Source organism: Sphaeramia orbicularis, chromosome 8 (assembly GCF_902148855.1).
Source record: "Sphaeramia orbicularis chromosome 8, fSphaOr1.1, whole genome shotgun sequence".
Taxonomy (NCBI): Eukaryota; Metazoa; Chordata; class Actinopteri; order Kurtiformes; family Apogonidae; genus Sphaeramia; species Sphaeramia orbicularis.
The window spans coordinates 37,524,793-38,101,508 of NC_043964.1; the positions used below are offsets into that span (position 1 = coordinate 37,524,793).

Consider the following 576,716-nt stretch of genomic DNA (forward strand, 5'->3'; position numbering starts at 1 on the left):
TGTAATTTGTAAAGTTGCACCCTGAGTGAGAGCCATTGGCAGAGGAATGGCTATCCTGTTGTAATCATCCCAGGTTGGACTTTCCTGTCTATCAAATTAATAGTACAATTTATGGTCATGCCTAACACAGATACTATGTCAAACTTCCATCTACGCAACAATAATAACGATTAGACAGTTACACATAAGAACATGTAGTAAATCCAGCGTGCTTAATAAATTCAACATAATGGTATTTTGTAAATTAAACATAACAATATTATGTAAATTCAGTGTGTTTAATAAATTGAACAAAAAGATGTTTAGTAAATTTAACATAATGACATTTAGTAAATTCAACATGTTTATTAAATTCAATGAAATGATATATAGTAAATTCAATGTGTTTAATTGATTCAATGTAATGATGTATACTAAATTAAACGTAACAATATTGAGTAAATTCAACATGTTTAATAAATTCAACTTAACTGTGTGATGTAGCACTTAATTAAGACGGTTTGCTGAAATTTAGTCATCTAGTATTTTTAAAATTTAAATAAAAAAGTTTTGTGGGACCGGTTGACGTTATCTTATTATTTAAATCCAATGTTCTGTTTTTTTGAGTGTGGGTCTTTGTGGGTTAATCTTTAATTCTTTGTATAATTTCCAAATAGTGTGGATGGAAGATGATGGGGAACAGAGGAAGAGGAGGAAGAAAAAGAGGAGGAGGAGGAGGGGGGGGGGGGGGGGGGGTTATGCGTTAAAATATTAAGATGCGTGGTGAAAATGTCTGGAATAGAAGAGTCTAAATTGTTGCAGCCCAACTCTTTTTCTGACTGAGCTGCCTCCTGAAGGAGCTTTAGCGCAGTGAGCAGAGGAGGAGGACAGACCGACTGTCCGTCTATCCATCCAGCTGCCCCTGCCTCTGCAGAAGCGCGCAGCCATACATAGACAAAACGCCAAACCGCACGCACGCACGCACGCACATTCAGCACAGACGCACACACACGTGCACGAGGAGAGAGAGAGAGAGAGAGAGAGAGAGAGAGAGAGAGAGAGAGCGACAGAGGGAGGGGGCCGTAGGAGCGGGTCCCATGCTCGCTGTGCTGGGCTGCCGGAGCGGAGCCGCTACTGTACAAGTCAATGTGAGTGCGCGTCTAGAACGTGTGCGTCCGGCGGCGTTCCTTCTCTCCGGGACAGGAATAACGGGATACCGGGGAAAGCTGTGATCACACACAGAAGCAAAAGGTTTTGAGCCCCCCACTATGCGAGGGGGCCAGCAGAGATTGCAGTGGAGAATCCGCGGTAGACGCACACACACACATACCGAAGATTGGATTACAGCAACAGTGATTTTATTCGCAGCTGCGCGCTCATGAAGTGAGAAAAAGGGGGATTTCATTCAGCTTTTTTTTTTCTTTCTTTTTGTCTTTTTTTTTCTTTTCTTTTTTATCGGACACGATCGGAATAATTCATTACCAGAGAACCTTTGATTTTTTTTTTTTTTTTTTTTTTTTTATATATATTTTTTGTTCCTGTTGTGCAGTATTTGTGAGTGATCCTCCTCCTCATCATCACCATCATCATCATCATCAGAGCCTGCATGGTTTCTCAGAGGAGAAAGGAGACTGTTGCAATGTCATCTCACACTGTTTTGGAGCTCTGTGGAAGGGAGATGCTGTAAGTACTTTGTCATGTTACTTATTTGACGCTCATATAGGGGTTGTAATGATTGTGCACCGTTTCTGTTTCACCCCCCCCCCCTCCTCCTCCTCCTTCCCTCTCTTCTTGTTCTTGTTCTTCTTCTTGTTCTTGTTCTTCTTCCAGTTCTTCTTCTTCTTCTTCAGCATGCGCCCTGCGGGTTTTACCCACAGGCGTCCCTTATCCAAAGTGCGGCACCCACACCACTCTGATCTCTTTACTGTCCAGTCTAGATTTAAAACATGCGAGGTAGAGAAATCTAACATACAAATACACATCTGATGTTTTTTTTTTTTTTTTTCCCTGTCAGCTCTTGCGTCAAATGTTGTAATTTCCTCATAATTCAGAACGCTGGCGCAGTGAGCGGAGCGCATGATGCTTCAAAGCGCATCTGTACACACCAAACAAACCAAACGCACACATTGCATTGATCACATCACTATTGCACCCGTAAAACTGCATGCACAGGTAAAAAAATAAATAAATAAAAAATACTAGAGCAATCCACTTGGACACATCCACAGATGATCCTAGTGCAGGAGGAGAGAGAGGTAGAACCAACTGTGAATTCAGTTGTACCCAAAGATAATGAGATTAAAAAAAAAAAAAAAAAAAAAAGGATGGGTGTGTGTGTTCTGGTGTGGTTTTATCCAGTAGTTGAATTGAATAACACATCGTGGGGTTTGATGTTACCACTGGTTGGCACAACTTGCAGCTCCTCTCCATATCCCATACCAGGATGAAGCCGCAGCGTGTGCCATTATGTTATAGAGAGATCTTCTTGGAGCATTTTTTTTTTTTTTTGTCCTTATGGGATTTTTAGGGACCCAATTATGCGTCTCCCCCTTCTACACCCCCCCCCCCCCCTCTCTCAAAGCGTGACGAAAATACAGGCTTTGCCCTAAAAAAAAAAAAAAAAAAAAAAAAAAAAAAAAAAAATCACTCTCTCTATGGAGCGTCTTGGTCAGGACTGGAGGACTAGAGGAGGCAGTTCCGTATTTGACCAGTAGGGGTCGTACTTGTATTGTGTTGGCTTCATTGAACCTAATGGGGAGATCCAAATGAATTTACATCTCCCCTACACCCTCCCTTCTCTCCTGTTCTCTGGAATCAGTCACGTTGTAGAAGCGCAGTTCTCCTATCACAGAAAACCTCTCTCTCTCTCTTTCTCTCTCTCTCTCTCTCTCTCTATGTTAAGGCGTCAGCTGCAGCCTATGGAAGGGCAATCCATATTTTTATGACAGCAAAAGGAAATAATGTATTAACCCACTACTTCCCCCTCCTCTACAATGACGCTCTTTTCAGTAGACTGTAACCCTGCTGTGCACTTATCCTGATTTTTAATGTTACCTATTCAGCGAGGGTGTGACGGGGCACTGATTTGATGTATTGCTGCATTATTATTGGGAATTAAATTAAACATAACTGCAAGAATGAAGAGCGAGAAGATGAGAGGCATACAGACATAAATGGGATTGATTTTTAATACGGCTTTATTTACATACAGATGAAGATGAAGTAATGAGACAGTGATGAAGGTATTCATAAAGACGAGGCTGCTTATTAAAAAAATAAAAATGAAGGGTTAACAATCAGGTCACTGTGATTCACAGGGGTGGGTTTCTGCTGTTTGGCAGTTCCCATGTGTTCCAAATCCATCTGCTTTGTTACAGCTGAATAAAACCTGAGATCACCTAAGACTTCGGCCTTCAGAGGAAAGCCTTTCTCTGCAACATGATGCGGGGCTAGAAGCTCAGTTTGTTACTTTATGCAAAGCGAGATGGACAGAAAACAAATAACCTGTCAAGTCGCATCTTGCAACTCTGAATTACAATATATAATATGAGAATTGTTTACAATTACCATGCACGACGCTACTTTATAAACATATCTCAACATATAACACAATTTTGCTTCTTATATAACCAGTTTGTGCTATAAGCGTCGTTTTCTCTGGCTTTATTTTATGTGCAAAGGTCTTTTTTGCATCGTCAATGAAGCATATGGAGATGGAAATTTAGAAAAAAAAAACACACAGACAATCCTCCGATATGAGTCTGCATGCTAATAAAGCATAAAGTGAGTGACGCAATTAGCACCGAAAGAGCTGAAAAGTACTGAGTGGAGTGTAATTTTCCAATGTAACGCAGAGGCAAAGGTGTGTTTTTTTTTTTGTATCAGATGCAGAGACAGAGAGATAGAGGAAGTGAGAGAGGAAGGAGAAGTCAAACTGTTCACATATATTATATAACGGAATGCAAGTGGTCTTAACTTTACCCTCACACACACACACACACACACACACACACACACACACACACACATACACAGTGGGTTCGAAGGGAGCTAAAGAGGTATGTGCAGTGGGTAGACAACATGTTGAAGCCTGAGTGGTAACAGACGATTACTTCCACTGGGCTTCTCATGGGCGCTCATGCACACGTCAGAGCACACAGAGCAGATGGTTGGGGGGCTGAGAAAGAGAGAGAGAGAAGAGGGTGGGTGGGTGGGTAGGTGTGTGTGTGTGTGGTGGGGGGGTTAGACTGAATGAGGGAACGGCAAGGAGAAGCAAATAAGGTGACGAAGGGGCAAGAGTGTCCGAAGAGATGTGAGATGTGAGATGTGCGACCCCAGTCCTGAGTTTAAACACTGATGTATCCCGCGTCTTCTATAATAAATAATGTAAGAAAGTTTCATGAGAACCTCCTTTTGTGGTGAATGATAAATGCAATGCAGCTGCCAGAATAAAGTGTTGCCATTTTACGTTTCTGCAAACACAGACACGGAAAAAAGTATTAGACCACCTCTTGTTTTTTCTTCAATTTCTTGTTCATTTTAATGCCTGGTACAACTAAAGGTACATTTGTTTGGACATATATAATGATAACAACAAAAATAGCTCATAAGAGTTTAATTTCACAGCTGATATTTATCCATTTTTCATTTTTTTCTTGATAATAACCAAAATCACTTCAGTTCTTACATCAATATCTATGGCATTGTACGGACAAAAACAGTGCTTTTAGGCATTCCGTGTTTTCTTTTCTGTCTGTTTTAGTCACATGATACACACAGGAGTTAGTACTTGATTGCATAATCATTGTTTTTGATGACTTTTGATGGTCTAGTAATTTTTACCGCGACTGTATGTGTCATCTCAATATAACTGGTCATTGAACCGTCCCCTACTGTTTTTTCTTCAAGAGGCAGGAGAGGGTTGGATGACAGGACAATGTCATCAGAAAGTGGAGTTTGCATTCTGATTTATGTAACTTTTTAGATTTAGGTAATGGACTTGCTTTGGTTTGAATGATATATGGACAAAAGTATTGGGACACATCACATCTACATCTACAGCTTGTAGGACATCCAGTTCCCACTGATGTGAAATATTGTCGTGATCGTTGCTGACAATAATTATTATGATAAAGGTAAAATCAGTATTTCTCAGAAGGCTTATGTTTTTTCTTGAGTGTGATTTGAAGGAACCAGACAGCTAAAGATGGTTTAAAATGGTTATTTACGTTCAGAATGTGGCTAATCTAGAGTCAGAAATCTAGAGTGTAAATTTAGAGTAGAACATTTATCCCATAAATGGACTGCACTTATACATTACATTTTCTACACTTTCATGGTGCCCACAGCGCTTTACAAAGCCTCACCCATTCACACACACATTCATACACCAGTGGACGGCTGCTGCCATGCAAGGCGCTGCCAGGCCCTACTGTGAGCGATGTACGGTTCAGTGTCTTGCCCAAGGACACTTCAACATGTTAACAGTCAGAGCCAGGATTCAAACTGCAAACCCTTCGGTCATTGGACGACTGAACCCACACACACCCCAAAAGACCCAAGCAGCCACTGGTGACCAAAGTCATCTACTGATCTTAACTGTTTAATACCTGTTGATCCATTAATCCTATCAATACATGTAAATAATTGTTGTAAAATACAGTTTTTCATCTTTTCATGGTCATCAGATAAGACCCATTTAGACGTTCAGAGACTCCGTAGTGAACGTGGAAACACCGTCATCTTCTACAACATTGATTCACCAGTAAAACCCATGGAGTTGGATCAATGACAGCGGATGGAGTCACAATTTTTTACATTCAATTGATGATATTTTTGCTGGAAAAAGTCACTTTTTCTTCAGTTTTCTCTGTTTCTGACATGCGGGTTTTTCATGAATCTCAGTCTCATTCCAAGTTTTGTATGTAGCCCATTGTGTCCACTGGTGTTACATGCAGAACCTGCCCAGTTAAACACAAATAAATCGTGAGTGATTTTGCAACAGCGGCCATTTTTGTGAAACACTCTGCCTTGCATAATTAGTTTGATTCCCAAAACGGATCTTTGAAAGAATAAAAAGATATTCGAAAACATAGTAGAGTGTAATTTTCCTGTCCTTTTTATGATCCATTTGGATGTTCAGAGACTCTGTAGTTACCACGGAAACACTGTCATCTTCTACAACATTGATTCACCAGTAAAACCCATAGAGTTGGATCAATGACAGCGGATGGAGTCACAATTTTTTACATTCAATTGATGATATTTTTGCTGGAAAAAGTCACTTTTTCTTCCGTTTTCTCTGTTTCTGATTGAATAACCTTTGAACTTCTCTGAGCTTTAATGAACATCTACATGTCTACATCAGTGAATTAAAGCAGATATGACTTTCACCACTTATTTTTCTTCAAATTTGTAAAACCTGAGTGATAGCCTACGCATCACAAATCCATTAGTCTTTCCGTGCTTATCATACACGCCTCACAAGCATACAGGGTATGGCTGGGCCCTCACCACTCACTCACTTCTTATAGTATGTGTATGATAAGCCTACACAATGACATATTCCCAAATGCCATGAAAATAATGTCTATGTATTGTTTTTCACGATCACACACCCCATATTATAAGATGACAATTGACTTACAGTGATTCCTTCCATTTCTTCTGGCCTGGTTGCGGACACAGGTTCATTGCTTGTTGTCTCCTTATGTTTTTTGATGCTGCGGCTGCATGGAATTCCCATTCCTGCACTTCACGATAAAATTTCCAAAAAGGCCCAAGTGAAGTTTGGGTTTCGAATGTAAACATGTAATGGAGTACCTTTCGCAGTTGTTCACCATGAGGGAAGTGATTTAGGTGCATTAGCATGAAAAGACTAATGGATTAATGATAAGTAGGTTATCACTTGGATTTTACAAATGTGAAGAAAAATTTGTGATGAAAGTCCGCTGCTTTAATTATAAAATAGGAAACTATCTAGTTTTCATTGAAAAGAATGCAACATACACAGGATAATATAATAAATGGTGCTAAATCACTTAAGAAAGGTTCAGTCTACAGAAAAATTCATTTGGGAACAAAAGTCACAAAAGTAGTACTGGGTTTTTATGGGTTGAAACAATTACAGTGGAAAAAAAAAACAATGTTGAATAGAAACAACCTCTAGCATTTTGGAAGTGTAGACGACAATGTACACAAATTAAGCTTTAAGATGAAATAAAAAAAAAAACCATTTATTGCAGCAAGACTTATCATAATTATATCATGCTAGTTGTCATTATTTTGTAGCCCAGCCCCGTTAGGAACAAAACACTTAAACCCGATGTGTCCGAATACTTTTGTCAATATAACATACTAGAGCTGCAACCGATTAATCGACTCAAAGTGATAAAAAAAAAAACATTCAACCACAATTCTCCTGAATCAAATCTTTGTTTCCTTCATTTCTCTGCTGTTAAACGTTGGTTCCACTGTTGTGTTTCACACGGACGCTTATTGTGACGCACAAAGAAGCTTCAATTCAGGAAAACTGCAATAGAATATCTCCCTTCAATCAATTCGAGTCGATTAATCGAATCAGGACTTTTTGCATTGACTTCAAGCATCTAGCCGATTAATCGGTTGCATCTCTATGAAATACAGCTGTGCAAAAAATTATTAGACCATCAAAAGTCATCAAAAACAATGGTTATGCAATCAAGTACTAACTCCTGTGTGTATCATGTGACGAAAACAGGCAGAAAAGAAAAAAATGGAATGCCTAAAAACACTGTTTTTATCAGTACAATGCCATAGATATTGATGTAAGAACTGAAGTGATTTTGGTTATTATCAAGAAAACATGGAAAATGGATAGATATCAGCTCTGAAATTAAACTCTTATGAGCTATTTTTGTTATTATCGTTATATTTGTCCAAACAAATGAAGCTTTAGTTGTACCAGGCATTAAAATGAACAAGAAATTGAAGAAAACAAGGGGTGGTTTAATAATTCTTTCCACGACTGTATGCATAAATCATGGCTTTTTTTCAAAAACATTGGTATCATGTGCATCTGTGGTTTACACAAACTGACAAAGGCAAAAATCTATTCTGAAAAAGTAGTTAAATCAAAGAAATCTGACGGCCAAATATTCCCTGCAGGCACTTGAAGAAATACTTTGGCAGACACAGAGGACATTATACAGCTCAGTTTTAAGCTTTAAGATTTTGGTTTGTAAAATCAGAGGATTTATTCTTTTATTTGTCACCTTGTAGATGCATTATAAATGTGCATTAATCATGTCAAAATGCCAAGTATAGTTGACATCTGTTAGAATCAAGTATTTTTCTTTAGTAGGTAGAGGTGGGAGGAGATTTAGATTTAATCCGTAGAACTGTGGAACACATTTTTGTGGAACTGTGTGTGTGTGTTAAAAGAATAAATGATACACTTTTGGTTCAGTCATTCATTTAGTGGATCTATTTTTTTATTTTTATTTTTTTTTATTCTTGTTTTGGTTTTTGGTGGAGGGAAAGTTTAATTGACTTCGCCCATAAAGATCCAAACATCCACTGTCACCTAAAAGCATCTAATGATGTAAACTGTATCTGCTGATCCACTAAACCTATCAATACATGTCAATAATTGGTGTAAAATGCAGTTTGTCATCTTTTCATCGTCATCAGATATGACCCATTTGGACGTTCAGAGGCTCCGTAGTGAACATGGAAACACCATCATCTTCTACAACATTGATTCAAGAGTAAAACCCATGGAGTTGGATCAATGACAGTGGATGGAGACACTGAGTTTACGTTCAATTAATGATAGATTTTGCTGAAAAAGTCAGTTTTTCTTCAGTTTTCTGTTTTTTTAATATAATCACCCTTAACTTCACTCTGAGCTTTTATGAACATCTACACGATCAGTAAATTCAATAAAGGAAAATAAGTAATTTTTCACTTAAAAAGGCAAAATACAGAGGATAGTATTATAATAAATGGTGATAAATCACTTAAGAAAGGCTAAATAGAGAGAAAATTTCATTTGGGAACAGCCAACAGAAGTACCTCTGGGCCTTTTTGAATTAAAGTAGCTTCACTGGTCGACCTCTTAAAGTTATTAAAATCCCTAACGCGCACACTCGTCGACAGGGTTTTGGTTCAGTGCGATGTGTTTGCGTTCACTATCTGTTAGTGTCTGTTTTATTGAAATGACATTTTGAAGGGCAGCTCTTTAAACAGAAAGAAAATGGGTAGAATACTGAAACTGGTGAATGTATTTAGGCGACAAGAACAAGGATAAAATAGAAAGAATGATGATGGAGAGGAGGAAGAGTGGAGTTACTTAAGATCTGCTCTCTGTAATAATAAGCAGATTGTGTAAGATAGAGATATAATAAGACCAGATATGAAAAGAAGGAGAAGAAAGTAGAGAAGAATGAAAGAGGATGGAAGAAATGAAACCATGAGGACTGAGTTTTCAAGGTTATAATTGTATCTGTTGAAGCTTCAGGACACCATTGACCATTGGAGCGTCACTTCAGAACGATGACATAACTGTATTTAAGCTAAAAGTTGGACTTAGCAGGTGTACATTGAGATGTTTCATGGGTTAACCCTTTATAGGGTGCTCATAGAAATATACTTAAATTCAAAATTTCCACCTTAATGTGTTATTGGAGGACCCAACAAGACTTTATTATTTTTGTGAATTTTTTCACAATTTTTTATTGTCATGTTGAAAATCAAGGTCAGTGAAGTTACCATATTTGGTAACTTACCCATAAGTGGCAAAAAAAAAAGTAAATATAAAAATTTGGGCTGTCAAAATTAAAGCGTAAACACGGATTAATCCATCAAGATGATTAATCTGATTAAAAAATTTTAACGCAATTAATCCATCTACAGCGCAGAATGACTCTGAACATCCCTGCCAACACTTTTCGGGCAGTTTGTCTACGTAGAGTTAGCGTCGCACATGAGCAAATGGGCAGTTGATCCGGTAGTGACAGGCAGCAGAACCAACCCATAAAGATGGAAGACACTAAAAAGCACGTTGGTCCTCTGGATGGAAATATGAGGACAAAAAAAACGAAGATGGAACAGTTGTTTCAAGTTGTTTTGTTGAAACTGTTGAAGGTGTTTAATAAACATGTTATGTGCATATATATTTCCTGCTTTCTTGAGTCAAAATTAATCAAAATTAATCAAAATTAATCCACAGCAACTTTGTGATTTAATCTGATAAAAAAAATTTCATCGTTTGACAGCACTAATAAAAATACAAGAAAAACACATGTAGTCTGAAAGGAACATGTATTTTAGAACATTAGAACATCACTTTTAGAACATTAGACCAACATAGACACCTGTCCACATCCACATTATCCCTTTGAACATCATTCCTTACTAGGGTGGTCCAAAAAAATTTTTTTTTAAGAATCTCTGGATTAGAACCCTGCATTTGGTTCCATATCTGGCCAAATTACTTCGGTCCAAATTTTATGCAAAGTAATTAATATTTAGAGGTTGCACAAGACACATCAAGATTGCTCTATATATTATAACATAACTAGCCAAATGAATAAGGCATATTAGAATAATTTGTAATTTTATTCTCAAAATCCAGCTGCAACTCGCATAAAAATGTTACTTAGAAAGTCCAGCAACCACTGTTGCTTTATTGAAATTACAAAAAATGTTCCTGTGTTCTTTGACAACTTGGAGTAAATACTGTTTGTGATCTTCATTTTTTGTTCGGCTACAGTTGAAGTCTTGAATAAGCTCCACCCCTCTTTCGGCAACATCATGGACAACTTTTCTGGAATGCACAATTTTAGCAGCCCTCTGAAAGTCTTCATCATCAGCCCAGTCTTCTGAAGGAATTCTGAAGAATGTTTGTGGCAGATCCATAGTCAATTTCCAGGAAACTTCCAGCAACTTGTGCAACCTCTAAAACATCTCCTTTTTCTTCCAAATTTTTTCCTAAATCATCTTTTGACTGCCAAAACCTAATGCAGGGTTCTAATTGAGGTTATCTGAAACTTTATTTTTTACGATGATTGTTGGACCACCCTATTCCTTACATTATACTGTTATGGAAATGTTCAACTGATAACCCACACACAAAGAGGAGGAGAGAAAGTTAGAGTTAAAATAAATAAATGCATTTATTGAGAAGTCAATCACAGAGAAACTCTGTAAGTGAAGTCTGATTAAACAAGAGAAAACTAAAGATTATATAGAACCAAATCCAACCCCCTCAAACTATGATGTCATTCCCTACGTACATCGTACCACCCCATACTACTCCTTCTCTGGTCCGTGAAGAGGTCATGATGACCTCTCCACTCTAACCTTGCTTGGATCCTATCTGGAGTGCAGACGCCATCCTCTATCTACACATTCAGACATTTAGGTGTTTGGGTTTTAACTCAAGGCAAGAACTCCGTTCCTGGGTTGGGGGTGTTACAGAGTGGTAAACATCACACATAATGAATAATGACTCAGCATTAAAAGAAGATGTACTAACAGTATAAAATATAAAGAGTATAAAATATAAAAAGTAAATTTTTCCACCACAGTACCATTACTTCATGGTACCTATCAAAGCAGGTACACTCACTGTTCATGCAGAGGTGGACCTTACAGACCCTGTAGACCACATTGGATCTGAGATTGTTGATTTACTGTCCTCACTGTAACTGTTGCTATCTTATAATGTATTCGGAAATGACCAAAAATAGTCACTTGCCCGAAAAAGGGTTAAAGCTCCTGTTGCGTTCAGTTGATTTCATACAGATTATTAAGAGTAAACTGACCTAAAATGGGGAAATGTGATATAATGAGAGGAAAAATCATAAGATCAGATGAAATTGCACGAAAAAACGCTAAAATTACATGTCAACATATAGATTTTAATGTTTCATAGAGTGTTAGAAGTGGAGAAAATAACCAAGAAGAGTGATGTGTTGAAAAGAAATGAAGCCCAAAGACCAAATGAATGGATGGATGGATGAATGAGTGAACGCAGAGTAATGGAAGAAGCAACGTGGGATGAAAACAGCAAATTCCGTCTATGCACACATACATGTCCTCTGGGCCGAGGCATAGTAAAACATCCACTTATCGTCCCCGGTATCAAGCATTCTGGCCCAGACTCTGTAAATAAATCATATTCAAGGAGTGTGTACAGTATGTTAATATAATTTTAATGCCATTTAGAGGAGAGAAAGACGAAGGAATAAGACCACAGTGGTAAACGTAATCATATTAATCATCATGTAAAGATAATGCGGGTGAATTATTGATGCATGTGAAAGCTTATTGTTTTTGGACTAGAAAAAAAAAAGTGTGTGTGTGTGTGTGTGTGTGTGTGTGGGGGGGGGGTTGTGGTGCTGAATCCGTGGAGGAATTGCTGTAATGATACGACATGTGACATACGATATGAGATCACGTTAAGTTTTTCTATGGGCATGTATATAGACACATGCATATTACGTATTCATCCTTTCTTTTCATGTGAGTGTATTCTTTGAGTGTGTGTGTGTGTGTGTGTGTGTGTGAATGTTAGCCAGTAATGTGGTTGTGCCTGCCAAACATCATTTACTGTTGTGGTGCCAAGAAACGGTAGCCTTTGTGTGACGACAAACTGCCCCAATCCGATTTGGCTGAGGGGATGCTTTCTCTCTCTCTCTCTCTTTTCCTCAATATACAACTCTTTCTCTCTGCATTGCCTCAACTTCCTCTAGCCCCTTTTTTTTTTTTTTTTTCTTCTGTCCATTCCTGCGTCTCTCTTCCTCTCCCCCAAAATCCCCCTGTGATGCTGCAGAATTGAGACAAGGAAAGAACGAGGGGGGAAAAAAAAAAATCACTCTTTTGTTGGTCAGATTTTCACAACGCCCATTGGCACTGAAAGATAATCTCGTCAACAATAGACTCGCCTGTTACTATAAATATCGTTAAATGCCAAATTGGTACCAGTTTGACCCTTTTTTTTTTTTTTTTTTTTTTTTTTGCCGTGTGCCGTTACTGCAGCTATACCTACAGTGAATGGTTTTCGGAGGAGGATTGCAAATGCGTGTCCTGATTTGGTCTCGGAGCATTTTTTTTTTTGATCCTCAGTTCAAAGTACAAACATGACATAAACTAAACATGTACTGGCATGTGGATTACATGTGTAAGTGCAGATGTTTTCCTCGTCTTTTTACATTTTCCAGACTGTTAGGGCTACATCACCGAAATGAAAAGCATTTTAAAAGAGTGTGATGGTCCCACAGATACTGGGATATTAACCCTTTCATGCATGAATTATGAGAACCTTAATCAAGATTTTTTTTTCCTGAGTGTTTTTATTCCTCTTTAGGCATGAAAAAAACGTGATTGAATTGTTTTGTTTTTTTTTGTTATGAACCTATTTTTCATGGAGTTACAAAAATGTCCACTCAGCTGGACACCATACGTTTCATTTTTGAAGCAAAGAAACACGCATTTACTATCATACTGTGCAAAAACTATGAAATATATTTTTTTAATGCTGCTAATATGATGTTTTCTCACATTTTAACATACTATAATAGTAGTTATTATTCAAATAATATGCAAAAAACAACAAAACACAACAACTTTCCATATAAAAAACAAAAAAAAACTTAATTGCAGTCTAATAACAGTTATCAAATATGTTGCTGCAGATCAGGTTTATCAATAACAGCAAAGTTACAGTAATGGTATGAATTGCAGTGTATTATGGGATGGTGCATAAGTATGCACTGTGTTGGTTGATATGCAACTAAAACAACAAAACCCATGAATATAGAAGAGAACAGCTGGAGAATAACTGTCCACTGTAGTGACCAGTATGCATGAAAGGGTTAATAGTGAAATATAATATTTGTTATGATAGGAGCTGCAGGAGGAACATCCTGCAATTACGAACTGGACGACTTGGATTTGATTTGCTTTGACAGAATAAAATCTGCCCTTCTCAAGTGCTGTTGAGCAATGGCAACCAGCACCAGAGGCAGTACACTACAGAATTAAATAATTTTCCAAACAGCTGGGGCAAAACATCATGGAAATCCTGCAACTTTGAGGTGAAAGAGGATGACTTTTTGACAGAGACACTAGGAATCCATTAGTCCATTCACTACTCTGTGCAGTGAATGGACTGAGATTTGGATGATTCATCCTCAGGTCTGCACTAATAGTGTTTATGCTCAGTTGGGCGGGGGGGGGGGAGACATGCAGTCCTCTGCTTGTTTTAAAAACACACAGGATGACACAGTGGGCCCACATGCATTATTCAGCTCACAATAGAGCCCTCTACTGCAGTCTCAATTTCATTATAGAATCACAAGGTATGACAAATCCTAGCCTACAGAAAATAATCTAAAATCATCTTTTTACTCGCAGAAAGACAGAGGCTGCGGCTTTCTGTCTCTCCTAGAGACTTCAAGGGAATTCCATTACTTGAAAGAAAAAGTATTTTGATCAGGGAACCTTTACTTTAAGGACACCAATATAAAACACTGTGAGACACCACATCCTGCAAGTAGATAATGGGAAAAGTAAGCTGCACACTCATACCTTATTATGGGTTTGGAACATATGACTTTAGGACAGAGGGTGTTTTGTTTTTTTTCTTTTAATCTAGATGCAGATTTGCAGTAACAGTCCAAGCGTTTACATGACAACTTTTATTCCTGGTTTAATCTGATTAAAGGTTAGATCCTATTCCAGATGCCCATGTAAACACCTTATTCCAGTTGAAAAAGAAAAGTTTGGATTAAATTTAAACCCGAATAAAGTCACTGGTTTAATCCACTTTTGAATCAGGTCTAAATTATTCCTCGGACATGTAAACCCTTTGTTCCGTTTGGACTTTATTCCTGCCATTCTGCACATGCTCGTTGTCTTGTCCTGTCGCGATGACGCACACATTCTGTGCTGGCGGAAGAATATGCAGTGCAGTCTAGTCAACCCAAACCGTTCCAGTGGGCTGTTCTGATGGGATCTACCAGCCTGGAAAACCCTGAAGGAAGAGTTCACCACTTGTTTTTTATTAATTCATTTGTCATGCACTAATGAGTTCGATAAGTGGACAAATCAGTTTGCACTGCAGTGCACCCATTGCCTTGTTCTTGCAGCCTTTCCGTTAGCTTAGCCTAGCTTAGCATAATCGCTTCATTCCTATGGTCAGACGTAGCCAGGCTTTTACAGGTGATTTGTAGTATTTTATGAGTGATTTTGTGAAATTCAGTTCTCCCTAATCATTACTTTAGTCCGGTGGGGTCAATATGATCACAAATTGAGGCTCAAATCATGGCGATGTGACTTACTGCACTAATAAAATCTTGGGAAATAAAAACTAATGCAAAGCTAAAACGGTAAAGCAAAGCTAATTTAGCGCATGCATCCCTTCCAACAAAAAGATTTTCCAACTTCCGTCAACACAACAGTCCCAAGATTGTATGGGTGCAGTAAGTCGCGGATCTAAAGAAATAATTAGGGAGAATCGGATTTCACAAAATCAATTACAAAAGACAACAAATCACCTTTAAAAAACTGGCTACGTGTGACCATGGAAATGCAGTGACTATGCTAAGCTAAGCTAACACAAGGGCTGCAAGAACCGAATAAATGTTTATCATGTAAACCTTTATTTGGGTTTAACATTTCCATGTAAACAGAAGAGAAAGTACTTAGTTCCGGATTAATTTCTTCTGGAAAAATAAATCGGATTTAAAAAACATCATGTAACCGTACCCAATGAGACGTGTATAGTTACTTATAGTAGTGTGTTGACCTGTGGGGAACCACAAGTTCTGAATGTGGTAGTTTTTATGTTGGGGAGAGCTGACTTTTGGGAAAATATGTTAGCCTATATTTTATAAGTACTGCCATAAAAATTGTTTGGTAAATCATTCTTTAAAATTTGAACAACAATTAATTTATTAATTTCGATATCTAGGGACTTTCTTTCTTTCGGATCCCCAGTAGCTGTACTATAACTACAGCTATTCTTCTTGGGGTCCTTACAATAATCTTTACAACTAGTCAATGCAAATAACACACAATATAATCACACAAAACAATTTTTCACATACTACATAACATAAAATAAAATAAATAACAGACAAAATACAGACATGACAGCTCCTTTAGGTCAGCAGCAGTATAGTATATACAGTACATATATTCAATTAGCCCAAGTATCAGTCATTTATGGTCAATAAATGCTTCTTGACTTGACTGATTTCTCAAATTTCATTTCACAGTTTTCTTGTGTGATGTGTTCTGGTAGTTTGTTCCATACTTACATAGCTTTGTATATTACCATTCGTTTCATTGCATTTGGACTGAAGTTAACAAATGCGTCGTTCCTGTTTTTAACTTTATTTCCCATCATGCAGCGTGGTACTGCACTTCTTGTCAACCATCATAGGCATAGCAATGTGATAGTAAGGCTATTGTATTCCAAAATTACTAATATCTCTCAAAATATTGGTCCTATCAACTTGCCGTTTTTGCTAGTCTATTCCTTGACCAAAAATACGTAAATATGCCAAACTGCAGCAGTCGGCTCTTTCCGGATTTTGTGTGATGCCAGAGACACACACACAAACAGAGTCCACTTTCCTTTTATAATATAAGATGAATAAAAATAAGGCAAATAGAGAGTAGAAGAAAACAGAAAATCTCAAGAAAGAAACATGGATCTACATCATCAGGACGCTAATTCTATGTTCCTTGGCTCATGACCTTACCTCCCACCAAATGTGAAGAAAAAAAAAAAACTACTTTTCATAATTTTTATTTGAGATACCCAGTGAACTAGCATTCAAAGGATGGAGATACAGGACTGAAAACATCATGTCCTTGGTACATGAAATGCTGCGTGCATGATTCAGTCTATTTTACTGATGTGTGAAAATATGGCTTTTGAAAGAACAGAATTTTCTGTGGTCGACGGCACGAGAATGTGTCTCAGAGCACAAAAAAACATGTGCAGTGCAATCTTTCTTAAGTCAATATTCAATAATGCTTTGTAAATGGTATACGTTTCTTTTGATCTTCTGATCTAATCGCTTAAATTCGCACTGGTTTTTAACAGTAGTATGATAAATGATAGCGGCTGTGAATCAATCATGCACAAACAGGCCCTGTAAAAAACATGTGGGGGGGCCTGTGAATCCATAAATCGTCGACGTTGCACATGGGCACATTATGTGACCATATGTTTCATGCTCTTGTGATTTAGCTCATGCTGTACTGTTCAGCACACCTGCTTTTACGCTACATATGCAGATGAACCTACACAGTCTCGCACACAATATTTTACGCTCCCCGAGCATCGGGTATCGGAAAAAGCCGGCTACTGTTAGCGCTGCGGAGATATTTGTCGTGCGGTTTGAGATTTTTATATGTGATGATGATAATGGTGGTGTGCTCATTTACTCTGATTAGAATATCTGCAGTGTCTATCTTAAAACACTGGCTTTCTCACCATCTCACATTCATGAACACATGCACACAAAAGGTAGTCTCTACTGAGGAACCCCCCCCCCACCTCCCCACCCCTCTATCCTGTCCAAAGCCTGCAGTGCTACTTCAAAAACAAAAGACGACACTGTCAGGAATTCCACACTATGAATAGCACTTGAGAGCCTTTATGTAACTTGAGTTTTATTTACCTCTGGGACGGCAAATGATTTGTTTTGTGTATATACGCATCTATAAGCTGTGCTGTCAATCACTTATATATATATATATACATATATATATATATATATATATATATATATATATATATATATATATATACATATATATATATATATACATATATATATATATATTGCAGTATTCAATTAAAATAAGTGAAGAACTGTTTAGAAACCAGTGCAGCCTCAGAACAATAGTGGAGCTGTGTCTGTATTTAACCCTTTCATGCATGAAGTATGATAACCTTAATCAAGATTTTTTTTTTCCCCGAGTATTTTTATTCCTCTTTAGGCATGAAAAAAACAATGCGATGGAAATTTTGGTAACACTTTACTTGAAGGTCTAGTTTAAAATGCATTAAGCGCTCATTCATAAGACATTATAATGCATTTATAATGCATTATAAAAGTCATTACAACAGTTTATGATCATGTACAACAACTTATACCAAGGTTAATAAAGTATTATTAGTGTGGGCATAATATATTATAAATTCAGCTCTCATACTGTTTTATACATCCATAACAAAGTGACAAGTGTTTGTAGGAAGAATCTCAAGTCCTGGGTTACGTAACACATTATCAATTGTATGATATAACACAAGTATGATGAGTTACGAGCAGTATCTGCTGGCTGTAAGTAAAGTGTAAATCAAAAATTCTACATCGAAGTGTTCTTAATAACTCTTTATTTTGCAAAAACAAAACATTAAAAGAACAGAGACAGTAAATAGAAGTGTTACATGTTGCTTTATACATAAATAAAAAATAATGAGGCAGCTCTAAATCTTTGTTAATTCAAACACATACTTTTTTTTTTTTTTTTTTTTAAATAAATATGAAATCCCTAAAATAGATGGGTATAGGGATCAGTGACAAAACCTCACAAAAGTTCTCCACCTAAAAAAAAATAAATTCCTTCACACTGCTTTGGTATGGATGTATAAAACATTATGAAAGCTGAATTTATAATACATTATGCCTACACTTATAATACTCTATTAACCTTGGTTTAAGTTGTTGTACATGATCATAAACTGTTTTACTGACTTTTATAATGCATTATAAATACATTATAATGTCTTATGAATGTGCGCTTAATGCATTATAAACTAGACCTTCAAGTAAAGTGTTACCGAAATTTTTTTAATTAACCTATTTTTCATGGAATTACAAAAATGTCCACTCATTTGGGCACCGTGTGTTTAAGTTTGGAAGCAAAGAAAAATGTATTTAAAACCATCATCAGAAAGTGATAAACTGTGTGAAAACTATGAAATAAAAACAGTTTTCTTGCAGCTAATCCGTTGTTTTCTCACATTTGAACATACTCTGATACTAGTTATTAATCACCTCATGGAGATAATATGCAAAAAAAAAAAAAACTTTTTGTGTAAGACAACTGTTAATTACAGTCTAATAACAATTAGTAAGTGATTTACAATCAAACATGTTACTGGGTCAAAACACAGTCATGTCCTGTCAGAGAGCGAACTTTAATTGCTTGCCATTCCAACATTTATTTCAATATAAAGTAGCTTCTTGTTATGGATAATCCCTTATGGTCCAACTAAAGCAAAAATTAATTTAAAAGTAAAAATATGGGTCATTTAGCAACACTAATCTGTCAAATTGTCTCTAAAAATGTCCCGTCAGAGAGATTTCAAATACCGTGTTTTGACCCTACTGCAGATCAGGTTTATTAAGAACAGGAAAGTGTCCAGTGTGTTGGTTGATGTGCAAATAAAACAACAAAACCCATGAATATAGAAGAGAACAGTTGTAGAATAGCTGTCCACCGGAGTGACCAGTATGCATAAAAGGGTTAAGTCTTTAGAGGCAACATATGTAAGAAATTTGGCTTATGTTTCTTAACTCCATCCCTTCTCTTTACCAGATGAGATAGAACATGGAGATAACAGAGGTCAAGTGATAGTTTTTTCTAATTTCTTCCAGTGGTTATCCTCTTCAGCAAATATAAACACACACTTTTGCAGAACTCTAAAGTAGTCGAAGGAATACGAACAAAGCATGTGCTTCCTCCTGCTCCTCCCATGTGTCCTGTTTACTCCGTCCTTGTGTGAAACAACAGGTTGAAAGGTCTGTGTATGTCTGTATCTCTCAGACTGAACTGCACCGCACTAACGCAGAGTGAACCACAGCTGCATTGTCCTTATGTTACTGGGTTTGCACATGCTCCGTGATGCCCAAAGGTCAACACCCAGAAATGTCCTGAAGAGAGGGTCACAAGTGATGACAGAGATGGATTATTATTGCATAGTAGTTTTAGGACATCATTACACCAAATTTGCCATTAAATGCACTGAGTATTATTTCTGCTCACTTCATAAAACCCAGATAAAGGAGTTTGATATTGGAGGTAGGGTGGGATCATTGGAGTTTGAGGACGAGATCTGGTGTCCTACTGTATATTCATCCTCATGAAAAAGTAAGCCAGTAACTTTAGTATTAGATAGAGCATTACTATGAATAAAAATCATGTATTTTTCTGAATTTTAACATTGTTGAAACATATAACGGCTAAAATTTACTTAGCGGGTCAAATGAGTGGCCATTTTGTCAAAAAAAAAAAAAAAAAGTTGTAAGAAATGCATAGAACTGTGTTGAAATAATGCTAATACATTTGTGCACAGACTACTGATATTATTTGACAGTGGAAGCTATATTTTCAGAAATATTGGATTTTGAATAGCACGTGTATGTGAAAACTTTTGCTGGTGGACGGACGTGACATTACACATGATGATCTGGTCAGTACCAGTACTTTAGTATGAATAAACTTATATACTTACTATTGCTAATTCTCCTCTTATTCATAAATGTTAGTATTGTGGATCTAAAACAATAACAGCTGACACAAAAACACAAAATGTGGCAGTGGACGGATGTGACATGGTTGTTACAGATCCCATCATACTGATGCTCGGCAGCCATGTCACCGTTTACACTAATGATCCCTGTGCAAAAACTAGGATCAGAATTATTTATTGTATAGTTTATCATCATACTAAAGAGGAAATAACAATATATAATTATTTCTTTATAAAAATGCTTATTATTAGAAAACTGTTGATTTAAAAAGTGACATTCTTAATGTATGTATTGGTGTAACATAAGCAGGATGGATCAGCACCATACTCCATATTGCAACCTGTAAAAATAAAACATGTGATATGTAGTATATAATCTTGTAAAAAAAACTGGGGAATCTAAAAGAATAGAATATTTGTTTTTCAGGTAAATTCAGTTCAAATATAACTTGGCCATTTGTGACATGAAAATATAGCATTAATTGTGATGAAATTGGACATTTTTGACCTGAAAACATAGTTCATATGACCATCAACATGTTGCAACAGAACTGAAATCCTGTAAATTTGCATAACCACACAAAGTTCCTTTGGGGATTCACTCCTATTGATTTCTTATGCACAAAGACAGAAATAAGACATCTAAGCAAATTTTAGCCAATAATGTAATATGACTACACTATTCAAAAGAATATATAACTGTGTATACCAAGTATGGGCCACATAAAAGATAAACGTTGTCAACCCTTTCGCAAAATTCAATGTTTTGTCGATCTGTTGGAGCGGGGGGGGCATGTATGTGTGGGGGTGGTCCATACATAACGTCACTTACCCTAGCGTGAAAATGACACTGAAACCTAACATTCTTTCAACGTTTGACTCACGGCTTCTATATCACTCTTATACAGCAGATCTTACACGAAATTTTCACAACTTCTAGCCTGTATCTACTGACTGAACCCCCTCCTTTGCTCTATGGGCCCCCCACAAATGCTGGGCCCCATGAATTTGTCATGTTTACCCCCCTTATTGGTGCCCCAGGGTGTAAATATATATTGATAAAGTCATTTGTCAACATATTAACCCTGTCATGCATGAATTATTAGAACCTTAATCAAGATTTTTTTTTTTCCTGAGTGTTTTTATTCCTCTTTAGGCATGAAAAAAAAAACAATGTGATTGATTTTTTTTTTTTTTTTTTTTTTTTAAGTCAACCTGTTTTTCACGGAGTTACAAAAAATGTCCACTCAGCTACACCATGAGTTTTATTCTTGAAGCAAAGAAACATGCATTTAAAACCCAATATCATATGAAAACAGTGAAATGAAACCATGTTTAATGCAGCTAATCTGATGTTTTCTCACATTTTAACATATTCTAATACTAGTTATTACTCACTTCATGGAGATAATATCCAAAAAAATAAATATTAACAATTGATTTCCACTCAAGAACCAACCAAGAACAGCAAAGTTAAAATAATGGTATGAATTGCAGTTTATGAGATGATGCACAAGTGTCCACTGTGTTGGTTGATACGGAACTAAAACAACAAAACCCATGAATGTACAAGATTAAAGCTGTAGAGTAACTGTCCACTGTCGTGACCACTATGCATGAAAGGGTTAATGTAGAAATGTTATTAAAAGCTAAACTTGCCTTGAATGCCAACATAACAGAACGAAAAAACATAAGGTTAGAAACCAAACAACTAGCAGGTGGAGAAATAAAACTGGAAATACCGTGTGCAAATATTCAGTCTCCATTTCAAGGTGTCTATCTGGGTTAAGTTATTCCACTTCCCAACTATAGAAATGTTGATGCCTTCCTTATTTCAGCACAGCCTGAATCATCTGCTCCTACCAGTCGTGACCATAAAGTATATCGTTTGTTAGTCATCGTCTCTTTCTCCCACCCCTCCGCGCAACTTCCTCTCAAGGCCGTCTCCCACCCTACAAGGTTTATGTGTTTAATAACGCTTCTGAGAAGAAATGGAATGAAGAAGAGAGATGCAGTCTGAATGTGTGGGCTTAAAAAGCTGCGGCATTAACAATTTATCTCCCCTGTCTTTTTCTCTCTGCCATCATCTGTCCACACTTTTCTATCTTATCTTCTCCTCGTCTCTTGATCTCCACTCCACAACCCTTTCATCTGTTATCGGTTTTCCTTCATCTCATTCCTCCCCTCCCTTCTTTCCATGCAGGGGATGAAGTGGTTTTGCAGTATGTCCCTCAGCAGCAAAAGGAGTAAGAGGAGGAGTCGGAGGAACGGCGGCTGTAGCGGTAGCGTGCTACTCTTCTTGGCACTCCTGGTGGCGGTGGTGACCCTCATGGCTGACCCCGTGGAGGCTCAAAAGCGATCCGGCAGCGCTTCGGAAAAAGTGCCCGTCCTGAACATTGCCGTGATCCTGGGACGCACGCGCTACATCTCCGACAGGGACATCCGGGCACTGTGGAGCAAAGAGGACCCCATCGACGTCAATGTGGTCACACTGCTGGTCAACGAGACCGACCCGAAAAGCATCATCACCCACATGTGCGACCTGATGTCCGGAACCAAGATCCACGGTGTGGTGTTTGGGGATGGCACTGACCAGGAAGCCATTGCCCAGATTTTGGATTTTATTTCCTCGCAGACACTCATACCCATCCTGGGCATCCACGGAGGCTCGTCCATGATCATGGCTGATAAGGTATGGACAGAAATGATGGATGAATGATTGACAGGTGGAAAAATATGAAAGTTGTTGAGCGTGGAGTAGACTGAATGAGTAAATGGATGATTTGTGTTTTGATTTGGAGAGATTTGCGCAACACTTTGGCTTTGCATCTGTGCTGAACCTCAAAACTGTAAACTGAAAGTAAGGAACATCAAACTCACCTGTCAGCTTTTACTTCTTTTTTTTTCGGCTGTTGCTGCAGTTCAGAAACTCAAAAATGGTAATACTACCTTATCACACTCACAGACTGAAGGAAAACCTCAGCGGTTAGCTGTATCTTACACAAATCAGTGTAGCTGGTGTCTATCTTTTGAAGGCTGAGAGAGGTAGAAAGGAAGCTAAGGTTAAGATTCTGTCGAGGAAGAAGGTCCAGGCAAGACAGAATAATAAGGACACTAATAGATGGGGGTTGACCCAGTGGGAATGATAAGGAAAGAAGAAGACATGTGGAAGAAATGTGTGTTTTGGTAATCTGGCTATTGCACAGGTTTGAAATCTGGGATTCATTTTTGCAGGATTCCCTCAGACAAGGCACAGGCATCCCGATTGGTTCTCACATTTGAATGGGCAATACCCTCCACCTGCCAATCACTATTGGCTGTAAAAAGGAGCAGATAAAGACCAAATGGCAGTGTGAATTCATGAGGCCGTGGGACTCATTACATTCACAATAGGATATCCTTATCTGTGTTGTGACAAAATTGAAGTGTTAGCATATTAGCCAGCCTTAAGGATGCTACGTGTAGCATTATGAAACATCAACATGTCAAATGGTACGTGCTATGGTGGGATTCGCGCAAACAAATTGGTCGAGAAGATCGGTGGTGGGATTTATCCAGTAATATGTCCGGGTTAGTACTTTTGTAAGTGTTGTAGCTTCTGTCCTACAACCTACTGTTTTTGCAAGATCCACCAGAGCAGGAAATTCCCACATCTTCAGCTCTATTTCACCGCAAGAAAAGCATCCTTCTTCCTATTTTGTGCCGCAAAGTAACCTCTCTTAACCTGCCAAATCCGACCCTATGGCCCACTATGAAACCACCGATATAGAAGTACGTCGAGGCTGTGGGACTTCTCAGTGATAAGGTTGTGTGTTTACAGTGTGTACACAAATTAAAGTGAATCTACACGCAGAACCTTTATAAGAAGAGAAGAAGAGAAAGCAGAGGTAGGGAGAGGGAGAGGGGACGGAGTGAAAGGGTGAGGGGTAATCCTTTCGTTTGACCAGAGGCAAGGCTGGAGTGGAACCGAATTACAGAATGTCCTGATTGGCACCTGCCACACATGCACACACAAATGCACACATACACACACACACACACACACACACACACAGTCCTCATGTCCTCTGTCAGCGAGTGTCATTGAAACAGCAGCGATTGAGCTCCTTGACAGCGGTTGTGTTCCCTCTGCAGGAACAGATGAGGAGAAAATAATCCACTTTAAAGTGCTTGACCCTCCACTTTGGCTTCCCTTGTTTTTTTTTTTTCTTTCTTTCGTCACATCTAAGATGCCCATTGCTGTGGACTTTGGATTGGCATGCCATTATATACAACTCTGGAAAGAAATAAGAGACCACTGCAAAATGATCATTTTCTCTGATTTGACCATTTATAGGTATGTGTTTGAGTAAAATGAACATTTTGTTTTATTCTCTAAACATTTCGCCCAAATTTCAAATTAAAATATTATTATTTAGAGCATGTATTTGCAGAATATGACACATAGTTTAAATAACAGAAAGATGCAGATGTCAAATAATGCAAAGAACAACACAATACTAATGTTGTAACTTGGGAAAAGTTCAGACCAAGGTTATGATAGTTTTGGATTTTTCATTATAGTTTAGTTTTGTTTAGTTTTGACCCTTTTTTCTCTAATTCAGTTAGTTTTAATTAGTTTTTAGAGCAGGTTTGCTTGTTTTTATTAGTTTTTGGTTTTTTTTCTAAATGCTTAGTTTTAGTTTAGTTTTTTAAAATATCTTTTATCTTCTTTGCTGTTGTATTCCCATAAATCCCAGACAGGACTCTGCTGTTTTCTCCCAACTTTAGTCTCTGTGTTTCCAGGTAGAGTGGGGACCAGAAGACGACTGTAAACGACAAGTGACAAGAAGTGATGGACTGTGAAGTGTTGTGTGGTGCCGCTAGCTAAAATTGCTAGAGTGAAATAAATCGATTTCATATCGATCTGACGTTGACAAAAACGAAAATGAAGGGAATTTTAACCATATTTTTTATACGTTTTAGTTAGTTTTATAAGCACACAATACAGTTTCAGTTAGTTATTGTTTTTTTCTTTTAATTATAGTTTTTATTTATTTCAGTTGACGAAAATGTTTTTTCAATTCTAGTTTTTGTCATTTTGTTAGTTTTCATTAACAATAATAACCTTGGTTCAGACATCAATATTTGGTGGAATAACTCTGATTTTCAATGGCAGCTTTCACGTGTCTTGGCTCTCCTCCATTGCTGTTGGATGACTTTATGCAGCTCCTGGCATAGAAATTCAAGAAGCTCAGCAATATTCCATGACTTGTGACCATCCATGTTCCTCCAGAAGTTTTCAAAGTGGGTTCAGGTCTGGAGATTGTTCTGGCTATGACAGGGTCTTCATCTGGTGGTCTGTCATTCACACCTTTATTGGCCTAGCTGAGTCCAGGAGCATTGTCCTGTTAGAAAAACCAGTCCTCAGAGTTTGGGGACATTGTCAGAGCAGAAGTCCAGTAGTTTTCAAAAGTTATTTTTTGATTCCAGTTACTGTTGTGGTACTAATAGCACTGTTTTTGCTTATTGTAAGAAGATAGTGATGGCCACAGTAGTGGTGTTTATACTTCTGCTTCTTAAATAAGACATGGATCAGGTGTTTATTCAGTAGAATAAGGTGTGTTTGCGTTGGAATTCAACAGACACAGGAATGGAATGGCTATCATACATGCAGACATGCTGATTTCACAGGAATTTGCAGTGGTCTCTTAATTTTTTCCAGAGCCATATGTGCAATGCAGTTACCTTTTCCTCCAGAATCCCAGCTGTCTCCTCAAGCTGTGAAAGATCACTTATTCTCTTGGGCTTACAAAAATGATCAGAACTACAAGCATACATTTCACAGATGTAAAACTGCTGCTTTACTGCCATCCACATGATTTATAAGAAATTACCGGAGTTGGTTTATGGCAAATCCTTGAGGAAATCTTAGACTTCAAATACAAGGCTCAACAGGGAGCAGAGATCTGAAGAGGTCAGCGTAGGAGCAAAATGGAAAATGCTTGAAAGAAAATGCCAGAAATTGAAATTTGCACTGATGCATATACACCAGCTAAATTATGTAAAGTTCTATGTGTTTATCCACATACAGTAGAGTTAAAACTTTAGCGGTTAATCTCTTAATTACAATTTGAACTACATGTTTTACTGTAAAATGTCAAAAAAATGTTCAGTTTACCAAAGCGCGAGGTCCAAAAACACATACAGAGGGGTAACAAATGAAAAGAAAAAAACGCTGTATAAATGTGTGGAGAAGCATAGAAAATGCAGATGTTTCTGCACAGGTGCACTGCATGGTGCAGTTAAGCAATTAACATCCAATTACTCGCTGTTGCATAGGCAGGAATGCTTAGAGTGCCCAATTTATTCTGATTTTGGATTAAGATGGCAACAAGAAAAACAAACAGCAACAAATCGCATGACATATGATTTGGTAAACCTGTCCAAACCATTTGGGGGTGGTTTGTAATGCAATTCCCTTTGGATTTCTACACATACATGTCAGTATAGACTGGGTTCTCAATGCAGATGTGAGTTTTTTTTAACATCGAATCCAGTCTTGAGTAGAATCCACGAGTACAGCTCTATGGAGTGGATTTGTGGGGGGGGTGCAACATGAAGCCATGAAGGTACAAACAGCTACATACATAATTACTGATGCCTGCGTCATTACTGCAATTAAACCATACCAAAAAATGTGGACAATTTCTGCCAAAAGATTTTTTTTTTTTTTTTTTTTGAGAAACAAATGTGATTTTCCTGTAGTGTGAACATTTTCAATCTTATTTTTTGAATAGGGTTCCTACACAAATATGAAAAGTATGGAATTTGATTTTATAAATTTCTAGGTCTGGAAAAGTATGGAAAATGGAAACAAATGCATGGAAAAATATTCATGTTTCCAAGACTGTTACCACTGCTCTATTTTCTAAAACATAAAATTATGAATATCTAAAAAAAGAAATGGATCAATCTGTTTTTTAAGGTGCTTCCTAGCGCAGCTAAATCGTTTGTGTGAGAACACATACAGTAGGCTACATGTCCCAGAAAACATTTGGGCAGATTGGCAAGTTGAATGCCCAGCCTTCTGATCTTATCCTCCTCCAAAACATTTTAAGGCCCGCCCAGGTGTTGTCAAATTTCACTGCTGCTTTGATGGACAGGTGGTGTCCACACAGTGTTAGTGAGCGAGCTATTCAACATGCCTTGTATGAGCCCAAACTGGAAGAAAAACTCCAAGACACTCTCTTTAAACATTAAAATGCCTTTAATACCATGGCATGGTCATATCTAGACCTATCTAGGCCTTGTATGATCATTAACAGAACTCATAATGGGTAGATGTAAATTCTCTGACGACTGGCTCATAAATCCCAAATATAAAGACTGGTTGGCTGGTTGGAATTTTTTTTTTTTTTTTATTGAAGAAAAATAGAACACTTCCAATCACGGAATTACAATTTACCTTCCTTTTTTCCCCCAAGTATAAACATATATGCATATAATATAGAGACACATTTACATTTATTCAGATATATGTGTATGCATACAAAAATGACAAATAAAAGAGCACTCTAATTAGAGTGTAGCAAAGAAAAAAAAAAAAAAAAATTAAATGTATAATGAAGTAAACAAATTGCAACCCCCCACTCCAAACTCTGCCCCACCCCAACTCATCTTCACCAGTACAAAATAATGGTTATTTATGTATTATAAAGTACAACAACAACAGGCACACATTCAATCGGGTAGTACCTCTAATATTGTAAAATAAGAAATAAAGGGTTGCCATTTGTGGAAAAATTTGTCAGTACATCCTGTCAATGTGAATTTCATTTTCTCGAGTTTTAGAAAACACATGGTGTCTTTAAGCCACCGGGAGATGGAAGGATATTTAACAGACTTCCACTGTAACAATAACAAACGTCTTGCTAATAAAGATGTGTAAGCTATAATATCCTTTTGTGTAGAGTTTAGTGCAAGTGAGGCGTCAGGAATGCCAAATATGGCGATTAATGGGCAAGCCTGCAAATTTACTCCAAGAACAGTGGACATAATAGTAAAGTAGCCAGTCCAAAAACCACTGAGGCCAGGGCAAAGAAAAAACATATGACTATGGTGACATGGGGAGCCATGACATTTATCACATTTGTTTCCATTTCTGTATATATTTCAGAAAGTATTGACTTAGAAAAATGGACCCTGTGTAATACTGTAAATTGAATAAGTCCAAGACGAGCATAAGACGTGGTAGACCATATCCAATCTATAGCATGTTCCCAGACTTCTTCACTTAATTGTATTCCCAGTTCCATTTCCCATACATTCTTAATTTTTGGTTGGATTTTTTTTTTTAACAAAACATCTGGAAATTAAGGTCTGGAAAAAATATGGAATTTTGAAATTTCAAATGCGTAGGAACCCTGTTTGAAGAATAGACGGCAGGAGGGAATACAAACAGCAACTAAAGATTTATGCTTAATATGATAAATAGGGTCAGAAGTTGTGGTTCATATACAGAAGTGTGACATATAAGGAAAACTCTTAATTAAGTGTCTGATAAGATGCTTGGTCACACTGTGTCTGCAGTTACACACAGAGGAATATTATAATAAAAACCCCTCATTAAAAACATGATCACACATTTGAGAGTTCACGAGTGGAAAAACCATAAACCCTAGAGATGTTGGGAAAAACCTGTGATGCTCATGAGTCACACTTCTCCATACTCTTGACAAGTGGACGAGTACATGTGTGGAGTTCACCAAGAGAACAGCACAGGCCTGAATACTTGACCTCTGCACTGACCCCTTAGACTGAAGGGTCACCGCGAATCAATACAAAGTTCATGTGAGTGATCACCTTCTTCACATGTGGTGGAAGGTTGTTCTTTCACTAGTATCTGTTTGTTTGTTTGTTTGTTTATTTGGACTCTAAGATGCAGTTTTCATCTTGATTTTTTTTCTCTTGATGATAATGAGTACAGATATTTACAGTACATATCTACCTGGCGTTCAAGGTCAAAGGTCAAGGTTGATGTGCTGAAACATATAGTAGCTTAACATCTCCCACTGATGTTTTTCTTTTAATCTGTCAACTGTCTGTATGTGTTCAGTTAAAAAAACACAAAAAAACCCCCTAAAAAACACACAGATCAAGTGAATTTTTTGTACCTCTATTAATAACTAATCACCTTTTCAGACTAAAGCGGCAGTGTAGTTAATTAACCTATAGTATATTTCAGTTAGTTAGAATTACTTCTATTTAATTAAAAATGATATCCCCAGGGATTTTTTTTTTTTTTTTTAATGGAACCTGAGATTAATACTTGACTCATTTTCCCTGTTGTTGTTGGAAGCACTGGTAGTAGTTGTGTATTTAGTATAATTTCTTATTAATCTTTTGTTCCGGGGTCTGAAACCACAAAGAATGGAATTACGCATTTATGATTTTATGCCAACGATATTCTAATGCTAACACACCCATAAAGTTTTACACATAATTGCCATTTGTTCTTGTTTTGCCACAAAGTTTCAAGTGTTACAGGTGTTTCTTGGTGTGTGAATAAATAAATTGTGTTTTTAATGATTAGTGATTGCACACACAGAGCCCTCTGTAATCACAAACCGACTGTTGTGCCTCTGTAGTATTTGGTGTCACTGTAATGTTCATCAAAACAGATGTTTCTGAGATTTCACAAAAAAAAAAAAAAAAAAAAAAAAAAAAAAAAAAAAAAGAGTACTGATTTTTGTGATTGGTATCACAGCGAGATGTGTCACAACATCTTCAAACTCCAAAAAAGACTGTGTGCATGTATGGTCACATTAAAAGAGCTGTTACTTCATTAACAGCAGATGAGTTGGAATCTGATGGTCATTAATTTTGTGTATTAAATATTGCTGAAAAATGAAACATTACATTTTTTAGCTGTAAAGACAACTAAATAAATTAATTGTGATGATGCAAAAGTCTGCACTTTAACCCTTTCATGCATACTGGACACTACAGTGGACAGCTATTCTATAGCTGTTCTCTTGTATATTCATGGTTTTTATTGTTCTTTTCATTATTATTATTATTATTATTTATTTTTTATTTTTTTTTACACATATCTTTATTAAAGTTTTAAGACACTACATATCTTTTCTGACATGAACTGGTAACATTATTTAGATCTCTCCTGAGCACAAACCCCCAGAATCACAAGCCCTCCCCATAGTTTTCATACAATTTATCACTAAATTCATGTTTCTGTGCGTCAAAAATTAAACGTGTGTCCAGCTGAGTGGATATTTTTGCAACTTCATGAAAAATAGGTTCATAAGAATTTTTTTGTTTTTTCATTTTTATATATATATATATATATATATATATATATATATTTATTTTTTAACCCTTTCATACACAAATTATGAGAACCTTCATTAAAATTTTTTCCTGAGTGTTTTTTTTCCTCTTTAGGCATGAAAAAAACAATGAAATTGAAACACTTGAAATTTTTCTTCTGAAAAATAAATTTAAAAAATAAATGAAATAAAAAAAGATTTAAAACTTTTTTTAAAATACATAAAAAAACAATAATGAAAAAAAAAAAAAAAAGACCACTCAGCTGGACACCACACGTTTAATTTTTGATACACAGAAACATGTATTTATTGATAAATTGTGTGAAAACTATGGAGAGGGCTTGTGATTCTGGGAGTTTATGCTCAGGAGAGATCTACATAATGTTACCAATTCATGTTAGAAAAGATATGTAGTGTCTTAAAACTTTAATAAAGATATGTGTTAAAAAAAAAAAAAAAAAAAATCCATGAACATACAAGAGAACAGCTGTTGAATAGCTGTCCACTGTAGTGACCAGTATGCATGAAAGGGTTAAAATTATTTTTATTTTATTTTATTTTTCAGAAGAATTTTTTCAATCGCATTATTTTTTTCATGCCTAAAGAGGAATAAAAACACGCAGGAAAAAAATTTTGATTAAGTTTCTCATAATTCGTGCATGAAAGGGTTAAAGGTGAAAACCGCAGACCTGGTCAGTCCCTGTTTTAAAATCTTCTTTAACTTTCCGACCTTCAACTCGAAGTAAAATCATAGTTTTTGTGTGGTATTTCAATATAAAATCTGTAAAAAGAAAAAAAAAAAAGTGATGTTTTGATCTCTCAGCAGAGGTGTTAAGCCCATCTGTCCTTCAGTCAGATTCTGCCAAACCATCTTTTTCATTGGGATGAACTCAAGCTGCAAGATTGCTCTCTTCAGAACCATAAGAACCACACAGTTGTAGTCATTCTGCCATATAAAACTGCAGCTTCCATCACTTAATTAAGCAGAATCATCAGTTAATATCAATTTGACATTTAATGTGTTAAAAGACGAGTGAAACAACAAATGGCTCTCTCTGTTGTTTAGTCTGATAGGTTTAAGGGGCTTTGGGGATTCAGTTCTCAGTGGAAAGGACTGTATGATGACAGGAAAAGAGGGCAAAATTATTCTAAATATATTGCACACTTAATACTGAATTTCCATAGCCGGTAAAACCCAGTACAAATATAATACCAGTCTTTCAGAGGTTGATACAGTTCTGCATAGGCGTCTTCTGATTCTCTGTCGTACTGGATGTCCCTGAACTACTCCTACATGTTTAGACACTGAACACGTCTGTATCAGCTTCGATCTGACTGTTGCAGTTTTGGGTCACATTAAACTCAAAACAGGGATAAAGTTGCTAAAGTTGCTGCTTTACTAATGATCTCTAACACTGCTTTCTATACTATATGAAACTCTTAGATAAATGCAGAAAAATGACCTAATTCTTCCCTTATCTGATTATAATTTCATGCTTGATATCACTAAACATTCAAGCTGCAGAAACTCGAAAATTTGGAGAAACACTAGGATATGAAAAGAGATAATAGTGGCTTTTCCATTGGGTGTATGCGCAAAACTTTACCGATATTTACTAAATGTTGAAAAAACCTGAAGCGTATAATGTTGGTTTTTCCATTAAATCACAAATCTGATGATTTGTTTATTTATTATTGCGAGATGATACGAAAAGTCATTCCATAAACATGGCAACGAACATAAATATCACATTGATTTATAGATATATTCATTATTATTATATATTACCCCTCTATTCTGTACTAAATAAAAAAATGATTTGGTTTCCTGGTGTGTCCACCACATACCGTGACATGTTTGTTTTAAAACTCTTCTGTTAACATCATTTTTTTTTAAATTCACATAATTCTAGTTGCGGAAAAAGGTCTTTCCATTGCAGTTTTGTGTGATATACCAATTTTGCTATGCCTGAAAAACCACCAAAAACTTTTCATCGAAAAACAAGAGTTTTAGCAAAATTGTCGGTTTTTTTTTCCATTAGGCAAATTTTTATGTGCAATTTATATTTGTGCAATTTGAGGGTCAATGGAAAAGTGACTAGTGAGTCAGAGGTGAGTTTGAGTCGAGTTAATGTCATCTTTCTGCAGATGTTTATTCATTCATTTTTTCATTCATTCATTCATTTATTCGTTTTGAGCAGAAGGAAAAAATGTAAAAATTTTGTGTACAAGGAACTAACAGCAGAGCAAATACATTAATAAACAAGAAAAGCACTCGGAGAGCGCAGACCTCCGCCAGGACAGATCTGCCCCTCCCCCGATCACCACCAAAATTTAGTCATTTCTTCCTTGTGCCAGTATCAACATTTCCTGAAAATTTTGTGAAAATCTGTTCATAACTTTTTGAGTTATCTTGCTAACAAACAAACACAAACAAACAAACACGCACGCAAACACACAAAGCAAAATGATCACAATACCCCCTGGTGGAGGTAATAAAGGTGATCAAGACAAAATAGCATTTGCCATGTACACTAGTAATAACAAAATAAATTCAATATGTACTGCTCAAAAAGGATTATAACAAATGAGTGTGAAATTTTTTCGGAACTAGATGATTTTCACAACAATGCTTATTTTCATACAAAGTGACCAATTATGTGCATTTGATACCGGTACGACATGGGCAGTACCTGCTTGGCCTTTTCAGTTACAGCAGGGGTGTCAAACTCATTTTAGTTCAGGGGCCAGATTCAGCTAAATTTGATCTGAAAAGGGCCGGACCAGTAAAATAATAACATAATAATATAGAAATAATGTCAACTCCAAACTTTTCTCTATGTTTTAGAGCAAAAAAAAGGTAATTTACATTATGAACAGGTTTACATCTACAAACTATCCTTTCAAAAGATTTGAGAAACATGAACAAACTGAAAAAAAAAGTGTAATTTCAACAATATTCAGCCTCAGTTTATCATTTTCACATGTACATTATAACTTACAGATCACAGTGGATCTACAAACGCACAAAATATTGAGTAACAGGCAGAATATTGTTAAAATTGTACTAGCTTCTCTTAAGACATTTCAGGTTACTAGCATTTTTTTTTTCAAAATTATACTTTGTTTTAGTGTAAATACATGAAAATATTTACATTTACAAAGAGAAACATTCGGAGTTGTCCTTATTTTTACGTTATATTGATAGTATTTTACTGATCTGACCCACTTGAGATTGAATTGGTCTGAATGTGGAACCTGAAATAAAAGGATTGTTAATATCTTAATGTAATTTTTGCATTTCAAAAATTCATCCCAAGGGCCAGACTGGACGCTTTGGCGGGCCGGGTTTGGCCCCCGGGCCGCATGTTTGACACCTGTGAGCTACAGCCTTTGCAGGTACTTTGTGGATTACATACTATATTAACAATACATTTCACTGCTCTTTGCACCACTTTTATTCCTGCTAAAGGCTTTTGTGGATATTGGCCCTAGTTCTTTAAGTGTGTGATATCCAACACCCACTTGGAAAAGCAACAACGGTTAAATCTCTTCTGTGAGTGCTGCAGTGTGTTTTTTCCCACTTTAAACAAGGATTAGGATTCTTGTAACGTGTCCTCTGCTGCATCTTCGCCTCACTTATTTATTTTTTTTTCTAACCCTCCTTAAAGTTTATATAACTCCTCACCCTCTCTAAGTTCAGGTTTATACGTTTACCCTGTGATGTGTAAAGTAGCCCGGTTCTTTCCGCCGCCTTGTTCCATGCAGATTTTGGACTAATCCTTATGTGCAATATGAGGAGAAGCTCGCCTCCAATGATTACGCTTGTAAGACCCTTGGTGTGTTTGTCTATTCATGATTACGCCTTCATACTTGTGTGTGCATAGACATGTGTGCGTATATATATACAGTACACATATATATATGCTTTGATGCCTTTGCATGCAATGAGTATCCTTTTACTCAGTGTGTGTCTTTCCTTTTCTCGGCACTTGGGGGCTAGATCTCATGGTGCGCGGTCAACCTCCAGAGAATACTGTCTGAAAACACTTCCCATTAAAAAAAAAAAAAAAAAGAAGCACTATTTACGCCTCATCTCTTCCCGTTCTTTCCTGTCTTTCTGCATTTCCCCCTTTTCCATGGTGTTGTCCCCTCACCCATCTCCCCCTATGCTTCTCGCTGTCTTTTACTCTTGCTTGTTAATTAGATAAATGTTGCAGTATCTCTCTGTGTTAGTCTCTTCCATACATCTCTCAGCCTTTGTTGAATAATGCATCGCTTGCCTGTATTGAAAAGAATGCATTATTGATTAAGGAAAGAAATGTCTTCCCTCGCTGCATTCTAAGCAATTCAGCTTGAAGGTACCACCCTGCCAGCTTAAAAAAAAAAAAAAAAAAAAAAAAAAAAAAACTGGGCGTGTAGAAGAAGAAACTCGGTTCGTATTAGTTTGTTTTAATTGATTGTTTTTTTTTCCCTTTAGTTCGTCCCCTGCATCAACTTTTTTAAGGCTTGCACTTGCTCACCCTGTGTAATTGTGTGGGTGGATGTCTGGCCCGACTTGTTGATTGGCTTCATGTAATTCTCACACTAAATGGTTATCGACTTCCTCAGAGGTCAATAATGGCAACTGGATCATGTTGGTCACGAACAGTGTTCACTCAGTGTTTCTTAAGTCTTTGTCAGTGCCTTGCCCTAACTCTGAGCTGAGCTGCCTTTTGACACGTCCAGGCTGATCTTCTGCTGCTGCAGCTGTTTTCTCTCTCTCTCTCTCTCTCTTTTTTTTTTTTTAATCTCTCCCTCTTTTTTAGAGCATGCCTCATGAATTTAATCATGGTCTGTATGCACCAGATGTGTTAACAGCAGCAAAGGGAGATGTCCCTCTCTGTTCTGCACTTCTTGAAGAAAAACAAACACTTAGCTTCTGAATAAAACAAAATGTTCAAGGAGACGGAAAATATTATGACGGTCTTTAATGTTTATGAGCACCACGTGAATGCAGGTAGAAAACACATTTATGTCTATTTGACATTTTTACAGCCACAAACACAGACACAGACAGTACATTCATTTTTGGAATTCATACCTTGAGTGCCTCTTTAACTCTGTAAAGTCTGAACCATTAAATCATTGACAGAAAATTCCAGTTCTTTGAAACTGGAGCCTTTATTGGTCCTTCTGAACAACCAAAAAAGGTTTTTTCAAATATGGATGATTTTCAATTTTGTATCATATTTGATAGATCAGGTCTCAATGCTCGAACATTATTATTTTTGAACAAACAAAATCAGAATATAACGCAAATATGTCTAACAAATTGGTAATTCCTTTCCAAAATTGTCAAAGCTCTGCCTCCTTCCTCATTAATGACAATCTTGTAGTGTCACTGGAAAGGCCTCTGGTTAATGAATTCCTCCCCCCTGGTGGATTATCAGTGTATTGCATGTATCTAATTGTATACATCAGGTTTTTCAAGAAAAAAAAAATATCACACTGATCATGTAGAGGGCTTCAAAACTCATGTATCAAATATGATACGTTTGGCATTATAAGATTAACCCATAAAGATACAAACAGCCACCAGTGACCAAAAAAAATGTTCAAGAAGACAGAAAATATTGTGACGATCTTTAATGTTTCTGAGCACCACGTGAATGCAGGTAGAAAACACATTTATGTCTATTTGACATTTTTACAGCCACAAACACAGACACAGACAGTACATTCATTTTTGGAATTCATACCTTGAGTGCCTCTTTAACTCTGTAAAGTCTGAACCATTAAATCATTGACAGAAAATTCCAGTTCTTTGAAACTGGAGCCTTTATTGGTCCTTCTGAAGAACCAAAAAAGGTTTTTTTCAAATATGGATGATTTCCAATTTTGTATCTTATTTGATAGATCAGGTCTCAATGCCTAAATATCATTTTTGAACAAATAAAAACATAATATAACACAAACATGTCTAACAAATTGATAATTCTTTTTCAAAATTGTCAAAGTTCTTCCTCCTTCCTCATTAATTACAATCTTGTAGTGTCACTGGAAAGGCCTCTGGTTTATTAATTCCTCCCCCCTAGTGGATTATCAGTGTATTGCATGTATCTAATTGTATACATCAGGTTTTTCAAGAAAAAAAAAATCACACTGATCATGTAGAAGGCTTCAAAACTCATGTATCAATATACCATTTACAGTTTATGTAGACCACAGGGAAATGTTTTAAAATGCATAATTCCATTTAAAATAAAGTAAAATATCACTCTTTTAAGAAAGGTTAAATATAGAAAACAAAAAAAAAAAAAATTGGGAACTGCCACAAAAGTAGCACTGGGTCTTTATGGGTTAAAATTACGCAGATTAAATAATTATTCACTGAGTTAAACAAAGTAGTGAATATTGTGTCTGATTCTTTCACAACAAAACCTGAGAGGTCCACATTATTCCTCTGACATCTCCACTAACGGGTGGAGCTGAGGGAGTTTTCATGAGTTGATAGAATGTGAATATGTAGCATCTTGTTGTGAATTCCTGTCCAAACCTAAGTTGCTATTCTTTGCCGTCTGATTGTGTTGCTTGACAAGACTTTCCTTCCATTTGTGCTTGCAGCATTTAGTTGAATGCTGATATAAATTGGCCACTGTCATATTATACAGTTGAAGAATTTCTGCTGCTGTCTGTGCGCTTATTTTATCAAACTGTGGCGTGGTAATGAAATAAAGATGTTTATCACTACACTGCAGCAGCTTGGAAATAAATGGCTTAAAAGTGGCTGCTGTTTAGCATCAAGTCTTAATACGTGGCAATTAAAGTTGTTGACGGCAAAAACAAAAATATGTCAATCAGAACAGCCGTATTGGGAATTTGACTGTTTTAAAAAGTATATGTGAGTATAAAGTACAGGAAGGTGTAACAGGCTGGAACTGGACTTTATCTGGTCCCTGCATGACATGGAAGAACCTTTGTTGCCATCCTGTCTGGAGCAGGTTCAGTATCTGATTTACATTCACTTTGCAGTCCAGAAAAAGTGGCTAAATGAGTTTGCAACCTGAGCAATTACATGAAGAAAAAAAATAAATAAATAAACAGACTGATTAATGAAAGTGGGAGTGAATAGGTCGCCTATCTGTTCCCTCTGGGTCTTTCCATGAAACTGGGTTTATTTTAGTACCTGGCATTTTGCCAGCTTTTTAGACCCAATAATAAAAGAGAAATTTAGACATACCCCCCCCCCCCCCCCCAGGATAAATAATGATAACCTTAGATAAATACAAAAAAAAATGATAAACTTTCTCTTAGCCATCCCAAAATTAATGAATTTTTAATAAAATATTGTGGCCAAAAATAGGACCAAAATTGGGACATGAAAAGTTACCTTGGTGTCTTAAAAACATGGCTGTAAATGGTCTTATATACCTCTACAAATAAAGACACTGTGCTAAATTTGATGATCCTAGTGTTTTTTCTAATCCAGACATGCGGGTTTTTCAGGTTTTGTGTGTAACCCATTGTGTCCACCGGCGTTACATGCGGAACCTGCCCATTTAAACACAAATAAATCGCGAGTGATTTTACAGCAGCGGTCATTTTTGTGAAACACTCTGCCTTGCATAATTAGTTTGATTCCCAAAATGTACCTGCGAAAGAATAAAAAGATTTTCAAAAACATAGTAGAGCGGAATTTTTGTGTCCTTTTTATGACCCATTTGGATGTTTAGAGGCTCTGTAGTTACCATGGAAACACTGTCATCTTCTACAACATTGATCCACCAGTAAAATCCATGGAGTTGGATCTATGGCAGTGGATGAACAGACTGTCAGAGTTTATGTTCAGTTAATGATATCTTTGCTGAATAAGGCGCTTTTTCTTCAGTTTTCTCTATTTTGATATAATAACCTTTGAATTTACTCTGAGTTTTCATGAGCATCAAAATTAAATATAGGAAAATAGATGATTTACAGTCAAAAAATGCTAAATATAGAGGATAATATTATAATAAATGGTGATAAATTGCTTAAGAAAGGTTAAATACAAAGAAAAGTTAATTTGGGAGCTAGCACAAAAGTAGCTCCGGGTCTTTATGGGTTAAAAAATCTTCTTACTCTGGAAACATGGAAGTGCGATGAACCATTTACGACTGAAACACTGAATACATTGAATTCAATTTTGAGAGTAAACACAAAAAATGACTAAATGCATTCCATCTCCTCGTCACTTAAGGCACAAAAATCATAATCCAACATCAAAAAATGCTTGTATTTATATTTCCTGAATTTCTTGTCTTCTCGGTGGGTTAGCAACATTTGTGATTAAGTGTTATTTTGCCAGAAATGTCAACTATAGAGTAACTGCACCCTGGAAAACAATCGTACACACTCTGCCAGCTAGTCTTCTCACACCCAGATGGAATCATGAATGTGGTCAGAGGTTCAACAGATTAGGCAGTATTTAGTGCAGAGTTCCTGGACTTTTCACACTAATTTTAAACTGGCAGAAAGCCTGGTTATTTCCCTGGCTGAAATGTTCAATCACAGCTCTTTAGCCTCAATAATTGTGGCCTCGGTGTAAACACACAGTTTGTCATTAGCTGAATGGTCGGGCCCCCTGCTCCTATAATTGGGACTGACCATGACTGTAAAAAACAAACCCTATATCAGTCGCTGTTACTCTAAATTTCCATTTAACTAATTAAACAATGATGCAAGAACACACATACGACACACATGCCGATGCTTTCCGAGTGTATTTCTGTAATTTATTGACCCCTAATGGTGAGATTTGTCAATAAATCCCAGGATAATGAACAGTGTTTCCTGATCAGGACTCGATGTTCTGTTTCTGCGTCTATATTTTTGTGTGTGTTGTTGGATGCTGTCATGGCTGCTGGTGGCTGGAGGCTTAAAAAAAAAAAAGTTTTTTATCCCAGCTAAACACACAAACGATGTAACTGCCAGGATTAATGTAGTAGATGCAAACATGTGTGAGTGCGCGCATGTGTTTGTGAGCTCGTGATCAAACGACATTATTCATCCATCCCTGTTGTTGTCTCCCCTCAGGCAGTATAATTACACACACACACACACACACACACACACACACACACACACACACACACTAGTACTCTGATGTTTGTTGCTGTCTGCTCGTGTCAAATAGCAAATCAGAGAGGAGGGGAGGAGAGACGAGAGACACGAAGTGGATGGAAATAACAATTTATGATCGCATTTATGAGTTCGTCCAATTATCGTGCGGTGAAATGTTTGTTTTGGTTTGACTTGACTCACACTCAGTCATTTGAGTAAGAGTATCGTCGGCTGCAAAACCACAAGACTTACCTTTCTAACTTTTTTTGTAGAGGGTGACACAAAAAAACGGGAACTTTTTAACAATCCAATAAAACCAAGAGTGATGGAAGAAAAATATTTTATTCACAGTAATTGAAACCTTAAAACATGCCATTTAAGAAACAATGATGGAATTTTCATTTTTTTTAAAATGACTTCCTGTAGATGGCGTCCTCCTGTACGAATGCATTCTTGAAATCTGCTGTTGAGATTCCTCATTGACCGCTGCAACATCTCAGCTGGGATACTGTGAATTTCATCCTGAATTCTCTGTTTTAACTCATCCAGAGTTCTTGGTCGAGTCGTGTACACTTTACTCTTGAGATAGCCCCACAAGAAAAATCACAAACGGACAAATCTGGCGATCTAGGGGGCCAGGGAACGTTACCGAATCTTGAGATCACACGGTTACCGAACAATTCTCGCACAGCCGCCAGTGGTTACTAAAATGGGGGTGTGTTTACTTGCTCAAGGTCACTGTCTCGCAGTGCTGCCACTTGCTCATGTCTGCCAATACGCACTTCAAAAATTCCCGTTTTTTTTGGGTCACCCTGTAATTTAAAAAAAAGAAAATTCCATCATTGTTTCTTAAATGGCATGTTTTAAGGTTTCAATTACTATGAATAAAATATTTTTCTTCCATCACTCTTGGTTTTATTGGATTGTTAAAAAGTTTCCGTTTTTTTGTGTCACCCTGTATATGCGTGTATACTTTATCAATATTTTACCTATAAATCCTGTTTGTATTGATATATCCACTGTATAATTGGCTATGTGTGTGTGTGTGTGTGTGTGTATGTGGGGTCCAGACTGCGATAATGACATCACTGGGGTGTTGTCAGATATCCTATTACCTCTGTAAGGCTGTCCTCAGTGAGATTCCCATGGTAACACTTTACTTGTTAGCTCTCCTTCTTTTGTATTCCGCAGTAGGTGTGTAGCGTTCGTGTGTGCAAATTAAAGTGTCTGTATGTCATTGTATATATGAAAAGTGTTATGTGTGTGTGTGTGTGCGTGTGTGTGTGCAGCCGCTGTATGTCTAAGAGTGTGTATCATTCCGATAGCTGGATGCAGCTGTCTTGCAGATGAGAAATGGCCTCTTGCTTCTCAAAGGGAATCGATTTGAATGAATATGTGGGACTATGGGAAATGGAGCTGTTATCTCTCTCTATGAGTATATTTCCCTTCTTTTCTCTTCATCTCACTCTTCATTCCTGCTTCCCCCGATGGCATCTGGTCCGAACTATAGCAGGTCTGTTGTGTCGATGAGTAGTTCGCATAACTCACACCAACTCCTTTTCTTTTCTTTTTTCTTGTCTTTTCTTTTACCGCCCCTCTTTAGCTCTATCACTTTATACAGACCTCGCACCATCACACCTACACCGATACACTCACTCTAACACCGCACAAACTAAAGTAGCGGAAGAATAGGGCGATGCTTGCAAAAAGAAGAGTGCTTTTTAACAGTGGAAGCTGTTAGCGAGGTACACGAGTCGGGTCAGGAGTCGTAAAAGTCCTTTTTCTGTAACAAAATCCGCTGGAAGGCTAGCCCTAGCATGGTAAAAATAAAAGTTACGACCCACGCCATCCGAAGCATCTTTTCGACTCAGATTCATTGACAACGACTAAGGTGGAAGGACTGTGTTATTTGATTGTTAAACAGGAACGTAAATGGATTTTGATGTTGCGCTCATGTCGGCATTTTTGCGACACGGTAGAGCAAGAAGGTCCTGGGTTCGAGTTTGCATGCCCCCCCCTCCGTGTTTGTGTGGGTTCTCTCTGGGTACTCCGGCTTCCTTCCACCGTCTGGAAGACATTCACTTACACTTCCAGTCAAAAGTTTGAACTCACCAGTTGAATCCCAATTCACCCCTTGGCCCCTCCCCCTCCATTTTGCACATGAAGGGGTAGTGTTGTCCCGATTCTCAATTAGACGGAGGGGAAGGGCTAAGGCAGAGGGTTGTATAGTCTTCAAAACGGAGATATTTCAGGGCCACACTATGAACAGAGAGGTAGGCGAAATTTCCCATAATTCTGTGCGAATCATTGGCAAGATAGAGGTAAACACAGCCAAAAAGTGCAGCAGTGTGATGACAGAAACACACAAATGTACGTATTTTCTTCATAAACAGCTTCATCATTTGATCGACCGTTTAATGCTGTTTCAATGTGTTATAGATCGCATTTCTGCGGTTTATAGTTGATAGAATGTAAAAAGATGACCAAAGCCCATGGAACAGAGACAGCTAAAGCTACTGATGGCGTGGTTAATACTTTCAGAAACAAAGATGTCGCATTTGTTATAGCGGCATCGATGACTGCTAACTGAAACTGTATTGTGTGCTTACAAAACTAACAAAACGTATAAAAATTATGAATAAAATTCCCTTAGTTTTCGTCTTTGTCAGTGTGGGATTGATATGAAATCGATTTATTTCCATCAAGCAATTTTAGCTAGCAGCACCGTACGACACTTCACGGTCCGTCACTTGTCGTCACTTGTGGTTTAGAGTCGTCTTCTGGTTCCCACTCTACCTGGAAACATGGAAACTAAAGTTCGGATAAAGCGGCAGAGTCCTTTCTGAGATTTATTTGAATATAAAAGTGAGGAAGATAAAAGATACGAAAAAAATTTAAACTAAACTAAAACTAAGCATTTAGCAAATAACGCAAACTAATAAAAACTAGCAAACCTGCTCTAAAAACAAATTAAAACTAACTGAATTAGAGAAAAAAAAGTCAAAACTAAATAAAACTAAACTATAATGAAAAATCCAAAACTATTAGAACCTTGCCTAGTACCCTCCGTGGACCCTCTCGAGGATAGATCGGTTTAATGGATGGATGGTAAAAATAAAAGTTCCGACCCATACCATCCAAAGCATCTTTTCTACTCAGATTAACTGACAAAGACAAAGGTGTAAGGACTATGCTATTTGATTTTTTAACAGGAACATAAACGGATTGGCGTTCATGTCGGCATTTACTTCATTTTTAATCAGCCTGTTGCTTTGATTTTTTCGCTTTCGTTGCTTCTATTACACTTGTTGTCGTCTTCCGCCGAACTAATCACACTTTTTCTACACAGGTCCTGCTGTTAGAGATGCGATAATAATATTCAGTCTGGGCTCAGCATGTGGTTGACAGACTTTGATGTGATTGTATCCCTGTCCCGTACATTTGCATGCAAGAATATTAACATTAATGTCTATATAAGCTGCTTGTTTTGCTGCTTATAACGGTATAAAGTGATTCCGTGTGCATCAGCCAGGACTTCTGCGTATGTATTGTCACTCGTGTCATTACAAGGATAAACAAACAACAGCGTGGCTAACATCAGACTAATCCTCTTGTCTGTTTGTCTTGTGTGCAGCAGTATTTTTTGTGCGTGAGTGACTCGTCGACTAATATGTGTGCATTTTCGGACGGGTGTTTCCATCCATCTCGCTTTTTTTGTACTTCTTGTTGATTAACCCAAGTGTCTCGGCGGTAAATTGAATTTCATAAGCTGACAGAAATACCCTACAATAAATATAACATAAGCTCAGTGACCGAGAGACACAGAGAATAACACGGCTATCACAGCTTTAGAGGAGAGAATTTTGTCATCTCAGCTTTAAGCCTGACTAATATACAGATAACACATGCATGGAGCTGCTGGCTGCAAAACTCTTTTCATTTCTCAGCCTTGTGTCAGGAGGCAGTTTGCGTCAGTGTGAATATAAATGCAAAAAAGGCTTCCGTCACCAAGGCCTTCAAAGACACGTTTCCTCATTTTGCTCAGAGTCGTCTGATTAAATTGTCCACACTTGGTTTTTTAAGCTGCACAACCTCAGTGGATGTTAATTCTCAGTACACACCGCAGAATGCTTCATTATGAGCGACAGCTACTTATTAACCAGAAGCATCTTTCAGTAGGAAGTGTCAATCACCGTTACTGTAGAGGGGGTGAAACAGACGTGAGTGAGAGGCTGATTTTCAGACTCTGCTTTCACCATCTACTGTCAGTCATTCTCCAAGATATACACTGTGGAGCTCATAGGCTATTTTTGTTTACATGATATGGATTTTCTTCCATAAAGACATCACTGAATCAGCATCTCTCTACTGCTTTTACCAATAATCAGTCGAGGAATTTGGTTTAGAATAGAATAGACTTTATTTGCCATTTGCACAGATACACTGCAAAAAATGACTGTAGAATTAACACCAAACAGTTGTAAAATTGCAACATAAAAAAACTGTAAGTGACAATACAATGCGAAGTTGTTTATTTGAAAAGATTTTTGTGTTAATGATTAAATCAAATATAGCTGTAGTTTTTACAGGAAGAGTATGTGAACAAAACCAGATTTGTGTGTAGAAATTATGTATGTCTATTGTTTTTAGAAAATAAAACTGTAAATTGAAAAACAATGTGGTGCCGTTTAAACTGCAAGACCAGAATGTTGAAATAACGGCATATTTGCTTTTTTTTTTTTTTTTCATAAAAAAGCTATAGAAAAAGTAAACATTTAACAATGTAACATTTGAAACTTGTAAATTAATGGGTTGGTAGAGTTGGTAGAGCGGCTCGTCCAATAACCAAAGGGTTGGTGGTTCGAATCCTGGCTCTGACTGTCCATATGTTAAAGTGTCCATGGAAGACACTGAACCCTAAAATATTCCCAGGTGGACCTGGTGGTTTTGGAAAGTGCTTTGGACACCATGAAGGTGTAGAAAATGTGTTAAATAAGTGCAGTCCATTTACCATTTAAATCCAGTGTTAAATATACATGTTTAAACTGTTAAATCTACATGTTACTCTGTAAACATGTTTACAGTTGGATGTGTTATTTACAGTATTGTTCTGCTAACCACAGCTGCCAGTTTTTTTTTTCCGTAAAAACGATAGGATTTTTTTTTTTTACAGTGTACATAGCAGTATAGGTACGTTGGAATTCTTATGCGTTTTCCTGAGTCACAGAGTAAGAAAAAGACATGAATAAAAACAGAAACAAAACATAAACACAGCTAAAACATATAAAAACAGTTATTTCACAGACAAACACAAATACACATTTGTAAAATAGAGCACTGATCAGAAAAAAAGTAATAATAATAAGAGTACTGAAAGGTAAATTCAAGTTATTGCACATGTGAATTGAAAGTACTATAGTAGCAGGTTATGTCTTTAAAACCTGATGTATCATCGGTGACACACCCTGCACATAAACAGTTTGGATGGGTGTAACTCTTTCACTGTTTGTTCAGTTGGAAAATTTTTTATTTATTTTTTTTGTCAAAATAACACTTATATACATTACATCTCACTAGACATGTTTAAATGATGATGATGATGATGATGATGATGATGATGAGTCAGTTTTTAACCCTTTCATACATAGTGTTTACTACAGTGGACAAATATTCTATAGCTGTTCTCTTGTATATTCATGGGTTTTGTTATTTTAGTTCCATATCAGCCAACACAGTGAACGCTCATGCATCATTCCATACACTGACATTCATAACATGCTTGAGTATAAATCAGTTGCTTGTTGTTGTTATTAGACTGTAATTAACAGCTTTTTTTTTTTTAACAAAAAGTTGTGTTTTTTGCATGTTATCTCCATGAAGTGAGTAATGACTAGTATTAGAGTATGTTAAAATGTAAGAAAACATTAGATTAACTGCATTTTTATTTCATTGTTTTCACTCCGTATATCAGTAAATACGTTTCTTTGCTTCAAAAATTAAACGCATGGTGTCCAGCGGAGTGGACAATTTTGCAACTCCATGAAAAATAGGTTCATAAAAATATTTTCAATTGCATTGTTTTTTTAATGCCTTGAGGAATAAAACACTCAGGAAAACAAAATCTTGATTAAAGGCTCTCATAATTTATCCATGAAAGGGTTAATATTTGCATAAATGCAGTTGAAATGTGTTTGTTTTCTGCAGATTTTCTGAAAATGTAATATAAAATTTCCACTACTGGGTGGGAAGCAAAATTTACAATATTTTGAGGCAGGGATTGAAAGACAGTGTATGACCAATTAGTTTATTGAAAGTCATGAGAATTTATTTGCCACAAGAAAATTGACATCATAGAAAATGTTTTTATTCTATGTGTCCTCCTTCTTTCTCAATAACTTCCTTCACACGCTTCCTGAAACTTGTGCAAGTGTTCCTCAAATATTCGGGTGACAACTTCTCCCATTCTTCTTTAATAGTATCTTCCGGACTTTCTCGTAATAGTTTTGCTCATAGTCATTCTCTTCTTTCCATTATAAACAGTCTTTATGGACACTCCAACTATTTTTGAAATCTCCTTTGGTGTGACGAGTGCATTCAGCAAATCACACACTCTTTGACGTTTGCTTTCCTGATTACTCATATGGACAAAAGTTTCTGAAAAGGTATGGATAATAGTGTTAGGTATGATTATGACATCAATATATGTTTGGTTTCAAAACAACTGACGTAGTGCCTGCTGAAAAAAAACAACTAAATGTTCATTGTAAATTTTGCTTCCCCACCCTGTATATTTTGACATATTGTGTGTTAAATTGACAAGTATGACAAGATAAGAATTCAAGGGTGAAGAATTGAAAAAAACAATTTAGCGATTAATTTGCCTCGTAATAAGACATAGTTGAAAGTTGTAGCAGCAGACTCTTTCAGGTACATTTGAGGTGTGTGACGGAGCTTTAGGATATGTTTTGTTTTATGTTGTGGGTTATAATTAACTGTAAAAGGAAAAAAAAGTCTTGCTATATAAAACGTATATCAAATATGATCAGTTTCAGTGCAGTACATGGTCAGATTCAACTCCAAATATCTACTGATATATGTGTTTTCCACACAAATAACGGAAAATGCTGTTAAGATAAGGGAACAAGCTTTATTTTGATTTTATTTATATTTATTTAAGTGACCTGTGTTAGACAGTCTGTCAGATGAAATAATGACATGTCAGTAAAGACAAAAGAAGCTTCTTCCATTTTTTTTTTTCTTCCCATTTCTTTCAACTTCTTGCCTTTTTAACCACTTCTACTGTACTTTCTGGCAAACCCCCAATATCTCTCAGACAACAATGTCAAATTGAAAAGCATAAATACTGTGGATGCCAGACTATTGATGTATTAGACAGGCAATCATAGAAGCCTAGTTTAAAGATGTTTCATTAATAACTCTGAGGTCAGCAGTGCTTGTCTCATTTTATTGAGTCATTTTTTTTTTTTTTTTCTGGTTGTACAGTTGTGGGATTAGTGGTACAGTCCATTTTCGCTTAATTTTGCAGTGATGTGTTCCCATTGAGCTGCCTTGTGATTTTAATAAAAACCCACCACGCTGGAGGTCAGGCAGGCATTACTCGCTTTAAATTTGATTAAATTGGACAAGCTGCTGAAAAATGGACTCTTCAAACTTCATCTTGGGGTAAAGGGGTCATAAGTTGTTGAGACAGGCTTTTCCGGGGGGGAATTATTACAAAAACGCACTAAAGACAGAGCTGCTGTGAAAGAAAAGATGAAGTTGAGTGTTTTATCAGCACGGTTACAGTCAAAGTTTAGTTGAAATGTTGAGCCTGTTTACATTTACACTAAAAGACTGAGCATTATCTGATTTCTGGAGTTATCAGATTATTCGAGTGTACATGTAAACAGTGGAATCCGATCTTTTTTATCAAATAACAGTAATCTGATTATGGGTAATCAGATTAACACACCTGGATTTCTCCTCAATACGCCAAAGTCTTCATGCATGTATACAAGTTAATCTGATTTATTTAGTTCTTTTACATCTGCACGTGTAAAAACAATGAAATCGTAGAAAACAGAAGTGACGTAGAAGACAATAACAGTTTGATTCTGCCATCACTGCGTACGTACAAACTCCAAAATAAATCCAATTATGGACTGAAGAGTCTACACCAGCGTTTTTCGATTATCGCTTTTCTGAAGCGCATGTAAACGCATCAGATCTGATTATTATAATTATCTGATTGCTAACAGTTATTGGATTTATATGGTCATGGAAACAGACTCATTAAGCCATAAAAGTCCAGTATCTGGGAGTAATCGGATAATTGTAATATTCAGATCTAAAACATTCACATGCACTTCAGAAATGTGATAATCGTACATAATGACAGTAGACTTAAACTTCCTGTTCTCTTCTGCTCACGTTTGACTTCTGTTTTCTCCAATTTTTAATTTTTTTTTTACACATGCGCAGATGTAAAAGAATGAAATAAATCAGATTAACCTGCAAGAAGACATCAGAGTATTGGGGAGAAATCCAAGGGTGTTAATCTGATTTCTCATAATCAGATTACTGTTTTTATCTGATACTGTTTACATCAGGGGTGTCAATTTGATCTCCAGTGGGCCGGACCAGTAAAATAATAACAGTGAAAAAAGTAAAATTCTGTTATGATCAGGTTTACATCTACAAAGTTTCCTTAAAAATCTAAATAATATGAACAACTTGAATAGTCTTAAGAAAAACAAGTGCGATTTTAACAATATTCTACCTCGTTTTATCAGTTTATCATTTACACATGTGCGTTACAATCGCACAAAAAAATTTAGTAACAGGCAGAATATTGGTACAATTGCATTTACTTTTCTTAAGACATTTCCATTTGTTCATATTTGTTCAGATTATTCACATTTTTTTGTAAAAGTATAGTTTGGTAATGTAAGCATTTTCATGTAATTTTACTTTTTTACACCAAAAAAAACACATAGAAAATTTGGGGTTGTCATTATTTATAGGTTATTATGATGATATTTTACTGGTTCTGACCCACTTGAAATCTAATTGGACTGTATGTGTCTGTATGTGGAACCTGAATTAAAGTGATTTTGACACCATTGATTGTTAATATCTTCAGTGTAATTTTTGCATTTCACAAATTCATCCTGTATTGGACCTTTTGGCGGGCCGGATTTGGCCCCCGGGCCGCATGTCTGACACCTGTGGTATACATGATCACTTCAATAACATTGGTCAACAACAAATTTATTGTTTAAGTTTTTTGAGCTGATTTAGGATAATTTTGGTGTGCTGAATCCAAAAATCACATTAATTTTGCTCAATCAGGCCAACTTTCTGAACTATGCTACATATTGGCTTTTTAACATTTTTGCTTACATTTATGGGCATTTTCACATCATGTGATACAAAATTCTTTCGTATTTCTTGCAATAAACGAGTTCTGAGGATTTTACTTTTGCCAATTTATGATGAATGTTTTTTTTTTAATATTACAGGTGAATGAAATGGCTTCGACTAGAAGATCTTGCAAAAATAAGCTGGACGTATTCTGCTACATCTGCGGTGAATACACCATTGTACCTAACAGGAATCAAGTCACAAGTTTCATAAAGTGTGCTTACCAATCTTATTTTGGTATTAATTATTATATTTTGTGAGAAGATCAAATTTTTCAAAATCAAATTAGCAAAAAAACCTGACCTGATTGAGAAAAACAGATGTCATTTTTGGATTTAGCGGTGCAAAATGGTCCTAATTCAGTTGAAAAAACCTAGACAACTTGCAAAAAACATTTTTTTGTAACCCAGTGTTATTATTATTATTTAATTAACTTTTTAACTTTTATTAAAGTGACAATAATTATTTAATTAATAAATAAATGACAGAAAATAGTCAAAAATGTTTTGTATAATTTTCAATATACCAATATATTTCTTGGCTCCTCACAACTGTTAGTTTGCAAGAAAAGAAAACTTATGGTCAGCATTAAGCATTAAAATCAGTATTAACACTACATATTGGCTTTTTAACATTTTTGCTTACATTTATGGGCATTTTCACATCATATGATACAAAATTCTTTCGTATTTCTTGCAATAAACGAGTTCTGAAGATTTACTTTTGCCAATTTATGATTAATGGGTTTTTTTTAATATTACAGGTGAATGAAATGGCTTCGAATAGAAGATCTTGCAAAAATAAGCCTGACGTATTTTGCTACATCTGCGGTGAATACACCATTGTACCTAACAGGAATCAAGTGATTAAATGATTTTTTTCTCTTAAACCTATTTTGGGTGCGAACTATAAAAAAAAAATCAGCTGATAAAGTCACAAAAATGTAATCATTTTGTGAGACGATCAATTTTTTTCAAAATCAAATTAGCAAAAAAAACCTGACCTGATTGAGAAAAACAGATGTCATTTTTGGATTTAGCGGTGCAAAATGGTCCTAATTCAGTTGAAAAAACCTAGACAACTTGCAAAAAAAACATTTTTTTGTAACCCAGTGTAATGCATGTAAACAGTCTTATTGATAAAACTTAACAAACTTAATAATAAAACTGTAATATTTGTGTTTTAGTCCTTTGTACTTTGTCCTACCTTTTCACATCTTTTCATATCAAGTCTCCCTGTCTTTTTTTTTTTTTTTTTAATCCTTCTTTTCATTTAAGTGTTTGAAGATCACAGTCAGAGATTTCTCCTTGAATTGAAGGTGTTTCGAACGCAGTTGGCAACAGCTGCACCCCACAACCATATCCACACACACACACACACACACACACACACACACATACATATATATATATGCACTTAACTAGGCTGCGTCCCTTTACCTTTTACTGCTTTAGGTTTCAGGACTGTTGGAGTATTTGATGCTGCTTTCTCTTCTCTAATGGCACCGCCTTTTCTCCATCTCTTTCCCTTTTACTCCATCTATTTCTGACTTAAAAGAGCACACACAGAGACGCAACTACTGTATGTATGCAGCGCACACAGTCATCCAGAAAGACTGTTGCCACATAACTCTGCAGTGTCTGCAGCGAGTCAATGCAATCACGTTGGAACCGGCTCGCTTTTTCTTTTCTTTTCTTTTCTTTTTCTTTTTTTTTTTTTGCCTTCATCCTTTTGTAGAGCTCCTCTCGCGTAGCAACACAGTTCCATTAAAACCGACCCTAGTCCCCTCCTTTAGCTTTAGTGCGGTGTAGCCTAGCCCAGCACTGCACCATGTTGGGGGCAGTGAGCTGTGCTAAAAGACAGAGAACGAAGAAATGCAGGCAGTGAGAGTGACATGAATTAAATATCCCTCAGACGAGCCTCTTCCTTGTTTCACTCGTCTCTCCATTATGATGGAAAGCCCCGTGGAGCATGAAGTCAACCTTAATTGTTCTGAAGTAGCGGGCTAGACAGGCGTAAGGATGGATGGATGGATGGATGGATGGATGGGTGGAAAAAGGGATGACTTGTAAGAACGTCCCTGTGTGACAAGGAGTGAACAAGCTGCGATCTCCATAGGGGGAGCTCTCAAGAAAATGGCATTATTCATGTTTTATTGGCACACACTCGGTTTGTTTGTCTCTCCCTCTGCTTCCCTCACTCGCTTCCTCCGGAATGTACAGCGAGCACTTTGCTCTTAAAACTTCAGCGCCCGAGAATAAGGACGCCGCATCACGTCCATTAGCATGAAAGACAACTTAAGAGGTCTCGTCGAGCGTCTGACAAGAGCGTCCTTGGATGTGACTGAGAAGCTACATCTGCAACGCGGCAAACTTCTAACTCTCGAGAAGAAGCAAAAGTTACAGAATATTAAACCACCGTGGCTGGCGTTTGGGTACAATAAAAACTTGTCACATGTTGTGTTTCAAAGATTTATACCGACGTTTCTCGTGTCGAGTTAAGGTATAAAGCATGTACTGTATATAAAACGGGGTGTTGCGTGACAGCTACACGATTTGCAAGAACTCTATGACACATGTTTTAGCTGCTAATGCAAGCTCCGGTGGCTACAAAAGTGTTCCTCTACATTTTTTTTGTCTTTGCTTTTTAAATACTGCAGTGAGCAACTATGTTTTTTTTTTTTTTTTTTTTTTTTTTTTTTGGAGGGAACTATTTTTAGTTTTCAGGTCATTTGCAACTTGTCTCAGCACTCTCGGTTCTTTTAACTGCAGAGTCCTTAATATGTAGCCCTTAAAGTGTCGTGTCACATCATGTAACTGACGTAGCGCGGCGCAGCTCCTCGCTTTTATATTGTAACGTTGTGGAATTCAGCTGACTTCAAAGATAGAGGGAAGGAGAATGGGGACAATGAAAGAGTGACTCAACAGCTTTCTCCTTGAAAAAAAAAAAAAAAAAAAAAAAAAAACGCAAGCGAGAAAAAAAAAAAAAAAAAAAACCCGAAAGATGGAATGAGCACAAATGAGGGAGTTAAAGATAGAATAAGAAAGCTGGAGAGAGACTGAGGGGCTTTTAAAGAAGGAGTCTTTAATTAAGTTGATAGTGTGTGGTTATTACCGATAAGGTTTTTGCTGAGAAAAGCCAGTCATTTCCTATTAACTCCCCCTCAGCATACTGTAATTACTGTATGCAACCTTAATACCAGAACAGCGTGACCCTCATATCTGTCCTTTAAAGGTGACAAAGCTTTGTAAAATGTAAATAAATATGTAAATAAATAGCATTCCTATAGGGACTAAATTGAACCAGGCAGTTTCTGGTTCCCCTGACAGAATGTGGCATTGAACCAAATAAAATCAAATAAAATAAATAACCATTTCTGCTTCAGACATGATGACACACCTCAAGTGTTTGTTTTTAAGTAGTTCAGAGTTGCATATAATGAGCAAAATGCAAAATATTCTAGTAGACACTTTAAAATGGTGCATTTTGAAGTGCATCAGACCTCAAAAGCCAAATATTATAGGTTTGCTGCAGTGCAGGACAAAGAAAGGAGGAAATGAAGCATTAAAACAAGCCAGAGAATCTTTTACACTGCAAAAATCAAAATCCTACCAAATGTATTTTTGTCATTTCTAGTCAAAGTAAAATGAGACATAATCACCTAAAGCAGGGGTGTCAAACTCATTTTCTTCCGGGGGTCACATTCAGCCCAATTTAATCTGAAGTGGGCCGGACCAGTAAAATAATAGCATGATAGCCAATAAATAATAACAACTCCAAATTGTTTTAATGCAATAAATCACACTCAATTATGCCAATATTTCCATTTACAAATTATCCAAACAAAAAGGGTGTGAATAATCTGAAAAAAATGAAATTTGTTGAGACATATAAGTACAGTTTAATCAATATTATCCCATTGATACATATGTGTTACCAATCAGATCTACAAAGGCACAAAACATTTAGTAACAGGCAGAATGTTGTTAAAATTCCACTTAATTTTCTTTAGAAAATTCAGGTTGGTCATATTTGTTCATGTTATTCACATTTTATTGTTTATTCATGTAAACATTTTCATAATTTAATGTTTTTTGCACTAAATCAAAGAGAAAAAAAATTGGTGTTGTCATTATTTATAGGTTATTATGATATTATTTTTGAGTTTGATGCACTGACTTGCACTTTGCAAATTCATCCCACGGGCCGGATTGGAACCTTTGGTGGGCCGGTTTTGGCCCCCGGGCCACATGTTTGACACCAGTGACATAAAGAGTAACTTTTCAGTGAGATATAAGAACTTATTTTTAGACGTAAAAATCTTATTCCAAGAAATCTTATCAAGATAATTTTCGCTTGTTCCATTGGAAGATTTTTTTTGCTTGAATTTAGCAAAAAAAAAAAAAAAAAATCTGCCAGTGGAACAAGTGAAAATTATTTTGGTAAGATTTTCACTTTTGTAGTGCAAGGAATGAAAAAATGACATCACATTTTATTATGTGATCAAAAAAGGAAGCGTTTAAGCTAAAATTCCACGTTCTGCTACAGGACAGTAATTCTCAACTGGTAAACCGTGTTCAGGGGGAAAAAGATAGTGTTAAGGAACCAATCTTGTTCTTTTTTTTTTTTTTTTTTATGGAGCTGAGCGCTGCCCACACAGTCATGACACACACAAATTTTGGTAATGATTGATCACTGTTCTGGGTATTTTTTATGTTAAGTGCTTTAGAATGTCCCTCTTCCACTGCTGTCGGACCAAAACAGCGCCCACAACCGCTGGATCTTCCTCTTCTTCATCTTGTAGCTGTAGAAGTTTCAGTCTTGCGGACATTATTACCATCTTGAATGCGATGATCACGACATGGGACTTTTAGTACACGGCCACTGTTTATATACCGATCTAAATATTCTGAAGCAGCATAAGATCTTCCTGCCATTGACTTAAAAGTGCTGTGAGTTGCATATAAGGGTGAGCCACGGCCACCTTATGACAAAATAATTCATAAAGTGGCCGTAGGTCTGATGTAGGAAGGTCTAAAAGGCACCCTAAGAGACCCCAAACTCGTACGAACTGGGAGATGTGCATGAACCCATCGTTTGTAAGACGCTTTGTGGCTGAGGCTTTAGTGTTAAAGGGAATATTTCCACATTTAGCATCACCACCTGCTGGTCATTTTTGCTTATCATTATCCTTGTCTTCTGTTTTCATACTGTGATATTCCGTATTATCTCAGGTTCAAAACATCTTTTTATAAACCCTTTCATGCATGACTTATGAGAACCTTAGGCAAGATTTTTTTTTTGTCTTGAGTGTTTTTATTCCCCCTTAGGCATGAAAAAAACAATGTGATTGATTTTTTTTTTTTTTTTCATGGAGTTACAAAAATGTCCATGCATTAATTTTTTGAAGTAAAGAAATGTGTGTTTTAAAAGTCAATATCAGAAAGGACAGAAGAGAATCAGGGCCACTGGAAAAATATAATAAACTGAGGTCCAATATGTATTTCTTATTATTAATATGAGAAAAAAAAAGTCAGAATTCTGAGATTAAAGTCAGAATTCAGAGGAAAAAGTCAGAATTTGGAGAAAAAAGTTAGAATTCTGAGATTAAAATCAGAATTCTGAGGAAAAAGTCCGAATTCTGAGGAAACAGAATTCTGAAAAAAATTTCATAATTCTGAGATTAAAGTCAGAATTTTGAGAAAATTTCAGAACTCAGAGATTAAATTCAGAATTCTGAGAAGAAAAAAAAAACAAAAAAACAGAATTCTGAGATTAAAGTCAGAATTCTGGGGAAAAAAAAGTCAGAATCCAGAGTTTAAAGTCAATATTCTGACTTTTTACTCAGAATAATATAAAAAATATATATATACATATATATATATATATATATATATATATATATATATATATATATATATATATATATATATATATATTACACCTTTTTTATTTTCCAGTGGCCCTAATCCTCTTCTGTAAGAAAGTGATATTAAAACAATGAAATAAAAACATTTTTAATGCTGCTAATCTGATGCTTTCCCACATTTTAACATATTCTAATGCTAGTTATAACTCATTTCATGGATATAATATGCAAAAAAAAAACCTTTGTGTTTAACAGAAAACAAGTGGTTTACACTCAAACATGTTAGTGCAGATCAGTTTTATCAAGAACAGCAATGGTACAGTAATGGTCTGAACGTTGGGATGGTGCATGAGTGTCCACTGTGGCTGATATGGAACTAAAACAACAAAACCCATGAATATACAAGAGAACAGCTGTAGAATAACTGTCCACTGTAGTGACCACTATGCATGAAAGGGTTAAATCAATTTTAAATAAGTTAAAAAAAAAAATAGAATAGATTTGAAACATTTGTAAAGTTTAACTGTCATCAATTTGGGTCTTATTAGGGGTGATAGTGGATCCAGACCAGTTGAGAACCACTTCAATAGGACATATGTTTCTCCTGTAGGATTCAATAGTATTGACTGAATGAGTATTTTCCTCCTGTAAAGAAGTGAAATGTAAAACACAAAGAAAATAAAAAGATAAATGTGTGGTGTGCTCACATATGTTCTTGTGTCTTCCATAAAACAGTTTCATTGGTTAGATCTTGTACATTTATCTGGTCTTCTTTCTCCCTCTGTCTCCTCCTCTCTCCTCCTGTCCACCTTGTCCAGCCCTCGGTGCTTTCATAGTCAATTTGGGAGGACGGCTGTACAGCGAGACATGTGGGCTGGGTTTAAAAATAGCCGAAATAGCAGAGAATGGAAAGGGAGGAAAGACGGATGGAGGAGGGTGAAGTGGGGGGGGGTGGATGTAGTGGAGATGGGGTGTGGGGGAGTGTTTCAGGGTCAGCGTTGACAAATGGGTCTGCGGAGTTAGCCGGGGCTCCGGGGAGCACCGACAGTTAGGTCAGTGCTCCCTAAAGGGAACAGGGAAATGGGGTTTTTAGCTGCCGAAACACCTGATAGAAACAAAGAGAGGGATGCAGAAACAGAGATACAGCGAAAGAAAGAGAGAGAGAGAAGGAGTGTGTAATATTTGTGTCCACGGTACGGTATTTTAGCTCCACTTCCCTGTTGTTTAAAGCCACAGGGCAGAGGTTACAGTCATATCTCATGTGCAGCCGGCAGCACTGTAACCTTTACGACGGTCTGCAGTTTGATTTACTTTAAAAACACAGATCCCGTTGATGATTTTATTCGTATGGTGGCATGTGAAATATGACCGAATATATTTAAATGATGAGCTTTTTACAGTCGAGGGCTTAATTTTTGCCAATGTAGTCATTAGTTTATCATGGCTGCCTCTATTTATCATGCAGTCGGGAAGTAAAAAAAACAAAAAAAAACAAACCAGAAATATTTTGACCTGTTAATATGATTAAATAATGCTTTCTCGCTCAATTTATGTTTAGAGAGAGCCTTGAGGTTGGAAAATAAACTAGAAGCACTCGGAGAGCGCAGACCTCCGCCAAGGCTGATCAGTGCCCCCCCCCCGTGGGCCCCCCCACCCCCGATCACCACCAAAATTTAATCATTTCTTCCTTATCCCATTTCCAACAAACCCTGAAAATTTCATCAAAATCTGTCCATAACTTTTTGAGTTATGTTGCACACTAATGGACAGACAAACAAACAAACCCTGGCAAAAACATAACCTCCTTGGCGGAGGTAATAAAAATGAATTCAAAAAACCCCACAAATTAATAAATAATGTGGAAAAATAAGAAAAAAAAGACTAAAATAAAGTAAAAAAGAATAAAATAAAATAGCCAAAGTTATGAATAAAAGGAACAAAAGTTAACAATAAATCAACAAAAAAGCCACAAACTGAATGAAAGTGAAGAAAATAATAATAAACCCATGGAGTTGGATCAATGACAGTGGATATGATGAACAAAAATTAGTTGAAAAAACCCTATAAATTAATAAATAATGTGGAAAAATAAGAAAAAAACAAATAAATAAAAATAAAACAAGACTAAAAGTAAAAAAAAAAAAAAAAAAAGTCAAAGTTATGAATAAAAGGAGCAAAAGTTAACAATAAATCAACAAAATAATAAAAAAAAAAACATTAACAAAACTAGAAAAGCACTCGGAGAGCGCAGACCTCCGCCAAGCGCAAAAATTCCCCACATAATCGGTGATACAAATCCTACATTTATTTTTTAAAATAAAATCCACCTTCTGGATCAGATCCGGATCAGCCTTTGAAATGTGATAGAGGACCCCATTGTTAATTCCTGAGTTAAATTTCATGAGTTTTGGTCAATAATTAAGCGAGATATTGGGAAACGAAAATTTTGGCCCCATTTACCACAATGTTAACGAAAATTTCAAAGTGATGCAGAATCCAGGATTTCTTCCGGATCACCCCCATAAGTTAATAATTTCTTCCTTATCCCATTTCCAACAAACCCTGAAAATTTCATCAAAATCTGTCCATAACTTTTTGAGTTATGTTGCACACTAACGGACAGACAAACAGGCTGTTATTTGTATGTTATTACAAATAAGGCTGGCAAAATGCACAAAAATAACATGTTTTGTCAGTATATAATATGTATTGCATAATTTTTTTTAAGCGGGGAAAAAAATCACGTGAGTCGTAACCACACAAAGGGTTGTTTTTTTTTTATTATTTTTAAGGCTATTTTTTTTAAAATTAAGTCTGAAGTACATGGTAAATAAGCATATCGTTGGGTGGAAACCTTGTAAGTCCATTTTTGGTCTTTTTTTTTTCTACATGGTTATTGTGGGACTACTTTCTCATTTGTCTATTACCACAGAGCCAATCACTGCACTCATTATATCATATGTAGACTGGTAACCTGTCACCCTGCTGACACAGTACTGTAGAAATAAGCACTGCACGTGCCATGTGTCTATCCGGTGACTGGAAGCTGGTTTGTGCGCCTATTCACGCTTCGTTTCAGCATGCAGGCAAATAACGTGAAACGTGGTGACTGTTTTGCCTCATATGAGGAATTTGCCTGGGTTTTTGACGAATATAAATAATGTTCAGAGTGCCGAATTCAGATCATTTGATTGGCTTTGTGGCAACAGACAAACCGATATTTTGTGTCATTGCTTTTTTTTTTGGTCATAAAACAATTCTATTGGTCAGACTTCATGTTGGCCTGATGGTTTTAGAAATATTTAACCAATGAAAAGTGTTGAAAATGGCTTGTGACTACATCTCTTAACTCCATTCATTTATTTAGAAATTTGCATCAATTTTCCAGTTTCCTGAAAAAAAAACAAAAAAAACATTTTGGACATAAGAGGTTTCCACCTGACAGCAACGATATGTCCTGTCACAGATAACCAACAGTATGTGAAACAGTGTTGACTGAAATGTAAGTGAAAATCTCTGAAACCACGAATGTTAAATGAAATTCTCACACTCAGTCAGACTTTAGCTGCGTCTTTCTTTTCTCCTCATCTGTTTTCTGTTATTTCTGCAGTAAAAACGATGACGTAAACCTTTTCTTTTTCAGTTCTTGTGTCTTTACAGAGGTAGAAACTCCTACAGGTTAAAAGTCATTCACCTTTTAGTGCTGAAGAATCACTGTAAAACTACAGTCTACGCTGTAAACTTTAATATACTTGCATGCCCAGCAGCATTAAAGCTGCAAAACCCATGATGCAATGCTCTCTATAAAGTATACTGTGGTACTTAGGCTGCTGAAAGTGGATGTGTGTGTGTGTAGTCAATGAGTTCAGCAAAGCACAAGGTAGTTTGTGCTAGATTTTGTGCTGTGTTATGAGTCCTCTTGGGGTCTGGATGACCCACTCTTTTAGTCCAGGTTCCCATGATGCACTGGGGTGTGAAGCCCAGGTCTTGTCCCTGATGGTGCCTAAGTACTGCTCATCATCACTTGCTTCATGTTCTGTGTTCTTAATACAGAGAGGTTGCTTCTTTTTTTTTTTTTTTTTTTTTTTTTTTTTTTTGTGAGGTCCTAAGGTCCGGTGGTTGTTACACACAGTAGTGGAAAAATATTTTTGGACATTTGTGATATATCACTGTTAAGTCACTGAGCTCTGCCAAGTATTGGTCAATTCTCCAAACCTACATGATCCCTTCTGCGCATGCTCTGTTTGTCTGTTCTGCTCGAGGCTAAAACTGAATATTTCAGCAGATAATCCTCCATGACACATCCAGGGCATGACATGTTGAAACTGTCAAGGATTTAGTTTGGTATTTTTTCTTGTTATCAATAAAAAAACAAAACAAAATCATGATAATATTTGAGATTGTGTGTAAAATCTTAAGGGTGTCCAAACACTTTTTTCCTCCACTGTACAGTTCTGAGTGGAAGTCTGAGGCCAGCAATACCTATGCTATTTTTATTGTTTTTGGTTTGTTTGTTTGTTTGTTTGTTTGTTTGTTTGTTTGTTTGGTTGGTTGTTTGGTTGTTAACACTCTAGCAGCAAAACAATTTTTTGAATTCATACCAAATTGGGTTTATAGATTGCCAGTGACCCAGAATAGATCTGATTTCATTTTGGGAAAATCAGGTCAAAGTAAAATCATTTTTTATGAATATTTATATTCTTCTTTTTTTTCCATTTACTTACAATGGGCGAAATTTCAAATATCTGTAGCAGCAAAACTATAGATTGAATTCATACCAAATTGGGTTTATAGATTGTCAGTCATCCAGAATAGATGTCATTACATTTTGGGAAAAGTAGGCCAAATTTCAATTTTTAATGAATTTTTTAAAATATGTTTTTTCTCCCATTTACTTATAATTGGCGAAATTTCATGTGTATAAAAACATCAATTTTGTTTCAATTTACTTCAAACTTCACATATATATAGAGGTAATTGATATGCTGACATCAACACATGCATAGACATGATGACATCAGCTGGATCGATGCCAAAATAAGCTACAATACGTATGATGGGCGGAGTTTATTGTGCCTGGCACCAGTTGTTGCAAGATTGTAATGAGCATAGTACGTATTTATCAATCTCTGTATGATTAATATTGTGCACAGCATTAAAATCTCACCAAACTATAAAGTAAACGTCTTCAGGAAACAGACCATATAGTGTGATCAAAACAATAAGAAACGTTGGACCTATTTGTAATGAAACCTGGTGGAAAATGGTAGATTAGTTTAGTAAATCTCATGTCTGCACAGAAGAGTTCAAGACATGTCAAATAATATTGGATATTTAACCCTTGAAGACCCAAACGTCCAGTAATCAATCCACTAATCCTATCAATCCATGTAAATAATTGGAGTAAAATACAGTTTGTCATCTTTTCATGATCATCAGATATGACCCATTTGGACATTCAGAGGCTCTGTAGTTACCATGGAAACACCGTCATCTTCTACAACATTGATTCACCAGTAAAACCCATGGAGTTTGATCAATGACAGTGGATGGAGACACTTGGTTTATGTTCAGTTAATGATATTTTGATGAAAAAGTCACTCTTTTCTTCAGTTTTCTCTGTTTCTGATACAATAACACCTAACTTTAATCTGAGCTTTTATGAACATCTTAAAAAAAATATATGATTTTTACTGAAACAATGCAAAACACACAGGGTAATATTACAATGAATGATGATAAATCACTTCAGAAAGGTTAAATATAGAGGAAACTAATCATACGAGAACCGCCACAAAAGTAGCACTGGGTCAGTTTTTTTAAATGAAATTCTTGTTTTTAATCTATTTTATATTTCAGTTGTTTAAATGCACACATACATTATAATATACCATTCTACTCTTGTAAATAAAACAAACCTTGTGACCTAAAACAGTTGTCAAGCCCACTGATGCAACCTATGGCTATATAAATAACACTAAACCAGGGGTGTCAAACAAGCGGCCCGGGGGCCAAATGCGGCCTGCCAAAGGGTCCAGTTCGGCCCCTGAGATGTTTTTGCCAAGTGCAAAAATTCCACAGTCTTGAATTGAATTAAGCAAAAAAAAAAAAAAATTTGCTTGAATTAAGGTAAAAATCTTGAATTATGCCAAAAAAAAAAAATTCTTCAATTAAGTAAAAAAAATCTTGAATTAAGCCAAAAAAAAATCCCAAATGTATCAACAAATCTTGAATTAAGCCCAAAAAAAATCTTTAATTAAGTAAAAAACAAATCTTGAATTAAGCAAAAAAAAAAAAAAAAAAAAATCTTCAATGAAGTAAAAAAAATCTTAAATTAAGCCAAAAAAAAAAAATCTTCAATTAAGTAAAAAAAATCTTCAGTTAAGCCAAAAAAAAAAAAAAAAATCTAGAATTAAAAACTTAATTTTTTTTCTTTGTTTTAGTGCAAAAAATAACATTAAATTATGAAAATATTTACATTTACAAACTATCCTGTAACAATAAAATGTGAATAACCTGAACAAATATGAACAACCTGAAATGTCTAAAGAAAATTAAGCACAATTTTAACTATTTTTCTGCCTGTTCCTCAGTGTTTAGTGTCTTTGCAGATCTGATCCATAATGCACATGGACAAATGAGAAGTGGAGGAATAATATTGTTAAAATTGCACTAAATTTTCTTATGTTTTTTTAATTTAGATTTCAGTTTTTTCAGGTTTTTTTTTTGGATATTTTATAAAAGTAAGGGTTTTTTTTTGCACTAAAACAAAGACAAAAATTTGGAGTTGTCATTATTTATAGGTTATTATGTTATTATTTTTCTGGTCCGGCCCACTTCAGATCAAATTTAGCTGAATATGGCCCCTGAACTAGAATGAGTTTGACACCCCTGCGCTAAACTGAACTAAGCTGACACTGGAGACACATGGAACGAGTCCGTGTGCGTTGAATACATTCGTGATATCTCCCAGAGTTAGATATGAATATGTTCTTTAAATACAGTTTTCTCTTACGCCCACTTCCTAACAAATCAACTCCTTGTCCTGAGCTTGAACTTCCTCCCATCACTGTCTGCAAGTAAACCAACTCTTTGTTCCACCGTAGGTAAGCCGTCCTTGAGAGAAGCGGTCCTTTCTTCTCTCCACTGCGGTAAACCCACGCTCCACCCGGTCGACCCTGGCTTTCTGAGCTTGAATACTATAGCTCCTGAATGAATAGAGGCTCGGGTTTGTTATTAGGGGTTTAGAATTAATTGAAATCACTGACTTTTCAATAGCTCATTTCAAGACTTGATGGATAGTCACAATGAGGTGATTTTTATATTATATATACACATAGATTTTTTTTTTTTTTTTTACATGTTCGAGTGCGATGATTCAGTTTGGGCCTTAGCAACGTGAACAAGCTTTTTTTTTTTTTTTAATATGCTTTGTGTGTGTGTGTTTGAGATGAGTCCAACCTTGACAAGGAGGAGAGGGCATTGTTAGCACAGACCCACTGAGAAATATACCTTGACAGTGAGAGAGAGAGAGAGGGACACACACAAAGAACGCAAACTTGACTTTGACAAACTGCATCAAAGTGACATTATTGCACTTAACACAGAAATACACACACACATCCACAATGCATCTCCAAGTATGTTTTATATAATGAACATCTACACCTTAACCCTTTATAGGACCCTCACAGAAACTCTAAAATTCAACATTTCAACTAGAGGTAGACCGATATGTTGGGATTATATATAGATTTTTTTCAATATTGATCATCTACCTTGAAAGAAGATATTTGATTAGTAGCAAAAATGTCATAAGATATTTGATCAGGCATCTGTGTGGGCAGCACTTGAAGTTCAATAAATGTTAAAAGAGTCGTATGTGTACATGAATTAATGATTGCATTTACATTGCTGCATAAAAATCTAAATTAACTGAGTGTTCCGATTGTATTTTATGGTCAATGTGCTTTAAAAAAAAAAAAAAAAAAAAAAAAAATCGGCCTTAAATATCGGCCTCAAAAATCGACTGTAGATATTGGCCATCGGCTGACCAAATTTTGAACAAAATCAGCATCAGCCATAGAAAAACTAGTCAACCTCTAATTTCAACCTCAGTGTGTTATTGGAGGACATAACAAGACGTTATTACTTGTGTGAAAATGTTAAAAAATTTTGTTGTCATGTAGAAAATTAACCCTTTCATGCATACTGGTCACTACAGTGGACAGCTATTCTTCAGCTGTTCTCTTGTACGTTCATGAATTTTGTTGTTCTTTTCGTTGTTTTTTTTTTTTTTTTGTTTTTTTTTACACATATCTTTATTGAAGTTTTAAGATACTACATATCTTTTCTGACATGAATTGGTAACATTATGTGGATCTCTCCTGAGCATAAACCCCCAGAATCACAAGCCCTCCCCATAGTTTTCACACAATTTATCAGTAAATACATGTTTCTGTGCGTCAAAAATTAAACGTGTGGTGTCCAGCTGAGTGGACATTTTTGCAACTTCATGAAAAATAGGTTCATAAGAATTTTTTTTCTTTCATTATTATTATTATTATTTTTTTTTAAATTATTATTATTTTTATTTATTTATTGTTTAATTTATTTTTCAGAAGAAAATTTTCAATCGCATTGTTTTTTTCATGCATAAAGAGGAATAAAAACACTCAGGAAAAAAATTTGATTAAGGTTCTCATAATTCGTGCATGAAAGGGTTAAGTTCAGTGAAGTTACCATTTTTGGTTCCTTACCCATAAGTTGCGAGAAAAAAAAAAATACAAGAAGTAAACACATGTAAGGTGAAAAAATGTGACTTTTAGAACATTAGACCATCATAAGTGCTGATCCAGAAACCTGTCAACATCAATCAATCAATCAATCAAATTTTATTTATATAGTGCCAAATCATAACAAAAGTCGAGTTGGTTGTGATGTAATGTTTGTGATGTTCAATTCTCCCTTTGAACATCATTCCTTACATTAGTACCATTACTTCATGGTACCTAACAAAGCAGGTCCACTCACTGTTCATGCAGAGGTGGACCTTACAGACCCTGTAGACCACATTGGACCTGAGACTGTTAACTCACTGTCCTTACTGGAACTGTTGCTGTCACTGTCTTGTAATGCAATGCAGAAATTACCAAAAATAGACACTTGCCCGATAATGAGTAAACATGGGTTGCATGATCTGAATTTTGTGGTTAATTCCTCTTCGAATATACAAACTTAACCTAGTATATATATAAAAAAAATAATAATAATACAAAAAATACTTTAAGTAGCTACTTTCCTGTTGTGTCTTTTCATACTGTAACTAAATCCTACATGTCAAGTCCTAAAACTATAGACCTTTTATTGGAGCCTTTTGCAATTATGTCTATTTGTTTTTTGGTTTATTTGTTTGTTTGTCTGTTTGTTTTTATGATGCCTATGTCATCTTTATGTGCATTTTTAAATTTTTTTTTTAATTTATTTATAGCGAACAAGTGATGTACTAATGTTGGCTGTTTTAGGTGTTGTTTCTGTCACCTGCCTATGGACTGCAGATGAAAAGTAGTTATTTTTACGAATTCTGGCATATTTACATTGGTGTATTTTTTTATACAGCAATGTTCATAAATGTGCATGGTCCCTATTAAATTAACCAATAAAATAAAGATAAAAAAAAAAATACATAAATGCTCACTGGAACTGTTGATGTCATTGTTTTGTAATGACCAAAAATAGTCACTTGTCTGATAAAGGGTTAAACGCTGTGTCATAACGCATATCCTTAGCTTTATTGCATAATTGTCATATTTTTGGCCAAATTGTGATATTTGTATAAAATGAAGCAGCAGTGTTAGGAGAGTAAAGTTATGCAAATATCACAATTTGGCCAAAAATATGACTAATGCTAATATGCTATGAGGCTAACGATATATTCTAAAGTATATAAAGCTCCACGCCACATGTGACTATCAGCCACATGCACAATGTTAAGCACCGTTAGCTATCGATGAAGACTTAAAAGCCCCCTCGTTTAACTGTGGTCTCCCTGCAGTATACTAGCTGTAATTTATGACCGTCTGCAAACACACACACACACACACACACACACACACACACATAAATGATGGCTTTGCAGTGCTGTCACTGCAGACCAAGGCCAGCTGAAGCTTTTCATTTCGCATTCTACTCAGAGCAACGGGTGTGTTTGTGTGTTTTTGTGTGAGCGCGTGTTAAGCCAAGTCCGAAAGAGCTACTTTTTTTTTTTTTTTTTTTTTTTTTTTTTTTTTACATTCATCTGTGCGCACTCAGCTGCCCTCACTCACGGCAATTCTACTGCGAGATTTATTTCCAATAATCAATACTCCTTCACTGGTTTAGAAAAGTGAGGTAGATTAGAGATAATGGAGGCGTCTTTAAGATTATAGAGACTGAAATGTTAGTGTATATAAACAGATAAATGACATATTGTGAAATCATACTCTGTATTGTAACCACCGTTTATGCTGTAATGGCTGCTTTTTCACACTGGAAGAAGCCTCCACTATGATTTGCTGTTTTTGCTGTTTACATAACTAGCTCTGCCCTGTTGTGTCTCGCTCACTCTCATTTAAAACACCGATCAAAAATATATTCACAATGTGTCTTTGGGATAGGAATAACAGAATAGTGTATGATCACAATATAAATAATACAGCAATTCTGTGATGCGTGGTACATTGGAAAAAATGATCATTTGTGATATATTACAATGTGTGTCTAACTGAAGAGGACAAATATCCCCTTAAAAGGTACAAAACAGAAGTGGTGTGTTTATTTACTGCTTTGGGGCGTCAGTTTGACACCAAAGATAAAACATAAAAAAGTATTAATCTGAGTCCCGTTTTAACACGCACCAATATTTGCTGATAGTTTGATATGCAACATCATATTTATTTATTTATATATTTAACCCTTTATAGGGCACTCATAGAAATACTCTGAGAGTCAAAATTTCAACCTTAGTGTGACATTGGAGGACATAAGACTTTATAATTTTTGTGAAATTTTTCTAAATTTTTTATTGTTATGCAGAAAATCAAGGTAAATGAAGTTACCATATTTGGCTACTTACCCATAGGTACAAGAAGTACATGACCTTACAGACCCCAGGAGAACTAGCTTGGCCTTTGTTAAGGGTGGGCAATACTGGGAATTTTGGTATCGATCGGATACCAAGTAAATACAGGGCTAATATCACTGATATCGATACTTTTTACTTGAAATGTTGTGATCATTAATAATTTTGTGATTTTGCCTTTAGTTAGTTGATTATGATTATGATAAAACACAGGACAAAGGTTTTAGGCAAATAAACATGTTTTTTTTTTTTATTAACTAACTACAATATAAAACAATTTAACAGTCTAAAAAATATAAAATAATTTACCTTTTACTACTGTATTGTTTAAGAAGAAGTCAATAGTGCAAAATAACAAAAAAACAACAAAAAATAGAATTATAACAACGTCAACAACACAACAAAAATACTTTCTAATGCTCTGACTCTAAGCTCTCTGGTGGGGTGGTTGTTAATTATGATTATGATAAAACACAGGACAAAGATTTTAGGCAAATAAACATGTTTTTTTGTTAACCAAGTACAATATGAAACAATTTAACAGTAAAAAAAAATAAAAATTTAAAAAATGTACCTTTTACTACATAGAATTGTGTAAGAAGAAGTCACTAGTGCAAAATAACAAAAAAAAAAAAATGTAATTATAACAATGTCAGCAACACAACAAAAAATACTTTCCAGTGCTCTGGCTCTAAGCTCTCCAGCGGGTGGGTGGGGGGTGGGGGTGGGGGGGTATTTACACAGACAGACTGCACTCGCATCAACTCTGTGATGACATTCCAATAATTTGCTGGTTGTAAAGAAGAGAAACTGCAACAGAAGTATCAATCTCATCACGCTAGTATCGATCCAATACCAATACTCACCTTGGTATCAGTACTATCGATATTTAGATCAATACGCCCAGCCCCAGCCTTTGTGCATTGGCTAATGGGGATCCTCAATAAAGAATAAACAAATAATAAACCTCATGTATAATGTTGAGAATCCTGTGGAAATGACGAAAAACTGCACAAAAACAAGTATTTGGTCCTTATTTAGAATCTGCTGAGTTTGAGGAAAAGGAACGAATGATAAACAAGAAAAGGACTCGGAGAACGCAGACCTCCGCCAAGACAGATCTGCCTCCTGTGCGTGTTTGTTTGTTTGTTTGTTAGCAAGATAACTCAAAAAGTTCTGGAGGGATTTTCATGAAATTTTCAGGAAAGGAATGACTAAATTACCCCCAATCACCACCAAAATTTAATCATTTCTTCCTTGTGCCAGTATCAACATTTCCTGAAAATTTCATGAAAATCCCTCCAGATTTTTTTGAGTTATCTTGCTAACAAACAAACACGCACGCACGCATGCAAACACACAAAGTAAAGTGATCAAAATACTTCCTGGCGGAGATAACAAAGTAAAAACAAGACTAAATGAAATTTTGCATTCACAAGAAGTATCATGATTCCAATATTCCTGAGCAGACCCAGTTCAAACTGGGCCTGCTCCTTTTTGTGTAATATTATACCCTGCAAATGTTACTACCCTGCTCCATCCTGTTCCTTTGTCTCACTACCTTCTCATTAACCTTTTCAGGACACAAAGCTGACTCAAGTTTTTACGGACTGTCACTTCTGCTTGGCGGAGCGATTTAAAACCTTCAATTTACACAAGAAAAGGGCGACACAAAGGTTGAAGATTCCAAGACCAGGACAATACAGTCTTCACACCTCATATATCCAAAAGAAAAAAAAAAAAAAAATTACATTCAGCCATGGTAGTTGGAGACTTTCTGAACATTTAATTAACAACTTTGTACTTGTCACCGCCCGAACAGTCTTTCCGGAAACTGTTTTTCTCTGTTACCTCTTTATCTCATAAACAAGTAAACGTTGCAAATGAGAATTTAATGATTTAAGAGTTGGAGTAATAGTTCTGCTCCCACGATACTGGTGATGACAGGTGTCTCCAGAATATATTTAAAGGAACTGAGTAACTTGTTATATACATGTACACAACCCTTTCTCCCACACACACTGGGAGTAGAGGATTGCTCAGACAGTTTTGTAATGGCAAAATGACTGCAGGGGGTGTGGTGATAAACTGGTCTAATGGGACCGTGGTACCTCCTCACTCCCTCCACTTGTCTCCTCTTAATTCTTTCCTTTCTCCGTCTTCCTTCTACGAACACTATAATAACTGAATTTATTCAGAAAAGAGCCCAGTGCACTTATGATGGGATGACATCTTTCTCCTTATCCCCCCCCCCCGTTTCCCCTTCCCCTTTTACATTTCTGCGTGCTACAGCATTTTACAGTCACTTTTCTTTTCTGTGTGGGTCTTTGTCTGAAACACACACACATTAGAGTGTATGTGTGGCTATGTTGAAGGGGGTAAATTGTTTTCAAGGTTCCTTCTCAGCTTGTAGCCACATATTCTTTCAGATGCAGTGTGTGTGTGTGTGTGTGTGTGTGTGTGTGTGTGTGTGTGTGTATGTGTGAGCTGTCGGCCGTTCCTGTCCCTGTGGCGAATCATCTGTCTGCTCCTTAGGGGTCGGCGGCAGGTGCTTTCTAAACAGGCCTCCCCCCGGACACCTCTGTCCTTGTCTCTGTCTCAAAGTACCCATATCTTTCTCCTTTAACTCTCCCTCACACTTATTTTACTTTGTGCCTGTATGTGCACGCCGTCCTCAGAATCCCAACTGAAGCGCCGGTGGATACTCGGCGCTATCAGTTCTTTCCTTTTCTAACGCATCAAGGAAGTGAAACCTCAAACAGAAGGAAACAAGTTGAAATTGAAGTCATTGTCACTTTCTCCTGTGAGAGAATTAAGTGTAAGTGTCTTAAAATTAAGTAAATCTGTAAAAGGTTCAACATCAAGGCTAACTCCAGTAACTGAGTGGGATCTGTTTCACCCATAAAGACCCAAACAGCCACTGGTAACCAAAACCATCTACTGATCTAAAAGGTTTAATAACTGCTGATCCACTAATCCTATCAATAATGGGTGTAAAATGCAGTTTGTCGTCTTTTCATGGTCATCAGATACGACGCATTTGGACGTGCAGAGGTTACCATGGAAACACTATCATCTTCTACAACATTGATTCACCAGTAAAACCCATGGAATTGGATCAGTAAAAGTGGATGGAGACACTTGGTTTATGTTCAGATAATGATAGATTTTTCAGATAAAGTCACTTTTTTTTTTTGTTTTCTCCGTTTCTGATATAATATCCCCAACTTTAATCTAAATATCTATGTGATCAGTAAATTAAATCGAGGAAAATACCTGATTTTTATTAAAAAAAGAAAAAAAAAAAAAAGGCCAAAATACATAGGAAAATGTTATAAAATAAATGGTGATAAATCACTTATGAAAGGTTAAATATTGAGAAAAATTTATTTGGTAACTGCAATAAAAGTATCACTGGGTCTTTATGGGTTAAAACAATGACCACCGCCAGCTTAATCTGAATTTAATATAGGAAGATACTAAATTATCGCTTTAAAAATGCAAAATGCAGAGGATAATATTATAATAAATGGTGATAAAACACTTAAATGGTTAAACAGTTAAATGGAAAGTTCAAATAGAGAGAAATATTCATTTTTATGGATTAAAGCTGCACTACAACAAACGTTGCCATCCATTTCCACTGGATAATTACAGCAGTCATTCGTTTTCTACATTTCTGATATAATAACCCTCAACTTTAATCTGAGCTTTTATGACCATCTACATGATCAGTGAATTAAATATAGGAAAATACCACATTTTCACTTTAAAATCAGAAAGTACAGTGGATATTTTTTATAATAATTGGCGATAAAACGGTTAAAAAGAGAGAAATATTCATTTTTGGAATTGTCACAAAAATAGCACTGGGTCTTTATGGATTAAAGCTGTAGTGTAACAAACAATGACATCCATTTCCAGTGGATAATTACAGTAGTCGTTAATATGTTTCATGTGCAACCTGTTATTTAACCCAAACTAATGCAGTGAGTAGTTTCTCATTTCTTAAAACACCACCAGTCTGATAGAGAGCATAAAGATTGGACTGTGTTTCAATGGACAAATATCATGTGGTCTGATAAGTCCAGATTGACTACTTAAAGTGATTACCCATCATGCCTAGTGTCTACAGTACAAGCCTGTGGGGGCAGTGTTATGATCAGTCAGGTCTAGATTCAACAGTGTTTTGTGTCTAAAATATACTGATATGCTGAAAAATTGTGGATTTTTTCTTTGCTGATGACACCGACATATTCCAAGATGACAACATCAGGATTAATCAGGATCAAATTGTGGTTCACGAAGCATGACGCGTAGATTCCACTCATTGATTGGCCATCTCAGAGTCTGGAATACTTTTTACGAAGTGGTCTGACTCTACATCATCAATGCATGATTTTAGCAAAAAATTAATGCAACTAAATGTTCTGACACTGCATAAGCAATGGTGCACCAAATGTGTCCTATCATCAGAGTTAATCACAGTCCAACTGAATACTGTGTGTCTCTCATCTCACACACAGAGAAGTTGTTGGAAAATATTCAGTAGATATGAATATTCTTGTAATTATTATTCAGGTTAATAGATTGATAGTCAATTATCTGCAGAGGTTTCTAGAGTGAAGCACTTCTGTAAAACCCCAGACACTCATTTGCTGATATAAATGGCCGACAGCAATAACTCCCATCCCCACACCCCCCCAAAAAAACCCCTGCTGATTATTGCATTTGTAAAGCAGGAACCTTCAAATGTTTTGCATTTCTGTTTGAAAGAGACCTAACTGATAAATGATGCCATTATAAAAGGGAAACGTGGCACTTGCCCATGGCCAAAAGTAGAAAATTGCTTCATTATTCGGTTTCAATACTGATGAATGGCAAACCATGGATGGATTTTTCTTTGGCAATGTAATCATATAACAATTCTAGGAATATATATTGCTATATAAGTGAATGTTAAACACCAGCAGTCACCTTGGATGCTTCTGTTTCGTTTGTACTCCATTTTTGAATGAAAATTTCCTGTGTTAACCTTTTAACCTTTTAATCCCTGAGACATTATTCTAGGTAAACGTGCTGCTGTGAATTTACATCTGTTTCAGTGTCATAAAAGCTGCTGTGAGTATGTGCTTGTGTTGTTTTTTCTTTAGTGGTTTTGCTTTACTGTGTGTTTTAGGGTCAAAATAGGGTGGAACAAGTGATGCCAGTCACAACAAACCCCGCCCCTTGCTTTTGCGTATTGTATCTTATTTTGGCATTGAACCACTCTTTCATCCATATTCAATATTTGTTAAATCTAAAAATTATATATGTACCAAGTTTGAAGTAAATTGAAACAAAACTGATGTTTTTGAAGACATTTGAAATTCAGCCCATTATAAGTAAATGGGAAAAGAAAAAGATTTTAAAAATTCAACAAAAAATTTCAAAAACAAGCTGTAACTTAGATATTTTGCAGAGTGATGTCTAAAATTAATCTCTATATCTTTGCAATTTTTTAAGTAAATAGAGTTAAAATTTACATTTTTATAGTGGTTTGAAATTTTGCCCATCATAAATAAATGGGAAAAAAAAAGATTTTAAAAATTCATAAAATTTTTTTAACTTTGACCTACTTTTCCCAAAATATAATCACATCTATTCTGGGTCATTGGCAATCGATAAACCCAATTTGGTATGGATTTAACCAATAGTTTTGCTGCTAAAGTGTTAACAAACAAAGAAACAAACTGAACCAAAAACAATACCCCTTGCCTTCCCTTCGGGGGGTGGGGTAATAACAGAAAAAGACAAAGAGAGGAATTGAAGTTTGACAGGTTTTTACTAATTAAGGCACTCAAAATGTACCTCAATTTGGACCCGGTAGTTTTTATTTCGGGGCTCTTTTTTTTCTAAATCAGTCCAGCTGCTTTTTGGCACCTGGTTGAACTCCAAAAAGCATTCGTAAAAAAAAAAAAAAAAAAAAACATAAAGGAAAATCACCACAACATTGCAAACAACAGTAAAAAAAAAAAACCCAAAAAAACCCACCAGAATACGGTGTAAAAAAAAAAAAAAAGCCCAAACCATCTATTTTTATAGCGAGGTGGGAGGGGGAAAGATGAGATGTCTATGGAAAGAACAAGGTCTATTCAACAGCGCGTTTTGAAATTTTTCCTATTGAGCAGATGGTTGAATTTTTTTTCTGACTATTTAACCCTGTAAAGCCTGAACCATTAAATCATTGACAGAAAATTCCAGCTCTTTGAAACTGGAGCCTTTATTGGTCCTTCTGAACAACCAAAAAAAAAAGTTTCCAAATATCAATTTCCATGTATGAGTTTCAATTTTGTATCATATTTGATACATCAGGTCTCCATGCTCAAATATTATTATTTTTGAACAAACAAAACATAATATAACACAAACATGTCTAACAAATTGGTAATTCCTTTTCAAAATTGGTAAAGTTCTGCCTCCTTCCTCATTAATGACAATCTTGTAGTGTCACTGGAAAGGCCTCTGGTGAATGAATTCCTCCCCCCTGGTGGATTATCTGTGTATTGCATGTATGTACATGTATCTAATTTTATACATCAGGTTTTTCAAGAAAAAAAAAAAAAAAAAAATCAACTGATCATGTAGAGGGCTTTAAAACTCATGTATCAAATATGATACGTTTGGCGTTATAAGGTTAACCCATAAAAATCCAAACAGCCACCGGTGACCAAAACAAAATGTTCAAGGAGACGGAAGATATTGTGACGGTCTTTAATGTTTCTGAGCAGCACGTGAATGCAGGTAGAAAACACGTTTATGTCTATCTGACATTTTTACAGCCACAAACACAGACACAGACAATACGTTCATTTTTGGAATTCATACTTTGAGTGCCTCTTTAACTCTGTAAAGTCTGAACCATTAAATTGTTGACAAGAATTTCCAATTCTTTGAAACTGGAACCTTTATTGGTCCTTCTAAACAACCCCAATTTTTTTTTTTTCATGAATATCAATTTCCATGTATGATTTTCAATTTTGTATCATATTTGATACATCAGGTCTCAATGCTCATGTATGCATGTATCAATGTATTGCATGTATCTAATTGTATACATCAGGTTTTTCAAGAAAAAAATATCACACTGGTCATGTAGAGGGCTTCAAAAGTCATTTGGCGTTATAGGGTAAAAAAAAACAACAAAAATCATACATTCAGAATGCTCACCACAGACACGTCAGGCGTTAAAGGGTTAAGGCCATTTTATGTGCTTCGTGGTGTCTATTTTTTTTTTTTTTCATTTGCAAATCAATGTATCTTTCTGCAAAAACTTGCTGGTACACGGCGTCTTATCCTGCAATCTCAAACACTGGTATTTTCTGACCGAAGCTTTATAATTTTGCATTGTTTAGCCGTACCTCGGGGACGGAGATCAATTCCTCAGCATTGCAGAGAGTGGGGATAATGAGGCTTTTCCATTGATTAGAATTTAATTGAGAGACAGCGACGGGCCGAGAGAGGGAGGAAAGGCTATTGAAGTCACTCAGCGCTGCAAAGCTCGTCCATTCTTCATCACAGCGCTGCTTTCATACTTTCACTATTTTCTCTTGCGTCCTCGCTCGCCCTGTCCCTCGGTCACGTCTGTCTGTCCCTTCCCACCTCTCTCTCTCTCTCTCTCTCTCTCTCTCTTTTCTATTGATGCTATATGGCCACAATAGAATTAGACCCGTCGTTGTTCCACGCCGGAGATGATGCAGCTGAATGATAAAAGAGTCTCGTAGCGCCTGAACGCAATCACACCCTTCCAATTTACAGCTTAATTCAGCTCAGTTCAATCTCTGACATTTAAACTCTCCTGCACGACACACAAACACACACTTCGCCCAACGTCCGCTGAGGCAAATCGGTCGAGTCCCTTCAAACTTCATCTGTCTCTTACTTCTTCCGTCTTTCTCTCTCTCTCTCTCTCTCCCTGGTTCTCCTCCTCTCTCTCCATCCATCTTTCTCCACCGTTCCCTCTCTCTCTCCTCTCTGCAGTACTCCGGGCAACACTTTATCATTCTAATATGAAAACATCTCTCCGGTCTTGTACACCGAGTAATTGATCCTCTTCTCAAGGGTTTTTATTTTCTTCAATTACATTCTGTCAGAGTGCTGACAATAAAGGAGATGCACAGACAGCAGGCCATTTTCTCCCCGTTTGACTTTTGTATGCGTTTGTGTGTGGCGTGTCATTCTAAATCTCCATCAGACATGGACACTTTGTTAAAGTCTTATATTGAAGTAAGTTGATTTACACATTCCTTGTAACTGCAACTGTTTTTTTTTTTTAATTTTTATTATTATTAGCTTACTGGCCAGCTATATTCGTCATGCGGCGTCCGTTGTCGTCGCCTGTTGTCTGTCATCGTCTGTCGTCCGTTATAAAAATGTCAATCGTCTTCTTCTCCGAAACTTACAATTCCGATTGACTTCAAACTTGGTATACAGCTTCTTTATGATGATGTCAACAAAAGTTAGTGAAATTATTTGGATCTGATTCTGAATTTGGTGCGACTTTGAAAAATGTCCCCATTATAAGAGATAGGAAGTGGATCGATGCAAAAACTCAGTAAATATAAATGATATCAAGTGTAAATTTCTACAGTCCAGCCCTGATGGGGAGATGACCAAAACATAATGGTCACATGCTGATCAGGATCTTCTTCTGGATCTGGGAACTTATGGAAAATTACCATGGGCTCTTATGGGGAAAAAATTTCAATCGTCTTCTTCTCCGAAACTCCAGTTCTGATTGACTTCAAACTTGGTATACAGCTTCTGTATGATGATGTCAACACAAGGTATTGAAATTATTTCGATCCGGATCTGATTCTGGATTTGGTGCGACTTTGAAAAAAAGTTCCCATTATAAGAGATAGGAAGTGGATTGATCCAATAAATCAGTAAGTATCAATGATATCAAGTTGGAATTTGAATTTTTTACACATCTGATTGGAATATGACCAAAACATGAGCTATTTCTGTAAAATAATAAATACACAGAACTGGGTGATAATAAATGGCATCTGGATACATTTCCCAAAGCTTTTAATTTGGCCGGTAAGCTACAGGGCCATTGGTCTTTTTTTTTTTTTTTTTTTTTTTTTTTTAATATTCAAGTAATACATTTAGGTTGGAGTAAAAATTCAGTGTGCGACAAGCCATTAACTTCAGTCAAGACCAAATAAGTGAAAAGTGAGAAAACCATTTATAAGCATTTTAGAGAAGTGTGAATAGACCTGGTGATGCAGCTCACCAAATCACCAGTGGCTGCTTTTAGAACGTATGTTTTTTTTTTTTTTCACTCTTTACAGGCTGTATCTCACCTGTCTCCATGAATGCATTATTAGCTGCTCCCCTGGTGAAATCCTACCCCCATAGTTTGTGTTTTCTCTGCTTATTAGAGGTGACACAAGCTCTTCGTAATGACACCAGTGCTCTAGGAATACACAGGAGCATTTCTAGACCTTCTTGTGTTTCTATAAGTCGTCAGTAAGAACAGCAGTACTGAATCGTTGCCGCTGAAAACAGTACTGTGTGTTGTCTTCTTGCATTACTATGAACTGCAGACCATCACCAGCTCAACTTTTGCCTCATTTTTTTTGGGAATCTTTGGTCTAAACTGAAGAGCCTGTGTTTGTTTTGCCCATTCTGAGCTTCTTAGTTAAGACAAGGTTCAAGGTTTGAGTTGCATTTTAGTGACATTAAGGGCAAAAATTCAAGTTCTTGATTATGGACTGAAAATATATCAGTTTAGGGTTAAATTTTCTTAAGAATCTGAATCTGAAATCATTTATGCAAAATCTCTGGTTAAATTGGCTTCATCATTGACAGAGCAAGTCAAAATCTAACAAACTGGTGGGCAGTTTCAAAATGAATATGGAAATTTGGTTGTAAAAAAAACTTGATCTCACTTTAGGAAAGTAAATGGGCCTGAATAATATAAACTAATTGTAGCCCATGTAGGTGGGCATAACTGATTAAATTCTGGAGGCTAGATACTGAAAATTGAGTGAATGCAAGTTTTTTTTTTTTTTTTTTTTTTTTTTTTACAATGGTATGTATTTTTTTCACAAACTAAAAACTGAGGGGGGTAGGCTTAGTAAAAGTAATGATTTTACTTATCTAATATTAGAATATATTTAATTGTTGGGTAATGCTTTAATCACAACAGAAAAAGAAAGAGAATGGTGTATAATACATACAGATTTATGATAATATGAACTCTACATAAAGAATTATGAGTCAAATTCTTACCTAGAAGCCAAAAAATCCAAACAAAATTGCCACAGGACGTCTTCTGAGGAACTGGCTGATATGACGTCATTGACTTTGAACTGAAATCACTGAAACTGATACTCATTCAAAAGGCCAGACCATAAGCTCTTCTTCTAAGGTTAAAAGTAAGCAAGTTCAATGAAAATTTGCAAGCAGCAACAGGATTAATATGGGTTTTCAAATTATTTGTCACTGAAAAAGGGTAATTTTTGCCCACTTTTCAGCAAACATCATGCAAAAAGTCACACAAGGACAAGTGATACACATTTTTTGATGTTATATTCTGAAACTACACATTTTTTTTCCAATCAGTTCAACACAAGACACTGCATGAAAGGTATACATTTATTCCACTTTTTTTTTTTTTTTTACAATAATGTAACAATAATGATACTCAAAATTCCAACCTTGTCTTAAGGGGATATTAGCCTGGAAATATGGGAGTGCAACATGGGAAATGTGTTTTTGTTACCATAGAACATGAGGGTCAAACATACACCCAGCGGGCTAAAACCAGCCCACCAAAGTTTCCAATGTGGCCCGCAGGATGAATTAGTGCAAAAAATGACACTGCAGATATTAATAATCAAGTGTGTTAAACTCATTTTAGTTCCAAACTCCAAATTCCAACAATATTGTGTCTGTTACTAAATGTTTTGCACCTATGTAGATCCATTGTGATTGACATAAAATGTGTATGTATAATGTGTATTATGTGTATGTAAACTTAATTTGATTCTGATTTGAATTGATAAAGCACTTTGTGACTCTGTGAAAAGTGCTCTATAAATAAATTTATAAATAAGTTGAGGCATATTTTTGTGAAAGGATAGTTTGTAGATGTAAAAACTTTCATCACTTTATTTTCCTTTTTTACTTTCTTTTCTTTTTTTTTTTTTTTTTTGTACTTAAACGCAGAGAAAAATGATGCTATTACTTTACTTGAGATCAAATTTGGCTGTTGGTGGCCCCTGAACTAAAATGAGTTTGACACCTCTGCCATAGAACATTGAATTCTAAGGAATGAAAAACACAATTCACATATTCACGTTAGACTCTAATTAAAACATATATGTGAATATGAAGAATTTTTGCATTGATTTTTTTACACATTGAACCTTTAAATCAGTGGTTCCCAACCTTTTTTGGCTTGTGACCCCATTTTAATGAAGTTGTTTTTGATCAAGTGATAGTTTGCTGTACTATGTTGCAAATAAACGTTAATTTTAGATGACATTTAGTCTATATAATGTATGTTTTTGTGGACGAAGGCAGAAAAGCCAGGTTGAGATTACTGCACAAAGTGAGAATTTGATTTTCCTTGGTCAGGATATGTACAGTCCAGCTTGGATTTACAAGGCTGATGATTAACACTGAACAAACAATAAGTCAAACTATGAATTATGAAAGAGCTGCAGCATCTGAAACTGGCCACAATGAACATTTGAAAGATAAACAGAACCACAGTGCTTCAGTTTCAGCTTCACAGTTTGTCATGTCTGTTATGGATTGTGATTGTTTCTCTCAACTCACCACATATATTTTATTAGTATATATATATATATATATATATATATATATATATTTTGTTTGTTTGTTTGTTTGTTTGTTTGTTTGTTTGTTTGTTTTTGGTTTTTTTTAATCAATTACTACAAATTTCAGGCAACCCCATTTGATTTCCAGGCTACCTGACCCTAAGGTTGAAAAACACCGCTTTAAATTAATCACTAAACAACACTATGACCTGCTTAAGATGCGACATTGCAATTATTTTACTTTACAAGTGACAAATAAATGACTGAGCTTCATATATGCCGTATATATAGCACTAACATCTCGCTGTGTGTGACATTTGACAACCTGCTCTGTGCTTGTTAAACCACATATCTGCATCTTCAGCAGATAATATGTCTTCCTCTCTTTCTGTCTTCGCCTGTGTAGAATATGCGTGGTTGTCAGTCGACTCTTCTCGCGATAGCACGGCAAATTGGTACAGAATCGCAGATAATGTTGTTCTCTGGGATGAAACAAAACTACAATGGGTTGCCAAGTATCCTTTGGTGGCCATTAAAACTCTCAATGTGTGGGAGACACTGATGTGTGTTTGTGTGCAGACACTTTTTTTTTTTTTTTTTTTAGTCCAGTGTCCTACACCTTTTGCACGCATCGTAGTGTTGAGATTAAATTGGAGTAGAGAACACACAGACACACACAGACCCACACTGTACAGTATATGTGTGATACTGCTGAATAGGTAATTTGCCTGAAGCGGACAGCGAGCGATTGAAATGTTCCCAAGGACAGATGTAATTGCATTTCATGTCCTGTAGTGGACAAACACACACACACATAAACACACACACGTAGTGGCATAATAATGAGGGTGTACTTTCTAAATAGTGCATTTTCTCTCCCAGACAGCTTTTCAAGGAATCATTATGACGTGTGTGTGTGTATTTGCGCGAGCCGCATGTGTGAAAACACCCCTTCGCACAAAAGGTCACTTTCGCTTTAAATTAGGCAGAGGAAAGGAGCGAAAAAGACGATTGTTGAGGATGGGTGGCAGAAGAGTTAAAGGAAGAAGTAGGGAATAGAGGTGGAGTGCATGAGGACGAGAAGGGAGGAGTCGGAGAGGAGGCGATTGGAGGGAGGGAGATGAATAATGGAGAAAGGGTCGGAGGATTAAAGGTGAGGGGAGGAGATGGACAGGTATAGAAATGAGCACACAACGAAGACAAGAGCCGCTGGAGGACGTGCGAATCCATTAGATTTGATTTTTCGTCATCTCAAAGACTCTTCTATCAGGGCTTTCCAACAAATAATAATTATAGTCCTATTGGAACTCAATTTTACCTGCGATATGAAAGGAGAGAGGAGCGAATGGGGGCAGAAGGACATAGAATGGCAGGTAACATACTCCAGTAGAAGCCGTGGTAATAAAATACAGATTACAAAGTGTCGTAGCCTGTCCTTCAGCTCTTGGCAGTGCTGCTCATACCATAATCTGTATTGTCCTGTGTGTATGTGCATGTGGCTGAGTGTGTGTTAGGGTTGGATTGACCCCTAAAGGTCACACCCTCTTAGGTAATGGCTCCATTAGGAAGACAAAGAGCTCCCCTTCTGGCTCAAACCCTATCCCTCTCTCTCTATTTCTTTCACTCTACTTATATTTTCCACCTCCGTTTCCCACGTCCCGTTCTTTCGTCTCTCCATCTCTACCTCCGTCTGTTTTCTCCCTCTCCTTCCCTGACAGGCAGGCGTGGATGACATAAAGAGACGGAGCAAGACGGCAAGAGGTGTAGTGTCAGCTGGCTCATCAATTTATCATGTGCAATTTCATCAGGCTGACCTGTGAGTGTGTGAGTGTATGAGTGTGTGTGTGTACGCGAGTGTGTTCGCACATGCACAAATGAGAGCATTATTGCCGGCCTTGTGTTGGAGACAGTCATTAACCCTCTTAGCCCCTTCTCGTTATCTCTCCCACCCTTCAGCCCTTCACACACTCCGTACATGTGTATTGGTGTGTGTAGTCGGTCCGTTTGCAGTCGGTATTTATCTCAATAAATCAACAGTCTGTCTCAGTTTGTCAAAAAAAAAAAAAAAAAAGGGTTGGTTGGGGATTTGAAACCACGTCACATGGTGTTCAGTTCAGGCCTTAAAGCAACTGAAGGAAAGAAAAGCGTTGGTTAAAACCTCCTTTTGGACAGCATGTAATTTAATTTAACCCTTTCATGCATGAATTATGAGAACCTTAGTCAATATTTTTTTCTTGAGTGTTTTTGTTCATCTTTAGGCATGAAAAAAACAATGCAATTGATTTTTATTTTTTTATTTTTTTATGAATGTATTTTTCATGGAGTTACAAATATGTCCACTCAGCTGGACACCATGCATTTAAGTTTTGAAGCAAAGAAACATTTATATAAAAATCATCATCAGAAAGTGATAAACTGTGTGAAAACTATGAAATAAAAGCATTTTTAATGCCGCTAATTGCTAAATTGCTACTGTTTTCTCACATTTTATCACACTGTAATATTAGTTATTACTCATTTCACGGAGATATTATCCTCCTGAGACCCAGGAAATGGACAGTTTTAGCTTTTTTACATTAAATAATTTTCTTGATTGGAAACTGCATAATGCAACAGTTTTTTCAGATACATTTTTAAAACTACTTTTATTTATTGATTGATTTTATTTTTTTAATGGAATGTTCTTTGTAATGGACAGCATTTTTAAAGTAAAACTGTCAAACTTTTGTCCCCTACAGAGGACAAAATGCATTGCTAGGTCTCAGGAGGATATGCAAAAAAAAAAAAAAACCCCAAAAAACAGAAATTTGTTTGTTAATTACAGTCTAATACCAATTAGCAATTGATTTCCACTAAAATATGTTACTGCAGATCAGGTTTATCAAGAACAGCAAAGTTACAGTAATCCTAATTGGACATTTAGAGGCTCCGTAGTTATGCGTTAGTCATCCGTTAGATGCTTGTTTTATATTCATTTAATTATATATTTTGAAAAACTGACCCTGTCTTGTATATTTTCCACTTTTTTTGATATAATAACCGTTGAGTTTACTTTTACTTTTATGAACATCTATACTATCAGTAATTAAATATAGGAAAATCAGAGGATAATATTATAATAAATGGTGATAAATCACTTAAATGTAAAGGAAAAAAAAAAAGTTCTAGTTCTTAAAGCAGTTCCCATAAGTTACTTGTAACTTTTACCCACTCACACAATTTCCCCTGAACATCTTCTACCATCCTGCTGACATTGACCACACTGTAACAGAAGAACGCATTCGTAGTGTCGCACGAATAGCGGAGTGCGACAGATGGAGAATCTGTGTGTTCAAACATATAGACACAAGTACGTAGGATCGCTGTAGTCAACATTTACATATGTAGTAGTGCTGAGTGGGAGACTTGTTTTCTGCTTCATATTCATGTTATAGAAAATCAATTGTTGCAGTATGTTTTTTTTTTTTAATCCTGAAATATCACTCCCACATCCACATCTGGAAAATAAACTTTTCTTTTATCCTTGTTTTCGCAACACTTGATGCTTTTGTACCTGTGAATGTGCTAGTTTCTCTTCATTTAACTGACCTAACACTCTGTTGCGTCATGTTTTTTTCTCATTTCGGTAGGCAACAGAGCACCACACCAAACAGCGAACTTCAACAGTAATAAGTGAATGTATATTTAATTATAAAAATAAAAGTAAGTGCAATAGTGTGCAATTGAATTATAGTTAATTATCAGATATCTGTGACTGCAAAGGGTTTATCTCTTCATATGTAATTATGTGTTTTTTTCCGTCTTTACCAAAATCGTCTATACCAGAACACACTTTTGGCTACCAAAAAAAAACAACCAATCAGTGCTGTGTATCCACAGACTGTATCACTGAATAAAGCATAAAGTTCATTATTATCGTACGTCTGTATTACAGTATCATCAGGTTTTCTTCCTCAAACAAAAACTCATTGCCAGTTTTTTTTTGACAGTCAGTACATAACATTGTCTTATAATCTTCGCATGCAGCTGATAGTTTACATTATAGCTCTGTTAGCTCTGTTTTTAGACAGTTTCATCTGAAATATGGATCGGCAAATACTTAAGAAAAACTAGAAGCGTTCGGAGAGTGCAGACCCTCCGCCAGGGCCGATCAGTGGGCCCTCCATGCCCCCCCGATCACCACCAAAATTTAATCATTTTTTCCTTGTGCCAGTATCAACATTTCCTGAAATTTTCATCCAAATCCGACCATAACTTTTTGAGTTATCATGCACACAGACAGACAGACAGACAGACAGACAGACAGACAAACAAGCAATTCAGCCCCGGCAAAAACATAACCTCCTTGGCGGAGGTAATAATACCATCCCATAATATATTTATACCTTCATAAGCTTCGTAATCAAACTCACCTGTGTAGAAATAATGCTGTGATCTTATCATCAAACTCCATTTTTTTTCAGTTACTGCTGTAAGAAATGTAAACATAACATTTTTAACCAATTATAACTATTAATAATGTTTTGTTCTCTGACCAAGACAAATCAAATTTTTATAAAATTTTCCATTTTTATCATAAACTTTGCAACTCTTCTCTGTGGAAGACGCCATGTTTTCATATTGAAGTCGGTCTCTCTGTCCTTATGTAAACAGTGGCAGTGCTGCAAAATGAAGCAAAGTGTTGCAAAACAGCGTAAAGTGGCACAAATAGCCACATGTACAGTTTAGCAGCTGTTAAACATTTATTTATTATTTGTGGGTAGATGGGCCGGTTTTGGCCCGTAGGCCTCCTGATGAATAGCCCTTATACAGTCCATTGTAAACTCTAACTCAGGGGTGTCAAACATGCAGCCCGGGGGCCAAATGCGGCCCACAACAGGGTCCAATCCGGCCCGCGGGATGAATCAGCAAAAATTACACTTAAGATATTAACAATCAAGGATGTTGTAGTCGTTTTTGTTCAGGTTCCACATACAGACTAATGTGATGTCAACTAAAATAATAACATGATGTATAAATAATGACTCCAAATTTTCTTAGTTTAATGTGAAAAACATAATATTACATTACATCTACAAATAAGTAAGGACAACTCCAAATTTTTGTCTTTATTTTAGTGTAAAAACTTACACTACATGATGAAAATATGAACATTTACAAACTATCCTTTAAGAATAAAATGCAAAAAACCTGAAATTTTGAAACTTCCTGTTATTAAATATTTTGTGCCTTTGTAGATCCGATCCGTAATATGCACATATAAATGGTAAATTGAGGTGTAATATTATTAAAATTGCACTCATTTTTCTCAAGAAGTTTATTTTTTTTTCAGGTTGTTCGCATCAATTTTGTTTGGATAGTTTGCAAATGTACATATTTTTATAATTTAATTTTGATTGCACTAAAACAAAGAGAAAAATTTGGAGTCGTCATTATTTACAGGTTATTATGCTATTGTTTTACTGGTCCGGCCCACTTGAGATCAATTTGGGCTTAATGTGGCCCCTGAAAGAAAATGAGTTTGACACCCCTGCTCTAACTACTATAGAAGTCAGCATTACATTACATTTGAATAGTAACCTCCTCAACACTGTGCATCAACAATAAATATCCACCGTAACAGCCTCTCATCACAACCAACATTTTTTTCCCTTTTTCTTCTGATTATTATGGTATGGCAGCTCTTTGTTTCATCCTTCTTTCCTCGAGGTGCAGAGAGGACAGAGGGATGACTGCAGCGCTCTCTGTCCCTGCTCAGTGTGAGAGGCCATGCAGCAGTAGAAAGAGGAGTTAGTCAGAGAAAGTGAGTAAGATGGCAAAATAGGCTGCAGTGTGTGTGTGTGTGTGTGTGTGTGTGTTGCAGCCTCCACACAACCACATAACCCTGCATCCCAGCTTAAACTATTCTGCTGACTCGCCGCTCGAAATACAATTACTTGAAGGAGCGCAAAGTGTGTGAAAGTGTGTGTGTGTCAGTAGGAGTGTGAATGGGTGAATGAAGGAAGAATCCTTCTTATGAATACTTGGGCTTCCTAATCTTTCACACGCTCTTCCCAAGTGTGTATATGTGTGGGTACGTATATACAGTACGAGTGCGCGCGCGCGCGTGTGTGTGTGTGTGTGTGTGTGAGGATTTAGGTTGCTTTCTCTGACTAAGCCTGGTGGGTGAGGAGGCATGTGACGTCACACAGCGTTTCCCCTGGTTACTGGCCGGCCTATTTTGTCACTCAGAGATGGAGAGGGAGAACTAGGGAGGCACAGAGGAAAATTATTTGTGAAGTTCAGAAAAAAAAGGGAGTAACCAAAAAAAAAAAAGTACCACACAGAGGTAGACATGAAAGCAAGAGCAAGATATCAAATGGGGGGGGAGAAATAATATTCTGTTTTTCAAGGAAGATTAAAGTAGCCTGAGGCACTGCAAACAGTGTCTTCCACAGAACAGTGAAAATAAGCACACATGCATTTTAACCTGTCTCTATATTTTTGATGCTTCACTGGGAGACAATCTGACTAAAAAAAAAACAAAAAAAACCCAACCTACTGCAGCTGAAAATAGGGATTGTTGCTGCATCAGACAACAGTATCGCATCCCAACCAGCAAGCAAACACTTGAGATCGTTTTAATGAAATATCTAAATACTTCCAGCCGTGCGAGCCTCCTCCTACGCATGAACGATGAACTTTTCAGCTTTTCCTGGCCCATCACCACTCATTCATTAAGACCTATCGAAGCTGAACTCCTTTTTATTTATGTTGTTTATGACTGTAAAATTGAAATTTGTTTTGAAATATCATAAAAAAGTTCACCGTCTGCTTTTTAAATAGACTTACCAGTGTTGTGCTTTCTGTCAAGTACCCATAAAAAAAAAGATAACCCAGAAAGACTTCCATGGCAGCTCCTAAATGATTTTTTCTCTTTATTTAACCTTTTATTTAGTGATTTATCACCACGTGTTATTTATTTATTTATTTATTTATTTATTTACCTTTATTTAACCAGTCCCATTGAGATTAGAAATCTCTTTTGCAAGGGAGGCCCGGCCAAGGTAGCAGCCATACAAAGTCCAAACAATCTAAAACACATACATGATACACAATGGCGAGGCAAGGAAAGGCAGGTTTATTGATATAGCACATTTCATGTACAAGATAATTCAAAGTGCTTTACATAAAACATTACAGCAGGGAAGCAATAAAAAGTATAGACATGAAATTAAAAAGAAAAAAGAAAAAGAACAATAAAACAGAATAACAACTGTTTAACCATAATGGCATCAAGACAAACAGTGACATTCCTCCTTCTCTGCATTCTCCATGACACTTCTAAAATCACTAACAGAAACAAATGTATGTAGTTTTACAGTTTTTTGAAGATTATTCCATGACCATGGTGCATGGTATGTTTTTCCAAAGTCTATCAGAACTCTGGGAACAGTCAAGAGCAACCAGTTGGAGGAATGTAGATGGAAACTCCTAGAGCTAACAGAAAGAAGATTACTGAGGTATTTTGGGAGTTTGCCCAGCAGAGCTTTATAGATGAACAAAAACCAGTGTTTTTGTCTATGGTTGGTTAATGATGTCCAGCATATTAAATCCTAGAGAATGCAGTGGTGAGTGAGAGATTTTGCATTAGCAATAAAACATAAAAAAGCATGATATACTGAATCGAGGCTCCTTCTGTAATTTTGCATTTTTTTCAGTAAAAACCAGCTATTTTCCAATATTTAATTTATTTATCACGTAGATGTTGATAAACGCTCTGATTGAAGTTGAGGGTTTTATATCAAAAACAGAGAAAACTGAAGAAAAAAGTGACTTTTTTAGTAAATATATCAATAACTGAATGTTAAAACAAGCATCTCCATCCACTGTCATTGATCCAACTCCATGGGTTTTACTGGTGGATCAATGTTGTAGAAGATGATGGTGTTTCCACGGTAACTACGGAGCCTCTGAATGTCCAAATGGGTCATATCTACGTATTTTACACCAATTATTTACATGTATTGATAGGATTAGTGGATCAACAGGTATTAAACAGTTTAGATCAGTAGATGGTTTTGACTGATGGTGACTGTTTGGGCTTTTATGGGTTAATCCGTTATCCCAAATTCACTCCCATACAACATCTCTTTGTTTTGCTTCAGAAATGAGGTCCAACGTCTGAAACTCAAAGTGTTTCCTCATTGGGCACAAGACAGAATATATTAATGGTTAAAAGAGCTTATGAGGATCCTGAAAATAACCTTCAGACGAGCCTTAAGGCTTTGTAAACAACCTTCATCTGGGTGTTTCAACCAACTGCAGTGAACCATTTTTAGAGGAAACAATGTTTACCTCTGTGACTCAAATGTAATACATGAGGGGCACGAGCTCATCTGTAGCGCCGTAGGGTTAAATATGTAACACATACCTGTATTTCCTTTCAATTACATCATATAGCTGCATCAGTTTCCATCCATTTCTGTCTTTTGCTTCGATGATTTTTGGTGAGTCTTAATGACTTTACCTGTGTCATCTCATCTGGAAATTTGATTTTTATGGGACAAAATTAACCTCTGCTCTGGTCTAATTAACCCATAAAGACCCAAACATCCACTATCAAACAAAACCATTGACCGATGTAAGTGTTTAATACCTGTTGATCCACTAATCCTATCAATACATGTAAATAATCGGTGTAAAATACAGTTTGTCATCTTTTCATGGTCATCAGAGATGACCCAATTGGACGTTCAGAGGCTCCGTAGTTACCGTGGAAACACCGTCATCTTCTACAACATGGATTCACCAGTAAAACCCATTAGGTTTGATCAATGACAGTGGATGGACATGTTTGTTTTTATGTTCAGTTATTCATATCTTTGCAAAAAAATCTCTTTTACTTCAGTTTTTTTTCTGTTTCTGATATTGTTTTTTTTTTTTTTTTTGCTTAATTCAAGATTTTTTTGCTTAATTCAAGCAAAAAAAAAATCTGCCAATGAAACAAGTGAAAATGATCGTAGTAAGACTTCTTTACATAAGATTTCAAGATCAAGATCTATTATCTAAAAATAAGTTCTTATATCTCACTGAAAAGTTACTCTTTAGGTGATTATGTCTTATTTTAAATGTGATGAGATATTTTGACTAGAAATGAGAAAAATACACTTGGTAAAATATTGATTTTTTCCAGTGTGCAGATACCTAGAGTGTGTTAAAATCTGGTTTCCGCTGAAAATAGTGGATGTTAAAAGGTTAAAATCCAACGTTATCCTTGAGGAAATAGCCCACAGATAGTTTATATCAGCTTGTGTGCATTGAACTGCTATTTATGTGCTTTTATGGATGGGGTTAGTGGGAGCAGAAGGGACTCAACCGTACGCACCAGCAAACTAAAGCAACGAGCTGAGAGATGAAAGCATCCAGGAATGAGCTGCACAACAGGGTAATGTGTAGCAGTAAATAACCAAAGCAAATGAGACCAAAATGGAAGGAATTCAGAGCAAAACATGGAATATATAACAACTGTACGCCATAGAGGATGTGTAACTGTAATCTTCACAGTATGGAACATGAGTAAGCAGGTCCTGAGACGTGTAGTTATTTAGTGAGCTGACACAGCAGGGGTCAGCGGCAGCCTGTGGATGCACTTCAGGAAACACACACACTCACATGTACATACTGTGTATACATGGACCAACCACGGACTGTATAGTACAGTAGTGTGTGTGTTGGAGCAAATACACACACACATGCATTACAGTACATATGTTTGAGTCATGGTGGTGACGCATTGAATAGTATCACTTGGAGGCAGTAAAACACACACAGACCTATATAGGAAATACAGAAATGTAGGTTGTGTTATGTCATCGCAACCAACCTACATCGAGAAAAGATGAGGTTTTGAATGCCAACCCAAAGAAAAAAAGAAAAAATAGGACCAATGGCCCTGTAGCTTACCGGCCAAATTAAAAGCTTTGGGAAATGTATTCAAATGCTATTTATTATCACCCAGTTCTGTGTATTTATTATATTACAGAAATAGCCCATGTTTTGGTCATATTCCAATCAGATCTGTTAAAAATTCAAATTCCAACTTGATATCATTGATACTTACTGATTTATTGGATCAATCCACTTCCTATCTCTTATAATGGGAACATTTTTCAAAGTCACATCAAATCCAGAATCAGATCTGGATCGAAATAATTGCAATACCTTGTGTTGACATCATCATACAGAAGCTGTATACCAAGTTTGAAGTCAATCAGAACTGGAGTTTCAGAGAAAAAGATGATTGAAATTTTTTTGCCATAAGAGCCCATGTTCAATTTTCCGTGAGTTCCCAGAGGAAGTTCCCAGAAGAAGATCCTGATCAGCATGTGGACATTATGTTTTGGTTATCTCCCCATCAGGGCTGGACTGTAGACATTTACACTGGATATCATTTATATTTACTGAGTTATTGCATCGATTCACTTCCTATCTCTTATAATGGGGACATTTTTCAAAGTCGCACAAAATCCAGAATCAGATCCAAATAATTTCACTAACTTTTGTTGACATCATCATAAAGAAGCTGTATACCAAGTTTGAAGTCGATCGGAATTGTAGTTTCGGAGAAGAAGACGATTGAAAGTTTTGTAACGGACGACAGACGACAGACGACAGACGACGACGACAGACGCTGCATGACATCTAGAAAAAAGCACTCAGAAACTAGAAAAGCACTCGGAGAGCGGCAGAGAGGCAGATCAGTCCCCCTACCCCCATCACCACTAACATTTAATCATTTGTTCCTTGTACCAGTATCAACATTTCCTTAAAATTTCATCCAAATCTGTCCATAACTTTTTGAGCTATGTTGCTAACAGACAGACAAACAAAAAAATCCGTCTCCGTCCTCCGTCCCCCCTCCCAATTGCCACCAAAATGTAATCATTTGTTCCTTGTGCCAGTATCAACATTTCCTTAAAATTTCATCCAAATCCATCCATAACTTTTTGAGTTATCTTGCTAACAGACAAACAGACAGACAGACAGACAGACAAACCCCGGTGAAAACATAACCTCCGCCGTTTCTTGGCGGAGGTAAAAAACAGAAAACAGAAGCAGATGCAAAAAATTCATCTGGAATTCTTCTGATATCATGCCCACATTACATATACATTAGCAATGACACAAGCAGCGTGATTATTAGGTTGTTTTCCAACTCCCCAGTTGCAAATCAAATGGTTCGTTGCCTTGTAGCACACACACACACACACACACACACACACACACACACTACTACTACACAGTGTGTGTACACAGATGTGTAATTCCTGCAAACAGCACAGCAGGCAGTCGTAACAGCCGCTCGCATTGTCACTCGTTGACATGGATGAGGGGCAGAAAAAATGAGCAACGGTTTAGGAAAAGTAGAACGATATGAGAGAAGACAAGACGGGGAGATGAAGTGATCTGGTAGGAGACTGACAGGGAATGATAAAACATGTACAGCACAGTAGGTGGAAATAGGCGGTTCATCGGATGCGGTCGTGCTAAAGTCTTATTATTCCAATGCTAGGTGCTCAGTTCACACCCTCCCTTCTTCCTTTATTATGAATCTGTCTTCTTCTTTCCTGCTCTCAGACAGCAATTGTGCAACTGAGACAAAATCAGTGCCATTTTGGAGGTGGTTTCTATTTTTAGGGCTGTATTTAGACTCATTGTGCTGAGATGAAAAGTGAGCTAAATGCACTGAATAGGAATGATTCACACAACTCCGGTCCCAGTTGCGCAAAACACAGCAATTACACAGAAAAAAAAAGAAGAAAAAAAAAAAAGTGAAGCTGCGTGTGTTTATTTATTTATTTTATCCTCTGCTGAGTTAGAGTTGTGTTCTCAGGCCAACAAACAATCACTCTGTCAAAGAAATAGAAAAAAAAAAAAAAAAAAAAGACCCCGGGGAGCAGAGGTGACAGATGACATTTTCAGATGTGTTATTTCCAACACTCCCCTTTCACATTGAGTTCAGAGGTCAACACTTTAACATCTGCACGCTGTTTTGCAAGAGTTCACAAGCTTTTTTGTGAGCTTCTGAGGCAGACTGACATACACATACATCCATAAAACCTCAATTTCACACCTATTCCTGCTATTATTTCCTAGTTCGGGTTCTCATTTATCATATTTTACAATTCCAGGTGTATTTTTTTCCTGCCTGGCTTCGGTGTTAGGATCTCTGTTGGTTTCGGAGCATCTCCACAGCCTTAAAGTCTCAGCTGTGCCCTGCTGAGCTGTCCGTGGTCCTGATCCTGAGGTTTCAAGCAGCCAGTTGTGGATGGGACTTAGAAAATGGACAGCTCCCTGTTGCTGTTGGCAACAGGTAAAGGAAGTTAATTCTGTTGACTCTGGCTGCTGTCAGTTCCAGCCGCCAGGAAGTTCCAGCCAATGACTACTCTATAATTTCACCCGTTTTCAGCCGTGCCGGTGCCTCTGGCCATGGCAATGTGTATCTGTGGGTGAGTCGGTCCATCACTTTAGGCCAGACTGAAATATCTTGACATACCAGAAAGTTTGCACAGATATATACAGTCCTCGCCCTGATTTGAATCTAATTTGATATATAACACTCTTACATGCCTCTAAGTCATTTAGCAAACCTCTGTTTTGCATTTAAAGGGGTCATATTTTGCTAAACCCACTTTTATTAGTCTTTGGTACATTTCTTTGCAGATTTGGACCCTAATAGTTTAAAAAGTTTGAATTTGAACCCTCCAGGTGCTGTAAAGATATCTTTATGTTCATTCTGGCAAAAATTAAGAGGATTTCTGCAACCTGTTTCAATTCCTACTTAATTTGTTTCGTCTATAAGTAGTTACATCACGACATTTGCACATATAAGGTCAAGACTTCCAATGTACATTTCCCCAAGTACCTAAAATGTTCAGTTGTTGTTTGTATTAATGAACATAAGTGGCTGAAAAGCACTCAAAATGACCTTTCTGGTGTCATTACTCAAAAATATTTTTGAAGATGGACCTGTGGAGTTGAATTAATGAAGAATTCAGACCCAAGCATAGCGTTTACAGTTTATGTAGACCACAGGGAAATGTTTTAAAATGCATAATTCCATTAAAAAAAAAAAAAAAAATAAAAAAAAAAAAAATCACTCCTTTATTGCTAAATGGCAATTGTAACCATACTATTATATTTTTTCTGTTTTTGCTATTGTGGAATAACATTTAATTACAGTTGTGTAGTTAGGAAAAAAAACATGCTGTTCCACATGGGATGCTTTGTAATGTAATTTGAAGAAAGGTAGATTATTGTTGTTGATCTTTTTATTCAAGAGTTAGTCACAAAAACATCCATTATTACAATTTGTCTACATTTTGAAAAATAAACACAAAGTGAGCAAACCAAAAATACAACAGAGGAAAGCAGACATAGCAAACACACATTTTAGCAACCCTCACCCCCCGCCGATCCCAGGACTTATGATGTATCACACCAAGGGAGGCCACATAAATTGTAATTATATTTAGGTTTATCAATGTAACTAATAGAAAAATTCTGTGATATACTCTGAGACAAAAGACAGAGTCACTGGATTCTGGAATCAGAAGATTTTACTTGCAAGGAGTCAAATACATACAGTGAGATGCAGCAGTTGACTGACTATCAACAGGAAGTGTAAGATCTTATGAAAGAACATGAATATTACAATCATTGGACCAAGTGTACAAATATTATGACGCTGATCAAGTTCACCATTGGCTTAGGTCACAGGTGTCAAACATGCGGCCCGGGGGCCAAATCCAGCCCGCCAAAGGGTCTAGTCCGGTCCTTAGGATGAATTTGTGAAATGCAAAAATTACACTAAGATGTTAATCATTTTAGTTCAGGTTCCACATTCAGACCAATTCAATCTCAGGTGGGTCATAATAACCTATAAATACTCACAACTCCAGTTTTTTTCTCTTTGTAAATGTAAATGTTTTCATGTATTTACACTAAAACAAAGTATAATACTGCAAAAATATCTGAATAACCTGAACAAATATGAACAACCTGAAATGTCTTAAGAGAAGAAAGTGCAATTTTAATAATATTCCAGCTGTTACTAAATGTTTTGTGTGTTTGTAGATCCACTGTGATCTGTAAGTTATAATGTACATGCGTAAATGAAGCATAATATTGTTAAAATTACACATTTTTGTCAGTTTGTTCATATTATTCACATTGTTTGAGAGCATAGTTTGTAGATGTAAACATCTTCATAATGTAATTTTTCTTTTTTCGCTCTAAAACATATAGAAAAGTTTGGAGTTGACATTATTTATATATTATTTTACTGGTCCGGCCCACTTCAGATCAAATTTAGCTGAATGTGGCCCCTGAACTGAAATGAGTTTGACACCCCTGGTTTAAGTATTCAAAACACGGTGATGCATGGGTTCAGAGACCGCATTTGTACTCCTCCCCCACCTGCCCCATGGCCTGATCTCCTCAAGGGCAGCAGCCCGCTCTGGACCCAAACTGGATGGACAACAAGTGCGCTTTGGTCCCAAACTAGAACAAAACAACCAGATAGCAAAGAAATGGTAGACATATCCTTAGTGGATATGTTCGGGCATTCTTGCAAATGTCATCATAACCCATCCATGACTCGTGCTCTGGACACCTGGTGTTTACAGAATATAATCCAATAGCCTAATTTTTCTAACAGTAACCATACTATTATCTTAAACTCAGATTGTACAGGGTGGGGAAGCAAAATTTACAATATTTTGAGGCAGGGATTGAAAGACAGTGTATGACCAATTAGTTTATTGAAAGTCATGAGAATTTATTTGCCACAAGAAAATTGACATAATAGAAAATGTTTTTATTCTATGTGTCCTCCTTCTTTCTCAATAACTGCCTTCACACGCTTCCTGAAACTTGCGCAAGTGTTCCTCAAATATTCGGGTGACAACTTCTCCCATTCTTCTTTAATAGTATCTTCCAGACTTTCTCGTAATAGTTTTGCTCATAGTCATTCTCTTCTTTCCATTATAAACAGTCTTTATGGACACTCCAACTATTTTTGAAATCTCCTTTGGTGTGACGAGTGCATTCAGCAAATCACACACTCTTTGACGTTTGCTTTCCTGATTACTCATATGGGCAAAAGTTTCTGAAAAAGTATGGATAATAGTGTTAGGTATGATTATGACATCAGTATATGTTTGGTTTCAAAACAATTGACGTAGTGCCTGCTGAGAAAAAAACAACTAAATGTTCATTGTAAATTTTGCTTCCCCACCCTGTAAATGTGGTGAATATTATACCTGCATCACATCAGTATTTCAGCATTGTCACTCTGAATACGTTAGCATCCTGTCAGCCTCTGCAAACACCAGCATGTCTGTCGACGGTCGCACCTTGTGTAGGTTTTCTATACTTTCCCTCAGTTTCTTGTGGTTGCTCAGTGTTGCATAGGCTTCTCAAGGATTATATTTGTCAAACAACTCTTACACCGCTATTCCATACTCGATTCTTTTCATTCTTTTTTGCCTTTTTCCCAAAGTAATTACTATTCACCTGAGTGCATCTCCAGTCTCTTGACTCTGCCTCCACCTGGGTTTTCGCTTTATCTCCTGCTGAAATTTTACACTTTACATGTCTTCTGCTTTAGGATAAGGATAATACTGTACAGTTTTCAGCCTGTGTAGTCAGTAATTACAATCCCAACATCAGCTTAACCATTTTATAGACGTACTTCAGAGGATGAATGGTCAGCTAATCTGAAAATAGTTGGAAATAGGTTGTGTGTCAATGTGTGTGTGTATGCACAGGCCTCTTGTGTTCGAGGCTAATTGCCTTAAAGATGCTATCACAGCTGCCATACCTCGATTGAGCCCTTCTAACCTGCCAATCGATGTGTGGAAAAAGTGGCCGGGGCATAGAGGACGCACTCGCACGTATCGTAGACACACACACATCCGCATTCCCCACCTTTCTTTTAGCGCAAATATTTCCCGCATTTACAGTCAGCCCATGCCCTCCGCTACACACACACACACACACACACACACACACACACGCAAACACACTGCAGCTTCATTTAGATCGATGTAGAGATGAGGGCTGTTTAATTTATTCATCAGAGCATCCCAGCTAGAGGTCCAGGTGTCATCCTATCTATTGGCATGTGGTGGATTTAAAGTGTATTGGAGTCAGCACTCCTCCCCTCCTGGCCCCATGCATTAACACACACAATGCTAAATCAACAGCTTTCTGAGAGCCCACTAAGTCCTCTAAACCCTCTGAGACAGAAGGAGTGAGAGAAAGAAAGAGGAGAAGCGAAAGACACTGGCACGGGGTATGTATACACACACTTGCGGCGAGAGGACTTCTGAAGTGTGAGATATTAAAGAAGGGCACAGTAAAGGATAAAACGCTTTATGTTTGGACAAGTGTTATTTAGGGACCAGAGAGGGAGAGGGGGTGGGACAGCGCTTCCTCTCCTCGCTAATCCCCCCTACTTTTTTCTTCCTCTTCTTCTCATCCTTTTCTTTCTTTTCATCCATTTGTTTCATCGTTAAAATTAGAGCAGGAGAAGGGTTTTGGTGGTGGTGGTGGTGGTTGGGGGGCGGCGGGGGGGGCGGGGGGGGTTGTCTCAGCAGCATGTCAGGGCCCTGGAGTCTAATGGCTAATCATCACAGGCTGGAACAATGATGGCCAAAGACTGTCTTGGGATCTAACTCAGCTCTGGGCTCTAAAGGCCATGAAGCCAGGGGAAAATCTTCTTCAGCAATGAGGACAGCCGGTCCCGGTTCCTGGTTAGGAAATCCGAACAGCAGCATTTATTTTCATTATTTCAGTGCTTTGGCTGCAGCTCCATGCACATGTATTGTCAAGATTTACTACTTTTTCAAGGCATCTACATTTATCTTTATGCTTCTTTATAGTCGTCAAAGATCAGAAGTGGAATATGCTCCACGGCGTTGAAATATTGCACACAAAAGTCCTGAATTTAAGAGTGTACGCAGAATGGGACATGTTTTGTTAAACTGCCAAGAGAATATTCTAAATAGTCCCTTATGTGTTATAGAATCCCACTATATTTCTACGAAGAAAATATACTGCAAGTTAAAACACTTCATTTTAGATCATGAATCGTAACCACTAGTTCACCTGAAAGGGATTTACCGTCTCAGTGTCACAATACTGGAACCATTTTCCGCACATTTACTACATGTCTTCTGAACATTCTGACAGTAAAATTACATTTTTAAGCTGCACAAATCAGGAGAAAATTGATTTTGTTTGAAGCTTGTCTTAGTCTCAGGAATTAACTCTTGCAAGATCTTGCAAAACATATATTACCTAAGGAGGTAAAAACAAAGACAATGATATAATTATTGATAATTACATTAAATAACATTAGTTACCAGTAAAATGTGATATTAGTGTGTTATTATTGTATTTAACCTTATTAATCCACTTTCATTCTGCAGTATTTATAGTATTTTGTGAAGAGGATCCGATGTTACTGTAATGGCATGTTCAGGTAAACTGGCACAAACAACGCTTTACATCTGTGGCTCTTTAAATATTAACATCCACTCACTGAACATATTACATTGCACTGTTGCCACAAATGTTCATCACATGAAACACTTATTCTGATTTGTCTCAGATGTCTAGGATGGGCACAACACATATTTTTTGGCAGGGGATGCCAGCAAGTTTTGGCCTCGGTCTTGTCTCCAGCTTCTTCTAATTGTGGATGAGATCTGCTAACATGGACTAAAAGTCAACTAAATATCATATTTTTAGATGGTAGAAATTCTAAAAATGTCTACGACGTGACAGAGTAGTACATGAAAGCACAGTAACTCTTGGTTGTATGCATTTGGCAGTCGAGGAACATATTGGAGTCACTTCAGAAAAACGTTCCAGTCTTATATAATTTTATTTATTTATGTCCTGAATATATTAGATAGGCACTCAAATGCTTTTTCATGAAAAGTAGAGTAATATTAAAATATTCTGATTGTAAGTCTATCCTATGACAGGTTTTGGCCTCATTGTTAGTGTGTTAGTTACAGTGACAAAATCAAAAGGATTGTTTCATTGTTAATAAAATATAAGCAACACTACAATAAAATTCTGAACATATAAAGGCTTATTTGTCCCATTCTACCTAATGTGACTTCACTTCACTGTAATTTAACCCATAAAGGCCCAAACAGCCACCAACCACAAAATTATCTACTGACCTAAACTGTTTAATACATGTTGATCCACTAATCCTATTAACACATGTTAATAATTGGTCTAAAATATAGTTTGTTATCTTTTCATGGTCATCAGATATGACCCATTTGGACATTCAGAGGCTCCGTAGTGAACATGGAAACACTGTCATCTTCTACAACATTGATTCACCAGTAAAACCCATGGAGTTGAAACAATGACAGTGGATGGACACACTTAGTTTATGTTCAATCATTGATATATTTTGTTGAAAAAGCCATGTTTTCTTCATTTATCTCTGTTTCTGATATTACGACAATCAACTTTAAACTGAGCTTTTATGAACATCTACATGATCAGTGAATTAAATATGGGACAATACCTGATTTTTATTGAAAAAATGCAAAATGCATAGGATAATATGACAATAAATGGTGATAAGTAACTTAAGGAAGATTAAAAAGTGAGAAAAATTCATTTGGGAACTGCCACAAAAGTAGCACTCGGTCTTTATGGGTTGAAGTACAGAAATATTATTAAGTACCCATAATAAAGTAGGAATCAGTACACAGAATGATGTTTAAGGTGTTTTACTATTACAAAATACTGCATACATTTGTAAATACATGTAAGACAATTTTAATAATAAGTTTTGGGTACTTTCTGTAGCTAAAATCTGTTCTTGTGTTTTTTTAATATAAAACGTATCAAGTTAGTATAAGTAAAATAAATGTAGTGGAGTAAAAAGTGCGGTATTTCTGTGTGAAATATATATTTTTTACATGAATTAACTGATACGTGTGTGTGTATAGATATATAAATATAGAGGAGTAATGTAAAAGGAAGAGGGACATATATTATTAATAATATTGTAGGGAGAGGGGGTGGGATTAAATAAATTGCACTTCTTCCCACCCCTTTTCGGATACGTAAATGGAACTATTGTGCTTTTCTTCTGTCTAAGATTTTTATGATTCTTGATATTTGTATTATTATGTATGTTTTGCTAGTGCATATATGTTAAATTTCATTGCATGTTTGGAATAAATCACTAAAAAAAACAAAAAAAACAAAAAACGTACTAGCTTGTGGTTAGCATTGGGTTAGCTTAGCATTACATTAGCCTAGCTGGCTAGTGCTGCGTTGCGAGCTATGCAAATTCAGTTTTCACTTGTTCTTTTGCGTGTGACGGTGGAAGGTCAACGCCAGCCAGCGGCGAGAATAAAGAGGTGCTGTTTGGACGGACGCTAGCTGTGAAATGTCGGTGGTGCCAGAGTGTTTGCTTTGTGTGTTTTTAAGCGTCTGGTCGTGCGGTCTGTGTTTATTGTTTATGTCTGCGGCGGTGCTGCCGCTGTTGGCGCTAATGGAATCATTGATAGCAACACTGCTGGCCATAATGTCAGCAGGGGTGTGAAAGAAAGGTAGCGTACGTGTGTGTGTGTGTGTGTGTGTGTGTGTGTGTGTTAGGGTGTGATTGCTGTTGTGACTGGAGAATAACAATGTGAACACTTTCATCAATTCAGACCAGCAGGAGTGAGAATGAGACAAGGGGGTGATTATAGAAGGAGGGGGTAGAGGCGCACTGATGGACAGAATAACAAAAAATGGAAAAATAAATGGATTGTGTGTCATAGCAACGACAGAAGCAGATAAAAGACATGGAAGACGGTATAAACGGCACATGCAGCACCTTTTAAGTCTATTTATCCACACACGGTACAGAGGTTCCAGCGAGGACGGCGGGATGAAAAAGTCACTTTGATAAGTATTGCGACGGAGGCTTGGAGAGAAAAGGATTATTGGTTGGAGATTGAAGGATGAGATGAGAAGCAGGCGAGATAAAGGTTAAGAATGATGAGAAAATGATAAGCAGGGGGCACGGATTTGCTTCTACTTCACCTGTTTAACACCTCTCATAATATGAGGAGGGTGAGGAGACGAGATGTCAGCTCACAAGGAGAGGAAGGAGGCAAGGGACTGCGATTAGATGGTATTAGATAGGAGGTTTATTAATCTCTGAGTTGAAGGCGGCTTTATAAATTAACTTGTCAAAAAAAAGTCCTGAGGGGCTAAAGTTATCAGACTGATATACATACTTATTTTGGGTGCTTGTTTGAAAGTGCTAAAATGTTTTTTTTGGGAGATCAGACTTGAAAAGGTCATAAATCTGCTTTGATTTTACGGCCCAATAGAGGTGGACGATATAAATCAGCTACGATAATATTGTGAATGTAGTTTTTTGTTGTTTTTTTTCCAAGATTATAGCCAAGACTAATTGTTTAATTGTTTTAGAGTTGACATTGTCTCTATAGACGCTGTTGACGCTGAGGTGGATGGGATCTGTCGTATGACTGTATAAACTTCTGTCATGATGTCTGCCAGGCCTTTCCTTCTCAGAGATCACGTGTCCCACTATATAATGCACGTTCTGTGTCCGTCCAATCGATGTTGCAGCACAGGAGGGCATTTGTACAGATTTTCCTCAGCCTTCGCGGGCCCGATCGCCGCCAACCTCGCCAAATGCATAGAAACATTACCTGACTATCTACTAGGTACAATTTTATGTCTGTATTCAAATGTTGGTATGCTGGGCAATTTTAGCCTCTCATGCTATCGTACAATGGCACCATGGATACAATGCTGGTAGTACTTCTATAACTTATATTTGTCTAACTTAAACTTTTACTGTGAACATCTGATATGTTCTACATTATTAACTCAACTTTTTTTTTCATCTTATTTATTTATTAGTGATAGTTAACAAGACATTGAGGACTGAAAACAACAAAAACAACACATAAACAAAGAAAAATCAAGTAAATAAACAAACCAAAAACAACAACAACGACAGAGTATTGACAAACAACGACAACATCATATTTCATCATGAATGTTGATTTGACGATGTGCGATTTTACATCATTTAGTATTCATACTGTCTTGAGAAGAAAGCAAACAGACAGTGCTTAGAAGGTAAAGGAGAGGTGAATGAAAGTCCTCTTTGGCTGAATGCACGCCTCAGAAGCTGATCAGCGGACAGGATTCAGTCTCGTGGTGACTCGGCGGCACCAAAACACAATATGGTCTCACATGGAGGAAATATGTAGAAGTCTTCCGTCTCAGTGGATGATTTCATAGCAAGACGTGGGTCCACATCACTAGTTTGGAAATGGTTCGGTTTTAGACAAGACTGATGTTGATCAAAATAGTGTTATATGCAAGCTAGGGCACCGTAAAGGGGGGGTAAATATGACAAATTCATGTGGAAGGGGTCCAGTGGATACAGGTGAAAATTTCGTGTAAGATCCGCTGTATAATAGAGGAACAGAAGCCGAGAGTTTGACATTGAAAGTATGTTAGGTTTCATTTTCGTTTCACCCCAGCGTTAGTTACATTAGTTATGGAACCCCCCCCCTATGTTTTGCAGAAGATGTATGAAGCACTTAAACAAACAAACAAGAACAGTTGTTCTGAAACGCTGTGTTTATCCATAGATGTCCTGGTAAGCAAGTAGTTTTACAGCATTTTTTTGAAAAAAAAAAAAAAAAAAAAAGACAAGAAAAAACAGAAAGAAGTTCACATTTAATGGGTATCATCAGATTGTCATTATCGGGAAATCAAAAGAAATAATCTAGATTTTTTTTTTTTGTCCATATCACCCACCCTTACAGCCCAAATAGATTTTCACCGGTAAAATGGAGAGATCAGGTAATACTAAAAAATGGGCACAAAACACTACAAGAAATTCTCCCACTTTCCAGGGTCAGCTTTTAGAGTCTTGGTGTTGGTTTGTATTTTGTCACAAATTTTTCTCCTGCTCATTTCTCGTTATTGGGTAATGGGAGCATTTGGCTGTCATGCTGAGCTGACTGAGTACAGAGCATAGCACTGTAGTGAAAGCCACGAATCACCGGCTGCGGTTACACGGGCCACTGTTCCTCCTCCAAATGTAATCAGTCTGATTGACAATTCCCAAGGAAGTCTTTACATAAGTGCTGAATAAAATGATGGGGATACAGTGTCCTGTCTACATGCTCTGACATGGAAAAAAAATACTACACGCGGGAATTCTATTGAATCTGAGCCATTTTAGTAGCGCGTAAGGTAACCAAATAAACCCAACTGTACGCTGTCCTTATGTTTGTTTGATGCTCATTTCGATTCCAGGATAAAATCAATATCTTAACAATTGGATCAAAATGTGGAAGCACTGATTTATCCCACAAAGGTCAAACCTCCTCCACCTGTCAGCCCTTCTCTTCTTCCTCTATATCTCCCCTCCCCATTTATCAAGTTTACAGCGTTGACATGTCCGCCCTCACCACTATCAATTAAATAAACTGTCAACCACCACCACCAGACCCCCCCCCCCCCTCTTTATTTATTTATTTTTTTCTGTCTCTCTCTATTTCCCCTCTTTTCTGTTTACACAACCCTATTTTTTCATCCGGCAAAAGCAACATTTTGTCTTCAGTGAACTGCGTTGTTTCCTCATAAGATTTATACAGTAAAGATCAAGTGTGTTTATTCAGTCTGGGCTGTTTCTATAGGTTAATGAGAAGAGCCGAGCCGGGCCATGCCGCTCTGCGCCGAGATGATAACACAGGGTAGCGGTAATACCCAAGAGAACGTTCTCCATGATGATAGTTTGCATTAAGGAAGAAACATCTGCAAAGCCTCCATGTGGGTTTTATGCAAATGTTCCAGAGGGTTGCGCTCTAATCGAGTAGTTTGCTCCTAAGTAATCTGCATATATAAGTATGACAATAAGAGAAAACAGAAAAAAAAAAAAAAGGTCACAAAAAGGGGGGAATTGTCATAGCAACCGGTGAAATACAGCTAGTATTATGGGAGTCGTTGATGCACTTGGAATGGCTCTTTGACCAATCAGGGTGCAGTGTTGAAACTACTCACTGTATAATTTACTATCATATCCTTTACTCTGTACAGCTGTGCCACTGTCTGGTTTACTTGGCGGCGACTGAGTTGGGATGAGATGGTGTTCTACATTACAACTGCAGCCAATTCAAAGCAGAGGAAAGGATGAGCCTCCCTTTTTATTTATTCAGCTTTTAATGTTGAGCAGGATAACTTGGCTGCAACCATTTTGTCTGTGTGAGAGAGTTCGCCTGCCAGCTAATCGGAGGAAAAATGCCATTTTTTAAAATTTTTTATTTTTTCTTGTCGCTTTCAACAAAGATTGCTGTTAATGGTAGAGAATGTTTGCAAACACAAAGTAGTGACTGAGGTTTTTTTTGACGTACAAAAACACAAAAAGGGATAAGGAAAGAGAAAATAAAACTGTGTGTAAAGAAGCTTGTGTTTTCAGGCAGGTTTGTCAAGGCATGTTGCGCCATCTATCACAACGCTGATTGTTAAAGCCTCAGGAAAATGCATTAATCAGTAACAGCCAATGCAGAAGCTCCCCCCTCTGCGTATCGCAATGCATCAAGTATGGAACTAACTCACAACCTGCGCTACTAAAGCCTGCTTTTTCAAAAGAGAAGGGAGCGAATTATAGCTGTAACCCAAGTCGGAGTGTGCAGAATTTAACCGGCGGTAGCATCATCAGTGTCGCTTTATCATTTTTACCAAGGAGAGTCTGTGCATGCTGTGCCACGCTACACCTTGTTGTTGATCTATTTAGCGCAATGCTGCACTGGCCTTTCCTAACATGTGCTGTGCTTTGCTTCGCTGCTTCGGTGTGATGGGTGCAGTGTGTGGCTGCGAGTCTATAATTCATAGACATATGCACTCTTCCCTTTGAAATCTATCCATTATTGATTGTGCCAGTCCCAGTGTAGAGATGGTTAGCGGGCGATCTATCTCTACGACTCACTAGTGAGCACATGTGGTGAGTGAGAGAGTGTGTGTGTGTACTTGTGAGCATCTGTATGCATGCTCATGTGAAAAAGAGACTTGAAAGAGGTTGAAGAAAGACTAATGTGGAGAGGAGCGTGGCGCAGTGCAGTGTAAAGTGCAGTCTCCCTCTCTCTGTCTCCCTCTCTCTTTTTCAAATACCTCCCTCATGGGTTTCTGAGGGAAACAAAGGAGCTTTACTCACCTCTCTCCCTCGCTTACCCCCCCCCCCCCCCCTTTTTATTTCTCTGGCTGCATTTCTGTCATTTTCTATTCTTTTACTCCCCCCCCTCCAACCCTTCCTCCATCTTTTCTCCATGGCTGTTTTTGCTCTATAGCTAAAATGGGTCCTCAGTCATTGGCTTTGGAACCATTAAACTGCTCTGAATGGCCAGCCAATATGCTCATTTGATTTATCCTTTTTACAATTTTTTTTTTTTTTTTTTTTTTCCTCCTCATACAATGCACCGGGCAGTGAACAAAGCGGTGCTGCTGCTGTAATGCTATGGTGACCGCCGCTCCTGTAGGCATGTGTCACTCATGTCACTCATGTCACTGTGGCTATGATGCAATTTGTGGTAACTCACTGAAGATTGGTCATGCGATGAGTGCGGTGTGTTAATGCTCGTGAGTAATAGAAGTTTAGGGAATATGCTTTTCAGACTGTGGGTCACGGCCACTGACCTGGGGATTACCGCAAGAACATCAGCATATTTTAGAAGAACTGAAAGGATTATTTTTATGGTAATTATTATGATAACATGGGAGAAAGGTTTGTCCAATTTAACCCTTTAACCCCTGACGTGTCTGTGGTGAGCATTCAGAATGCATGATTTATTTTAAATGTTCATAAAAATTCAACTGTTTGTTTAAAGAAGTGATATTTTGCTTTTTTTTTAAAAATGTAATTATGCATTTTGAAACATTTCCCTGTGGTCTACATAAACTGTAAATGCTCTGCTTGGGTCTGAATTCTTCATTCATTCAACTCCATAGGTCCATCTTCAACCCTATTTCTGAGTAATGACACCAGAAAGGTCATTCTGAGCGTTGGCCCTTTAAATGCAAATGAGCCACTTCACGCCCCGCCCCCTCCAGGTTATTGACCGTGCTTTCTGACCCGTTCAGCCATTTGTTTTCAACCAACAACTGAACATTTTAGGAAATCAGCTCAAAATTTGGACATATTTTCAGTTTTTACTACAACCGATGCTGTTGATAAACAATTATGTCCTACTCTGAGAAATGTTTATCGGAAATCTTGACCTTATATGTGCAAATGTCATGACGGAACTTGTTATAAAACGTAACACATTTAGCAGGAATTGAAACGTATTGTAGAAATCCACTCGATTTTTGCCAAAATGAATATAAAGATAGATTTCCAGCACCTGGAGGGTTCAAATTCAAACTTTTGGAACTATTAGGGTCCAAATACACAAATAAATGAACCAAAGACTAATAAAAGTGGGTTTAGCAAAATATGACCCCTTTAATAGGAGAAATTTGAAAATGCACTAATAGAAAAGGCCTTGTGTTTAACATAGACATCTGAGCATGCTCAGTGCACCCCCCGCCGCCTGTGGAATGGGCGGCAAAACACAAGGCAGTGAGACGGACTCGCTATAAAAATAGACCGTTTGAGCTTTTTTGTTTTTACACCATTTTCCTTGTCTTTTTTGATTTTGTTGTGATTTTTCTTTTTTTTTCTTTTTTTTTTTTTTTTTTTTTGTTTTACCATGGTTTTGACCGTGTAGCTACTTTTCGGAGCCTAAAAGCAGCCGGACTGATTTAGAAAAAAAGAGCCCCCAAACAAAAACTACTGGGTCAAAATTCAAATACATGTTGTTGTTCAGTGTGTTCCAGTTCACAGTTCATGTTCAACATCCTAAATCTCTTATTGATTTACATTCTGAGTGTCCTCAATTCCTCTCTTTGTCTTTTTCTGTTATTCCAACCTGTTTTGACCCTAAAACACACAGTAAAACAAAACCACTGAAGAAAAGGAACACAAACACATACCCACAGCAGCTATTATGACACTGAAACAGATGCAAATTAACAGCAGCACGTTTATCTGGAATAATGTGTCAGGGGTTAAAAGGTTAAAGCTCCAGTTAAAGCTCCTCTGTTGTTCATCTCTCCTGAATATGAACGAGGTTACATTGCTTCTAGTCTCAACGGAAATGTAACTTTTAGAGATGCTACCACGATAATTCAGTCAAAACTCTGGTTTTTTATACCCCACCCACCTCTCTGAAATGATCTGTGATTGGCTAAAATCACCTGTTCTAGGCCACAAGGTGGTGCAGAAGTCTAGTTTCCCCACAGGTCACAAAATAAAATATGTGTAATGTGAGGGTTCGTGGGTAGTTAATAGTTCATTCTTGATAAAATGAGACTGCAGGATGGAGACGGATTTCTTCATACAACAGTGCTTTACTGTGCATGTGTCGTGACAGCTACAACACTTCCTGAAACAACAACTCACATGACCGAACCAGCCAATCAGGAACCAACAGTACCTAGACCGGTAAATGCAAATGATTCAGAAAAGGCACATTCAACACATTACTCTAGCTACTTACATACAACAAATGAAAATAATTAAATGTGTACATGTGCAAATAGTTATTTGTGTAAACACTGTCAATATATTTTTTTAACAAATACCTGAGCTAACTTACTCCCTGCAATTTACTCCATTGTTAAACCTTACATTCCTTCAACATAAATTATTTTAACTTCTGAGCCTTACATATGTTTAACGGGATTTTTGTCCAAATATGCAAAAAAAACCAAAACAAACAAAAAACTAGAAGCACTCGGAGAGCGCAGACCTCCGCCAAGGCTGATCAGTGCCCCCCCCCCCCCCCCCCGTGGGCCCCCCCACCCCCGATCACCACCAAAATTTAATCATTTCTTCCTTATCCCACTTCCAACAAACCCTGAAAATTTCATCCAAATCTGTCCAGAACTTTTTGAGTTATGTTGCACACTAACGGACAGACAGACAAACAAACAAACTAGAAGCACTCGGAGAGCGCAGACCTCCGCCAAGGCTGATCAGTGCCCCCCCCCATGGGCCCCCCCACGCCAAGGAGGTTATGTTTTTGCCAGGGTTTGTTTGTCTGTCTGTTTGTTTGTTTGTCTGTCCGTTAGTGTGCAACATAACTCAAAAAGTTATGGACAGATTTTGATGAAATTTTCTGGTCTGCGCCCCCCCCGTGGGCCCCCCCACCCCCGATCACCACCAAAATTTAATCATTTCTTCCTTATCCCATTTCCAACAAACCCTGAAAATTTCATCCAAATCTGTCCATAACTTTTTGAGTTATGTTGCACACTAACGGACAGACAAACAAACCCTGGCAAAAACATAACCTCCTTGGCGGAGGTAAAAATGCTTACTGAAGCTTTTAAAAAATTCAGAAATGAGATCTGAGTAAACATCAAAACTATCACTCTACATCTTTCTCCTTACTTTTTTTGGATGTAAACTGGTTTGAGTACAGATGTGATATAATAAGACATTAGTCCTCAAAGATCTAAGGCATCTACTGATCTAAAATGTTTAATAACTGTTCACTAATCCTATCTATGCAGTTAAATATTTGACATAAAATGCAGTTTCTCAGCTTTTTAGCAGCATCAAATATGACCTGTTTGGATGTCGGAGGGTCTAAAGTGAACATGGAACAATGGTCATTTTCTCCTACATTGAACCACCAATAAAACCCATGCAGTCTAAATAACAGTAGATGTAGGTGCTTGTTATTATGTTCAGTTAATGATATTTTTGGCTGAAAAATCACTTTTTCTTAAGTATTCTTTGCTTCGACATCATATACTTTGAATTTACTCTGAGCTTCTATGAACATCTACATGATCAGCATATAAAATACTGGAAAAAACCTGATGATTTTTACTGAAAAATACAAAATGCAGAGGTATAATATAATAATGAATGGGGATAAATCATTTAGGAAAGGTGAAATGTGGAGAAAGTTTTATTTGGAAGTCAAAAACTCAAACTAATCAACTTCAGGTCTAGTCCACACTAATACACATATGTTTCATGGGTATTTTTCTGCTAAGTTAAGTTATTTTTAACCCATAAAGAGCCAAAAAATCCACTGGCGACCAAAATAATTTACTGATATAAAATCTGTAATACCTGCTTATCCACTAATACTATCAATCCATGTCAATAATTGGTGTAAAATGCAGTTTGTCGTCTTTTCATTGTCATCAGATATGACCCATTTGGACGTTCAGAGGCTCTGTAGTTACCGTGGAAACACAGTCATCTTCTAAAACATTGATTCAACAGTAAAACCCATGGAGTTGGATCAATGTACGTTCAGTTAATGTTACATTTTACTGAAATAGTCACTTTTTCTTCAGTTTTCTCTGTTTTTTTATTTAATAACCCTCAACTTTAATCTGAGCTTTTATTAACATCGTCATGATCAATAAATTAAATATCGGAGAATATCAGATTTTCACTTAAAAATGTAAAATACAGTGGATAATATTATAATAAATGGTAATAAATCACTTATAAATAATTAGGAACTGCCACAAAAGAAGGGTCTGGGTCTTTATGGGTTAATAAGAGGGATTTTGCAGAATATTAAGGGAGAAATCCAGGCACTGCAGAGGAAAAAAGGAGGGAAAAATTGAGGAAATATAGAAAAAAAGGCCACCTAAATGGTCTTCATCATATTTCTACCTTTTTTTTTCCTCTGGAGTGCCTTATTTTTTTCAGATTAAATTCTACATATGCTATCCAGAGAAAAAAACAAACAAAAAAAAAAAAACAGGAATACATTCACCCTGGTTGTTATCACAGAAAACAGCGATGGATGTGAATGAACTGAGGTGTGATGTCATGGTTTCCAAACTCTCCATCTTACATAATCGGCACAGACGCAGAAACTGGACTTTTTAAATACTGCGTCTGCACTTTGGAAATCTCAGTTTGAGTCACCGAGAAGGCTGTTTGTGACGCCTAAATGTAGTGGAAAATGTTTGTTTTGCAAAAATATCCATATTAGTGTGGACAAGGCCTGGAGCTTACTCCTGCCTCTGGGCTTTCTCACATTCCTCCATTTTCTCCTTCCTCATTTTCGTTTCACCCCCAGGTTGAAGTCCTACATGAGAGCAGAACAGGAACAGGCATTAGGAGTGAGAATAAGCATGTGGAGGGCCACGGAGATGAGTACATATAACAGTTTAATGTAGTTTTTTTAAATTAGTAATTAGTGAATTTAACTTCATATAATATATAATGAAGTCTATGTGGAACCGTAAGATCCAATTAGGGGGAACTTGATGAGGCTTTCGATTCAAAGTAAGACTGAGTTGTATGTTTTGGCGAGGTGAGTCGGGGCGTGCGTCGGTGATGATGTATGGTGGAGATAGCGACTGGGCTGATGGCCCAGGGAGCTAACGACTCCATCTGCTGTGCGCACACACACCATTAAAACCACAGCTGGAGACACACCTCTGCCCGTCTGCAGGACGCCAGGTCGTCCTCGCCGCCTTCTTTTACCGCAAAGGAAAAAATGCTTTATAGGCATTAACCCGTAAAGACCCAAACATCCACTGGTGTCCAAAACCATCTACTGATCTAAACTGTTTAATACCTGCTGATCCACTAATTCTATCAATACATGTAAATAACTGGTGTAAAATACAGTTTGTCATCTTTTCATGGTCATTAGATACAGGGCCGTAGCACCAAATTCTGGGCCCACACACAAAAAGTCCTGATGCCCCCCCCCCCAACACACACACACACGTCCACCCATCTGCCAAGGGTCTTACCCATCAACACAATGGCTGTATCACAGGGCTAACATTATGATTTAACCATAATTCGCAAGTCCGCTTAAGCTACTGTATAAGAAAACACAACCATTATATTTCCTGAGTGAACAAGAATGGGCCAAATTTTTCAATAGCCTATAATAATACAGGGTGGGGAAGCAAAATTTACAATATTTTGAGGGAGGGATTGAAAGACAGTGTATGACCAATTAGTTTATTGAAAGTCATGAGAATTTATTTGCCACAAGAAAATTGACATCATAGAAAATGTTTTTATTCTATGTGTCCTCCTTCTTTCTCAATAACTGCCTTCACACACTTCCTGAAACTTGCGCAAGTGTTCCTCAAATATTCGGGTGACAACTTCTCCCATTCTTCTTTAATAGTATCTTCCAGACTTTCTCATAATAGTTTTGCTCATAGTCGTTCTCTTCTTTACATTATAAACAGTCTTTATGGACACTCCAACTATTTTTGAAATCTCCTTTGGTATGACGAGTGCATTCAGCAAATCACACACTCTTTGACGTTTGCTTTCCTGATTACTCATATGGGCAAAAGTTTGTGAAAAGGTATGGATAATAGTGTTAGGTATGATTATGACATCAATATATGTTTGGTTTCAAAACAATTGACGTAGTGCCTGCTGAGAAAAAACAACTAAATGTTCATTGTAAATTTTGCTTCCCCACCCTGTATGTCATAAAAGGTAACCAAACACAACATGACTCAATTGTCATTTTCCTGTAAAGATACAAAAAAAGCAAAAACAAACAGATTTGAACAAGTATTCCAAAAATAAAAATAGCACAATTCTATACATTCCAGTTTACTGAACAGAAAATGCCCACTGACGGGTCTTCTTGCCGGCAAAATCCCTGATGAGGTCTTTAAAGTCCAATGCTCTTGCCAATGTGCTTTCAATGGAGAGCCTAACAAGCAAGGTGCATTTCTCAAACTCTGTGTGGAGTGAACCATTTTTTCGCTTTTCTCAAGGGGTGTTCACAAAGTAGTGACAGCAGTCTTTACTTTTTTGAAATACAATAATATACCTAATCTAATGCAAAAAAATCTAATGCATGAGGCTTGCATATAGATTGATGTTTATCATGTAATTTAGTTGAACAACAGGGAAAAAAAAAAAAAAAAAAATCTTAACTTCCTTTGGGCCCCCCCACAGCTGTGTAGGTTAACACCCCTGATCAACGGCCATGATCAGATATGACCCATTTGGACGTTCAGAGGCTCAGTAGGGACTGTCATCTTCTACAACAGTGGTTCTCAACAAGGTTAAAATAGTTTTGGATTTTTCATTATGGTTTAGTTTTATTTAGTTTTGACTTTTTTTGTCTAATTCAGTTAGTTTTAATTCGTTTTTAGAGCAGGTTTGCTGGTTTTTATTAGTTTTAGTTATTTTCTAAATGCTTAGTTTTAGTTTAGTTTTTTTATATCTTTTATCTTCTTCTCCGTCGTATTCAAATAAATCCCAGACAGGACTCTGCTGCTTTCTCCCAACTTTAGTCTCCATGTTTCCAGGTAGAGTGGGGACAAGAAGACGACTCTAAACCACAAGTGACGAACCGTGAAGTGTAGTATGCTGCCGCTAGCTAAAATTATTTGAGGGAAATAAATCGCTTTCATATCAATCCGACATTGACAAAGATGAAAACGAAGGGAATTTTAGCCATGATTTTTAAAAGTTTTAGTTAGTTTTATTAGCACACAATACAGTTTCAGTTAGTTATTGTTTTTTTCCTTTTAATTATAGTTTTTATTTATTTCAGTTAACAAAAATGTTTTTATAATTCTAGTTTTCGTCATTTCGTAAGTTTTCGTTAACGATAATAACCTTAGTTCTCAACCAGGGGGACGTGGACACTCTCATGGGGGGTTGCGAGCAACATCGTAGGGGGGGATTCGGAATGAGAAAGCTGAGAGGGGGGCGTTCAGGCACAAATGGGGTGCATTAGCAACTACATTTGTACATCACCCCCACCCCTCGTGAAGACCCCGTGTAAGCTCCGACGTATAACAGACCCCCCCCCCATTGGACAGGTCCATCGTTTTGCCATAAATTTTTTGTTACAATTTGCTACACATGTAACCCACCGTGTCTGCCACATACAGGTTCGTCATGTTACTTTTAGAATCACGTGTCCCCCCCAATTTGTTTTTTTTTCGGGGATTGGGGGGGGGGGGGGCGCTGCTGCAGTAGACCCTCTGATGGCATTAGCGGGGCTTTGTTCCAAAAAGGTTGAGAAACACTGTTTACAACATTGATTCACTAGTAAAAGCCATGGACTTTAACCACTGGCAGTGGATGGATACACTTGTTTTATGTTCAGTTAATGATAGATTTTACCAAAAAAAGTAACTTTTCCTTCAGTTTTCTTTGTTTTTGATATAATAACCCTCAACTTTAATCTGAGCTTTTATGAACATCTACATCAGGGGTGTCAAACTCATTTTAGTTCAGGGGCCACATTCACCCCAATATGATCTGCAGTGGGCCAAACCAGTAAAATAATAACATAATAATATATAAATAATGTCAACTCCAAACTTTTCTCTACATCTTAGATTGAAAAAAGTAATTTTACATGATGAAAAGGTTTACATCTACAAACTATCCTTTCAAAAGTTGTGAATAACATGAACAAACTGAAAAAATAAGTGTAATTTTAACAATATTCTGCCTCAGTTTATCATTTACACATGTATATTATAACTTACAGATCACAGCAGATCTACAAATACACAAAACATTTAATAACAGACAGAATCTTGTTAAAATTGTACTTACTTCTCTGAAGAAGTTTCAGGTTGTTCATATTTGTTCAGGTTATTCACATTTTTTTGAGAAATTATGCTTTGTTTTAGTGTAAATACATGAAAATATTTACATTTACAAAGAGAAGAATTTGGAGTTGTCATTATTTATATGTTATTATGATAGTATTTTACTGGTCCTGCCCACTTGAAATTGAATTAGTCTGAATGTGGAACTTGAACTAAAATGATTGTTAATTTCTTAGTGTAATTTTTGCATTTCACAAATTCATCCTATGGGCCAGATTGGACCCTTTGGTGGGCCGGATTTGGCCCCCGGGCTGCATGTTTGACACCTGTGATCTATATGATCAGTGAATTAAACACAGGAAAATACATGATTTTCACTTAAGAATACAAAATACAGAGCATAATATTAGAAAAAAATGTTGATAAATCACTTTAGAAGGGTTAAAAATAAAGAACTACCACAAAAGTAGCACTGGGTCTTAGTGGGTTAAATGCAAAAGCCCATATGGCCACGCATCAGACAAGCAACAAAAAAAAAAGGCAGCGTGCTCAGTATAATGCACTGATTGATCACCAAATTACACAGTACCTGTAATGCATCTCTTGGTTTTTAATTGTTAATGTCCCTTCTGTCTCCACTTGGAACAGCTTGACTGTATTTCCAGCGTCATCTGTCTTTCAGTATTTCTCTCCCACTGATTTCTGTATCTATTTCCTCTTTCGCTCGCATTATCATTGTGTGTCTGTTTATTTTTTGTTCCACTTCTCTTTTTATATCTCCCTCCTCTCTCTCACTGCCCTAATTTCTCTGTTTTTTTGTCTCTGCGCTTCCATCTTACGCACAAACACGTACACAGCCCATGCAGAATTTCCATATTTGCCCTACCTGCTTGCAGAGCTACTGCAGCAGTATTTCTGCATCCGTTTATTTTGGGCATTTTATCCAATACAAACTACAAAGACGAGAATGCTCAAGTGGTTGTTTGAATGATTGGCATATTATGAGGTTATAATTCAAGTGTTATATCCATAAAGTATTTGCTGAAATAGTTGTCTGACTTACATGGTGGGGAAGCAAAATTTACAATTAACATTTAGTTGTTTTTTCTCAGCAGGCGCTACGTCAATTGTTTTGAAACCAAACATATATTGATGTCATAATCATACCTAACACTATTATCCATACCTTTTCAGAAACTTTTGCCCATATGAGTAATCAGGAAAGCAAACGTCAAAGAGTGTGTGATTTGCTGAATGCACTCGTCACACCAAAGGAGATTTCAAAAATAGTTGGAGTGTCCATAAAGACTGTTTATAAGAAGAAAAGAAAGAAAGAAAATAAATAAATAAAAATAAATAAATAAAGAAGAGAATGACTATGAGCAAAACTATTACGAGAAAGTCTGGAAGTGGAGGAAGCAACAAAAAACGTACCAAAGCTTTTATTAAAGCTCTCAAATCCAAAATCCTAAAGGATCCAACCAAATCCATGAGAAAAATTTATACATGTATAAATAATAAGTTGAGGTATAATTTTCTTAAAATTGCACTAATTTTTCTAATGAAATTGCTGTTTTTTCAGGTTATTCACATCGTTTTTTGTAAAATGTAAATATTTTCATAATTTAATTGTGGTTTTTTTTGTACTTAAACAAAAGAAAAACTTGGATTTGTCATTATTTGTAGGTTCTTAAGTCATTATTTTACTTGTCTGGCCCTCTTGAGATCAAATTGGGCTAAATACGGCCCCTGAACTAAAATGAGTTTGACACCTGTGTTCTAAGGGGATCAGTTCAAAAATGATTTAGCACTAACCACAGACAGAAGGAGTTTTGTCACCGACCCACTGTCAAAAATATGTTTCCTAGCAGCAAACGTTAAAATTTTATACAGTCTTTTATCAGCTGCTGTTTTCACATATTTACATGGCAGACCACGGATCAGGGACATGGGGTCCATTTCTATATCGATACGAAGAATTCTGTCAATTTCACATATCCTCCTGAGACCCAGGAAAGTGAAAGTATTAGCTTTTTACATTTAACAATTGTCTTGTTTGGAAAATGCATAATGCAACAGTTTGTTCAGATACATTTTTAAATTATTTTTATTCATTTATTTATTTTTTAATGGAATGTCCTTTGCAATGGACAGTATTTTTTAGTAAAACTCTGAAACTTTTGTCCCCTACAGAGGACAAAAATGCATTGCTGGGTCTATTTTATAGATATAATTTCAACCCCTTATCTTTGAAGTTTATGATTAAATGAATCTTTTTAGGATGTCTGAAGCTTTTAAGGGAATATCCTTATTGCAGTGTTATTATATGCCAACCTCAGTATGTATCATATATATATTATTAGGAATATTAACCCTCAAAAACCTAAACAGTCACTAGAGACCAAAAGCATCTACTGATTCTAAATGTTTAGTAACTCTAGAACCAATAATTATATCAATACATGGGGAAAAAAATCAGGTAAAATGCAGTATCTCTTTTCATTCTCATCGGATTTGGACGTTCAGAGACTCATCTCATTTTCTGCAATATTGATTCAACAGTAAAACCCACATAGTTTGATAAATGACAGTGGATAGAGACACTTGTTTTTATGCTCAGTTATTGATAGATTTGTTGGAAAAAAAGACACTTTTCTTCAGTTTTCTCTGTTCTGATATAATAACCTTTAAATTTACTCTGAGCCTTTATGAACATTTACACGGTCTGTAAATTAAATATAGGAAAATACTTGATTTGGATTGAAAAATGCAGAGGATAATACTATAAAAAATGAAAGAAAAACAATTCTATATCTTTTAGTGTCCTCACCTGACTCACCTGTTTTACCTGTTTTTTTTTTTTTTATCTCCATTGTTTCTTCCTTTGGCTGGTTGGTACACACACCTCCCTGGTCTCTCCCCTCACTATAACACACACACATACACACACTCTAACACACAGCTCTTGGCAGACAGAGGCCCTGCGGTTTTTCTGCTGACTCTGCTATTATTGCAATATCTCCATTGTTGAATAATTCACTGCAGACGTTGCGATGCGAACCCACACGCAGTACATTTCCATTCAGTAGCACATGCGTTACACACGCCCACACACAGTCTCTCCAGCGTGTGTTTTAATCCACGTACATACTGCATATAAGTGTGAATGAAACTGCACAGTCCCATCCCATCCCATGTAAAACACATGACAGTTTAACAGCCTCTCAGTACATCCACCCCTCCACCCCCCACCCTCCCTCCTTCTTCCTCAGCGCCTCTTGCATCCCTCATTTTTCTTCATTGGAAGTTAATTACCTCACGGAGTAGCTCCAGGTTGTGTGTCCAACTGTCTGTGTTTGTGTTTATACTATTCATCTGAGGGACACTTTGGATATTTTCAGACATACACTTCTGTTCATTTCCTCCACATGTTCACTTACATCTTTATTTTGTTTTTGTACTTAAACGCTACCTCCACTTTCAATCCTTGAGGTTCGATTTACTTTGACTCACAGTGATTCAACAGTTCAGTTTATTTCTGTAATATTGAGCGGAGTTACTTATAAATCACACAGTCCGATAAATATGAACTCTTGTTGATTTAGAAAGTTACTAAAAGTTAGACTGCAGCGATTTCTAAGTTCAACATCTGCATCTTAGCAATACTAGTGTTTGACCCACATCAGTTCTTAACCTTTAGATGCATAAGTGGGTCAAAAATGACCCGCTGAGGTAGTTTTCTTCCAATATCTTTGTAATGAAATGTTGTTTTTATTTCATATTCCAGATATTCTACAAAAAAAAAAATCTGTCATTGACATCATGCCATTTAAATTTTTAACTTACCTATTATATACCTACCTCAAGCTTCCATAGGTGGGTAAAAATAATCTGCATTTCAATGGAATTTCATGGGATTCATTCTACAGCAAAACCAAAGAATGTATTGACTCGCTTCTCAAATGTTCAAAATGTTTAAGGAAAAAAAAAAAAAAAAACATTGTAAAATTGCTGAAAATGTAAAGAAAAAATGAAAAAACAAAACATGAAATCATTCTTTTGTGGACCAAAATATAATACAAATTATTATTTTTAATGTGACAAAATGATAAAAGTCGCATAAAAACACATTGATTTGCACATGGGTCATTTTTCACCCATTTATGGAAGACTGGAAGGTCCAGACACTTGTGCATCTAAGGGTTAAACGTTATAAAAAAAAAAAAAAAAAAACAAGTTTAGATCCTTCATAAGTCAATTAAATGTACAGGAGAAAGACTGTAGCTAATGAATATCTTTAATGTTAGTTTTCTTGATTAATCAGTCATTTAATTTGGTCTGTAATATGTCAAACCATCCCAAAAAAATGTAGATATGTTTGTCTCAGATTATTCAGCTGTAGTCGCTGTGTGTGTTATGTTTGTGGATGTTTTTGATTGAGGTGAGGATAACTTCTGCCTCACTGATCGTAGGGTTTGTTCCGTATAAAACACATGAAGTTCAGTACAGCTACAGTTTTCCACAAGCACGCCTCTCATCATGAAGTCTGGTAAAATGTGCGCTCACTGTTTAGTATTTCTTTCACATTGGAACATTCTGTAAACAACAAGACTCTCCGCGTGAGGTCTGGAAACCAAGTGCGAATCTACAGTGAATGATGACACTGAAAGGTCAGAGGTCACACAATGTAAAAAAAACAAAACTACAATAGAAGTGCCCCAAAATAAATGCAGAAATAAATGTAACCACATAAAAGACAAAAATATAACAATTATATTTGCTGAAATATTAAAACTGTTAGAAATGTTGCTCGCATAGAGGAGGAAAAAAAGAAAAATACTCACTTTTAAGAAGCTGAAATCAGAAGTTACTCAAACTAGTAAATTGATTATTAAAATGATGGTTGGTTAAACCTCCTTTACACAGAAGTGGCGATTGTTGAGAGATTATTGAGCGATAAGAAAATGGCTAGATCTCTCAACGATCTTTCAATGAGCGCTCAGCAATCACCAAGATCTCTCAATGATCTTCAACGATCTTCCAGTGATCTCTACCGTCGTCACGGTCTCCTCAAAGTTTCGACTCGGTCCAAAACAACCTCTCAACGATCACCAAGGGAAGCAATGTCTCAACGAATGCTCCTGGAGCCCTCAACGATCTCATCGATCTTCAAATGATCTCTTAGCAGTCTTTCAAAGAACATCAAATGTTTCCACCCCGAAGGTAGAGATGGTTGAGAGATCAATGAGGGAATGGGTACGACTATTTCAATGACCTCCCTCTTGCCTGGTTCGACTGACCAGATACCGTTGCAAAATGGACAGAGTCTATCCTGAATATGTGTAGTGTTTTTGTGTTTTGAGTTTTTAGTCAGAATTTAGTCTGATATGTGTAGGATTTTGAGTTACTTATAGGATCTGACATAGGAATTTAGGATAGGTAGAAGGATGGGGTAAGGGGGCGGGAGATTATAAGTTAAACTTCATCCCGCTCTTTTTCGAATGTTTTCCTTTCTTCTTATACAGATTTTTTTGTGGTTTGGTTTTAATGTTATATTCAAAATAAATAAACAAACAAAGCAGACAGTTTAAAGTAGGGGTACACAAGGATCTCCCAAACATTTACACAGAAACAGGTTTTTTGAGGTATGGGAGATCGTTGAGGGGCGACACGGTGGTGCAGTGGTTAGCACTCGTGCCTCACAGCAAGAAGGCCCTGGGTTCGATTCCAACACCAGTCGACGGGGGGTGGGACCTTTCTGTGTGGAGTTTGCATGTTCTCCCCGTGTCTGCGTGGGTTCTCTCCGGGTACTCCGGCTTCCTCCCACCATCCAAACACATGCACTAATAGGTTAATTGGTTAGTCTAAATTGCCCATAGGTGTGAATGTGAGAGTGATTGTTTGTCTCTATTTGTTCAGCCCTGTGATGAACTGGCGACTTGTCCAGGGTGTACCCTGCCTTCGCCCCTATGTAGCTGGGATAGGCTCCAAGCGACCCCCGTGACCCTAGTAAGGATAAAGCCAGTTCAGAAAATGAATGAATGAATGAATGAGAGATCGGTCTAATCTTTGATCTCTCAATGGTCACTTAACGATCTCTGTGCTGTGTAAAGGGGTCCTTAGTGTAGTAGGTATGCACTAATCATTTGTTGCAGCTTTGGTTGATACAACAGTTGTGGATTACATCAAATTAGCTCGATTAATATAGGTTGTTCTTCCCAAAAAATGCAGAATGCAAACTATTTGTCCCTTGCAGGATATTTCAGTTGTGGATGTCTTTCCTCCATCATACAGGGGTTGGACAAAATAATGGAAACACCTTCACCTCAAGATGATAATGCCCCAATCCATACAGCTAGAATTGTTAAAGAATGGCATGAGGAACATTCTAATGAAGTTGAGCATCTCGTATGGCCGGCACAGTCCCCAGACCTCAACATTATTGAGCATTTATGGTCAGTTTTAGAGATTCAAGTAAGACGTCGATTTCCACCGCCATCGTCTCTCAAAGAGTTGGAGGGTATTCTAACTGAAGAATGGCTTAAAATTCCTTTGGAAACAATTCACAAGTTGTATGAATCAATACCTCGGAGAATTGAGGCTGTAATTGCCGCAAAAGGTGGATCTACACCATATTAAATTATATTTTGTTGATTTTTTAAGGTTTTTCCATTATTTTGTCCAACCCCTGTATATGCCATGCAGAGGCGATTTCTCATAGACTGCAAGGGAACCTCAGCTTCCCCTAAAATTACGAAAATTAAATGGTCAAATATGTATGATTGTGTTGACATTTTATTGACTACAAATGTGTTAGAACACGTTGATCTCGAAGACGAGTTTGTTCAGAATCAGCTTTTTCACAAATCAACAGACTCGATGTTGTTCACTTCTCATACGTTCCCGTTGCGCTGTTTTCTCATTCGATCTCTGCTCAGTGCATTTGCCCGTAGACGCTCAGCATCCATGCACTTCAATGGGACTGAGTGGAACAGTTTTTTTCATTGCCTCAAAACTGGACGGTAATTGGATAAACGCCACGATGTTGTCCCGCCCCCGGACTCTCAGCATCTCTGGGGGTGAATGGAGCTGTGGGCGGAGCTCGGCCGTGCTGGACGCCGGGCTTCCACATGCTGATTGGAGGATCGGTCGAAAGGCTGAATCCCGTTTGATTGACAGCTATTTTGAGATCTACTCCTTCACTTGACAGAGTTCAGTTTAATACCGTTGCGCATTCTGCTGTGAAATCGAGAGAGAAACCACTACGAAATTACTTGTTCATTTCTTGCACTGTAAATAAAACACACTCATTCTACTTCCTTGTTTCAATTTAACATAATTTCAACGTTTTCTTGTTTACTTGGTAAGATAAGGTCACTGACCATTTTCTTAAAAAGGAACAGAGGGTCGAATTTATGTTTAAATAACTTGACAATTTTTTTTTTAATGTAAGCCGACAATGAGCTTCCCCTCGCTGAAAGACGAGCAGCCGCCACGGATGCCATGTAGTTTTAGTAAAGACAGTGTGTTTTTGTCAGTCGTCCTCAGGTTATGTAGCCTGGAAACAACCGATTAAAACTTACATTTTTCAATAACATTGAAAACATTTCATTCCATTTTCTTGGCTGTATCACCTAGCCGTCATCACCACCGTGTTACATTACTGTCAATATCTGTGATGGGAAAACAGTCTTACATAATGCGTGGAAGTAGACAGTTAAACAGCTCAGGTATTGTGAACACAGCGATCACATATACGCCCGCTCTACTGCTGTCCATCTGTCTTCCTCACACTCTGCCATCCCTGACTCTGTCTCTCTTTCTTTTTCTCTCTCGCTCACACCCTCCCTCTCTATAACTGTTGTTAAAGTCACTGCAAGCCGCTGAATGTGTTCCAAATGAAATTGCCAAAGCAGCAGCATAAGATATCTATCAAGGCTCACCAGCATCGCAAGAGTAAAGAGAGCTTCTTATTAAATCACATTAGCTCCATCGATTTCTGCGTTGGCTCGCTCGACTTTTTGTCTCTTTCACCAAATGAGCTTTTAACTCCTGGCGAGCCACAGCCTTACTTAATGTATTACTGTAGATGGAGCGTAATAGCACTGTACTGCAAAAGGGGGTGGCAGGAGAGCTTACTACAGTTTGGCCTGGGCATTTAATTTAGGTATTTCTGAACAAGTCTTCTTTTTTTTTTTTTTTTTTTAAAACAGTTTTATTTAGTTTTTTTCGTTTTCAGGCTGTGTGTAACTGGAGGAGTCAGCCTGACATTAATGTCTGAGCCTTTGGTCAGTTTTAGAGGTGATCGTGACTATATTTAGCCGTGTGAGTTGTACGACAGTCTGTTTATAGGAGGGGGAAGTGAACCTCGGAGAGAGTTCAGACACAGATGGAGGTGAACCAAACCTTTTCGTCTCATATTATGACCTACACTATATGGACACAAGTAGTGGGACACGTTGAATTCAGGTGTTTCTTTTCTAACAGGGATCTGGGCTACAAAACAATAATAACAAATGACATAATATAGTTTTATATTGGGATACATATCATTGCATTGCATTGGTTATTGATTATTGGTCTCAAATCCATATGAACAGGACATCTTACAAGGTGTAGCCATGATGTGTCCCATTATTTTTGTCCATATCCTTTACAAAAATGAATATTTCTTCAAGTTTAATGAGAGATTCTTCTTCCTAAGTGATATCTAAAGAAAGTACATGGTTAGTTGTAGTAGAAAATTGCTATTTAAAGAGCACGAAAAATATTTTAGAAATTTAGATAGCAATGGATAATTTTTGTAATTTTTTTTTTTTTAATCATTGTTGTGAGAAATTAAATATTAAGAGGCATTTTGGAAGCAAAGATAACAATTTAAACCAAACAATGCAATGCAATGATATTCATCCCAATATAAAACTCTATCATGACATTTGTCGTTACTGTTTTGTATCTCAGACCCCTGTTAGAAAAGAAAAACCCGAATTCTATGTGTCCCAAAACTTTTGTCATGGCATGAACCATGGGAAAGATCTGATTTATCATCTGACTCTATTGAATTTCTGATTCTTATCCATGAAGAAATAAGTCAAACATGCATTTTGATATAAATAGACTAGGTACATCTCACTGTAGTAAGAAAATAATTTATTTAGCCTCAGATTTGGGTCTTTTTTGCAGTGATTTCTTGCCTTAGTTTTTGTCTTTTCTGTGATAAAAAAGCTCAGACTTGATGTAACAATGAAGTACAGTACTGTCCAAAAGTCTTAGGCTACCATTAAGTCTGATGTCTTGGCATTGTTATAATATTAAGCTACAAACAGGACATATAAGAGACAGCGTATACATAGTATTAACCAATAAATACCCAAATATAGACCAGTGATCAAAAGCATCTACTGATCTAAACTGTTTAATACCTGTTGATCCATTAATCCTATCAATACATGTAAATAATTGGTGTAAAATACAGTTTGTCATCTTTTCATGGTCATCAGATATGACCCATTTGGACTTTCAGAGGCTCCGTAGGGAACGTAGAAACACCATCATCTTCTACAGCATTGATTCACCAGTAAAACCCATGGAGTTTAACAAATGAAAGAGGATGGAGACACTGGGTTTATGTTCAGTTAATAATATATTTGACTGAAGTTTTCTGTTTTTGGTCGGATAATCCTCAAATGTAATCTCAACATGATGATTAAAGTACATGACCAGTGAAATAACTATGGGAAAACACTTGATTTTCACTGAAAAAATGGAAAAAATGCAAAATGGAGAGGATAATGTAATCATAAATGGTGATAAATCACTTAAGAAAGGTTAAATAGAGAGAAAAAAATAGATTGGGAGCTAACACAAAAGTAGCACTGGGTCTTTATGGGTGAAACAGGAAGTGATTAGTATTCAGCGTTCCCTTTCTTTGCACTTAGCATGTCTTTTATTGTTTTTATTCAGACAAAATCACATATGCAGCATTCAATTCCTCTCATTTGCATTCAACACAAACATTTCTTATAGTTTGGCTACTTTTTGTCTTGAGGTCTGACTAAATACTAGACTGTAGACACTATTTAGTTCTGTTTTTGTATGTTTTTTTTTTTTTTTTAATATGTGTGTCCAGGGTGGGGAAGCAAAATTTACAATATTTTGAGGCAGGGATTGAAAGACAGTGTATGACCAATTAGTTTATTGAAAATCACGAGAATTTTTTTGCCACAAGAAAATTGACATAATAGAAAATGTTTTTATTCTATGTGTCCTCCTTCTTTCTCAATAACTGCCTTCACGCGCTTCCTGAAACTTGAGCAAGTGTTCCTCAAATATTCGGGTGACAACTTCTCCCATTCTTCTTTAATAGTATCTTTCAGAAAGTCGACATTGCTGTGTGATGTTCTGTTGGTAGCATGTTCTAAAACGCCCCAAACAGCAGAATCCAGAGGGTTTAGATCTGGGCTAGAAGGCGACCATAAACATGATTCCCAAAAATTGCTAAAGTTGGATTTGTTGCTGTTGTCAACAAGTGTTTTGGTGTTCTTGTGTAAGATTTTAACTTCAAATCATATTTTACTGCATTTCTAATGGTCTTGCTGTCTACCTCAAGTTCAGTTGCCATTTTTCTCATGGATTTGGTTGGATCCTTTAGGATTTTGGATTTGAGAGCTTTAATAAAAGCTTTGGTACGTTTTTTGTTGCTTCCTCTAGGGCTGTGCAATTAATCGAAATTCAATTACGATTTCGATTATTACACGCAACGATTACAAAAATTATGTAATCGAGAAAAAACGATTATTAATTTTGAGTTGTTTTAATTCACGCGCACGCAAGCTCCCATGAGCTGCTCTGCCCCGCCCCCCTCTAAGCTACTGCTGCCTGCTAGCCGGCAGGTCCACCCCAAGAGGAAAGTTGTACCTAGCGGTCTGGGAAAACGGCAGGAGAATCACAGCAGAAGTGCTTGGTAAACAAAAAAGGCAAGTCCAATTCAATTGTACGGAATCACTTTGGGTTTGATGAAGAAGACGAAGAGCAAAAACACATCACGTGCAAAAAGTGTTTCGTAGTTGTGTCCGCACCGACCGCTAACACAACAAACCTTTGTAACCATCTAAAGTTTAACCACCGCCACCTTTATCATAATCTTATGAAAAACTAAAACACATAAAAAGAAATTCGTCCGCAATGCAATCTTCAGTTTCCGAATCTCTTTACGCTGCAACTCCCGTATTAACCTAACCCTAACCCGTATAACCCTAACCTACGTATTCTAGATGGCTGATGTATACAGAAGGCCTGAACTGAAACCTCACGGCACGCCACTGAATTTACTGTTTCATACTACATTGAACATACTTGAATTTATAATTTGCACTTTATGTGTTTTTTTGGTTTTGTTTTGTTGTTTTTTTTTATTGCTACAGTTCTACGGCAAGTCTATAGGAGTTTAATTCCAGTGCACTATTTGTTTACAAAAGGAAACATACTTGAATTTACAGTATACTTATTTGCATTCAAAGATTTTTTTGTTTCGTACAAAAGTGAACATACTTTGTTTTCGTGGTTTAAAGCTTTATCTATGTTTAAAGAGTATATTTTACATTGTTTTGCAAGCAAAAATGCATAACTTTACGGTTAACAAATAATCGTTTTTAATAATCGTGATTTCAATTATTGCTAAAATAATCGTGATTTTTTTTTTTTTTTCTATAATCGAGCAGCCCTAGCTTCCTCCACTTCCAGACTTTCTCGTAATAGTTTTGCTCATAGTCATTCTATTCTTTACATTATAAACAGTCTTCATGGACACTCCAAGCATTTTTGAAATCTCCTTTGGTGTGACGAGGGCATTCAGCAAATCACACACTCTTTGACGTTTGCTTTCCTGATTACTCACATGGGCAAAAGTTTCTGAAAAGGTATGGATAATAGTGTTAGGTATGATTATGACATCAATATATGTTTGGTTTCAAAACAATTGACGTAGTGCCTGCTGAGAAAAAACAACTAAATGTTCATTGTAAATTTTGCTTCCCCACCTTGTATATATTATGTATTTCATTACAGTGGTGCAAAAATAACGTAATACTGTCTCATCGTCCTCTTACCTCTTACTACATGTATTGACCTGCTCATATCCCATATCATTTTACCATTTGGATATTTCCTCTGGGGCGCCCGTTGCACAACAGATTTGTGAATGACAGATGTCTTGTTGCATTGTCAGGCGCATCACGGAGCAACCTGGCAGCGTTATACCCAATGATGTAGAAATCAATGAGTGTAATCGATAGGTGTTCTGTATTGACAAATCAGCCGGGCCTGCAGTCCCCAGATGACCCTGGGAACCTGCGCAAGCCAACGCTGTCATCATGTTGTGGAAATGCACTGTGTATAAGCGGAGATGGTACGTTTTTATGGTTATATTCCACAAAACGGTTAAATAAGTAGGTTTATTTTATTATGTTTATTCATGTTCATAGATGTCCTCGCTATGCAAGTGGATCTATTCATATTCTAACCTGGACAGAAAGACAGACAGAGAAGAACTAAACATGTAATTTAAGATGATCAATTATGATGAGCGCCATGTTTAACATTGTTCATCCGTCAGTTTATCGAGTTTCTGACAGACTACGAAGAAGCTGCCATTTTTGTTTCACCAAATGAACGGTGCATGACATTTACAAAGAACTTCTCCTTCACGGTATCTTTGCTTTCAATGTGTTTTTTTTTTTTTTTTTTTTTTTACTGAAAACGATTCAGCAAATGAATGTTTTTGATTATATTTATAGTGGAACTTAACGTTTTTGCAATAGTTTCTGTTGTGTTTAGAAAGAAGATTCTATATTGTGATGATGTGACTAAAGTATTTATAATATTTGTTAACAGTCAAAGAATGAGCTCTTTATACATTTTTGCAGTTTTTATGAGTGACTGCACTGTATGACATAATAATCTGTATTTATATACTGCATTTGAAATCCATCCATCCAATCTTCCTTCCTTCCTTCCATCCATCCATCCAGTCTTCCTTCCATCCGTCCGTCCTTCCTTCCATCCATCCTTCCTTTCCTTCCTTCCTTCCTTCCTTCCTTCCTTCCTTCCTTCCTACCATCCATCCATCCATCCATCCATCCAATCTTCCTTCCTTCCTTCCTTCCTTCCATCCATCCATCCATCCATCCAATCTTCCTTCCATCCGTCTGTCCTTCCTTCCATCCATCCTTCCTTTCCTTCCTTCTGTCCATCCTTCCTTCCTTTCCTTCCTTCCTTCCTTCCTACCATCCATCCATCCAATCTTCCGTCCGTCCTTCCTTCCATCCATCCATCCTTCCTTCCTTCTTTCCATCCATCCATCCTTCCTTCCTTCCTACCATCCATCCATCCATCCATCCATCCATCCATCCAATCTTCCTTCCGTCCGTCCATCCATCCATCCATCCATCCATCCATCCATCCATCCATCCATCCATCCATCCATCCATCCATCCATCCTTCATTCCTTCCTTCTTTCTCTCATCCTTCCTTCCTTCCTTCCTTCCTTCCTTCCATCCATCCATCCAACCTTCCTTCCTTCTTTCCATCCATCCATCCTTCCTTCCTTCCATCTGTCCGTCCAACCTTCCTTCCTTCCTTCCGTCCATCATCCTTCCTTCCATCCATCCATCCATCCATCCTTCCTTCCTTCCTTCCTTCCTTCTTTCTATCCATCATCCTTCCTTCCTTCCTTCCATCCATCATCTATCCTTCCTTCCTTCCCTCCATCCATCCATCCATCCATCCATCTGTCCCTGGAGTCTCCCCCAGTTCCCACTGAAAACATAACATATGCAGAGGAACAATCCTTTTAACCTTTTAAGTTGTCATAGATGGTGGGAGGAAGCTGAAGTACTTGCTTTGAGGCGACAGTGCTAAACAGTATCAAAACTGTGACCATAAATGATTGAGCAGCTGGGTCAGTATAGTTTTTTTTTTTTCCCCTTTTCAATCAATTAGGGTACTGAATTGCACTTACAATTTCAGTGTGCAATATTTTTTGGTGCCATATTGCAAACCAGTCAGCATTAGAGGGCTTCAAAACTCATGCACCAAATGTGATACGTTTGGCATTATAGGGTTAAGTTCTCATGGTCTTGCTTTTTTTTTTTTTTTTCGTTTGAGCAATTAAATTATGCCCGAAAGCACTATTGAACATGTACCAAGTAAAATATTACTGAAAATTAATTAGTAATGCCTTACATGACTGCGTTATTGCAAAAAATAATCTGTTGCTGTAATGCATTACTTTTGTAACGCGTTACTCCCAACACTGCTCTTTACATTCAGTCTGAGTCTAATTCTCATTCTGGTATGATTTTCCTAGATTCTGACCTCTGCAAAAGCAAAACCATGCAGTTATTACAGATGTTATTACAGATTTACATTCTGCCTAGAAAGCGACTTATGAGGAACTTCAGCCAGAGCCATTGGCAGCAGGAGAGTGTTGGTCTGTGTGAACATATGAACGCATATACAGGCAGACGGTCATGTGCACATGCATGAGCAGGTCTGGCCCATGTCTTGACATCAGTATGTGTGCGTCTATCACGTAACAAAGGAAACCGTATTCGATGGCGTGTGCCGCGTAGCATACATGTGCAATTACTACTGTCTGCATTGAGATGAATTCCACTAATGAAACATATCAAACAGGAGCTCTACACGCCCCAGTTCTTACTTCACAGCTCCCCCTCCCCCCGCTGTTCTTGCTGCTATTCCACACCTCCCCTCCCTCCATCCCCTTCCCATCATTTGATCATCTCTCCGCTCAGCCGCCCATCGCTTCACTCCTCCTTTCGCCTTTTTCCACCGCCGTTCCAACTCCCATCAGTCTCGTGCTCTGTCAAACTTGACCCTCTTTCCTTTACCTGGTCTCCTTTTCCATCCCCCCACCCCCCTACCCCTTCCTCACCTCCCTTTTCGTCCTCTCCTCACCTTATTTTACCTCATCCCACCATCTGCCACTGCCTCTCGGGGGCTGGAGGATGGGGAAAAGAGAGTGCGAGGTAACTGAGGAGGGGGCAGGAAGAATGGTGGAGATCACTACGGAGGGGGAGAATGTAGGTCTAACCGTATGTCTTCATTAATTATGCTCAACATGCCAAGGTAGTGAGCAAGAATGCATTTGCTGATGTTTAATACTTTGACCTTTTACCCTCCATGCAAAGTGGTCTGTTCGAAATCACACCGATATGAGCACAAATTCATTTGTTTTGTTGCTATTAAATGCGCAAAATGTATCTGACAGAATGGTGTCAGATACAATCTTATAAAACCGCCTTTGTTTAGCTGATCTAGGAGAAGAGTCAGGTTTAATTCTTCAGCACTAAAAACATTCATAACACTAAATAATTTCTCGCCATCTAATATAATATACCGTGGAAGGTGCAGTATATTAGTGCAGAAATAACGCTTTACTACAGGGGTGTCAAACTCATGTTAGTTCAGGGGCCACATAAAGCCCAATATGACCTGCAATGGGCCGGATCATTAAAATAATAACATAATAATGCATAAATAATATCAATTCCAAAATTTGTATGTCTAATTTCTATGTTTTAGAGTGAAAAAAGTAAGATTATATTATCAAAATTTCTGTATCTACGAACTATCTTTTAAAAAATATGGAAAAACATGCACCATGACCTAAATTAAATTGATTAAGAAAAAAAGTGTTTATTTATGCCATTATTTGGCCTCAGCTTCTCATTTTTACATGTTCATTACAACATACAGATCACAGTGGATCTACAAATGCACAAAACATTAAATAACAGACAGAATATTGGTAAAATTACTCTTAAATTTCTTAAGACATTTCAGGTTGTTCATATTTGTTCAGGTTTTTCACATTTTTTGTAAAAGGCTAGTCTGTAAATGTTAACATTTTTGTGTAATTTTACTTTTTTACACTAAAACAAAGAGAAAGATACGTCGTTTTCGTTATTTATGTTTTATTATGATAGTTTTTTACTGGTCTGACCCACTTTAGATGGAATTGAACTAAATTTATTTTGACATCCTTGATTGTTCATATCTTTAGTGTAATTTTCGTATTTCACTAATTCATCTCGCGGGCCGGATTGGACCCTTTGGCGGGTCGGTTTTGGCCCCTGGGCCGCGTGTTTGACACCTGTGCTTTACTACAAATACGAATATAACGTGGAATAAATGCTGAATATAGTGAAAATCCAAGTATCTTAGTGTAAAAAATACACTATCAGGCAAAAGTTCATCACACACTTGTACTATGTGAATAAACCGTCGTTGTCTTTTATCTCCACGGCTGTGACTGTCGCCCCGAAACACCCCTGAGCCGCTTCACACTCATCAAACGAGCTGTCGTGTCATCACGCTGATATTGCTTTACTTTATTTTCAAGGGGAGTGATCAAACTCACGCAACATTTCACATCTTTGTCAGATAGTAAGGTTTAGTAATTCTTAAATTCCAAATGTTCTTAAAGCTACAACGCAGCGAGAATTCAGAGAAAGGTTGGTTTCTTTCTTTCTTTCTTTCTTTCTTTCTTTCTTTCTTTCTTTCATTCTTATGGGGATGTACAAACAAAGAATGACATGTTTTGAAATGAAACATGCTTTTTAGTTCAATTAATCATGCTTTTTAATTTGACTTATTTTTCTATTATCGTTTACTGTTTTCCTCCAGTAGCACCAAGGGTCTTTTTCTCAGGGTTATACCAAGGGCACGGTTTTTCTTCTAACCCAGTGTTTTTCAACCTTGAGGTTGGGACCCTATGTGGGGTCGCCTGAAATTTCTAGTAATTGATAAAAATGAAAATTACTAATAAAAAATATATTATATGGTGAGTTGAGAGAGACAATCCCAACACATTAAAGACATGACAAACTGTGAAGCTGAAACTGAAGCACTGTGGCTCTGTTTATCTTTCAAATGTTCATTGTGGTCAGTTTCAGATGCTGCAGCTCTTTCATAATTCATACTTTGACTTATTGTTTGTTCAGTATTAATTGTCAGCCTTGTAAATCCAAGCTGGACTGACTGTACATATCCTGACCAAGGAAAATCAAATTCTCACTTTGTGCAGTAATCTACACCTGGCTTTTCTGCCTCTGTCCATAATAATATACATTATATAGACTAAATGTCATCTAAAATGAACCTTTATTTGCAACATAGTATAGCAAACTATTACATGATCAAAAACAAATTAATTTTAGCGAAAAAAATGTCTCAGTTTTGAATGTCTGGAGTCGCCAGAAATTTATGATGTTAAAATGGGGTCACGAGCCAAAAAAGGTTGGGAACCACTGTTCTAACCCTAACCCTAACCCTAGGCACTACCAGAGGAAAGCCGCACCCAGGGTATAACCCCCATGATAAAGACCCTTGGTACTACCAGAGGAAGAACGTACACACCGGAATTTCTGTTTTTCTGTCTTTCTTTCTTTGAGATTCAAGATCTCTTCATCCAAGTCTTAATCAAAATGACCATAATAACTAGTAATTTCACATATGAAATGCACTAAAACCATTGAAAACATAATAAAAGAAATGTAAAAAGAGGTCAAGAAAGTAAGATAGAAGCAGTAATAAGACAAAGACTACAAGTGGACAAATCACACCAGATTTCTTTTGCAGATTTTCGCCTTTACGGGCATGTAAATGGAACTATTGTGCTGTTTTTCTGTTGAAGATTATTATGATTGTTGGTATTTGTATTATTATTTATCTTTTGCTTGTTTGCATATATGTTAAATTTCATTGCATGTTCGGAATAAATCACTAAATCAAATCAAATCAGATTTTCTACATGGTTTCTACACATTACATCGTGTATTCTTTATTTTAAGAAGAGAAAATGGAGTCACACAGTGGCTGTAGTCAGTTTTTGGTCTGTTCCACCCCTATCACAGTGATTTCAGGAGATAATTTCAGTGTGGAAGAGTTTATAACCTTAAAAATATATATATTTAGTGGTACTTTTGTAATATTATGCCATGGAAATACCTGTTTGCTGGGTTGATCTACAATAATTACCATCAGTCATTATAATGGATTTAAATAGTCACATATTCTGCTGCAGTATGCATGAATTCACAAAAATCCGTTAAATAACTTCTTTATACTGATATTTTTTTCTTCTTTTCTGCTGATAATGGAATCATTAAACAATAGGGCTGGTCGATCAGGCTAAAAGATCATGTGACGATATTTAGAAGTGGAATCTTCATCCACAATCTGAACAAAAACGTGGGCAAAAAAGTGTGTTTTCTTTGTTTTCTGGAGGCATAGGCTGTGTGTGATGATCATGTGAGTATCATTTTCACTAATTTTGACAATATCTACTTGAATTAACCATCATTTTCCTGTACGTACAGGCTGTGACGGGTGCAGTGTTTCCATTAATTGCCAAGACTGTGTCGACCTAATGTGTCCCACCGGAGTTTGACAATGAATCAAACGACTTTTTTTCCGCTCTGATGTAACTATAAAGCATCTGTGTGAATTAGACTCACTGCATGTCAGAGGTCATTTAATTCTTAATCAGTATTTCTTCAGCTGCAGCAAAACATTTAAACAGAATCTTCGTGTTGATGTGGATGGAATATGATCAGTTTAAAGGGTCTGGTGACAATAACTAGGTTACACATATCACACATATAATTACACTAATACACTGGCCATTTAAAACACATTAGCTGTGTATAAAAGTTTTTTTTTTTTTTAATGATTCAATCTCTACACCCTCAAAAGTAGATCAAATTCCACATTCAGCCATTCTATAACATTGGTACATTGTTAGACAGTCATCTATGGGATCTATGCATATAGTCACTGCATTGCGGTGCCAGATTTACAGAATTTAACAATGGAAATGAAACAATGCACAAAATAGCGTATAGAGCCTCAGTTTAGTGACGTGGAACTGTTTTTGTGGTGGCTTCCTAGTTCATTTTTCTTTCCATTTAATCTGCTGTAAATGATTTGTCGTCATTTCATTCGTATTATTCTTCGCATGATGCATTTTTTCAGGGAAAATTAAGTATTTTCCTGTATTTAATTTACTGATCATACAGATGTTCATAAAAACTCAGAGTAGATTCAAAGGTTATTATATCAGAACAGAGAAAATTAAGATGAACCCTAATAAGCACCTACTCTTTCGTGATTGGCATGTTTTGTGGAGATTGAACTGTGACACTAATAGCTTCATTTTTTGTATTTGTGTGTATTTTTACTTAGTGTAGTGAAGTTTTGTGCTTTTTTTTTTAATGTTTTTTTGCATTCATGTTTATCTCTGGACTCTATAAGTACTTTACATAAACCTTGTGCTAGTTTTTTTTTTTTTTTTTTTAATGTTAGTTCGTTTTACGTATTTTGGTCTTACTGTGTGATATGTAAAACACTAAAATTTATTAAAAAAAAAACAAAAACAGAGAACAGAGAAAACTGAAGAAAACTGGCTTTTTCCATAGAAAAAAAGTGTATTATGTATTATATTTAAAGCACATCCTCCTGTTCTCCTATACTTTAGATACTTTCATTTCTAAACTTGCTGCTTACTGCGTTTCTGGTTAGATACTAACTAGGGATGTCCGATAATATCAGGCCACCAATATTATTGGCCCGATATTGGCATAAAAATGTAATATCGGTGAATATCGTTATTGTTTTTTTTTTCCTATCATTAAAACCGATAAAATAATGCCTTGATTTCACCGGCATTTACCGACGCGTAAATGAAGCATTGTTTGTAGCTGAAAGAAATGTGCAGTTTTCAAAATTGTACAGTAGAGTTGCCACACTGTAATAGACTCATGGAGGGAGGGAGAGAAAATAAATAAATATGGCATTTTTTCCACAACTTAAGTTAAAGCATGTATTCTTTGCACAGACAGTGTTTACATTTTGAAAGCCTTGTTGCATTTGAGAATGCATCCAATGGGGCATCACAATAAAATTAGGCATGAAGTGTTAATTCCATGACAGGAGATATGTGATGTTACCTAAAATTAGTTTAATATCCCACATATATCGGCAGCAGTATCGGTAGATATCAGAATCAGAAATTAAGCGTTGGACAATATCGGCATATCGGTTTTTGGCAAAAAAGCCAATATCAGACATCCCTAATACTAACTGCATTTGTTGCCTTGTGCTTGTAATGACAATAAAATTCTCTAATTTAATCTAAAATATATCATTAGTTGAACAGAAAAACAAGCATCTACAACTTGTCATTTACATTATATGAGTTTTATTGATGAATCAATAATGTGCATCTGATGCCGCTGCTGAAAAACTGCAATTTACCTGAATTATTTTAATATATTGATAAGATTAGTGGATTAGTCAACAGTTATTAACCCTTTCATGCATGAAGTATGAGAACCTTAGTCAAGATATTTTTCCTGAGTGGTTTCATTCCTCTTTAGGCATGAAAAAAAAACATGTGACAGAGTTTTTGTTTTTTTTTTGGTTTGTTTTTGTTTTTTTTAAGGAGTTATAAAAATGTCCACTCAGCTGGACACCATGCATTTAATTTTTGAAGCAAAGAAACATGTATTTAAAACCTTATATCAGAAAGTGATATGCAAAACTATGTGATAAAAAACATTTTTAATGCTTTAATCTGATGTTTTCTCACATTTTAACATACCCTAATACTAATTATTATTCACTTCATAGAGATAATATGCAAAAATCAGCCTTTTTGCTTCAAGAAAACGACTCATGTTCATTACAGTCTAATAACAATTAGCAATTGGTTTCCACTCAAACATGTTACTGCAGATCAGGTTTATCAAGAACAGCAAAGTTACAGTAATGGTATGAATTACAGTGTATGGGATGATGCATGTGTCCACTGTGTTGGCTGATATGGAACTAAAACCACTAAACCCATGAATATACAAGAGAACAGCTGTAGAATAACTGTCCACTGGAGTGACCACTGTGCATGAAAGGGTTAAACATTTTAGATCAGTAGATCCTAAAGTAAACACACAAAACGTGACTCCGGCAGGTCATATCGGCATGGGAATGTGTTTAGAGTGTTTGCATGTTTTATTGAAATTATCGACATTTGACATATCAATAACACATTGCAAGAGGAAGTAACATGATGTATTTGCACATTGATATTTTCTCTCACTATTAATATCTACTACATTTCCAGTTGAAGCAATTATATGCAGGTATATATATGTGTGTGTGTGTGTGTGTGGTTGAGAGAGTGCATATATGTGTGTGTTTTTGCTAATAAAGTCTAAATGAAGGCAGAAGTGCTGTGGGTGTTACAGTTCTGAAAAGACAGAAAACACTACTAACTAGGTCATCTTCTCACACACACACACACATGCAGACTGTACCTTTAATACTGCAGGATAAAGTGGATTTAGACTCTCTCAGCCCTCTTTGGGTACTCCTCTTCCCTCTTTTTTTTTTTTTTTTTTTTTTTTTTTTTTTGGTAGCTGAGAGAGTAACTAGACTGAAGCCTCTGCATCTCTTCCAAGCGTATGATTATTGAAAGAAGCCACTTTCCACGGGTGGCGGTGGCACCAAAGTGGGAAAAATGGCCTTTTGCTGGGAAGGTCGCCAGTTGGACACCGCAAACTGACTGGGAAAATCTGTGTGAGGAATTTGAGCGTCTGTCACTATCCCATTACCTCTGCGATGACTGTTGAGTTTTTGCTGAGAGACTAGCTGGGCAGAAATTCAACGTGTGAAAAAAAAAAAAAAAAAAAAACAGAAAAAAATCATGCATACACACCAAAACCCTTTCTCTGAAATTTAGTAATGAGGTTTTGGACAAAATGCTGGATGCAACGCCAGATAGAAACCAGCAGAGAGGGTCCAGTCTCACACATGGACAAGTGCCTAAGCTCCTGTAAGTCATTAGGGCTTCTCCATGACCGAGGCCAAAACACAGACGGATAAATACCACTAATACTTCATCTGTTGTTCAAAATGCAAATGCGCTTCCATCAGAATACAGATAAATATTTGATCTCTTACAGGACATCAAATCCATTCATACTCGAAGGCTGTTTAGGTTTTCTGATCTAATTACCTGCACAGACCTTTTTATTTGTATTTCTATTTATCCATCCAGGAATGTGGAACTACTGTGTTTCTTTACTGTAATGAAGAAAAAAAAACATATACGGTCCTTTGGTATCTTGTTCAATCTTTCATGAGATTCAACAAAAACTATCTAATTATTAAAACTGCAATTTCATTCAAGGCTGTTTAGATTTTCTGATCCACCTACTGACCTTTTTTTATTCTTTATTACTGTCCAGAAACTTACAACCACTGTGTTTCTTTACTGTAATGAAGAAAAAACACATAAAATCCTTTGGTAACCTGCTCAATCTTTCATTAGAATCGACAAAAACTATCTAATTGTTAAAATCGCAGTTTCATTCAAGGCTGTTTAGATTTTCTGATCCATCTACTGACCTTTTTTTATTCTTTATTACTGTCCAGAAACTTACAATCACTGTGTTTCTTTACTGTAATGAAGAAAAAACATAAAATCCTTTGGTATCTTGTTCAATCTTTCATGAGATTCGACAAAAACTATCTAATTATTAAAATCGCGGTTTCATTCAAGGCTGTTTAGATTTTCTGATCCACCTACTGACCTTTTTTTATTCTTTATTACTGTCCAGAAACTTACAACCACTGTGTTTCTTTACTGTAATGAAGAAAAAACACATAAAATCCTTTGGTAACCTGCTCAATCTTTCATTAGAATCGACAAAAAACTATCTAATTATTAAAATCGCAGTTTCATTCAAGGCTGTTTAGATTTTCTGATCCACCTACTGAGCTTTTTTTATTCTTTATTACTGTCCAGAAACTTACAACCACTGTGTTTCTTTACTGTAATGAAGAAAAAACATAAAATCCTTTGGTATCTTGTTCAATCTTTCATGAGATTCGACAAAAACTATCTAATTATTAAAATCGCAGTTTCATTCAAGGCTGTTTAGATTTTCTGATCCACCTACTGACCTTTTTTTATTCTTTATTACTGTCCAGAAACTTACAACCACTGTGTTTCTTTACTGTAATGAAGAAAAAACACATAAAATCCTTTGGTATCTTGTTCAATCTTTCATGAGATTCAACAAAAACTATCTAATTATTAAAATCGCAGTTTCATTCAAGGCTGTTTAGATTTTCTGATCCACCTACTGAGCTTTTTTTATTCTTTATTACTGTCCAGAAACTTACAACCACTGTGTTTCTTTACTGTAATGAAGAAAAAACACATAAAATCCTTTGGTAACCTGCTCAATCTTTCATTAGAATCGACAAAAACTATCTAATTATTAAAATCGCAGTTTCATTCAAGGCTGTTTAGATTTTCGGATCCACCTACTGACCTTTTTTTATTCTTTATTACTGTCCAGAAACTTACAACCACTGTGTTTCTTTACTGTAATGAAGAAAAAACACATAAAATCCTTTGGTATCTTGTTCAATCTTTCATGAGATTCGACAAAAACTATCTAATTATTAAAATCGCAGTTTCATTCAAGGCTGTTTAGATTTTCTGATCCACCTACTGAGCTTTTTTTATTCTTTATTACTGTCCAGAAACTTACAACCACTGTGTTTCTTTACTGTAATGAAGAAAAAACACATAAAATCCTTTGGTAACCTGCTCAATCTTTCATTAGAATCGACAAAAACTATCTAATTATTAAAATCGCAGTTTCATTCAAGGCTGTTTAGATTTTCGGATCCACCTACTGACCTTTTTTTATTCTTTATTACTGTCCAGAAACTTACAACCACTGTGTTTCTTTACTGTAATGAAGAAAAAACACATAAAATCCTTTGGTATCTTGTTCAATCTTTCATGAGATTCGACAAAAACTATCTAATTATTAAAATCGCAGTTTCATTCAAGGCTGTTTAGATTTTCTGATCCACCTACTGACCTTTTTTTATTCTTTATTACTGTCCAGAAACTTACAACCACTGTGTTTCTTTACTGTAATGAAGAAAAAACACATAAAATCCTTTGGTAACCTGCTCAATCTTTCATTAGAATCGACAAAAACTATCTAATTATTAAAATCGCAGTTTCATTCAAGGCTGTTTAGATTTTCGGATCCACCTACTGACCTTTTTTTTATTCTTTATTGCTGTCCAGAAACTTACAACCACTGTGTTTCTTTACTGTAATGAAGAAAAAACACATAAAATCCTTTGGTATCTTGTTCAATCTTTCATGAGATTCGACAAAAACTATCTAATTATTAAAATCGCAGTTTCATTCAAGGCTGTTTAGATTTTCTGATCCACCTACTGACCTTTTATTATTCTTTATTGCTGTCCAGAAACTTACAACCACTGTGTTTCTTTACTGTAATGAAGAAAAAACATAAAATCCTTTGGTATCTTGTTCAATCTTTCATGAGATTCGACAAAAACTATCTAATTATTAAAATCGCAGTTTCATTCAAGGCTGTTTAGATTTTCTGATCCACCTACTGACCTTTTTTTATTCTTTATTGCTGTCCAGAAACTTACAACCACTGTGTTTCTTTACTGTAATGATGAAAAAACACATAAAATCCTTTGGTATCTTTTTCAATCTTTCATGAGATTCGACAAAAACTATCTAATTATTAAAATCGCAGTTTCATTCAAGGCTGTTTAGATTTTCTGATCCACCTACTGACCTTTTTTTATTCTTTATTACTGTCCAGAAACTATCATCATTGCCTTTTTTAGCTCTGATGATGAAAAAACACATGAAATCTCTGAGTAACCTGCTAAAACTATACAAGTAATTAATAAAAGCTCAGTTTTATTGCTTTGTATTTGTGACGTACAATGATAATACAGTTGAATCTAGATGAGATTTTAAGATTAAGATCCTTTTATTGTCAGTATACAGTACATGCAGGAACACACCACACACTGCAGACTAGGAGCAGCAGGCTTGCCATATAAGGCACCCAGGGAGCAAATGGGGGGGTTAAGTGCCTTGCTCAAGGGCGCATTAGCCAATGACTTTTTCTGCCAGTCCGTGGAATCGAACCGGTGACCCTTCGGTCACAAGCCGACTCTCCAGCCCTCCAGGCCTTGTAATCTAATCTAGTCTAAGTGAACTGAAGACATATACGATTAGGAATGAACTAAAACAAGCATTTAACAGTTGGTTTCTTTCAAGGAATATACTGATCTGCTTCAGAGATAAAATATGCTCTTAAAAGCTTAAGATAAATCGGAAAAAAATGAAAAAAAGTGCTGATTAACATCAAGATGTATATGTGTTGTTATGTATATATATTAATGTACACGGGTGTCAAACTCATTTTAGTTCAGGGGCCACATTCAGCTAAATTTGATCTTAAGTGGGCCGAACCAGTAAAATAATAACATAATAATATATAAATAATGTCAACTCCAAACTTTTCTCTATGTTTTAGAGCAAAAAAAGTAAAATTACATTATGAAGATGTTTACATCTACAAACTATGCTCTCAAACAATGTGAATAATATGAACAAACTGAAAAAAATGTGTAATTTTAACAATACTATGCTTCATTTACGCATGTACATTATAACTTACAGATCACAGTGGATCTACAAACACACAAAACATTTAGTAACAGCTGGAATATTATTAAAATTGCACTTATTTCTCTTAAGACATTTCAGGTTGTTCATATTTGTTCAGGTTATTCAGATATTTTTTGCAATATTATACTTTGTTTTAGTGTAGATACATGAAAATATTTACATTTACAAAGAGAAAAAACCTGGAGTTGTGAGTATTTATAGGTTATTATGACCCACCTGAGATTGAATTGGTCTGAATGTTGAACCTGAACTACAACAATTAACGTCTTAGTGTAATTTTTGCATTTCACAAATTCATCCTAAGGGCCGGACTAGACCCTTTGGCGGGCTGGATTTGGCTCCCGGGCCACATGTTTGACACCTGTGATATAATAGATTCAAAAGTGTAATTATTACACTTATGACGAATGTGGAGAAAAACACTCCTTTTGAGTAATGATTAATAAAAGTTACATTTTGACCCAGTTCTGTAGATTGAAAAGTCGATAGATGGAAAAAGAATCAAAAATCCTTACATTTATGTGTCAGTCTATGCATCAACCTGATCAAAACATCTATTAGACACATCTAGTTTTGGATCAGCCCAAAGGTCAGAGGTCACAGGGTCACATCCAAAGCAGCAGAAATGGCTGGAGGGCGGGTGTTCACATGACAGACAGCTCCACTGACAGAACATTGTCATTACATTGACAGGGACCAAATGTGATTGACTTTTATGTCCACGTTATTCCATAATGAAAAGTGTCTCATGGAGTTTTATACTGTTGGACATAATAAGTTGAGGTATTCAGAGCCATCAATCATCAGAAATCCATTATCAGACCTGGGTGTAGTTACATCTGTTGTCCACTAGAGGCTCTCTATTGCTCACATATACAGCAGTTCATTGGCACAGTTAGACTTAAAACCTCAGTCCTGCTTCATGGCATGTTTTAGTTACAGCAAAACACACACTCTTTGTATATAAAAGGTTATTTTATTGGATATTAATATTTATTTATTAGCAGACACATATTACACACAGACAAAAGGCTGAACTGAGCATCTGAGAGGAACATTTCTCTTTTCCTTTACCTTATTTATTTGTGTTTTATTACTCTGAGTGACTCTTTGTATCTCTATAGTAAATATCCCAACTCTTTTATGTTTTTTCCCCTCAAAGTTTTCAGTCTAATAAGGCAGGAAACCACTTAACATCACATCATTATGAGAACGGATCATCATCAGTCAGTCATTTGCTAATGATAGAGCTGTCATTCTTATTTAGTCATCGGTATATGAGGAACCTCCCTCATGCCAAAATTTGGTCAATATTTAAGGTTCACCCTTAAGTGTTTTAAAGTGGATTAAAGCCAAAACTTTTTTTTTTTTTTTTTTTTTTTTTTTTTTTTTTTTGTTTAGCTTGAGTATTGAAGAGCAGCGCTGACACTATCTCACTAGATCCTTCAGAATGTGGAGTCAAATCATACCCAACCCCACCTTTGATTCCCTGGATCGTTTAACTTAATCTATGGCTCTGAAACTTGGCTCCTCGGTGGTGGGTTTGAGATTTAAGTCAGTAAATGGAGCTCTGAAGTGAATGTGTATCGACCTTTTACCCTCGCCGCCCGGCTGTCGAGATGTAGTTACTACCAGCGTTGACCACCATCCGACACCTGAATTACAAGTCTCATTTTTTTCGCTTGTTGAACCATTTCACCCTCGGTCATTGAGGGATATTATCAAGATTTGCTCACCTGGGGGAACTCCATTGTTCACAGTGGTGGAAAGTAACTAAGTGCTTTTTCTAAAGTTCTGTACACATTTAAGGTGCTCAGTGTTTGGCTTTTATGCTACTTTATACTTCTATTCCTTTACATTGCATAAGAAAATATTCTACTTTTTACTCCATTATATTTATTCAACAGCTTTACTTACTTTAAGATGAAGATTTTACACACTGGAAAATATCATATGATTAAGTTACATATTACTTGTTTTGCCTTTTGTCACTTGTGTTTCCTGTCACCTGCCTAGGGACGACAGATGGAAATTAGCACTGTTGCTACAATCTGGCATATTTATGTTTATGCATTTGGCAGACGCTTTTTTCCAAAGGGACTTACAGGGGAAAACCAATCAAATCACTCAATCAATCAAATTTTATTTATATAGCACCAGATCACAAAAAAGTTATCTCATGACACTTTATATATAGAGTTGGTCAAAACCAGACTCTAAGCCAATTTACAGAAACCCAACAGAATCTTTTTTATTTACAGCCGCAATTGTTGTAAATGTTCATTAATATGCATTGTCTCCAATAAATAAATAAATACATAAATAAAGACCCAGTGCTACTTTATGTCAGTACCCAAGTGACGTTTTCTCGATATCTAACCTTTCTTAAGTGATTTATCACCATTTATTTATAATTTTGTCCTCTGCATTTTGTATTTTATCAGTATAAATCAGGTATTTTCCTATATTTAATTCATTAATCATGTAGATGTTCAGAAAAGTTCTTTATGCATCAGAAAAAATGCAAGACTGGGAAGGAAATAAAAGGAACTTTAACAAAACATTTGAAAAACTGAGGTAGGTAAAGATGGAAGTTTAATCTATGAAGACCCAGTACTACTTTTGTGTCAGTTCCCAAATGAACTTTTATCTATATTTAACCTTTCATAAGTTATTTATCGCCATTTATTGTAATACTATCTCCTTTATTTTGCACTTTTTCAGCAAAAATCGGGTATTGTGCTACATTTTATTTACTGATTATGTCGATTTTCATTAAAGCTCAGATATAAGTTGAGGGATATTATATTAAAAACAGAAAAAAGTGAAGAAAAAGTGAGTTTTTCATCAAAATCTATCATTAACTGAACATAAAACAGGCGTCTCCATCCACTGTAATTGATCCTACTCCATGGGTTTTACTGGCGAATCAATGTTGTAGAAGATGACGGTGTTTCCACGTTCACTACGGAGCCTCTGAACGTCCAAATGGGTCATATCTGATGACCACGAAAAGACGACAAACTGATTTTGTTGATAGAATTAGTGGATCAACAGGTATTAGACAGTTTAGATCAGTAGATGGTTTTAGTCAGTGATGGATGTTTGGGTCTTTATGGGTTAAAACAGTGGAAAACAACTTTTTTTTTTGTTCCAGACTTCTTATGAAAATCACACCCATATGTAGTTAACAGCTCCAACAAACACATGGAAAATCCGCCAATGTCCTGGTAAAATCAATATTGAAGAAAACACACTGCTGCGACACTGATGCTCTAGTACATGGGTGTCAAACATATAGCCTGTGGGCCAAAGCTGGCCCACCAAAGGGTCCAATCTGGCCTGTGAGAGGAATTTGTGAAATGCAAAAATTTCACATAAGATATTATTTCAACTACAATACATTTTTAAGTTCAAACAACTGCCCTAAGAGTTCAACTAATTAACAATCTGTGTCCAAAAAACAAAGACAGAGATACACACAAGGGATATTTCACTAAGACAACATGATGTGTTTTTTCATTTGATGAAAAATTTAAAGCAGCCCTTTCACTCATATTTTTTAACTGAAACAACACATTATAGTTTACAGTGCAGTGGCGTAGACCCTTGTTTTTATGTTCAATTAATGAAATATTTTGCCTAAAAAGTCACTTTTCCTTCATTTTTCTCGGTTTTCATGTGACACCCTTTAAATTCACTCTGAGTTTTAATAAATATCTACACAATCAGTAAATTAAACATAGGAACATATGTGATTTTCAGTGAAAAAGGCAAAATGCAGAGGATAATATTATAATATGTGGTAATAAATCACTAAGGAAAAACAAAAATGAAAAAAGAAAAGTATTTGGAAGTTGTGATAAAAATAGTTGTGTAAAGACCCAAATATCCACCGTTAACGAAAAGCATCTACTGCTGTAAACTGTTTACCTGTTGATCCACTAATTCTATCAATACATGTAAATAATTGGTGTAAAATACAGACATTCTTCCTTTCATGGTCATCAGATATGACCCATTTGGACGTTCAGAGGCTCTGTAGTGAACATGGAAACATTGATTTACCAGTAAAACCCATGGAGTTTAATAAATGACAGTGGATGGAGACACTTGGTTTATGTTCAGTTAATGATGTCTTTACTCAAACAATCATTTTTTTTCTTCAGTTGTCTCTGTTTTTTGTATAATAACCCTCAAATGTAATCTCAGCATAATGATTAAACTATATGATCAGTAAATAAAATATGTAAAAATACATGATTTTCATTGAAAAAATGCAAAATAGAGAGGATAATATTAGGATAAATACTGATAAATCACTTAATAAAGGTTAAATAGAGAGAAAAATTAATTTGGGAATTGCCCAAAAGTCAAAATGGTCTTTATGGGTTAAGAGTTGTGTAACAAATGTAAAAAAAAAACAAAAAAAACCCCAAAAAACAGGTTTGCGCAGACTGTATTTTTGCAAGCATTTAAGCATTTTTTTAATCAATGTCAGGTCAGATAATGAATCCAAAAACATCCCATTTTGTACGGCGGGATAAGCTTTTGACATGTCAGCATCTTTTGTGGGTCTGAGTCGGTGCTGGGTTTCAGGGAACACCCAGGATCTGTGGCTCTGCGGTGGTTTTCATAAAACACACAAGTTTCTCATGGGTATCAGTTGTCATCTCCATGTTGTGTATTGTTTTACTTCTACATGTCAGCTTATATATGTGTGTGTGTGCGTGTGTGTGTGTGTGCGCTTGAAGGTAGATTACGCCTACCAGTGCTGTGTACTTGTTTATCGGAACATGTGTTTGTGTTTGTGTGTTTTGTGAGATAACGTGTTTGATGTGCTCTTTCCCTGGTAGGGCTTTGCATGTGTGTGTGTATGTGTGTGTGTGTGTGTGTGTGTGTGTGCGTTTTATGGATGCTGGCTTGTGTGTGTGTGTGTGTGTGAGGCAGAGAGGGGGGGATTGTGGGTGCCACTGCGTTGGTTGCGCTGCTCTCCTCCGCTGTGCTCAGAATGCTGATGTGTCACGCTGCAGCACTGCCCCACTTATCCAGCTAACCTTTCTTCCCTCCCTCCTTTTTTTCTCGCTTCTTCCCTGTGCTCTCGCCTTTGTTTTCCTATTTTTCCCATCATGCCTTCTTTCTTTTTTTCCCCTCCTCTTTCTCTTTCATCACCTCCTCTGTACAATCACACCACCTCCTTAATTTCTATCCCTATCACTCTAGTTCATTTTGTTTTTTTTTTCTTTTTCATGGTTTGCGATGATGTGCCAAGTTCTTGAGTGTGTGTGTGATGGAGATGTGGGTTACATCAGGCGTCGCTGTTTGTTTACAGATGTTGGCGATGCAGCAAAAAAAAAAAAAAAAAAAAAAAAAAGCACGCTGGCCTTCGACCAACCCGTCTTCTCCTCTGTCTCCCCTCGCACGAGCACACGCAGACGCACAAAACGACTCTGTTCTTATCAACCAATCACATCGACCCCATCCACTCGCATCAGCTAGCTCTGAGAAGAGCTACAGCCTGTGACAGCCGCAGCCCCCGGCAACCCACATATGTCCATGCCAGAAAGCGGAGGCTAGCGCTGCAAAGCTGTCTCTGTGTTGGCAGCATCTGTCCCTCTGCCGAACAGAGCCGGGTCCCTGATAATGAAATCTGACCACACAATCTCGTGATGCAAGTACAAAAAAAAAAAAAAAAAAAAAAAGAAAAAACATAACACACTAATGAAGATTTTTTTTGCCATATAATAATTATGATTTGTGGTGAAACACTGTCAGTTAACATCTGCCTCTGGTCACATGGAACCCCGGCTATGTGATAATGAATTTATGAGATAGAATAATGAGCCCTGATCGACGAGAAGATATTCCGTGTGATGCTCTCAGTATTCCAGAGAGCGCGCCAGGATGACTGGCGAGGATATAAAAGGATCAACCAAGAGATGAATAAGACTGTTACAACACAATCCATGCATAACCCATGCAGCCAAGACTAAGATCTGAGACTTCTTCAGTAGGCATTTTACACAAGGTTGCTGGAATTTGGCTTTTGACACGGATTTCCATAGATCACAGCTTCTCAACCCAGCACATGAGAGGATTTCATCCCGGCGAGTGGATTTTTAGCATTTTAGTTTATTTTTAGCCACGCCATTACAATAGGTGCATATATAAACCCACCCCCCCACCCCCAAAAAAAGAACTAACAGTAACATTAATGAAATCAGCTGCGTGGTAGTTTTGTAGTCTCCCCTTGAGACACAATCATCTTCTAACACATTTGCATTTCTTAATGAGCGCAGAGGCATTGGAACAGTTTGAGTTCAGTGGTTTGCTCAAGGGCTCCCCAGCTGGCATTGCAGATTCAGCACCAGCCACCCTCCAGTGAACTGCAGTGACAAAGGGATGTTGGAGCGACCACTTAGTCCAATCAACGTTGCACCGAGCTTCCTGTTTGACGTTGCTGCTCCTCCTATTACATGTTGACTGCCGGACTCCAAAGACAAATAATCCAATACGTAAGCGTCATTATTAATAAACCATGGAGGATTTTTTGTCCCCAACCTGATACTTTATTGTAAGAAACCTGATCCGCAGATACTTACTCTAATTTTGACACATCAGTTTAGATCATTTTAACCCATAAAGACCCAAACATCCACTGGTGACCAAAAGCATCTACTGATCTAAACTCTTTAATACCTGTTGATCCACTAATCCTATCAATACGTGTCAATAATTGGTGTAAAATACAGTTTGTCATCTTTTCATGGTCATCAGATATGACCCATTTGGATGTTCAGAGGCTCCGTAGTTACCGTGGAAACACCATCATCTTCTACAACATAGATTCACCAGTAAAACCCATGGCGCTGGATCAATGACAGTGGATGGGAACACTTGTTTTATGTTCAGTTAATGATGTCTTTACGCAAACAGTCAGTTTTTCCTCAGTTTTCTCAGTTTTTGGTATAATAACCCTCAAATGTATTCGCTGCCTGATGATTAAAGTATATGATCGGTAACTTAAATATTGGAAAATACTATATTTTCACTGAAAAATTGCAAAATAGAGAGGATAATATTAAGATAAATAGTGATAAATCACTTAATAAAAGTTAAATAAAAAGAAAAAAATAATTTGGCAACATTGATTCACTGGTAAAACCCATGGAGCTGGATCAGTGATAGTGGATGGAGACACTTATTTTTACATTGAGTCACTGTACCGTTGCTGCAAAAGTCACTTCTTCATCATTTTTTTCTGCTTTTGATATAATAACCCTCAAGTTTAATCAGCACTTTTTGTGAAAATCTACACCATCTGTAAATGACATATGGGAAAATACATGATTTTCACTGAAAAAATGCTAAATACAGAGGATAATATTGTAATAAATGATGATAAATTACCTAAGAAAGGTTAAATAGAGGAAAACTACATTTGGGAACTGCCACCAAAGTAACACTGGGTATTTATGAGTTAAAGTTTAATATTTATGGAAAGAACTGATTTTAGGTTAGTTTGTGTTTGAGTTAGTATTTAAGTTCAGTTGCTATAAGAAAAAACTTGATGTACAGAAGCTGAAAATGCATGATTTAACTTTGATTCACTCAACTAGTGTTTATTAGCCTAACCCATAAAGACCCAAACATCCCAAAAAAAGCCTAAAACAAAAACCTTCTACTGATGTAAACTGTTTAATACCTGTTGATCCACTAATTCTATCAATACATGTAAATAATTGGTGTAAAATACAGTTTGTCATCTTTTCATGGTCATCAGATATGACCCATTTGGACATTCAGAGGCTCCGTAATGAACATGGAAACATCGTCATCTTCTACAACATTGATTCACCAGTAAAACCTATAGAGTTGGATCAATGACAGTGGATGTAGACACTTATTTTTACATTCAGTTACTGATATGTTTGCTGTAAAAGTCACTTTTAGTGTTTTTGATATAATAACTCTCAAGTTTAATCCAAGCTTTTTATGAAAATCTACATGATCTGTAAATTACATATAGGAAAACATATGATTTTCACCAAAAAAATGCAAAATATAGAGGATAATATTATAATAAATGATGATAAATTACTTAAGAAAGGTTAAATACAGAGAAATAATTAATTTGGGAATTGCCACCGAAGTAGTATTTGGAGAAGTGATTTTAGGTTAGTTTGTGTTAGTTAATGTTGAGCTACTATAAGAAAAAACTTGATTTATTGAAGCTGAAAATACGTGATTTAACTTTGATTCACTCAACCAATGTTTATTATACCTACCACATTATGCAAAACTTCATTGTTGGCACCATGAACCATTATTACTGGGGAAAAAAATGGTAACAAAGGTGATAGTGGCTGCAGTTCTATTACAAGAGCATTTGAAGGTCCCATTCAGCAGGAGATCTGTGGAAATTCTGTGCATTAAACATGTCATTTCCTCCATTCTGGTGAATTTTATTAACTTTATTCCACAAGTTTATTGTGTAAATGTCTTGATTTATGCAAAGGAAAACACAAATTCATGCAGCAGGGAATATACTATACAGTGCTTTCAGATATTCAGAATGATATTTATTCTTCATCAGCCTAACAGCCCTAAAAACGTCAAAACTGCAGCGACGAAAAGCATCTGCACAGACATTCTTAATTTAGTGCTAACAAGCAGCATGTTGAAGGAGGTCCAACCTAATTTGGAAAATTCCACAGCTGCACCAGAAGTTTATCAACTCACTAACTTGGATAAACTTCTACCACTTAAGCACAATGTTGGCACAATTAAGTAAACCAGTCTGATGTGATACTGTCTGGTTTCCGACACTGCAGGTGTGTGTCACATTTAGTCAAGGCAACGTCTACACAATGAAAGCGTTGTTAAAGGAGTGATATTTTGCTTTTTTTTAAATGGAATTATGCATTTTAAAACATTTCCCTGTGGTCTACATAAACTGTAAATGCTATTCTTGGGTCTGAATTCTTCATTAATTCAACTCCACAGGTCCATCTTCAACCCTATTTCTGAGTAATGACACCAGAAAAGGTCGTTTTAAGTGCTCAGCCACTTCAAGCCCCGCCCCCTCCTGGTTGTTGACCGTGCTTTCTGTCCTGTTCAACCGCTTGTGTTCATTAATACAACCAACAACTGAACATTTTAGGAAATCGACTCAAAGTTTGGACATATTTTCACTATGGACTATAACCGCTGCTGCTGATAAACAATTATGTCGTACTCGGAGAAATGTTCGTCGGAAGTCTTGACCTTATATGTGAAAATTTTGTGATGTAACTAGTTATAGACGCAACAAATTAAGAAGGAATTCAAACGTGTTGGAAAAATCCTCTTGATTTTTGCTGGAATGAATATGAAGATAGCTTTGCAGCATCTGGAAGGTTCAAATTCAAACTTTATGAATTATTAAGGTCCAAATACACAAATAAATGTACCAAAGACTAATAAAAGTAGTAAAATATGACCCCTTTAAGTCATATATCGCAATTTGTTGTACTAGTATCTCCTTTATTTTGCACTTTTTCAGTGAAAATCAGATATTATGCTACATTTTATTTACTGATCATGTAGATCAGGGGTGTCAAACTCATTTTAGTTCAGAGGCCACATTCAGTTAAATTTAATCGGCAGTGGGCCGAACCAGTAAAATAAAAAACAGACAATTAAAACAGAAGAAAATAAACAAAACACTTAACCCTTTCGTGCATGAATTATGAGAGCCTTAATCAAGATTTTTTTTTTTCCTTTATTGTTTTTATTCCTCCAGGCATTAAAAAAACAATACGATTAAAAAAATTTTTGTGAACCTATCTTTCATGGAGTTGCAAAAAATGTCCACTCAGCTGGAAAGCAGGCATTTAATTTTTGAAGTAAAGAAACATATTAACTGATATTCTGTGTGAAAAGTATGAAATAAAAACATTTTTAATGCACCTAATCTGATGTTTTCTCACATTTTAACAGAAAATATGCAAAAAAAAAAAAACAAAAACTTGTATAACAAACCCAAACTGTTATTTACAGTCTAATAATAATAAAAAAAAAAAAAACAACTGATTTCCACTCAAATATGTTGGCGCAGATCAGGTATATGAAGAACAGGAAAGTTAACGGTATGAACTACAGTGTATGGCAAGGGGGGGCAAACTCATTTTAGTTCAGGGGCCACATTCAGTTAAATTTGATCAGCAGTGGGCCGAACCAGTAAAATAATAACATAATAATATACAAATAATGTCAACTCCAAACTTGTCTCTATGTTTTAGAGCAAAAAAAGTTAATTTGCATTATGAATAAGGTTTACATCTACAAACCATCCTTTCAAAAGATGTACGTAAATAGCATGAACAAACTGAAAAAATAAAAGTAATTTTAAAAATATTCTGCCTCAGTTTATCAATTTACACATGTACATTATAAGTTATAGATCACAGTGGATCTAAAAATACACAAAACATTTAGTAACAGGCAGAATATTGTTAAAATTGTATTTACTTCTCTGAAGACATTTCAGGTTATTCACATTTTTTGCAAAATTATACTTTGTTTTAATGTAAATACATGAAAATATTTACATTTACAAAGTGAAACATTTGAAGTTGTCATTATTTATATGTTATTATGATAGTATTTGACTGGTCTGACCCACTTGAGATTGAATTAGTCTGAATGTGGAACCTGAACTAAAAGGATTGTTCATATCTTCAGTGTAATTTTTGCATTTCACAAATTCATCCCAAGGGCCGAACTGGACCCTTTGGCGGGCCGGATTTGGCCCCCGGGCCGCATGTTTGACACCTGTGATGTAGATGTTCATAAAAGCTCAGATTAAAGTTGAGGGTTATTCTATCAAAACCAGAGAAAACTGAAGAAAAAGTGACAAATTTCGTGACGTAACTAGTTATAGACGTAGCTAATTAAAACAGGTTGTAGAAATCCGCTCAGTTTTTGCCAAAATGAATATAAAGATAAATCGCAGCTCCTGGAGGGTTCAAATTCAAACTTACAGAATGATTAGGGTACAAATACACAAGTAAATGTACCAAAGACTAATAAAAGTGGGTTTAGCAAAATATGACCCCTTTAAGCAATGAACCATTTCACTGAAAGCCACTGAAATTAAGTGTTATGTTTGTAGAAAGATACATTACAAGGTTTTTGAGAGCGAATCAGAATGAGGTTCAATACTAAACAAGATTATTTCTCCGTCGGGAGGAAATTAGAAATAAAGACTTGACTAAATACTAATAAAAGTCTAGTACCTTCTTAAACTGTGCTAATGTCTGAGGAGATAACACCTTAACACTTTTTCAGAATAAAAGTCCTTGCCTAGTCCTTGTTTTTACTGGGGGGGGGACGACAAATGTAGACCCAGCGCAACTTTTATGACAGCTCCTAGATGTTTTTTTGTTTTTTTTTCTCTTTTTAACATTTTTTAAGTGATTTCTCATCATTTTTAATGAGATTATCCTATGTCTTTTACATTATTCAGTGTAAATAGTATATTTTCCCCTATATTTAATTAACAGGTCATATAGGTGCGTTTTTTTTTTTTTTAATTTTTATTTTATTTTATTGTATTTCTGTTTTTATTTTTTATTTTATTGTATTTCAAATTTCATCTTATTTCTTGCACTTCAAAAATTCTATGCATAATCAAATATTTTAATGTGCGCTGCTTTTATTTTTATTTTATTGTATTTCTCTCAAATTTCATCTTATTTCTTGCACTTCAAAAATTCTATGCATAATCAAATATTTTAATGTGCGCTGCTTTTATTTTTATTTTATTGTATTTCTCTCAAATTTCATCTTATCTCTTGCACTTCAAAAATTCTATGCATAATCAAATATTTTAATGTGCACTGTTTTTATATTTATTTTTATTTTATTGTATTTCTAATCAAATCTTAATGTATTTTAATATTGTATTTTTTTCAATCAATGTGAAGCACTTTGGGCTACAATTTCTGTATGAATGGTGCTATACAAATAAAGTTTATTATTATTATTATTATATAGATGTTCATGAAAACGTAGAGTAGATTCAGAGGTTATTAAATAGAACCAGAAAAAACTGAAGAAAAAGTGACTTTTTCAGCAAAATATTTCATTAACTGAACATAAAAACAAGCCTCAAAAATCACTGTCGTTGATCCAAGTCCATGAGTTTTACTTGTGAATCAGTGTCGTAGAAGATAGCAGTAACTACGGAGCCGCTGAATGTTCAAATGGGTCATATCTGATGATGATTTAAAGTTTAGAAACAGCATTTTACACCAATTATTTACATGTATTGATTGGATTTGTGGATCAGTAGATGCTTTCGGTCGCTGGTGGCTCTTTGTGCGTTTATGAGTTAAAGTTTAATGGGAGATTTTTCTTCTTAAGTGAGATGTGAAGAAAGTAGATGGATAGTTGTGGTAGAAAATTATTATTTACAATCAGAGCATGAAAAATATTCTTGAAAATTAGAGGTAGAACATTTAAAATCATTAAAAAAAAAAGAACGAAATCAGTGTTGAGAGAAATTAAGTCAAAACTATCTCTCAAATATAATTTAAACAAAACCAAGTAATGCAATGTAATGATATTTATCCCAATATAAAACTATATTATGACATTTTTCATTATTTTTCAGTATCCCAGACCCCTGTTAGAAAAGAAACCTAAATTCAATGTGTCCCAATACTTTTGTCCACGACGTATGAGGCTAAACTCTATAAAGCCTGAGGATCGGATGCTCGTGTTCAGCGTTTTGTTTTTATTAATTCTTAAATAAGTGTCTACATAGACGCAGATGACTTTTTTTTTTTTTTTTTTTTCCCGTCTACCTGACAAAATGACCCAGCAAAATACACACAGGGAAGATACTTATCACGGCACAAAAGGAAATTGTGTTTTATTCTAGGCAGCCATAGCGACAGAGTTGCCGCAAGGCTGCATTACTGGGGATCACAGTCTCCTCGATAAGTGTGTTAGATACGCCTGTAAGTGTGCAGCGTGTGTGTCGAAGCTGCACCAGAACATGGGGTGAATGTAGGGACACCCCAAGTTTAAAGCACAGGGAGAAAGTACCACACACACACACACACACACACCTACACACACACCTACACACACATACCGTTGCCCTTTATTGTGTTGTTTCATGGTGGCAAACAAAAGCAGCATGACCGTGTTTGGTATCGACCGGGGAGAAATGTGTAATCCACTCTCTGGGTGTGTGTTTAGATGGTTCCAGAGTGCGTTGTGTTTTCCGGTGTGTCTGCTGTGGTTGCTTCCAGAATGAGTGTGGCGTGTAAAGTAATTATTCACACAATAAAGCCTGCCTCTTTTGTCTTTCGAACTCAGTAGAGGATGTAGTACGCGCGTGTGTTTTTTCGCCGCCGTACATGCGTTTTTCCATTTGGCGGCTGAAACTCGCGCGTTAACGATGGGCGGTTTGATAATATAAGTATTGATGATGCATTACTTTTACATTTTTGTGAAATATTGATTTTCAGAGGGTTGGATCAATACAAAGACAAGCAACGTAGTCGTCGTCTTTTGTGGAATACACACGTTTTTCTTTTTCCATTTATTTCTATTTCTATTACTGCGATTAGCTGTTACACTGCACTTTACAGAGAACTTAAGACGGACTTAGACGGAGTGTTGACAGTCCCAGACTATGGTGATGTTTTATGGGTTTTTTTTAAGATGCCCTGTAATTACGTTAAGCATGAGGTACTTAATTTTTTTAACGTTTATTACCTAAAACTGAATCAGCAGCTAGGAAGTTACATTTTTATTGGCTGTTCCGCTGCCAAAGCACTGTGTTTTTATGGCTTTTGCACCATTTTCATTCATCATTTTAACCCTTTTACTTGTTTGACTTTATTTATTTATTTTTTTTTTTCATTGTGATTTGACTTTTATGTCATGTTCACCATGTTTCTCTCGTGTGTTTTACATAATATTCATCTGTTGCATCATTTTTGTCTTTTTACATCATGTCATTTTTAGGTTTTTTTGTCCATTTTACTGCATTAATTTTAGCTTATTGTGATTTTTAGATCATCTTCTCTTGCCGCATCATTTTTGTGTTGCATGTTTTATGTTATGTCCATATTATTTTTGTCTCATGGTGTCTTTTACATCATGTTGATTTTGCTGCATCATTTTAATTTTGTTACACCTTTTACCTCTGACATGTCTCCTCCACATTTCATTGAGTTTTTAATAAATTTAGCATTTACAAACCCTAAAGCAAAACACTTTTTTCGGCTAAAAAAATATACATATGTAGATATATTATTACACCTGTTGATGACTCAATAAAAACAGCTAAATGACCTATTTTGTATCCCAACCCTAAACAAACGCAGATTTAGACCCTTGCTCTTGTGTAAAAACATCAATATATTGCTCTGTTTAGAAACGGTAGAATGTGTGGTTCTACATTCTGTAAACAGTGATGTTCCGTGTTTTAAAAATAAATAAATTTTACCAGCTTTGTGTTTTTGGTCCAAATGTTTTAAAGTGTGTCTACTTGTGCTCAGTCACTTGCACAAGGAAACAGAATAGTTTTCTCGATCATCTAATTCTCTTTTTATCTAAAAAAAAAAAAACAAGTTTCAAGTTTATTTGTCATATGCATTCAGGGTACAAGTACCATGGCAATGAAACAAACTGTACCCTGGCTCTCTCTGCCCAATATATATATATATATATATATATATATATATATATATATATATATATATATATATATATATATATATATATATATAAAAACATGACAATAACAATAAAAATACTTAACAATAATAATAGCTAAACAACTTATTTTGTAACCAAACCCTAAGCAAATGCAGATTTAGATCCTTGCTCTTGTGTAAAAAAACATCAATATATTGTCCTGTTTAGAAACTGTAGAATGTGTGGTTCTAGATTCTGTAAATAGTGATGTTCAGTGTATAAAAAAATATTAAATAAAAAAAAGGTGCCAGCTTTGTGTTTTTAGCCCAAGTGTTTTAAAGTGTGTTTACTTGTGCTTAGTCACTTGCACAAGGAAACAGAATTGTTTTCTCGATCATCTAATTCTCTTTTTATGTTAAAAAAAAAAAAAACCCAAAAAAAAACAAGTTTCAAGTTTATTTGTCATAAGCGTTCAGGGTCCAAGTACCGTGGCAATGAAACAGTGTGCCCTGACTCTCTCTCTATGCCCAATATCAAATAAATAACGAACAAATATCAATAACAATCACAGCAACAATTAAAATACTTAACAATAATAACAGCTGAATGACCTCTTTTGTATCCCAACCCTAAGCAAACGCAGATTTAGACCCTTGCTCTTGTGTAAAAACATCAGTATATTGTTCTGTTTAAAAACTGTAGAATGTGTGGTTCTAAATTCTGTAAATAGTGGTGTTCAGTGTATAAAAAAAATAAATAAAAAAGGTGCCAGCTCTGTGTTTTTAGCCCAAGTGTTTTAAAGTGTGTTTACTTATGCTTAGTCACTTGCACAAGGAAACAAAATAGTTTTCTTGATCATCTAAAAACAACACAAAAAACCCCAAATTACCTATTTTTCAACAACTAAAGTGTGAGTTGATGCATTCACACGTCTGACAAATGAAGTCAGTTGTTATTTAAAAACATGCTTGTATAGATAGACACCACCCAAGACAAGTCACATAATCATTTCAGAATTTTTCAGTAAAAATTGAATTAACCCTCCGGTATCCCATCCAGCAAGGCCCTTACTAAGCACCAAGTGTGCCTTTTTCGCACACTTGTGGAATAATGTCAAACAAAATTTCATAGTTTGTTTTTAATTCTTTTACACTTTTTTCTATTTCATCAACTTGAGCCGTAAATAAAAATACTAAATACTCAAAAATTGTCACATTTTTTAACCCTTTAAATGCCGTGTTTGTAATGTAAACAAACCATTTTTTTTTTTTTATGCAAAAAAAAGAAATAAAAATTGTTTTTTTCAATATACCACATAAAAAGTGGATCACATATTATTTGATTTTTGCAGCCTGGCATATGTCAATGATTAACTCCAACACTGGTTAATTTGCATTATTATTTTTGGCGCTAGGTCAAATGTTCAAAAATACTAGCATCTGTCACCAAGTGTGCGAAAAATGCACACCTATAAATGAAACTATTAAATATTATATATTGATTTATTTTTCTGCTCTAATTTGATTTTATTTTTGTAACTCAAGCTCAGCCCTAATCATACAGATCAAATGGAAGAAATAATGCATTTTAGGCACACTTGGGAGACAGATGCTAGTCTTGTAATTTTCTTTTGTTGACACTGTGCACATTTTAGTTGGTGGCCAGAATTTTAAAGATCATGCAAAAATGAACAACTTTTGAATTCTAACCTTATTTAAATTGTGAAAAATAATATGACGTTTTTTAACACGAAGTGCAAAGTGTGCCTAAAAGGCGCACCCGGATACCTGAGGGTTAAAAAAAGTCCATTACCGCTAAAGTTGTGAATCAGAGAATAACTGATTGATTTTTGCTACCGCGTCGTTGATGTGGTGCTAATACTGTACATTTAAGAACAGATCGTCAAAGTAAAAACTCAAGGTTTTTTGCAGCGAGTGAATTGAATGCGGCACGACTCTCGACTTATTTGAGGTATTTGGAATAGAGCGGTGCCTGATAATGGAAAGTTTGCCCTTGTTATGGAGGCATGTTAGTGTAGAGAGTGAAAAAATGTGGAGACGGAGTGAGAAACTTGACGTGGAAAGGCCTTGGTGAGACATGAGGGGGAGGGAGAATTCACAGAAGGAGAGGGTTTTGACGCCACGGGGAGATTTTCACCGAGGTTTTCTTTATGCATCAGAAAAAGAGCGTGAGACTGGGAAGGAGAAAAAAGGAACTGTAACAAAACATTTGAAAAACTGAGGTGAGTAAAGATGGAAGGTTAACCCATAAAGACACAGAGCTACTTTGGTGTCAGTTCCCAAATGAATTTTTATCTATATTTAACCTTTCGTAAAGGAGTGATATTTTTCTTTTTTTTTTTTTTTTAATGGAATAATGCATTTTAAAACATTTCCCTGTGGTCTACATAAACTGTAAATGCTATGCTTGGGTCTGAATTCTTCATTAGTTCAACTCCACAGGTCCATCTTCAACCCTATTTCTGAGTAATGACACCAGAAAGGTCGATTTGAGTGCTCAGCCACTTCAAGCCCCACCCCCTCCAGGTTGTTGACCATGCTTTCTGTCCCATTCAACCACTTGTGTTTGTTAATACAACCAACAACTGAATATTTTAGGTAATCGACTTGAAGTTTGGACATATTTTCAGCACGGACTACAATCGCTGCTGCTGACAAACAATTACATCGTACTCGGAGAAATGTTCGTAGGAAGTCTTGACCTTATATGTGCAAATGTCGTGATGTTACTAGTTATAGATGCAACAAATTAAGAAGGAATTCAAACATGTTGGAGAAATCCTCTCGATTTTTGCTGGAATGAATATAAAGATAGTTTTGCAGCACCTGGAGGGTTCCAATTCAAACTTTATGAACTATTAAGGTCCAAATACACAAATAAATAAATGAACCAAAGAATAATAAAAGTGGGTTTAGCAAAATATGACCCCTTTAAGTCATATATCGCCATTTATTGTAATAGTATCTCCTTTATTTTGCACTTTTTCAGTGAAAATCAGGTATTATGCTACATTTTATTTACTGATCGTGTAGATGTTCATAAAAGCTCAGATTAAAGTTGAGGGTTATTATATCAAAAACAGAGAAAACTGAAGAAAAAGTGACAAATTTCATGACGTAACTAGTTATAGATGTAACAAATTAAAACGGGTTGTAGAAATCCACTCAATTTTTGCCAAAATGAATGTAAAGATAAACTGCAGCACCTGGAGGGTTCAAAATCAAACTTACAGAATGATTAGGGTCCAAATACATTTTTATTTTCAGGAAAATGTAATGTACTAAATTAATCTTTAAACTGTGTGGTTAAAGTTCTGATTACATTACCTGTAGCTCCTGTGACTAATTTCTTCTAAATTGCTCTGAAATTATATTAATTTGGATTGTTATTACATAATGAACCATGTTATAATTTTTTTTTTTTAAATAAAAATGTGTCAAGTGTATTTTGTAATAAATTTCTCAAATTGTAATAACTTACTACACTGAACAAAAATATAAACGCACCACTTTTGTTTTTGCTCCCATTTTTCATGAGCTGAACTCAAAGATCTAAAACTTTTTCTATGTACACAAAAGGCCTATTTCTCTCAAATATTGTTCATAAATTTGTCTAAATCTGTGTTAGTGAGCACTTCTCCTTTGTCCTTTGCTGAGATAATCCATCCACCTCACAGGTGTGGCATATCAAGATGCTGATTAGACAGCAGGATTATTGCACAGGTGTGACTTAGGCTGGCCACAATAAAAGGCCACTCTAAAATGTGCACTTTTACTGTATTGGGTGGTCCAGGGGGGTCAGAAAACCAGTCAGTATTTGGTGTGACCACCATTTTCCTCGCACAGTCTTCTTCATGAATTCTCTGAAACAGCTTTGGAGATGGCTTATGGTAGAGAAATGAACATTCAATTCACAGGCAAAAGCTCTGGTGGAGATTCCTGAAGTCAGCATGCCAAATGCATATTCCCTCAAAACTTGTGACATCTGTGGTATTGTGCTGTGTGATAAAACTGCACATTTTGGAGTGGCCTTTTATTGTGGCCAGCCTAAGGCACACCTGTGCAAAAATCCTGCTGTCTAATCAGCATCTTGATATGCCACACCTGTGAGGTGGATGGATTATCTCAGCAAAGAAGAAGTGTTCACTAACACAAATTTAGACAGATTTGTGAACAATATTTGAGAGAAATAAACCTTGTGTGTACACAGAAAAAGTTTTAGATCTTTGAGTTCAGCTCATGAAAAATGGGAGCAAAAACAAAAGTGGTGCGTTTATATTTTTGTTCAGTGTACATAATGTGACAAAATTTACTATATAACGCGTTGAGGTAGTTTATTACAAAATGCGTCAGTTTATTACATAATGCGGCTTTATTACAAGATGACGTGACATTCTTATTACATTTTGAACTTTTATTACATAATGGGAATTTATTACATAATGCGGCTCAACAAGGTGTCTCCATCCACTGTCACGGATCAAACTGTGAGTTTTACTGGTGAATCAATGCTGTAGAAGATGACGGTGTTTCTATGTTCACTACGAAGCCTCTGAACGTCCAAATGGGTCATATCTGATGACCATGAAAAGATGACAAACTGCATTTTACATTTTACACCAATTATTTACATGTATTGATAGAATTAGTGAATCAACAGATATTAGACAGTTTATATCAGTAGAAGTTTTTTGTTTTTTTTGTTTTTTTTTCAGTGAACGGTGGATGTTTTGGTCTTTATGGGATAATATAATATGAAAAGCCGCATGAAGTAAAGAAAGGAAGGAGGCATGATGGGAAATTGGACAGTCAGGAGAGAGAGTGTGTAACCATATTTAGTGGTGCCAACTGGGATGAACTGCCTACAGGCAACCTGACCTTGGTTATGAGACACAGAAACACACATTTAACCCACGGCTCACACACACACACACATTCATACACACACATACACTACTCTTCTTCTCTAACTGCTTTCAGTGTGAGTTACACCTCTTTTCTTTTGCTTTTCCATCATCTGTCGTTCCCCATTCCTCTCTCCGTCTCTGTATCTGCCTCCACCATCTCCCTCTCTTTCATCCGTAAAGGGGGAGGATGTAGAGGGGGCATCGGGATTCGATAGGACTAACCTTTATCTCCTCCATCCACAGTGTTCATAATGACAGCCTCTTCTTCCTCCTCACCTCCTCCTCCTCCTCCTCCCCCAGGCTCCCCTCAGCTCAAGCCCAATTAGCCTGTTGCAGCTAACGAAAGGATGACTTTTTGAGTGTGTATGTGTGCGTCTTTGTGTGTGTGTGTGTGTGTGTAACAAGCATGAAATAAGATTTGGTCATCCAGCCGATCAGCTCCAGTCGAGTCTTCGCCGTCTTCAAGCAGGAGTACGGAGATGCGCAAACCTCCGACACAAAGAGAGACGGATATTAAGTCAATCAGCTGAAATGATAATCAGTATATTCTGACTTCAGGGGCAAATAGAACAATAGATGACACATATTCTCCTTAATGTCTCCTGTGCTATAGAATCACATATTACTGGAAGCCCACATGCATGCATGGGTGGAAGGTTGGCGATAAAATAGGGGGCGAGGGGGTGCAATAAAGTGTAAAAGATCTGCCATTACTGCTCTGTAGCGTTTGCATCCACCATGCACTTTGCGTGGCACTGCTTTGAGCATGCTCACTGTTAGCCTAGTGTCAGAGTGGGAGTTTGTCGTATTGGCATTACCCTTGAGCGACACACACACACACACACACATATACACACACACACACAAACAAACTTACACAGATTGCTGCAGGGTCTTCAGCCTTCGCTCAGCTGCAGTGACCAAATGATGGAAGAAGTGGATATATTGTCGAAAGGAATGCAGGGAAGGAGAATGAGGGAAGTTGGAAGGACGTGACGTGCATTCGGTTCCACTAACGTACTCTTTTCTGGTCCTACCTGCATCACAACTGCACATCTAACATGAGTCCAATACTTGTGTTGTTTACCACAGCAAGGTTATTAACGTTAACGAAAACTGACGAAATGACAAAACATGTTCGTTTACTGAAATAAATAAAAACTATAATTAAAAGACAAAAGCAAAAACTAACTGAAACTGTATTGTGTGCTTACAAAACAAACTAAAATGTATAAAAAATATGGATAAAATTCGCTTAGTTTTCATCTTTTTCAACATCGGATTGATACGAAATCGATTTATTTCACTCTACCAATTTTAGCTAGCGGCACCATACAGAAGTTCAAGGTCCGTCACTTCTCGTCACTTGTCGTTTAGAGTCGTCTTCTCGTCCCCACGCTAGCTGGCAACATGGAGACTAAAGCTGGGAGAAAGCAGCAGAGTTCTGTATGGGATTTATTTGAATACAACAGCGAAGAAGATAAAAGATACGAAAAAACACATACACACAGACACACACACAAACAAACTTACACAGATTGCTGCAGGGTCTTCAGCCTTCGCTCAGCTGCAGTGACCAAATGATGGAAGAAGTGGATATATTGTCGAAAGGAATGCAGGGAAGGAGAATGAGGGAAGTTGGAAGGACGTGACGTGCATTCGGTTCCACTAACGTACTCTTTTCTGGTCCTACCTGCATCACAACTGCACATCTAACATGAGTCCAATCACTTGTGTTATTTACCACAGCAACGAAAACTAACGAAATGACGAAAGCTAGAATTGAAAAAACATTTTCGTTTACTGAAATAAATAAAAACTATTATTAAAAGAAAAAAAAAAAAAAAACTAACTGAAACTGTATTGTGTGCTTACAAAACTAACTAAAACGTGTAAAAAAATATGGATAAAATTTGCTCAGTTTTTGTCTTTAAAGCTGGGAGCTTTAAAGCAGCTCTAAAGCTGGGAGAAAGCAGCAGAGTTCTGTATGGGATTTATTTGAATACAACAGTGAAGAAGATAAAAGATACGAAAAAACAAAAATTAATACTAAATTTGCTAAGTTGTTAATTTATTTACACAAAATAAAACAGCAATAGAAAAAAAACAACATTCAAACAAGTAACAAAATTGTGCAGGAGAGGTTAGAAGCCAAAAAGAAGGCTTATATGAATACCTCCCTCGAAATGAACAACACACACAAAAAAAAAAAAAAAAAATTAAAAAATACATTCATTCATTCATTCATTTTCTGAACCCGCTTTACCCTCACTGGGGTCACGGGGGTCGCTTGGAGCCTATCCCAGCTACATAGGGGCGAAGGCGGGGTACACCCTGGTAAAGTCGCCAGTTCATCGCAGATTAAAAAATACAATATAACTGAAATAATAAAGTAAAGTAAAAGCAATAAAAATGTACTCCACATTACAAATCATCAAATACAAATCGAGTGATACACAACCTTACATTTTTTCATGAATTAAAGTCCTTTTCAGATGCTTTTTAAACAATGATAAAGTAGATGTTGATTGAAGTTCAGGTCTGAGATTATTCCACAGATTTGGTCCACGATATTTCAGAGAATACTGACAGACTGAAGTTCGGCAGTACGGAAGATAAAATTTGCTTGAAAATCATGTCGGAAAGTTGTGAGTAACAGAAGACAACATAAAGAAATCGTGAAAAATTTTAGGAAGAATATGACTAAAACTAAACTAAAACTAAGCATTTAGAAAAAAACGAAAATTAATAAAAACTAGCAAACTTTCTTTAAAAACTAATTAAAACTAACTGAATTAAAGAAAAAAAAAGTCAAAACTAAATAAAACTAAACTATAATGAAAAATCTAAAACTATTATAACCTTGTACCACAGTGGAATACCTGTGAGCAAAGGTGGAAGGAAGTGCAGGAACTTCTGACTTTGCATTAAAATTAAGAAAGACAAATTCAGCACTTCGTCAGCCTCATAGCGTAATTGCCATTGTGCTAAATATCATTGCATTGGTTACTTTAGTTGAAATTGTTGTCTTTGCTTCCAAAATGCTTCAGAGATTGTTTTTACTTTTGTGTGCTACTTTTGTGGCAGTTCACATGCAGATTTTTCTCTATATTTAACTTTTCTCAAGTGATTTATCGCAATTTATTGTAATATTATTTGCTTTCATTTGAGATTTTTCAGTGGAAATCAGGTATTTTCCTGCATTTCACTCACTGATCATGTAGATGTTCATTAAAACTCAGCGTAAATTCAAAGGTTATTATATCAAAAGCAGAGAAAACTGAAGAAAAAGTGACTTTTGTCTCCATCCACTCTCATTGATCAAACTCCATAGGTTTTACTGGTCAATCACTGTTGTAGATGATAACAGTGTTTCCACGGTAACACATAATGGAGCCTCTGAACATCCAAATGGGTCATATCTGATGACCATGAAAAGATGACAAACTGTAATTTACACCAATCATTTCCATGTATTGATAGAATTAGTGGATCAACAGGTATTAAAAAGTTTAAATCAGTTGTCACTTTTGGTCGCCAGTGGTTGTTTAGGTCTTTATGGGTGAATTTCTCAAAATATTTTTTCACGCTTTGACTATAAATAGTAATTTTCTACCACAACTAACCATCTACTTTCTTCACATCTCACTTAGGAAGAAAAAATCTGCCATTAAATTTTAAGGAAATATTGATGTTTACCAAGATAATTTTCACTTGTTCCATTGACAGATATTTTTGCTTGAATTAAGCAAAAAAAAATCTTGAATTAAGTAAAACAAAATCTGCCAATGGAACAAGTGAAAATGACCTTGGTAAGATTTCTTGAAATAATGTTTTCAAGATTTATTGTCTTAAAATAAGTTCTTATATCTCACTGAAAAGTTGGTGATTGTCTTATTTTAAGTGTGATGGGATATTTTGACTAGAAATGAGAAAAAAAAAACACTTGGTAAGATTTAGATTTGTCCCACTGTGGGAAGATCATTGAGCTGGTGTTCTATATTTTAATTTTTTTACCGTTAGCATATATCCGCTCCATCTGCTGGTCTCCTTCAGTACAGATAACCAGTATCGACCCTGTAAATGATAACACTGGGTTACAAAAAAAATGTTTTTTGCAAGTTGTCTAGGTTTTTTCAACTGAATTAGGACCATTTTGCATCGCTAAATCCAAAAATGACATGTTTTTCTCAATCAGGTCAGGTTTTTTTGCTAATTTGATTTTGAAAAATTTGATCTTCTCACAATCTGCGCCCAAACTTTATCTTAGTCACCAAGTTTAATACCAAAATAAGATTGGTAAGCACACTTTATGAAACTTGTGACTTGATTCCTGTTAGGTACAATGGTGTATTCACCGCAGATGTAGCAGAATACGTCAGGCTTATTTTTGCAAGATCTTCTAGTCGAAGCCATTTCATTCACCTGTAATATTAAAAAAAACATTAATCATAAATTGGCAAAAGTAAAATCTTCAGAACTTGTTTATTGCAAAAAATATGAAAGAATTTTGTATCATATGATGTGAAAATGCCCATAAATGTAAGCAAAAATGTTAAAAAGCCAATATGTAGCATAGTTCAGAAAGTTGACCTGATTGAGCAAAATTAATGTGATTTTTGGATTCAGCACACCAAAATTATCCTAAATCAGCTCAAAAAACTTAAACAATAAATTTGTTGTTGACCAGTGTAATTAAAAAGAAAAAGCCATGTAATTACAATGACTCCAGATGAGGCCCTTCCCTCTACAGGCAGTAGCCTATAGCTATTATATTTTTAACAGTGGTAGTTAATACTGTAAAGGAGATCTAAGCAAATCCATACGAGCAGCCAATCAGGTCGTCAATATAATCGATCACTAACTTACTGACCACTTCCGCTGTGAGTTTGTGTGTTTCTGTGCAGACTAATTACGTGACAAACTCAACCGTGATCTGTTCACCTAGTCGAGGATTCAAGGAACTTTATTGTCATACCAGCACATATTTACACATGAGATACGGAGAGAAATTTGTTTCTTTATTCATCAATCAAAAAGAATGGATTTGCAATTAAACAGAATAGATTTGCAACTAAAAAGAGATTTGAGAGTAAAAGACAGTAAGTGGCAATAAAAAAAAAAAGATAATTTTGCTTATAAATCAGTCCTCTTTGCTTGTGAGTTAAAAACTTTTGCTTGAGACTTCAAAAGTTTTGCTTGAAAATCGCTTCTTTTAGTTTAATTTTTGCTTAATTTAACTGCACTTAATGGGCGGGGCTTACGCTGATGGATGAGAGAAGAGTTTCTATTGGTGGGTTTGACCAACGTTATAATAGTTTTGGATTTTTCATTATAGTTTAGTTTTATTTAGTTTGGACTTTTTTTCCTCAAATTCAGTTAGTTTTAATTAGTTTTTAGAGCAGGTTTGCTAGTTTTTATTAGCTTTTGTTATTTTCTAAATGCTTAGTTTTAGTTTAGTCTTAGTTTTTTTTATATCTTTTATCTTGTTCTCCGTCATATTCAAATAAATCCCAGACAGGACTCTGCTCCCAACTTAAGTCTCCATGTTTCCAGGTAGAGTGGGGACAAGAAGACGACTCTAAACCACAAGTGACGAGAAGTGACGGACCGTTAAATATCATATGATGCCAGCAGCTAAAATTGCTTGAGGGAAATAAACCGATTTCATATCAATCCGACATTGACAAAGACGAAAACTACGGAAATTTTATCCATATTTTTTATACGTTTTAGTTAGTTTTGTAAGCACACAATACAGTTTCAGTTAGTTATCATTTTTTTTCTTTTAATTATAGTTTTTATTTATTTCAGTTAACGAAAATGTTTTTACAATTCTAGTTTTCGTCATTTTGTTAGTTTTCGTTAATGATAATAACCTTGGGTTTGACCTGATATTTTGGCACCGGTTCCTAGATTTAGCACAATATAATCTATATAATAAACAATATATACAGGGTGGGGAAGCAAAATTTACAATGAACATTTAGTTGTTTTTTCTCAGCAGGCACTACGTCAATTGTTTTGAAACCAAACATATATTGATGTCATAATCATACCTAACACTATTATCCATACCTTTTCAGAAACTTTTGCCCATATGAGTAATCAGGAAAGCAAACGTCAAAGAGTGTGTGATTTGCTGAATGCACTCGTCACACCAAAGGAGATTTCAAAAATGCTTGGAGTGTCCATAAAAACTGTTTATAATGGAAAGAAGAGAATGACTATGAGCAAAACTATTACGAGAAAGTCTGGAAGTGGAGGAAGCAACAAAAAACGTACCAAAGCTTTTATTAAAGCTCTCAAATCCAAAATCCTAAAGGATCCAACCAAATCCATGAGAAAAATGGCAATTGAACTTGAGGTAGACAACAAGACCGTTAGAAATGCAGTAAAATATAATTTGAAGATTTAAATTCTCATGACTTTCAATAAACTAATTAGTCATACACTGTCTTTCAATCCCTGCCTCAAAATATTGTAAATTTTGCTTCCCCACCCTGTACATAAAAAAGACATTTGTCCAATAAAAAAAAAAAAAAAAAGACGTATGCGACATTAAAAAAATGTCACTATCCATGTTTCCCTTTAGTTGTGTGATGTCTTTTCTTATTTATGACATCTATGTGACAAAAATGAATGAAAAATGCACAATGAGTGACCACATTTCACCTCAGTGTTTTACCTCGTCTTCTGTGCAAAATAAAACAAAAGACGAGGAGAGTAAAGGGAGTGGGAGGGGGCGAGGAAGGGGAGGAGGAGGAGGAGGAACTCATTAGTGAAAGAGTTTAAGTGGAATGATGAGAAGAAGCTGGAGGGAAGGACAGGATGAGATAAGACAGGATTTAGAGTGGGAGACTGAGAGAAAGACAGAAAGAGAGAAGGAGGGAGGGATTTTGGAGAGGAGAGAAGTGTCACTTTAAACATTCTTCACTGGGGAGAGATAGGGAAATCAACCAAACCTTAATCCTGGTGTATATTTAGTATCTAAGATACATGCTGATGAAAAGTAGCCCTGTTACAGTTGGAAAATGACCCACTTTTAACCACTTAAAGTAGGTGCTTTTAGTTTGATGACTTCCACTTTATATATTAGATTAAAACAAAAAACAGTTTCCCATGCAGGTACACTTCTTATGCAGATTTCAATGGCGGTGATATTGGTTTTATTTGACAAAAATAGAGATAATTTAATATTTAGAAAATTGATCATTTAATTTATTGATGGAGTGAGCACACAATTACAGATCCAAGAGGTATTTCCAGAAAAAATACCACATACTTAGATGAATTTTGGTTGATTTGTTGAGAAATCTTAGCAGTTTCTTCTGCTTATTTTTTTTTTTTGAAACTCACTTTTTATTGATTTTTCTTTCTTTTCACTTTTCACACATTAAGCATTTTACAGTGATACACCAGGCTGAAATTAAAAGAAAATATATCAATAGAAATATGAAAATCTAATTTAAAAAAAAACAAACAAACATCTACTGATCTATAATAATAATAATAATTTAAAAAACTGATATAAAATACAGTTTGTCATTTTTTCATGGTTATCAGATATGACCCATTTGGACGTTCAGAGGCTCCATAGTTACCGTAGAAACACCGTCATCTTCTACAACATTGATTCACCAATAAAATACATGTAATTAGATCAATGACAGTAGAAGGAGACACTTGTTTTTATGTTCAGTTAATGATATATTTTGCTGAAAGAGTCACTTTTTCTTCAGTTTTCTCTGTTTTTAATATAATAACAATCAACTTTAACCTGAATTTTCATGAACATCTACATGATCAGTGAATTAAATATAGAAAAATACATGACTTTCACTGAAAGAATGCAAAATACAGAAGACTATATTATAATAAATGAAGATAAATCCCGTAAGAAAGGTTAAATAAAGAGAAAAATTAATTTAGGAAGTGCACTGGGTCTTTATGGGTTAAGGTTTATGGGTTAAGGTTTTTGATATAATAACCCTCAACCTTAATCTGATCTTTAATGAACATCTACATGATTATTCAATTAAATATAGGAAAATACCTGATTTTTGCTAGAAACAAAGACAAATAAAGAAGATAATATTACAATAAACAGTGATAAATCACTTTAGAAATGTTAAATATGGAGAAAAATCCATTTGAGAACTACCACAAAAGTAGCCCTGGGTCTTTATGGGTTAAGTAATAGAACATTTGCGCTCATCTTTACTATCAGCTGACCCACAGATGGCAAGAAAACGTTCAATCTGAGTTGATGTAATGGTGGTAATAAATGCACACCTTCCGAGACCAACTCAGGTAACATACCAATAAAGTCGTAATCACAGCATTAAAGGCCTGAACCCTTCATTAAGTCTGACACACACATACAGCAGCAGCAGGAAGAGATAGGCATGCACATAAGAAAGTGGGATTTTATTTATGTTTATGCTCAGTTTATGATAAATTTGACTGAAAAAGTCACTTTTTCTTCAGTTTTTGATATAATAAACCTTAACCCATAAAAACCCAGTGCACTTCCCAAATGAATTTTCCTCTTTATTTAACCTTTCTTAAGGGATTTATCTCTATTTATTATAATATTATCTTCTGTATTTTGCATTCTTTCAGTAAAAATCATGTATTTTTCTATATTTAATTCACTGATCATGTAGATTTTCATAAAAACGCAGATTAAAGTTGAGGGTTATTATATCAAAAACAGAGAAAACTGAAGAAAAAGTGACTTTTTCAATTAAAATGTCTCATTAATTGAACATAAACCCAGTGTCTCTGTTTACTGTCATTGATCAAACTCCATGGGTTTGGCTGGTGAATCAATGCTGTAGAAGATGGCATTGTTTCTATGGTAACCGTGGAGCCTCTGAACGTCCAAATGGGTACAGGGGTTGGACAAAATAATGGAAACACCTTCACCTCAAGATGATAATGCCCCAATCCATACAGCTAGAATTGTTAAAGAATGGCATGAGGAACATTCTAATGAAGTTGAGCATCTCGTATGGCCGGCACAGTCCCCAGACCTCAACATTATTGAGTATTTATGGTCAGTTTTAGAGATTCAAGTAAAAGACGTCGATTTCCACCGCCATCGTCTCTAAAAGAGTTGGAGGGTATTCTAACTGAAGAATGGCTTAAAATTCCTTTGGAAACAATTCACAAGTTGTATGAATCAATACCTCGGAGAATTGAGGCTGTAATTGCCGCAAAAGGCGGACCTACACCATATTAAATTATATTTTGTTGATTTTTTAAGGTGTTTCCATTATTTTGTCCAACCCCTGTATCTGATGACCATGAAAAGATGACAAACTGCATTTTACACCAATTATTTACATGTACAGGAGGTCCTCAGGTTACGCGGTACTTGACCTACGCTGTTTCAACTTTACGACGCCTGAGTCTCGTCCGCCAGTTTGTCTCCAGCCCCATAGTGTAGAGTGTCTGTGTTTGTGCTCTGTAATTTTCTCGGTATCCTCGCCTTTTTCACCCTCCTTTTTCACATCATGGCCCCAAAAAAGAAAGCAGGATCTTCTAGCGATGCTGGTTCAGCCAAGAGGAAAGCCATTACGATGGAAACGAAGCTGGATATCATCAAAAGGTCGGAGAAAGGCGAGACGCCGCCGAACATCGGTAAAGCCTTAGGCTTCAGTTGGTCGACCGTGGTGACCATTATTAAGGACAAAGCCCGTAATACGTGTATTTGGATATTTATTTAGCGATTTAGGGGGTATTAAAGGGTTAATTCCGACTTACGCGGAAATTCGGGTTACGTCGCCAAGCGTAGGAACGGAACTCGTTCGTAACCCGAGGACCTCCTGTATTGATAAGATTAGTGGATCAACAGGTATTAAACAGTGTAGATCAGTAGATGGTTTTGTTTGATGGGTTAAATTTAATCTACAGTTGCAGAAAAAATTATTAGACCATCAAAAGTCATCAAAAACAATAGTAATGCAATTAACTCCTGTGTGTATCATGTGACGAAAACATGGAATGCGTAAAAGCACTGTTTTTGACAGTACAATGCCGTAGATATTAATGTAAGAACTGAAGAGATTTTTTATCAAGAAAACATGGAAAATGGATAGATATCAGTTCTGAAAGTAAATTCTTATGAGCTATTTTTGCTGTTATCATTATATTTGTCCAAACAAATGTACCTTTAGTTGTACCAAGCATTAAAATGAACAAGAAACTGAAGAAAACAAGGAGTGGTCTAATAATTATTTGGGCGACTGTAAGCGTTCGTGAACATTTACATCAGCAAATTAAATAATGGAAATTGTAAACCTGATTTTGACTGAAAAAATGCGAAATACAGAAGATAATATTATAATAAATGGTGATAAATCACTTAACAAATCTTAAATAGAGAGAAAAAATCATTTGGGAATTGACATAAAAGTCGTACTGGGTCTTTATGGGAACACTCTGAACTAAACACAATTTATCACTTGCTGTTCTGAAGGAGAACAAGAAAAAAATACAAGTAATAGGACTAGAAGACAAACAGTATCAGTAAGAGTATTTTTACCCGTAAAAACATCCAGGTCCTTTTCATGTTTTCATAGATTTTCAATACACTATCACAGTTGTCAAACAAAACCCCCTAAATCTTTAATTAATCCCGACTTCCAGCTTTATATCGGTGTGAGGAAAGTTCACTACAGCCTATTTATCTCCTGTTTCGTTATCGTTCCACCCACCCGACTTTTCCCGGAGAAGTTTAAAAAAAAAAAAATGAAGCCGAGAAGGAAACGGAGCCTGAAGACGACCCGAGTGTCTACACCTGCTTTCCAGATAACCCTTTCTACCTGGCTTCCTCCACAGTTGGGTCTCAGGCGAGTCTACTCCTCAAAGACTTCCTGAAATACCCTGTGATTGTCGTCCCATGGGGCTGATGCGATTCTCTCGGCTTCCGCCTCACGCCGCTTTCACACACACATGCACGTTCTAACACACGCGGACGGACAAATAGGATGAAAGCGGCCTCATCATCATCCCTCTTGCAGTCGGATGAGTGTGTGTTGTGTCCTGCAGGCTGCTTCACCGCTGTGGGAATCAATCACGGTTCTTTCTATTTAATTACGTTTCAAGGCGCGTTAACTGTGTGCGTGTGTGTCCGAGCGTGTCTCTGTTTACCCTCGTACACACCTAAAGTGTAATATGAACGTTAATGGTGCGCTTTTTTTCCGTTTTTTGTCGTGTAAAGACCCTCCTTAGCCATTAGCCATTTGACTGTTCTGTTGGAAACACTCCCACATCCTCAGAACACATCATCTTGTGTGTGATGTAGTGCAATCGTATCACCGCCGCTCTACGCCTTAGGGGCTTGTTTGTCAAATGTAAGATGTAACTGTCATCAAAAATCCCACTTTCTTACGTGCACGCCGTTCTCCTCCTGCTGCTGCTGTATGTGTGTGTCAGAGTTAAATGCAGGGTTCAGGCCTTTAATGCTTTGATTACGACTTTAACCCTTTCATGGATACTGGTCACTACAGTGGACAGCTATTCTACAGCTGTTCTCTTGTATATTCATGGATTGTGTTGTTTTTTTGTGGGTTTTTTTGTGTTTTTGTTTTTTTTTTTTTTTTTTTTTTACACATATCTTTATTAAAGTTTTAAGACACTACATATCTTTTCTGACATGAATTGGTAACGTTGTGTGGATCTCCCCTGAGCATAAATCCCCAGAATGACAAGGCCCCCCCCCCCCCCCCAGTTTTCACACAGTTTATCAGTAAATACATGTTTCTTCTTCTTCTTCTTCTTCTTCTTCTTCTTCTTCTTCTCATTATTATTATTATTATTATTATTATTATTATTATATTTTATTGTGTTACTTTTGTATTTTTTTTAATGTTTTTTTTTATTTTGTTTTATCTACTTATTTTTTTTTTTTTATAAGACATTTTTCAATTACATTGTTTTTTTTCATGTTTAAGGAGAAATGAAAACACTCAGGTAAAAAATCTTGATTAAGGTTCTCATAGTTCGTGCGTGAAAGGGTTAATGGTATGTTACCTGAGTTGGTCCCGGAAGGTGTGCATTTATTACCATCATTGTTTGTAAGCGCTGCAATGTGGAAATATTTTTATCACCAGAGTACTTCAAGTCTGAAATATCACTTAAAGGCAACACATGCTGTTGATGCCGGCAACCCCCCCGCCCCCGCCCTCCCCCATATAACTATGCGATTAATCGTGATTAATCGCAGAAATCCATGTGATTCATTGCGATTAAAATTTTTAATCGCTGCCCAGCACTAATTATAATAAATGGGGATAAATCCCTTAAGAAAGGTTAAATAAAGAGGAAAATTCATTAGGGAAGTGCATTGGGTCTTCATGGGTTAAGGTTTATTATATCAAAAACTGAAGAAAAAGTGACTTTTTTAGTCAAATTTATCATGAACTGAATATAAACATAAGTAAAATCCCACTTTCTTACGTGCACGCCTATCTCTTCCTACTGCTGCTGTGTGTGTGTGTCAGACTTAATGCAGGGTTCAGGCCTTTAATGCTGTGATTACGACTTTAATGGTATGTTACCTGAGTTGGTCTCAGAAGGTGTGCATTTATTACCATCATTGTTTGTAAGCACCTCAATGTGGAATTATTTTTTATCACCAGAGCACTTCGAGTCTGAAATATCCCTTAAAGGCAATACATGCTGTTCATGCCGGCAACCCCCCCCCCCCCCCCCCCCCATATAACTATGCGATTAATCGTGATTAATCGCAGAAATCCATGTGATTAATTGCGATTAAAATTTTTAATCGCTGCCCAGCACTAATTATAATAAATGGAGATAAATCCCTTAAGACGGTTAAATAAAGAGGAAAATTCATTTGGGAAGTGCATTGGCTCTTTATGGGTTAAGGTTTATTATATCAAAAACTGAAGAAAAAGTGGAGTTTGATCAATGACAGTAAACAGAGACACTGGGTTTATGTTCAATTAATGAGATATTTTAATTGGAAAAAGTCACTTTTTCTTCAGTTTTCTCTGTTTTTGATATAATAACCCTAAACTTTAATCTGCATTTTTATGAAAATCTACATGATCAGTGAATTAAATATAGATAAATACATGATTTTTACTGAAAGAATGCAAAATGCAGAAGATAATATTATAATAAATAGAGATAAATCCCTTAAGAAAGGTTGAATAAAGAGAAAAAATCATTAGGGAAGTGCATTGGGTCTTTATGGGTTAAGGTTTATTATATCAAAAACTGAAGAAAAAGTGACTTTTTTCGTCAAATGTATCATTAACTGAATATAAACATAAGTAAAATCCCACTTTCTTACGTGCACGCCTATCTCTTCCTACTGCTGCTGTATGTGTGTGTCAGACTTAATGCAGGGTTCAGGCCTTTAATGCTGTGATTACGACTTTAATGGTATGTTACCTGAGTTGGTCTCGGAAGGTGTGCATTTATTACCACCATTACATCAACTCAGATTGAACGTTTTCATGCCATCTGTGGGTCAGCTGATAGTAAAGATGAGCGCAAATGTTCTATTACTTAACCCATAAAGACCCAGGGCTACTTTTGTGGTAGTTCTCAAATGGATTTTTCTCCATATTTAACATTTCTTAAGTGATTTACCACTGTCTATTGTAATGTTATCTTCTTCATTTTGTTTTGTTTTGTTTTTTTTTTTTCCAGCAAAATCAGGTCTTTTCCTATATTTAATTTAATAATCGTGTAAATCAGGGGTGTCAAACTCATTTTAGTTCATGGGCCACATATAGCCTAATATGATATAAAGTGGACCGGACCAGTAAAATACTATCATAATAACATATAAATAATGACAACTCCAAATTTTTCTGTTTGTAAACGCAAATATTTTAATGTATTTACACTAAGTGTAATTCATACACAAAGTATAATTTTGCAAAAAAATGTGAATAATAGGATAAGAACTTAGAAATAATAGCAACTCCAAAGTTTTCTCTGTTTTTGAGTGAAAAAAGTAACATTCCATACATGAAATGTTTACATCTACGAACCATACTTGAATGTAACACGAACAAATATGAACAACCTGTAAATTCTTACGAAAAATAAGTGTAATTTTAACAATACTACGCCTCAGTTTATCATTTATACATGTGCTTCACAATGTACAGATCACAGTGGATCTACAAATACACAAAACATTTGATAATAGGCAGAATATTGTTAAAATACTACATTCTTCTCTTAAGACATTTCAGGTTGTTCATATATTTTGTGAAAAGCCAGTCTGTAAATGTAAATATTTTTGTGTAATTTTACTTTTTTGACACTAAAACAAAAAGAAAAATTAGCTTCTTTTTGTTATTTATAAGTTATTATGATAGTATTTTACTAGTCTGACCCACTTTAGATTGAACATCCTTGATTGTTAATACCTTCAGTGTAATTTTTACATTTCAAAATTCATCCCAGAGGCCAGATTGGACCCTTTGGCGGGCCGGTTTTGGCCCCTGGGCCGCATGTTTGACACCTGTGATGTAAATGTTCATTAACCCTTTCATGCATAGTGGTCACTACAGTGGACATCTATTCTACAGTTGTTCTCTTGTATATTCATGGGTTTTGTTGTTGTAGTTCTATATCAGCCAACACAGTGGACACTAGTGCATCATCCCATACACTGCAATTCATCCCATTACTGTAACTATGCTGTTCTTGATAAACCTGATCTGCAGTGACATGTTTTAGTGTAAATCAACAAACAAAATGTTTTTTTTTTTTGCGAATTATCTCCATGAAGTGAGTAATAACTAGTATTAGAGTATGTTAAAATATGGGAAAACATCTGATTAGCAGTATTAAAAATGTTTTTATTGCATAGTTTTTCATATTACTTTCTGATATTATGTTTTAAATACATGTTTCTTTGTTTCAAAAATTAAATGCATGTTTATCGCATTATTTTCATGCCTAAAGAGGAATAAAAACGCTCATGAAAAATATCTTGATTAAGGTTCTCATAATTCATGCATTCATTATATCAAAAACAGAGAAAACTGAAGAAAAAGTGACACTTTCAGCAAAATACATCATTAACTGAACATAAAATAAGTGTGTCCATCCAGCGTTTTGTTGCTCTGCAAAGCTTACCCCGCAATACAAAATGTGATGTTTTTGAATCCATTATTATGACATTGATTTTTTTTAAAAAAATGCATGAGTGCTGACACAAATACAGCCTACGCAAACCTGTTTTTTTGTTTGTTTTTTTTCATTTAAAAATTGGTGGTAGTGGGGTGTATGTAATTCTAAAAATAACATGACTGGGGGGGGGTACGATGTGCAGTCCCCCTTTCACAAACCTCAATCCGTGAGTGGGGGTACAATAGCTCTGTGAGAAAGTGAACGTGAGCTCCCCTCAACTTATCATTGACCTGCTTCCCTCCCGAAAACAAATGTGTGACTGGAGGGTGGGGGGAACAATGTGTGACAAAATTCAACCCCCCCCCGCCCAATCCATGAGCGGGGAGAGAGTATGTGTGGAGTGATTTATAATGTTGTGATGTACAACTGTAGTCGCTAACACACCCACGGCAATGTCACTCACTAACTAGAACCACTGCTTTAACCCATAAAGACCCACTGCTACTTTTGTGGCAGTTCCCATATTAATTTTTCTCTCTATTTAACCTTTACTGAATGATTTATCACTATTTATCCTAATGCTATCATCTCTATTTTTTAATTTTTTCAGTAAAAATCAGGTATTTTCCAATAATTTGCTGATCATATACTTTAATCACTGTGCTGAAGTTACATTTGAGGGTTATCATACCAAAAACAGAGAAAACTGAAGACTCTTTCAGCAAAAACTATCATTAATTGAACTTAAATCCAGTATCTTTATCTACTGTCATTGATCCAACTCCATTGGTGTTACTAGTGAATCAGTGTTGTAAAAGATGACGGTGTTTCCACATTCACTACACCTCTGAATGTCCAAACTGTATTCTACATCAATTATTTACATCATAGGTGTCAAACATGTGGCCCGGGGGCCAAATCTGGCCCGCCAAAGGTTCCATTCCGGCCCACGGGATGAAAGTGCAAAAATTAACCTAAACAGTCAAAGTTGTCCAAATCATTTTGGTTCAGGTTCCACATACAGACCAATGTGATCTCCAGTAAAAATAACAACACAATAACCCATAAATAATGACAACTGCAATTTTTTTTTGTGAAAAAATATGTGGAAAAAATTTCAGTGAAAAAAATAACATTACACTGTGAAAATATTTACATTTACAAAACTATTCTTTTACAATAAAATGCAAATAAATACATAAATATAAACAAAAATGAACAACCCGAAATGTGCAATTTTAACAACATTCTGCTTGTTCCTAAATGTTTGGTGTATTTATGGATCCACTGTGATCTGTAGTTGTGTTAATAATAAGAGATGGAATATTGTAGAAATTGTTCAAATTTTAGTTCCAAACTCCCAAAATTTCACAATATTCTGTCTGTTACCAAACGTTTATGTAACACTGTGTGTAAATGTACATGTATAAATAATAAGTCGAGGCATAATATTGTTAAAATTGCACTAATTTTTCAAATGAAATTTCTGTTTTTTCAGGTTTATTCACATCTTTTTTGTAAAATGGAAATATTTTCATAATTTAATTAGGGTTTTTTTGTACTAAAACAAAAAGAAAAACTTGGATTTGTCATTATGTACAGGTTATTAAGTCATTATTTTACTGGTGTGGCCCACTTCAGATCAAATTGGGCCAAATATGGCCCCTGAACCAAAATGAGTTTGACACCCTGCCCTGATTTACATGTATTGATTGGATTAGTGGATCCACAAGTGTTAAACAGTTTAGATCAGTAGATGGTTTTGGTTGACGGTGGTTATTTGGGTCTTTATGGGTTAAATTTGTGGTTTCTCTTTGCGTTTTGTTCACCTTTGTATTTTATTCCTACTTATGTTTGAAGTAAAGTCCGTCAGTATCATTATCATTATGATAGATTTCAAACTAACTGCAGTGCACAAAAAAATAGAGAAACTTGGCGATTTGATGACTGCAGGGACAGAAAGTCAAAGAGAGTGACCGTTGGCAGGTAGCACTGATCCACACGGCGACGCATACTCACTGTCCACTCTGGCTGATTCTCAGTATCCCTCTATAATTATGTTGAGCCGTTGCCCAAATACTTATTGATTGCCACTGAGCCTCCAGTGAACCTGACAACCCACACGCAAACACACACTGTGCAGAGACTTGACTGCAGTGGAGAGGGGTAGGGAGTACTCAGGGCATGATGGGAGATCAAGGGGACAATAAAGACCAATGGGCAGAAAAGAGAGGAAGAGGAGGGAGTAAAGGGAGGATGAAGGAAAGAGGGAAAACAGGATGAGGATGCAGATTGAGTGGGAATCAGTGGTTGCTTTATTTAACCCTCCGGTATCCTGTCCAGCAAGACCCTTACCGAGCACCTAGTGTGCCTTTTTCGCACACTTGTGGAATAATGTCAAAAAAATTTCATACAGTTTGTTTTTAATTCTTTTACACTTTAATTCTATTTCATCAACTTGAGCCTTAAATAAAAATACCAAATACTCAATAATTGTCACTTTTTTTTAACCCTTTAAATGCCGTGTTTGTAATGTAAACAAACCATTTTTTGGATGCAAAAAACACAATTTTTATTTTTTTTTCAATATACTACATAAAAAAGTGGATCACATTATTTGATTTTTGCAGCCTGGCATATGTCAATGATTAACTCCAACACTGGTTAATTTGCATTATTATTTTTGGCGCTAGGTCAAATGTTCAAAAATACTAGCATCTGTCACCAAGTGTGCGTAAAATGCACACCTATAAATCAAACTATTAAATATTATATATTGATTTATTTTTCTGCTCTAATTTGATTTTATTTTTGTAAATCAAGGTCAGCCCTAATCATACATATTAAATGGAAGAAATAGTGCGTTTTAGGCACACTTGGGAGACAGATGCTAGTCTGGTAATTTTCTTTTGTTTATAATGTGCACATTTTAGTTGGTGGCCAGACTTTTAAAGATCATGCAAAAATGAACAACTTTTGAATTCTAACCTTATTTAAATTGTGAAAAAAAAGAAGTTTTTTAAAAAGAAGTGCAAAGTGTGCCTAAAAGGCGCACCCAGATACCGGAGGGTTAAAGGTGTTTAACAGTTTAAGTTGATATTATTACCTCCGCCAAGGAGGTTATGTTTTTGCCAGGGTTTGTTTGTTTGTTTGTCTGTCTGTTTGTTTGTTTGTCTGTCCTTTAGTGTGCAACATAACTCAAAAAGTTATGGACAGATTTGGATGAAATTTTCAGGGTTTGTTGGAAATGGGATAAGGAAGAAATGATAAAATTTTGGTGGTGATCGGGGGTGGGGGGGCCCACGGGGGGGGGGCACTGATCAGCCTTGGCGGAGGTCTGCGCTCTCCGAGTGCTTCTAGTTTTTTATTATAATTGACTGACGGGTTTCAATGCTCAAATATTATTATTATTTAACAAACAAAAACATAAAATAACACAGACATTTCTAATAAATTGGTAATTCCTTTTCAAAATTGGCAAAGTTCTGCCTCCTTCATTAACCTCCTAAGGCCCAGGAAATGTCAGCAAAGTACAAGCTTTTTTTGTTTTTTATTAAATAAGTGCCAATATTGGAAACGTCATGATGCAACAGTTTTTTCAGATACATTTTTTTTTTAAATTTATGGAATGTCCTTTGTGGTGGACAGTTTTCTTTTCTTTTTTTTTTTTTTTTTGGTAAAAGGTTGTGAAACTCTTGTGCACAAATGTGGACAAAAAACCCATAGCTGGGTCTTAGGAGGTTAATGACAATCTTGTGGTGTCACTGGAAAGACCTCTGGTGAACAAATTCCTCCCCCCTGGTGGATTATCTGTGTACTGCATGTATTTAATTATATACATCAGGTTTCTCAAGAAAAAAAAAAAAAATCAGTGATTATGTAGAGGGCTTCAAAACTCATGTATCAAATATGATACGTTTGGTGTTATAGGGTTAATAAAAATAGTCATATTTGTTGCCAGTCATATGACATAAAATAAGATAAGATACATTGACAATATATGACATTCAAATGCCATATATTGCATGATAAAATACATTCCCTTCTTGATATGTTGTCCTAACCCTGTGTATATACTATATAATCAGCAGTATTAATAATTACTTACCAAGAAATACCAAAAATAGTTGTATCTGCTGTAATCCTGACACCTACAGGCTAGTTAAGCAATACCAGTTGTATTTAAAAAGTGTTTCCCAAATGCAGACTTTACATGGGTAGGCTGTCCACCTATAGTAATGGCCACCAAAGAGCATTTTGCAGATAATTTCAACATTTTTACTTTTCCTCTTCAGTCTTATTTTGCCTTCCTGAAGATCTTATTTTTAACAGACATAACAACTTTATTCCCTTTCCACACAGCTTTTACTTTACAGGTACACCATCACTCTATCACTATATGTTTGTTAAACTGAGGAAAAAGTGTTAGGAACAGTGATAATATGCTGCGCATGTAGACGTTAGACAGATGAGGATATTTTAGAGTGAAACAACTTCTTCCCTTTCACTGCCACCTAGGAAATATCTTTCTCACACAAACACACTCTCTAAATGACAGACATTTGCACAGTTGCAGTCATAGCTCTACCGATGCAAAGCTGCTTAATGGCGGAGTGATGAGGGTGAATTGGCTTATGGAGTGGAGGGAGGGAGAAAGACATAATGGTGTCAATCTGACTGCAACACACACACTGATAGGTCCAGTCCAACTTCATTTTTCTGTCTTCATGTCACTGCTTTAAGTACAGCGTTGGGAGTAATGTGTTACAAAGGTAATGCATTACAGTATCAGATTACTTTTTGCTGCAACGCAATAGTAGTCGCTTTTCCATAGACCCTCAAATTGTGCGAATATAACTTGCACATAAAAATTTACCTTATGGAAAAACGGCAATTTCGCCAAAGCTCGCCAAAAGTTTTTGCGCTGGCAAGAGGTGGTTTTTTGGGCGTAGCGCAATTGGTATATCACACAAAACTGCAATGGAAAGACCTTTTTGCGCAACTAGAGTCACATGAGCAAAAAAAAAAAAAAAACCAGATGTTGAAGGACGTTACAACAAGTGAAGAAGAAGAGTTTTAAAAGAAACATGGCGTGGTATGTGTGAACACACCAAGGAAACTGAATTTTTTAATTTGTACAGTATAGAGCGGTAGTATATAATAATAATAATAAATCTGTCTGTAAATCAACACAATATTTATGTTCGTCACCATGTTTATGGAATGATTTGTCATGTCATCTCAGAATAATAAATAAACAAATCATCACATTTGTGATTTAATGGAAAAAACAACTTTACGCACTTCTGTTTTTTCAACATTTAGTAAATATCGGTAAAGTTTTGCGCAGATGTCCAATGGAAAAGCCACAGTTGTAAGGCATTACTAATCAGTTTTCAGTAATATTTTAATTAGTTCATGCCCATAATTTAATTGTTCAAATGAAAACAACCCCCTCCCAAAAAAAAAAAAATAGCAAGACCGTGAGACCTTAACGAATCACAAATGCATCAGGAAAGTTCTATTTCCTGTTGGTGTTCAGCCAATGGGTGAAGACGGCAGAAGACAGTACACTGACCACATGGACGTATGTTCATTATGAACTCTAACCCTGCTTTACAGAAGCTAGTTAGCATGATCCCAGCAATGACAAGGTTAAGCTAACGTTTTTATGACTTGTTAGAATTCTTTATCGATTGTGGATTTATCTGTCGGCGCCCCCTGTTTGAATATGTAAAATATAGGAAAAAAATGCGAGCTTTCCTGATGGGATTCGAACATTGTAGACTGTGGCGTTACTTACTGAGCTATCTGTCCACATGTACAGGGTGGGGAAGCAAAATTTACCATATTTTGAGGCAGGGATTGTAAGACAGTGTATGACCAATTAGTTTATTGAAAGTCATGAGAATTTAAATCTTCAAATCATATTTTACTGCATTTCTAACGGTCTTGTTGTCTACCACAAGTTCAGTTGCCATTTTTCTCATGGATTTGGTTGGATCCTTTAGGATTTTGGATTTGAGAGCTTTAATGAAAGCTTTGGTACGTTTTTTGTTGCTTCCTCCACTTCCAGACTTTCTCGTAATAGTTTTGCTCATAGTCATTCTCTTCTTTCCATTATAAACAGTCTTTATGGACACTCCAAGTATTTTTGAAATCTCCTTTGGTGTGACGAGTGCATTCAGCAAATCACACACTCTTTGACGTTTGCTTTCCTGATTACTCATATGGGCAAAAGTTTCTGAAAAGGTATGGATAATAGTGTTAGGTATGATTATGACATCAATATATGTTTGGTTTCAAAACAATTGACGTAGTGCCTGCTGAGAACAAACAACTAAATGTTCATTGTAAATTTTGCTTCCCCACCCTGTACTTTGGGCACAAATGTATGCATCCCAATGCTCTCCTATCTCTGTATGTAACACATAACGATTCTGAGACAGTAATATTGTAAGGTAAGGAGTTACTTTTAAATAACAGTAACAATCTGTAATGGATTACAGTTTGGATGTAACTTGCACAACACTGCTTAAATACAAGTAGACTGAATGAACAGATGAGTACAGACATCTCTAGTTGATGCTTTATTTGTAAAACATTGCAAAAAACACATTAAAATCAACTAAAACAGATCATAATAGCTTGTGCCTCTGCTGTCCAGACTTTTCTGGAAGGCTGTGGTTGGCACTTTGTGTGCATATGCGTGTGGTTTGCAGCTTGTTGTACCAGTGGGGTTGTTCTACAGTCATCGGTCTATCCCTCATCGATTCTTGGCAGGCAGTTCTAGGCATCTGCAACTCCCTCGCTCTCGGCCACAATGTTTGGATATCAGTTGTTTGTTAGGGTGTGCGTGGTGTTCCAGAAATTGGACCCGGTGCTGCCTCAGCAGTTCTGTTGGCCAACAGTTTCAACTCTGAAATAAAGAGGAGTAGAAAAAAAAAGAAAAGAAAAGAAATGAAGGAGTGACAGAGAAGGAGTGGAAGTGGAGTGGTGGCTAGCGAGGTAAAGAGAGGACAGGAGGGAGCTTGCAGCTTAGTAAAAGCTGTTCTCATCCTTTGAATAGAGGGTGTGATGGAAGGTGATACTCTAATAGGATACAGGACGGACAGATAAAGAGATCAGCTCTTTCCCTGGGTGCATTCCAGTCGGCCATCGGGTCCCCGTGCAGGGCTCGTCAAATAAAACCTCTGCTTTATTCAAAGGCCCTCCCATCAGCAGGGACCCTTCTGATTCCCTGCCAAGTTACACTGAGCACCTGACAGAGGTATAGAGAGAGTATGACCAGGTTGGACTACACTAAAGATACCTACTGTGGGGCTGTACATTTGACTACACTGTCACCCTGTCCATCTAAACCAGGGGTGTCAAACTCATTTTCTTCCGGGGGCCACATTCAGCCCAATTTAATCTGAAGTAGGCCTGGACCAGTAAAATAATAGCATCATAACCAGTAAATAATGATAACTACAAATTGTTTAAGTGCAAAAAATAACATTCAGTTATGCCAGTATTCACATTTAAAAACTATCCAAACAAAAAGGATGTGAATAACCTTAAAAAAAATGGAATTTGTCAAGAAATATAAGTATAATTTTACCAATATTATGCCTTGACTTATCATTTATATGTATGCGTTGTAGGTCAGATCTACAAAGACACAAAACATTTAGTAACAGGCAGAATATTGTTAAAATTGCACCTAATTTTCTTCAGACATTTCAAGTTATTCACATTTTAAAGGATAGTTTGTTAATATAAACATTTTCATAATTTAATGTTTTTTACACTTAATCAAAGATTAAATTGGTGTTGTCATTATTTATAGGATATTGTGATATTATTTTTGAGTTTGATTCCCTAACTTGCACTTTGCAAATTCATCCCACGGGCCGGACTAGAACCTTTGGCGTGCCGGTTTCGGCCCCTGGGCTGCATGTTTGACACCTGTGATCTAAACTAAACAATGAGGTATCGTCGGCAAAATAAATTCTAGATAACCTCTGCAATGAACAAATCTAATGCTTATAGTCAATATATTGAATTTGATGGGACTTGAGAATTAAATTTGATCATTTGCAGATTACTCACATGTCCATATAACATGAAGCAACCTTCTGAAATGGTACAGACCTTTACTTAAAGCTGTAATAAAAAGGCTGTTTTCCATCTAAATGGCTGTTTTTATTCATGAAGACTAAACAATAATTCTGTACTAACTCTCACCAATTCACACTACATGTTGCTAGGGCAAAATGCACCGTCTCCATGCACCATCTTCACTAGAAAGAGGAACAAGTCATCAGTCAAATGAGTTCAAATGTTCACTGCTTGGGGTGTTAAATCAGCACTTGTGAGGGAAGATGAAATTACATTAATATAAGATTCTATTATGTTCTTAAAGTTAGTGCTGACCAATAAATTGCATTTTCATTGTCATTGTAATATGAACATACACATTACTAAAGAGTGTCTGATCTGCAATTAGGAAGAAAAAATCATTTTAACAAGTAACTGTGAGTACTTACGACAGGCCCTCTTGCACCCACGCAATTCAGGACAGGTCATGGTGGAATACAGGGGTCTGGAGGTCTGACATGACTGAGGATGTTGCAATACTGAGTTAGATGTGACTTCCATTGTCCACCAGTGAGATTCAATATTCAACAGTTATGTTTTTCATGGCGAGACATCAAAATACACTGGCCCGCCCTGAACGCATCAAAGGTCAGCCGCCCAATCTGTCCACAACTTTTCATCTCCAACAGGGGTGTCAAACTCATTTTCTTTCAGGGGCCACATTCAGCCCAATTTGATCTCCAGTGGGCCAGACCAGTCAAATAATAGCATAATAGCCTATAAATTATGACAACTCTACATTTTTTAGTGCAAAAAATATCATTAAATGATTAAACTATTTCTATCCAAAACAAAAAAGATGTGAATAACTGGAAAAAACTGAAATTTCTGATGAAAAATAAGTACAATTTTATCAATATTATGCCTCAACTTTTGATTTGTACATGTACATTACAGATCAGATCTACCAAGACACAAAACAGGCAGAATATTGTTCAAAATATCACTTATTTTTCTTTCAACATTCCAGGTTGTTCATATTTGCTCAGGTTTTTGACATTTTATTTTTAAAGGATACCAGAGTTTAACGTTCTTTGCAATAAATCAAAGAGAAAAACTGGTATTGCCATTATGTAGAGGCATAATGTCATATTATTTTTCTTACATGAAACCAAGAAGAACATTTGGAATCATTATTTCTAGGTTATTATGCTGTTATTTTTGAGTTCGATGCCCTTGACTGTTAATATCTTCAGGGTAATTTTTGCATTTTGTACTTTGTAAATTCATCTCGCGAGCTAGACTGGAACCTTTGGCGGGCCGGTTTTGGCCCCCGGGTCGCATGTTTGACACCTGTGATCTACAACATCTTAAGACTAAACAGACCAAGTTTGAAGTCAATTGAATTAAATTCCTAATAGGAGTTTGACCAAATAGAAAGTCAGCGAATCACCAAAAATGGCCGCAAAATTCAAAACGCCGGCCTTCATGTTGGTCTGACATCATCAGCCCCACTGACTTTTTTGTAGATCTCATTAGGATAAACAAATTTTGTTCTGACTGGAGAATGTGGCTGGGGTGCTACAGAGCCATTTTCGAAGGTTCATTTACAAAACCTATAAAATATCACATTTTTTGCCAACACTCATTACTTGCCAAAAAACCCTGACTTTTCACGCATGTTTAGGTCCTCAAAAATGCAGAGGAATGTCCAAAATAATAATAAACACACAAAATTCAATAGACATAAACGCAGACTAATGACACGTAACCTGCATCTACACTCACCATGTGAACATTTGGCCATTCACAGTAGCTACCTTCAAATTGTCATTTTGAGGCTGCTTTGTTTATCATTGCAGTATCAAATATTATTATTGTCTACTGCAAATTTTCCATGATACCATGCACACCAGTACCATGAGGCAGGTTTAGCAGCTTGAATGAAATGACTCTGAATTGTGCACTGAAGAGGAGTTGGTGTTTTTTGAGCCTACATCCATCAGAGGAATGGCAACGGCTTCAATATTCAGCTCAATATTTACTGATTTCCACCAGTATAATGCATCTGTGACCCTCACTAAGTCGTATTAACGTTGAAAGGTGTTACTTCAAGAGAGATCCGAGTTCTCAAATCTGACCTCGGTGAGTCCTTTTCACAGAGATAACATGCGGTGACATGAGGGAGTCGCTGTACACATCTTCAGAAACATCCATCTCCATCAAAGACTTGAAAACATTTTCATTTTATAAGCCCTACATTAAAATCGCAGTGTTGGACTACTTACTCACACACTGTTATTTTCCATTCCCGAAAGACCAGAATCTAACTTGAATTTTTCCTATCTGTTCAGTGATTTAATCTGTTACCAGACCCCATTGTTTTTGCTTTTTTCTGATGCTTTTCCTTTTTCTAATAAGGTTCTGCAAGTGTTGCTCTGGATTGTATTGGAGAAAAACAAGAAAAGAAAAAAAAAGACAGTCCAGACCGTTCACAATGATTGGATTCGGCAACAATCGAAAAGCAGTAAAAGGTGAACGAGATTAGCAGATAGGTAGGCGAATAGACAGATAGATAGTTGGGTTTAATCAGTCATTGGCAGACAGGTGCATACTGCAGAACAAAAAGGAAGCAGAAATGCACATAATACCAAACTAGGAAGGAAAATTGGAACAAGACGAAGTGAGTCTCACGGAAGGGGTAAAAAAAAAAAAAAAAAAAAAATAGTATGATGAAAAAATGTATTCATTGTTGAAAGCAAGAGTGAAGAGTGGGGAAGGTAAGGGGGGGAACCAGAGAGGGTGGGAGGAGTGCGATGCTAAGTAATGTATCCTGCCAGTTTTCATTGTGTCTACAACCGAAACTACTCCACAGAAGCAAGGAGGCTGTAATAGGATAAAGACTGTACTGCAGAGGGAGAATAAAGAGGAGGGGAGGGGGCAACGAAGGAAGAGCAAAAAGAAAAACCACAGAGTAGGCGCAGCTAACCTGATCAATTAGAAATCAATTAATCGGCATTAGTAATCACTGACTACAAATGTTACTTTTCCAGTTTCAATACTGATGGATGTTGCCTTTGCTGGTCCTTGTTTGATGTGTTCAGGTGCAATGCATTTAAGTTTTTTTTTAGATTGAAAGAGACAGCCCAGTATTTGTTGTTTATAGGATATGCCGTAAGATATTACTGCATCATCAGGCCAAGATAAACACTCTATGCAATTTAGCTTCAAAATAAAAGTGGATGGTGCAGTGTCCTGACAGATGGTTCAATGTAGGAGACAGTATAATGTTGTCACAGTTGTTGAACACTCTGCTGACAGCCCCTGGTTTGATGATCGACACACACATAGCGGGAGTTTATTTTTGCAAACTGGTGGATCTAATCAGACCCATCATAAACTATAAACCGTATATATCGGAAATCAGTTTTCAGTGATGGCTGAGCTGCTTGGACCTGTCTAACTTCGGTTTATTTCAGTGTGAATACATTTTTAGGTGGCAGACATTTTCCAGTTGAACTACTAGATTAGGTGTAGACTGAGATCAGCTTCTCTTAGTTTTGGCTGGTTTACTCCATCACTGTGGGGTTCCACAGGGCTCATATCTGGACCCCTTCTTATTCTGACTAGGTGTGCCCATGAATTGCAGCTGATTATTTTTATCTTATGATTTAATACCCCACCCCACGACGGGGAGAAGTGGGGCATTGTTTTTGGTTCGGTTTGTTTGTTAACACTCTAGCAGAAAAACTATTGGTTGAATTCATACCACATTTGGTTTATGGACTGCCCGTGTCACAGAATAGATCTCATTACATTTTGAGAACAGTAGGTCAAAGTTCACATTTTTTATTAATTTTTGAAATCTTTTTTTTTTTTTCCCATTTACTCATACTGGGCAAAAATTCAAATGTGTGTAGCAGCAAAACTATTTGTTGAATTCATACCATATTGGGTTTATAGATTGCCAGTGATCCAGAATAGAACTCATTAGATTTTGGGAACAGTAGGTTAAAGTTAAAAAAAATTTTATGAATTTTTAAATCTTTTTTTCCCCATTTATTTATAATGGGCGAAATTTCGAATGTCTGTAGCAGCAAAACTATTGGTTGAATTCACACCAAATTGGGTTCACAGATTGCCAGTGACCCAGAATACATGTCATTACATTTTGGGAGAAGTAAGTCAGAGTTAAAATGTTTTATGAATTTTTAGAATATTTTTCTTCTTCCATTTACTTATAATGGGCAAAATTTGAATTAAAAAAAAATAAAAGGGGTAGTGGGGAGGCAAGGGGTACTGTTTTTGGTTCGGTTTGTTTGTTTGTTAATATTCTAGCAGTAAAACTATTGGTTGAATTCATACCAAATCTGGTTTATAGATTGCTAGTGATCCAGAATAGATGTGGTTACATTTTGGGAACAGTAAGTCAAAGTAAAAAATTTTTATGAATTTTTAAAAAAAAATTTTCCCCATCTATTTATAATGGGTGAAATTTCGAATGTCTGTAGCAGAAGAACTATTGGCTGAATTCATCCCAAATTGGGTTCACAGATTGCCAGTGACCAAGGAATAGACGTCATTACATTTTGGGAAAAGTAAGTCAAAGTTAAAATGTTTTATGAATTTTTTAGAATATTTTTCTTCTTCCATTTACTTATAATGGGCAAAATTTGAATTAAAAAAAATAAAAGGGGTAGTGGGGAGGCAAGGGGTACTGTTTTTGGTTCGGTTTGTTTGTTTGTTAATATTCTAGCAGTAAAACTATGGGTTGAATTCATACCAAATCTGGTTTATAGATTGCCAGTGACCCAGAATAGATGTGATTACATTTTGGGAACAGTAAGTCAAAGTTAAAATTTTTTATGAATTTTTAAAATCTTTTTTTTCCCCATTTATTTATAATGGGTGAAATTTTGAATATCTGTAGCAGAAAAACTATTGGTTGAATTCATACCATATTGGGTTCATAGATTGCCAGTGACCAAGAATAGCTGTCATTACATTTTGGGAAAAGTAGGTCGAAGTTAAAATGTTTTATGAATTTTTAAAATATTTTTCTTCTTCCATTTACTTATAATGGACAAAATTTCAAATGTCTACAAAAACATACATTTTGTTTTAATTTTCCATGAATTTGCCAAATATATAGATTCAATTGATATCAGCACATGCATAGACATGATGACATCAGCTGGATTGATGCCAAAATAAGCTACAATTTGTGCGAGGGGTGGGGTTTGTTGTGTCTGGCACCACTTGTTTCATGTGTGGTTTTGCCTTCCTGCTGAAATATCAGTACATTTGTTTTCACAGTGATTTAAATAAAAGAATGGGGGGAATGAGTAGTGTAATTTAATGTTATAAATCAAAAAGTCAACAAATAATTTGCATCTTTGACAGAATTGTACCACATCCATTTATACTTGCACAGTGTTGACTAAGTAATGACAAAGTGCATTATATTTTTTGCACAGTCTTTTTCTTGCATGTGAGCGTCATCCGTCATTGCATGCTGAGACATGATTGCATGTGTAGCGTGTTCAGCCTCCAGACATTGAGGAAGAATAGATGCTGTGAACACACATATTCAAACAAACACAGAATTATGTGCAGGAACACGGAAATTAAAACATCAGCCATTAGTTTTATAATTGGCCAGAATGCGACTATAGAAGAAAAATATGCCAGAAGAAAAATAAAAGCAGTCTGTTGTTTCCATTTCACTTGACATTTACCTTTCTTTTTTAAACACACATGTAAACACAGTTATATCTCACTATGTTTGTATGGAAAATCATTGGCATGCATTAATTCACGTAATGTGATGACTTTTTCTTTTTTTTTTTTTTTTTATCCCTGCCAACAGTTGCTTTTCTGGCAGTGAGTGGATGATAGAAAAGTTTTTATGCATAAAAACAGACGAATGCAGGATATATACTGTGGACACCAGCTCATCACAGGGCTGAACCTCCAGGACAGGAAAGGTGAAGTCAATGTGGAAATAGCCATACTTCCACTTTAATCATTGTAAAAAAAGACAAAAAAAAAAGGAAAAAAAAAAAAGTTACACAAACCAGACAAACAGAATTCTGTTGCACAAAAAATATGCGTGCCATTTCCACCCTCAGGACATTTTATGTATAAATGTGCATAAAAATCAACTGTAAAATACATTTTATTATTAAGTAAAGTGTCCTACACATTAATGTAATTGCACATTTAACATATATAATTGAAAACATTAATAAAAACTACCTAGAACACTGAAAAAATAGCATTTGTTACTTATCCCTGCTCTCTAACGCTTCACTTTACCATGGAATATAACAACTAAAACACCTCAGTTTTTTTTTTTTTTTTTCATTGTGGTGTGACTCCATATCCCAGCTATGCTTTGAATACTTTTTTTTTTACCCCGCACCCTGAAGCGGAGACAAGGGATATTGTTTTTGGTTTGGTTTGTTTGTTTGTTTGTTTGTTAACACTCTAGCAGCAAAATTATTGGTTTATAGATTGCCAGTGACCCAGAATAGATGTGGTTACATTTTGGGAACAGTAGGTCAAAGTTACAATTTTTTATGAATTTTTTTTTTTTTTTTTTTCACCATTTTTTTTTCATAATGGGTGAAATTTCAAATGTCTGTAGCAGCAAAACTTTTGGTTGAATTCATACCAAATTGGGTATATTTATTACCAGTGACACAAAATAGATGTCATTTAATTTTGGGAAAAATAGGTTAAAGTTACAATTTTTTAATGAATTTTTAACCCCTCCATTTACTTAGAATGGGCAAAACCTAAAATGTCTGTAGCAGCAAAACTATTGGTTGAATTCATACCAAATTAGGTTCATAGATCGCTAGTGACACCGCATAGATATGATTACATTTTGGGAAAAGTAGATCCAAGTTCAAAGTTTTTATGAATTTTTTACCTCTTTTTTTTTCTTTCTCCCATTTACTTATAATGGGCGAAATTTCACATGTCCATTAAGAAATTAATATTTTTTAAATTTACTTCAAATTTGGCATCTTATCTTTACATTTGCATGTGTTAACATTTACAAAATAGCTGAAACTACATGTTGGTGTTGAACATAACGGTGTTACTTAGTAGAATAGTCTGTGTTTTCAGTATATTAGCGGTAGCATAGTGATATTTACCAAAGATCCTCTGTACAAAGATGGGGCAGCGTACACTTTACCAATGATCCATAAAAGGCTAATATGTACTGTGGTGTCTTTGGGGTGAAAGAAACAGTCGAAATGTGCACCTCTCCTGTTGTAATGAGTTGGACTGAATCTGCTGCTAGTCTCCTAAAAGAGCAGGACAGTTTAGAGACGTAAGTTAAACTGAAACAGGAAATCACTCCTCAGTGGACCATCTTATCCTTAAGAGTCTTTGGTTTTACCCCAGCTCCATGCTCTTGCCTTCGGGGATGGCCGACAGCTGAATCCAGGGCTTCAAAACGACACTCCACAAACTGAAGTCCCATCTTATCCAACCTAATCAAAAATTCTATAAAATCCTAATATGTAAATTCATCATATTCTTAAACCATGTGGTGGTTTTACTCTCTGTAAGTTCCGAAGATGAAACAAACTTTCTCTGTGTTGAAATAATCGCTAAATATACACATTATTTAGTGAGGGATTTTAAATCTAGCAACGTCCATCTATGTTTCAACACTTTAAGAACAGGAAAAACATTGCAGGCATTAAAAAAGACATGAAAGTGAGGGTGAGAAGGAAGCAGAGAAGTATTTTCCCCTCTGGCTGATTTGGCTATAAATATATAACTCATAATGTCTTTGATTTGCAAATTAGGGCGACTGTTTTTCCCACCACAGTACACTAGCTATCTGTATTTTTTTTTCTCCTGTATATGACTCTTTTTCCTTTCTCCAACTCTTTATTCTTCAGACCTCCCCTATGTGAAGTATTTGTATGCCTGTATGCGTTTACATGTTCATTAGTATCGCTGCAGTCCGCAGGGGTGTGATGAGAAGACCAAATCTCCTAAACAAATCGCAGTCTTATCTCTTATCTGGCCCAGCCAATCACATACTGATTTTATCATTAGCATCAACAAAATGCACAGAGAGAGAGAGAGAGAGGAGGAGGAGGAGGAAGGGGGGGGGGGCAGGAAGTGTGAGAAATGAGCAGAGGAAGAGGATAGACAAAAACCAGGAAAAAAGTGGAGAAGATGGAAAAAAGATAAAAGACAATGGAAGGAGGATCAGAGGAGGAATGAGAAAGAGGGTTTACAGGACTAAAATAGACCAAGTCAAATGAGAAAACTAACAAACCGTATCGAACACTAGCAGAAGTGTGTGTGTGTGTGTGTGTGTGTGTGTATGCGTGAGAGTGTGTTAGCGTGGTTCAGTGCTGCCATTATTAGGTGATGTAAAGAGCTAATGCACTGTTAAATAAAAGCAGCACTTGCTTCATTATTCAAGGTGTCTGAGGTCACAGGCTCAGATGAGGTGGATGTGGACGTAGACGTGGATGTGGATGTAGATGTGGATGTGGACGTAGATGTGGATGTGGATGTGGATGGGGATGTGGATGTAGATATAGATGTGGATGTGGATGTGGATGTGGATGAGGATATAGATGTAGATGTGGATGTGGACATAGACGTGGATGTAGATGTGGATGTGGATGTAGATGTGGATGTGGACGTAGACGTGGATGTGGACGTAGATGTGGATGTGGATATGGATGTGGACGTGGATGTAGATGTGGACGTGGGTGTGGTTGTGGATGTAGATGTGGGAGTGGATGTGGACGTGGGCGTGGGTGCGGATGTGGACGTGGGTGTGGATGTAGACGTAGATGTGGATGTGGTTGTGGATATGGATGTGGTCGTGGATGTAGATGTGGACGTGGGTGTGGTTGTGGATGTAGATGTGGATGTGGATGTAGATGTGGATGTGGTTGTGGATGTAGATGTGGATGTAGATGTGGGAGTGGATGTGGACGTGGGCATGGATGCGGATGTGGACGTGGGTGTGGATGTAGATGTAGATGTGGATGTGGTCGTGGATATGGATGTGGTCGTGGATGTAGATGTAGATGTGGATGTGGTCGTGGATATGGATGTGGTCGAGGATGTAGATGTGGATGTGGACGTAGATGTGGATGTGGATGGGGATGTGGATGTGGATGTGGATGAGGATATAGATGTAGATGTGGATGTGGGTGTGGTTGTGGATGTAGATGTGGATGTAGATGTGGATGTAGATGTGGACGTAGATGTGGATGTAGATGTGGATGTGGATATGGATGTGGACGTGGATGTAGATGTGGATGTGGTTGTGGATGTAGATGTGGATGTAGATGTGGTCGTGGATATGGATGTGGTCGTGGATGTAGATGTAGATGTGGATGTGGTCGTGGATATGGATGTGGATGTAGATGTGGACGTGGGTGTGGTTGTGGAGGCCCTCGTTCACATACATGGGCTTGGTGTGTGAAGTGTGTCTACTTGTGTGTGTTTGTGTCTTACTAAATTCTTGGCCAGAACTCACTCTCATTTTAAAGAGGATTTGAAACTTTCAGAGCTACAAAGTGGGTCAGCAACTTTGTCTCCTCTAGTGTCTCCTCCTCCTCTCCTTTTATTTCCCCTCGTTTCCTCTGCTCGTGTTTCCTTTCCTCCAGTTTTCTGTACTCAAACCCATGATTGCTGATTGTATATTTTTGTTAATTTGAAAGATTGTTCTAGAAGTAAACGGGTGATCGATCCTCTCCTCTCACTTCTTCATTTCCTTTCCATTTTTTCCCTTTCTCTCATTTCCCTCTTTACCCCTCTTCATTTTTTTCCCACTTTTCTCTTCTCCTTTTATTTCTTCTCTTTTAATCTCATTTCTTCTCCTCTGGTTTCCTGTCTCCTTTCATTTCCTCTCCTTTTCTTTCCTCTCTTCTTTTGCTTCTTCTCCTCGTTTCCTCTCCTCCCCTCTTTCATTTCCTTTCCTCTCTTGTTTCCTCTCCTTTCATTTCCTCTCCTCTTGTTTCCTCTCCTTCTTTTCTTTGCCTCTCCTTTTGTTTCCTCTTCTCTTCTTTCCTCTCCTCCTTTCTTTTCTTTTCTTCTCCTCTTGTTTCCTCTCATTTCCTGTTGTTTCCTCTCCTCTCCTTTCGTTTCCTCTTCTGTCCTCCCCTTTCTTTTCTTTTCTTCTCCTCTTTTTTCCTCTCATTTCCTGTTGTTTCCTCTCCTCTCCTTTCGTTTCCTCTTCTCTCCTCCCCTTTCTTTTCTTTTCCTCTCCTCTTGTTTCCTCTCATTTCCTGTTGTTTCCTCTCCTCTCCTTTCATTTCCTCTCCTCTTCTTACCTCTCCTTTCATTTCCTCTTCTCTCCTTTTGTTCCCTCTCCTCTTCTTTCCTCTCCTCTCCTTTTGTTTCCTCTTTTCTTCTTTCCTCTCCTCTCCTTTTGTTTCCTTTCCTCTTCTTTCCTCTCCTCTCCTTTCATTTCTTCTCCTCTCCTTTCATTTCCTCTCCTCTTCTTACCTTTCATTTCCTCTCCTTTTGTTTCCTCTCCTCTTCTTTCCTCTCCTCTCCTTTCCTCTCCTCTTTTTACCTCTCATTTCCTCTTCTTTCGTTTCCTCTCCTGTTCTTACCTCTCCTTTCATTTCCTCTCCTCTTCTTACCTCTCCTTTCATTTCCTCTCCTTTCGTTTCCTCTCCTCTTCTTACCTCTCCTTTCATTTCCTCTCCTCTTCTTACCTCTCCTTTCATTTCCTCTCCTTTCGTTTCCTCTCCTCTTCTTACCTCTCCTTTCATTTCCTCTCCTCTTGTTTCCTCTCCTTTTGTTTCCTCTCCTCTTCTTACCTCTCCTTTCATTTCCTCTCCTCTCTTTTCGTTTCCTCTCCTCTTTTTACCTCTCATTTCCTCTCCTTTCATTTCCTCTCCTCTTGTTTCCTCTCCTCTCCTTTCATTTCCTCTTCTAAATCAAACCCAATCACTTTCTTTGACACCTTTACAGCTTTTGTCACACCTTCTTACAGGTAAACTAAACACCAACAGCTTCTACTGTGTTTCAAACATTGTTTCAGAAACTCCACTAACTCGAGGGAAACCCCAGGATCTTTGTCTCAGCTTCATTTCAAATATATTAGCGTGTGCCCGTAGAAAGCCCAGTTGCTGAAACCTCGCTGTACTGACGTGTTTGTGACCCAGTTGAGTCTCCCCTCTGTTGTGTAAGCAGCGCTCCACAGATGCTTCCCTCCACTCAGGACTCAAGTCAGATAGTATTACTCTCCTCAGTCCTCATACGCGAGACCACAGCAGGGCCGCGTGAGGACGACCCTGATCCTCCAAGATGTTTGTCAGCCCCTAACCAACGTCACCGATGACTCATTTCTGTTTTCCCTCACACTTGGCTGTTAACAACGTGACCTTTTGCACGTTCATTTTTCCTCTAAATAAGTGTGAGCTTGTTAGCATGCTCTTTAAAACACTAATTTATTCCAGAAAATGAGCACCTACAGTGCAACACCAATTTTTTTTTTTTTTTTAATTTATCTCTGCTTTATATGCTTGTGCAGATTCACAACATGAGTCAGTGACCATAAACTTTTCACACATCATGATTTTGTCTGAAAAACATGAACCTCGGGAAGAGACTGTGGATCATATCTGTGCTTATTGAGCATTTATTTGCAGAAACTAGTCCACATATGAAGAAACACAATGTTTTAAACCATCAAATAATGCAAAGGAAAAAACATTAACCCTTTCATGCATAGTGGTCACTACAGTAAACAGCTATTCTATAATGTAATTTAACCTGAACTTCTATAACAGTACCTGCATAATATCTGCATGAGTGAATATAAAGGCCAGGAAATAAAATGTTACTAATATTTAACCCATAAAGACCCAGCGCTTCTTTGATGGCAGTTCCCAAATGATTTTTTCTCTCTATTGAACCTTTCTTAAGTGATTTATCACCATTTATTATTATATTATCTTCTGTATTTAGCGTTTTTTCAGTGTAAAGTCGGTATTTTATTATATTTAATCTGTTGATCATGTTGCTGTTCATTAAAACTCAAAGTAAATTCAAAGGTTATTAAATCAGAAACAGGGAAAACTGGAAAAAAAAAAGTGACTTTTTCAGCAAATATATCATTAATTAAGTGTCTCCAGCCGCTGTCATTGATCCAACTTCATGGGTTTTACCGGTGAATCAATGTTGTAGAAGATGACGGTGTTTCCACGGTAACTACGGAGCCTCTGAACATCCAAATGGGTCATATCTGATGAACATGAAAAGATGAAGAACTGTAGTTTACACTAGTTGTTTACATTTTCATGGAGTTAAAAAAAATGTCCAGCTGAGTGAGCCAAAACCGGCCTGCAAAGGTTCCAATCCGGCCCACGGGATGAATTTGCAAAGTGAAAGTTAGGGAATCAAACTCAAAAGTAATATTATAATAACCTATAAATAATGACAACACCAATTTTTACTCTTTGATTTAGTGCAAAAAAAACATGAAATTATGAAAATGTTTACATTAACAAACTATCCTTTAACAATAAAATGTGAATAACCTGAACAAATATGAACAACCTGAAATGTCTAAAGAAAATTAAGTGCATTGTTAACAATATTCTGCCTGTTACTAAATGTTTTATGCCTTTGTAGATCTGATCTGTAATGCAAATGTATGAATGAAAAGTCAAGGCAAAATATAGATAAGTTTGTACGTATATTTCTTAACAACTTTAATTTTTTTCAGGTTATTCACATCCTTTTTGTTTGGATAGTTTGTAAATGTAAATATTGGCATAATTGAATGTCATTTTTTTTGCGCTAAAACAATTTGGAGTTATTATTTATTGGCTATCATATTATTATTTTACTGGTCCGGCCCACTTCAGATTAAATTGGGCTGAATGTGGCCCCCGGAAGAAAATGAGTTTGACGCTCCTGATTAGATAAGATAAGATAAGGTAAGATAAGATAAGATAAGATAAGATAAGATAAGATAAGATAAGATAAGATAAGGTAAGGTAAGGTAAGATAAGATAAGATAAGATAAGATAAGATAAGATAAGATAAGATAAGATAAGATAAGGTAAGGTAAGGTAAGGTAAGGTAAGGTAAGGTAAGGTAAGGTAAGGTAAGATAAGATAAGATAAGATAAGATAAGGAAAGATAAGATAAGATGAGGAAAGATAAGATAAGATAAGATAACATAAGATGAGGAAAGATAAGATGAGGAAAGATAAGATGAGACAAGAAAAGATAAGATAAGATAAGGTAAGATAAGATAAGATAAGATGAGGAAAGATAAGATGAGATAAGATAAGATGAGATAAGATGAGATAAGACAAGATAAGATAAGATAAGATAAGATAAGATGAGGAAAGATAAGATGAGACAAGAAAAGATAAGATAAGATAAGATAAGATGAGGAAAGATAAGATGAGATAAGATAAGATGAGATAAGATGAGATAAGACAAGATAAGATAAGATAAGATAAGATAAGATAAGATAAGATAAGATAAGATAAGATGAGGAAAGATAAGATGAGACAAGAAAAGATAAGATAAGATAAGATAAGATAAGATAAGATAAGATAAGATAAGATAAGATAAGATAAGATAAGATAAGATAAGATAAGATGAGGAAAGATAAGATGAGACAAGATAAGATAAGACAAGATAAGATAAGATGAGGAAAGATAAGATAAGATAAGATAAGATGAGGAAAGATAAGATGAGACAAGATAAGATAAGACAAGATAAGATAAGATAAGATAAGACTTTATTTATCCCATCATGGAGAAATTACAGTGTTTACATTTTGTAAAGTACAGAAAATAAAGAGTTAAAAAGGAAATATAAAACAGTGTTAAAATTTGCAGATGAAGTCCACTGTTCCTGAGAGGAAAAAAAATAAAAAAAATAAAAATAAAAGTTTGATGGCTCTCATGGTGCAAAGTTGAAGCAGCTGGATGTGTTGTGTTCCAGATGTAGACTGTTGGTGTAATCTCTTCATTCTTTTACTGAGCTATAGTTTTGTATTTAACCCTTTCATGCATGAATTGTGAGAACCTTAGTCAAGATTTATTTTTTGAGTGTTTTTATTCCTCCTTAGCCATGAAAAAAAATAAAATAAAATACGATCAAGTTTTTTTTTTTTTTTTTTTTTTTTTTTTATGGAGTTACAAAAATATCCATGCATTTAATTTTTGAAGAAAAGAAACATGTTTAAAACCCAATATCAGAAAGTGATATGAAAACAATGAAATAAAAACATTTTTAATGCTGCTAATCTGATGTCTTCTCACATTATAACATATTCTAATGCTAGTAATTACTTACTTCATGGAGATAATATGCAAAAAAATTACTTTTTGCCTAACAAATAACAATTGAGTTACACTCAAACATGTCACTGCAGATCAGGTTTATCAAGAAAAGCAAAGTTGCAGTAATGGTATGAATGTCAGTGTATGGGATGATGCATTAGTGTCCACTGTGTTGGCTGATATGGAACTAAAACAACAAAACCCATTAATATGCAAGAGAACAGTTTTAGAATAACTGTCCATTGTAGTGACCTATGCATGAAAGGGTTAAAGTATGGTTCAAAATACTATAAAGAAGCCTGACACACAAAAGTGTTTACCTAAGATGATTGGACAGTTATGCACCACTACAGTTACTGTCATCACACAGACTGTTAAGTTTTGCCCTTGTGTTCTCTCTCACCCAATGGTCTTTTATTCATGAAAAAATCCACTGAATATATAAAATTAGTGATTTACAAGGCCCAACAGCCAATCACACAGCTCATCTCCTCGCTGCTGCATTTGATGCCAATTCAACCTGCTGAATCAGCCGCTGGTGTCACAAAAACTTTGGGCGACGGTCCGTTACCGACGATCCGCGATGGGCCAATGTCAAACTGGTGAAGAGAGGAGACTTTATAGTTCCACAGATGTGAGGAATGAGGCGCCAGTTCACATCGAAATATAGCTGGAGTCAAACTTCCCTCCTTTCCTCTCGTCCTCTCTCGTCTGTTCTACTACTCTGCTTTCATTTCCATCTCTGTCTGTCTCTCTCTCTCTGTCTCTCTCCCATCATCACTCTTGTGCCCAGAAATGTAAGTGACCCATCTGTGATAGCAAAAGGTACATTAGGCATTAGGGAGCTCCCCTCCGGCCCTGTGTGTATATGTGTGTGTGTGTGTGTGTAAAACCCAGTGCGTATGTGTGCGTTGTTAACAGATATCGCCTGATGGACTCCTCCCAGGGGTGCTGTCCGTCTGCTTGGCCAATGAAATGCAGCCAATTACTCTGCAGGCCTCGCTGGCAGCCAATCAAATAGAAATGGGAAAGCTAAGAGACGATGATGGGGTTTAGGGCACAGCACTTAAATTGCACTTTGTTAATGTAAAGGAAAGTCAGTGTGTGCATGAATGCATGTTTCTCTGCGAGGGAACCGCTCGCTTCCGGCCGCTCTCTCCTCTCCGCTGGTTTTTTGTTGTTGTAATATTAATGATGGATGCATGAGTATTGGATTGGAGCGGGTTTGAATAGAGCAGAGTGCTGCAGTGAGTGCAGCAACGAGAGAGATCCCCCCTCTTTTTGTATCTCTGCTTCTTCCTCCTGGTTAAAATGGCTCAGCATATTTTTGAATATATTCTTTTGCAATGTCAGTTACAATTTGGTGAAGCTGGAGAAAAGGACACGGATAGCGGTTATGTGAACAAAAACAATGTTTTTCTTAAATTCTGAATACAATTGCATTCATTTTAAGCCTTATTTGTAGAAAATAGCAAGTGGTCATTAACCCTTTCATGCATGAATTATGAGAACCTTAATCATGATTTTTCCTCTTTAGGCATGAAAAAAAAAAAAAAAAAGCGATTGACAGCTTTTTAGGAACCTATTTTTCATGGAGTTGCAAAAATGATGCGTTTAATTTTTGAAGCCAAGAAATGTGTATTTACTGATATACTGTGAAAACTATGAAATAAAAACATTTTTAATGCTGCTAATCTGATGTTTTCTCATATTTAAACATACTCTAATACTAGTTATTACTCACTTCATGGGGATAATATGCAAAAATACCCATTTTGTTAAAGAAAAAAAATGATAATTACAGTCTAATAACAACTGATTTACACTCAAACGTGTTACTGCAGATCAGGTTTATCAAGAACAGCAAAGTTACATGATGCATAAGTGTCCACTGTGTTGGCTGATATGGAACTAAAACAACAAAATCCATGAATATACAAGAGAAGAGCAGTAGAATAGTTGTCCACTGTAGTGATCACTATGCATGAAAGGGTTAATGCAGGGTTATCTTTGGTTGCCAGGTTTTAACTATAACCTTTGCTTTGCCAACCTATCTGGCAACTCTGCAGAGATGCTGCACAGTTCTAGGCCTGTCACAGTTATTGTATAATTGATCCAAATGCAGCTACAGCATCATTTTGTGTAAAAGAAATGTGGCATTTCCACCACTAAATCCAAATTGCTTTCCAACATTTTGGAGTGCTTTTGGAGCTGCGCTTTGGAAGGTTCATATGTTGTCGTGTGTTTACAGGGAGTCCATGTTGAAGTCTGTTTTTCTCTATTAACGTACGCTAACTGCGTCGATGATAACATAATACACAAATGTCTGTGTAGAGTTTTCACCCTCCTCTACTGTTGCAACAGTGTGAACCATTACTGTTCGCTGTTAACACAGAATTAACTCTTTCGGTGCCAGACAGTTAAGGGGCTACTAAGCCTTAAAAGTGCCACAGAATTTGGCCATTTTTCAGTATTTCGCGTCGTTTTTATAATATTTGAAGAATCCTGCAGGAAACCGCTCGGTAACATCCGACCGATTGCTGATTAGATTCAAAACGCACCGGACGCAGCCGATTCATTGTTGATCGTAATTTGCATAATTTATAATAATAATAATAACAATAATAATAATAATAATAATAATAATAATAATGATAATAATAATAATAATAATACTCTTTATTTATATAGCACTTTTCATACATTAAAAACTGTAGCACAAAGTGCTTTACATATCAGTTTAAAAATCAGTACCGCCCCCCACCCACACCCACCCACTCACCCGCACACACACACACACACACACACACACACACATATACATGCAAACCCACAAGCTCACACATACTTAAGAAGACTGACTGAGCACGGGTAGACCAGAACAAAAATGTACAAGTAAAAGTAAAACATCAATTTAGGAGGTGCTGTCTCAGGGAGCCATCCGCACCAGGATGCAGCCGCCGACCCCGGCGACCAGGCACCAGCAACACAGCCCCGCATCCCAACTAGTGGGAGAGGGCCAACTGGGACCCCCACCCACCAGAAAGGAGCGGACCCCAGTGAGAGAAGGCGCCACAGCCCCCGGAGCCCACAGCCGCCCCCCGGCATGGAGGGCTCCCTCTGATGAAACACCGGAGAATAAGAAACATTAAAAAGATATAAAAATATTATTCGGTCGCATGACCTCAAATTCCCGTCTGCTTGGTCTCAAAAGGGGGACACAGAAAGAACGTCATCGAAATGTGAGAAAGAAATTGGGGTGGATGGTTTGTTTGTACACAAATGTGGCGTGTTCTCCAAAGCCGATCTGATCGGCCCGTGGCACTTTACAGGTTGTTTTCGTAAAGCCGATTTAATCGGCCCATGGCACTGAAAGAGTTAAACCCATATTTGCAATTAGAGACCCTTTAATGATGTCATCTTGATTAGAGCTGCAACCGATTGATCGATTAGGTGCTTGAAGCGAATGCAAAAATTCCCGATTCGATAAATCGACCCGAATTGACTGAAGGGAAATATTTTATTGCAGTTTTCCTGGATTGAAGCTTCTTTGTGCGACACAATAAGCGTCCGTGTGAAACACAACAGTGGAACCAATGTTTAACAGCAGAGAAATGAAGGAAACAAAGCTTTGATTCAGGAGAATTGTGGTTGAATGATTTTTTTGGATCACTTTGAGTCAATAAATCGGTTGCAGCTCTAATCTTGATGCTCCTTCTTCTTCTGCTCTGATTTAATGGCACCTGAAAGGAGAGTTAACACCTCCACTCACTTATTTTGGCGCACTACCTTCTATTATCATTATACAGGGTGGGGAAGCAAAATTTACAATGAACATTTAGTTGTTTTTTCTCAGCAGGCACTACATCAATTGTTTTGAAACCAAACATATATTGATGTCATAATCATACCTAACACTATTATCCATACCTTTTCAGAAACTTTTGCCCATATGAGTAATCAGGAAAGCAAACGTCAAAGAGTGTGTGATTTGCTGAATGCACTCGTCACACCAAAGGAGATTTCAAAAATAGTTGGAGTGTCCATAAAGACTGTTTATAATGGAAAGAAGAGAATGACTATGAGCAAAACTATTACGAGAAAGTCCGGAAGATACTATTAAAGAAGAATGGGAGAAGTTGTCACCCGAATATTTGAGGAACACTTGTGCAAGTTTCAGGAAGCGTGTGAAGGCAGTTATTGAGAAAGAAGGAGGACACATAGAATAAAAACATTTTCTATTATGTCACTTTTCTTGTGGCAAATAAATTCTCATGACTTTCACTAAACTAATTGGTCATACACTGTCTTTCAATCCCCGCCTCAAAATATTGTAAATTTTGCTTCCCCACCCTGTAAGTATTTTTTTTTTTATGTATAGTTCACTAAAAGACTTTGCATATTTAAGGTACCATCATGTCTATCCTGTACAATGTTACTTTGCAGATGCAGTTTATTTGCATGTCCCAGTGTTCAGGGTCAGTAAATGGCTCTTTTGGTTCATAGAAAGTATGTGTGTAATTTAACTATTGTTAGGATAATGCTAAAGGTATAAGAAGTGCAGCTTTAAGGGCATTCATTCCTTAACCTATAAAGACTAGGGCTGTGTATTGGCAAGAATCTGTCGATACGATACAAATCACTATTATGGGATCATGATACGATATATCACGATACTGTTAAAAAGGCTTTTTTTTTCTTCCTTGAAGAATTGAATTAGACCAGAAATATGCACAAATACTAAACAAATTTTTATTTGATTCCAACAGGATCTAATGCTATATCACAAAATGTTCCTGTGTTCAAACTGAAATTCTATTAGTTCAGAATTAACATCACAACAGTATTTTAGTTCAATTCCAACAAAGGAACAAACAAAGTCTTGAATAAAACTGTGTTAAATAATAATAATGAAATATAAACAAAAAAGAAAAACAAAAAAAACAAAAATGAACCTCCACAATATCTGCATTTGAATAAATACTTAAAAATATCGATACTGTACTTTTTAACCCTTTCATGCATACTGGTCACTCCAGTGGACAGTTCTTCTCCAGCTGTTCTCTTGTATATTCATGGGTTTTGTTGTTTTAGTTCCATATCAGCCAACACAGTGGACGCTTGTGCATCGTCCCATACACTGCAATTCATACCATTACTGTAACTTTGCTGTTCTAAATAAACCTGATCTGCACTAACATGTTTCAGTGTAAATCAATTATTTGTTAGAAAAAAAGGTGGGTTTTTTTTGCATATAATCTCCATGAAAAGAGTAATAACTAGCATTAGAATATGTTAAAATGTAAGAAAACATCAGATTTTATTTCATTGTTTTAATATCACTTTGTGATATTGGGGTTTAAACATGTTAATTTACTTCAAAAATTAAATGCATGGACATTTTTGTAACTCCATGCAAAAAAAACAAACAAACTTGATCACATTGTTTTTTTTTGTTTTTTTCCTATGGAGGAATAAAAACACTCAAGAAAAAAATCTTAACTAAGGTTCTCATAATTAATCCATGAAAGGGTTAATATCGATACAGTATCGTGAAATGAAATATCGCGATATATTGCAGAACCGATATTTTCTTACAGCCCTAATAAAGACCTAAATATACACCAGCAACCAAAAGCATCTACTAATGTAAACTGTTTAATACCTGTTGATCCACTAATCCTATCAATATATGTAATGGTGTAAAAATGGATGGAGACACTAGGTTTATGTTCAGTTAATGATATATGTTACTGAAAAAGTCAGTTTTTCTCAAATTGTCTCTGTTTTTGGTATGATAAGCCTCAAATGCAATCTCAGCATGATGATTAAATTACCTGATCAGTAAAAAACAAATATAGGAAAATACCTGATTTTCATTGAAAAATGCAAAATGGAGAGGATATTATGATAAATTGGAACTTTCATGATTGTGTAATTTCAAATTACACAAATAATTGGATTTTACAGTTCCAGGAGCTGGAATCAGAATGAAAAAAAAAAATATATATATATATATACACATGTTCCTCCAGCTGTTCTCTCCTCTCAGTCCAAATCAAAAGACTAAATGACAGACAGAGAAGAAACTTTTCCACACTTCTATGTTGAGTCACAGAGTACAGCAGTAGAGTTACGTGTGTGAACCATAACCATGATTGGAACTCGCTGTCAGTCATGTATTTATCCTTCCATACCTGTCTGAAAACACCCGAGATTAAACAAAAGTGTTTCCTGCTGTCTGAAAACAATATGAGGTGGAGAGATGTTTGCCACTTGTATTCCAACATACTGAAAGTTAACAAAGTAGTAGTATTTTTGTCCATTTGTGCTGCAATTTTAACCTTTTCTTAATGGATGGAGACACTAGGTTTAGTTAATGATATATGTTACTGAAAAAGTCTGTTTTCTCAACTTGTCTCGGTTTTTGGTATGATAAGCCTCAAATGCAATCTCAGCATGATAATTAACCCTTTCATGCATTGTGGTCACTCCAGTGGACAGTTATTCTCTAGCTGTTCTCTTGTATATTTATAGGTTTTGTTGTTTTAGTTCCATATCAGCCAACACAGTGGACACTTATGCAACATCCCATAATACACTGCAATTCATACCATTACTATAACTTTGCTGTTCTTGATAAACCTGATCTGCAGTAACATGTTTAAGTGTAACTCAGTTGTTATTTGTTAGACAAAAACAGTTGTTTTTTTGCATATTATATGAGGTAATAACTAGTATTGGAGTATGTTAAAATGTGAGAAAACATCAAATTAGCAGCCTTAAAAATGTTTTTATGTCATTGTTTTCATTTTACTTTCTGATATTGGGTTTTAAATATGTGTTTCTTTACTTAAAAAATTAAATGCATGGAGATTTTTGTAACCCCATGAAAAAAAAAAAAAAAAAAACTCGATCGCAATTTTTTTTTTTATGCCTAAGGTGGTATAAAAACACTCCAGAAAAAAAAAAAAAAAATCTTGACTAAGGTTCTCATAATTCATGCATGAAAGGGTTAAATTACCTGATCAGTAAAATAAATATAGGAAAATACCTGATTTTCATTGAAAAATACAAAATGGAGCAGATAATATGATAAATGGTGATAAATCATTCAGGAAAGGTTTAAAAAAAAAAACAATTTGGGAACAACACAGAAGTAGCACTGGGTCTTTATGGGTTAAAATTGCAGCACAAATGGACAAAAATACCACTACTTTGTTATCTTTCAGTATGTTGGAATACAAGTGGCAAAAATCTCTCCACTTCATGTTGTTTTCAGGCAGTAGGAAACAGCTTTGTTTAATCTGGGGTGTTTTCAGACAGGTATGGAAGGATAAATAAATACATGATTGACAGTGAGTTCCAATCATGGTTATGGTTCACACACATGTAACTCTACTGCTGTACCCTGTGACTCAATATAGAAATGTGGAAAAGTTTCTTCTCTTTCCCACAATGTCATTTAGTCTTTTGATTTGGACTGAGAGTAGAGAACAGCTGGAGGAACATGTGTAGATTTTTTTTTTTTTTTTCTGATTCCAGCTCCTGGAACTGTAAAATCCAATTATTTGTGTAATTTGAAATTACACAATCATGAAAGATCGACACTGAAATACTAGAGAAATGGAAAATCTGTTGTACAGGATATACCCCCCCTCAAACAACAAATTATCTTTCCACTTAGTAAATTAATTTGAGTTGAGTAAATTACATTAAAATCTTTAATCAGTGAACTTTGCCAAGACTAGATTAAACACCTACCTAGTCTACTACATATGAAACTGATACAGATGTTTCACCTCACGCAGCAAAAAACAGCAAATATTCATTCTCTGGACATCCTTTAACCCTTTCATGCATGAATTATGCGAACCTTGATCAAGATATTTTTTTCCTGAGTGTTTTTATTCCTCTTAAGGCATGAAAAAAAGGAAGAAAAAAAAAATAAACCTATTTTTCATGGAGTTACAAAAATGTCCACTCAGCTAAAGAAGCAAAGAAAAATGTATTTACTGATATACTGTATGAAATTTATGAAATAAAAACATGTTTAATGCTGCTAATCTGATGTTTTCTTACATTTTAACATACCTGCATGGAGATACTATGCAAAAAAAAAAAAAAAAACAAAACAAAGAAAAATAACTTTTTGCTAAAAAACCCCCAAAACAGTTAATTGCAGTCCAATAACAAATAGCAATTTTTTTTACATTCAAACATGTTAGAGCAGATCAGGTTTATCTAGAAGAGCAAATTTACAGTAGTGGTGTGAATTACAGTGTATGGGATAATGCATAAGCGTATCCAGTGTATTGGTTGATATGGAACTAAAACAACAAAATCCATAGATATACAAGAGAACAGCTTTGAACAGCTGTCCACTGTAGTGACCACTATGCATGAAAGGGTTAATATCCTCTATCCTTTAATTAAGCCAATAATTTCTTTTCCTTGATTCTTTAATTTCTGGCCCTTCTTTCATTCCCTCTGTATAACGTGACTCTTTGCCTTCCCTTCATCTATCTTCCTTTCACTATTTCCATCTCCTCCCCCCTTGGCTCCATCCCCACTCTTTTTTTTTTTTTTTTTTTTTTTTTTCGTCCTCCTCAAAGTAGGTCTCTTGGTGTCAGTCTATCAGTGGCGGTGGTGATGGATCGCCGTAGTGCCGGTGTAGTTAGGGATGACCAGAACGGCTGACTGATGCATCTCTGTGGGGGAAACCATCACCGCATTATGCAGTATTGATTTGCCCTTACATGGATGTATGTCAGATTAGAGGAAATGGGTAATATGAAGGGAGGATGACATGTCCTCTGTTCTGCCACAGGCTCATAATTAAATGGATAAAACAAGTAGGAAAGCTTCTAATGTTGTCCCTAAAATCATGTATTATCCTACTACTAATGGTTGTTTCTTAGGCTGCTTACATAGTCGACGCGTGCAAGCAACAAACAGGAAATATATAAAAAAAGTGTTACAATTTGCAGATAAAGTAACCCTAGACCAGTGTTTTTCAACCTTAGGGTCGGGACCCCACGTGGGGTCGCCTGGAATTCAAATGGGGTCGCCTAAAATTTCTAGTAATTGATAAAAAAAATAAAAACTCACTAAGAAAAAATATATGGTGAGTTAATAAAAACAGTTTCTCATAAAAGACATGAGAAACTGTGAAGCTGAAACTGAAGCACTGTGGTTCTGTTTCTTTCAAATGTTCATTGTGGTCAGTTTGAGATGCTGCAGCTCTTTTATAATTCGTAGTAGAGCCCGACTGATATGGGATTTTTGGGGCCGATGCCAATACCGATATTGGGGGCAAAAAAAAGCTGATGTCCAATATATCGGCCGATATCTGATATTGGCCGATAACCGATATATTGGCCGATATATGAAATAAGAACACTGATCTACACAGGATATAATAAACTTTTATCAGATAATTGTGGACAGGTGGATAAACAGTTGCATAAATCTGTGTTTATCTGACAAATATAATTGACACAACTTTCAAATGCAAATTATGCAATCACAAAAATAATTAGAGCAAAAAATATGACTTACCACAAAATTATGTTTTCACTCACAAATTTTGATGTGTCTGCCACATGGCACTACAACTTCTTATGTGGACTAAGGACTAAACTGAGCATGTGCAGAGTAAATTAGGTGAGTCCTAAGTTGTTCCTGATTGGAGCAATAGCAAGAGTTACAACTGACCCGTGTTACAACTGTCCCCAGTCTCCCCTACACTACTAACACCCAGGCCTGTCTGCAGAATGAAACTGTGAGGGAGACAGGAAGTGCATGGACATGGGTGTGTGTGTGGGGGGGGCGAATACTTCATAAGACGGGGGGGGTTAGCAGTCCATCCTTGTCAGAGCGCATGGTAGTGGTCCATGATTTTCGCCGGTGGGGGTGGGGGTGGGGGGATTAGCAGTAACTCTGTGATTATGTGATTGTGTGTGTGGGGTGATAGCATCATTGTCCGAGCAGGAGTGAAAGTGAAACTAACTCGCTTTACTGTTCGTCTCACTCTCCATGTCACACACACACGGACAGGAGCAGCGAGCGACAGAATCTCCACGCAGCAGAAAAAGCTAATATATCGGCTACATCGGCTACATATTGGCCGATGTTGATTAATTGGTGAAACGCTACAATCGGTCGGGCTCTAATTCATAGTTTGAGTTCTTGTTTGTTCAGTATTAATTGTCAGCCTTGTAAATACAAGCTGGACTGACTGTACATATCCTGACCAAGGAAAATAAAATTCTCACTTTGTGCAGTAATCTACACCTGGCTTTTCTGTCTCCGTCCATAATAATATACATTATATAGACTAAATGTCCTCTAAAATTAACGTTTATTTGCAACATAGTACAGCAAACTATTACATGATCAAAAACAGATTAATTTTAGCAAAAAAAAAAAAAGTCTCTGTTTTGAATGTGTGGGGTCACCCGAAATTTGGGATATTAAAATGGGATCACAAGCCAAAAAAGGTTGGAAACCACTGCCCTAGACTGAGTTATTGAGCAAATTTTTCTTCACAGCATTAAAAGTAAACATCTGCCTCTCCTGCTTCTCCGTTGTATGACCGGACAACTCTGTCAAAAACGGTGTTTGCTAGCGGACAACTTCCCATTATTTACCACCTGGTTCGCAATATTGTCTCACCATCTGAGGAGGAAGCCTGCTTGAGCAAAACTCAGCGAAGTGAGTCACACAGCCAACACAGTGTGCTCAGTTCCTGCAAGCATCTGCAACATACTGTAGGTGGCCAGGTTTAACAGCCAGCCAAAGTGAACACAAAGTGTTGCACGCATGATACAACGACACAGGAATAGCACATGTTGAAGCGGATTTTAAAAAGTCCCATGAGGCAGATAAGTTAGTTTAATGTTGTTCTGCAAAACATGACATTGGAATAAAAATGATTTCGTGCTGTGCTCCCTGGTGTCACCTCAGCCTTCCTCCTGGACTGTGTTACAGCTCCATAAATATGTGCCTAGGTGCTGCTTCTGTGTAAATCTGGCCTTTGAGGCCTTTGAGTTTCATGTTTTTCCTGGGCTGTGGGTGTTTGTCCATTCTCTTTGAGCTGCGGTTTATATTATGTTGTTTGTGCCTCTGGAATGAACTCAACATATTATGCAGCCCTCTGGCACAAAACACATGCACAAGGTTTATGAATCCTTTTTTTTTTTTGCTCTGAGTTTGCATGTGTCTGCATGTGTGCGAGTATTCGTTTGGGAGTTTGGGTTTTTTGTACCGTCAACACTGAGAGAATGTCCCACATACAACTCTTTTAAAGCTCAGATGAAAAACTGGCTTTGGTCGAATCAGAACTGCACCCACATGTAACATAGTGACTTGGATCTAGCTCAGCTGTGTGTCTGAACTCAATTGTGTGATCGGTGTTATGTGTTATGTGTGTGTAGCTGAATATGTCTTTAACCCTTTCATGCAAGAATTATGAGAACCTTAGTCAATATTTTTTTCTTGAGTGTTTTTATTCCTATTTAGGCATGAAAAAAACAATGCAATTGAATTTTTTTATGAATCTATTTTTCACAAAGTTACAAAAATGTCCACTCAGCTGGACAGCATGCATTTGGTTTTTGAAGCAAAGAAATATGTATTTAACCCTTTCATGTATTAATTGTGAGAACCTTGGTCAAGATTTTTTTCTTCAGTGTTTTTATTCCTCCTTAGGCATGAAATAAACAATGCGATCCGTTTTTTTTTTCTGTGGAGTTGCAAAAATATCCATGCATTTCATTTTTGAAGTAAAGAAACGTGTTTAAAACCCCAATATCAGAGAGGGATATGAAAACAATGAAATAAAAACATGTTTAATGCTGCTAATCTGATGTCTTCTCACATTTTAACATATTCTAATGCTATTAATTCCTCACTTCATTGAGATAATGTGCAAAAAAAACCTTCTTGTCTAACAAATAACAATTGATTTACACTCAAACATGTTAGTTCAGATCAAGTTCATCAAGAACAGCAAAGTTACAGTAATGGTATGAATGTCAGGATAAGAGATGATGCGTAAGTGTCCACTGTGTTGGCTTATATGGAACTAAAACAACTAAACCCATGAATATACAAGAGAACAGCTGCAGAATAACTGTCCACTGGAGTGACTTATGCATGAAAGGGTTAAAACCCATCATCATAAAGTGATATACTGTGTGAAAACTATGAAATATATATATATTTTTAATGCAGCTAATCTCATGTTTTCACACATTTTATCATATTCTAATACTAGCTATGGAGATAATACGCAAAAAAAAAAAAAAAAAAAAACTTTTTGTTTGAGAAAATTAACAGTTGATTTACACTCAAACATGTTAGTGCAGATCAGGTTTATCAAGACCTGCAAAGTTACAGTCATGGTCTGAATGTCAGTGTAGATGATGCATGAGCATCCACTGTGTTGGTTGATATCCTCCTGAGACCCAGGAAAGTGAACATTTTTAGTTTTTTGGTTTTTTTTTTGTCACATTAAACAGTCATCTTGATTGGAAACTGCATAATGCAATAGCTTTTTCAGATGCATGTTTAAAATTATTTTCATCTATTTATTTTTAATGGAATGTCCTTTGCAATGAACAGCATTTTTTTTTTTGTAAAATTGTCAAATTTTTGTCCCCTACTTAGGACAAAAATGCATTGCTGGGTCTCAGGAGGATATGGAACTAAAACAACTAAACCCACGAACATACAAGAGAACAGCTGTAGAATATCTGTCCACTGTAGTGACCGCTATGTATGAAAGGGTTAATAATGATAGATGTAGTGTGTACCGATTACGACGTGTTTATTTTGTCTTATGATAATGTGATTTAGCTGGTCTACGCATGAATTCTGCTGCAATATTTTGGAAAGTTCTGTGTATAGTGTAAATAACGTGTATGGTTGAAAATATCTGGCTATTGTATAGAATTTTTTTTTTTTTTTGCTTTTACTGTTTTTTTATGGAACATCTTCTGTGGGACAATGAATGGAAACTTGCCTTTGGCTAAAATATGGAGTGTTTACATTCATGTGAAAACATGTATGTTCATAATGCTCACTGTCCCATTCAATAAATAAATTGAAATTAAGAAACAAACAGCCACTGGCAAACCAAAATCATCTACTGATTTAAAATGTTAAATAACTTCTAAACCACTAAACCTATCAATATGGGAAATAATGAAGGTAAAATGCAGTTTTTCATCTTTTCATGGTCATCAGATATGACCCATTTGGACATTCAGAGGCTCCATAGTGAACATGGAAATACCATTATCCTCTGAAACATAGATTCACCAGTAAAACCCATGTGTTTTCATTAATGATAGTGATTGAAGATGTTTGTTCTTATGTTCAGTCATTGATATCTTTGATGAAAAAGTTACTTTTTCTTCAGTTTTCTCTGTTTCTGATATCACAACCCTCAACTTTAATCTGAGCCTTTATGAACATCTTTTTTTTTTTTTTTTAACCTTTATATAACCAGGAAAAAAAAGATCCCATTGAGATTAATCATTGAGTCCTGACCAAGAGGCAGCGTGAAAAACAACACACAGTTACAACATCCATTAAAATAGATTAAACACAGACAAACACTGAACAAACAAAAGACATGCTGCCATCTTGGATTGGGGGGAATTAAATATAGGAAAATACCTGATTTTTACTGAAAAAAACACAAAATGCAGAGGATGATATTATAATAAATGGTGATATATCACTTCAGAAAGGTTAAATAAAAAAAGAAAAGAAAGAAACATTTGGCCACTGCCACAAAAGTAGCCCTGGGTCTTTATGGGTTAATGTAATGTTCATGTTTATGTCCTAGAGTGAGAGTTATGATTTCATCTCTCTACATCCTGTTGCCTCTTTCCGAACCCTCATCTTAAACACTTCAATTCTCTTAAACCCTGTAAGGCGGCTGCACACTGAGAGCCTCGATAAAGGATTACCTTATTCAATACTTTTACAAGAACACATGTTTCAGCATGTAATCCGGACAAAGATGTTTCTCGTCGGAACGATCCTTATGTATTCAATATAATGCGGCTGCGTTGAGCATTGGGCTGTGCAGCGACTCCTAATTCCTTTTTTACAATGATTATCACCTTCGCTCACTCACTCTTTTGTGTTCGTTCAGAGCCAAGGTTTGAGGTAGGACAGATAGTTAAACAGAGGTGAATGAAGGCAACAAAGAAAAACGAAAATATAATAGGAAGGTATTAAGTACAGGGAAAGAAAGGAGTAAGAGAGTTAAGGAAAATAAGGAAGGGAAAAGGAAGAAAAGCAGGAAGGGAGGAAGGAAAAGCACAAATTTAGCAAAGCCTAATGGGTAAGACAGCCAAGATGCAGAGAATAATTACGATGGTTATGGCTGTTGATGATGGCAATATTGACAGTGACGGTAATTTTCGTAATGATGACTCTATTATGAGTGTGGAGCCTGTAATGATGATGCCAGCAGTTTCTGTGCATGTGACAGGTGTAAAATGCACAATATGTCAAAGTCTAGGGAAGACAGCATAATCCTGCTAATAACAAGCAGGACTGGAGAGGAAGAGAGTAATCAGATTACCACCAATAAGGTGGGGAAAAAGAGAATGACAGTCTCACAGTGTTTCTGTGGTTTCCAACAATTTCTGTTTTTTAACCTCTCAAAACAAAGCAATGCTACATCAGGGTGCGATTTGGTGGTGGGGATGGGGGGGGTGTGTGTGTGTGTGGTTTTTACATCCCTCCTTCTGTTCAGTGAATTTCATCCTCGGGGGTGGGGGGGGGCACCAACCAATGTAAATAACAGGCAGGTTGTGACAGTTTTCTTCCACCTATACCCTACATTACCGGCACTAACGTTCACCTGAACCAAACTGTCGGCAGTCTCAGAATTCGCAAACGTCCCCATGCACTAGGGTTCCATAAAGGGGGGGGGGGGGGGTAAACGTGACAAATTCATGGGGCCCATAGAGCAGTGGAGGGGGTCCAGTGGATACAGGTCAGAAGTTGTGAAAATTCCGTGTAAGATCCACCGTAAAATAGAAGAATAGAACCAGGAGTTGGACTTTGAAAGTTTGTAAAGTTTCACCCCCCCCCCCATCCCCCAGAAAGACTTCATTGCTGCTCGATGCAAAAGGTAAACTCACATTTTCTTTCCATGATTAATCTACAGAAGAAGGCTATCTGAGGTGGGAGGAGTTTAGTGTTAAATTTCCAGAAGCGACGGTCAGGGCCACCTTAACCTAATGGTAGGCCCCAGGGCTGAGGGAGGTGTTGTAGGCCCCCCTGTCCCATCCTTCAAAATTACAAGCTCATTATAAAATATAATATCTTGGTAATCTACAACAGCGAGTAGATTGTAACCAAGATGGATAAAAATGATAAAAAATATTATCAACGACCATCAACTGTTGAGAAAAACATTTATTTAACAGCAGCAACAGATCAAACTATAAATTCTGAGAACCCATACAGCTGCACATAGGCGTAAACTCAACCGCGTGCACTTTAATAATTCTGACTCTTGATCATGCTTTTCTTGTGCCACTTTTCTTTTGTGGGCACCGCTCTTAAGTTTCTTCTTCCCCGACATTTTGTAATTGAACGTGACCTCTTGACACATGGGGGCGGGGCTGGGCTTACCAATTGGGATCAAGAAGCAGCTTCAGATGTGCGTACAGTACGTATAAAAAGATTGACAGGAAAACTGACAAATTACAAATTGATGTTAGTTTACATGCTTGTTGAGTCCATAAAATGATAGGCCCCTTAAGTCAGTAGGCCCCTGGGCTTCAGCCCCGGTTAGCCCGTGCATTAAGGCGGCCTTGGCGACGGTAGTAAAAAGTAATTGTAGATGAACTGACCTAAAGTTTGGAAGACTGGAGTTAGCATATTGGCTGTAAGGAGCAAAAAGTGACTGTATTTGGAGAAAATGGCAGAGCTAGCATGAACTAGCTAGTTGCTAAATGCTAGTTTATTGACATTGTAACTGGTAACTTCACCAAACATCAACATAATAAAGTCATTGGATGGTCAACTTCGATGTATGTGATTAATTGGCCTTAAATACATCTGTCTATCAGGAAGAAAAAAATGTCTTCTTCACTAAATAGAATCTCCGAAAATCAGATTTGGCAGGTAAGCTTGGTTTAAATCACACTTTCCAATCAAAGTGTTTTATTCACCTAAAATCTTATAAAGAATGACAATTTAAAGACGGACCAGCAGAACATTAACTTAAAGCGAATGAGGCCAGAATGACCCCTGGAAAGATTTACTGATTTAGTGTTTTTAAAGAGTATTAACTTCACTTTGGAGCTTAACTCCTTGTCTTTTGATGCAGATGTATCCCTAACAATCAACATCCTGCAGCCCTACCAGCTGTTTGGGTTTAAAGTGAAATGATAATCGAATGACACTTGTGTTATCAACTCGTCTCACCTATCCTTGACTGTCAAAGCTTTTTTGGCATTTCCACTGCACATGAGCAGGGACCCCAAGGGCTCAGACACTTCCTGTCCCTAGTCCAACCGGGCCAAACCGATATCATAGTCATGACGTATCATCATACAGATCACAGAATGGTTGAGCATGAGTCATTGTTGCATCATCACACTAGCCCCGTTTGCACAGCACTTCTATTCCAGGAGTATTTCACCTTTATTCCAAAACAGCGTCGGTATAAATGCAATGGTGGGATCATTTGGTCCCACCTCTGTCATGGCTCTGTAACACCTCTGGAGGTAATAACACAGCCGTGATAAAGATAGAATTATGATTCTGGAACGCTACGAGAAAGGAACACGTCTCGTTCCGTAACCAAGGTGTGACTTGATGATGCATTGCGTGTGCGAGATTTAAAAATGAGCGCTGGCCGTGTACAATAAACAAACATATCATCGCAACCAGAAAGATGTCGAACTGGGGAGATGCCAAGATCTGCGAGTTCTTGTCACTTCGATCAAAGGACTCTATCCATGCTAACATTTGTGGAATGGCGAAAGATGGGCCGACTCTGGAGAGGTTAGCAACACCGCTATGATCGGGGTATTTCTGACGTGCAAGTTATACATCGCACGATACCAGGGGTTGGCAACCTCCGGAGCCACATGCGGGTCTTCATCCTCCTTGTTGTGGCTCCTCCCTTTACTGCAGTCAAGCCAGCTGCAACTCTCCTCTGCATGGTCAAGCCAGCTGCTAGCGTTTTTCTTGTGCGCTACTCATTCGACAATTACAGTAGATGAGCTGCATGGAGCGAATGTGCCTTCCGGACAACAAAAGTAAGGACTCATTTATGCTCTACGTTAAAGACGCAGACGCAGACGGATGGAGGGTTCTGTCCGTCCTTTGTATATTACTCCCGTAATTCTGTCCGTTTTCTGGGAGCTTGTGGATGTGAACCCAGACGGAGAATATGGAGCAGTACAACTGGGAACTGTGGATGCAGTGTTGACTTTTGGAGAGAATCATTTCCATAAATAGCGATACTTTTCACAGAGCGACTGTATGAGTATGAGTACTGTGTACTTTTGGGGTAATCCTACAACAGATTCCCTTCCAAGCTCCAAAAGTGTTTTTTCATCTGAAATAGGCTTTAAGACTAAATTCAATGATGAATAAAATTATTTTTTCCAATAAGTACCTCGTGAATTTGGTATTTTTGGTATTAGTACTTCATATACTATTAGCACAAATACTATGAAATACTTTTACTGTGTACTTTTAGAGTACTCGTACTCCAGAATCCATTCCACACCGCACTTCTGTTTGTTGTATTCAGTGGTTGTAACAGATAAAATGTAAAAAAAGATTGAAACTTTTAAAAGTTTATAAGCTCTGTTATTTTTCGCGGCTCCAGACTTTTTTTTTTTTTTTGGCAAAGGAGGGTGCAAAATGGCTTTTTTGATAATAAAGGTTGCAGACCCCTGCACTATACACTGTGCTGTGTCACCACCCCTTTGATTCTAGAATGTAGGTCTGCTGTGTAAAAGTCATTGGCTTGGCTGTGGAAATCGGTCAGTGGTGGCAAAAAGATGGGATCACCATCTCACCTTTTTTCTGGGTTCTCTGTGTAAAAGTGGCTTTTTAGACATGAGATACCGAGCAAAATGATTGGGAAAATGTTGACGCAAATTTTGAATTAGGCTCTACCTTGATAAATTGGTCACAGATTAGGTATAAACCACTATATGATATCATCTGAAAAAAATCTAGAACGGGGGTGTCAAACTCATTTTAGTTCAGGGGCCACATTCAAACAAATTTGATCTGCAGTGGGCCGAATCAGTAAATAGTAACATAAAAATATATAAACGATGTCAACTCCAAACTGTCCTCTGTTTTAGAGTGAAAAAAAGTACAATTACATTATGAAAATGATAACAGTTACAAGCTATCCTTTAAAACAATGTGAATAAAAGGAACAAACTGAAATTTCTTAAGAAAAATCAGTGCAATTCTCACAATATTATGCTTCAGTTGCATTTACACATGTGCGTTACAATTTACAGACAGAAGTGGACCTACAAATACACAAAATATTTAATAACAGGCAGAATATTGTTGAAATTGCACTTCTTTAGTGTTCATGTTTGTTCAGGTTTTTCTTTTGTTTTTTATATAATTCAATTTTTTTATTAGAGTTTTCTCTTGGTACACAACAATCATACAATGTTGCTTAATGTTAACAAAGAGGGCTTCTATACATACATGAAAAGTACCAAAAATGCTACAAAGCGTGGAAGTTCCCAAGAAGAAAAAATAAAATAAAATAAAATGAAATAGATAATTTATCTATTCTTTTTTTTTTTTTTTTTTTTGAGAAATGATTGTTTTAGTGTAAATACAGTAAAATTATATGAAAATATTACATTTAAAAAGAGAAAAATTTGGAGTTACCATAGGTTATTATGATAGTATTTTACAGGTCCGACCTGTTTGAGAATAAATTTGTCTGAATGTGGAACCTGAATTAAAGTGATTTTTAATATCTTACTGTAATTTTTTGCATTTCACGGGCCGGACTGAACCCTTTGCCAGGCCGGATTTGGCCCCCGGGCCGCATGTTTGACACCCCTGACCTAGAATGTTTCATTTCAGAAAAGTTTTACCTGCCAATATTGATGCCTTGCTCATAGCTGCAGCCACAGTTAAAAAGTAGTTTACAGTAGTTTACACCGTGTGACTCGACGACCAGCCACGCCGAGCAAATACCGTACCTGCAGCAGAAATCCCACGGGCTGCTGTCCAAACTGAGCCGAGTCGTGCAGAGTCACGGTGAGTCGAGCTGATACCAGTAGCGGAAAAGCTGCATAATTCACAATAATTTGCAAAGCGACGGATAACGTGTTGACATCTCAATGCGTCATAGGTGTGATTAAACAATTAGACGCGTTAAAGCGCACGACTCATTTCATTACATTGTTTGATTTGATGACTTTGAGGTAAATTGTGAAGTCATCCCACAGCTGATAATGGCTTTTTTTTTTTTTTTTTTTTTTTTTTTTCTTGCCTGTTGGTATAAGGTTAGTTTCCCAGAGGAGTGTAGCAGAATATTGGCCTTATTAGAGGAGATAGGGAGTGGGTGGGAGAGGGCAAGATGGATAGAAGGAGGCGAGAAAAGACGGAGCCTCTGGATAGAGAGTTAACGAAAAGAAAGGGAGACACAGAGAGGAAGATATTGGACTTATTAGAGAAGAGAGTGAGTGGGAGAAGAGGGCAAACACGGAGAGACAAAGATAGAGACAGAAAGAGAGAGAGGAGAGAGAGAGAGAGAGAGAGAGAGAGAGAGAGAGAGGGATGATGTTATTTTGTCAGTGTTTCCCCGTGGGGGCTCGACTGCTTGTTAAAAAGTCCTGACAGAGAAACCACAGCAATAACACATACATCCGCACAGAGACTGCTCCTGTGTGATAAACTTTGAATAGGTCTGCGTGTATGTGTGTTATAAAACCGACCGCATACACGCCAAAAATAGCCTTCAGTGACGTCAAATAGAGCTTGTTTATTAAATGGTGTGTGTTTGTGCATTTTCTATGGCAGTTGAAGGCTGCCGTATCCCTTATAATCATTATCTAACACAAACAAAGAAGATCTGCTCACCCTTTGTTCACACCAAGTCCTTTATGAACACCCATTTCCCACAATGCTTAACCCACAGACATTCATATTCCTGGTGCTGTCACGTGAAGCGCTTATTGTTTTAAAAAGGCTGTAATCTTGTTGAGACAGAATCGGCTCCCAAAGTAGCTCCGCTTTCATAAGACTCCGACAGAGAGCAATTTACAGGGGGGGGGGGGGGGATTTTGTAAAGTCACATAATGTGTGGTAAGTAAAAGACACCACTAAAAGCGATGTTGTTAGTGTGATATTACTCACTGGTCATTAGGAGATAAAGAGAGGAACATGAAAAGATTCGCTTTTGTGCGTGAGTCTGCAGTGGCTCTTATGTGTCGGTGATTATTTTCAGTTTTACTTTGAAAATGACAAGGGCTAAATACACTCTCAGACACTTTCAAGATGGAAGTGTTTTGTTTTTCGTTGTGCAACTTCAAAAAGGAGTGCATCTCAATCATTTACTAAATCCATTTGTGACTATCAATACATGAAAGTGTCTTAAAAGTATTTTTCTGCCGGCGTTTTAGCTTGTGGTCGTCAACAAGGTCTACAGTGATCAGCCGTAATATTCTGAACCCTGACAGAAGACGTTATAATAATAATACTGATGGTTCCAATAGGACAGGGCTGTCAAACTCATTTTAGTTCAGGGGCCACATTCAGATAAATCTGATCTGAAGTGGGCCGAACCAGTAAAATAATAACATAATAATATATAAATAATGTCAACCCAAAAGTTTTCTCCATTTTAGAGCAAAAAAAGTAAATTTATATTATGAAATGGTTTACATCTACAAACTATCCTTTCAAAAGATGTGAATAACATGAAAAAAAAAAGAAAAAATAAGTGTGATTTTAACAATATTCTGCCTCAGTTTATCATTTACATGTGCATTAAAACTTACAGATCACAGTGGATCTACAAACACACAAAACATTTAATAACAGACAGAAAATTGTTAAAAATTGTTAAAATTGTACTTCCTTCTCTTAAGACATTTCAGGTTGTTCATATTTGTTCAGGTTATTCACATTTTTTGCGACATTATACTTTGTTTTAGTGTAAATACATGAAAATATTTACATTTACAAAGAGAAAAATTGGAGTTATCATTATTATTATTATTTTTTTTTTTTGCCAAAATGTTTTTATTTAAATTTTTATCATTTTAACAAACAAACAACAAACAGTGCATACATCAGATCTATGCAACCTGCTGACTACAAACACAAACCTTATTATGTTTAGAAAAAAAAAAAAAAAAAAAAAATATATATATATATATATATACAGGGTGGGGAAGCAAAATTTACACTGAACATTAGTTGTTTTTTCTCAGCAGGCACTATGTCAATTATTTTGAAACCAAACATATATTGATGTCATAATCATACCTAACACTATTATCCATACCTTTTCAGAAACTTTTGCCCATATGAGTAATCAGGAAAGCAAACGTCAAAGAGTGTGTGATTTGCTGAATGCACTCGTCACACCAAAGGAGATTTCAAAAATAGTTGGAGTGTCCATAAAGACTGTTTAGAATGTAAAGAAGAGAATGACTATGAGCAAAACTATTACCAGAAAGTCTGGAAGATACTATTAAAGACGAATGGGAGAAGTTGTCACCCGAATATTTGAGGAACACTTGCGCAAGTTTCAGGAAGCGTGTGAAGGCAGTTATTGAGAAAGAAGGAGGACACATAGAATAAAAACATTTTCTATTATGTCAATTTTCTTGCGGCAAATAAATTCTCATGACTTTCAATAAACTAATTGGTCATACACTGTCTTTCAATCCCTGCCTCAAAATATTGTAAATTTTGCTTCCCCACCCTGTATATATACAAAATGTAGAAATCTGAGCATCCACCTTCAGAAACCACAGAGGTAACTTTTTCAAATGTTTGCATTGTCCTCCAGGAAATATAGATTCTTAGCATACACAATGAAAGGATTCCAAACACGTTCAAATGACTCCTGTTTGCCCTTAAGAATATAGGAAATGTTTTTCTAGTGGAAGGGTAGAAAGCATCTGCTGTAGGACTTGTCATTATTTCTATGTTATTATGATAGTATTTTACTGGTCCTGCCCATTTGAGATTTAATTAGTCTGAATGTGGAACCTGAACTACAAGGATTGTTAATATTTTAGTGTAATTTTTGCATTTCACAAATTCATCCCAAGGGCCGGACTGGACCTTTTGGCAGGCCGGATTTGGCCCCCAGGCCACATGTTTGACACCTGTGCAATAGGAGGTGAACATAAATTTTTGAAGCCGATGTGGTGGAAGCAGCAAAATGAGCAACACAAGGAACTGAGTGACTTTGACCAGGTCCATATTGTAACGGTGATCTCCACAACTGCAGGTCTTGTTGGGTGTTCCTGGTCTGCAGTGGTTAGTACCGACCAAAAATGGACTAATGAAGGACATCCCAATATCAGGACCAATTGATCATCTGTGTAAATCCGGTCCATAGAGGTCCACCTTTCTACCTTTAGGACTTCAGGGATCTGCTGCTAATGTCCTGGTCCAGATACCACAGCACACCTTCAGAGGTCTGGTGGAGTCTAGGCCTCGGGTCGGATCCCATAGATCACAGGTGTCAAACATGCGGCCCGGGGGCCAAATCTGGCCCGCCAAAGGTTCCATTCCAGCCCGCAGGATGAAAGTGCAAAAATTAACCTAACCACATACAGACCAATGTGATCTACAGTAAAAATAACAACACAATAACCCATAAATAATGACAACGACAAATTTTCTTTGTGAAAAATTATGTGGAAAAAATGCAAGTGAAAAAACAAGATCACACTGTGAAAATATTTACATTTACAAAACTATTCTTTCACAATAAAACACAAATAAATACATAAATAAAAACAACTCAAAATGTGCAATTTTAATAATATTCTGCCTTTTACTAAATGTTTTGCGCATTTATGGATCCACTGTGATCTGTAGTTGTGTTAATAATAATAAGAGATGGAATATTGTAGAAATTGTTCAAATTTTAGTTCCAAACTCCAAAATTTTAAAAATATTCTGCCTGTTACCAAATGTTTATGTAACATTGTGTGTAAATGCACATGTATAAATAATAAGTCGAGGCATAATATTGTTAAAATTGCACTAATTTTTCAAATAAAGTTTCTGTTTTTTCAGGTTATTCACATCTTTTTTGTAAAATGTAAATATTTTCATAATTTAATTGGGGGTTTTTTTGTACTAAAACAAAAAGAAAAACTTGGATTTGTCATTATTTATAGGTTAAGTCATTATTTTACTGGTCTGGCCCGCTTGAGATCAAATTGGGCTGAATATGGCCTCTGAACCAAAATGAGTTTGACACCCCTGCCATAGGTACTCGATGCTGGTTGAGATCTGGTTGTTGTTCTTTAGAAACTTTTGGTAGGAGCCAACCACTTTCAGGGTTCCTACAGGTTTCTACAAGTTAAATTTAAGACTTTTTAAGACCTTTTTAGACTACGAACACAATTTAATGCATTTAATTCACGGCCATACTGGCAAAATTTTGTGACTCCTAGAATTTAGGAAAATGTATGTATTTACTCCAACGTCTTGATTGCCACTGTTTCGAGTCATTTCTCACCGGGGGGCTGAAAATTTAGTGATAACAGGTTCCGTAATTTCAATATAAATTGTCGGATTGGAACTAAGTAGACTAATGTTACTTTCTTTGCAGCTTGGACATTTTTCAGACATATTTAAACACAATACAGCGAAGAAGTTTATGCAATATAACAAGACCTACAATATTAAATTGAAAACCTTTTAAAGACTCTTTTTAAGATATTAAATGTAGATTTGTAAATTCAAGACTTTTAAGGCTTTTTAAGACCCTGCGGGAACCCTGACTTTACACTGGGAATGAACAACAAGACCTGGAGATGTTCTGACCCAGTGATTTGACCATCACAATTTCTTACTTGTCAAAGTTGTTAAAATCTCTACTCTTTTCCATTTGCTGTTTCTGACACATCAAATTCAAGGGTCGCATGTTACCAGATATAACCCACCCACTGACAGTTCCAATATTAGTGCAATAATCTAAATTAATACCTTTACGTTATGGCTTTAGAGTTTAATAAAGTTGTTCTCGACAACAGTTGCTACTGGAGTCCTTGACCTGACCTGCAGGAAGTACGTGAAGTTGCGCCACAATTTTTTAATTAGATTTACAAACAGATTGTTTTCAAATTCTTCCAGACTTTATCTCGAGATGTGTAATTTCTGCCACTAAGAGTCCTTTAAACATTAGAGGACATAGTAGACAACATTGTAAAGTATTGTGGAATTGTGGCAGTTGTTGGTTCGTGTTTTATATTAGATGGTTTTTCATTGCCAGTGAAAAGTTAAACATTTAAAATTTATGTTTACAGACAACATATTATATAATCTAATGTAAGATTTATTTACATTACATATAGTGAAGGATATTTGTATTATGTCATTTATTTCTAATGAAGTAGGGCTAGGCAACATATCCAATAAGTTTGGATTGAGCCTGAAACATCTGGGATTAGTGCTTCCAATGGAAACCTTTAAATAAACACACATATTTATTTATCTATTCATTTATTTTTACAGATAATGCACACTGACACCATTGCAAGTGCAGTTTTTCCATGGTTGGATGTTGATATTTCACAAATACATGGAACATCGAGGAAAAATGTATCATGTTTTACCTTAATCCAAATTGTGAATCGACTTTAACACAAAAAAAAACCCCAAAAAATGAGACAAAATTAAATTTAACTTCATGGTACGGGCACCATTTTAGGTATTTTCTTGCAGAAATTATACACATTGTACCCTCAAATCCACCTGCGATCTACATGAAACATCCTCAATACTTTTGTTTCAAAAGTTTCCTTAAAGCTGTTTGTTCTTTATGTATCTACACACTTGCTGTCTGTCTGGATTTAACAACACCAACACTTTAAAACTTGGCATTAGCTTCAATAGCAGGACTCTTTCACTCTTCACTGTTTCTTGTAATATGGGTAATATTGGCACTTTATGTGACTGGAAATTATCATTTAAGTGATGTCTTGTTTATTGGCAAACATACAGTTTATACCTTGAATATCTTTCTATAAATTGGAAAACATCCAAAATACCAAGCAGCACTTTCACTTCCAGTTCTTCTAGGTAACTCGCTTTCTTTTTCCACTGAAGTACATAGTGGGAGGAAAAAGTGAGTGGTGCCAGCCTATAACTTGACTTTTTTTTTTTTTTTTTTTTTTTTTTTTTAGTATACATTTTGTACACTCGGAGGATCTGTTTGGCACTGTCCTACCTGTATCTGTAATATGGCCAATGCAGCCCTGCGGGTACAGACGGAGGTGCCGTGGACCCACTTTTTTTTTGGCCAAGCCGCAAAAATTAAACTCTTTCCAATCGATATTCAGAAGCAAAGTTAAAATAAAAGACTCGAGTCAAGTTCAAATATGCGTTTATAATTGCGCTCCACATATTTCACTATTGAGTTTCAGTCAGGTTGGTAAAAGCATATTGAAAGAACAATGTTATTTCTTAATAGGGTTTTGCTGCCTGAGTCTGTATACTGATCTATGAGGGGTGTCTCTCTGGCATTCTGGTTTGTTTCCACAGACATTTCTATCTCTTTTGTTCTGTTGCAGCTATTTTTATGCCTGTCTGTTTATATTTAGTAAGTGCCCACCAAGGAATTTTTTGTCATATCAGTGTGCTTCTCCTCCAGTGGACAGAACGGAGCTGTTAAACTCCATACAACAGGCTTTGTGTGGCAGATGTATTTGATATACCTAGAAAACATCCCTTATATGACAAATATATGCAGGTTTTGTTATGCAGATGGGTTGTCAGGTCTTTGTCTTGGTGAATATGTACCTTGCAAAGTCAGCTCACACTTTTACTACACACTCCAACTGCACTCTGTGTGTGCTTTTTTGTGTACACATGTGTGTCATCAGACCAGACAGTGCATGATGCTATCAGCAGCAGAGGATATGAGGACTACTATTTATAACTCCCCTCTATCTCAACTTAGACACACTGTCCTGCCCCGTGGGGCAGGTGCGTGTTTGTGTGCACGTTTGCCTCAGTGTGTGTTTATGTGTATGCAGCAGAGTGGGAAATTTGAGAATTGGCGACTGCGAATGTGACAGACAGACCGAGGGGCTAAGAGCTCTGTGTGACAGTGGGTGTTTGTGTTTGTGTGTGGACGTTGCTCGCTGAAGGTGTGAGTGGAAGGCAGAGACATGTCACACTTGACAAGGGTGAAATGAGAGGATATGATTGGCTGTTTTCTGATGTCACGGATAGTGAGCCGTCCCAATTAGAAACAATCATACGCTGCTTAGTCACTCCATCCGTCTCTACCCACCTCTGTTTGTCTGTCTGCTCTGCATCCAAATTCCCTTCGTCTTTGTCTCTTATTTTACGCCTTTGTGAAACTTCTGCCTGTCACTCTCAGTCTAATTTGCTTTATTTATTTGTTTTGTTGCTAATTCTTTATCATCGCCTTCTGTTTCAATCATTATTTGTTTTACCTTCTGTCTGTTATTTTATGGTTTGGCTTCATTTTTGTCTTATTAACTACTTCACTCTCCATTCTTCTCATGGTTTCATGCATTTCCAAAACTGGAAAGATCAATTTAATGACTTGTGTAATAAAATAATAAGTACATAAACAAGGAGAACACTTTAACCCTTCGGTATCCTGTCCAGCAAGGCCCTTACTGAGCGCCAAGTATGCCTTTTTCGCACAATTGTGGAATACTGTCCAAAAAAAATTTCATACAGTTTGTTTTTAATTCTTTTACACTTTTTCTATTTCATCAACTTGAGCCTTAAATAAAAATACCGAATACTAAATAACTGTCACATTTTTTAACCCTTTAAATGCCATGTTTGTAATGTAAACAAACCATTTTTTTGGATGCAAAAAACACAATTTACTACATAAATACTACATAAAAAGTGGATCACATATTATTTGATTTTTGCAGCCTGGCATATGTCAATAATTAACTCCAACATTAGTTAATTTGCGTTATTATTTTTGGCGTTAGGTCAAATGTTAAAAAATACTAGCATCTGTCACCAAGTGTGCGTAAAATGCACACCTATAAATCAAACTTAAATATTATACATTGATTTATTTTTCTGCTCTAATTCCCTAATCTAATGCCCTAACCATATGTGCGTTTTAGGCACACTTGGGAGACAGATGCTAGTCTTGTAATTTTCTTTTGTTTACAATGTGCACATTTTAGTTGGTGGCCAGAATTTTAAAGATCATGCAAAGATGAACAACTTTTGAATTCTAACCTTATTTAAATTGTGAAAAATAATACGAACTTTTTAAAAACGAAGTGCAAAGAGTACTCAAAAGGCACACCCGGATACCAGAGGGTTAAAATGATTTGAAATCAGTCATTTGAACTTTTCTCTTCTGTTATTCCTGAAAAGAAAAAAAAAAAAAAAAAGGAACAACAAAGTGGTACCGTGTAATATGGTCATCATGTTCTCTCCTTTAGATGGTAGAAGAAGAAAAGAGGAAATTTAGTCAAGCAATCACTACTTGTGCTCAAGTTAAGTGCTCAATTGTGGCATCTCTGTTCTCAGATTATAGGTTAGGCTAACCTAAACTGCCCATCTTTGAGGTAAAACACTGCTTTGCTTATTGCTTTTCCTTCCAAGACGCATTTCACATCCGGAAATTGTGCGAAATGCAAATATTCAGCAGAGCCTTCACTAAATCTCTTCAGTGCAGTTGGGTTCTGTTGGATGTGATACAAAGAAATCCAGTAAAAATGAAGAGACATGGTTTGGCTTGCAAAATGTGCACAGACAGGCCCATGCCCAGTCTCAGAAAAGAGTGGCTATTTTGGTAAAAGGGAGATTTCTGTTTCAGTGTTGACTTTGGCTTCTTTCCCTGGGATGCCTGAAGCTCAGACAGGTGCATGAAAACACACATTTCTAGCACAGATGCAGAGATACAAGAACATTTGGATTAAAATGGGGTGAGGGAGTTGTCCAGTTTTCTACCGCTAATAACCCTGACCCCTCTAGAGGCTACTGGATTATGTAGAAATGCAGCGTTCTGACACTCAGTGCTGCAAAATTGACATGCTGACTACTGTTAAAGGGACAGTGCAGTCATCGAAACCCTCGCTGTTTGTGCTGTTCACTCCTGGATAAATAAAACATGTGCCGCACTGGAACAACAGTGTTTTACATTTCCAGCTGCTGTGCAAACAACTTGTTTGGAATGAAAAGACCGAGTACTGTATTTAGCACGAGCACTGTTAACCCTTTAAACCCTAAGCTTAAAATGGTCCATCTGGACTTTTTTTTTCCTTATTTTCACTATGAAAAGGTTAGAAAATATGCTGTGAGTGAGTCTTTTTTTGTCCATTTTTTTCAGAGCACTTAGAACTTTCAAAATCTAGTAGTTATTTACAATTTACTGCATGTTATAGTACTGCCAATACAGCTTATTCTCCAGCTTCTAGTACAGGCATGAGTGAAATTACCGTAATGACCCAATAAAGCATGTAAAGTGTAATGTCTCAGGTTTCAGAAACTGTTGGAATTTTTCCAATCGCACAAACAGTCAAAGAGTTACAACCATCCAAAGTGCATGTGCACAGGGTGTGTCAGCGTGACACGTCAGGTTTTAAAGAGTTAAGCATTTAGATCAGGAGCGTCAAACTCATTTTAGTTCAGGGGCACATATGTAGCCCAGTACAATCTGAAAGGGCCAGACCAGTAAAATAATAATGTAATGTCCTAGAAATAATGTCAACTCCAAAATTTTCTCAATGATTTAGAGTGAAAAAATTGTAATTACATAATGAAAATGTTAACACCTACACACTATCCTATAAAAATATATGTATTTATTTATTTATTGAAGAAAAAGAGGAACAATGGATATTCATGAACATTTTAAAATGTCTAATTTTTATCTGTAGACCTCATGGCAGGTTGATGTTACACTGTAAAAAAAAAAAAAAAGTAAAAAAAAAACAAAAAACAGTATTATTCCGGCAAAACTTTAGTGACTTACAATTGGTTTTAGTAATGTGACGCAGAAATGAAAATTGTCCATTTCTTCCATTTATCATGACACTGCTCTTCTTGAGTCCTCAGTCTATGGGTCTGAATCGCTAACTCAAATATTCCATTCACAATTTTGTAGCCAGTTATTAGTTGTAGGAGGTTCTAATCTGCACCATTTTTTTAATTTAATTTTTTTTTAAATTTATTATTATTATTATTATTATTATCGCTATTATTATTATTAGCTATTGTCGTCATGCGGCGATCAATCTCATCATCGTCGTCATCTGTCATCCGTTACAAAACTTTCAATCGTCTTCTTATCTGAAACTACAATTCCGATTGACTTCAAACTTGGTATACAGCTTCTTTATGATGATGGCAACAAAAGTTAGTGAAATTATTTGGATCCAGATCTGATTCTGGATTTGGTGCGACTTTCAAAAATTTCCCCATTATAAGAGATAGGAAGTGGTTCGATGCAATAACTCAGTAAATATAAATGATATCCAGTGTAAATTTCTACAGTCCAGCCCTGATGGGGAGATGACCAAAACATAATGGCCACATGCTGATCAGGATCTTCTTCTGGATCCGGGAACTTACGGAAAATTTAACATGGGCTCTTATGGGGAAAAAAATTCAATTGTCTTCTTCTCTGAAACTACAGTTCTGATTGACTTCAAACTTGGTATACAGCTTCTGTATGATGATGTCAACATAAGGCATTGAAAATTATTTCGATCCAGATCTGATTATGGATTTGATGTGACTTTGAAAAGTTTTCCCATTATAACAGATTCATCCAATATATCAGTAAGTATCCATGATATCAAGTTTGAATTTGAATTTTTACAGATCTGATTGGAATATGACCAAAACATGGGCTATTTCTGTAATATAATAAATACAAATAACTGGGTGATAATAAATGGCACCCAGATACATTTTCCAAAGCTTTTAATTTGGCTGGTAAGCTACAGGGCCATTGGTCCTATTCTTGTTAATATCTTCAGTGTAATTTTTAGACTTTGCAAATTCATTCAGTTTTCATTCAGTTTTAGCCCACGGGCCACATATTTGACACCCCTGATCTAGCTGAAAAAACAAAGCAAAAGCATAGAAAACAAGCACGGAAGTCAGTCATCACACAAATGAAATGAAACGACCTTATTCAAAGCCTTATTATCGCTGACTGCCGAGTCCCTGTGTTTTTCTCCTGGCTGTATTTTTGCAGTAAAAGTGCGCAAGTATCGGTCGTTGCTGTGATATAGACGGGACTTGACACATCTTATAGCATGACCTCCCTTCTTTCCCCACCATGCTCCGACACTGCTTCACTTTCTACCCTATTAAATCACACACACACATACACACAGGCTACACAGAGAGCCCCTGAAGAACACTTGTGTCTGAGTATCGAGCGAGCCAAACTCACATACTGATACAATACCATTAAAGAGCACTCAAGAGCCTCGATGTAAGGATGGGTAAAAAAAAAAAAAAAAAAAAAAAAAAAAGATGCACAGGCACACTTGTACTAATAATGCAAAAAGTGAACACCCACATTATTCAGCGGCCAGCGACGCAGGGGAAAAGGAAATGCTAGGTCATGCATGTAGGGATGGAATTACATACAGGCACTGATACAGTCCCACTCACCATCCACTCCACTCAATCCCTGCTTTGTGCTTATGTCTGCTCCCCGCCGTGCCCTCTCCCCTCAGTCGCGTTAGAACCACTCGAATATGGATGGAGAATCTTTATATAGTGTGTCATCACTTTAGGGATGTACTTTTTCTTTATCAATGCACTTGAAGTGGTGTGCCCTTAAACTTTTTAAAGATTTATTTTTCCACAAATAGTGCTCCAAAGTTGACTTCCAGCTCTAACTTTCGTCACACACTGGATGGAGGACAGTGTGTGTTATGGCTGGGTGTGTGTTATGGTTGATATATGTAGGTTGCGTGGTGATGATGATGATATTATTCGATGTTGATTATTTTATGCAAATCATTCATGTCAATAGAAGGAGTCAATACCTCCAGAGGTGTTGCACCATATGGATAAAAATATTGGGACACTTACAGTTACAGCTTGTAGGATTTAACATTGTTATTGATTTGAAATATTAGGAAGTCACAGATTATCTTATGTCCAAAATGTTTGTTTGTCAGGAAACTGGAAAAATAATGTAAATTCTAAATAAACATGAATGAACAGAGTTAAGAAATGTAGTCAAAAACTGTTTTTAACACTTTTTATTGGTTAAATATTTCTAAAAAGCGTTAAAACTGAGCAATAGAATCATTTTATGACAAAAAAAAACCGACCAAAAATGGACTTAAGAGGTTTCCATCCGACAGCGACGATGTGTTAAGTCAGTATTCATTTTGATTTTAAAAGGTGAGAGTAGAAGAATGAATATTTATGGTCAGAACAAAGAAATCTAGAACATTTCAAACACTTATAATAATAATTTCAAAAGTAAAATTAAGTCAAAACCAACTCTGTAACATTTTGTAAGCCTAACAACAAAACGTAAATGTTTATTTCAATGATATCTATCGGCATGTAAATTTATGTCAAGATATTTGTTATTAGTTTTGTAGCTCCGCCCCCTGTTAGCAATGAAACGCTTTTATTCATGAACACATTTTTGTCCCTATAGTGTATTTCCTTTGCATGGTCATGAGTTAGATACAAAGGGACCAGAAAAAACATATATTTTTGTAAATTATAACTTAGACTTAGACAAACTTTATTGATCCACAAGAGAAATTACTTGGTCACAATAGCCAGTTGCATATAAAAACATTCCTGAAAAAAACCCTAGCAGAAAAGAAAAAAGGGAAAGTAAGTGTGAAGAGATAAAAGTAATAAATGACATACATAGAATACACTAATAAAGCAGAAAAAATACAAGATTTGCATATGTACAAACAGGAAAATGGAAATAAATATACAGATGTGAAAGTAGCTAATGTGCAGTAATGTGAATGTATGAGGACACAGTGACACTGTTGTGAAAACCTATGCAGAAATCTGACTGGTAAAGCCAATAGGGTTTCTAGTTGGTCATGTGACATTCATTCATTCATTCATTTTCTGAACCGCTTAGTCATTGAAGGGTCACGGGGGGGTCGTAGTCTATCCCAGCTGCCTATGGGTGAAGGTGGGGTACATCCTGGACATGTCACCAGCTCATCACAGGACTAACATATACAGACCAACAACCATTCACTTTTACATTCACACCTAAGACCGACCAAGTAGCCTATTAAAGAAGTGATATTTTGCTTTTTTAAACAGAATTATGCATTTTAAAACATGTCCCTGTGGTCTACATAAACTGTAAATGCTCTGCTTGGGTCTGAATTCTTCATTAATTCAACTCCACAGGTCCATCTTCAACCCTATTTCTGAGTAATGAGACCAGAAAGGTCGTTTTGAGCGCTGGTCTTTTAAATGTAAACGAGCCACCTCACATCCCACCCCCTCCCGGTTGTTGGCTGTGCTGCTCTGTCCCGTTCAACCAACATCTAAACATTTTAGGTAATCGGCTCAAAGTTTGGACATATTTTCAGTATGGACTACAACCGCTGCTGCTGACAAACAATTATGTCGTACTTGGAGAAATGTTCGTTGGAAGTCTTGATCTTATATGTGCAAATGTCGTGACATAACTAGTTATAGACGTAACAAATTAAGCAGGAATTAAAACATGTTGTAGAAATCCACTTGATTTTTGCCAGAATGAATATAAAGATAGCTTTGCAGCATCTGGAGGGTTCAAATTCATTGGTTTTGAACTATTAGGGTCCAAATACACAAATAAATGTACCACAGACTAATAAAAGTGGGTTTAGCAAAATATCACCCCTTTAATATACATTAACTTTCCTTCCACCATCCATTCTTTTTATGGTGGGACACCAGTATCCGGAAAGAACCCACGCTGTCACAGAGAGAATATGCAAACTCAACACAGGAAAGCCCACGGTGGGCGCTGGAATCAAACCAAGGATGTTCTTGCTGGGAGGCAACAGTGCTAACCACTGCACCACCGAGCTAACAAGATGTATAAAATAATAAACAAAAAAGTCCTATTTAAATCAAGGAAAGACAAAATTATTTATGTAGCACAATTCATACACAGGGCAATTCACAGTGCTTCACAAAAATGGAAAAGAGACAAGCTAAAACACTCAATTAAAACATAATCAATAAAACATAAATAATAATACATTAACCCTTTCATGCATACTGGTCACTACAGTGGACAGCCATTCTCAAGCTGTTCTCTTGCATATTCATGGGTTTTGTTGTTTTAGTTCTATATCAGCCAACACAGTGGACACTTATGCACCACACCATACACTGCAATCCATACCATTACTGTAACTTTTCTGTTCTTGATAAACCTGATTTGCAGTAACATATTTTAGTGTAAATCAATTACTAATTGTTATTAGATGATAATTAACAGTTTTCTTAAACAAAAATTTGTTTTTTTGCATATTATCTCCATGAAGTGAGTAATAACTAGTATTAGTGTATGTTAAAATGTGAGAAAACATCAGATTAGCAGCATTAAAAATGTTTTTATAACATAATTTTCACACAGTATATCACTTTCTGATGATGTGTTTTAAATACAAGTTTCTTTGCTTCAAAAATGAAACGAATGGTGTCAATCTGAGTGGACATTTTTGTAACTCCGTGAAAAATAGGTTCATTAAAAAAAAATCTCAATTGCATTTTTTTTTTTTCCATATGCTTAAAGAGGAATAAAATCCCTCTAGAAAAAAATGTTGACTAAGGTTCTCATAATTCATGCGTGAAAGGGTTAAAAAGAAATCAATAAGAAAAATCCAACAAATAAGATACACATTAAGAACATATGATGTTGACAAGCAATCTGTGAGCAATTAATATTCCAAACAGAGAATGTCACAAGTTCATTCGCAATACTATTATGAGGAAATGTTTAGAAAAATAAAAATCCTATTTTATTATAAATTATACCACAGATGGAACAGCCTCAGACGCCACTAACCCTGTTTTACTAAATGCGTAAGAATCCTGTCAAATAGTAGAAGGAGTGTATGGATGAGAGGCTAGAAAGTACAGCTGAGCAAACTGAAACTTTTTCAATCAGCATAAGGCAACAGGGACGTTTACTGTCAATGTACATCGACAACAAAGTTAAATTCGATGTTCTCAGCAGCGAGTCGAAAGACTAAAAGAAAAGACGCCATAAGACAAGATAAAGACAGCAATCAAACAGTAACAGTACTCACTTTATTTTGTTTTACCTATTCTTTTGTCTTACTTAGTTTACAGTTTATTTCATTTTAGTTTAGTTGAAGTGTTTTTAATCGTACAATTGATTTCCTTTATTTCATTCTGTTGGGTTTCTGTAAATTGGCTAAGAGTCTGGTTTTGACCAACTCTATATATAAAGTGTCATGAGATAACTTTTCTGTTTTGATCTGGCGCTATATAAATAAAATTTGATTGATTGAGTGATTTGATTGGTTTTCCCCTGTAAGTCACTTTGGAAAAAAGCGTCTGCCAAATGCATAAACATAAACATTTTAGTTTAGTTTCATTACATTAGTCGTGTGAAGGGAACATGCAAAGTAGATGCGTATATGACAATAAACTTCTTGAATCTTGAATAACGAGCAAAAATGCTGCAGTCGAATGCAGTGTGCTGAGCCGTTACGTACATGCATACCGCCACAATTCTCATTATTTTGTTTATGCATGTTTCATTAAAAAGCTCTATGATAAATGGAGGGGGAAATCAAACACGCATAAGCATTTGCACTTTATTTTTATAGTTTACTTTGTTTATTGGATACATTGACCATAAAAAACCTTTGTGACTAACAATTGGTTTTAGTAACGTGACGGAGAAATGAAAATTGTCCCTTTCTTCCATTTATCATGACACTGCTCTTCTTGAGTCCTCAATCTATGGGTCAGAATCTCTAACTCAAATATTCCATTCACAATTTTGTAGCCAGTCGTTAGTAGTAGGAGGTTCTAATCTGCACCACTTTTAGTTTACCGGCCGATAGGCTGTAAGCTATTGTCGTCATGCGGCGTCCGTCGTCGTCATCTGTTACAAAAATTTCAATCGTCTTCTTCTCCGAAACTACAATTCCGATTAACTTCAAACTTGGTATACAGCTTCTTTATAATGATGTCAACAAAAGTTAGTGAAATTTGGATCTGGATCTGATTCTGGATTTGGTGCGACTTTGAAAAATTTCCCCATTATAAGAGATAGGAAGTGGATCGATGCAATAACTCAGTAAATATAAATAATATCAAGTGTAAATTTCTCCAGTTCAGCCCTGATGGGGAGATGACCAAAACATAATGTCCACATGCGGATCAGGATCTTCTTCTGGATCCGGGAACTTACGGAAAATTTAACATGGGCTCTTATGTGGAAAAAATTTCAATCATCTTTTTCTCCCAAACTACAGTTCTGATTGACTTCAAACTTGGTATACAGCTTCTTTATGATGATGTCAACACAAGGTATTGAAATTATTTCAATCCAGATCTGATTCTGGATTTTGGTGCCACTTTGAAAAATTTTCCATTATAAGGGATAGGAAGTGGATTGATCCAATAAATCAGTAAGTATCAATGATATCAAGTTGGAATTTGAATTTTTTACAGATCTGATTGGAATATGACCAAAACTTGGGCTATTTCTGTAATATAATAAATACACAGAACTGGGTGATAATAAATGGCATCTGGATACATTTCCCAAAGCTTTTAATTCGGCCGGTAAACTACAGGGCCATTGGTCCTATTTTTGATTATATCTTCAGCGTAATTTTTAGACTTTGCACATTCATTCCACGGGCCAGTTTTAGCCCACGGGCCACATGTTTGACACCCCTGATCTAGCTGAACAAACAAAGCAATAGTTTCATTACATTAGTCGTGTGAAGGGAACATGCAAAGTAGATGCGTATACGACAATAAACTTCTTGAATCTTGAATAACTTGCAAAAACGCTGCAGTCGAATGCGGTGTACATGCATACCGCCACGATTCTAATTATTTTGTTTATGCACGTTTCATTAAAAAGCTCTATGATAAATGGAGGGGAAAAATCAAACGTGCATAAGCATTTACATGTGGTCATTTGTGCACAATATCCATTTACTGTACAGACAATGTGCTACATCCTGATACGTACTGTTATCTGGAAATGCAATTACTTATATTGGGATATGAGATTGTGGTCATATCGCACCTTCCGTTTGCTTTTATTGTGTTTCCTATCTCTAGCTCCAACCTTTTGTTCTGTATGTTGTAGCTTTTGTATTTTTCTTCCCCGGCTGTCAGTCAGCAGTTCCGCACATACACACACACATACACATACACATACACACACAGAAGCGATGCTCACACACCAGCCTGCAAGTCTATCATAATTAGAGCACCAAAAGACAAGTGGTGTCAAGATAAGCCATGTGTGAACTCACTGACATTTCAAGGTAACACATACACACACACATAGACACACAAACATCGAAAGAGAAACAAAACCAAACATAAACCAAAGCGTGCTCGGTCTGCACAATTTGTAATGGTACACACTATTTTCTCACATTATAAGTCCCATTTGAGCTCATTTAATAGCCCATACCATAATGACTGATTTAAATGAAGCCTACATAAATGAATAGAGTTAATTTGTTCACCTGTAATAGGCCTTGTCTGCTCCGTCCAAGCCCATGTCTGGCTTTGGCTGAGTTAAGTGGTAAATGATTCCGAGTCAGGTTTAATGGAGTGGATATGAGTGACTCAGAGCGAATGTTCCCCCAGAACCAGGCCTACAGAGTTCTGCAACCTGCCTGTACCGCACCAATCCAATTTGGGCTTAATTGAATTGTTCTGAGCCCCTCATCCATATATTTCCTCCACGAGAAGCTTATTACTCTCGATCTTTGTGTGTGTGTGTATATATATGTGTGTGTGTGTGAGAGAGAGAGAGTATGTCTACGTACGGTTAACGTGCCAAACTTTAAATGTCTTGATGTTGATTGATTTTTTTTCTGAGATGCAGTATGTATTAGCTGCCAGACTAATATGGAAAAATGGACTAAAATATTAAGCTAAATCTTGTCTTCTTCTTCTTCTTCTCTTCTTCCTTTCCTCGCCGTCTCTTCAAAACAGGATGTGAAGTCGACGTTCTTCCAGTTCGGTGCCTCCATCCAGCAGGAGGCGCTGCTGATGCTGAACATCATGGAGGAGTACGACTGGCACATCTTTTCCATCGTTACGTCAAAGTTTCCAGGATATCAGGAGTTCATCAACATCCTAAAGACTACGGTAGATAACAGGTACAGTTAACTTTTCTGCACTTTTTGTTCCATATATTAACCCAGGGGTGTCAAACATGCGGCCCGGGGGCCAAATGCGGCCCACCAAAGGGTCCAGTTTGGCCCCTGGGATGTTTTTGCCGAGTGCAAAAATTCCACAGTCTTGAATTGAATTAAGCAAAAAAAACTTTAGCTTGAATTAAGGAAAAAAATCTTGAATTAAGCCAAAAAAAGAAATCTTCAAGTAAAAAATCTTCAATTAAGCCAAAAAAATTTCAAATTTAGCAAAAAATCTTGAATTAAGCAAAAAAAAAAAAAATTCAATTAAGTACAAAAAAAAAAAAATCTTCAATTAAGTAAAAAAAAAATCTTCAATTAAGTAAAAAAAAATTTGAATTAAGCCAAAAAAAGCCCTTCAATTAAGTAAAAAATTCTTGAATTAAGCCAAAAAAATCTTCAATTAAGTAAAAAAAATCTTCAATTAACAACTTCTTTTTTTTTTTTTGTTTTAGTGAAAAAAAGAACTTTAAATTATGAAAATATTTACATTTACAAACTATCCTGTAACACTAAAATGTGAATAACCTGAACAAATATGAACAACCTGAAATGTCTAAAGAAAATTCAGCACAATTTTAACAATTTCTCTGCCTGTTCCTCAGTGTTTACATTTGTGGTAAAGTTTTTACACTTGTGGGATTATTACGTTAAAAGTTGTAAATTTTTATTGTTTGTGGGGTTATCACCACCTTGTAAACCCAGTTGCCCCCATTGCCTACAATTCCGTCTGTGTTGCCATGGTAATGCTACACAGCACTTGCCAGAAGAACGTCATCTAAATGCTCAACTAAAAACAATTTTCGGACAACAGAACACAACCAAGCAAATATCTAAAACAGGCGACCAGTCTGAGACCAGCGTATATCTTGAGTAATTGTATAAAACAACAGACTAATGCAACAAACATTGCAGCGCTAAGCTAACATCAAGCAGATCCAACAGTACAAGTATTATTTCTCTACGGCCAAAACTGTGAAAGTGAATTAGCAAAGGAAACAGAAGTGTTGGTTCCTCTGCTGTTTGAATTACAATATGTTACAGTTACAATTGAATTTTTGTCCAGTGAAACTAGCACATATTTAACCTTTAGTACAGTGGTTCCCAACGTTTTTTGGCTCATGACCCCATTTTGACATCACAAATTTCTGGCGACCTCAGACATTCAAAACGGAGACATTTTTTTTTTTTTTTGCTAAAATTAATTTGTTTTTGATCATGTAATAGTTTGCTATAATATGTTGCAACTAAACGTTAATTTTACACAACATTTAGGTTATATAATGTAAATTTTTATTAGTAGGTTTTAATTTTTTTTTTATCAATTATTAGAAATTTCAGGCGATCCCATTTGAATTCCAGGTGACCCTACGTGGGGTCCCGACCCAAAGGTTAAAAAACACTGCATTAACTGCTCCCAATCCCCTTTTTAAGTTGTGTGGTACAGCCTGTTCTTTCTCAAACTGATAAAATCTTACCCCACAAACGTCTGAAACCAGAGTTCAAGGGTTAAACTGAAATGAGGAGGACAGAGGGTCTTATTTAGAGGCTCACCTGGGGTGTATATCCACCAGCAGCACCAAAGTTTGCACTGGAATAATGTCGATCCTTTTACAGGGAAACCTTGCCACTTTAGTCCGTTTTCTTTTTATTTTGGTCTTTTTTTTTTTTTTTTTTTTATCAATTACTAGAAATTTCAGGTAACCTCATTTGAATTCCAGGCGACCCTACGTGGGGTCCCGACCCCAAGGTTGAAAAACACTTCTTTAATACCACGTTTTTGTTTGTTTCTTTTTAGTTAGAATGTACCGTTGCGGAAAAAAATATTAGACCATCAAAAGTCATCAAGTCTATCTATCTATCTATCTATCTATCTATCTATCTATCTATCTATCTATCTATCTATCTATCTATCTATCTATCTATCTATCTATCTATCTATCTATCTATCAGTGGCGGCTGCTCCTCTTTCAGACAGGGGAAGCTCATTGTCGGCTTACATTAAAAAAAAAAAAAAAAATTAAGAAAATGCTCAGTGATCTTATCGTACCAAGTAGGTGTCTTTCCCAGGGACTGGACCAGTGTCCTCTGAATGTCCAGCAGAGCTGGTCTGCTCAGATGGCCTTGGCCCATTGTGTTGTGGGTGTAAGACTTCAGCCTTTTTAAACAAGAGATGCTACTTTCACTCCGACCTAGCCGACAGTTTGATTGATTTAACTATCTACAAAACAAAACTCGAACAAGAAATGATTAAATTATGTAACTGAAACAAGAAAACGCTGAAATTATGTTAAATTGAAACAAGGAAGTACAATGAGTGTGTTTTATTTACAGTGCAAGAAATGAACGAGTAATTTCGTAGTGGTTTCTCTCTTGATTTCACAGCAGAATGTGCGACGGTATTAAACTGAACTGTGTAAGTGAAGGAGTAGATCTGAAAACAGCTGTCAATCAAACGGGATTCAGCCTTTCGACCGATCCTCCAATCAGCACGTGGGATTCTGGTGTCTGGCCCGGCCGAGCTCCGCCCACAGCTCCATTCACCCCCAGAGACGCCCGGCGTCCGGGGGCGGGACAACATCATGGCATTTATCCAATTACCATCCAGTTTTGACGCAATGAAAAAAACTGTTCCACTCAGTCCCATTGAAGCCCATAGACGCCCGCAGTCTACGGACAAATGCACTGAGCAGAGATCGAATGAGAAAACAGCGCAACGGGAATGGATGAGAAGTGAACAACATCGAGTCCGTTGGTTTGTGATAAAGCTGATTCTGAACGAACTCATCTTTGAGATGAACGTGTTCTAACACATTTGTAGTCAATAAAATGTCAACACAACTGTACATATTTAACCATTTAATTTTCGTAATTTTAGGGGAAGCCGGGCTTCCCTTGCAGTCTATGAGAAATCGCCACTGCTATCTATCTATCTATCTATCTATCTATCTATCTATCTATCTATCTATCTATCTATCTATCTATCTATCTATCTATCTATCTATCTATCTATCTATCTATCTATCTATCTATCTATCTATCTATCCATCCATCCATCCATCCATCCATCCATCCATCCATCCATCCATCCATCCATCCATCCATCCATCCATCCATCCCAGTACATATATGATAAAATGGAGTTACAACATTTTTTGAACAAGAAATTGAAGAAAACAAGGGTGGTCTAATAATTTTTCCCCAACTGTATTTAGTAACAACTTCAAGCATTTATACTTTGAGTAATTGATCTTACACTCCCAAATGAGGATTAGAGTAAGAAAAGTCTTGTTGTGAAATGATATCAGTGTAGATATGGGCCTTAATTTGTGCTTTTTTGTTACGTCTTCTACGATCTCTCAATGCCAACAGTTCACATTTAGAAACTGATAATAACAAGTACTGTAGGTGTGTTTCCTTGATCTGGGCATTTTTCTAGGCTCCTTTTTTCTTTTAACTGTAATCTTCTCCATTATTCTCTGCAAATTTCCCCTGCGAATGGGCCAGTTTACTTTCTTGAAGAGTTACCGTACACACTTTGTTGGCCTTTCATTTTCTGTTGGCTCCATTCATACTGTAAAGACAGCCAGACTAAAAGGATTTCATCAGCACTCTTAAAATGAATGTAGATGACAGGTGGGTTTACTGCACATGCCGCTCGACTCTCTGCTGCACCTTTTGATCATTTGGACTGATGCTATATCTCTCGGCGGAGAGACAAATAAAAAACTGCTCAAGAGAACAGCGAGCCATAATTTTTGACAGAAATGTCAAATTAATGATACATGTTCGGCAATGTTGAGACGTTGGCGAGGGTTGGCGCCTGCGCTTGTGATTTATTGAAGCCTAGTGATAGAAGGTCTTTTTCATTAGCAGTTACTCTTTATGTCAACAGTCTAACATGAGTTTAAACTCTTTTTTTCATTTGCCTATCATCAGTTTAAAGTCAAGAAGAGTATGTTCTTTTAGAAGATACACTATAGGGACAAAAGTATTGGTTTTACACCTTACATCTACAAGACCTTTTATGACAGGGGTCTCAAACTCATTTTCTTTTAAGGGCCACATTCACATTTGATCTCAAGTGGGCCGGACTGGTAAAATAATAGTATAATAACCTGTGAATAATGACAACTCCAAATTTTTGTGCATGTTTTAGTGTAAAAAAAAAACAAAAAAAACCCCAAAAAACCATTAAATTATGAAAATACTTACTTTTATAAACTGTCCGAACAAAAAAAAAAAAAAAAGAAATTTCTTAAGAAAAATAAGTGCAATATTAACAATATTATGCCTCAACTTATCATTTATACATGTGTATTATGGATCAGATCTACAAAGACATTAAACACTTAGTAACAGGCAGAACATTGTTAAAACTGTGCTTAATCATCTTTAAACATTTCAGGTTGTTCATATTTGTTCAGGTTATTCACATTTTATTGTTACAGGATAATTTGTAAATGTAAATATTTTCATAATTTAATGTTATTTCTTGCACTAAAACAAAGACAAAAATTTGAAGTTGTCATTATTTATAGGCATAGTGTAATATTTTTTCACATCAAACCAAGAAGAAAATATGGAGTCATTATTTTTTGTAGGTTATTATGGTATTATTTTACTGTAGATCATATTGGTCTGTATGTGGAACCTGAACTAAAATGAGTTCAACAGCCTTGACTGTGGAATTTTTGCACTTTGCAAATTCATCCCACGGGCTGGATTGGAACCTTTGGCGGGCCGCATTTGGCCCCCGGGCCGCATGTTTGAGACCCCTGTTTTATGATATTCCATTCTAAGTCCTGAGATATTTATATGGACTTGTATCACCTCTTTGCTATTACAACAGTTTCAACTTTTCTAGGAGAGTTTTTTGAGTATGTCTGGAAATTTTCACTCATTCACCTCATTCATGAGCATTTATGAAGTGAAACACTGATGTTGGACCAAACACCTAGCTCATAGTCTCAGTTTATTTCATTCACAACCCACTTTATCCTCACTAGGGTCACTGGAACCTATCCCAGCTACTTATGGGCAGAGGCAGGATACACCCTGTACGAGAATCCAGTTGTTCGCAGGGCTGACATATAGAGACAATCACTCTCATATTCACACCTATGGGCAATTTAGATTAACTGATTCACCTATCAGTGCATGTCTTTGGATGGTGGGAGGAAGCCGGAGTACCCGGAGAGAACCCACACAGACACAGAACATGCAAACTCCACACAGAAAGGTCCCACCCCCATCGACTGTTAGAATCAAACCCAAGACCTTCTTGCTGTGAGGAAGTGCTATCCACTGCACCACTCTCTGTTATTTGTTCATTCTAAAAGATTTTTTTTTTCTTTGTTTATTTGGAAAAACAGTTGTTACAAAACTTCCCTTACAGGTACAATTCACTTTCCACACGTCAAAAAGAAAAAAGATGCTAATCCAAGATTTTAGTCAAATATAAAATAAATAAAATAAAGAAATAAAGAAAAGTGGGCTAAGAGAGAGGGCTTACTCCACTAATTCATCAACAAGATAAGACACATTAAGGAGTGTATGTTTACATTAACCTAAAATAGGCCTGTAACGGTACACAAAATTTTCGGTTCGGTACGTTTTCGGTTTTCAAAGCCACGGTTCGTTTTTTTTTTTTTTGTTTGAAATAGGAAGAAAGAAAACCCCTCAAAATGTCTATTAATGCACTTATGAATTTTTTAACATTTTTCCCCCAATTTTTGGAGACAATAGGATATAGAAAAACAGGAATAATATAATTCTGCTGCTACAAATCAAATAGAAAATAAAATTAATTATTAATATTACTAAATGTATTTTAAACATTAGTATTGCACTTTTCCCTGAAAGGTAGTTTTGAACAAACAAGAAAAATCTAATCACAGTTCTGTCAGTTCACATTCTGCATAAAAATAACATAAAAATTCCACATGAAGTGCAACATTAACAAGAGGGTAAACTGGTATTCTGTTTAAGCAAACTGAAGAGCAACATTGACAACACAATGAACCAAATTATTTATTTTAGGACAGAGAACAAACTGTTTAGGACACTGTGTGTATTTGTGTGTGCCTGTGTGCACGAGGGATTTTTTTTTTTTTTTTTGTCAGAGCCGGGGGGTAGGGGGGGCGCGCAGTTATATACCTGGGGGTGCGGTCCATCACTAACATAACGAACGCTGTCGTGAAACGAAAGTGAAACTTTACATGCTTTCAACGTTCTATTTATTCCTCTATTATACAGCGTGCATGACAGACAGACAGACAGAGCTAGTGTAAGTGTTTTAGAACTACCGTAGTTCCTCGGGGCCAAACAATGTCCATCTTATTACTGTCTCTTTCCTCATTGTTGTCTTTCACTGGGACCTGAACTGATCCAAACTGGACTGTAATGATGGTGGAGGGTCTTCAGTCTCTTCCTTCCAGGTTCACATCATATTTGTTGTTTTTTTTTTTAACCTTATATCAACTGCTATTTCATATTTCGGGTCAATGCGTGCGTCCTTCCATATGTCCGTGTGAAACTTGCGCAGATTTAAAGTTCCGCATCAAACGACATCTTTCGTTCCCTTTCTTTTTCTCGTCATACTGTGGCGTTTCGGTACAGCTGTGTACTGAACTGAACAGGTGTGTACCGAAACGGTTCAGTTCAGTACGTGTACCGTTACAGGCCTAACCTAAAACAGATTCACATCACTGATGTATTCATTTCACATCCGCTACAAATTTAACATAGTTTGTCCATTTTGACCAAATAGTGGAAAAAGATTCCTTTTGACCCTTAAAACAAAATATCAACTTCTCCAGAATGTAAATGTCCTGTACGATGTCGATCCATTCTTCTGTTGTGGGTGCTTCAGGTTTTAACCATTTTCTAGTGATAGTCTTTTTACCCACTGCCAAAAGCATTAACAACAGTTTTTTATCTTTCATTCTAAAAGATTTTACTGGGGTTGAGATCAGGTGTCTGTGCTGGCCAGTCGAGTTCTTCCATATGAAACTTGTCCAACCATGCCTTTATGGACCCTGCTTTGTGCACTGGACCACAGCAGTACTGGATTAGAAAAGGGCCCTCCCCAAACTGCTCTCACTTAGTTGGAAGTGTAGAATTGTCTGAAATGTCTTGGTGTGTTGAAGGATAAATTTCCCCTTGACTCAAAATAAGGGGCCGAAGCCAATCCCACAAAACAAAAATAAACAAATAAACAAAAAAAAAAAAAACATAACTAATTTTAGCATTGCGTGTCCTCCAACAAACTTTACAGCTTGCAAAATGCAGTCGGGCGGGGATTGTTCTCCTAGCATTAGCTAAACCTAGACTGGTCCATTAGTCCGCTAGAGATGAAAGCATGATTCAGCACTCCACAGAGGACATTTCACATTTCCACGCGCTTTACTCCACCCCATCCAATGCTCTACATAGTGCTTGGTGGTGCAAAGCTTCCATGCAGCTGCTCAACTATGAAAACCCATGACATGAAGCTTCTGGTGCACAGTGTTTGTGCAGAAGTTAATGTCAGGGGAAGTTTGGAGTTTCATTGCTAATTTGCTGTGGTTCCCGAATGCTTTGTTGTAATACCACTTTCTGTTGATTGTGGAATATTTATGAAGGGAGACGTTTTGACTTATTGCGATTGTGGATTTCAGTGAATTTGTTGGAGGGATTCAATCTTTCACAAATACTCATGAAGGAGACTGCATGGCTAGGTGATTGATTTTATACACTTTTAGCAATGCAAAGGCTGAATTCAATGATTAGGATGTGTGGTTAAATGTTTTTGTCCATATAGTGTAGGACACACTGACTAATGGAAGTTGCAAGTCTGATAATTTACAGTATGCATGAATGTAAAAGTTTGGCAAGAAGAATATGAATCTAACTACACAACCTTATTGACAGAAAGCTAATAAACTGACTGTAACATCCCACTGTCACTGTTTACATCATCAGGAACAGGAAGTACTGCTGACCTCAGTGTAAAAACAATAGCCTATCATTTATGAAACAAGAAATAATAAGCCTAATTACCTGCAATTACCCGCTGTCGATTTCCCATGTCACCGTTCAGCCGGTTCACAGCGACTAAGTCATGGGCAGACAGTTTTGATCGCAATGAACTTCCATCATTCACAACAGAAAATCAGATCAGCCAAGACCACCAGTCAGAGCAGAAACAAATGGTCCTGGAGATGCTTCAGCAGATGCCTATGCAGAAAAGGCAGAGTCACATCAATGATTTGAGAACAGAAGGATAGATTTAGTGCACAGACTGTCATTATGGTTGATAGATGTGAATACAGTGGTTTTTACATCCCTACTTCTGCTGAATGAATTTCATCCTTGGAGGGGACAACCCCCATCAATGATTAAAAGCCAATTGAATTAACAGACAGGTTGTGTTTGAGTTTTCTTACACCTATAGCCTACATTACTGGCACTAAAGGCCCCCACAGAGACAGGTGTACTAGACTCCGCGGATGTCTGTGCATACTCGAGGTGAAAGCAGCGCAGACATCCGCTCAAAGTTCAATTTTTACAACCGTGCGGACTCCGCATAGGCGTATTCGGTGTCCCAAAATGTAGGAAACTCCGTGCGTTTACATGACAACTTTTATTCCTGGTTTAAACTGATTAAAGGTCAGATCCCATTTCAGATGCCCATGTAAACACCTTATTCCAGTTGAAAAAGAAAAGTTGGGCTTAAATTTAAACCTGATTAAAGTCACTGGTTTAATCCACTTTTGAATCCAGGCTAAATTATTCCTCAGACATAAACCCTTTATTCTGTTTGGACTTTATTCCTGCCATTCTGCGCATGCTCGTTGTCTTGTCCTGTCGCGATGATGCACACATTCTGCGCTGGCTGTTCTGATAGGATCTACCAGCCTCTAAAATCCTGAAGGAATAACTCACCACTTGTTTTTTATTAATACATTTGTCATGCACTAATGAGTTCGATAAGTGGGCAAAACAGTTTGCACTGCAGTGCCTTGTTCTCGCAGCCCTTCCGTTAGCTTAGCCTAGCTTAGCATAATCACTTCATTCCTATGGTCAAATGTAGCCAGGCTTTAAAGGTGATCCGTAGTCTTTTATGAGTGATTTTGTGAAATTCAGTTCTCCCTAATCGTTACTTTAGTCTGGTGAGGTCAGTATGATCACAAATTGAGGCTCAAATCATGGCGATGTGACTTACTGCAGAAATAAAATCTTGGGAAATAAAAACTAATGCAAAGCTAAAACGGTAAAGCAAAGCTAATTTAGCGCATGCATCCCTTCCAACAAAAAGATTTTCCAACATCCGTCAACACAACAGTCCCAAGATTGTATGAGTGCAGTAAGTCGCGGATCTAAAGAAATAATTAGGGAGAATCGGATTTCAGAAAATCCCTTACAAAAGACAACAAATCACCTTTAAAAAACTGGCTACGTGTGACCATGGAAATGCAGTGACTATGCTAAGCTAAGCTAACAGAAGGGCTGTGAGAACAAGGCAACGTGAGCACTGCAGCGCAAACCCTTTTGCTCAACTAAACCTTTATTCAGGTTTAACATTTCCATGTAAACAGAAGAGAAAGCACTTTAGTTCCGGATTAATTTCTTCTGGAAAAATAAATCGGAATTAAAAAAACATCATGTAACCGTACCCATTGTCACCAGAAATGTAGGAAATTGGTACGCTCATCAATGGAACCTCAGACGTCTGCATTTGATCTCTCTCTGTATCTGAAAGTGATATTTTTTTGACCCGCCCCAACTCAATCCACGAGTAACCTGCTGATCTGTGGGTGGCCGTGGCTCAGGAGGTACAGCAGGTCATCCAGTAACCGAAGGGTTGGTGGTTTGAATCCCGCTCTGTCCTAGTCATCAATCAAACTTTCTTTCTATATCACTTTTCATACATGTTACATGTAGCACAAAGTGCTTCACAACAAAACCCCCCACAGTCCCGCAGTTGCAAATAAAAATACAAGCAATCAAAGTAAAATTTATAGTAAGAGTTTAATTAAAAGCCAGCCTAAAAAGATAAGTTTTAAGTTTACTTTTAAAAATATGAACACTCGCAGCGGACCTCAGGTCCTCAGGTAGGCTGTTCCATAGTTTGGGGCCATAAAAGCTGAATGAGGCCTCACCATGAGTCTTAGTGTGGACTCTAGGAACAGTTAAGAGATTACTACCTGAGGACCTGAGGGTCCGAGAGGGGTCATATGTTAAAAGCAAATCAGATAAATAAATAGGGCTAAGACCATTAAGAGTTTTAAAAACCAATAAAAGCACTTTAAAACTGATCCTGAAGCTCACAGGGAGCCAGTGCAGAGACCTGAGCACTGGTGTTATATGCTCTCTCTTTCTGGTCCTAGTCATGTGCTGTTGTGTCCTTGGGCGAGACACTTCACCCTCCTTGCCTCCAGTGCTGCTACTCACACTGGTGTATGAATGTGTATGAATGTTCGGTGGTGGTCGGAGGGGCCGTAGGCGTGAATTGGCAGCCACACTTCCGTCAGTCTGCCCCAGGGCAGGTGTGGATACATATGTAGTTTACCACCACCAGAGTGAGAATGTGTGAGTGAATAAATAACGGATCCACTGTATGCGCTATATAAAAAAAACGATATATAAATCTAACCCATAATTATTATTATGATCTGCAGGCGCCAATGTACATGTTCAACTGCATCGTAATACAGTTGAGGACAAAATTATTAGCCCCCCTACAAAAATGTCATTGTTTTAAAGGTATTTCCCAAGTGCTTTTACACAGAGCAACACATTTTTAACACAGCTTTTTTTTTTTTAGATATCCTAGTTTTATTTTGGATGCTTACATGATTTTAGTTTGCACACAGAAATGAAAATATTCCACAAAAAACAAAAAGTACCAGGGTCAAAATTATTAGCCCCCCTGATCCGAATAGTCAGTTGTGTATCCTTTTTGCTGGATAACAGCCTGCAGTCATAGTATTTTTTTTTATTACAAGTCTCTGACACTTTTTTTGAGGAATCCCAGCCCATTCTTCTTTGGCAAATCTTTCCAGCTCCTCCAGATTTGGTGGCCTTCTGGCATGGATGTTCTTTTTTAGGTCACCCCGAAAATTTTCAATGGGATTTAAGTCAGGGCTCTGTGCAGGCCACTCAGTTACATTCACTTTGGTCTTCTGAGGACAGCTCTTCACCAAGAGAGATGTATGTTTTGGATTGTTGTCATATTGGAAGATGAAACAATGACCCAGACCCAGTGTTACTGCTGACTGCTTAAGGTTTTCTTTCAAAATCTCCACATCTTTCTTTGTTCATGATTCCTTCCACCTTGACCAGATTTCTAGTTCCAGATGCACTATAGCATCCCCACAACACAATACTCCCACCACCATGTTTCACTGTAGGGACGGTATTCTTTGGGTTCTATGCCTCTCCCTTTTTTCTCCAAATATAAACGCTGCCTCTATGGCCAAAGAACTCTAGTTTTGTCTCATCAGACCATAGGACACACTTCCAGTATGCATAATGTTTCTCCAGGTTGTCCTGAGCATATTTAAGTCTGGCTTAAAGGTGTCTCTTCTTCAAAAGTGGAGTTTTTCTTGGTCTGCATCCTCTCAGTCCATTCCAGTTCAGAGCTATAGTGACTGTCTTCTTAGAGACTATGATTCCTGATGTGGCCAAGTCATTCACCAGTGTCTTGGCCGTTGTTCTGGGGTCTTTAGACCCATCTCTCACTAGTTTTCTTTCCAGGGTCTTTGAAATCTTTCACTTCCTATCTCTGCAAGGCTTGTTCTGTACTGTGTGGCTGTTTTTGAATTTCTGGATTATACTTCTCACTCCAGTTCTTGACACTTGCAAATGCTTGGATTGCTTTGTGCATCCCTCTCCTGCTTTGTCTACATCAATAATCATTTTTCTCGGGTCCAAACGGATTTCTCTAGTTTTGGGCATGGTGCTTTCTCAACTGACAGCTCAATGAGCCATACTGAGGCTTTTATACCATGTTTTAACTTAAATGTTAAGTGAAATCACTTGATTCACCTGATCACTTTTAACTCTTTCGGTGCCAGACAGTTAAGGGGCTAATAAGCCTTAAAAGTGCCACAGAATTTGGCCGTTTTTCAGTATTTCGCGTCGTTTTTATAATCGAAGTCTGAATCGTCATCAGAACTCATTTTCTAGCAGATGGGACTGTTTTGACAGATCGCTGTGTTTACGATATTACTACAAAATGGCCATCTAATTTGCATATGATTTCATTCATAAATTCATTCATAAAATTTCCCAAGCAGAAAACGAAACGCGAGCTCTTCCTTGGTCAAAAACCGCTCGATAACATCCGACCGATTGCTACTTAGATTCAAAACGCACCGGACGCAGCCGATTCATTATTGATCGTAATTTGCAAGAAGATTTGAAAGAACGTCATCGAAATGTGAGAAAGAAATGGGGGTGGATGGTTTGTTTGTACACAGATATGGCGTGTTCTCCAAAGCCGATCTGATCGGCCCATGGCACTTTAAAGGTTGTATTCGTAAAGCCGATTTAATCGGCCCATGGCACTGAAAGAGTTAAACACATCACCTGTGAAGTTACAGCACATCATTGCACAAAAGTGGTTTGTGCCATGACTTCATAAATGGTCATTTCTTAAAGGGGGCTAATAATAATGTCCCTGGTTATTTTTTCTAAATAATGCTGTTTTGGTGTGCAAATATAAATAATTTGTGCCTTCTAAAGAAAACTAGTATGTTCAGAAATGCTATGTTGAAAATTCCTTGCTCTGTTAAAAAAGTACTTAGGAAAATCTTGAAGAAACTTAAAATTTCATAGGGGGGCTAATAATTTTGTCCTCAACTGTATATTAGGTTTTATGTTACGTTTTACAGTCTGATTGAGTTGCCTGATCGCCATAAATTCTTTACCATGTCGTTGTGATCGGCCCTTATCCATGGTTCTATCACTTAATGAGGCCATCTCCCATATCGCAGGTGTGGCCGTTGCAAAAAATTTTATGTTTCATGTATTTTTAGTTTGCATTAAAGATGAATGTTCAACTGTTCAACATTTAATAGGGCCTACCATTAACTTAAAAAAGAATTTGGCTTGTTGCTTGCTTGTTTCTTCATGATTACAAAAAAAAAAACATCCCCCTTCTGTGTTTTTTGACAAACAGCACCCTGGTGCTAGTGTTGCTTTGCAGATGTGAATAATGCTCACTTTAATTGATAAGGCAGTAGAGATGTGCTTCCATTTGTATTTTCAAACATCTTCTGTGTCTCTGCAGAGTCAGAATTGTTTACTGATGTCCTCTGATTGTCGAAAAGGAGAAGCTATTTCCTAAATCTGAAAAAATGAGTTGTGTCATCCTCGGCCATATTTATTCATTTTAAAAAGCAGTATCTCTTTCTCCCATTATTGTTATCTCCACTGCTCTATTTCCTGCATCTCTCGGTGTCTTACTGGCTCTGTGTATTATTTCCTCTCTTTAGCAGTTTTGTCTTCTGGGACTTGTAGACCATCATCACTTTGTACAGCACGAAAAGGACAAGACATCCCAAATCACTCTCATGTTACACACTTTGTCTATTGTTACCCGATGGTCTCCTCTGTGTTTCTGCTTGCATTTAATCTTTGTACCTCGCTCCTCCACGAAGGACCTGTATTCATTATATTTTGCACATATTTCATATTCGAATTACCAGAATAATATGGGCTCAAATTAAAGCCGATGAGATTGCAAAGTTGTGATGTAATGTTAAAAAAATTGTTCCCACATTTGTAGTAGTTTGTACACAGTAAGCTAAATTTCCGTAAGTTTAAGTACGTATATAATTTGTGTACATACTCATACTACATGATGGTACTTCTGCTTCACAATCTCTTTGTATAATTCTTTGAGTTTCCCATGGGTTCTTAAGTTTCCTCCACCATCAAAAACATATATACATACATTAACCCATATAGACCCAAACATCCACTGGCAACCAAAATCATCTACTGCTATGAACTGTTTAATACCTGTTGATCTACAAAACTTATCAATCCATGTAAATAATTGTTGCAAAATGCAGTTTGTCATCTTTTCATGGTCATCAGATATGACCCATTTGGACATTCAGAGGCTCTGTAGTGAACATGGAAACACTGTCATCTTCTACAACATTGATTCACCACTAAAACCCATGGAGTTGGATCAATGACAGTGGATGGAGACAGTTGGTTTATGTTCAATTAATGATATATTGTACTAATAAAGTCACTTTTTCTTCCATTTCTCTGTTTTTTTTTATATAATAACCCTCAACTTTAATCTGAGGTTTTATGAACATCTACATGATCAAGAATTTAAATATAGGAAAATACTTTCCTATTTCCTATTCGTATTTTCACTTACGAATAGAAAATTCAGAGCATAATATTAGAAAAAAAAAGAAAAAAAGGTTAAAAATAGATAAATTAATTTGGGAACTGCCACAAAAGTAGCACTAAGTCTTTGTGGGTTACCTCCTAAGACCCACTGTCCACATTTGTAGACAAGAGTTTCACAACTTTATACAAAAAAACAAAAAAAACAAAACTGCCCACCACAAAGGACATTCCATTAAAATTTTAAAAGCTGCATCTGACAAAACTGTTGCATCACAATGTTTCCAATATAGGCACTTCTTTAATAAAAAAACAAAAAAAGCTTGTACTTTGCTGTCATTTCCTGGGTCTTAGGAGGTTAATTCTCTTCTCAGTACTCTTGACCAAGGTGGCCCCCTTCAGCGGCAGCTCACTGCTCCTAATGTGCTAAGTGCTAATGCTATTGCTAATGCTAGGTGCTCTGTGTATTTGGATGGGTAAAAATTCAGAGACCAAATTTCCCTATGGGGGAAATAAAATGAATTAATGTTTAAAGTAGCGTATGATGTTCGTCACCAATTTTTCATCAAATCTGTAAAACTCGAGTGATAGCCTAAGTATCACAAATCCGTTAGTCTTTCCGTGATTATGCGCCTGAATCACTTCCCCCATGGTGAACTACTTCAAAATTGACTCCATCGCAAGCAGTGTGTTTGTTTACATACTAAACCAAAACCTTTTCGGAATTCTACGCAGCAGCAAGAAGCAATGAAGCCGTTTCTGTGTTTGTTGCCGCTGTGGCCATACTGCGGCTGCGTGGAATTCCCATTCCCACAATGCACTTCGCAAACAAAATTTCTGCAAAGCCCCGACATATTGGTTTGATATGTAAATAAACCGACGGCTTATGATGGAGTCAACTTTGAAGTTGTTCACTGTGAGGGAAGTGATTCAGGTGTGTAATCACGGAAAGACTAACAGATTCATGATACCTAGGCTATCACTCGGGTGTTAAAGATTTGATGAAAAATTGGTGGTAAACGTCATACGCTGCTTTAAACCTTTGACCTCAAATGTCACACACTGTAGGAAGTGAGTTTCACACACATTTTTCTGTGGTAAATCTGTACACAGATGTTTACAAAAGTAACTCTCTTTACAGTGTACATTCAGACATTTTTTTGTTCAAAGATGCAAAGACTCAAAGTTGAATTCCTCATACGCAGTTAGGTATTCTTTCAGAACATTACTTTATAAGCTCAAATGTTAAAGACTCTAATATGAAGCCATAAAATAACCCCCAGTTCTGTTATCTGTACGGCTGTGTAGCTTTGCCTCTAGGGCCTACTGAGTATTATCTCTGTGTATCCTGAAAAAGAGCAGCCAGTCCCACAGGATGAAAAAAGAACGAAAAAAAATCACACTACCCGTCTCAGCTAACTAGCTATAAAGTGAGATTAGAATTTGTCCGTGTTGTAGTTTTAATTCTCTTCACTATGAAACCTAGGGCAGGTGCAAAGGTGTGAAAGAATCTCACAGTTGGCTGACACTATGACAACAACACGTTTTTTTTGTTGTTAGCAATTAGCACATTGACCAGAGGCACTGCTTTGACCCTTTCACATTCACAGGCCTGTGTTTCCTCAGTTGTGTGTGTATGCTGAGCATAATTATACAGGACCTGTTTTAGCATTCGTATTCCATTTAGAGTTAATGTGTTCACCCTGACAATAAGCACTATTAGCATGCATGTTGCACTGAAAGATATTAATTATAATGGATCATTATAACTGCCCTTGCCAGCACCTGAGCAAAGTTAATAGTCTATTAGTTAAATATTAACATTCACTCCTGTCCTCCTTGTTCTTGCTCTAGCTTTGTGGGCTGGGATCTGCAGAATATCATCACTCTGGATGCAGTGGAGGAAGACAGCCGGTCTCAGATCATGCTGAAGAAGGTCCAGTCCCCAGTGGTCCTGCTATACTGTTCCAAGGACGAGGCGGTCTACATCCTGGAAGAGGCTCGATCTCTGGGTCTCACAGGATTCGGATACATCTGGATTGTTCCGTCGCTGACTACTGGTAACCCGGAAATAACGCCTGACGAGTTCCCGTCGGGGATGATTTCGGTGTCGTACGATGACTGGGACTACCCGTTGGAGGCCAGAGTGCGGGATGGTCTTGGGATAATAACGTCAGCGGCGGCGGCCATGTTGGAGGAATATGGCGACATTCCCGAAGCCAAAACCTCCTGTTATGGCCAGATGGAGAAGACAACCAAGCTGCCACCCAGTGCACTACACAAGTAAGTGAAAAAACTGTGCGCGGGTGTTTGTTTGTAGTTGTTATAATGATCAGCAAGAAATATAGTGAGCTACGTGTCTTTCAAGAAGTGAAAAATAGGAAGTTATATAAGATTTTATAGAATCTTGAGCTATCTTTAACATCTAAGAGGGTAAATGTGCAAGGATTTGGTGTGTGTGTGTGTGTGTATGTGTGTGAGTTCGATGTTTATTTTCACCCTTGTCCCCCATAATTACAGACTTCTGCTAAGTTTTCACCAACTCTGCTTTAAGGAGTGAAATTGAAGAAAGACGCAATTACTGGATAAAAGACCAAGGGGCTGAAAGTTAGAGCTAAGAGAAAAGAGGAAGTGTAGGAGTCAGACAAAGAGGTGAATGGGAGTTGGGGAGAGAGTTTTCTGATTTAGGGTGAGAAAGGAGAGGGAAGTGAAGAATCTGAGACATGGGGAACAGCGGGAAGTCGCTACAAATGAGTACTCTCCAAAATTGAAGAGCTCCTTGATGAGTCCTTCTGTTCCTTTTCTCATTTATTCCTCCATCTCTCATTCACTCTCCTCTGCTCGCTTTCTCATCTTGCGCTCGTTTCCCAGCAGCCAGTGGGAGATGTTGCAGGTCTTGCCAACACTGTCTGGCTTTCCATCTGGCAGAGGGGAGAGACACACACAACCTGTGTTTACATCTCAGTGTTGTTTCTATTTAATCTTTTTTTTTTAACAAAAATCATGAAAAAATTCGATTTCAGAATTTTCTTCCAAAAACATTTATTGCAAAATTCAGATATCCCCATTCATCATCATCATCATCATCATCATCATCATCATCATCATCATCATCATCATCTCTTAAAGTAAAACACAGACAAAAACCCAGACAGAAAGAGGAAAAAAGTGACATTGTAAAACCTACTTTATATAGAAAGGGGTTGAGAGCTCTGTGTTTAATCAGATTACAACATTTTTCTGCTTAACTAACAGTTTAGGAAAGAGTCCCCCTAAGGTCAGCGTACAGGGATTATCTATAAAAATGTACTGACCTCGAACATTTTCATGTAATTGGTCAATAAATCAACCGAGCCCTTCTGGCTCATGCAGCTGCACTTACATCGCAAGATGCTTTTCTGTCCGGTTTATATAAAGCCTGCATAACGGAAGACGTTTCAGTCTCAAACTCTCAGAATCTCTTCTTATATTGTGCACCGATTTGTGTTTGGGTTTTCAGGATCCAAACTTTGTAAGTGCACTATAATTTGTTAAGTGGCGCTGGGAAATTGGAGCATTCCCGCAATTTTGAGAATGTCTGGTTTCTGCCTGAACAAAAAAAAAAAAAAAAAAAAAAAAAAAAAAAAAAAAAAAAAAAAAAAGGGGACGTTGTATAATCATTTTAAAGCCTCAACTCTGCATTTTTGTCTTGGACATCTTTATATTTTGAAGCCATATATTTAAATATATTTGGTAGCATGAGGAGTGATGGGCTTAACTTTGCAAGCTAATCCTACCCCTAATTTACTGAAAACACAGAGAACACTGCTAACTAGGAAATATTATGCTAAACACTGCCATGTAATTTCAGCTACTTTTTAGCATATACAATTATGTTTGACAGTAACAGTAATGCCAACTTTGAATAATGTATAAACACACTAATTAGCGCTAGCTGGCCTCATTAGCAGACTAGCTGACACACCATACAAGGCTGTACAGTGAAAACCACTTATAGCGATCACAGTTACATTGATCAACTGCTTATGTGGATCAACAACACTGGGGTTGAATCATTCCTATACAATACTATGTAAATAATTCACTCAGTACATTATTTTATTGCAAAAAGAGGAATTTTTCTACCACTATGGACTGGAAGCTGTTCTACAAAAAAAGAACCATCCATGTCTGTGTCTATATTTTGTGCTCCTCTAAACCAGTTTTTCTTAAAGTAATGTATGACTTTTATCACAATGGGTTTTTTTTTTTCAAATTTGTAAAACGCCAGCGATAGCCTAATTATCATTAATGCATTAGTCTTTCCGTGCTTATACACTTGAATCACTTCCCTCATGGTGTACGACTTTGAAGATGACTCCATCGTAAACAGTCACACAGTCACTCGGGCCTTTTTGAGAATTTTGTCGCGAAGTGCATTGTAGGAATGGGAATTCCACGCAGCACCAATGTCGCTGTCTCTTCGTAAGTGCTGAACCCAAATGTTACCTTTACCTCCATCCACCAACTAGACTCATGGACTGTATAAATTTACGTTGTAGCGTTCTGGCTCGTTTTCTTGCTGAGTCTGTGAGAAATTGCTTTTGCTTGGTCGCTAATCACACAATGCACTTCACAACAAAATTTCCAAAAAGGCCCAAGTGACGTTTCAGTTCGTTATGTAAACAAGCGGACTGTGTTTATGATGGAGTCACCTTCAGAGTTGTTCACCATGAGGGAAGTGATTAACCCTTTCATGCATAGTGGTCACTCCAGTGGACAGTTATTCTCCAGCTGTTCTCTTGTATATTCATGGATTTTGTTGTTTTAGTTCCATATCAGCCAACACGGTGGACACTTAGGCATCATCTAAAACACTGCAATTCATAAAATTACAGTAACTTTGCTACTCTTGATAAACCTGATCTGCAGTAACATGTTTTAGTGTAAATTAATTGCTAATTGTTATTAGACCGTAAATAACAGTTTTCTTAAACAAAAAGTTTTTGTTTTGTGTTTTTTGCATATCCTCCTGAGATTCAGCAATGCATTTTGTCCTCTATAGGGGACAAAAGTTTGACAGTTTCACTTAAAAAATACTGTCCATTACAAAGGACATTCCATAAAAAAAAAAAAAATCAATCAATAAATAAAAATAATTTTTAAAATGTATCTGAAAAAACTGTTGCATTACGCAGTTTCCAATCAAGACAAATGTTTAATGTAAAACAGCTAAAACTATCAATTTCCTGGGTCTCAGGAGGATATTATCTTCATGTATGATAAAATGTGAGAAAACATCAGATTAGCGGCATTAAAAATGTGTTTATTTCATAGTTTTCACACAGTATATCACTTTCTGATGATGAGTTTTAAATATGTTTCTTTGCTTCAAAAATTAAACGAATGGTATCCAGCTGAGTGGACATTTTTGTAACTCCATGAAGAATAGGTTCATAAAAAAATTCAGTTGCATTGTTTTTGTAATGCCTAAAGAGGAATAAAAACACTTAGGAAAAAAATATTGACTAAGGCTCTCATAATTCCTGCATGAAAGGGTTAAGGTGCATAGGCAAGACTAGTGGATTAGTGATAATTAGGCTTTCTAGGCTAAGGTTTTACAAATTTGAAAAAAAAAAAATGTGATGAAAGTCATACGCTACTTTAAGGTGTGAAACACATTTCCCCACTTTAGTTTTTAACTCTGTAATCTAGAAGTCAGTGGTTCTCTTCGTACTAGAGGTTGGAGTTGTGTGCACTTGGAAGTCATTTTCTCTTAATGAAAAATGACAGAAAATGACTGTGCACTTGTGATTAAACCACTTTCATTAAGTGGATGCATAATAGTCAGTCAAATGATGCTCCTGAGCTTTACGGAATCATCAGCGAGTGTGAGAGAGTTTCCATAGGTTTTTTTTTTTTGTATTTGTTTTTGTCATCAGACTAATGTGTTCGTGTCATTTCCTTAGATCCATAACTATGAGCAGCTGAAAAAGAAAAATATGCACCATTTGTTATTCCGAGTTCCAAGATTTGTCTTATTTAGATTGAATTAAAATTGACTGATATTATGGGAATAGATGCTAAAATACCAATCTAAATCTTTATTTTTTGCCACTATCAGTGACTTAAGGGAAATGAGCCTCAATTAATCTATAAAATTGGACTTTGTTGTTGTTTTTGTTGTTTTTTCTCTCTTTTTTGTGTTAGTAGGTTTGTAGGATTGTTGTATAATTTTTTTTTGGGATTGTCTGTGTGGTTCCTTATGTCTAGTTACATGTTTGAGTAAATGTATAATTTAAAATATTAAAAAAAAAAATTCATTAAAAAAAAAAAGTTTTACCTGAAAATGAAAGTAAAACTTTTTTTAATGTATTTTTTGTTGTATTTTTTTTGTTGTTTTTTGTTTTTCTGTTGTGGTTGTTATGTCACTTATGAAACGCACCCCTATTCCTCCAGTTGTTACAGTACGTTCACCCCCCCCTACTCTGATGACAGATTTACAGATAACTTCTTTTTTGAAGGGCCCACAATATTTACCTTCCAATTGGTAGCGGCACCCCAGCACGTAGCCCCTTTAACGGAGCAATAATTTATAAAAGGACCACCAGTACATTCACCATGGGGGTCCAAATAAACTAAAGAAGTCCTTGATTTTTGGAATCGGAGCATATGATCCAACAGCAGTTCAAAACTTTTAAATGGTTTTAATTCCGTCATTACTGATGTATGATTATCTTGATTGTGTGAAGTATTACTGATTGTGCCTTCATTTACCTCAGTGGGAGCTGTCACATCCACAGCAGACCCCCCCCCACCAAAATAACTCTGTTGTCAGGTGAAAGACATACTCTAAAGAGAATAACCAAGAATCCCGAGCCAGCTGACTTTGTTCCCAGCATGCTCCGCTGCCTCAGGTTGTTACCCAGGTGATGAGCTTCCACAGATGGCTCTGTTGTGGGTGAGAGAGCTCAACCAATAGGGTTTCAGTGCCAGGACATGAGGAACATGATTGGTCAAGGCGAGGTCGGGGCGATGGGCCAGTGTGAGTTGTTAGACTATCAACGGCTGTCAGGGGAGATATAAGGACGTGGTCTGCACACATGTATATACGCACACACACACACACACACACCAACAAAAATATAAGCATATGGGCACTGATACAGCCTATTACAACAAGCGCTGGGCTAACATTCACGTTTATGTTGGTGCCTTCATTGCTTCTTAAAAGCGTGATTCATGACATTTCAATCTATAAGTGAGCAACAACAGGACAAACAATTAATGGATGAATTTATATCAGACTCAGGTTTTATTGATATTTGATCAATGGTACATGATAGAATGAAATATACAGGGTGTCCCATAAGTCTCCATACATAGGAGACATAATACATTCCATACATATATGGTTCTAACATGTATTTCTTTATATTTCTTCTTTATAGTTCTTCAGCAGTGGAGGACATGCATTGAAATGTGTTCCCAACAAAATGGCAGTCATATAGAGCATATTATATAAATAAAAATGGTTTATGTCAAGAAACGTTTATTTTTCCTATGTATGGAGACTTATGGGACACCCTGTAGTTACCCAGGTCTCAGTTTTGTAGCAAAAGAAAGATAAAGAATGAACTGGAAAAGCACTCAGAGAGCGCAGACCTCTGCCAAGGCAGATCAGTGCCCCCCCGCCCCGATCACCACCAAAATTTAATCATTTGTTCCCTGTTCCAGTATCAACTTACGTTTTTGCCGGCGTTGGTTTGTCTGTCTGTCCATGTGCAAGATAACTCAAAAAGTCATGGACGGATTTGGATGAAAATTTCAGGAAATGTTGATACTGGCACAAGGAACAAATGATTAAATTTTGGTGGTGATCGGGGCGGGGGGGGGACTGATCTGCGCTCTCCAAGTGCTTTCCTAGTTCATTATAGTTTAGTTTTATTTAGTTTTGACTTTTCTTTCCTCTAATTCAGTTAGTTTTAATTCGTTTTTAGAGCAGGTTTGCTAGTTTTTATTAGTTTTCGTTATTTTCTAAATGCTTAGTTTTAGTTTAGTTTTTCCAGGTAGAGTGGGAACGAAAAGCTGACTCTAAACGATAAATGATGAGAAGTGACGGACTGTTAAACGACATATGGTGCCAGCAGATAAAATTGCTCGAGGGAAATAAATCGATTTTATATCAATTCGACATTGACAAAGACAAAAACGAAGGGAATTTTATCCATAATTTTTATCCGTTTAAGTTAGTTTTGTACGCACACAATACAGTTTCAGTTAGTTATCGTTTTTTTTCTTTTAATTATAGTTTTTATTTATTTCAGTTAATGAAAATGTTTTTTAAATTCTAGTTTTCGTCATTTCGTTAGTTTTCATTAACGATTATAACCTTGGTCGTCAATATATTTGTTATTATTGACTTCTTCTCAAAAAACGTTACTCTTCTTCGTGGTTTTCGGCCAGTATGGTTAGTAAAGAGCAGCGCCCTCTGGTGGATTGATTAAGAAACGTTCATTCCAACGTATTAAATGTCAGTAGCAGCACTTTGTTACAGTCAGACTAATGACAACGACAATAAGGCACATTTTCAAAAGTAACTAAAAACTGTAATGGTATTATTAAGTACTCATACCGGTACTAGGTATCTTCTAGTAATCAAATATACTATAAGTAGGTCTGGAAAAAAGTAGTATCAGTGCATCCCTAGTATAAAATGACACAGTACGCAGCAACAGTACAGTTAAAGTGATAGCGCATGAGCAGCAGCATCAGTGAAATAAAATGGCAGTACTGACTTACATCTTCAAACAGAAAACGTGTACGTCTTTCAATTCCGTGACCCTTTTCTCAAATGTCTTGCAGCATGGGCGTCCAGGGAAGTTTTACCTCACTCACTTCGCCTGTGACAGCTGTGATGATAAATCCCTTTTGACATGTCCAAGATGAATATGTTTTGCGGAGTCATAGAAAAATAAAATTAAATAAAAACTGGAGACAAATGACCAACTAAGAGAGCTGGCCAGTGCAGCAATCAGACCAAGTGACAACTTCTGCCCCGTGTAAAATATGGTGCGTGCACACATGGGTGTGGGTGTTAGAAACAAGAGAAATCTACCCCCCCAGAAGAGAATGTGCTGTCATGACAGATTTGCAGTGTACCGCTCACCTTGCTGTAGTGAACACTGTGCCTTAAAAGACTTTAGCACTTATTTATCAGTGTGTGTGTGTGTATTTGTGAGTGTGTTTCAGAAAGGTGTGGTGGTAGTAGTTTGTTCTGACAAGTAATTTCAGTCTCTAGCCCTGATAGATGAGGTCAGAACCCAGAAAAAACATTCACACACATGAGCACATAGTACACACACTATACACTGTAAGACTGGATATGTTGAGTTTACTTTAAAAAACTGAGCCTTAAAAAATGTAAGTGATGAGTCATGAAAACTTGAGTGTATTAAACTTAAATGCTTGATTTGTATGGAATTGCTATTTTAAGTCCAACACACTGAATGCCAAGTTAATTTAACTTAAGATTTGTTGCAGTGTCGATTGCTTTGTATAATCATTAGACTTAATGTTCATTGCACTCAGTTACAAGCTGATTTAAATTAAAATGTTTTGCAATATTAATTGCTTTGTATAATTATTAAACTTAATACATTGTAGCATGGATGGAAGTTAAGCAGGAAGTTAGCTCAATGTAATCGGCCAGCAAAGGAAGTGCTTTTAATTTGGCAGGCATAAAGAATTTCTTCATATAGGATAGTGATGTGACGTTCACAAATGAATCGAATCTTTTGAACGGCTCTTTGAAATGAATGATGGGAACCGAGTCTTTGTAAAGAGCCGTTCTTTTTTTTTTTTTTAAAGAGGGAGTGTTCGATTGCCTGTCAATTTACCAACATACTGTTCTTGTTCTGAGAATTGCACTACAGTTCAGGTATTTCAGTAACTGCAGTGATTAATCGTTGTGTTTTATGCAATTTTTTTCCATATGTTTACACACATTTATTGTTCTTGTTTTGAGGAGAATAAAATGTTTTTTTTTATAAGAAAATGTTTTATTTTCTTCTTCATTTTTAGGCTACAGACTAGTCCACATAATGTACCGTGATGTTTTTTTGTCAAATTTCATCATCTGCCTAATGTCACCTCTCATGTCATGGATTTAGCCCACACATTTGAACTAACTATTCTTTTTTACGGTAAGATAATATTTACTGCCGCGCCAATTAAATACCTTTAAAATGTAATGTCAATCATCACATGTGACCTATTTAGTCATATAATATTGTTTCTAAATAATGCAAAAAATCATAAAAGAGCCAGTCTTTTGAACGACTCTTTTCAGTGAACAGCTCCTGATTAAACAGCTCCCTTCAAAGAGACAAAAGTCCCATCACTACTTAGTATAATTATTAAATATATCATAGTGTGGATGGAAGTTAACTAAATATAATTTGTCAGTACGGGAAGTGCTCTTATTGTGGAAAAGCATAGATATTTTTCTTAAACAACCTTAATTGTAGTGGAACAGTAAAGTCATTGTTCGTCCTATGGCTCTCACTCATGGTGCAGCTCTACAAAAATACAAAAACAAACACAAAAAGGCCAATAAACACTGCCATACACACAATAAGTCAAAATTAACACTAACACCACAACCCCGCTGAACCCCTGCACAGAAAAATAACACATTTTCAACAACATGCCCAATACCCACAATGCAATGCAGAGATAAAAAGGTGTGGTCATGACTAAAACTTAGTGTTTAAATCCATTCAACTTAAACTTTTTCGTACTTTTGACTACTGTATGTCTACAAATTAGTAGAATATACTTAACATTTTATAGTAATGTAATAAAACAAATCATTTAAGTACAATGTAATTAAAGCATTTTAGTAAATACAAAGTCTGGGCTTACAGTGTAGGAGCAGCTGTCATGTACATTATCTACACAAATAAACACGTTTTCACTTGAGACAACATCCAGTTATATAATTATTAATCGAGTACTAAATATTACGTACTAAATGTCAGATTTAATAGGTCATATTTAGAAGATGGTTGTGTTCTATACAGTACAACAATCTATGAAATGGTTTAATTCGTTAGTCATTTTCCCAAGAGACATATCCCACAAATGTCTTCTCAGAGAATGGAAACAGCGCCCCAAAATGTCTTAACATTCAAGTCAATCCTCCCCTCATAAATATTCCATTACTGGATGCTTGCCAACTATGTGTGTATATGTTTACATGTTATTCTTTTGCTTTATGCACTGTACGTTTCTGTTTGCAAAGTCTCCTGTGAATTGTGACAAATAACTTTACATGCACAAGGCAAATACATATATTGCATATTTATTACCTGCCCACTGTCAGCTGTGGAAGAATACACATGTGACTTAAACCATGGGTTGTTAAAGAATACCGCTCGCGGTGTGAGATGGTGATGCTAATACAGCATAGCGCATTATAATTATGTACATGGGAGTGTGAGGGAGGCAGAGTATATATGTAAACATGGAGCGCTGTAAGTCATATTAAGCTGAAATCTGTCTTGTAAGCTTAAATTTGCCCTGCAGGTAATAGTAACAACATCCTTTTTTTAATCAATTACAGTATATACATGAAAAACAGTGAATTCTTAACGATTATTATGTGTTCCATTATTGGTAGAGAAACGTAACTTGGAAATGCCTGTCATAAAGCTGAAATGGGTGTTTTATGAGCTAATGAAAGATTTTTACTCATATATAGGGTGGGGAAGCAAAATTTACAATGAACATTTAGTTGTTTTTTCTCAGCAGGCACTACGTCAATTGTTTTGAAACCAAACATATATTGATGTCATAATCATACCTAACACTATTATCCATACCTTTTCAGAAACTTTTGCCCATATGAGTAATCAGGAAAGCAAACGTCAAAGAGTGTGTGATTTGCTGAATGTACTCGTCACACCAAAGGAGATTTCAAAAATAGTTGGAGTGTCCATAAAGACTGTTTATAATGTAAAGAAGAGAATGACTATGAGCAAAACTATTACAAGAAAGTCTGGAAGATACTATTAAAGAAGAATGGGAGAAGTTGTCACCCGAATATTTGAGGAACACTTGCGCAAGTTTCAGGAAGCATGTGAAGGCAGTTATTGAGAAAGAAGGAGGACACATAGAATAAAAACATTTTCTATTATGTACATTTTCTTGTGGCAAATAAATTCTCGTGACTTTCAATAAACTAATTGGTCATACACTGTCTTTCAATCCCTGCCTCAAAATATTGTAAATTTTGCTTCCCCACCCTGTGTGTGTGTGTATGTGTGTATATATATATATATATATATATATATATATATATATATATATATATATATATATGTTGTTTTTTTTGTTTTTTTTAAATCTTTATATCAAACATCTAGACCAGGGGTGTCAAACATGCGGCCCAGGAGCCAAATCCGGCCCACCAAAGGGTCCATTCCGGCCTGCGGGATGAATTTGTGCAATACAAAAATTACTCTGAAAACAATCATTTTAGTTCAGGTTCCACATTCAGACCAATTCAATTTCAAGTGGGTCAGACCAGTAAAATACGATTATAATAACCTGCAAATAATGACAACTCGACCATTTTCTCTTTGTAAATGTAAACAATTTAATGCAATTTTACTGTATTTATACTAAAACAAACTATCATTTCTCATAAAAAAAAAAGAATAACCTGAACAAATATGAACCTGAAATGTCTTAAGTGCAATTTTACCAATATTCTGTCTGTTATTAAATGTTTTGTGTATTTGCAGATCCACTTTGATCTGTAAGTTATAATGTATAAATGATCAACTGAAGCATAAAACTGTTAAAATTGCAGTTATTTTTCTTATGAAATTTCAGTTTGTTTCTGTTATTCACATTGTTTTAAAGGATAGTTTGTGGATGTAAACATTTTTATAATGTAATTTTATTTTTTTCATTCTAAAACATGGAGAAAAGTTTGGAGTTGACATTGTTAGTATATTATTATTATTTTACTGGTCTGGCCCACTTCGGATCAAATTTGGCTAAATGTGGCCCCTGAACTAAAACGAGTTTGACACCCCTGATCTAGACAGTGAAATCAAAACAAAACCAACCAACCAAATATCAGTAATGATACATAAAAGGTTGATAAGTAAACAAAGACTAAATAAATATTAAACATGCTTGAAAAGGAAGTAAAATCTTGTATACTCCTACCCCAATCTCTATTCCTTATGTTCTTTATATAAATAATAATAATAATAATGATGATGCAACAATATAACACATCCTTTTTCCTATATACACTAATATAATAATACCCATTTCCAAATTATCATACCAGTATCAGCTATCTCAGATATTAATAAAAACTAAAAAACAAACAAAAGCCAAAAACACATATACATATATAATATAAATACATATAATATTCTATAATGTATTATATAGTAATATAGTAATACTATATTCATATATCCATATTTAAACTAGATATTGTCAACACATATGTGGCAAAGCCCTACTCTGAAAACAACTGGATTCCCCCCTTAAGCCCTTTCCTCTCTGTATTTAAAAAAAAAACAAAAAAAAAAACAAAACAAAACATTTGTTTGTATTTGTTTTTAAACTGTTTGATGTTTGGACACTGTTTCAGCTCCACACTCAGTCTGTTCCAGAGTTTTCAACCATTATTTGATAAACAGAATCTTTTCATCATTGTTCGACATCTTTGGATCTTAAAATTTGTCATTTCTCTTAACGTATACCCTCCCTCTCTTTCTTGAAACATTTTCTGTAAATGATTTGGTAATAAATTGTTTCTGGCTTTGAGCAGAAATTGTGCTGTGATGCTGTGATGATCTTATAAATATATGATGCATTTTTGTAGATTAAACAACGTAACAAGACATAAGTTAGTTCAAATGAGCTTAACCTTAAATATACGTGGCAGTAAATGCATCGTACACATAATACAGTAGTAATATGAATCCTAAAACATATACAGTCGTGGAAAAAATTATTAGACCATCGAAAGTCATCAAAAATAATAGTTATGCAATCAAGTATTAACTCCTATGTGTATCATGTGACTAAAACAGAGAAAACATGGAATGCCTAAAAGCACTGTTTTTATCAGTACAATGCCATAGATATTGATGTAAGAACTGAAGTGATTTTGGTTATTATCAAGAAAATATGGAAAATGGATAGATATCAGCTCTTAAATTTAACTCTTATGAGCTATTTTTGTTGCCATCATTGTATTTGTCCAAACAAATGTATCTTTAGTTGTACCAGGCATTAAAATGAACAAGAAACTGAAGAAAACAAGGGTGATCTAATAATTTTTTCCATGACTGTATAGTAGTAGAACACTAACAGAGACTATTAACTTGTCATATTTTAGCTATAATTCAATAGATGAACAACTGAAATCCCTTTAAGTGGTCAAATGATATTTTATTCAAACATAAATAAGAAAATAACCAGTAATGGTTAAATTAAGCCAACAGTTTGAGGAGATGTGGTAAAATATAGAATAATTTATGATGGTCTCCATGGCCAAAACGAGCAAAAATCACTCTTACCTAGAAAATAAACTCAAATTATTGGCTGTAACAGAAGGTACCAATACTCAACTCTCTGGCTGCTCACAAACCAAGAAAAAAGGTTACAAAATAAATGGCAGAGAACCTCTAAAAAACCTTCAGTTTTATCAGGTTATTCACATCTTTTTTGTCTGGATGGTTTGTAAATGTAAATATTTACTTCCGCCAAGGAGGTTATGTTTTTGTCGGCGTTGGTTTGTCTGTTTGTCTGTCTGTCTGTGTGCAAGATAACTCAAAAAGTTATGAATGGATTTGGATGAAAATTTCAGGAAATGTTGATACTGGCACAAGGAACAAATGATTAAATTTTGGTAGTGATCGGGGGTGGGGGGGGTCCACTGATCTGCCTTGGCGGAGGTCTGCGCTCTATGAGTGCTTTTCTAGAAAAGACCTCCGCCAAGGCAGATCAGTGCCCCCCCACCCCCACCCCACCCCCCGATCCAAAATTTAATCATTTGTTCCTTGTGCCAGTATCAACATTTCCTGAAATTTTCATCCAAATCTGGGGCACTGATCTGCCTTGGCAGAGGTCTGTGCTCTCCAAGTGCTTCTAGTTTCATAATTTAATGTTATTTTTTTGCACTAAAACAAAGAGAAAAAATATTATTTACTGGCTATTATGCTATTATTTTACTGGAGATCAAACTGGGTTGAATGTGGAACCTCAAAGAAAAAGAGTTCGACATGCCTGACTTAGAATATGACACGCCCACTAATGATGTCACGATCGGTGAGGAAGAGCCAACTTTTGAGGTTCTGAACCAATTTTTTTCCCCAATATGAATGTGGCGGCCGGTTCCACATTAGCCTTATGTGTAGACTTCACTTTTGATCAGACGAGGCTCAGATGCAGAGGGGTGTGATGAAGCACAAAAGCCTCTTCAACATTCATTATTTTTGGCCTCCGTGTCTCCTTGATTCATCAATGCTTGATTCATTGATTGTGGCCCAGAAATCAATGTCGTTGCACCATCTTGAAGGATATCTCAATTCCCTTAAATAAACATCCAGGATCGAGGAGGACCAAGAAGACCTGCTATCCCACCTGCTCCTTCAGTTAGCTTTGTGGAGGTCTGTTCAGTGATTGGACCTGTGTGGATTATACAAACCGTGACAGTTTTATTAATCTGAAGTTATACTAGTTATCACGATCAAATGTACTGTATGTGTGCAAAATACAAAAAAGATGACCCACACATTGCGTACTCACCCGTTCTGCCGCATTGTGAAGTTAATAGAATAGAATAAAATAGATCTTTGTCACAGGAACAATGAAAATCAGTTTAGCAGCTCAGTTCAATTTAGCAGCAAAACACTTTGTGCAAAAGGGACTGTATAAAAAAAATTTATCACGCACAGCATTATGAAAATGTAGGAAGGCTCCAGAATAAAATATTAATACACATATGCTACTAAAGTACTACTAGAACTACTGAAATATACAAAAATATACAAAAGCTAACTCTATATTACAGATGAGAAGTATGAAAAAAATCCTTAGAGATCACAAGATATAGCAGCACTGCAAAAAATCCAAATCTTACCAAGTGTATTTTTCTCATTTCTAGTCAAAATATCTCATCACACTTAAAATATAATAATAATAATGATAATAATACATTTTATTTATAAGCGCCTTTCAAGACACCCAAGGATCCTGTACAACAAGATTAAACAAACAATCCATAAAATACAAAGAAATAAACAGATTAAAACAAATATAAATTTAAGACATAATCACCTGAAGAGTAACTTTTCAGTGAGATATAAGAGCTTATTTTTAGACAATAGATCTTGAAAATCTTAATTCAAGAAATCCTACCAAGATAATTTTATCTTGCTCCATTGGCAGATTTTTTATTTTTTTTTTGCTTAATTCAAGCAAAAAAATCTACCAGGGGAACAAGTGAAAATTATCTTGGTAAGATTTTGATTTTTTCCTGTGGGTACATTAGAAAACATGATATTTAACCGACATCTAGAGCAGTGATTTTCAACTGTCACCCCTCAATGACCCAAATTAAACTTCTCAAATGTATTTAATGAAAACATGGTGTATTTTGAACCTGAGATGATACAGAATATCACACTCTACCAACACAGAAGACATCTTTAATGATAAAACAATGACCAGCAAATGGTGATGCTAACAAGGGAAATATTCTTTTTAAGACTAAATTTGGTACATTTTGACCAAAACAAAAAAGTGCACTCACTAAAAAATTAAAAGTGCATTCAGTCACTTATTCAAGCATTAAACACATTGAGGTTTTTGTGAAATGCAGGTAAAACCATATTTGATGTAGTTGTCATACTTCAGTTTTGCCATGATATGAATAGAAACTTTTGGTTCTTCTTTTATGCTGGTGTTAATTAGCATTACAGCACATTACCGCCACCTACTGTTGTGGAGTGTGGATGGATGGCACTCATTTGAAATTATCCAAAATCTTTTATTCCTTCAGCTATCACACTTTTAAACTCTGACAGCAGTCATTTTAGTCATTTTATATGAGATTTTTTTGTTAGCAGAATCAGCAGGGTCTTTTAGTCTTTTAGCCTGTACTGGCATTTAGTGATTATTTATTGTTGATTAGTTAATGCATTTATTCGTAGTTGCCTCCAGTGATCTTGTATTCGTAGACTGATTTATGTTTGTCACTTTGCATTTTGGATGTGGGCTGATGTCTGTGGTAGGCTGCAAATGAATTCCCCATATGGGATAAATAAAGTTTTGTGAATCTGAATCTGAATCAGCTCCATAGACAATAAAGGACAGGATCAGTTTCTTAACATATTTTTTGCCCAGACAAAGGCCCGCGACCCACTGAAAACAAGTTTGCAACCCACTTTTGGGTCACGACCCACCAGTTGAGAATCACTGATCTAGAGGACATTTTGAGAAAGAGGTCAATGGTGATAACACATACTTTAACCCTTTAAGCAAGGCCCCTACTAAGCACCAAGTGTGCCTTTTTGGTACACTTGTGGAATAATGTCAAAAAAATTTTCATACAGTTTGTTTTTAATTCTTTTACACTTTTTTCTATTTCATCAACTTGAGCCGTAAATAAAAATACCAAATACTCAATAACTGTCACATTTTTTAACCCTTTAAATGCTGTTTGTAATGTAAACAAACCATTTTTTTGGATGCAAAAAACCCAAAAAATTATATTTTTTCAATATACTACATAAAAAGTGGATCACATTATTTGATTTTTGCAGCCTGGCATATGTCAATGATTAACTCCAACATTGGTTAATTTGCATGATTATTTTTGGCGCTAGGTCAAATGTTCAAAAATACTAGCATCTGTCACCAAGTGTGCCAAAAAGGCACAGCTATAAATCAAACTATGAAATATTATATATTGATTTATTTTTCTGCTCTAATTTGATTTTATTTTTGTAAATCAAGGTCAGCCCTAATCATACATATCAAATGGAAGAAATAGTGCGTTTTAGGCACACTTGGGAGACAGATGCTAGTCTGGTAATTTTCTTTTGTTTACAATGTGCACATTTTAGTTGATGGCCAGAATTTTAAAGATCATGCAAAAATGAACAACTTTTGAATTCTAACCTTATTTAAATTGTGAAAAATAATATGAAGTTTTTTTTAAAACAAAGTGCAAAGTGTGCCTAAAAGGCGCACCCGGATACCGGAGGGTTAACTTAACTAAGGCACTGAATGCATCCATTTTACTTGTGGGGTATTCCAATAGAGTAATTTAGTCATTTAATTGTCTCTTTTTGTTGGATTTATAATTGCTTATTGCATACAAATACCATATAACTGACAGCAAGTGAACTCCGACATAAACAGACAAGTTGGATCAAACAGTCGGTGAAGAAGATACTGTATAGATGGACTTTATGGAACTACTGTAATTCCCAGTGTACAAGGAAGTGCATTAAGTTTTCATCAGAGAGACTGGCATTTAAGGAAAGTGTCCCAGTGTTACCCAGGGATTCCTGTCCTAAAGACTCATTTACATATCGGAAGAAGACCTGTGATATAGAAACTTACACTCACATACTGGAAATTTTATTCAGACGAAGATATTCAGCTAAAACAGCTTGGTGGATATTTGGACAGCAAGCTGAACCCAAAAGATCCAGTGCTATTTTTGTGACAGTTCCAAAATTAATTTTTCCTCTAGATTTAACCTTTATTAAGTGATTTTAAGTGATTTCCATTTATCATAATATTATCCTCTCCATTTTGCTTGTTTGGTCTCTGATACTGGTTGTAGTGAGTACACGGGCAGCAGCATTTTGGATTAGCTGAAGGGTCTTTAAGGACTTCTTGGGACAGCCTGAGAGAAGTGAGTTACAATAATCTAGTCTGGATGTAATGAAAAGCATGGACTAATTTTTCTGCATTGTTCTGTGTTAAACTATGTCTAATTTTAGTCATATTACGCAGATGAAAGAAAGCAGTTCTAGAAATCTGTTTTATGTGACAGTTAAATGATAAATCCCAATCGAAAATAACGCCTAGATTCATCGCAGTGGTTTTGGGATCCAGGGTAACACCATCCACAGTGACTATTTCGCTGGACACTGCAACCCTAACAGTTTTTGGGCCAAACACAATGACTTCAGTTTTGTTTGAGTTTAACAGCAGAAAGTTGTTGGTCATCCAGTCTTTAATATCTTTAATGCACTCCTGTAGTTTGGCTAGCTGATTGGCTTCATCATGTTTAATGGATAAATATAATTGGGTATCATCAGCGTAGCAATGAAAGTTGATGGAATGTTTTCTTATTAAGTTACTTAAAGGAAGCATGTATAGGATAAACAGTATTGGTCCAAGAACAGAGCCTTGAGGTACTCCATAACTAACTGTAGTGCACTGAGAGGATTCATTATTAATGTCAACAAAGTGAGAACGATCTGTTAGATAGGATTTGAACCACATTAATGCCGATCCTTTGATTCACTGATCATGTACTTTAGTCATGCTGAGATTACATTTGAGGGTTATTACATCAAAAAACAAAAAAACTTAAGAAAAAGTGACTTTTTCAGTAAAATATATCGTTAACTGAACATAAACCAAGCATTTCCATTCACTATCATTGATTAAACTCCATGGCTTTTACTGGTGAATCACTGTTGTAGAAGATGACGGTGTTTCAACATTCATTTTGATTCCTCTGAACATCCAAATAGGTCATATCTGATGACCATGAAAAGATGACAAACTGTATTTTGCACCAATTATTTACATGTATTGATAGGATTAGTGGATTAACAGTGATTTACCTTTCTATATCAGTAAATGATTTTGGTCACTGGTGGATATTTGGGTCTTTATGGGTTAAAAAATACAACATGTAAATAATAGTATCAACCTTTTGCTGCCTCCAACAGCTGTACACACACACACACACACACTCTAAACACACTCTGCTTAGACACTGCTCAGTGAGATTGTACTTCAGCTTGTACAGTCATCACTCATGCCACACTTAACACATTCCACCTGAGGCGCAGGGTGTGTTTTCAAATGACTACCAACCCTCAGGTCCTCTTAAAAGACTTAAATCAGCTTTGATAGCAGCCCCCGTTGCTCAGACCCCCCCCCCTCCACTCGCTTCCCCTAGACCAGAGGTATCAAATATAAGGTCCGTGGGCCAAAACTGGTCATCCAAAGGGTCCAATCTGTCCCCTGGGATGAATTTGGTGACTTTACACTAAATATATTAACAGTCAAGGGTGTCAAAATCATTTTAGTTAAGGGTTCACATACAGATTGATTCAGTCTAAAGTGGATCAGACCAGTAAAATACTATAATAACAACTACAAATTTGTGTCTTTGTTTTAGTGTAAAAAAAATAATAAAATGACATTAAGATGTTGATATTTACAGACTATCCTTTCTCAAAAAATGTGAATAACCTGAACAAATATAAAAAAAAAACCTGAAATGTCTTAAGAGAAATAAGTGTAATTTTTAACAATATTCTATTTGTTACAAAATGTTTTGTGTAGTTTTAGATTCACTGTGATCCGTAAGTTGTAAGAAACATGTCTAAATGATACACTGAGGCATACTATTGTTAAAATTGCACTTAACTGTTGAAGAAATGTCAGGTTGTTCATATTATTCACATTTTGTTAAAGAAGAGTTTGTAGTTGTAAACATTTTCAGAATGTAATTTTATTGTTTTTGCACTAAAAGAAAAACTTGAAGGTGTCACTTGCCCGATAAAAGGTTGAAAGGTGTAGTAATGCATTTTTGTCCTCTGTAGGGGACAAGAATTTCATAGGACACTCCATAAAATAATAAAATATATGTGTAAAAACTGTTGCATTATGCTATTTCCAATCAAGACAATTATTTAATGTAAAAAAAACAAAACAAAACTTTTTAATATGAATTTCAGAATGTAGAACCAAAGCATTTGACTCATCAGCATCAAGGTGGGATTTCTAAAAATGTCATTTATAAAAGGCAGATTTCTGTACATTTACTCATATTATGTGTATTATCACCAGCATTTATGATTCAGTTTCTTAAAAAAATATATTTAACCCTTTATAGGGCACTCATTGAAATACTCCGAAATCCAAAATTTCAACTTTAGTGTTATTGGACATCATCATCTACCTCGTCGTCGGTTGGCATGACAACAGTCTCCATCCTCTTACCATAAAACATCCGAGCAGCACTTGATATAAAGTAAACACATGCAATAAAACAACAATTATAAGGTCATAAACGGACAAAAATCACTGATATTCACTATTTACAGCTGCAAAATTTCTATAAAATCTCTCTGAATCAGTGTATAGTTATAAAAACCAACATGCTTCTGGACCTCACTGAGGCATATGATCGGGACCATATTTAACCCTTAGGGGTCTGAGCCTATTTTGGTCGTTTTTGAGTATTTTTGATTTTGCCTTTACATACTATATAAAGAAATGTTTACTATACCCATGTTTGATATATTTTTTTCAGCACAACTTGATCTGTATCATCTGCCCATTAGTGTTTCACTTTAACCTACTATATCAACACAAAAGGCCAAAAAACAAAGAAAAAATACAAAATCTGATTTGAAAAATTTATATCATTTATTGCATAAATAACATAAAGATGCTTAACAAACCTTTTCAAAGACTTTAAAAGTGAATATTGGTTCCAAATACGAGGTATATAAAATCAAAATGATAATAAACTAAAACTATACTCAAATATTTGACATAAAAGCAGATCTTTACACAGGCGTTTTCTCCGGTTTTCTCCCCCCTCCCCCCACTCGCCCACTCCCGGTCCTTCCGGGATCTGCATCTGGTTCAGGTGGGGGTCATTCTCACCCTTAAATCTGTGGATTAGAATCTGCAGATTCGGCCATTTTTTTCGTTTTGTAAAAGGACAAAAAAATTTCAAAGGTAAGAAATCTAACACTCCCCCCCGCCTCATTTTCATACTTTTACTTTAAACGTCATATGTTCGGTTGTATTTGCTCTATCAACATTGAATAAAAAGTGGGAGAGTGTTTCAAGTTGAATGTAATTATCCCCAGTGGTCTAGGTGACCGATTTCCGACATGTTTCCTGCGACATGTTGAAAATGTCATGTGGACACGGGGCCGTGACAGTGGACCCCTAAGGGTTAATGTTTGCGGAAATTACTAAAAATAGTCATTTCCAACAGACTATTAACGCAACCATTATGCATCAGACTGTAATCTTTATTTACATTTCTTTCTTCTTACATGATAAAAGTCAGTCAAACTACGTGCCCCTTTTTCTTTTATTTTGTTCATTTATTTTTCCTTCTCTCTGAGCCTTCGAGTGGGTGGGGTTTGATGTTTGTGTGCATTGTTCTGCCTTGGACTAGTTCATTTGTCCTATGTTGGCGTTAGATGTCTATTTGAAAACTGAAAAATAAAGTCTTTAAAAAAATAAATAAATAAATAGTCACTTTCCCGATAAAGGGTTAGCATTGTTATGGAGACTATGTCCTCTTTTCAGATAAAGAGTTCTTATCACCAAGTGAAGCTCGCATAAATATGCTAAAATCCAGACTAATTCAGAATAATCAACATTTGAGACATGTTTTGGGTGTAGAATATTCAACCCCCAAAAAATCCCAGGACATTGTGATGCTGTGTATGAACTAAACTGGTTTTAATGCTTGATGGATTAAGAAAGCAGGGATAAAAAATAGAAGTAAAGTGTTGATCTGGCACTTGCTGCTGTAATGCAGTGTATGTGTGTGCTCTTATTGCCTGCTGCAGTGTTTATGTAGCGCTGGTTACCTCTGGTGCAGTGCCCCCCCCACCACCACCTCCCTTCCTCCCCAGTCTCTCTCCCCCCCCCCCCCCCCCCCCGCCCCTTTTTTTTTTTTTTACCCCAAAATAAGAGGAACAGGGGAAAAAATACCGCTGAAGATATTTTTATCCCAACTCTGTCGAGGCTTAGTCCTCTCCCTGTCCTGTCACACTGGCCCTTCTCCTCTTCCCCATCTCTTCTCTTCTCAGACTCTCTTATCTTCTTCACTTTCTCGGTGTTTTTGAGCGTCCTTTTCTTCGGCCTCCCCACCTCTGCTCCTTCTCCTTGTCCCCCCTCATGAATAGAGAGATTACTGATATAATGGAGGCTGGAAAGTGAGAGAAATTGGATCGCTTCAGTGCTACAGGGAGGACAGAAACATTACATGGAGAATCAGTGAGCGTCTGTGTTTGCAGGGGTGTATGTTCGATGTTTTCCTCTAACGTATACGCTGCAATTGGTGTTCATATCCTAGCAAAGGCCTATCAGGTCCACCTGTATGATGGGCGTTGGCCTCTTTTGGGCTTTTACTCCAATGGTGATTCTCTGTTTGCAGAAGATAACAGGTAGTTTTAATATGAGGCAGGTCTTTATTTGTAATACTTTATTTGGTAAGAAAAATTAATCATATTTAAGTGTGTTGAGTACAGTATTTTTCGGACTATAAGTCGCTCCGGAGTATAAGTCGCACCAGCCAAAAAATGCATAATAAAGAAGAAAAAAACAAATATAAGTCGCACTGGAATATAAGTCGCATTTTGCATCCTTGCTCTGATAGAGAGGCGGTTGCGTTGCATGAAGCAGTAACACCAAGAAGGTCCTATCGCAAAGTCATTTATATTCATCTCTTTGGCAACTACCTGGGCGTGGAGACGCAACTGCACTGTTGACAAGCCTCTCCCGGCAGCACGTTGTTCAAGCACCTATGTGCGAACTCGTTCCTCTAGTTGTGGCCACCTAGCTTTTAGCCCGCGATTAGCTTTTTTGTTTTCTTCATTGCAGTAGGAGTAACCTCCGCTTTTCGCCAGTCCCTCGCAAATTTCTCGCTCGCTCCAAACTTTCTTTCTGCTGCTCGATTACTGTTTTCAGCTGCATATTTCACTATCTGCAGCTTGTAATCTGCAGAATATGCAGGGCTCGTGACTGCGACTGAATTACGGTCGCATGCGCCTGAGAATTTCGGTAGTGCGACTGTTTTTGAGATTACGATCGCACGGTGCGCCAATAAAAAAATGAGCGAAAATTAATACGTGCGCCTAGAATAATGGCTGCAGAAGTAACTCGTCAGCTGAAAATAAACAAGCTCCACGCCCCGCTGACTGAAGCGGAAAATCTAGTCCCCGCCCCCTCGCGTGCGCATCTCTGCGGATGGTCCAACACTGCATGACTTCGATGCACTGCCAGCGGTCAGGAAGTACCTACACTCTGGCACCAGGTCAAGGAGGCCTGACTTCAGGCGTCGTGGTGCAGACCACAGTGACTAAGGGCCTTTAGGCCATGAAATAAAGAAGTTGGTTGTTGCAAATAATGGTGTGATTCGTCTTTCTTCTCCAAGAACCAACTAAAGTATATACCACACATTGACAATTGTTTTGCACCTGTGTCAATGTAAGCTTTTTCTTTCATACTCTATTCAAATACTTTATTCTAGGTTGTTAACATTGCTTAAATACATATAGGAATTAGGGCTGCACGATTAATCGATTTTAAATCGAAATCGGATTTTTTAATTAGGACGATTTTTAAAAAAGGGAAATCGTAAAATTGATTTCATCTCTCTCGTGCCTGCGGGCCGTGCGCTTGCGGGCTCCCGTAGGCTCCTCCTCCTATCAGTGACAGCGGTCTGTCACAGAACTCCGTGCAATGGCCGGACTTTAAATGTGTTCATGAGCCCGCAGTACTTATAGCAATGTAAGCCGTGGCTTCACGCACGGATCCCGCAACTGAAATAGAACTGCATGCGGATCACTCATCTTCCGTTGTCCCGGATCCGTACCGTACTGTCTTCTTCTGATCCGGGTCCGGGTCTCGGGGTCATCAGCCTCAGCAGAGGAGCCCAGACAGCCCTGTGCCCACACACATCCACCAGCTCCAGGATAGAATCCCTCCAGCGTGTCCTGGGTCAGTCTATTCCACACACGGATCCCTCAGTTTAAACAGAACCGCATGTGGATCACTTATATTAACCTGGTCCACGCACGCATGCACGACTGATGCCTGTCACTGACTTACATTGGTATCACTTCTGTGGGCCAGATACCCAGGAAAAAATAAATGAATAAATAAAATTTAAAAAAAAAACAACAACAACACACACACACACACACACACACACACACACACACACACATATATATATATATATATATATATATATATATATATATAAAATTAAATAATTAATTTAGTCCTCTTACTTGCTAAATTTTTCATTCACAAATGTAAGTTCTGTTACACAAAAACAAATATTATTTATTTTTTGAAAGATGTTGAACTTTATTTAAAGCTGTTAGATAAATGTGGAAACAAAAAGGCTATAAAAAACATAAGTATTTGCTCTGATTTGGACATTGTATTATAGTGTATTCCCCCTGGCAAACTTATGTTATTTTCTTGTTGCATACATTGTTTGTATACTCTGTTTCATTCAATAAAGATTTAATTAAGAAAAAATAAACTTCTGGGGGTTCATCACGTGATACCATCACAGATTTGAGGTCAGAGCAGTGCCTTGCATTGTGGGCTGCTCACGAAAACGACATGCTGACTTCTGTTGTCTTTTGTAGTTTTATCCAAAAATCGAAATCAAAATCGAAAATCGAGTTTTTAGAGGAAAAAATTGGGATTTTTTTTTTTGCCAAAATCGTGCAGCCCTAATAGGAATATTACTTGGTATGGCCAAGAGTTTTGCTTGTTCTCCAAATTTTTTATATAATAGTGGTGCGCCTAGATTTTAGCCTGTGCTCCTAACTTTTTAGGGTTAGGAGCACAGTGCTCCTAGGTCAAAAAGTTAATTTTGAGCCCTGATATGATTTTCTTTTTGATGGCATTTTTTTTCAGCCCTTCTCAGTTGTCTTTATAAGTTACCAGTAATGTTGAAACTTTAAATTTTCAGTGGTACAGAAGTAGCAGGTACAGGTACACACAGCCTAGAGCGTCCTCTTGTGGCTGTCAGTGTGAAAATAACGAACATGTGAAATTATATAATAATGTGTTAATAATTTCACATATAAATCGCTCCGGAGTATAAGTCGCACCCCCGGCCAAACTGTGGAAAAAAAAGTGCGACTTATAGTCTGGAAAATACGGTATCTTGTACTTGTACGTTACTGCAATATACAGTTTATCTGAGACATTTAGCACACAGTATGGAATTTCTGCTGCTAGTGGCCTCTCAAATTATTTCATTTATCTAGGATCTCCATCATTTATTGCTGCAGTAACAACTACTATTTTGGGATCCACACAAAAACAAACAAGACATTCAGTTATTTCAGTATTGATATAAACCAGTAGTAAATAAAGTAACAGTCGTGGACTATTTAGTTCACACACAAATTAGTATTGCATCAAAAAAAACATGACAAATAATTACTAAAATAAGTAAATGACACTTCAGAAGCAGAAAAAAGGCAAGAAAAACTAAACGTATTTAAATTTTGTGATTATACGCTGTGCACTATTTTCGAAAACTCATTTATGAATATTATAGTACAAACTAGCGCATTGATCCATGGGGATCCACAGGTTCTAGATGTGGTAGTTTTAATGCTGTTGTGTATTTGTGCATGCTGTACCGCATTTGTCCACCAGCCACTGCCAAAGCGTTCTGGGCATAGCAATGTGATTGTAAGGCAATAGTATTCCAAAATTACTAATATCTCCCAAAATACTGGTCCTATCTACTTGTCGTTTTCGCTAGTCTCTTCCTTTACCAAAAATACATAGGTATGCCAAACTGCAGCAGTCAGCTCTTTCCAGATTTTGTGTGAATCCCCGGATACACGCACACAGAGGCCACTTGGCTTTTATAATATAGATAGAACTTTTAATATTCATGTTAGTAAAGGTGAAATGACACCAGATTACTGGTAATAAAATTAAACAGTTACATAGACTAAAATTACAGATTTCTTTGAATATTCTAATATTGTTTGAAATATTTGATGAACTTTCATTTTACTGTGGCAATGTTACAGCTATTTAATACACACACACCTGCAGTGACCACATATGGACAATAACTTCAGATCAGGATCCAGAACAGTAAAGGTTAAAATGACATGATTATGTTATTGAATTAATCAATTTAATATACGTTGAATGCACGGAGATTCGTCAGCCTGTATTTTTTTGTGTTGCCCATTTTGAATCTATAATGGCCAAGTTTTGTCATATTTGCATCCTGTACTCGCTTTAACCGCTGTGGTGAGTATTCTGAGTGTATGATTTATTTTAAATATTCATAAAAAGATTTTGCTCAATAGCAAAAATTTCAAAGTGTGCTGAGAGAATAGACCTTGTATTTCCCATAGACATCTGAGCATGCTCAGTGCACCCCCCACCACCTGTATAATGAAATATAATCAAAGCACAGAGCAGGGAGTAAGACTGGCTCACTATAATTTTTTTTTTTTTTACAGTTTTCTTTGACATTTTTTGTTTTTACTGTTGATTGTGTTGTGATTTTCCTTTTTTTTTTTTTTTTTTTTTTTTTTACTGTGTTTTCACTGAGTTTTGACTGCTTTTTGGAGTTCAGCCAGGTGCCAAAAAGAAGCTGGACTGATGTAGAAAAAAAAAGTCGCAAAAAGAAACTACTGGGCCAAAATTCAAATCCTTGTTGTGTGTTCCAGTTCATAGTTCATGTTCAACATTCTAAATCTCTTATTGATGTACATTTTAAGTGCCATATTTATTAAAAACTAGTTATTCCACCCTGTTTTGACCCTAAAACACACAGTAAAACAAAACCACTGAAGAAAAGGAACACAAACACATACTCACAGCAGCTTTTATGACACTGAAACAGACACAAACTCACAGCAGCACGTTTACCTGGAATAATTGGGTTAAAGGATTAATACAGTTTTGCGTGATGAAGAGGATGTTGCACAGTCAGTGACATCCTGTACTGTCCACTAAGACCTTATTCAGCTTAAAAAAAAAAAAAAAAACTTTAATATGATTTGCACTGAGAAAATTATCTCCACATCAACGCAGCTCAGTCTCACAAATCTCAGGTTTAAAGATCCCGAAGGATTCATTGAAGTTGTGTGGACCTCGTCACCTCCGTCTTCCCACTAGCTCTACCAAAAAACAAACTTTCTAAAGTGATTCATCTTACAGGATGTCCTGCTCCAGCTTCACCCATCCAGCACAGGTTTGTGCATTGTTACATCAGAATTACATCACATCCTCCGTGCCCTTTTTGTAAATGCAGTTTACTGCTGGAATGTGCCAAGAAACCAATAGTGTGTGAGAGACAGAGAGAAAGCAGTGACCAAAAAAAAAAAAAAGTACAATAGCGCAAAAAACGGAAAGAATAAGGTGTGTATGTGTGTGTATATGCATGTGTGTTACATGGTTGCACAGCAGCCTGGGAGCTTGTATTGATTCCCTCACTTCTTTCTTAGCTGAAGCTGTACATAATTGGGTTCAGCGCTGCATCCATTTCCAATCAAAAGGCTTAATGCTACTCACCTGGTTGCTTGCAGGCCAATCAGACTATTCTAATCATTTTCAAGCTCATTATCCGTCTCTGATTTCATCTGGGCATTGACCGGCTGTGCATTCATGCATTTGTATTCCCAGCAGTAATTTAAGGGGACATGAGCATGTTATAAGATGTAACCCCAACGCATAAATATACATTTAACACAGTCTTTTTCTTATTATCTCTTTCTATCTCTATCCTTTTATCCATTTGACTTTATTGATCTAGAGCAGGGGTGTCAAACTCATTTTGGGCCAGGGGCCACATACAGCCTAATATGATATGAAGTGGGCCGGATCAGTAAAATAACATAAAATAAATAGTAGGATAAGAACTTAGAAATAAGGTCATCTCCAAAGTTTTCTCTATGTTTTTGAGTGAAAAAAGTAAAATTCAATAATGAAAATGTTTACTTCTACAAACTGTACTTGAACATAACATGAGTAAATATGAACCTGAAAATTCATAAGAAAAATAAGTGCAATTTCAACAATATTACACCTCAGTTTATCATTTATACATATGCATTACAACTTACAGATCACAGAGGATCTACAAATACACAAAACATTTAACAACAGGCAGAATACTGGTAAAATTCCACTTATTTCTCTTAAGACATTTCAGGTTGTTCGTATTTGTTCAGGTTATTCACATTTTTTGTGAAAGGCTAGTCTGTAAATGTAAACATTTTTGTGTAATTTTATTTATTTTTTTTACCCTAAAAAAAAGAGGAAAATTTGCAGTTTTCATTATTTATAGGTTATTATGATAGTGCTTTACTCGTCTGATCCACTTTAGATTCAAGTGACCTTAAATTATTTTAACATCTTTGATTATTCATATCTTCAGTCTAATTTTTGCATTTCACAAATTCATCCCAGGGGATGAATTTGGAGCTTTTGGCAGGCCGAATTTGGCCCCTGGGCCACATGTTTGACACCTGTGATCTAGAGTGTGAGTTTGCCTCTTTTTGATTATTTCTTCATTCATTAACAAACTGCTTTTATCAACACTTAACGGATGTAAAGTTTAGCACCAAATGAATGGGTTCTGAAAGGAAACATTTGGAGAGATGCAATCGTAAAAAGACATTAACTTTTTTTTAAAAGAGTATCTTGTTCTATATGATTTGGAAAAAATGCTGCAAAGTGACTGAGAAGGTGATGATGAGGATGGTGATGTATGGTGGGAGTAGTTCAGGGACATCAGGATAAAGCAAGTGTGTCAAACTCATTTAGTTCCAGAGCCGCATTCAGCCCAATTTGATCTCCAAAGGGCCAAACCATTAAAATAATAGCATTATAACCTATTAATAATGACAACTCCAAGTTTTTCTCTGTTTTATTGCAATAAAAAACATTACATTTTGAAAATATTTACATTTACAAACTATCCAAATAAAAAATTATGTAAATAACCTGAAAAAACTAAAATTTCTTAAGAAAAATAAGTGCAATTTTAATAATATTATGCCTCAACTTATCGTTTATACATATATGCACATTACACACAATAATACATAAATATTTGGTAACAGGCATATGTAATATCATTAAAATTTTAAAGTTTGGAATTTGGAACAAGACCATGGACAATTTCTACAATATTATGTGTCAGCTTATTATTAACACAACTCACAGATCAGAGTGGATCTACATATGCAGAGAACATGAAGTAACAGGAAGCTTATTGTTAATATTACACATAATTTTCATTTTGTCCACATTTTGTTGTTGAAGTGTTATTATGCTATTATTTTACTTTTTACTTTTCATATTGGTCTGTATGTGGCCCCTGAAGTAAAATGAGTTCAACATTCTTGATTGTTAAAATCAGTGTAATTGTTGCACTTTTATGCCGAAATATGACAACTTTAATCTCATAAAAGTACAATATTATTTTCATTAAATTATGAGTTTTTCTTCTCCCATAAAAACCTAAACATCCACCAGTGACCAAAACCATCCTCTGATCTAAACTGTTTAATACCTGTTGATCCACTAATCCTATCAATACATGTAAGTATTTGGTGTAAAATACAGTTATTCATCTTTTCATGGTCATCACATATGACTCATTTGGACGTTCAGGGGCTCTGTAGTTACCGTGGAAACACCACCATCTTCTACAACATTGATTCACCAGTAAAACCCATTGAGTTGGATCAGTGACTGTGGATGGAGACACTGGGTTTAAGTTCAGTTAATGATAGATTTACTGAAAAAGTGACTTTTTGTTCAGTTTTCTCCTTTTTGATATAATAACTTTTGAATTTACTCTGAGTTTTCATGAGCATATAGATTAAGAAAAGGAAATTAAATATAAGAAAATACATAATTTACAGTGAAAACTGCAAAATACAGTGGGTGATATAATAATAAATGGTGATAAATCACTCAAGAAAGGTTAAATAGAGCGAAAAATACATTTGGGAATTGACACAAAATTAGCACTGGGTCTTTATGGGTTAAAACAGTGACATCTTTTAAATCACTTCTGAAAACACATTTTTATAGACTTGCTTTAATGTGATGTCTGTCCCTTTTTAATTTTTTAATTAGATTTTTATCCTGTTTATTACTTTATATTCTCATACATGATGTTTTATCTCATTTCTTCATTTTTTGCATTGATTTAACAGGATCATGTTACATTATCCCTGCCCTCTTTACTCCAATTCACTTAATTTATTCGAAGTGCCATATTTTTTGCATTTGTTGTACACATATCTTTTATTGTGTTATTTCTGTTTTAGTGTTTTTACTTACTGTTTTAGTGTTTTTACTTACTTCTTGTATCCTGCTGTTGTGCCCTCTGTCAAAGCACTTTGTAAACTTTGTTTTTAAAGGTGCTATACAAATAAAGCAATTATTATTATTATTATTATTATTATTATTATTATTATTATTATTATTATTATTATTATTATTACTACACTGGGTTACAAAAAAATGTTTTTTGCAAGTTGTCTAGGTTTTTTCAACTGAATTAGGACCATTTTGCACCGCTAAATCCAAAAATGACATCTGTTTTTCTCAATCAGGTCAGGTTTTTTTGCTAATTTGATTTTGAAAAATTAGATCTTCTCACAAAATTGATTACATTTAATTACATTAATACCAAAATAAGATTGGTAAGCATACTTTATGAAACTTGTGACTTGATTCCTGTTAGGTACAATGGTGTATTCACCGCAGATGTAGCAGAATACGTCAGGCTTATTTTTGCAAGATCTTCTAGTCGAAGCCATTTCATTCACCTGTAATATTAAAAAAAACATTAATCATAAATTGGCAAAAGTAAAATCTTCAGAACTCATTTACTGCAAGAAATATGAAAGAATTTTGTATCATATGATGTGAAAATGCCCATAAATGTAAGCAGAAATGTTAAAAAGCCAATTTGTAGCATAGTTCAGAAAGTTGACCTGATTGAGCAAAATTTATGTGATTTTTGGATTCAGCACACCAAAATTATCCTAAATCAGCTCAAAAAACTTAAACAATAAATTTGCTGTTGACCAGTGTAATTATTATTACTTTATTCTTAGAATATTATAGCTGTATTCTCGGACTATTATGACTTTATTCTCATAAAATTATGACTCTTTTTGTATTTGACATTATTCTCAGAAAATTACGGGTTTTATCTCTATATTTTATGACTTTATTCTCGTAGTGGCAAGTGTTTTTATTTTCATATGTGGCTCTAATACTCCACCGTAACCATGAGTTGCTGCAGTGACTCTAGTTTCTCCAGTATGTGTCTGCACCTGAAGAACAATGTGCACTTTTTTCTTTTTGAAGAAGACACATCACACCGATACGTGTTCTGTTTTAAAGTTCACCTTATTGCCGAGCTCCAGAACAGAGAACGAGAGGAAGAAAAGAGGAGCTGTCTGTGCCGTGTTGTACATGACCACTGACAGAGGGAGTGAGAGAGACAGAGTGGGGAAGGACAGTCATGATTAATGTGGAGGCTGTGTGGACCCAAGAATATCTCCCCAACACCCTCCATCTTAGCTAATGTGACCTGCCATACGGGTCACTCATTACAGTGCGTGTCCGTGTGTGTGTGTGGCTATATACAGTAGTGTATGTATGGATCGCTTTCTATTTCTGGACCTGTAATATATTTGATAGGATATAAATAGATGAATGAATAGAATTATCTGCCTGTATTATGCGTTGACTTACTGTTCATTTGCGTCGATTGTTGAATGCAATAGTAATGTAATCTACGTGAATGGAATATGACTTCTGATACAAAAGACCATGTGTGAATATTTCATTATTATAATACTAGAATATTGTAAATTGTCTTTTTCTCATGCTAATACAATTCAATTTCCCCTCTCCTCCATTTCCCCTCACTTTCCTCCCCCCACCTCTCCTCCTCCATCACCCTCCTCTCACCGCCTTCCTCCGGTCCGTTTCAGGTACATGATGAATGTGACGTGGGATGGGAGAGACTTGTCGTTCACAGAAGACGGCTACCAGGAAAACCCCAAGCTGGTGGTCATTGTTCTCAACAAGGACAGAGAGTGGGAAAAGGTAGGATGTGTGTGTCTGCACTGGTTTGCATGGATACAACTGAAGATGCTGAGTTTGTGGTTGGGTTTTATTTCAGTTTTTAATGGCAGATGGCTTATTGTGAAGGCGCTGTGTCTGGTGTCATCTTCATCATCATCATCTTTGTTAGCATCATCTTCTATGACCAAACTACTGGTTGGATTCATTTAAAATTTTATAGGGACAATGTGAACAAAGTCTCTTCACAGTTTTGAGAATTTTTTTTTTTTTTGAAATATTAAAAATGTACCTTTACTTATAATGGGCCATATTTTTATAGTTTGTAACATGGAAATGGTTAGAGTTATCAATATAGTTACTATAGGGCACTGATAGGAAGTCATATATGGACTTTCATTTGGGTCCATGACCTTTGACCTTGAAGGGTCAAACTGAAAGTCACCAATGTCTACATTTCAACAATCTTCTTCTCCAACACTCCAGGTCAGATTTATTTCAAATTTTATATGTAGCTTCCGTGGGACAATGTCTACAAAGTTGGTCACATTTTTGGGAAATTTTAATTTTTTTAATTTTTGCAAAACTTTTGAAATAGTTCAAATGTACCTTTACCTATTATGGGCCATATTTTTATGGCATATAACACGGAAATGGTTACATATATCAATATAGTTACTATTGAGCACTGATAGGAAGTCATATTTGGACTTTCATTTGTGTCTATGACCTTGAGTGACCTTGAATGGTCAAACTCAAAGTCCATGTGTAATGTGTAATATTAAAAATTTGCCTTTACTTATAATGGATTATATTTTGTTGGCTTATAACATAAAAATGATTAGAGATGTCAATATAGTTACTATTGAGCACTGATGGGAAGTCACATCTGAACTTTCATTTCATTGAGTCATTTCATTGAGTCTTCATTTCATTTCGTTGAGTTCTCCTCCAGTGAAAGTACCACCCACTTCTATTGGGAGATTGATCTCCTACATCAACACCAAAGGATTCTAGCACAGAGACACAACCTGACAACCTCGCAAATTCGACTGGTTATTGATTCTTGATAGAACATGCCGGAGAGATATAGGGACATTGGTCCTATTTTTTTTTCTTGTGAAGATACAAACTTTAAGTCAACCGTTCTTATTTTTTATGCACAATGCTCACACTGTAAATAAGGCACAAAAAAGTGGTTAATAATCCAATTAATGAATGTGTTACACCAGTTATTTCAACAGAGAGTGTGTCCAGTCTTCTCAAAAATTACCCACTAATTCTTTGACACAAGAGGTCACCATTAGTCTCTACAGGTCCACAGAAAGGTCAATATAATCCACAAGAGGGTCAGAAAACCGACGTTGCCCTCTGCCCTCACTGCCACTGAATGCACTTACTTGCTCATTAAGTTAATTGCTCAGAATCACAAATGTGGAGAAAGACTGTTTTTCTTACTCTTATTATTCATATTATGTATAAATGTAGAATAAAAAGCTACATCACAAGATTTGCGGGGGTAACGTTACTTGAATATAAAGCTGGTAAATTTAGAAGTGTTCTGACCAAGGTTATAATAGTTTTGGATTTTTCGTTATAGTTTAGTTTTATTTAGTTTTGACTTTTTTTCTCTAATTCAGTTTTAATTCGTTTTTAGAGCGGGTTTGCTAGTTTTTATTAGTTTTAATTTTTTTCTAAATGCTTAGTTTTAGTTTAGTTTTAGTATTAATTTTAGTTTTGTCAAATCTTTTATCTTCCTTGCTGTCGTATTCCCATAAATCCCATACAGGACTCTGCTTTCTCCCAGCTTTAGTCTCCATGTTTCCAGGTAATGGGGACGAGAAGACGACTCTCAACGACAAGTGACGAGAAGTGACAGACCGTGAAGTGTCATATGGTGCTGCTAGCTAAAATTGCTAGAGCAAAATAAATCGATTTCATATCAATCCGACATTGACAAAGACGAAAACGAAGGGAATTTTATCCATAATTTTTGTCCGTTTTAGTTAGTTTTGTTAGCACACAATACAGTTTCAGTTAGTTATCATTTTTTCTTTTAATTATAGTTTTTATTTATTTCAGTTAACGAAAATGTTTTTTCAATTCTAGCTTTCATCATTTCGTTAGTTTTTGTTAACAATAATAACCTTGGTTCTGACTGGTTGACAGTGTAGAAAATTATCCTAAAAAATATAGTATTTTATCATTGTTAACTGTTGAGATGCGTTCATGGTGTGAATGTTAATCGATAAGTCTGAAACAAAACAAGCATATTTCAGACATATGATAATCAAGCATAGAAAAACTGGCAGAAATGTACCTTTTTTACTTAAAACTTCATGTTTATAAGTTGAAGTGCATAAAAACAAAATCTTTCAGGTATTAATCTTTGCATATTTGAGACCTTTTGTTTAATTTATTTTTTTCAGTTCAACTTCTGCCAAAAATATAATCTAAAATTTGATATTTTCTACTATTTTTTCCAATGTAAAATACAGAATTCAACAATATAATGAAAATTGACCTGTATAAATGACAACATGCATACCAAAATCATTAACCATTGGGATTTATTTGCCAATCTATACTGAAAACTCAACCTAAATCTGTACAATGGAATATCCATAGTGTTTGACTGACAACAGGCCTCTTATAATCGTGGCACAAAACCAGCGATAAACACCATTATCGAAAAATCTCAATAATGGTGTCTCATCGTACAACACTTAGTTGATCAATGTGCTCATTTACCAACAAGACTATGGATTTCTTTAACTGTTTAATGTGAAGGAGCCTCTCTCCAGAATGGCCCCTGTTGAATGGCTGAGTGTTTTGCCATTGTAATGGACTTTAAATGGCCACCATGTATCTTTATACGTACTCCTGGCTGCCTCTTAGGGACTTAAATACCTCATATTTAATGCCCCAATAGCTCATAGTTCAAAGTGGGTGAGGCGGAGAGGACGAGTTGGAGAGACAGATGGAAAAAGACAGAGGTGTGGCTGAAGGAAGGGTTTGGATAAGAAACAGATCAGAGAAATAAGATGAATGTCTGTCTGTGTCTTCATTGTCTTTTTTAAATTCATTTACATGTAGGACTTCCTCTCTCCTCCCTCCTCTGCCCTCATTCCTTACTTCCATCTCATCCCTCCTTACTTCTCCTCCCTTCTCATTACTCCTCCCTTTACTTTCCTTCTGATTGCTGTTTCCTTTCCTTTCCTCCTTGTTGCCAATTTCTTTCCTTCTCGTTGCCATTTCTTTTCCCTCTTGTTGCCGTTTCCTTTCCTTCTCGTTGCTGTTTCCTTTCCTTCTCGTTGCTGTTTCCTTTCCATTCCTTTCCTTCTCATTGCCATTTCTTTTCCTTTCCTCCTTGATGCCATTCCTTCTTGTTGCCTGTCCTTTCCTGTCCTGTCTTGTCCTGTCCTTCCCATTGCCATTGCCATTCTTTCTCTTTGTGCCATTTCCTGTCCTGCTTTGTGCCATTTTTTTTCCTTTCCTTTCCTTTTCTTTCTTCTCCTTTTTTTCCTTTCTTTCCTTTCCTCTTTCCTTTCCTTTTTTCCTTTCCTTTCCTGTCCTGTCTGTCCTTTCCTTTCCTTTCCTTTCCTTTCCTTCTCATGCCATTTCCTTTCCTTTCCTTCTGCCGTTCCTTTCATGTTTTCCTTCCTTTCTTCTGTCATTAATTCTCCATTTCCTTTCCTTTCCTTTTCTTTTCTTTCCTTCTGCCATTCCTTCTCGTTTCCATTTCTTCCCTTTCTTTGTCATTCATTCGTTCCTTTCCTTCTGCCATTCCTTCTCGTTGCCATTCCTTCCTTTCCTTTCCTTGCCGTTCCTTCTCGTCGCCATTTCCTTCCCTTTCTTTCTGTCATTCATTCTCCTTTCCTTTCCTTTCCTTTCCTTTCCTTTCCTTTCCTTTCCTTCCTTCTGCCATTCCTTCTCATTGCCATTTCCTTCCCTTTCTTTCTGTCATTCATTTTTGTTTCCTTTCCTTTCCCCCTCATTGCCTTTCCTTTCCTGTCCTGTCTGGTCATGTCCTTCTCGTTGCCATTTCCTTTCCTTTCCTTCTCATCCTTTCCTTTCCTTCTCGTTGCCATTTCCTTTCCTTCTCACCTCCAGGCGAGATAATCTGTGCTCTCTTTCTGTCTTTAGCTGGGATTGCTGTTGTGGTCTCTGATAGCACCTCAAACCACAGTTAATCAAAAGCTGAGACCTCGGTTATTGAGGTGGCAAGGGGTCACTGCTCCTGTGTATGTGCGCCTATGTTTACTCTTCCACACAAACTATTGACAGAAACACCATTTGAGAGACTCCTACTTTTTTTTTTTTTTTTTATTTTGTTTTTTTTTTTTCAGGTCACCTCACGTACGTGTTACAGTATTCTGGTTTTTCAGTTTTGCCGCAATCTGCGCAGTCTCATCCTGATCTTTTTCATATTTCATACTGACACACACATATACACACAGACTCACAAAAGACCCTTTGTTGGCTTGCCGAGGGGAGGTAGAGTATGTTGCTGTAAACAGAGCGCCTGTGAAATTGATCAGTACCACTTCACTGTGCTGCAGAGAGAGAGACGAAGCGAGAGAGACCCAAAGTGGAAATATAATTGGGAGCTCTCTCTCTCTCTCTCTCGCTCTCTTTCTCTCCGTCTGGTGCAGCTGTCCCACCCATGCGCCAGAAATCAACGCACATACAGAAGGAAAAAAGAGAGAGATAGACTTCCAAGATGATCAAGAGATAAAAATTCAGTAACTGCACTAAAATATGGATATGCACTAAAAATATAAAGTGTGTCCCCTCTGGGCAAAGGAGGAAGAGGAGGGAGAGGAGAGCGATATGCAGCCGTACAGAGACAGATGGGCCGAGATAGCGAGAGCAAATGAAGGCGAGAAAAAGAGGCACAAAAAGATGGAGAAAAGACAGGAAAGAGATGGAGAGGTGGAACCGAGCCACCTGCATGTGTGTGTTTTCTGTTTGTTCCCGCCTGTTACAGGTGTTCAACACTCAGGTTGTTGAAGTATCCACACCTGCAGCACTTGGCGCAGTTGTTTCAATGGGTTTTTTTTTTTTTTCTTTTTTAGATCTAGGAAGAGTTGCTTTTTGAAACAGCTACACCTGTGTGGTTGGTGTTTGGAATTTATTCTGGCATGATTATGTAATTGCTTGTAAATTCCTGTTTTGCTTAAATAGAGCACGCTGCCTATTGCATAATTGACCGGATCAAAAAAAAAACAAGACCGCTGGGTTTTTATGCACATTTAGACTGAAACAAAAAAGAAAAGAACAAAAAATTATGTCATGGTTGGTTAAATGTACAAAGTATAAGTGAATGACGGTGCAGAAATGATAATGAAATGAAGAAACATTTCTTGCTGCATACAGTAAAACTTCGCCGTCTGAATGAGAAAAGTGTATTTACCGATCAGAACCAGGATGTTATGTTTTATTCCTGCTGAGTAGATGGAGTGTGTAAATTGCTTCAGGAACTGCTGCAGTGTTAGCAGCCAGTTCACAAAATAATTATTACAGACAGCATGGGATTTGTGCTTGGTGAATCACAATATGGAAAACAGACACACACAAAAGCCCATGTGCATACACAAACACACACACACACACACACCTTCAAAATCAAGTCTCAAACATACCTGTACACAAGCTCTTCAGTTTGGGAGAAGGATGTCTAAATTGACGAATGCAGTGTTTCCTCTCCTTCCTTTGCTTGTTTTTCTTGCAAACACACACACGAAGGCTTATGCACACACACATTCACACGCAGGGTGAGTGGAGAGAGAGAGTAGAATCCATTTTCCCCGACATAATTTTGTCTGACAGGAGTGACAGATACTGTTTTATGACTGAATGGGTTTCTCCACGCTATTAGGAACTCATTCTCCCATAATGCAACTTGCCACAGCGATAACTCTCCCACTGAGACTGGCACAGAGAAGGTGTTTGGTGTAAGAGCCCTGACCTTGTTTTTTTTTTTTTTTTTTTATATATTGTCTTATCGTTCTTTTTCACTTGGACAGCTGAGTTCTGGATGATTGTGGTGTTTTGTGCGAGTGTGAGTGTGTCCAAAAAAAAAAATACAGAAGAAGAAGCAGAAGAAAACGAAGATGAAAGCAGTATGAAATAGATGAAGTTCAGAAAAACAGACAATAGGGGCATCCAAAGTAGAGAAAAAGCACACAGAATAAAGAATAGATGAAGATAGGTATGTAAGTATGTGGTGATAAAATGATAGAACAGGGTTTTTTTTTGTTTTTTTTTTAGAAAGATGAGATGCAGTGAAACACAGCTCTTCTGGGGCAGAGTGTCATCTCATTGCCAAGTGGCACTTAATCTGTCACAGGACGATGATGCGATAGGATTGCCACTGTGGGATGTTATAATGCAGTAATCCCATGGGCCCTATCTTCGTAACCTCCCACTGGCCTCTCACTGTCACACCACATCCACACACAAATTGCTATCTGTGCATTGTGCGTGCCCGCGGTTGTAATATCAGGTATTTCTTACGGGAGTGGGGGGGGGATTCAGCGTTCCGTTCCTTTGCCGGTCGATATCGAGGATCCTCTCTGCTCTCTGGACATTAATTTATAACCCCTCTTTCTTTAATTAGAGAAAAGGGGGGAAGACAGAGAGGAAGAGCGACGAGGGGAGCAGGAGGACAGGAAATCAGAGCAGCTGCTGAAGTCAGCTTCTCCGTCGCCTCCTTTTTCAACCTTCTGAGGACAACATTTATCTCTCTTCTGAGTTCATCCAAATCTGCACCATCCTCCGAAGGCTTATGATGAAATGGGTCAAGCAGACACGCATTGTACTTTATGTATGACTCCAGTTATGAGTTTAGCATCCAAGGTATTTCAGCACTTTTGGGTTTGTTGATACCTAGATGCAAAAGTATTGCAGTTACAGTAATGGATTACTTTTTGCTGTAACGCAGTAGTGTAAGGCATTACTAATCAACTTTCAGTAATATTTTACTTGGTTCATGTTCAATAGCGCTTGCGTTACAACACACTTTTCACTCATAATTTAATTGCGTAAGGGTCAAAACACAGTAATGTCCCATCAGAGAGCGAACTTTAAATGATTGCCATTCCAACATTTATTTCAATATAAAGTAGCTCCATGTTTTGGATAATCCCTTATGGTCTAACTAAAGCAAAAATTAATTTATAAGTAAAAATGTGGGTCATTTAGCAACACTAATCTGTCAAAATGTCTCTAAAATGTCCCGTCAGAGAGATTTTCGAATACGGTGTTTTGACCCTGAAATAAAAAAAAAAAAAGTAAGACCGTGAGACCTTGAGGAATCAAAAATGCGTCATAAAGTTCTATTCCCTGTTGGTGTTCAGCCAATGGATGAAGATGGCAGAAGACAGCACATTGTCTACATGGACGTATGTTCATTACTAACCCTAACCGTGCTTTACAGAAGCTAGTTAGACTGATCCCTGTGATCAGCAATGACAAGGTAAGCTAGCGTTCCTATAGCCACTTTTACACAGAGATCCTGGAAAAAAGGTGAGATGGTGATCCCACCTTTTTTCCACCACTGACAGATTTCCACAGCCAAACCAAAGGAGTGACAGAGGTGAGACAGGCTGGACTTTTACACAGTGGACCTGTGCTCCCCTGGAACACGAGTTCCGGGGGAGAGCCTGGAGGTGTACGTGGCTGATGTGAGCCGGCTGGAGCTGGTACTCGTGTTTTTACCTCCAAGTTGCGTGCGCATCACTGTTGTTAGTAAACATTGAAACTCATCTATGGTGCCTTTATCACAAGCCGACATACTCGCAAATAACAAAACACGCAAACATGAGTCCAAAGAAAAACACGATATAAAGCAACAGTTCTGACTTTCTGGATCCAGATAGCGTTCCTACCAATATGGTGGTGTAAACAACAATCACATGACCAGTGACGTCAGCTGCAAGTCCTCAATAGTGTGATGTATAACTTGTGCGTCAGAAATACCCAAAGCATAGCGGTGTTGCTAACCTAGTTGGCCCATTTTTCACCGTTCCACAAATGTTAGCATGGATAGAGTCCTTCGCCCGACGTGACAATAGCTCACAGATCTCGGTGTCTCCCCAGTTCGACATCTTTCTGGTCACGTTGATATGTTTGTTTACTGTACATGGCCTGCGCTCATTTTAAAATCCCCCGACATGGGGGTCGCACATGCAATACGTCATCAAAACGTCACACCTTGGTTGCAGAACGAGAGGTGTTCCTTTTACATATTGTTCCTGAATGATAGTTGCACCTTTATCGAGGCTCTGTTACTACCTCCAGAGGACTTACAGAGCTGTGATAAAGGTGGGACCAAATGATCCAACTACTTTGTTTACACAGACATCGTTCTGGAATAAAGGTGAAATATTCCCATAACAGAAGTGTTGTGTAAAAGGGGCTTCTGACTAGTTAGAATTCTTTATCAATTGCAGATTTATCTACAGGTGTCCCCGGCCCATGTTTGAACACGTAAAATGTAGAAAAAAATGTCAGCATCGTAGACTGTAGCATTACTTACTGAGCTATCCATATGTACTTCGAGGCGCAAATTTATGCATCCCAATGCTCTCCTATCTCCTGTTTTCGGGGGAGGGGGGTTATTATTTGACCTTGGGGTTGGGGGGTTGGGTTCTACTGCACACATGCCAATTTTGATGAGAGTCTGTATGGAACTCCAAAGTAATGCAGGAGTCATGTAACGCATTATAATTCTGAGACAGTAATTCTGTAAGGTAAGGAATGACTTTTAAATAACAGTAACAAGTAATCTGTAATGTATTACAGTTTGGAAGTAACTGGAACAACACTGCTGAGGTGTAGCGAGTGGTAAAACTAAACAAATTACATCCTTGGAGGATCAAGAACCTGTAAAAAGACTTTTTTTTTTTTTTTTTTACATCAAATGCAGCCTGCTGGAAATCTTTTGAGTAACAGAAAAAAAAACAAAACTCAGAGAAAGCTGAAGAAATGATAACAAAAGCTCACTTTAAAGATTAAAAATCACTGTTGCATGTTACACACTCAAAACACCAGTGTTTTTATCAGTCGGAAATGCTGCTTTCAGGTTTGAAAAAGGCCTGAAAATGGCTCCGATCTAAATGTATCAGGCTATTTATTTTTCCCTTTCATTTCCGTGAGTCCTACCTTATACATTATGCTCAAATTCCCCTTCATTTTTGCCATTACCAATCTCATTTCCAACTACACCTCCCCAGCCCTTCAATAAATGCACACACACTCACACACACACTTGCACATACTCGCACACACACACTCACTCACTTGTGAAATGCAAAACAGCTGGGGTAAGAGAGATAGACAAATGCGACCGTTCCCTGGAGAGCGAAGGTGACACACAAGAAGCTACGCACATGCCACCTCAGCGTACCGTCCACACAAACACACACACACATTCTGAGAGATGTAACCGACAGCAGAGTGAGCTGTTGACAGTGGTGCAGAGTATAAGCAGAGAAAAGACTCTAATCCCTGTCAGAGGATAGGAAAGCACTCAAAGCAAAACAATTAAAATGCTAATTTTACTTCCTCCTCTCCGCTTGTCTGTTAATGACTTATCCAGGCAGGCAAGGCAGCGGCGTATGTGTGTGTGTGTGTGTTTATCAGTGTGTGTGTATGTGTGTGTGACGACCACTGTCCCATGACTCCAGGGTCAGAGGGTAACAGCGTGTGCTTTAATTTTTAATATCCCATTATATTCACACAGACTAAACAAAGACAGCGTTATCCTCACCTGTTTCCATTTGTTTCTGACTTAGATGTCAAATCGACTTCATACTCTTGTGTATTATGCATGTGTGTGTGTCCCTGATGCACACACACACACACACACAAACTTTGGATGTAAAAGCCTCTTCACCCCTCGCGAGAGAAAGACGTAAGAAAGACTTCTGAAATGGATGGAGTGAAGAGTGAGAGCGCGGTTTTGCCATTTTCTAGCTCCTGTAGCATTAAAAATTAAGAGCCTTTCTGCTTTCTGCTGTCTCTCTCAGACTTCTACATCCCATAAACATAAGTGTAAATACCGCACCTACACATCCATGTTCACGCATGTGCATATGCCCACAGGTGTACAGGGTTAAGAGCGCATCTATAGGTGACTCGGTGACATCTCTAAAAACGTTTTCTATTATTTACTGAGTCGCAGCACTGTCAAACTGTTCTCATGTTTGTGTTACCATTCAGGTACACTACAGCATATTCCTGTTTGCATTTGTCCCGCATCCTTATACACAGTGTTTTTAAGCTGTTATATTCAATCTACAGTCTACTGGCAGTCACATTTATCATGGTATGTGAACAACATGTATAATGGTATGTACTGTTTGTATATTCCGGCACAGAAGCGTCTTAATGTTCCCACATCTTTTATTCTTTTCCATCTGCTTTGGGTTATTAGGCAGAATATTATCACAGTTTGATTATAACCAGGAAAAACAAAACAAACATTGCTTTATCTTGCTGTGTTATGATCACTGGTTGTCAGACTTGTTTTTTTTGTGTTGTTTTTTTTTTTTTTTTTTTATAAGTTTGCCGTCATGTTTCTATATAACATCTGTATCCGAAGGGAAGAAACTAAGCAAAACAAAATCATGGAAATGTGAAATAGTGGGTCTAAACTACTGTCTTGCTAGGGTGATGTAAAAACAAAATTGTTTCAATTAGCGAGCTGCCATCTTGGCAGAACAGATGAAGGGGTGGGATTCGCTGCTGATCACTGCATTTGACTCCTCCTGCACATATGATGGAGTTCTGACAGCAGTTGTTCATTATAGTTGTCACTCACCCTTTTATATAATCAAATAATATGAAAAGACGATAACATCAGAGATAAAATGTGCTTAACCCATAAAGACCCTGTGCTACTTTTGTGGCAATTACAAAAATGACTATTTCTCTCTATTTAACTTGTAAATGTTCATAAAAGCTCAGATTAAATTTGAGGGTTATTATATCAGAAACAGAGAAAACTAAAGAAAATGTGACTTTTTCAGCAAAATATATCATTAACTGAACATATAAGCAAGTGTCTCCATCCACTGTCATTTATCAGTGTTTTAAGGAGACACAAAACTAAGACTCCATCAACTTTTTGTTCATCACTTCTACTCCTTTGCCAAACTCTAAACCCATAAATTCCAATTCCAACGTACCTATACTGCAATGTATCTGTGCAAATGGCAAATAAAATCTATTCTATTCTATTCTATTCTGTAAAGACCCTAACCTCCATGGGTGACCAAAAGCATCTACTGATGTAAAATGTTTAATATTATTGATTCACTAATACTATCAATTCATGTAAATAATTGGTGTAAAATACAGTTTGTCATCTTTTCATGGTCATCAGATATGACCCATTTGGACGTTCAGAGGCTCCGTAGTGAACACGGAAACACTGTCATCTTCGATAATATTGATTCACCAGTAAAACCCATGTTGAAGTTGGATGAATGACAGACACTTGTTTTTAGATTAAATTAGATTAGATAAAATAAAATAAGATTAGATTAGATTAGATTAGATTGGACCTTAGATTAGGTTAGATTAGGTTAGGTTAGGTTAGATTAGATTAGATTAGATTAGATTAAACCTTATTAATCCTTTGGGCAGGACCCTCAGGAAATTGGGAATTTTTTTTTTTTTTTTTTCATGTTATTGATGTATTTGCTGAAAAAGGCACTTTCTACAGTTTTCTCTGATTTGATATAATAATCTTTGAGAAACTCTGAGTTTTCATGAAGATCTAAATTAACTATAGGAAATGAAATATGAGAACAAAAATGGAAAATGGAGAGGATAATATTATAATAAATGGTGAAAAATCACTTAAGAAAGGTTAAATAGAGAGAAAAATGTATTTGGGAACTGCCACAAAAGTAGTAATGGATCTGTATGGGTTAAACTGACTCCATAATGTAGTGAATAAACATGGTCTTCTGCCTTATTATGGGCATCTTTTGTGTTGTAGATGATTGTATCTCAGTGTATCGTGTATCTCAGAATCACCTCCTCATATCTCCTCAAAGGTAATCGGTTCCTATTGAATTCCATCACATCTAATCTCTATTATCCTCGACTGCTCACTTACAGATGGGGAAACTGGACAATGGCAGCCTGACGTTGAAGTATCCGGTGTGGCCGCGTTTTAACTCCTTCGGTGACGCTGAGCTCGACGACAACCACTTGTCCATCGTCACTTTAGAGGAGAAACCGTTCGTTATTGTGGAGGACGTAGAAAGACTGACTGGAACCTGCATGAGGAACTCAGTGCCCTGCAGAAAACATATCAAAGAGTAAGTCCATCTATTTATTCCCATCCACATATAATCAGACGGTTTATTCCGCATCATTAGTTTTTCTTTTCTGTGCTCCTTCTCTCTCGTTTCTCTCTTGTGCGAGGGAAGAAGTGCATTTTTGCGATCTATGCAGCAGCTACTTTCCTCCCCCTGAAAATGGAGGCGACTGCTGAACTCAGCGTTTTACATCTTTCCTCTCCAATTTTCTCCCCAACGCCCAAATTCTGTTGGGCTCTCGCAATATCGCATATGCTGAAGTATACACACTCAGCCAGCGAGCCTCAGAGGGTGTGTGTATCGCTAAGTGGCTTGAGTGCCGCTGAATCAAAGCATGTAATTGGTTTGTAGATGATAATTTAATATTGTTTCTGCCCATCGGAGTCCACAAACTCATGGAGGGTTTGTGTCACTCCTACCGTTGCGTGCATATACAGTGTATACAAAGTCGATGCTACGCTGCTACGCTAACACACACATAGCTGCACACAAACACAAACAGAGATGATTAGGCGGTAATAAGGTCCCAGGGAAGAGGCCAATGGAGATTTTCATCCAGAACCACTGTGAAGTAGGGCGAAGGATAAAGCATCTCCAAGGAGGAACGTACACACACACACAAACACACACACACAAACACACAAGCTCATATACACTCTCTGTTGCCACATGTCCACTCACTCACAGGCCAATGCATCCGGGTGTGTTCCTCCCTCCCACAGTGCAATTCCCACTCAAGCATCCATAGCGTCCATTTGGAGAAAAGAAGGGATAGACCGAGGGAAGCAAAGAAAGAAGTACAGAGGAAGGAAGGGAGGATCGGGGGTAGTGGAAGAGGAGGAGGAGGAGGAAGAGGAGGACTATCCATGCATGCAGAACCACAAATTCACTCATCCAGTCCGGGTCTAAGAACAACCCATACTCACACACGATCACACACACACACATACCCACACTGCCCTCTCTGGAGACCCCTCAGGCCCTGCTTCTATATCAAGTTGCCCTAACTCACAAACAGCCTCCATAGCATCACATGCTCCCGCTGCCTGAACTGTACCATGGCCCGCCTAAATGGGTACACTGTGTTCATGGACGCAGCTATTACAGCTCTGGCCTATATGCTCGCTCTATCACTGCCGTCGCCAGCTGAACCTGCCTGGAATATGATTTTGTTGTCCTTGTTTCTGTTATTATTATTACAGATCTTGTTTCTCCCAGCTCCTGTCACCTGTTAGCACTAACGCACCTGCCATTATCCCTTTATAGGGCGCTCATTGAAATACTCTGAAATCCAAAATTTCACCCTTAGTGTGTTATTGGACATTGTCATCAACCTCCTCGTCGGTTGGCATGACAACAGTCTCCCTCCTCTTGCCATAAAACATCCGAGCAGCACTTGATAAAAAGTAAATACACGCAATAAAACAAATATTATAAGGTAATAAACTGACAAAAATCCCTCATATTCACTATTTACAGCTTCTAAATTTGTATATAATCTCTCTAAACAATGTATAATTATAAAAACCAACATGCTTCTGGACCTCACTGACCCCATATTTAATGTTTGCGGGAATTACCAAAAATAGTCACTTTCCCAATAAAGGGTTAAGTAAATATAGTATCTAACATACTTTACACAAAATCAGTGATAGAATGTAATTCATTTCTTTCACTCAGGTTTACTCAGAGGCAAATATACTTTTTACTCCACTACATGCCATTGTCAGTCCTTTCCTGTCTACTGCAAACCATTTGCCTCCAAACTTGGTGATTTTTAATGCTACTAATGCTAAAAAAATTAGGAAAAGTTGACATTTGTTCCCACAGGACAGCGACCCTACAAACATATGATGATCATGTGAGCATATGGTGCTTGGGTGCAAATTAAATAATCTTTAAGTGCACAAAATAGAGCAAATGAGCTCAACATTAAACATCTACAGCAGTGAAGTGCAACATACTCATGAATGTAGTAGCAACATGAGTCCAAAAACATCATAATAGGAAGAAAAGAAACACAGGGACCATTTTATTGCTCAATGACTACTTTTACTCTTCAAAATGCAAGTCCATTTTGCTGTTAATACAACATATTTTTACTTTGTGAACTCAGCAATGAAGTTTTTAACCTGTAATGGAGAAGTCTAAGTACTTTAAGAAAATTATATGTTTGCATGACTGATATATACTACTACTACTAAGTAGGGCTGGGCAGTATATTGAATTGATTTGATTAATCAAGGTTTTGGTCTTTTTGGAAATTGTGGAAAGTGCCTGGAAATTCATCTGGAGACCTGATTTCCTCAAAATCCACCCAGTTTGCTGTTACTCCAGTCAAACAGTCATATGTGGCATGTACACTGTTGTCCATAAAGTTTATATATATATATATATATATATATATATATATATATATATATATATATATATATATATATATATATATACATACACACAGGGTGGGGAAGCAAAATTTACAATGAACATTTAGTTGTTTTTTCTCAGCAGGCACTATGTCAATTGTTTTGAAACCAAACATATATTGATGTCATAATCATACCTAACACTATTATCCATACCTTTTCAGAAACTTTTGCCCATATGAGTAATCAGGAAAGCAAACGTCAAAGAGTGTGTGATTTGCTGAATGCACTCGTCACACCAAAGGAGATTTCAAAAATAGTTGGAGTGTCCATAAAGACTGTTTAAAATGGAAAGAAGAGAATGACTATGAGCAAAACTATTACGAGAAAGTCTGGAAGATAACTATTAAAGAAGAATGGGAGAAGTTGTCACCCGAATATTTGAGGAACACTTGCGCAAGTTTCAGGAAGTGTGTGAAGGTAGTTATTGAGAAAGAAGGAGGACACATAGAATAAAAACATTTTCTATTATGTCAGTTTTCTTGTGGCAAATTAATTCTCATGATTCTCAATAAACTAATTGGTCATACACTGTCTTTCAATCCCTACCTCAAAATATTGTAAATTTTGCTTCCCCACCCTGTATACTACTACTAAGTAGGGCTGGGCAGTATATTAAATTGATTTGATTAATCAAGGTTTTGGTCTTTTTTGAAATTGTGGAAAGTGCCTGGAGATTCATCTGTAGACCTGATTTCCTCAAAATCCACCCAGTTTGCTGTTACTCCAGTCAAACAGTCAAAAATGGCATATACACTGTTGCCCATAAAGTTGTAATATATGTATATATTTTTAATATCTTCTTATGAAATGATTGTGACAGTGTGATTTATTCTTGATAGATAAAGTGTAATTAGGACTCAGTATCTAATCATGGCACCAAGTAAAAGGTGATTACTGATGTGTATGAATTGGAATAAAAAGAGGAATGTATCTGTGTGAAAACCAACATTATTCTAACTTTATGGACAACCATGTAGTTTATATAGCTTGTCCATAACATTGAAAGGAAAAAAAGGATTTTTTTTTTTTTTTTTTTTTTTTTGGTCACATCCTCCAGCTCTCCTATTAAGCCTTACAGGATGTATTATCACTTCTGTCACTGTGCTCATGGACTATAAGGACTAAAGTATTTGGCTTCATTGAATTCAGGTTTGTCAGGCGTCTGGACTCTGAAATGATAATGACAAATGTCATAATAGAGCTTCATATTCATAGTCAGCTTTATTTCATCTTTGGGGTTAATTTTGTTTACACTTTAATGTACATTTACAAAATGCTGAGTTTGTTTTTACTTATTTTTTTCCAACATTGAAACTGTGTTCATGGTAATCTTTAGAACATTCTGCTTCCAGATTTCTGAAATATTTGTCACATATTCACCATAATTAATCATTTTATACATTTAAGTAACCATATGTCTTCACCTCTTACTCAGAAAGAAAAATCAGCTTTAAACCTTAAAACAAATATAGAATAGACGATAGGTGGAAATTCCAGGGGATATGTCCCCCCCCCCCCCCCCCCCAATAATGAGCCACCCCTCCTAAAAAAAACAAAACAAGAAAATAATGTTGAATAATTTATCAACATCCAATGAAGGCACGATACAAGTGGTTCTATAGCTAATAAAGGTGAAACAATGTAATTTTCAACTTTTGGAAAATTACAACCCCCCCCCACCCCCTTCCTCACAGTGGTACAGTTCACAAGTTTCTCTTCAACTTACAGCGCGAGCGGCAGGTTTTCTGTTACTACTTTTAGAAAGTCAGACGCAGGCAGGTAAACCATCAGTCCAACGGAGATATAAAACCACAACGAGTGAAAGACAGTAAGACATTTATCACACTAACTGTTCAACAACTACACGCTTGTAATAGGAACAGCAACATTTGTCCTATTTTTCCCCCAATTTCACCGCATTTTATTAGCATCCCGGTTAAGCTAGTAGCTAATAAATATTAACAGGCTCGTGCGGGTTTTCAGAAACAACACACCATGAACATAACTGAATCATTTACATTATTGTTAATCAGTGATGATAATGGATGATAACTTACTAGTACTTCAACCTACAAGGCAGTAGGTGGATGCAGTTAGATGTCATGCCCAGGACGGACCTAGGATATATATATTAATATTATATATATTAATATTAATATACATATATTGTACTTTTAATATCAATATTTAAGACTTCTGAACAACACTGTAAGGAAAGTTTCAAAGGAGAGGAAGAGAGAATGTCTGGCAGCACAGTAAAGAGTTACTGCATTTTTTTCCCCTTGTCCCCCCCAGGAATAAGTCTCTGAGATTTTACTGTTTACTGTCACCCCAACTATAAACTGAGATTTTCGCCCCTGAATAGAATAGAATAGAATAGCTATCTAACTAGCCATTGATTTAAGATTTACCATGATAATTATTGATGACAAATAACATGAACCTTTTCATCATGACAATATTTTAAATCAATAGGAATAGGAAGACCTACGAGCTATAGTTGTGGTGTGTCCCAGTGTTTTGTCCGTATACTGAACCATCATCACTTTAGGATTGAAACCCCTGGTTTATGCAGGTTATACAAATAAGATGTTTGAAAAGAGGTGTTTGGTGCATTTTAGTCTGATCAGCAATCCAAACGTAGCCTATATTGCTTCTCTGTTGGTGAATCACATGAGTCTTGTTGATATATGGTTATAGACGTATGTAAATGCCCACATCAGGCTTTATTTAATTTAACCCATAAAGACCCAGTGGTACTTTTGTGTCAGTTCCCGAAGGAATTTTTCTCTATATTTAACCTTTCTTAAGAGATTTATCACTATCTATTATGACATTATCCTCAGTATTTTGTTTTTTTTTCAGTGAATATCAGGTATTTTCCTATATTTAATTTTATGATCATGTAGATGTTCATAAAAGCTCAGGATAAAGTATTGATATTATATCAAAAACAGAGAAAACTGAAAAATAAGTGACTTTTTCAGTAAAATATATCATTAACTGAACATAAACCTAGTGTGTCCATCCACTGTCATTTGTCAAACTCCATGGGTTGTACTGGTGAATCAATGCTGTAGACGATGACAGTGTTTCCATGTTCATTACAGAGCCTCTGAATGTCTAAATGGGTCATATCTGATGACCATGAAAAGACGACAAACTGTAGGCTATTTTACACCAATTATTGACATGTGTTGATGTAATTAGTGGATCAGAAGTTATTAATCATTTAAAATCAGTACACAGTTTTGGTCATTGGCACTGCTGTAGTCCAGGGTATATGCTGGTATACGGCATATATCCACTTATTTTTCAGTCAGCATTGTGTATATCCACTTATAAATCGCCCCTGATGGGCACCATTCAGTAGTATCTGAGCCAGATTGCCCATTTTTTCCCCTAGGATGGTGAAGCCATGACCCATCCTACTATGCCTCTATGATTGGCTAGTACTTGCTGTCTTCACTGATTAGATTGGTTAACTTTACATATGAGGACTGAGGAACCAATCAGAGGCAGCGTAGGGCAGTTCATGAACTTCAAATTTTGAAGTACTTTATTTAAATACATGTTTAAAAAACCCTGAAACATCATGTTGAATACATTTACATTCATGCAGCTGCTTGTGTGACCAGTAATACCTACAAACTGCTCCTGATGAAGTCATGATAATTTTATAATAGTGAGCAAATACTACTGACAGATTTTTGGGTAAACTAAATAGAGTAGTCTTACATGTCACTGTGTCTAAAGCAGGGCATTTTTCTGGATTACTTAAAAAAAAAAAAGGCAAAAATTTAGAGTATACCCACTTCAACGCTGGTCATCGGTGGCTGTTTGGGTCTTTATAGGTTAAATGCCTTTCAGCAGCTGCCATAGATCACATTTGGTTTTATCTGTAGAAAATGGGTGGTTACACAAAGTCTGCACGACAAACAAGCACCCATTTTTAGAATTCTTCTCATTTTTGTGTGACACCTTCAGACCATACAAAGGAAATTTCTCTCCCGGCCTGGGAAGAATTCCACTTGAGGTGACATTGGTTTGACACATCGATGGTAACAGAAGAGTTTTCACTCGGGGCCAAAGTATAGTTATGTTTTTCTAACACAACAGAGAAGTGACTTGGAAGAATTTTAGCTCTGAAGGTAAAATGCAGTGTCACGGCTTGATGTGTGACTTTTTTCTTTTTAACTTCTTACTTTCTATCAAGTTTGTATTCAGGTTGTTGTTAAACTAAAGGATGAGGTTATCTTCCTCTAATTAGCACACATCTAAAAGTTAAATGAGACTCCCAGGTGGCTGAAAGTTGATGTGCACTTCTGTGTGTATGTGAACACAGTCTGAACTCTCCTGCTCTCAAATTCATACACACAGATGGTACGAGGCTTACAGATGCAGTGCCGTCAAAAAGTACCTCCTCTAGAGAAACAAGGAGGTAGAAAGCACGACGGAGCATATATTTAAGTCTTCTGATGTCATTAGCGAAAGGAATGACCTGATCGCGAAGGTGAAGAAATCCCATGGTGATAGGTGCATCCATGTAAATGACTTAAAAGTTGAATACAAATATTTGCCTACATTCAGGACACTTTCACTGTTGTATGATTCATTTTCTGTCACGGAAGTTAAACCAGAGATGATAACTATTCAGAACAGCTGCTTTTCAAGAATTAACCCTTAAAGACCCAGAGCTACTTTTATGTCAGTTCCCAAATGAATTTTTCTTTTTATTTAACTTTCCTTGAATGGTTTATTAGATTTTTTTTTTTTTTTTTTTTTTTTTTGGATTTGGACAGACTTTATTTGTCATTCCAGATTTTAAAAATGAAATTTTGATGCAGTTGGCTCAGCATGTAGCAGCAATAAATACAAACAGGGACAACAAACAGGGATACAGGATAATATATATACAAGATAGAATAAATATGCATAAAAAAAATCTATGTGTGAGTATAAAAAAACTTTGGTTCTCAAAAACAAAAACAATTTTCAGTGCTGACTATTGAACAGTTATATTGCATGTTGCAACAGTCATGTGTAGGTGAAGGTGTGTGTGTGTGTGTGTGTGTGTATGTGGGGGGGGGGGGTTGTTAGTCTTATGGCATATGGAGTGAAACTGTTTCTGAACCTGGCTGTCACCATTTCTATTATAATATTATCCTCTGTATTTAATATTTTTCTTTGAAAATCATGTGTTTTCTTATATTTAATGCACTGATTATGTAAATGTTATAAAAGTTTGGATTTAAGTTGATTGATATAATATCAAAAACAGAGAACACTGAAGAAAAAGTGTCTTTTTCCGTAAAATTCATCATTAACTGAACATAAACCCAGTGTGTCCATCCACTGTCATTGATCCAATTCCATGGGGTTTACTGGTGAATCAATGTTGCAGAAGATGACGGTGTATCCACGTTCACGACGGAGCCTCTGAATGTCCAAATTGGTCATATCTGATGACCATGAAAAGATGATAAACTGTATTTTACACCAATTATTTACATGTATTGATAGGATTAGTGGATCAATAGGTATTAAAGAGTTAAATCATTGGATAATTTTAGTTGCTGGTGGATGTTTGGGTCTTTATGGGTTAATCATAAATGTATTTTGTGTTTTTACAGCAACACAACAGAGGCTGGTGGGACATACATCAAGAAGTGCTGCAAAGGCTTCTGCATCGATATTCTGAAAAAGATCGCCAAGTATGTGAAGTTCACCTATGACCTGTACCTGGTAACCAATGGCAAACATGGCAAGAAGATCAACAATGTCTGGAATGGGATGGTGGGAGAGGTAAGATGATCCGTGACAATCCGTACAGTAAAGTGAACTCATGTTCCACAAACAGAGAAAAGCGTGATCGAGTGTTTGTTTTGCACCAAAATTTCAAAGTGGGAAAAACTGTTTGGAGCTGTGAGGCTTTGGCAGCAACTGTAAACGCTCAGAAAGTAAACAAATCTTAGCTTCTCCTGCAGAAAACTCCTCTGCATATCTTTAATTACCAGTTTCAACTTGGAGGTAAAGTCTTAGAGTTCATTTTAAGACTTTAAACTTCATAGCCATCTGTATTTTTTATGACAGGCTTTACTCATTGAGCTCAAGTTCAGCTGGCGTTATTTAGCACTGACTCCTGGTCGCATATTGATTATATTAGTTATGATTCAAATTGAGATTAAAAACTGCAGTTAGTCAGATTCTGGTTTATTTGGCAGGTGTTTGTGTTTACTTTGGTTTTTAAGTTAATTCTTACAGACTGCATGTCGGGATAGTACAGCTAATCTGTAAGGATCAGTGCTGGGATCTGTCCGTATGTCTGTCCAAAATGTGTATCAACATACTAAAGCGAGTGGTGTGACTTGAACAAAAATGGTAATAAATATTCTTTACTGTATGTTTCAGCCAGATGTCTGTCAATTACATTTTGTGGCTTTTTTCTGGATTATCATGTAAAATATGCATTAGCGCAATTATTTTCATTGTCAACTACAATCATGATTAACAGAATGTTGGGACACTTTAAAATGTACAGTAACATAGAAAAGATCACAACTATTTAAACTGAGAAAATGACTGTTTTAAGGAAAATGAATAAGGTTGTTTTAAATTTGATGGTTGCAACACATCACCAAAATGTAGGAATGGGGAGAGCAAAAGGCTGCAGAAAATTAGATTATATTAGATTAGATTAGAGTAGATTAAATTAGATTAGATTAGATTGGACTTTATTGAGCCTACAACTGGGAAATTCAATGGTCAAAAAGTAACTGGTACTAAAACAAAACAGCTGGAAGAACATTTTTCAACTAATTTGGTAAATTGGCAACAAGTCAGTGACATGACTGAGTATAAAAAGAACATCTTGAAGATGGAAGTAAAGATAGACAGAGGTTCACCCGTCTGTGAAAAAGTAGGTTTACAAGTTACAGAACTATTTCACTATAATGTTTCACTGAATAAAATTACGAAGACTTGGGATGTCATCATTTACAGCATATAATATAATCAAAAGATTTGGAGAATCTAGATGAATCTCTGTGACAATGGACAAAAAGGGGCTAAATCAACCCTGGATACCTGTGATTTTCAGGTCCTCAAGCAGCACTGCATTAAAACCAGGCATCGTTTTGTAAAAATCAGTGTATGGGTTCAGGAACACTTCCAGAAAAAAAAAAAAAAAATTGTAAACACAGTTTGTCGGGCCATGTATAAAGGCAGGTTTAAGTTCTATGATGAAAAGAAGCCACACATGAACATTATCCAGAAATGCAGCCAAAGATCATTTTAAGTGGAGTGAGCTAAAGAAAAACTGTTCTGTGGTCAAATAAACAAAATTTGAAATTCTTTTTGGAAACCATGGAGTAGACTAAAGAGAAGTGGGAACCATCTGGTTTGTTAACAGTCCATGGATGTAACGCTTGCATCTGTGATGGTATGGGGGTGCATTAGTGCCTGTGGAATTGGCAATCGCCTAGCTTTTTTGTAATTTGGATTGTAATCTGACAACTATTTTCTCAGTTTATCTATTAGTTGTTTGCTCTATAAAATGCCAAAAAACAATCTTGAAAACTGTCTAAGGTGATGTCCTTGAATTTGTACAACTTAGCAATAAACCTAAAGAAAGAAATATACAAAATTTAAGAAATCAGGAATTAAATGACCGATTTAATTCTGAGAATGTTTCACTATTCGTTTAATAGTCGATTAATTGTTTTTATAAGGTTTGACATTGACTGAATACTAATGCAAATATTTTTTCCTTTATTTCTTCTTTTTCCTCCCCTTCTTTCACCCATTTCATTTTCATTCCATTGTTACTGTATCTGTTTATTTTTACCCCTCCTCCTTCTCTCTGTGTTCCTATATCCTTACGTCTACCTCGTGCACCTCAAGGTGGTCTATAAGAAAGCCGTCATGGCCGTCGGATCTCTGACGATCAATGAGGAGCGTTCTGAGGTCATCGATTTCTCCGTCCCGTTCGTGGAAACCGGGATCAGCGTCATGGTCTCCCGTAGTAACGGAACGGTCTCTCCATCGGCCTTCCTCGGTAAGTGCCTCTGAATAACTGTTTCTTTGTTGTAAGACTCGGGAGAGACGGAGAGGAACCTCCGTCTTGTTTGCTTTTTCAGTTTGTATGAGTGTAGACGGGTATTTGTTTTGTGTGTGTGCTCCCAGAGATACAGCGCTGACAACCCAATTCAGCTCTGTTACACAGCTGTCAATACTTGCTCTTTCATCTGAGAGATTTAGCTCAACTCCTGCTTCCTCCTACAATGACTCTTACTTACCTGAAAGGGACTTAACCACAGGATTTTAACCCGAGTGACCGTGGATATCCCTGTTATGGCTGCACAGTCACATTCAGCATTTACATAAAAAGTACTTAAACACACATGCGTGAAACCATCGTGGAAAAGGAGCTGTCATAAACAAGAAAAAACTATCAAATGTTGAAAATCCTGCCTAAAATCATAAAATTACCTGCCGATTATAGACCAATGTTTCACATGCAAATATTTTTAAATAAAAAAACTGTTTCTTAAAAATAGCGTGTCCAAATGAACGCACACTTGTCTAGATAAAATGAAAAGATTTAAGAAAGATTAAATAATTAAAGCATGGCATTTTGGCTAGGAATACATTCTTTCTACGCTCTGGTGGAAGATAATAAAACAGCAAATTCCAAATGACCATAACCTTTTCTTAATAAAGTAAAATGTACTCAAAATAAGACATATAGGGTGAATGAAAATACGAAATATGTCTCAATATCTTCTTCTGTCAAGCATGACTCAAATCAGTAATAAAGCTGAGTTAAGTTATAGTACAATAATATAAGGATAACTATATCTTGAGCGTGTTATATATTTAGAGATTTAGAGATCAGTAAATGTTCATTCTGGGTCCACACTCAAAAATATGTAATGCACCTTAATGCAGGATGCTTCCAACCATTGTAAGGTATTACTGATCCACTCCTTCTGTAGACATAAACAGCTCACTTTAAGGTAGCAAAAAAAAAACAATTCTTGTTTTCATGTACTAATTATATTCCATTTCTGCAATTAGACTCACTTCAATCACCCTGAATCTCACACACTGGACAAATAAGCTTGAAGAAAGTTATATTTCACAGTTAATGTAATAGTTTTAATTTTTAATTAGTTTAATTTTTTTTTGTTTCATTTTGACCCTTTGTGCAGGATTATTAATTACTAGTGCGTTGACCTGTGGGGAACCATGGGTCATATTAATATGATATCAAGGGACTGAAGTTAATAAATGCGTCGTTCCTTTTTTTTAACTTCATTTCCATGCAGCGTGGTACTGTGCTTCCCGTCAACTGTCATGGGCATAGCAACATGACTGTAAGGCTACTGTATTCCAGAATTACAAATATCTCCCAAAATATTGGTCCTATCAACTTGCCAAGATATTTAATGTGGAGATGGACCTATTCCTCAACTGTAGGTACCAACTTGGCCTGTTAAAAACGGCTCAGTTTCTCAGAACTGTGCAGATACACACACACACCTACACACACACACACACACACACACTCTGAGACCTTCCAGTATTATGACACAGATGTTTGTATGTTTACATTTAAAAATAGTTCAGTATGGGGTTTGTGTTTTTTTAAAGATGTGTGCCCAGAAACACATATGACTCACATTAAAAATGCGATATCTCATGAATATCTTGAGGAAATGTCATTCACTTGGAATCAAGGATGACAAAAATGGATTTTGATGGCCAAAGGTCATGGGACTACATGTTCATCCATTAAAAGCACAGTATCTTAGAAAACCCCTGAGGGAATTACTTTAAATTTAGCTCAACCCTTCATTTGGACTCATGGATGAACTTATTAGCTTTTTAGTCACTAGAGGTCAAAGTTCAAAGTTGCTGTGACCTCACATGACACGTTGTTTCCGGCTTTAACTGTAGAGACCTACATGAACAGATGATGATTCAAGGATAAAGGACACATGTGACTGAACTTCCAATGGTTGTTTATAAAGTTTTGTTTTGTTTTTTTCTTGGACGTTATATTAACTGTGTCTACCCACAAACAGCAACTACAAAATATATGTTTCAGTCAGCATGTTTCTTTTAGTTATGACAATTTCAGACATTTTTTTAGGGAAAACTTATGTCTCTTTATGTGAATATAGATATTATTTAAGGTTTTTCAATATAGCAACATTGAACAGACACTAACACCTTTACATATTTACAGAATAATAGAAGAGTACAAAATAAACTTAACTAAAAAAAAATTTACACACAAAACCACATATGTATTATAAAATAAAATAAATAATAAGTAAATGAAATGGCTGCCAAAAACTATCAAAATACATAGACACACTTAAATTCTATCAGTACAAACATCCCAGGGGGTCAATAAAATTATATATACATGTCTTATGGGTGGTCAATAATTTGACAGTGAGCCAAAAAGATAGATAGATAGATAGATAGATAGATAGATAGATAGATAGATAGATAGATAGATAGATAGATAGATAGATAGATAGATAGATAGATAGATAGATAGATAGATAGATAGATAGATACTTTATTGATATGGAAGAAAATTCTGTGAACCTTGTTGCTTACATACATACATACAAATGACACAGTGAGCAAACATATGTACAGTGGTGCAAATAAGGACAGAACTGTAGTGCGAAAAAGGATGGAGAAAAAAAAAAGGAAGAGTTAAGTATAAAGAACAATAATAATAATGTTAATATTAAGAATAAAAGTGACATAGCCATAATAAAATGACATAGCCAGGTCATGGTTAAGCTGTTAATTCACATGTCCACCATTATCCAATATAAGATTACTATATTCTGTGTATATCAATGTTCTTATTTCATATATCGACCAATGTATTGGATATCGACTTTTTTTTAGCCCTCAATATTGGTATCAGCATTGGCCCCTAAAATCCCATATGAGTCAGGCTCTACTGCAGAGCATCCAAAGATGGCCAGGTCATGGTTAAGCTGGATGTCACAGGAATAGGCCAGTCAAAAACAGTGGTCCAGTAGTTATATAACACTGGACAGAACCACAAGAGATGTGACACTGATCTGGTTGCAGCGTGGCACCTATCGCATTGAGGAAATACAGATGGAAACAGATGGAAAGATCTGATCAACTTTACTTTGGTGTAATGTAGTCTATGTATGACTGTATTGAAGCACTATGTCTCTTTTTAAATTATAATTTTGTTTGTAAGAAAAAAAAGCTTTTCTTACACGCTTCGTAAGTTTTCTTTCACAATAATAATCTCGCCACAAACACTAACAGGTAGCGAGGTTTCCCATCCATCATAGACAAACATGCACGTCTCAGCATACACCAGCAAAAAATAAATAAATAAATAAAAACACAGGTACACTCACTGGCATGTGTGCAGCATGCAGTTACTGCTGTGAAAGTGGCAATTATAAGGGCTTAGCAGAAAAACCCCCGTAATGGCTGCTTGCCAGTGGACACACATACATATTTGTGCGCACACAGTGCACGGCCCGGTGCCAGCAGTGCTCTCCCATACATTAGAGCAGAGTTTAATCTCTGCAGTAGTGTTGTGAGCTCAGAGGGAGGACAGGACTGCTGACACCAGGGCTTCCTATACTGTACGCCTCCTCACGCTGTCAAATAGGAGGTGTGTCTGTGTATATGCAAGTGTGTGTGGGAAGGAATGTAGAGGCTCTGTGAACATGCAGGAGTCAGCTTGTTATCCATGCAGTGCTTTCCGTAATACGTGTGTGTGCGTATTCATGATTGATTTATTCATTCAGTTTATGGAGGGGACAGAAATGGAATGAGCCCAGAAAATGGATGTAAGAATTTTCCCAGCATGCGCTAATACTTAATCTCTGACCTTTCTTTCTTCTTCTCCCTCAGAGCCATTCAGCGCATCAGTGTGGGTGATGATGTTTGTGATGCTCTTACTGGTGACTGCAATGGCTGTCTTCATGTTTGAGTACATCAGTCCGCTTGGCTTTAACCGAAACCTGGCGCAAGGAAAAGGTGAGGAGGAAAATAAACATTTCAGTACTTGTGTGGACTTTGTGGTTCAGGTCTTCTTCTGTATCAAACTCATTTTCATCCAGGGGCAACATTCAGCCCCTGGATGAAAGCATTGCATATTAGTCTATAAGTAATGACAAGTTTTTCTCTTGGTTTTAGTACAAAACCCCCATTAAATTATGAAAAGATTTACATTTCATAAAAAAACCTGAAAAAACACAAATTTCATTAGAAAAAAAGTCACATTTTAACAATATTATGTCACAACCTATCATTTGTACTTGTGCATTACACACCATATTACACAAACATTTGGTAACAGGCATAATATTATTAAAATTTTGGAATTTGAAACTAAAATAAGAACAGTTTCTACACAACTTACAGATCACAGTGGATCTACAAATACACAAAACATTTATTAACAATCAGAATATTGGTAAAATTGCCCTATTCAGGTTGTTCATATTTGTTCAGGTTATTCACATGTTATTGTTAAAGGATAGTTTGTAGATGTAAATATTTTCATTGTGTTATTTTTTTCAAATCAAACCATAAAGAATATTTGTAGCTGTCATTATTTATAGGTTATTATATTATTATTTTACTTGAGATCACTTTGAACTAAAATGAGTTCAACACCCTTGATTGTCTTCAGTGTTATTTTTGCACTTTGCAAATTCATCCTGCAGGCCAGATAGGAACCTTTGATGTGCCAGATTTGGCCCACAGGCCACGTGTTTGACGCCCCTGTTCTAAACCATCTCCTCCTGTCTGTCCTTTCTTCTAGACCCTCACGGCCCTTCCTTCACCATGGGCAAAGCCGTGTGGCTGCTGTGGGGTCTGGTCTTCAACAACTCTGTGCCAGTGCAAAATCCAAAAGGAACCACCAGTAAGTTCATTGTGTCTGTGTGGGCCTTCTTCGCTGTCATCTTCTTGGCCTCCTACACTGCCAACCTGGCTGCCTTCATGATCCAGGAGGAGTTTGTAGACCAAGTCACCGGGCTTTCTGACAACAAGGTAATGCAGACCATGGGAGGAGTTGTTGGTTAAAGTTTGTCTGGTTGAATTTTACCTATGAAAGGAAATGAATCTGGATGATGCAATCTGCACACATTCTTAGTGACATTATCAGACTTTATGGTCTTATACATGTGCAAAATGGTGTTTTTTTCCCTTAAAATTTCCCTTTTTTCATAGTGTGTCTTGTATTAAAGATAGATAATAGAATAGAGTAGAATAGAATAGAATAGAATAAATCTTTATTGTCATTGTTACAAGAGTAATGTTTAGTTTTAATTCAGTTTCAATTTATTTCGAATATGCAACAACAAAGTAACCCTACTGTAGTCCTTAGAAATCGAACAGATTGCAAGAAAACATCAAAAACTTATACATGGAAACAAAATATGACTTCATTCGCATATTTCAAAAGGAGTGGGAGGAATTGTAACTTCGCAGCAGATTCTTGAAGTGCAAAAAGAAAGACTTGTATATAAAAACTAGATAAAAACTAGATACTGAAAAATACTAAAAATATACAGAACTAGAAGCACTCGGAGAGCGCAGACCTCCGCCAAGGCTGATCAGTGCCCCCCCTCCCCCCGATCACCACCAAAATTTAATCATTTCTTCCTCATCCCATTTCCAACAAACCCTGAAAATGTCATCCAAATCTGTCCATAACTTTTTGAGTTATGTTGCACACTAACGATCAGTGCCCCCCCCCCCGTGGGCCCCCCCACCCCCGATCACCACCAAAATGTGATCATTTCTTCCTTATCCCATTTCCAACAAACCCTGAAAATTTCATCCAAATCTGTCCATAACTTTTTGAGTTATGTTGCACACTAACAATCAGTGCCCCCCCCCGTGGGCCCCCCCCACCCCCGATCACCACCAAAATTTAATCATTTCTTCCTTATCCCATTTCCAACAAACCCTGAAAATTTCATCCAAATCTGTCCATAACTTTTTGAGTTATGTTGCACACTAACGGACAGACAAACAAACAGACAGACAGACAGACAAACAAACAAACAAACCCTGGCAAAAACATAACCTCTTTGGCGGAGGTAACTACAAAGAAATACTGAAATATACAAAAGGTCAACTCTACACCACAAATAGAAGAAATATATATTGTTAGCCTCATGGCATAATTGCCCAAGTCATACTTTTTTCAGGTCATAGCTATTGATGAAAAATTAAGCAGCAGTATTAGGAGAGTAAATTTAAGTAGATATCACAATTTGGCCAAAAATATGACTTAAGCAACTATGCTATGACGCCAACGATATGCAGCATATAAAGGACATGTACAAGGTAATAAACAGGGTTCCTACAGGTTTCTACAAGTTAAATTTAAGACTTCTTAAGACTACTTAGAACAGAATTTAATGCCCATTTCACAGCCATGCTGGCAAAAATTTGTGGCTCATAGGCTACATTTAGACGGTAACAATCTGAACCCAAAACGCAAAAGTGGCGTTGCGTTCTCACTTTTAATTCTGCGTTTAGACGTGTGTTTTGGGGGGGAAATCTGCATGCAGACAGATACGCAAGTGTGTGAAATGTCCTATTTATTGATGTAGTATGCACACCAGGTGTCTTGGTGGCATCACCACCACTAAGGGCAAGCGCCTGCGTAGAACCTTTCTACTTATCTTCCTGTTCTCTCCTAGCTCAAAATACAATCACAAAATAGGAAATAGAACATGGCGATTCTTGACAATTGCTGAAATGACTCTTGGATGTGGAGTGGCTAAGGCAACTTAAAGGTCTGTCACAGGGAAATAATCCAACATGTTGTTTTGCTGTGGTGGTGCGTGCCTGTGATGTAAATTCTACATTACGAGAAAACGCAGTTTTGCATTTTCAACCCTTTAGATGGTGACGTGAGAGTGGAGCGTTTTTAAGATTTCCACTCTGGAAATCGCTGTGGTGGTTTCACTTTTTTGCATTTTCAACCCCCACAAACGCTTTTGCTGTCTAAACGAAAGGCACATTTAATAAAATATTTTGACGTTTTCACCCGAGAGTGTTGTAGTATATGTATGTATTTATTTACTCCAACGCCTTGATTCCCACCGTTCCGAGTCATTTCTCACTGGCAGCTGCAAAGTTAGCGATAATTGGTCCCCAGTTTCAGTATAAATCGTCGGGTTGGAACGGGTGGAACTGGGTAGACAATTGTTACTTTCTTTGCCGCTTGGACATTTAACAGACACATTTAAACACAATACAGTGAACAAATTTATGACAACATAACTTAAGACCTACCATATCAAACTGAATACCTTTCAAAGACTTTTATAAGGTATTAAATGCAGATTTGTAAATTCAAGACTTTTAAGACTTTTTAAGGGAACCCTGAATAAAGGCTGTCCGAGATAAGGTACATGGCGTGATTGGTGGAAAAAGCTTGAATCAGATTGTGCTGCTAGTAGTTAATAATAGGCAAACAGATGGACAGATAGAACCCACAGGTCAAATGTACACATTTGTTTCTACCCATAATAAATACCCAAACACATTTATTTCATTCACACATTTTTTGAATGTATTAATATTCTGCTGGACAGATGGGAGAAGCTTTGGTGGGCATGATGTGGCCCGTGTCGCTACCAAGGAGAGGGCATCGGAGATGATGTAGCAGGTTTTGACAACATACAGAAGGAGAGAAGGATGTGGGGGATGGGGTAAGGGGTACAGCAACTGGCAGGAGGGCGACTGAAGAAGAGCGAGAGGCCAAGATACACAAGATGGTAGGAGACATCAGGCGGACAGATATGGGCCAGGTTGATGACTGAGGTAGAAAGGAGAATGAGAAGGGTGAAAGCGAAGGAGATGGGGAAAGACAGAGGGGTTCAAGGGAGAACGGAACCAGACAAAAAGGGTAAATGGCCGTTCAGAGAGATATGCTGAGTGTGGCTGGATATGAGCCATCTGTGACCGGTAGATTTTGGGGTGGAAATTCCAGAGCGAGGTGCTGCTTGGTGCATTTTCTTCAGAGTAACTGTGGCCAGTCTAATTATCCTGCCTGCAAATGCCAGCTAGAAGTTTGAGCGTGGTATCGAAACACCCTGTACATGTGGGTTTCGTATAAATACAGCAGACTTCTACCTGACCTCACTAAGCAACCTCAAATTCAGTAGAAAACGTTACACATTTCAGCTTTAAAATATGAAGGACTGCTTTCACATCTCCATATTGTCATGTTAAATAGATTTTCTCAATCCGTGTCAGTTTTGAAGGGGCTTCAACACCTTTCCATCAACTCCTTCGGCGTGAATAAACTAGACTCTGTAGGCTTTGAACAGGAGTCGAAGAGGTAGAAGGTTAAATTTAGGCTGTGAACAGACCATCATCCAGACATACATGATATGGACAAAAGTATTGGGACACATCACACTTAGAGCTTGAAGGAATTTCCATTCCCATTGCCAGTCAGTTGTTGGAAATATTTATCATGATAAATGTTAAATCAATATTTCTTTAAACCCTTTAAAACCATTTGTATCATATTGGCTACATCAGGTTGTGAGACCTCTATCATATCAACAAGATCAATACTTCCCTTAAAAACCAGTTGTACGTGACCTGATACTTGTTTTCTGCCCCATGGTGGATTATTATCCCACCACAGCACTCTTTTTTGGCCTTTTTCAATATGGCTGCTGTCGTTAAATCATTCACACACTTTTATCAGAAAAGTCTTCGGTCATTCTCAAAAAGTTATATTAAGAAGAACATTTATGTTGTTATTAATTTTTCTTAAAAGAAGTACTTCATCCCGCGACGCTCAAAGCGGTTCAGAAGATGAATGAATGAAGCACTTCATGTACTGAAACAATGCATAGGTACTTGATAATCGATTCTTTATAGTACAGTTAAATTGTGTTAAAACGTGTCTATCAAATTTGATACTGCAGGTACTTAAGGTGCTTTAGAAAAACACCCAATGTAGCAAATGTGATACAAAAATATATAATAAACAAAATGATATGGCAAAATATTTTTTTTTGGATATTGGTAAAAGGTCTAAGAAACATTTCAGTTCCAAAGAAATTAGAATTTTCTAGCTAGTTTTTGATGGGTCAGGGTGTACAGGGTTATGTTTAAAGACTATTTTTTTTCTTCCTGATTGAGATTTAAGAGAGAGAGAAGTATTTCAGAAATGAAAAATGATGACAAATTTTACTAAAAATTTCAATGTTGAGTAAAATTGAGTGAAAGATTAAAGCCAGGGCAATTGTTTCTACTGCAGTAGCAATTTAAACAATAATGACAATTACACAGTGAGACACAAAACGACAATCACATAAAAACTGGTTGTGCAATAAATTACATACTTAAATAAATGTAAACTAGTGATAATGCTACCTGTACTGTACAGTGTTGAGTATAGAGATGGCTTGGTATCTGTTGGTTTTGGCTGAGGCAGGAACTTCAATTCAGAGTGCAGAGAGTGAGTGCTGTCAGACATGATTGATTTTTCCTTCTTTGATGCATGGTTATTGTACAGTTCTGAAAGGGATTTTTTTTTGTTGAGTACCAATGACTTTACTGTTGACTTTAATTATCCTGGTTAATGAGTTTTTTTGTTTCAAATTGAGGGATGCAAACCAGCAAATGAAAGAGAATGTGATAATGGATTCAGTAAAAAATCTATACAACAAAGTCATCAGTGATCTGTTGACCTGGAACTTAGCTAGTTTCCTCAGGCCAAACAGACACTGCTGACCTCTGATAACCAACATATCAGTGGTGTTGTTGAGTGACAGTTTCTCATCAATTATAGTGTCCAAATACTTATAACACTACAATTTCAACAGCCTCATCATTGATTTTGGTGCTTGCAGGTTCAGGGTGGTGTCATCTAGAATCAGTGCAGATGTCCTTGGTTTTAGGGACAATTTAACTGTAAAAAAGATTCAGTTTAAAAAATACTTTAACCCATAAAGACCCAAACATTTACCAGCAACCAAAACCCTCTACTGATCTAAAATGTATAATACCCGTTGATCCATTAATCTTATCAATACATGTAAATAATTGGTGTAAAATACAGTTTGTCATCTTTTCATGGTCATCACATATGACCCATTTAGATGTTCAGAGGCTCTGTAGTGAACGTGGAAACACCGTCATCCTCTACAACATTGATTCACCAGTAAAACCAATGGAGTTTGACAAATAACAGTGGTTGTAGACACTTGTTTATGATATATTTTACTGAAAAAGTCACTTTTTCTTCAGTTTTCTCTGTTTTTTTGGTATAATAACCCTCAAGTTTAATCTGAGCTTTTAATAATAATAATAATAATAATAATAATAATAATAATAATAATACATTTTATTTATATGTGCCTTTCTTGGCACTCAAGGACACTGTACCGTAAAACAGGAGAGTATAAAACAAGCAATAAAACAGTAAAAAATAAAAGGCAGGTTAAAAAATTGGACAATGCAATTTATGAACATCTATACGATCAGTAAATTAAATATTGGAAAATACCTGATTTCACTGGAAAAATGCAAAATATAGAGGATTATTTCATAATAAATGGTGACAAATTACTTAAGAAATGTTAAATATAGTGAAAAAAATCATTTGGGAACTACCACAAAAGTAGAACTGGATCTCGGGTTAAAACAGGACCTTGGGAAGTTTCAGTGTCTGTTATCAAGCTCACAATAACTGTGTCATCTGCAAATTTGACAATATGATGCTTGGCAAAAGGACTCTGACAGTCGTTGGTGAGAGAACACAGCCTTGTGGAGATTCAGTTGATGTTGTTAGTGATGTGGATGTGTGTTCATTCACTGTCACAAACATTTTTTTATGTGTCTTAGATAACAATGTGAACAAAATTACCCTAAGAGACAACATCTAAATATTTGTTGCAATGATATTCATCACGAAATAAAATTATGACATTACCGCAAAGACCTGACTTTACTCTGTCCCCAAAATGTTGTCCATACAGTGTACCTGTTGCTATTAACAGTGATGTTCTTAGGGTGTATGGGAATATACAGGAAGACACTGGTGTTTTGCTTAAAAGTAATTCTTTACTAACTGTTAAAACTGACTGGATGGTTATTTTAACCCATAAAGGCCTGCTCCTTTTATGGCAGTTTCCAAATGAATTTGTCTCTCCATTTAACCTTTCTTAAGCAATGTATCACCATGTATTATCCTGTTTATTTTTGCATTTGTCACTTGAAATCATGTATTTTCCTATATTTAATTTAGATGTTCATGGAAATTCACAGTAAATTCAAAGGTTATTATACTAAAACACACAAACCTGAAGAAAAAGTGACTTTTTCCACAAATGATATTATTAACTGAACATATACCAAGTGTCTCCATCCGCTGTCATTGATCCAGCTCCATGGGTTTTACTAATGAATCAATGTTGTAGAAGATGATGGTGTTTCCACACTCACTATGGAGCCTCTGAATATCGACAAACTGCATTTTACACCAATTATTTACATGTTTTGATAGGATTAATGGATCAATAGGTATTAAACAGTTTAGATCAGTAAATGCTTTTAGTTTAATGGTGGTTTTTTGGGTCTTTATGAGTGACTAAGCTATGATTCAGAAACAGCTCTTTTGCTACAGATGTGATTATTCTGTTATAAGAAGCAATGCAGTTTAACCAAGACAGGCCTTTACCACAGATTATTCACACATAGTTTAATCCAGATAAAAGCAGCTATACACGTAAAAACAAACTGGGCAGTACAGTTTTTGGCAGATGGTCCGTTTTTGTTATGACTTGTTCTTCCTTTAGAAGCAGAAACAGCTCATCAGTCATGTGAATTACATGGTCACAACTTATTTGAAGAAGATGTTTCTGTCTTCCATTAACTCTGCTTTGCACCACTGACTCCTCCTTTTTGGGCAAATACCACTTAAAGTATGCTTTTTGTGAAAATTGAGGACATTTTTATTCGCTCTTTCCATCAGCCTTTTCAGATGCGCATAAACAAGTTGATGGAAACACATTTACTGAAATGCTACTTCACATTCTGGAAACATCACAGACAGGGTGCCTTCATAGCCCTTTCGAAGACCTTTCAATTAGTGTTATTATACGGATAACTTAAGCTCTTCTGTTTTAATTTGCGTTAAAAGTCAACATGTCCACAATTAGCTGATAATGACAGGGAGAGCTGTTTGTATTTGTTTTAATCATTTATGAAAAGGGTGTAATGAATGTTTGCTGAGCTGTTGGCAACTGTCTCCCAGACACAAGTGGAGGGCAGTCAGTGAACGGGTGTGTAGTGTTTTAGACTTTACACTGCAGCCGTCAGGGATTTGTCGCCTTTGTCTTTGTGTACTGGAGAGGACACGCTGCTTTGTTCACAGTAGGAGGTGTTTTTAGAATTCTAACGTAAGCAAATGTTGGCCTTTTTGCAGTTAGTTACAGTGACATTAAAACAGCAGAAAAATACACTTAAATATATTAACCCCAGTTGGACCACTAAGCAGTGTTTTTTTTAACCCTTAAAGACCCAAAGAGCTGCTGTCAACCAGAATCATCTGTTGATGTAAAATGTTTAATACCTGTTGATCCACTAATCCTATCAATACATGTAAATGCTTGAGGTAAAATGCAGTTTGCCATCTTTTCATGGTCATCAGATATGACCCATTTGGACGTTCAGAGACTCTGTAGTGAACGTGGAAACACTGTCATCTTCTTCAACATTGATTCACCAGTAAAACCCATGGAATTTGATTAATGACAGTGGTAAGATTCACTTGGTTATATGTTCAGTTATTGAAATCTTTGCTTAAAAAGTTATGGTTTTGACATAATAACCCTCAACTTTACTCTGAGCATCTACAAGATCAGTAAATAAAATATAAGAAAATACCTGATTTACACTGAAAAATGCAAAATACAAAGGATAATTTTATAATAGCCTAAATGGTGATAAATCATTTAAGGAAGGTTAAATAGAGAGAAAAATTCATTTGGGTGCTGCCATAAAAGTAGCACTGGGTCATTATGGGTTAACTATAAATTATGACTGTAAATTACTCATTTCTTCAAGGTTAATTGGGTTTTGTTGCAGATTATATAGAAGATTATTAACCATAATGTTATACAAAGCCTGGCCAAAACATGGCCCCGCCAGGATTTAACTTAATAATTCTGATCCTTCCTTCGGATCATTACTATAGTGATTAATATGTTTCAGTTAGAGCAAGTTCTTCAACCCTAACTAATGCAGTGAGTAGCTTCTCAATTTTTAAACAAGATGACATATCCTGTGGTCATGGAGGAGAAGGGTCAACTTTCTCTGGTCGTCTAAGGAGATACTTAAAACACAAAAATTGGGTTAAAACCATCCAACATGTTATTAAAATCCAGAAGGATAGCGTTGAAGCATCATCTTAGAGAAATAAATATTATTGAAAATAATCTTAAAGGATGGTGATTGCAGATATTGTGAAACTGTGGTTCAGGAAGCATGTGACATCATTCTCGCACATGGGTTGGCCACCATGGAGTCCAGACTTGAACCACATGGAGAACCTTTGGGATGTAATGGAGAAGACTTTACACAGCAGTCCAACTCACCATCATCGATATAAGACGTTGGATGAAAATGAATGCAACTCTGGATACTTATAAAATGATACCATACATGATTGAGTTTTTCTGGCTGGACTTTTTATAAATATAATGATCAGAACTTCCTATAAACACTGTTATATTTTTACCATCTGTCCCATAAGAATCATCTCAATATGGAAGTCAGGATGGAAGCATGAGGTCAGTTTATATTCACTTAATGCACAGCAGAATGTTGTTATAATATTTACATACTGGGGAGGGTCACACAGATACTAGTACTGAAAATATGCAGCTTTTAATGTTATAGTGTGATGGCACTGGATGTCATCTTTTGAGAGCACTTAAATAGAAGGGAGTTGACGGCCTCTATAAACTTAAAAAAAAAAAAAAAACTAAAAAAAAAACAGGTGAATCTGTGAAGGTAAATGAAGATACACGCCTTTGTCGTCCACTATATGGTTTATTGAATTTCTAGTGTCTGCCTAAAATGTGAATCTAACATAGTAACACTTATATACATACATACATATAGATAGATAGATAGATAGATAGATAGATAGATAGATAGATAGATAGATAGATAGATAGATAGATAGATAGATAGATAGATAGATAGATAGATAGATAGATAGATGTAAGGTAAGATAAAACTTTATTTATCCCATCTTGAGGAAATTTCACAGTTAACAGCAACAACATACAACAAGCAAGTGCAGCGAAAAAGACAGACAAAAAACCACAAATGACTGAAAATAGAGAATATAAGGAGAAAAATAAGAAATTTGGTATTTATTTATATTTATATAAATAAAGAATTAGAATTAAAAATGAAAAAAAAAAAAAAAAATCTATAGCTCTAAACATATATATACCTAAATATGCATCCTAAACCACTTTGTTAACACACAATTAGAACAAGCAATATGCACAATATGTATTAAACAAACATTATCAGTATAATAATACATGAATACCAGTTACCCTCTTTAAGGATGTGCAGACTTGGATGTGAAATCTGGACCAAGCAACGGTGAATTAGTGATGGAGACTCCTGGGACACAAAAAGACAAAGACACAGCTAGGCCTAGAAAAAGGAGTCCTTTAGCTTATGTAACACCAGAACTTGCGTAAGAAGCAAATGGAGAGGCTAACAGGGCTAGCACAGAAGGACAGAAAACAAAAAACACCAAAAAAGATATGGGATTAAATAGGACACACAGCTGGAAATAAGACTTGTTGAGCTAAATATACATACATGGGCATGCCACTTTGAATCAGAGACTCATGCAGTGACGTATTTTTTAGTGCAAAATGAGTTCTTTAGGCTTGTGGAAATAACTCGGTGGGTATTTTTAGATCTGTGTGTGAATTGTTGTTTGCGTGGCTGCTGATCGTGGCCATGCAGCGGAGCAGTGAGCGCTCTCATTTCCACCTGAGACGCAAACCCTCCTCTGCTTCTGCTCTCCCATTTTCTCATCAACTCTGCATCAAGCTTTCATTAGCAGCAGCTGGTGCAGTTCTCAAAAGCCCATCACTGGTAATTATCCAGCAAGAGCAAGACCGTGGTCCCAATCTCCATTTCCTCCCAGTCGGTCTGGAGACTGGAACCAGCAACCCCCTGGTGTCCGCTTTAGTCACACCCATACCTCCTCAAACTTACTACCCTCTGGACGCCTTCATGGGAAAAATGCACAAAAAAAAAATGCTATAAAATCATTATACTTCAATATTATCTAGTCATTTTGAAGATTTCAGCACATTAAATGTCAGTTTTTTGTTTTTTTTTACATATTCAAGACTCTAATCATCACTCATACCACATACTATTTATTATATGGAAAGTAATACATTTTTGGTGTATGTAACAAATAATTCAGAATTCAAATAATTAAACTGGCATTTAAAGGAGAAAAAGCTTAATAATGATTGAGTGTTTGGTAGTTTTGAGCAAGTCTGAAGTTGTATAAGAAATTTATGCGAAAAATAAGTAAATGAATATATAAATAGATAAATTCCATCTTTTCTGGAAATTATTCTTATCAAATCTCAACACTGCCTCCACAGTTCTCATGGTACTGCTCCATATTCACTGTTTGCTTTTTGCATCCATAAGTTCCCAGAGGACAGACAGAACGTTCCATTTGTATATGTATGGTATGCATATTTAACATAGAGCATAAGGGGTCAGCCCTATGTTCCCCAGTACCTATGTTTGCCAGTACCCTAACCTTAAGCCTAACCCAAATCCTGCATAGGTACTGGAGAACATAGGTACACTCTTAAGCATAAATGGGCTTTTACATGTCTTTAAACTCTGTTGATGCATTTTGTACCATTTGGACACCTTCATGGCAAAAATGCACATGACAAAAACTGCTATAAAATCATCAAGGAGCGAATGTAAGTTGGTGAAAAACTACCGACCTATTTACGACAGCTACCCTTCTCAATATCAACATTAGTAATACCGCTTCTTTCATTGCCATGTTTGTTACGATTGACTTTCTTTGTCTTCTTCTTCTTCTTCTTCTCTCAAAACACTTTACTCTTCTGCGTGGTATTTGGGCAGTATGTAAATAAAGAGCAGTGCTCTCTGGTGGATTGATTGACAAGCGCTTATTCCAATGTAATGGATGAATGGAAGTATGAAGGCAGTGACACTTGACAATGTTTGAAATGGACATATCTATTTACATACTTAAAGTGAGAATAAATGAACCTTAACCCATGAGGACCCAGTGCTACTTTCGTGGCACTTCCAAAATATGTTTTTTCTCTTTATTTAACATTTCTTAAGTGATTGATGAAGGTTTCTTATATTATCTTCTGTATTTAGTGATTTTTCAGCAAAAATTAGGTGTTTTCCTATATTTATTTCATTGATCATGTAGATGTTCATAAAAGCTCAGATTAAATTTGAGGGTAAAAATCAGAAACAGAGAAAACTGAAGAAAAAGTGACCTTTTCAGTGCAGATATTAATAACCGAACATAAACCAAGTGTTTCCATTCACTGTCATCTGTCTAACTCCATGGGTTTTACTGGTGAATCAATGTTGTCGAAGATGACGATGTTTCCACGTTCACTACGGAGCCTCTGAACATCCAAATGGATGACAAACTGCATTTTACAGCAATTACTTACATATATTGACTGGATTAGTGGATCAACAGGTATTAAACATTTAGATCAGTGGATGGTTTTGGTCAGTGGTGGATGTTTGGGTCTTTATAAACACAGCTGAACTGGTCACCAAAAAAAAAAAAAGAAAAGTTAAGAAAAATGTGCATAAAAAACTGGAGGAGGGCATAAGGGTTAAAAAAGAAAGGAAGGATGAGGAAGGAGGTGGGCGCGATAAGATGAAGGACTGCGTGAGAAGCGAGTGTCTCCCGAAGGCTTTTGCTTGTGACACTGACAAACACGCAGCGTGACATAACCGCTAACACATGTACGCATGCACAGCTGAGTTTGTCTTCCCAGCATGCCCTTACTCTGACCTGACTACTCAGTATACAGTAGATAGATATGTGGAGGTGGATACAATATACTGTACACACATGTATTATTCAAACAAATTTATAAGTAATGTGTATAACTAGCAAACAAGTCTAAAACAGATAATTTTCAAGAGCAGAATCACGACACCAAAGCTAATAGTACGGTAATGAAAGCCTTCATGTGCTGCCTATAGGGTGAGTCACTCATATGCTGTATAAAAATGTGAAAGCCAAGCAAAACAGACATGTAGATATATAAAAATATCATGGGATATTACTTGTAGGAGTGTTGTAATAATACGCAGCGAAGCAACTCCTGGGCGCTCCACACATGTGGTTAGAGAGCAGCTCGTGGTGTGCACTTCTAATTGATAGGGTTCGCCTGTTTCTGGCACTGAGGGCAGATTGTTACCGTCGTGCTTCGGGGTAGGTTGTTACAACAGAAAGAAGCATACTACTACAAAACCCTCGACCTGTACGCTGACTAGATTATACCTGAGAGACGGCAGGCAGGGGAAGAGGGAGATGGAGAGGCGCGAAGGGAGGCTTTCAGGAAGAGAGAATATCAGAGAGAGGGGTTAAAAATAAAGAAATATAACTGGCCCATTACACTGAAGATCTGTCTGTAGCACCTAGTGTATGTGATCACAAACCGAAGAATACCAGAAACGGAATAAATAAGTGATGTAAATAGGGAAAAAGAGGCCCGAGACAGAAATGGGAATTGAAAGAGAAGGTTAAGGGTGAGACTGTGTGGATTATAAAGCGTCTTAGTTCTGCTTTGTTGTTTGAGGTATTACTCTTTTCCACCTTACACACAGTAGCTGAACCTACACTAACCATTCAGTGGCCACTTTATTAGGTACCCCTTACCTGGTGTACCTAATAAAGTGGACAGAGTGTGTGTGTGTGCATACTGGGGTTAAAAATAAAGAAACATAACTGGCCTTTTACACTGAAGACCTGTCTGTAGCTCTGCCGATGTTTTATAGTGTACGCGATCACACACCGACAAATACAAAAGGTGGAATAAGTAAGTGATGTAATTAGGGAAAAAGAGACCCAAGACAGAAGTGGGAATTAAAATAGAAGGTTAAGGGTGAGAGTGTGTGGATTATAAAGTGTTTTAGTTCTGCTTTGTTGTATTAGATATTAGTACATGCTCTTTTCCACCTTACATACAGTAGCTGAATCTACACTAACCAGCCACTTTATTAGGTACACCTTACTAGTGTACCCGGTGTACCTAATAAAGTGGACAGTGTGTGTGTATTTACTGCTGCTCTTGCTAATCTGCTTCAAGGTTTGACAGGCTGTGCGTTCACAGATGCTCTTGTGTACGTCGGTTGCTGTTTCAGTTGCTGTTGCTTTTCTAAGAGCTCGAAACAGTCTGGACATTCTTCTCTGACCTCTGGCATCAACAAAGCACTTTCAGTCAGAGCACAACTGCTGTTCACTGGATATTTTCACTTCTTCCGACCATTTCTCTGTAAATGTTAGAGACGGTTGTGTGTGAAAATCCCGGTAGATGAACACTTTCTGAAATAGTCAGACCGCCTGGCATCAACAAGCAAGTCACTTAAACCACTTTCCTTCCCCATTCTGATGCTCGATTTGATCTTTAGCAGATCATCATGACTATGTCTATATGCCTAAATACATGGAGTTGATGCCATGTGATTGGCTTCTAAAATATTTGCTTTAACGTGCGAGTGAACAGATGTACCTAATAAAGTGGCCATTGAATGATGACACCTGTATGTTGCTTGTACCGCAATATTTATTTAGTGCCACAAGCATGTATTCCTTGTGTATTCTGAATGAAGATAGAATTTTCTTATATGTGAAATACTTTTGGTAGATATACATCTTCTGATAGGTGTCATATATAGTATAGCTCACATGTTCATTTCATATAAATGCATGTACAAATTTTGCATTTGCATATGGTTTAATACACAAGGTGGTGTGTTTTGTACTGTCTTGTTGGCATCTGGATTGTGTAAGCGCTGAATGAACTTACATACAGGCAGCTGATTACATTTATTTGCATTTAGTGATGAGTAATGAATAGGAATTTTTAGTGTGAGGAAGTAAATAATTACAGTCTAAATAAAAATCTGCATGTTTAGGATTGAACAGAGACAGATTGTGTCCACATGCATTTTACACATTGCTATGTTATGACAGTCGGTTTTATTCGCATTCAACTTCAGAAAATCATACTTTTTCCATCACAGGCTGCCTGTCGTCTTTCTAATATTTTCCCTTTTTGTCTTTTATTCTTTTGTCCTTTTCCACAGTTCCAAAACCCATATGCCTACTCGCCTCCCTTCCGCTTTGGGACGGTTCCAAACGGATCCACAGAGCGAAACATCAGGAAGAACTACCCTGCTATGCACCAGTACATGGTGAAATATCATCAAACCGGAGTCCAGGATGCACTTGTCAGCCTGAAAACAGGGTAAGCACTCACTTCCACTACACCAGTGGTTCCCAACGTTTTTTTGGCTTGTGACCCGATTTTAACATCACAAATTTCAGGCAACCCCAGACATCCAAAATGGAAACTTTTGTTTTTTCGCTAAAATTAAATTATTTTTGATCATGTCAGATGCAATAGTTTGCTATACAATGTTGCAAATAAATGTCAGTTTTAGATGACATTTAGTCTATATAACGTATATTATTGTGAACGGAGGCAGAAAAGCCAGGTGTAGATTACTGCACAAAGTGAGAATTTGATTTTCCTTGGTCAGGATATGTACAGTCAGTCCAGCTTGGATTTACAAGGCTGACAATTAATACTGAACAAACAATAACTCAAACTATGAATTATAAAAGAGCTGCAGCATCTGAAACTGACCACAATGAACATTTGAACGATAAACAGTACCTCAGTGCTTCAGTTTCAGCTTCAGATTTTGTCATGTCTTTTACGTACTGGGATTGGCTCTCTCAACTCACCATTTATTTTTTAGTTGTATATTTTTATTTTTATCAATTACTACAAATTTCAGATGACTCTATTTGAATTCCAGGCGACCCCACATGGGGTCCCGACCCCAAGGTTGAAAAACACTGCACTAAGCTGTGCTCAAATACTGTATAAGGAGCGAGTAATAAGTAAACAGAATTACATAAAGGCCTGTATTGTGTGTCTGTACACCCACACCTGTACATGTGTAGGTTTGTGCTGTCACAAGTGTGTGTTTGGGTCTGTGTGTGACAGCTCCTGTGAGACTCGGGATGAATGGGCTTCCTCATTGGGAACAGCAGGAGCTATTTTTAGTTGTGGTCTTTATAATGGGGAGTAGGGGGGCGTGCGTGGGAGTGAAAGGGTGTTTGGGTGTCACAAAGCTAACCAAGGACAGATCGAAAGAGTGGATCAATTTAAGAGAGTTGGTCGGATAGAAAAGTGGAGGTAAAGACAACGGGGAGGAAGAGGAAGGAGAAAAGGCGATGGGGTGACTCTCATCACATCATCACATGGGAGGAAAGGGGGTGGGGGGTGTAACCAAGGGCAAAATGCCTGATTGGAGGAAGAGAAGGAAGAGTGGCAAGGGCCAAGAGATGGAATGAAAAAGGCAGGGCAAAAGAAAAAAAGAAGGGAGGGGAAAATGTGGCTAAGACTAGAGGGGAGATGAGGAACGTACAGGAAAGACATGGGAGATTGGGAATCAAGGAATGGAAGGATGGAAAAGAGAAACTAGCACTCGGAGGTAAAGGACGAAAGGTTGATGAGGTGATATAACAAGAAGCCATTTGCGATTGGTTAATGGTTCCGGGGTGGGATCCAATCAGAATTCTCCACTTGAAGGACATGCTGCCCCGTGGGATGGGAGGAGAGCTGAAAGAAAGAGGATAAAACATAAGCAACAAATATATGATTCATGATTTTTTTATGTCTCTGAGTTTTTTCTCTCATCCATAAGAGGACTGGATGTAAACAGAGCTTAAACCACTCCTTAAGTCACTCTCATCTCTAGTGTCATGTTGAACACATACATATGTAAACACACAATATTTCCATTTACAGTCACAAATCTAATGCTTAGAAGTAAAAACACATGCTTGTACTTATTTGTAGAAACCCGCTGCAGGTGTGTGCACGCAGTAATACCCTCATTGATAATTCTATTCTGTGGTATTAGCAGATGAGCAACACTGCGGCGTTCAGCTGTTTGGGGCTCGATGGCTGGATTAGCTCTGATCACACATAATGCTGACAGGCTTAATGCGCCAAATCTGTTACAGCCACAAGAACCTAAACTATGCACAGGGGGGCTGAACTGACTGGATTAATATTTGGGGTACAAATCATTCTCAGAACCTGCAAATTTTAGAATTATCTTAACTTCATTCAAAAACATGTATATATTTTTGGTGCTGAAATATATGTAACGGCTGCTCTTATGTTTGCAACAAAAATATTACAGACAGTGAATTGTGTCAAAGCATTTTTATTTACTTCGGGTCAACACAAAGGTCTTAGTTAAACCCATAAGAGCCAAAGTAAACTTAATTAACGTGAATCCAACTGTAATGTATTAAAATTACTGATTAAAAAAAAATAATAATAATAATAATACGCAGTTAATTGCAGTGATTATTCTAAATATTGGTGATTACAAAGTAGATATGTATGAAGGTTTTGTTTTCAGTAAATATCCGTTATCCTTCAAAAATCAGAAAAGGGCTGTGACAGGATTGTACAACGTTAGCTTTATTTATCTTTTTTTGTGAGTTTGATATGTTTGTTAGAGAAGTCATAAAATTCTTCAAAGCAGCATTATGTTGATTAAGGGGAGGGGCTTCATTGGAGATCTAAAAAAATAAAAAATAAAATATAATCAAATAAAAAAATATTTGACCAATAAAGCCATAATATTTCAAGGGAAAAAGTTGCAACTTAAAAGAATAAAGTTATATACACTCCTGATCAAAATTTTAAGACCAGTTGAAAAATTTCAAAAATTTACATTTTGTACTTTTGGATCTTGAGAAGGTTGTAAGTAGAGTTTCAAAATGCAAAAAGAAGAAGTGAGAGTGAGACCAAAAAAATTTTTGAGTCAGCAGTTTATTGAAAACAATTAAACTGAAATAGGCTGTTCATCAGCTGATCAAAAGTTTAAGACCACAGCCTTTAAAAACCAAAATCTGCACAAAAATGTGGATTCATTGTTATTTTCTGTAAAGCATTCACACTAATTTAATTTAGTTAATTAATATAAACATTTTTTTTTTTAAATCACAAGAATAAAGGCTATAATTTTATTAGAATACGCTAAAAAAAAGGAAGTGGAAAAGTCTTTTGCTGAATTATCTGTGTTTCATAGATAATGAAATACTCAATGAAATAGCTTCTGTGGCTAAAATGTATTTGATACCATCTGTTTGATAAGATCTACATGTTTTTGTCATTGTTTTAAACCTCAAAGCTTTAGGATAAAATTTACACAGTAGTTGAAATGTACAGGAACCATAAAGTTAATGTTAAACTTAGATAAGAAGGTAAGAGACACATCAACACAGAGGTTGAGGATATTAATTTACAGGTAATGTACAGTAAGTTTCACATATGTTGCAAATGTAAATAATTGAATATTTTTTAATTGATAACTCATTTACTATCTGTCCAGTGTTTTGATTTTTCAGGATGGCAGAAATCTAACACATATACATCTGTCCTGGATATGAAAAGATCCAACACAGTATCTTTTATGTATTACATTTTAGGATATTTATATACACTTTACAGATGGGTCTATGGATTTGGTATTTCAGGATCTAATCTTGTCAGTTTACTGTGTATCTCTGAATAGATCCATCAGAAATCCAATCTGTGAAATGGATATCTGAATACTGAATATTTCACCACCTTGGATAGCATCGTATTTCTATACTTTCTCTTCAGGTAAAGTTGAAACAGTGTTCGCCACAGATTCAAAGTCTGGTAGATTGATAATCTTGATTTGGTTTTTTTTGGGTTTTTTTGTCTTAAAAATACAACTTATCACTCATAGAATAGAACAGAATAGAATAGAATAGAATAGAATAGAATAGAATAGAATAGAATAGAATAGAATATCAACAGTAGGGATGGGAATTAATAAGAATTGGCAATTCCAGTTCTGTTATCAGTATCGCTTATTGATTGGATTCCCTATCGATCGTCATTGGATTAGGGGATAAACTACAGTACAAATGGCTTTGTTTGCATTAACTCTGCAATGTCGAATTTGCACTGTTTGCAGTTTCCATTAAATTTGAGCAAAACTTATATAAAAGGGCTTATAAAGGTGTAATTAAAGGAGTGTTAGATCTACCTGCTGCAGCCTCTGAGCCTCGACGTCATCTAAATGTAATTATAGGACATGGAGATTATTATAAACAACATTAAAAGCAAGCTGACAGTAAAATGGCACTAACATTAAAGTATTGATTAGGGGTATAACCGTTTTGGTTTGGGGCCTTTGATTCAATAAGGAGGTGTACCAAATGAATATATGTAACCTATGTGAAGAACGCAAACACTCGGGAAGTAGGCCGGCTGCAAGCAAAACCCATGTGTAGGGTTTCCCTACATTCTACAGCGGCGCCAATGCTGAACTGTCAGTGTCACTGCAAAAAAGAAACCCAAAACAACCCACTTTATTCGGAGGCTGGTGCGCCAATAAGAGGGGGTAAACATGACAACAGAGTATAACAGAGGCACAGAAGCTGGGCCGAATGTTCGAAACATGTAAGGCTTCACTTTCGGTTTTCGGTAGTTTCGAAGCACACCCCCTCATACCTCCCCTTTACTGGTCTCCTACACTGTACTGAAAACATATCGAAAATGTAACTGAAGATTCCTATACTGAAAACGTACTGAACCAAATTTTTTCTGTACTGTTCGACCCCTAGTATCAATAGAACCCAGAGGAGTTTAATGTTACCGGCTAAAACAGAGGATGCCTTGTTGTAGGGTCCGCCTCAGGAGTCACCGCCCCCATCACTAAGCAACCAATCAAAGACGTTACATTTGTGCACTTTAATTACATGCTGTGGTTAAATGTTGGAAATACTTCCATGCTTTGTTGTAATGGAAGATTGGCAACTGTCTCAAACGGCCCTAGTGTCGTCTTCACTGCTGAAATACTATATATTACAAATTAGAGCTCTTCTGAACCAAAATACAGAAACTCTGTGATGACGCAAATTGTATAAAAATAACCAAGACACCTGATCACTTCAAGGAAATGAGCAACTGTGAACCGGTTCTCAATTCCCATCTCTAATCACCAGGGTGACTAATAATCTGTAGCTTATTACTTTCCAGCAGCTTTTGCTACAGATATTTACTTATTTACTCAAGATCCCCATTAGTTAGTACTCCACCTGGGGTCAACACAAGATATACAAACGTACAAATAACAACTGACAGTAAGTGGAAAAAAATGCAGTATTTACATCATACACTATTTAATATCACAAAAACAAGACATTCAAACATTTCATAACTGAGAATAAACAATAATAGTGACATGCACTAAATCACTCACAGGTGTGAATGTGTGTGTGAATGGTTGGTTTGTCTGTATATGTGAGTCCTGTGATACACCATCCCCATGACCCTCTCAAGGTTTAACCTATGAAGACCCAAACAGCCACTGCCAACCAAAATCATCATCTGATCTAAAATGTTAAATAACTTCTGATCCACTAATCCTATCAATTCATGTAAATAATTGGTGTAAAATACAGTTTGTCACCTTTTCATGGTTATCAGATATGACCCATTTGGACGTTCAGAGGCTCTGTAGTTACTGTGGAAACACCGTCATCTTCTGTAATATAGATCCACCAGTAAAGGGAGTTTGATAAATAATAGTGGATGGAGACACTTGTTTTATATTCAGTTAATTATATTTTTTCCTGAAAAAGTCCCCTTTTCTTCAGTGTTCTCTGTTTCTGATATAATAACCCTCAACTTTAATCTGAGTTTTATGAACATATACATGATCAGTGAATTAAATATAGGAAAATACCTGATTCTCACTGAAAAAATGCAAAATGCAGAGAGTAGTATTATAATAAATGGTGATAAATCATTTAAGATAGGTTAAATATAATTACTGCCACAAAAGTAACACTGGGTCTTTATAGGTTAAGCTATTCAGAAAATGAACAAATGAATAACCAATAATAAATAAAGTAACATAAGAGCAGACTGATGACATTCCAAAGTTTTAAAGCTCTATGTTAACTTTGAAGTATCCATAAAGCCTTTAAACTGGATCACTTGCTTGCTTTTCTCTTTGATAACCTGCACACATCACCACACAGCCACATCTGCACAATCACACACACCACCACACACCCCTGGTCCCTGACATGTTTGGACACACAGTCTGCGTGAGGATGGAGCCAGTGCTGGGTTAAGCTAATTACACAGCTAAACTATCGGCTGTGAGCCTCCGTTAGAGGGCTGGATCTGACATTCAGCAAATGCCAGCCAGTCACCGCGCTATTAGGAGGGCTGTCTGTGTGTGTACTGTATGTGTGTGTAGCGCCCGTATGTGTGTGTGCCAGTACGTGAACGCACTGAGAGTGAGAGAGCAGCAGTTAGTGACGGCATCAGTTACACTGAAAATGTCAGTCTGAGTCTGGGATCTTTTACGTTCCGCTTCGCAAACCTGCCTGTTTGTATGTGTTTCGTGTGTGTGTATGTGTGTGTACGGACAGAGGCAGACCGTGCACATGTTTGCGTCTGTTTGTTAAGTTTGCTTGGGTCGTCCATGCGCCTCCGAGGTCCTGTCATCAGTGAAGCGTTACTGTATTGAACCGCAGCCACTCCCCACTCTGTGTGTTTGGTTACGCTTGGATTGCAGTCCTATTGGAGATGATTTAACACTTCTGAATTGATCCACGCACAACACATACTGATACATAAGCCTCTCCTCTGCCTGTTGTCTACCCCCGTACACTCCCCCACTCGGAAATGTCTGAAACCCCTCACGCTTCGTTTTCATCCCCTCTTTCTGTTTTGTTTCTCTTTCAGTAAACTGGACGCCTTCATCTATGATGCTGCGGTGTTGAACTACATGGCCGGCAGAGACGAGGGATGTAAGCTGGTGACCATTGGCAGCGGGTAACTCCAACTATCACTATTTCAATGTGTTTCCAGCTTGGATTGTTTTTACTTGATGGCAGTAGCGGATGATACTAGAGGGCACAAGGTGATATGACCATAGCAGCAACAAATGTGGGCGGAGCCTAATGTTTATAATAATGGACTGAATTTCTGTACGCCTTGATTCAGTATTCATTCACACTGTGGTGGTGGTAAAGTACATTTGTGGCCACAGCTGGTGGAAGCATCGCTGCCAAACCGCCCCTCTGACCACCAAGGTGGGTGAAGTGTCTTGCCCAAGGACATAAGAACACATGACTAGGACAGAGTTTTTCAGAATTTTTGCAAATTTTCCAGGACCAATTTAAGATGTAATAAAACAACAAGAAACAGTTTGTCCCTTATTGATTTTTATTGGGAATGTTATTATCATATGAACAAAAACAATTAGACCATTACAGAAACAATACATTCAACATAAGCACTACTAATATCACATATTGTTAACCTCATATAGCATAACTGACTGGAAGTATTGGGACACGTTGAATTCAGGGGTTTCTTTTCTAACAGGGGTCTGGGCTACAAAACAATAATGACAAATGTAATAATATAGTTTTATACTGTGATAAATATCATAAATATTAAATATCTCAAATCAGCATGAACCGGACATCTTATGAGCTGTAGCCATGATGCATCCCAATATATTTATCCATATAGTTTATAAACATCAATATTTCCTTAAAGCTTTGTATGATGTTCATTACCAATTTTTCATCAAATCCGTAAAACCCAAGTGATAGCCTAAGTATCACAAATCCATTAGTCTTTCTATGATTACGCACCTGTATCACCCCCCTCACGGTGAACAACTTCGAAATGTACTCCATCACAAGCAATCCATTTGTTTACATACCAAACCGAAACCAAACCGCCACTCAGGCTTTTTTGGAATTCCACGCAGCTGCAGTATGGTCTTGCTGCTGCGGCTGTGTGGAATTCCGAAAAAGCCCGAGTGACGGTTTGGTTTAGGTTTCGGTTTGGTATCTAAACAAATTAATTTCTTGTGATGGAGTACACATCAAAGTTGTTCACCGTGAGGGGAGTGATTCAGGTGCGTAATCACGGAAAGACTTACGGATTCGTGATACTTAGGCCGTCACTCGGGTTTTACAGATTCGATTAAAAATTGGTTTTACGCAGCTTTAAAGTTTAATGGGAGATTTTTCTTCCTAAGTGAGATGTGAAGAAAGTAGATGGTTAGTTTTGGTAGAAGGTGTTTTGGAAACAAAGATAACAATTTAAACCAAATTAACCAATGCAATTATGTTTATGACAATATAAAACTATATTATGACATTTGTCATTATTGTTATGTATCCCAGACCTTTGTTAAAGAAGAAACACCTGAATTCAACGTGTCCCAATACTTTTGTCAGTATAGTGTATGACATACATATATTGATAGCAATTATGCTATGAAGCTAACAAAATAACAAAACTAGTGGAGTGAGTCCCTCCTGGCCTAGATGTTTTGGGATACCCAGGTCTGTCGTGGGGACCACTGGTCTCTGCTGCCATGGTTGTCGCTGTCCAGAACCTGTCCCGGAGATGCTGCAGGCAGATATGCCGGTCTTGGTTGCGGGTTTTGACACATGGTGGACCAGGGCGTGGACGGTCTCTTTTTGTTCCATTGGCTACATAATGCTGCTGAAGTCGGACCACTGTTATATGATGAACATTCAGAGTCCTGGTGACCTGTTTGGTGGTTTGTCCTGCCTCCCGAAGAACAACAGCCCAATCTCAGTCTTGTTGTACCAGGTTTGGTAAAGCACTGGTCATTTGAACTCACTTGGATTACAATAATCTGACTGCTTGTCCACAGTTATTGTTTTTAGACTATACCCAAAAACTAGTGAAGCGTGATGCAACTTCTGGTGTTGAAAATCCGCACACTGTCTTTACTCACTGTTAGAGTACCGACAAATTGGTCACAAAAAAACCTTATCTTGTTTTAAGTTCAAAATTGTGTGGTGTGTTTTTTAAATCCCTTGACTGCAGTTTGACTTAAGTCCACCTGTATTTTAGACAGATATGTAAAACTTGGTGACCCACAGGATTATAGCTCTTGTATCTCACATGGCAAACCAGCAACCTCACTGCTTGACCACCCATCAAATGCAATTACATGGTCCTGTATGACCTATGCTGTTACCTGTGCAGTCAAATAGCAGTAGTAAAGTAGTATTTGGCCTTATACTATGTCAAACTAAAGTCCCTGCATAAAACACAAACGTGGAGAAGACTAAATTGAAGCTCAATCGGCTGAACAGGATTCAATTTGTTTCCTAGATAGACACTAGATGGGCCAGATAACATGAGCAGAACGGTTTTTTGTAGAAGAGGTAAGTGTGTTTGAAATATTTGAGACCCAGGCAAGTAAAAGTTTTAAATTCTTTACATTAAATAATTTCCTTGATTGGTAAGCAGTTCTTTCATTTAGATTTTTCATTTAAATTTTTTTATGGAATGTGTTTTTTGTTTTGCTGCTGGTAGCTCTGAAGTCATGTGACTGTGGTGTAATTCATTTTTAGCCTGATTTTAGTGTTTTTGTCACTTGCATTTATGCTTCAAAACCATAAAAGTGGTTTTCATTCATGAGCATTGTCTTGCTGAACATATAAGCATCATAACTTTTTATTTGGTGTGAGGGTTTTTTCTTTTTTTTCTGTAAAAAACCCAAATATCCAAAATACATTGGCACTGCCCTACTTTAAAGAAAAATAAAGAATATATAAAAGTGCAGAATCTGGATACTTAAAATACTTAAAGGTAGGGTAGGAGATCCTGGAAAAACGGTTTGAGCAAGCTACATTTTGAAAATACACAATTCAAAAGTCCAAACCCCTTTCTTTAAACTTCCCACTGAAGCCACGCCTCCAGAGTACTGGATTGTACTCGCAAAGGAGGGAGGGACAAATGGCAGTTGAGTTTGATAGACATATCACCATTCAGTCATTTCAATGGGGCAGTTAAAATGATTGGATGGTGTTTTTTCAGTCCTGTCCATTCTACAGGTGACTAAGATTTTCTAGTTTTGTGTTAGAGCATTTAATTAATTAGTTGCAATTGGGGTGTGAATGGGATTTCTAGCAATATAGTAAAAAAAAAAAAAAAATGCTCCAGGAAAACATCTCCTACCCCACCTTTAAGGTATCTTCTTGAGGATATTTTTCAACCCCAGAGACAGTAGCTGGAAAATTATCGGTTCAAGTATTTGTTTAAATGTTGAAACGTTTCTCTTGTGTTTTTGCGTGCACTCGTGTTCAGGTACATCTTCGCCACCACCGGCTACGGCATCGCTCTGCAGAAGGGCTCCTACTGGAAGCGACAGGTGGACCTGGCTATCCTGGCCATCATCGGAGATGGTGAGAAATACAATCGTACAGTGTTCTCGAATACAAATCCAAAGCTCAGACAACATGCATGAAGCCAAAAGGTTACCTCGTTCCTTTGCCAGCACTTGTAATTCATTCCCATGTACACACTCTCACACAAAGACACACACACTCTTCTGTAGTGCCTTGTCTGCTGACAGCACACAGGGAAAGCAGTGAAGTATAAATAGTTCTTTGATGTTATTCTGGACACAAAAGGCTGCTCTAAACAGAGGGCAGAGTGTGTAACTTATTCTAATATATTCCTCTCTGCAGCACTAGATCCGTGTGTGTGTGTGTTTGTGTGTGTAGGCATTACTCTATCTGAATCACCACATTCCTTTCTTACAGTAGCCTCAGAAGTTCTTACATAAACAATTTACTAGTGCAAAACAGAGAGAAAGCGAGACAGCTTGAGCTTTTAGTGACGGATTCATTTACATTTTACATCCAAACCATTTTGCTGATGCAAGTGTCCGCAGCCACTCACATTAAGTGCACTGAAGTTGATTAAATGAACATTGGTGTCACAACAATCCCCTCTTACTGAGTCTTATCAGGGCTGCAGAGCGTGCAGGACACACTCCATCATATTTCATGGCTGGATAATTTTTGACAAAAATCAGGCTTATTGGTTTTTTTTTTCACTTTGCATTGTCTTTGTTATTAATCCCATCCCATCTTTTAAGATATGCAATCTTTTCATCATGATAATTACTTTTAGCGCTGTTCTTCTTGCTTACTTGTCTGGAAAAATGATCTGAAACTCCTGACGAAGAAGAAGAAGAAGAAGAGGAAGAAGAAGAGGAGGAGCGAGAAGGACGTAAAAGAATCCAAAAGTTAGCGCGGGGAAAACAGATCCTCGAAGAAATTGTTAAGCGAGACGGGTAAACACAAGCCAGCGTTGTAACGTCCAGAGGGAGAGGTCAAAGAGAGGACGAGGCAGGGAGCATGGGATGAGAGGAAGACGACAAAAGAGTGTGTGTCAAGGTAGAGAGGGAAAGAGGGATGGGGAGTGAGAGGAGGGCAGGTCTGTGATAGATGACAGTGACTCGGTGTCTTGGCAGATGCTACTTGATCAGATAGACACAATGTGGGTGGAGAGCATATGGCTTTTCACGGACAGAGAGAGACGAGGTACAGAAACGACATGTTTGTGGAAGTGTGGACGAAGGCGGCGGAGGAGGAAGCGGTCAAATCCTTCGCTTAAACCCTCAAGTGAAAACAAAATACAAAAAAAATTGTAGCCTCTTAACCCTTTAGAGGGCACTCATAGAAATACTCAGAATTTCAAAATTTCAGCCGTAGTGTATTATTGGAAGACACGAGACTTTATTACTTTTCTGAAATTTCTCTACATTTTTTAGTGTTATGTAGAAAATCAAGGTCAATGAAGTTACCATATTTGGTCCCTTACCCGTTAGTGGCAAAAAAAAAAAAAAAATCCAAGAAGTAAGTATAAAAATACAGGAAAAACACATCTAAGGTGAAAGGAACGTGTATTTTAGATCATTAGACCAACATAAATGCTCATACGGACACCTGTCAACATTCACATTATCCCTTTGAACATCATTCCTTATGTTAGTACCATTACTTCATGGTACCTAACAAAGCAGATACACTCACTGTTCATGCAGAGGTGGACCTTGCAGACCCTTGCAGAAATTACCAAAAAATAGTCTCTTATCCAATAAAGGGTTAAGCCTGGGGGGAAATCTGTAGTTCCGTCTGTGTTGCCATGGTAATGCAATGCAACGCTTGTAGCAATATACACATTCTATATATGCACATGACCAGAGAAACGTCAGCTAAATGGTAAATGGAAAATGGACTGAACTTATATAGCGCATTTTCTACACCTTCATGGTACCCAAAGCACTTTCCAATTCCTCACATTCACCCATTCACACACACATTCATACACCAGTAGGCGGCTGCTGCCATGCAAGGCGCTGCCTGGCCCTAATGGGAGCAATTTAGGGTTCAGTGTCTTGCCCAAGGACACTTCGACATGTGGACAGCCGACCCTTTGGTCAATGGACGACACGCTCTACCAACTAAATACTCAACAAAACCAATTTTCAGAAAATAGAATACATTTCGCACTACAAATACTTAAACAGGCAAATATCAAAAACAAGCTTACAGTCCAAGACCACTGTATCTCATGAATAATTTAATATGTGACTAACTTTGCAGAGCTAACCTAACACTAAGCAGATCCAACAGCATAAGTATTATTTCTCTACCGCTACAACTTACTGAACGAGCTAAAGTAGATCAAAAATAGCTATCACATTATGATGCGATGATTACAGATTTTTTAAGCCTATCTTGATTTTATATGAATGAAATTTCTGCTCTCAGCTAATCTATTGTTTAGTGTCCCACTGATATTACTCTGAAAATAAACAAATGGCCCCATCACTGAACAGTTAATATACATCTGTTTTTTGTTTTTTGTTTTTTTCTGCCACTCTCTCCTCTTGGTCCAAATCAAAAGACTAAATATGAAAATAAAAGAACCTGACATTGTGTAACTTAATGGAAAAGGGAAGATTGCTTAATTTTCTAGTATCCAGCATTAGAGTCACATTCAGGTCAGACAGAATATGATCAGCGACTGGTAACTACAGCTGTCAATCACAAGTGTACCCACCCTACCTGTCTGAAACACCTATGATGAGACAAAGTTGAGGTAGAAAACACAGGCAGGGAGTAGATGCAGACCACTTGAATCACAATATTGTAAAAGGAATTACGATTTTTGACAGGAATTATGAAAGTGATGTAGAGATTAGCACTTCCTTTTCACAACTAGAAGGATCAATGTTTGCTTTCCAGTCCAACCTAGGCTTCTGTGTTGAGTTTCCCTGTTCTCTCCATGCGATACAGGTTTCTTCCAGGTCGTTTGGTTCTCCCCACCATCAGGTAGACTTAAGCTAATTCTCCTATAAATGTCCTCGACCACAGTGCTGATGAAGATCTGGAGTTGGTGCTTGAGTGCTCTCAATTGCAGCTCACTGCTACTGATGTGCTAATGCTAATGCTAATGTGTCTCAGGATGGGTAAAATGAGAAGAAAATGCAGAGACCAAATTTCCATATGGCGATAATAAAGTGAATTAACCTTTAAACTTTAAAAACTATCAAGTACTGCATCTTTAATTAAGAGCAAAGAAAAATATGCCATTCCAAATTAAAGTGCTGCATGAAAAATCCTACATGATGTCTTAGTGTTAATAGCTAAACATATGAGGATTGAACTATGCGTCCTGGTTTGATCCCTGTGACTAATGTATTACCACATATGATAACATCAGATTGTTAATACTGAATCATCAGAGCCCGTTACTGTTGAAGCTGTTGGAAGTGGAGCTGGTCTGATCTACTTTCTATCCAGTTTTATGATTAGGGATTGATAGGAGGATACACAAATCTGTTTCCAGCATTTAGACTTTTTTCTCTAACCTTTGATTTTTGATGAGATACTAGATGATTTGTACTATTATTGAAGTGAAACCCTTTAAGAAGTGTAAAGGGAAATATAATGATTAGGTGGAGCTGTTTACCACGAACAGATATCTGAAGTGTGAGCCTGGTGCACTCCTTTTTCCAAGATGATTGAATTGCTTTTTATGTTATTGAGTGTGTGAAACCTTCAGCTCAACGATAGGTAGTATCTAAACTTATCAGGCAAATGTAATGGTATCGCAAGTGCAGTATTTTCCTCTAAAATACAGTGGATGGAAAGTGTAAAATAGCATAAAATGGAATGCATATAAAGTACAACTACCTAAACATTGAGCGTTAACCCATAAAGACCCAAACTTTCACTGGTAAACAAAAGTATCTACTGATGTAAATGTTTAATGCCTGTTGATCCACTAATCCTATCAATATATGTAAATATTTAGTGTAAAATACAGTTTGTGATTTTTTCATGGTCATCATATATGACACATTTGGACGTTCAGAGGCTCCGTAGTTACCGTGGAAACACCGTCATCATCTACAACATTAATTCACCAGTAAACCCATGGAATTTGATAAATGACAATGGAAGGAGGCACTTACGCTAGGTTCAGTTAATGACATATTTGATGAAAAAGTCACTTTTTCTTCAGTTTCCTCAACTTCAATCTAAACTTTTTATTAAAAAATACATGATCAGTGAATTAAATATCGGAAAATACCTGATTTTTACTGACAAACTGCTAAATACAGAGGATAATATTATAATAAATGGTGATAAATCCCTTAAAAAAGGTTAAATAAAGAGAAAAAAATCATTTGGGAACTGCCGTAAAAGTAGCACTGGGTCTTTATGGGTTAAGAGAAGTTAATTTACATATATATATATATATATATATATAATCAGTACTTATAGTACTTCAGTACTATAATCAGTACTTCACATCACATCCTGGTATACTGTTGTGTTCTGTACTGTACTTGTTTTAATCTAAAGCTGCAGCAGTATCCCAAGTTCATACATTTTAGAGAGTTAACATAATGTATCAGATCTAACTGAGGGCCAAGAGCACTTAGTGCCCAACTATTAATGAGGAAATGTTTCTGAGTGCTGATAAACATTCTGAACAAACTTAAATTAAATGCATGTCCTGAACTGGAGTGGTTTCCCTGTCCTGTTTGAAGTTTATTATAATAGAAGTACAAAAGTGTTTGCCACTGCACTCATAGCTACAGTAATATTTCTTTAAGTTCTCTATGGTTTAAAGTTATTTTCTTGAAAGTGCGGATGAAATTGCAGAAGGTTGTGTTCCTAGTTCCAACTGACTGGTCACAGGACTATTGCTTGAACCGTCTGACTGCAGAAAAGAGGACAAAATTTAACTTTCAGCATAGCTTTCCCCTGAAGTCAGAGAAATAGTGCATCTTAACATCTCTCCACAGCTCTACCTTGAATATAACCGATTAAAAAAGAAAAACATAGTTGATGGAAAAATTTAACATATCTGAATTCATCCCTGAGCGTTAAAGGCTGTCATGGGAAAAAAACATCAGCGGTGACACGAATGCATTTCTGAATCAAATGGTGAACAATCAGCTTTAATCATCATAATGGGTTAATGATGACTCAGTGAGTCTGCCCCCTTAAGACATCTAGCTCAACACCACCATGATATTTGTCTTTCCCCACTAGCATCCTTAGTTATCCAGCCCTGAATGACACAGATTGGATTAGCTACGCGCCAAATGTCACAGAGAAAGCCAGAGAGGGAGGGGGGTACACAGAGTGAGGAATGAGAAAAGATAAGGTCTTTGTTGCTCGCTACCTTTCTTTCATTAAAGAAACAATCTCTTTGCTCCATCAGGCGGCATAAAGGAGCCGGAGAGCCGGTGATACCCAAGAAATGTAATTTATTTTAACAGCCACCTAAAAAACAAAGCATTGTATATATGTTATGGGTGTATGTTGAAGGGTGGAATTAGATTTTTTTTTTCTCCATAGGAACTGAAACATTTTTAGAAGTTTCAGAAGCATCTGTCAGTGGCAACTTCAGCAATAATTCAGACTTGTCAGTTTTATTGTATTTAATTTTTGTATTTTATTCATGTCAGTCTGGTACCTTGATTAGAATGCTTAAGCTAATTTTTTACTAACCAAAGAACAAGGATCAGTAAATTAATAAAATGTGGAAGCATCTTAAAGTTGTAATACCGCTGATGGCCACTAGGTTTGACTCCAAAATGCCTGTGCACGCATAGATACACACTGAACGTCTTTCTAAAAATAATAAGTCTAAGAGTTTTGTTTTATGAGGAATAAATCAGGTCTGTCTTAACATTTTACCACTGTTAAGGAGATCCCAGGTCAAATAAAATATTTTATTGTCTGCCTTATCAAGCTTTGATTGACAGGTCTGTATGACAGTGAGTTTACTTTCCAAGTTTCTATTTATTTAATGACTTTTTTTGTTTGTTTGTTTTTTCGTGGCAGACAGCTCCACTTAAACAAGACCGTGAAAGGACCGTGTTACAGTCATCACATTTGATGAAGTTTACCATTTTAGTCAGTCAGTATGCTGACACTTAGTATTAGCTTATCTCTGATCCTTTTGGCTAGCTCCACCCCTTTTGTCCAAATATGGTCACTTCTAACTCTAAAAATAAATTACAAATTACTGGTTGCAAAATTACAGTAAATAAACCCTCTATACATATACATATATATCTATATCTATATATATCTATATCTATATGTATCTATCTATCTATCTATCTATCTATCTATCTATCTATCTATCTATCTATCTATCTATTTATTTATATATATATACTGCAACCTGAAGAAAATAAATCCGTCTGTTTCTATTTCTATACTGATTTATCCAGAAGGAGTGTGTAAAAGTGAGATACTAATAGTACTTTGCATTTGATCACATTAGCAGCATTAGCACATATTTTAATGTAATAGCAGCTAATGAACCAATAACAGCTGTGTAGCAAAACATTTTATCACAGCAGATGAGAGCTTTGCTCTGGCTGATCCGATGTCACACCAACCATGGATGTGTTACCTCTCCATGACACCAACCCAAACGTCAAGCGCTACTTCTTCTACGTTTAATGTTGGACTGTGGGCTGACTGGACACTAGAGTGACTCACTTCTCATTCTGGAGGTGTAAAGTCACATAAGGAGAAAGGACGGAGCGGGGCAAGCTGGTTAGCATGCTAACTGCAGAAGCTAATGCAGCAATAAAACATGGTGATATCTATGACACAGTCACAAGTCAAGTAATTTGATAATATGGAATTGTAGATAGATAGATAGATAGATAGATAGATAGATAGATAGATAGATAGATAGATAGATAGATAGATAGATAGATAGATAGATAGATAGATAGATAGATAGATAGATAGATAGATAGATACATAGATAGATACATAGATAGAACACAAGGGCAAACACAAAATACATAATAAATTAGAAGTATAAAAACACACCTGGATAAAAAAAAAAAAAACAAACAAACCTGGGTAATTAACCTTTAATGTGTGAAAATAAATAGCTGTTTTAAGTATGATGAAGGTGCAGGGAGTATATTACAAGTAATTACTTTAATGTATTTTTTATATTGCATTATTGGGTCATAAGATATATTGAAGACATTTTTTAAAATTTTTATATCTATTATCTTGCCCTTAAAATATATATGTTAAATGTATCAAAACTATCATGCAGTAAGAAAGTGTATTAAATATGATTTAGTTTAGTATTCTTGAATTATACAATATAAAATGCACATTTCAGTTAAATAAAAAAATAAAAACAAAATAAATTAAGAGGAATTGAAGTGTCAGAGTCCCTCTCTGTTCTTTCAAACACTCTTTGTGTTTCAGGTGAAATGGAGGAACTGGAAGCCCAGTGGCTGACAGGAATCTGCCACAATGAGAAGAACGAGGTGATGTCCAGTCAGCTGGATGTGGACAACATGGCGGGGGTCTTCTACATGCTGGCCACGGCCATGGGGCTCTCCCTCATCACCTTTGTGTCGGAGCACCTCTTCTACTGGAGGCTGAGATACTGCTTCACTGGGGTTTGCTCCGGAAAACCAGGACTCCTTTTCTCCATCAGTCGGGTAAGGGCCTGATTATTTGTCTGACATGAGCACAATTTGTGGCTGGGGAGAACAGGAACATCAAACAGACACAGAATTAAAATTAATACTTAAACAAAGAGAAACACATTTATGCACATGTGAGTGTGGGTCTGAAGGCCTGGGGGGTCCGTCTGGGTTAACAGTGGTCGTGTTCAAGCATCTAAGAAGCAGCGAAGCACAGAAACCGCACTGAAGGCTAATGCTGCATTATTGGGGTCAGACAGGCCTATCTTGGTTCTATTTTATACCAGCAGTGTAACAGTGCAGAGCAAGCATCCACACACACAGACACACACTTGCAGAGAAAGAGAGCTACTGCTAAACTAAGGAACCGTGAGGAAAAAGGGGAGGGCTGCACAAAGGAGGATGAGAGAGAACGATGGGGATGCAAAAGGGAGGGGGAATCACGAGGCAGCCCTCAATAACGACAAAAATAGATCCTAATTGCAGCATGTTTTTTGGGTGAAATCACGACAGGCCACGCTAAATCAATCCATTCTCTTTCATTCTTTTAAAAGGTCAGCGTTCTCTCCCGGTTGTGTGTGTGTGTGTGTGTGTGTATGTGTCTGTGTGTGTGTGAGAGTGGAAGACATGGACGTGCATCCCTAAAAGCACTGCAGTGTCTCTGCACTATTTTTGAGGCAGAGTGTGACTCTGTTTCTAAAGTTAACAGAGGGGGGTAGTGAAGAGAGAAAAACTTTTAGCAAAGATAAAGTGCGGTTCGTGAGAAGGGAGAAGATGTTATTTCAAAGCCTCTCTCAAGAGTGAGGTGAAGACATACTTGATCCATCTTGTGTTGATAAGATCCTGAACCAACATACACTTTTACTTTGGTAATGTGAGTGTAATGTGTGTTTTCAAGAAGTTTAGTTTATCTGATATTTAAACTGTATTAATAGAGGTGCATGGCATTTGTTTTAGACTTACGGGGAACGGGTGACTGAATCTCAGTCCACACAAAAGGCTTGCATTATATAAACACAGTGTGTTGCTCCCTTAGTCCAAGAGGGGCTTAGAGATTTACTGTTTTTGTTTGTTTTGTTTTGTGTCAGTTTACACTAGTGTTTTTTGCTTTGTTTTTAATCATGGGATTTAAAATCTCAAATTCAGCTTTATTGTAAAATTCATAGAGTTGTTTCAAGACCTGTTTCAATGCATTGCATCACTTTTTGTTTATGTGCCTTTAGATAATACACATACTTGTTTGGATTGTGATGGACAACAGTTTGTTGTGTTCACAGTGGGAATACAGACTGGACTTGGCTGGGACTGAGTTTTTTTTTGCAATATTCTAAATATGTGATTTGCCGTCATGAGTTTATGTATTGCTTAAATATATATTTTGTACTTAACTATACAACAAGCACGCACAAATTAAGGTCTTCATCAAGGGTGTTTCCAGATCAATAGAAACAGAACATATTAGAGTCATTTTTTTTCAAAAGCTGTCAATGGATTGTTGGTTCAATACAGTTCAGTTTACTGAGTGACTACCCATTCTGTACGTTTTCATATAAAATACATAACACAAATACTTTAAGCTAAAGTATATAAGTAACAATTCTGCTGTGTCATTTCCATTTAACGTCCAACCCCACTTTATATTTAATTTCACTCTTCCTAATGTTATTTCACATTTTCCTTAACATTTTCCCCATTTTACTCTTTTCTTTGAATCTTTTGTGTTTACCCGTTTTTACACTTTTTCCTCCTTACCCCCACTAATCCTCTCCATTTCTTCATTTGTCCCTATGCAGGGAATCTGGAGTTGCATCCATGGTGTACACATTGACATGAAGAAGAAGACCGATCTGGACTTTAGTCCCCAGGATAAAATGCTTAAGCTGATAAAATCTGCCAAACAGATGACCAACATGTCCAACCTGAGTGGCTCACGCATGAACTCACCCAAACGTGAGTTTATGCACTCAGCTGGACCAATGATCATGGACATGATGGCAGAGAAGGGCAACTTTATTTATGCCGACAACAGAAGCTATGCTCCCAAAGACATGATCTATGGGGATACTGGTGACCTGCAGTCTTATCTCGCTAACCGCCACAAAGACCACCTCAACAACTATATCTTCCAGGGTGGTCAGCATCCTCTGACCTTGAATGATGCCAATCCCAACACAGTAGAGGTGGCAGTAAGTGCTGACGCAGTCCAGACCAACGCCAAGCCACCCCGGACCCTGTGGAAGAAGTCAGTGGACACGCTTCGTTCGGTGCCACCTGGACCCCCTCCAATGCCTGACATGCTCATGCCAGACCCGCGAATGTCAATGAAGACACAGCGTTACCTCCCCGAGGACACAGCCCACTCTGACATCTCTGACTGTTCCAGCAGGGCAGCCTCCTACAAGGACCCAGAAAACAACAAGCACCTGAAGCCCAAGGACAACTTAAAAAAAAGATCGGTGACGTCAAAATACCCAAGGGACTGCAGTGAGGTAGAGCTGTCCTACTTAAAGACTAAGCAGGTCAGCGGCGGAACCAACCAAACCGGGAGAGGAGGAGGAGGAGGAGGTGGAGGAGGAGGTGGAGGTGGAGGAGGAGGAGGAGGAGGAGGAGAAAAAATCTACACCATCGACTCAGACCGAGAGCTGAGTCTTCATTCGGATCCCATTCACTACCGCGAGAGTCGAGGCCTTGCTGCCGACGATTTGGATTACCCCGAGATCTATTCTGACCACAGTGATAACTATAGGAAATGTGAGCAGCCAATCATTCATCTGAACTCCTCACCTCTGCATCATGGAGACTCAGACATGCTACCAGACCCAACTTACTCTAAACACTATAGCCTGAAAGAGAAAAATATTTCCCTGTCTCCACATGAATCTATTGATCGTTACAAACAGACACACTGCCGTTCCTGCTTGTCGAAAGTGACCCCTGGCTACCCAGCAGGAGTGCCATATACCCCTGCAGCATCTGCTGCAGCTTCTGCCACACGCTCTCCTTATAATCGGTGTGAAGCTTGCCTCCACACAGCAAATCTGTATGACATTAGTGAGGATCAGCTCCTCACAGACCCCTTGGTCAGTCCCACAATGCACCACCAACAGCAGCAACCAGATGAAATGTTTGGTCTGTACTGGCCACAGACAGACGGACCACATGTTCAGAAGAGAAACCGTTTGAGGCTGAGTCGTCAGCACTCCTTCGATAACATCATGCTAGAAAAGCCCAAGGATATAGACCTGGGCCGACCGGCACGCAGTGTCAGCCTCAAGGAGAAGGATCGCTTCCTGGACTCGGCGTCCGACTCGCACTACGCTAACCTCTTTGGCATGCGTCCCTACTCTGGCAGACTGTTTGGCACTGGGTCCAAATCGATGTTGTTTAACCACAACCTGGAGGAGAGCAAGCGGAGCAAGTCTCTGTACCCGGCCCATGGCTCGGAAAATCCTTTCCTCACCCACTCACTTAGGGACGACACCAGCAGCAGACTGGTCCATGGGCGTAGCTCTTCTGATATTTACAAACAGCTGGCGGTGGCCTCGCCTGCAGCGGTCCTTGGAGCGGCCCCCATCAAAACACGCAATGATGCGAACAATCTCCGCTCTTCTGTTAAATCCACTACTTCATACTGTTCACGGGACGGGCGGATAGCAAATGACATGTACAATAAAGAGCATGTGATGCCTTACTCAGCCAATAAGACTAGTGCATACCCGGCCCCTCGTGGTGTCCTAAATTCAGCCCAGTTCAGCAATAGACGGGTGTATAAAAAAATCCCCAGTCTGGAGTCAGATGTTTAGTTCATGTAAGAAATAATGTGTTTTCTCCTCCTTACTCCTCTCTGGGTTTGTATTATAATTTATCAACTATGTTATCCACTAAGGGATGCCATAGCCACACTTTTCTTCTTCTCTTTGACATTGTAATCCAAAAGAATTTGTGCCCACTTGGGTATGACGGTACTACTATTACTCTCTTTGCAGATGATATCACCATTTCTGTCCATTCTCTGCCATGTACCAATGAGTTGGATGCATGGCTGGTACTCTGCCATCAGGTATCCTGGTGTAAAGGGGAGGGGAAAAGTAAACCCCTCTAGGTTTCTAAATGGGGTAGGCAGTGGCTTAGTGGAACAGAGAAGGCCAAAGAAACAAAGATAGAGGACTCCTGCAAGAGTTGTCGGGAAAGAGACAGTTGATTTGTGATTGAAATATGCAGGGAAGTTGTGAGAAGGATGGGTGAGGTATTGAGAGAGGGGAATGAAAAAGAGAGGACATAACTTCTCTTTCAGCTCCTCTTTCATTTCCCCTTTTTCCTTCCCACCTCTGCTGTCAAGCTCGAGGGATCGGTAGTTGAGCATAAGAGGCCTGACAGGGAGACCAGATGGGCACGTTTGATGTCGTGGCCAGACATGGAAGTATCCCAGGAGGGCAGGGGCGTCACAGTGAGCTAGTCAAACGGTCTGCTGCTTGTTACTCTGACAAATATGGCCACCGAGACTCCTAGCAGTGCAAAGAGAGAGGGCGAAATGAGATGAGTGGCTAAATTGCACAGACAGGATTATAGAGGAGTTTTTGGCAGCGACATATCAGCATCCCATGTGTTAAGTCTATGTGACGACATGATAGCGATGAGAAGATGAGAGTAATGTAGGTGCTATCAGTGATTAATGTTTACAGACTGACAGATTAAAAAGACAGACTGACGGACAGGAAAGGACAGATGAGCAGGAGAACCTGAGGCAACTGATGGGCATTTCATTCGTGGCACTGCGCATAGAAAAATATTTGCAAAGTATTGCTTTTTTATTCTATTAAACTATAAGATTTATTCGGGATTCTGGCATTTGGATCCCCCTGTGTAGGATTTTAGTGTTTGCTTATTTGGTAGCATAATAGCATTAGTTTTAAAACCTCTTTCCCACATTTGCTTTTGAAAAAGCATAGCTTTCTGAAAAATACCATCAAGAGTAGTAGATTATTTTGCATGTGTTGATTTTTTTCGATGTTGGAGAAGAGAAAATACACACATATACACTCTCAGATACCTATTTTACATGTTTTTGAAAAGGGACTATGTCGTGCCAGATGCGGTGGATGGATACTTGTACAATCGTAATATTGATCCTTGACTTTTGTGCTTAGTAAATCAGTGTCACGCTGTGGCTCCTGCTGCAAAAGAGCAAGAGAATGGTGGAAGGGAAGAGAGCAGAGGAGATGAACAAGGGAGAAAAGGCTAAAATGACACCCCCAAGACCACCACCACCACCTTGTCCGAGTTGGGTAGTGGGTCGGCGCTGATGTTTTTGTCTTTTGACCTCCCTACCACTGAGAAACAGGGTATTAACTATTAAAAAAAAAAAAAAAACTGACGATTCCTTCCTTCTTACCTCCTTTCTTCTTCCCCTCCTCGATCAACATGACACATGTCTAGAGTGTTGGATAAATGTAGAGTACTTCACTTTTTGTTTTTTGTATCATTGTACTTCGGTCGGCGCTGTATCGACCGCTATAATGTAACTGGTGACTTGGTTACGATAATTGATCATGAATTGAAACTCACAAATTCTCCTGATCCACAATCAAACCAGGGCTTTCTTGAGGATCCGAAGACTACTTGAGACAAACCCCTTGTTTACCGTCAAAGCGTTATTTTTGGGCGGGATGGGACAACTGGGTGGGTCGGGAGCTACAAAATGGAGGCGCCACTGTTACGTGCTCACCAATCATGTATCCGTTTTGGTTTGGGATAAGTCGTGTGTGCATAGAGGATCTTGGGTAAGCTTGAAGTCTAAACCAGTCCATTTGGTTTGTATTCTGATTGTTTATGCCTTTGTTGCTTGTTTGTTTGTTCTTTTTTAATAACTTGCACATGTACATAATTCCATGTACACTTGTGCCACACCTTTTTGTAGCATTTTACTGTACAAAAAAACAACATGCAAGCATCTTAACTGACTAATTTGTTTAATTAATTGGATTCTCAAAGCCAAATTTTATCCAATAAAATACCTCAGGATGATTCTGTGCGTTTTGGGGGAGCTTCACACGTAGCAGCAGCAGAAAATGATGCGGCACAGATTATTTTGTAAAAAAAAAAAAAAAAAGAAAGAAAAAGAAAAAAAATGAAAAGGGAAGTTAAAAAAAAAAAAAAAAAAAAAACAGAAAGAAAATCAACAACAGTCTTTATAGTGACCGCAAAGCAGAATTTTTCTCCTTTTGATGTTTACCAGTCCAAGGTCTTCCAGTTCGGCTCTGTCTGAGCTTTTGCAACCCATGTAAAGAGAGAAGAAGAGGAAGAGAAGGAGGGAAAGAAGGGATGGGGGCTTAGATTGTTTTTGCTCAGTGAGGAGTGTGTGGCGTGTAGCTCCACTCCGTGCCTATCTGAGCACCCTTAACACAAATGGAGGATGTAACTTAATGTCCAAAATCTACCCCTCTATGGAATACTCAAACAGGAATCTCTCTCTTTCCTCTCCATGGTTTTTAACGGCAGGCGACTGCATTAGCCACTGTGTTTCAATTGAAGCTCCATGTTTTAACAACCACCATCATATCGTCCTTTTGTACTCTTGGAATACTACGACGAATCTTTTTTCCTTGCTTCCCAATCTGCGTACCCCACGATGTTGACTGACGAGCAACATTTGTCCTTTTTTTGCATCTTTATCTGCATATTTATTATTATCATATTTATCTCCACATGCTGCTTGCGTGAGCTGAAAAGTGAACAATATGCACATGTACAAATATCAAAATGGCACCCTCGCGTTTTATGAACTCATGACAATTTGTTCTATTTGTTCTACTTTTACAGAACTGTCATGTAAACTGATGCTGTTTTATGTTCCAACACACACAGCACATACACACACACACTCTCAAGACACACCCTTGTGATGACAACCCTGCTCTTTTTAATGGCAAAAATGTATTTTAATTACATTAATGATAAATAATGAGGTGATGGCATGCAACCCCAGATGTAACAATTTTAATGTTTTATGTTTCTTTTTTTTGTTTGTTACTTTTGTTATGATGTTATGATCACTAATGCGTTGTAACCAGGTGTGAGTATATACATATTTGAGAGAAAAAAAAAAAAAAAAAATTATCTATGTTTAAACACAATGAAGATGCTGCTGCTGTTTTGGGGGAGAAGGCGAGGACCTGACCTTAGTGCAAGTTCCTCATTGGCTGACAGGGCCACGATCAGGCCGCGTTTGGCCCAATGGGGTCGCAGGTCAGGGGTCAGGGCTCGGCTCGGTAAGGCGGGACATCCTTGCTCTTCCTCCAGTGGCAGGTGAGAATTACTGTATCACCAGCTCTGCTTCTCTCTTCCCTCTCCTTCATGTGTAGTCAGGACTTCAACTGTAAAGAAGATAAAAGAAAAAAAAAGCAACGTTCTACTTTGAGTCTGCTATCCCTCCAAAGATACAAGACCTCTTTTCTTTATGGTTTGCTGTAAGAATAGAGCTTTTTTTTAAAACTAATACTTCCTCAAAGACTTTTAAGGAACTATTTTGAATATATTTAGAAACGACACCTGTATACATCGCTTGTAAATTCATACTGGAATACATCATCATGGAGAATTATAAATGATAAAGAGTAAAAACAATATTTTTTGTGTGAATTTCACAAGAGCTCTTCTGTACAGTGGCACTGTTTCTCTATCTCTCTCTCTCTTTCTATCTCTCTCTCTCTGTAGAGCGACTAGAATAAAACTTCACCATTCACAAGGTTTGCTGTCCTGTCAAACTTCGCAACATACATACATACACACCATACCTGTGGGTTCTGCTTCATCATGAGTGGGAAAAAAAAAAAAACACCTGTCAACTCATATCACCTCTTAATTTTTTCATACAGAATAGAAGAAATAGACAATAATTTTCCTTTGGCAGCTTTAATATTGGTAGTTGAAGATAACAGAGGTTATGTTTAACCCATAAAGACCCAGCGCTACTTTTATGTCAATTCCCAAATGAAATTTCCTCTATTGGTAGCCTTTCACCATTCGTTATATTTTCCTCTGTATTTTATACAGAGGATATTATTATTATATTATTATTAAAATAAGTATTATTATACAGAGGATATATTTTCCTCAGTATAAATCAGGTATTTTCCTGTATGTAATTCACTGATTATGTAGCTCACAGGTGTCAAACATGTGGCCCAGGGGCCAAATCCGGCCCGCCAAAGGGTCCAATTTGGCCCGTGGGATGAATTTGTGAAATGCAAAAATTACACTGAAGATATTAACAATCAATGGTGTCAAAATCATTTTAATTCAGGTTCCACATACAGACACATACAGTCCAATTAGATTTCAAGTGGGTCAGAACCAGTAAAATATTATCGGAATAACCTGTAAATAATGACAATTCCAAATTCTCTCTTTGTGTTATTGGTGTTAAAAAGGAAAATTACATTAAAATGTTTACATTACCAAACTATACTTTTACAAAAAACATGAATAACCTGAACAAATATGAACAAACTGAAATGTCTTAAGAAAAGTAAATACAATTTTACCGATATTCTGCCTGTTACTAAATGTTTTGTGCAATCGTAATGCACACGTGTAAGTGATAAACTGAAAAACGAGGCAGAATATTGTTAAAATTGCACTTGTTTTTCTTAAGACAATTCAAGTTGTCCATGTTATTCAGATTTTTATGGAAACTTTGTAGATCTAAACCTGATCATAATAGAATTTTACGTTTTTTCATTGTAATATTGAAGAAATTGTTCAAATTTTAGTTCCAAACTCCAAAATTGTAACAATATTCTGCCTGTTACCAAATGTTTATGTAACATTGTGTGTAATGCACATGTATAAATAAAAAGTCGAGGCATAATATTGTTAAAGTTGCACACATTTTTCAAATGAAATTTCTGTTTTTTTCAGGGTCACATCTTTTTTTGTAAAATGTAAATATTTTCATAATTTAATTGGGGGTTTTTTGTACTAAAACAAAAAGAAAAACTTGGATTTGTCATTATTTATAGGTTATTAAGTCATTATTTTACTGGTCTGGCCCACTTGAGATCAAATTGGGCTGAATACGGCCCCTGAACCAAAATGAGTTTGACACCCCTGATGTAGATGTTCATAAAAGCTCAGATGGAAGTTGAGGGATATTATATCAGAAACAGTGAAAACAGAAAAAAAATTGACTTTTTCAGTAAAATACGAACATGAACCGAGTACTCCATTCACTGTCATTGATCCAACTCTATGGGTTTTACTGGTGAATCAATGCTGTAGAAGATGACAGTGTTTCCATAGTAACTACAGAGCCTCTGAACGTCCAAATGAATCATATCTGATGACCATGAAAAGATGACAAACTGTATTTTACACTAATTATTTACACGTTTTGATAGAATTAGTGGATCAGCAGGTATTAAACAGTTTAGATCAGAAGATGCTTTTAGTCAGTGTTGGATGTTTGGGTCTTTATGGGTTAAGAAGCAGATTTCAAGCACATTTTTTATTATTATTATTATCATGTTCATTATTATCATCATCAATTCTGAAGAGTTAAAGCTTAAATGTCATTCAGTCAGTATTATTTATTTCATTATTTAGATATTTTAGAATGGATTCCTTAAGTGCATTTTTATTGCAGTCGGATCCAGATCTACTATTTTATAGGAAATACAGGTAAGACTTGACAATTAATGCAACGCTAGGTTAGTAAGATTAGTGGTTTCTTTAAAAAATTATACCAAGAAAGACATCTGATAATGAATAGATCATTATGTTTAGAGTGTATTTTGAAAATTTAATGAAATGTAAATTTAGTCCGATTTAGTACAAATTTCACAAGTGTGAATTTAGATTTACCTAGTGCCTTCATATCTTGATTCTCTAGGTACATTTTGAATATTTTCAGTTACTGAAGTACCAATATGGAAGGATATTATGGAAAAACATATGTAATAAGCATAGATAATAATGAATGGGGTGAATAATACTAAATAAAATCATAATTTATATTATTAAACAGAATAGGTCATAGAATATATGACTAAAATTGATTTAACCCTTTCATGCATGAATTATGAGAATATTAGTCAATTTTTTTTTATTTTTTTTTCTTGAAAGATTGTGTTCCTCTTTAGGCATGAAAAAAATGCAATAGAAATTTTTTATGAACCTATTTTTCATGGAGTTAAAAAAAATGTCCACTTAGATGTATTTTTTTTTTTTTTTACTCCATGAAAATGTAAATAATTAGTGTAAAATGCAGTTGGTCATCTTTTCATGGTCATCAGATATGACCCATTTGGACGTTTAGAGACTCTGTAGTTACCGTGGAAACACCGTCGTCTTTTACAACATCGATTCACCAGTAAAACCCATGGAGTTGGATCAATGACAGTGGCTGGAGACACTTAATTAATGATAGATTTGCTGAAAAAGTCACTTTTTTTTTTTCTTTTTTCCCTGTTTATGACTTAATAACCTTTGAATTTACTCTGAGCTTTAATGAACATCAACATGATCAACAGATTAAATATGATAAAATACCTACTTTACACTGAAAAAAAATGCTAAATAGAGAGAATAATATAATAATAAATGGTGATAAATACTTAAGAAAGGTTAAATAGAGAGAAAAAATCATTTGGGAACTGCCATCAAAGAAGTGCTGGGTCTTTATGGGTTAAAAATTAATAACGTTTTATTTCCTTGCTTTTATATTCACTCATGCAGATATTATGCAGGTACTGTTATAGAAGTTCATGTTAAATTACATTGTAGAATAGCTGTCCACTGTAGTGACCACTATGCATGAAAGGGTTAATTTGAACAATTTCAGTGGAAAAAGAAAGAAAATTGATGATACTTTCATAGCTAAGAAGTTCCTCTTTAGAAAAATTAACTACATTTTCCAGGGAGATTTAAAAAAAATAAAAATAAAAATAATAATAATAGAAATATGCAAGTCTTTGATAAATCTAATTTCCTTTATGTTAAATATTTAGTAAATCTAACTAAAAAGAGTACATTTGATTAATATTTAAAGCAGTGTTTAATAGTTTAAGAAGCTGAATTATCCTAATCCACATTAGGTGTTCAATCATCTGTATAGTGATCAGTATTGGCTCTTATAAGTGGAAAGTGAAAGAAGTGCATCCTGAGACTTGAGCGTTGTTCGGTATTTCCTTGAACATCAGAAATGAGTGGAGGTTTGATTGTTAAACGTTGAATGACAGGTACAGGTGTTCCTGAAGGAGGCCTTTGTGCCATGACCGATGGTTGACCTTGGGTGTCTGTGAGTGTACTGGAGCGTCAAGAGGCCATGTGGCCGACAGCAGCATTGACCATCTGCCACATTCCTTCTTTCCTGTCCTCATGCCTTACACCTCAATCTCTTACTTTACATACACCAGTTTGCTCTTTAACACCCCCCCCCCCATAATCCCCTTTCATTTCTCCATCATTACTGCTCTTTATTTTTTCTTTGTTTTCCATATTTGTCCTTAAATAAATAATCTTAAATAAATATGAAAGCCACAATTATTTTTGACCTCTGCTCTTTCTTCTCTGTATGTTTTCTGTTTACATGTTAGTTTTTTGTTTGTTTTTTTGCCCCGCCCCCCAAAGGGGAGGCAAGGGGTATTGTTTTGATTCAGTTTCTTTGTTTGTTAACAGTCTGGCAGCAAAACTTTTCGTTGAATTCATACCAGATTTGGTTTATAGATTACCAGTGACCCACAATTGATCTGATTACATTTTGGGAACAATAGGTCAAAGTTAAAAAAAATATATATATATGAATTTTAAAATCTTTTTTCCCCCATTCACTTATAGTGTGTGAAATTTTAAATGTCTGTGACAGCAAAACTATTGGTTGAATTCATACCAAACTGGGCTTATACATGGCCAGTAGTCCATAATAGATGTCATTACATTTTGGGAAAAGTAGGTATAAGTTTGAATTTTTTATGATTTTTTATTTTTTTTTAACTTTTTAAATCTTTTGTTTTTCCCATTTACTTATAACGGGAAGAATTTCAAATGTCTGTAGCAGCAAAATTCTTGGTTGAATTCATACCAACTTGGGTTTATAGATTGCCAGTATTCCAGAATAGATGTCATTACATTTTGGGAACAGTAGGTCAAAGTTATTTTTTTTTATAATTTAAAAAAAAAAAAAAATTCCTCATTCACTTATAATGGGCAAAATTTCAAATATCTGTAGAAGCAAAAGTATTGGTTGAAGACATATCAAATTTGGTTTATAGATTGCCAGTCTTTAAGAAGAGATGTCATTACATTTTGGGAACAGTGGGTCAAAGTTCACTTTTTTTTTTTTTTTTTTTTTTTTTTTTTTTGAGTTTTTTAAAATCTTTTTCCCCCTTTCACTTACAATGGGCAAAGTTTCAGATGTCTGTAGAAGCAAAACTCTTGGTTGAATTCATACCAGAGTAGGTTTATAGATTGCCAGTGGTTCAGACTAGATGCCATAACATTTTTGGAAAATTACGTCAAAGTTTAAATTTTTTATGATTTAAAAAAAAATCTTTTGTTTTTCCCATTTACTTATAATGTACGAAATTTCAAATGTCTGTAGCAGCAAAACCATTGGTTAAATTCATACCAAATTAGGTTTATAGACTGCCAGTGACCCAGAAGAGATGTGGTTACATTTTTGGATGAGTAAGTCAAAGTTTAAATTTTTTATGATTTTTTTAATTATTTTTTTTTTCCCCTCCCATTTACCTATAATGGGCGGAATTTCAAATGTCTGTAGCAGCAAAACTATTGGTTGAATTCATACCAAACTGCGTTTATAGATTGCCAGCATCCCAAAATAGTTGTCATTACATTTTGGGAACAGCAGGTCAAAGTTAATTTTTTTAATAATTAAAAAAATGATAAATCCTCATTCACTTATAATGGGCGAAATTTCAAATGTCTGTAGAAGCAAAAGTATTGGTTGAAGACATATCAAATTTGGTTTATAGACTGCCAGTCTTTAAGAAGAGATGTCATTACATTTTGGGAACAGTGGGTCAAAGTTCACATTTTTTATGAGTTTGTTTTTTTTGTTGTTTTTGTTTTTTTTGTTTTTGTTTTTTTTTTTGTTTGTTTTTTTCCCCATTCACTTATAATGGGCAAAATTTCAAATGTCTGTAGAAGCAAAACTATTGGTTGAATTCATACCAAACTGGGCTTATGGATTGCCAGTGTCCCATAATAGATATCATTACATTTTGGGACAAGTAGGTAGAAGTTTAAATTTTTTTATGATTTTTTTTTTTTTTTTTAATCTTTTGTTTTTCCCATTTACTTATAATGGGCGAAATTTTAAATTTCTGTACAAGCAAATCCGTTGGTTGAATTCATACCAAATTAGGTGTATAGATTGCCAGTGACCCAGAAGAGATGTGGTTACATTTTTGGATGAGTAGGTCAAAGTTCTAATTTTTTATGATTTTTTTTTTTTTTTTTAATCTTTTTTTTCCTCCCATTTACTTACAATGCGCGGAATTTCAAATGTCTGTAGCAGCACAACTGTTGGTTGAATTCATACACAATTAGGTTTATAGATTGCCAGTGACCCAGAATAGACATCATTACATTTTGGGAAAAGTAGGCCAAAGTTTAAATTAAAAAAAAAAAGTTTTTTAATCTTTTGTTTTTCCCATTTACTTACAATGGGCAAAATTTCACATGCTTGTAGCAGCAAAACCATTGGTTGAATTCATACCAAATTTGGATTATAGATTGCCAGTGATCCAGCATAGATGTGATTACATTTTGGGAAAAGTAGGTCAAAGTTCTAATTTTTTATGAATTTTTAAAATATTTTTTCTTCATCCATTTACTTACAATGGGCAACATTTCACATGTGTCAAAAAACATAAATTTTGTTTCAGTTTACTTCAAACTTGCCACATATATAGAGGCCATTGCTATGCTGACATCAGCACACACATAGACATGATGACATCAGCTGGATCGATGCCAAAATAAGCTATAATACGAGCGAGGGGTGGGGTTTGTTGTGCCTGGCACCACTTGTTTATGTTTTGTTTTTATGCAGAGGCCATTTTGGAGTGGTATTGTTTACCAAAGCGAGCCACAGAAGATCAATAGGAATTGTTGTGAACCGGGAGAAATTTAAATCCGCTTCAAATGGCAGATAAGAAAAAAAAAAAAAACAATCACTGTGCTGCAATATCCTGCGTGTCCTAAGAAAACCTATTATTAGTGTGATGATAGAATTTATACCTCACTGAGCGCTGATCCCTTTGAGCACCGTTGTTCATTTAATAGGAGTACAGGGACCACAACATTTTACATCGATATACTAACAGTGAAGACATGTACACAGTCACGTATGTATTGATGAATTCATCTGTGACATTTTATATCACAATAAAACTATTACATGATGAAAACAGCAACATTTCACCTTTTAAGCCACATTTGACTGAAAGCAGTTTTAATAAGTGAATAAATGATAACATGGTCATCCTTTTTCCACACTCACATCGATATTTTCTTCATCTTTTTTTTTTTTTTTTCATTTCTAGCAATAATGGCTAAAAAAAAAATGGTACAAATGCTTGAGTAAACCACTGTTTCTGCCGTGGATAATACTGAACACAGCAGATACATATAGCAGCTGCAACATGTTCAGTTCTAAATTGAATTTGCTTTAAATGTTGGTTCAGGTTCTCCAAGTGTATTCTTTACATTCTGTGGATTTGTTTCTCCCAAACGTATCTGCACTGACCTCCATCTACTGCAGGTCATGCACTAGTACCACGTTCACTGCAGTAATAGACATGCACAGAATGGAGAGGTGCCCGATCATTTTAGAATCTCTCTGTTTTCCCTGTACATGGATACACTCAAACTAGATTTTTTTTTTTTTTTAATGTTTTTGCAATTGAAAATGCTGTGTTATGTGTGCACAAAAGGCCCAGATGTGGAGAAAACTATTCATTTTGCAAAGGATCAGCCTTAGTAACTGACAACACATTACTATGATGATTATAGAAATATACTCTCTGGGCAAAAATAATAGATAGAATTAAGCAAATGATCCTACCATTGGATAACTGATGCAGTGATTAATATGTGTAAGCTGCAACAAGTTCTTTAATCCAAACTGATAGCCTGAGTAGCTTCTCATTTCTTAAACATGCATCAAATTGCTAGAGAGCGTTGATAGTGGACACATGGATTGGCCACCATAGAGTCCAGACCTGAACCCCTTTGAGAATTCTTAGGATATAATGGAGACGACTTTACGCAGTGGTCTGACTCTCCCATTATCAATACAAGATTTTGGTCCAAAATGAAATCTAGGCAGAAATAAATGCTGTGATCTCATATAAACAATGCCACACCAAACACCACCATTGTGAGACGTTTTTTTTTTTTTTTGGCCAGGCACTTCTGTGATAGTTGATGTATTATAAGACAATCTATGAATGAGATGAAACAGTATAAAACAATGGGCTTAGTGCCTATTTAACACACTGATTGTAACTTCATGTCCACAGGTACCATTATCCCAAAAATTACACTGGGTTACAAAAAAATGTTTTTTGCAAGTTGTCTAGGTTTTTTCAATTGAATTAAGACCGTTTTGCGCCGCTAAATCCAAAAATGACATCTGTTTTTCTCAATCAGGTCAGGTTTTTTTGCTAATTTGATTTTGAAAAATTTGATCTTCTCACAAAATATAATAATTAATACCAAAATAAGATTGGTAAGCACACTTTATGAAACTTGTGACTTGATTACTGTTAGGTACAATGGTGTATTCACCACAGATGTAGCAGAATGCGTCAGGCTTATTTTTGCAAGATCTTCTAGTCAAAGCCATTTCATTCACCTGTAATATTAAAAAAAGACATTAATCATAAATTGGCAAAAGTAAAATCTTCAGAACTCGTTTATTGCAAGAAATATGAAAGAATTTTGTATCATATGATGTGAAAATGCCCATAAATGTAAGCAAAAATGTTAAAAAGCCAATATGTAGCATAGTTCAGAAAGTTGACCTGATTGAGCAAAATTAATGCGATTTTTGGATTCAGCACACCAAAATTATTCTAAATCAGCTCAAAAAACTTAAACAATAAATTTGTTGTTGACCAGTGTTATTTTCTTTACAAAGAGAGCTTTCAGAAGACACTATGTTTAAGACTCCCAAATGTAAATGTAAAAACACCTTGGGATACCTACTACACTGGGTTACAAAAAAATGTTTTTTGCAAGTTGTCTAGGTTTTTTCAACTGAATTAGGACCATTTTGCACCGCTAAATCCAAAAATGACATCTGTTTTTCATCTAATTTGATTTTGAAAAATTTGATCTTCTCACAAAATATAATAATTAATACCAAAATAAGATTGGTAAGCACACTTTATGAAACTTGTGACTTGATTCCTGTTAGGTACAATGGTGTATTCACCACAGATGTAGCAGAATGCGTCAGGCTTATTTTTGCAAGATCTTCTAGTGGAAGCCATTTCATTCACCTGTAATATTAAAAAAAACCATTAATCATAAATTGGCAAAAGTAAAATTTTCAGAACTCGTTTATTGCAAGAAATATGGAAGAATTTTGTATCATATGATGTGAAAATGCCCATAAATGTAAGCAAAAATGTTAAAAAGCCAATATGTAGCATAGTTCAGAAAGTTGACCTGATTGAGCAAAATTAATGGGATTTTTGGATTCAGCACACCAAAATTATCCTAAATCAGCTCAAAAAACTTAAACAATAAATTTGTTGTTGACCAGTGTTATGAATGGTAGAACCTGTTGGCAGAGGGATTTTCTTAGAGCACCTACATGTTACAATAAAAATCATGCTGTTTGTTTCAAAAAATGGTATGATAGATTCAGTGACGGATCCAGAAAAAATGGAAGGGGGTGGGGCGGGGGGCTATACAGGGTGGGGAAGCAAAAGTTACAATATTTTGAGGCAGGGATTGAAAGACAGTGTATGACCAATTAGTTTATTGAAAGTCATGAGAATTTATTTGCCACAAGAAAATTGACATAATAGAAAATGTTTTTATTCTATGTGTCCTCCTTCTTTCTCAATAACTGCCTTCACACGCTTCCTGAAACTTGCGCAAGTGTTCCTCAAATATTCGGGTGACAACTTCTCCCATTCTTCTTTAATAGTATCTTCCAGACTTTCTCGTAATAGTTTTGCTCATAGTCATTCTCTTCTTTACATTCTAAACAGTCTTTATGGACACTCCAACTATTTTTGAAATCTCCTTTGGTGTGACGAGTGCATTCAGCAAATCACACACTCTATGACGTTTACTTTCCTGATTACTCATATGGGCAAAAGTTTCTGGAAAGGTATGGATAATAGTGTTAGGTATGATTATGACATCAATATATGTTTGGTTTCAAAACAATTGACGTAGTGCCTGCTGAGAAAAAACAACTAAATGTTCATTGTAAATTTTGCTTCCCCACCCTGTATATACATATTAGTGCTGTCAAATGATTAAAATTTTTAATCAGATAAATCACAGGGTTATTGTGGATTAATTATTTTGATTAATCACAATTAAATATCAATCATTTTTAATCTATATTAATCCCATTTCATTTTTTATGACCAAACAGACTCAAGAAAGAAGGGAATATATATGCACTTAGTGTGTTTGTCACAAGCTGTTGCAAGAATCCCTGACCAATGTATGCTTGCGTTAAAGTGGTATGTTTAGCTGGAAGTGCTTGAAAAGAAAGTAAAAAGAAAAGTCCCTCCTGCAGAGTGTGTATAATACTTTATATCAGTAGACTTTTCCGCCTTGTTTTTTTTTTTTTTTTGTCCTCATATTTCCATTCAGCGGGCCAGTGTGCTGTTTAGTGTCTTCCATCTTTATCAGTTGGTTCTGCTGCCTGTCACTACCGGATCAATGACCCATTTGCACATGCGCGACGGTAACTCTACTTAGACTAACTGCCCCAAATGCAGTAGCAGAGACGTTCAGAGTCATTCTGCGCTACAAATGGATTAATTGCGTTAAAAATTTTAATCAGATTAATCATGGTGATGGATTAATCCACATTAACGTGTTAATTTTGACAGCCCTATATATATATGTATATATAAATAAGGCCTGTAACGGTACACAAAATTTTCGGTTCGGTACGTTTTCAGTTGTCAAAGCCACGGTTCGTTTTTTTTTCGGTTCAGTACGGGAAGAAAGAAAACCCCTCAAAATGTCTATTAATGCATTTATGAATTTTTAAAACATTTTTCCCCCAATTTTTGGAGACAATAGAATATAGAAAACAGGAATAATATAATTCTGCTGCTATAAATCGAATAGAAAATAAAATAAATTCTTAATATTACTAAATGTATTTTAAACATTAGTATTGCACTTTTCCCTGAAAGGTAGTTTCAAACAAACAAGAAAAATCTAATCACAGTTCTGTCAGTTCACATTCTGCAGAAAAATAACAAAAACATTCCACATGAAGTGCAACATTAACAAGAGGACAAACTGGTATTCTGTTAAAACAAACTGAAGAGAAACATTGACAACACAATGAACCAAATTATTTATTTTAGGGCAGAGAACAAACTGTTCTCAAACTGGATTTTTTTTTTTTTTTTTGTTGGCGCCAGGGGGTAGGGGGGGCGCGCAGTTATATACCTGGGGGTGTGGTCCATAACTAATGTAACGAACGCTGTCATGAAACAAAAGTGAAACTTTACATACTTTCAACGTTCTATTTATTCCTCTATTATACAGCGTGCGTGATAGACAGACAGACAGACAGAGGGACAGACAGACAGACAGACAGACAGACAGAGCTAGTGTAAGTGTTTTAGAACTACCGTAGTTCCTAGGGGCCAAAAAACATCCGTCTTATTAACGTCTCTTTCCTCGTTGTTGTCTTTCACCTGAACCTGAACTGATCCAAACTGGACTGGACTGATGGTGGAGGGTCTTCAGTGTCTTCCTTCCAGGTTCACGTCATATTTGTTTTGTTTTTTTTTACCTTATAGCAGCTGCCATTTCATATTTTGGGTCACTGTGTACGTCCTTCCATATGTCCGTGTGAAACTTGCGTGGATTTAAAGTTACGCATCGAACAACGTCTTTCGTTTTTTTTTTCCTTTTTCTCATCATACTGTGCCGTTTGGGTACAGCTGTGTACCAAACCGAACAGGTGTGTACCGAAACGGTTTGGTTTGGTATGTGTACCGTTACAGGCCTAATATATGTACATATACATACACACACACACACACACACACACACACACACACACACATACACATTCATATTTGATATCCTTCTCTGTATTGTCATATTCCTGCTTTGTTTACAGAACATACTATGCATTACATTACATTACAGTCATATTTCACAACACAACATATACTTTAATCTTAACTAGATACATCTGATGGCACATTCACTCTTTTTGGAAACTCTTCATTAACATACAACTGAAACAAATAACTAACCCTGAGGCTTAGATGTAGTAGTAGCATACATTTTTTCTGCTTCATAGTGTGTGTGTCCATGTAGAATACTTGATCTGTCAAGCAAAACACTGTAACGATTCACAAGATGCTGACACATGTCCGACAGTAAATGCACTCAAATGTATCTCCACTCACCACTTAGATATAGGCCTATGTTTGACAACTGTGTGTGATTCACTCAATCGCTGACTGTGTTCTGTGGCAAACACCATACACTTCTATAGTTCCAACTCTATAATAATACATTCCATACCTTCTGTGGCTGCCTGTTTGGTTTTCTGGTGTGCAGACCCAAATGCTACTTGAACAGACAGTTGTCTCTTCATGATTATTAGACTCAGATTTAACTCCCTTTACAATAGTTATGAATGGTGCATGCACAGTAGACCCCCCCCCCCATACAAGAGACAGGAGAGCCTCAGGCACAAAAATTTTTGCCCAAGCACCACCCACAGGAGAAAACGTCACATCCTGAAAAGACTCAAAACAGATAGCAGCTAGCTCATTCTCCAGCACTACTGCTATAAAGCATCTCACAACAGCAAAATAAAACATACAACTGCAGCAAGAAAATGGGTTTAAAATATGAAATATAATAGTGTAATAATAACTAATGATCATTTTACAGATACAACCCAACATAAAATATATTATAGATGTATAATTTGGAATTTGAAGTAATAGTAAGGTATGATATAATGTACATTATAGCATTTAACATGGTTAACACTTAATTAATAATCAAATTGTACATCCATGTAAATGACTAACAAAATGTTGTAGATGTATATTGACATATAAAGCCTTTATTTTTTCTGTTCAATTTTTCGACAAAATATATTCATTTTTAACAATCCCTCCATGGTTTTTCTTCAAACTCTATGATGACAGGGAAAAGCAAAAGATAAACACTGGCACCCGGTGAATCAATCATAGACATAGGCAATATCAAACATATTACAAACATATTATGACTGTGTATCGACAGCTGAAAGGTATATTTGGCATACAACGTAAGAGAAACATTTCATGGTAAGTTAACATGATAAACCTCCAGTAAAGGTAAGAGAAAAAATGCTCACGAAAACCAACCACTCTTAGAATGTGCCATATTTGGAAGAATTTATTAGTTTTACAAGAAACAAACAAAAAACAAAGCAAAACTCACCCAAAACAAGTGAACTAGTCAATTCATCTAAATAAAACTTAGAGCAGGACTAAAAGTGATGAAGAGCTGATGTAAACCTTGGCAGATGATTTAATAAAACTCAAGGTAAGACTGGTATTAAAGACAAACTAAAGTAAACTAGTGAATTCATCTAAATAACAATTAAAGCTGATGAAAAACTCAGATTTCTTAAATAATCTCACAAATTTTAGATAAAACTAGGCATGTACATTTCCTATGCTTGTCTCTTGCTAGATTTGTGGACTTGAAGCAAGGTACAATGTACTTAGGAAGATGTTATTGTTCCACATTGCATTTTACAACTTATTTATTACAATAACATTTCCTCTGACTATCCGACAGACCCGACCACCCCGACAACCCCCTGCCCTCCGTGTCCAACTACCGGAGGGGAGTGGCAGCTCCCTACCCTCACCTTTGGCTGTCCGACTGTCATGACTGCCCTGATTTTCTGGAGTGGCAGCCCACTTGCCCTCTGTATCTGACTGTCTGGAGTAGGGGTGTGCTTCACTAGGCTCCTGACGATTCAATTCTAATCAGAATTCGAATAATAACTTTTTTTCCGCACCCCTAGTCCAGCCCCCTGCCCTCCACCCCCAGCTGTCCAACCCTCCCGACTGCCCAACTGCCCCAACTGTTCCGACTGCTCCGATCTTGGGGAGATGTCTCTTGTGTTTCTTGTGTTTCAGAAAATTCACCAAAGGATCCAGAAATCAGCGGTGTAGAAGCCCCCGTACCTAGCCGACCCAGGACAGACCACCAGCCGACCCCGGACAGACCACCAGCTGACCCCGGACAGACCACCAGCTGACCCAGGACAGACCATGTGAAAGCGGTGCAACCCCAGTAGTCAAACAGGTGACACATTTAATTCATTCATTTGGAAACTACTGTTCATTTTATGGAGTAGCTTGGTCATTTTTGTGTATTTTTGTTGATAATTTTCTCTATTTTTGGGTCATTTGTTTATTTTGTTCTTAAATTTTGTTACAGACCAGGGGAGACCACAGGAACAGGACCAGGACCAGTCCAGATGCTGACCGGCCATAAGTGTCATGTTCAATCAGGACCTGACAATAGGGCTGGGGACCCACAACGGGTCCAGGTCATGTGTTCAGTTGGATTTAATATTTAATATTATTAATATAATAATATAGTGCGATGTTTTAATCTTCAACTTTCTTGTTCTTTTTGTTTTCAGCAGCAGGACAAGGAAATGCTGAGTCATGTGATCAGACAAAATGGACTTTGGATCAACAATAGTCGAATGACATCGTCTATAAATGTACGTTCACATGTTCTGAAGATGCATGTTTGTGCTTCTCACATCAGAAATGTCCACCACAGTTATACATTTGTCTGGGTCTTATTTTGACTGTTTCAGGAAAGACAACAGAGATGTAGATCCTCTGTGAAGGAGGAGGCCAGTCTGATGGAGCCGTTCATCCATCGGTGGTCATTCTCCATCAGATCCAGTAGATCCAGAGGTCGGTACAAATCCACTTCCTGTCTCTTCAGGACCCACATTTACAAAAACACACTATGAAATCAACTCGTCTACATCCACTCAGTGTTTGATGATTGTATCTCGATGTTTCTAGATGTGGTGTAGACGACATCAGAGGAGACATCAGTGATGGACCTGTGAGGGAGACCAGGACCAGACCCCAGACCCAAGACCCTTCTCACAAAAACCCAAAATGAGCCCTCTGGAACCTGAAAGTGTAACTGCAATAAACCACATAAACTTCATCTTTTGTTCTGTTGTTGTAAATGAACTGATATGAAGGTTCAGTTGGTTTTATAGAACATGTCATTTCATGAGTGGATTGTACCCACTGATCTAGTGGTTCTTAGTGGAACATGATGTTTAACCCTGAGGGGTCTGTCAGTACTATTTATCCATTAATCATATCTCCAGGTTTACATGCTCGATTAATGTTCAACAACACCTTTTTCTTCTCTAATGCTTCAACCTCCTGGAGGGTTAAACACCAGAGTTCAACTGTTTCTCAAGGCATCCACCGCAATCTGTAGGTTTAGAAACTGTAAATCTAGTGTTGAACTCAAAAACATATGATATGTGATGTGTTGTAGTTGTGTAGGTTATGTATGATAAAGTTCTTTGTTCTGTTTCACTACTGATACTTTTACAATATAAAAAAAACTTGACTCATTTGAGTAAACAAACAAACTGAAAAGATTAACTGAGTTATTCCATGAGATGATTTGTTTTTAGTTTGTAGTATAATTTCGAAAGAAGTATCATCAAAATTCAAGAAATTGTGAAACAAAGAAAATAAATATCTGTAAAATATATAAATACATATACACTTTATAGGAGATGTATCATGTAAACTTTATCATGTTACGTAAATGTTTCTGTTATGTAATACGCCAAATATACATTTCAGTTGTCGAAATAGTCATAATGTTTGTTGTTGTTTTCAGCTTCTGTGAATGTGACCACTTTCTGTGTGATTTAGTCGACTGTGTGACTGAATATATGTTATTGAAAAATCAAACCTACAAATAAAGAGTTGATATGTCAATATTCATCTAGAAAATCTTGTTAGTATCATATACATCGATATATAATTTGGAATTTGAAGTGACAGAAATATATGATACATTACACTGGTCAACAACAAATTTATTGTTCAAGTTTTTTGAGCTGATTTAGGATAATTTTGGTGTGCTGAATCCAAAAATCACATTAATTTTGCTCAATCAGGTCAACTTTCTGATCTATGCTACATATTGGCTGTTTAACATTTTTGCTTACATTTATGGGCATTTTCACATCATATGATACAAAATTCTTTCATATTTCTTGCAATAAACGAGTTCTGAAGATTTTACTTTGGCCAATTTATGATGAATGTTTTTTTTTTAATATTACAGGTGAATGAAATGGCTTCGACTAGAAGATCTTGCAAAAATAAGCCTGACGTATTCTGCTACATCTGCGGTGAATACACTATTGTACCTAACAGGAATCAAGTCACAAGTTTCATAAAGTGTGCTTACCAATCTTATTTTGGTATTAAACTTGGTGACCAAGATATTTTTGCACAATGACGATTTAATGTTCAATTTACATGTACTTACCTTTATCAATATCTAATGTTCAATTTACAGGAATTAAAGTTTGTAACACTTAATAAATACATCCTGTTAGAAACTGATTTTTTTTCTCTTAAAACCTGTTTTGGGTGAGAACTATATAAAAAATTCAACTGATAAAGTCACAAAAATGTAATCAATTTTGTGAGAAGATCAAATTTTTCAAAATCAAATTAACAAAAAAACCTGACCTGATTGAGAAAAACATGTCATTTTTGGATTTAGCGGTGCAAAATGGTCCTAATTCAGTTGAAAAAACCTAGACAACTTGCAAAAAAAATTTTTTGTAACCCAGCGTAATGTACATTATAATAATTAAGATGGTTAAACTGAATATATTTTGTAGAAAAATCGAATATAAAAATAAAGACTAACTGATACCTCTACAATAAAGAGAAGAGAAAACACTGCCTGCGAAATGCTCGTGACTTTTAGTATGCAGTGGCGGATCCATACATACTACACACACACACACATACATTGATATGTAATATCCTTCTCTGTATGGTCATATTCCTGCTTGCTTTGTTTACAGAACATACTATGCATTACAGTCATATTTCACAACACAAATACACTTTAACCCTTTCATGCATAGGTCACTACAGTGGACAGTTCTTCTCCAGCTGTTCTCTTCTATATTCATGGGTTTTGTTGTTTTAGTTCCATATCAGCCAACACAGTGGACACTTATGGATCATCCCATACACTGACATTCATACCATTACTGTAACTGTGCTGTTCTAGATAAACCTGATCTGCACGAACATGTTTGAGCGTAAATCAATTGTTATTTGTTAGACAATTTTTTTTTTTTTTTTTTTTTGCATATTATCTCCATGAAGTGAGTAATTACTAGCATTAGAAAATGTTAAAATGTGAGAAGACATCAGATTAGCAGCATTAAAAATGTTTTTATTCCATTGTTTTCATATCACTTTATGATATTTGGTTTTAAACACATTTTTTTTTACTTCAAAAATTAAAAGCATGGATATTTTTGTAACTCAATAGAAAAAAAACCCTCAATCACATTGTTTTTTTCATGGCTAAGGAGGAATAAAAACACTGAAAAAATAAATCTTGACTCAGGTTCTCACAATTCATGCATGAAGGGTTAAACTTAACTAGATATGTCTGATGGCAAATTCACTCGTTTTGGAAACAGTTTATTAACATACTACTAAAACAAATAACTAACCCTGAGGCTTAGATGTAGTAGTAGCGTAAGTTTTTTTCTACTTTGTAGTGTGTGTGTCCATGTAGGAAACTTCTGTCAAATAAAACACTGTAACGATTCAGAAAATGCTAACACATGTCCAACTGTAAATGCACTCAAATGTATCTACACACACCAGTTAACCCTTTCATGCATGAATTATGAGAACTTTCGTCGAGATTTTTTTCCTGAGTGTTTTTATTCCTCTTTAGGGATGAAAAAACAATGCAATTTATTTATTTATTTTTTTAATAAACCTGTTTTTATGAAGGTAGATTTGTTTCTTAATTGCTTTAAATTAAAAAAAAAAAAAAAAAAATTCAATAAAAAAAGTGTTAGAATGCAGAAAAAAAAATTACAATCCAAAAAATTGCATTTGAACACTTTTTTTCTTTGATTAAAATTATTATTATTATTTTTTTTTTTTTAATGAAATTTTTTTTTTTGGGTTTAAGCAATAAAGAAACAAATCTACCTTCATAATTTTTTTGTGGAGTTCCAAAAATGTCCACTCCACTGGACACCATGTGTTTAATTTATGAATATCAGAAAGTGATATACAAAATCAAAACATTTTTAATGCAGCTAATCTGATGTTTTCTCACATTTTATCATATGCGCAATTTTTTATTAGCAATTGATTTGCACTCAAACATGTCACTGCAGATCAGGTTTATTAAGAACAGCAAAGTTATTGTAATGGTTTGAATGTCAGTGAATGGGATGATGCATAGGCGTCCACTGAGTTAACTCATATCAAACTAAAACAACAAAATCCATGAATATATTGGAGAACAGATGTCCACTGTAGTGACCAATATGCATGAAAGGGTTAAACATAGGCCTATGTTTGACAACTGCAGACCCAACTGCTGCTTGAATAGACAGTGTATTCATGATTAGTAGACTAGATTTAACTCCCTTTACCATATAAACAATAGTTATAAATGGTGCGTGCGCAGTAGATTTTATGTTGTAGATCAGGGGTGTCAAACTCATTTTAGTTCAGGGGTCATATTCAGCTAAATTTGATCTGAAGTGGGCCGGACCAGAAAAATAATAACATAATAACCTATAAGCAATGACAACTCCAAATTTTTGTTTTTGTTTTAGTGTAAAAAAAACCCATTAAATTATGAAAATACTTGCTTTTATAAACTATCCCCCCCCCAAAAAAAAAAAAAACACGGAAAAAACGGAAATTTAAATTTAAAAAATGTAAGAAAATTTAGTGTTAGTGCAATTTTAACAATATTCTGCCTCATCTTATCATTTCTACATGTGTATTATGGATCAGATCTAAGAAGAAACTAAACACTGAGGAGCAGGCGGAAAAATTGCTTAAATTGTGCTGAATTTTCTTTAGACATTTCAGGTTGTTCATGTTTGTTCAGGTTATTCACATTTTAGTGTTACAGGATAGTTTGTAAATGTAAATATTTTCATAATTTAATGTTATTTTTTGCACAAAAACAAAGAAAAAAAATTAAGTTAATTTTAGATTTTTTTGCCTTAATTCAAGTTTTTTTTTACTTAATTGAAGATTTTTTTTTTTTTTTTTTGGCTTAATTGAAGATTTTTTTTTTACTTAATTGAAAATTCTTTTTTTGCTTAATTCAAGATTTTTTTTACTTAATTGAAGATTTTTTTTTTTTTTTTTGCCTTAATTCAAGTTTTTTTTGCTAAATTTGAAATTTTTTTTTTTTTTTTTTGCTTAATTGAAGATTTTTTTTTTTTTTTTTGGCTTAATTCAAGATTTTTTCCTTAATTCAAGAAATTTTTTTTGCTTAATTCAATTCAAGACTGTGGAATTTTTGCACTTGGCAAAAACTTCCCAGGGGCCGAAGTGTCTCATATGCCTGGTGGACCGCATTTGGCCCACAGGCCGCATGTTTGACACCTGTGCTTTAGACATTTCAGGTTGTTCATATTTGTTCAGGTTATTCACATTTTAGTGTTACAGGATAGTTTGTAAATGTAAATATTTTCATAATTTAATGTTATTTTTTGCACAAAAACAAAGAAAAAAAATTAAGTTAATTTTAGATTTTTTTGCCTTAATTCAAGTTTTTTTTTACTTAATTGAAGATTTTTTTTTTTTTTTTTGGCTTAATTGAAGATTTTTTTTTTACTTAATTGAAAATTCTTTTTTTGCTTAATTCAAGATTTTTTTTACTTAATTGAAGATTTTTTTTTTTTTTTTTGCCTTAATTCAAGTTTTTTTTGCTAAATTTGAAATTTTTTTTTTTTTTTTGCTTAATTGAAGATTTTTTTTTTTTTTTTACTAAATTGAAGATTTTTTTTTTTTTTTTTTGGCTTAATTCAAGATTTTTTCCTTAATTCAAGAAATTTTTTTTGCTTAATTCAATTCAAGACTGTGGAATTTTTGCACTTGGCAAAAACTTCCCAGGGGCCAAAGTGTCTCATATGCCTGGTGGACCGCATTTGGCCCACAGGCCGCATGTTTGACACCTGTGCTTTAGACATTTCAGGTTGTTCATATTTGTTCAGGTTATTCACATTTTAGTGTTACAGGATAGTTTGTAAATGTAAATATTTTCATAATTTAATGTTATTTTTGCACTAAAACAAAGAAAAAAAATTAAGTTGTTAATTTTAGATTTTTTTGGCTTAATTCAAGATTTTTTTTTACTTAATTGAAGATTTTTTTTTTTTTTGGCTTAATTGAAGATTTTTTTTACTTAATTGAAAATTCTTTTTTTGCTTAATTCAAGATTTTTTTTACTTAATTGAAGATTTTTTTTTTTTTTGCATTAATTCAAGTTTTTTTTGCTAAATTTGAAATTTTTTTTTTTTTTTTGCTTAATTGAAGATTTTTTTTTTTTTTTACTAAATTGAAGATTTTTTAATTTTTTTTTGGCTTAATTCAAGATTTTTTCCTTAATTCAAGAAATTTTTTTTGCTTAATTCAATTCAAGACTGTGGAATTTTTGCACTTGGTAAAAACTTCCCAGGGGCCGAAGTGTCTCATATGCCTGGTGGACCGCATTTGGCCCACAGGCCGCATGTTTGACACCTGTGCTTTAGACATTTCAGGTTGTTCATATTTGTTCAGGTTATTCACATTTTAGTGTTACAGGATAGTTTGTAAATGTAAATATTTTCATAATTTAATGTTATTTTTTGCACAAAAACAAAGAAAAAAAATTAAGTTAATTTTAGATTTTTTTGCCTTAATTCAAGTTTTTTTTTACTTAATTGAAGATTTTTTTTTTTTTTTTTTGGCTTAATTGAAGATTTTTTTTTTACTTTATTGAAAATTTTTTTTTTTGCTTAATTCAAGATTTTTTTTACTTAATTGAAGATTTTTTTTTTTTTTTTTTGCCTTAATTCAAGTTTTTTTTGCTAAATTTGAAATTTTTTTTTTTTTTTTTTGCTTAATTGAAGATTTTTTTTTTTTTTACTAAATTGAAGATTTTTTAATTTTTTTTTGGCTTAATTCAAGATTTTTTCCTTAATTCAAGAAATTTTTTTTTACTTAATTGAAGATTTTTTTGGCTTAATTCAAGTTTTTTTTTTGCTAAATTTGAGATTTTTTTTGTTGCTTAATTTTTTTTTTTTGTACTTAACTGAAGATTTTTTTTTTTTTTGGTTTAATTGAAGATTTTTTTTTTTTTACTTAATTGAAGATTTTTTTGGGCTTAATTCAAGATTTTTTTTACATAATTGAAGATTTTTTTTGGCTTAATTCAAGTTTTTTTTTTTGCTAAATTTGAGATTTTTTTTGGCTTAATTGAAGATTTTTTGTTACTTAATTGAAGATTTTTTTTTTTTTTTTTTGGCTTAATTCAAGATTTTTTCCTTAATTCAAGCAAAAATTTTTTTGCTTAATTCAATTCAAGACTGTGAAATTTTTGCACTTGGCAAAAACATCCCAGGGGCCAAAGTGGACCCTTTGGCGGGCCACATTTGGCCCCTGGGCCGCATGTTTGACACCTGTGTTGTAGATTGTATACATCATGTAATCTGATGTATTCCCGCATTGACATGTCATCCTACTCCACTTCTGAAAACCACATGGAGGAATTCCAATGCTGAATCTCCTGGAGTGAGAGGCATATGAGACTCCAAAGGAACAGCTCAGAAAAGCAATGATTTTGTCTTTAAGCCCAAGTATGACAGTGAGGTGAAGAAATCAAGGAGATGGGATGAAGCAGGTCTCCGCTGAGCTCCGGGAAAGAAAAAAAAAAAAAAAAAAGACTAACAAGGAGTTTGAGAAGGACACGGAGCAGCTGACTGTTAGGAGAGCAAACTCCAGATGGTGAAGGGGAAATGAAAAGAATCAAAGGTGGCTTACTGAGCTCAGGGCTGAAGAAGATAACAGCGACCTTTTCCAAAACCTCAACCAGGTGAATGATAAATAGCTGAAGTTTGCAGAAGTGTTGAACTTTGTTTTGCAAATGCTAGAGTTGGAACCAAGAATTGAACCTGTTACAATGGACGTAATAACAGAGGATTGTGTTATATTCTGTTGTGTTGACAAAGCAGCTTGAGATGACAGGAGAGAAACCTGAAACAGACCACCTTCATCATCTACAGCAGGGGTTCCCAAATGTTTAAACTCGAGACCCCTAAAATAACGACGCCAGAGAGTGGTGACCCCAACTATCCCTGAAGTGACTGAAACATTAAAAAAAATACTATGCACACAGGACTCATGCACTAAAAGGTGTATCCAAACAGGACACAACACAAAAGAACAGAACAGCCCGACGACCATGATATGATTTCATATATAACAGTTTACTATCAAATAAAAGCAGAATACATCAAAATAATCCCCATGTAACATATGACTAAACATTGTTGCTGTCATAAGCAAACTTAATTTTAACACAAAACTTTTAACACAATACTGAAACATTAAAAAAAAAAACAAGCGCACAAGACTCACACAAGGACACTGTGGCATATTTGCCGCAGTGCATTATGGGTACTGGAAATTTTTTATTTTATTTTTTTTCATTTTTGATTTCGCTTTTATGATATTGAAACAATACCGATTACTTTTTTTGGTATATATATTCGACACTTGATATCGACACCAATACTTTCAGTGATTTTTTTTAACAAATTCAAATGTTACACTTAAAAGACATCTGACATGACAAATACTGTCCATTTAACAGCTTACACACACACACACACACGCACACACACACATACATATATATATATATATATATATATATATATATATATATATATATATATATATATATATATATATATATATATATATATATATATATACAGGGTGGGGAAGCAAAATTTACAATATTTTGAGGGAGGGATTGAAAGACAGTGTATGACCAATTAGTTTATTGAAAGTCATGAGAATTTATTTGCCACAAGAAAATGTACATAATAGAAAATGTTTTTATTCTATGTGTCCTCCTTCTTTCTCAATAACTGCCTTCACACGCTTCCTGAAACTTGCGCAAGTGTTCCTCAAATATTCGGGTGACAACTTCTCCCATTCTCCTTTAATAGTATCTTTAAGAAAGTCCACATTGCTGTGTGATGTTCTATTGGTAGCATGTTCTAAAACACCCCAAATAGAATCCAGAGGGTTTAGATCTGGGCTAGAAAGCGGCCATAAACATGATTTCCAAAAATTGCTAAAGCTGGATTTGTTGCTGTTGTCAACAAGTGTTTTGGTGTTCTTGTGTAAGATTTTAACTTCAAAATCATATTTTACTGCATTTCTAATGGCCTTGTTGTCTACCTCAAGTTCAATTGCCATTTTTCTCATGGATTTGGTTGGATCCTTTAGGATTTTGGATTTGAGAGCTTTAATAAAAGCTTTGGTACGTTTATTTGTTGCTTCCTCCACTTCCAGACTTTCTCGTAATAGTTTTGCTCATAGTCATTCTCTTCTTTCCATTATAAACAGTCTTTATGGACACTCCAACTATTTTTGAAATCTCCTTTGGTGTGACGAGTGCATTCAGCAAATCACACACTCTTTGACGTTTGCTTTACTGATTACTCATATGGGCAAAAGTTTCTGAAAAGGTATGGATAATAGTGTTAGGTATGATTATGACATCAATATATGTTTGGTTTCAGAACAACTGACGTAGTGCCTGCTGAGAAAAAACAACTAAATGTTCATTGTAAATTTTGCTTCCCCACCCTGTGTGTGTATATATATATATACATATATATATATATATATATATATATATATATATATATATATATATATATATATATATATATATATATATATATATATATAACCTTGTGTGGGCATTTTTTAAACAATGAAATAAATTTTGAAAAACATAAATGATAAATAGTTAACATAAATATTAATTAAAATATAGAAATGAAATACAAATAATACATATAAATTTTAATTAAATAAAAATGTAAAAATAAAACATAAATAATAAATACTTAACACAAGTGAATTAAATAAAAATAAAGAAATAATACACATAAACACTTGAATTTTCCCACGGGGATCAATAAAATATCTATCTATCTATCTATCTATCTATCTATCTATCTATCTATCTATCTATCTATCTATCTATCTATCTATCTATCTATCTATCTATCTATCTATCTATCTATCTATCTATCTATCTATCTATCTATCTATCTAAACATAAACAATAACATAATTTGAATGTATTCATTGAATACAACTCCAAAAGCCCTTTTTTTCCAATAAAACCTACACATTTCATATTTTTATAACAAAACAACAACAAAAGTTAGAAAAGAATAAACTTGACTTCAATTCTGACAGAACTGGGCTAATGTTGTGGTATTTATAAAGGATGCTGGTGTTACTGCAGTGTTGTACATTTTTACTACACAGACTACACTTTGTCGTAGTTTTATCCACGGGTGAAAAGTAAAGTACGCCCACACCACACTCCTCTTTCTCTCAGCCATGCTCTCCTAGTGGAAGATGTCACAGACCTAAACTGTCCTAAAAGAACTTCAGTGTTTCTTTGTGGGCTGCAAAAACATCGGTTTGACAGGTTGATACATATGAAAGATAATGGTTCAACTGGAGCGAGGTACACACATAAGGATTTTCCAAATCTGAAGAGATTTTTTATCTGTTACAGACCCCACACAAAGATAAAAAATCAGGCATTGAACAGTTTTGATCGTACTGTGTGTGGTGTGTTCTGATAATCTGAACACAGCACACACCACACACATAACGATTCTATCCCACCTCCGATCTAGAATCTACACTGCAAAAATCCAAATCTTACCAAGTGTATTTTTCTCATTTCTAGTCAAAATATCTCTTCACACCTAAAATAAGGCATAATCACCTAAAGAGTTGCTTTTCACTGAGATATAAGAACTTATTTTTAGACAATAGTTCTTGAAAAATTAATTCAAGATGTTTTTTCTTAATTCAAGCCAAAAAAATCTGCCAGTGGAACAAGGCAAGGCAAGTTTATTTATATAGCACATTTCAGCAACAAGGCAATTCAAGGTGCTTCACACAGGACATTGAAATAAAAGAAACAAAAAGAAACACATTTAAAACATTATAAGAGAAACATATAAAAGGTGATTAAAAACAGCAAGTAAGAAAACAACACATAAAATTAAAAAAAAAAAAAAAAATAGAATAAAATAAAATAAAAATAAAAACACACACATATTAAAGTAAAAATTGCAGTGCAGAGTTTCAAAGAGAATATAAAATTGAAAAAGTAAAAAGCCTTTTAGTCAAAGGCAGCAGTGAACAGGTGAGTCTTTAACCTTGACTTAAAAGAACTCAGACTCTCAGCAGACCTGATATTTTCTGGTAGTTTGTTCCAGATATACGGAGCATAGAAACTGAACTCTGATTCTCCATGTTTAGTTCTGACTTTGGGAACACAGAGCAGACCTGCACCACATGACCTGAGTGGTCTGGATGGTTCATACTGAACTAGAAGGTCTCTGATGTATTTTGGGCCTAAACCATTCAGTGCTTTATATGCTAGTAAGATAATTTTGAAGTCTATTCTCTGAGAGACAGGGAGCCAGTGTAGAGACCTCAGAACTGGGCTGATGTCGTCTACTCTCTTGGTCTTAGTGAGGACTGGAGCAGCAGCATTCTGGATCAGTTGCAGTCGTCGGATAGACTTTTTAGGCTGAGAGGTGAAAGTGAAAATCATCTTGGTCAGATTTCTTGAAATAAGATTTTCCAGATCTATTGTCTAAAAATAAGTTCTTACATCTCTCTGAAAAGTTACTCTTTAGGTGATTATGTCTTATTTTAAGCGTGATGAGATATTTTGACTAGAAATGAGAAAAATACACTTGATAAGATGTGGATTTTTGCAGTGTAGTCCTCCAAGCCACAAATCTTGCGTGATCAAACACGTTCTAACAAAAACAAAGAAGAACAAACATAGCAACAACCAGGAAACACAACACGCAACATGGTGTTCTGGTCGTGGTATGACATGGCGGAGATGTTGACTAGATGTTGTCAGGCTTCCCACAGCTGCATGAGCTGGTCCTCCATTTCTGAGGTCCATCGAACTTTAGGTTTCAGGTTTTTATTTACGCCTGCTTCCTTGTTCCTCAGTCTACTCGCTTCATGATTGTGAACTGTGACGTAGAACAGAATGTAGTCCAGCAGTTTTCCATGTATAATTTCATTACCTCTGCCAGGAGGTATTGTAATCACTTTGATTGGTGTGTTTGCGTACGTACATCCGTGTTTGTTTGTTTGTTAGCAAGATAACTCAAAAAGTTGTGGACAGATTTTCATGAAATTTTCAGGAAATGTTGATACTGGCACAAGGAAGAAATGATTAAATTTTGGTGGTGATCGGGAGTGGGGGTGGGGGGTGGGGGGGCAGATCTCTCTTGGCCGAGGTCTGCGCTCTCCGAGTGCTTTTCTTGTTTCCTATGTTTAATTTATCTTCTTCTTCGTCTTCTTTTTCTTCTTCTTCTTCATTTATTTATTTATTTATTAATATTATTTATTAATTAATTTATTTATTTTTGTTGTTTGTTTGCTTATCAATCATTTATGTACCAGTACTTATATTTTGTTGGTTGATTTTTGTTTTGATTTCACTGTCTACACGTTCTAAATAAAGATTTCATTCATTCATTCATTCATTCATTCATTACCTCTGCCAGGATGTATTGTGATCACTTTGCTTTGTGTGTTTGTGTGTGTGTGTGTGTATTTGCATGTTTGTTTGTTTGTTTGTTTGTTAGCAAAATAACTCAAAAAGTTATGAACGGATTTTCATGAAATTTTCAGGAAATGTTGATACTGGCACAAGGAAGAAATGATTAAATTTTGGTGGTGCTCAGGGTGGGGGGGCAGATCTGTCTTTGTGGAGGTCTGCGCTCTCCGAGTGCTTTTCTTGTTCAACTGTTTTTGGTTCATGACCCCATTTTAACATCACAAATTTCTGGCGACCCCAGAAATTCAAAAAAGAGACTTTTTTTTTTTTGCTACATGTTTTTTGCTTTTGATCATGTAATAATTTGTTGCTATGTTGCAAATAAATATTAATTTTTACATTTAGTATACATATATATATATATACACATTATATTTATTAATGTATATTATTATGGACGGAGGAAGAAAAGCCAGGAGTAAATTACTGCACAAAAGGAGAATTTTATTTTCCTTGGTCAGGATATGTACAGTCAGTCCAGCTTGGATTTACGAGGCTGACAATTAATACTGAACAAACAAGAACTCAAACTATGAATTAGAAAGAGCTGCAGCATCTGAAACTGACCACAATGAACATTTGACAGACAAACAGAACCACAGTGCTTCAGTTTCAGCTTCACAGTTTGTCATGTCTTTTATGGATTGGGATTGTCTCTGTCAACTCACCATATATTTTTTATTAGTAAGTTTTTTTTTTTTTTTTTTTTAATCAATTACTACAAATTTCAGGTGACTCCATTTGAATTCCAGGCGACCCCACATAAGGTCCCGACCCTAAGGTTGAAAAACACTGATGTAGCCTGAGACATGACTCAGGAGCTATTTTATGTCACTATTTTATTTTATTATTTCATCAGTAATTTATACTATTTACTAAATGCTGCTGACAGTCGGGGACCTGAGTACAATATTTTGTTTCTGTGTATTTTTTTAAATGCTGGAATGACAAATAAACTTGAATCTGAATCTTAGTCGTCTGCTTTCTCCACACACATGAAGATTTTTGGTCGTAAATACTGAACAAGTTCAATATTTACAATTGTCCACCCCGACCTGTTTCAGGACAAATTCACTGTTAACACACCTCAGACCACAGGATAAATTTATAGGATGATCTTATAAAACATAAAATAATCTGGTGTTTGCCATTCTTGGTTGAGAAAGGGGAAAATCAAGACAAAAACAGCCCCGATTACCTTCATATGTGTGCCCCGCTTAAAGAAACCAAACCCTGTGTACACCCGACACACATCCACAGATCTGTGATTGCTCTGGTTGAGAGAATCTATCACCCCGCTCAGAGGTCTCAGTTTGAGTGACATTTTAGGTTACATTTTCTGACCGGTAAAGGACCGCAACGGCCAGATATCAAAGGTCTTAAAGCCTGTGCTTTATTTCATCTACCCATCCGCCCTCCCTCCCTCCCTCCCTCCCTGAGCCCTGTGGCCTTCATTTTGGCCTTAATAGCCTAGTGGGGCCGAGAGGGTCAACTGGGGCTTACTCATCATCATTTTTGCTGATGCTCCGGTTCAGAAAGCGGACCACAATGTGCCGAGTGTGGACGCTTTGCTAGATTTGGTTTTTGATGGTGTGTAAGGTGTGTGAGAGATGAGCAGAGACACAGGGGAGGGGGTAGTAATTGAAGTATGTGTGTGTGTGTGTGGGGGGGGTGCCATTCATCAGATCAGAGTCAACAACAGTGCAGTCCAAACAGAGTGTTGCAGAGAAGTTTGTGTGTGTGTGTGTGTGTGTGTGTGTGTGTGTGTGTGTGCGGGCGATTGTGTCAGCCAACTCGACAAAAAGACTGTGGCAGATCATTCTTCTTCTGCGGAGGGGTAGATGAAGGAAAAAGTAGAGACAGAAAGGAGCACTAGTTTATTTTGTCATTTTCCATCCTCCCCTGTGGTCCTCAGAAAATCACCTCCCATTTGATTCTGGAAGACAAATAATTGGTATGGTCAGATAGCCCCCCAGTCCCACCACCAGAACCCCCTGCTTGTGTTTAGGTCCATGTGAAGTTTCTCTCAACGCACCAGTGTTTACCCATACTTTTTTTTTTTTTTTAATCAAAACCTGCTCTGCACCACATAGATCCACCCAGTGGAGCTCTGTAAACTTATCTTACCTCTTCTAACACACACACATACACATACCCAGCCAACTAAACTCATAATTATTCTCAACTACTTTAAAGGAGCCCAGGGAGGAAGAAATGGGTCTGATTATTAGGAGGAAAAAGGATCAAAGTACTGTGCTTTAACTCACTATACCTTCCTATCAATGGTCCACTCACACAAAAGACCCTCGCCTTAAGAGGAGCCTTTGAAGGGTGAATGCCGTCACACTTCTTTTAAATGGGATATTACTGGTTAGTTCACCACGTGTGCTATAAAAAGCGCATTAATTTGCTCAAGACAGACATTAAATTTAGAATTGGGGTGAAACAGAAGATGTCATACAAATTTAATGCACTTTTTTTTTTTTTTCAAGCGGTAGTTGTTTTGTGTTTGTTTGTGATGTGTGTTTTCGGTTGCAGTGAAATGTGCACTTTAACTAACGAAGGAAGACCACCAGGCTGCGGAAACATGTGAAAACAGTCTGTGTGGTTAAGATAAGAAATATTGCAATAGCTAATGCATTCATGTGTTAATGGCAAGATGCACAAAAAGAATGCACAGCGTTTGGGAATGCAAAACCTGTGCGAATGAGGCAAATACAACTTTTGCATGCAATCATTTGGATGTGCGTTAGGGAATGAAAAATCAGCCTATTTTACACAAATCGGCTAAAATTAGGGGTCAAATGAGTGGCCATTTTTGTGAAAAAATAAAAAGTTGTAAGAAATGCATAGAACTGTGTTGAAATAATGCTAATACATTTGTGCACAGACTACTGATATTATTTGACAGTGGAAGCTCTATTTTCAGAAATATCGGATTTTGAATAGCACGTGTATGTGAAAACTTTTGCTGGTGGACGGACGTGACATTACCCATGATGCTCTGGTCAGTACCGGTACTTTATTAGTAATAAACTTATATACTTACTATTGCTAATTCTCCTCTTATTCATAAATGTTAGTATTGTGGATCGAAAACAATAACAGCTGACACAAAAACACAAAATGTGGCAGTGGACGGATGTGACATGGTTGTTACAGATCCCATCATACTGATGCTCTGCAGCCATGTCACCGTTTCCACAAATGATCCCTGTGCAAAAACTAGGATCAGAATTATTTATTATATAGTTTGCCATCATACTAAAGAGTAAATAACAATATAGAATTGTTATTTCTTAATAAAAATGCTCATTATTAGAAAACTGTTGATTTAAAAAGTGACGTGTGACATTCTTAATGTATGTATTGGTGTAACATAAGCAGGATGGATCAGCACCATACTCCATATTGAACCTGTAAAAATAAAACATGTGATATGTAGGATAGAATCTTGTAAGAAAAACTGGGAAATCTAAAAGAATAGAATATTTATTTTTCAGGTAAATTCAGTTAAAATATAACTTGGTCATTTGTGACATGAAAATATAGCATTAATTGTGATGAAATTGGACATTTTTGAGCTGAAAACATAGTTCATATGACCATCAACATGTTGCAACAGAACTGAAATCCTGTAAATTTGCATAACTTGCATTTACCGACACAAAGTTCCTTTGGGGATTCACTTATATTGATTTATTATGCACAAAGACATAAATAAGACCTCTAAGCAAATTTTAGCTGAAATAAGCTACGTTTCAAAAAGACAAAACTGATTCACAAAGACCAGTGTAAATTGTCAAATAGCAGTACGATTAGTGCACATTACGCCGACTACGCAAGGGGTAATGGCATGGAAACATGTTTCTTAATTGTCTCTCTCTTTCTCTGAATCTTTGAGTTTGTGAGGCTTGAATGATATTGAATCTACTTCAACTTCAGCTTTAGTATTTGTCCCTTGAACTGCGATTTGTTATGCAGCAGTTACTAGTGATGGGATGAAGGACCGATAAAGGCTCCCGTTTCAAAGAACTGGAATTTTCTGTCAATGATTTAATGGTTCAGGCTTTATAGGGTTAATGACTGTAAGATGCTAACTGATTACCTCCGCCAAGGAGGTTATGTTTTTGCCAGGGTTTGTTTGTTTGTCTGTTTTCTTTGTTTGTTTGTCTGTCCGTTAGTGTCCAACATAACTCAAAAAGTTATGGACAGATTTGGATGAAATTTTCAGGGTTTGTTGGAAATGGGATAAGGAAGAAATGATTAAATTTTGGTGGTGATCGGGGGTGGGGGGGCCCACGGGGGGGGCCACTGATCAGCCTTGGCGGAGGTCTGCGCTCTCTGAGTGCTTCTAGTTACCTCCGCCAAGGAGGTTATGTTTTTGCCAGGATTTGTTTGTTTGTTTGTTTGTTTGTCTGTTTGTCTGTCCGTTAGTGTGCAACATAACTCAAAAAGTTAGGGACAGATTTTGATGAAATTTTCAGGGTTTGTTGGAAATGGGATAAGGAAGAAATGATTAAATTTTGGTGGTGATCGGGGGTGGGGGGGCCCATTTCCAACAAACCCTGAAAATTTCATGAAAATCTGTCCATAACTTTTTGAGTTATGTTGCACACTAACGGACAGACAAACAGACAGACAAACAAACAAACAAACAAACCCTGGCAAAAACATAACCTCCTTGGCGTGGGGGGGCCCACAGGGGGACCACTGATCAGCCTTGGCGGAGGTCTGCGCTCTCCGAGTGCTTCTAGTTTCAAATCAAACATGTTTCAGGCCTGTTTACATATACATTCATTAATAAAGCCTACATATATTGATGGATATTTCACTAGGTTGTGTTATAATGTACACTACTAATAATTGAAAAAAATTATATAAAATAAATTTCCATTTTTATTCATTCATTCCAACCTAAATGATTGGAAAGGAGCAGGATGAAGAAAACTTATAATACCTGCCCCTTTCTTGAAACATCTGCTTACATCAGATACGTTGCCATTACAGTTATTACAGTAAACAGTTTACCTGATAGTCAATGCAAATAAAATAAATCAAACATCCATAAGTTGAACTATGTCATTACATGCTTTTTTACAGCTTTTCTATTCTTTCCCTATACAACCTCTTAAACTGAAAAGTATTTGTACAGCTCTTCTCTTCCACTGCCAAAGAATTCCACATTCTGACACCCACAACAGAAATACACATTTTCTTCCCGTTAGTCCGTACCCTTTGCTGTTTAAAATTAAACCTCCTTCTATGTTCTTCATCCTGTGATACTAAAACAAATAATCTCTGCAAGTTTGCAGGCAAAAGTCCGTTTCTCACTCTAAACACAATCAGCAATGTCCTTAATTCAACCAACTCTTTAAACTTAAACAATCCTGATTTAATAAACAACTCATTTGTATGTTCCCTGAAATTAACATTATGCATGATTCTTATTGCTCTTTTCTGTAATAAAAACAATGGTTCTGTGTTACTCATATATGTGTTGCCCCATAAAATCCACGAAAGAGGTCTAGGTGCATGTATCTCTGCTTATTAAAGATACCATTAATCTGCACTGATTAACACGAGTACAAAGGGATAAACAAGGATAAATGTCACTCAGGCGCAAAACATTCCAGTCGTGTTTGTGCCTGCATAACATTAGCTAAAAAGTCTTTAGTGTGATATGTTCTTAAAATGGAGATCATGGCACAAACACGATGCAATTCCCTGAGCGATTAGCAGGTACAATCGGTATATGAGGATTTGGCCTTGAGTAGATTTATTGAATGTAAGTGATGATCGGAACTGTTGATGAGCAACCTAAAATAGATCAGTGTGTGCGTCTGAATAGTTCCAGTGCTGCACTCAGTCTGTGTAATATTGTACAGTCGTAGTGATGCCACACACTGACATGAGTGGTTCTTAAAGCCTCAAACCAAGGAGGAAATAAAAGAAGATTAAATCAGGTAGAGTGACTATAGTCCTGTTTTCTCAGCTGGCGGCACCTGTTGACCGTGGTTTTTAATGAGAAAATGGGACGGAATAATCCCAAAAGAGCATAGTGATGCATACAACTACAGCTGTAATGAATGGACTGATCCTCTGTTTTTTTTACTAAAGCGGGCAACCAAAGGTATCTACTCAACTATAATGTTTAATACCTGTTGATCCACTAATCCGACCAATAAATGTAAATAACAGGTGTAAAATGCAGTTTATCATCTTTTCATGGTCATCAGATATGACCCATTTGGATGTTTAGAGGCTTCGTAGTTACCGTGGAAATATCGTCATCTTCTACAACATTGATTCACTAGTAAAACCCATGGAGTTGGATCAGTGACAGAGGATGGAGACACTTGTTTTATGTTCAATTAATGATAGATTTTGTTGAAAAAGTCACTTTTTCTTCAGTTTTCTCTGTTTCTTATATGATAAAACACAGCTTTAATCTGAGTTTTTATGAACATCTACGTGATCACACTGCAAAAAGGGATGTCTAAAAATGAGAAAAAAAGATTAAATCTGAGGAAAAAGGTACTCAAAAAAAGTGAAATATCTGTCCATGCAGCAAGATAATTTCACTTGATAAGATTTCTTGAATTAAGATTGTTAAATTTAGAAATAAGCATACAGATACATGAACACTTAAAAAAAGAAATTAGCTCTTAAACAAGATAAATTATCTAACACTTCTAAAACTAACGGGTTTTTTTTAATCTAGGCAAGAACCAAATAATTTTAAGTGCAGTGAATTAAATGGAAAATACATGATTTACGCTGGAAAAAACTTCAAATAAGTGGTACCAGACACAACAAACCCCACCCCCCGCACATATTGTACCTTGTTTTGGCATCGACACACTTATTTTTGCATTTATTTATTGAAATATTTGCTGAAAAAGTCACTTTATCTTCTGTTTTCTCTGTTTCTAATATAATTCGAAGCACTCAGAGAGCGAAGACCTCTGCCTAGGCAGATCAATGCCCCCCACCCTGATGTTAGTCTGTTTGTTTGTCTGTCTGTCCGTGTGCAAGATAACTCAAAAAGTTATGGACGGATTTGGATGAAAATTTCAGGAAATGTTGAAATGTCTACGAGTGCTTTTCTAGAAAAGAGAGCGCAGACCTCCATCAAGGCAGATCAGTAGACCCCCCACCCCCGATCACCACCAAAATTGAATCATTATCTCCGCCAAGGAGGTTATGTTTTTGCCAGGGTTTGTCTGTCTGTCTGTCTGTTTGTTTGTCTGTCCTTTAGTGCGCAACATAACTCAAAACGTTATGGACAGATTTGGATGAAATTTTCAGGGTTTGTTGGAAATGGGATAAGGAAGAAATTATTAACTTTTGGGGGTGATCGGGGGTGGGGGGGCCCACGGGGGGGCCCACTGATCAGCCTTGGCGGAGGTCTGCGCTCTCCGAGTGCTTCTAGTTTTTCATTTTTTCCTTGTGCTAGTATCAACATTTCCTGATATTTTCATCCAAATTCATCCATAACTTTTTTAGTTATCTTGCAAACAGGCAGACAGACAGACAGACAGACAGACAGACAGACAGACCAACGCCAACAAAAACATAACCTCCTTGGCAGAGGTAACTAGAAGCACTCGGAGAGCACAGACCTCCGCCAAGGCTGATCAGTGGCCCCCCCCCGTGGGCCCCCCCCACCCCCGATCACCACCAAAATTTAATCATTTCTTCCTTATCCCATTTCCAACAAACCCTGAAAATTTCATCCAAATCTGTCCATAACTTTTTGAGTTATGTTGCACACTAACGGACAGACAAACAGACAGACAGACAGACAAACAGACAAACAAACAAACAAACAAACAAACAAACAAACCCTGGCAAAAACATAACCTCCTTGGCGGAGGTAATAACCTTTGAGTTTTAATGAACATCTACATGATCAGTGAATTAAATATAGGAAAATACATGATTTACACTGAAAAATGCTAAAAAAGAGGATAATACTAGAAAAGCACTCGGAGAGCGCAGACCTCCGGCAAGGCTGATCAGTGCCCCCCCCCCCCCCCCGTGGGCCCCCCCACGCCAAGGAGGTTATGTTTTTGCCAGGGTTTGTTTGTTTGTCTGTCTGTCCGTTAGTGTGCAACATAACTCAAAAAGTTATGGACAGATTTTGATGAAATTTTCAGGGTTTGCTGGAAATGGGCCCCCCCGTGGGCCCCCCCACCCCCGATCACCACCAAAATTTAATCATTTCTTCCTTATCCCATTTCCAACAAACCCTGAAAATTTCATCCAAATCTGTCCATAACTTTTTGAGTTATGTTGCACACTAACGGACAGACTGACAGACAGACAGACAGACAAACAAACAAACAAACAAACCCTGGCAAAAACATAACCTCCTTGGCGGAGGTAATAATTATAACAAGTGGTGCCAGGAACAACAAACCCCGCCCGTCGCATGTATTGTAGCTTATTTTGGCATCGATCCAGCTGATGTCATCATGTCTATGCATGTGCTGATGTCAGCATATCAATTACCTTTATATCTGTGCCAAGTTTGAAGTAAATTGAAACAAAATTGATGTTTTTATAGACATTTGAAATTCTGCTCATTATAAGTAAATGGGGGAAAAAAAAAAAGATTTTAAAAATTCATAAAAAACGTAAACTTAGACCTACTTTTCCCACAATGTAATGGCATCTATTTCGGGTAAGTGGTAATCTATAAACCCAGTTTGGTATAAATTCAACCAACAATTTTGCTGCTACAGACATTTTAAATTTCACCCATTATAAGTAAGTGAGGGAAAAAAAGATCTAAAAAATTTATAAAAATTCAAAATGGAAAAATTGGCTACCTCGGTCAGAATTCAGAGGGACACATTTTATCATATTTGTGACAAATGGATAAAGTTTGTATCCTCTCGCCGCCCAGAATTTGCGTCATTCCTCTAAAAATGTCCTCTTTTTTATAATCTCCCTGTATTTTTTTTTTTGTATTATGTTTTTCTGCATGAACATGTGTAATGTTTAAAGAACCCAGAAGTATTGTAACGCTATGATTGTTTTTTTGTTTGTTTTTTTATTTGAGAAATACTATAAATAAAACTGTAAGCACCCATTCATATGTTTTTTTTTTTTTTTTTTTTTTACACTTTTGTATGTATAAAATAAGAAATACAAAAAGGACTCTAATAGATAAAATATGTATGAATGGTAACGCTGAAGATATCTTGTCACCTTTTACAATAAAAACAAAACAATAAAAAAAAAAAAAAATAAAAAAAAAAATAAAAAAATCACAAAAAATTTTATAATTGACGTACTGTTCCCAAAATGTAGTGAGATCTCTTCTGTGTCACTGGCAATCTATAGACCCAATTTGGTATGAATTCAACCAACAGTTTTGCTGCTAGAGTATTAACATCAATCAATCAAACAAACAAACAAACAAACAAACTGAACCATAAACAAAACCCCTTTTCTCCCCTTTGGAGGGTGGAGTAATAACTGATGATAAATCCCTCGATATAGAGAAAATTCATTTGTGAACTGCCACAAAAGCATGGGTTAAAAACAGTTTAACCCCTTAATGCTTAAATTTACTTACAATTATAGAGAAAAAAAAAAAAAAAAACATTTGTGGTGTTGCTGTGACACAGATCCTAAATTAAGTGGACATTGTTAATTTGAATATAGCACCTACAATAACTATGATGCAAATTAGTGACATTAGGCATAATTGGCATAATAGAAATTAAACAATTAGTTGTGCTTTTTGTTTAGGGTAACCCTAACCCTAAGGTTATTTTAGTGAATTATAAAACTCAGTTATACTTTGGTAAATTGCACTTTTTTCCTCCTCAAGTTTCATTTAAGGTTTTTTTTTTATTTTATTTTCTAAAAAATATCTGACTTGCAGCAGATTTTTAAAAATTGGAATCATTTGAAAACTTGGAAACATTTTCTTCTACTTAGTGCAAATGCTTAAAATGACTAACCACCCACAACTTATGGTGGCCTGCAGGGCACAGTAGACTAAATTTAATGAGCCCAGACATGTCTTTACCCCCAACTGCCAAACTAATTTTTACACCACACACCACCACAGTCAATTTTGCCTGGACTTTATTAGCAGTATATTCAGTAATGTTGTGTATTTTAAGTCAATGAACAGCTCATGGAGCAATAGGTAAGGTATTAACTCAGTGGTTCTTAACCTTGTTGGCGGTACTGAACCCCACCAGTTTCATATGCGCATTCACCGAACCCTTCTTTATTAAAAAATAAAATATGATTTTTTTCAAATTCAAGACACAGGTATATGTTTTACTGGTGCACAAAATGAACCGTGCATTAACATCACTGTGTTCAAAGAACAAAACCAATACAGTGCATGAACTTACAACAAATTACATACCTTTTCACAAAGACATGACCTTTTTTTAATACTACCGCACTGAAATGGTTTTAATTTTAACCTTATGTATTCCAATAATGAACTTATTGTATTTATGCTATTTATCATTTTTAACATTTTAACACACACCCATCACCTAATTTCCATCAGGCTACAATAATAATGAATATTTACTGCAAATCAGTGTGACTGACGGCTTTAGCGTAATACGATTTCTCCATCCGCGACAGTGCGTCGGTCGTCACATGATTGTAACTGACCAGTGCGGTGACCGAAAAATGTAAACAAACGCTACACATGGCTGCCTCTGTGGTTAACAGGAAGTAGCAAAAGTCATAACAACGATGTGGAAAATACTCAAATAATTCATTGTCAGACGAGTGGAAGAGATTATAAACACTTCCGGATGTGTTGTAGTGTATAAGCAACAACAATACACCACGTATATTGGATGTCAATCAGAGAAAGAGTCTCCGAAGCCGTTTGTTTACATACACGGACCTAGCCCGACACACACACCCGACTAATGAGTCGAGTGTGTGTCTTGACCTCCGCCGAACCCCTGAGACTGACTCACCGAACCCCTAGGGTTCGATCGAACCCAGGTTAAGAACCACTGTATTAACTATTATTTGGGAATCTGAAATATGGTCCCATAAGTGATTTATAGTTAGGAATTTTAAAAGCCTAACAGCAATGGGAGGTATAGGCTGTTAAGGAGTAAGAAAAATATTATTTTTGCTCTCTAATGGCAAATGTTTACTTCCCACTGAGACAATAATATAATCTGATGTATGACTCAGAGTGATCCTGACAGGGAATGAAAGACAGACAAGCAGAAAGGAGGGATAGATAAAAAAATAGATGGATGGAAATGTTTCTGTTTAGGCTAATGAATCTGTAGTGGCTTTCACTGAGGACTGCCGACAGCTTGTTGATGCCTACTAATGAATACTGATAAAAGAAAGGAGAAAGGACAGACGGAGAGGGGGGAAAATAAAGAGGAAATAAGAGAGTAAACAGAGATGCAGGACTATCACATTGTCATTTAGATATTTTGTAAAACTGAATATGCAACCGACAGCAATGTCATTAGGAAGAGTGAAAAGGAACACTGTCAGCGTGGAGGATAAATGCAAACACTAGATTATTTAGTGGAATCACAGATGAAGAACTGTCGTCGTGCATTTCACAAAGACAAGGTGAAAGCAGTGGATTGTCTCAAAGAAGAAGGATTTATTTGGCACATACAGGGTAAACAGGCACTGACAGCGTGTTGACATCCGAATACAAGTTGCATCTAGTGACCGGTGTTTTTCAAGGATTCCTTGGAGTTGTATGTGTTTACGTAAATTGTAGATCAGTCCATGGCTCAGCTGGCACCACGGTATCCTTGGAAGGCCTTGGCACACTAAGATTATTTCTTACATCTTGTATTTCATTTATTTCATTCATTTCATTTCATTTATGCATTTGGCAGACCCTTTTTTCCAAAGCGACTTACAGGGGAAAGTCAATCAAACCAATCAATCAATCAATCAATCAAATTTTATTTATAAAGCACCAAATCACGCTTTATAAATAAAATTTGATGGTTTGATTGGTTTCCCCTCTAAGTCGCTTTGGAAAAAATCATCATAGGGCGACACGGTGGGGCAGTGGTTAGCACTCGTGCCTCACAGCAAGAAGGTCCTGGGTTCGATTCCAACACCAGTCGACGGGGGGGTGAGACCTTTATGTGTGGAGTTTGCATGTTCTCTGCGTGGGTTCTCTCCAAGTACTCCGGCTTCCTCCCACCATCCAAAGACATGCACTAAACAGGTTAATTGGTTAATCTAAATTGCCCATAGGTGTGAATGTGGAGTGATTGTTTGTCTCTATACGTTCAGCCCTGCGATGAACTGGCGACTTGTCCAGGGTGTACCTCGCCTTCGCCCCTATGTAGCTGGGATAGGCTCCAAGCGACCCCCGTGACCCTAGTGAGGATAAAGCGGGTTCAGAAAATGAATGAATGAATGAAGCGCCAAATCACAACTAAAGTTATCTCATGACACTTTACATATAGAGTTGGTCAAAACCAGACTCTAAGCCAATTTATAGAAACCCAAGAGAATCCTCCAGGAGCAAACACTTGTGACTGGTGACAGTGGAAGGAAAAACTTCCCTTTAACAGCAGAAACCTGGAGCAGACCCAGACTCCTGGAGGATGACTGTCTGCCTTGACCAGTTGGGGTTAAAGAGAGAGAGTAAAGAAAGAGAAAAAGAGAGAGCGATAGAGATAGAGACTGGGGGAGAAGGGGGAAAGTAGGGGGAGACACATGGATGCAGTTCAGGATAAGTGAGTGATGACGATGAAGGCAGGAGAGAGGCAGGACCACAGCAGCAGGTCCAGAAATGATCCTGGGAAAATCTGTGATGATCCTGGGAAAACCTTATTAACTCTTTCTCCGCCAATGACGAGATTTTCCGTCAATCCGTGTTTTCACTGTTATACTGTAGTTGGAGGTGTTGTGGATCATGTGAATTACTTTCCTTAGTCCAAAAACAAACAATTAAGCAGCTTTTTCGGAAAAATGACGGGCCGGGTTTAACGTTTTTGCACTGGAGTCTCCGTATCCCATGGCAACGCATCCAGCGGCAGTCACTGAATGAGGAAATGAAGACTGCAGGAACCGCGCGCAGTTTCAAAAGCCTTAAAGATGATTATGGAGACAGAGTCTGACAATTCAATATATGATGGAGCTACAGAAGAACCATTTAGAGACAGGAACGGAGAAATAGAAGGTGAGGGAGACGGACACGGAACACGGGAAACAAGGAGCGGCTCAGGTCCGACACGGAGGTGCGGGTGGGGGGGGCGGGGGCACAGAGCAACACGGAGAAAATGACAGACAGGAGGAAGAGAAAAGAGACATTTGTAGTGGACATTCAAGGAGGAGACAGACATACAGACATGGGACAAGACAAAGGAAAGCTAGTCTGCATCTGTTAGAGTGAGTTCAGATTCAGACTGAGGACACAGAACATATTCAGCTGTAGAATGTCAGCAGGACACATGGAAGACACTGTTGGATTTGGCTTTTGTATGAAATAAATAAATACATATATTCATACAGAGATAAATAACTAGATGTCCATATAATTATTTACAGATCAAACACAGCAGCTGGTCCAACAGGAGGACCTGGTGCAGCCAAAGGCCAGAAATCTACAGTATTTAGTGCATTTGTTTCTTTTTTTCTTGAAAATGAGGAATATTGAGGTGTTTATATCCAAAAGCTAAACTACTATGTGTTAGACTTATAACTGATGTATGTAAATGTGCAAAGTTTAGAAGGAACCTGGTGCTTTACAAGATGTTCGGTCTAAAGTTTGGTGTGGATTCCCCTAACATTTTGTGGAATGATGGGATATCTTAGAGCTGTTTGTTACTATTATTGCTGTTATTATTATTTTATTTTGTGATTTTGAAGATAGTGTTACTGTTGGTGAATAAGAAAGAGTCAAAAATGTAAATAGGAAATCAGTTTTCTCTTGAAAATCAATATCTTTGAAAAAAAATGCAATTTTCTCAGCTTTTTGCTCAAAATTCAGTTTTTTCCTGAAAATGACCAATATTCAAATGTTTATATCTCACGAACGAATAAAGATAGAATAAAATAGTTTTTTGTGTTTAAAAGTTGAAGTTCTGTTCTTTCTTTTGATGTATTCAGTGTTCACATACTCCTAACACAACATTTTCAGTGAGCCTCCAAAGATTAGTGAAAATGACCAAAACGGCTGGCGCTGGCTACCAACTCACTGGAAAATGCTCTGGCGGGGAAAGAGTTAATATATTTAAAATGGACTGTCTGAAAGTGCTAGAAAAGGAGGTGCTCTCGGAAGAGCTGGGTCTTCAGGAGCTTGTATGAACTTTATACAGAGTAAAAGTGTGTCCAAAGTTCACATATAGTATAATATGGCTAAATAATGACATAACAGGAGTAAAAGTAAAAGTAAATACTAGCGCAGATCCACATAACCAAACGACAAAGATGTAGTTCTGCTAATGATCGCTAGGTGCCAGGTCAATATGGAATGGCAGGTGTGAAGACAACACATGCCATGTCATATTCATGTCAAGATATTTAACCCATAAAGACCCAAATATCCACTTCTGACCAAAAGCATATACTGTTTAATACCTGTTGATCCACTAATTCTATTAATACATGTAAATAATTGGTGTGAAATACAGTTTATCATCTTTTCATAGTCATCAGATATGACCCATTGGGACATTCAAAGGCTCCATAGTAAACGTGGAAACACTGTCATCTTCTACAACAAGGGTGTCAAATTCATTTTAGTTCAGGGGCCACATTCAGCCCAATTCGATCTCAAGCATGTCAAACCATTAACATTATAGCATAAAAACTTATAAATAATGACAACTCCAAGTTTTTCACTTCATTTTATTGCAATAAAAACATTAAAATATGAAAATGTTTATATCTCCAATGTTTTCACAAAAAAGATGTGAATATCCAGAAAAAATGTGAATTTCTTAAGAAAAATAAGCTAAATTTTTACAGTATTATTCCTCAACTTATCACTTATACATGTGCATTACACACAATGTTACACAAACATAATATTGTTGAAATTTTGAAGTTTGGAATATGTAACTAAAATAAGAACGTCTACAATATTATGTGTCAACTTATTAACACAACTTACAAATTGGATCTACAAATCCACAAAACATTTAGTAACAGACAGAATATTGTTAAAATTGTACTTAATTTTCAGGTTGTTCACATTTTATTTGAAGGGTTCATAGACTATTATTTTACTTTCGATCCCATTGGGTTAAAACCAGTTCAACACCCTTGACTGTTCATATTTTCAGTGGAATTTTTTCACTCCATAAAATCATGCCACGGGCCGGATTGGAACCTTTGGAGGGCCAGTTTTGGCCCACGGGCCATATGTTTGACAGCTGTGTTCTACAACATTGATTCACCAGTAAAACCCATAGAGTTGGATCAATGACACTGGATGGACACACTTGGTTTATGTTCAGTTACTTAAAAAGTCACCTTTTCTGCAGTTTTTTCTGTTTAGGATACAATAACCCTCAACTTTAATCTGAGTTTTTATGAACATTTACACGATCAGTGAAATGAATACAAGAAAATACCTGTTGTATATTGATAAAATACAAAATGTAGAGGAAAACATTCAAATAAATGGTGAAAGGTTAGAAATAGAGAAAATTTCTTTTAGGAACTGACATAAAAGTAGCACTGAGTCTTTATGGGTTAAAAAGAGTTTAACCCCTTAATACCTATATCAGGGATTAAAGTTCTCCGTCACCACGACGGATTTCCGTCAAATGGAAAAATTGAGGGGGGAAAAAAGTCATATTGAAGTAACTTCCCCACGTGTTTCGCGAAGTCCAGTCGGCACCGCGATCCTGTCCTGGGTCTGCTGTCCTGAATCTGCAGGTCCGGTCTGCAGGTGTTGAACACACGCACAGGGGGCTGACAGGTTTAACAGTGATGATAATAAGATGACTTCTTTATTTTTATGTCGGGAGGAGAGACTGATGACTGTTCATCTTTGGAAGGAAACGCTGCTCATTCTGTGCCTCAGAAACACATGGACAAGTTCAGCTTTACCGAAGTTCCGCCTCCAGACGCTAACTTTAGTTTAGTGCTAACAAGTAGCTTTCATTATGAAAGAACCACAGCGAAAAGGGAAGAAGACAGAACTGATCTACATGTACCTTCATGTTTGGGTTCATAGCTTATCTCCTCTTGCCGGTATATGACTTGTGTTTGTGTTTGTGTGTATGTGCCCTTCCCGTGCGTGCAGCTGTGCACGCCGCGGCCTTACGCGGTTACGCGCCCGACTGCGTAAGTGCTTTATTTTGACCCGTTTAGCATCTTATTTCTATCTGTGTGGTACAGTACGAAGATAAAATTGAATGAATGAGTAACACCATTGGTATTTGCAAAGCCACTGCTCCAAGCCTCCTCTGCTCCAAGCTCCACTGTCCCTGCAACAACCTCCACCTCTACTGCTAAAGTGAAAAGTTCTACTAATGTGCCATGTGTCTGGAAAAAAACAGAAGCGTACATCCGGAATGACCAAGCTTGAAACTTTTAGTTTCAGTGCCAAAAAGCAGAAAAAATAAAAGATTAGTTGGTTAGGGTTACATTTACACAGACATTTTCCCCAAAATTCATGTGCTGTTGGAGTTGGAGTTATGTTTTAGGAGTTCCTAAATTGTTAAATAAAAAGTTTTTCACTCATTTTTTGCAGTAAGGTTTTCTTCTAGTTATTATTTTCACTTGCTTCAAAAGGTTTTCATACCCTTTAAAATTAACCAGAGAGCACCAAAATTGACCTGAAGCTTTAAAAATGTTCTGGGGGAGGACCTCCAGACCCCCCACCAATACCACTCATGACATTTTTTCTATCCATGTTACTAATCTTCTACACCTGTACACTCTCCCATTCAGTGTGTTTTACAGTATTGCCAAATTTGACTATATAAACTTGTACGCTATAGTAGTATTGTATTGCATCATTTTTAATAGTGGCCAATGATTTTGACCAGAAGAAAATTTTCAATCAGATGAAAAATTTTTGCTTTAATCCCTGGCCTATATTTACACACAATTATCTATATCATTATACTGGAAGATCTTGGAGCATCTGTGTGTGTGTGTGTGTGTGTGTGTGTGTGTGTGTGTATCGGCATGATTTTGACAAATTGAGGTGTCTTTAAATGGCCAGTTTGGTACCTATAGTTGAGGAATAGTCCCATCCCCACATTAAATATCTCGGCAAGTTGATAGGACCAATATTTTGGGAGATATTAGTCATTTTGGAAAACAGTTGCCTTACGGAAGTCGTACCCCACTGCATGACGGGAAATGAAGTCAAAAACAAGAACATCGCATTTACTAGCTACAGCACCACCATATCAATATCAGGGCTGGTTCTAGCATTTGAACAAATATCCTGCCCCCGCAAATGAAAGTTTGCTAAGTTTCAGGAGGTAGGGAAAAGGTAAATGAGCTTCGCAACAGCGGGAGATGTAGAGGAATTAGTAACATGTGTTAAGTTTCACTTTCAATTTGCAAAGGGAAAGAGGAGACGTACTGCATGTACTCATTGTGATGTACGCGTGGCCATGTTTAGAGCCCGTGATTCCCCACAGGTCACATACTAGTAGAAAAAATGTTTGTGTTGTTGCTGTGATGCAGATCCTAAATTAAGTAGATATTGTTCATTTGATTTTAGCACCTACAATAACTATGATGCAAATTAGTGAGATTAGGCATAATTGGCATAACAGTAATTAAACACATTTTCCAGTCTCGGGTATGCCAATTATTTTATTGATGCGGCTACTGCTCAATTATTCCAGTCAACAATCCAAACAAAACAAAAACCAATAGAATGTCATGAAATTGATAACATCATTACAAAAACAGGGTGTTGAAATTGATCCATGAACAGTAGGGATCACAGAAAACCAGGTAACATATGTACATTCACAAAGAGTGATGTGCAACACCTCATTACAAAAACAGTGGGATATTGAGGCAAATTTGCAACACTAGTCTCCAAGGGGTTAAATGGATCTTCCTTGGTTTGCTACTTTGTGGTGTATTAGAGGTGATTGCTCTCCAGTAAATTCAATCAACATCTAATAAATGAATTAATCTCTTTGATTTTGGTTGCACATGCATGTGTCTTCTGTTGTAATGATGTATTAAACACACAGTGCACTTCTTGTTCCTGTGATAACTGAGTTGAGGCCGTCTGTGTCCTATCCTGATGGGGATTTTGACTCATGGGGATGTATATTGGTGTCAGCTCTGCCAGATGGGAAATGTTAAAATACGCTGCCAAAAGCTTCAAATCATCATATATTGAGGAAAACTAATAAATGCAAGTCACAGCCAAGAGATTAGTGATCATACTGACCTGTGAATTACTGTATTCAATAGAAAAACAACTATGTTTATGAGTCATGATCATCACAACAAACATCATTAGCAAGAGTAACATCATGGAAAAAAGAAATGTTTAGATGCTGGGGATGTAAAGATTGACAGATGAGAGTCAGAGAGTGTGCAACAATGCCGCTGTGATGAAGTGTAAAAACCAAGGGTTGAAGGGTTTTTGATTTCATAAGGGGGGGGGTGTTGGCTGGCCATTACCTGTGCAGTGCAGTGATAAAGAACACACACACACACACACAGAGAAAGAGAGAGAGAGAGAGAGAGAGAGAGAGAGAGAGAAAGACAGAGAGAGAGGATAGCATAGCATAGTAGAGTAGAGTATGGTATGGTATGGCATGGTATGGTATTTTATTATAGTATAGTATAGTATATTGTAGTATAGTATAGAATAGTATGATATGGCATGATGTGGTATAGTATAGTATTTTATAATAGTATATTGTAGTATAGTATAGTATAGTAAAGTATTTTACAATACTGTAGTATAGTATGTTGTATAGTATGGTATAGTATAGTATAGTATAATATGGTATGGTATAGTATAGTATGGTATGGTATGGTATAGTATAATATAATATAGTATAGTGTAGTATAGTATAGTGTAGTGTAGTATAGTATTTTACAATACTGTAGTATAGTATGTTGTATAGTATAGTATAGTATGGTATGGTATAGTATAATATAATATAGTATAGTGTAGTATAGTATGGTGTAGTGTAGTATAGTATAGTATTTTACAATACTGTAGTATAGTATGTTGTATAGTATAGTAGGGTATGGTATGGCATAATATAGTATAGTATAGTGTAATGTAGTATAGTATAGAATAGTATAGTATAGTATGGTATGGTATGATATAGTATAGTATGGTATGGTATGATATAGTATAATATAGTATAGTATAGTATAGTATAGTATAGTATAGTATTTTACAATACTGTAGTATATTATGTTGTATAGTATAGTAGGGTATGGTATGGTATAATATAGTATAGTATAGTATAGTAGTATTTTACAATAGTATGGTATGGTATGGCATAATATAGTATAGTATAGTGTAATGTAATATAGTATAGTATAGTATTTTACAATATTATGGTATGGCGTGGTATGGTATAGCATAATATAGTATAGTATAGTATGGTATGGTATGGTATGGTATGGTATAGTATAATATAATATAGTATAGTGTAGTATAGTACAGTATAGTGTAGTGTAGTATAGTATTGTATTTTACAATACTGTAGTATATTATGTTGTATAGTATAGTAGGGTACGGTATGGTATAATATAGTATAGTATAGTATAGTATAGTATAGTATAGTATAGTATAGTAGTATTTTACAATAGTATGGTATGGTATGGTATGGCATAATATAGTATAGTGTAATGTAGTATAGTATAGTGTAATGTAGTATAGTATAGTATAGTATTTTACAATATTATGGTATGGTATGGTATGGCATGGTATGGTATAGCATAATTTAGTATAGTATAGTGTAATGTAGTATAGTATAGTATAGTATAGTATAGTATAGTATAGTATAGTATAGCATAGTGGTGCTGGGCCATACCACACTTTTATGATTCGATATGTTACAATTGCATGTAACATGTATTGCATTAATCTTCTCATGTTTTATACCAGGGTTCATTCAACACATGTCAGATGTTTGTAATTATTTGTGCTGTATCCTGTCATGGGGTCAGAGGTCACACTAATTAGTAACTTCAATGTCGAGAACCCATTCAGTTTAGTTCAGAGAACAGAAATAAATATGTGTGTTCATTTCAACTCTGCACAAACAACCAAGACCGAAGATTGGTACACAGTACTGCACGTGTGTTTGGATTTTCATCATACAAGGTAACTGTGCACATCCTCATACATGTAGGATCCATGATGTACCACCATGACTAAAGTATTTCATCAGTGTTCAGCCTTACTGTGAGGGAGGCAAAGTTAAAACAATGTTAAAGTTAAGTTTAGGTATTCAGCTGTTAATTTTAGGATAAGGGACTCTGGGATGTGTGTCCAGGGCTAGTGATAGACTTGTGTGTGTGTGTGTGTGTGTGTGTGTGCGCACGTGTGTGTGTGTGTGTGTGTGTGCGTGTGTGTGTGTGTGTGTGTGTGTGTGTTATGTAATGTGTCTTCCCACTGTCTCCAGCTGTAATATCAGTAATAAAGTTAATTGGGTCTTTGGTCCCCTCTGCACAAAACAGTGTGAGTGTGTGTTGGCTGGTTTGTCGGGTTTCAAATAACGCTAAGACTTTAACTCCCCACAGGAGAAATCTTGATGGAGAGAGAAACAAAACGCTTAGCTTGTTATTTGAGTCTTTAAGAGGAAGGTGTGTGTTTGTGCATCTACTGAAAGGCTTTAGTGCAATTTTTTTAGGCTGAAATGTTAGATTTATGACATTTAATTTCTTATTTTTCTCTTTATGTTTCATGTCTCTCTTTTCTACCTGTCTTTTTCTCTGCAGTTGCTGTATGTTGTTACTGTTAACTGTGAAATTTCCAACAATGGGATGACTAAAGTCTTATCTTATGTTATCTTATTTTATCTTATTTAGACTCAATTAGTTTGAAATTGCCGTCATTTCGTGTCATGGATCTGTTTGTTTCTTTTCTGGATAAAGACAACATACTTCTAGGCCTGTAGCAGTAGATGTTGTGGCAGTTATTGACAAAAATGACGGAAATCAAAATTAGAAACCTTAAATAATAACAGTGGGCTTGCTCTTTATCTAAACAAAAATTCCAGACTTTTTCAAAACTGCTGAACCTGTTTATAAGGTACGGGTAGCTGTAGCGCTGTCCAGTGCTGAACCTGTTCATAGGTAGCTGTAGTGCTGTCCAGTGCTGAACCTGTTCATAAGGCACAGGAAGCTGTAGCGCTGTCCAGTGCTGAACCTGTTCACAGGTAGCTGTAGTGCTGTCCAGTGCTGAACCTGTTCATAAAGCACAGGTAGCTGTAGCGCTGTCCAGTGCTGAACCTGTTAACAAGGCACAGGTAGCTGTAGCGCTGTCCAGTGCTGAACCTGTTAACAAGGCACAGGTAGCTGTAGCGCTGTCCAGTGCTGAACCTGTTCATAGGTAGCTGTAGCGCTGTCCAGTGCTGAACCTGTTCATAAAGTACAGGTAGCTGTATTGCTGTCCAGTGCTGAACCTGTTCATAAAGCACAGGTAGCTGTAGTGCTGTCCAGTGCTGAACCTGTTCATAAGGCACAGGTAGCTGTAGCGCTGTCCAGTGCTGAACCTGTTCATAGGTAGCTGTAGCGCTGTCCAGTGCTGAACCTGTTTATAAGGCACAGGTAGAACCTGTTCATAAGGCACAGGTGGCTGTAGCACTATCCGGTGCTGAACCTGTTCATAAAGTACAGGTAGCTGTAGTGCTGTCCAGTGCTGAACCTGTTCATAAAGCACAGGTAGCTGTAGTGCTGTCCAGTGCTGAACCTGTTCATAGGTAGCTGTAGCGCTGTCCAGTGCTTCATAAGGTACAGGTAGCTGTAGTGCTGTCCAGTGCTGAACCTGTTCATAAAGTACAGGTAGCTGTAGTGCTGTCCAGTGCTGAACCTGTTCATAGGTAGCTGTAGTGCTGTCCAGTGCTGAACCTGTTCATAAAGTACAGGTAGCTGTAGTGCTGTCCAGTGCTGAACCTGTTCATAGGTAGCTGTAGCGCTGTCCAGTGCTTCATAAAGTATAGGTAGCTGTAGTGCTGTCCAGTGCTGAACCTGTTCATAAAGCACAGGTAGCTGTAGCGCTGTCCAGTGCTGAACCTGTTCATAGGTAGCTGTAGCGCTGTCCGGTGCTGAACCTGTTCATAAGGCACAGGTAGCTGTAGCGCTGTCAGTGTCTGTATGTGGTTGGTGGAGGTTGTGTTCATATTTCTTGCAAAAAAATAACAGAAACATGTGCTTTTGCTGCTACACCTGGGTCTAAGCTCCTTCTTAAAACACGCCTTGACCGCTCAAGCTATCACAGACCCAAACTTAGAGAAAAATATCTGTTTTACAAAATGTCTGCATGAGTGTGAAGGAGGCATAAAAGTGGAGCTGGTGTTTATTCACTATTTAGCAAAATTAAATATCACTGAATGAGGCCATGTGCGATCAGTCTGTGAATATCAAGTGCTGCTGTTGTTTGAAGCCTGACTGTGATTCAGCTCTCATGCAATAATTAAGCCATTGTCCTTCTTTTCGGGTGAGCCTGCGGTTTATAAAATACTTTAATTTGAACTAGCAAAATGTGTCTGTCTTCAAAACACTATTTCATGGAAAATTAGCTTGTATCATGAGGTCATTTTACTGATTATCACTCCAGTTCTCGGTGTTAATTTCAACAAATATAACACAGAGACTTGTTCTACTTTACTGTTCTGGTATGAGCTGCATGATAAGTGATGAGTGCATGATTTTTGCCATTCGCAGGCACCTTTTATTCGATCTCCGTGTGTATAAAACAAGTGTCATTAAGTGCTGTCTCATACACTTTGTGAGCAGGATGGGATGTGATTGTATTGATCTCCTCAGGTTGTGTGATTACGAGCCTGTGGGTGTAATATCACTAAGAGCTTTAGGCCTTACAGATTGGCTTTAACCTTCTCACCATCACCTCCTAACACTCCCAGACCCTTCCATTTGTCATGCTATACCATAGTCATAGACTTTAGATTTCATTAAACAGTACCAGCCCCATCTGCGACACAAATCAAGAATGATGCTCTGCGCTTTCTCCCTAAAACTTGTGCTTTTTTTTTTTTTATTTTTTTTTATTCTTTATTCATTTAACCTTTATTCAGCTAGTAAAGCCCAGAAAAATCGAATCAATTGCTGTTTGCTTCTTTGTGCTGTGGATACGGACTGGGCTACAGATTCTGCATCTCTGTTTCTCTTTTTATTTAGTTCAGAATTCTGTCACAGTTTCTTTCTCCCTGTGCTGATGTAAAGTGGATGCAGTGGTACAAAACACTGAATTCAAGATAGTGTTGTTATGCAAGTCTGTCACTTACATAAGCCTAAAACAGATGGCCCATGGCTGCGATTCCAACTGTTTGTTTTTAACCCATAAAGACCCAAACAGCCACCACTGACCGAAAGCATCTACTGATCTAAAATACGTAATTACCTGTTGATCCACTAATTCTATCAATACATGTAAATAATTGGTGTAAAATGCAGTTTGTTGTCTTTTCGTGGTCATCAGATATGACCCATTTGGACATTCAGAGGCTCCGTAGTGAACGTGGAAACACTGTCATCTTCTACAACATTGAGTCCATTTACATCAACACCAACACTCCGATCATTATCTGATTTCTGTAGTTATCAGACTATTGAACATGCCAGTAACAGTAAATCTCAAGAACCACAATTAATTTCGGTTAATGAATTTACCGCGTCAGATATCTTTATATTTTATACACCAGGTACTCTTTTCGCTTTGCTCTGACTTAAACTGCGTGCCCATGTGAAACATATGACAGCCGGTGTTTCTCCACCTTACTCCAATACTTCCGTAAAAACGGCTGTCCAGTTAAATCTGGGCTGCCCCAGAGGAGGGTCGCGTAATTTAAGTTAACTCACCAGTTATGTTTCGGATGGAAGGACCAAACCAGGAGAAATGGAAGAACTCACCAAAAAAGAAAGTTTGAGGTTTTAAAAAGTTAAAACAAAACTTGATTCATTGCTTCAGGCAAAATTGAAAAAAGTTACAAAAAAACCAGAAAGAAGTCAGTTATCAGTTAGTCTAGCATCAAACACACTATTCATCTCTGACTTTGTTTCATCTCATCTGCATGAAAATCTTCTTCACTACATTTTATAATCTTCAGTTACTTGGAAGACTTCCATATTTGGTTCATAATCTCAACAGTCACATATGATTGGTTTGACAGTTGTTGCTGGGTAAAACACGTCACAGCTTATGTCGATAACTCCATGTAAGCTAATTCTAAGAACAACCACATTTGAAAGTTCACTTGAGTTAATCACACCTTGGTTTAACATTTACACCAACCATTTAGCTTACACTGCAGAGTTAAACCACAAAGAGTTTCCGTAAGTACGTCTATTTCTAACACTTGCACAATTCTTGACCACAGAAAGTCCCTTAGTTCATAATCAAGATTAACTCAGCTGGCTTTTACCATAAAGCTGAAAGATAAGATCTTTTTCTTAGAATCTAACCTTTTCTCCAAGTTCAGCACACATGAACCTGAAACAACTCTGATGTATGATGGTTTTCTGACATTTTAAAGTTAAAGTCATTCAAAGTCACACATCCAACTTCCATTAAACGTAAGATACGTCTTACAAGACTATTCCAGTGATCATGTAAACAGCACAATCTGATAGGCTTTATCTGAAAACAGCAGTAATCTGATGATGAGAAATCAGATTAATACACATAGATTGCTCCCCAATACTCTGATGTCTTCATGCATGCACACAGGTTAATTTGATTTATTTCATTTTTTTTTTTTTTACATCTGCGCATGTATAAAGAAAATCTATATAAACGGAAGTTACATATGAGCCTAAGAAAAAAGGTAAACAAACAAAATAAATGCAGGATAGCAGCATCATGTAACCTATTTTGTAGTGTTATTAAATCCCACATTAGGACAGCTAATGCTGACACCGTAGACGTTACCGTGGTCAACAAGACAAGACCAGATGTTTTGAAAATGACAAGAAGTGTACGTCTTATGTCATAATGTATGTACATACTCCGAAAGAAATCAAATAATGGACTGAAACATGTAAATACCAGGGTTTTTTGATAATCACATTTCTGAAGTGCATGTAAACATGTCGCTTCTGATTACAGCAATTATCGGATTACTCCCAGTTATCGGATTTTTATGGTCATGTTAACAGGCTCATTGATTCATCAGTAAAACTCATGGAGTTAGGTCAATGATCGTGGATGAACACACTTGGATTATATTCAGTTAATGATCAATTTTACTGAAAAAGTCACTTTTTCTTCAGTTTCCTCTGTTTCTGATTTAATAACCTTTGAATTTACTCTGAGTTTCTATGAATGTCTACATCACAGGTGTCAAACATGCGGCCCGGGGGCCAAATCCGGCCCGCCAAAGGGTCCAATCTGGCCCGTAGGATGAATTTGTGAAATGCAAAAATTACACTTAAGATATTAACAATCAAAATTGTAAAAATCATTTTATTTCAGGTTCCATACAGACACATATAAATCAGTTAGATCTCAGTTTGGTCAGACTAGAAAAACACTATCATAATAACCTATAAATAATGACAACTGCAGATTTTATCTTTTTTTTGTGTAAAAAAGTGAAATTACATGAAAATGCTTATATTAACAACCTACCCTTTTACAAAAAATGTGAATAACCTCAACAAATATGAACAACATGAAAGGTCTTGAGAAAAGTAAATGCCATTTTATCAATATTCTACCTGTTACTAAATGTTTTGTGTATTTGTAATTGTAATGTAAGTTGTAATGCACATGCGTAAATAATAAACTGAAGCAGAATATTGTTAAAACTGCACTTGTTTTTCTTAAGACAATTCAAGTTGTTCACATTATTCAGATTTTTAAGGAAACGTTGGAAATGTAAACATTATCATAATATAATTAGACTTATTTCACTGGTGTTATTTCACTGGTCTGGCCCACTTGAGATCATATTGGGCTGAATGTGGCCCCTGAACTAAAATGAGTTTGATCATGATCCGTTTATTAAATATAGGAAAATTCCTGATTTTCACTGAAAAAAATGCAAAATACAGATTACAGCAAGTGGTGCCAAGCACAACAAACCCCGCCCCTTGCATGTATTGTAGCCAAGCCCGGATTAACCATATGGGCAACTGGGCAATTGCCCGGGGGCCCGCGACCTCTGAAGGGCCCTGGGTAGCTCGGGCATAACAAAAATGTCTGGTTGTCTTTTGCTTATAAATGAAACTGTCTGCAAAAAGTGTTCTTAAATAAATACTGGATGCTTTGGAAATGGTTTCTTATTTATTTTTTGTGAAAATGGAGGACACTTCCCTCTCTTTCCAATGTAGTGGATCAATTTTAGATTATACTGATGCTAATGTGTTTTGTTTTCGTATCATCATATGCAAGTGAGTGGCCTTGACAAGAGGCTATAGTGGTGCACTTGTAGTTCTACGAGCATTTTACACATTTGTACATCAAAATGCATTTGATGATAGTTAGATATTGAAGTATGGGGTATATTTACATATATTCCTGGAATTTATTCTGTATTTTGCCAGATTATAGGGATCCTGGGGTTGTGATGATGGGGCCCTTGAATATTGTTGCCCAGGGTACAATGACGTGTTAATCTGGCCCTGATTGTATCTTATTTTGGTATCAGTCCAGCTGGTGTCATCATGTCTATGCATGTGCTGATGTCAGCATAGGCATAGACAGATCAGACAAATTTTGCCCATTATAAGTAAATGGGAAAAAAACAAACAAACCAAGATTTCAAAACTTTGTAAAAAAAACAATAAAGTTTGACCTACTTTTCCCAAAATGTAATCACATCTATTCTTGGTCACTGGATATCTATAAACTCAGTTTGGTTTGTATTCAACCAATAGTTTTGCTGCTACAGACGTGAAATTTTGCCCATTATAAGTAAATGGGGGAAAAAAAAAGATTTAAAACAATTCCTAAAAAATTTTAACTTTGACCTACTGTTTCCGAAATGTAATCAGATCTATTCTGGGTCACTGGCAATCTATAAACTCAATTTGGTATGAATTCAACCAATAGTTTTGCTGCTAGAGTGTAAACAAACAAACAAACCGAACCAAAAACAATACCCCTTGCCTCTACTTCGGGGGGGTGGCGGGGTAATAAATGGTGATAAAACACTTAAGAAAGGTTAAATATAGAGAAAAATTGATTTGGGAACAGTCACAACAGTAGCACTGGGTCTTTATGGGTTAACAATAGGAATGGGAATCGATAAGAATTTATTCCGATTCCATTATTGATTTTGCTTATCGATCCCATTCCTTATCCATTCTCTTATTGATTCTCATTGGGTGAGGGAATAAAACAGTACAAACGGGTGGGTTTGCATTAACTGTCTTTTACATTTCCATCTCTGCACAGAAAATATTACATATACAGTATGTACAAATAATAATAATAACAGATGACGCCTGGTGGTGGTGGTGGTGGTGGTGGGGGGGGGCACGGGGAAAGTGAAACTAAAGACACTTTACTAATTCCTCTATTGCCACATCTCCACTACGTGGAACCGGTTCGACTCGGCCCGTCTCCCGATGTTGTGCACCTCATTTCCTTTCCCCTACCTTCGGAAACTTGTATTTGAGGGGGTACGATGTTTGTTGCCCGCACCGGAACCGGAACTGGGCCCGGATGACGGCCTGGTGTTCACTCTGCCGCTACATTCACAAGTGCCGCTAAATAGCATATCAAATACTTGACATTCCTGTAAACGAATCACATGCTGTGGACAAATGTTTTAACATATTGGAGGGATTCCACCCTTTTGAAGAAATGGAAGCTTTGACAGTGTTCCAAGTAAGTGGACCTGGTGTCGTCTTTTTAGACCGTTTCTGCCTCAACGCCATGTTGGCTACATTCTGACCAAAACAATGCAGCGTATGCGTGACGTCATCGTGCATGCGCAACAAAGGCGGAATCGATAAGCAGAATTGTCAAGCGGGCAGGCAAACAATTCCACGGAATCGAGCTACAGGGATCCGGTTCTCAAAAAGAACCGGTTCTCAATTCCCATCTCTAGTAAACAAAGTAATATGTTATTCAAAAAAAAAAAAAAAAAAAAAAGTCATGCATGAAGTAGACCATATACAGGAGGTCCTCGGGTTACGCGGTACTCGACCTACGCTGTTTCAACTTTACGACACCTGAGTCTCGTCCACAGAGGATCCCAATATGGAACAATTTTTGAAAGCTTCAAGGGGAGTGATGGACAGTGTGCGGTGCTACCGGGAGATCTGGGAGGAAAAGAGGAAGATTTCCTTCCAGACGGACATCTCCAAGTACTTCACCAAGGTGGAGAGGCCAGTAGAACCCGTACCTTCAACGTCTACAGAAGATCCTGCACCTGCTACCCCTCCAGATAATCCGGATTCCCCAGCAGCAGCTCTCACAGCCTCCCCTCCTTCTTCTCCAGCCACCTAGTATTAGGTATTTAGGGGGTATTAAAGGGTTAATTCCGACTTACGCGGAAATTTGGGTTACGTCACCAGCGTAGGAACGGAACTCGTTCGTAACCCGAGGACCTCCTGTACATCTACTACCACATATTTTTTCTTCTGTGAATTTTGTTGAGACTCCTGTGGTGGGGTGACATTAGTCCAGTTGACGTGAAAAGTCTCCCGACAGCAGTTATAGTTTCCCTAAGCAGACGAGTGCCCTGCTTCTGTGCTTCTCTGTCCTTGAGCCCGACGACGAAGCGGCGCTACCTGATCCACTTTGTGTCAGCGAGAGCCTCAGCAGCTAAATCACAAAACTTGTAAAAGCCACAGTGAATACACGCCGCTGAATTAGCACAAGTATTGTCTGTCAGGCGAAATCTTTCACGCAGGTATAATGGACACGCTGAAGTTCTGCTCAACATAAAAAATAATGAAGTTTTTCTCTCTTTTTTTTTTTTTTTCTTTTTTTTTTCTAATTCTACTGGGATGAAGAGAACAGAGGGAGAAAAGAGCCCATGGGCACAAGCAACAAAACATGCAACAACAGCCCAATGTAGGCTAGCATCTGTGTGTGTGTGAGAGTGTGTGTATGTGTGTATATGTGTGTACACTTACGATGGTAAACTACAGCTGTGCCTAATGCACATCAAATGAAATGAAACTTTTCTTGGGATTTTTGTTCTTTCAACTCATCTGTCTTTTGTGTCAGGGCCTGATTTTCCTCCAGTCCGTCTTTGCTGTCCTGAACTTGACCTATCAGTATTGTGCATCTCCATAAAAGGCCCCATAAATCATTTCAGGTGTCCGTAATGCGCCTGCAGGTAATTAATTGCTGTGGTCTTTGAGCCAAACTGAGCTGAGTGCACAAGGATGAGACAGGAATAAAGTACGCTGGCTCACTCTTCTGTCTCTCTTTGCTGCCACTCCATTTCACCCCTTCATCTCTCCAGCGTTTTGCTATTTATTTTTCCCAGTTCTTCAATCACAGTGAATGCATCGCTTTAACCCAATAAAACCATTTGTATCATATATGCTGAGACCTTTATCTTGTCAACAAGATCAGTAGGTCAGAAATCACTCCTTATACAGTATGATACTGTTCACTTGTTCTACCATATTTACAATTCTGTGCAGAGGTTTGGGCCAACGACTATATGACTACAAAACATCTGTTAATGATCTTGCAAAACAAAGCAATAAGAGTCATTCATGGGGCAGGATACAGAGATCATTCAAATCCATTATTCTTACAGTAGTCAAAATTGTTAAAACTTAAAGATCTCATAGAATTTCAGATTGCTCAGATACTACTCAAAGCAAAAAACAAATTACTTGCAGGAAATATAATATAAGTGATAACAAGGAGAAGTTTTTGTGTTTCAATTTGTAAAATAAAAGTATGGAACAGATTGAAGGTGGAGCTCAAAGAATGTTCAGACGCCAGCCAATTTAAAAAGAGGTTTAAAGAGATGGTCTATACACGGTATAAAATTGAAGAAGGTGTTTTATTGTAGAATGGTATGAACACATGGGTATTGTTTTTCTTGTTTTTTTGTTTTTTGGTATGTGTGTCAATTTGTTTATTCATTGTTTGATTTTTGTTGTTGTCTTATTGTTTACTTTATTGTGTATTCATTTTGTTGCCTTCAAGGATGTATTTATTTATTTATTCATTTATTTATTTATTTATTTAACTTTTCTGGTTTGTCAATATAGGTGTGTATGTGTATGTGCATGTGAAGATGATAAATGAGGTTAAAGGTGGGGTAGGAGATCTTGGAAAAACAGTTCGAGTTAAGCTACATTTTGAAAATTCACAATTCAAAAGTCCAAACCACTTTCTTCAGACTTTACTTATTAGACTGGCAATTTTGTTCTTATTCTGTTTTCTGTTTCCACCTGGATATGCAAAACCCGCACAAAGGACGAAAAGAAAAATCAGAAATAACCGCATATATACACACACACACACACACACACACAAAAGCACTTGTAAATACCCCTTTATTTGCACCTGTCTTTGTTTTGCTTAATCTCTGTGTCTTATGAATAGAGAGTATGCACATTAGTCACCCCCCCCCCCGGGCCACGCCCCTCTAAATCAGACTGAGTGGCAAAAACCAACCTGCTCAACATGACGGAGTATAGCAGTAAACACAGCCAGACGGGTAAAATGTGAAATATGAAATTAAATTAAGGACAGTTGGACTGGACATGGATCTGTACGAGCTACCAAAGAACAAGTGGTCCACGAACACTGACATGTGGACAGAAATTGCGTATCCTGATATCCAGGGTGTAGGAGATCATCGCTATTTTTACCTGAAACAAATATACAGGGTGGGGAAGCAAAATTTACAATATCTTGAGGCAGGGATTGAAAGACAGTGTATGACCAATTAGTTTATTGAAAGTCATGAGAATTTATTTGCCACAAGAAAATTGACATAATAGAAAATGTTTTTATTCTATGTGTCCTCCTTCTTTCTCATGCCTTCACACACTTCCTGAAACTTGTGCAAGTGTTCCTCAAATATTCGAGTGACAACTTCTCCCATTCTTCTTTAATAGTATCTTCCAGACTTTCTCATAATAGTTTTGCTCATAGTCATTCTCTTCTTTCCATTATAAACAGTCTTTATGGACACTCCAACTATTTTTGAAATTTCCTTTGGTGTGACGAGTGCATTCAGCAAATCACACACTCTTTGACGTTTGCTTTCCTGATTACTCATATGGGCAAAAGTTTCTGAAAAGGTATGGATAATAGTGTTAGGTATGATTATGACATCAATATATGTTTGGTTTCAAAACAAGTGACGTAGTGCCTGCTGAGAAAAAACAACTAAATGTTCATTGTAAAGTTTGCTTCCCCACCCTGTACATGGTTTCATCATCACTGAAAACCAGGGGCTAAAACTAGGCAGAGAACCAGCTGATCCAAAGTGCATTTACAGTAGACCATGTACTGACCCCAGTGAATATGTGCATGATCTACTGGTACTGAGGAGATTTAAGTCTAGTTCACATAACCCTAACCCTTACCCAGGGTGCCACTGGATTCTTGTAAATTATGATATTTTTCCCACCTGTTTTTAAATTACATTATTCTTGTAATCTTATGGCTTTATTGTCAGAATAGGACGACTTTAATCTCATAAACAAACAACATTTTTTGAGTTTTTTTTTTTTTTTATAACTACAACTTTATTCTCATAACATTGTGATTCTTTTTGTATTCGACTTTATTCTCATAAAATTACGGATTTTATGGCAATATTTTACGACTTTATACTCACAGTGACAAGTGTTTTTATTTTCTTACGTGGCCCTAATACACCATCGTAGCTGTATTCTCCAGTTCCCCCATATTTGAAAAACTAGGTTAGCCTCAATTTAAGTTAGTTTACTAATCATGTAGTAGCACAAGGTTCAGAATCACAAAATGAAGACAAAAACCATGAAGATCCAATCATGAAACAAAGAGCTTTACGAAGAAGTAACGTTAGCCAAAACTACGTAATTTAAGGTATGATTTTACCCAAAAATACAGCATAAATTAATGTTACCTGATACAAAACGGGATCCACAAATCCAGGTTTGGTTTCCTGGATTTGTGGATCCATCTACTTCTCTTTTCTTTGTCTTTCGGTGTCCGTAAAACGATAGCTCCGACTGCTTTTCAAATCTGTTCATACAATCAATCGCACAACAGCTCTTCCCCATTTTTTTTTATTAAATATTGTTCTTTTTTTTTTTTTTTTTTTTTTCATGGGCTCAGCTGGCTGACAGGCAGCTGTCTGTACTGATAAGGCAGCAGCCAACACCAACTGTACTCCCAGTCATCATTGCCCATTTTTCTAACACCTTTGCTTGTGTATCCTCTTTTATTTGGACATTTTACCAGGGAGTATCCCACACTACTTTTTTTTTTTTTTTTTTTTTCTACTTGTCTTGTGCAGCATCCTAACAGCAGAATGGTAGTCTGATTCCTTTTGGTGCTGAACAAATTTGCTTTGCCAAGGGTAACTTCATAAATTATATGAAGTGCCCTTGATATTCTACTGTGTTTATTATGAGTTTTGATGAACAACATTTTGATGCCATCAGCATGGAAGTTAAATATTGTTCTTAAGTTTAGATCGTATTGAAGCTAATGCTGCCGCTCATCTCCCTCTTTCTGCCACTCAGTGGACGGAACTGTGGTGACTTCTGCTAGCGGTGATGTCATGTGCATACCCTCTATTCTCTTTTGTGTGTTTGTTTGTTTGTCTTTGTTACCCCTGTCACAATATTTTGTCGAGCACTAAATAAAAAAAAAAAGGATTTCAGTTTTATACGGTTATGCATGCTTCTGGCTGAAATGTAAAGCTTTACCTTTCTGTGTAGAAGGGTACAAAGTGATGAAATATAAGTCGGGTTACCCTTTACTGTCAGGAAAGGTGAGGTTTGAGATGAGAATCATTAAAAACAATTCGCCGGAAGTGATCATAAATGCGCAGAACACAAACGCATGTGCGGTTGCAGTATGGAGGTTAAATTAAAAGGATTTAATTTCATTTAATGGTACTCCTTTTGCAGCCAGGAATAGACCTCGTACTCCTTTCCGCTGTGTATTTCATTAACTCAGCGGGCAGCCTCTGCATTAAAGTGAACAAAAATGCTGATGTGAATGGCTTCATAACTATGCTCACGTTGTGCTCCTATCCCATCACATTTGCCCTTGCAAACGGTGATAAACAAGCACGGTTGGGCTACAGGCTAATTGTGTATCAGGCTAATCAGTAGCACAGGCTAATTACTTGTTGCTAAACATGTAGCTCATATGATTTCAGAAACTGTGTGTGTGTCTGTGTATCTGTGTGTGTGTGTGTGTGTGTGAGCGTTGGTGGTTATGAATGAGCGCGATGCAGGTGTGCAGCTATGCGAACGCTCATATTTGATTAAAAATCTTCTGCCTGATTGCAGCATACCAGAGGGAGACTAAGGTGTTAATTGGCTGTGTGAGCGTGCATGTGTTTATGGGAGTGTGTGAGTGTGTTAAATGTTTGCACATGGAGAATCACAGCACTTAAATAACGCAATCAAAGAGCGCCTGCTGTGGATCAGTCTGCCTCCATGCAACGACACATGTAGAAATATGTCCACGCGTAAATAGATGACTTAAAAACTTCAGTTGTACAATATGTGGACAAAAGTATTGGGACGCAGGATAGGATCTTATCACGGAGAAGCAGCTGGTCCAAAAGGGGAGATGTTCATGAGTAGGGGTGTGATATTGGCAAGAATCTACCCAGCCAGCATGTCCATGTGGGCCCCAGAAGGGTTACAACTGGGCTGCATATAAAGGTCCCATGTGGGTTTGTCCACAGTTTCCATTGTGGCCCCACATGTGTTTGCCCATATCAGAATCAAAGTCAGAATCAGAATCTCTTTATTGTCCTTGTACCAAGTACAACGAAATTGAGGCAAAGCTCTCAGGTTCAGTGCAAGAATTTACAGACAAATATCAGTAAAACAACAACAAATATCAGTAAAAAGCACAGATATTTACATTAAAAAATAAAAAGTATTACAAACTAAGATATTTGTAAAACATAGAATTTAAGTAGTGCAAATAACATGAAAGCTAAATATCGTGGGATAAATAGTGTGAAGAATAAATAATATCAGATATTCAGGTCTCTGATTCTGATTCTGATATGGGCAAACACATGTGGGATCACCATGGAAACTGCGGACAAACCCACTTGGGACCCTTATATGCAGCCCAAATGTAACCCTTCTGGGGCCCATATGGACCTGCTGGCTGGGTAGCGATACGATACTGATCGTAATACTAGGATCACGATACAATATATCACAATATATCACGATACCGTTAAAAAGGCCATTTTTTCGCTTGTTTCTTTTTTTTATTATTATTTCCTTGAAGAATCGAATTACACCAGAAATATGTATAACGACTAAACACATTTTTATTTGATCACAACAGGTTCTAATGCTATATCACAAAATGTTCCTGTGTTCAAACTTAGATTATGTTTTACAAACATTACAGTTTAAGATCCTATTCAAATGTTCATATTCTGTTAGTTCGGAGTTAACATCAGAACATTTATTTAGTTCAATCCCAACAAAGAAACTAACATTATTTAATAAGAGTGTTAAATAATAATTAATAAAAAAGAAAAAAATGAACCTCCACAATATCTGCATTTGAATAAATACCTAAAGATATTGATACAGTACTTTTTAATATCGATACAGTATTGTGAAATGAAATATCGCGATATATTGCAAAAATGATATTTTCTTACAGCCCTATTCATGAGCAACATTTACAGGAGGTATTTTTGATTGTGTTTAGATCATTTCTGGTTGTGAGTCACCAAAAAAACACTAGTGTGCGTGTGTGTATGTGTGTGTGAAACTCTTGCAAAGCTTGTGAGCTGACTGGAGTATAAAAGATTCACCCATTGTTTGTCCTGCAACCACTCGAAAACTGTTTTTAGTTTGTGTCCTCATGTAATCGGATATTTGGATATTTTCATTGTGTCTCCCAGTGGCTTTGAGAAAAGATGATGTCAGACGATGAACCTCATTCCAGTGTCATAGGTCAGTGTTTCCCAACCTTTTTGAGCCACGACACACTGGGGCGCCGATAAGGGAGGGTAAACATGACAAATTCATGGGGCCCAGCATTTGTGGGGGGAGGGGGGGGTCCAGTGGATAGAGGGTAGAAGTTGTGAAAACGATCTGCTGTATGAGAGACATAGAAGTCAGGAATCAGATGTTGAAAGCAAGGTTATTATTGTTAATGAAAACTAACGAAATGACGAAAACTAGAATAGTAAAAAAAATTTCGTTAACTGAAATAAATAAAAACTATAATTAAAAAAAAAAAACTGTAACTAACTGAAACTGTATTGTGTGCTTGTAAAACTAACTAAAACATATTAAAATTATGGAGAAAATTCCTTTCGTTTTCATCTTTGTCAATGTCGGATTGATATGAAATCGGTTTATTTCCCTCGAATAATTTTAGTTGGTGGCACCATATGACATTTAACGGTCTGTCACCTCTTGTCACTTGTCGTTTAGTCGTCTTCTTGTCCCCACTCAACCTGGAAACATGGAGACTAAAGTTGGAAGAAAGCAGCAGAGTCCTGTAGGGGATATATTTGAATACGACGCCGAAGAAGATAAAAGATATGAAAAAACTAAAACTAAACTAAAACTAAGCATTTACAAAATTACGAAAATTAATAAAAATAGGACCAATGGCCCTGTAGCTTACCGGCCAAATTATAAGCTTTGGGAAATGTATCCAGATGCCATTTATTATCACCCAGTTCTGTGTATTTATTATATTACAGAAATAGCCCATGTTTTGGTCATATTCCAATCAGATCTGTAAAAAATTGTAATTCCAACCTGATATCATTGATACTGATTTATTAGATCAATCCACTTCCTATCTCTTATAATGGGAAAATTTTTCAAAGTCACACCAAATCCACAGTCAGATCTGGATTGAAATAATTTCAACACATTGTGTTGACATCATCATACAGAAGCTGTATACCACGTTTGAAGTCAATTAGAACTGTAGTTTTGGAGAAGACGACGATTGAAATGTTTTCCACATAAGAGCCCATGTTAAATTTTCCATAAATTCCCGGATCCAGAAGAAGATCCTGATCAGCATGTGGACATTATGTTTTGGTCATCTCCCCATCAGGACTGGACTGTAGAAATTTCCACTGGATATCATTTATATTTACTGAGTTATTGCATCGATCCACTTCCTATCTGTTATGTTTATGCATTTGGCAGACGCTTTTTTCCAAAGTGACTTACAGGGGAAAACCAATCAAATCACTCAATCAATCAAATTTTATTTATATAGCGCCAGATCACAACAAAAAAGTTATCTCATGACACTTTATATATAGAGTTGGTCAAAACCAGACTCTAAGCCAATTTACAGAAACCCAACAGAATCCTATAATTATAATTATAATGGGGAAATTTTTCAAAGCTGCACCAAATCCAGAATCAGATCCAGATCCAAATAATTTCCCTAACTTTTATTGATATCATCATAAAGAAGCTGTATACCAAGTTTGAAGTCAATCGGAATTGTAGTTTCGGAGAAGAAGACGATTGAAATTTTTGTAACAGACGATGACAGACGCCGCATGACGACAATAGCTTACGGCCTGTCGGCTGGTAAGCTAAAAACTAGCAAACCTGCTCTAGAAACTAATTAAAACTAACTGAATTCGATAAAAAAAAAGTCCAAACTAAATAAAACTAAACTATAGTAAAAAATCCAAAATTATTATAACCTTAGTTGAAAGCATGTTAAGTTTCAGTTTCGGTTTCAAGCTCGCGCAACGTGACGTTATGTATGCCCCCCCTCCCCCTCATGCACACTCCGACAGATCGATACAGATCCTGAATTTTATGAAATGGCCCACAACGTTTAGCTTTCATGGGACCCACAATTGGTAGCGGTGCCCCTGACGACACATATTCACCTCCGCCAAGGAGGTTATGTTTTTGCCAGGGTTTGTTTGTCTGTCTGTTTGTTTGTCTGTCCGTTAGTGTGCAACATAACTCAAAAAGTTATGGACAGATTTTGATGAAATTTTCAGGGTTTGTTGGAAATGGGATAAGGAAGAAATCCTGGATTCTGGATCACTTTGAAATTTTCGTTAACATTGTGGTAAATGGGGCCAAAATTTTCGTTTCCCAATATCTCGCTTAATTATTGACCAAAACTCATGAAATTTAACTCAGGAATTGACAATGGGGTCCTCTATCACATTTCAAAGGCTGATCCGGATCTGATCCAGAAGGCGGATTTTATCTCAGTTTATATAAAAAATGGGGGTGCCCTTACTTTTTGGCCTACTGTGCCTTTAATTTGGATAAAAAATTCAGGAAATGTTGATACTGGCACAAGGAACAAATGATTAAATTTTGGTGGTGATCGGGGGTGGGGGGGCCCACGGGGGGGCCCACTGATCAGCCTTGGCGGAGGTCTGCGCTCTCCGAGTGCTTCTAGTTTACATTAGAAAAATCACAAGGCACACCACCAAACAAAAATGTCCCAAAAAGTAGATTCATTGAAATATAACACAAATCTAGTCTCAATTTACTTCCTCAGTGTGAAAGCTGGGCCTTTAGTCGAACACAAAGCTGATATTCTTGCAGGATTTGAAGAGAGACACACATGTAGACCTTCCTCAACAGCTCTGAGTCTCTCTCTTTTTTTGTCTTTATTGCAGTCATGTTTGAAAAGCCCACCTCACGAGCACATCGGGGGTGCGTGGGCGACAAAAGAAAGCTGAGAGGGGTGAGTCAGCGACCCCCTGGATGGACCCCCCAGCTGACGGATTGAAGTCTGTCCCATGCCTCAACCCAAACTGTGGGTCCCGCGGGTAACCTGCTGATCTGCGCATTACTAGTGGGGGATGGGAATGGGGGGGGGGCTTTATCAAGAGAATGCACCACATCGAGGCCGGTTCATTGGTGCGTGCAGTTGTACGCATCTGTATCACGCCACTTGTTTACAGTACCGATCAGGTGAAATTGGATAATCTCCGGCACACCTGATGATTTCTCACGGCAAACTGATGTGGTTTGGAAACACAGTCATAGGTAACAAATGCAGTTCACCTCTGTTTAGTCTTGTCCACCTTTGCGTTTTTACATATTTGTTTTATTTTACAGTTGTCCCTCACCTTTCGCGGCCTCGCTGTTTTGCGGATTTTTTTTAGTGCAATTTTGCATGCTTTTTTTTTTTTTTTTTTTACAGCGTATGAACGCACATTAAGTTCTGCATCCTGATTGGCTAAGGGAGAACCCACGCATTGTGTTCTGCATCCTGATTGGCTAAGGGAGAACCTGCGCATTGTGTTCTGCATCCTGATTGGCTAAGGGAGAACCTGTGCATTGTGTTCTGCGTCCTGATTGGCTATGGGAGAACCCGCGCATTGTGTTCTGCATCCTGATTGGCTAAGGGAGAACCCGCGCATTGTGTTCTGCATCCTGATTGGCTATGGGAGAACCTGCGCATTGTGTTCTGCATCCTGATTGGCTAAGGGAGAACCTGTGCATTGTGTTCTGCGTCCTGATTGGCTATGGGAGAACCCGCGCATTGTGTTCTGCATCCTGATTGGCTAAGGGAGAACCCACACATCGTGTTCTGCATCCTGACTGGCTAAGGGAGAACCCGTGCATTGTGTTCTGTGTCCTGATTGGCTATGGGAGAACCTGCGCATTGTGTTCTGCGTCCTGATTGGCTATGGGAGAACCCGCGCATTGTGTTCTGCATCCTGATTGGCTAAGGGAGAACCCGCGCATTGTGTTCTGCATCCTGATTGGCTATGGGAGAACCTGCGCATTGTGTTCTGCATCCTGATTGGCTAAGGGAGAACCTGTGCATTGTGTTCTGCGTCCTGATTGGCTATGGGAGAACACGCGCATTGTGTTCTGCATCCTGATTGGCTAAGGGAGAACCCGCGCATCGTGTTCTGCATCCTGACTGGCTAAGGGAGAACCCGTGCATTGTGTTCTGTGTCCTGATTGGCTATGGGAGAACCTGCGCATTGTGTTCTGCATCCTGATTGGCTAAGGGAGAACCTGTGCATTGTGTTCTGCGTCCTGATTGGCTATGGGAGAACCCGCGCATTGTGTTCTGCATCCTGATTGGCTAAGGAACTGCAGACCATTGTCAATCAGTCTCCTTCGTGCCGTGTCTCCTGTACAGTACAGAATGCGTTCGGCTCACCGAATTTACATAAATGTTCGATCGCTACCCATAACTATGTTCTTCACTCAGAAAAAGACACCTGCACCGAGGCCTTCAGTGGGAAAACACGCTACAGCGGAGCGGCACCAGGACGAAGAGGAACTGTGAAATACGCTTGAGTCACTATTAATAATTTCTTATGTGTCCAACCTCGTAGGCTGATCATTAAAATTAAATTTGTTATTTCTAAAAGTTATCATATTCATTTATAGCACAGGTGTCAAACATGCGACCCAGGGGCCAAATCCGGCCCACTAAAGGGTTCAATCTGGCCCCTGGGATGAATTTGTAAAATGCAAAAATTACACTGAAGATATTAATAATCAAGGATGTTAACCCTTTCATGCAGATGGACAGCTATCCTCCAGCTGTTCTCTTGTATATTCATGGGTTTTATTGTTTTAGTTCCATATCAGCCAACACAGTGGACACTTATGCATCATCCCATACAGTGCATTTCATACCATTGCTGTAACTATGCTGTTCTTGATAAACCTGATCTGCAGTGACATGTTTTAGTGTAAATCAACAAACAAAACAGTTGTTTTTTTTTTGCATATTATCTCCATGAAATGAATAACAACTAGTATTAGAGTACAGGAGGTCCTCGGGTTACGAACTAGTTCCGTTCCTACGCTGGTGACATAACCCGAATTTCCACATAAATCGGAATTAACCCTTTAATACCCCCTAAATCTCTAAATAACTAAAAGCACTCGGAGAGCGCAGACCTCCGCCAAGGCTGATCAGTGGGCCCCCCCACCCCCGATCACCCCCAAAAGTTAATCATTTCTTCCTTATCCCATTTCCAACAAACTCTGAAAATTTCATCAAAATCTGTCCATAACTTTTTGAGTTATGTTGCACACTAACGGACAGACAAACAAACAGACAGACAAACAAACCCTGGCAAAAACATAACCTCCTTGGCAGAGGTAAATATCCAAATACACATATTAGGCTTTACCGATGTTCGTTGGCGTCTCACCTTTCTCCGACCTTTTGATGATATCCAGCTTCGTTTCCATCGTAATGGCTTTCCTCTTGGCTGGACCAGCATCGCTAGAAGATCTTGCTTTCTTTTTTGGGGCCATGATGTGAAAAAGGAGGGTTAAAAAAGGCGAGGATACCGAGAAAATTACGGAGCACAAACACAGACACTCTACACCACAGGTGTCAAACATGCAGCCCGGGGGCCAAAACCGGCCTGCCAAAGGGTCCAGTCTGGCCCGTGGGATGAATTTGCAAAGCGCAAAAAATTTCACTTAAGATATTAACAATCAAGGATGTCAAAGTCGTTTTAGTTCAGGTTCCACATACAGACCAATGTGATCTCAACTAAAATAGTAGCATAATAACCTATAAATACTGACTCCAAATACTCTTAGTTTAATATGAAAACATAGTATTACAGTACATCTATAAATAAGTAATGACAACTCCAAATTTTTCTCTTTGTTTTAGTGTAAAAACTTACAGTGAATGATGAAAATATTAACATTTACAAACAATTCTTTAACAATAAAATGTGAAAAACCTGAAATTTTGAAAGTGAAATTTTAACATTATTCTTCCTGTTATTAAATATTTTGTACCTTTGTAGATCCGATCCATAATATGCATGTATAAATGGTAAGTTGAGGTGTAATATTGTTAAAATTGCACATATTTTTCTCAAGAAATTTCTGTTTTTTTCAGATTAGTCACATCATTTTTGTTTGGATAGTTTGCAAATGTACATATTTTTATAATTTAATTTTGATTGCACTTAAACAAAGGGAAAAATTTGGAGTCGTCATTATTTACAGGTTATTATGCTATTATTTTACTGGTCCGGCCCACTGGAGATCAATTTGGGCTTAATGTGGCCCCTCAACTAAAATGAGTTTGACACCCCTGCTCTACACTATGGGGCTGGAGACAAACTGGCGGACGAGACTCAGGCGTCGTAAAGTCGAAATAGCGTAGGTCGAGTACCGCATAACCCGAGGACCTCCTGTATGTTAAAATGTGGGAAAACATCTGATTAGCAGCATTAAAAATGTTTTTATTGCATACTTTTCCATATCACTTTCTGATATTAGGTTAGAAATAGTGTCAGAACACACATTTTTAAGTATAATTATTGACAATAAATTAAGCTGGAAATCACACATCTGATTCATCCAAACAAAAGTATCCAAAAGCATTTCCATCTTTAACAAAGCTAAACACGTCCTGGATTATAAGGCACTCTATATATTGTATTGTTGTCTGGTCCTGCCATACTTAACCTACTGCATAGAATTATGGGGCAATAACTATAAAACTACTCTACACCCTCTCTTCATATTACAAAAATGTGCAGTCAGAGTCTTACATAAACTCATTTATCATTCCTGCAGTCAAAACTATTAAAACTCAATGATTTGGTAAATTTTTACACAGCTCAACTTCTATATAAAGCCAATAAAAATCAACTACCAGCCAACATACAAAAACTATTTACTCATAGAGAGGGGGGGCTATAACCTGAGGAGATGTGGGAATGTCAAAGTCCCAGCAGTCAGGACGTCCAGGAAAAGTTTGTGTGTATCAGTGTGTGGGGTCAAGCTTTGGAATGGGTTGGGGGTAGACCTCAAGCAGTTTCCAAATATTCAAAAATTCAAGAAAATGTACAAAGAAATGTTATTTTCACAATATCTGGCTCAAGGAAGGGTGTGATCATTATTTGGATTGTCAGGTTGTTCTATTGTATGGTGTGTGTTTAACCCTTTCATGCATAAGTCACTATAGTGGACGGTTATTCTCCAGCTGTTCTCTTGTATATTAATGGGTTTTGTTGTTTTAGTTTCATATCAGCCAACACAGTGGACACTTACATACCCTGACATTCATACCATTACTGTAACTTTGCTGTTCTTGATAAACCTGATCTGCAGTTACATGTTTTAGTGTAAATCAATTGTTATTTGTAAGACAAAAAGTTTTTTTTGTATATTATCTCCATGAAGTGAGTAATTACTAGCATTAGAATATGTTAAAATGTGAGAAGACATCAGATTAGCAGCATTAAAAATATTTTTATTTCATTGTTTTCATATTACGTGTAAGTTGTAATGCATATGTATAAATGATAAACTGATATTGTTAAAAATTGCACTTATTTTTCTTAAGAATTTTCAGGTTGTTCATATTTGCTCATGTTATGTTCAAGTACAGTTTGTAGAGATAAACATTTTCATTATGGAATTTTACTTTTTTTACTCAACAACATAGAGAAAACTTTGGAGATGACATTATTTCTAAGTTCTTATCCTAACTATTTATTTTATTTTACTGATCCGGCCCACTTCATATCATATTAGGCTGTATGTGGCCCCTGACCTAAAATGAGTTTGACACCCCTGCCCTAGACTGATGAAAAAAAACAAATCAGATCAAGTAAAATCAGATAAAAACAAACTCAGTGTTTTAGACGACAATGTAAACAAAATTAATTTTATTCCATTAAAGATGAAATAAAAACATGTGTTGTGATCAAAAAACACCAACGATTATGGCGTTCATCATCAGTTTGTAGCCCAGCCTCCTGTTAGCAATGAAACCTAGTGCAATGTATCTAATAGCTAATATGTGCTTAATACTAAGGTCTTAATTAAGATTTGTAATTTTTACATTTAGCCCAGTTAAACTACACGTGTCACACATCCAGCCAGTAGGAGGAACTTTGCAAAATACAAAACTTACACTTAGTATATTGCCAATCAAGGACAATAAAATCATTTTAGTTCAGGTTCCACATTCAGCCCAATTCAATCTCAAATGGATTAGACCAATAAAACTATCAAAATAACCTATAAATAATGGCAACTCTTTCAGTCTTCTATTTGTTTTAGTGTCAAAAAAGCTAAATTGCATGAAAATGTTTACATTCATCAGCTATTCTTTCACAAAAAAGTGAATAACCTGAACAAGTATGAACAATGTGAAATGTTTTAAGAGACTTAAGTGTAATTTTACCAATATTCTGCCTGTTTCTAAATGTTGTGTGTGTTTGTAGATCTACTGTGATCTGTAAGTCGTCATGCATGTGTGTAAATGAGAAACAAACCGGTCACCAATCTCCTTAAGATGCTGTGATATGTTATTGTTGACGCTGTGAAGCATACAGTCCAGTTTGTCATCATTCACACTATTTTTTATTTATTTTTTTTTTTACAGGCATAAGTGGGTCAAAAATCTGTCAAATCACACTTAAAATGTTTCTTTTACATGTGCTTAAGAAGGAGTAACATGTAAATTTAGCAAATTTTTTTGATGAAAAACAATTAACAGAATATCAAATGGTCATTTAACCCTTTCATGCATAGTGGTCACTACAGTGGACAGTTACTCTACAGCTGTTCTCTTGTATATTCATGGGTTTTGTTGTTTTAGTTCCATATCAACCAACACAGTGGACACTTATGCATCATCTCATAATCTGCAATTCATACCATTATTTTAACTTTGCTGTTCTTGGTTGGTTCTTGAGTGGAAATCAATTGTTAATATTTATTTTTTGCAAATTATTTCCATGAAGTGAGTAATAACTAGTATTAGAATATGTTAAAATGTGAGAAAACATCAGATTAGCTGCATTAAACATGGTTTCATTTCACTGTTTTCATATCACTTTATGATATTGGGTTTTAAATACATGTTTCTTTGCTTCAAGAATAAAATTCATGGTGTAGCTGAGTGGACATTTTTGTAACTCCATAAAAAACAAGTTGATTAAAAAAAAAAAAAAATCAATCACATTGTTTGTTTTTTTTTCATACCTAAAAGAGGAATTAAAACACTCAGGGAAAAATAAAAAAAATCTTGATTAAGGTTCTCATAATTCATGCATGAAAGAGTTAAAAGACAATTATGTTGAATATGTATAGAAAACCACAGGTTATGTAATGTTTTTTTTTTTTGTTGTTTTTTTGTTTTTTGTTTTTGTTTTTTTTTTTTGCATTTATAACTTTTATTGAAAGAAACATCCTTATTGTAACAATACCTTTTTTCTTAAACAATACAAATAAACTCAAGACTGCTCCCTGAGACAATAGTTTTCCAAATAAAAATAGGAAATACACAATTATGTAACAATTATGACAATAAAGTAACTTTTTTTAGAACAACAAACAAATTTTGGTAACAAAGATTAACATTTTAACAATATTGGTGGCTGCAATAAGCCTGTTTCTATTGTACATCTCAGAATATTAAACTGCAAACTGTACAAAAACAGAAACATTGCATTGTCAAATCCTTGTCCATTCTCCAAACTTAAACTCATCATTCACACTAGTGCAGTGGTTCTTAACCTGGGTTCGATCGAACCCTAGGGGTTCGGTGAGTCAGTCTCGGGGGTTCGGCGGAGGTCAAGATACACACTCAACTCATTAGTCGGGTGTGTGTGTCGGGCTAGGTCCGTGTATGTAAACAAACGGCTTCGGAGACTCTTTCTCTGATTGACATCCAATATACGTGGTGTATTGTTGTTGCTTATACACTACAACACATCCGGAAGTGTTTATAATCTCTTCCACTCGTCTGACGATGAATTATTTGAGTATTTTCCACATCGTTGTTATGACTTTTGCTACTTCCTGTTAACCACAGAGGCAGCCATGTGTAGCGTTTGTTTACATTTTTCGGTCACCGCACTGGTCAGTTACAATCATGTGATGACCGACGCACTGTCGCGGATGGAGAAATCGTATTACGCTAAAGCCGTCAGTCACACTGATTTGCAGTAAATATTCATTATTATTGTAGCCTGATGGAAATTAGGTGATGGATGTGTGTTAAAATGTTAAAAATGATAAATAGCATAAATACAATAAGTTCATTATTGGAATACATAAGGTTAAAATTAAAACCATTTCAGTGCGGCCATGTGTAGTGTTTGTTTACATTTTTCGGTCACCGCACTGGTCAGTTACAATCATGTGACAACCGACGCACCGTCGCGGACAGAGAAATCGTATTACACTAAAGCCGAGCTAGTGCCGTAATAAAACAACGATCACAAAAATACTGAAGGAGTAACAAGAACTTTTTTTTGATACACTACATGCAATTATCTTTTTTTATGTCAAAATTGCGTGGTTCGGAAAGTTCGGAGCGAGACGAAACGAAAACCGGGTTGACCTGACAGCCTACACATACATATACACAACAGCAGAAGTCACACTGATTTGCAGTAAATATTCATTATTATTGTAGCCTGATGGAAATTAGGTGATGGGTGTGTGTTAAAATGTTAAAAATGATAAATAGCATAAATACAATAAGTTCATTATTGGAATACATAAGGTTAAAATTAAAACCATTTCAGTGTGGTAGTATTAAAAAAGGTCATGTCTTTGTGAAAAGGTATGGAATTTGTTGTGAGTTCATGCACTGTATTGGTTTTGTTCTTTGAGCTCAGTGATGTTAATGCACGGTTCATTTTGTGCACCAGTAAAACATATACCTGTGTCTTGAATTTGAAAAAAATCATATTGTATTTTTTAATAAAGAAGGGTTCGGTGAATGTGCATATGAAACTGGTGGGGTTCAGTACCTCCAACAAGATTAAGAACCACTGCACTAGTGATATTAGCCGTCATTACCTCCATGACTTTACAACCACTGGGTCTAGTTCAGCTGCGTCATTGCCGTCCTGGCAGGGCAGCGATTTCTCGATGGTGGTCTTCTTAGCCTGTTTCAAGAGCATTTTGCTGATCGAATTGCCCCAAAAGTGCTCTAGAGACATTACACTGAGTCAATGCTCCATATTAACTCAGTGAGATTGTTAAAAATGAATGATTAACATCAAAAAATAAACAGATGTGCCAGAGCTCCAGCAGAACACCATAAGTCAACTAAAATCAAATCAAATGTATTTATATAGCACCAAATCATAACAAAACTTATCTCATGACACTTTACATATAGAGTTGGTCAAAACCAGACTCTGAGCCAGTTTACAGAAACCCAACAGAATCCTCCGGGAGCAAACACTAGTGACTGGTGACAGTGGAAGGAAAAACTTCCCTTTAACAGACAGAAACCCGGAGCAGACCCAGACTCCTGGAGGATGGACGTCTGACAGGACCAGTTGGGGTTAAAGAGAGGGAGTAAAGGAGGAGAAAAAGAGAGAGCGATAGAGATAGAGAGAGATTGGGGGAGAGGGGGGAAGGGGGGGAAGTAGGGGGAGACACATGCAGTTGATGTACAGATAACTGAACTAGAACATCTATGGAACTATATAATAAACACTATCATAACTATATGGATAAGTGAGTGATGACGATGAAGGCAGGAGAGAGGCAGGAGCACAGCAGCAGGTCCAGAGATGATCCAGGGAAAACCTGTGCGGTGATCAAGCACAGAGACTCCAGGGAAAATGAGCTTGACACCCCTGTAATAGACTTAGATCCTACCATCATCCTCTACATGTGCTTCATCTCTCAATACTTCACATTAATTGCTTTATAGACATTAGTCGCTTTTCCATTGACCCTAAAATTGCGCAAATATAACTTGCGCATAAAAATTTACCTAATGGAAAAACGATAATTTCGCCAAAAGTCAATTTTTCGATGAAAAGTTTTTGCGCTGGCAAGAGGTGGTTTTTCAGGCGTAGCGCAAATGGTATATCATGCAAAACTGCAATGGAAAGACCTTTTTTCGCAACTTGAGTCAAGTGAATTAAAAACTGGATGTTGATGGATTTTACAACAAGCGAAGAAGAAGAAGTGTGTGGACACACCAGGAAACCCAATCATTTTTTAATTTAGTACAGGATAGAGGGGTAATATATGATAATAATAAATATATCTGTAAATCAACACCATATTTACGTTTGTCGCCATGTTTATGGAATGACTTCTTGTGTCATCTCGCGATAATAAATATACAATTCATCACATTTGTGATTTCATGGAAAAGCTGACATTAACCCTTTCATGCATACTGGTCACTACAGTGGACAGCTATTCTATAGCTGTTCTCTTGTATATTCATGGATTTTGTAGTTCTTTTCGTTGTTGTTGTTGTTGTTTTTTTCACATATCTTTTTTAAAGTTTTAAGACACTACATATCTTTTCTGACATGAATTGGTAACATTATGTAGATCTCTCCTGAGCATAAACCCCCAGAATCACAAGCCCTCCCCATAGTTTTCACACAATTTATCACTAAATTCATGTTTCTGTGCATCAAAAATTAAACATGTGGTGTCCAGCTGAGTGGACATTTTTGAAACTTAATGAAAAATAGGTTCATAAGATTTTTTTTTTCATTATTATTTTTTTATGTATTTTTGATTTTTTTAAAAAATTATTATTATTATTATTATTATTATTATTATTATTATTATTATTATCATTATTATTTTATTTATTTTTCAGAAGAAATTTTTTCAATCGCATTGTTTTTTTCATGCCTAAAGAGGAATAAAAACTCTCAGGAAAAATTTTTGATTAAGGTTGTCATAATTTGTGCATGAAAGGGTTAAGTACTTCTGTTTTTTCGACATTTCGTAAAAATAGGTAAAGTTTTGCGCAGATGTCCAACAGAAAAGCAACTACTGATTCTCTGAACTTAATATCTTCCATTTGTTTTTCTTCTTTTGTTAATCGGCCCAAAAGTTCAATCCATCCAATAGATCAGGGATGTCAAACTCATTTTAGTTCAGGGGCCACATTCAACCGAATATGATCTAAAGTGGGCCGGACCAGTTAAATAATATAAATAATAGGAGAAGAACACAATGTCAACTCCAAAGTTTCCTGCGCTTTTGAGTGAAAAAAGTTAAATTCCGTATTAAAAATGTTTACATCTACGAATTGTACTCGAACATATCATGAACAAATATAAACCTAAACATTCTTAAGAAAAATTAGTGCAATGTTAACAATATTAGGCCTTAGTTTATCATTTATACATGTGAATCACAACTTAGAGATCACAGTGCATTTACAAATACAAACAACATTAAAATCAGGGAGAATATTATTAAAATTCCACATACATCTCTTTAAAGATTTTAGGTTATTCACTTTTTTTTTTTTTTTTGAATAAAAGTCTAGTCTGTAAATGTAAATATTCTTTTGTAATGTAACTTTTTTTACACTAAAACAAAGACAAAAATTTTCAGTTTTCATAATTTATAGGTAATTATGATAGTATTTTACTGGTCTGATCATTTTTAGATTGAATTGACCTAAAATGATTTTAACATCCTTGATTGTTAATATCTTCAGTGTAAGAAAAATAAGTGAAATTTTAAGAATATACACAGTAGTTTATCATTTATATATGTGCATTACAGCTTATAGATCACAGTGGATCTACAAATATACAAAACATTTAATAACAGGCAGAATGTTGGTAAAATTTCACATACTTCTCTTAAGACATTTCAGGTTGTTCACTTTTTTGGTAAAAGGTTAGTCTGTAAATGTAAATATTTGTGTAATTTTACCTTTTTTACACTAAAACAAAGAGAAAAAAGTGTGGTTTTCTTTATTTATAGGTTCTTATGATAGTATTTCACTGGTCTGACCCACTTAGAGATCACAGTACATTTACAAATACAAACAACATTAAAATCAGGGAGAATATTATTAAAATTCCATATACATCTCTTTAAAGATTTTAGGTTATTCACTTTTTTTTTTTTTTTGAATAAAAGTCTAGTCTGTAAATGTAAATATTCTTTTGTAATGTAACTTTTTTACACTAAAACAAAGACAAAAATTTTCAGTTTTCATAATTTATAGGTAATTATGATAGTATTTTACTGGTCTGATCATTTTTAGATTGAATTGACCTAAAATGATTTTAACATCCTTGATTGTTAATATCTTCATTGTAAGAAAAATAAGTGAAATTTTAAGAATATACGCAGTAGTTTATCATTTATATATGTGCATTACAGCTTATAGATCACAGTGGATCTACAAATATACAAAACATTTAATAACAGGCAGAATGTTGGTAAAATTTCACATACTTCTCTTAAGACATTTCAGGTTGTTCACTTTTTTGGTAAAAGGTTAGTCTGTAAATGTAAATATTTGTGTAATTTTTACCTTTTTTACACTAAAACAAAGAGAAAAAAGTGTGGTTTTCTTTATTTATAGGTTCTTATGATAGTATTTCACTGGTCTGACCCACTTAGAGATCACAGTACATTTACAAATACAAACAACATTAAAATCAGGGAGAATATTATTAAAATTCCACATACATCTCTTAAAAGATTTTAGGTTATTCACTTTTTTTTTTTTTTTTTTTTGAATAAAAGTCTAGTCTGTAAATGTAAATATTCTTTTGTAATGTAACTTTTTTTACACTAAAACAAAGACAAAAATTTTCAGTTTTCATAATTTATAGGTAATTATGATAGTATTTTACTGGTCTGATCATTTTTAGATTGAATTGACCTAAAATGATTTTAACATCCTTGATTGTTAATATCTTCAGTGTAAGAAAAATAAGTGAAATTTTAAGAATATACACAGTAGTTTATCATTTATATATGTGCATTACAGCTTATAGATCACAGTGGATCTACAAATATACAAAACATTTAATAACAGGCAGAATGTTGGTAAAATTTCACATACTTCTCTTAAGACATTTCAGGTTGTTCACTTTTTTGGTAAAAGGTTAGTCTGTAAATGTAAATATTTGTGTAATTTTTACCTTTTTTACACTAAAACAAAGAGAAAAAAGTGTGGTTTTCTTTATTTATAGGTTCTTATGATAGTATTTCACTGGTCTGACCCACTTAGAGATCACAGTACATTTACAAATACAAACAACATTAAAATCAGGGAGAATATTATTAAAATTCCATATACATCTCTTTAAAGATTTTAGGTTATTCACTTTTTTTTTTTTTTTGAATAAAAGTCTAGTCTGTAAATGTAAATATTCTTTTGTAATGTAACTTTTTTTACACTAAAACAAAGACAAAAATTTTCAGTTTTCATAATTTATAGGTAATTATGATAGTATTTTACTGGTCTGATCATTTTTAGATTGAATTGACCTAAAATGATTTTAACATCCTTGATTGTTAATATCTTCATTGTAAGAAAAATAAGTGAAATTTTAAGAATATACACAGTAGTTTATCATTTATATATGTGCATTACAGCTTATAGATCACAGTGGATCTACAAATATACAAAACATTTAATAACAGGCAGAATGTTGGTAAAATTTCACATACTTCTCTTAAGACATTTCAGGTTGTTCACTTTTTTGGTAAAAGGTTAGTCTGTAAATGTAAATATTTGTGTAATTTTTACCTTTTTTACACTAAAACAAAGAGAAAAAAGTGTGGTTTTCTTTATTTATAGGTTCTTATGATAGTATTTCACTGGTCTGACCCACTTTAGATTGAATTGACCTAAAATGATTTTAACATCCTTGATTGTTCATATCTTCAGTGTAATTTTTACTTTCACAAATTCATCCCAGGGGCCAGATTGGACCCTTTGGCGGGCTGAATTTGGCCCCCGGGCCACATGTTTGACACCTGTGCAATAGATGTTCTCGCACCTCTTTTGGTCAAACCAAAGTCTGGCAGTCTGGCCTGAGGGATCGTTTCACACTTATAAATTTCTTTCGGATCTGACGGAAAAGTTTGGAAGTCTGGACCAAAGAAAGGAGGTGTGAAAGTGCCTTTGGTCTTCTGACGGACATATGGATGGGGATGTTTGTCTCCATAGTGTATAGACGGTTTGAGACAGATTTGACAGATCTGTGTGTGTGTGTGTGTGAGTATATTGTCTGTGTGCTTGACATGGTGTGACCACAGGTGAGATAATAGTGGCAGATGATAAAGCTGAGGCGATCATGTGCACAGGGGTGTGTTTATGTGTGTGTTCCCAGCCCTGCTGACTTAAGCAGTTGTGATATGGAATTATGTGAAGAGACTTATTTGGGTATCTGGGACAGCCATTCAGATCTCTTGCCTGCTGGCTAACACACACACACTCCCATACACTTGCACACACACTTCCACCGCAACATAACTCTCCTTCCCTTTCATCTCCTCTCCCTCCTTTCCCTTTATTCCTTATCTCTCTGTCTCTGGCTGTCCTCTCTTACCTCTGTGATGTTATAGATAAACACGGGCCATCTGGGTACAGCTAACTCTCCAATGATACAGTCTTTTCCCTTTGCCTGTTAGCATTAAAAATTCATTAATTCTCACCATTTCACAAGCTGCTGATGGTGGAGGCAAGCAAATACACGGAAAAAAAACCGACATGACTAATATTCTGACAAGCTTAAAAAGATCCAGGTCTGTTCCAAAAATATGCGCTTTGGGGAAGAATCTGCAAGTATGGATAGGTGGGAACTTGTTTTCCTATTTCTAAGCTTTGGCTTTCCTTTCTTTTCTCACATCCATACTTCTTTATGTTTATATTTGGACATTTTGAAGGCGCCGTGGTGCGTATCTTCTGACATTTGAGCACGTCAGTCGCTCTGGATTTATGTCGTTCTTGAAAGTTTGGCTCTTAAAGCGAACTCGTGGTGTCCAATGTAGCCTACAGGTTTTTAGACAGCTACTCAACCTTCAGTCGGAGACTCTCCATTTATTAAAAACAGCCTCAAAAAGAACTTGCTTCGCATAAATAAACAAATTAGAGTTATTTTTGTCGGGTAGCTGCGAGCGAAGACTCGTTTTCTCTAAATCTTCCTCGGCTGTGGAGTTCAAGGTTGTTAAACATTTCAAAGACAGCTCCAAAATAAGGGGAAATTTGAGTAAAATGAATAATGTCATTTTGATTCTTCCCATAAGAAAAGTATCGGCTTTTTATGTCCCTTTTTGGTTTGCAGACACGATCATTTTGCAGTTATTTTGTCGGTAAATGACATAATATGTCTCTATGCGATGGAGTGCTGTTGAATGTGCCGTTAAAGAGAAAGAAATCATCAATGGAGACACAGAAGTGATCCTGAAGATACAAAACATCTGCAGAGACGGAGTTTCCACCTAAACCGAGTCTCTTAAATCAGTCTGGATTTTCTACCATCCTTTCACACACACTCTGTTATTGCCTCCTGTAGCTCTTTTCATATTATCTCTTGCTGCTCTGTCACCACACACACACACACACACACACACATGGGCGTACCGAGTAGAGTTTGTTGTTAGCCCAGATAAAAATGCTTAGCCGTGCTTGGCCAGACCCGTTATATAACACCATCATACTGCCCTAACTCTGGCTCGCCTCACAGTGATGGCACCCCTGGATGTGGATTTGTGTTTGTCTGTGTATGCACAAGCACAACCTTCACTCTGTATGTGTGTGTGTGTGTGTGTGTGTGTGTGTGTGTGTGTGTGTGTGTGTGTGTGTGTGAAGTGATATCGCCTGTTGTGTAACTCTTCTCTCCATGTTTTCTGCGAGTGTGTCACAGTCGGGCTACACATGTGTATGTTTGTGTTTGCATGTGCATCTTTTGTTCAGTGAAACCTCCGTGTGTTGGGATGATCGAATTATTTACCTCGGTTATGTTTTTGCCAGGGTTTGTTTGTTTGTCTGTTTGTGTGTCCGTTAGTGTGCAACATAACTCAGGTTTTCCCCTGTAAGTCGCTTTGGAAAAAAGCGTCTGCCAAATGCGTAAACATAAACATAAAAAGTTATGGACAGATTTTGATGAAATTTTCAGGCTTTGTTGGAAATGGGATAAGGAAGAAATGATTAACTTTTGGGGGTGATCCGGAAGAAATCCTGGATTCTGGATCACTTTGAAATTTTCGTTAACATTGTGGTAAATGGGGCCAAAATTTTCGTTTCCCAATATCTCGCTTAATTATTGACCAAAACTCATGAAATTTAACTCAGGAATTGACAATGGGGTCCTCTATCACATTTCAAAGGCTGATCCGGATCTGATCCAGAAGGCGGATTTTATCTCAATTTATATAAAAAATGGGGATGCCCTTACTTTTTGGCCTACTGTGCCTTCAATATTAAAGGTAGAAATTTCTGACAAGCGCCATCGTGTAGCTCAGTCAGTTCCGCATCGGGAGTATGCCACCGCATTTCATGTAGCTTTAATACTTAAGGAGCTAGATCCAGAAGAAAACCGCCATTACGTGAAATGTGACTTTCGTGAATAACTACTGAACTAATAAGGATATAATTATGAATCCAGTTGCTAATGGTATGTTTTCATGGTCAAGGAATCTTAAAATATAGGTAAAATAAATATGAGACTAATATTTATGGTGGAAATCACAATATGAGGGAATTGTGCAAATCTCATGCAATTTGACTCAGGGATTTACAATGGGGTGTTCTATCAAATGGCAAAGACTGATCCGGATCTTTCAAAAAGTTATGGACAGATTTGGATGAAAATTTCAGGAAATATTAATACTGGCACAAGGAACAAATGATTAAATTTTGATGGTGATGGGGGGGGGGGGGGGCACTGATCTGCCTTGGCAGAGGTCTGCGCTCTCAGAGTGCTTTTCTAGTTGCAAATGTAAAAATGAAATATATGAGCTAATCATTTTAATAATCCAATAAAGTATAATGATTAGACAAGTATGGAGGAAATTGAATGAATTCAGTGAAATGTTAAATTGTTTGAGTGTATTTACCTGCAGATGAATCAGCTGTGACCTTGAATAATTGTTAAACCTCTAATCATATCAATACATGTAAATAATTCAGGTAAAATGCAGTTTCTTGGCTTTTGATCATCATCAGATATGACCCATTTGGACGTTCAGAGGTTCTGTAGTGAACGTGGAAACACCGTCATCTTCTACAACATAGATTCACCAGTAAAACCCATGGATTTGGATCAATGACAGTGAATGGAGATGCTTGTTTTTACACATAGTTAACCCTTTCATGCACAAATTATGAGAACCTTAATCATGATTTTTTTCCTGAGTGTTTTTATTCCTCTTTAGGCATGAAAAAAAAACCCAATGTGATTGAATTTTTTTTTCTTTTTTTTTTTTTTAAATCAACCTATTTTTCATGGAGTTACAAAAACATCCACTCAGCTACACCATGAATTTTATTCTTGAAGCAAAGAAACATGTATTTAAAACCCAATATCATAAAGTGATATGAAAACAGTGAAATGAAATCATGTTTAATGCAGCTAATCTGATGTTTTCTCACATTTTAACATATTCTAATACTAGTTATTACTCACTTCATGGAGATAATATGCAAAAAAATAAATATTAACAATTGATTTCCACTCAAGAACCAATCAAGACGAGCAAAGTTACAATAATGGTATGAATTGCAGTTTGAGATGATGCATAAGTGTCCACTGTGTTGGTTGATATGACGTTCAGAGGCTGTGTAGTGAACGTGGAAACACCGTCATCTTCTACAACATAGATTCACCAGTAAAACTCATGGATTTGGATCAATGACAGTGGATGGAGATGCTTGTTTTTACACATAGTTAACCCTTTCATGCACAAATTATGAGAACCTTAATCAAGATTTTTTTTCCTGAGTGTTTTTATTCCTCTTTAGGCATGAAAAAAAAAATGCAACTGAAAATTTTCTTATGAAAAATAAATAAATAAATAAATAATTAAACAAAAAATATATAAAAAAAACAAAAAATAAAGTTAAAAAAAAAGACATACTACTACTACTACTACTACTACTACTACTAATAATAATAATAATAATAAAAATGATCTTATGAACCTATTTTACATGAAGTTGCAAAAATGTCCATTCAGTTGGACACCTTGCATTTAATTTTTGAAACGAAGAAACATGTATTTACAGATAAATTGTGTGAAAACTGTGTGTGTGTGTGTGTGTGTGTGTGTGGGGGGGGGGGGGGGGGGGGGCTTGTAGTTCTGGGGGTGAGAGTATGCTCAGGGGAGATCTACACAATGTTACCAATTCATGTCAGAAAACATATGTAGTGTCTTAAAACTTTAATAAAGATATGTGCAAAAACAAACAAACAAACAAAAAAATCCATGAATATATAAGAGAACAGCTGTAGAACAGCTGTCCACTGTAGTGACCAGTATACATGAAAGGGTTAATCACATTTCTGCCAAAAAAAAATAACTTTTTCTCAAGTATTCTCTGCTCTGATATAACAAATTTTGAATTTACTAACATACATATGTATAATTGTTATCTATTCAATTTTGTTTTATGTATTTATTTTTGGTTTTGCTATGTTTTCACATCTAGACTTTGTATGAATGCTATATGCCTCTTGTTCATAATCCTGATGTCTTTTGATAGATATATTTACATGTTATGTTTATATTTAAGTTGGGGGTGGGGACTCGTGTTTAAAAAGACAGTAGAAATGCATCCCTGTTATGCTGTTGAAAATCCACAAATAAAATTATTAAAAAAAATAAAAAATAAAAAATTGAAATTACTCTGAGATTTCATAAACATCTAAATGGTCGGTAAATTAAATATAGGCACATACTTGCTATTCACTGGAAAATGTAGAGAATAAAATAATAAGCAGTGGAAAATTACTTAGGAAAGGTCAGGTGCAACAAGTCATTACAAAAATACTTGTAGGTCTTTAAAGCAGCGTATGACTTTCATCGCAAAATTATTTCAAATGTGTAAAACCCCAGTGACAGCCTAATTATCTCTAATCCATTAGTCTCTCTGTGCTTACGCACCTGAATCAATTCCCTCACAGTGAGCAACTTCGCACATGACTCCATCATAAACACGTTTGCACAACAAACCAACACGTCACCCGGGCCTTTTCGGAAATTTTGTCACAAAGTGCATTGTTAGAATGAGAATTCCACGCAGCCACAACAAAGATTATATTACACTGGGTTCCAAAAAAATGTTTTTTGCAAGGTGTCTAAGTTTTTTCAACTGAATTAGGACCATTTTGCACCGCTAAATCCAAAAATGACATCTGTTTTTCTCAATCAGGTCAGGTTTTTTTGTTAATTTGATTTTGAAAAATTTGATCTTCTCACAAAATATAATAATTAATACCAAAATAAGATTGGTATGCACACTTTATGAAACTTGTGACTTGATTCCTGTTAGGTACAACGGTGTATTCACCGCAGATGTAGCAGAATACGTCAGGCTTATTTTTGCAAGATCTTCAAGTCGAAGCCATTTCATTCACCTGTAATATTAAAAAAAACATTAATCATAAATTGGCAAAAGTAAAATCTTCAGAACTCGTTTATTGCAAGAAATATGAAAGAATTTTGTATCATATGATGTGAAAATGCCCATAAATGTAAGCAAAAATGTTAAAAAGCCAATATGTAGCATAGTTCAGAAAGTTGACCTGATTGAGCAAAATTCATGTGATTTTTGGATTCAGCACACCAAAATTATCCTAAATCAGCTCAAAAAACTTAAACAATAAATTTGTTGTTGACCAGTGTTATTATAACATTATAAGTATTATGAGATGACAGTTGACTCACAGGATTCCTTCCATTTCTTCTGACCTGTTAGAGACATGCTTCCATTGCTTGTTGTTGCCATGTTTGTTTTGGTCTTCCCCCAAATCTCACCCTTGTTTTCAAAAATTACATCACATCTCTACTTGGCTTTTTTCAGCACAAACAAACATTGAAGATTTTCAATCCATGAAAATGATGTGCGTTTACATCTGAATCAGGTGTTTCATCGCGTCTAATTGCAGTACTCAGAAAAAAAAGTACTTGTACTGATGTATTCTGGTAGTTTTCACATGATACTTTTTTTTGACCAGATGTGTGATGAACGTCATATGCTGCTTTAAGGCTTCAAACACATACTGTCACCACTACAATTTAGTCTGTGTAACATTAATATAGTGATCCATAATGTTTTAAAGTAAGGAAGTATTTACTTTAACTATTCACATTTCCTTGACTTTCTTAAAAAATATCTCTTCTTTGTATTAGGGCAGGGGTGTCAAACTCATTTCCTTTCAGGGGCCACATTCAGCCAAATTTGATCTGCAGTGGGCCGAACCAGAGAAATAATAACATCATAATATAGAAATAATGTCAACTCCAAACTGTCCTCTGTGTTTTAGAGCCAAAAAAGTAAAATGATGTGACCTATTATGCCAACTATCCTTTAAAACAATGTGAATAACATGAACCAACTGAAATTTCTGAAGAAAACTAAGTGCAATTTGAACAATATTCTGTCTCAGTTTATCATTTACACAGGTCAATTACAAAACGTACAGATCACAGTGGATCAACAAACACACAAAACATTCAATAACAGGAAGAAAATTGTTAAAATTACACTTCAGACATTTCAAAATGTTCATATTTGTTGAGGTTATTTGTGTTTTTATGAAATGTTAGTTTGTTTGAGTGTAAATACAGTACAATGACATGCACATGTTTACATTTACAAAGGGAAACATTTGGAGTTGTGATTATTTCTGGGTTACTCTGATAGTATTTGACTGATCCAACCCACTGCAAATTAAATTGGTCGGTATGTGGAACCTGAACAAAAATGATTCATATCTTCAGTGGAATTTTTGCATTTCATAAATTCATCCCAGGGCCGGACTGGACCCTTTGGCGGGCCGGATTTGGTCCCCGGGCCACATGTTTGACACCTGTGTATTAGGGTAACAATCACCTTATAGTTAAGTTACACTTATTTTTCCTTTATATATCACAGAAAGCTGATTAAACAGCATTCAAGCATAATGTAAATACATTTGAATAGATGATTATCCATATGCAATAATGTGGATAATAAAAATTATTGTGTACGTGGTAAAAAATAAAATAAAAGTTTGAATTATGCTGCCATTTACACATATGTTTGTCAGTTTTTAAAAGCATTACAAAATTTGAAATGTTTAAGTATCAGAATGTGAAAATACATAGATAGAAAGACTCCACACCCACAGCCTGTTCTCAGTCAACGCAGGAGTCTACAGCTTCAACATGACCAGACCTGTGGTGATTTTCACCTCTTTTAATACTTTTTACCTCCCTCTCAAAGAACTACATGAAATATGCCAAGTTGACGGTCATCTTGGTGTTGGTGTCACGTATCAGGTATGATGAGGCACTTCACACAAAATTGGATATTACTTCAGAATCTTTAAAACAAACTGCTATTTGTAAAATCATATTTTAAATAGTGGTGTAATTCATACAGAATAAAAAATATAAATCCATCATATCCATTTCTCTCCATTGACTGGTGTTCATTTTTCCACAGTTAATCCCCGTTGGTCACAGTGGAACTCTACTGTTCCTCTGTGTGATGAACATGCTCCTGTAACCTTACATATAACTCACAGGTGTATGTGACACCTGTGTGAAGTCAGTGTATCACCTGCAGTGGACGGAGGTCAGGGGTAGCACAGAGCTGCAGTGGGCTGCACAATACACTTCAACCCGACATCAACCCCATCCAACACCTAAGGCAGTGTTTCCCAACCAGTGTGCCATGGCACGAAACTGTGCGCCGTAGGAGATTATCCAATTTCACATGATCGGTACTTGGTAAGCGAGTGGCGTGATATAGATACATACGACTGCACGCACCAATGACCCACTCTACAACAACAGTCTGCTGGTTCCCTTTGCAAAAAAAAAAAAAAAAATAGGACCAATGGCCCTGTAGCTTACCAGCCAAATTAAAAGCTTTGGGAAATGTATCCAGATGCCATTTATTATCACCCAGTTATGTGTATTTATTATATTACAGAAATAACCCAAGCTGTAAGCATGGATAGTCGGGATTTATTCTTTGATAGACCTGCTTTGTTGAAACAAGTGTTTCAAACATATTATTCTGGAAACAATGTGCATACAATAATGGCTTGATTGACTTACCATAGGTCAACTTTGGTCATAAATTGTAGTGAAATGTGTTGGCAATATACAAGGGTTGGACAAAATAATGGAAACACCTTAAAAAATCAACAAAATATAATTTAATATGGTGTAGGTCCGCCTTTTGCGGCAATTACAGCCTCAGTTCTCCAAGGTATTGATTCATACAACTTGTGAATTGTTTCCAAAGGAATTTTAAGCCATTCTTCAGTTAGAATACCCTCCAACTCTTTGAGAGACGATGGCGGTGGAAATCGACGTCTTACTTGAATCTCTAAAACTGACCATAAATGCTCAATAATGTTGAGGTCTGGGGACTGTGCCGGCCATACGAGATGCTCAACTTCATTAGAATGTTCCTCATGCCATTCTTTAACAATTCTAGCTGTATGGATTGGGGCATTATCATCTTGAGGTGAAGGTGTTTCCATTATTTTGTCCAACCCCTGTATATCTCAAAGTATGCAACCATCAAATAACAATGGAAGGACTTTAAGGATCTATATGCAGCAAAGGGTGCCTGAATGCCTTTGGAATGAAAATATGGTATTTCAAGACGTGTCATCTATCATGGTATTTGGGGGGTTGTGTGGTCCAGAGGGTTAGGTGATGGACAGACGTACCAGAGGCTATTATTGCATCAATCCACGTCCTATCTCTTATGATGGGGAAATTATTCAAAGTCGCACCAAATCCAGAATCAGATCCGCATCCAAATAATTTCACTAACTTTTGTTGACATCATCATAAAGAAGCTGTATACCAAGTTTGAAGTTAATCAGAATTGTAGTTTCGGAGAAGAAGACGATTGAAAGTTTTGTAATGGATGACCGACGACCGACGACGACAGATGACGGTGACGACGCTGCTGGACACCGCATGATGACAATATCTTACGGCCTATCAGCCAGTTAGCTAATAAAAATGAAAGTGAAAGTGAAGCGGCCTCGATGCAGTGCATTCTGTCGATAAAGCGCCCCTCACTAGTGAAGTGCAGATCAGCGGGTTACCTGCGAACCCTGGGTATCGGGTTGGGGCGGGGGAATATGCCACCCATACTATTATGAGACAGACCTTAATCCGTAAGCCAGGAGGTCCATCTGAGGGGTCACTGACGCACCTGTCTCAGCTTTCTTGTTCGTCACCCCACCACCCCCAATGTGCTTGCCCCTCCTCCACCCATCCCCCTTGGAAGAGTGTCCAGTGACTGCTGCAAAGGCAGTGTTTTTCAACCTTGGGGTCGAGACCCCACGTGAGGTCGCCTGGAATTCAAATGGGGTCCTCTGAAATTTCTAGTAATTGACAAAAAAAAAAAAAAAAAAAATGCTAATAAAAAATCCATGGTGAGTTGACAGAGACAATCCCAATCCATAAAAGACATGACAAACTGTGGAGCTGAAACTGAAGCACTGCAGTACTGTTTATCTGTCAAATGTTCATTGTGGTCAGTTTCAGATGCTGCAGCTGTTTCATAATTCATAGTTTGAGTTCTTGTTTGTTCAGTATTAATTATCAGCCTTGTAAATCCAAGCTGGACTGACTGTACATATCCTGACCAAGGAAAATAAAATTCTCACTTTGTGCAGTAATCTACACCTGGCTTTTCTTCCTCCGTCCATAATAATATACATTATATAGACTAAATGTCATCTAAAATTGACATTTATTTGCAACATCGTATAGCAAACTATTACATGATCAAAGACAAATTAATTTTAGCAAAAAAAAAAGTATCTTTTTTGAATTTCTGGGGTCGCCAGAAATTTGTGATGTTAACCCTTTCATGCATAGTGGTCACTACAGTGGACAGTTATTCTCCAGCTGTTCTCTTGTATATTCATGGGTTTTGTTGTTTTATTTGGATATCAGCCAACACAGTGGACGCTTATGCATCATCCCAAACACTGCAATTCATACCATTACTGTGACTTTCCTGTTCTTGATAAACCTTATCTGCAGTAGCATGTTTTAGTATAAATCAATTAAAAATCTATCTTTTTTTTTTTTTTTTTTTTTTTGCATATTATCTCCATGAAGTGAGTAATAACTAGTATTAGAGTATGTTAAAATGTGAGAAAACATCAGATTAGCAGCATTAAAAATGTTTTTATGTCATAGTTTTCACACAGTATATAACTTTATTATTGCTATTATCGCTATTTTTGTCACTTTAGCCACTTTTACAAACTTGTTTATATTTTTATCTCTTTATTTTTCTATTGTATTGACGTATACTGTCTTGCACTGTTGTACACACTTCAATTTCCCCCCTTGGTGGATCAATAAAGTATATCTTATCTTATCTTATCTTATCTTATCTCATCTTATCTTATCTTATCTTCTGATGTTGGGTTTTGAATACATGCTCCTTTCCTTCAAAAATTAAATGCATGATGTCCAGCTGAGTGGACATTTTTGTAACTCCATGAAAAAAATGTTCAGTAACCCTTTCATGCATGAATTATGAGAACCTTAATCAAGATTTTTTTTTTCCTGAATGTTTTTATTCCTCTTTAGGCATGAAAAAAAAAAACAATGTGATTGATTGATTGATTGATTGATTGATTTTTTAATCACCTGTTTTTCATGGAGTTACAAAAATGTCCACTCAGCTACACCATGAATTTTATTCTTGAACCAAAGAAACTTGTATTTAAAACCCAATATCATGAAGTGATATGAAACCATGTTTAATGCAGCTAATCTGATGTTTTCTCACATTTTAACATATTCTAATACTAGTTATTACTCACTTCATGGAGATAATATGCAAAAAATAAATATTAACAATTGATTTCCACTCAAGAACCAATCAAGAACAGCAAAGTTACAATAATGGTATGAATTGCAGTTTATGAGATGATGCATAAGTGTCCACTGTGTTGGTTGATATGGAACTAAAACAGCAAAACCCATGAATATATAAGATTAAAGCTGTTGAGTAACTGTCCATTGTCGTGACCATTATGCATGAAAGGGTTAAAAAAAAAAAAAAAAAAAAAAATCAATTGCATTTTTTTTTTTCATGCCTAAAGAGGAATAAAATCACTCAAGAAAAAATATTGACTAAGGTTCTCATAATTCATGCATGAAAGGGTTAAAATGGGGTCACGAGACAAAAAAGGTTGGGAACAACTGTGCTAAGGAGTTCCCCATTGTGGAAAACAAAGCTGTTTCAATCCTGTTCCCTTTCTCCAACCTATCTATGTGAGGTGGGCTTTTTAAGCATGACTGATATAAAGACGAAAAAAGAGACAGACTCAGAGCTGTTGAGGAAGATTCATATCTGTCTTTCTTCAGTTCCTGCAAGAATAGCTTTGTGTTCAACTAAACAGGTCCAGGTTTCACACTGAGTAAACTGAGACTAGATTTGCATTGTATTTCAATAAATATACATTTTGTGACATTTTTGTTTGGTGGTATTCCTTGTGATGTTTCTAATCTAAAATAAGTACTGTTGCTCAAAAAGGGTGGGAAACACTGACCTAAGGTATGTTAACATCATACATAAGTCGTCATTGCTACGTTAAAAATAGATTAACCCTTTCATGCATGAATTATGAGAACCTTAATCAAGATTTTTCTTCCTGAGTGTTTGTATTCCTTTTTAGGCATGAAAAAAACACTGTTATTGAAATTTTATTTTTTTATGAACGTATTTTTCTTGGATTAACAGAAATATCCGCTCAGCTGGACACCATGCGTTTAATTTTTGAAGCAAATAAACACGCATTTACTGTCATACTGTGTGAAAACTATGAAATAAATGTTTTTTTTTAATGTCGCTAATCTGATCTTTTCTCACATTTTAACATACTATAACAGTAGTTATTACTCACTCAAATAATATGCAAAAAAAAAACCCAACAAAACAAAAACAACAAAACACACGAACATTTTTTGTTAAAAACTGTTAATTACAGTCTAATAACAATTAGCAATTGATTTACACTCAAATATACTGCTACAGATCAGGTTTCTCAAGAGCTGGAAAGTTACAGTAACGTTATGAATTGCAGTGTATTATGGGATGGTGCATAAGGATCCACTGTGTTGGTTGATATAGAACTAAAAAAGCAAAACCCGTGAATATACAAGAAAACAGCTGTAGAAGAACTGTCCACTGGAGTGACCTCTGTGCATGAAAGGGTTAAAGCTGAAGGGTGAAACTCATTTTAGTTCGTACAAGTAAAATAATAAGTGAAAAAAAGTTAATTTAAATAATGAAAATGTTTACATCTATGAAGTTTCCTTAAAAAGTTACATTGCTATGTCTATGTGAAAGATGCTAGAACTTCAATCTCCTGTTTTTTTTATACAATCACAATAAAATATTGAATTGAATCAAAAATGTGAATAACACAAAGAACCTTAAATGTCTTAAGAAAAAAAAGTACAATTTTCACAATATTACTCCTCAGTTTTTCATTTACACATTATGCATTTACTCTTACAGATCACAGTGGAAACAAATACAAATACACAAAATATTTAGTAACAGGAAGAATATTGTTAAAATTATTCTTATTTTTCTAAAACATTTTATGTTCATGTTTGTTCAGGTTATTCACATGTTTTGTAAAAGGACAGAAATATTTTAATTTAATTCCACTTCTTTACACTAAAACACAGACAAACATTTGAATTTGTCATAATTTATAGGTCAGTATCATTGTATTTTCCTGGTGTGACCCACTTGTGGCCTCTGAACTAAAATGATTTTAACATCCTTGATTGTTAATATCTTCAGTGTAATTTTTGCATTTCATAATTTCATCCCGGGAGCTGCATTGGACTCTTTGGTGGGACAGTTTTAGCCTCCGGGCTGTATGTTTGATGTATGTTTGTATATCTGCGGATTAAAGCGTCTGCAAATCCAATTATTATCAACTGTGTCTGTAGGTTTGTAGTTTAAAATCCTTTTAAAACAGTGGTTTGTCTAAGTATTTTAACTGTTTTGTAGTTGTTGTGTTGTGGTGTGGACAGAGATAGTTTTTAAAAGATTGTGTGGACTGAATGTTTTTAATAAAATAGGTACAAAAATATCCATGTTAGTGTGGAAAAAGCACAAGAGAAACTTTAGACATCACGTATACTTTGAAAACATTTAACCCTATTCAGGATAACCGAAAAACTTACATTACTAATAACCAGGGTCCAAATGGACCCTATTTAAAAAAAAAAAATCACCAAAAATGTATTTGAAGTCCAATTTTTATGATCCATAGCTCAACTGAAAGCCTGGATTGTCTACTTTTAGATAAGCTGTAGATAATTTGGATCAAAGTAGCCTGTAAGGGTCCCATATCTCCACTTCTGTACACTGTAAGCCCGGAATTTGTATTTACTAAAATGCTTTAATTACAATGCACTTAAATGATTTAAGTTTTATGATGTTACTATAAGATGTTCAGTATATTCTACTAATTTGTAGACATAGTTGAAAGTACGAAAAAGTTTAAGTTGAATGGAATTAAATCACTAAGTTTTAGTCATGATCACACCTTTTTATCTTTGCATTGCATTGTGGGTATTGGACATGTTGTTGAAAATGTGTTATGTTTATGTGCAGGGGTTCAGTGGGGTTGTGGTGTTAGTGTTAATTTGGATTTAATGTGTGTATGGCAGTGTTTATTGGCCTTTTTGTGTTTGTTTTTGTATTTTTGTAGAGCTGCACCATGAGTCAGACCCAGAGGATGAACAATGGCTTTCCTGTTCATCATAGTTTATTATTGTGCTTTGGAAATCTTCACGTCTTGTCAAATTAAACGCATTTTCTGTATTGCAACTGACATTGCAGTAACGTCCACCCATGCAACAATATAGTAGCTTGAAAAATTTCATAACTGATTTGGTCAGGAATATGATTTTAAATTTGTTTGTCATAAAAAAAATTGTTTGATCAATGATAAATTAATCTGGCTGAAATTGAGAAAATTAGTCAGTGTAACCTAAAATGCTGAGTTAAATGGTTGGATAGTGGGGTTGATTTTACAACAGATTTAAAGTACAAATAACTTGTCTTTTAGTGTTTTCTACTTAATAGTTTAAGTTCAATACTTTTAGCATGAAAGTTGAACCCACTTAAACCAATTGATTAGTCGATCATTACTCAAATCATTTCAAGTGCAATTGCTTGTCTCAAATTTTTTGAGTAAACTCTACTTATCCGGGCTTACAGTGTAGAAAAGTGTGAAATTAAAGACATATTTTCTTTCAAAACTCAAAAACATCAAATACAAATTTGACAACACTCAATGCAATTTTTGGTACACTAGTGCTGAGCCTATAAACCAAATATGAAAGAAAAATACCGAGTAGTTTTTTTTTTTCTATGAATTTGTTTACTACTGAAAAGTAACAATTTTCTGTGATTTGGGCATTTGAAAGAATATACAATATATGCCCCATTATCTAAGCAATTAATATTCAGTAATAAAGTCAACAACAGTTATTCTTCCTCATTCCTTTCAACAATCCTTTTCCAAAACAACTGTTGTATAATGTATATAATTTGGTGGATTATCATTTGGATCTGGTGGATGTACTATACCTTGATCATGAACAGCAATCTGGTGTTGCACTTGACCACGGCCTCTGCCCCTGTAACTGCCTCTTTCTCTGTCACCTCTGACTTCATTTGTATTCTACATTACCCTTACATTTTGATCAGGAACATTCTGTTCCACTGCCCCATTTTCATCAATTTCCAAGACATCATCAATGTCTGAGTTTATTTCAGCCTCTGTATCACTATCAAGGCTGTTCAAATCATCATCTGAATCACTCGGATTAGCACTATCTGAATCACTTTCACTATCAAATAGTCCTTGGATGACAGCTGGGGTTGTGTATTTTATCCTCCTGTGGGCCATGGTTCAGTTGTTTACACTCCTGGAAAATAAGAAAAAAGGTTAGTAAAGTAAAACCAGAATTATAGCATGAAATAAGTGATCAATTTTACAGGGTCCAGATGGACTCTGTTGAGAAACTTAATACTACATAAAAACTAACTAAGTTATCATAATTTTCTACGGTCCACAAAACAACAAAATTTGGTTCATTGAAAAAAAAAAAAAAAAAATCAGACCGATTCATTGATTTTTATGTTTATGTTTATGCATTTGGCAGACGCTTTTTTTCCAAAGCGACTTACAGGGGAAAACCAATCAAATCACTCAATCAATCAAATTTTATTTATATAGCACCAGATCACAACAAAAAATTATCTCATGACACTTTATATATATAGAGTTGGTCAAAACCAGACTCTAAGCCAATTTACAGAAACCCAACAGAATCCTCCAGGAGCAAACACTTGTGACACTTGTGGGAAAAACTTCCCTTTAACAGCAGAAACCTGGAGCAGACCCAGACTCCTGGAGGATGGATGTCTGCCTTGACCAGTTGGGGTTAAAGAAAGAGGGTAAAGAGAGAGAAAAAGAGAGAGTGATAGAGACAGAGACTGGGGGAGAGGGGGAGAAGAGGGGAGTAGGGGGAGACACATGGAGGCAGGAGAGAGGCAGGACCACCGCAGCAGGTCCAGAGATAATCCTGGGAAAGTCTGTGATAATCCTGGGAAAAACCTTATTAGAATATTTAAAATGGAATGTCTGAAAGTGCTAGGACAGGAGGTGCTCTCGGAAGAGCTGGGTCTTCAGGAGCTTCTTGAAGATAGGCAGGGATGCCTCTGTTCTCGTAGTGCTCGGTAGAATGATCCACCAACGTGGAACAACCCATGAAAAGAGCCTGGATTGTCTTGTACAAGGTCTGGGGACCACCAGACAACGTTCCCCAGATGAGCGTAGTGGTCGTGGGGCGACATAAGCTTTTATCAGTGCACCTAAGTAAGTTGGAGCAGACCCATTGAGAATTTTGTAGGCTAGGATTAAGGATTTGAATTTGATGCGGGCAGCTATGGGTAGCCAGTGTAACTCAATAAGTAACAGGGTGACATGTGCCCTGATTTTTGCAGAAAATAGGAACATTTTTTTCATCCACAGGGTCCGTTTGGACCCTGGTTATCCTGAGTAGGGTTAAAATTAGTAAAAACATAGGAATCTGTTTCTTTTTTTTTTTTTTTTTGCATTAATAGCAAAAAAATACAGTTTGATTGTCACATCACTGACCCACAATGACCCATTTACAAGTACAACTGAAGATGATTAAAACACTGAATCTCAAAGTCACACAAAAGCACTGTAACCAACACCGACCTTTGACCTCCTGAGATAAAAACATTCCTCTGAGCATCAACAGTGTCCCTTCTCATCAAGAAAAGGAAATGTTATGGGACGAGGATCCCTAAAGTCCACTCCAAAACCACTGTGTCACATCAAAAACGTTCACTGTCATCACGCTTCATAATAAAACAAAGATTAATAATTAGACTAAACATCCTTTTTTTGGATTGTAAAACAGAGACTTAGAGAATATGGGATGAGGAGAATGAACCAGTTATGCCAAATGAAATATCTACAAAATCCTTAAAAAATGTGGAGAGCATGAGTTTGGATATGTGTATATATATGTGTGTGTGTGTGTGTGTAGGCTACATGTTTGTGTTTTAAACAGGGCCCTGCCTGCAGGATGTGTCTTTGTGCCTTAGTCTCCACTGTCGCCCACTCTCCTAAATAGATCAGGTACATGAATCCCATCTGACACACACAGAGAAGGATGCAGAGGGGGAGAAGAGAAGAGCAAAACAAGTTGTGAAAGTGAAATGAGAATCATATCTTTGTCTTGTTTCTGTTTTTTTCCGTTCCGTACAGCTTTGGAAGATGATTAAAGGAGGCCGGAAGAGTGATGGAAGGACTTCAGAAGCTGTTATGAGTCTATACGGAGCTAATGCAGAATAAATGGGGGAAACTCTGTAATGACTACCAATGTAGGGAGAGATGAATCTTCACGACCTGTTAAAAATCTAATTTGCCGCCTCGCTGTCTTTACAGGGGGATTAAAATAGGACAAAATCAGATTTTTCACTGTTTAGATAGCAATGAAGAGATAACGTCTGTGCCACATGAATGGAACAACCTGATTTGAGCAGTCAGAGCAAATCCTGCAACTGAAAAGATGAGTTCCCCCAGGCGTTTTTTTTTTTTTTTTTTTACTCACAGATGACGTGTCTGATTCCCAGAAATTTGGGGACTAGACTTTAGGGTTTTAGGATCTGAAGCCCAGTGTGTGACAGGATATGAGTGAGTGATAATGACATCACCGTCATCACTTCTATTTCCTCGTCTCGTGTCTGTGTAGACTGGTGTTGCCGCGCTATCGCTCTCCATCACATCACACACACTCGCTCCGCTCCCTCCTGCACCTTTCCCTTCTTCTTTACTCTCCGTCTTCGTGCAGTCGTTCTGCATAATATCAGCAGTGATCAGGACCACTGGCAGAAGCAAGTGTGAGGTTTAGGGAGAGGAGGTCAGCCATGTGGAAGCAGGACCGAATCAGGTCTGGATCGGACCCAGGTCTCAGGAGCACCAAGAAAATCTGTCTTTAGGAAAGACAAATTCAGGTGTTTTTTTTTTTTTTTTGTTATTTATTTTTTTATTCATTTAATCCATAAAGACCCAAACAGTCATGGACGACCAAAACCATCTACTGATCTAAACTGTTTAAAACCTGTTGATCAACTAATCCTATCAATACATGTAAATAATTGGTGTAAAATACAGTTTGTCATCTTTTCATGGTCATCAGATATGACCCATTTGGATGTTCAGAGGCTCCGTAGTGAACGTGGAAACACCGTCATGTTCTACAACATTGATTCACCAGTAAAACCATCTTTTTCCTTTTTTCTAAAAAAAAAAAAAAAAAAAAAAAAAAACTGTCATGAACATTTTATAATAATTGATAGTCAACTTGAATAGAAAGTTGTAAAAGCTGTATATACAGGGTGGGGCAGCAAAATTTACAATGAACATTTAGTTGTTTTTTCTCAGCAGGCACTACGTCAATTGTTTTGAAACCAAACATATACTGATGTCATAATCATACCTAACACTATTATCCATACCTTTTCAGAAACTTTTGCCCATATGAGTAATCAGGAAAGCAAACGTCAAAGAGTGTGTGATTTGCTGAATGCACTCGTCACACCAAAGGAGATTTCAAAAATAGTTGGAGTGTCCATAAAGACTGTTTATAATGGAAAGAAGAGAATGACTATGAGCAAAACTATTACGAGAAAGTCTGGAAGTGGAGGAAGCAACAAAAAACGTACCAAAGCTTTTATTAAAGCTCTCAAATCCAAAATCCATAAAGGATCCAACCAAATCCATAAGAAAAATGGCAATTGAACTTGAGGTAGACAACAAGACCGTTAGAAATGCAGTAAAATATGATTTGAAGATTTAAATTCTCATGACTTTCAATAAACTAATTGGTCATACACTGTCTTTCAATCCCTGCCTCAAAATATTGTAAATTTTGCTTCCCCACCCTGTACATGTTGCTATATGTTTTTATTTACATATGTGACTCAAAAACAAAGCAAATTAAGTCTTCACCTTATTAACCCATAAAGACCCAAACATCTGCCTTTAACCTAAACCATCTACTGATCTAAACTGTTAAATACCTGTTGATCCACTAATCCTGTCAATACATGTAAATAACTGGTGTAAAATTCAGTTTGTCATCTTTTCATGGTCATCAGATATGACCCATTTGGACGTTCAGTCTCTGTAGTGAAGATTGAAACATTGTCATCTTCTACAACATTGATTCACCAGTAAAACCCATGGAGTTGGATCAATGACAGTGGATGGACACACTTGGTTTATGTTCAGTTGAGGATAGAGTTTGCTGAAAAAGTCACTTTTTCTTCAGTTTTCTTTGTTTATGATATAATAACCTTCAGTTTTAATCAGCTTTTATCAACATCTACATGATCAGTCAATTAAATATAAGAAAATACATATTGTTCACTGAAAAAATACAAAATACAGAGGATTACGTTATAATAAATTGGGATAAATCACTTAATAAAAGTTAAATAAAGACAAAAAAAATAATTTGGAGCTGCCACAAAAGTAACACTGGGTCTTTAAGGGTTAATTATCAGGGACAATGCAGTGAAACATAGTGAACATATAACATCTGATGTTGTGAACAAAGAGTGTACAGCATCTAAACATGGTATAAACAATAACAACTGAAAAACAGTATAAACAATAGTACAATAATTCAGTTCAGTTGGCATTGGTGTGTGTATTTTCTGTTGAAAATTGAAGATGTAAATTGATTATTTATACCAAAAACATGTAAATCCCACAGATCTGGTGAAGACGAAACTAAATTTAATTCTATGGTTTACGTTCCTAAAATAATTGGCTAAATAATTTTGTCAGGAGACACAAAAAACTTATTTCACAATTTAGGAAAAAAACAAATAAATAAATGAATAAATGAGTAAGTAAGGTAGAAAATTAGCTCCCTGTAAATTGCCAGTTCAGGAAGTGCTTGTATATTGATATGGCATATAAATTTACCTTCGGAAAACTGACTTGAGATGAACAGTAAAGCCATTGTTCGGCCTATGGCTCTGACTCATGGTGCAGCTCAACAAAAATACAAAAACAAACACAAAAAGGCCAATAAACACTGCCATACACACATTAAGTCCAAATTAACACTAACACCACAACCCCGCTGAACCCCTGCACAGAAAAAGAACACATTGTCAACAACATGCCCAATACCCACAATGCAATGCAGAGATAAAAAGGTGTGGTCATGACTAAAACTGAGTGATTTAAATCCATTCAACTTAAACTTTTTCATACTTTCGACTATGTCTACAAATTAGTAGAATATGCATAACATTTTATAGGAATTTAACCCTTTCATGCATGAATTATGAGAACCTTAATCAAGATTTTTTTTCCTGAGTGTTTTTATTCCTCTTTAGGCATGAAAAAAATTATGTGATTGAAATTTTTTTTTTTTTTTTTTTTTTTTTATGAACCTATTTTTCATGGAGTTACAAAAATGTCCTCTCAGCTGGACACCATACGTTTAATTTTTGAAGCAAAGAAACATGTATTTACTGTCATACAGTGTGAAAACTGGGAAATAAATGTTTTTTTTTAATGTTGCTAATCTGATGTTTTCTCACATTTTAACATACTATAATAGCAGTTATTACTCACTCAAATAATATGCAAAAAACAACAAAACACAACAACTTAAAAAAAAAAACAAAACAAACTGTTAATTACAGTCTAATAACAACTAGCATTTGATTTACACTCAAATATTTTGCTGCGGATCAGGTTTATCAAGAACAGGAATGTTAGAGTAACAGTATGAATTGCAGTGTATTATGGGATGGTGCATAAGTATCCACTGTGTTGGTTGATATGCAAGTAAAACAACAAAATCCATGAATATACAAGAGAACAGCTGTAGAATAACTGTCCACTGTGCATGAAAGGGTTACTAAAACTGAAATCATTTAAGTACATTGTAATTAAAGCATTTTAGTAAATACAAAGTCCAGGCTTTCGGTGTATGGACTGCACCTCCACATACCCACGTCCCCCCCAGACATTGAGAAGATACTGAATTTATGAAGAGTCCACAAAGTTCATGCTTTCATGGGGCCCTGGGTATCAGTATTCAGGGCCATTTCATGATTACTTGGAACATAATTCTTACCTACAGCTCCTTTAAACAGTGTTTTAAATACAAACAGAAATGAAAAAGCAAACTCCAAATGAAAACCGAAGAAACACAGTGAGACAAAAAGAGACAGTTGGAAGAAGGTGGTAAAGAAAGCGAGCGAAATTGTGGACGAAATAAAAAAAAAAAAAAAAAAAAATTATGTAAGCTGCAGGTTTCATTTCAGTTTTGGATGAGCTCTAGTATTCCAGGTTATGTAACAAAGTGTCCTCTCCAGATTGAGCAGAGGTGTGTTTCATCATCTCTGCTCCAACCTCACCCTACAGAAATGTTACTGATATTGGAGAAGGAAGATAAAAGGGACAGAACGAGGCACTAAAGAAAGAATGGTGGCATGTATGAGAAAGGGAGACCTGGGATTTTACTGTATATTATGTGACTATGGAGGAAAAAACATGACAGAGAGAATAGAAAAACGACAGTCAGAGGCGTGGAACGGTGCTGAAATAGGAATTTTCTCTCCACCCATGTGTTGATGTAACACTCAGTCTTCAATACCAGCTGGCCACTACTGAGTTATTACCACTTGCAGGTGGTAATGCCGCGCAATAATACAAATTACAAACCACAAAGGCTGAGTAATGAGTCCTTAACATTCATTTGCTCTTGTGGCTCCTTCAGTTAAAGTACAGTGAAGCACATTTTCAGTAGAAAGAAACATGTTGCTGCAGCTTTTATTATTTTCGCCTGATTATTTCCTTGATTAATCCTATTGTCAGCTTGAGTTTTCACTGATCAACAGTCTAAAATCCAAAGATACACTGATCAGCCATAACAATAGTACCACTGACAGGAGAAATAGTAATAATATTGATTATTTCTTTACAATAGTACCTTTCACAGATATATTAAATAGTAAGAGCATATTTAGTCCTGATTTTGGTCTAAATCAACATGAACCAGGGCCAGTTCTAGCCTGTCATGCTAGGGTGGGCTGGTTGAAATAACAGGTGGGCTACTTGGTTGGTATGTACAGATGACAGCGAATCTGAATAGTGTCCTGACGGCACTGAAAAAAACTGGTTTGGGGGTTTATTTAAGTATTAGAATCCCTTTATTGATCCCCAAAGAGAAATTCATTTGTCGGGCAGCTCATCTGTGTTCATTTACTCTTTAGTAAAATAATAAAATAAAAATGATTTTAAAAGTCCTTCATGCATATTTCTTTTCTTTGAATGAGCTTGAAAAATAAAAGACATTGTCCTGTTGGCCTCATCAAACCTGGACCTTCAGCGTGCCCTGGGGCAGTTTGCAGCCGAGTGTGAAGCGAGTGGGATGAGGATCAGCACCTCCAAATCCGAGGCCATGGTTCTCGACCGGAAAAAGGTGGTCTGCCCTCTCCAGGTCGGCGGAGAGTCTTTGCCCCAAGTGGAGGAGTTCAAGTATCTTGGGGTCTTGTTTACGAGTGAGGGAAGGATGGAGCGTGACATTGACAGATGGATCGGTGCAGCGTCTGCAGTGATGCGGTTGTTGTATCAGTCGGTTGTGGTGAAGAAGGAGCTGAGCCGAAAGACGAAGCTCTCGATTTACCGGTCAGTCTACGTTCCTACCCTCACCTATGGTCATGAGCTTTGGGTCATGACCGAAAGGACAAGATCCCGGATACAAGTGGTCGAAATGAGTTTCCTCTGTAGGGTGGCTGGGCGCACCCTTAGGGATAGGGTGAGGAGCTCAGTCACCAGGGAGGAGCTCAGAGTAGAACCGCTGCTCCTCCACATGGAGAGGGGCCAGCTGAGGTGGCTCGGGCATCTGTTTCGGATGCCTCCTGGACGCCCCCCTGGGGAGGTGTTCCGGGCATGTCCCACCGGGAGGAGACCTCGGGGAAGACCTAGGTCACGTTGGAGAGACTGTCTCTCAGCTGGCCTGGGAACACCTTGGGGTCCTCCTGGAAGAGCTGGAGGAGGTGTCTGGGGAGAGGGAAGTCTGGGCGTCCCTGCTTAGACTGTTGCCCCCGCGACCCGGCCACAGATAAGTGGCAGATAATGGATGGATGGATGGATGAAAACTAAATACTAATAAAATAAAGTATTGAGGTCTGGTGGAGTCTAAGCCTCAGGTCAGAGCTGTTTTTGAGGAAAAATTGGAACCTACCCAATATTAGACAGGTGATACTGATCTTAAGGTCCAAAGTCACATTTTTTGGACAATTCAAGTTGAGCATATAAATAATTTGGAAAGCAGTCAGAGAGCGCAGACCTCTGACAAGGCAAATCACCCCCCCCCCCCCCCCCACACACACACACACCACCACCAAAACATAATCATTTGTTCCTTGTGCCAGTATCAATATTTCCTGAAAATTTTATCAAAATACATCCATAACTTTTTGAGTTATCTTGCTGATAGACAAGCAAACAAACAAACAGACAGACAGACAAACCCCAATGAAAAGATAACCACCGCCATTCCTTGGTGGAGGTAAATATATTGTATTTGTTTAGGTGAGTCCAACCTATAAAAAATTTTAACAGACTTTTTTGTAACTTGACTACTTTTAGCACTAGGGTCTTCAATTTCTCCTTTCTCAGAGTTGCTCAGATCCCTGCTCTTTCCCATTTTGCTGCTTCCAACACATCAACTTTGAGGTCTAAATGTTTATTTACTGTCTAACAGCATTGTAATGAGATAATATTCTTACCACTTTACTTCAGTCATAATGTGGTGTATTTCATGATACAAAGCAAAAAGCAGCAGATGTTAACCTTTGAGAGGTGGAAACAAGTTGATTTTTGTTAGTGTTGCTTCAAAAACTACTAAAATAGATGCTAAAATATTTATCTTCATCTGTGTGATTATTCATTGCAGCTCTAGCTTACAGAATAAAAACACAAACAAATAGGACAGGTGTCACCTTAAAGGAGTCATATTTTGCTAAACCCACTTTTATTTGTCTTTGGTACATTTATTTGTGTACTTGGACCCTAATAGTTCAAAAAGTTTGAATTTGAACCCTCCAGGTGCTGCAAAGCTATCTTTATATTAATTCCAGCAAAAATTGAATGGATTTCTCCAAACTGTTTCAATTCCTTCTGAATTTATTACATCTATAACTAGGGACGTCACTACATTTGCACATATAAGGTCAAGACTTCCAAGGAACATTTCTCCGGGTATGCCATAATTGTTTATCAGCAGCAGCGGTTGTAGTCCATACTTAAATTATGTCCAAACTTCAAGCCGACTACCTAAAGTGTTCAGTTGTTGGTTGTATTAACAAACACAAGGAGCTGAACGGGACAGAGCAGCACTTATCCAACAACCTGGAGGGGGTGTGAAGTGGCTCATTTGCATTTAACCCTGTAAAGCCTGAACCACTAAATTACTGACAGAAAATTCCAGTTCTTTGAAGCTGGAGCCTTTATTGGTCCTTCTGAACAACCCCAATTTTTTTTTTTTTTTTTTCAAATATCAGTTTCCAAGTATGAGTTTCAGTTTTGTATCATATTTGATACATCGGGTCTCAATGCATCAAATATTATTATTTTTTGAACAAACAAAAACATAATATAACACAAACGTGTCAAACAAATTGCTAATTTCTTTTCAAAATTTACAAAGTGCTGCCTCCTTCCTCATTAATGACAATCTTGTAGTGTCACTGGAAAGGCCTCTGGTGAACGAATTCCTCCCCCCTGGTGGATTATCTGTGTATAGAATAGAATAGAATAGAATAGAATAGAATAGAATAGCTCGGTTCAATTTAGCAGTAAAACACTTAAGTGCAAAAGGGACTGTATAAGAAAAATAAAATAAAAATATCAGAGTATTCAGAAAAAGTAGGACTGTACAAAGGCTTCAGAATAAAATATTAATACACATGTGCTACTAAAGTAATGCTAGAACTCCTGAGCTGAACAAAATATACAGAAAGAATATGCAAAAGCTACCTCTATAGTACAGATGAGAGATATATACAACGAATAGGATATATACAGGTTGTAAGGTGCATGTGTTGTGGCTGTATTGCATGTATCTAATTGCATACATCAGGTTTTAAAGGAAAAAACAATTACACTGATCATGTAGAGGGGTTCAAAACTCATGTGTCAAATATGATACGTTTTGGCGTTATAGGGTTAAAGGGCCAGCGCTCAAAATGACCTTTCTGGTGTCATTACTCAGAAATAGGGTTGAAGATGAAGACTTCAGACCCAAACATGGCATTTATAGTTTATGTAGACCACAGGGAAATGTTTTAAATGCATAATTCCATTTAAAAAAAAAAAAAAAAAAAAGCAAAATATCACTTCTTTTAGTCTCTCTCTTCTGTTTTTCCTTCCTTTTAGTTTCACACACTGTTCCATCACACTCTAATGACCGCCCTTCCATATTCTACCTGTAAGATGATGATTGTGTGACTTAAGGTCAGAGAGTTTAGTGAGCCTGAGTGTCTTTCCAACATCATCTGCGCTGCTATATTTCAGACCGTTTAATATTAAGCTAGTCAGCAGAAAAAAAAAAAAAGACAGAGGTCTCAAACTTCTCCCTCATTAAAGCTTTATGTCCTAGGACCAGGGTCCCATCTGCCCGTTACTAAATCAACGTGAAATTCAAGCATCTATAATTCATGTTGATCTGGAAAATTGTGATGAGGCCAAGGTCAAATGGCCATACTTCATCTGCTCAGGAGAATTATACAGTAGCAGCAGTGAAATTAAAACAGAAAATTCATAGTTGTGCCAAACGTTAAAACCCTATAAAAACATTTACTTTTTGTTCATGTAGCCAAGATATGCGTACATGTCTTGGGTGCGAATTATCTAATTATCACCACTAATTTTGCCTGTTTTTATTAGAAGAGTGTAAAGTTTTTATATCCAGCTGTAAGCAGGTCTACTATTTTTGAGGTTGCTTCTTGGGAGAAAGATGTGAAAATTACCTCCATAACTCCCAAAATAGTAAAAAGAGAATATGGGATGAAAGCTTCGGTTTGGTTCAGCTTGTCTCATTTTAGTTCTAAAATGTATGATTTTTAGGGTCTGCTGGAAGATTTTTCGACTGATTGAATGGATGGAATCACATGGGACTACCTTTCATGAAGTCTCAGCTTTCTCAGCTGGATTCTGCTCCACTTTAGCACATCCTTCCTTCTGTTTCTCTCTTCCCATAAGTGAGCTCTCTGGTGAAGGCTTTCAGACATCCAGAAAAAAAAAAAAAAAAAAAAAAAAGCGCCCCTCTGCTCCTCTGCGTGAGAGCAATTCGTTGAAGGAAGGGAACGGGGTAATTAGAAGTGGATTGGCCCCCTCAGCTGGGACTGTCCTGCCAACTTCCTCTCCTTTTTGTCATTGCAACTAAGAACGAAAGTTCTGAGCAGCGTAAGCACGGAGACCATCAATATTATCTCAAATGACACTACTCCTAAACTTATAAAAGATATGCTGTGAAACTGCATTTCTGCTGTGAGCGTTATCCTTCAAACGTAGGCTTTTACACAAACACACAGCTGTGCACGGACAGAGGGGAGGATAACGGCAGAATGCATTTTTCAAAATTATTACCCTAAAATCTGGTAAGTTGTCATGTACTTATCAGAACAAATGTTTCTTTGCTATGAAATTATTAGATTTTATGAGATTGGAGCACCATGCCACAAATCCTCCTGCTTCCCCGTGTAGCTCAGATCTTATATAACAATCTACACCGAGCAGTGTCACAACCTCCGTCCAACAGGCCAATACAGGGGCACGAGGAGCTTAGGGGGTGTCAAACTCATGTTAGTTCAGTAATGTGACCTGCAGTGGGCCGGATTATTAAAATAATCACATAATAATACATAAATAATATCAATTCCAAAATTTGTATGTCTAATTTCTTCATTTTAGAGTGAAAAAAGTAAGATTATAATATCAAAATGTTTACATCTACAAACTATCCTTTAAAAAATTGTGGAAAAACATGAACAAACCATGACCAAAATGAAATTTATTAAGAAAAAAAGTGCAATTTTAACAATTTATGCCATGATTTGGCCTCAGCTTCTCATTTTTACATGTTTATTACAACATACAGATCACAGTGCATCTACAAATGCACAAAACATTTAATAACAGACAGAATATTGGTAAAATTACTCTTAAATCTCTTAAGACATTTCAGGTTGTTCATATTTGTTCAGGTTTTTCACATTTTTTGTAAAAGGCTAGTCTGTAAATGTTAACACTTTTGTGTAATTTTACTTTTTTACACTAAAACAAAGAGAAAAATATGTGGTTTTTATTACTTATAGTTTATTATGATAGTATTTTACTGGTCTGACCCACTTTAGATGGAATTGAACTAAAATTGTTCATATCTTCAGTGTAATTTTTGTATTTCACTAATTCATCCACTGGACCCTTTGGCGGGCCGGTTTTGCCCCCAGGCCGCATGTTTGACACCCCCGATTTAGACTAGCAAAAATATTACACAGGTGAAAGAGATTATTTAAGAAATACATGTATATTCTGAGTCTGCTTGAGGTTTCTGCTGTTAAAGGGAAGTTTGTCCTCACCGCTGTCACCAGTCACAAGTGTTTGCTCCTGCAGGATTCTGTTGGATGTCTGTAAATTAGCTTAGAGTCTGGTTTTGACCAACTCTATATGTAAAGTGTCATAAGATAACTTTTGTTATGATTTGGCGCTATATAAATAAAGTTTTATTTTATTTATTTTTTTTCATCTTTTATTTGTTTCTTGGTAAGTGGTGATATCACCATTGTGTCTGAATTGAAGCATCAACCAGGAACACAGGTTATTGATGCATCCTCTGACTCTATTTATTGAGATTTCCTTTTCCATAATGACTTCTAAAAGGCAGTATTTCCAGTTGTCAAAGTTCATTTGTCTCTATGTATTAAAGAACATTTATTATCTTTTTTTTCTGTTAATTGTAATATCACTCTAGGTCAGTGGTTCTCAACTGGTTTGGTTTCACGACTCACTATCACCCCTAAATGACAAGCCGTGACCCAAATTGATAAAAGTTAAACTTCTCAAACAGATTTAGTAAAATTATGGTGTGTTTTGAACCTGAGATAATATAGAATATCACAATCTGCCAAAACAGAAGACAAGTTTAATGATAAACCAAAATGATCAGCAGGTGTTGATGGTAAATATGGAAATATCCCCTTTAACTCTAAATTAGGTACATTTTAGCCAAAAACAAAAATGTGCACTCAGTTATAGGGCTGTGTATTGCCAAGAATCTGGCAATACGATACAAATCACAATATTAGGATCACGATACGATATATCACGATATCATGATACTATTAAAAAGGCAATTTTTTTGTTTCTTTTTTTAAATAATTATTTCCTTGAAGAATTGAATTACACCAGAAATCTGCACAAATACTAAACACATTTTTGTTTGAAATTCAACAGGATCTAATGCTATATCACAAAATGTTCCTGTGTTTAAACTGAAATTATGTTTTACAGACATTACAGTTTAAGATCCTGTTCAATTGTTCATATTCTATTAGTTCAGAACTAACATAACATTATTTTTGTGCAACCCCAACAAAGGAACTAACATTAGTTAATAACAGAGTGTTAAATAATAATAGATAAAATATAAACAAAAAAAGAAAAACAAACAAAATAATGAACCTCCACAAAATCTGCATTTGAATAAATACATAAAAATATCGATACAGTACTTTTTAGTACCGATACAGTACTGTGAAGGGAAATATCGCAATATTTTGCAGAACTGATATTTTCTTACACCCCTACTCAGTGAAGCATTAACAGTGCATTCAGTGATTTATTCAAGAATTAAACACACTGAGGTTTTTGTCCTCAATGTAGGTAGAACCATATCTAATGTAATCGTTGTCATACCTGAGCATTACTGCCACCTACTGTTGGGGAGTGTGAATGGGCGGAGCTCAGACTGGTTTCTTAACATTATTCATTATTTCTTAACATTATTTTTTGCCAAGACAAAGGCCCGCAACCCACTGAAAATGGGTTTGCGACCCACTTTGGGTCCTGACTCACCAGTTGAGAATCGCTGATCTAGATAATAAATGTCTTGTCTTGTGTCGTATGTTGAGACCAGACATTGTACAGTTAGTAGACATGAACTGTGATGTTGCCCATCGGTTTCTGAAGTGCAACTTTGAGTACTGATGTTTGCAATTTGGTTGTTTTGCTGGGTTTTTGGAGACAGAACTGACCATATTTGGACAAAAGGGGTCAGAATACAGGACCCCAAAGGACCATCGGTAAAACAGTCAACTTCCTCATGCATTGTGTAACAAAGTAATTTTACCATTTTGTTAGTGGCACCTATTAGTCGTAACTACAATCAAGTTGTCTGTCAGGAAAAAATGTGTTCTATGAGATAAACCAAAACTCCAAGTCCATATTGGCTGGTGAGTGAGCTGTCAGCTGAGATGTTATTGATGGAGGAAAATTTAAAGATGAACCGCCGGATTGCTTATTCGATGGTCCAAACAAGATGGTTGAGACTGAAATGAATGCTAAAAAAAAAAAACAAAAAAAAAAAACAACCTTAACCCTTTGTAGGGCACTCATTGAAATACTGTAGAGTGTTATCGGAGGACACAAAGACATTACTTTTGTAAAATTTTACACATTTTGTTAATGTTTGTATTCATTCCTAAAAAAAAAAAAAAAAAAAAAGGTCCGGACTTTCCAGGGAAATGAACTCTGGTCTGTTTAACCCTTCCATGCACGAATTATGGAAACCTTAATCAAGATTTTTTTTCTGAGTGTTTTTATCCCTGTTTAGGCATGAAAAAAAAAAAAAAACACTGCAATTGAAATTTTTTTATGAACCCATTTTCATGGAATTGCAAAACATATCCACTCAGCTGGACACCATGTGTTTAATTTTTGAAGCAAAGAAATATGTGTTTACTGATATACTGTGTGAGAGCTATGAAATACATTTTTTAAAATGCTGCTAATCTGATGTTTTGTCACATTTTTAGCATACTGTAATATTAGTTATTACTCACTTGTTACCTAGGGGTTCACCAGGGCGAACATAATATGCTCTACTTTTGTCTCCTCCCAGCTCCCAAGCACACACACACACACGTCAGTCGAAACTAAGATTCACAATATTTATTTTTTTATTTTTTTATTTTTTTTAAACAACTAAAGGAGGGTTAGGGGAGGACACTGCTAAAACAACAAACATCTTCTGTAGAGTTCAAACTAACTTACCTAATCAAAAATAAATGCATGAAATAAAATACAGAAAAATAACCTTACTCCCTAACCAAAACCAGGAGAAAATGGGAAAAACAAAAGACCCGACCGAAAAGGATCAATTTACAAAAAAACTATTTACAACTATATACAAACTCAAATTAACACAATCACACGCAGGCTGACAGTCACACACACAGGAACACAGGGTTGGACGCTGGCAGGAGGCAAAAGAGAGAATGAACTGAAGCTCCAGGACCATTTTTAAAGGGGCCGGGCAATCACCTTCCACCAATCCGCTTCTTGCAAAACAAACAGACACAAAAGTGTAATGGGACTAGTACAAAGGCTGAACCCAAATGCAAGACCAGAACGCAGATGACCAGTTGAGAGTGTTTATTAAACACAATCACAGTAAGAAAAACACAGCACAGAATAGTTAACACATCAGTGAAGGCGTGTGATTAAGGACTCTTTGTCCGGGCTGTGAGCGGGGAATATGGATGGTCAGCACGGCCGAGCCGGAGGATTCCCGACAACACCCCGACCAGGGCAAAACAGAGGATAGTCAAAAAACAAGCCAGGTCATACACAGGAGGGCAATTCAGGAGGCAACAGGACATGAGGGAAAGGCTACTCACGGTCAAAGTCCAGGCGAGGGTCGAAACACAAGGTAACACATTGGAGGCTGAGGTAAACCAGGAACAGGCAGAATCAGAAGTCAGATGAACGAACCAGGTCAGAACCAAACGAGTAGGCAGACGAGGAACAGGCAGAATCAGTGGTTGGAAGGCAAAACGGGTCAAAACGGGCAGACAGACTGACAGGTATCCAAAAATGCTGGTGAGCACACAAAGGTAGAACACAAACTGGCAAAGAAACAGGGGAAAACACAGGGTTTAAATACACAAGAGGGCGGGAAGACAATGGGACACAGGTGGAGATAATCAGGGTGGAGTCAGGTAATCAGGAGCAGGTGAAACAATCAAGGAGGGGAAGTAAAGACACCAGACATGACACATGAGGGAAACCTAACAAAATAAAACAGGAAATGACAGACAACATAAAAGACAGACAAATCCAGACACAGTCTGGAAGCAGACATGACAAAAAGGGCACAGCACACCTACAGGACGGGGGAGAACACACACACTAAACAGACAGAAACATATATACATAGAACACAAATAGACAAATTATGACTCAGGGTCATAACACACTTTATCGAGATAATATAAAAAAACAACAACTTTTGTTTAAAAAACTGTTAATTACAGTCTAATAACAATAACAAGGAATTGATTTACACTCAAACATGTTACTGCAGATCAGGTTTATCCAGAACAGCAAAGTTACAGTAATGGTATCAACTGCAGTGTATGAAATGATGCATAAGCGTCCACTGTGTTGGTTGATATGGAACTAAAACAATAAAGTCTATGAATATACAAGAGAACAGATTTGAATAGCTGTCCACTGTAGTGACCACTATGCATGAAAGGGTTAAATGGACCAAACAAAGTAGGTGTGAATATACCCTTAATGAACATCCACAAGATCAGTGAATTAAATACAGGAAAACACAGAATTTACACTGAAAAATGCAAAATACAGAGGATAATATTGCAATAAATGGAGATAAATAAATTAAGAGATAGAGAAAAATTTGTTTGGGAATTGCCATAAAAGTAGCACTGGGTCTTTATCAAAGGCGATTTCTCATAGACTGCAAGGGAAGCCCGGCTTCCCCTAAAATTACGAAAATTAAATGGTTAAATATGTACAGTTGTGTTGACATTTTATTGACTACAAATGCGTTAGATCACGTTCATCTCACAGATGAGTTCGTTCAGAATCAGCTTTATCACAAACCAACAGACGCGATGTTGTTCACTTCTCATACATTCCCGTTGCGCTGTTTTCTCATTCGATCTCTGCTCAGTGCATTTGTCCGTAGACTGCGGGCGTCTATGGGCTTCAATGGGACTGAGTGGAACAGTTTTTTTTCATTGCCTCAAAACTGGACGGTAATTGGATAAATGCCACGATGTTGTCCCGCCCCCGGACGCCGGGCGTCTCTGGGGGTGAATGGAACTGTGGGCGGAGCTCGGCCGGGCTGGACGCCAGAATCCCACGTGCTGATTGGAGGATCAGTCGAAAGGCTGAATCCTGTTTGATTGACAGCTAGTTTGAGATCTACTCCTTCACTGACACAGTTCAGTTTAATACCGTCGCACATTCTGCTGTGAAATCAAGAGAGAAACCACTACGAAATTACTCGTTCATTTCTTGCACTGTAAATAAAACACACTCATTGGACTTCCTTGTTTCAATTTAACATAATTTCAGTGTTTTCTTGTTTCAGTTCCATAATTTAATCATTTCTTGTTCGAGTTGAATATCGTTTTGTAGATAGTTAAATCAATCAAACTGTCAGCTAGGTCGGAGTGAAAGGAGCATCTCTTGTTTAAAAAGGCTGAAGTCTTACACTCACAACACAATGGGCCAAGGCCATCTGAGCAGACCAGCTCTGATGGATATTGAGAGGACTCTGGTCCAGTCCCTGGAAAAGACGCCAACTTGGTACGATAAAGTCACTGAGCATTTTCTTAAAAAGGAACGGAGGGCCGAATGTATGTTTAAATAACTTGACAATTTTTTTTTTTTTTTTTTAATGTAAGCCGACAATGAGCTTCCCCTGTCTGAAAGACGAGCAGCCGCCACTGGTGTGAATATACCCTTAATGAACATCTACATGATCAGTGAATTAAATACAGGAAAATACAGGATTTACACTGAAAAATGCAAAATACAGAGGATAATATTACAATAAATGGAGATAAATAAATTAACCCTTTCATGCACGAATTATGAGAACCTTAGTCAAGATTTTTTTCTTCAGTGTTTGGCCATGAAAAAAACAATGCAATTGAGTTTTTTTTTTTCTATGGAGTTACAAAAATATCCATGCATTTCATTTTTGAAGAAAAGAAATGTGTTAAAAAACCCAATATCAGAAAGTGATATGAAAACAATGAAATAAAAACATTTTTAATGCTGCTAATCTGATGTCTTCTCACATTTTAACATATTCTAATGCTAGTAATTACTCACTTCATGGAGATAATATGCAAAAAAACCCTTCTTGTCTAACAAATAACAATTGATTTACACTCAAACATTTTAGTGCAGATCAGGTTTATCAAGAACAGTAAAAATACAGTAATGATCTGAATTACAGTGTATGGGATGGTGCATAAGTGTCCACTGTGTTGGCTGATATGGAACTAAAACAACAAAACCAATTAATACACAAGAGAACAGCTGGAGAAGAACTGTCCACTGGAGTGGACAGTGCATGAAAGGGTTAAGAGAGGTTAGAAATAGAGAAAAATTTGTTTGGGAACTGCCATAAAAGTAGCACTGGGTTAAAGATAATACAGAGTTGTGACATAAAGCTGTTTGTCATAATTTGCTAGATCATAATAAAAAAAAAACAAAACACTTAAATCATTGCTTTTAAGTGCATGTTTTGTTGTCATGGGCTTGCATTAAAATGTATGGCCTAAGGCTTGGAGTGGCCTCTTACACTAATCCAGACAGACTGTTTACTGTATACTGTTTATGGTACAGAACAGGCGGTCTGCACATATACACTCTCATGTGCTAGACTGCCAAAGGCCAAACTAAAATGGGCAAGCTGCCGTACATGCTTGCAGTGGAATGTGGAACGGTCTTCTATCGGTTGACGTTTTGCCCGTTAACCCTGCTCTCGGGACAGATGTTTAGTGTTGGTTATGTATGCGTTTGTTTGTTAGCTCTGTCTGTGATCCGCCTTAACTTAAGAGTTGCAAAGAGGACAGGGTAAGCACATAGCCAGTAGCTACAGTATGTCAGCATTAATATCAGTACGGAGGATGAAAGAGAGGGAAACGTACATGCACAGACACACATTCTGTAGAGCGATGTATGTATGTGTGTGTATATATGTGTGTGTGTGTGTGTGTGTGTGTGTGTGTGTGAGGGTTGGAGTTAATCAACCCTCATAAGGTTCAGTGGAAGATGAGCACTGACCCTGTTTCACCTGGCCTTCTCTCTTCAGCTTCCTCCCCCTTCTCGCTCTGTCTCAGAAGAGCTTACGTAGGTCTTTTGTAACACTTGAGGGATACTTGCTCCTACTGGATCTCAGTTTCCCTGTCACTTAGCCAACACTTTCCTCGGGTGCTGAATGTTTTATCAGCAACAAATTTGCTTGAGAAACAGAAAATGCTGGCATGTACTTTTCACTAATGTTTGGCACACCGGATTTTCACTCGAAACATCTACCTGAGTAAAACTTGCACATGTGTGTATGAACGGTCTGCACGTGTGAATGTGTTCTGCCCGTGCGGGGTTTCTCAGAATAAAGGTCGCTACTCACGGGGGGCAGAGTGTGATGAATAAATGGCACGGATGTGTGAAATACATGAAAACTACTCATGTCGGCGGTGAGGTGGATTCGCGGGAGTTTTGACGGCTGTTCAGTGAAAGGTTGGAATAGACTCATACTGGCTGCAGAAATAATAATGGGTTCAATATAATGTGGAGCAGTCATATAAAATCTATGTGCTGTCCTAGTGTTTGTTGCTTCTTTATGTTGTCTTTTTGTAAAGTGTCCGGGTTAAAAGGTGAAAAAGCTGTGCTGTGTTTGCATGTTTGACTATTTCAGTGGTTTCCAACCTTTTTTGGCTCATGACCCCATTTTAACCCTTTGATGCATAAGTCACTACAGTGGACAGTTATTTTCCAGCTGTTCTCTTGTATATTCATGGGTTTTGTTGTTTTAATTTCATATCAGCCAACACAGTGGACACTTACTCTTACTAATCTCATACCCTGACATTCAGACCATTACTGTAACTTTACTGTTCTTGATAAACCTCATCTGCAGTAACATGTTTTAGTGTAAATCAATTATTTGTTAGACAAGAAGGGTTTTTTTTTTTTGCATATTATCTCCATGAAGTGAGTAATTACTAGTATTAGAATATCTTAAAATGTGAGAAGACATTAGATTAGCAGCATTAAAAATGTTTTTATTTCATTATTTTCATATCACTTTCTGATATTGGGTTTCAAACATGTTTCTTTTCTTCAGAAATTAAATGCATGGATATTTTTGTAACTCCATAGAAAAAAAAACAACTTGATCACATTGTTTCTTTTCATGCCTGAGGAGGAATAAAAACACTGAAGAAAAAAATCTTGACGAAGGTTCTCACAATTCATGCATGAAAGGGTTAACATCACAAATTTCAGGCGACCCCAAATATTCAAAACAGAGACTTTTTTTTGGCTAAAATTAATGTTTTTTGATCATGTAATAGTTTGCTATACTATGGTGCAAATAAACATTAATTTTAGATAACATTTAGACTATATAATGTAAGTTTTTATTCGTAAGTTTTGATTTTTTAATTTTTTAATTTTTTTTTTCAATTTTTAGAAATTTCTGGTGGCCCCAGACTTTCAAAACAGAGACATTTTTTGGCTAAAATTAATTTGTTTTTGACAAGAAGGTTTTTTTTTTGCATATTATCTCCATGAAGTGAGTAATTACTAGTATTAGAATATCTTAAAATGTGAGAAGACATCAGATTAGCAGCATTAAAAATGTTTTTATTTCATTGTTTTCATATCACTTTCTGATATTGGGTTTCAAACATGTTTCTTTTCTTCAGAAATTAAATGCATGGATATTTTTGTAACTCCATAGAAAAAAAAACAACTTGATCACATTGTTTCTTTTCATGCCTGAGGAGGAATAAAAACACTGAAGAAAAAAATCTTGACGAAGGTTCTCACAATTCATGCATGAAAGGGTTAACATCACAAATTTCAGGCGACCCCAAATATTCAAAACAGAGACTTTTTTTTGGCTAAAATTAATGTTTTTTGATCATGTAATAGTTTGCTATACTATGGTGCAAATAAACATTAATTTTAGATAACATTTAGACTATATAATGTAAGTTTTTATTCGTAAGTTTTAATTTTTTTATTTTTTTTTTCAATTTTTAGAAATTTCTGGTGGCCCCAGACTTTCAAAACAGAGACATTTTTTGGCTAAAATTAATTTGTTTTTGACAAGAAGGGTTTTTTTTTGCATATTATCTCCATGAAGTGAGTAATTACTAGTATTAGAATATCTTAAAATGTGAGAAGACATTAGATTAGCAGCATTAAAAATATTTTTATTTCATTGTTTTCATATCACTTTCTGATATTGGGTTTCAAACATGTTTCTTTTCTTCAGAAATTAAATGCATGGATATTTTTGTAACTCCATAGCAAAAAAAAAGACTTGATCACATTGTTTCTTTTCATGCCTAAGGAGGAATAAAAACACTGAAGAAAAAAATCTTGATGAAGGTTCTCACAATTCATGCATGAAAGGGTTAACATCACACATTTCAGGCGACCCCAAATATTCAAAACAGAGACTTTTTTTTTGGCTAAAATTAATGTTTTTTGATCATGTAATAGTTTGCTATACTATGGTGCAAATAAACATTAATTTTAGACAACATTTAGACTATAGAATGTAAGTTTTTATTCGTAAGTTTTAATTTTTTAATTTTTTTTTTTTTTTTTTTTTTTTTTTTTAGAAATTTCTGGTGGCCCCAGACTTTCAAAACAGAGACATTTTTTGGCTAAAATTAATTTGTTTTTGACAAGAAGGTTTTTTTTTTGCATATTATCTCCATGAAGTGAGTAATTACTAGTATTAGAATATATTAAAATGTGAGAAGACATCAGATTAGCAGCATTAAAAATGTTTTTATTTCATTGTTTTCATATCACTTTCTGATATTGGGTTTCAAACATGTTTCTTTTCTTCAGAAATTAAATGCATGGATATTTTTGTAACTCCATAGAAAAAAACAACTTGATCACATTGTTTCTTTTCATGCCTAAGGAGGAATAAAAACACTGAAGAAAAAAATCTTGATGAAGGTTCTCACAATTCATGCATGAAAGGGTTAACATCACAAATTTCAGGCGACCCCAAATATTCAAAACAGAGACTTTTTTTTGGCTAAAATTAATGTTTTTTGATCATGTAATAGTTTGCTATACTATGTTGCAAATAAACATTAATTTTAGACAACATTTAGACAATATAATGTAAGTTTTTATTCGTAAGTTTTAATTTTTTATTTTTATTTTTTTTCAATTTTTAGAAATTTCTGGTGGCCCCAGACTTTCAAAACAGAGACATTTTTTGGCTAAAATTAATTTGTTTTTGACAAGAGGTTTTTTTTTTTGCATATTATCTCCATGAAGTGAGTAATTACTAGTATTAGAATATATTAAAATGTGAGAAGACATTAGATTAGCAGCATTAAAAATGTTTTTATTTCATTGTTTTCATATCACTTTCTGATATTGGGTTTCAAACATGTTTCTTTTCTTCAGAAATTAAATGCATGGATATTTTTGTAACTCCATAGAAAAAAAAACAACTTGATCACATTGTTTCTTTTCATGCCTGAGGAGGAATAAAAACACTGAAGAAAAAAATCTTGACGAAGGTTCTCACAATTCATGCATGAAAGGGTTAACATCACACATTTCAGGCGACCCCAAATATTCAAAACAGAGACTTTTTTTTGGCTAAAATTAATGTTTTTTGATCATGTAATAGTTTGCTATACTATGGTGCAAATAAACATTAATTTTAGACAACATTTAGACTATATAATGTAAGGTTTTATTCGTAAGTTTTAATTGTTTTTAGTTATTTATTTTTTATTTTTAGAAATTTCTCGTGACCCCAGACATTCAAAACAGAGACATTTTTTTTGGCTAAAGTTAATTTGTTTTTTGATCATGTAATAGTTTGCTATACTATGTTGTAAATAAACATTAATTTTAGACAACATTTAGACTATATAATGTAAGTTTTTATTCATAAGTTTTAATTTTTTTATTTATTTATTTTTTATTTTCAGAAATTTCTGGTGACCCCAGACATTCAAAACAGAGACATTTTTTTTGGCTAAAATTAATTTGTTTTTGATCGTGTAATAGTTTGCTATTCTATGTTGCAAATAAATGTTAATTTTAGGCTATATAATGTAATTTTTTATTAGTAAGTTTGAATTTTTTATCAATTACTAGAAATTTCAGGCGACCCCATTTGAATTCCAGGCGACCCCACGTGGGGTCCCGACCCCAAGGTTGAAAAACACAGGACTATTCTGTCCTTCTGTCTACGTTCCGAGATTGGAAATGTGAAGTCCAGGTCTTATAGCAGGTGTTGTCTGAATACTGCTCATCAACTCTTCACATATATTTAATTAACTTCTTCTGTTGTGTATGAGATTCATGTTTCACTAAATGCCAGTACACTGGGGTTGGGAATCTTAGTTGTGAGGCCGATACGATACGCATCTCAATACAGCATCTCTGATCTGATATACAGGGTGTATCAAATAAAACCATACATTTTGAAAAATTACCCCCAGTTCTGTATTTGATAATTTTTGGAATTTTCTTTTAATGGATGTCGGTAGGTAGGGGATTGGTGGATATTTTTGTTTAGGCCAAAAAATGTCACTGAGGACAGACTAAAATAGGGTTAACCCTAACTTGGCCTGTCCTCAGTGACATTTTTAGCCCTCAGTGATATTTTTAGGCCAAGTTAGGGTTAACCCTAACTTAACTGGTTAACCCTAACCCTAACCTGGCCTGTCCTCAGTGACATTTTCAGGCCTAAACAAGTTGAATTAACTTTGAAAGGCAGGAACAGCTGCTATGGGTAAAGAAATGCAATTGACATGGTGGCCAAAGTGTTAATGCTGTAACCTGGCAATTGTGTGGAAAACAAGATGGATGCCCATTGTCCCCTCCCATGACCTTTGATTGGATTTAAATCCCACCGCTACTTCACGCAAACCAGTTTTAACTTGGATTGCACAATTAGCCCCTGCTTTTTTAAATTTTCTTTTATGGGCCTCGGTAGGTAGGGGATTGGTAGATATTCGTCCAAATTTACAGACCCAGGTTTTCATACATGAGGTATGAAAACCTGGGTCTGTAAATTTGGACGAATATCCACCAATCCCCTACCTACCGAGGCCCATAAAAGAAAACTCAAAAAATTATCAAATGCGGAACTGGGGGTAATTTTTCAAAATGTATAGTTTTTTTTAAATACACCCTGTATTAAAGATACGTGTGTGGCACCTCGTAATGTGATACAATATGATTCACACCCAAATCACGATACAGAGTGATTAAGCACATTCTAATTCAACACATTCATTCTGGTATAAAAACAACAAAACAAAAAAAAAACATGCACTGCAATTCAATGAGTCTGATTAATTGATGGCCAAATAAGGCCATGACTTTTCACAAATTGGCTTTTGTGCAATTTCAGAACACGTGCCTCACATACAGTCAGTGAAAAAGTTAGAACTTTGTTTCCAAAGTTGTTTCTCTGCAACTTTCTAACACTCAACTTCTTGCTCCCTCGCCGAATCAATTTGTAATGTAATGTATTTGTAATATAGGTAATAGAGAAAAAAGTGCTATCACTTGAAGAGACACCTGCGCAAGGTATTCTGGGATGTGCTGTTAGATATATATGTCACTGCTGAAGGAAGTATCTCCAATATGTATGGCAGTACATACTGGAGATATTGCAGTTGCAGTAGTAAAAAGTACCACATGTTGTCACCTCCCTTCTACATTGCAAAAATCTAAATCTTACCAATTGTATATTTCTCATTTCTGGTCAAAATATCTCATCACACTTAAAATAAGACATAATCACCTAAAGAGTTTTTTGGGTTTTTTTTGTTTTTTTATTTTTGCTTGACTTAAGCAAAAAAAATATTGAACTACGCAAACTTTTAATAGAAGTAAAAGTATCACACACAAATTGTCACTGTTTTCTTTGGTGTAGTTCTGTAATTTATTCATAGTTCTGCAAATCCACTGAAACTTTGATTTATTCTCAACATATTCCAAACCAACAAATCCTAAAGAGCTTCTTGATAAAAATTCACCACTTTGAGGTAAAACATAGAAGCATATCTTTTGGCTCCAGACAGTTTTTTTTGTTCTAATTCTGTTGTAAAAAGGCTCTTTAGACAACAAAGGTTGCTGACCCATACACTATGTCAGGGATGTCAAACTCATTTTAGTTCAGGGGCCACATTCAGAACAATATGATCTGAAGTGGGCCAAAACAGTAAAATAATAACAGTGAAAAACATGAATTACATTATGAAAAAGTTTCTTTAATATACAAATAGCATGAAGAGCCTGAAATGTCTTTAGAAAAATTACTGCAATTTTCATTCTAAAATGACACTTACTGCTCTTCAGACATTTCAGGATATATTTTTTTTTTTTTTGTGAAAGGATAGTTTGTAAATGTAAGGATTTTCAAAGAGATTTCCTTCTTTTTCACTAAAACAGAGAAAATGTGTAGTTGTCATTATTTCTAGGTTATTATGATAGCATTTTACTGGTCTGACCCATTTGAAATCATACTGGTCTGTATGTGACCACCGAAATAAGATGATTTTAACATCCTTGATTGTTAATATCTTCAGTGTAATTTTTACACTTCATAAATTCATCCCAGGGGCTGGATTGGACCCTTTGGCAGGCTGCATATGTTTGACACCTGCACAGTATGTGTATGTGTTTGGCCTGTAAGTGGGGTCCCTCGTCTTTGACATTTATACTCTACCTCTGCCACCGCCCAACAACATTTCTTTTGATTGAGCTTCTCCTCATTTGGATCAGGGTCTAAGAACAGAAGGTGTTGTACAGGGGCGCCACCACCAATTGTGGGCCCCATGAAAGGTAAACGTTGTGGGCCCTTTAATAAAAATCAGTATTATATCTATCTGTCGGAGCAGGGAGGGGGGTTTGTATGTGGGGGTGCGGTCCATACATAACTTCACTTACGTTAGCATTAGGGATGGGAATTGTTAAGAATTTAATGATTCCGATTCCATTATCGATATTGCTTATCGATCCCATTCCTTATCGATTCTCTTATCGATTCTCATTGGGTGAAGGAATAAAAGAGTACAAACAGGTGTGTTTGCATTAACTGTGTTTTATGTTTCCATCTCCATCAGAAAATAGAACATATACAGTATGTACATATAATAAGAACAGATGACGCTGGGCCCGGTTCGGGTGGGGGGGGGGGTGAAAGTGAAACTAAAGACGCTTTACTAATTCCTCTATTGTCACATTTCGACTACGTGGAACCAGTTCAGCTCGGCTCGGCTTGTCTCCCGTTGTTGTGCACCTCATTTCCTTTCCCTTCTTACCTTCGGAAACTTGTATTTGAGGAGTTACAACGTTTGTTGCCCGCATCGGAACCGGAACTGGCCCGGTGTTCACTCTGCCGCAACATTCACAAGCGCCGCTAAGTAGTGTATCAAATACGTGACATTCCTGTGAATGAATCACATGCTGTGGACAAATGTTTGAGGATATTGGAGGGATTCCACCCTTTTAAAGACATGGAAGCTTTGACAGTGTTCTAAGTAAGTAGACCTGGTGTCGTCTTTTTAGACCGTTTCTGCCTCAACACCATGTTGGCTACATTCTGACCAAAACAATGCAGCGTACGTGTGACGTCATTGCGCATGCACAACGAAGGCAGAATCAATAAACACAATCGTTAAGCAGGCAGGCAAACGATTCAAGGAATCGAGCTACTGGGAAGGCATAGAAGTCAGGAGTCAGATGTTGAAAGCATGTTAAGTTGCAGTTTTGTTTTCATGCTAACTAGGGATGGGAATCAAGAACCGGTTCTTTTTTGAGAACCGGTTCTTTTTTGAGAACCGGTTCTTGATTCCCATCCCTAGTTAGCATGAAAACAAAACTGCAACTTAACATGCTTTCAACATCTGACTCCTGACTTCTATGCCTCTTTTAAACAGCGAATCTTACATGAAGTACTCACAACTTCCAGCCTGTATCCATTGGACCCCCTCCACTGCTCTGTGGGCCCCCCACTAATGCTGGGCCCCATGAACTTGTCATGTTTACCCCGCCCCCTGCCCCCTTATTCGCGCCCCATGTGTTGTATATTGGACAGAAGGTGTTCAAAGTGTTGCTGGTTTGATTCCAGACCAGAAGAGAGAGAAGAGAGGTGGCTGATGTGCCCTTGAGTAAGGCACTTAACCTCCCCCATTAAATGCCTGACATGACAGCCCACTGCTCCCAGTGTGGTGTATTCCTGCATATTCAGCAAGTAATGGGTTAAAAGCAGAGGGTTAGTAAAGATGTGTTGCATGTCCACATGTAAAATATTTGCTGACATATAAAGATTCTTCTATAAAACCCTATGAGGTGAATTTATTATTCATAATATTGGGCTATGTAAATGAAATTTGACATGAGCTGACAATTTATGTGAACATTACAGAAACTCACTATCCTCAGAGTGTAGTTTTTTAACGATGCTATTTCACAACAGTGATATCAACTGGTTTATAACCATTCCACAAATTTGATCGGTTGATGTTTCTGTGATGTCTGAGATGTTGTAGTTTATACTCTGGTTCATTCAGTTAAGTTGCATAAAGTAATGTTACTGTGCCTTTAAGAAGGGTTGACAGATGCACAGCGAGAGATGTAAAGTTGGAATGTGCATGAGTTGAGTAAAGTTAACACACAAAGCTACAAAGCTACAATGGTGTGATTATTGAGTACATGCAGACATAGTAGTTTCTCAATGCAACAGCTAGAAAAAAAAAAAAATCAACTTTGCTGCAGTTAAGTTAACCCTTTATATGGCACTCATAGAAATACTCTGAAATTCAAAATTTCAACCATAGCATTTTATTGGAGGACCAATAAGACTTTATTACTTTTGCAAAATGTTTACTTTTTTTTTTTATTTTTATGCAGAAAATCAAGGTCCATGAAGTTACCATATTTGGTTTCTTGCCCATAAGTGACAAAAAAAAGCAAGAAGTATAGATAAAAAAAATACAAGAAATACACATGTAAGGTGAAAGGAACATATATTTTTTGAACATTAGAACATCAATTTTAGAACATTAGACCAACATAAGTGCTGATCCAGACCCCTGTCCACATCCACATTCTCCCTTTGAACATCATTCCTTACATTAGTACCATTACTTCATGGTACCTAACAAAGCAGGTCCACTCACTGTTCATGCAGAGGTGGACCTTACAGACCCTGTAGACCACATTAGACCTGAGATTGTTGCCTCACTGTCCTCACTGGAACTATTGATGTCACTGTCTTGTAATGTATTTGGAAATCTCCAAAAATAGTCACTTGCCCAATAAAGGGTTAATAAAACATCTCTATTAGGGTGTGTAGTATTTGCATTGTGGAAGTACACATGACATGAGCAATGAAGAAAATATATTATCATGTTAATTAATTGTACAAAAAATGGTGTGACGAGACTTTAACCTTTTAACCCCTGAGACATTATTTCTGCTGTGAATTTGCGCCTGTTTCAGTGTCATAAAAGCTGCTGTGTGTATGTGTTTGTTTTCCTTTTCTTCAGTGGTTTTGTTTTACTGTGTGTTTTAGGGTCAAAACAGGGTGGAATAACAGAAAAGGCCGAAAAGAGGAATTGAAGTTTGTCAGGATTTTACTAAATAAGACACTCAGAATGTACATCAATAAGAGATTTAGGATGTTGAACATGAACTGTGAACTGGAACACACTGAACAACAGCAAGGATTTGAATTTTGGCCCAGTAGTTTTTGTTTTGGAGGTTTTTTTTTTTCTCCTAAATCAGTCCATCTGCTTTTTGTCACCTAGTTGAACTCCAAAAAGCAGTTACACGGTCAAAACTTGGTAAAAACATAGCAAAAATAAATAATAATTAAAGGAAAATCGCCACATCATTGCAAACAACAGTAAAAACAAAAACAAGGAAAACAGTGTAAAAAAAACCAAAACAAAACACCTATTTTTATAACTCTGGGTTTTGATCTCCATTCCACAGGCAGTGAGGGGTGCACTGAGCATGCTCAGATATCTATGAAAATTGCAAGGTCTATTCTCTTATTATGTTTTGAAATTTTTCCAATTGAATCAACGGTTGAATTTTGATTATATTATTTTTAATTTTATTTAAAATAAATCATACATTCAGAATGCGCACCACAGACACGTTAGGGCAGGGGTGTCAAACTCATTTTAGTTCAGGGGCCACATTCAGCCTAATATGATATAAAGTGGGCTGGACCAGTAAAATAATATAAATAATAGGATAAGAACACAATGTCAACTCCAAAGCTTCCTGTGCTTTTGAGTGAAAAAAAAGTGAAATTCCATATTAAAAATGTTTACATCTACGAACTGTACTGGAACATATAACATACAAATATGAGCCTAAAAATTCATAAGAAAAATAAGTGCAATGTCTCAGTTTATCATTTATACATGTGCGTTACAACTTATGGATCACAGTGGATCAAAAATGCCCAAAACATTTATTAACAAGCAGAAAACTGGTACAATTCCACATACTTCTCTTAAGACATTTCAGGTTGTTCATATTTGTTCAAGTTATTCACATTATTTGTAAAAGGCTAGACTGTAAATGTAAACATTTTTGTGTAATTTTACTTTTTTTTTTTTAAACACTAAAATAGAGGGAAAAAAATGCAGTTTTCATTATTTATAGGTTATTATGATTGGATTTTACTGGTCTGATCCACTTTAGATTGAATTGACTTAAAATGATTTTCACATCCTTGATTGTTGATATCTTCAGTGGAATTTTTGCATTTCACAAATTCATCCCAGGGGCCAGATTGGACCCTTTAGCGGGCCAATTTTGGCCCCCGGGCCACATGTTTGACACCTATGCATTAGGGGTTAAAGTGTTAATAGTCCATATATAGAGCCAATGTGTTAATGTGATGACAGACATGTTACCTTAATTATATCTGGAAGGCAGTGCTAACCTGGAAAATCTACTTCTTTGACTTCTATGTCTGTGGGACAAGTCTACAAAAGCATGTCTGACTTTCCATTTGTCTGTTTTGCATTTGGTCTCTTCCACAGTCTCTGACCTTTGTTCTTCATTTGTTGCAATGCTCATACCAATCTACATGTCTTCGATCCAAAAACATGCCCATCACACTCCCACGCTGCTCACCACACTATCCTCCCTCTTTTATTTCCCTCCTCTCTCTCTGTAACCTTGCTTTCCCTTTTCATTCGTCCACCTGCCAGTTTCTCTCTCTCTCTCTCTCTCTCTCGGTCGTCCTGCCCATTACACCTTTGGCTATATGACTCTATGTCCTCGTCTCCTCCCTCCCCTCCTGACACTCGTATCATCTCTCTCCTGCTCCTCCTGTCATTACATTTGTATCCATTTCATTCCTTTTCCTTTCCCTTCCCTTGTCTCCCCCTCCCCTTCCCTTCCCTCGCCCGCTCTCTCCCCGTTTTTCAGATGTATGATTCATGGTTTCAGTGCTGTGACTGAAACATGAATATTTTACTACAACCAAATATAATTTTTTTTGAGACAGAAAAGAAAACAGGGTATCGGAAAATGCAGACTGAGCGGGGAAGCGATAAGAGCGGAGGAGATGAAGCTTAATAAAGATGTTTGGGTAAAGAAAGGGGATGACATGTTTTCTCGTTGCCATAAAATGCATTATAGTCATGCACAAGAGGTTCAACGGGCAATTTTTTCCCTTCATTTGTCCATCATGTTCATCCATTTATTGTGTCATGAAGCATGTAAAACAACAAAGAACCTCTGAATCCTTAGTTTTGCTTTGCAGCTGCAAGTTTTCACACAACGGAAAAAAAAAAAAAAAAATCTTTCTGTAAATCACATTACTTGTGAAATAATCCAGTAAAGTTAAAAATGAGGCTTCATTTTCAGTGCAGATCATAAATTAAAATATACTTTCAATCAAACATTTGCAATGTAATCTGTGCCTCGGTAAACTGCTCATACACAGAGGTACAGTATATTCATAATTGGATGTTTATCTTCATTTTATTTCTGCATATTTTAAGGTAGACGGCTCATTTACAACTTAGCCCAAAACGTGGTGATAAAAAAAACAATAAAAAGCCAATTCAGTAAACAATAAAACAAACATTCTTAAAACTGCAGTAATTCCAATACATGAGGTCTATGTCTACATATTTATGTCCAGCAAAAACACCCCAAACATTACTCAAGTATGAGCTCAAACCATTCTGCAATACTAATATTTAACTACATGAGCAGAGAGGGTTAATACAATTATAGAAGTTATAACCCCTTAAATATAAAATGTGTTTATGATTTCCATGAACCCAGTAATAACATGTACACCTACAAAAAAAAAAACATTTCATTTTCTCATCCACACTCAGTGGCTAGAGCTACCAGTAATAGTACTAACAAATCAAAACAAAATACAGTAGTTCTATATGTTTTAATCACACAGCATTGCTCCTTTTCAGCTCATTTTCTCCATCTGTTCCTCTATTTTTTTCATGTAAGAACAAAAAAAAACAAAGTACAAATACCTGCCATTAACACACTTTAGCGGTTTATAAAGTCAGGTTGTGGGTGCAGCCCTAAACACACTGTCTGTAAGTATTTGTAATTATTTTAGAACAGTAGTTCTCAACCTTCTTTGAACAAACGGCCCCTCACCTCATCATGATCCTCCCACCGCCACGAAAAAAATTTGCAGGTAAATCCACTATTGAGATAACATGCCGGTAGTGGGAAAACAGGAGCACCAGCAGCACTGGTATTTCTAATCATGCCCCCAAATTCCATAGTTTTATCTTATTTTATGTTCAAATGAGCGAAGATTATTCTCATATATAGGAATGGGAATCGAGAACCGGTTCTTTTGGAGAACCGGTTCCTAGTAGCTTGATTCCTTGGAATCGTTTGCCTGCCTGCTTAACGGTTCTGCTTTATCGATTCCGCCTTCGTTGTGCATGCGCGGTGACGTCACATGTATGCTGCATTGTTTTGGTCAGAACGTAGCCAACATGGCAGAAACGGTCTAAAAAGACGACACCAGGTCCACTTACTTGGAACACTGTCAAAGCTTCCATGTCTTCAAAAGTAAGTAAGTAAATTTTATTCATAGAGCACTTTTCACAGACAGAGTCACAAAGTGCTTTATCAATTCAAATCAGAATCAAATTAAGTTTACAGAGACCCAACAGAATCCTTCAGGAGCAAACACTTATGATTGGTGACAGTGGCGAAGAAAAACTTCCCTTTAACAGGCAGAAACCTCGAGCAGACCCAGACTCCTGAAGGATGGTTGTCTGCCTTGACCAGTTGGGGTTAAAGAGAGAGAGAGAGAGTAAAGGAGGAGAAAAGAGAGAGCGATAGAGATATAGAGAGACTGGGGGGAGGGGGGGGATGACACATGGAGTACGTTATGATGAATACATAGAGTGTAATCAGTTTGTGGTGGTCCTGGGTCAGGTGGGAGACTAAAAAGCCTTTTTGAACAGGAGGGTTTTGAGGTGTTTCTTAAAGTTCTCTACAGAGTCCATGGACCGTAGGTGTAGAGGCAGGTCATTCCATAGACGTGGTGCCACAGCTTTAAAAGACCTGTCACCGCGTGTGCTAAAACAGGTGCGTGGAACCATCAGCAGGTGCTGTCCTGAAGACCTCAAGCTACGAGTCGAGCTGTAGGGCTGGATCAGGGAAGCAATGTATGCAGGGGCCTGGCCATGTAGGGCCCGGAAAGTTAGCACAAGAATTTTGAAATGAAGACAATATAGAACAGGGAGCCAGTGGAGAGATTTAAGGATGGGAGTGATGTGGGTTCTCCTGTTTGTGCGGGTCAGGAGCCTGGCAGCAGAGTTCTGGACAAACTGTAGACGGGCCAGCTCCTTCTTGTTTAAGCATGTAAACAGGCTGTTGCAGTAGTCTAAGCGAGAAGACACAAAAGCGTGAACGATCATCTCGAGCTCATTTATGGACACCATAGATCTGAGTTTGGAGATGTTGCGTAGTTGGAAGAAACAGTTTATGACTAGGTGTTTGGAGTAGAATTCTAAAGACCTGTCCTGGTCAAAGATGACAGGGTGGAATCCCTTCAACATGCTCAAATATTTGTCCACAGCATGTGAATCATTTACAGGAATATCACGTATTTGATACGCTACTTAGCGACGCTTGTGAATGTAGCGGCAGAGTGAACGCCGGTTCCGGTGTGGGCAACAAACATCGTAACTCCTCAAATACAAGTTTCCGAAGGTAAGAAGGGAAAGGAAACGAGGTGCACAATAACGGGAGACAAGCCGAGCCGAGCCGAGTCGAACCGGTTCCACATAGTAGAAATGCGGCAATAGAGGAATTAGCAAAGCGTCTTTAGTTTCACTTTAACTGTACGTCCCCTGGCGTCATCTGTTCTTATTATTTGTACATACAGTATATGTTATATTTTCTGTGCAGAGATGGAAATATAAAAGACAGTTAATGCAAACACACCCGTTTGTACTCTTTTATTCCCTCACCCACTGAGAATTGATAAGGAATCGGATCGATAAGCAATATCGATAATGGAATCAGAATCGTTAAATTCTTAGCGATTCCCATACCTACTCATATAGATACTTATACATTGTGATGAATAACAGGGACTAACTGCCCACCTTCAGCTCATTCAATAAACATCTAAAATCATAGTTATTGGACAATCAAAACTGCCTCCACAATCTCATATAAAGTCATCTGGTACTCTGAAATTGTGTGTGTATGTACAGTATGTATGTATATTGTGTAAAATGTAGCGTAAATGTATAATGCATTTTATTTGTCTGTTGAATATACATGTACTGTTTTAGGTGAACTATGTTTTATGTAGGGACTGAAATTAGCCTCAGCTATAATCTTATGTATTGGCACATACTGTGTTTATTAATATACACTGTCCCTTTGAAAAAATATAAAAAACTTCAAATTTCAAATGCCCCCATTTGTGCCTGAGCACCCCCCTCTCAGCTTTCTCCTTCAACCCCCCCCCCCCAATAAAAAAAAAAAGTTGTCCAAACACCCCCTGGGCGGCAGTACCACCCCCATTTAGAAACCCTATTTTAGAACAATAACACAATAATAAACAGAGATAAGATGGTCAAACTTGGCTGTAACACTGACCATGACCCACCCTCGTCAACTATTAAATTTAGGGTCAACAGGTCAAAGCCGAAGAAAACTGTGTGATAACACAATAACAAATCTCTCTCCCTCTGTTGTAAATATGTATAAAGTCTGTATACTTTTTTATTACTATTATTATTTTTCAAGTTTTATTGTGTTTTCTTTAATGTATGAACACTTTTTTCTTGCACTTTATTCTGTTGCTGCCTTGAATGTTGAATTTCCCCTTTGTAGGATCAGTAAAGTCTAACCTAATCTAATCTAATCTAATCTAATATAATATAATATAATATAATATAATCTAAATAGGGCTAAAATTGTGAAACCGACAAGTCATTTAGACCATAACATGCCCTGGTCATTCCAAAAATTTGGTGATCAAAAAGTTGAAGTTTAGTATCAAATGCATTCAAACTCCTATACAGTGTAATTTCAGGTAATATTCAGACTCATTTCTCATTCATTTAATTGCATTTGATGAAGATATAAGTATCCTCTATATTATGTGTCATAGTTATTAGAATTCTATACAGTGAAAAGTTTCATATAAAGGGACACGGAGTTAGTTACTATAAACAGGTACTAAAAGTGGTTTAGCAGCTCTTTAAGTGCAGTTTAGTTGATAGTTTGATGCAGTTGATCATTTACTGCTTTTAAGAAGACTTTGAAGTATTATAGATTTAATGGAACAGAGTAGCTTGGGTGAGTGAATAGATAGAAATAAAAGTGTGTCGACTGAAAATGCTTTGAATTTGGCAAAAGGTGTCCCACAAGGCTCAATTCTAGGATCTATTTTGTTCGCCTTTTACATATATGGTATTATTTCATCTATCATATATTGTATAGTAGATACTGTTGAATGGCTTTCCTCTATGCCTGACCTATACATGGTGTTACAGCTTTGAAGCTCAGACAGTAAGAGGAGAGGTGTCAACAGGGAACACAGTGACTGACAGTTAATGTGGAGACAGATGATCATCAGTCCACAGAGAACAGATGGTAGTAGGGGATAACCACACCCAGACACACACAAACACACACATACACAATCATGGTACAATATGATTACTCTATGAAGGGCACCTTGGGTTACTTCAAAATAGGGGAATATGTATGCACACACACGCTTAAACACACATTTATCAAAGCATCATTTACCAATACATACCTGACCATACCCAAAAAATATCAAATTGTTTCAGATTTGGCTGAAATCCAATACAGCATTTCTGGATGTTTATACCAATTAATCATCATTTAAGAACAATGTACTTCCAGAGCATGTAATTATTATTAAATACTTCAAAATTGTAAAATAAGCCGAACATATACAATCATCTTTAATTAATTTGTACAAGCATTTATAGTTTGATTATATTCACATTTTTGCTAAATATCCCAAATATTCTCTCAAAATCTATTCAAACCAGACATTTTGGACCAGGTTGTCAAATATGATGTATGACTGCAAGATGTATGTATGTGTATCCTGAAAATTTTCAATTTAATTAAGCCATATGGACTCAAAAAGGAGTGTCATTGATGTGACATTCATACATTACTTGTATATATGTATATATGTCTGCACATGTATCATATAAACATATTATAGACATAATATGCATTCAGTTAAGGTTCCCTGAGGGGGATTAACACGATCTCACCTGATTTTCATCTCATTAGATTATGAATGCATCCACCCTGTCATGTGTATGAGAGCAAGACATTTGGAGTTTCAGATGGTGTATTCTCTGGTTGTTGATGAGTATTTCATGCATTTCAACAGGTTTTTTTATGTTGTGTGCATAGGTTTCTGTGAACTTAAATACTCTGTTGTAAGCCATGTAAACAGGGTATGTCCAAACTGAAGACCTTGTGATCTACTGAGCCATGAACCATCTGCTATGTAAAAAACAAACAAAACAAAACTAGCATTTTAGATCAGGTTCATCGCAGCAATTTACACATGTCCATCTACAAATGGTACTAAAAGGGTGAAATTTTGTCACATTTGTCATGATTTTGCCACAGAATCACAATGAGTTGAATATTCTTTTAAACGGAGTGTTTCACCATTATTTCCAGATACGTCAAAGATCTTAAAACCCATATGACCACTGACAGGAGAAGTGGTCATAATATTGATTGTTTCATTATAGTAGTACCTTTCACTAGGGTTGCTGGGTATATTAAGCAGAAAGTGAACAATTAATCCTCGAAGCTGATGTGTTGGAAGCAGCAAAATGAGCAACGTAAGGAACTGAGTGACTTTGACCAGGTCCATATTGTAACAGTGATGACTGGGTCAGAACATCTTCACAACTGCAGGTCTTTTCAGGTGTTCCTGGTCTGCAGTGGCTAGTACAGACCAAAAATGGTCCCAATCTCAGGACCATTGATCATCTGTGGGAGGTGCTGAGTAAATAAATTCAGGGACCTGCTGCTAACATCTTGGTCCAGATACCGCACACACCTTCAGAGGTCTGGTGGAGTCTAGGCCTCTATGGACCTCGGATCCGGTTGGGACGCGATGTGGGGAAAACCAGAAAACATCATGCTGGAAAATGATAATCGTTCAGAAGAACTGCTAACCTGATTGCCTCTCAGCTGTGTTTGTGGGTATCCTATGGGCTCCTATGTCTGTCATTATTTCTCTTTCTGCGCCATGGCACCTGGTACCAAGCTGTGGTCCAGGTGTCCTGTCGAACCACCCTACACCTGCTGTCTCTGAACTCCTCCCTGTAAGTCACTCACTCATTCCATACTCTGCTCAGGTTGTGAATGTACAGGCTGTAACCAACGATATTTAGTGTAATTCATTACTTATGGGACACATTTAAATTTCAAAGAGCAGCAGACTATCAACTGACCTCCCAGCAACATAAACACAACGGAAAAGTGGGTTTAAGGCGGAAGCTGGAGCCAGGTCAAACCCACCAATAGAAACTCTTCTCTCATTCATCGGCATAGGCCACACCCATGAAGTGCAGTTAAATTTGCAGCAAAACTTTTGAAGTTGCAAACAAAGAGGAGTGATTTTCAGTCAAAACTTTTGAAGTCTCAAGCAAAAGTTTTTAACTCACAAGCAATGAGGACTGATTTATAAGCAAAATGATTTTTTTTTTTTTTGATTGCCACTTACTGTCTTTTGCTCTCAAATCTCTTTTTTGGTTGCAAATCTATTCTTTTTAATTGCAAATCCATTCTTTTTGATTGATGAATAAAGAAACAAATTTCTCTCCGTAGGCCTCAGGTCAGAGCTGTTTTTGTGGAAAAATGGGAACCTACACAATATTAGGCAGGTGGTAATAATGTTCTGCTCCCATAGATGCTCAGTTAGTTGAGATCCGATTGTTGTTCTTTAGATACTTTTGGTTGGAGCGAACCACTTTACACTAGGAATGAACAATAAGAGCCTAGCTAGCTCAGTTGGTAGAGCATGAAACTCTTTATATTTGGGTTGTGGGTTTGAGCCCTTTGTTGGGTGACTGTAATTTTCTGGAATTTCCCCTTCTGGGACTAATAAAGGCATATCTTATCTTATCCTAAGATCTGGAGATGCTCTGACCCAGTGATTTGACCATCACAGTTTCTCCCTTTTCAAAGTTGCTCAGATCCCAACTATTGACCATTTTGCTGCTTTCAGTGCATTGGCTTTAATCTCTAAACATTCACTTGCTGCCTAATACAGGGGCGTCAAACATGCGGCCCGTGGGCCAAATGCGGCCCGCCAAAGGTTCCAATCTTGAACATGGGATGAATTTGCAAAGCACAAAAATTACACTTAAGATATTAACAATCAAGGATGTCGAAGTGGTTTTTGCTCAGGTTCCACATACAGACCAATGTGATTTATACTAAACTAATAGCATAATAACCTATAAATAATGACTCCAAATTTTCTTAGTTTAATGCAAAAAAAAAACATAATGCATTATATCTATAAATAAGTAATGACAACTCCAAATTTTCCTCTTTGTTTTAGTGTAAAAACTTACATGAAATGATGAAAATATTAACATTTACAAACTATCCTTTAACAATAAAATGCAAAAAACCTGAAATTTTGAAAGTGAAATTTTAACATTATTCTTCCTGTTATTAAATATTTTGTGTCTTTGTGGATCCAATCTGTTAATATGCATGTATAAATGGTAAGTTGAGGTGTAATATTGTTAAAATTACACTTATTTTTCTCAAGAAATTTCATTTTTTTTCAGGTTATTCACATCATTTTTGTTTGGATAGTTTGTAAATGTACATATTTTTATAAATTAATTTCGATTGCACTAAAACAAAGAGAAAAATTTGGAGTCATCATTATTTACAGGGTATTATGCTATTGTTTTACTGGTCCGGCCCACATAAGATCAATATGGGCTGAGTGTGGCCCCTGAACTAAAATGAGTTTGACACCCCTGGCCTAATATATCCCACCCCCTGACAGGTCCCATTGTAATGAGATAATTAACATTAACCCATAAAGACCCAAACAGCCACCAATGACCAAAACCATCTACTGATCTAAAATGCTTAATAATTTCTGATCCACCAATCCTATCAATAAATAATTGGTGTAAAATGTGTTTTGTCATCTTTTCATGGCCATCAGATATGACCCATTTGGACGTTCAGAGGCTCCGTAGTGAACATGGAGACACCATCATCTGCTACAACACTGATTCACCAGCAGAACCCATGGACTTTGATAAATAACAGTGGATGGAAACATGTGGTTTATGTTCAGTTATTGATATATTTTGCTGAAAAAGTCACTTTTTCTTCAGTTTTCTCTGTGTTTGATATAACCCCCTATTTTAATCTTAGTTTTTATCAACATCTACACTACCAGTCAAAAGTTTGGACTTAAATGTTTTTTCTTTATTTTCATGATTATTTACATTGGAGATTCCCACTGAAGGCATCAAAACTATGAATGAACACATACGGAATTATGTAGTTAAAAAAAGTGTGACATACAGTAACTCTAAGCATGTTTACCTCCGCCAAGGAGGTTATGTTTTTGCCAGGGTTTGTTTGTTTGTCTGTTTGTCTGTCCGTTAGTGTGCAACATAACTCAAAAAGTTATGAACAGATTTGGATGAAATTTTCAGGGTTTGTTGGAAATGGGATAAGGAAGAAATGATTAACTTTTGGGGGTGATCCAGAAGAAATCCTGGATTCTGGATCACTTTGAAATTTTCGTTAACATTGTGGTAAATGGGGCCAAAATTTTCGTTTCCCAATATCTCGCTTAATTATTGACCAAAACTCATGAAATTTAACTCAGGAATTGACAATGGGGTCCCCTATCACATTTCAAAGGCTGATCTGGATCTAATCCAGAAGGCGGATTTTATCTCAATTTATATTAAAAATGGGGGTGCCCTTACTTTTTGGCCTACTGTGCCTTTAATATTAAAGGTAGAAATTTCTGACAAGCGCCATCATGTAGCTCAGTCAGTTCCGCATCGGGAGTATGCCACCGGATTTCATGTCGCTTTAATACTTAAGGAGCTAGATCCAGAAGAAAACCGCCATTACGTGGAATGTGACTTTCGTGAATAACTACTGAACTAATAAGGATATAATTATGAATCCAGTTGCTAATGGTATGTTTTCATGGTCAAGGAATCTTAAAATATAGGTAAAATAAACATGGGACTAATATTTATGGTGGAAATCACAATATGAGGGAATTGTGCAAATCTCATGCAATTTGACTCAGGGATTTACAATGGGGTGTTCTATCAAATGGCAAAGACTGATCCAGATCTTTCAAAAAGTTATGGACAGATTTGGATGAAAATTTCAGGAAATATTGATACTGGCACAAGGAACAAATTATTAAATTTTGGTGGTGACCGGGGGGGGGGGGGGGGGGGGGGGGGGGGGGGCACTGATCTGCCTTGGCGGAGGTCTGCGCTCTCAGAGTGCTTTTCTAGTTTATGTTTTAGATTCTTCAAAATACCCACGTTTTGCTTTTATTACTGCTTTGCACATTCTTGGCATTCTTTCGATAAGCTTCATGAGGTCGTCACCTGAAAATGTTTTCCAAAAGTCTTGAAGGAGTTCTCAGTGATGCTGAGCACTTGTTGGCCATCTGAGGTCCATCTCATGTCATTTAAATGAGAAGGTGAGTCCAAACTTTTGACTGGTAGTGTACATGATCAGTAAATTAAATACAGAAAAATACCTGATGTTCACTGAAAAAACGCAGAATACAGAGGATTACATCAGAATGATTTGCAATAAATCACTTAAGAAAAGTTAAATATAGACAAAAAAAAAAAAAATTGAAACTGCCAGAAAAGTAACATTGAGTCTTTATGGGTTAATATGACTTTGTCTCTCATTAGTCAGAATGTTATGGCTGCTCAGTCTATATGTTTCCTTCTACCTGAGGTTGAGGTGTCTCAAACACTGAGGCCTCTTGAGGGCATTTTTCCTCTACAAGAATGTCTGTTCCTTATCATTCATGATGCCTGTGGTTTAATGTAGAAAGAAAGTTGTGATTGTAATTTATTTCTGCTAATTTAGTAACCAAATATTTTCATCCATTACATTGATAGGGATTATAATGTGATGTGCACTGCAGGGTTCCACAGAAGTATCAGCCATCTATGAATAAGATAACATTTCACTGATGGCAGCAGTTGATGTTTAGCAGTTGTTTTTATTAAAGTTTTTCTCATGAATTTGATTGTGTTCATTCAAAGACAGTGTTATGAAAGCTTGACAAACCTTAGAAAGAACCAAGATATTTTTTGATACTGAAGATTTCTTTGACTCCTCTAGCAAAAACAAAATAAACAACAAAAAAAAATCTGCTACAGTATTAGGATTGAACCAAAATTTCCAACAACCTCCTGCTTTTCCTCCAATTAAATTTGTTTGAGTGCATCTAAACAGTCTCTGAACAGGGGTCAACCCAAGCTCCATAAGAATGAAACTCCCTATGAAGTGGAAGAAACGTCTGGAAATGCACTTCAAAGCCACGTCTCCTTCCTATGGACGCCCAGCTGTGGAGATGTGCAGAATTCAAGGTAACAAAGTAAGAAGGGTAAGAAGTAATTAGGGTTAGGGGCTCCAGGGGTGTGGGAGTAAGAGTTGTGGGGGTGTTCAAGAATCTCAGGAGGAGTTTTTCACCATTTTGTCTTCTTCTACTCTTTCTTTCTTCTTCTTTCCCTTATTAAAACTCTTGTTGGAACTCCACCTGATGTGTGGCGTAATTGCTTTTGAAGTCGAGGAGGAGCTGTGTTTGTTCGTCTTGCCAGGCGTCTGAGGTCAACCCGTCATTGGCAGTGTTTCAACATCCTCTTGTTGTTCTCAAGTCAGTTATGGAGCTGCTGCCCAGCATTTGTTTGTTGCTTATTCAGGTTGACCAGATGGGAGGTCGTAGCCTCTTAAGCCCATTTGCCCCCAGTGCCCACAGTTCCATCTGTGTTGTCATGGTAATGCTGCCATGCTTGTAGGAATATACACATGCTATACATCCACCTAACCAGATGGACATCAGCTAAATGCTCCACAAAACCAACTGTTGCTCAACCGAACACAACTCAAACAACAAGCACTTAAATGAGAAAAATATCTTGAAATATTATTTTAATTTGGATGGTTGAATTCTTGGGTTTAATCACATGTTAGTCGGTATAGATGCGTTTCCGTTTCTTGAATTACCGCGGTGAGCGGCCATCTTGTGTGGCAAGCGGTCATGTTTACTTCAGTTTTTAGGCAGCTCTGGTCCCATTTTCTGAGATGGAGCCCAGTCTGGGTTTGTGTAGTCATAAAGATCTGCCTTCTTTCCTGTAATATGAATTCAAACACATATAATTTATAATCTTGAAATATTTCATATATGTATGTGCTAAATGTATTCCCGGTATATGTTTTTGGAGCATACACTGTATAAATTTGACATATTTTTAATCCTAATGTACAAAACTTTTTCTATGCCACATCTATAATTAACATAAAATACACATATGTAACAAGTAAAATATAGAACGTATATTGACCTTTTTAATTAACAACGTTTACATATGGCTCGCATGCACACATAATGTGTATGATTGTACTATGAGCACTGTAGTCGCTAGTGTGTTTTTGCACTGACAAGGAGCCATGTAATGGATGGGTAGGCTAACATAGGCTAATCATCGCAATGTGCACGTGCATGATAATCATAAAAATAAAACACATCGAATTAGAAGAAATAGGCCATAGGTGTGAATGAGAGAGTGATTGGTTGTTCGTCAATATGTCAGCCCTGCGATGAACTGGTGACATGTCCAGGGTGCACCCCACCTTCGCCCATAAGTAACTGGGATAGACTCCAGCGACCCTAGTGAGGATAAAGCGGGTTCAGAAAATGAATGAATGAATAAAACAAAAGACCAATGAGTCAAACTTGGTTGTTCATCCCTTTCACTACCTTCAAAATGGAATCTTCATTAATATTGTTTGGTTTTTTTGACCAAAATATAGAAAACCTCTAACTCTTTAATACCAGCGTGAAAACAAATTTCTACAAAGTAGTATATATTAGTAAAAAAAAAACCCACACATTTCAGAAATGTATACGTGACCATTAATTTGATGCATCCTTTGCCCAGTGTAATCTCCCTGAGAACCACTTTTCTACAGAAAACTACTTTTTCTTAGTTCCTTGTAGTAGTTTATTATGCATCTGATGTGTTTCTGCTTGCATGTTTTCATTTTTCAAGCAGAGATTGCTGTTGGTGACAAACTCAAGGTAGCCCCACTTAGCCAGCATTTCACTTCAGATACAGGTTAAACATTATAAATGATCTTCTTCTTCTTCTTCTTCCTCTTCTTCTTCTTCTTCTTCTTCTTCTTCTTGAGATACTAAACGCTGTAGTTTTGGCCTGTTAGGACTCAGGAACTCAAGGCGGTTGTTTAAGATATATTTTTATATCGCTCCTAGCCAGTCACTCAAACAGAAGAAGTGATTTCTATCTTGCTTCTGCTCCTTGTCGCAGCTACCACCTGCCTGCGACTCCACTCATCTGTTATCTAATCTGGAATCACACCAGAAATAACAGTAACTTCACATCTGCCCGTTCCACACAAAAGTGATGTCAGATACAGGATATGGAATATATAAAGAAATATACCGTCCAGTCGTTGTAATGTGCACAAATAGTACACAGTCAGAGTGGATTTATAGCTGTGCTCAGAGTGAGCTGTCCTTCCAGGTCTCTAATGGGCTGAAACAGCAGCCGGCCAAATTCTCATTGATTAAAAAACACACAGATGCAAGAACTGGTGCAGAAGAGAATTAAACCCATTCAGGTAAAAAAAAAAAAGTATGAGGTATACATGAAATATACATGCCAGGGGCCTGAAAGTCTCCCTTCACCAAGTTTTTACAAGCAACCTTTCAGGAGTTTTCAGCTGACTGTGACAGAACCATGGTGTTGAGCTAAAAGCCCTGTAACAACACATTATGTAAAAACACAGCATTAAGTAACAACGACCAAAAATGTATTAAAATTACATTTTATTATGGAACAACACTCACAATTTGTGGGTGTTGAGTCCACTGCATTTGTAACTCTAGTAGCTGCATATTAAATAGGCTAAGGTGTTTATTTTATTTTATTTTAGTTTAGTTTAGTTTAGTTTGTTTTATGGCCAGTGGATGTCTGTCAAAATACAATTGCAAGTGAGAAGTAAAAGTCAATAAGTTTCTCCAGGTTAGTGAAGTGAACTACTAAAAAGAAAGAAAGAAAGAAAGAAAGAAAGAAAGAAAGAAAGAAAGAAAGAAAGAAAGAAAGAAAGAAAGAAAGAAAGAAAGAAAGAAAAAGACCAGTTATTCATGATGCTATAAACAGATTCAGTGAATATACTAGGCTGTGTATGCCATCACAGACTAGTGAAACAGGCTATATTACAATAAACAACAAACAAAGTAGAAGAACAATGGGGTACTGTGTTCCATCTGAGATGGCTGTCATGTTTTTTTTTTCTTTTGTTTTTTTTTTGTATCATTGATGAGACCAAGCTACAGCCCACACTACCTTCCTGCCACAATCCATGGGAGTATGACGAGATCAGTCACACAAGTCACAATGTTACAATATCAGAGCTTATTTTTGTAAAAAAGAAAACAATTGGAAATTGCCGAAAGCATGCCATGCAAATTTAAAAAGTTTCATGTGATAATAATGCATATTAAATGATATCATGGAAAAGCACCCGTTACATTGATGTGTTCATGTCAAAGCCTGGCTCAGAGGATATGACAAAACAAAACAAACTATATATATATATGTAACAGGGTCAATTATTTAGCAGCAATACGGGTGTGTGTATTGTTTTGTGTATTGTTATAATTACACAAAATCTGTTCATTTTATTTTCATTTCTTTTGGTTGGTACTTGATATTGTGGGCGTCTGGGTCAGTGTGTGGAACTTTTGGTTTTGGTCTGTTCCCCAGCGAACAATTTACAGTGTAACACTGCGCTCTAAACCGGAGTTTTTGCGCCTTTGCCTCTTCCCTTTTGTTCCGGATTTCTGTGGGAGAGGAGTGTGTTTTACGGGGGTCGCTGACCAGAGGTCTTTATGTTTCAGCATTTTTGTCAGAACAATAAACGGAGACTGCCTCCAAGGACACACGTACGGGTCTCGTCATTTAAAAAAAAAAGAACACAACACAGAGTCCGACACCACCAGTTACACACACATATATATATATATATATATATATATATATATATATATATATATATATATACACACACATATATATATATATATATATATATATATATATATATATATATATATATATATATTACATATACACATATATATATATATATATATATATATATATATATATATATATATATATATATATATATATATATATATGTATGTATGTATGTATGTATGTATGTATGTATGTACAGGGTGGGGAAGCAAAATTTACAATATTTTGAGACAGGGATTGAAAGACAGTGTATGACCAGTTAGTTTATTGAAAGTCATGAGAATTTATTTGCCACAAGAAAATTTACATAATAGAAAATGTTTTTATTCTATGTGTCCTCCTTCTTTCTCAATAACTGCCTTCACACGCTTCCTGAAACTTGCGCAAGTGTTCCTCAAATATTCAGGTGACAACTTCTCCCATTCTTCTTTAATAGTATCTTCCAGACTTTCTCGTAATAGTTTTGCTCATAGTCATTCTCTTCTTTACATTCTAAACAGTCTTTATGGACACTCCAACTATTTTTGAAATCTCCTTTGGTGTGACGAGTGCATTCAGCAAATCACACACTCTTTGTCGTTTGCTTTCCTGATTACTCATATGGGCCAAAGTTTCTGAAAAGGTATGGATAATAGTGTTAGGTATGATTATGACATCAATATGTTTGGTTTCAAAACAATTGACAAAGTGCCTGCTGAGAAAAAACAACTAAATGTTCATTGTAAATTTTGCTTCCTCACCCTGTATATATATATATATATATATATATATATATATATATATATATATATATATATATATATATATATATATATATATGCACTAAAATGATACAAAGCAGGTGATTTGTAATATACTATACATAACACTTGTGGCCAAATGTTTTTGAAATGACACAAATGGAGTCTTAAATGTCTTATATCTTAATTATCTGTACATTTCTTTGAAACCTATATAATGCTTTTAAGTGGTCTTTAATATATCTAAAAAATATGGGAATAAATATTTGCATATATATGTGTATGTGCATATTTGTGCATTTCCGTTTTTTCTCTTTTTCTAATGGACTATATTAATACATTTCCATCATAAAAAATTGGAGCTCTGACATTTTGTCATCGCCACATATGTATTTATTACAAATTGCAAGTAAATGGATTATGTTTTACAGATTATTATAAATTGCAGCTTCATTTATTACATAAAGCATTTACTCACAGTGTTGTGACACACCCCTATGTTTTGGACTTTCTAAATAAAGAGGTTTTGTCACAGTCAACAATATATCCTCATAAATGTCATAAATCCAATCAAGAAGCAAAAACGATGAAACAAAGGCACTACATCATTTTTCATTCAGTTGCTCTAAAAGCTTGATAAAAGCCAAGACACATAAATTGTCTTGGGGATTTAAATTTGAAACGGAGTCAACATATATATATATTACAACGCTGCCTTCAAGGTCAGATGAAAACACCGACAGTTCCAAATTGAGAAACGATAATCAGCAACAGCTCATGATATAGTGTTGATCAGTTCTTAAGCCATATGTATGAGATTTTTATCCCCCTATCCTCCATCCTCACATATACAGTAAAAATAGATGAATAATATTACCATATGTATGTTTTTTTCTTGAATGCTGCTTCTTTTTCTCAGTGTCGCCCACTGCCAGCACTGGCCTCTTTGGATATAGTGTAAGTAGCAAGTCATTACTATGACCAGATTATATTGGCTTAGAGAGCAACCGTCTGCATTTAGTCTAACTGATTTCAACAAGACCAGATGGCAATCTGCCTGCCTCTGTATTTATCTCTTCCCATTATACGCTCTGCCTCACTCACTCAGACACACACTCACACAAATATGAACAAACAAGCATTAACACTTCCTCATCAAGTCTTCATCTACACTTTCCAATACTTCCCTCACCTCCATTTCTACCTTTTCTGCTACTACTCTGACCTTCGAGTAAGAAGACCTAAATGAGGCAGTGAAAGGCAAATGGGGAGAAAGAGAGAGAGAGAGGCAGAGGTGGTGGAAAGGTGAAGCTGACAGAAATGATGACAGAGAGTGATGAGACATGGAAAGAAAACAGGATGAGGGTAAAGGAAGGAAGGAAAAAAATCAGAAAAACCGAAACAGCTTTTTTTAATGACTTGACCGTAACTACCTTTATGAAAGTCGAATCAAACAAAAGTCCATTAAAATGATGATGGAAGCAGACAGAAACAGTCAGATGAGGATGGAATATGAGAGGGATAAAGGGATAAAACATGAGAGTGGATGGGAATGATGGGGACGCTAAGGTGAAAGAGAGGAGGCAGAACAAGGATCGCTGAAAAAAAGTCACACGAAAAGGATAAAGAAAGAAGGGAACGGTGATAAAGGAGGAGGAAGTGTGTGTGTGTGTGTGTGTGGGGGGGGTAAATTCAAGAAGGGCAAACATGCAGGCGGAAAACAGCGAAAGGAAAGAGAGAGAGACTCGAGTTGGAAATGTTCAATCAGGTTTTGGCTAGAAAAGCGATAATCCGTCTTTTTGTCAGCTAAATTATGCCAGAATTGCAGGATTCTATTTTACAACTCCTAATCTGTCTCCAACCAAATAATAAACTGTCTGCCGGTGCAGGTTCACATTCGCAGCTCCTAGCGCTGTCTCTTGTTAGATAACGCCACACAATAGGTTTGACGAATAGGACTTGTGTTTTTTTTTTTTTTTTTTTTTTTTTAACACTGATGCAGAGAGGAATACTTTGGAATTCTTTTTAGTTTAGTGTCCTATAGAGCGAAAAAAAAAAAAAAAAAACAGATGGGGGGGAATAGAAAAAGTATGAGAGTAAGCGGTAAAAGGCGGACATGAAGGGATGTGTGTGTGTGTGTGTGTTTGGGGTGTGCGGCTGATCTGCATATACATGACATGATCTCTGGTTAACATAGAGATTACACAGCGACTTAGCCTGCTTCGCTACTGCGACCCTGCTAAGCCATGCTAACTCTAATAGCTAATAACCATTATATGCCAGCTGCCTGCCTCCAACTGCACATGGCTGGGCTTACATCTGTGTGTGTGTGTGTGTGTGTGTGTGTGTGTCAACTTTCCTCTTACTCCCTCGACTGCACTTTTTGCAACCTCAAAGTGTCTGACCACATGCTCGCTCTCTTGCTCAAATTCTCTGCTTACCACAGATTTTCTCTTCCTCTTGCTTCCTATCCTATTTCCCATAATCGCTTCATCTCACCCTTTTTCACCCTCTTTTCTTCCTTTCTCTGTTCCCCTTTACCGAATCCTTCTATCCCTCTCTTACATACTCCCCCCCCCCCCCCAGCAGGGGTGTCATGCCTTCTCTGGCACGTGAGCCGAAGCCCAGATGTCTGCGTTGGCTGCTGCGAAAAACTAGGTCATGTAGAGAGAGAGAGAGAGAGAGAGAGAGAGAGAGAGAGAGGAAGGGAGAGAAACATGAAGATGGGACGAAAGAGAAGGAAAGTAAAGGAAATGGAGAAGAGGGAGGGGAAAGGAGAGGAGGAGGAGGAGGAGGAGGAGGAGGAGGGGAGGAGGGGGGTACCAGACATGAGGGTGGATGAGAGTGCAAGAAGTGGGAAAAGAGGTTGAATGAACGGCATGGAAGCGAGATTGCGTTTACTGAAGAGGAAAATGGAAACCCACCCAGAGAGGAAACCAAAAGTAGGTAGAGATGCTAAACTGAGCGTTATTAGGACGATATTGACTGAATGTCCACCTGCGTACTGGCATACTTTAAAAAACATGGCACATATACTGTAGATATTTTGGGAAGTTGCATTAAAGCCAACTTTGTAATGCATCTCTTGTCACATTTTACTCTTACTTTACACCTTTTTTTTTTTTTTTTTTAATTTAAATTGTCAAACACCAAACTGACTGAAGTTCTGCCGAAAGCAATGATATAAGATTAACCCTTTATCGGGCAAGTGACTATTTTTGGTCATTTCCATGTACATTACAAGACAGTGACAGCAACAGTTATAGTCAGGACAGTGAGTCAACAATCTCAGATCCAATGTGGTCTACAGGGTTTGTAAGGTCCACCTCTGCATGAACAGTGAGTGGACCTGCTTTGTTAGGTACCATGAAGTAATAATGCAGTGTTTTTCAACCATGGGGTTGGGATCCCATGTGGGGTCGCCTGGAATTCAAATGGGGTTGTCTGAAATTTCTAATAAATGATAAAAAAGGCTAATAAAAAAATATATGATGAGTTGACAGAGACAATCCCAATCCATAAAAGATATTACAAACTCTGAAGCTGACACTGAAGCACTGTGGTTCTGTTTATCTGTCAAATGTTCATTGTGGTCAGTTTCAGATGCTGCAGCTCTTTCATAATTCATAATTTGAGTTCTTGTTTGTTCAGTATTAATTGTCAGCCTTATAAATCCAAGCTGGACTGACTGTACATATCCTGACCAAGGAAAATCAAATTCTCATTTTATGCAGTAATCTACACCTGGCTTTACTGCCTCTGTCCATAATAATATACATTATATAGACTAAATGTCGTCTAAAATTAAGGTTTATTTGCAACATAGTATAACAAACTATTACATGATCAAAAATAAATTAATTTTAGCAAAAAAAAAAAAGTCTCTGTTTTGAATGTCTGGGGTTGCCAGAAATTTGTGATGTTAACCCTTTCATGCATATCGGTCACTACAGTGGACAGCTATTCTACATCTGTTCTCTAATATATTCATGGGTTTTGTTGTTTTAGTTTAATATGAGTTAACACAGTGGACACTTTTGCACCATCCCATACACTGATATTCATACCATTACTATAACTTTGCTGTTCTTGATAAACCTGATCGGCAGTAACATATTTGAGTGTAAATCAATTGCTAATAAAAATTGCACATATGATAAAATGTGAGAAAACATCAGATTAGCTGCATTAAAAATGTTTTGATTTTGTATATCACTTTCTGATATTAAAAAATTAAACACATGGTGTCCAGCAGAGTGGACATTTTTGGAACTCCACAAAAAATTTTGAAGGTAGATTTGTTTCTTTACTGCTTTAACCCCAAAAATTATTTTCATTAAAAAAAAAAAAAAAATCAATTAAAAAAAAATTCACTTCAAAGAAAAAAAGTGTTCAAATGCAATTTTTTGCATTTTTTTTTAGTTAAAGCAATAAAGAAACAAATCTACCTTCATAAAAAAAACAGGTTTATTAAAAAAAAAAAAAAAAAAAAAAAAAAAAAAAAATCAATGCCTAAAGAGGGATAAAAACACTCAGGAAAAAAATCTTGACTAAGGTTCTCATAATTCATGCATGAAAGGGTTAAAATGGGGTCAGGAGCCAAGAAAGGTTGGAAACCACTGTACTAATGTAAGGAATGATGTTCAAAGGGAGAATGTGTATGTGGACAGGTGTCTGGATCAGCACTGATGTTGGTCGTATGTTCTAAAAGTGATGTTCTAATGTTCTAAAATACATGGTCTTTTCATATTACATGTGGTTTTCTTGTATTTCTTACAGTTGTGCTCATAAATTTACATACCCTAGCAGAATTGGTGAGTCTTTGGTCTTCTTTTTCAGAGAATATGAATGATAACAAAAACTTTTCCTTCACTCGTGGTTAGTGGTTTGGTGAAGCCATTTATTATCAAATAAATGTGTTTGCTCTTTTTAAATCATACTGACAACAGAAACTATCCAAATGACCCTGATCTAAAGTTCACATCCCCTAGTTCTTAATCCTCTGTATTGTCCCCTTTAACATCAATGACAGTTTCAAGTCTTTTGTGGTAGTTGTGGATGAGGCACTTTATTTTCTCAGATGGTAAAGCTGCCCATTCTTCTTGGCAAAAGACCTTCAGTTCCTTGAAGATTTTGGGTTTTCTTGGCAGTTCTTAAGTTAAAAAATTGTTTTGACTTTAAAACCATGTACCTCAATGATTTAGAAGAACTCAAGTGTACTAAGAGAGATACTTTTTTTTTTAGATTAAGTGTGGTGTCAGAAACCAGTATTTTAATCAAAAGTATTCAATTCGTATTCAAAAGTATTTAACCTGTATTCATTTGCATGCCAGAAGTTATTCTTACTGTAATGTGAAGATTGTACCAGAGTAGCTGACTTCTTTTCCTGAGAGAACTGCTACAATTGCGCCCATGGAGGACAAAAGTACATGTGAGTGGAAATTTTGGACATTCTGGGGATTAATTTACATATTCAAGAAAAAAGTTACAAATTTATATACGCTACCAGTCAAAAGTTTGGACTCACCTGGTTTTTCTTTATTTTCATGATTATTTACATTATAGATTCTCACTGAAGGTATCAAAACTATGAAAGAACACATGTGGAATTATGTAGTTAAAAAAAAGTGTGACATAACTCAAAGCATGTTTTATATTTTAGATTCTTCAAAATAGCCACATTTTGCTTTTATTACTGCTTTGCACATTCTTGGCATTCTCACGATGAGCTTCATGAGGTAGTCACCTGAAATGTTTTCCAAAAGTCTTGAAGGAGTTCCCAGTGATGCTGAGCACTGGTTGGTCATCTGTGGTCCATCTCATGTCATTTAAATGAGAAGGTGAGTCCAAACTTTTGACCGGTAGTGCATGATAAATTAATACTGGGAAATAGTTGCATATGTATGTATGCTGTCTAATCTAAATAGAGACCAGTAAAATTTTACTCTATCATGGACAAAGCCAAAAAGGCGGGCTGTAACGAGACCCAACCTATTTTTGGGCAAATAAAAATGGTCTTCCAGAGTAAAAGTCAGTTGTTTCTGCAGATTTCAACTCAGTGTTTATTTTGAGTATGAATAAACCCTTTAATAATAATAATAATAATAATAATAATAATAATAATAATAATAATAATAATAATAATAATAATAAACTTTATTTGTATAGCACCTTTCATACAGAAATTGTAGCCCAAAGTGCTTCACATTGATTGAAAAAATACAATAATAAAATACATTAAGATTTGATTATACATCAAGAAATAAAATGAAATTTGAGAGAAATACAATGAAATAAAAATAAATATAAAAACAGCGCACATTAAAATATTTGATTATGCGTAGAATTTTTGAAATGCAAGAAATAAGATGAAATTTGAGAGAAATACAATAAAATAAAAATAAAAGCAGCGCACATTAAAATATTTGATTATGCATAGAATTTTTGAAGTGCAAGAAATAAGATGAAATTTGAAATACAATAAAATAAAAAATAAAAACAGAAATACAATAAAATAAAATAAAAATAAAAACCGCACATTCCTGGTTCCTGAATTGTGACCCCATTTTTATCTCCTTTCAAAGGCTAATGAGAATAAAAATGTTTTAATTTGGTTTTAAATATATTCAGTGAACTGGCTTCTCTAATGTCTTTTGGAATTGTATTCCATAACTTTGGTGCATAGTTAGTAAAGGCTGCGTCCCCCATTTTCTTTGTAATATTTCTGGGAGTCGCTAGTAAACCTGCGTTTGATGACCTCAGTGTTCTAGTTTGTACATAATTGATCAGTGAGTTTGCAATGCAACTTGGTCCGGTTCCATTTAGAGCTTTATACGTGAGCTTTATGTGCTCGAATTCTTCTCGATCTCCGACTTTGACTTGACTCTGTGTGCATTTACTTGACGAAGCTCCACTACATAGATCCGGGAGTACAGAGACATAAATTCAACATCCCGGAGTACAGTGTGGAAGAGCGTTAAAGGAACCAAAGATGTCTCCCACCTGCAGCAGTAAGTTTTATACGACATAAGAACACCCTGACCAGAAAATGGCTGAAAAGATATACATACCTACTATAAATGATTGGATCGATGTAGCTTACAGTATATATGTTATGGAGAGAACCACATTTAAACTGAGATGTAAAATTTTTTTTTTTTTTTTTGCTGAAAATTGGTCAAAACGGATTTTGTATGATTTCAATGGGCCCTCAAACTTTATCGTAAAGGAAATAAATTAATATGAGTATATGAGCATATTGATGTATTTATGGACTAGGTGCTGCTCGAATGTTGGACTCTCCCCCAGCTGTCTGTTTGTTCTGTTACTGTATGTATTTGTGTTATATTTTTCTCAAAAACAAAAATAAAAAGTAAATAAAAAAAAAAATAAAAAAATTGGGGGTTTTCTTGCATGAACTGCATGTTTGAGACCTCCCCAAAGTGGCTCGATGATATTAAGGTCAGGAGGCTGAGATGTCCACTCCTTTATCTTCACTGTTTTCTGCTGTAGCCAATGACAGGTGGACTTGGCCTTGTGTTTTTTTTTGTCATTGTCATGTTGGAACATCCAAGACTGACCCATGCACATTCTCTCAGTGTATGTAATCTTATGAGCACAACTGTATGTGTATTTCTTGTATGTTTGTTTATTTATTTATTTATTTTTGCCATTTATGGGCAAGGGACCAAATATGGTAACTTCATTGACAATGATTTTGTACACAACAATACAAATTTTTTGAAAAATTTCACAAATGTAATAAAGTCTTATGTCCTGTAATAACACTGTGTTGCCCTTCAGGGATAATGTTAATTGGGCTTTTATTTTTAAATGACTTTTATTTTGACCTTTGTTGACATGCCTAAGACATATCCTGTCGGCCATCTTGGGACAAGTTATTATAGATGAGTGTTCTACCTTGGAATATCTTATTGTGCACTTCAGAGATGCAATGTCGAAAGTAAAAATATAAATAAATTCATTGTAAAATTGATAAGTTGAAGTTAGAAATGTTATTTACATTAAAGAATATTTGTTGTGTCTTGAAACTCTTTCATTTACATGCAAATGCACAGTTTAAGAAGCTCAGAGGGTGATAAATTGTGTTTGTATTTGCAGTTTTCACTCCGTCATTGTATGAAGCTGTAAAGAGGCAAAGTAAACAGCTATTGGAAGCTTACTACGAATCATCTTTTCATGCAAGGAAGAGTTTAGCTGGTTGTGTCTGCAGCCTCTACGTTGCAGGGAGGACAACACAAAGACACTAAGGTTGACATTTTGGATTTCACAGTGTTTCTACAGGCATTTTAAAGGGTTAACCATTGGATTAAGCATCAAAAAGATGTAAAAATACAAGTAAAAGAAGCACACCATGCATCTAAAAATGGTAAATGCACAAAATGCTACAGTTAGCAAAAACACTACTTTGTTTTTTAATTAATTTAAATGAGTCATACTGTATGTGTGTAAGCGAGAATTTTTGACAGAAAACCCTGACACAAAAAATTGAAGCGCATTTCAGTTTTTTAAATAGAAGTGACAGGAAATAGACTCATTTACCGCTAAGACACATGGGATATAGTACGACCGAGGAAGTTCATGTAAAATATATGTAAATGTATGTTGTGTTTTTTTTTTTTTTTTTTTTCCCCCATCAGCAATTACCTGAATTACTTGGGTCTGCACTCCCAGCAGCAAAATAATCCATTATTTATAGATGTTTCATACGAGGTTTTGCATCAGCACCTGCCTTTAAAAACATATACGTTCCACGGAGCTCTACTTCATAGAACGTTGTGTTCAGGTGAAATAAGGAGAAAACAAGAACAAACATGAGCTGCTACAGCACTTTAACAATTTAACCCCTGAGACATTATTTCTGTTGTGAATTTGCGTCTGTTTCAGTGTCATAAAAGCTGCTGTGCGTATGTGTTTGTGTTCCTTTTGTTCAGTGGTTTTGCTTTATTGTGTGTTTTAGAGTCAAAACAGGGTGGAATAACAGATAAAGACAAAGAGAGGTAAGCTACAACATAAACAAAAAAGCCACAAAGTGATCAATGAGATGAAAAAAAATGATTAGTAAACCAACAAAATAAGTGACATGAACAAAATAAGGCACAAACTGAACAAAATTGAAGTAAAAAAAAAAGAAACAAAAAAAGCAACGAAATGAACAAAACCAAATAAAATATTAACAAAATAATAAAGAAAAAATGAAAAAATATGCAAAAAAAAAAATTACTAAAATTAATTTTTAAAAGTATTTGAATTTTGGCCCAGTGGTGTTTATTTTGGCGCTATTCTTTTTCTAAATCACTCTAGCTGCTTTTTGGCACCTGGTTGAACTCCAAATAGCAGTCGTACACAGTCAAAACTCAGTAAAAACATCGTAAAAAAAAAAAAAAAGAAAAAAAAAGCGAATCACCACAATAGTGCAAACAACAGTAAAAAGAAAACTCAAGAAACAAAAAGGTGCTGGATATAAGCTGCACCCACCAAATTTTTAAAGAAAAAATATTTGTACATTTATGGGCTGCACCTGACTATAAGCCGCAGGTGTCCATGTTGTAACATGAGATATTTACACAGAAAGATGGTAAACAGAAAGTATATTTAAATATTTATTTCCATACCTAAACTGCTTTTTTTCCAAACAGTGCCTGTAACACGGCAGTAACACAGCTGGTTAAAAAACCCAGAAAAGTAATTGATCGCTATCTTCGTCTTCCTTCTGTGCATTGAAACCACTGAAATCATCTTCTTCAGTGTCGGAGTTGAACAGCCTCAGAAAGGCTCCGTCACACCTTCTCAGTCTCTCTTCCATTGTCGCTCTCAATGGCACTTGCATGCAGCAGCTCTATTTGCTTCTCGGACAGACACATCGATTGCTTTTAACTTAAAATCTGCATCATATGCATTTCTTTGTGTGTTTTCCATAACTAGCGGCATTGTACCCGTGGTGCTATTGTTTGTGAAAAGTGCCGATACGTTACTGTAAATCGTCAGCTTCTTGATAAAGCCTGCTAAATGACATTTTTGGTTGAGAATAAAAACCTGCTATCTCCCCAATTATAGCTTCAAATTTCAGTTTCCTGTGAAAGTTGTTTGCATTCCATCATAAGTACCAACATTAAAGGAACAGATATTTTTTGTCATATTTCACAGTTTCCTGTTATATAAACAGTTTTTTGTTTCTCCTGTAAAATTAGCCAAAAGTCTCATAGCAGGTTTTATCAGGAAGCCGACAAAATGCAGCCTTCACATTGTAGCATCGTCTGCTAGCAGTAGAAATTTCATGAACGGCACCTTAACCACTTCCGAAAATCAAGTATGGTGGCAGGGATGAAGAATTCAAAGTAGAGAGAGGCTAAAATCACCCAGCATACTTCACAACATTTGAATATGGACATAAAATTGGGCCTAGTAGATAGTCAGGTAATGTTTCTATTAATTTGGCGAGTTTGGTGGCGATCAGGCCTGTGAAGGCTGAGGAAAATCCGTACAAACACCCTCCTGTGCTGCAACATCGATCGATCCGACACAGAACGTGCACTATATACACTATATTGCCAAAAGTATTGGCTCACCCATCCAAATAATCAGAATCAGGTGTTCCAATCACTTCCATGGCCACAGGTGTATAAAATCCAGCCCCTAGGCATGCAGACTGCTTTTACAAACATTTGTGAAAGAATGGGTCGCTCTCAGGAGTGAATTCCAGCGTGGAACTGTAATAGGATGCCACCTGTGCAACAAATCCAGTCGTGAAATTTCCTGGCACCTAAATATTCCACAGTCAACTGTCAGCTGTATTATAAGAAAGTGGAAGTGTTTGGGAACGACAGCATCTCAGCAACGAAGTGGTAGGCCACGTAAACTGACGGAGCGGGGTCAGCGGATGCTGAGGTGCATAGTGCGAAAAGGTCACCAACTTTCTGCAGAGTCAATGGCTACAGACCTCCAAACTTCACGTGGCCTTCAGATTAGCTCCAGAACAGTGCGCAAAGAGCTTTATGGAATGGGTTTTCATGGCCGAGCAGCTGCATCCAAGCCATACATCACCAAGTCCAATGCAAAGCGCCGGATGCAGTGGTGTAAAGCACGCCGCCACTGGACTGTAGAGCAGTGGAGGCGCCTTGTCTGGAGTGATCAATCGCGCTTCTCCATCTGGCAATCTGATGGACGGGTCTGGGTTTGACGGTCGCCAGGAGAATGATACTTGTCGGACCGCATTGTGCCAAGTGTAAAGTTTGGTGGAGGGGGGATTATGGTGTGGGGTTGTTTTTCAGGAGCTGGGCTTGGCCCCTTAGTTCCAGTGAAAGGAACTGGGAATGCTTCAGCATACCAAGACATTTTGGACAATTCCATGCTCCCAACTTTGTGGGAACAGTTTGGAGCTGGCCCCTTCCTCTTCCATGACTGTGCACCGGTGCACAAAGCAAGGTCCATACAGACATGGATGACAGAGTCTGGTGTGGATGAACTGGACTGGCCTGCACAGAGTCCTGACCTCAACCCCATAGAACACCTTTGGGATGAATTAGAGCGGAGACTGAGAGCCAGGCCTTCTGTCCAACATCAGTGTGTGACCTCACAAATGCGCTTCTGGAAGAATGGTCAAAAATTCCCATGAACACACTCCTAAACCTTGTGGACAGCTTTTCCAGAAGAGTTGAAGCTGTTATAGCTGAAAAGGGTGGACCCACGTCATATTGAACCCTATAGATATATAGGAATGGGATGGCACTGAAATTCATATGCGAGTCCAGGCAGGTGAGTGAATACTTTTGGCAATATAGTGTAGTAAGATGAGGGTTTGTGCATGACACGCAAAATGATTGTTAAAAGTTAAGCTTAAAACTTCTCGTCTTCACATCACCTCTTCCACCTGTCTGTCTTGTTTTTGTGCTTCCTACTAGAGCGCCTCCTGAAGGCCGTTAGCCCGTAAAAATCTATACTTGAGCCGTATCGTTGTATAAGCAGCAGGGTTCAAAGCGCAAGAAAAAGTAGCGGCTTATAGTCTGGAAAATACGGTAGATTTTCTTAGAGAGGATGTTGCTCACTGCAACATTTTTAGAGGACAGTGCATTTATGAATATTCTGCAAAATGAAATCACACAAATGCGTGTATACGTCTACATAGACAAACATCTCCGCTACACAATTGGTAACTCACACACATTTTAAACAGCCCATTACAGTGATAGATGGCTGTAGCACTTTGGATGTCTAAATGCATCCTTAGGCATTATTCAGAGTAGCACTGACTTTGAGGATCCACACACTTCATCATCGCAGCCATTTATATACGGGCTCCTTAAATGACTCAATTTTACACACACAAACACACTCACGCCCTCGGTCATACACACGTGAACAACAAAACACACAGTGACGCATATATCACGCAATAACTGATGCATTTGCGTCTTTCGTTACTGTATGTATGGTTTCATTTGACACGCGTGTATCTTAATGTCTGACAATCTCCTTTGTGGCTGATGAACGCGGTATTCATTTAGCATATAAAACAGGTCAGGATTAGGTGCATTACAAACTCCAACAATAGAGTAATGATCATTTTCAGCCTGAGCCACTGACTCTTTTCATGTCAAATGTCTTGCGCGCATTAGCTCACCTATTCATCCAAGGCCATTTTGTAAATTAAAATAATATGCTACTTAGTAGTTTACAGATCCCTGCTTTGTCTCTCCTTATAAATTACAGTCAGAGCCTATTAGCTAATGCCCTTATGCACAGCGACGTGGGAATCAATGCAGCATCAGGATGATCACAATAGTCAGCGTTCCTCAATTCGCTAACAACAATGATGTAAGGATGAGAGAGCAAAGACTGTATGACTTTTCACTCGGCGACCTTCCTTTTCTTCCTCCATATATTTGTGAATTCATCCATGCAGGCTCCTATAGGTCCATCCATCCATTCATCCATCCTTTAATATCTTCTCAATCATTCTCCCATCCTTCATGCACCACCCAACTCCCTTCCTATCCACCATGTCAGTCATCTTTCATATTCGTCTTTGCTTTTTCTTTTATCTTCTTCGCTTGTTTGTTTGTTTGTTTTTTTACTCCACCTCTTACACATATCTCCACCCCCCATCTTCCATTTCCTGGCTGTTTTAACTTATTATGCATGCGCTGAGATATTTGTGAACAAACCGCATCACATCGTCTCCGACACAAATTTATCATTCTGCTCACTCTTCTGTTAAAGTATATTTCCTTTCGACGTGGAAGAAAAGCGGCCAAGATAAGGGAGAGAGCGAAGGGAGTGAAGGGAATTAGGGGTAAAAAAAAAAAAAAAAGTTTGAGTTTAAAGGAGGAAGGGACGAAAAGAGGGGGAACGGAGGAAAAAGAGGAAGAAAAGGAGGATCTGTCTCATTTGATTTGCAAAGAGGGTCCTTGAGGAGAGAAAAAAAATGATGTTATATGGTTGAAAAGAGATGTAAACAGAAGGAGACGCAGATTCGTTAGAAAACAAGGGAATATTTACATGATAAATAGAAAGTGAAGGAAGGGCCAGATGATTGGGGGATAATAAATAATGATTCAGTCTGAGGGATAGAAGGAAAAGACAATCAGGGTAATTAATGAAGGACAGAAGAGGCAGGAAAATAAGGAGTGGATAAATCACGATTAACTGAGGAAATAAGGCGGGAGGCGGGGCCAGAATAACTTTTGGTCCGTGCGTGATCATTGGTTCCTGACAACAATATGTTCACACATCTGGTTGTTACCATAATGGATGCGATCACGTTCAGACAACTCCGAAACGTACACTCGGCTCATGCTCGTTGCTTCTATTGTAGCAAGAGTCAAAACAATGAAAACACATCTCCGCTAATATTTATAGACTGCTGTGAACAGGCTTAACTGGATGACCTTTAAAGCGCGGCTCCTTTTCATAAAGCAATTAATTAATCTTGTAGCAAACCCAACATTTTCCCTCAATTAGCTTCAAAAACAAAACACTGGAAAAAAAAAAAAAAAAGATGTGTGAAATCTCTGGGTGTATTATTTGGTGCTTAGTTGTTCAGTTTCTGTCTCTTTTCTCCCTTGGCTGATTTATGCGGTGCCACTTTGAGAACAGCATCTTTAGGCCTTTAGGAATATGGGTAGTATAATTTTATTCCTGGGCTGTTAAACATGAGTGAGAGAGCTTGTCAAGCTATAATAACTGGCTCAAAGACAGAAAAGGAAATTAACATGTTGCAGACCACTGGCCTTTTGGAATATTCAAAGGCATGAAATGTTACAGTTTTTGAAAAGAGTATGGCTTCCAGCTTTGCAAATAAATAAAAGAACGGATATTAATGCACTACAGTCTAGTGGCCTTTTCTGGCAAACATGAATATTTGGTGACGCACTGAAGAGTTACAAATATACGCATGCCTTATTATTTATATTTGTCGCACAAAGCTCTTTATTAAGGACCTCCTTAACCTGTAATCCTTGGCTAATGATCAGTGGAATAACATGATAATGATGATGATGGTGGTGGTGGTGGTGATGGTGGTGGTGGTGGTGACGGTGATGGTGGTGGTGATGGTGGTGGTGGAGATGGTGGTAATGGTGGTGGTGATGGTGGTGATGGTGGAGGTGGTGGTGATGGTGGTGGTGGTGATGGTGCTCATGGTGGTGATGGTGGAGGTGGTGATGATGGTGGTGATGATTGTGGTGGTGGTGATGATGGTGGTGGTGGTGATGATGGTGATGGTGGTAGTGATGATGATGATGGTGGTGGTGATGGTGGTGGTGGTGAAGAGGGTGGTGATGATGGTGGTGGTGATGGTGATGATGGTGGTGATGATGGTGAGGATGATGGTGGTGGTGAGGATGATGGTGGTGATGATGGTGAGGATGATGGTGGTGGTGGTGATGATGATGGTGGTGATGATGGTGGTGGGGATGTTGGTGCTGATGATGGTGGTGGTGGTGATGGTGATTGTGGCGGTGGTGGTGATGATGGTGGTGATGATAGTGATTGTGGTGGTGATGATAGTGGTGGTGATGATGGTGGTGGTGGTGATGATTGTGGTGGCGGTGATGGTGAGGATAACGGTGGTGGTGGTGATGATGGTGATGGTGGTGGTGATGGTGAGGATGATGGTGGTGGTGGTGGTGATGGTGATGATGGTGGTGGTGGTAGTGGTGATAGTGATGATGGTCGTGGTGGAGGTGATGGTGGTAATGATAATGGTGGTGGTGGTGGTGATGATGGTGGTGGTAATGGTGACGATGATGGTGATGATGATGATGGTGGTGGTGGTGGTGAGGATGGTGATGATGATGGTGGTGGTGAGGATGGTGGTGGTGGTGAGGATGATGATGGTGAGGGTGATGATGATATTGATGGTGACGGTGTTATGTGCCAAGTTTGAAGTAAACTGAAACAAAATTGGTGCTTTTATAGACACATTTGAAATGTTCCCATTATAAGAAAATGGGAAAAAACAAAGATAAAAAAAAAAAAAAAAAAAAAAAAAAACTCATAAAAAATGTAACTTTGACCTACTTTTCCCAAAATGTAATCAGACTTATTCTGGGTCACTCGAATTCTATAAACCCTATTTTGTATAAATCCAACTGATAGTTTTGCTGCTAAAGTGTTAACAATCAAACAAACGAACAAACTGAACCAAAAACCCCTTACCTCCTTTTCGGGGGGCGGGGTAAAAAATGAAACACATGTCACTATCTGCATTTTCTAGGTGAAAACAGCTGAACTTATGCCTCCCAGTTCGATTATCATTTTGAGCTGTCCCATCCATTTTCATGATGTAAAGTTCCATTTCCTCTGTTATGAAATCTGTATAGACAGCCCCCTCTAATCACAGCTGTTTAGTTCACCGCTCCTTTAGTCAGATTCTGCCAAACCTCATGAAGCTCTTCCATCACTCTGTTCTGAAGCTCCCGACTCAAATGAACAGAGCAAATCAACCACTGCCTTGACTGGTTCATTTATTTGTCAGTTTAAATCTGACAAAACTTATTAAAACACCATAGACTACAAAATGACTATTTTTATTAGGGGACTTTGGTACCTTTAAGAGCACTTCAGGGCTTCAGATCCCCATGGGAAAGGACTATACGAGGATGAGAAAGTGGGATGAAAATATTCTAAATAAAGCACACATGTAAATGGATGGTAATCTTTAGATGGGCTTTTATTAAGTGGCAAAAAAAAAAAAAAAAAAATCCTATCTGTGCCTAAAATGGTTCTGCATAAGTATTTTGCAATTCTCTATGTCCCTGAACTACTCCTGTCTCGCATCCACTCCTGGACGCTGAGCTGTGGATGTGAGACGGGGTGGGTGGAGTTAGACTACAGCACCATCACTGCAAGATTCAAGAGGAACAGAATCTATAGAGCACAGGTGTCAAACATGCGGCCCGGGGGCCAAAACCGGCCCGCCAAAGGGTTCAATCCGGCCCCTCAGATGAATTTGTGAAATGCAAAAATTAAAATGAATATATTAACAATCAAGGATGTGAAAATCATTTTAGGTCAATTCAATCTGAAGCGGGTCAGACCAGTAAAATACAATCATAACAACCTATAAATAATGAAAACGCAATTTTTTTCTTTTTTTTTTAGCGTAAAAAAAGTTAAATTACACAAAAATGTTTATATTTTACAAAAAATGTAAATAACCTGAACAAAAAATGAAATTTCGTAAGAGATGCATGTAGAATTTTACCAATATTCTGCCTGTTACTAAATATTCTGTGTATTTGCAAATCGGCTGTGATCTCTAAGTTGTGATTCACATGTATAAATGATCAACTAAGGCGTAATATTGTTAAAATTGCACTTATTTTTCTTACAAATTGTCAGGTTGTTCATATTTGTTCATGTTATGTTCAAGTACAGTTCGTAGATGTAAACATTTTCATTACGGAATTTTACTTTTTTCACTCAAAAACATAGAATAAACTTTGGTGTTGACATTATTTAGAAGTTCTTCACCTATTATTTATATTATTTTACTGGTCCGGCCCACTTTAGATAATTTTAGGCTGAATGTGGCCCCTGAAAGAAAATGAGTTTGACACCCCTGCTATAGAACTTTGAAAATGTTTGACTCTTCTCAAACTTGAGTCTATTACATAAGATCTAAAATGACCCGTGCATGCCTGCTGGATTTTATCTACTATCGTCCTGCTAGTTCAACCTTTTTGTCTTTTCTCATGGTGCGGACATGAAGGGATATTTGTCTGTAAATACCATACTGTATCTGTCTGTATGTCTTTTTCCTTTTTTTTCCTTTTATTTTTTTATTGTGCCCTACCAGGCAAGTGCAGATGTGAACAAGTGTTCAGAGAACGCAAACCTCCACAAGCACCCTGAGCGGTGTGCATGTGTGGATCGACTATTTCTTTTTAAATTAAACAGTTTCAAGGTTGTTCCATACAGCAGAAAAATTGCGGTCAAACACGGTAATTAAATTCCAATCAATATTTGTTGAGTTTTAATGAAAAATGTGTCGTAAATGGGATTTTCAATGTTAAATTGAAATGCCCACAGAGTCCACATTCCACAGTGGATGTGGACAATTTTGTGCCAGATACAAGATATTGTTATAAGCTACGGGTGGATCAAATTGGAGGCTAATCGGAGTCGTTTTGAATTTTTTATGAATTTTCAAAAATTGCTCAATGATGAGAGATAGGAAAATTTGAGATTTTGTGACCTTGCTGTGACCTTGAACTTTGGCCTACTTGGCCCAAAATTTAATGGGGTCATCCCAGGGCCTAGGCCTATCTGTGGGTAAAATTTGGTAAAGATGGTTGTAATAGTTTTCCTGTAAAGGTGCTAACAATCAATCAAACAAACAAACACACAAAGCAAAGTGATCACAATACCTCCTGGTGAAGGTAATAAGTTTAACTCTGGTACGATGCATCAAAGGGCAACATTTATGTTTAACATTGTACATGGTTCCTAATAAATAAAGTTAATAAGTACAGTATGCCATGCCAAGTTTGCCATGATGATCATGTAAATATGTAAATAACATTCAATTTTTAATTCTAATTCTTTATTTATGTAAATATTAAAAAAAAAAAAAAAAAATCTTATTTTTCTCTTTATTTTTGTCATTTTTCCGCCATCTGTGTTTTCTTTTTTTATACCTGTCTTTTTTTCTGCACTTATCTTAACTCTGTAAAGCCTGAACCATTAAATCATTGACAGAAAATTCCAGTTCTTTGAAACTGGAGCCTTTATTGGTCCTTCTGTGTATGAGTTTCCCATTTGTATCATATTTGATACATCGAGTCTCAATGCTCAAATATACTTATTTTTGAACAAACAAAAACATAATATAACACAAACATGTCTAACAAATTGGTGATTCCTTTTCAAAATTGGCCAAGTTCTGCCTCCTTCCTCATTAATGGTCAGTGCATGTTTTGGTAATTGGATTTTCTTTTCAGAAACAAAAGAAAAACTAGTGGTTAATTGATATTCATTTTAAAATAGAAGAATTAAAATTGAATTTCAAGGTGTTTTTCTATTTCAGTGTCAAAACAGATAAACCAAATTAAAAAAAAAAAAAAAAACTGATTGATTTTTGTTTTCCTCTTTCTAGTAACTAAAAAGAAAGTTACTAAATGACAGAAATATATAATCACACCAAAAATGCCTGTTTTTTTCTTTTTGTGAGACCGGATGTTGTCATTTTCAAGGAAAGAGCGCTGATGCCTAGGCCACAAAGATTCTTACAAATGATGGGTTTGTACGAATCTTTCAGTTTGTGCAAAATCTGGAGTTTGTAGACATTCGTGGAGGGAGCATTTCTACGACATCCAGATTTCCTACAAACTCATTGTTTGTAAGAATCTTTGTGACCTACTGCAGGCATTAGCGCTCTTTCCTTGACAATGTCCATTTTTCCATTTCTGTCCAGTCATAACTTTCTTTTTTGTTATTAGAAAGAGAAAATCAATCAATTTTTTTAATTTTAGTTTATCTGTTTTGACACTGAAAAAGAAAAACACCTGGAAATTCAATCTTAATTCTTCTATTTTAAAGCGAAAATCAATTAACCACTAGTTTTTCTTTTTTTTCTGAAAACAAAATCCAAAAGATCCAAATCCAATCCAATTACCAAAACATACACTGACCATTAATGACAACCTTGTAGTGTCACTGGAAAGGCCTCTGGTGAATGAATCCTCCCTCTGGTGGTTTATCTGTGTATTGCATGTATCTAATTGTATACATCAGGTTTTTCAAGACAAAAAATATCACACTGATCATGTAGAGGGTTTCAAAACTCATGTATCAAATATGATACATTTGGCGTTACAGGGTTAAGTAAGACAAGTTATTTCATTGGTCGTAAGTGTTTTTTTTTTTTTTTTTTTTTTTTTAATCAGGGCTTACCTACTCTATAGACCACAGGTGTCAAACATGCGGCCCAGGGGCCAAATCCGGCCCCCCAAAGGGTCCAATTTGGCCCGTGGGATGAATTTGTGAAATGCAAAAATTACACTGAAGATATTAACAATTAAGGATGTTAAATTTTTTTTTAGGTCAATTCAAATTTAAGTGGATCAGACCAGTAAAATACTCTCATAACAACCTATAAATAATGAAAACTGTAACTTTTCTCTTTGTTTTAGTGTTAAAAAAGTTACATTACACAAGAATATTTACATTTACAGACTAGCCTTTTAGAAAAAAATGTGAATAACCTAAAATCTCTTATGAGAAGTATGTGGAATTTTATTTATTTATTTATTTTATTTATTTAATAGGAACAGTGCATATTAATGAACTTCTACAACAATTGCAGCTGTAACTATGCCAGATTGTAGCAGCAGTGCTAATTTCCATCTGTAGTCCCTAGGCAGGTGACACGAAAGAGTTGACAAAAAAGGAAAATATTGTAAAAGACATCATAAAAAGACAGTAGACAGAAATGCAAAGCATCCTAAAAACACACAGAACAACACAGTGAGGATGATCTACTGATGGTCACAGGCTTGGTTTTCCTTCATCCAATGTTTAAGTTGGTTTAATAATATTCTCCCTGTTATTAACTGTTTTGTGTATTTGTAGATCCACTGTGACCTCTAAGTTGTGATTCACATGTATTATGATAAACTACGGCGTAATATTGTTAACATTGCACTTATTTTTCTTAAGAATTTACAGGTTGTTCATATTTGTTCGAGTACGATTCATAGACGTAAACATTTTCATTACGGAATTTAAATTTTTTCCCTCAAAAGTTATTATTATTCTATTATTTATTTTATTTTACTGGTCCGGCCCACTTTATGCCATATTAGGCTGTATGTGGCCCCTGAACTAAAATGAGTTTGACACCCCTGCTATAGACCCTCCATCCCACAAACCCCAGTGCAGCCTCACTACCTATATTTCCACCTCTACTGACCTAAAATTAGAAAAAAAAAAAGGGTGATTCACAAAATAATGTACAGTATTCAGAACCAATTGGTTTCAAAACTTACAAGTAAATGGTCCGTATCTAACTGTATATCCATAACATCCATTTATCTAGCGCAGCTATCCTCGGTATGGGCGTCAACCTTAAATAATTTATACCTAGCCTTTTAAGTTGTCTAGTTCATAACGTGACATACTGTATTGAATTATGGCCATCTGAATGCACACACGGTTAGTATGCTGCCATCATGTTATATCTTTGAACTCAGTGTTAATGGGGATTGCCTGAACGCATCGTCGAACAATTGATCACCCTGAAATTTACAGACTTCTGAAGCATTTTAATTGAGAACTTTACTGACAAAGCGTGAGGCAGCAGATGCATACTGATTATTTTTTGGGAGGTGTGTATGTACCCTGAAGCTGAGCGGTAACATCACATCATCAGCACATCTGTTCCATTGTATATACAGGGTGGGGAAGCAAAATTTACAATGAACATTTAGTTGTTTTTTCTCAGCAGGCACTTCGTCAATTGTTTTGAAACCAAACATATATTGATGTCATAATCATACCTAACGCTATTATCCATACCTTTTCAGAAACTTTTGCCCATATGAGTAATCAGGAAAGCAAACGTCAAAGAGTGTGTGATTTGCTGAATGCACTCGTCACACCAAAGGAGATTTCAAAAATAGTTGGAGTGTCCATAAAGACTGTTTATAATGGAAAGAAGAGAATGACTATGAGCAAAACTATTACGAGAAAGTCTGGAAGTTGAGGAAGCAACAAAAAATGTACCAAAGCTTTTATTAAAGCTCTCAAATCCAAAATCCTTAAGGATCCAACCAAATCCATGAGAAAAATGGCAATTGAACTTGAGGTAGACAACAAGGCCATTAGAAATGCAGTAAAATATGATTTGAAGTTAAAATCTTACACAAGAACACCAAAACACTTGTTGACAACAGCAACAAATCCAACTTTAGCAATTTTTGGGAATCATGTTTATGGCCGCCTTCTAGCCCAGATCTAAACCCTCTGGATTCTGCTATTTGGGGCGTTTTAGAACATGCTACCAATAGAACATCACACAGCAATGTCGACTTTCTTAAAGATACTATTAAAGAAGAATGGGAGAAGTTGTCACCCGAATATTTGAGGAACACTTGCACAAGTTTCAGGAAGCGTGTGAAGGCAGTTATTGAGAAAGAAGGAGGACACATAGAATAAAAACATTTTCTATTATGTCAATTTTCTTGTGGCAAATAAATTCTCATGACTTTCAATAAACTAATTGGTCATACACTGTCTTTCAATCCCTGCCTCAAAATAATGTAAATTTTGCTTCCCCACCCTGTATATACGTGTGTGTATGTATGTGTGTGGGTGATAGTCCACATATACCCGGCCTGCAGTGCTGCCCCCCCCCCCCCCCCCCCCCCCCCCCCCCCCCCCGCACCTTCTCTCTTTCTCCAAGCCACACATAATCAACTTCTCACTTTCATTCCTAAACGCTTCCTACACACATACAACACAACGTGCCTCTAGGGGAGTGTTACAGAGAGGAGACGGAGGAAGAAACAGAACAAGAAATAGAGTTTTGTTTTTGTTTTTTGTTTTTTGTCTCTGGCGACAGTAGTAGTCCAGGAGAGAGCGCCAGTCCACCCAACGGAGCGAAGCGCCAATACGACCGCAGGCTGCAAACACATGAATAAAGCTCAAATAATATTATGGATGATGACAGAGAAATTCCCAGTGCTGATTGAATGAGGTACACAACCAGACAATTTGAAATCAATTGAATTTTCCTATTAAGTCGTACCGCTCGGGCTAATCCAGCTTCATTAAAAGACAGGTATTGACGTCACATAGCCGCCATCTACGATAAGTGATATAAATGAAACGGTAAGGGTTGAAGTATGTTTTATAGTCAGGTGTGCGGTGTTTACAACAACCACACAACATGTAAGTGCTTTCCTCAGATGCAGGGGTTTGAATGTGGATTATAAATGCATAATGTGTAAGTGAATCCCAGGAGAATCATGTATGCAACTCAATATTTAGGTCTTGGTGGATGTATGAATATGGGATTGTTTGATCATGCATTTGCATCAAATGTTATTGCTGTTCACTCAGAAGCAAAAGGGGAGGGTTGCATGTGTGTGTATATATATATATATATATATATATATATATATATATATATATATATATATATGTGTGTGTGTGTGTGCATCTTTGGCCAGCTATAAAGACAATGGCACCGTTCAGGGCTTTTCTTGGCAGACTGACAGAAACACTGATGATAAGTGATTGGATAAACCATGCCTGCAGGAGCCTTACACACACACGCTAGCATGCATAGACACACACTTCCATGATACATGCTCTACAACGCAGCGCTGTTTTCCCGTGACCCTGATTTGATGCTTTCACTGTGATTGGACGCGGCGCTCATCACTCTGCCGATGCTGCACCTCGATAGGCCAGCGCTAACGGGCGGTGTGGGCGGTTTACAGTAAAAAGGGGAAGGGGCTGAGATTGAGATGGATGTGTGTTAGGGGCTGTGCTGGGTGTGACGCTGGTTTATAACTTTCTGTGACTGCTGTGATGTATGAGGCTATCCACAGCTGACCATGCACACACACACACACACACACACACACACACACATAGAGGAGAGGAGGGAAAACAAATGAATGGACTGTTGGGGAGAAATACTGCAGCTTTCACACCTCCTTCTATGTAATGGATGTATTGACACATAGGGATTCCTGATGTGTGTGTGTGTCGTAAAAATAAATGCAAATAGATGGACTCTGTATGGACTGAGAGGCTTTTGATGGTATATGTGGAAGGTCGTGTGTGTGTGTGTGTGTGTGTGTGTGTGTGTGTGTGTGTGTGTGTGTCGTTGCTCTTTTGGATCAATACGGGTTCAGGCCAGATGTCAAAGTGGGGGTAGTGTGATTTTGGACTTTATAAATAAAATTGACATGACTTGAGGCGGCAATAAATGAAGTCTATGGCTGATTCCCATTTCACCCCTTGGCCCTCCCCCTTACCCCTCACCCCTACCCCTTCGTTTTGCATGTACATGTGAAGGGAAAGGGCTAAGCACTGTAAAAAAAAAAAAATCTGTAATTTAACAGAATTTTCACTGTTTATTTGACAGATTTTTCCTGTATTTTCAAGCTACAGGAAAATATCAATGAAATGACAAAAATAGACTGTGATTTTACACATCAAATGTAAAATAACATGAAAAAAAACTGTAACTGTGAATAACCAAAAACTTTGATTTTTTTTAAAAGACTTTTTTTCTTTTTTCACAGAAAAATACAGTTAAAATAATTTGCAAATGTATCGAAATTTCACAAATATTTATTTTCTATTCATGAGATTAAACTGTTAATTTAATGTTTAATACTGTAAAAAAAAAACAAAAAAAAAAACAGGATAAAATTGCTGACAATTAACCGTAAAAGAAGTATTTGTTCTGTAAGTTCAACAAGACTTGTTTGTTACTTGACAAATATCTTGTGTAATTATGGGAGATTTCACAACAAAAATGTTGAATAAATGTGTTTTTGTGAACGTATAACATGTATAAGCACCGATAAACTGTCAAAAGACAGTTTTTATCAGTGGATTGCACAACTTAGTCTCATTGATATATATATATATATATATATATATATATATATATATGTATATATACACATACAGGAGGTCCTCGGGTTACGGACGAGTTCCTTTCCTACGCTGGCGACGTAACCCGAATTTCCGCGTAAGTCGGAATTAACCCTTTAATACCCCCTAAATACCTAATACTAGGTGGCTGGAGAAGAAGGAGGGGAGGCTGTGAGAGCTGCTGCTGGGGAATCCGGATTATCTGGAGGGGTAGCAGGTGCAGGATCTTCTGCAGACGTTGAAGGTACGGGTTCTACTGGCCTCTCCACCTTGGTGAAGTACTTGGAGATGTCCGTCTGGAAGGAAATCTTCCTCTTTTCCTCCCAGATCTCACGGTAGCACCGTGATATATATATATATATATAGGTAATTTGATTGTTTAATCCATGAAAATATTCTTTATTAAACATTAAAAAGTGAAAAAAAATATGCAAAATCTCATGTAAAGTTAGGGCAAAAAACTATATTTTAATTATGGAAAATTACGATATTTTTAGGAGATGTTTTTTTTCGTTATTTTACAGTATTTTTTTGGCACCCCTGCTGCCAGAATATTACCGGTTTTTTTTGTTGGTTTTTTTGTTTTTTTTTACATTGAGGGGGAGGGCTGTATAACTCTCGAAACGGAGATTTTTCAGGACCACACTACGAATAGAGGGGTAGGAGAAATTTTCCATAATTTTGTTTGAATCATTGGTAAGATGGAGGTAAACACAGCCAGAAAGTGCAGCAGTGTGATGAGAGAAACACACAAATGTATTTTCTTTGTAAACAAGTGAATCATTTGATCGACCGTTTAATGCCTTTCCAATGTGTGTTTATAGCTGATAGCTGCAAAAAGATGGTGGTTACAGCTGCTGACAACATGGTGAATACTTTCGTAAACAAAGTTGTCGCACCTATTAATAGCGGCATCGATGACTGCTGATGACATAACAGGTCCCGAAGGGTTGTCCCATTTCAGTGAATCGTTCTGCATTCGTAAAAACTGCGTTGCTTGTTTGTTGATGTTCAGCAGGAACGTCGAATTGTACGGTATGACCATTTTAAATGATATATATGTTATATATATATTATATTTTTATGTATGGTATGATCGCTCTAAATGATGTACTATAAATTTTATACTTGTACTGCAGTGTTGTGGAAGAGCCCAACCAGGGACTGGAGTTGAGAATTAGCACTAACTGTAAATTCTATATCAGGGGTGTCAAACTCATTTTAGTTCAGGGGCCACATTAAGCCCAAATTGATCTCAAGTGGGTTGGACCAGTAAAACAATAGCATAATAACCTGTAAATAATGATGACTCCAAATTTGTTATTTTGTTTTAGTGCAATCAAAATTAATTTCTGAAAATATGTACATTTACAAACTATCCCAAACAAAAATGATGTGAATAACCTGAAAAAACAGAAATTTCTTGAGAAATATAAGTGCCATTTTAACAATATTGCACCTCAGCTTACCATTTATACATGCATATTACTGATTGGATCTACAAAGGCACAAAATATTTAATAACAGGAAGAATAGTGTTAAAATTTTCAGGTTTTTCACATTTTATTGTTCAAGGATAGTTTGTAAGTGTTAATATTTTTATAATTTAACCCTTTCATGCATGAATTATGAGAACCTTAATCAAAGTTTTTTCCTGAGTGTTTTTATTACTCTTTAGGCATGAAAAAAACAATGTGATAGAAAATTTTCTTCTGAAAAATAAATAAAAAATAAATAAATAAAATAAAAATATATTTTTTAAAAAATGTAAAAATACATTAAAAAAAAAGTAATAATGACAAAAAAATTCTTATGAATCTATTTTTCATGAAGTTGCAAAAATATCCACTCAGCTGGACACCACACGTTTAATTTTTGACTCACAGAAACATGTATTTACTGATAAATTGTGTGAAAACTGTGGGGAGGGCTTGTGATTCTGGGGGTTTATGCTCAGGAGAGATCTACATAATGTTACCAATTCATGTCAGAAAAGACATGTAGTGTCTTAAAACTTTAATAAAGATATGTGTAAGGAAAAAACAAAAAAAACAACGAAAAGAAAAACAAAATCCTTGAATATACAAGAGAACAGCTGTAGAATAGCTGTCCACTGTAGTGACCAGTATGCATGAAAGGGTTAATGTAAGTTTTTACACTAAGACAAAAATTTGGAGTTGTCATTGTTTATAGGTGTAATGTAATATTATGTTTTTCACATTAAACTAAGAAATTTTGGAGTCATTATTTATAGGTTACTATGCTATTATTTTAGTTGAGATCATATTGTTCTGTATGTGGAAGCTGAACTAAAATGAGTTTGACATCCTTGATTGTTAATATCTGAAGTGTAATTTTTTGCAAATTCATCCCATGGGTCGGACTGGAACCTTTGGCGGGCCGGTTTTGGCCCCCGGGCCGCATGTTTGACACCCCTGCTCTATATGCATCACATCAGCTGCAAACTTGTAACTATGATTGCACTGTATCTGTCAAATAAAGAAACTAGAAAAGCACTCACCCAAAGCACCAAAATTTAATCATTTGTTTCTTGTGCCAGTATCAACATTTCCTGAAAATTTCCTGAAAATCTGTCCATAACTATTAGAGTTATCTTGCTAACAGACAAACAGACAGACAGACAAACCCTGATGAAAACATAACCTCTGCCGTTACGCTTGGCGGAGGTAATTAAATGATTTCACAGGGGAATGTTTCAACCCCTACCCCTTTGCAGCTCCATTTCAAAGGGTAGTGACAAGTGCAAAGGCCAATGGGATAGGGGTAAGGGGTGAATTGGGATTGGGCCTATCAGTCGGCAGCTGTTCTATTCTTCAATAATCACATAGAAGTCATGCATGGGCAACACACACACACACACACACACAAAACAAAAACAAAACATGAACGAAAATATGTGATTTTTTTTTTTTTTATTTAAACTTTTTCAGATGTTCACTAGTGCGTTATCTGTACATGTGTATTTTGATGTTAATTCTTTGTACTGGCTCATGCGCTTATCGTGACAGCAAAAATAGTCATTAACAAATCATTAACGCATGTTCATGGACACATACAGTACACAAACAACATGACTCATACCCACTACATTGTCAGTGATGTAAATAATCATTGACACCACTACACACACATCATTTATCAAGCTTACTGTGCTGATGACTGACTGCTGCAGGCAATGACAGCTCACACAGGCGCACACACACACACATGCATTTTGGACTTGGTAATCTTTCAAGTCAAATCCTTTTTATTGACCATGGAAATCATTACGGAGCGCAGCCCGGGGGTGCATGTGCGTGAGTAGGTCTATCCACGTGTCTGCAGCCTTTCCATGTTCTCACCTGTTCACGCCTCAGCTCTTCTAATGTTTAGAGTACGTGTTGTATTGTCATGTAAATGTTTGAATAGTACAGTCACGCGATACTTTGATTCAAACTTTGTTAAGGAAATACATGCGGTGTGCAACACGCATCGCAAATACATGTTCCCCCAGAATCACAGTGACCTTTTAGAAGGAAATTACAGTCAAATCACGGGGTAATTCTATGTTATTAACCCTCCGGTATCCCGTCCAGCAAGGCCCTTACTAAGCACCGAGTGTGCCTTTTTAGTACACTTGTGGAATAATGTCAAAAGAATTTTCGTACAGTTTGTTCTTAATTCTTTTACACTTTTTTCTATTTCATCAACTTGAGCCGTAAATAAAAATACCAAATACTCAATAACTGTAACCTTTTTTTAACCCTTTAAATGCCGTGTTTGTAATGTAAACAAACCATTTTTTTGGACACAAAAAACTATTTTTTTCAATATACTACATAAAAAGTGGATCACATATTATTAGATTTTTGCAGCCTGGCATATGTCAATGATTAACTCCAACATCGGTTAATTTGCATGATTATTTTTGGCGCTACGTCAAATGTTCAAAAATACTAGCATCTGTCACCAAGTGTGCCAAAAAGGCACACCTGTTAATCAAACTATTAAATATTATATATTGATTTATTTTTCTGCTCTAATTTGATTTTATTTTTGTAAATCAAGGTCAGCCCTAATCATCATACATATCAAATAATCATTCATTTTAGATTTTTTTAACCCTTTAAACGATCTCTTTTGATCATGATGTCACTTCATTTTTTGATGCAAAAAACATAAAATATGATTTTTTATTTTTATTTTTTTCAAAATACTACATAAAAATTGGATTACGTATTATTTAATTTTTGCAGCCAGGCATATGTCAATGAATAACAGCAACATTAACAACATTAATAAATTAATTTAGACCCTCACCTTTCAAATGAAGCCCAGATATCAGTAAAAGCAGGATTTATGCCTTAATGGCTTTCGGATCAAAAACAGTGGTTATAATGGAAGAAATAGTGCGTTTTAGGCACACTTGGGAGACAGATGATAGTCTTGTAATTTTCTTTTGTTTACAATGTGCAAATGAAATTTCAGTTTTTTTAGGTTATTCACATCTTTTTTGTAAAATGTAAATATTTTCGTAATTTAATAATTTTTTTGTTTTGTTTTGTTTTTGTTTTTTTTTGTACTTAAACAAAAACAAAAACTTGGATTTGTCATTATTTATAGGTTATTAAGTCATTATTTTACTGGTCTGGCCTGCTTGAGATCAAATTGGGCTAAATATGGCCCCTGAACCAAAATGAGTTTGACACCCCTGCACTAGTATGTATGATGTATGTATGATTCCAAACACATCATATACTGTAGATATCAAACTGGAAGAAAAATCCAAGGCACTCTCTTTAAACATTAAAAAGCCTTTATTAACATATCTAGATCCAAAAAACACTTCTACACACTTTGGCTTCAAGCCTTCATCAGGAAGTCAAACAGGAGCCTGGAAAGCTGTAGGTTCCTACATCATATACTGTGTTGTACACTGTTCCCCATAAAATTTGCTTTTCGGGTACATTTCCCTGTTATTTCTGTTTATACACATCCATAATCACTTTTGACCTGGTGCAATAATTACATACTGATTAGCAGTTACACTTCATCTATCAAGAATAAATCACATGGTCACAATCATTTCGTGAGAACAGGTACAAATATTTTATTCTAACTTTATGGACAACAGTGTAGTAGAACAGTGGTGCTTAACCTGGGGTGCGCGCCCTCCACAGGGGGATACCAGAGATCCCAGTGGGGGGCGCGAGGCTTTGTCTGCATTGAGGTTACAAGTTGTGAAAATTCTGTTGGTGGATGTTAAAGAAAAAACACTTATAGGCCCAATAAGATAATCAAAAGTCTGCATGAACCCACTCAAAACATATTTTGTCTGTACTGAAAAACATCAAGCCATTTAGTAGCCACACCGTCTTGACCACTGAAACTTTCGGCCTGATCACAATCAAAGTGTACATGTATATTTGCATCAGTTATTAATCAGTATTGCAAAAAGATACCCCCAAAACCATTCCCAAAATGTTTCTTTGGCCATCTTATTACTAGATCTTGCAATCCTCCAAATTTGAAGAAAATCGGATAAAAACTGATAAAATGGCGACCCAATGAGCGTGAAAACGTGCACAATTTTATTGTTATAAGAGAGCAAAATTATTGTACATAATGTTTTGTAACACAGTAAATAATTACTACTCAACTCCCGTGTCTTTTTTATTACAGAATACACACATCACATTGCTTTTCATTTATTGATCATTTTTGTTGAACAGCTGTTTGATTATCAATTCTTATTTTCAGTATTAAGACAATCAACCATTTTGTTCTGAAAACCCTTCTTTTACAGCCCTTTAATTGGAATAATAGAATGGGAACCTGATATTTCAGTATTATTATGACTAAATATGCACAACTAGACAGATTTTGGTATGCTCCCTGGCTGCAGAAAATTTGGTAACAATGTGGCAAACGGATGTTTATGTCGAACCGCATGTTTTCAATGGTGCGTTGTTCACCAAAATTCATGTAGTGTCCGTACACCGATATACTTCCATCAATAATATGACATATATGCCTTATAGATATATTGTTATAACTTGTTCACAAATGTTTATTTCCTCCTGTACCAGGAAGACTTAGTTACAGATCTAACACAGATGCCACCATGTGGTAAGCCAGATTTCCATTCCAGTCTTGTAGAGTCCGTACACCAAGTAGTGTCCATACACCATATTCAAAATATGTGGGTCTAATTTTATTGTTTCTGTCAATATATGGAATTTTTCCGCACGCATGCTTTGGACACGACATTTATGCAATAAACTATGCATGATTATCCTGAGTGCTGAAATATTTGTATATCTTTGTAGGCATTAAATATGGAGGCTATTAGGCTGGAGTGTCCGTACACCCAATAATTTCGGATTTGACACGGGTACAAGCCTGTGAAATTTTTAGTAGACACCATAATACAAAAATATTTTGGACTTTAAAAGAGAAATATCAGACAAATAAAATGGCCTGTCTGATTTGTTGATAGAGCATTATTATTTTTTATCTATATGTGCACCCTTTGTGGTTTGATTGTGATCAGGCCGCTTGTGACCCCCACATCCAGAGCAACAGTCTTGTCAGGACAGATAGTTAATTCATCTGATGTTTTTTTTGTTTGTTTGTTTTGTTTGTTTGTTTTCTTGTTGTCAGTGTATCATCATATGTATAAAACACCATGTCTGAAAAATCAGATGATTCATCAGATTCAAAAAAGAAAGTTAAGACTTACCTTAACTTTGGTTTTAAGCCCTGTCCATACGAAGACAGTTTCAGTTGCATCATCTAAAGTTTTGTATCGGATAAGCCTTTCCACACAAAACTGGCATTTTCAGTCACTGAAACTGCAACTTTTACAAACCGGGTCCCAGAGTGGATACATTTGAAAACGCTGGTTTCGTGTCTTCGTCTCTGTTTTTTGCGAGAGCATTACAACACCTCATACAGGCCTGGCATTTTTACTACATCATTTTTAGTCATTTTCAGTGGTTTTGTGTGGACACAGTTATTTCCTGAAACGACTCCATGTTTACAGAACACTTTTTTGAAAAAGACAAAGAAAAAGATTGGATAGGAAAAGATGTGGTTTCGTGTGGACATGGCCTTAGTAAAGGACAAGACAGTTTCGATGGGGAGCTCTAAGGAAAAAAACACTGTAGTACAACATTACTGAGAACAGTTTTACTGCCCAACACTAACAGTATTTTTGTAACTTTAAGTACACGCTGTCGCAATATTTAAAGCAACGATATGTAATGTTTTTGGAGTAATTGAGCAAAAATTCCACAGATTGCCTTTCATTCTGTTGTATACAGAAACAAGATCTTCTCTTGTCTCTGTTTACCTCATGACAGAAGATCACTGTGGAAAATCTTCAGCGCAACTAATTACACGTGTTCTCAGATGGATACGAGGGTTAAATGTAATTAGCAGCTTTAATTACTCTATCTACGTATCACTATTAAGATACTGTCTGAATCAAGTGCCACATTTTTAGTGGAAAGAAATAGCATCAGGTCATCTGATACTTAAAATACTGGAACATACTGAATTCAGGTGTTTGACTGAAAAAGGCCGTGAAATGTAATAATAATAATAATAATAATAATAATAATAATAATAATAATAATAATAATAATACATTTATCTTATACCTTATAATAAGGTTAATGGATAATTCACTTTATTTTGAAATCTGTTCTGTGCATTTTTCCCTGATACACACAGCACCTAGCATTAACAACTAGCATTAGCATTGACCATTAGCATTTAGCACAACTCCAGAGCTACATCACTATGGTCAAGGGAAGAGAAGAATTAACCTTCTTACACCTGCTTCTATTATGGGGGAAAACAGAGGACACAGAGGAAACCCACCCACTCTAGTTTCTACACCAGAAGACCACCACAATGCCTATGATTTGAATAGAATAGATCTTTATTGTCACTGTCGCAGGAACAATGAAAATCAGTTTAGTCCAGTGGTTCCCAAACTTTTTTGGCTCGTGACCCCATTTTAACATCACAAATTTCTGGCGACTCCAAACATTCAAAACGGAGATATTTTGTGTTAAAATGTATTTGTTTTTGATAATGTAATAGTTTGCTATACTATGTTGCAAATAAACATTAATTTTAGACAACATTTAGGCTATATAATGTATATAATGCACCTTTTTGGTGTCTGCTGCTCAGTTTCTCTTAGATATGTCTTAGTGGGGCCAGGGGGGGGCGAAGATATCTTTCCATTCTCTGTTCAGTCTGGTTTTCTGACTGTGACTGTGTCCAGGAAGGTTGAAGTGTAGTAAGGCACGCGGTAACATGATCAGGTCAATCAAGATATCAATCAGTCGATCTCAGATATTATATCCTACATTTTATTTGAACTTCATTTTTATTAGGAAAAGTGTGTGGTATTTTAATTATAATGAAATACATATTGAATTAAAGAAATATTTTTTTATTAGTAATTTTTTCATGTTATCAATTACTAGAAATTTCAGGCGACCCCATTTGAATTCAAGGCAACCCCATGTGGGGTTGCGACCCCAAGGTTGAAAAACACTGGTTAAGCAGCTCTGTTCCGTTTAACAGCAAAAACACTGCATAAAATATCACACAAAATACTGAAAATGTAGGCATGTGCAAAAAGTTACAGGATAAAAATATTAAATATACATATACTACAAAAACAACTGAGATATTTGACATTTATCTTGATCAGGGTGCAACTTGTCAAAAAAACAGATGTGTTTTTTTTTCGTGTGTGTGTGTGTTGGAGTGGGGGGCCGCAGCTATATACGTGGGGGTGTAGTCCATAACTAACATTTACATACTTCCAACGTCCAACTCTCGAGTTCTATTCCTCTATTACACACAAAATTTTCACCACTTCTAACCTGTAACCACTGGACCTCCTCTACTGCTTTATGCCGCCCCCCCCACAAATGCTGGGCCAAATGAATTTGTCACATTCACCCCCCCTTCACGGTGCCCCAGTGCATGGGGACGTTTGTGAATTCTGAGACTGCTGACAGTTCAGTTCAGGTGAATGTTAGTGCCAGTAATGTAGGATATACCTGCCTGTTATTTCAACTGGGTGGTTGCCCCCCCCCCACAAGGATGACATTCATTGAGCAGAAGTAGGGATGTAAAAACCCGATGGGGGGTTAATTACCCCCCCATCCCCTGATCGTGATAACCTGATCATGATAACCAATTGACATGAACATTTGCAGAATCAAACAAACAAATGATTTTTACAAAATACAGAGAGGAAAGGGCTTGAGGGGGGAATCCGGTTGTTTTTCATAGTGGGGCTTTGCCACATATGTGTTGATAATATCTAGTTTAAATATGGATATATGAATATATTATTACTATTTAGGACAATATAAAATACTATATGTATTTATATTATTAATGTATATGTGTTTTTGTTTGTTTTTTAGTTTTTATTAATATCTGAGATTGCTGATACCAGTATGATAATTTGTAAATGTGTATTATTATATTAGTGTATACAGGAATAAGGATTATTATTATATCGATATTCATATAAAATAATAATTACTTTAGAGATCAAAAGGAATAGAGATTGGGGGTATGAGTATATACGTTTTTACTTCTTCCTACTCCTTTTTGAGCATGTATAATTTCATTTTATTTATTTTATTGTATTTTTTTTTTCTTTTGTTGACTTATCAACCTTTTATGTATCATTACTGATATTTTGTTGGTTGATTTTTGTTTTGATTTCACTGTCTACATGTTTGAAATAAAGATTTCAATCATTCAATCCAACAGTCAATCAATCAATCAATCAATCAATCAAAAATTGCCCAAATCTGCATGAATGGGAAGTTTTACAAAGCTGTGACTGTCATCTGTCCCAATATATTACCTCAAATATATATATATATATATATATATATATATATATATATATATATATATATATATATATATATATATATATATATATATATATATATATACAGTACAGGCCAAAAGTTTGGACACACCTTCTCATTCTTCGCATTTTCTTTATTTTCATGACTATTTACATTGTAGATTCTCACTGAAGGCATCAAAACTATGAATGAACACATGTGGAATTATGTACTTAACAAAAAAGTGTGAAATAACTGAAAACATCTCTTATATTCTAGTTTCTTCAAAGTAGCCACCCTTAGCTCTGATGACTGCCTTGCACACCCTTGGCATTCTCTTGATGAGCATCAAGAGGTAGTCACCTGAAATGGTTTTCACTTCATAGCTGTCCCTTGTCAGGGTTACTTAGTGGAATTTCTTGCCTTATTGATGGGGTTGGGACCATCAGTTGTGTTGTGCAGAAGTCAGGTTGATGCACAGCTGACAGCCCTATTGGACAACTGTTAGAATGCATATTATGGCGAGAACCAATCAGCTAAGTAAAGACAAACGAGTGGCCATCATTACTTTAAGAAATGAAGGTCAGTCAGTCTAGAAAATTTAAAAAACTTTGAATGTGTCCCCAAGTGCAGTCGCAAAAACCATCAAACGCTCCAACGAAACTGGCTCACATGAGGACCGCCCCAGGAAAGGAAGACCAAGAGTCACCTCTGATGCTGAAGATAAGTTCATCTGAGTCACCAGCCTCAGAAATCGCAAATTAACAGCAGCTCAGATTAGAGACCAGATGAATACCACACAGAGCTCTAGCAGCAGACACATCTCTACAACAACTGTTAAGAGGAGACTGCGTGAATCAGGCCTTCATGGTCAAATAGCTGCTAGGAAACCACTGCTCAGGAGAGGCAACAAACAGAAGAGATTTATTTGGGCCAAGAAACCCAAGGAATGGACATTAGACCAGTGGAAATCTGTGCTTTGGTCTGATGAGTCCAAATTTGAGATCTTTGGATCCAACCGCCGTGTCTTTGTGCGACGCAGAAAAGGTGAACGGATGGATGCTACATGCCTGGTTCCCACCGTGAAGCATGGAGGGGGAGGTGTGATGGTGTGGGGGTGCTTTGCTGGTGACACTGTTGGGGATTTATTCAAGATTGAAGGCAACCTGAATCAGCATGGCTACCACAGCATCCTGAAGTGACATGCCATTCCATCCGGTCTGCGTTTAGTTGGACCATCATTTATGTTTCAACAGGACAATGACCCCAAACACACCTCCAGGCTGTGTGAGGGATATTTGACCAAGAAGGAGAGTGATGGAGTGCTGCGCCAGATGACCTGGCCTCCACAGTCACCGGACCTGAACCCAATCGAGATGGTTTGGGGTGAGCTGGACCGCAGAGTGAAGGCAAAAGGACCAACAAGTGCTAAGCATCTCTGGGAACTTCTTCAAGACTGTTGGGAAACCATTTCAGGTGACTACCTCTTGAAGCTCATCAAGAGAAAACCAAGAGTGTGCAAAACAGTCATCAGAGCTAAGGGTGGCTACTTTGAAGAAACTAGAATATAAGAGATGTTTTCAGTTATTTCACACTTTTTTGTTAAGTACATAATTCCACATGTGTTCATTCATAGTTTTGATGCCTTCAGTGAGAATCTACAATGTAAATAGTCATGAAATAAAGAAAATGCAAAGAATGAGAAGGTGTGTCCAAACTTTTGGCCTGTACTGTGTATATATATATATATATATATATATATATATATATATATATATATATATATATATATATATATATATATATATATATGAGGAGGATTCTGTTGGGTTTCTGTAAATTGGCTTAGAGTCAGGTTTTGACCATCTCTATATGTAAAGTGTCATGAGATAACTTTTGTAATGATTTAGCACTATATAAATACAATTTGATTGATTGATTTGAGTAAGTCACATTGGAAAAAAAGGCGTCTGCTAAATGCCTAAATGTAAATGTAAATATATATTTAACATATATCCTTAATGTCCAGCCAGGGTCAAAGAGCAATATTTATCTCTACTCTTTCTCGGTTGGTTGACATACTTGTTTTTATTCTATATATATATTTACACTTTTCTATGCACTACGCACCACTACAGAGTTGTCTCTTTTAATTTTGTTGTACATATGTATAATGACAATAAAGGCGTTCTATTCTATTCTATTCTATTCTATTCTATTCTATTCTATTCTATTCTATTTGGCCAGAGAGGAGAAAGCTGCAGACTGGGTTATTTCCCCCTATTTTTGCCTCTTTTTCTTGAGCGAGGCTTTAAATAAATAAATGAAAAGAGGTTGCATTTGCTGTGTTGTACCAAACTGGGGCAGAGCACACCCCCTCCAGATTTGGGATAATTTTAGATAATTGTGGTTTTATGCCAAACTGCATCAGAACATCATATCTTACTACATCTGCACTTGTTGCAGCAGGTGTGTGTGACTGCAGCTTTAGTGTCTGAGCATCAAATGGGATGTTGTTTTTTTTCTCCCACTTGTGTGTGTTTATGTTCCTCTTGTTAAGCTCTCCCATGTGCCTGTAAGTTGCAGGCAGGGGTTTGGTAATCCTGTTCCCCTTCTATCCCCTTCACCTCTTATCTCCCCCGCTCCCCTCTGCTCTCTAACCTCCGTTTCCTTCCTCTCCTTAACCCCCACCCCCACCCCTTCTTTTCATTTTTTCCCCCCTCTCAAAGCCTCTATCCTTTCATCCAGATTCCCCTCTAGCCTGCCTACAGCCTCAACATTTTACCTCTGCCTCCATTTTTCTTCCTCTTAATCAGTCTTCTGTCTTCGCTCCGCTCTTTTTCTCGCAGCTGAATTTTACACGGGCTTCATTTTTCACTCACAAATCCTCCTTTTCTTCACAAGATGCTACCCTGAAGAAAATGCAACCTTTGGGCATCAGGCAGTATCATTAACTTGAAAAGGGGGGGGGCTTGGTTTGGAATTATTTATAGCATGTTTACCTCATTTCCGACTTTGTTCGGCTTCTACTGTAATTGATGAACGCTGGGACTTAAAAACAGCCTGGTTGTATATTTCTTTGAATACTCTAGAATTGAAAAAGGAGATGAGTCTTTAAAATGTGTTTCTCTATTTATCAGAGGAACATAACACGACATCCAACAGTCATTTCGGTGTCGCATGATATGCAAGTTATGAGGGTTGTTTGGTGGCTTTTCCCATCCATACAGCCGTACATCTGGAGGGAACAGAGTGTGCATATGTACATCCATTTTGTAGCTACTACTACTTCCAGTAAAGTGCCAGAGAAATGACACATATTTTGCACTCTCGTGCTTTCCAGACATCAATAAAACCCATCTCAAAGATATGTCAAGGAAGACCCGACTGATGACGATGCACTGAAACTGCAGATGTGCTCCTTTACTTTGTCTGCTGCTGAAAAAGCAGAGTTGCAGTGAAGCAAAACCGAACAGCTCTAACTTTAATTCAAAGTAAGAATAAATGAAAGCTTTGCAGTGTGATTATAACACAACAAATACAACAAATGCTTCTTCACATAGATTGTTTATGTTTTCCCTTTGTAATCTATTGATTGCTGAGCTTTTAACAATATCAATGCCTTTACTTTCTGGCTTATATGTTTATTAAAAGTGTCTACTGTGTTGAGCCAATATTTTTTGATCTTCCACGCTAAGTATTTAGTTTGCCTTCTGTTCCAAACAATTATTTTTTGTCATTAACTCATAAAGACCCATAGCTACTTTTGTGGTAGTTCCCAAATAGATTTTTCTCTATATTTATCCATTTCTTAATTGATTTATCATCATTTATTGTGATATTAGCCTCTGTATTTTAATTTTTTTCAAAGTGTAAATCGGGTTTTTTCCCGTATTTAATTTACTGATCATGTAGATGTCCATAATGTTCAATGTTTAACCTCCTAAGACCCAGGAAATGTCAGCAAAGTACAAGCTTTTTGAGTTTTTTTTATTAAATAAGTGCCTATATTGGAAACATCATGATGCAACAGTTCTTTCAGATGCAGTTTTTACAATTTTTATGGAATGCCCTTTTTTTTTACATATATATATATATATATATATATATATATATATATATATATATATATATATATATATATATATAAGTATATATAAGTTGTGAAACTCTTGTCCACCAATGTGGACGGAAAATCCATAGTTGGGTCTTAGGGGGTTAACCCTTTCATGCATAGTGGTCACTACAGTGGACAGCTATTCTCTAGTTGTTCTCTTGTATATTCATGGGTTTTGTTGTTTTATTTGCATATCAGCCAACACAGTGGACGCTTATGCACCATCCCATACACTGCAATTCATACAATAACTGTAACTTTTCTGTTCTTGATAAACCTGATCTACAGTAACATGTGTAAATTAATTACTAGTTGTTATTAGACTGTAATTAACAGTTTTCTTAAACAAAAAGTTTTTTTTTTATTTTTTTGCATAGTATCTCCATGAAGTGAGTAATAACTAGTATTAGAGTATGTTAAAATGTGAGAAAACATCAGATTAGCAGCATTAAAAATGTTTTTATTTCATAGTTTTCACACACTATATCACTTTCTAATGATGGGTTTTAAATATATGTTTCTTTGCTTCAAAAATTAAACATATGGTGTCAGTTTGAGTGGACATTTTTGTAACTCCATGAAAAATAGGTTCATTTAAAAAAATCTCAATTGGATTGTTTTTTTTTTGTTTGTTTTTTTTCCACATGCTTAAAGAGGACGAAATTCACTCAAGAAAAAAGTATTGACTAAGGTTCTCATAATTCATGCATGAAAGGGTTAAAAAAGATCCCCATTAGCTGCCACCAAAGAGACAAGCTAACCTTCCTGGGGGTCCACACAGAAGGACAACACAAAACACAGAAAATAACAATACGTGATACGCATGACAATCACAATTCACATTATTAACAATGCATTTTTTTTTTTTTCCATATTTTTACTGAAGTGTATACAAGAGAATTAAAGGTATATACAAATACCAGGGCACACTGATGTCAACATTAACCATGTTTGTAAACACTATTATGTTTAGATTTGCATATTTTTTAGGAACAAATAACAATGAAACCCGACAAACAATACAATGAATAGAATACTAAAACATAATCTGTATAAAATAATTAAACTGGTGATATAAACACAAGAAAAAATAAATAAATAATAATAAAAAATAATAATAACAAGGTTTTGTGCTAAATTGAAGGTATTTATTGGTTTATTATTTTCATTACTGTAAACCAGTTATTATTATTGGTGTAGTTTGGTGTTTTCTACCTTATAATGATTGAACTGTTTCTAGTTATTTATTTTGTTTATGAAGCAAAATGACTCTTAATTTGTATTTTTTTGTTTCACTTTCCACTGTGTTCCATTTAAAGACTTGAAATATAAAAAAAAACAAACATCCATTTTGGCTTAAGACTTTATGTGCTTGGTTTAGCTCAGTGTTAAGTCTGTCTGACACACTGTGCGATTCTAAACAGACACATGGATGTAAGCGTGCCGCGAATAGGGAATGTCTGCATGTTCTGAATCTTGTGTTTATTTGATTATTATTCAAGCTGCACATGAAAAGGTTGAAACAGTGTGGCTGCCAGCATTACACAGAGAATTTGCTCATTTTACCCACACACCCACACACCTCTAATCCTGCACTGGTAGTCTATCGGTAATTTCTCTTTACTTTGTCTTATTTCTCTGATGATAATTGAATTGATCCTAAATGGTTTTTTAAATGTGGAAAATATTCAATGAGTCTGAAGGCATGGACTTGGGGATTATTTTTTGTCGTGACTCGCAGTGTTCGAACATAGCGATGGACCTAAATGAGTTATTGATGTTTCTTCTTATTTTTAATCAGATTTATCTCAAAATAGACATCTTTGAATTCAAAAGCAAAAATAACGTTTACTGTTGGAATAATGGAAATAAAGTTAAATTAACCTTGAATAACGATTTATGAAAGTGGACTTGCTTTTGTGTGTGTGTGTGTGTGTGTGTGTCTTTTTACTTGACTGTTTTTGTATTTTTATTCTTGACTGTTTAACATATAAATAATGACAACTGCAAATTTCTGTCTTTGTAAATGTAAATATTTTCATGTATTTACATGAAAACAAAGTATAATTTTGCAAAAAAAAATGTGAATAACCTGAACAAATATGAACAACCTGAAATTTCTTAAGAGAAATATGTGTAATTTTAACAATATTCTGCCTGTTAATAAATGTTTTGTGTGTTTGTAAGTTATAATGTACATGTGTAAATGATAAACTGAGGAAGAATATTGTTAAAATTACACTTATTTTTTTCAGTTTGTTCATGTTATTCACATCTTTTGAAAGGATAGTTTATAGATGTAAACCTTTTCATAATATAAATGTACTCTTTTCATTCTAAAACATAGAGAAAAGTTTGGAGTTGACATTATTTATATATTTTTATGTTATTATTTTACTGGTTCGGCCCACTTCGGATCAAATTTAGCTGAATGCCACATTCAGCTAAATTTGAACTAAACTGAACTAAAATGAGTTTGACACCCCTGCTTTAGAACATTAACACAAATTTCGTTGCACTGTACAATGGAATCTTGCAATGACAATAAAGCTTATTCTATTCTATTCTATTCTATTCTATTCTATTCTATTCTATTCTATTCTATTCTATTCTATTTTGTGTATCTAAAATGGCCATATGGGGGAAAAAAACAAACAAAATTTGCTATTTTTAGTCCACAAATATGTCTTTGCTCAATATATTAAGTCATTCTCTTCACTAAGGAACATCTCAAGTCATAACATGGATATTTTAAATCATTCCATGTTTTTGTCTGATTCTGTTGTTAAAGTTTAAGAACACTAATCACTTTGCACAGACATCACCACACATTAGTCTAAAAAATTAATGAAAACTGGTAATTGATGATAATGTTTGCTTATTTGTTTTGCTCATAAGTCTATCATTTCATATCATTAATTATTTGAAATATTTTTCAAATCACACTCAAATACTGTTGCCTAAAAAACCCAAAATATTTAAATAAAAACGGTGTGAAAATCATTTTCTTCCTATGGGGGTAAATTTGACCCTGTGGCTGTTATAGGTATAATTATCCATATTTTTTAACCTGGATTTTTACTCTTAAAGTCCCAGTGCTTTTTTAGCCCAGTTTGATCTCAAGTGAGCAAGACCAGTTAAATAATTACTTAATAATTTATAAATAATGACAAATCCAAGTTTTTGTTTTTGTTTAGTACAAAAAAAACCCAATTAAATAATGACAATATTTACGTTTTACAAAAAAGATATGAATAACCTGAAAAAAAAGAAAGTTCATTTGAAAAATTTGTGCAATTTTAACAATGTTATGCCTCAACTTATTATTTATACACATACATTACACACGATGTTACGTAAACATTTGGTAACAGGCAGAATATTGTTAAAATTTTGGAGTTTGGAACTAAAATTTGAACAATTTCTACAATATTCCATCTCTTATTATTAACACAACTACAGATCACAGTGGATCCATAAATGCGGAAAACATTTAGTAACAGGCAGAATATTGTTAAAATTGCACATTTCAGGTTGTTCATCTTTGTTTTTATTTATGTATTATTTGCATTTTATTGTGAAAGAATAGTTTTATAAATGTAAATATTTTCATAGTGTAATGTTTTTTTTTTCACTTCAATTTTTTCCACATCATTTTTCACAAATAAAATTTGTAGTTGTCATTATTTATGGGTTATTGTGTTGTTATTTTTACTGTAGATCACATTGGTCTGTATGTGGAACCTGAACCAAAATGATTTGGACAACCTTGACTGTTCAGGTTCATTTTTGCACTTTCATCCCGCGGGCCAGAATGGAACCTTTGGCGGGCCAGATTTGGCCCACGGGCCACATGTTTGACACCTGTGCTCTACATGATCAGTAAATTAAATACATGAAAATGCATGATTTTCACTGTAAAACACAAAATAAAGAAGATAATATTTGAATAAATGGTGCTAAATCACTTAAGAAAGATTAAATAGAGAGAAAAATTCATTAGGGAACTTCTGTAAAAGCAGCACTGGGTCTTTATGGGTTAAATCAGTCAATTACATGTATAAAAATAGGTTAAAAAAAAAAAAAAAAAAAGCATTTTACTAAGCATTTACTGTAAAAATAAATAACTAAATAAATCATCATAGATGTGGAAGGAAACAAATCTGGCTTCACTTTTCCCGATTGTCAGGAAGAGTCTCCACGTTGTCCATCTTTATATACAGTCTGTGGTCACCGTCCGACATTACACCACCAAATCACTGCATTTATTGATTTAAAAAGATGAGAAAAGTAAGAGGAGTGACCATACTGAGAATGAAAACTGTCAAAACAAATGAGGGAGACAGGCTGAGAATGGTGTTTGCGATTATTCAATTACCTGGGTACGATCAATAATGAGCTGTTTAATGATTATCTGCTCAATATGCTGATCAATACTGTCTGGGATCTGACCTCTGGGGCTAGACACACAAACAGATGCACACATGATTTGCATATGCAAGACCCCCCCCCCCCCCCATACACACACACACCCCTCTTTTAAACGTTAATATAGAGTACATGCCTTTAATCACTGCTTGAATCAATGGTTGAACAAATGCAAAGACACAAGCATGTTGTAAATAGAGTAATCTTCAAACATGGGTAAAAACCATGGAATCAATGCTAAATAATAGGGTTTAGTTTGACTAGAGGCTGAGGCTTTTGAGAGATGTGTGTTTTCAATGTGCATCGAAGCCTCATTAAGGCAGTATTCTCTTCATAATACAGAACAGAATGCACAGAATGTGACTCTGGTAACTGTCCTCATGCAACCTTGTGATCAAGTTCAATAAATCAGGTAAAGCTTACGGTCATTGGACACTGTGTATCATGGAGCTTTGAGGCTTATCACCAATTTTAAATCTCTCGCCCATCATTGTTTGCTTTATGATCGTGTAGGATGGTCTTCTCTGTCGGCTCGCAGACTGAGTCACTGGCGTATTTTAATTTATAAGTCTATTCTAGGTCTGCCCCCATCCTACCTTCTGGCCTACATCAGTCGGAGAACCACAGACGCTAATAATCTTCCTTCTCAGGATCTTTTCTTTTTGTCTGTTCCTAAAGTTAGAACTGAACAGGGAAAAAAAGGCATTCAGGTTTGCGGCCCCATTCACCTGGAACGAACTACAAAAAGACCTGAAACTTAAGGATCTGGTTTCATTGGACACTTAAGAGGATGTTGTATGACTTAAGGCGGCCATACACTGTGTGATTATTTTGATCGTTGCACACAGCTCCATCTCAAACTGTGCGAATCAATCATAAAGTCAGGCTCACGATTCATGTTCTCACACCGTATGGACCGATGCTCATATGCGACCTGACTGCTCACACTGTAGGACCATACACCAGAGAACGCACGACACATTCAAGAGTTGTATCTGGAAATACAACGTTAAAATACCAAGGAATCCGTAAAAGTGCATAGACGATTGTGTACTGGCGTGAGTCACGAAATGGTAGTGCTTAAGAAAAACCAACGAGCTGCTTCCTTCAATTTGACCCAAAGGCCGCAGGCTGGAAACGACCACGAGGCAAGCCCCGAACCTGATGGCTCGACGTCATTGCGGGCGACCTCCAACAACATGGAGTTACCATGGAGGACGCAGAGCAGCTGGCACAAGACCGCCAGCGATGGAAAACACTGGTTCACCTGGTCGGCTCAATGCACCGGGACGGGACACCCGCCCCATCGCCGGAGTCGTAGTAGTAGTAGTAGTGCTCTGGGAATATGTTCCATTATCTGCGGGGAATAAAAAAAGAGGGAAAGATGACAACATGTTTGGTGCAGGAATTGGTTGGCCAGACGTGGACAGTATGGGCTGTCAATCCTTCAGCAAAGGGAACTAGAGGTAAGATGCAAAAGCTAAACTGCACTAGGCCGATAGCCAGCTACTGTTAGCTTGTACGCTACTGCACGCTTCTGTGTTTGCACATGCACAGTGTGAGAATTTGAGGCACATCGGCTTGTGGCACTGCTTTGACAGTGCGATACCCTCACGAGGAGCGAGCAGGATTTCAAACAGCTCCGTTTTTCTTGCGAACACACGATTGCTGGTCGTGAGGTGATCGTGAGGTGTTCATTGCTTCTCCTTACCCCATGTACACTGCACGAAGCACGACACACGATTAGAGACACATCTGGCCCGATCCCAGAAAGAGTCGCACGAGTGAGAAATCGTCTCTAAAATCGCAGTGTAAGGCCGCCTTTAGAGAGGGAGACATCTGGCTGCAGATGTTTTACCTGACACACTCTGTCTTCCTTTCACGAGCACTTTTTGCAAAGTTGACTTTGGAAGGTTTGACTTGTCTGTGTGTTTTTTATGTATTTGTTTTATGCATGAAAGTCTGTGTCTGTAACTATTTAATGTACTGTTGCCCATCTTGGCTGGGACACTCTTGAAAAGAAATTTTTATTCTCAATGAGGTTTTCCTGGTTAAATAAAGGTTAGAAAAAAAAAAAAAAAAAAAAAAAAAAAAAAACGAGTATTTTTTAACTAATGTGCAGATTTAAGCCCAATTTTCTATTATACGGACATGGACAATGAATCATGACCCCTTGTAATGTACAAAACACCTCTCGGGTACTGACAGTCCCCCTGGGGATCATCAGCCTGCTGTGCAGCTTTTAGCTCATTGTTTTATTAGACAAACACAAACCATGCCAGTTCATATAAATCTATGAGCAGCAGAACCTGCCTATAGCACAGAGTGGCCAAGAGCTGGACTCAACAAACGGGCCGTGAAGAGCCAGATATTTTCTTAAGAGCATGCAGATTCAATTTTACAGGAGTGAACACCAATAAATGTTGGACTTAGGTTATATTAGACCATCAGAGGATGTCTGTGTCGCCCCGAGTCTACCTTTGGTATTACACAGACATGATAAAACGACTTTTTTTTTCTGCTCCATAAATTCCTCAAGCAGAGTCCCTTATCCCTTCTGTCATCAGACTGAACAATACTATAGTCTGATGACTGATAGAGTAATGATTATTTTGATTTTTTTTTTTTTTTTTTTTTTTTTGCTTAATTAAGGTAAAAGAAATTTACTCTTATAGATTACTAAAGTTGATCTGGATCTGGATCTGAAAGGGAGAGTTTAATCTGATGCCAAATTCACACAATTACAGCTATTTATCCACCTTCATTGCATTTAAAAAAAAAAAAATCTGTCCACATGACCTTACTTTTACACCTCTGTCAAGAGAACATCACAAAACCACCCTATGCTGGTGTATTTATGCGGGGTTCATGTAGATGAAGACAGAGGTGGAGAAATATTCTATAAATATGTGTATATGTGGCCTTGGTTGGGGTTGTCCCAGTATTTACCGTCTCCCATGGGTGTCCAGGCTAACCTTCATCTTCTGTAGCTAATAAACTGACTTATATACCAGTTCATGACCAAGACTGGCTGTGATAAGATAAGATAAGATAAGATAAGATAAGATAAGATAAGATAAGATAAGATAAGATAAGATAAGATAAGATTTATCCCACTGTGGGGAAATTTCACTGTTAGCAGCAGCAAAAATACAAGTAGTCAGGTAGAAAAAAAAAACACAAGCGAGTGAAAAATGAAAATATAAAGAGAAAAATAAGAAAATTAGTATTTATATAAATATATTCATATAAATAAAGAATTAGAATTAGAAAATTAAATTAAATATTATTTACATATTTACATCATCATGGTAGTACATGTACATGGTGTGACATGCGGGGGGGGTTGCTCTTAACTGCTGTATAGTCTGATGGCTGTGGGGAGGAATGACCTGCAGAATCATTCCTTCTTGTCCAGGGGGTGTAATGCCGCGTTTCCACTACGTGGAACCAGCGCAACTCGGCTCGGCTCGGCTCAACTCGGTATTCCTGGAGACTGTTTCCATTAAAGGATACTACTGACGTTACAGTACCTGGACGTCATAGCAATGCAGCGTGTTATTTCCGTGCCATCTGTTCAGAGAGTCGCTGATAAACTCGCTCGTTGCGTGTTGTCTCGTCTGAATTTTTACATCGGCCACCAAAGACTGAATCTCCTCGACCGACCATGGTGTAGTTTTGGGCTGTTATCATGTGGGTTAATGTACCGCTATATTTACTGTCCACTTCCGCATCTGTTTTTTGTAAAACGGCAGGTCACAGAGAAAACTGTCTGACCAATCAGTGGTCCGCAGTGTTATACATCACAGTTTAGTATTGCTTGGAACCTCAGCGGAGGTGATACCAAAAAACTAGTACCGGGTAACAAATTCTAGGTCCTTTTTTGGAATGGAAACACAAAAAGGCCGAGCAGAGCCGAGTCAAGTCGAGTCGAGTCCAGCCACACAGTGGAAATGCAGCAAAAAAGTCTGGAGCTGAAGGAGCTGCTCGGGGCCTCTACAGTGTGGCACAGGGCGTGGGAAGGGTTACCCATGATGGAAGTCAGCTCTGCCAACATCCTTCTGTCCTCCTCGCCGGAGTCCAGCAGACAGCCTAGGACAGAGCCAGCTCTCTTTAATCACTTTATTGGATCTCTTCCTGTCTCTGTCTGTCCACTCCCCAACACACAATGTCAAAGTGGACTGTACAGACCACCACAGTGTCCAAAAGAGTCTGGAGCAAAGTTCTGGTCACTCCGAAGGACCTCAGTCTCCTCAGCAGGTGGAGGGGACTCTGGCCCTTCTTGGACAGGATCTCTGTCATCAGTCCAGTCCAGTTTATTGTAGAGGTGAGCACCCAGAGTCCACTATCTCAATGTCCAAGCCCCGGATGTTCACCTGTGTGTCTTGTGAGGGTGACCTGCAGCAGTCAATCACAATCTTCTTGGTCTTCTTGATGTTCAGGAACAGGTGGTTCCACTCAAACCAAACCACAAAGTCTGTGATGACCCCCTTGTATTCCTGTTCCTCCCCTTCAGACACACAACCAACAGTGGTGGTGTCTGACACACAGTTGTGTAGTCTCATATACTGTGGTCTGTCAGTGAGGTAGTTGGTGGTCCATGCAGCCAGATGTTGGTCCACACCTGCCTTCTCCATCTTCCCCTGCAACAGTGACGGCTGGATGTTGTCGAAAGCACTGGAGAAGTCAAAGAACATGACTCTCACAGTGCTCCAGGTGCAGCAGGTAGACGGCAACATCATCCACCCCGATGCCTGGATGGTAGGTGGACTGCAGAGGGTCCAGCACAGAGTTCACCTGGGGGTGGAGGTGGTGGAGGACGCTCCTCTCCATGGTCTTCATGAGGTGGGAGGTCAAGGCGACAGGACCTCAGTCTCTCAGTGGTTTGGTTCACTGGGGTGGGCTTTTTTCGGAAACCTGGGGCTCGTTTCTGGGTTAAATAGTGAACGCAGCCGTTTGCACGCCATTCTGCACAAATAGTGAGCTAATGATGGGTCGGCAAACGCAGAGGTTTAACGGACACAAAATCTGTTTCTGTGCTCGTGTTCGCTGAACCATCGTTAGCGCATTATTTGCATTGAAGGGTGCGCTAAACAGGTGCGTTCACTATTTAATGCAGAACAACACCTCCGTTCCCGCTGTTTCCAGTCATCTGACAGCATTATGGTTAGAATGAAGGATTATTATAGGATATCTGTGATCTCCAGATTGTGTGAATCCACATGGATTCACACAATCTGGAGTTTTTAAAAGTCTTTTTGCGACCATTTAGGTGTGGAGGCCAAAAGAGAGAAAACATATATTGTTTTTGCAAAATATCTGCTTTGGTGTGCATGATGCTACCAGGATGACTTAATTTGACAAAAACATTCTCTAAATTTTATCTGCAGTAAAAACTTGTATATGTGTGTGTGTGTGTGTGTGTGTGTCCTCAGCATGTTATAATGCTGTTCATGTACAGGTTTACGCTGCAAACACTGGGGTGACCTTCATTGTAAACACTATTGTTCCTTACTTTCATGCTTTTATTCTTAGTATATGTGCTAATACACACACACTAAAAGCATCCAGTGATTTTGTTTGAAAGTAGTAACAACACATAGCAGTAGAGGCTGATAGTTCTCACTGCTAAAAGGCCAACAGTCATTTTGTTGCAGTTGCACAGTGAGCTCCCATCTGTTTTAAACACATTTTCAAATGTGCGCATAATAAAATATGAATACAAATGCAGGAAAAAAAAAAACACACACAAAACATCTAAAGCATTTGATTTTTTCTGTCCGCTCGCTGTGCCTATCCCTCAGACATTTGCTTCCCTCTCGCTGTAATGGAGGTACTTAGCATGTGTAGCGTGTAAGCAGTGCGGAGAAGTGTGGATTCTGTATTCAATTAGCCATGTCTGCCTGGGAACAAGTGAACTCCCACAGCCTCTGTCTGCCCACAGAGAAAGACACACCAGCCTGAAAGGAAGGACTGGGGGTTAAGAACTAAATATTCAGTACTTTATGGATTTATGTCATCATTTTAACATTGTTTGACATTATTTCACAACCATCCGGACGTGCTAGTCTCCATTTGTTCCTCCATAAAATGTCTGTATAAATATGGTTAAATGATGTTGCTGGTGATGTTGCATATATGTGACCACACAGAGGAACAGATAACATGTCTAAATAAATCACTATATCTCTTTTTTTTCCCGTCTTTTTTTAATGATTAGGTTTAGTTTAGGCAAGGCAAGGCAGGTTTATTTATATAGCACATTTCATGTACAAGACAATTCAAAGTGCTCTACATAAAATATTAAAAGCATTACAGCGGGGAAGCAATAAAAAGTATAGGCATGAGAAAAACAAACAAACAAAAATCAGATTTCATTAATTTAATTCGTTTGTTTATTTTGAGTATTTACAGAATACTTGCAAATTCAAAATACCAAAAAAAAATCATTTATACTTGAAAAGGAGTGGGGAAAAAGAAAAACTTATTTAATCCCACCCCCATTCTCATCATCCAACAACTTAACGTAATAACATTTTAAATACTCACTTCTGTCCTTAGACTTCGAGCCAGAACTATGAACAAAATAGGCCTGTACCAAGTTAGAATGACCTCATTTGACAGCATTTACATTGCACAACCAAAATGTGTGTAAAAAATAGAAACAAAGTACATTCCTGGTGGAATGATATGATAATAATTACATACCAACAATGGTAAAAACAAAAAACTGCAATACCACAAGTGGTAAAGAACAGCAATAATTACATACCTACAATGGTAAGAAAAAAACAAAAAAAACTTTTAGCTTAAAAGAAACAGTGCAGATCTGAACTGATGAATACAAACTCTATTCAAATGCAGCTGAGAACAGGTGGGTCTTTAACCTGGATTTCAATAAACTGAGTGTTTCAGCTGATCTGAGGTTTTCTGGACGTTTGTTCTAGACATGTGGAGCATAGAAGCTGAACGCAGCTTCTCCGTATCTGGTTCTGACTCTGGGAACTGACAACAGACCGGATCCAGATGACCTGAGGGGTCTGGTGGGTTCATACTGAGTCAGGAGGTCACTGATGTATTTAGGTCCTAAACCATTCAGAGCTTTATAGACCAGCAACAGAACTTTAAAGTCTATCCTCTGACGGACAGGCGGCCAGTGTAAGGATCTCAGAGTTGGACTAATGTGGTCCGCTTTTTGGGTCTTACTGAGGTTTAGTTTAGTTTTATTATTAGTTGTAGTTTTTTCATATATTTTATCTTCCTCGCCATAATGTTCAAAGAAATTAGTGAGGCGTGGATCAGCGGGTTACCATGGACACTTTATTTTGAGGTCGGGTTGGGGCAGCTCATTGACTGAGTAGAGACCAAGGTTATAATAGTTTTGGATTTTTCATTATAGCTTAGTTTTATTTAGTTTTGACTTTTTTTTTTCTCTAATTCAGTTAGTTTTAATTAGTTTTTAGAGCAGGTTTGCTTGTTAGCTTACCAGCCGACAGGCTGTAAGCTATTGTCGTCATGCAGCGTCTGTCGTCGTCTGTTACAAAAATTTCAACCGTTTTCTTCTCCGAAACTACGATTCCGATTGACTTCAAACTTGGTATACAGCTTCTTCATGATCATGTCAACAAAAGTTAGTGAAATTATTTGGATCTGAATCTGATTCTGGATTTGGTGCGACTTTGAAAAATGTCCCCATTATAAGAGATAGGAAGTGGATCGATGCAATAACTCAGTAAATATAAATGATATCCAGTGGAAATTTCTACAGTCCAGCCCTGATGGGGAGATGACCAAAACATAATGACCACATGTTGATCAGGATCTTCTTCTGGATCCGGGAACTTACGGAAAATTTAACATGGGCTCTTAGGGGGAAAACAGTTCAATTGTCTTCTTCTCTGAAACTCCAGTTCTGATTGACTTCAAACTTGGTATACAGCTTCTGTATGATGATGTCAACACAAAGTATTGAAATTATTTGGATCCGGATCTGATTCTGGATTTGGTGCGACTTTGAAAAATTTTCCATTATAAGAGATAGGAAGTGGATTGATCCAATAAATCAGTATCAATGATATCAAGTTGGAATTTGAATTTTTTACAGATCTGATTGGAATATGAGCAAAACATGGGCTATTTCTGTAATATAATAAATACACAGAACTGGGTGATAATAAATGGCATCTGGATACATTTCCCAAAGCTTTTAATTTGGCCGGTAAGCTACAGGGCCATTGGTCCTATTTTTTTAATTAGTTTTCATTATTTTCTAAATGCTTAGTTTTAGTTTAGTTGTAGTTTCTTTATATCTTTTTTCTTCTTCACCGTCGTATTTAAATAAATCCCAGACAGGACTCTGCTGCTTTCTCCCAACTTTATTGTCCATGTTTCCAGGTAGAGCGAGGACGAGAAGACGCCTAAACGACAAGTGACAAGAAGTGAAGGACCGTTAAATATCATATGGTGCCAGCAGCTAAAATTGCTTTAGGGAAATAAATCGATTTTAAATCAATCCGACATTGACAAAGACGAAAACGAAGGGAATTTTATCCAGAATTTTTATACGTTTTAGTTAGTTTTGTAAGCACACAAAACAGTTTCAGTTAGTTAACGTTTTTTTCTTTTAATTATAGTTTTTATTTATTTCAGTTAACGAAAATGTTTTTACAATTCTAGTTTTCGTCATTTCATTATTTGTCATTAACGATAATAACCTTGGCAGAGACACAAACATATGTACAGTACGATGTATAAATTCCCTATAGCAGGTTGGGGGTGGGGGTGGGGATGGGGGGGTGATCCATACACAACGTCACTTAAATGAAAACGAAACTGAAACTTTACATACTTTTACCGTTCGCCTCCCGACTTCTATTTCTCTCTTATACCGCTGACCTGAGACAAAATTTTCACATGTTCTATCCTATATCAATTCAAATCACAATATCGCTAGTCGCTTTTCCATTGAACGTCTGCGGAAAACTTTATCGATATTTACTAAATGTAGAAAAAACAGAAGTGTGTAATGTCAGTTTTTCCATTAAATCACAAATGCGATGATTTGTTTATTTATTATCACAAGATGACACGAGAAGTCATTCCACAAACATGGCAACGAACATAAATATGACGTTGATTTACAGATATATTCATTATTATTATATATTACCCCTCTATCTCATACTAAATTAAAAAATGATTGGGTTTCCTGGTGTGTCCACACATACTGCGACATGTTTCTTCTTCTTCGTCGCTTGTTGTAACGTATGTCAACATCTATTTTTTAATTCACCAGACTCTAGTTGTGAAAAAAGGTCTTTCCATTGCAGTTTTGTGTGATACACTATTTGCGCTATGCTCAAAAAACCACCTCTTGCCAGCACAAAAACTTTTAATCGAAAATGAGACTTTTGGCGAAATTGTCGTTTTTCCATTGAGTAAATTTTTGTGCACAAGTTATATTTGCGCAATTTGAGGGTCAATGGAAAAGCGACTTCTGTTTACATCTCTCTCTCCTTTTCTTCCTGTGATTCCCAATTGGATCTCCCTTTCCCCTTCTCCCTATTTCACCGCTTCATCTGTCTGTTTTTTGGGTTTTTTTTGCTTTTACCACTCTACTGTTTCTCATACCTGTTTGCCTTTGCACATTTCACTTTCTCTGCCTTGCACCCAGATGATTAATATTGGATTTCTGTGCACCTAGCGTTCCGCGTATTTCACTCCTCATCACGCTGAATGTTCAATTATATTTTCAGGAAAGAACCTATTACTCGTATTCAAGCCAAAAAAAGCAAAATAATGGAAACAAATATTGGTTTTTATGAAAGCTGGTTCCAGTATACATTTAAAATCAGTGTGTCTAAAAGTGTGTGTGGATTTTCTGAGATTTAATAATCAACAGGGAGCGTAGCAGGAAGTGTAGAATGGTTTCTGCCACTTGGGGATCTTTAACAAAGAAAATACTCCTAATGGTGCCACCAGGGGCTTGGGGTTCACAAAGCAGGAATTTACCATCATACAAAATGGGCGTTAATTTGATCATTTTGCGGTGGCTTTAAAAATGGCACCTTTTAGAATCAGTTTTGGGAAAGATTACCTCCAGGACACGCTCACATGGATCCCTCTCCACTTATTCCTACTCGTCTTTTAGCCTCTTCATACCTAGATGTCTAATATATATTCCGTGTTGTCAGCTCTACATTATTTATGCCTCTTTAGCAGGTGTTTTAGGAGATAACCAGGCCGTGCGTTGTATCTCACCGCCACATTCCCTGCTTACTCTTTCTTCTATCGTTCCATTGCAATTTCCATCGGAGTTCAGTTGAAATTTGCACGGGGCATGGTGCAGCTCAGATCCTTATTAACTGACGGAAACACCAGTAATCACATTTTGTAATGTAGGTTTTTAATGATTTGGGGTCATTACAGCCGCGGTTCAATATGTAACATTCGTGTATAACATAGACTATATATTTTGTGACTGATGGAAGTGGCAAATGTGATCATTTTGTTGTAATGGCACTGCTCAAGGGGTAGGATGTATAAGGAAACAAGTGAATAATGAAGGCTTGAAGTTGTTGTGTTGGAAGCAGCAAAATGCCGTATTGTGATTTCCACTTCACAGGGTCAGAGCATCTCCACAGCTGCAGGTCTTGTCAGGTTTTTCTGGTCTGCAGTGGCTAGATTCTACCAAAAGTGGTCTAAGAAAAAAAAACAAAAAAACAACAGATCTCAACCCAGTCGAAAATTCGCACAGCAAGAAATACAGTGTCAATATTTCAGGGTCAAACTATTTTAACCTAGATAAAGTATTTTTGGTGGTTTGGAGAGTAAACCAGCTCTAACAGAAGAGTTATAAGTCAGTGTAACGTTCTGCACAAATGCAGTGTGAAATTTAACTCTACAGCAGTGTTTTTCAACCTTTGGTGTCACCTGAAAGTTCTAGTAATTGATGAAAAAAACAAAAAACGACAACTTACTAATAAAAAAAATATGTGGTGAGTTGAGAGAGAGACCATCCCAATCCATAAAAGACATGACAAACTCTGAAGCTGAAACTGAAGCACTGTGGTACTGTTAATCTTTCAAATGTTCATTGTGGTCGGTTTCAGATGCTGCAGCTCTTTCATAATTCATAGTTTGAGTTCTTGTTTGTTCAGTATTAATTGTCAGCCTTGTAAATCCAAGCTGGACTGACTGTACATATCCTGACCAAGGAAAATCAAATTCTCACTTTGTGCAGTAATCTACACCTGGCTTTTCTGCCTCTGTCCAGAATAATATACATTATATAGAATAAATGTCTAAAATTAACCTTTATTTGCAACATAGTATAACAAACTATTACATGATCAAAAACATTATTTTTTTTTTTTAAGTCTCTATTTTGAATGTCTGGGGTCTCCAGAAATTTGTGATGTTAAAACGGGGTCACGAGCCAAAAAAGGTTGGGAACCACTGGTCAGCAGAGTAATGATTAGTACCAGTCTGCTGCATTGCATTGTGGGTTCTGGACATTTTACTCATTGTGTTCTATTTTATGTGCAGGGGTTCAAGAGGGGGTTTTGTGTTATTGTTTATTTAGGTTAATATGTCTGTTTTACAACATTTATTGACCTTTTTATGTTTATTTTATTTTTTTAATGTGACACCATTAGTCAAACCAGTTGGCAGAACAATGCCTTATCTGAGAAGCTATAATTGTATATCCAATGGGAGGACTTTGCACTATCAAAAAATGTAATTAGTCCATTAATTCTTAATAGGTCGAGCTTATCGATCGATTAACGATTAATTGATAAACGCTTATTTTCCTGAGAACCTGAATTTCTTTCAATATGGTCTATAAGAATAAAAGCTAAATATTATTTATATACTTAATGAAAAATGGTGGTGGTGGGGGGTGTTACTCGGCCGTGCGTGCGCTGGGGGATGTGTGTGTGCGTCACTTTCCGTCCTGCTTATAATACTATGGGGGTATGGGGCGGAGCAGTCCGTGCCCCCGCAGAAGTGGAAGTGAAACTTTTCGCTCATCCTTTTTATATTTTTTGTCTATCTCCTGAAACTTCGCAAACTTTAATATGCCCCCCCACACACACACTTTTTCCCATGTCCAACGGGGTGACACCTGGACATAATGCAGGACATATCTGTGTTCCGGATCAGGAGCGCAGACAAACCGGCAGCCTTCGGACAGGTGTGGACAGGTGTGGACGAGGGCAATTAACTGACAATTAATACTTTAATCAAGCAAATTCTTATTGACAGTCGATAGTCGATTAATTGTTTACATCCCAATAAGTAGGTAAGTATTACCTGGAGTGATTGAAACCCATGGAGCAATTGTTCTCCCTTCAAATTAAAAAAAAATAAATAAATAAATAAATTAATAATAATAATAATAATAATAATAATAATAATAATAATAATTCACTTAATCTCTCATTTCAAATTGAAGAGCTACTTCAAGAAGTTTCTGATAATCATCTCATGACCCCCATCATGGGAACACCTGCAATTCTACATTGTTTCAATACTAACACATTATAGAGTCATTTTTAAACTACATTTGGAACAAAAATATCTCTATGCAGTGTAATCATATCACTGTAACAGTGTGAAAACACCACAGTGTTAATTTTTTTTTTTTTTTTTTTTTACACATTTTGACACAGAATCAAGTAGAATTAACTCTGAAAATTTGACACTGGCCATAGAGTAAATTTTACGTAATTTTGAGTGGGACCAAATGTTATCTGAAACAAAATTAAATTCAACTCTCTAAGAGTTAAATTGACACTTTTTTACTGTGTGTTGGAACATCACGTTCTTAGCTCCCTCCTAATATTGTGTAAACTCTCCCTTTTGTTGACAGTTGTATTTCAGTACACACCTTCATGCCGCCGAACAAACATGACCAAATCCTTCACTGTGAACCAGTGAATGATGATGTTCTAAGTCCACCGTGTTTCTCAGTGAGTTTTTCCTGCACAAAATATTCACTTACTTGAGACAAAATAATATTCTGCTTACATGGCAACTGAAAATTCATATTCCAGTAATATGCATATTCAGAAGCAGCCACACATGCTCCAATTAAAAACTAGGATTTTTCATAGATTTCCACTGGTGACGCATGTTACACTGTGGAGCGATGAGAGGTCAAATGAAAGCATGAAGCAAAACCAAGAACAAATAATTAAGTAACTGAAATAATGATTATGAAGTCATTTGTGCTTTATGTTGTATTAGCTAAACAAAAATACTTGTTTTTTCTTGATTCATGATTTAATGTGCATGTACTTCTATGCAATTATGTGTCTTTGTAAATGTAAGCGAATGAGTGAAGTGAGATTTTTTTTTTTTAATATATACTCATACTCTATAGCCACACCTCTCTCTCCCTGTGCCCTTATAGATCTCACTTCTTCTCTCTCTGAGCACTTCCCTCCTTACCAGGTGCTTTGGGAGATAACTAACCTTGTATGGTCTGCTTTTATGTCATGGCCAAACTCATTTTTGCCTTCTCCTCTCCCTCGCTTTAAGTATTTCCATTCCTCCTTTCTCCCCCCCGTTCTCTGTCATTCCTCTTCCTCCCTCCCTCCCTCCCTCCCTCCAGGCCTCCCTGACACCGTCTCCTCTACCCCTTACCTCCATCGCTCCACTCCCCATCTACTTTTTCTTGTCCTCCTTGCTTGACTTTCTCCTGTTTTTTTTTTTTTTTTCTTTTTTTTTTTTTCTTTTTTGCACCAGCAGTGATGCATGTTTCCTCTGACAAAGCCAGGCTTTTGTAGCAGTGGTCTGCTTACCATATCAAAGACCGTGATGGCATGATAAGACGGCGTAGATAAAGCAAAGGATCTTTTTGAAAACAAGAGAAAAATGCCGCTGCTGTATTCACGTGTGTGAAAACAGAACGTGTGTCATACGTGGGTCAGTGTATTTATCGTCATTTACATGTGTCAGTATAAAAGAACACACTGATGCTATAGATATTATAATTACTGGACAAGTAAAAAAAACACAGAAAGGTTTTTTCAAGTCAGCATATGGAAACAGGTGCTGGTAAATCCAAAAAGAACCTGTAGACAAAAAAACAAAAAAATAAAAACTACAACTCAAGCACTTTTGTTTTTCCTACATGTAAACTCTTTTTAAGAAGTGCCTCACAATGACCTTCATCAGTAGCTGTTCCCAATTTTCTTGTCGGCCTAAGCAGCATGCAGACAGAATCACAGATGTGCAGAGACCTACCTGAGTGTGTGTTGTTGTATTTATTTATGTATGTGTGTCTGCAGTGGTACTTTTTTCTCCTAACAGTCAAGTAAGAAATCACACAGAGCAATGAAGTAGATCAATAGTCATGACTGGAGAATGCTAATCGTTGTAAGTAATGGTGAGGGATTCAGATACACTCACACACACACACACACACACACACACACACACACACATGAATGTTTATGTGAAGACTGGTTTAGACTATAATAATCACTACCACATCTCTCATGGCTGCCTTCACATCTCCTACTACGTTGTATTTGACTCTAAAATCAGTGGTGGTAAATATTTGACTCATACTTACAATTGTTTTGTATATTTTACAAAAGTTAGCAACATTTTTTGTGAGGATCATCTATAAACTAATGATGACCAGATAGTATTGCTTAAAAGTTTTACCATATAACTTTTTGAAAAAGAAGAATAACTAGAACAGATTTTATGGGGAAGCACCATTCAAAACGCACAGGTCAGAATAATATCTATATTTGGAGATATATTAAATTAAGGCAATGGCTACTGCCACAGTACTGTGGCACAAAATATCGGTTTGTCTAATGCCACAGACCACTCAAATGTTAGCATTTGTACTACAGCCAGTCATGGATACTGTTACATGAACTCATTAGCCTCTTGTTTTGTTTTTTGTTTTTTTTTTACTCATTCACTTCTTGTTGCCATAGTACTGTGGTGATATAGCATATACTTCAGTTCATTCTTTTGTGCATTTTGCTATCACAGTACTGTGGCAACTGATGGAAGAAGCACTGGGCCAAGCGTCATCCGTTAGTGTTATTTGTGCATACTGTATATGTTATATTTTCTGTGCAGAGATGGAAATATAAAAGACAGTTAATGCAAACACACCTGTTTGTACTCTTTTATTCCTTCACCCAATGAGAATTGATGAGATAATCGATAAGGAATCAAATCAATAAGCAAAATTGATAATGGAATTGGAATTGTTAAATTCTTATCGATTCCCATCCCTAGTGCTAAGTATATACAGTAATACAGGGTGGGGAAGCAAAATTTACAATATTTTGAGGCAGGGATTGAAAGACAGTGTATGACCAATTAGTTTATTGAAAGTCATGAGAATTTATTTACCACAAGAAAATTTACATAATAGAAAATGTTTTTATTCTATGTGTCCTCCTCCTTTCTCAATAACTGCCTTCACACGCTTCCTGAAACTTGTGCAAGTGTTCCTCAAATATTCGGGTGACAACTTCTCCCATTCTTCTTTAATAGTATCTTCCAGACTTTCTCGTAATAGTTTTGCTCATAGTCATTCTCTTCTTTCCATTATAAACAGTCTTTATGGACACTCCAACTATTTTTGAAATCTCCTTTGGTGTGACGAGTGCATTCAGCAAATCACACACTCTTTGATGTTCGCTTTCCTGATTACTCATATGGGCAAAAGTTTCTGAAAAGGTATGGATAATAGTGCTAGGTATGATTATGACATCAATATATGTTTGGTTTCAAAACAATTGACGTAGTGCCTGCTGAGAAATAACAACTAAATGCTCATTGTAAATTTTGCTTCCCCACCCTGTATAAGAAAATGACAAAAACGGACATAATCAATCTGTGTATTAAAAATGCTGGAGCTTGACCAACTCGCCTTTCTAACAGCCTACAGTCTACTTAACCCTTTATCAGGCAAGTGACTATTTTTAGTCATTTCTGCACACATTACAAGACAGTGACAGCAACAGTTCCAGTGAGGACAGTGAGATAATAATTTCAGGTCCAATGTGGTCTACAGGGTCTGTAAGGTCCACCTCTGCATGAACAGTGAGTGTACCTGCTTTGTTAGGTACCACGAAGTAATGGTACTAATGTAAGGAATGATGTTCAAAGGGAGAATGTGGATGTGGACAGGGGTTTGGATCAGCACTTACGTTGGTCTAATGTTCTAAAATACATGTTCTTTTCATATTACATGTGTTTTTCTTGTATTTTTATATTATATACTTCTTGGATTTTTTTTTTGTGTTTGTTTTTTTTTGCCACATATGGGCAAATAATCAAATATGGTAACTTCATTGACCTTGATTTTCTACATGACAAAAAAAATTGAACAGTTTTTACAGAAGTAATAAATAGGGCTGGGCAAGTTAACATGTTATTACTGTGTTAACGCATTCATTAAATAACGCCGACAATTTTTTTTATCTCACGTTAACGGCGTTTTATTATTGTTTTGCCTTTCAAGCAAGTCTTAGTTGATTTATACATACAGACTCTTATTTTGAAACTCATGCTTTTATTTTGGCGGTCCACACGCAGGCGCTGTGTGTACATGCCGGCGGAGAGGAGAAAAGAGCGAACTTTACAAGTAATGCTGAACCAAACTTTGTGTAACTCCTGCAGTTCAACGCCTGTATGTATCAGTCTTTCAGTTATTTACTAAATAATTTCACATGCAAACGTGCCGTTAGAAACATGTTTATGATGTTATTTTGGATGTGTTTATTACAATGTCTTATTAACATGTTTAAGCTAATTTGCTTATGCTAGCAGTCAGAGATGGGTTGCTAATTCTTTATGCAGGCTCATGTTAAGTTTATGTAAATTCATTGGTTGTGTTTAAGTATAATATGCCAGCCTTTGAATTAACCTTTACTCATTTACGATGTGAATGTTGTATTAGCAGTCATTTTATCTCGATGCTAACTTGAATGGGAAAATCCATAGACACGCTAACGATTAGCATTTACAGCTTAATTTAAGATTTACAACGTTTTTTTATCCAGCAACAAAGGTTCACATCAGAGATATTTGATACTATTCATTCTTACAACAACTGAACATAAAATACTCACAGGCAAACGTTTTTGGGGCCGTACAAACAGAGTGAAAGAAACATGTCTGTTAGTTAGTTCTTATGTCCGAACTGACTACGGTAACACCGAAAAGACAAAACATACGTTAGCTCAACTTATTCCGACCACTAGAGGGCCCCCTTTGCTTGCTTTGAACAACTGAACATCACATATTAATGGGCTTATTAGTATTAGTACTTATTAGTGGGCTTAAGACTCCTGTCAATCACTCACAACTGTAAATACACTGGTGGGGACATAAACATGTGTAAAAGTAGTGGTTTTTTACATGGACATTTTCATTTTAAATGTCTTCAGATGGTGGGGTTGAGAAGGACACAGTTGTTTGGAAGCACTAACGTGCAATTATTTTTATCGCTGGAGTACTTCCAGTCTGGAATATCACTGAAAGGCAAAACACACTGTTGATGCCGCCCCCCCCCCCGCTCCCCAACAACTATGCGATTAATCGCAGAAATCCATGCAATTAATCGTGATTAAAAATTTTAATCGCTGCCCAGCACTAGTCATAGTCTTGTTAGGTCCTCCAATAACACCCCAAGGTTTAAAATTTTAAACCCTTGAGAATATTTCTATGAGTGCTTATAAAGGGTTAATACATTGAGTGTGAAGTTAGATGGAAAATCTGAGGTTTTGGACATTTTGAGGTCTGAAAATCTACTTATGGTAACATTGAACCATTCTAGGTACATCAGGTTCCACAGTCGTGATCATACTTAGATCCATTATACACTCAGAAACACTACATCTGTCACCACAGCATCATAGAGAGAAGAGCTTTGAAGTGAAATATGTCGACAACTTTGATGAAATGCCCAGAAATTTGTTAAAACTTCAGTATTCCCCACACATATTCAGTTACATCTCATTACAGAACTGCAATTTGTAATGCAGTCCTGTCCTCTTATTACTAATACATAGGCCTACAAAGTATGTATACAGTCACTAGGCCTGAAGCGTTTTGAGTTTGTTTATCGCATGCTGGGAGTGTTGGGAAATCCTGCAGTAATGGGATGGTTATGCCCACTGGACACTGATGTATTAAAGGTGCACTATGGGAGATTTATGTAATCCCACATGTTCCTCAAGTTTGTTTTGGGGTTTCTTTTGTGCAAGGAGTGAGATGATCGCTAATATTAGCTCTTTTAGTCTCAGTTGAATACATTCTTGATGATAGCTGAAATATACGGATCTCCATATGGGTACACTAAATGTACAAAAGTATTGGGACATGTTAGATTCAGGTATTTCTTTTCTAACAGTATTGATGTTTATATCTTACAAGTTGTAGCCATGATATGTCCCAATATTTTTGTCCATATAATGTACCTACATGGAGATCTGTATATATCAGTTATTATCAAGAATGTAGGCAACTGAGACTAAAAGAGCTAATATTACCGATCATCTATAAAAATCAAAATTTCTTTAAATTTTAATGAGAGATTTTTTTTTTTTGAAAGTGAGATGTAAAGAAAGTAGTTGTAGAAAATTATTATTTACAGTCAGAGCATGAAAATATTTTTAGAATTTAGACATAGAACATTTAAAGGTAAGGTAGGAGATGTTTTCCTGGAGCATTTTTTACTATATTGCTTCAAATCCCCTTCAGACCCTGATTGCAACCAATTAATTAAACGCTCTAACACAAAAATAGAAAAAAAAATTAGTCACCTGTGGAACGGACAGGACTGAAAAAACACCATCCAATCATTTTAACCGGCCCATCGAAATGATTGAATGATGACATGTCTATCAAACTCAACTGTCATTTGTCCGTATAAATCACTAGGGAATGTTGCGTTAGCCAGCTAGGTATGAATTGGGGCTGTTCTGCCGGCAAACATAACAGTGTAATGCACAGATTGCAGCATTCAAAGCAAACGTTAGTGGGCTGCTAGCCTAACATCAGTCTTACTTTAATCAGCTGTTCTTACTAGGCTGAGATTACTTAGAACAGGTATCAAAACAACAAGTGAAAAGTCAAAATTCTAATTGCACATTCCGGTACTCTGGAGCCGTAGCTTTGGGGTGAAGTCTGAAGAAAAGGGTTTGGACTTTTGAATTGTGTATTTTCAGAATGCAGCTAGCTCAAACTGTTTTTCCAGGATCTCCCACCCTACCTTTAAAATCATAGTCATGGATAAAATAAATAAATAAATCAATGCTGAGAGAAATTAAGTAAAAATCTCTGAGGCATTTTGGAAGCAAAGATAATAAACTAAAATTTACTTAGGGAGTCAAATGAGTGGCCATTTTTGTCAAAAAAAAAAGTTGTAATAAATGCATAGAACTGTGTTGAAATAATGCTAACACATTTGTGCACAGACTACTGATATTATTTGACAGTGGAAGCTATATTTTCAGAAATATTGGATTTTGAATAGCAAGTGAATGTGAAAACTTTTGCTGGTGGACGGACGTGACATTACCCATGATGCTCTGGTCAGTACCAGTACTTTATTAGTAATAAACTTATATACTTACTATTGCCAATTCTCCTCTTATTCATAAATGTTAGTATTATGGATCTAAAACAATAACAGCTGACGCAAAAACACAAAATGTGGCAGTGGACGGATGTGACATGGTTGTTACAGATCCCATCATACTGATGCTCGGCAGCCATGTCACCGTTTACACTAATGATCCCTGTGCAAAAACTAGGATCAGAATTATTTATTGCATAGGTTATCATCATACTAAAGAATAAATAACAATATAGAATTGTTTCTTTATAAAAATGCTTATTATTAGAAAACTGTTAATTTAAAAAGTGACATATGACATTCTTGATGTATGTATTGGTGTAACATAAGCAGGATGGATCAGCACCATACTCCATATTGCAACCTGTAAAAATAAAACGTGATATGAAAAATTGGGGAATCTAAAAGAATAGAATGTTTGTTTTTCAGGTAAATTCAGTTCAAATATAACTTGGCCATTTGTGACATGAAAATATAGCATTAATTGTGATGAAATTGGACATTTTTGACCTGAAAACATAGTTCATATGACCATCAACATGTTGCAGCAGAACTGAAATCCTATAAATTTGCAGAACTTGCATTTACCAACACAAAGTTCCTTTGGGGATTCACTTAGATTGATTTCTTATGCACAAAGACAGAAATAAGACCTCTAAGCAAATTTTAGCCAATAACAAAACTAACCAATGCAATGCAATATTATTTATCCCAATATAAAACTATATTATAACATTTGTCATTATTGTTTTGTAGCCCAGACCCCTGTTTGAAACGAAACACCTGAATTCAAAGTGTCCCTATACTTTTGTCTATGTAGTTTATTTCCGGTTAGATTTTCCACCCAAATGCTTCTCTCCTGTTCCCAAGTACAACACTAGAAATAATAAGAATAGAAATTAGAAATGCTGTCAGTTACTGTCAATAGATGTCTGACATGAGTCTTACACAGACAACCTCTAATAGGCTTTTTCCACTAATAGGATTCAGATTCAGATTTCTTTATTGTCATTCAGACATTACATCATAAATGCACTGCAGAATGAAAGTATGTTGCATTGGGCCACAGTAGATTAAAAAAAAAAAAAAAAGAAAAAAACCTGTAAGGACATTAAACAAGGTTAAAAAATAATCAGTAGAAAAATATATAAATACAAGTACACACATAGTAAAAATCTGTGAGAGAAACTGTGCTGTGTTCCATATTGTATTTATGTTGCTGTGTATTTCACTAGTTATGGCGCAAATATTGTACAGTCCGACTGAGATTCACTTTCTGTTGCACATGGGGTGGAGTCAATGCTGCACTTTTTTTCCGAGTTCTAAATTAACTCTTTCAATGCCATGGGCCGATTAAATCGGCTTTACGAATACAACCTTTAAAGTGCCACGGGCCGATCAGATCGGCTTTGGAGAACACGCCATATTTGTGTACAAACAAACCATCCACCCCCATTTCTTTCTCACATTTCGATGACGTTCTTTCAAATCTTCTTGCAAATTACGATTAATAATGAATCAGCTGCGTCCGGTGCGTTTTGAATCTAAGTAGCAATCGGTCGGATGTTACCAAGCGGTTTTTGACCAAGGAAGAGCTCGCGTTTCGTTTTCTGCTTGGGAAATTTTATGAATGAATTTATGAATGAAATCATATGCAAATTAGATGGCCATTTTGTAGTAATATCGTAAACACAGCGATCTGTCAAAACAGTCCCATCTGCTAGAAAATGAGTTCTGATGACGATTCAGACTTCGATTATAAAAACGACGCGAAATACTGAAAAACGGCCAAATTCTGTGGCACTTTTAACGCTTATTAGCCCCTTAACTGTCTGGCACCGAAAGAGTTAATGAGCTCAGAACCTGGAACCAAGGCATTATCAGGGTTCTCACTCTTTCCCTTAAAGGACACTGGGTTACAAAAAAATATTTTTTGCAAGTTGTCTAGGTTTTTTCAACTGAATTAGGACCATTTTGCACCGCTAAATCCAAAAATGACATCTGTTTTTCTCAATCAGGTCAGGTTTTTTTGCTAATTTGATTTTGAAAAATTTGATCTTCTCACAAAATTCATTACATTTTTGTAAACTTTATTTTGGTCACCAAGTTTAATACCAAAATAAGAATGGTAAGCACACTTTATGAAACTTGTGACTTGATTCCTGTTAGGTACAATGGTGTATTCACCGCAGATGTAGCAGAATACGTCAGGCTTATTTTTGCAAGATCTTCTAGTCGAAGCCATTTCATTCACCTGTAATATTAAAAAAAAACATGAATCATAAATTGGCAAAAGTAAAATCTTCAGAACTTGTTTATTGCAAGAAATATGAAAGAATTTTGTATCATATGATGTGAAAATGCCCATAAATGTAAGCAAAAATGTTAAAAAGCCAATATGTAGCATAGTTCAGAAAGTTGACCTGATTGAGCAAAATGAATGTGATTTTTGGATTCAGAACACCAAAATTATCCTAAATCAGCTCAAAAAACTTAAACAATAAATTTGTTGTTGACCAGTGTAATTTTTCAGGACATTTTGAGCCGCAACAGAGACAAGTTATCATGTCATACAGTAATCCATTCCCCCTCATTCTGTGGAAGTGTTCTTTTCTACAGTTGTAACTTGCATTTACCCACACTGTTTCTATGTTTATCACTCAGACATTTGATGTGCAGTCTATGGCTATAATTACCTCTGCTAAGGAGGTTATGTTTTCATCAGTGTTTGTTTGTTTGTTTGTCTGTTAAAAAGATAACTCAAAAAATTATGGACGGATTTTGATGAAATTTTCAGGGAGTGTTGATACTGGCATGAGGAACAAATGATTACATTTTGGGGATGATCGGGGGGGTTTGTTAGCAAGATAACTGAAAAAGTTATGGACAGATTTTATGTTTATGTTTATGCATTTGGCAGACGCTTTTTTCCAAAACGACTTACAGGGGAAAACCAATCAAATCACTCAATCAATCAAATTTTATTTATATAGCGCCAGATCACAAAAAAGTTATCCCATGACACTTTATATATAGAGTTGGTCAAAACCAGACTCTAAGCCAATTTACAGAAACTTTTGATGAAATTTTCAGGGAATGATGACACTGGCACGAGGAACAAATGATTACATTTTGGTGATGATTGGGGGGGGGACTGATCTGCCTTGGCAGAGGTCTGTGATCTCTGAGTGCTTTTCTAGTTTATCTATGAAGAATAATTATGACAAATGTATCATAGAACAATGCAAACACACCCACAGATTACAGTGTAGCACTTCATTGACAAACTGGAGTTACAATGTTCAACTGGACAATTCCCAAATCACCCTTCTTCCTCCTTCCACTTCCTGTTAAAATAATTGTATATTTTCAATAAATCACTAAAAAACAATTTCCTTTGTTTCATCTCAATTTAGGCAGCACACAAGGTCACAAGGAAGGGGAAGAATAAATAATTTTCCAGGATAACTTAACCATTTCCAGGATATTTTTCTTTTTTTTCCCTCATTTTTTAGATGTTAGATGGAAAATTGGTCAATCATTTTCCAGGATATGTGGGAACTCTGATTATATGTTTTCCCCTGAACTGAAGACTGAACAGTTGTGTGTCACATTTTACAGGTTGGAAACAGATGAATGAGACAAAAACAACAATGTAAAAGGCTGGAAAAACCAATAAAAAGCAGTCTGCAGCAACCGCAGACTACATCCAGTGCTTGATGCTGATTAAATCACATATTGAGTTTAAGAAAAAACAAGAAAGTAGCACAAAAAGGGGTGATTAGAGTGGTTTCAACTGCATACAAGAACAAACAATTATCAAAGAAAACTTAAGGTTTACTGAGGCGGAAAAGAAAGTTCTCCAAAGGTGGTTCTCACTGTGGGTAAAGTGTTGTTATATTAAACCAGTTCAACAACATTCAAGAAGCAGAACTAATCTAGTGGAAAAGGCGTATAAGAAAAGTGGATCCCAGTGGTCATCTTATAATGAAAAAACGTCTAAACAGCAAATTCCCCACAGACCCCACAGTCTTGCATAACATCCCCTTCATTAGTGCTGCAGAAATTTACAGCTGAGTCATTGTGAAACAGTAAAAAAACAAACAAACAAAAAAAAACATCTATTGTTTCTGCGTTTTTCTTCAAACCAGTCACAATTATCTTGGGTGAGATGAGGGTGCAATGAGGGTGATTTTGCACAATATGGAGGTTTTATGTTAAATCTTCTGAAATTGATTTTAAAATCTTCAACAGCACCACAGTATCAAGGGTTGAACACCATGTCAATGTAACATGTTTTTTTATAACATTTTTAAAGAAATTTAGACATTAAAATAAGTGGTCTGTTTCAAAAAATGTTTCAACCAGATTTTAACATTAAATCCTACAATCCCATGGGTAGCCTAGGGTACCGTTAAGGGGGGGGGGGCATGACAAATTCATGGGGCCCAGCATTCCTGGGGGGCCCATAGAGCAGTGGAGGAGGCCAAGTGGGTATAAGTTCTGAAAATGTCATGCAAGGTCCGATGTACAATAGAGCAGGGGTGTCAAACTCATTTTAATTCAGGGGCCACATTCAGCTAAATTTGATCTGAAGTGGGCCAAACCAGTAGAATAATCACATAATAATATATAAATAATGCCAACTCCAAACTTTTCTCTATGTGTTGGAGCAAAAAAAGTAAAATTGCATTATGAAGATGTTTGCATCAACAAATTATCTTGTCAAACAATGTGAATAACATGAACAAACTGAAAAATATGTGTCATTATAACAATATTCTGCCTCAGTTTATCATTTACACATGTACATTCGAACTTACAGGTCACAGTGGATCTACAAATACACAAAACATTTAGTAACAGGTGAAATATCCACACAAATCCACTATTTTTACAATCTAAAATCTTAAAACTCATTGATCTTGTGGAATTCAAAACTATTCAAATAGTATATAAAGCTAAAAACAATTTACTACCGGGCAATATTCAAGAAATGTTTTGTGAAAGAGAGGGGAGAAAGAGAGAGGCTATGATTTACGAGGAAAATTAAATTTAAAGATTCATAAAGTACGCACTACATTAAAAAGTTTCTGTATCTCCATTTGTGGAGTAAAACTGTGGAACAAATTGTGTGTGGAGATAAAAACAAATATCAAATATAATTCAGTTTAAAAAAAGATATAAAGAAGTGATTCTTGAGAGGTACAGTATTTAATAATGACAATGAGGCCTGTTTGTTTTGTTTGTGTATGATAGTGTACTGTTAAATCTGCTGTAATTATTGAAGAAAATGTTTGATTTGTTGAGTCTGTTTGTATGACCATACTGACACGAATATAATGTTGTGGATAATTCAGTTACTGTATTATGGATTGTTGTGGTACAATGCTAAAATTAGGGCAATAGTATAGGTTAATTGCTGTATAAAGTAAATAAAAAAAGGTGTAAAAGGACTGAGGGGTAGGATTAAATAAGTTTATACTTCTTTCTACTCCTTTTTGATCATGCAAAATTCAGACTTGTATGTGCTTGAAGATAGATTCTGTCCATTTAAATGTTATTTTGTTTATGTCTTAATTTGCTTTGTTTTGTTTTATTTTCTTTGCATGTTCAAAAAAAAAAAAAAAAAAAAAAAAAAAATATATATATATATATATATATATATATATATATATTTTTTTTTTTTTTTTTTTTTTTTTTTTTTTTTTTTGCACTAATTGCAGTAATTGCACTTACTGCTCTTAAGACTTTTCAGGTTGTTCATATTTGTTCAGGTTATTCACATTTTTTTTGCGAAATGAATCTTTGTTTTAGTGTAAATACAAGAAAATATTTACATTCACAAAGAGAAACATTTGGAGTTGTCATTATTTCTATGTTATTATGATCGTATTTTACTGAATCCTGCCCACTGGAGATTGAATTGTTCTGAATGTGGAACCTGAACTAAAAAGATTGTTAATATCTTACAGTAATTTTTGCATTTCACAAATTCATCCAGGGGATAGACCCTTTGGCGGGCCAGATTTGGCCCCCGGGCCACATGTTTGACACCTGTGCAATAGAGGCATAGAAGCTGGGAGTCAGATGTTGAAAGTATGTTCAGTTTCGCTTCACGTCAGCGTTACGTACGTCAGTAATGGCCCGCACCCCCAGATACCTACCCCCCCCCCCCCCCCCCCCCCCCGTCCGACAAATCGACAAGATACTGAATTTTACGAAGGGCCCACAATGTTTAGCTTTTATGGGCTGCATAATTGCTAGCAGCGCCCCTGTAGGTAGCTAATATACACTACAAACAAAAAGTTGAGGATATTTCTTTTGTTTTTTTTTGGTCATTTTTGCCATTTGTATAATTCAAGTTTTTATTTGAGTTTTCACTTGGTACACAATATTCATACAATGTTGTTTAATGGTAACAATGAGGGCTTCTATACATACATGAAAAGTACCAAAAAATGCTACAAAGCGTGGAAGTTCTCAAGAAGAAAAAATAAATAAATAAAATAGGTAAATAAACAAACAAACAGATAGATAGATAGATAGATAGATAGATAGATAGATAGATAGATAGATAGATAGATAGATAGATAGATAGATAGATAGATAGATAGATAGATAGATAGATAGATAGATAGATAGATAGATAGATAGATAGATAGATAGTAGGCCTGTAATGGTACACAACATTTTCGGTTCGGTACGTTTTTGGTTTTCAAAGCCATGGTTTGTTTGTTTTTTTCGGTTCGGTACGGGAAGAAAGTAAACCCCTCAAAATGTCTATTAATGTATTTATGAATTTTTGAACATTTTCCCCCCAATTTTTGGAGACAATAGAATATAGGAAAACAGGAATAATATAATTCTGCTGCTCCAAATCAAATAGAAAATAAAATGAATTATTATTATTACTAAATGTATTTTAAACATCAGTATTGCACTTTTCCCTGAAAGGTAGTTTCGAACAAACAAGAAAAATCTAATCACAGTTCTATCAGTTCACATTCTGCATAAAATAACAAAAAAATTCCACATGAAGTGCAACATTAACAAGAGGGTAAACTGGTATTCTGTTGAAACAAACTGAAGGGAAACATTGACAACACAATGAACCAAATTATTTATTTTAGGACAGAGAACAAACTGTTTAGGACACTGTGTGTATTTGTGTGTGCCTGTGTGCATGGGGGATTTTTTTTATTTTTTTGTCGGAGCCACGGGGTAGGGGGGGCGCGCAGTTATATACCTGGGGGTGCGGTCCATAACTAATGTAACGAACGCTGTCGTGAAACGAAAGTGAAACTTTACATACTTTCAATGTTCTATTTATTCCTCTATTATACAGCGAGCGTGACAGACAGACAGACAGACAGACAGACAGAGCTAGTGTAAGTGTTTTAGAACTACCGTAGTTCCTTGGGGCCAAACAGCGTCCATCTTATTAACGTCTCTTTCCTCGTTGTTGTCTTTCACCTGAACCTGAACTGATCCAAACTGGACTGGACTGATGGTGGAGGGTCTTCAGTCTCTTCCTTGCAGGTTCACGTCATATTTGTTGTTTTTTTTTTAACCTTATATCAGTTGCTATTTCATATTTCAGGTCAATGTGTGCTCCTTCAATTCGTCCATGTGAAACTTTCACGGATCTAAAGTTCCGCATCGAACGACGTCTTTCATTCCTTTTTCTTTTTCTCATCATACTGTGCCGTTTTGGTACAGCTGTGTACCGAACCGAACAGGTGTGTACCGAAATGGTTCGGTACGTGTACCGTTACAGGCCTAATAGATAAATAAAAGAGGGAAGTAGTTTAGCTGTCATCCTGCTGTCAGTCATAGTTATGTATGACCAGAATGGCTCCCAAACTGGTGTTGTGTTTCCATCCCTATTGTTAAGCTTATGAAGCACCCATTCATATGAAGCAGTCTTTATAATTATGTTTACAACAGTCTTTAAACATTTTTGCCATTTGTAAATAAAACTACGTCTGGTCATTAAAAAAAATGTTTTTCAATTCACACACAAAATGTAAGAATCCCAACTGAAAAAAATAGCCCAAAAATTTGAAATATCCTTAACTTTATGTTTGTAGTGTATTTGTTTCCTCTTTTTTTGCCATCCTCAGATAACATAAATGCTAATAGCGATCCTTATGTTCAACACATGACGGATGTTAACACGTACCTCCATTTCCACAGTTAGACCAGTTCTCTGTTGAAGATCAAAAACAAGGGTCAGACCTCAGTTTTTTTTATATCCTTACACATCTTATTGTTGTTTATTACACTGGGTCACTACCTTTATTGAGTGCAAGAGAGCAAAGCACACAGCAATGCACTTTTGAACAGTTTTATCATCTCTATTTCCTTGTTCAAACACTTTCTCAACTATAGAAATATATGAACTAGCTATACAGTCGCGGAAAAAATTATTAGACCACCCTTGTTTTCTTCAGTTTCTTGTTCATTTTAATGCCTGGTACAACTAAAGGTACATTTGTTTGGACAAATATAATGATAACAACAAAAAATAGCTCATAAGAGTTTAATATCAGAGCTGATATCTATCCATTTTCCATGTTTTATTGATAATAACCAAAATCACTTCAGTTCTTACATCAATATCTATGGCATTGTACTGACAAAAACAGTGCTTTTAGGCATTCCATGTTTTCTTTTCTGTCTGTTTTAGTCACATGATACACACAGGAGTTAGTACTTGATTGCACAACCATTGTTTTTGATGACTTTTGATGGTCTAATATTTTTTTCAGTGGCTGTATATGTAAAATAGTATTGATTTAAGATATTTTTTTTATAAGTATGTAACCACACTGATCATTAACTTCAGTTGTAAATAAGTGAAAAAAAAAAAAAAAACACGTAGAAAAGAGTAGTTACATCTAGTAAATTCCAAATATAGAGCAAACACAATTTATGTTCCCCCATATGTGGCGTATAAAGAGATAGTTCTAAAACCAGATAATGTTGTTTGTCTTTCTATTTTGAGGATTTTTCCCTTTCTCTGTCCCTCTGCTTGTTATAGGTGGAAGAAGAGAGATAACACAAATCCCTAGGCTCAGATCCTGAATGTTTTTCATGAGTCTGGGACAAAAAAAAGCTGTGTGTGTGTGTGTGTGTGTGTGTGTGTGTAAGAAATCTCAACTGAAAATTGGAACAGTGGCTTATTCTGTTTCACTTTTCTGTGTTATTTACCTCCTCCATGTGAAATATTCATGTTGATATTGTGTAGTAGTTAAATTTATACTGGTGTCATGTGTGACTGTGATTAAATCTATCTATCTATCTATCTATCTATCTATCTATCTATCTATCTATCTATCTATCTATCTATCTATCTATCTATCTATCTATCTATCTATCTATCTATCTATCTATCTATCTATCTATCTATCTCACACAGCCCAATATGATGTCAAATGGGCTGGATAAGTATAATAATGACAATAAAAAAGTAAAATACCATTGTGAAAATGTTTACATCTCCAAAGATACCTTGGGGTAGGTACCATAGCCTAGATGGCTGGAGAGTCGGCTTGTGACTGAAGGGTCACCCAGTTTGATTTCCCAGGAGTGGTGGAGAGTTGTTGGCTGATGTGCCCTTAGGTACCTAATAGGCCTGTAACGGTACACAAAATTTTCGGTTCGGTATGTTTTCAGTTTTGAAAGCCACGGTTCAGTTTTTTTCAGCTCGGTACGGGAAGAAAGAAAACCCCTCAAAATGTCTTAAATACATTTATGAATTTTTGAACATTTTTCCCCCAATTTTTTGAAAAATATGAATATAGAAAAACAGGAATATAATTCTGCTGCTATAAATCAAATAGAAAATAAAATTAATTATTAATATTACTAAATGTATTTTAAACATTAGTATTGCACTTTTCCCTGACAGGTAGTTTTGAACAAACAACAAAAATCAAATCACAGTTCTGTCAGTTCACGTTCTGCATAAAAACACCAAAAAAATTCCACACGAAGTGCAACATTAACAAGAGGACAAACTGGTATTCTGTTTAAACAAACTGAAGAGCAACATTGACAACAAAAAATTAACCATATTATTTATTTTAGGACAGAGAAAAAACTCTTTAGGCGACTTTGTGTACGTGCGCATGTACATGCAGGGTGCGATTTGTTGGTGGTATTTTTTTTTTGTTTTGGTCAGAGCCGGGGGGTGGGGGTGGGGGTGGGGGGGTCCGTAACTAACGTAACAAACGCTGGCGTGAAACAAAAGTGAAACTTTATATGCTTTCAACGTCCAGCTACAGTTCAATTCCTCTGTTATACAGCGTGTGTGTGTGAGAGAGACAGACAGACAGAGCTAGTATAAGTGTTTTAGAACTACCGTAGTTCCTAGGGGCCAAACAACGTCAGTCTTATTAATGTCTCTTTCCTCGTTGTTGTCTTTCACCAGGACCCGAACTGATCCCAAACTGGACTGTAATGATGGTGGAGGGTCTTCAGTCTCTTCCTTCCAGGTTTGCATCATATTTGTTGTTTTGTTTTGTTTTTTTTAACCTTATATCAGCTGCTATTTTGTATTTCAGGTCAATGTGCGCATCCTTCAATATGTCCATGTGGAACTTGCGCGGATTTAAAGTTCCGCATCAGTTCCTTTTTCTTTTTCTCAACATACTGTGCCATTTCGGCACAGCTGTGTACCAAACTGAACAGGTGTGTACCGAAACGGTTTGGTTCGGTACGTGTACTGTTACAGGCCTAGTACTTAACCCCCCCATTTGCTCCCTGGGCACCCGATATGGCGAACCCACTGCTCCTAGTATGCAGCGTGTGTGATGCATGATCTAGTGATGGGTTAAAGGCCAGTTTCGGTGTGTGGTGCATGTTTACGTGTGTGACAAACTACTACTGACAAAATAAAGATTCTGTTCTATTCTAAAAATGTGAATAGCATGAACATGAACAACCAGAAATTTCTTCAGAAAAACAAGTGTTCAAAGAACGCAAACCTCCGCCAAGCACCCCGAACGGTGTGCATGTGTGTCTATGGATGTGCAAAGCAAATTTCATGATATTTCACGAATTGCATTTTTTATGATTTTTTTGAAAATGGTGCATAAAAAATAACAAAAGTCAACAGAGAGTAACAGAAGAGAAATGGAGCAGAACGATATTTCATACAAAGTTGAAGCTTGGTACCAGTCATGTGTATGTCAAATTATATTAAATTCCAATCAATATTTGTTGAGTTATAATGAAAAATGTGTCATAAATGGGATTTTCAATGTTAAATTGAAATGTCCACAGAGTCCACATTCCACAGTAGATGTGGACACTTTTGTGCCAGATACAAGATATTGTTATAAGCTATGGGTGGATCAAATTGGAGGCTAATCGGAGTCGTTTTGAATTTTTTTATGATTTTTTGAAAATTGCTCAATGATGAGAGATAGGAAAATTTGCTGTGACCTTGAACTTTGTCCTACTTGGCCCAAAATTTAATGGGTTGGTCCCAGGGCCCAGGCCTATCTGTGGGTACAATTTAGTAAAGATGGTTGTAACAGTTTTCCCGTAAAGTTGCTAACAATCAAACAAACACACAAACAAACAAACACACAAAGCAAAGTGATCACAATACCTCCTGGCAGAGGTAATAAATCCAATTTTACCAATATTATGCTTTAGTTTATCATTTACATTACAATTTACAGATCACAGTGAATCTACAAATACACAAAACATTTAGACAAAACATTTAGTAAACTGATAAAATTGCACTTTAAAAAAAAAAAAATACAATTTCATCACATCCTTAATTGTTTATAAATTCAGTGTAATTCTTACATTTCACAAATTCATCTCATGGGCCAGATTAGATTCTTTGGCCAATAGGCTCTCTCTCTCTCTCTCTCTCTCTCTCTCTATATATATATATATAAATATATATATATATATATATATATATATATATATATATATATAAAAATATATGTATATATTAGGGATGTAATGATTGCTGGTATAACAATAAACCGTGGTAAAATTGCCGACGGTTAGTATTATCGTTTAAATTCTAATTATCAGGATAACTGTGTTTGATTACCGCACTTTTCCAGAAAAAAACGCCTATGTAAAGATCTACTTTTATGTCAAATATTTGAGTATAGTTTTAATTTATTACAATTTTAATTTTATATACCTAATATTTGGAACCAATATTCACTTTTAAAGTCTTTGAAAAGGTTTGTTGAGCATGTTTGTGTTATTTATGCAATAAATTATACACATTTTTCAAATCGGATTTTATATATTTTTTGTGTGTTTTTTGTTATTTTGTGTTGATACAGTAGGTTAAAGTGGAAAAAAATAATAGACAGATGATATAAATGAAGTCGTGCTGAAAAAAAAAAGATGCCAAACATGGGTATAGTAAACATTTGTTTATATAGTATATAAAGGCAAAATCAAAAGGACTGAAAAACGGCCAAAATAGGCTCAGACCACTAAGGGTTAATATTTGAATGTTTCTGCAACAGAAGGTACATTGTGCCTATTATTTTATTTATTTATTTATTTTGTTTTGTTTTTTTTTTTTCAAAATACAACTTGGTTAAATTATTTCAGCATGTGTATTAGTACTTTTTGAACATTTTTGAGCACAATTTCAATAATACCACGATAATAATGCTAACCATGATAATTTTGGTCACAATATTATATAATATAATATAATACTATGTATATATATATATATATATATATATATAAATATATATATATATATATATATATATATATATATATATATAAAATGCATGTTTACAGAATAAATTATACATATTCATATTTAGGGAATGAATGTCCATAAATACATACATGTAAATGATTCCCAGCTGACTTTTAGATAAGGATGGGATTTGACAACCTATTTCAAATTGGACATAAGACCGTAATCATATGCATCCAATCTCCACTCTTCAAGTTCCTGTTATCAGTATTGGTATGGATTTTCATGGTAGAGATAGCAGGAAAGGTCATGACCCATGTTACACAATGGCTCCACTTCCCCCTCATCTTAGCTGGAGTCAGTGTTTCCAGTGTTTAGAGCAGATGGATGGAGCAGAACTACCTCCTGGTCATGAAAAGAGGAAAAAATAAACACTGTAAGAGTGAATTACTGGAACAGTCACTGCGTTAACTTGTGTTCTCTCATTTCCAAGTTGGCTGTCTGCAGATAACAGTAATGTTAAGTGATGAGTTAGCCTGCAGTACATCTTTGTCTGTCTTTTTAACTACTGTGCAGTGCAGCTCTTGGTCTGTCTGTGTCTTACTGGCTGTCAGAGCGAAATGTAGTTATTTATTACTTCTGATAACTACCAACAGACAACAGTGGTTCCAAACTGCAGCTGGGAGAACAGAACCACATCATGTGTGAACAACAGTGTCAACAGAATTTAAACAATATACACGAAAGGACAGCATCAAATAAGAGGGGTTGGCTTTTTACAGCGGGTTAGAAAAGGAGGATAATGGCAATGAGGGAAATGATTTGGAGGCTAGCAGGTCTGAAAAGGTCTCTCATTTCACTTGTGCGTAACTCCTGCTGCATCTGTACGGGTCGAGTGCTGCACAATGACAGCGATGTGACAGTTTCAGGGGATGAGAGCATATTTTTAATACTCCTATTGCTTGCTGCAGGACTAACACCTCATTACGTCCTTCCATGCTGGGTCAGAACCGTAGTCTTTAACTGTTAATGGTCAGGACCTGAACGTGACCCTCCGCTCCTCAGCCAATCACAACGCGACAAAAGATCTGCCTTCCATTTCCACTATTCTTTCTCTCTCACACACATATATTGTCACTCTCTCATACATATATTCACATTTACACGCGCATGCACGCACACACACACACACACACACACACACTCTCACACAAATTTATTCTTCTCTTACATTATAATACTTGACTTGAGAATATATGTCTGTGAGACGACAATATATGTGTGTGTGAATGACAATATATGTGTGTGTGAGTGAGAATATAAGTTTGTAAGAGGAGAATATAAGTATGTGTGAGTGAGTGAGTGAGTGAGTATATATATATATACACACACACACACACACACACATATATATATATGTGTGTGTGTGTAAAAGAGAATATAAGTATGTGTGAGTGAGAATATATGTGTGTAAGAGGAGAAAATATGTATGTGTGAGTGATAATAGGTGTGTGTGTGTGTGTATGTGTGTGTGTGTGTGAGTGAGTGAGAATATATGTATGTGTGATTAAGAACATATGTGTGTGGGAGTGAGAATATGTGTGTGAGAGAAGAATATATGTACATGTGAGTGAGAATATATGTATGTGTGTGAGTGAGAATATATGTGTGTGTAAAAGAGCATATGTGTGTGTGTGTCAGTGAGAATATATGTATGTGTGAGTGAGAATATATGTATGTGGGAGTGAGAATATATTTGTAAGAGGAGAATATATGTGTGTGTGAGTGAGAATATTTGTGTGTGTGTGTGTGTGTGAGTGAGTGAGAATATATGTATGTGTGTGTGAGAATATACTGTATGTGTGTGTGGGAGTGAGAATATATGTGTGTAAGAGGAGAATTTATGTATGTGTGAGTGAGAATAGGTGTGTGTGTGTGTATGTGTGTGTGTGAGTGAGTGAGAATATATGTATGTGTGAGTAAGAATATATGTTTGAGGGAGTGAGAATATGTGTGTGAGAGACGAATATATGTACGTGTGAGTGAGAATATATGTATGTGTGTGAGTGAGAATATGCGTATGTGAGTGAGAACATATGTGCGTGTTAAAGAGCATGTGTGTGTGTGTGTGTGTGTGTCAGTGAGAATATATGTATGTGTGAGTGAGAATATATGTATGTGGGAGTGTGAATATATGTGTGTAAGAGGAGAATATGTGTGTGTGAGTGAGAATATATGTATGTGCGAGTGAGAATATATGTGTGTGAGTGAGAACATAAGTGTGTGTGTGTGAGAATATATGTATGTGTGATTGAGAATATATGTGTGTGAGTGAGAATATACATGTGTGTGAGAATATATGTATGTGTGAGTGAGAATATATGTGTGTGTGAGTGAGACTATATGTGTGTGAGTAAGAATATAAGTATGTGTGAGTGAGTGAGAATATGTGTATGTGTAAAAGAGAATATGTGTGAGTGAGTGAGAATATATGTATGTTTAAAAGAGAATGTGTGTGTGTGTGTGTGAGAATATATGTGTGTAAAAGAGAATATATGGGTGTGTGAGTGAGAATATATGTATGTGTGAGTGAGAATATATGTATGAGTAAAAGAGAATATATGTGTGTGTGAGTGAGAATATATGTGTGTGAGTGAGAATATAAGTGTGTAAGAGTAGAATATAAGTATGTGTGAGTGAGTGAGAATATATGTACATGTGAGTGAGAATATATGTATGTGTGTGTGAGTGAGTGAGAATATATGTATGTGTGAGTGAGAATACATGTGTGTGTAAAAGAGCATATATGTGTGTGTGTCAGTGAGAATATATGTATGTGTGAGTGAAAATATACGTGTGTGTATGTGAGAGTGAGAATATATGTATGTGTGAGTGAGAATATATGTGTGTGAGTGAGAATATAAGTGTGTGTGAGAATATATGTATGTCTGAGTGAGAATATATGTGTGTGAGTGAGAATATAAGTGTGTGTGTGAGAATATATGTATGTGTGAGTGAGAATATATATGTGTGTGAGTGAGAATATATGTATGTGTGAGTGAAAATATATGTGTGCGCATGTGAGAGTGAGAATATGTGTGTGAGTAAGAATATATGTGTGAGTGAGAATATATGTATGTGTGAGTGAGAATATATGTGTGTGAGTGAGAATATAGGTATGTGTGAGTGAGAATGTATATATGTGAGTGAGAATATATGTGTTTGAGTGAGAATATATGTTTGTGAGTGAGAATATATGTATGTGTGAGTGAGAATATTGTATGAGTAAAAGAGAATATATGTGTGTGAGAGAGAATATATGTGTGTGTGAGTGAGAATATAAGTGTGTAAGAGGAGAATATGTGTGAGTGAGTGAGAATATATGTACATGTGAGTGAGAATATATGTGTGTGTGTGAGAATATATGTGTGAGCAAAAGAGCATATATGTGTGTGTGTGTCAGTGAGAATATATGTATGTGTGAGTGAAAATATATGTGTGTGTATGTGAGAGTGAGAATATATGTGTGTGAGTGAGAATATAAGTGTGTGTGTGTGTGTGTGTGTGTGAGAATATATGTATGTGTGAGTGAGAATATATGTGTGTGTGAGTGAGAATATATGTATGTGTGAGTGAGAATATATGTGTGTGTCAGTGAGAATATATGTATGTGTGAGTGAGAATATATGTGTGTGAGTGAGAATATATGTGTGTGAGTGAGAATATATGGGTGTGTGTGAGTGAGAATATATGTGTGTGAGAGAGTAAGAATGACTTCTGTCTCGTATGGCGGCTCATAGCTGGTACTTGTGAACTTTCCTCCCAGTCTCTGCTGGATCCAGATCATCCAAATCATGCGCCTTAATAAAAGCTAAAGGTGAACTTGCTTTATTTTCCCTGTAGGGAAATTCAGCCTCTGTATTTTACCATCTTAATACTTACACAGAGTGACTAGCATTAGCATTAGCATTCAGCAGTTCAGAAAATGGGTGGATGGATTATCTCCAGAAAAGTGACCTTACCACTGTTTTGTAAGGAAAAATAGCCACCATTTAAAATAATATCCTACTAAAGGATTTACTTTGATGCAAAGAATTATGGGATGCATGCTCATTACAACCATAGACATTAAAACCGCTACTTCTGAACGTCCCAGGGTCAGGCAGAGTGACCCGAAAGCTTCCAGACTCTTTCATATCCGACTCTCTTTTATTACATCTTCATTTTTCCCCGTCTTTTTCGAACGTATGTCTTTTGTTCCCTTTCTAGTGATGTCTCAGCTCCTTTTCTCTGTCAGTCCTGCAGAGACCTTGACGACGCTCACATACACACCCATGCTGAGTCACACACAGCTGCCACAATGCCAAGCATATCATCCATATTTTAGCCACTTAAAACAGATTCAATGTAAAGCACAGACAAGACGCTTCTAGCACTCAAAGGTCAGATGTGTTTAAAACAAAAAAAAAAAAAACAGATGACATTTGACTAAAATGTCTCTGAGTTGGTCTGGTTGCTGTAGTGCAAGGGTCTCAAACATGTGGCCCGGGGGCCAAATGTGGCCTGCCAAAGGGTCCAGTTCGGCCCCTGGGATGAATTTGCCAAGTGCAAGAATTCCACAGTCTTGAATTGAATTACGCCAAAAAAAAATTAGCTTGAATTAGGGAAAAAATCTTGAATTAAGCCAAAAAAAAAATTCAATTAAGAAAAAAAAATCTTCAATTAAGCCAAAAAAAAATCTTCAATAAATATCTTCAATTAAGCCAAAAAAAAAAAACCTCAATTTAGCAAAAAAATCTTGAATTAAGCCAAAACAAAATCTTCAGTTAAGTAAAAAAAAAAAAATCTTGAATTAAGCCCAAAAAAAAAAAATCTTCAATTAAGTAAAAAAAATCTTGAATTAAGACAAAAAAAAAATCTTCAATAATAATAATAATAATAATAATAATAATAATAATAATAATAATAATAATAATAAACTTTATTTGTATAGCACCTTTCATACAGAAATTGTAGCCCAAAGTGCTTCACATTGATTGAAAAAAATACAATATTAAAATACATTAAGATTTGATTAGAAATACAATAAAATAAAAATAAATATAAAAACAGCGCACATTAAAATATTTGATTATGCATAGAATTTTTGAAGTGCAAGAAATAAGATGAAATTTGAAATACAATAAAATAAAAAAAATAAAAACAGAAATACAATAAAATAAAATAAAAATAAAAAACCGCACATTCCTGGTTCCTGAATTGTGACCCCATTTTTATCTCCTTTCAAAGGCTAATGAGAATAAAAATGTTTTTAATTTGGTTTAAATATATTCAGTGAACTGGCTTCTCTAATGTCTTTTGGAATTGTATTCCATAACTTTGGTGCATAGTTAGTAAAGGCTGCGTCCCCCATTTTCTTTGTAATATTTCTGGGAGTCGCTAGTAACCCTGCGTTTGATGACCTCAGTGTTCTAGTTTGTACATAATTGATCAGTGAGTTTGCAATGCAACTTGGTCCGGTTCCATTTAGAGCTTTATACGTGAGGAGTAGTATCTTAAAATCAATTCTGTAAGTTACCGGTAGCCAGTGCAGGGAAACCAACACTGGAGTAATGTGCTCTCTCTTCTTGGTTTTGGTTAATAACCTAGCTGCAGAGTTCTGAATCAGCTGAAGTCTGTCTGTGCTGCTTTTTGGGAGACCTGTAAGGAGTGCATTACAGTAGTCCAGTCTGCTGAAGATAAAAGCATGGACCAGTTTTTCAGCATCCTTTTGATTTATAACCGGCATTACTTTGGCTATGTTTCTGAGGTGGAAGAATGACGTTTTAGTGACTTTCTTTATGTGGGACTTAAAGTTTAAGTCTGAGTCTATAATGACTCCCAGACTTGTCACTTCTGGTTTGATCCAGGAAGTGAGTTTGCCCATCCTACTCATCAGCATTTCCCTCTTTGCTTTTGGGCCAACAAACAGGATTTCAGTTTTTTCCTCATTCAGTTTCAGAAAGTTCCTGCACATCCACTGATTCATTGCTGTGAGGCAGTTTGTAATGGAATGGATGGCTGTCACGTCATTGGGTTCTGCGGAGATGCATATTTGTGTGTCATCCGCGTAGCTATGGAAGCTAACATTATGTTTTCTGATGATATCTCCAAGTGGTAGCATATATTAGGAGAATAGTAGTGGACCCAGGCAGCTCCCTTGTGGAACCCCATAGCATGTATCATGTGTGTTTGACACGTGATCTCCAAGCCTGACGTAGTACTGTCTTCCCTTAATATACGTTTTGAACCACTGTAGTACACTGTCAGAGAGACCTACGAACTTTTTTCTAGCCGATTAATCAGGATGTCATGATCAATTGTATCAAATGCAGCACTTAGGTCAAGGAGGACCAGGATTGAGACCTTGTTGGCATCAGAGTTGAGCCTGAGGTCACTGATTATTTTGGTGAGGGCGGTCTCAGTGCTATGACCAGCCCTGAAGCCTGATTGGAATTCCTCTAAGATGTTATTCTCTTTGAGATAGTGATTTATTTGAGCAGAGACTATCTTTTCCAGTACTTTGCCTATGAACGGGAGATTAGATATAGGACGAAAACTGGTCATAGCGTTACTGTCAAGGTTAGGTTTCTTTAGTAAGGGTTTGATAACAGCTGTTTTGAAGGCATCTGGATACCAGTATGAAGAGATTTGTTCATGATTTGGAGTAAATGATCTGAGACGCTGTCAAATATTCTCTTAAAGAATGCAGTGGGAATTGGATCGACACATGAGGTTGAGGAGTTACATTCCCTGACAGTTCGGTAGAGTTCTGCTGATGTTATGCAGGTGAATTTTCCCATGGTCACAGTACAGGGACTGCAGACAGCATCTGTTAATGTGGTGGAATTAATGCTGGATCTGATTGAAGTTATTTTGTCCTTGAAGAACACTGCAAGCTCCTCGCACTTGGATGTGGAGGGCTGTAGTGGGGTGGGGGGTGTGTTGAGCAACTTGTCGATAGTGGAGAATAATATTTTGGAATTTCCAGCATTCTCTGTGATAATTTTGGAGAAGTAATCTTTTCTTGCAACTCGAATGGATTGATTATAGGTGGTAATTGCAAGTTTATATGCATCATAGTCAACTGTAAGTTTGGTTTTTCTCCATTTTCTCTCAGCTCTCCGACAGGTTTGTTTGTTTTGACTAACAGTGCTGCTGCCTAGCCATGGGGAAATTCTGACCTTCGACTTCCTTTTAACCCTTAACGGAGCAACAGCATCCAAAGCAGATGATAGTGCATTGTTAAAATTGTCCACCATGGAATTTAAAGAGCAGTCTAGGTTGTTAGGCGCCACTGTTCGCATTATGTTCATAAACTTTTCTTCAGCTCTGTCATCTAATACCCGTTTTTTGATTACAGCCTGTTTTCTGGTCTCTGTTAACATCAGGCTGGCGTCAAAGTACACACAGTGATAGTCAGATATGGGCACTTCGGTTACTGTAACCTTGTCGATATTAACTCTTGCTGTTATCACTAAGTCAAGGGTGTTACCAAGTTGGTGTGTGGGATCCTTTACATGCTGTTCTAGTCCAAAGCTGTCCACTAAGTTCATAAGCTCCAAAGCCTTGGGGTCATTTTTCTTATTAATATGAATATTTAAGTCCCCGTGTATTATTAGTCTTTCACATCTAGTGATACTTAGTGAGATCAGCTCTGAGAACTCCTGAAAAAACAGTGAAGAATGTTTAGGTGGTCTGTATACTGTGATTACAAACAGAGATAATTGTGTTTTGAATTCAACAGCCAGATATTCAAAAGATGTGAATTCACCTAAGTCAAAGTCACTGCATATAAGTGACGTGGATAGAATGGCAGCTAGTCCACCCCCCTTTCTATTATGTCTGACTGACTGATAATGTTTGTAGTTTGGAGGACACGTCTCTATCAGCGTTGCTACTCCAGTGACACTGTTTAACCATGTCTCCACTAGAAACATACAGTGTAGGTTTTTTTTCCATTATCAGATCATTAATTATGAAGGATTTATTAGTCAGTGATCTGACATTTAGCAACCCTACATTTAACTGTAGGTGCTCTGAGATGGGCTGTGGATCGGGTCTATGATGGGTGTTGATGACTCTAAGGTGTCTATAACCTGAGTAGTGTTGTCTATAACCTGAGTAGTGTTTTCTTGGTCTGTTAGTATTTAAAACAGGGACAGCATAGGATCTTCGAATGGAGGCAGCCCGCTGACCGGGGGGGGGGGGGGGGGGGGGCAGTACGGGTCCGAGGTCCCATAGTTGTTCCACTGACCGGAGGGGGGGGGGGGGGGCGGGTCTAGGGTCCCACAGCTGTTCAGGAGAAGCACAGAGTCTTCTAATAGAAGTTGTCTGGTGACCGGGGCAGGTCTGTGCAGATCTGAAGTCCCACAGTTGTTCTTCTTCTTCCACATAGTCCGTGGGGGAACTGGGGGTGGTGGTGGTGGGGGGGTTTGGTCTTTGGTGATTTGGGCTTCAGTTCGGGACTGGCCAAGGGAGTGTTTTGGGGGTGTGATGGTTCTGGGCATAGTAGCTGTGGGCTCGCTACTATAGTAAGACCGGCATTTATTAATTTGGTCATCCTGGGATTGAACAAACAGGGGGGAGGTGAGGGGGAGCTGGAGGAAAGGGGAGAGTGGTTCGGGGTTTTTGGAAGTTGTTCTTCCTCAGGTGTTGATGGTGATGTGCTGGGTCTGTCCTGTGATGTCTCCTCCAACCCCTGTGGCACGTTGGTTAGTGGTGCCTCGGTGGTTTGTGGGGCCACGTTGATGGTCTGCGGTGGAGGAGCAGTATTGGTCTGCGGGATCATAGTGGTTCGATGCTTTGCCACGGTTGGATGGCAGATCGAGTAGTGGATGTGTGAACTAAACAGTTTTGCTCCATGTCTGTTCAGACGCACTCCATTTCGCTGAAAAAGCCCTTTTCTCTCTCTTTCTTCAATTAATTTAAATTTTTTTTTTAATTAAGCAAAAAATAAAATCTTCAATTAAGTAAAAAAAAAATCTTCAATTAAGCCCAAAAAAATTTTGAATTAATTTTTTTTCTTTGTTTTAGCGCAAAAAATAATAATGCACATGAAGAAATGATAAGTTGAGGAATAATATTGTTAAAATTGCACTAAATTTTCTTATGTTTTTTAATTTAAATTTCAGTTTTTTCAGTTGTTTTTTTTTTTGATAGTCAATAAAAGTAAGTATTTTCATAATTTAATGGGTTTTTTTGCACTAAAACAGAGGCAAAAATTTGGAGTTGTCATAATTTATAGGTTATTATGTTATTATTTTTCTGGTCCGGCCCACTTCAGATCAAATTTAGCTGAATATGGCCCCTGAACTAAAATGAGTTTGACACCCCTGCTGTAGTGAATCCACAGCTCCTCCTCTTTCTGTCACTGACTTCATGTGTATTTGCATAAGTTGTTACATTCGGTTGCATCTATATGTGTCTGTGCCGTTGATGCAGCAGATAAACACAGAGTCAGCCGTGGAATAGAAGACGAGAACAGAAGGAAGAGCGTGCTAAATAATCCACAGACACTAAGATCCTTCACTTGTACAGCAGCGATGCTCATAGTGCTACAGTGCATGTGGACCAGCTGGTGCAGAGATGTGGGAAAGTGGAAGTCAAATAACACCTCACATCTAAAGTCTGCAATCAAAACCAAGCAAACCTCTTTCAAGCTGACATTTTTGCAACAAAAGCACCATATGAATGAGTCTTTGAAAGTTAAAACGACACTCTGATGCAAGGTTATAATAGTTTTGGATTTTTTTTTTTTTTTATGGTTTAGTTTTATTTTGTTTTGACTTTTTTTTCTCTAATTCAGTTAGTTTTAATTCGTTTTTAGAGCAGGTTTGCTAGTTTTTATTAGTTTTTATTATTTTCTAAATGCTTAGTTTTAGTTTAGTTTTAGTTTTTTTTTTACATCTTTTATCTTCTTCTCCATCATATTCACATAAATCCCAGACAGGACTCTGCTGCTTTCTCCCAACTTTAGTCTCCATGTTTCCAGATAGAGTGGGGACCAGAAGACGACTGGAAACCAGTGACGGACCATTAAATATCATATGGTGCCAGCAGCTAAAATGGCTTGAGCGAAATAAATCGATTTTATATCAATCCGACATTGACAAAGATGAAAACGAAGGGAATTGTATCCATAATTTTTATCCGTTTTAGTTAGTTTAGTAAACACACAATACAGTTTCAGTTAGTTATCGTTTTTTTTCTTTAATTATAGTTTTTATTTATTTCAGTTAACGAAAATGTTTTTACAGTTCTAGTTTTTGTCATTTCGTTAGTTTTTGTTAACGATAATAACCTTGCTCTGATGCCGTTTATACAAAACACTGCTGTCTTGTAAAGCCTGACCGATTAATCGGCCGGCCGATTAATCGGGCCGATTATAGCGTATCACCAATTAATCAACACCGGCCAATATGTAGCTGATGTAGCCGATATATTAACTTGTTTTACTGCGCGGAGATTCTGTCGCTCGCTGCTCTTGTGTGTGTGTGCTGCCCAGAGAATAAGAGGAACTTTAAAGCGAATTAGTTTCACTTTCACTCCTGCTCGGACAAAAACACTATCACCCCCCCACACACAATCACATGATCACGGAGCTACGTCCCCCCCCCCCGCTCGCGTGCTCTGACAAGGATGGTCTGCTTAAATCACGAACTGCTACCACGCGCAGGATGGACCGCTAACCCCCCCAGCTCCAAAAATCATGGACCCCCCCCTCTTATGAAGTATTCACCCCCCCACACACACCCATGTCCATGCACTTCCTGTCTCCCTCACAGTTTCATTCTGCCAGCAGGCCTGGGCGCTAATAGTGTAGGGGAGACTGGGGACAATTGTAACACAGGTCAGTTGTAACTCTTGCTATTGCTCCAATCAGGAACGACTTAGGACTCACCTAATTCACTTTGCACATGCTCAGTTTAGTCCTTAGTCCACATAAGAAGTTGTAGTGCCGTGAGGCAGACACATCAAAATTTGTGAGTGAAAACATAATTTTGTGGTAAGTCATATTTTTTGCTCTAATTATTTTTGTGATTGCATAGTTTGCATTTGAAAGTTGTGTCAATTATATTTGTGCGATAAACAAAAATTTATGCAACTGTTTATCCACCCATCCACAATTATCTGATAAACGTTTATTATATCCTGTGTAGATCAGTGTTCTTATTTCATATATCAGCCAATTATATTGGTTATCGGCCAATATCGGATATCGGCCGATATATTGGATATCGGCTTTTTTTAGCCCCCAATATCGGTATCAAAAATCCCATATCGGTCGGGCTCTACTGTCTTGTGTACTTTGTGTATGCTTTCCCTTTTCTCATACATGTAGCTATAGAAGATTTGATCTGGTACATTTAAAGTAGCACGTAGAAAGGTGTAAAAAATATAGATCAGTTTCATGAGACGTATGACGTATGCTGCGCACGCACATTGGAGGCAGAAGGCACGCCGAGTTCGTAGCAAAGCAGTGACTGCCAGTGTGAATAATGCCGTCGTCTTGCTGTGCTATGGGTTGTCAGAATAGAAAGAGCACACAGAAAGATTTAATCGTCTATAGAATTCCGGCTGGTAAACATCCCTTCCACAAAAATTGGCGAAAGTTATAGTTGCAGGTATTAAGACGTGAGAACTGGTCTGAGGAGGAAATTAAGAATGATGGTCTGTGCAGTGCACACTTCATATCGGGTAAGTACTTGAGATCTACCATACAGAGGTCGCGTTGACCGAAAATATTCCGTCATTGACAGATTTTTTTTTTAAATGTCAGAAAATTCTGAAGGCCGTCCGTCATTTTGACAGATTAAAATACTGAGAGTAATCTAGCAAAGAAGGTTTTCACACAAGACTGTGAACAGAACCTGCTTGCAGGATTGCTGCCTTTTGCCTTTCGTAATCTGCTGCTAAACTGATTTAAATTTTTCTGTGAAAGTGACAATAAAGATCTATTCTATTCTATTCTATTCTATTCTATTCTATTCTATTCTATTCTATTCTATTCTGTTTGGCAAAAATACCAAAATTTGCTATTTTAGTCCGCAAAAATGTCATCCCTCAATATATTCAGTCATTCTCTTCACTAAGGAACATCTCAAGTCATAACATTTTACCAATTTCCCCGGAATTTTGAAAAACCCTGGTGTGTTTACACTGAAATTACCCTGGGAAAACTTTACAGATTCCCCAGAATTCTTGGGGGCGTGGCTATGTGCTAAAGAACGTTGATTTGTGGAACACACTTGCAGAGTTCCGCAATTCCTTTCGCTCGCTATGTAATACATTTCTTTATTCCATTTCTACAGACTTTGTTTCGCGTTCTGTTCATTTGGAAAATGGAGCAAAACAAGTAAAGTAATGAGACGTGGATGATTAACAAAGTCCGGGCTCTTTTCAGTGTATTGGCTGAAGAACAAATTTAATGGGACTTGACTTTGGTGAAACAATCAAATACATTTTCCGGAACTGTGAGGTGCAGTGGAAATGCAACCCACACAGATTACCAGGTATTATTTTTCCCCGGTAAATAAAAGCTACTGTAAATGTTGATGGAAAAGGGGCTTTTGTTGAGGACATCACAACAAATGAAAAAATATTAACAAAACTCACAACCCACAACTATTTATGTCACATTTTCCATGTTTTTTTCAGTGCATCCACTTATACTGTCCTTACATCATTATAAGGAAATGGCAAATCCTGCCAACAAATACAGGGGGGAGGGGACAGAGTTCTGCAACATCACTCCATGGACAAATCTTCTGTTCGTCTGTGCAGTTACAAATGAACGCCAATAATGCCTCAAAGTTGATATTTTTAGAATGGATGCTTATTGTGGTAAGAAAATAGTAACGTTTTTATCCAAAGCAGATTTCATTCAGCAACTGACAAAAATAGAAGCACTGATAGTGTTCATTTTTAATGGCTGACAGTTTCAGCACAGGCGTATTTGTTACTGTAGCAGCCAAAAGGTTTGACTGACAGGTGATCTCTGTGGCATCATTACAGATTTAACCCATAGAGACTCATAAAGATTCCTAAATTAATGTTTCTTTATATTTAACCTTTTTTTTTTTTTTTTTTGTAATTTATCACTATTTATGATAATATTATTTTCTGTATTTTGCATTTTTCAGTGTAAATCATGTATTTTCCTGTATTTAACTCACTGATCATGGAGATGTTCACAAACTCAGAGTAAATTCAAAGGTTATTTCATCAGAAAGAAAAAAAAACTGAAGAAAGAGTGACTTTTTCAGTGACAATATCAACAACTGAACATAAATCTTAAAACTTAAAGCCCTTCTTAAAACCCTTTTTTTCTCCTTGGCTTTTGAAACCATGTGAAATGTTTGAGGGTATTATCTTTATTCTATATTTTTTGTTTGGTAGTGGTTTATTGTTCTTATTTATCCATTTATCCATTTATTTATTTTGTTGTTTTTAACTGTATGGCTTTTTAATCTATTCTTGTATGTTATTATTTTATTTGGGTTTTATTTATTTGTCTGTATAGTACTTTTTTTCTTTTTTGTACAGTTTCTATGTCTTTAAATCTATTCTGTATTTTATTCTTCTATTTTGTGGTTTTAATTATTCTTCTGTACAGCACTTTGGTCCACTGCAGTTGTTTTAAAGTGCTTTAAAAATAAAGTTGGATTGATTGGATTGGGTAAACCAAGCATCTCCATTCACTGTCATTCATCCAACTCAGTGGGTTTTACTGGTGAATCAGTGTTGTAGAATCTCAGTACATGCAGTGATTGGTTAAAAGGGATGAACCAGAAGGTGGGACCAGAGAGAAATACATGAGGAAACAAGTTCGTTAAGTCTCATCCTTGAAGTACTGTAAACTAGAAAAATAATAACAAAACCCACAACCCACAACTATTTTTGTCACATCTTCCAATTTATTTATTTTTCCCAAGTGTTTTATCATTATTTATTACAATATTATCCTCTGTATTTTGCATTTTTCAGTGTAAATCATGTATTTTCCTATATTTAATTTTCTGATCATGTGATGTTCACAAAAACTCAAAGTAAATTTAGAGGTTATTTTAACAGAAACAGAAAAAAATAACTCAAGAAAGAGTGACTTTTTCAGTGAATATATCAACAACTGAATATAAACCAAGCATCTCCATTCACTGTCATTGATCCAACTCAGTGGGTTTTACTGGTGAATCAGTGTTGTAGAATCTCAGCACATGCAGTGATAGGTTAAAAGGGATGAACCAGAAGGTGGGACCAGAGAGAAATACATGAGAAAACAAGTTCCTTCAGTCTCATCCTTGAAGTAAAGTAAACTAGAAAAATAATAACAAAACCCACAACCCACAACTATTTTTGTCACATCGTCCAATTTTTTTTTTTTTTTTGGTCTTTCCCAAGTGTTTTATGATTATTTATTACAATATTATCCTCTGCATTTTGCATTTTTCAGTGTAAATCAGATATCTTCCCATATTTCATTTACTGATCAAGTGGATGTTCGTAAAAGCTCAGATTAAATTCAGAGCATATTAGATCAAACCAGACTTTTCAACAAAATATATCATTAACTGAATGTAAAAACAGGGGTCTTAGGGTGGTCCAACAATCGTGGTAAAAAATAAAGTTTCAGGTAACCTCAATCAGAACCCTGCATTAGATTTTTGGCATTTAAAAGATGATTCAGGAAAAAATTTGGAAGAAAAAGGAGATGTTTTTAGAGGTTGCACAAGTTGCTGGAAATTTCCTGGAAGTTGACTAATTTTGCATTTTCAGCATAGCCGAGCTGACCTGCTAAGAGAAGCAGCAGTACTACCAAAACCAAGGTTTGAGTGATTCATCTAGCAATATATGTATTAAGTAAGGCATATACCAGGTTAATTTACTGGAATTTTTACTAATGCCTCTACGTCAGAGCATGGTTTGAAGCCCCATCACCAGCGAAAGCCCCAGCAAATGATTTGGCATTTTTTGAAAAGCTGTCACAGTATGAAAATTCAGTTGTCAAGAAAGCAGCCTTAACAGCTTTCAGACAACATCTGTGGTACTTGAGTGAAGAATTGGTTGGCCTGGCATTCTTGGACTCCAGTGTGACACAAGAGCAGAAGCAGCTGATGATGGTTCACAACGTGATGGAAAATGAAGGTTCAGAGGTTCCACTAAAGCGTTGGGATGCCCTTAATCCATCAGATTATGAAGGGAAGTAGATCAGTGATTTTGTCACCACCAGCACCATGCATTTCTTTGAAACTTTGGATCTGCCACAAACATTCTTCAGAATTCCTCCAGAAGACTGGGCTGATGTTGAAGACTTTCAGAAGGCTGCTCAAATTGTGCATTCCAGAAAAGTTGTCAATGATGTTGCTGAAAGAGGGGTGAAGCTTATTCAAGACTTCAACTGTAGCCGAACAAAAAATAAAGATCACAAACAGTACTTGCTCCAAGTTGTCAAAAGAACACAGGAACATTTTTTGTAATTTCAATAAAGCAACAGTGGTTGCTGGACTTTCTAAGTAACATTTTTATGGGAGCTGCAGTTTGATTTTTTTTTAAATAAATATTTTTATTGAAAAGTATGGCACAACAAAGACAAACTCAACAATTCAGGCAATACAAATCTGACAGAAAAATATAACAGTCACTGTTCAACAAAAAAAAAAAACCTGAATTCAGAGCCACACTTAGCATTTTTCTTTTTTTTTAATTTTGAACAAGGTGTACAAGAACCAAACCCACAATGAAAATAAGAATAAAAAAAAAAATTTACCCTGAAAACCAAAAGTAAAATCACATATGTACAGGAAAGAAAATTCTGTAGTAAAACGGATATGTGTTCATTTATTTATTCATTTTCTGAACCTGCAGTTGGGATAGGCTCCATGCAAAGAATATATACATATATATATATATATAAATGCAGTTTGATTTTGAGAATAAAATTACAAATTATTCTAATATGCCTTATTCATTTGGCTAGTTATGTTATAGTATATAGAGCAATCTGTCTTGTGCAACCTCTAAATATTAATTAATTGCATAAAATTTGGACCGACGTAATTTGGCCAGATATGGAACCAAATGCAGGGTTCTAATCCAGAGAATCTTAAAAAAAAATTTTTTGGACCACCCTAAGGGGTCTATTTATCCATATAGTTATGATAGTGTTTATTATATAGTTCCAAAGATGGTAGAGGTTTCTATTATTTGTACTGTTGTAGTAGTTGTACATCCACTGTTAATACTTGTTATGTAGTAGTAGTATGAACAGTTATGGACATTTGTTCTGGTTTTTAATAATTCTACTAACACCAGCTGATCTACTTTTGACAGTTCTAGTTCAGGTATCTGTGCATCAACTGCATCAATGTGTCTCCTCCCACTCCCCCCTTATCTCCCAGTCTCTCTATCTCTCTCTCTTTTTCTCCTCCTTCACCCTCTCGCTTTTACCCCAACTGGTCAAGGCAGATGACCATCCTCCAGGAGTCAAGGTCTGCTCCACGTTTCTACCTGTAAAAAGGAAGTTTTTCCTTCCACTGTCACCAGTCACAAGTGTTTACTCCTGGAGGATTCTGTTGGGTTTCTGTAAATTGGCTTAGAGTCTGGTTTCGGCCAACTCTATATGTAAAGTGTCATGAGATAACTTTTGTTATGATTTGGCGCTATATAAATAAAATTTGATTTGATTTGATACAACCACCATCATTTATCTAACTCCATGGGTTTTACTGGTGAATCAATGTTGTGG

The 576,716-nt window shown here is 36.5% G+C and overlaps 1 protein-coding gene and 3 long non-coding RNA genes across 5 annotated transcripts; 2 read left to right on the forward strand and 2 right to left on the reverse strand.

Moving 5' to 3' along the window:
- Positions 1-1,011: 1,011 nt before the first annotated feature.
- Positions 1,012-346,679, forward strand: grin2aa (glutamate receptor, ionotropic, N-methyl D-aspartate 2A, a). Of its 2 annotated transcripts, XM_030140951.1 has the most exons (16): positions 1,012-1,362; positions 1,529-1,662; positions 22,725-23,213; positions 231,123-231,289; positions 247,541-247,969; positions 278,752-278,866; positions 290,978-291,180; positions 299,243-299,414; positions 301,512-301,665; positions 305,547-305,672; positions 306,463-306,692; positions 321,081-321,241; positions 327,824-327,913; positions 331,229-331,326; positions 338,710-338,948; positions 340,727-342,736. In XM_030140951.1, exons 3-16 carry the CDS (start codon positions 22,728-22,730, stop codon positions 342,734-342,736), a joined length of 4,680 nt encoding a protein of 1,559 aa, XP_029996811.1. In that variant the 5' UTR covers positions 1,012-1,362; positions 1,529-1,662; positions 22,725-22,727. The 2 variants fall into 2 exon arrangements, with proteins under 2 accessions (XP_029996811.1, XP_029996810.1); XM_030140950.1 differs by lacking the exons at positions 1,012-1,362; positions 1,529-1,662 and having other exon boundaries at positions 22,719-23,213; positions 340,727-346,679.
- Positions 253,931-269,351, forward strand: LOC115423921 (uncharacterized). Its single transcript, XR_003936025.1, has 3 exons — positions 253,931-253,944; positions 254,797-254,799; positions 269,243-269,351. It is a non-coding gene; the product is annotated as an uncharacterized LOC115423921 (long non-coding RNA).
- On the reverse strand, positions 307,983-322,161 carry LOC115423920 (uncharacterized). Its single transcript, XR_003936024.1, has 3 exons — positions 322,150-322,161; positions 313,841-313,846; positions 307,983-308,116 (listed from the first exon to the last, which is right to left on the reverse strand). It is a non-coding gene; the product is annotated as an uncharacterized LOC115423920 (long non-coding RNA).
- Positions 346,680-401,594: 54,915 nt separating the features above from the next.
- LOC115424546 (uncharacterized) lies at positions 401,595-423,452 on the reverse strand. The gene is made up of 3 exons (XR_003936095.1): positions 423,440-423,452; positions 405,481-405,485; positions 401,595-401,725 (listed from the first exon to the last, which is right to left on the reverse strand). It is a non-coding gene; the product is annotated as an uncharacterized LOC115424546 (long non-coding RNA).
- Between the last annotated feature and the right edge of the window lie 153,264 nt (positions 423,453-576,716).

Coding starts and splice junctions, on each gene's coding strand:
- grin2aa (XM_030140950.1), top strand. CDS start 22,719: ATGCAGGGGATGAAGTGGTTTTGCAGTATGTCCCTCAGCAGCAAAAGG. Junction 306,693..321,080: donor CCGGGCTTTCTGACAACAAG/GTAATGCAGACC, acceptor CCTTTTCCACAG/TTCCAAAACCCATATGCCTA. Junction 338,949..340,726: donor TCCTTTTCTCCATCAGTCGG/GTAAGGGCCTGA, acceptor GTCCCTATGCAG/GGAATCTGGAGTTGCATCCA.